Here is a 557644-nt window from a genome sequence, read left to right as displayed (position 1 = left end):
GGACGCGGGCGCGCGGGGAGTCTGCGCCTCCGCGTTTTGCGCGCAGCCCCGGGAGGGGAGGCGGCGGCCTGAGCCCGGCCCGCCCGATTTGGGGAGCGGAGGAGGACGCTGGGAGGGGCGGGCCGCTCTCCGCCGCCTTTTTCTTTTCCTCCTTTCCCTCCCTCTCCTCCCCGCCCTCCGCTCGCTCTCCTCCCTCTCGTCCTCCTCCTCTTTTTCTTCCGCTTCTCGGGCTCTGCCCGCTGCTCTCCCCGCTGCCTCCTCCCACTCCCCTGCTCATCCTCCCCCTCCGGGCGCCCGCCTCCCGGCCGCCCTCGCTCCGGAGAGCAGCCCCGCGCCGCCTCTCGGTCCGACCTGCTCCGAAGCTCGCCCTTCCCCACCTTCCAGGACCCGCCGGTGCTCCCGGCCGCGATGCTCAGGTTTTGTGTCCCTCCAGCTGGCCGTGCCCTGAACTGCCCGAACCCTCAGCCCGCGCCCAGCGCTGCTCACACAGGACAGGAGCAAGGGAGTGTTTGTAAATCATCGCTCACGGACCCTACCACCTGCCTCTGCGGGGCTGTCTTCACTTGCATCTTGTGTAGGACTCTAGTGTGCACGTGGGGTGGCTAAAGGACCTGTCCTCGTTATTTATCCCGTTACTCGCTGGCTACTAGAGTGACGACGTTGATTGTCAGCCTTTCTTGATTTTACAAGTCCAGAGCCTTAATTTAGAAATCATTTTGCATCCCAAACTAATTACCGCAATACTGGCAGGTGCAGAGTCCAGCCAGAACACTTGTACTACTGAGTAAAACTGCTTGTGAAAGGGTAGCTGTTACGCACCTGCAAAGACGCACGCGGGGATGTACCAGCTAATCATTTGCTGAATATTTATTAGTTCTGCCTCCAGGACGCTGAAATACGTAAGGGAAACAACCATCCCCCAGCATTTCACTATTGTTTTACCTCATTGCCGGATTCACTAAGTTCACAAAACAACTACAGTGAGCTGAAGAACGTCAAGAAAAAGAACACGTTGTTTAATCCTTCAAGAAGTTTAGGGGGGAGAAGAAAAGGAAAAAATCTTGGAGGTTACATGTCCTCTTAGAGCGTACCACAAAGATCGCATAGGCTACCATGTTTTAAGATTGCCTAATTGAATGCTTGATTCTAGAAATGTCCTTTATATTTTAGCTAGTGTAAGCTATACTTTGTTGGCCTACTTAGAGTCTCTTGAGCCAATGTTTTTAGTGTTTAAAGAGACTGCACCTGCTTGATACACTGGTCAGAAATTTCACCAGTGGTGACAGCCCCTCCAGGCCCAGGAGGCAAAAAAGGCAGAGGCAAGGGAAGAAATGAGAAGCAGGCATGTCGGGAAAATAGATCAAATTTTTCACAAAACACTGAAAGCATCCTTCCCAAGCCATGGTTGTTTATTATTCAATGATCATAAAGTCAATAGAGCACAGTAGAATGAAGCCTTCTTTCCTCATAACTGTCTTAATTTAAGAGTGGTCCTCACATATGCTATGAAGACAAGACTCTATTTCCCTGAAGCTTTGATGCAATGGTAGAAGAAAAACATGGCAGAATTGGAGGGTGGGGTTGCAGATACTGGAATCCCTGAGCAAAGTAATAGGGAAGATGAGTTAAGAACCAAATGGGCTATGGCAGCAGCCTGGTCATCTCCCAGGTGTGGCGTAGAGTGATCGCAGTGATGGGTAGACCACATGGAGACAATAGGTCTCTTTGCTTTCAGGTTGTGGCTTTGCTTTCTTACCTCAGTTATGACTGTTGTTCTTTGTGGGTATAGAGAGAACCAACTAGAAGTTCGTTGACTGATAACTGGGCTAAACTTCAGCACACAGTTGCCCTCAGCTTAGCACAATTGTGGGGGCAAGGGGATGGAGACATACCTGGAGTAGGGTTCCCAAGCAGTGGGAAGGACTGATGGCAATGTGGGCCACAGTTTGCCCCTACAGCTACCAGAGAAGTCTCCTCGGTAGCCCTGAAGGAGAGGGGCTTATGGAAAGGAGGAGAGGGAGTGGTCGATTAGTCCTGGCATTAATAATTAGAGTCAGCTGTTTCATGGAGAAAGTGCAGGAAAGAACAGGGAACGGTAGACTAGATATAGTTAGTCAGAACCCTCATCTGGGAACCCTGCCCTTGCAAAATAAGCTTCAGACTCTTTGGAGAGGTGTTGCTTAGACCAGCAGGACCCAGAGGCTGGGATCAAAGTCAGGCCACGGAAGTGGTGATTCCAAACCAGAGTGCTTTCCTTAAAACCAACAACCTTTATGATACAACCTAAAACTTGTTGCTCTATGCGGATCACTAGTCTGTTTTCAAACGGATCAGGCAATTTTCAAATTCAGCAATACAAATTGCTCACAGTATAAAAAGCTTGATTCTGAGATTTTAGTAGCCGAGATAATTTAAATTAAATAAATAAATTAAATAATTTAAATTAAATTTTGCTCTATACACTTAATCCAAGGTTTAGGAGAGCTGAGACAACTGGTGGAATATATAATTACTTAGGCAGTGTTTAGAGTTGGGGTGAACGGCCGGTCTCATGAAACGGGTAGAGGCAAGGTCTAGCTCGGGAGAGGCTGTTGCTGGTTAAGTTAGGGAGACAGAAAATATTTCCTAGGGGTTGGTGGGTCAGAAGCCCCAGTCAGAGGTTAATTCCAGGGCTGATGGGTATGGTTCTACAAGGGGAAGGATAGGGGCACCTCGGTAGCTCAGGGTGTTAAGCATCTGCCTTTGGCTCAGGTCATGGAGGACCCTCCCCCTGCTCGGGCTCACTGTCTCTCAATCTGCACTCTCTCTGTCAAATACATAAAGTCTTTTAAGAGGTGGGGTAGGATGGAGGAGGAGTTACCGTTCACTGTGTCCGCTCTTGTACTTCAGAAAATTTCTTCCTAGTTTAAGAAAAAAAGGTAACTTTGGAAAGGCCTGGAAACAAAACAACACAGATTTCTAATAAGATAAATTGTATTAAAAGAAGTCCATCGTTTGCTCATAAGTAGAAGAAGCAGGATATAAAACGGTATTCAAAGTAAGATTCCATTTTTTATTTTTTAAAGATTTTATTATTTATTTATTTATTTATTTGAGAGAAAGAGAAAGATTTGGGGGTGGGGGAGGGGAGCAGAGGGAGAAGGAGAGAATACTAAGCAGACCCTGCACCAAGCACAGAGCCTGAAGCAGGGCTCGACCTCACAACCCTGCTCTCATGACCTGAGCCGAAATCCAGAATCAGACACTCAACAGACTGAGCCACACAGGTGCCCCAAGATACCATTTTTTTTTAATGTCTGTACGCTTACATCTACATGAATATAAATATGCTTATGAGTTCATACACACACACACATATATATAAAGGCACATACAGCAAAATGTTCATCTAAGTGACTTTCTCTGGATGGTGGGAATATAGATACTTTTTTGCACTGGAAGAGAAGCCTTTGGCCTACGACTCACAGTTTGAAAGGACATTACGAGCCATAATTTGTTCATGTTTTCCTCTAATCACAAAAGAGGCATTTATTATTTTAAACACACGATGTTTGATTGCCAAAATTTTGTTGTTGTTGCATGGAGTAGAAACCATACCAATTTGAATGTCAAATATCTGAGAAAGTCTGTTTTATTAAACCATGGACCCTCGCCTCTTCCTTAGCCCTAATCCACAATGGGGGTCTATCCTGAGTGGGCTCCCTAAGGAAGCTTCTTGGTGTCCCGTGTTTGACCTCCCTGCCTTAAAGTGTTTTTCCTCCACTTTCTTCTGGTTTTCTATAGTAACTGTGGCACAAATGAGATGTGGGTTCAAATATTAGTTCCAGCACTTAACTGGTCTGTGCAACTTGAACAAATTAACTTCTCCAAGTCTCTATTTCCCCTTCTAAAACTGGAGATATTCTTAACCTAGGATTTTCTTGAGCATCTAATCAGGTAATGAGTATAAGTGTTTAATCAATCCTAAAGTTTCATACAAATGCAGGGTAGGATGGTCCTTCTTAGCTCTACCAAGTCTGCACATTAGAGAAAGAGAGCTGAGAGCTCCCCTCTCTGAAGCTAGTTCTTCCTCCAAAACTGACAAATGTGTTTCCTTCCACTCCCAGTGACTATGGGATGATTCATGGAAGGAAGTATAATGTGTATTAGAGTTAACATTGCAAACATACACTATCGCCCCCCACCCCCACCTTCAAATTGTTTTCCGGTGAAGGTCATAGTGCCTGGATTCTCTGAAAATGCTGGTTGAAAGACAACCCAAGGGGCGCCTGGGTGGCTCAGTGGGTTAAGCCTCTGCCTTCAGCTCAGGTCATGATCTTGGGGTCCTGGGATTGAGCCCTACTTCAGGCTCTCTGCTCAACAGGCAGGGAGTCTGCTTCCCCCCCACCCCCGCCTGCCTCTCTGCCTACTTGTGATCTCTCTCTCTGTCAAATGAATTAAAAAAAAAAAAAAAAAAAGACAACCCAAGCAACTCCCATGACTTCCCATTCACTACTAATCAGAATTGCAGTGGGTACTTAAGAGTTATCTCACTTTCCCACAGCTGGGGAAAAGTTTCTGCTCACCTAAGTGTGAAAGTGAACTCCATGTACCTATCACCCAGGTTTAACAATATCATCAGTTCATGACAAATTCTGTTTCACCTATCCCCTACCTCATCTCTTTATCTCTAGGGAATTAAAACCTTGAAACAAAATAAAATATGCCAAAACATCAACACCAGGAGGAAACTTTTCAGGTGATGGCTACGTTCATTATTTGTTGGTTCCCCATGATGTTCCTCTATCAAAACTCACCAAATTAAACACTTTAAATTTGTGTGCAGTTTATTGTATATCAATTATACCTCAACAAAACCCTTAAATTTTTTTAAAGCTAAATAGCTAAGAACACTAAAACAAATCGACAAACCAGAAGAAGACCAGTAGAAAAACCAGTTGGCCTTTCCTCATGGCATTCAGCTGCCCTTCCCTGGGGCACTAACACAAGGCCACTCTGTCTGGTAGGGGACAGTCCAGTTTTGTTTTTTTTTTCCCATTCTAGTACACATTGAGCTACAGTCCTATGGCAGGCAGTTTGCTACACCCAGAAATACAAAAAAAGAAGGTATGTTCCCTGACTTCAGGGAACTCAGAGTCCTTCAACTGTAGCCCAGAAGGAGAGAACTTCAGCCCTGGAGTGGAGTATCATTTAAAGACATACAGTCCAACTAGCAAAAAGAAATAAAGTTAAGGGGATCCTGGGTGGCTCAGTCTTTGGGCATCTGCCTTCGGCTCAGGTCATGATCCCAGGGTCCTGGGATGGAGCCCCGTGTCGGGCTCCCCGCTCTGCCTGAAGCCTACTTCTCCATCTCCCACTTCCCCTGCTTGTGTTCCCTCTCTCTCTCTCAAAATAAATAAATAAATAAATAAATAAATATTTAAAAAAAAAGAAAGTTAAAAGAATGTCATTTATTTTTCAAGTGCCTCAAAGGAAATCAAACAAAACCCGATTCATAACCAACCCCCAACCAGATTTTTCGACCCCCTTTTCCCCTCTTTCTTCCTTGCCACATTCATGGTGTCTTCCCACATTCTCAATAGCTTTTCATAAACCCCCTCAACCCCCAGAAATAGTCGTTTCCCTACCCACAGCTCTATAAGATTTTACTCTCTCTCCTCCCCTTTGTTATCTATCTCCACCTCTCCCTTCAGGGCAGGGCCCTCTTCTGTACCTTTTCTCTGATTTTGCATCACCAAAAGTCTAGGATGTGTTTTAAACAGGGTAGGTTTGGGGGGGGAGTGAATTTCAAGGAAGCTGAGCAGAGGGTGAGCTGGCAATGACCAGCTCTAGGGCCATTTGCATGACAATACAGTTTAGGTCCTGAAATATTAATATAGTGTCCTATACGTTTGCTATGGTTTGCTATATGTTGCTGCCCTGGTGAGGCCAACACATACACTCTCTGTCTCTCTGTAGCTTACATTCTCTTTGTGCTTTGAGTGGGAGAGGGAAGTCTGAGCACACTTCCACCTGGCAAAATTGAACTCACATATGCTCATTTCCATGTTTGATGACAGTCCTCCTTTAATGCACGTGCATAACTACCTTCAAAACTTTGATCTCATTTTAGTTTGGATGTTTCGTGTTGCATGCAGTAATGGAGGACAAACAGCACCACTTCCACCAACTGGCAGAGGCCAAGATTCAAACAGAACTTGGAGAAGCAGCTCAGAAGGTATGTCCAACAGAGTTTATACAGGTGGATCAGGAAGCAACGTAGAATGCCAGCCTCCTCTGGGGTGGCACTGTTTCGCAAGGTTCAGTGCAGCGGTGAAAGCTTGGTTCTCTTAAATGCACACTTACTACCCTTTTTTTTTTTTTTTTAATACAGACTCTGTGATCTGCAATTGGGTGTGTGTTTGGCATGGCCTTGGAACTAGAATGGTGAGCCCTTGGATTCCCAAAGCCTTGGAGTCCATTCAAATGTTGCTCCAATTTCTGTACAAAGTGTGGCTGGCTCTAACATATAGGAAGAGTAAGGGAAATATTTTAAAAAACACAATTTATTTCATAAATACTGATGGAACACAGATGGCCTGTGTGGGCACTGTTACAGATATTGGGGATGAAGAGTGGACAGAATTGACAGTTTCAGTGTGTAGGTGGGGGGCATCAAAGCTTGTTTGGAGGGGGTTTCAGAGAGAAGGGAAGAAGAGAAATTGAAGTGAGAAATTATAGAACGCTATTGCAATCCAGAGTAAAAGAAGTAGAGAAGAGCAGCTATGTCCCCAGTAGCCAAACTATGGAAAGAGCACAGATGTCCATCAACAGATGAATGGATAAAGAAGGTGTGGTATATATACACAATGGAATATTGCTCAGCCATCAAAAAAAATGAAATCTTGCCATTTGTAACGACATGGATGGAACTAGAGGGTGTTATGGTGAGTGATACAAGTCAGTCAGAGAAAGACAATTATTGTCTGATCTCACTCATGCATGGAATTTAAGAAACAAAACAGAGGAGCATAGGGGAAGGGAAGGAAAAATAAAACAAGACAAAATCAGAAAGGGAAAAAGACCATCAGAGACTTTTTTTTTAAGATTTTAAAAATTTATTTATTTGACAGAGAGAGAGAGATCACAAGTAGGCAGAGAGGCAGGTAGAGAGGGAGAAGCAGGCTCCCTGCTGAGCAGAGAGCCTGATGCAGGGCTCGATGTGGGGCTCGATCCCAGGACCCTGAGATCATGACCTGAGCCAAAGGCAGAGACTTAACCCACTGAGCCACCCAGGTGCCCCCAGAGACTCTTAACCATAGGAAACAAACTGAGGGTTGCTGGAGGGGATGGGGGGGATGGGATAACTGGGTGATAGACATTAAGGAGGGCACATGATGTAATGAGTGCTGGGTAATATATAAGACTAATGGATCACTGAACTCTATCTGTGAAACTAATAATATGTTAATTAATTGAATTTAAATTTTAAAAAAGCAGAGGAGGGTGGTCACTGAGCTCTAAATACATCTTTTATGGGCAAATAACATTACATTGGTGTGATGATGGGAGCCACCCTGGAGTGGAAACAGTAAATAGATATGTCAAGTAGGTATATTGACTAAGTACTGTTTATAGGTGTTGGGGAAGAAAAAAAAATTTCTCTGCCCACTTAGGTTCAGTGTTTGGAGCATGTGAATTAGACTGACAAAAGACAGATTAACAGGAGAAAAGACCAAGGTTTATTCACATACCTATGCAGAGGCACACAGAAAAATGTCAAAGGGGTGGTTAGAATTTGGGACCTATCTGACATCTTAACAGAGGTAGAGAGGAGAGAAAAAGGACACATACTCAAAAAACAAATGACTTTTAGGGAGGATAAATGGGCCTTTAGGAGAATAGATGGGAAATGTGGTATTTTGTGACAGTATCTGTTTAGGTGACTTCTTATCCCAGTGATTTCATCGCCAATGATAAAAGTTAGGAAACTCCCAAGGAGAGGGTCTATGACAGTTGAGTTCTTTTGGAAGGCTCTGTTTTTAGGCAGATAAGGAGAACGGAGTTTGCGGCAGAGCAACCCTGAAAAAGGTTCAAGTCCACAGCAGTCCCAAGAAAAGTCACTCTTGCGGTGGAAGTTGTAGATTTCATTCTCTTTTGGAATGTCTGGCAATTGCCTCGAGTAAGTGAGAAGGCAATCTCAAATGGCGGGTACAGTATCAATGTCTTCTATTCAGTGGATGAACATTCTTCATCCCAAGGGGATCTAGACCCACCCGTATGGATGATAAAATACATTAAGCCTGCAGCATTTGGGGGCTCCTGCATGGCTCAGTCAGTTAAGCTTCTGACTTTTGATTACAGCTCAGGCCATGATCTCAGGATGGTGAGATTGAGCCCCATCCCCTACCCTCTTTGGTCTCTGAGCTTGGCAGGGAGTCTGCTTGAAGATTCTCTCTCTCTCCCACTCCCTCTGCCCCTCATCCTGGGGCTCTCTCTCTCTCTCTCTCAAATAAATACAAAAATATTTTTAAAAAATAGCTGTGGTGTTTGTATGATTGCATTGATCTTAAAAATAAACTGTATACTTGTATTAGAGAGAACTGGACATAGGAGGGCTTTCAACAGATTTACTTTGTGTTTCTAATTTAAAATGTGCAACCGAGTAATGGATTTAGACGGTGATCTCAAGTTGAAGTCATACTACCTTTATAGGCAGAAGTAAGGCACTTCAGAGAATTTGAAGATTCATCAGTTTTACAAAGTTTAATCCCTTCAATTTATAAAACTTAAGGAGTAACTCTTAATGGGGGACCTGTGTTTGCCAGACGATTGGTACTTCACCATGGTTTGTTACGGTTTCCTTGAAGCATCTCTAAAGTGATTTGTAAATAAAAGAGTAAGATTTTGTAAATTGAACTTAGAAGGTTAAGGAAGAACTTTATTTTTAAAACTGAAACATTAGTAAATTTAAACATGAAGGTTAACAATATGCTCTGAGTGTTTTTCTGGGCAAAATAAAAGAAGGACAAAAGTGGGACATAAAAACTCATGTTGACAGTGTTAAATAACAACATTCAACCAAGTCAGTTTGAAGATGTAATTGGCTTTATTCAACAATTCATGAATTGGGCAGCCTCCCATCTGCCTAGTTGAGGTGTTCCCAAGCAGTGCAAAATGGAAGCTGTCATAGAAGAAGTGAGGGCAAGAAAGTTATCAGCAAAAGAAAAGAATTATTCCAGGTGAGGCTGCTTTCTAGCAGGAAAAGCAAGATGTCTTATCACACAGATTACCTCCTTTTTCTTCAGGGAGCCATGGAGAGGACCCAGGTGGCAGACACACTGAGATGGACTGAAAATTTTCCTGGTCGACCTGTTAAGAACGACTACATTTCTGGGGAAGGTTAGAACCACAATTGGATTGTATACAAAGCATCTGTCTGGGAACTTGGGTCTGAGTGACGCCATCTTTGGCCTGTGCTCTTCTTTTTAACAACAGCTTTGTGTGTGATTTTATCTTATCCCCAGGCTTACATGGAGATTTTTTTTTTTCCCTGCCCTTGTGCAAGGGTCTAGGAACCATGGGAAGTCCAAGTTCTAAAGCTGGGGTCCTGTGTGCCCATACATTTCTAAGAATGCATGAGTTGCTTTCCCAAAAGTACCAAACACATCTTGAGAGGGAAGTGGACTAAAAGTTGTCAAATCTAAATTCTTTACCTTTAAAACTTGGTGCTTCCCTGAGAGCCTAGGAGTCTGGAAGCAAAAAGTGGTTTGAGCTAAAGCTATAGGTACATAAAAATATGTACCTTTGTGCAGAAAAGAAGGTCTAACGTGAAAAAGAATCTAGGCTACAAATGGTTCCATAGCCTTAGAAAACAATGTGAGTGGAATTTCAAAGAAGTGAATTAATTGAACACAGAAAACATCCCCTTGATGTTAGTTGCTCTCACACAGAAATAATGACATCCAGGGTAGTCTGCCCAGGCACAAACAATGGTATTCTTTGCCCATTTGGACCAATGAAATATAAATGATAAATTTATAAACACCGTCTCTAAAAATACCTGTAATAGACACCAGATCATTCAGCCCTCTATAGCTAACCTAAACTGACTTGATAACTTACACAGTTTAACGGGAGAGAATGACAATAAAAAAGCACTTAACATTTCTCGGGGGCTTAATGATGTCCCAGGAGCTATTTTAGGCTTTTTAAAAAAGATCTTATTTATTTATTGGAGAGAGAGCAAGAACAAGCCGGGGGTAGGGGCAGAGGGAGAGGGAGAAGCAGACTCCCCTGCTGAGCAGGGCGCTGGGATCATGACCTGAGCCCAAGGCAGACATTTAACCCACTGAGCCACCCAGGTGCCCCTATTTTAAGCTTTTTACAGGTAAGTGTTAACTTATTCAACCTCACATCATAGGAGTTGGTGTTAATATTATCCCCCACATAACCTACAAGGAGCAAAGGGGTACGGAGACACGAAGAGGTAAAGTTACATAGGCACGATCACACAACTAGGAATTAGCAGAGCTGAGAGATTTGAACCCTGGCAGCCTGATCCTCAGCGCACGTCCTAAACCCGTCCACTCACCGGTCTGCCATGTGCAGTGATGGGCCTGGTGGCATCAGCAGGTGCCTGTCGACTCTACATCTTGACAAGAGGAATTCTCCTAAATTGGTTCTCTCTGCGGTAGCATGGGATTTTTTCTTTTTTCTTTTTCCAGTTTAGGAAATCTTTTGGTGAGGAACTAAAGCTGCAGCTGACAGAATGTAAATATTGAAAGAGTCGGAGAGAAGCCAGTCTTCCATCTAGTGGTGTGAGAATGATTTGTAGCGGTTGAGTGCAGAGCTTCCTTAATGGAGCTCAAAGTAGGAACAAACAGGCAAAACAAATATTTCAACACCTCTATCCAAGTCACTACCTCTTTTGTTAGGCTTTTCTCCTTCGACAGAGTGTATCATTCACCTAGGAGCTCCAGGACTCAGCAAAGAGCAAAGATGTTGCAAAGGAATACAAACTCCAATGCTTCATACATTGTTCTTCTGCAACTATGTCAGTCTTAACCTAAGCCGACAAGAATCATTAATGAATAATCATCTGTTTTTGTAAGCTAAGAACTAAAAAAAGGCACACACAGTGGTTGTGAGCTATCCTGTGTTTGTCACAGCCTGTCCTTCCCTTGTGTGCCTGGGAGGATTCTGCTTTTATTTGCAATCATTTAACACAAGGATAGAATACAGTAAAGAAAGATCATATTATGGAGACTATCAAAGTTGGATAGCAACAGACGGTGAATGGTTTATGGTTCTTACTGCTTTTCCAGTGCAGTTTCTTAACCACATACTAGCAAAGTCACTAAAACTACACTTGATTTTAGCCAAAGGCTGAGAAGCAATAAAGTCACTAAAACTGATAAAGATGTCTTAAACTCAGGGTACCTGGGTGGCTCAGTGGGTTAAGCCTCTGCTTTCAGCTCAGGTCATGATCTCTGTGTCCTGGGATCAAGCCCCGCATTGGGCTCTCTACTCAGCAGGGAGACTGCTTCCCCCTCTCTCTCGGCCTGCTTCTCTGCCTACTTGTGATCTCTGTCTGTCGGATAAACAAATAAAATCTTTAAAAAAAAAAAAAAGAAGATGTCTTAAACTCATCGGAATCTCCAGTATAGGGGCACCTGGGTGGCTCAGTGGGTTAAAAGCCTCTGTCTTCGGCTCATTTATGATCCTAGGGTCCTGGAATCTAGCCCCACATCGGGCTCTCTGCTCAGCAGGGAGCCTGCTCCCCACTCCACCCCCGCCTGCCTCTCTGCCTACTTGTGATTTCTGTCTGTCAAATAAATAAATTTTTTAAATTTTTGAAAAAAAAAATCTCCGGTATATAAATGACACTGTAGACAGACTCCAGACACATACACCCAGTTTTATACCATAGATGTGAGTAAAGTGTTGCAAATGAACTCTGCTACAGCTCCTTCTAAGGGGTTAGATATCTGACCATCAAGACAAAAATACCTCGGCAAAGAGTTTCTGCTGGACTTTGCATCAATAAAGAGAACCAGGCAACCCTTGGGCATGTCACTGGTGTGGTCAAGTTTGTCTCCATTTACCTCTTTCCCAACTCAGTAGTGTTAGAGCCTCCCTTTAACCTATCAAGTATTCCTGTCTTTCTGTGCCCTGTCTTTTTTCTCTTTCTCCCCCAGCAACCACCCCCCCAAGCTTATCCCTTGCAAACTCTGGGACAATTATCTTTTCCTATTTAGTCTCCCCAACAGCAAACTTTATAAAATCCTTTCTTTGTACCTTCCCACTTTCTGGCACAACATCTAGCACATTCCGGCTCCATGCATTCCACATCCAATAAATATTCCTAGAGTGCCCACTGTGTACAAGCAGTTACTAAAATAAATTCCTTCTTGTGGTGGAGCTTTCAAATCAGTGGGCTAGGCTGAACTGAACCATCAGAATCCCAAAGGGAATCTGGTCCCAGCCCTTCTCACATTGACCCAAGCCATCCATTGCTGGTTAACTCCCTCAGTTGATCTTATTTGCATTTTTAAATCTTTTCTGTCTATCTGCGGGTTGTCTTTCTGGCTTTTTAAATAAATCTTCATGATCGGGGAAATGGGAGAGACTTGAGAGGACAGGTAGCCTTCTTGACCTTCTCATTCCAGTTTTACTGAGGGCCATGGAACCACATCCCACTTTTGGTGCCTGTGAAATGGGAGATCATGAGAAGGGGAAGTTAATCAACCTCTTCCCTCTTCCTCCAATCCTTTATTCCCCGTCTCTGCCAGGAGGCTGATTCTCGGGGAGCACCTGATTTCTGGGGGATGTTGCCTAATCTCTCCCTTTTTGTGCCCAAGGATACAAACTCTAGAACCTGCAAAGTGGATTCCTGTTTATTGGAAAAGATTCCATGTGGGTTTCAGCGGCAGCTGCCCGAGGTGCTAGACCCCTTTGCATCCAGGCAGAACCAGGCAGGGAACCCAAATTAATGAATCTCGAAAGAAAGGAAGAAAGAAAGGAGGAAAGAAAGAAGGAAAGAACGGAAGGAAGGAAGGGAAAGAAAGAAAAGAAGAGAAAAGAAAAGAAAAAAGAAAGGAAGAGAGGAAACACCACTTACAAATGGGGATGCTGAAGCTGGAGGTTCTTGATCAAAACAAAGTGGGGAGCTATGTGAGTGTACCTGAAACATCCAGAGAATTAGAGCCAAAAAAAGTTTTCCCCCAAATGTTCAGGAAGAAGTCTCGTCTTTCCCCTTCCCCCTGCATTGGGTGTATGGGACAATGAGAACCAGCCAGAACAAATCAGAAGTTGGGATCAAAACCCAAAACCCTTCCATCCATATTTCTCCCTTTTAGTGATCTTAGCAACTGAGATACTTTGTAATTTACAACAGGCATGTCAGCTTGAAAGAAACAGCAATGATATGTTTCTAGTGAATCTTTCTGTAGAGTTTCTCAAAAACAACCTTTATTTGTGCCCCCTCTTTTGTGGGGGTGTTCTTTTTTCATCTGAACTAGTATTTGTTTAGCTTTTTTTTTTTTAAGGCTCAGATAGGCACGTGGTAAAAATACAAATATTAGAGAAATGTTTTTCTCCCCATTGCCTCCTCCCTTCCCAGCCCCCAGAGGTAATCTCTATATATACTTGCCTTTTAAAGAAAAATATTCATGTTGCACAACACAGTGTCTTGATCCAAGTTTTTTAAAAAGTGAAAGACAAAATGCTTCAGATAGCCTCCATCACTGCCATGCCCAACCTAAGTATCAGCAAATTGGTTCCACCAGACATTTGGAATTAAAACGTTAACAGGCCCCATAGGTTAGGATATCATTTTCTAACTACATCGAATAATTTCTTTGCATGTTTACTCAGCTTTAGAAGAAATCAGTAAATGTTTGTTGGCCAAATAGGTTGTTTTTGGTTCACTAAAGGGCCTTTTAATGAGAAAATTATAAACAAACACATGATCACCATGTTTTGCCTCTTTTACCACAAAAATATGTTCTAAGGCAGGTTTCCACAGATAAAAGAGCCTCAGTAAGTGATCAGAAATGTAACCTGGCCTGGAGAAGAGAGAGGGGAGGAAGGGAGGGGAGGAAGGGAGGGAGACACACACACACACACACACACAGTCTTGGAAAGGCCTCTAGTGGATTTGGTCCAGATATTTTATTACTGCTGCTCATCCAAGTGGGGGCCAAAACCCTCTTTGACTTTTTGTGAGAAGGACTGGAACAGTAACTGTAGAAAAAGTCTGTTTATTAAAAGCTCTGTCAATGTCAAGTTGTTATGAAAGTTGATACTCTTTTGTCCCTTGTCTGAGAGATCCTGTAAGCCAAGGCTTGCCGCCCCTGGTTCCCACTCACCATCGCTTTGCTCCCAGATCAAGTGCCCCTGAAGGGGGCTGGGGGAGCAGCTGGGGGCTTGCTGCCTGTCTAGGCTCACAGAAAACCCAGAAAGACAGCCACAGCTTGGAGTCCTCCAGATCAACCTTCTGGGGATTTCCAATAGCAGACCAGTGGTTCTTGATAGCAAGACAGATCAGAACTTTCTAAAAAGCAAACAAACAAAGAAACAGGGATTCCATGTCTGTTTTGTGAATTTATACTCAAATAAGTAATTACATTTCTGCAACTACCTGATAGTACTTCATGGATCATCCCGAAAGTGATGGAGAGAATGAGGGTTTTGGAGACAAATAGATCTAGGTGTACTTCCCAGGGGCAATCTATTTAGTTGTGTGACCTTGATAGATTATTTGACCTCTGTGAATCTTAATTTCCTGTTCTGTAAAATGGGGATAATACTGGACACCCCCCCACCACCACCAGATGCTACTGGGAAAACTTCTTGGGATAATGGACATGAGGCTCCAAGCTCAGTATCTGGCACATAGTAGGTGCTCAGTAAATGTAAGTTCCCTATCTAAGATATGTAGTAGGGGTGGAAGAAAGAAAGGATCTTTAAGGAAGAACAAAAAGCAGAAAAGGAAGGGGACATCAAGGGCCAGCAGGAGTAAGACTAAGAAGGTAACAGAAAGCTTTTTGTGATGGAAAAAATCCTCCTTGCTGCGAACACTGGGCTGGTACCTCTTCCAAGATCTCCCTCCTCCCTCCTGCAGTTCAGCCTTTGGCCATTTCATTGCTCATTAGCACCTGCCCTGGGAAGAAGAAGAGAGAGTAGCTGAAGCCCAAATCAATTTCGCTGTTAGCAAGTCTTGTCCAGATTGAGTCGGGAGCAGAAAAGATGCAGGCAAAATAAAGGTGAGAGCTTGTGTATGTTTCTGTTCTCTCTCTCCTCTTTAGTCCATTCTCTCTGTAGAGATGTGTGGGTCCTACAAGTTTTCTTCCTCAGCCTTTGCTCATTGTCTAACCCTTGTCGTGTGTCTTCTACCACACCCTACTCCCAACCCAACACTACCCAGCCCACCCTTTCAAAGGTCTTTAGTGACTTCTTGGTTGCCAAATTGTATGGCCTTTTCTTAGCCTCCATGGTATTACCATGACTGACCTTAAAACTCACTATTTCTGTAGCCAGCCCTGCCCCTGGTGTCTGAGAATACTAGTTGTCTACCCAACACCTTTTGCCCCTTGTTTCTTGCTAGCCTATTCTGGAGGTATTGTGCTGCTAAAAATACCATGAGTTCCTTTGCAGCTAGAATGTCCAGACAGATGTAAGCAGGATTATGTGCAGGAAGGACAGCCTGAAAGGTCATCCCCCAAGTCTTCTAGTGGCTTGAACAGAAACTTGACTATAACCTGCTTTTTCACCCAGCCTTGGGAGACCAGATATCATTAAGGAAACATTTCCCTAGGACTTACAAGAATTCAACTCTTCCCTCCTGTGAGTGTGGAATAAGTATTGGTGGTGGGGGGGGGGGTGGCCTGTTACACCTTTGGGGCCCCTAACATGGAAAATGGAAAACCCATTTGGGAGAGAAGGGTTTCTTTCTTTCTCTTTCTTTCTTTCTTTCTTTCTTTCTTTCTTTCTTTCTTTCAGGACTTTATTTATTTGACAGACAGAGATCATAAGTAGACAGAGACAGAGAGGCAGGCGGAGGTGTGGGGGGAAGGAGACTCGGAGCCTGATGCGGGGCTCTATCCCAGGACCCTGAGATCATGACCCGAGCTGAAGGCAGAGACTTAACCCACTGAGACACCCAGGTGCCCCAAGAGGAGGGTTTCTATGTGAAGTGTTGGGGATGAGTCTTGGTTGTCCTTACTGGTGGTGGGGTGACATGTCCAGAGGTTGTAGAGTTGCAGTGAGTAAGAAAGAGAGAGCCTGAAATAGAGGGGCCCCACCCTCAGTACAAGGAAACATCAGTCTGGAAAAGAGGACCTTTTAGTTAAAGCAGAATGGAAATGCCCAGGTTCTTGCTTGTGCCCGGAGTCCGAAAAGGATGCGGAGGGCCCTGGAAGGTCAGTTGGCCTGAAATCTCGGCCAGGGATAGAACCCTGTCTCCACTGCAGGGCGGGGGGGGGGGGGGGGGGGAAAGGGGGGGGGGGGGGGAGCGGGGGGGGGGGGAGGAACCGGGCCCCGCCGGGGGGGGGGGGGGGGGGGGGGGGGGGTGCTGAAACAGGGTGGGGAGCAGGCAGCGTGGGAATAATGGTGCACTGGGCAGAAGAGCCAATCAGGAAAGGATCAGTAAGGTGTGGAAAGGTCACAGGAGGGTGCGCATAATCGGAGTGGGGGCCCCTGAGTCCCAGTGAGTCACCACGGCACAATACGTACTCCCTGCTGGTCTTGTTTTCTTAGTGACATATCTTCCTGATACACTGCGGTCACTCTACTGGCTGATCTGGAAGTTTGTGCCAGCCTACTTAGTCATCGCCTGGAAAGTCTGTCTTAGGCATTTAATATCTCTAAAGGATAACCCGCAACGTAGGAGGGAAGTACCTAGGAGTCAGATGAATCCCTATGACTTTGGACAAATCCTTTTTCTCTCTCTTTTTTGTTTTAATTTTATTTATTTTTTTGAGAGAGAGAAAGAGATCACAAGTAGGCAGGGAGGCAGGCAGAGAGAGAGGGGGAAGCAGGCTCCCTGTTGAGCAGAGAGCCTGATGCAGGGCTCGATCCCAGGACCCTGAGATCATGACCTGGGCCAAAGGCAGAGGCTTAACCCACTGAGCCACCCAGGCGCCCCCCTTTTTCTCTCTTGAGACTTAGTTTTCTTGACTGTAAGTTGGGAATAATAATAAAACATACCTATTGATGTTGTTGTCAGGAGTAACTGAGGTCACATATTGAAAGCCCTGGGTCTCCCACTTCAGCCACCTGGAGAATGTTAATCATGTCGAATTTCTATTAATTTAAAACATTTTTAATTCATTAATGAAATCTTTTCAATCTCATTAAAATGGGCCCTACCTCCAGAGTTTCTGAATTAATAGGTCCAGGTGAGGCCTCAGAATTTGCATTTTAAGTAAATTCCTGAATGATGCTTCTACTGCTGATCCCAGTCCCACACTTTGAGAACCGCTGTTTTTAAAGTATTTGGGCTCAGGGTGCCTGGGTGGCTCGGTCAGTTGAGCATTTGACTCTTGATTTGGGCTCAGGGTCGTGAGATCGAGCCCCAGGTTGATCTCTGTGCACAAGACAAGAGTCTGCTGGACATTCTTTCCCTCCTCTCTCTTTCCCTCTCTCTCAAATAAATAAATTAATCTTTGAAAACAGTAAAGTATTTGGGCTCTTTCTGAAACTTAGACATGGATTTAACAGGTTCCTTTTCTTCCTCCTGTCCATGCCATGGGTATCTCTAAAACAAGACTTAAGCTTTTGAATCACTTCTTTGTACAGATACTATTAATTAATGTTATTAATGTTACTAATGCTATTAATGTTATTAAAATAACAATATATAGTATGGTTCTTCTGAAGAGAACAGTAGCAAAGCTAACATTTGTATAGACCCTTCACAAATATAATTTAATCTGATCGTTACCAAAGCCTCATTTTATAGATGAGGACATGGAGGTTGAGAGAGGTGATGGGACTAGGTCAAACTCACACAACTGGAAAGTTCAGAGCCTGGCCTCATTCTCAGCTCTTCTGATCCCTAAGCTGCCATTCTTTCCATCAAATGCTGCTGACATCATTTTTGCTGTTGCCGTCGTTCTAACCTAGTAAGAAGGTGGGCTTTTCCCCCTTTGCTGACCCTGATGAGGCACATGATCACTGTAGAGTTTGTAGGTTGAATGACTTTATCACCTACAGCCCCCAGCAGCAGCCACAAATGGTCTTAGGTGTGAGTTGTTTTCTAGCGTTTGCTCATGAGACATGCTCACTTTTAACCAAGGAAGAAACTAAAGCTGGTCGTTACAGGAGAAATGCTGCCATGTCTGGACTTGCCCTTTCAACAGGGATCCCCCCTGCCCCATAGCACCACCCTGGCTATGTGTTGTAGAGAACAAGAATTCTTGTCCCCTTCAAGATCCTTCTAGCCAAACTAAGAATCAAATGTCATGAGACAGATTAGCAGCAGAAAATAAAATTTGATGGTGTTCGTACAGGAAACCTACAGACACGGGAATTCCAAAGACAGTCAAAACGAAGTGTGATTGTCATTCTGAACTAAAGAGAGGGGCTAGGGGCCTGGGTCTTCAAAGGGAAGGAATGCAAACTTCCGGAAGAGAGAAAAGAGAGAATGTTTGGTAGACAAATGTTGGCTGGGCAACTTGGATGAAATGAGACCCAGAGGACTTTGATCCAAACAGCCTCACTAGGTTCCTCTCTGTCTGTCATACCTAGTTCAGATCATAATCATATCTATGGTGATAACTCTCTTCTGGAGCGTGTTTTCCATGTAAATTCTTTTGAGGCAGTCGAGCGCGACGTAAAGAGCTTCTCCTGAGTCTGTTGGGTTTGAATTGCTTTGTAGCTCAAAAGTGTCTTCATGCCGAAGGAGCCCCTTTGGGGGCTGCCGGCCCTTCCTTGGCCCCTCCGGTATTGAGGATGAAAAAATTCAGAACCGCATTCAACCCATACAATTGCTGAAAAGCAAATGGAAATTACACTCTATCCAGGGCAAAGGAGAGTCGAGCACCTCCCAGTGATGGGAAGTTCATAAGGCTGGTAAAGCAGCATCTGGCGTCATTTGCAGAGGGATAGGGCGCCGAAAAGTCACTCTGACTTCAATGCAATTAGGGAATTACAGTTTTGCTGTGAGGAGCGCTGTAGGATGGCTGATGATGGGAAAGAAGACAGCGGCTAGAACCAGATGAATCTGGCTGCCAGGCTGGGCCCTCCCCATCCGGGACAACCCTGAGGAAATTCCCAGCCTCTCTGACAACACCTACCTGCTGCTGTGGGAACTCAGTGGGTCCCTGTTAGTGTTGTGTGCACCAAATATGTGGGTTCTCTTCCTCTGGGACCACCTTATAGAGGACATCTGGGGGGGTTGTTTTTTGGTTTTTTGTTTTGGGGGTTTTTTTGCGGGGGGAATGATGGAGATATTTTATTTTTCTTACCTTACACCAGCACATGCTTCTTATTTGGGGATGAGTCTTGGGGCCACAGGCTCTGTCTCCCTTTATGGAAGGTGAAACAGCCTCATTCTCCTTTCCCCTGACCCTGGAAGACCAAGTGCGTCGATGGATTGTGCCAATGGTGAGCTTTCATATCTTAGCTGGAGTTGCCTAAAAGCAGAGCCAGAGACAAGGACTCAGGTTTGGGGAACTTATGTTGGAGATAATCCCGGGAGCAAGCCTGCAGGGGCAGAGAATGTGCAATGCAGGAAAAGGGAGCACAGTTAAGGGTTTATTACTGGGCTGCCTCCAGGGTGGGCCCTGGGGCTCCTCCATCCAGCAGGAGACCATCTGGGGAGCAATGTAGAGTGAATCTCACAGTTGTCTTTTAAAAGTGAAAGACTAGAGGGGCGCCTGGGTGGCTCGGACGGTTAAGCCTCTGACTCTTCTTTTGGCTCAGGTCGTGATCTCAGGGTCCTGGGATCGAGCCCTGCTTCAGGCTCTGCACTCAGTGTGAAGTCGGCCTGAGGATCCTCTCTCTCTCTCTCTCTCTCTCTGTCTCCCTCTGCCACTGCCCCTGCTTGTGTGCTCTCTCCCTCTCAAAAAATTTTTTTAAAAAAGAAAAGCTAGAGCAATTCCACTCCTACTCGTATACCAAAGAGAAATAAAAACATATGTTCCCACAAAAACTTGATCCCAGATGTTTATAACAGGACTGTTCAGAATAGGCAAGAGAGAGAAATAACCCAAATGTCCATCAGCTGATAAAGGAATAAACATAGTCTATCCACACACTGGAATATCGTTCAGCCACAAAAAGGAATGAAGTATGGACACAAGCTGCAACACGGATGAACCTTGAAAACAGGACGCTATGTGAAAGATATCAGACACAGGAGACCACACATGATGTGATTCCATTCACGTGAAGTGCCCAGAACAGGAAAATCTGTGGAGATGGGAACATAGGGTTGCCTAGGGTTGAGTGGGTTGGGGCAGAGGGTGATAGCTAGAGGTGTAGGAACAAAGGGGAGATTATTCATAACACAACCCAATAACTCACTTTTAGTTACATCCCCAACGAACTGAAAGCGGGGTCTGGAAGGGCTCTTTGTATACCGGGGTTCATAACCACATTATCCGCCATGGGAAGGAAACCAAGCCTCCATCAACAAAGGAATGGATATCAAATATGTAGGATATACACACAGTATCATTCAGCCTTAAAAAGCAAAAAAAATCCGGCTACCTGCTCCAATGTGGATAAACATTAAGGACATGATGGTAAATGAAATAAAGTCACAGAATGACAAAGACCATAGGATGCCACTTATATGAGGTAGCTAGAGTGGCCAAACTTATAGGGACCAGGAATAGAAAAGTAGCTTCTAGGGGCTTGGGGGAGGGGACCATGGGAAATCATTTCATGGGGACCGAGTTTCAGTTTGGGAAGATGAAACAGTTGTGCAGATGGATGGTGGTGACTGGGGCCATGGCGGTGAGAACGTGCGGCATGACACCCACCCATACACTTGCTGGGCATGTAAATGAGTGCAAAAAAAGAAAAAGAAATGAAATAGAAATACAATATGATCTAGTAATTACCACCCTGAGTATTTGCCCAAAGGAAACAAAAGTACTGGGATACCTGAGTGGCTCCGAGGGAGAAGCATCCAACTCTTGATCTCAGCTCGGGTCTTGATCAGAGGGTCGTGAGTTCAAGCCCCACAATGGGCTCCAAACTGGGTATGGAGCCTGCTTAAAAATAAAGTTAAAATTAATTAATTAATTAATTAATTAATATTAAGAAGTTGAGGTTTTTTAAATGTTTATGGCTTACTATACAAGTGGGTTTTTAAAAAGATTTTATTTATTTATTTATTTATTTATTAATCTACAAGGGGCAGAGCAAGAGGGAGAGAGAGAGAGAATCTCTAGCCAGCTCTGCACTGAGCACTGGGAGCCTGACTCGGGCTCCATCCCAGGACCCCGAGATCGTAAGCTGAGCTGAAATCAAGAGTCTGACGCTTAACTGTCGGAGCCAACCAGGGGCCCCTGTAGAGATATTTTTTAAAAGCACTGGAGGGGAGAGATTATTCACGGCAGTCATGTTTCAAGTCCTGTGGTCTCTGGTCCTGTCTGCCCAGAGCCACAGCTGGGTTTCCTGCCGCCTCTCCTCCCCCAGTCCTGCCTTTTCCAAGCCTCGTTCTCCAGCCTTCTGGCAGAACCCGCAGATGCCCTGATATGCTTCTAGTGCATTTCTTTTGTGCTTATGGTTGCTGGAGTTACTTGCTGTCACTCGAGGCTCAGAACCCTGACCCACAGACATCTGGGATAGAATGAGCAGAACAGAAGTTTCAGGACATTTTCTACTGCAGCCATTTATGAAGGTAAATCTTAGGGCCAGACTTAACATCAAGGATGTGACTGTTACTCAGCAAGATTTAGGCTTTCTTAGCAGCAACATTAAGCAGGTCCAGCTGGTGATTCAGGAGAAGTGGGTTTTGGGAAATGCCCATTCCTGGTGTGGGTGGGAGCAGGGTGGGGGCACTTTCCATCGGCCTTCTAGAAAATGTCATTGCTATGACCGTGGGGCTGCCGCAGCTATCCCTGGTTGACCAGTGTGTTTGTTCCTCAAAGGTGCTGAGGGCAATGACAAGAGCGGGGAGCCAGTCATGGACTCCATGGCAGTACCAGGGAGAATTACTGAGAAAAAAATAGGTCTTTAACTGGGGTTCTTCTCTCCATTCCCCACTGGTTCCTCTTCCTAAGAAGGAGGGGCCAGCATGGCACATCCAGTAGCACATTGTGGGTGGATCTGCAGAAACAAGCAAATGAGAGCAGCTAGAAGGCAACATGGGAGGCAGAAATGAGCAGAGGGGAGGTGGCCGGTCCCTCTGAGTGTGCGCAAGCCTGCCTTTTGCATGCAGTACCTTCAGGGCGCTGAAGGGGGCCTCAGAGCAGTTTGGAAGGGCACTATTTCTGAGACCACAGAGCAACAACGTCAGAGACTCTGAGACCATGACTTGGTGGGACCCAAGCTGATCTGTACATTTTGGAGGCCAAAGAACAGCTTGAAAGATGCTGGTGAGGAGGGACCAAGGCCTCGGCCCTAGCTTCTGCCCCACTTTGCTAATGCCACTGAAGCCAGAGAACTCCATGACCAAGCAACAGTGGTGGGACCCTCCAGACTCTCTTGGGGTTGACTTTTCTGCTAGTCATTGGCTAGGAACCCAAAGCAATTGGAAGCTGATTTTGATACATAAAGTAATGGGATTTTTGCTGGGTCCGAATTCACACTCAGCACATAACTTCCTCACTTTTCAATTTCCAGCCTCCCCTGTGGACGGGGCTCAGGACAGTCCCCCAAGAATGGGCCACTTTGGCATGTGGATTATGGAGAGCCAAAGGCTCTTGAGATCCTGCAGCCTCCAGAGGAAATTTTGTCCTCCTTTACCCACACAGAAGAATCTAAATTGGGGTCTTTCCCAGAACAAGGGTTATTAACAGAGATCTTTTTTTTTTTTTTTTTTGAGGGCCCCATCTATTTGGCAGGACAACTATCTCATTACCAAACATCTGCTCTCCTTAACTGTCCATGAAGTGCTTTTCTGTCCTCTGAAGCCCTCTGAAGACTTCGTCCTTCGCCTCAGTTCAGAATGATATACAGACCCCATTTTGCCCGTGTTTGGAATTTCCATGTCTACGAGGATTCCCCTTCCCTACACCTATTAAATCAGGTTTTCCCTGTTAATCCATATCATGTCCATTTTATTCTTCGTCCAGCTAGGAGGACCTTTGAGGGGACAAGAATTCTTGCCGTAGTATATGACTGTACAAGCAAGCCAGGTGCGTTCATTTTGTTATAGAAGCGATGTGTGTACACAAACTTCCCATCTTGGGTGAGGGCTCTCCTCCCTTTTTTGGCTCTCCAGGGGGGTCCTGGGACCTCAGGGTCTTATCCCAGCCCCTCTCCTCACCTAGCCACTTGAACTACTTGGACAACTACTTGGGGACAGCAGTCCCCAGCCCAGTGGCCCTCAAACTTGTCAGTGCATCGCAATCACTTGGAGGAACACAGAGAATCCATCCAAGTCCTGAACTGAGGTCTCATTGAATGAGAGGCTCCAGGAATGGGGCCAGGCATCCAGATATTCAACAGCCTTCCCTTGCGATTCTAAAGCACTGCCAGGTTTGAGAACCATTGTCTTGGCCAGAGCTCCTGGAACTGCCTACTTCCTAACCACGGAGGAGAATCAGCAGGGAGCCCCTGGGAGGAATCTGGGCCCATAGATCAACTGCCTATTAAAAGCCACAGTGCCTTGGAAGGCTGCTCTTTTGTCTTCGATTTCATTTGGGTCCAGATTTCTTAACGGGTCGCTCTGCCCTCTCTGACTGCTAGTCTTGATTTGCTCTCAGTGTTCGTATCACCAGCAATGACAAACCCAAACTTCCCATCACTCCTCACATAGAAACACTTGTACTCCCTAAGTTACAACGAAAATACGAATGCAGTCCTGGGGGCTTTATGTAATTAGCGCTATCCGACTCTTATAACAACATGCACGGAGGAGAATATCGTACTCATTTCACAGATGGAGGAAGCTGCAGTTCAGATACACGACATGAGCCAGTAAATGACAGAACCACAGCTTTTCTCATTGTTCGTTTTCCATTGTGGTAAACGGCACATGGCATAAAATTTACTTTTTTGTCCATTTTTAAGTGTAAAATTCAGTAACATTAAGTAGCTTTACAATGTTGTGTGACCATCATCACCATCCATTTCCGGAATAATTTCATCCCAGACAGAATTTCTACCTGTAAAACAGTAACTCCCCATTTTCCCACCCACGGTCCCTGCTAACCACCGTTCTGCTTTCTCTAGGAACTGGCCTATTCTAGGTGCCTCATATTTGTGGGATCATACGACATCTGTCCTTCTATACCTGCTTTATTTTATAGAGCATAATGTCATCAAAGGGCAAAATTCCTCCACGTTGGAGCAGGTGTCAGAACCCGCATTCAAACCCAGTTCTAACAGATTCCTAAATCCATGCTCTTTCCACTTCCCATTTTGCCTGCAAGGGGGTAGAAGAGGAATCAACCAGATGTTTCTGCTCATAGAGTATAGAAACAATATCATTGGTGGAAGTTTCGGAGAGGCCAATTCCAAAAGGTTGAAATCATTTTGTCATTAGAATGGACTCAAAATATGGGGCATTTGGGTGGCTCATTTGGTTAAGTGTCTACCTTTGGCTCTGGTCATGATCCCAGAGTCCTGGGATCGAGCCCTGTATTGGGCTCCCAGCTCAGTGGGGAGCCTGCTTCTCCTGCTCCCTCTGCCTCTCCCCCTGCTTGTGCTTGCCCTGTCAAATAAACAAATAACATCTTAAAAAAAAAAAAAAAAGAACAGACTCAAAACAAAATGCAGCCATCCCATTAGGTAGTGAGTTACCAGTCACTGGAGGTGACCAAACATAAACTGAACCACCAAGTACTAAAGCTGCCAGCTTCTCCTAGCCCATGGGATTTTGTTTGGGAGAGGGCAGGGATTGGTAAAGAAATAGCTGTTTTCAATTGCTACTCCGGAGATTATACCAGAATCACCTAGAAAGCTTTTTAAAACCAGGATCCCTACGTCTCCCTGAAGATTTTGACTCATTGAATCTAGAGTGGACACCGGGGTATGTTTTGGGAGAGCTTTTGGAGACCTGGATTACATAGATACCCCCATCCCAACAAGATCTTTGAGTCTAGGCTGGGCAGTCATTCTCAGCCAGAGAATTTAAGTTCCAGCTCATTTATTAAAGGGACAAGGTCTGCGCTGAGACAGATTATAAAGACTGTTAACAGTCTCTAAGAGACAGAGGTCGGGGGTAGGCAGCTGTGTCTTGGCTATGACTCAGGCACCCAGGGAAGCATTAGAACGGCAGAGTGTTCAAGCCCATTAGCATCACGAAACATTGCCAAACTCAGGGAAATAGCAGTAAAAGTCGTTTTCGTGTCTTTGGAAGTAACGAGATTTACCTCAGCACCCGCTTTGGAACTTACTGCTTGTGGTATGCCAGCCTTGTCCTCTAGCTGACAGTCTGCCCCATCCCTCCCTCCAGCAGTGTTGGGTCCCCACCTGTCCCCCGGGTATGCAGGTGGACCGGGAGTAGATGGGGAGGGGAGGCACAGCAGTCCAGAGCAGGCTGGTCCCTAGATGGAATAAGCACATTCTTCCCCTGAGAATCTTGTTAAAATGCAAACTCTCATTCAGTTTGGGGCTTGGCAGGAGGGACCAGAAATCCTACTTAGCATTTTTACCAAGCTCCCGAGCGATACTGATATTCTCCGCTGTCATATCCCTGTTCTGGGAACCACACTTGACTAGCAAGGGTGATGGGTTCACGGGGCGGGTTCTGGAGTCAGATTGTCTGAGTCCGAATCCCAGCCCTACATCATAGCAGCTGCGTTAGCCTGGATGAGACACTTAAGCTTACCAAGAGCCCCAGTTTCTGCATCTGGGAAAGGAAGACATAATCGTACTCATGTCACAGAATCGTGAGGATTCTATCAGATAAAGGAAGAAGAGCCCTTCCACAGCGCCCAGCCTGCGGTTGGAACTGTGCTCCAGCATTAATAAACGGATGGAAGAAAAGGAGTTGCTCCTGGAGCCCAGGCTGGGAGGGGAGGCAGCGCGGACAAGGCGCTGAGCTGGGCTCTGGGTGTGGCCGTCTCTTCCGCTGGTTTTCCATCCCACCCCTCGCGTTAATGCTCCACCACGTGTGAGAGCTGCTGGAAATTGCTGCTGCTTTGTCATCTGCGTTTTTTATGACGCTTGTTCCGATGGTACGGGTTGAAGCCCACATCGCTGGTGGGAGCCGCTTAAGAAGTACCCTTCAATTTGGTGCTGTGCCTTGATGTGCTTTGGATCAGCCCTCCCTAAACTGCTATCCTGTTGCTTTAGTCCAACTATAGAGAAGCCAGTCATGAGTCCAGCCTGATGAGCGATTCAGGTAGGAACTTTTTTTTCTTTCCCCAGTGAGACTTCATTGACTACCCGGGCAAGACCCAGCTGGAGGCTCTGAATTACCATCATCTTGTTAGCAGCAATGGCTTCCCATTGGCCGGGTCCTGGCACAGTGTGGCAGAGCATGCTGGGGTGGGGGGGGCGGGACGGGGGTGGGCAAACCCTCAAGCAGGCCCACTGACCTGTTCTTTTTTGTCAATTTCCTGGATTCTCGGTACACCTCTTTGTCCTATTTTTGCTGGACATTTAAGACTCTGATATGTGGTCTGTGAGCTCATCTTTTATTTGCAACTATCAAAGCCTGGTGTTACTCAGTGGGCAAAAGAAAAAAAAAATCTTGCTTAGGAACATTGGGAAAAAGAAAAAAAATCTCTGGGTCAGTGACCGTAGTATGAAGAAGCTATTCGAAGTCCCTTCTAGAGCAGTCTCATGGGGCCTTAATTAATTAATAAATTAATAGCATCCCTGGGTGGGCTTGAACTCATGATTTCTCTCTGTTTATTCAGAAGGATGAAGGAACAGGTCAGCTCCTCCGGGCTTCTTGTCTGTTATTTCAGGAGCATTTATATGTTAAATTCAAACTCCTGGCCTTCCCCATGGACTGTGTCCAGTCTCTCCAGGCTGAGGGCCAGAGTGGGGTGCAACATGGAGCCCTTTAACAGTAAAAGTGAGATGGAAGGAAAGGCAGGGTCAGGAGTCTGAGGCCAGCTTGATCAGAGGCAGAGGTGGCCTTGAGGAATGGCCAGTTCTGTGTGGAAGAATTGCTCAGGTGAATTACACCTTGAACCTCAAGAGCCAGAGCATTTCTCACTTTAACCATTTCTTACACAGATCTTTCTAAAATGCACTTCACACGTCACTCTGTGGAAAACTCAACCCGTTTTCAGTGGCTCGCCCACCACCGGGATATCCATTATTTCCGCGACAGGTTCAAGAAGCCTGGAGGTGTCGCTGACCCTTGCACAATATGGTGCCGGGTCTCCAACTTTTTATAACTAACCTTTATTGGTTTTCCTGATTATAGAGAGTCTTAACATTAAAAAAAAAATTATTCCTTTTGTAATAGCTTTCAGACTATTAGCGACCTACTTGTTCCCTTTGGCTCCCTTTAGTACATTCTAGCATTATCCCTCTCTTTGGTTAGGTTTGATCTAGATTTAGGCTGGGAAGACTCACAATCAAGCCAGCTATGATTGTGTGTGAAGAGTGCCCTCAGCATAGACAAACAGCCAGTTAATATCTCTATTAGGACAGAACTTTCTAGTGCATTAGGAAGGAAAGTTTATGGAATCAGATACGTCCAAGTATGAATTGCTTTTCTTTTTCTTTTCTTTTCTTTTTTTTTTCTAGTGGCTTAAAGCAAATATTTTATTATATCTCACTGGTTTGTTGATCATAAATTTAAGATTCTGGCGATTTGTCTTGTGAATTGCTTTTCTAACTCTTACTGACATTGGGAGCATCTGCAAATGAACTTAGCACCCTCAGCTTCTGTTTCCTCAATGTTAAATCAAAATAATGACACCTAACTTACATGGTTATCATAAGGATTAAAAGATGGGACACAACCATCGTAGCGTTTGGCTCTCTGTGAGCACTTGTTCTCTCTCCCTCTGCCTCCCTCCCATGTATCACGATGTCGTAGAAGCAGAATGCCTCTAGGACAGTGATTCTCAAACTAGAACTTGTGTCAAAATCTCCTGAAGGGCTTATTAAAATACAGGTTGGGGGCCCCGAGGTAGCTCAGTTGGTTGAGTGTCTGACTCTTGATCTTGGCTCAGGTCTTGATCTCAGGGTTGTGAAACTGAGCCTCATCGGGCTCCACACTGGGTGTGGAGTCTGCTTAAGATTTTCTCTCTCTCTTTCCCTCTGTCCCTCCACCTCCCATTCTCCTCTCTAAAAAAATAAAATGAAATAAAATAAAATAAAATAAAATAAAAACCAACTGCTGGGCCCTACCTCGAGGGTTTCTGACTCAGAAGGAATAGGTTGGGGCCTGAGAATTTGCATTTTGAAGAAATGTCCAGGTATGCTGGTGAGGCTGATGTTACTGGCCCAGGGAGCCACACACTGAGAACCTAGAACTGGTCTAGGAGATAGGTTTTGGTCTAAATACTGATGGCTACTCAGTAATTGTATTAATTAATGCATATCATTTAACTTCTTTGAGCCATGGTTTCCTCATCTAAAATGTTAAGTATAACTTCTGCCTCATGAAGTTATAATAGACATTAAATGAGATGGCAGTTGGAAAAGATCTAGCAATTAATAGGTCTTCATAAATCTTAATTTTTCCCTCTTTGAGGCAGGGTTCCTTCCTGTTCGGCTTAAGGATTTTTTAGTGTTCCAAGGAACTGTAACAACCCGATGATTTTTCCCCCTAAAATTACATACTTCTTGTCCTCAGATACATCACAAATGAGTCATCTGTCACACACCCAGGAAAAGCAATGACAGACTCTGTAATATGTAGCGAATATTGATCCCATACAGGTAGCTCAGCAGAACAATTTCTTTAACTTCCTACCTGTTTACCTTGTTAGAACAGTGATGGATTGATTTAAAATAATCCCCCCTGCAGACTAGGAAGTGTTTCACAGGTGGGTACACACAAGTCAACAAAAGCTATCTCCAGTTGTAGAGATGGATGGGTGAATGCGGGCGGTGGGTTTAAATAGCTGTGTGGGTTGGGCACCTGGGTGGCTCAGTGGGTTAAGCTGTTGCCTTTGGCTCGGGTCATGATCTCAGGGTCCTGGGATCGAGTCCCGCATCGGGCTCTTTGCTCAGCAGGGAGCCTGCTTCTCTCTCTCTCTCTCTCTCTCTCTCTCTCTATGCCTGCCTCTCCATCTACTTGTGATTTCTCTCTGTCAAATAAATAAAATATTTAAAAAATAAATAAATAAATAGCTGTGTGGCACAGCTATTTAAACTCAGATCGAAAAGTATACTCCAGGGGCGCCTGGGTGGCTCAGTGGGTTAAAGTCTCTGCCTTCGGTTCAGATCATGATCTCAAGGTCCTGGAATTGAGCCCCACATCAGGCTCTCTGCTCAGCAGGGAGCTTGCTTTCCTCTCTCTCTCTGCCTGCCTCTTTGCCTACTTATGATCTCTGTCTGTCAAATAAATAAATAAATAAAATCTTTAAAAAAAAGTATACTCCTAAGTTGCAAAGCAGGTGCAACTCTAATCATATTTATTCTGTTCCAATGACACACTCTCCAGGAAAAAAAAAAAAAAGAATGTTTTTCTGCTGTGAAATTGGTTTGCTGGGGTACTGCCAAAAGGAAGCCTTATCATAGTAAATACATCAACTTTAATTATTCATTTCTATTTGCTCAAAGAAATATTCTTATGTGACATACATATGTTCATACATTTTCTTGTTGCAGCAACATGAATTAAATAAGTTACTTTCACACATAAAATGCAACTCCAAGACTTATTATCGCTAACTTGTGTTCTCTGTACTATTCACACATTTTCCATTCAGCTGTAGCAAAGGTAATGTTTGGATGATGGGGGAGAATCATGGAGCAAAAGATGAAGATCTTTTTAGTGTTCTTTCAAGTAAAGGGGGAAAAAAACACAGGCTACCATCTGCTATTGCTGATGAATGGAAACATCTCGATCTATAGGGATTTGTTAATGTACAACTGGTTTGCCAAATTCGTCTACTCGAGCTACAGAACCAAAATGAGGCGTGCACGTTGGGGGGGGGGGGTCTGTTTCGCCACCTGGTGTCCATTGAAGGAAACGTCCGCTGAGACCTGAATTAAACAACCAGTATTTCTTGTACATTACTGGCTGTTGTGAAATTGTTGCAATCTCCGTGAAAGACAATTCCAGAACGTCTGCCAAATTCCAATAGAAGACAGCGGTTTGCTTAGAAACATTAGTTTGGAAGCAATTAAGACATACTGTTCAATTGCAGTTGGGATTTTTTTTTTTTTTGTAAGATTTTATTTATTTCTCAGAGACAGAGGAAAGAGCCCAAGCAGAGGGAGAAGCAGGCTCCCCGCTGAGCAAGGAGCCCAATGCAGGACTTGATCTCAGGACCCTGAGATCATGACCCGAGCTGAAGACAGACGCTTAACCAACTGAGCCCCCAGGTGCCCCTGGGATCTTTTAACTCATGCTCAGCACACAGCTTCCATGGATGTTACAGAAGATAAAATTGGCCCTGGTCCCTCGATGTTCTGTGTCTTTCTCATTTCTAACCTCCTCTCTCTGCTGGGCCAGTCACACGCCGATTGCTTTGTTCTATCTGTCACCAGGACTACCTACCTCTTTCAAGACTCTCTTTCCGTTTCAACCAAATGCTTCTTTCTTGAATGCTACCATATCTGATATCTGTGCATTTATCATATATTTATAATATATATTTGTTATATTTATAATCCTATCAAATCGATTTTTGTTATGATATGGATGAGACTTCTTTTCCAAGAAGCACTTGTACTTTCCAAAGAAGTTTCTTAGTAGAAGTGAATCGGAAGTTGGTGAGTGGTGCTGGAGAAGTGGCTTTGAACAACCCTGTCGCCTGATTCCTTTCTTCTCCTGTCAGTCAGCTGACAGCTGTCTATGTTGCATTGACTTGTGTGTTGGGCCCTATTCTAGGTGCTGAGGATGCAATGTGTGAAGATGCATGAGTCCTCGAGGGGTCTGCACTCCAGGTGGAAAAGTAGATGGTAAATACACACGCAAATCAATAAAGGTAATTCCCAGTGCTGGTACATGTGATGAGGAGGTAAAGCTGGGCGGTGTGGGTCTGAGTGAATGGGGGGTCAGGGTGATGTTTTAACCATGTTGGTAGAAGGCAGGAGCCCCCAGTGATGAGAGGGAGGGCAACCCAACTATCTGGGAGGAGGGTTTTGCAAGCAGAAGAGAAACAGTACGAAGACCTTGGCCTGTTTCAGGGAAAGAAAATGAGACTGCAGATTTAAATACCATCAATAAACTCCCAGATTCATCTCTCCAGCCTAGATTTCTCTCTTCAAGTCCAGATTCTTATACCCAGCTTGACTTTAGTAGGTGTCCCAAATCTATTGGGTTGCATGAACCAACCTCAAAGTCAACCCCTTCCTGGTCTCCTTATCTCCATACATGGCATCTCTATTTCTCCAATCGCTGTAACTTATAACTTTGGTCATTCCTGACCGTCTCTTCTTCTGGAATCTCATATCCCATCCATCAGCCAAATCACAACGACTGCTTCTTCCAAATAAGTCCGATCACTGTTCATGACTTGGTGCAAACGTAAACAATGGTTATTGCCTCCACAGGAGTTAGGGTGTTGGGTAACATGCTGGACCAGAAATATCACCCTAGCTAAGATGTGGAATTAAAATACAGTGGTTCAAATAAGGTAGCTGCTTATTTTTCTCTGGCCACGATGTAGAGAGCTCTTTGCTGTCAGGTCATTCAGGTCATCTATCTGTCTCCAGGATTCCTTAAGTTATTGTTCCTCCCTTCATGGTTGGAACAGGCTCAACACCACATCTTCTTTTCCAGCCCACAGCCAAAGGAGAGAAAGAGCGTAAGGATGTGTGAGTGTGTGTGTTGGAGAGAGGGGGCTGGCTTCCCTTTTAAGGATGCAACCTTGTAGCTGAACATATCACTTCCTCTCACATCCCATTGGTCAGGAAGTGGTCCCATAGCCACGCTTAGCTGCAAGGGAATTTTAGGAAATGCGGTATCCGGTGGGACAGCCCTTGGCCCTGATAAAACTTGGGGATGTTCTTAGATAGAAATGCATAAAAGAGAAACTCCTACAGTTTCTGCATCTACCTTTGTGGTAGTCACACAGAGGTATGACCAGAATCTTCCATCAGGGAAGATAGCTGCCCACCTACAGGAAGTGTGGCCAGCACAGAGCCCCCCACTGTCCTCTCCTTTGATGAAGACCATCCTTCCCCGATGTCATGCCTGTCCTGGGCAATGTGCATCCTGTACCTGGTTCAGAAGGGGACATAAAAGCCCAGCTGATTTAGGACACTGACAGGCAATACTTGCCCCAGAGCTCCCTAGTGGTTTGCCCAAGGCTTTCTGGCTTTACATTTCAGTTCCACTTCTTTCTCTGCCAATCTAGCTGCTTCTCCTTTCTTCATTAAGTGTTGGTTCCTGTTTCTAATAAACCTCCATCCCCCCAAACTGTCTCAGCGACTATTAGAGAGCCCAAATTCTAGGTCTCCCTGCTCCTACCTGTGTTCACCTCGAGCATACTCCCCACATAGCCACGAGAGGGATCCTTTCCCCATGAGCTCTGCTACCCTCCCTTCCCTGTTTCGTCCCTTCTCCATCTCAGACATTATGCACTCCTTGCTCACGCCCCTTCAGCCTCGCTGACCTCTTCCTGAGATATGCCCGTCACCTTCCTGACCTGCAGCTGTGTCCCTGATGCATCCTCAGGGATCCCTGGGGCTCAGGTGTCCGGTCTTCCTTTCCTTCAGGTCTCTGCTCTAAGTCACCTCCTCAGAGAAACCTGCCCTGATTGCCCTATTTCAAATAGGACTTCCTTCTTTCATTTGCTATTCCTTTTCACATATTTATTTTCCTCATAGCACTTACCACTTGACACTTCATTTATTTGTTTATTATTATTATCTTCTTGTCTTTCTCCTTCCACTAGAATCTTAGCAACTTCAGGACAGAGATTTTTGCTGGCTTTGTTCACAGCTGTCTTGGCACATAGTCATCCTCAAAGAATAGTCACAAAATAAATGAATAAGTAGACAAAGAGCAGAAAAGGAGAGAGGGAGCTGAAAATACAGGTCAGCAGGGGCCAGACTACGGAATGTTCTACAGACCACAGTGAGGAATCTGCATTTTGTTCTGATTTCAATGGAGAGCCATGGAGCGTCTAAGGTTGATTCCAATGGAGAGCCATGGAGTGTCTAAGGTTGATTTTAGTGGAGAGCCATGGAGTGTCTAAGCAGGAGAGTGGGCTGATCTGTTCTTGGGATGATCACTCCTTGAACTCGAAGGACCCAGAACCTTGATGTTACCAGGGACAGGACACTCACCATTTCTTGAAGAAATCAATGTTATTGCTGAAAATCTTCCATTATTAAACATTTGTTTCATATATTGAATCCTTCTTCCCTACCAATGCTGCTCGTTCATCCAAATTCTGCCCTCGGGAATAATTCAAAGTGGATCTTGAAAGATTTGGAGACAGCTTTCTAAGTCTTCGCCCTCTCTAGGGTAAACATCCATGATCCTTTGAATTATTATCCCTTTACATGACTTGGAGACTATTCATTGTCTCTCAGAGAGTTCTGACTTCTCAATATGCTTCTTAAGAACTGCCAAACTTTGGTCTGACCAGCACAAGACAAAGAAGCAATTGTGTCCGAGATTGGATTTGCCTATGTCTTTGAACACAGCCTACATCGATTATATTTCAGCCCCAACCTAGGAGTCAAGCTAAACTTGTGGTCAGCAGAAGGATCTGGAAATTCTTCAAGTGAGAACTGCTCCATCCCCTACTCAATCAACCTACATGCTGTGATTTACATTGCTCTTGTGAAATTTACCCTGTGGTTTTTGGCTGATGTTGCCTTTTTGGTGATCAATTCTGCATTCTCTTGGCTTGGGCAACATCTGAAAACCCATGGGAGTGTTTTTTAGACTTTATCTTATTGTTGAAAATATTAAACAGAATAGGGCCTGGGACAGAATTCTCTAGTTTTCTTCTTGCAAGTTTTTCTACATTATCACCTTTTTGTATAATAGACTGAGTAAGGAGAGGAGTGTAACCTTATGCACACAGTGCAAAGATCCTTAGCTCTAGGCTATGGATAGATCAAAGGAAATATTAGGAGCAGGGTGAGGACATGAAAGTGGGTATGCTGTGTTGAAGAAGCTGACATGAGAACACACAGAAACAAAGGGGAAGTCATGAATGCCCTTGACAGGTTAAATAGTCAGTTGGATTTGTTTTCACCCAGGAGATAAGCGAAGTCATCTGTAAAGGTCCTTGACGGGTTTGTGCAAGTTCATATAATTAGATGCTTTAGGAATGTTTCTTAAAATCCATGATCTTTGGGGCACCTGGGTGGCTCAGTGGGTTAAAGCCTCTGTCTTCGGCTTGGGTCATGATCCCAGGGTCCTGGGATCAAGCCCCAAATCAGACTCTCTGCTCAGCAGGGAGCCTGCTTCCTCCTCTCTCTCCGCCTGCCTCTCTGCCTACTTGTGATCTGTCAAATAAATAAATAAAACCTTTAAAAAAAAATCCATGATCTTCTTGAGCAGTTCACATAAATCAACATTGTTGGGTGTCTACACCCACTTAAATGTAAAGATTAAATTTTTTAGTATATGTGCTGCTGAAATGAGAACATTTTTTAAAAAGCCATAGATCATATTCGTGGGAGAGATTTATGCCTCCAGCTATCTTAAAATAGTGAACCATTCTCAAGACCTGCCTTGCTTTCACATAGTCCAAGGCTATTGGAGCTACTAACCTCCAGTAGGATTTGCTTGTTTTGTTGGAGCTACGGTACAGACCTTTTCGCATACAGCTCATACAAGTACTTGCTAAGTCAACTAGTAATATGCTGGTCTGATCCACACTTCAATTTTTTTTAAGTTTTATTTATTTAATTTAGAGAGAGAGTGTGCGCAAGCAGGGAGAGGGGCAGAGGTGAGAGAGAATTCTGAGGCAGACTCCCTACTGAGTATGGAGCCTAAGGTGGGGCTCGATCCCAGGACCTCAAGATCATGACCTGAGCTGAAATCAAGAGTCAGCTCTTCATTGTCTGAACCATCCAGGCACCCCTTTTCTTAAGTTTTAAAATTTATTTAAGGAATCTCTACACCCAGCATGGGGCTCGAACTTCCAGTCCAATCCACTCTTCAGCAGCCGCTCCCAGGGATTCTATCAGAAAGGAAGTCATCAAAGACTTTGCTAAAATGGAGACTCACACTATAGCTGGAGTATTTTCCTGCGTCTATTAACTTAATAATGGTGTCAAAATCAGACTCATTCTAAACCTCTTAGAAGAGAACCCACATGGGTTTATGGTGATCATCGCACCTTCATCCAAGTGCACATAATAACTCATACCACTGGGCTGTGTCAAACAGTATGTCAAACGTACTGATCTCCGTTTTCACAATCTATGCCTTTTCCTCCTCTATCTTCAGGAATCTCTCTTCTTTATCATTTTTAAAAATTCATTTTTTCTCCCACCACATAGTCTTAAAACTCATTACATAAACTTTGGAAATGGAGAAAACAAGAAAAGAAAATCTCTCCTCCTACCTGAAATACTCTGAACATTTTGGTGCCTTAACTTCTAGCATTTTTTTTTCTATGTATATTCTTTACAACATCACGATGTTGTACATGTATGTTTTTAAGTAAAATATTCAAATTATCAGATGGTCTTCCTTACTATCCTATATTTTAAAGATTAATGGCAGTGATGTTGAGGTCATAACTACAAGTTCTTGCAACCTGGGATACTTTTCTGGGTTAATAGCCCTGAAATACATTTTTTTAAATAAAAAGATTTTATTTTTAAATAGGATCCCAATGTGGGACTTGAAGTTACAACCCCAGGATCAAGAGTCTGATTTATATCTGATGAGCTCAGATACAGAAAGAAAAGACATGCAAGAAAGAAAAAAAGAAAGGAAAGAAAGAAGGAAGAAAGGAAGGGAGGGAGGGAAGGAGGAAGGAAGAAAGGAGTGTTCCACTGACTGAGCCAGCCAGGTGCCCCCCTCTGAAATGCATTTTGGACAACTAGTTGCTCATAGTATTTTCTGGCTGGTTTTTGATTCATCTTCACGACGTCTACTTTAACTTATTTTGTGTGACTATAATCATCTTTGCTAAATAAGCCAGAAGAAGACTAAAAATTAGATAACTGAGCTCTCTCTTTGCCCTATGTTTAAATCCTTCAAGCACTGGAGGGTGGGAATGTAAATTAGGCTAATCTTTCTGGAAGACAACCATGTAACATGTATCAAGATATCCTTTAAAAATGTTTTGCTCTTTATTCAAGTCCTTCCGCTTCTAGAAATAAGATCCTAAGGAAATAATGCATTCAAAGATTTTGTAAAAGGATCTTAACTATGACATTAGTCACAGTGGTAAAAGATACCATCGAAATGTCCAAAAGTCAGGAGATGATTAAACTATACTTGATGAAAGATAATACAGTCAGTTTTAAAAAGCCTGCCGTTAAAGCATAAGTAATGATCTGGGCCAGTGCTTATGAGATGAAAGTAAAACACAAATTATACACCGTGTATGATCCTGATTTCGATTTTGTTATATAAACATGCTACAAGGACATAACTCTACATGGCGAGATTATAGGATTTTCATTTGTTTCAAACGTTTGTTTTCCAGATTGATTAGACAGATATAACACGCCTTTATAATGAGTAGAATAAACATATAATTCTCCGCTGTATGAACCCTCTTCTTTGTGAAGCAGAACACCCACCCCTGTTCTTCCTGTTCTGACTCCCACCTTTGTTGTCCTTGTAGCTTATGTGATCTTTATCTCAACTTGGACTTGTTTTAGTCAGTTGAGCTCCTGACATTTTACAGGCTTGATTTATGCTGCATTCATTCCATGTACTGTTTACCTCCTTCCATCCATCCTTCCTTCCTTCCTTCTTTCCTTCCTTCCTTCTTTCTTTCCTTCCTTTTGTTCTTTCTTTCTAGCATGTCTTTTCTTTCTATGTCTGAGCTCACCAGAGAACTTCTTGAAAAGTCATGTTAGTTTCTCTGGCTGCCTCCTCATTTTCTTCTACATCAGATCATCAGTGAACATGTTTTCAACATTTTATTCTCAGGTCCTCATCTGTTAAGCCTCATCTGTTCCCTTCCAGAATCTCCAGTAATGAGATCATATGGATCTTTCCTTTCGATTGTCTACAATATTTGTTTCTAAATAGTGTATGACATCGATGGGAAAGATCCCAGTGTTCTCGTCTTTGTGTTCCAAAGCGTCAAGGCATTTTTGTCCCAAATGGGCCCTAACTCTGAATTTCATGTGAAGCAGGAAAAGGGAGGGAGTTGGGACCAGGCACCAGATCCATACATGCCGGGAGCAGGGGGGCTGAGGAGCCTAACTCTGGAGGAACTGGCTGGGGTTTCTGGTGATCACTAGACATTACCTGGGTGACATGATCACTCTGCTTAATCTTGGGGGGAAACATCTGTAGTGTTTTCTATATAAAATGAGTTCCTGGAGCAGAGAAGTCCTATGCTTGTGCTGCCCTGGGGGACAAAGGTCGGGTAAGCAGTGTCCAGGAATGCTCTTTTAAGATGGGAGAATAACATACCTTCTTTTGTGTTTGTAGATTTCCGTGCAGAAAATCTTCTTCTTCTTCTTGATTTACTTATTTGAGAGAGAGAGAGAGAGAGAGAGAGAGAGAGCACGAGCAGGGAGAAGAGCAGAGGGAGAGGGAGAAGCAGGGTCCTGACACTGAGCAGGGAGCCCAACTTGGGACTCGATCCCAGGACCCTGGGACCATGACCTCGGCCCAAGGCAGGTGCTTAACCGACTGAGCTACCCAGACACCCCTCCGTGCAGGAAATCTTGTATTTCCCCTCAAAGTGGAAATAGAATTTCTCTCTTATCTACTGATCGGTTTTGAAAAATCAGTAAAAGCAAAATAAAACAAAAGCCTGACGTAGTAACATGAAGGAAGAAAGTAAAATACTCCTCTTCCACCACCTACAGATAACTGACATTTGCAGTAGGGGATGGAATGTGGCTCTTTTTTTTTTTTTCCTTTTGTTCTTTTGTGTTTTCTAATAATGAACAGCAATTCACTGAGCCTTATTGAAACCTATTACGGTTTTGCGTGGGGATTTCCAGGTCTTGGGTGTAAGACACCTGAGTCACTGATATTAATGATAAGAAGATTGTTAAGGAGAACAAAATTTTCTCAAGTACTCGGTATAAACCAGGCACATTGAAAGCACTCTGCAGGCATCCCAATTTAATCCCGACAATCAGCATTTGCCGTAGGTTTTCTTTTCATGCCCATTTTAGAGATGAAAACTTGATGATAGAGTATCGCTTGCTGAGGATGCCACAGCTAATACGACACAGAGTCAGGACTCAAACTCAACGTACTGTGATTAAAGGCTGTTTTTGCTGGGACACTGCCTTCCCTCCATTGTGGTGGCCATGACACCCTTCCCCCAAGGAGTCAGCCTCCAAAGAACCACACACTGCACTCCGTTTCTCTATTTGGCTCATATTCCCCTCCATAGACTCTATACCACAGTTACATCTGGGCACAATTCTCCAAAGCCAGTTTAAAACTGGAACATCTGGGTTAGTGACTCTGCCCATAGAAATTCCCTCTAGTTCTGACTGCTGTCCTCAGCCCTCTGCTAGGAGTCCATTCTTTGGGAATAAAGTCCTTTATTCCCTCGATCCTCCCTTTCACTACCTTCAAACTCCTAATCATGGAATATAAGAGGCTCTGTTACCTAGATCTTACCATCCCTCCAGACTCGTCTCCGGCTATTCCATACCTGAAGCATTCTGCTCCGGCCACATTCAACCATTTGCAGCTCTTGGAAATACAGCTTTGCTTGCGCAGCTCCTTGGACTGTCTGATCTTTGCCTTGCCGTTCCTACACCCCCTCGTCCCCTCTGAACCCCTAAGGTTCTGTCAAACGTAATCCAGATGAAGCACCCTCTGTGATGTTTCTGCAGTCCCTTTTAAGGAGAATAAGTATCTTTGACTTTCTTCTTCTTCTTCTTCTTTTTTTTTAAAGATTTATATATTTATTTGACAGACAGAGATCACAAGTAGGCAGAGAGGCAGGTGGGGGAGGGGTGGGAAGCAGGCTCCCCGCTGAGCAGAGAGCCTGATGTGGGGCTCCATCCCAGGACCCCGGGATCATGACCTGAGCCGAAGACAGAGGCTTTAACCCACTGAGCCACCCAGGTGCCCCTCTTTGACTTTGTTCTATTATTTTATTTAAAACACTGTATTTCAATCCTTGTCAACTGTGAATGCCTTATAGGCAACAATCAAGTCTTATGTATTTTTCTGAAATTCCAGTATCAGCTACAAAGCACAGCTTAGTAAGGCTTAGTAAATGTTTGTAAGATACCGAGTGAATTTGGGGTGCCTGGGTGGTGCAGTTGGTGAAGCATCTGATTCTTGGTTTCAGCTCAGGTTGTGATCTCAGGGTTGAGCGATTGAGCCCTGCATCAGGCTCTGCACTCAGTGCAGAGTCTGCTTGAGATTCTCTCTCTCCCTCTCCCTGCCCCTCCTGCTTGTGCTCTCTCCCTTTTTGTCTAAAATAAATAAATCTTTTTTTAAAAAAATGAATGAATTCATGGAACCCAGAGGTAATTCACAAGAGCTCAAGGAGTCACATAATACATACAGAAAGTATGGAGAGTAGTGTCACTTTGGCAAGAGAGAGTATGTATGTGGAGGAATCCATGCGTTGAACTTAGGTAAATATTAACAGGATGAATCAGAGGGTCTTAACCCTCACTGCAATCATAATTATCTCAGCACTTTAAAAAAAATTAATCAATGCCTAGACCTCTACTACCCCTCAGAAATTCTATTCAATTTTTAAAAATTTAATTTAATTTCATTTTCTAAAAAGATTTTTTTTATTTGTTTATTTGTTAGAGAGAGGGGGGAGCAGCAGGCAGAGGGAGAAGAAGGCTCCCCGCAGAACAGGGAGCCCAATGAGGGCCTCGATCCCAGGACCCTGGGATCATGACCTGAACTGAAGGCAGACACTTAACTGACTGAGCCACCCGGGTGTCCCTTACTATTTTTTTTTTTTTAAATAGTCTGGGAGATTATAATGTGCCGTCAAGGTTAAGAATAACAGCTCTAGGTGAAGACTGAAATTGTAGTATATAAAAGACATTAGTTTTTTCAAGGGAAATGCTATTTACATGTAGGGAATCTCAAAATTCACACAAAGATGTTTCAGTGCTGACTTTGGCTGACCGTGTGTGTATTTCTAGATGCATATAATCATGCCCATTAAGCCTGTGACAATGGTCCTTTGTCCTCTCAGCAAAATGGGCGTAGTTCCTGACGTATTCTGCTATCATAGGAGCAAAGGCACTTGGATCTTTCCACCGGGACCTTGTTGGTGGATGTTGGCTAGAATTCCATCCCAGAAAGAGACAATATTGAAAAGTTTTGTTTGTTTGTTTTTTTAATTTAAACTGTTGCTAAATGTTTAATGTTATGGTCAAAGTCTCTGCTTGTAAAGTAAATAAGAACTTGTAAAGTAAATAAGTTTTGAACATGTGATGCAATGTCATGTTAGGAATACAGAACCTTGGACTCAGAGTCTAGGTCTCTATAGTTCAATCTACAAAGGAGAGTAGGGAAGGATATGTAAGGTCTTTAAGAGTTTCAAGTACAAAGTCCTGTGTTTCTTGTAAAACAAATGTTTTCATGTACTCTTCAGCCCAAGTGTCTGTGTGTCTGTGTGTTCCCGTCCATAGTTAACAAAGCAATATACCAAGTCCAACATTGAATCCAAGGGTTGGTTAATCTTTAGTGGTGAGTAAAAACCCCAACAATACAAAACAACCACTTGCTTTGTCAAAATCCTAGGTTTTTTTTTTTTTCTTAATGGTTTCTCCCTTTGCTCTGCCAAATTAAACTTCAATGGTAAGTTTAAATGTGTCTTCAAAGTGCCACGTAACCTTGATGATCAGCCAGCTTCTCGGTTATTATCATAAGGTAGTTAGTGTGAGTTGAACTATAGGGAGAAGATAGATCGGACTCCAGGCCAACCACGTGGTGCTGAAGTTACGCAGAGAAATGACTCACCCATGCAGGGTGAATGATTACATCTCATCTTAAGGCTCATCGTGAAGGCTTTCATCAGACCCATGTGTGTTTTTGGAAGAGTTCTGAGAACATCTAGCAATTCTCAGACATGTTCAAGTGCAGTAAGTACAGTCAGGACTAATAATAATTATAATTTATTAATTGTGCAAAATACCATCCATTATCTTTGTATTTAATTATATGAACAAGGAAAAATTTTACCAACTAAAAAAAAGGGCAATAAAGAACTCCCCCTCCCCCTACCGAAACCATAAACACATGTGACTCTTCTCAAAAGCTGTCAGACTAAGTTTGATTTCGTTGTTTCCTCATTGGCTTGTTACTGTATTTTTGGCACTATTTTCCATAGCTTAGTAGGCGACAAATAGGAGCGGGATGTCAATGGCTCAAAATTAATGTGTATACATAATATATATAACTACTTAAAGCTCTTTTGCTTTATACACATGCACATACACACATATATGAAATTAAAGTTGAAAAAATTCTGTCCATTACACTGATTTTTATGGGGTGATGCCAAAAAAGTTAAGGTTTGGCTTAAGAACAATATTTTATTGGGCGCCTGGGTGGCTCAGTGGGTTACAGCCTCTGCCTTCGGTGCAGGTCATGATCCCAGGGTTCTGGGATCGAGCCCCATGTCAGGCTCCCTGCTCAGCGTGGAGTCTCATCTCCCTCCCTGCACTGCATATGCTCCTCTCTCTCTCTCTCTCTCTCTCAAATAAATTAAATCATAAAAAAAGAACAATATCTTATGAAGGCCACTCTCAAGGAAACCCCAAGAAAGGAACATATTCCTTTTCATTGTTGTTATATTTTTAAGCAATTTCACATTTCAAATACACAGGAAATTTCCAAGAATAGAACAAAAACCTCCATATACTCTTTACCCAGAGACTCCATTCAACCTTCACCAAAATCCCCTCAGGCTCTCTCAGCAATGGCGTGGGACATGCACTTGACCATTCTCCCTAGGTTCCCCCAGTCTTTCTTTGCCTTTCATGGCCTTTGCCATTTTGAACTTTACAAGTTGGTCATTTTGCATATCATCCTTGAACTTGAGTATGTGCCATATTTTCTCAAGACACAACCCAGGTCTTTATGTTTAGGGCAGGAGTAATGCAGAAGAGATGCTGTGTCCTTCCCATCGCATCCTATTTACAGGGCACGCTATGTCAATATGTCCCATTAATGGTGGGAGAACTTTGATAATTTGATTCCGATGGTGTCTGCCAAGTTTCTCCACTATAAATTCCTTTTTTCTCTCTCTTTGTAATAAACACGTTTTTAAGTGGAGACATTTTTAAGGCAATATGAGTGTCTCATCTCTAATCCCACTAAGACCTCCTCGTTTTAACATCCATTGATAGTTCTTGCCAGAATTAAATATTTCTCTGATGATTTCCAAACTGCAATTTTCCAATTCCAGTACTCTTATTATATTAATTAATTGGCATTCTACCACAAGGAAGAACGTTCTGATCTTTCCATATACTTGTTAATATGCTTATTGCTATCAGTCAACATGGACTCCTTGATTTCCATGTTAGTCAGTGGGCTGTGACTTATTATATCATCACTTAATTTAACACTCAAATGGTCTCATCTCTTCAAATGCCTTCCGGGTCCTTCTAACATGTCCCTATCATTCTCTGAGCATTTTCTGCACTACTCTTCACAACACGGTGTTCCAGAATTGTCTTATAGTTTCTACTCCTAGAATCAACCAATTTTTTAAGAAGCCGTGGTGCCTTTCCATGGATAGTTGTTTTAGAAACCAAGATCTGGGCACGAGGTGTGCTTATTGCTATGAGTATATTGTCATTCCCAGGCCATCTTGGTGGAGAGAGCTAGGAGTAATATGTATGTCCAGACATACATACATACACACATGTACACAACTTTGTATCTATAATTTCTGTGTCTGTCTAGGTATATGCAAAATTTATACCAATACCGCTCCTTCCAATCCAACACTACAGGGTTTATTAGAACTTTCCTTCTTCCCCTTTTGCTCCTTCTCCTCACCAGTAGAAATCCCGACTCTCATTATCCCTAATATATTTGCTTGTTTGCTCAAGCCCTTTTTGTAGCCAATCCTGTGACAACGCTGGGTTGTCATCATCACAAGGGTCAATATGACTGCCCCACTGGGTCTGCCCCATGACTTTTGGACAGAATTAGGAAGGAAGGACAAAGGAATGGAGGGAGGTAGGGAGAAAGAGAGGCAAAAAGAAAGGAGTGCATTGCTTTTAATTTGAGGTATAATTAGCATATAATAAAATACACAGATTTTAAATGTTTACTTGGATAATTTTTAATATTTAATAAATTATTCTTTTTAAAATTGAAGTATAGCAGACACACAATGTTACACTAATTTCAGGTGTACAGCATAGTGACTTGACAAGTCTATCCATGATGCTGTACTCACAGGTGTGGCCACCCTCTGACACCATAAAATGCTATTACAGGTCCATTGACTTTATTCCCTATGCTGTGCCTTTCCTCTCCATGACTTACTCATTCGGTGACTAGAAGACTGTACCTCCCACTCCCCTTCACCCATCTTCCCCATTCCTCCTCCTCCTCCCCTCCTCCTCTCTAACTAACAAACCATTAGTTTGTTCTCTGTTATTTACGGGTCTGTTTCTGCTTTTTGTTTATTTCTTTGTTCATTTGTTTTCCTTAAATGAGTTTTGATCATTGCAAGTACCCTAGTAACAAACATGTAAAGTATAGAATGTTCCTGCCTCTCCAGAAAGGCCTCTCAGGTAAGGGCGCACATCCATTAGCAAATACTGTTAAAACCCCTCTTCTGTCACTGCTCCTCTCAACGGCTATCACTCCATTCACATCTGTTGCCAAAAACGTCTCTTCTTAGTTTCACACTTCTCAAATATTTTCCTGATGCCCAGCCTGTTTGGTTTCTCTCTTTCTCCCATCTACCTCAGATCTTTATTATGTAGAACAACTCGGCCTTATCTTCTTTAGTTTCTCTCTTCTCCACACATTGAGGGAATTCTCCACAATAAAACAGAGCCTGTGAATGATCTAGAAAAGCCTTAGAAGGGGAAGGGTGAGTGAGTGAGTGTGTGTGTGCGTGTGTGTGTGTGTGTGTAAAGACTTTGATTTAATCATAGAGGGGGAAGGGCCACAATATTTTCTATTAGTGGGAGTATACTTTTCTTCTTGTCACAGAACACAATGTTCATCAGAAGCAAAGTTCAAGAATCACTGCCTGACAAGAATACTTCTTAAACTAATGTGTGTCAAGCAACTTTAGACCTCAAAGGCCATCCAAATGAGAACCAGCAAAGGCAACTGACTCAGAGCTTGCCATAACAAGGGAGTCAGCCATCGTTATTTGTGTTTGGCAGAGACTCAAAGCAGAGGAGTGGTCAAACTTGATTGTGGACACAAAGGGCAAATTCAAGTATGTCCCGATGGAAGATTGTTGGTATGATAGGGGTAATGGAGGTGGACTAACTAGAAGCTGGGCATCCTATGTGATTAATTGAAGAACATATTTGGCTTTTTCTAGCTTGTCCTAAGTTGGGTTGATTGCTACGGAGGTTGGAATTTGGCTTGCTGGATTGGTTGCTACAGAAACTAGAGGTCAGAGTTCTATCTTCATATATTTTCTGGCCATTGTTCACTTGTAGATTCAGTCTGAGCGTGGAGGATGCATAAGAGGACTAGGGAGTCATGGCTGGTCCTCTCTGAACCCTCCAAGCAGCGTCATCATCATTGGCCATTGTCGCCTCCTACTCAACTTCTGTTCTTCTCAGAGTCCCAGCTTGTAACTTCATGTCAACTTTCCAGTCCCTAAAACAGATCTAGAAATCTGCCTAGACAGATCTAAGAAGTATTAAGAGGGACGAGAAGGACTTCATGTTGACTCGGCATGAGAAGACCGAGGATTTGAGGATAGCTTTGAGGTGGCACCTGGAGGTGCCAGAATGATCTGTTACTAATTGCCAGTAAAACAGAAATCTGGAAGAAATCATCATTTTTCTGAGGGAAGATGATGAACTCAGGTTTTTAGGCATTGTAGTTTTAGATGCCTCCTTGTGGATGTTCTTCAGAATCATACATCTGGAAATGAGTATCATTTTAGAGATGTGGAGACTGAAAGCCGGAGATGGTCCAAAATTTCTACATCAAGACTGTGGGGGAAACAGGTGCTCCAGGCTTCTGATGTTTCACCCACTATGTACACAAAACTAAGGATGGAGGATGAGAGGTCTGGAGTAGAGTCCTGATAATCTGGGAATCACCAGAATTCCATTCGAGGTGATAATGGACCATGTTGTGCCATTAAAATAAATGTTATGAAGATGGAAACCATTTGCCAAGGATTTCACAACAGACCCACAGAAGTGAAAGTAAATGATTAAAAAATGTAGGTCTCAGAGTTCCTTTCAAATTGTGATATTTTACCTTCTATTTACAGAGGTAAAAGAACACAGGAGGAAAGGTTAATGTTTAAGCACTTTTATATTTGCATCCCTCTTTTTAGCAGAGGAAACCATTTTGGTAGCGCCTGTGTGAGTCATCCACAATGATTTCTCTGGGGCTCTTCTTGTTCTCAAGTTTTCTCTGCCATGTTGCTACTGCAGGACGGAGTAAGTACTCTTTGCTTTTGCAAATATAATTAATACCTTCAACCCCCTAGTATATGACAGGGATCAGTAATGATGATTAAAATTCTTTCTAGTGTGGATGCTGGGGAGTCTGGATTGATACTGATTCTTCCCTGTTGCCCCACTTAAAGCTCCTCCCTAAGATATTCAGCCAGATGAAGCCTTGATGTATCGACCTATAAAAGGGGGACACCTATAGTATCCTTCAAAGTTGAGGAGATTAGATGAGATATTGCATACGTGAAATATTTGGTACAGAATTTGGCATAGTTACTATTGGTAGCATTAGTTTTTTCATTTTTGTGCTAGCCGAGCTTAAAAATGAAAATATAGATTTCTTTTTAAAATTTTGTTTAAGATCAATTAACATATAGTGTATTCTTAGTTTCAGAGGTAGAGTTTGGTGATTCATCAGTTGCATGTCACACCCAGTGCTCATTCCATCAACTGCTTCCTTAATGCCCATCAACCGGTTACCTCATCCCCCCACCACTTCCCTTCCAGCAACCATCAATTATTTCCTACAGTTAACAGTCTCTCATGATTTGTCTTCCTCTCTGATTTTGTCTTATTTTAGAAAAATGTAGATTTCTTGACTAACCACTTCGTCTCTATTTCAGCCTGTCCCAAACCAGAAGAGCTACCATTTGCCACCGTTACTCCATTAAAAAGAACCTATGACCCAGGGGAGCAGATCGTGTACACCTGCCGTCCGGGCTATATATCCCATGGTGGGATGAGGCGGTTCATCTGCCCTCTCACAGGACTTTGGCCCGTCAACACCCTGAGGTGTACCCGTAAGTCAGTGCCTTCTCTCACATGCTGTCCCCTCATTGGGATTCAGGACACTTGGTGGATAACCCCCTTTGTCATGCTGGGGGCACAGAGGGCCAGGCGAGCCACAGAGTGGAAGGCTGTGAAGAAACAAGAGGACCGGGGTGGTGTTCATGGGAGGGGACAGTAGAGGTAATAGGTGCTATTTAGAGAGGAGGAGGTGAGCATAGCCCAGAACTAGAAGAGATGTAAAAAAGAGACCTGCTACAATAAAAGAGAGAGAGAGAGACTGCAAATGTGAAAAAAAGATGTACAGCTACTCTGAAATTTAAACAGATGCCAAAGAGACTTTTGAAAAAGTAAAACACAAGGAATCATCATATATTTGGACCTGGCCTCAAAACGAAAGCATCTTTAATGGAATTATCATATTATAATAATATGTTATAATATTATATAACATTATATTATAATAAATATAATAATATGAATTATATATGATTATATAATCATAATTTATAATAAGTTATAATATTACATATAAGTATAATATAAAAACTTAAATATAAATTTATTGTTCTCTCCTTATGGTAGATGGTTGCTTTTCTTTATTCCTCAGTACATGGTTCTGTGCTATCATACCAGCATTACTTTTTACAGTCAAATATGGAGCAGTTAGCCCGAAAGAATTTCTGGACATTTTATGTAGAAGTTAAAGAGTAAAAATCACTTTATGGGTCTCTCTGAGCTCTGGTTGTTTTGGTCATAGGAACGTGACCTTTGTGAAACTCATATATTTCATACAAGTGATTTTGGTCTGCTTTTTGATTCAAAAAGGACTAAACACGATTTTTCATGAAAAACAGCTATAATATCATGAGGGAAAAGTTTTCTTTAAATCGGTCATAACTGGAATACTAACAATTTCATTTTTTCAAGTTACTTTCCATGTGTATATTTTTGCATCATTGCAGAAAGTAGGTATCATTTTATATTTTTCTATATTCATTGGCATAAATATTGACAGTGTGTCCATTGTCTTCATAATTCATGTTTTGTTGGCTGCCTAAGAGTTCAACTGTTGATTTACCATAATTAATCAAGACAACCACCTGTTAGTAAACATTTAGGCTGTCTGATTTTTGTTATTAGACAGTGCAATGAGCCTCTTTGTGCATATATCATTTGACTAGTTTTGAGTTGTTTTCTTAGAATAGTTAACAGTAGAGTTATTGGATCAAAGAACAGAAATGAGTTTTTATATAGATAGATAGATAGATAGATAGATATAGATATATAGATATATTTATTTGACAGACAGAGATCACAAGTAGGCAGAGAGGCAGGCAGAGAGAGAGGAAGGGAAGCAGATTCCCTGCTAAGCAGACAGCCCAATGCAGGGCTCGATCCCAGGACCCCGGGATCACGACCTGCACCGAAGGCAGAGGCTTTAATCCACTGAGCCACCCAGGAGCCCGAGTTTACATGTTTTTACTCTAATAAAAAACTCTATAAATTGAAATTTACCTCTCGATCTTTAAATTACAGCCAGAATATGTCCTTTTGCTGGAATCTTAGAAAATGGAGCTGTACGTTACACAACTTTTGAATATCCCAACACGATCAGTTTTGCTTGTAATCCCGGGTAAGGACTTCTAGCTAACAGAGGCAGAACGTCTCTGTGCCCTTACATTAAATATCAAGACATATTTCATTTTTGGTCTTCAGGCTGGAGCGGCTGAATACAAATCATTTGTAGTCCTGCTTTTAATCTGTACCACAGTAGCATTGGGATGGGGGAGGGGTGGAGACTTTAACAGCTAGAGTGACACATGAAGTTGCTACTTGTATCCAACTCCCCCTCTGGTTAGTTACTTAACTGAGGAGGTGCATTGGAACCCTTAAAACTGGATGGTAATTCTTTATCATCTCTGGGACTTGGCATGAAGGTTAAAATACTTTAGGAATTGGACTTGGGCTTTAGATATGAACCTAATTTGATTGACTGACCTGGGAATCTCCAGTTGGGTATTCTCTGGTGAAATAGGGAGTGTGTTGGTCTAGAAGATAGTTCCGTTGATCAGCATCCCTAGCAAGAAAGCACGTCCGGTCGGTCACGTAGCTCAGCTGCCTTATGAGCGAAGTCACCACCAGCGACGTTGTCGGTATAGGTCAGCTGGCTGTACCTTAGGGCAAAATTTTACTGAGGATTCTTATTTGGGATTGGAAATGAAGAAATACTATGTGTGAAAGAGAAATGAACTCTTTTCATCCGAAACACCAATTAACTAGTGGGTCTGATGAAAAAGGACCTTGAAGCAATTGGTTGGAGGAGACAATGTTACATTTTTGTTGGAAATAGACGCATTGTTTCTACCCATTTATCTCAGTAGAGTAAATAGTTTTAGGAAATGAAGAGTAGCCATGACTCAGTTTGACTCAGTTTTGTGACCCTGAAGAAGAGATGCTTCTTCGCTCTGCGTATGAAGCAGTTATTTTTGGTCTGCTGATTGGAAAAGAGGGATCTGGGGGTTTGGCTTCTATGCCTCCAGCTGTGGAAATTTCTCATTCTTCCGTGAGTCCCCTGCAGCCCTGGGCTGGGAGATTCGATGAGCCTTAGGGGTGCTGAGCTCCTCAAGAAAGCAGCCTTACAAAATAGGGGAAAAGTCAGTAGCATGACTCTGAGGTGATGCTCAGTGACGAGGACATTTGAGATGACTTTGATGGGTGATTTTACTGCTTGATGGGTCATATTGTCCTTTTGCAGGTTTTATCTGAATGGAAGTAGTTCTGCTCAATGCACCGAGGAAGGGAAATGGAATGTTGACCTTCCTGTCTGTATTCGTGAGTCTGTGGGTCCCCAGTTCTGGGGAGAGAGATTAGTTGTTTTGTCTGGGACTTTGCTGGTCTCAACACTGTACATTCCCTGGCCTGGAAACCCCTCAGTCCTCACTCCTTGGGATGGTTACTCATCCTTACGGAGAGTATTCTTCCCGATATCATCTTACCTTGGAGGATGCAACAACCCTTTTGGAAGGACAGAAGGGAAGCATTCGACTCTGATCACATTTGTATCCTCCACCTGGTGAAAACAGTGATATTTGGACTTATTCTTTCCCTCATTCTCACACTTTTTGGCAGGGGCTTGTTTACATGTGATATTGGTCAACCTGGGATGGCCATCATTTGACTAGAAGAACTGGAAACAATCTTCCTGCCACTCTGGGACCTCATTCATTTATACATTCACCCATTTATGTATCTCATAAATCGGTATTGGGGATCTAATGTGTGTCATGTCCTGTTCTCAGCACTGAGGCTGTATGGCTGAAGGAGACTTTGGTCTGCCCTTCGGCGAGTGTGTCTAGTGATGAGGAACATAGGAAAGTAACCTTCGCAGTGACCTTAGACTGCATTAAAGGGCCTCGCCTCATAGGAGTGGAGTGGGTTTGCTTCAAAACATACCTCTGGTTTATTCCGGGACCCTCAGCCACGCAGTCAGGGGCGGCTCTGGACATTGCTGATGGAGGCAAGGGTGTTCTGATTGTGAGTCACAGGAGTCCAATCTTTGACCAGGAGTCCCACACGTCACAATCATGGTTATGGTTCCCCAACATTTCAGTGAGATCTGTCCTAACAAGAGCCAGTGAAAAAGTCAAGCAATTTCAAATCAATGATTGTTTGAGAAAAGTTGAACTACCCAAACAAAAGGTTTTTAAGGCTAAATTAGAGTTCTTTACTTAGCAGTAAAAATCACCACTAGTTTCCCTTGGAAGCAGGTTTACATCAACTATGTAAAGTCACTTTTGCTTCTTGGTTACAAACAGAAAATCTGCTTTAGCTTCCGTCTAATCTAAACCAACGCTCCTTGTACTTTAATGGACATGTGAATCATCCAGGCATCTCGTTAAGAGGCAGATTCTGATCCACAAGTCTGGATGGTGTCTGAGCTGCTGCATTAATAGCAGGCTTCCCACTTGGAGTAGCAAGGATTTAAATAATTCAGATTAAATCACATTCTGCTCTGCACTATCTTCCTTTACGTTAGTATAACTCTCCCTGGGTTTATTGAAACCCCGTATTAGTTAGGTCAGATGACAACCCCGACCACATCTCCACGTAAAGCTACTTGTGCAAGCTCCAAGCATTCGGAGTGCAGAAGCAGGAGATGTTCAGTGGGAACAACCCATGTAAGACAGCAGTGGAATGAAGACGTCCCTGAGGACGTTATACCAAGCGCTCTCATGAGCATTCATTACAGGATGGTCCTCCATCCTCTACTAACTCTGACTTCCAGAAACATCTAGCATTTGGATCAAAGCCTTATGGAGACCTATGCACTGTGTCATTGTAAGAAGCAAATTCGTGGGGACAAGACTTAGACTTACTTCATTTTTCAGTCTTTTCACTGGTTCGGTCATCTGATTTTTCAGGTCATATGTTCTTCCATGACTTTTGTAAGTCTTTGTTTTTACCCTGGCGTTTGATCCCACTTTGCATTTTCTCAAGTTAATCTTTGTTTGTTTGTTTTTGTTTTCTTTTCTGGAAAGAGTAGCTTTAAAAGACTCAACTATTTCATAAAAGTGATTGTTCTTTCTTTTTCCAGCTGTAACCTGCCCTCCTCCATCCATTCCTAAGTTCGCAACCCTTAGTGATTTTAAGTCATTGACTAAAAACCACTCCCTCTATGGAACAAAAGCTGTCTTCGAATGTTTGCCACACTATGCCATGTTTGGAAATGATACAGTTACCTGCACAGCACATGGAAATTGGACTGCATTACCAGAATGCAGAGGTAGGTACAAGGACAAGACAAAACTATAATGATAGTGTAGAATCCCATTTTTGGGAATGGAAAATTCCACTCTCATCGAGTGTTTCCAATGGCCTTGTTCAATTCATGTTTATTGGCATCTACCATGTTCTGGGCAGTGTACTGGGTGTTGGGGATACCAGATGAAGGACACCTGGCTTCTGACGTCAGGAGAATTCTACATAATGCCATGAACTGTTTGGAACTGCCTGGGAGGGCTTCCCAGAAGACAAGAAGTGGAGAATGAGGGGAAGTCATGGGAAGTCAGGGAGCCGTGAGAGAACAGGGTGTATGCATGGACAGTCAAATATGGTAGTGAGATTGGTGGGGAGAAGGCAGGATTAAATTGGGGAGTTCTAGGAGATGATGGTGAAAAACTGGACTGTAGTCGGATTGTCCCAAGCTTTTATAGTCCACCTAAATTTAAGAATCATAAGAACATTTGATTTAGGGGCGCCTGGGTGGCTCAGTGGGTTAAGCCTCTGCCTTCAGCTCACGTCGTGATCCCAGGGTCCGGGGATCGAGTCCCGCATCAGGCTCTCTGCTTGGCAGGGAGGCTGCTTCCTCCACTCTCTCTGCCTGACTCTCTGCCTACTTGTGATCTCTTTCTGTCTTATAAATAAATAAAATCTTAAAAAATTTTTGATTTAAAAAATTATGAAAATTCTTCCTCTTCTACTTATTTTTATTTTTGACAGAGAGAGAGAGAGAGAGAGAGAGAATGCATGTGCTCGTAGGGTGGGGAGGGAGAGAATCTTAAGCAGGCTCCATGCCCAGTACAAAGCCTGACATGAGGCTCAATCCCATGACCCTGAGATCATGACTTAAGCTGAAATCAAGAGTGGGATGCTTGACCAACTGAGCCACCCAGGCGCCCCCTTCCTCTTTTAATTTGATCACTGTTATCTTTGAATTTGTCAACTGCAAAACAAGTAGACAAATTATAGACTTTATCATGCACACAAGGAGTTATACTAAGGACTGCTACTTTCTCCTCTAGTAGATATTGCTGATTTCTTCTGAATGATTCAAAGCATAAATGCTTTTTAGCAGGGGAAACTACTAGCAATAATACCTAGCTCCTTCTGTGGGATTCAAACTCTGGGTCAGGTACTGGTCTCCTGCTGTATATGTGTCATCTCATCTCATTTAATTCTCTCAAGTCCTAAGCAGTAGGTTCTTTTTTTTTCCCCCAACCTTTCACCTACATGTATCAACCATCAACATGTTGTGACTTGTTTTGTCTCTCTCCCTCTTTTTCCATAGACAGATGCTTTTTCTTCCTGTACCATCTGAAAATAAGTTGTACACATCATGACACTTAATCACAAATACTTCAGCAGGAATGTTCTAAGGACAAGAACATTGTTCTTGTAGGCAAGACATTTAATGTGTTTTGAATTATTAACAATAATGATTTAAACTATTATAATAATATAAACAATTAACAACATTTATTTCATGTGGAAATTTCCCCCCAGTTGACCCCAAGTTGTTCTTAGACATATGTTTTGTTTTACACGGGATCTCATCAAGAATTACACATTTGGTTTAGCTGTCAAGTCTCCTTAGTCTCCTTTGGTTATAGAATGATCCCCTGTGGGGCACCTGGGTGGCTTAGTCGGTGAAGCATCTTCCTTCTGCTTGGGTCATGATCTCAGGGTCCTGGAATTGAGCTCTGTGTTGGGCTCCCTGCTCAGCTGGGAGTCTGCTTCTCCCTCTCCATCTCCCACTGCCCCTCCCCTTCCCCCTACTCATGCTCATTCTGTCTCTGTCTCTCTCTCAAATAAATAAATATAATCTTTTTTTTAAAAAAAAGAATGATCCCGTCTTTTTAGTAGTCTTTACTTGACATTTTTATTTTTATTTATTTATATTTTATTTTTTATGGAGAGAGAGGGAACATTTGCTAGGGGTGGGGGGCAGAAGGAGAAGGAGAAGAGAATGCCAAGCAGACTCCATGTCCAGCATGGAGCTGGACCTGGGGCTCAATCTCTCAACCATGAGATCACGACCTGAGCCAAAATCAAGAGTCAGATGCTTAGGGATGCCTGGGTGCCTGGGTGGCTCAGTCAGTTAAGCATCTATCTTTGGCTCAGGCCATGATCCCAGGGTCTTGGGGTCGAGCCTCACATCGGGTTCCTTGCTCAGTAGGGAGCCTGCTTCTCCCTCTGCCTGCTGCTTCCCCTGCTTGTGCTCTCTTCCTCTCCCTGTCACATAAATAAATAAAATCTTACCAAAAAAAAAAAAAAAAGAGTCAAATGCTGCTTAACTGACTGAACCACTCAGGTGCCCCTCCTTGACGTTTTTAAGAATACAGGCTAGCCGTCTTGTAGAATGTTCCATACCCTGAATCTAGGTGATGATTTACTTGTGATTAGATTCAAGCTAAATAATTTCATGAAGAATTCATTCCAGCACATCAGGAGGAATCACTGGTATTGGTTTGTTTCATCCCTCAGTCAGGTAGGTTGTGTCTTGGTAAAGGCATCTCTTGGTAAAGGCATCTTTTCCTCTTCGGAAGCAAATGGTGGGTGATACTTTGAGACTGTGTGAATATCTACCCTCTCGCTGACATTTTGGCATCCTCTGATGATGCCCGACTTAGTCAATTACAACACTGGTGGTTGCAAACTGGTGACTTTCTATCTTTTCTCCTATATTTATTAGTTTGCATTCTTCTATAGAAAAATGCTTTACTTTTCTTCCATGGACTATTTTAAAAATATTATTATAGACTCATAGATTCAGGTGCCAGGAAAAACATCATGTTTCTCCTTCATATTTCATTCTGGCTTCTCGTATAGACTAAAGACATTCATAAGAATTATATTTAACATCTAGGGGTGCCTGGGGGGCTCAGTGGGTTAAGCCTCTGCCTTCGGTTCAGGTCATGATCTCAGGGACCTGGGATCGAGCCCTGCACTGGGCTCTCTGCTCAGCCAGGGAGCCTGCTTCCCTCTCTCTCTCTCTCTGCCTGCCTCTCTGCCTACTGGTGATCTCTCTGTCAAATAAATAAATAAAATCTTAAAAAAAAAAAAAGAATTAGATTTACCATCTAAAATCCAATAATGGTGAGCTAGTGTGCGTGGAGGGAGGCTTTGTGTTCTAATTTCATGGTTTGTTGATTAAAAGAGGCAGAATCATTTTTTCTTTTTTAAAACCCACCATTTTAGACTGCATGCAGATGAAATTTGGAATAAATAACACCTTGCTATTGTATGAGAGCCCAAAGCACTTGGTAACTCGTTGATTTACTTTCAAAGTATTGTTTTTTCCTTTATAATATCTAGGGTCCTGTGGGCTTAAGAAAAGGGGGACAGGATTAAGCACCTAGGTCCCTAGAAATTGAATTCCAGTTACAGGAACACCCGGTGACTCAATGGGGTAATGGAGATTGGAATGTAAATATTTTGTAACTGTGGAAGAGCACTACATATATACTAATATGTCTTACTGAATATACTTTTTAGAAGTAAAATGCCCATTCCCATCAAGACCAGACAATGGGTTTGTGAACTATCCTGCAAAACAAGCACTTTATTACAAGGATAAAGCCACATACGGTTGCCATGATACGTACGTCTTGGATGGCCCAGAAGAAGTAGAATGTAACAAATTTGGAAACTGGTCTGCACAACCAAGTTGTAAAGGTATGAAATAGGGGTGCGGTCTTACTACGTCCCCGAACTTACCCAGTGGATTACTTTTACTTGCCGTTTTCTTGTTCCAATCATTTTCTGCTTGTTGCTCAGACTTGCTTCACAGTTATTTGTATGTGAAAGACTTTAGGACTCACATGTGCCTTGGGGAGCTTCATGCTTAGCAAGTGTGTTTGAGATGAAACTGTAGGAGATACACAGATCCTTTGTAAGCATTGATGATATGGTGGACAATGGTGTGGGTTTCCTATGCTCGTTTCCCTGCAAGCATCCTTTTCTGCTTTGTCCTAGACTAGACTCTTCTTGTTGCTATAAAAAACCAACCACACATTCAAGCTAGTTCAAGGAAATAGGGGTTTATCATAAAAAGGCAACAGGTGATCATATGGACGTTGATGACGAATGACGAAGACATGAAATGCCACTGGTCCTCTTGAGGATTTGAACTGAAGCCAGGCCCTATTGCTGCTCTTTCCATATCTCAGTGACCTCATGTTCTCTCTCATCTTCATGTTTCCCTGCTCACTCTCCTCAAACCTGGCTTGACTCTCCCAGGACCTCTCAAGCAAAGGGCTCAACACTAACTGGCATTTTTTCCTGGAAACACTGGTTCCTTTTGAGTTAGGTGTCTATCCTTGATCCAGGGTCATGCTTATGCAGAGAACAGTTACCTAGCACTGTATTTCTGCGCTGGTTGTTACAGGGCTGAGCAGTTTAAGCAGAAAAGGAAACTAGGCACAGCAGGCAAAACGATGTATTATTAGTGTCTTAGGTTGGGGTCCCCTAGAAACAGAGCCTGAGACAGGGATTCAAGTACAGGTGATTTACTCAGTGAGTGTCTCAGGAGAAAGTGAGGCAGGTAGGCTCGAGTAGGGCACTGGTTCTCAAACTTCACTGTGTCCCAGAATCACCTGGAGGGCTTATTTAAACCCAGAGTTTTTGATTCAGTAGATCTGGGATAGGACCTGAGAATTTGCTCAAGTTACCAAGCAATACAGCTGCTGATGATCTTGGGACTAAATTTTGAACAAACAGGTGGTCTCAAATAGAGTCTAGTTTTAATTTCATCCCCTTGGGAGCTCTGGACCATGAATTCTACCCCAGTTGATCCCACAAAAGGCATGGGGACCTGCTTTTTGTATCCCCTTACTGGTCCATCATTGGCTATGGGCTGCTCTCTTCCCTGACCCTGGTGTGGAGGCTGATTTGCTCCTGGAAGAGGTGGCTCCCTTATGGCTGAAGGCAACTTTTCAGAGAAAGGAGCATTTGTGAACTATCATCAGCCAACTCTCACAGTAGCTGTGGGATGGCTGCATTAGCTCAATAAATGAGATTTCAGTGTGGCAGTGGAGGTTTATATAAAATGGCAGTATCTCGTAGAAGTTCTTTTTCTCGGAAGCCTAAAATCTGATGCTTCTGCTCTGACCTTATTATGTGGGTACTCTAGGGGGAGAAAAGGGTGTCTTGGAAGCCATGATTAATGGTTCCATGGATAAAGAACTTCTGTTGGCCATGACACTGACGTTACTCACTATGAACATTCTTGGAATCTTCCTGTCTTGAGCAATGTGTTTCAAGCATACTCATCTACTGATTCAAATGCTACATTGTCCTTAAGGAAGACTCACTGAACTCCCAAGTCTTGACCATGAATATTGTGTCTTTCAGCTTCTTGTAAATTATCTGTTAAAAAAGCAACAGTGCTGTACCAAGGACAGAAAGTAAAGCTTCAAGACAAATTCAAGAATGGAATGTCGCATGGTGAAAAAGTTTCGTTCTTCTGCAAGAATAAGGAAAAGAAGTGTAGCTATACAGAGGATGCTCAGTGCATTGATGGCACCATTGAAATCCCCAAGTGCTTCAAGGGTGAGTCCGACCCTGGTAATTTTAGCTGGGATTCCCACTTGCCTCTCACCATAGGAAGTACTTTAATTACATAATGATTACAAGAAGCCATGTGAGTTTGGCCTCTGGATTTTCTTTCCTTTTTTTAAAAAAAATATTTTATTTATTTATTTTACAGAGAGAGAGAGATCGCAAGTAGGCAGAAAGGCAGGCAGAGAGAGAGGGGGAAGTAGGCTGTCCACTGAGCAGGGAGCTAGAGGAGGAACTCTATCCCAGGACCCAGGAATCATAACCTGAGCTGAAAGCAGACACTTCATTGACTGAGCTACACAGTTGCCCCTGGCCACCAGATTTTTAAAAAGAGCAGGGGAGCAGGAGAAAACAGTGAGATGAAGCAATAAACTGATTCATTTTCTCCACTTGCATTAACATTTTCCTTTCCAATTCTTTTCCTTAAAGCTCAGGGTTGCAGTTTTATTCAGTGAATATTGAGATGAATTATGCCATCTTGCATAATTCTAGATTAAGCTCAAAAATAATATTGCATGGAATATTGAATAATAATAATATTTACTTGGGGTGCCTGGGTGACTCAGTGGGTTAAAGCCTCTGCCTTCGGCTCAGGTCATGATCCCAGGATCCTGGGATCGAGCCTCGCATCGGGCTCTCTGCTCAGCGGGGAGCCTGCTTCCCCCCTCTCTGTCTGCCTCTCTGCCTACTTGTGATCTCTGTCAAATAAATAAATTTTAAAAAAACTTAAAAAAAAGTTGGGGATTAAAAAAAAATATTTACTACCCCTCAGTCCCAAATTACAGAGAACTCACCCCAATTACAAAGTAGCTCATGGTAATGGTGATTAGTTTATAGATCTTCTAACATTTTTTCCTCTTTCTTCAGCATTCCTGGACTTTGAAAAGTCTTCATTAGGGCAAAGTATTCATTAGAGCAAAATACTTTAAGGAGGAGGAGGTTATGTTTGTGTGAGATCAAGAAGTATACAATGATCAGCATTTAGAACTGCCAAATTTTTAAATTTTCCGGTTTAGGGCTTAAATAGCTTTATACTATGAAGGAAGAATGAACCAGAGGCTGAAGGTACTATTGCCTCTTAGTTTAGAATGGGATCCAAGAGGGATGCCTGGGTGGCTTAGTTTCTGCCTTTGGCTCAGATCATTATTCCAGGGTCCTGGGATCTAGCCCCACATCAGGCTCCCTGCTCAGCGAGGAGAATACCTCTCCCTCTGCCTGCTGCTCCCGCTGCTTGTGCTATCTCTCTCTGACAAATAAATAAATAACATCTTAAAAAAAAAAAAGTTCCAAGAACACTGACAGCCGTATACTGGGCAGGCAGGTTAGAGAAGATGAGGGGTTTGAGAAATGACCAGCTAGAGACGGAAAAGGGAATGAAAATCACACCTACTTCATAGGTTTGTTTACCAGAAATATGATCCATGCCACAGAGGAAGAGCTCAAACAATGATAGTTATTATAATCACTAATGGTTAGAAATGCACTGGATAAATTGTTATTGTTTCAAATATAGCAGACCCCCGGGCAGATATTAAATACTGAAATTGACAGAGGACCTGTAGCCTCATTCAAATCAGTACACAACATATTAGAAAACATAATTTTTAAAAAACCAAGCTGAGTTTTGTTGATGTATTTCTTCGGGCCATTGTTCCTTACAGTCTTCAGACAGATACGGCACTGTTAGTGCATCGAGAATAAATGAAAGGCTGATACAGTTGGTTTCTTTTTTTTTTTTCTTTTAATCTTGACTGTCAGAATTAGACAGAACCTTTTATTTTCTCTCTTGGAAATGAGTGCCTTATCATTTCCCTGATGTTTTCTCCTATCACTGAAACCTCACAGTCAATGGTTTTATTCATATAATTCAATTTTCCCACCCGTTGGTAAATTCTATTTGATTTGGCTTAGGCACTTAGCAAATTTAAGAAATGATCATTTCTCTTAGAATCTTTCTCTTTCTCTTTCCGAACAGAACACAGCTCTCTGGCTTTCTGGAAAACCGATGCATCAGATGTGAAACCATGCTAAACTGGTTTTCAGATTCAAAGTTAAATGGCGCACTGAATCGGTGTTTGTCCAAGGAACATGACAAAAGTGGAAAAATAAAGTGACTGAATTTATTCCATTTCTCACTGCAGCGTGGTAGCTTCCTTTTAGTTATGTTAGCTGGTTAAGAAACCCAGACACTTGGAACTTGGCCATTTCGTGATGTGGAACGGAAAGGGTACATAATTACCCAGGTAACCTAGTTTGGTCTCCCTGGTTCTACTCAAATAATTTCACCTTAACCAACTGCAGTATTTTTCATAGAATGGTCCCGAGAACCATCACACGAGCCCTCAGCTCTGCCTGGAAGTCTTACCGTATTTCTCTAATTTGTGTACTCCCCTCCTCTCCAAGGTGGTTACTTCTCTTCTCAACCCTCCTCAAGCCACCATCTCTCCCCTCACCCTCATCTGATAATCTTCCTTTTCTTGCACCAAGAAAATAGAAAAGACCCTTTAAAAGACCTTTCCATGGGGCGCCTGGGTGGCTCAGTGGGTTAAGCAACTCTTGATTCAGGCACAGGTTATGTAATCTCAGGGTTGGGAAATTGAGCCCCAGCAGGGAGTCTGCTGGAGAGTCTCTCTCTCCCTCTCCTTCTGCTCCCCCCAACCCTCACTGGTGCATGCTGTCTCTAAACAAATTTTTAAAAAAATAAATAAAATAAAAAATCTTCCCATGACCAGATCTGTCTACTTACTAGTACCTATACCAGATTCTCTGCCTTCTGTCTTGTTGCAGTGGATAAACTCAGTTCCCATCTAGGGGCAATCCATATGCACCAGATCCCATCTTCTCTCTCCCACTTAAGGATTTTGCTCCTGCCATGAGTGATCTTCCATTTTTATTTTTTTTCTTCCTATTGGACCATTTCTATCAGTGTAGAAGTATACAGTAATATTACCCTTTACAAAAACCCTTCCTATTGTCTGACATCTTTTTCCAGCTACTGCCCCGTCTTTTTCCCCCCTCTTTTTGTTTTTATTTTGTTTTAATTTTTAATTATTTTTTATTTTTTTATATTCCTCATTTTTATAAAAGTACTAGAAAAAGGCATTTCTCTTTGCCAGCTCTACAAATAGGACCTGTCACTACTCTTGAAATCTGTCTCCTCAAAATTCCCTCACTGATGCTTTTTCATTAGGGTTTGACCGGCTTGCTGCGGGTGGGGGCCAGATCTCTCTTCCAAGATATTTCTCTGCTCCTCCTTTGCTTCCCCCCACCCCCAAGGTGGTCATTCAAAAGCTCCACATTCCCATTACTTAACCTTAAAAAAGTTTTACTTTTTCTTCCTCAATCCTTCCTTTCTGTATGGTCTCTCCCTCTCCGGGTCTTTGGGTTTGGGTTTGAGACCATTTGATATCTCCTCTTTGTAAACCAAAAAGCCCTATTTGGGGATTTTGCTGAGCAAAATAGCCTTCTGCTCTGGACTTCCTCTCTTAGCACAAAGCTTTACACCCACTGTTTCCTTTAACTTCTTACGTACTATTTTTTAAATGGACCTTCCAGGGCACCTGGGTGGCTCATTCCGTTGAGTGTCTGACTCTTCATTTTGGCTCAGGTCATGATCTCAGGGGTCGTGAGATAGAGACCTGCTCCACACTCAGCACAAGTCTCTTTCTCTCTCTTCCTCTGTTCCTCCCCTCCTCCCAATCTCTCTCTCTGAAAATAAATAAATAAATAAAATCCTTAAAATAAAAAATAAAAAAATAAAAGAGATCCTTCCCCCTCATCCCGTGCAACAGGACTGAGAATGAAAAGACTGCGGTAAAAATTTTAGAGCATGTCCTCCTGCTCCAGACATGATTGCAAGGTTTGCTCCAGAAAAGGAGAGAGCATGTTTTTCTATTGTCCTCCTTTTTGTTACAAATGTTTTCCTGATTAATTTTATTATTTCAAAATTTAAAAAATACATAGGAAAAAATTTTAAATTGCTCACTGTCCCTCAGCTTACTTAAACGGGACTATGGAGCCGTGAATGTCAGTGATTTTCTTGGGTATTTGGTGAGTGGTTATTGGGGACTTTCTAATGCCAACCTGAGCTCCAAGGCCTTTTGCTCTATCTCTGAGGGCCTCTTAATAAAGATTCACAATTAAGCTTTCCTGTTCTTTCACGAGGCCATTACCTACTTGGATCAACTGAGACATAATCCAGAATTTTTGAAGTTCTATAGTCCAGCTTATACCCAATGAATGAACATACCCAATGAGGGATTATTTACTTAAGTATTACCATGACCCATCTCAAGGGTATAACCAGTAGGATATGGACCAATCAGAATGGATGGCTGTCTTGGACTGGGGGATGGGGTGGGGTGTTGAGGCTGAAAGCCTCCCGATGTATGAGGTGTTACCCTGCAGTTAGACTGGTGAAAGCAGGGCACAAGGTCTTATGGGAAGAGCTGTTGGCCTTGTGGTTGGTACTCAGAGATTTGGGGCAACAGCTATCTATCAACTGGTGTAAAAGGTTTTCAATATTTTCACACCATGTATGTCCTACCACGCCTCCTTTCAAGAAAGATTTGGGACATCTTGACATCGAAAGGACATAAACAACATAAAAAGAAAAAAAAAAGCCACAGGCAACAGAGAAAACAGAACAAGAACATATATCGTATATTTGAAATTGTTATACCATTTATTTTTTAATGCTTTATTATTTCTTTAGAGTAGTTGTAGGTTTACAACAAAACAGAGAGGAAACATTTCGCATACACCGCCTGTCCTCACACGCGTGGAGCCTAGCCGTTATCAGCATCACTTACTGAAGCGGTACATTTTTAGCCAAAGTGAAACCTACACTGACATATCACCCCAAGTTTACCCTGGTCTATTTCTGGGCTCCATGTTCTGTTCCATTGATCTATTTGTCTATTATTTTGCCAATACCACATTCTCTTGATAACTGTACTTTCATGTCCACTGTTTGGTAAGATCAGGTGTTCATACCACCAAAGTTTCCTGAGCCCAGATTTCCTATATTCAACCTACAGTATCTCTCTACCTCCTATCCCCTTAACTTGCTCTACAAAGAAGCTCCTAGAAGACGGTAGGTTTGTAGAGGATGGCGTTTTGCGTTTTGCACTACCCCCCCCACCCCCACTGGAAGGCATTTCAGGCTGCTGGATAGGCTTGGGTCCCTGAAAAATTAATCAGAGTAGACTTTAAAGCTTAAGCCATAGTCCGAGTCTTCTAATTTAATGATATTTTTATAGAAAGAAAAATCTGCTACTTTGGCAATTTGGATTAGAGGGCCCAGTCAGTAGAAACTGCCCAGTTCAGCCCTCCATTTCATGATTATGTGATCCATTTCACTACATAGGTAGATTCTCTTTCCCAAATGTTTTTCTTCTTAAAAGCTTAGGTCATCAGGTCACCCAGCATTAAAATTCAGCTATCCTCTCCCTAGTAGTACTGAGATGATGACCTCCCCTGCCAGCTGACAGAACAGGAAGGACCTCCCTCCTCCTCCCACAGGGTCAGATGGAGAAAGAGTGAAACTAAGGTTAAGGAGTCGGTTATCATCCTATATTTTAGCATCACTGAATTCATCTTCCCTTGTTATGTGATACAAATTAACTAGCAACAGCAAACCCAACCAACACTATAAGCTACATATGACCAAGGAGGGGTTCTTTCAAGACTAGGAGGTCCCCAACTGTGCCTCCTAATGCCCAGCTTTCTTCTCTTGGATGATGGCTGGTTAGGTTTCTCCATGCAAAGGTGTCCATGTTTTAGCTTTTCTCTCACACTGTCCTATGTATTTGTCAGGGGTTTAGAGTATCAAAAATGACTTCTCTCATTTCTAAGGCATTGACCAGTCTTTCAATATATAGGGTCTCATTTCTGAGGCCCCAAACTCAATAACAAATATTCATCAGTGAAATTTCTCATGTACTCTGAGGATCATTCCCCACCTTAATCCCTAAGTGAAAGATGGAAAAGATACAAGAAACAGAAAAAGAAAAGAAAATCACCTGGGATGTGTGCAAGTGTGTGTGTGAGTGTGCGACATATGGGTCGACATGAATGTGTGTGTGTGTGTGACTATGCAATGTATGCTTGTACACAAATGTGTGGGTGTGTGAGAGAAATAGTTCTTTGTGGGCAAATGCTGCCTCCTAGTGGCATCTCTTACTTTTAAAAGTGTTTGCGAAAACAGTTGGCAATGAATTCAGAAGATAACCAAGTCTCCTAGTGTCAAGCAACAGGCAACTTTCCATGTACCTCACCTTTGTTATTTTTATTTTTCCAGTTATACCATAGGGAAGGTAAAGAAACTCAAGCTCGGGGAGTTTATGTCACTTAGTTTTATCAGAGTCACAAAGCTAGTGACAGTTACCCAAACTTCAGAACTATGTCTTTTCTACCACTCTCACGCTGCTAATTTAGCGATGAATTTTCCTGGTAGTTTGTCAAAATGATGGCAATCTAAAGTTAGAATTTCACAGCCTCGGGAGGAGTGCTGAAACATTCGTGGAGAGATTTCCTGGCAGGTGGTTGCCAGCGTGTAAGCACGCTGGCTGGGGCATATGTGTATTTCCGAAGGGGAGAGGAGCCGGTGTCTCTCTGTTGATAGCTTCCTTATGGCTCGTCCAAGAGGGCAGGATAGAGCAAGGCGCAGGGACAGGGATAGAATGCCAGGAGCAGCTTACTTCCGGCCTAAGGATGGAATCCAGCATCACTGTGATAAAGGTGGTAACTCTTTTTCTTCTTTTTTTCTTAGTAGTGAAGAAAAGAAAATAATGCCTCACAATTCTGTTCCTGCTCTCTTTACAATGCATTTATTTTTTGTCCTACGATTTCTATTTTATGACCTGAAAATAGGAAGTTCTGAATCATTTCCTATCCAGTTTAAGGAATTTGCTGGCTGTAGGATTATTGTGATATCTACCTCTAATGTGTTTACATAATAGTAATCATTCTTGGTATTTGTAAATTGCTTTCCATTTAGATAGCTGAGATTCATTCATTTATTTCACTCTAATGATACAGAGTATCTTGATAATGCAAAATGGTGAATCAACTGAAACTTAAGTAGTTAGATTATCAGCCCATGCTAAGTACTGTGTGCAGAGGCATTATTGGTTTTGAAACAATAAATCAAAATATGGAAGTTACGGACCTCATGTCAAATTCTAGAAAAATGGACAAAGGGCTAAAGGGATCCTTTGCAAATGAATAAAAAGAAAAAAAACTAATAGAGATTTTAAAAATATTTCAATGTTTCTAAGAGTGGAAAAGGCAAATTAAAGATGACTGTTTTTAATATACAGTTAGCACAGATTAGAAAAATTGTTAATGTGAGGTAGCCACTCTCAGGGACCATTGGGTGGGACTGCAAATTTGCAAAACACTCCTACAAAGAAATTTGACAGTACTGATCAAAAGCCTTAATTTTTTATGCTCATTGGAATATCTTTTATGGAGATAGCTGAAACTTCAACCAAGGTGCGTATATTTAAAGATATTTATTGTAACATTATTTATAAGAGTAAAAAATTGCTAATAACTTACATGTCCAATCATGGAAGAAAAATTAAGCAAATTTTGTTGGATCCAAATGATGGAGCAATAAGTAGACAGTAGAATAATTACACATGCACACATACACACACATAAAATTTGAGGAAATATATGCAATTATTAATAGTGGTTATTCTTTAATGGTAGAATTACACATAATTTTTATTTTCTTCTTGAAACCTTTCAGTGTCTTCCAATTTCCCTATAATAGCACTAAAATTTTATAATCTGATTTAAAAAACAATTCAAAAGTCTCCATCTAGGAAAAAAACATTTCATTTCTCTTTACAGGTAACTTTTGATTTATTATTATCATTTTTTAAAGATTTTATTTATTTATTTGAGAGACAGAGAGAGAGAGAGAATGAGCAGGGGGAGAGGCAGAGGCAGAAGGAGAAGCGTTCTCCCAGCTGAGCAATGAGCCAGATGCAGGACTCAATCCCAGGACCCTGGGATCCTGACCTGAGCCAAAGGCAGATGCTTAACTGACTGAGCCACCCTGGGGCCCCTATTATTCTTACTAGTAAGTGGGAATAACTGCCTGATAGTCCACTGAAGTGATCCAAAGTCACTAACATTTGTTCTTAGGTATTGTACTTTCTCTTTTATATTTTTATTATTCACAGTCCATCAAATTAGTGGACAAATTCACATTGAAGTTCTTGAAGCCTTGACTCAAAAAAAATTTAGAGGAAAAAAAATAGAGTAAATTTCAAAATTTTGTGTCTGAGTCCATTTTTCCAAAATAGTGCTATTTTTGGAGAGATTTGAGACTATTTAGAAAGTAAAACAGATCTTAAAATATGTTTAATAGCTTCACCTAGAGAATCACTGGCCACATTTCATTTGTATTCTTACATGTTTTCCTTTCTTTGTGTGTCTGGCAGGTATGTAAAATGGAATCATCATATTTTGTAACTCACTTTTAAGTATTTATTAGTACAGACTTCTACTTTTGGTATGACTCTTTAAGGCAATTAAGGTATCACAAGAATGCCTTTAGGAAATATGTAAGTTTTATATGCATATAACTTAAATTTAAGAGATGTAAGTTACTATAATCAGGTTTACATTTGACTTTATAAAACAGGAAATTAAAATGACAGTGGCTTAAACAAAACGGAGGTATCTTCCAGGTCTGTGCTATAGTTAATACAATATTATAGAGCAGGAGTTTAAAATACAGAGTTCATCAGATTTAATACAACAAAATTCAGGTCTAGTTCAAACTACGTATGAGTAATTATTATCTTTCTAATTAGCAAAAGGTCACCTTTCCCCATGTCTTATGTAGGGGATAATTGAATTCACATGGTTCAGTATTATCTAGACTAATCTCTCAATTTTAAGTTTATATTTTGAAAAGAAACAGATAGCTTTCAATGTGAAAAGTATAGCATAATCAACTTCCCACACAGGAAAGAAAATTTATATTTTAGGGTCTTTTTTTTTTTTAAGGATTTTATTTATTTGACAGACAGAGATCACAAATAGGCGGAGAGAGAGAGAGAGTGGAGGAAGCAGGCTCCCCGCTGAGCAGAGAGCCAGATGCAGGGCTAGATCCCAGGGTCCTGGGATCATGACCTGAGCCGGAGGCAGAGGCTTTAACCCATTGAGCCACCCAGGCACCCCTTATGGTCATGTTTTTACTATCATGTTCATACTGTATTATTGACTCTGTTACCCTTGGTTTTTTAAAAATTGATGTTAAATATTACTTGTTTTTGAAACAAACTTCTTTCATTTAAGTCACTTGTAGCTGATAGAAAATAATAGGTATTTTTTGAAACAATATTTTCAATGGGAATAATGTTTCAATTTCAATCCGGTTTCTAATGCTGAGGCTAAAACAAAGTTGGGTATATATTATCTTATCCTGACTTTATACTTACTATATAGTGTTTGCTTTATCTCCCCTCTATTCCCATAACATACTTTTTATATACCTTTCAAGTCAGGTGATATAATCTGATTCCAAATATGGTTATTTGGTGTTTGTCTTATTACCTCCTACTCTACGTTAAACTTTTGGAGGGTGGAAACTCATTTTTGTTTTCACAACTCCTGAAGCTTTGTTGAAGCTGGAACCATTTGTGAAGTCCCCTTCTCTGAGAAAGGAATCCTGATCCCTGTCCTTCAGCACAAAGGTGAGCTACTAAAAAGTCATGTTAATACAGCGGGATGCCCCATTTCCTGACCACACCTGATCTGATTAAGTATTCTCACTTGATTCAAGTTAGACCAATCAAGTGCACTCTCCCAGAAAGAAGTTTGGATTCAGAACAGTTAGTCTTCCGGGCCTCCTGAATGAAAGCTTCGGAAACTAGGAAGTTAAGGGTGGCCATGTTCCACCACAGGTGCGGAGAAAGGCACAAAAGACCTGTCTGCCTTCATTCTTTGACTGATAAACATTTATAGATTGTCTGTAAGTGGCAGGTACTCTGCAAGGTGCTGGGTCTCCAATGATAAACACAGCATATATGGTTCCTCTCCTTGTGGATCCTACAAACATTTGAAAAAGATTGCTAGTTTAGTGAATAATTGATTACAGATTTTGATAAATGCAATGGAGAGAAGGAACAGGGGCTTTGAAAGAGAATAATGGGTGCATTAAGAATCAATGAAGGCCTGAGTAAGTGACATTTAAGCCGAGGTGAAGAGCAAGGTGTTAGAACATTCCTGGTAGAGGAAACATTCCCTGTAGATACATACTAGATGTTCAATGACACCTAGTAGCATTCAATAAATATATTTTCAGCTGAAGAATTATCATGCATTATAAGAAAACCAGACACAGAAGTCCTATTAGTTGGTTGCCCTAGGTGTTTGGCCATAAAAGGTTTATGTGAAGCTGTATTTTTCAGGCCACATAAGCTTGGGGCTATACTGCAGTAGTCACAAAAGAGTATTTATCTGACTTTACCCTTGAGGTCCCTGAGTGGACTCTGATTCCAGCCATTTCTTCCCAAATATTAATGAAGGTCTCTAGAGTGGGTCTCATGCATGCTGTGTATGTTACTAAACTATCATAGGCTTGCATCATTTATTTTTCTCTAAGTGCCTGTAGTTGTGAGGATGCTGTTATTCTCACTTCTTGTCTCTGATGCTTGATGAAGGTGTTCCTGCTGTTAATTTTTACTGATGCTGCCTTGAGGTTGCTGGCGCCCACACTAGGGGCAATGTTGTCTGTGCTGAGTGTGCTACCTTCAGAAATTACATTCACAAATGCCGGTTATGGCTTCTGTTCTCAGTGGTTAAATGGGTAATCAATCCACACCCAGGAGTTCTTAACCTAGGCTCTATGGACGGGCTTCAGAAATTCTGGAAACCCTTTGATTTGTATCCATATTGCGGGGCATGGGGGCATTTGATGGTGAAGGAGGAAGGGAGGAAGGTTATACATTTTTAAGATTCTCGAAGGATGTTCCTTACCTCTAAAGATTAGGAATTACTCTGTTACAACAAGAGGAGGAGAACTGGAAGCCGTTCCAAGGCCAGCTCTGTGCTTTATGGAGAATAGCCTTTCCCTTCAATGTTTGTATCGTCATGGAACCAGACCTGCTCACCATCTCTTAGGATGAGTTACTTCCTAGCAGTTCCTTGATTCTCATGTAAGGAGATTCTTTACATTTTCCACCAGACCGCTCTATAAGATGTATATAGGCTTAAATCCCAAGATAAACGCAGCTTAGTCTCAAACTGGTATCCCAGCTTCATATTTATAACATAAATGACACTAATAACCTCCTTGCATATCATAACAATATTTTTGTCTGCATAAATATATATGTATGTACAGTTGACACTTGAACAACATGAGGATTATCCATGTTGAAAATCCATGTATAATTTTTGAATCTCCCAAAACTTAACTACTAATAGTCAATTGTTGACCAGAAGTCTTACTGATAACACGAATAATTGATTAATACATATTTTGTGTGTTACATGTATCATTTACTGTATCCTCACAATAAAGTAAGGTAGAGATAAGAAAATCATAAGGAAGAGAAAAAACATTTACAAGACTATACTATTGTTATTTATGGGAAAAAATTGGTGTATAAGTGGACCCAGGCAGTTCCAACCCATGTTGTTCAAGGGTCAATATACTTTTTTTTTTTTTTAAGATTTTATTGATATGACAGACAGAGATCACAAGTAGGCAGAGAGAGAGGAAGAAGCAGGCTCCCTGCGGAGCAGAGAGCCTGATGCGGGGCTCAATCCCAGGACCCTGGGATCATGACCCGAGCTGAAGGCAGAGGCTTTAACTCACTGAGCCACCCAGGCGCCCCCAACATACTTTTTAAATGAAAAAATTGGCAGTCTCCTAGTTCTTAAAAGTGGAAAGGGAGATTTTCTTATCTTCTTATCTTCTTTCACTTATTTGGGGAAAATACTTAAGAAGTCTACTTTCTTAATTTTTTTTTAGTAATTACTTTTTACTTTCAATCATATTTTTCTCTGCAATTATTTCCACTCAGATGAACTTGACTTTATTTTTACCCTTGATCTCTTTTTTCACCTTCCTTTTTTTTTTTTTTTTCTCATTTCATTTAGACATCAATTGTCAAAAACTCATTTCACGTTCTCCCTTCAATGTGGTTATATATTTCGAACTTCACTGAGTGGTCAAATTCCTGCAATTAATTGCTTGCATGGGTTTTGCATCCCTGAATCTCAGTGCAAATGATCTGGATGACTGATCATTCTTTAGCTATAAACCTGCTTTGGAAATATGCTTTGGAAAACTAATTTCTAAAGCATTTCAGTTTCCTTCCTTTAGCCTTCATAATTTGTCATGGAAACAGTGAAGAACTGTTGGTGCTTATTTCTGGTAGGATGAGTTTGAAAAAGCACCTTGGAGAGAATATGACTTCCCTCTGGAAGCTTGAAAGTAATAAGTTACAAATGAATGAATCTTCTATTTTCTTTATGGAAAAACTGAAAAGTTTCTTCAAGCTGTGCTTATGTTAGATTTGGCATCACACTGAGTGTATCGCGGATACTGCAGAAGAAATCCTGTTGTGAAATTAGATGAGAAACAGTGGTAAACTGAATTTCACTTAAGTGAGTGTTTTTACAATTTAAATTTTGTTTCTGCCTGGTATTTGGATAAATATACTTCAGAGCTCTTCCAGAAATGTAATAGAAGACCAAAAAATATCACAACATAGCAACGCAGACATGGAGACTGCTGTTGAGGTGCTTGAGACTTCCTGGGAGTAAAACAAATTACATTTTTCCACTTGATCTTGCTATTCTACACAGAACTGGTAAACACAAAACCCTTTATTTTATTTCAGCATCCTCAGAATTTGGGGTCCAGTTTCTTTAGACCTCGGAGAGTTCTGAATGCAAAAAAAAAAAAAAAAAACCAAAAAAAACAAAAAACAAAAAAACCCCAAAAACCAAAAAAACAAGCTAATGCTCTCTTTCTCCCTTTAATCCGACCTCATTCACCTCTGGTTACCACTTCTGAGATACCAGGCAGTACATTCTCACTTCGGTAGACGCCATGACGTCTGTCCACATGGGCACACCCTTCTGTGAACACCCCTCCAGCTATTCTATTTCTCTTTACCCTTTACCTGCTTCTTCTCTACAACACCTAAAATGTTCACAAGAGACTCTCCTCGCTGGATGGCCCAGGGGAGCAACGTGCCGACAGCGATCGTGTTACCCTGGGAACCTCCGCCTACGCACCATCAGGCCGCTCAGCCAGCCTGGAGGCTGCGCGACACCCGGGAACGTCGCCATGGCAACAGCGCGGCGCGCTCACCGGGTTCTGGAGGAACGAGTACGGAAGTCCCGCCTCCGAATTGCCAGGAGCGTCGCCATGGCAACGGCGCCGCGCGCCGGTCGCGAGCGGCGGCGTGGGAAGGGGGCGGGGAATGAGGGCGCGGAAGTCCCCGCCCCTGGGCTGCTAGGGCGGCGGCGACCGCGACGGCCCGCAAGGATTTGAAACCGTTTTTTCTGTGGCGGAGGTGGCGGCAGCGGCGCGGCCGACCGGAAAGCTTGCATGTAGGGGCGCCAGGTTCTCGACTTCCCGAATTTCCCCGTCCCGCCCCTACACCCGGGTTCTCGAGTGGAATTTTGCGCGGGAGGGCGGTCGCCCCTTCCGTGCGGGCCCGTTCGGGGAGGGGCGTTGCCCTGCAGGCCCCGGGCCCGTTCGCAAGGCCTGTGGGGCGCGCGCCCGGCTGGGGGGTGAGGGTGAGGGAGGCATTGAGGGTGGGGGTGGGGCGTCTGGGCGCGGACTGCTGCGATTCCACTTGGGGGTGAAACCCATTCCCGGAAAGTTCTGGGTAAAGTTTGCGAGATGGATGGAGCTGGTCCGCAGGACGCGGTCCCGAGGTCGGACCGCAAGGTTGGTGCTGGGGAGGAGAAATCTGTGTCCTGCACAGGGCAGGGGAGCGGCCGCGGCCTCGCGGGCTCGCAGCCCCCCGCCCCGCGTCCGCTGGCCGCTCAGACACGGGAAGTTCCTCCCAGGACAGGATGGGCGACCCCGGAGTTAGGGCCGGACCTGAGTGCTGGCTCCCGAGTGGGCGACAGTCCCGACGCCCGAGCCCTCGGAATGGCCTGGCCCAGCGCCGTGCTGGCGTGCGTGCGTGCGGCGTGCGTGCGGGGGACACCGAGTGTCCCCGAGGTCCGGGGTTCAGGAGAACAGCACGGGTGCAGACGAACAGCTTTTGTTCTGATCCTTGTGTGGCTGTTTTAGCATTTATCCTTTATATTCAAAGATGAGTAAAAATAAGGTACAGAAGGCGAACGGAATGACAGGGGCCTCTGCGTAGTGGCCAGGCTGCAGTCTGGCGCGCACGACGGCGGGCACACAGTGTCCAGGCCCAGCTGCCACTTTCCGTGGGACTGACCTAGGGCAGTTACTTCACGCCGCTGAGCCTCGACTTCCTCCCTTGGGAAATGGCCATGAAAGAGTGCGGGTCTCCCAGGGCGATGACTGGGAGCCGTTTGTAAAGCGCACAGTATGCTCCTGGCACCACCGCCAGGGAAGTCCCAGTCCGTGCTCTGGTAACTGTCCAAGCATCACGTGCACCTGTAAAACTTCTGATTTACCGAGGGACGTGTCTCAAGTTTTCTGGAATGACTCACCATGCATTTAAAATATGGTTTGAGCAAAAGTGATTTTTGCAACTACCAGGAGTTTATTTATTGTGTTTGGCCGAGGGCACGGTATACGGGAGGGGTATTCTTTGGCCGCGTGGCTGCTTTTCTCGCAAGGTCTTTTAACATTGGTGGCTTGCATCTGCTTTGCTGATGCCTGTGGAGGCTAAGCACCTTGAGAAGGTCTTAGCCCATTTAATAGGTGTCCACATATAAATAGGTTTAAAAAAAGTCAATGCCAGTGAGTTAAATAAAAGACGTGGTCAAATATAGATTATAACCATAAGCAAGAGTGACCCAACTGAGTTCTTTTTTTGCTTTTAAAGTAATTTATGTGATTGGTAGGCACATGAGACATACTGAAATACAGTTTTAAGTAGTAACAAAGCTTTTTGCCTAGCTGGAACTAAGTAGATAATAGTTTGTTTACAAGATGTAATTTGGGTAGCAAGAATTCCTTGAAGGTTGGAAATGATAACTTAATTTTTTCCTTTTTGCATTTCTTAATTTTGTTGGCAAATAAATAAGGGATAAGGAGATGCAGATTTTTAGCTTTTTCCCAATATCACATTGACCCTTGATTGAGTTTTTTAAAAAAGTGTACTCCACTATTGTGTCATTATAGTGATTGCCTTTCTGCTTTTCAAAATATGTCTTTATTAGTTGGAGATGTTGCTGATGTTTATGTAAATGCCCAAGAGGTCAGGTATAATGGATCTGAGAGCTAGGGATTTCAGAATTTTAATCTGAGCTTTGTGCTCAATTTCATGACTTCGAGGAAGTCTTTCAGCTGTTGAGTTTTAGTTTTCCCTAATATTAAACACTAACATCTCCTGTGTGTGTCAAAGGATTTATTGTGAATTAGTGATTATTAGAAATCTTTTTGTTTTAGCTTTTTCTATGGGCGTTCTCAGGCAAATGTTTGAGCACCTGGGCAGGCTGCACTGTTTCAGTCTGGGAGTACTCCTAGGCTAGAGTGATGCTTAAAATTGTGAGTTTGGGAGTTTCTATTTGTGTTTTCATCCATTTTAATAGTTACTTTTTAGCTTTATGATCTAATATCCTGCAGTAGTAACATAGCCCTCTGCTACCAAGTACCTTAACAGGTGTAATTATATAGGAATACAGTTAGTTAGTGTAGGAATGCCAGATGACCAACCAAACACCCCCAAGCCATTTAACCAATCAGAACATGCATTTAAATAAAATTTTACTTAACCAAGTCTTATATTTGAAAATATGTTTCTTCTACTGTGATGCACAAGGTAGGATGACCAGTTATGGTAAATAGAATTAAGGCCATGTACTATTTCTATTCTAGAAGATCTATTTGGTACTTGGAACAGAATCTTCTAAAAAAATTATTAGTCTCACTTTAAAGTGGGACATTATTCTGTTTTGTTAGCATTTATGTACCAGTCAGTTCTTGAGCTTCTAATAAGGTGCCACATAATGTGCCAGGTACCTACTAAGATGTGTGAGTCATGGGCCCTGCCTTCCAGGAACATCTCACAGATGGTGGAAGACATGTAAATAATGCACAGAGGTGTACGAAAAATAATGGCACGGTGAGTGCCGCGCCACACATGTGAGCAGTGCACACGGAGAATGGAACACAGGAGTCTGGGCCGAGCGGGGCAGGATTTTCTCCGAAGCACCATTTGGGCTGCATTTTCCTGACTGCGGGCAGAGGGAACCCCCTGTGAAGAGGATGTGGAATCATGTCAGGGCTTGGAGTGTTGCAAGAATGGCGCAGAGGTCACCGGCAGGGATGTGGCCCTTGGCGGGCAGACGAATTAGGCAGAGAGGTGAGAGGTGGGCTCAAATGCAAAGGCACTCGTAGGCGTAGCTTTGGGTTTAGGTATATGTTGATGCAGTAGGTCAAGAGAGATTCTTAAATAGAGAGTGATATGCTTAGTTTTGCACTTAGGGAACTTACTCTGGTACCAGTGACTGACGTAGGGAAACCAGATGGTGGGGAGGTCGGCTGGAGGAGGGCAGGGGAGTGGTGGGAAGGGCTTTCTCTGAGATGGTGACAGTGAGAAGCGAGACACCAGCAGGTTTTGAGACATTTCTGAGTATTTGTTGATATATTGGCTTGAGGGGGGTTTAGAGAATGGGAACAGTGGAGAGGATGGAGGCCATGGGGGTGGAAAGTTTGAACCCACGAGGAGGTAACTGATAGGTGATGGAAATACTGGCATTAGAGACGACAGTTAATGCTTCAGATACAGAAGCAAAGGAGGTAAGGAGGTATTCTGTTCTCTTAGAGGTAAGCTGAGAGGTGGAGGGAAGAGGATGTGGGGTGTCACCACCTGATTATTTTTCCCATGAAGGAGGAGGTAAGATTTTTTTAAAATTGAGAGTGAGGGGAGACAAGAGCCGTTTGAGGGGCTTTGAGCAGCTTTTAAGCTGCTTTGTGGAGGAGGAAATAGGGAAAGACACGTGAGGGCTCAGGTAAGGTGGGAAGCTGTCTGACTGCAGGTAGCGCCATCTTTCTCCATCAGACCCTTCGTGAGGGAATGAAGGAGGGCGTCGCAGGAGCGCAGTCTTGCTGAGAAAAGTGTGCATATTTCTAACTTAAGGAATTTCATCAAAACCTCTTGACTTTTGGGATTCACCTTCTTATAGGTAGTGTTTTTCTTGCTAATTTGGAAGAAATGCGAGGACTAATGTTAAGGTTTTTTGAGGGGAATTAAAAATTTTGAATGTGCAGTTAAAAATCACTTTTTTGATATACAGTTCACTGAACTTCTACACATGCATCGAGTAGGGTCTTATAACCTCCTGTGCAGACAGTAAACAACAGTTTCCAACACCCCCGCTCCTTCCCTTGTGCCACTTCTTTGTATTCAGACTGTCCCCCAACTGCTAACCCCTGTGAACCGCTGATCTCTTCTCTCTACTCATACTGTTGGCCTTTTCTAGAATGTCCTACGGATGGATAGCTTGAGTCTGTAGCCCTCTGAGGATGGTTTCTGTCGCGCAGCGTAATACATTGCAGGGTTATCCATGCCCTGTACGTTAGTAGTTCGTAGCTTTCTGTTGCGGAGCCCTCCCTTCGTTGTGCGGATACGCCGTAGTTTGTTTATTTCCCAGGTGAGGGACATCTGCATTGTTTCCTGTGTTTGGTGATGACCCAAGAACAAAGCTGCTACAAGCCTTATATTCAGGTTTTTGTGTGATTATAGACGTCGTTTCACTTGAGTAAATACCTAAGAGTGGGATTTCTGGGTCATACATGGTAAGGGTGTGTTGGACTGTGTAAGGAACTGCTAAATTGTTTTCCAGCGTGGCTGTGCCATTTTGCATTCCTCCCAGAAGTTCGTGAGAGTTCTGTTCCGTGTTCTTACCAGCATTTGGTATCGTTTGTTTGGTATTTTTTATTTTAGCTGTCCTGATAGGTAGAGTGAGATCTCATTGTGATTTTAATTTGCATTTCCCTAATGATTAATGACACGGAGCATCTTTTCATGTGTTTAGTTGTCATTTGCACATTTTCTTTGGCAAAGGGACTCTTTTTTTTTTTCTTACTTATTTTTATTGTTTTTTTTTCCCCTTATGACTGAGTTTTGAGAGTTCTTTGTATTTTTTTTTTTTAAGGTTTTATTTATTTATTTGACAGAGGGAGATCACAAGCAGGCAGAGAGGCAGGCAGAGAGAGAGGAGGAAGCAGGCTCCCTGCTGAGCAGAGAGCCCTACGCGGGGCTCGATCCCAGGACCCTGAGACCATGACCTGAGCCTAAGGCAGCGGCTTAACCCACTGAGCCACCCAGGCGCCCCCTTTGTATGTTTTTCATATAAATCCCTTATGAGATATATGATTTACAAATATTTTCTCCCAGTCTGTGGCTTACCTTTTCAATCCCTTAATGGAGTACTTTGCAGAGCAGTTTTTTATTTTGGTGAAGGTCAATATGATAATTTTTCTTTTACGGGGAGTGCTTTTGGTTGTCATATCTGAGATATTCTTGTCTAATCCAAGGTCATGAAGATTTTCTCCTATGTTTTCTTCTAAGAGTATTATAGTTTTACATTTTACACTTTAGGTCTTTGATTTCTTTTAATGTTTGTACACAGCGAAAGGTCTAGGCCGAGATTTGTTTATTTACTTTGTATATTGTATATGTTTATTTACTATGTACATTGTATATGGATGTCCAATTGTTACAGTGTATAAAACCTCTATTATAAAACCTGTAATTTCTCCAAGAATTGTACTTTTGTCAAATACTAGCTGTCCATACTTGCATTGGTCAATTTCTGAACTCTAGTTGGCCCCGTGAGCCTGTGTGTCTTATGCTCTCACCACTACTACGTTGTCTTGATTCCTTAGCTTGATAGCACATCTTAAGATCAGATAATTGAGTTCTCCAACTGTGGGGTTTTTTTTTTTTTCAGAATTGTTTTTGATATTCTAGTTCCTTTATATTTTTACATAAATTTTAGAACCAGCTTGCGCACATTTACAAAGAAAACTGCTGAAATTTTGATTAGGACTGCAACATATCTATAGGTCAATTGGGGATATTTAACACTATTTATGATCTCCCATCCAAGTACTAACCACTATTTAACACTAATGAGTTTTCTTGATCTCTTTCATTAGAGTTGTGTAGTTCTCAGCAGACAGATCTTAATATTTTAATTTTAAATATTTTCTAGACTGAATTATGGAAATTGGAAGTGAAGAAGAAAAATGGGAGAAGCTGGATGCAGAATTTGATCACTTTGTGGTAGATATGAAGCCCTTTGTTCTAAAATTGCCCCATAGGTCAGGTAAGATTATGATTGCAAACCAGATTTTAAGATTAATTTTTCTTTATATTATCTTTTCAAACCAGTGAATTATCACAATGAAGAGAACGCTTAATTTCTTTTTTCTTTCTTTTTTTTTGGTGAAAGATTTATTTATTAGAGAGTGTGTGTGTGCATGTGAGCAAGGGGAAGGGGAGAGGGAGAGAGAGAATCTGAAGCAGACTCCTTGCCGAACGCAGAGCCCAACCTGGAGCTTGATCTCACTATCCTGAGACCACGGTCTGAGTTGAAACCAAGAGCTGGATGCTCAAGCGACTGAGCCACCTAGGTGCCCCCAAAAGCTAAATTTCTTTAATCACAGTTTCATGTTAAGCTGATGTAGAATACCCTTGAGCTATTCAAGGGTATATAGAAATTTAGTGATAATATCCTAGTAAACTGTGGGAAGATCTAGTAAACTAGATCTGTAAACTGTGGAAAGAGTGTGCTATCACTCTCAGACATCGTGAGCTTAAAGCCCGTGGATCTCTAACGTTAGCTACAGCTGATTCTTCCTGCATCTTTTTCCTCCCTGAAGTGCTTCCTCTTTCAGGAGCCTACTACTATATCCATCTGTTCTCTGACAGTTTTATTTATCAAAGCAGAAAAAAAAAAGTCTATTGATCTTGTATGCTTATTGGTTGACTGAATGAAATCAATCGTGAATGAGTTTTTGTTACTATCTTGTCTGTACTTCCTGGCCTGTTTAATAATGGGATGAGAGTCTTTGTATCAAGTCAAAGACTTTCAGATGACTTAGGCATCAGAGAACAACTGGAGAGAGTTTGGGGGGCCAGGATGATTCTCTAAGCCATTGTAGGCTGTAAAGGTTAATGGCATTTGTTAGTGGGGAATAGTGCCAAGATACTCTGGCTTTTACCCATGTTTTGTCCAAGCTCCCTGTTTCCCTGAGGTGTGTAAGTCAAGTCCATGTTCAGAATGAGGAAGCAGCTTCAAATTAGATATTTGTTCCAGGGGTCTGCACTGGGAGAAGGGAGTGTAGTATATGAGTTGTACATTCTATGGTCACCTTCTCTTCTGGGGCTGTGGCCTTTCTTGGCATGGTCTTCCTTCTAAGCTTCTTTCTCTACTCTCTTTTGCCTCATCAGACTGTAACCTCTTCTTTCTCCCTCTGCTAGTCTTTAAGATGCATATTTCATGTTCTGTGGCTCAGTTATGATAATTTGTATTGTTTGTATATTATTTGATTAATTGTATTTCTATTTCATGATATCTATACTGTGTTCTTTTCTGATATTTCCTACCTTTGTTTTGGTCATTTCTATTCTATCCTTTTGTATTTCTGTTTCTATTCTTTTCTATTTCATGATATCTATACTGTGTACTGTGTTCTTTTCTGATACTTACTACCTTTTTTTGGTCTTAGATTTGATTTGGACAAATTTGTATTAAAGTCTCTCATATTTCATTTTTTTTTTTAATTTTTAAAAAATATTTTATTTATTTATTTGACAGAGAGAGAGATCACAAGTAGGCAGAGAGGCAGGCAGAGAGAGAGAAGGGGGAAGCAGACTCTTCCTGCTTAACCCACTGAGTGGGCTTAACCCACTGAGCCACCCAGGCGCCCCTTCATTTTCTTTTAAAAATGGATGTTAGGTCGGGGCACCTGGGTGGCTCAGGGGGTTAAAGCCTCTGCCTTTGGCTCAGGTCATGATCCCAGGGTCCTGGGATGGAGCCCCACATCGGGCTCTCTGCTGAGCAGGGAGCCTGCTTCCTCCTCTCTCTCTGCCTGCCTCTCTGTCTACTTGTGATCTGTCAAATAAATAAATAAAATCTTAAAAAAAAATGGATGTTAGGTCATATGATTGGATTAATTGTAATCTTTGGTTCATGACTCATTGTCAGTATTGGTATATCCTGCCCTTTAATTAATTAATTAATTCATAATGAATGTTCCAGAACTCACATCCCAATCAAGACCTGGAATAATGATGATAACTTATATCTTCTTATAGCTAAATGCTACTTAACAATAATGGCTTTCCGCAGTACTTTAAGTAGAGTAAAGAATTCTTTTCATGGACTAAATTGTACTAAATTCTGGCCATTAGGTTTTTATATAGATTTCAGTTTGCAACAAGGCATATAGAAAATACATAATTTGAAAAAAGTGTTTTCTTAAGTTTATCAGTTTCACTCCTCCCCCCCCCCAAAATACACCAAGTATTTCATGAAGTTTGCTTTGTGATTATATAATTTTCAAAGCTAAAAATACAAAAGTTCTTTAAAGGTTAGCCCTCATACCTGTAAGTGATAAATCTGGTATAAGCAAAGTGGTAAATCCGGCCTGAGTGATTTTTGTAGGTAAAACAGTAAATAAATATGACCTTTAGAAATAAGAGATTAAAGCAGAGTTATGATTTATGTTAGATGTATAATCCTTAAATTGAGTTAAAGTGATAAAAGATTAATCTCAAAATAGTTTTCATGAGACAGGAAAATAATTCTGTGTAGTGGTCAGATAAGGTAGTCAATGGGTCATTATATGTGGATTATATGTGTATTTTTAAAGTAGTTTTTAAAGGGATAATTATTTTGCTAACTTACATGTTGATAGCCTTCAATTATTTTTAGAGAGGTTAAAAGAAAACCCTAAATTAATCAACTACAAATCTGAAATTTATCAGCTTAGTAAATAAAACATTTGAGAACAAATTTTAGGGTAAGTTTAAAATGCTTAAGTAAGATTGCATTTCAGCTCTCCTTTGGTTTGTATAATTAGAATTACAGAAAGATTTTTCAGCCTAGCTAAAATTATCTTAGAGATGTTTTTATAGCATAATTTTATCTCAGAAATTATTCAATAGCGATCAGAGATTTTATTTTTGAGAACATATTTCTTTGCATTTTTCTTGCCTGATCACTATTTAACTGAAAAAGTTAAGCTTTTCAGGGGTTGGCAAACCATAGCCTCCCAGGGCCAAATCCAGCTTGCTGTCTTTTCTCTAAAGTTTTATTAGAAAATACTGCTGCCCATTTGATTACATGGGGCATAGGGCGGCTTTCACGTTATGGTGGCAGAGTCAAGTAGTCATGTCACAGACCGGCTGGCCAGCACAGCCTAAAATGACGGCCTGGCATTTTACAGATGATGTTTACCGCCCCTGCTCTAGACCAAAAAAGATGTTTTATAGGCCTTTACTGTTTTATTTTCTGAAAAATCAAGTTTCTATTGGTTGTTATGTATTTCTAGAACGACAGAGGTGTGCACTTTGGATCAAAAAACTGTGTGAGCCTTCAGGAACAGGTGCAGGAGTAATGGGCAGGAAGAATCGGAACCTGTATGCCAAACTGTTACTGCACATGCTGAGGCGAGGAGTGCTCGAAGGCCCCTTTACGCACCGACCTGAACCAGGGACACTGAAAACCTTACCTTCGTACATGGTAGGTGTCATTTACGAAGCGGTGTCTCAGCTTCATTTCTTTAAAAATGTCAACTCATCATCCCAGTTGGGAATGGTTATATTATTGTGCTACAAGTCCTGGATAATATATGAGTTAAAACTGGTTTTTTTCCTTCCTGATTCACTTTTTCCTCCTTTGAAGAGAAACCAGATATTGGCCTTATGGGGATTATGCATATTGATCTAGCCATCCCACAATATTCTCCCAAATTTCTGAAAAACAGAAAGTAAACTTTTTAATATTGAGCCTTAGTTTCCCCACTAGTTTTCACTGGACAACATTAACCATTATTTATGTATATCAGTGAATTTTAGTTTATTAAGCTCACATACATCATTTAAAAATCACGAGAGGTTGGATTGAGTGACTTTCTACTCTAATAAAATGACGATAGTAAGTTGGAGTTTATACTTCATTTAATTTCACTATCAAAATCAGCTGTTACAAAAGTAGTTATAATTATGTTTGATTGGTGAGTTGCCGCTGTCTTGATCTTTGTAACCATGAAATACACCTTGGTTTGTGTGGTGTTTGAAGACTTGAGAAACCTGACTTGAGTACTTGGTATTGATAGCTGTTATTAGGATATTTATCTATTTAAAAAAAATGACTTTGGTTAACTTAAACCAAAATGCAGTGAAGAGGCCTACTGCGCACTAGATGATAATTCTGTTGATCAAGGAGAGATGCCAAAAGTTGTAATGCTGGTTCCAACTGTATGGTAAAGTAGAGCCGTGTATTTTCCTTCAGGTCAGTGGGCTTGGGGGAAGTAGTGAAGTTTCTGGTTAATGCAGTTTCCTTCAGAAGTGTGTCAGGAAGCTCTGCTCACTTGAAAAGCAATTAGTGGGCACTGCCATTCTTCTTAAAGACTGAAGGTAGAACCTTGTCTGAAGCACATTCAGATGTTGAGATATGGGTATGGTGCATCATGTTTTTCCATTCACATTCATTTTACAGACTCATTGGAAGGCTTGATTTCACAAATAGTAACAATGAGAAAGCCCAGGGACCCATCTTGGATCTTCTAGTTAGTTTATGGCTAGAACTAAACTCCAGGTCTTCACCTCTGTTGCTCCTCCTTTACCTTATCGAGGGATTCTTAATTTCTGTTTCTGATTTTTATGGATTGTGGTTTCTGTGCCCACTGATTTTGTGTGTGTGTGCAGAGTAATTAGTGATCACAGAAAGAAATAGAGCACACGGTTTAAAAAGAATTTTCCATTTATCTTTTTTTTTTTAAACTGGGATTTCTAGTATTCCATTTCATTTTCACTATCAGTTTATTAGCCATATCTCTCCTTTTTAGTAGTTGCCTTAGGGCTTACAAATTGCATTTTTAAGTTATGGTAGTTTACCTTCAAAAATATTATACCAGTTTATGAATTATGGAAGAAGCTTCTGAGATTTCCTCCTCCCATTCTTTGTGCTATAAGTTTTCATCCATTTCACTCCTACATGTATTTTATTTTTAATTTTAATTCCAGTATAGTTAACACATAGCATTATATTAGTTTCAGATGTACAATATAGTGATTCAACATTCTATACATCATTCAGTGCTCATTGTGATAAGTGCATTCTTTTTTTTTTCAGCTTTTCTTATTCCCAATTTTATTTTCTCTTTTAATTTTATTTTGTTTTTCGGTGTTCCAAGATTCATTGTTTCTTTACCACACCCAGTGCTCCATGCAATACGTGCCCTCCTTAATACCAGCCACCAGGTTCACATATTCCTCCCCCACCACTCCAAAACCCTCAGTTTGTTTCTCAGAGTCCACAGTCTCTTGTGCTTCATCTCCCCCTCCAATTTCCCCAATTCACTTTTCCTTTCCTTCTCCTAATGTCCTCCATGTTATTCCTTGTGTCCCACAACTAAGTGAAACTATATGATAATTGACTCTGTCTGCTTGACTTATTTCATTCAGCATAATCTCCTCCAGTCCCGTCCATGTTGATGCAAAAGTTGGGTATTCATCCTTTCTGATGGAAGTGTAATATATCATTGTATATATGGACCATATCTTCTTTAACCATTTGTCTGTTGAAGGGCATCTTGGCTCTTTCCACAGTTTGGTGATTGTGGCCATTGCTGCTATGAACATTGGGGTACAGATGGCCCTTCTTTTCACTACATCTGTATCTTTGAGGTAAATACCCAGTAGTGCAATTGCAGGGTCATAGGGTAACTCTATTTTTAATTTCTAAAGGAATCTCCACACTGTTCTCTAAAGTGGCTGTACCAACTTTCATTCCCACCAACAGTGTAAGAGGGTTCCCCTTTCTCCACATCCTTTCCAACACTTGTTGTTTACTGTCCTGTTAATTTTGGCCATTCTAACTGGTACAAGGTGGTATCTCAGTGTGGTTTGATTTGAATCTCCCTGATGGCTAATGATGAACATTTTTTTGTGTCTGTTAGCCATATGTATGTTTTCTTTGGAGAAGTGTCTGTTCATGTCTTCTGCCCATTTTTTTGATGTGAATATCTGTTTTTTGAGTGTTGAGTTTGAGGAGTTCTTTATAGATCTTGGATATCAGCCCTTTGTCTGTAGTGTCATTTGCGAATATCTTCTCCCATTCTGTGGGTTGCCTCTTTGTTTTGTTGACTGTTTCCTTTGCTGTGCAGAAGCTTTTTATCTTGATGAAGTCCCAAAAGTTCATTTTTGCTTTTGTTTCCTTTGCCTTTGGAGACATGTCTTGAAAGAAGTTGCTGTGGCGGATGTCTAAGAGGTTACTGCCCATGTTCTCCTCTAGGATTTTGATACGATTTCTGCCTCACGTTGAGGTCTTTTATCCATTTTGAGTTTATCTTTGTGTATGGGGTAAGAGAATAGTTGAGTTTCATTCTTCTATACATAGCTGTCCGATTTTCCCAGCACCATTTATTAAAGAGACTGTCCTTTTTCCACTGGAAATTTTTTCCTGCTTTGTCAAAGACTATTTGACCATAGAGTTGCGGGTCCATATCTGGACTCTCTGCTCTGTCCCACTGGTCTGTGTGTCTGTTTTTGTGCCAGTACCATACTGTCTTGGTGATCACAGCTTTGTAGTAAAGCTTGAAATCAGGCAACATGATGCCCCCAGTTTTGTTTTTCTTTTTCAACATTTCCGTAGCAATTCCGGTTTTTTCTGGTTCCATACAAATTTTAGGATTGTTTGTTCCAGCACTTTGAAAAGTGCTGGTGGAATTTTGATCAGGATGGCATTGAAAGTATAGATTGCTCTGGGCAGTATAGACATTTTAACAATGTTTATACTTCTGATCCATGAGCATGGTATGCTTTTCCATCTTTTTGTGTCTTCTTCAATTTCTTTCATGAGTGTTCTGTAGTTCCTTGAGTACAGACCCTTTACCTCTTTGGTTAGGTTTATTCCAAGATATTTTATGGTTCTTGGTGCTATAGTAAATGGAATCAATTCTCTAATTTCCCTTTCTGTATTTTCATTGTTAGTGTATAAGAAAGCAATTGATTTCTGTACATTGATTTTGTATCCTGCCACATTACTGAGTTGCTCTAAGAGTTCTAGTAGTTTGGGGGTGTGATAAGTGTATTCTTAATTCCCTTCACCTATTTCCCCCTTCCCCCTCACCCACCTCCCCTTTGATAACCACCAGTTTGTTCTCTATTAGGGGTCTGGTTGGTGGGTTTTTTTTTTTTGTTTGTTTGTTTCCTTTTTTTGTTGTTGTTCATTGGTTTCTTAAATTCCACATATGAGTGAAATCATGTGGTCATTTATCTTTCTATAAAGCTGTAATTTTTTATAATATAAATAATTATCAGATTTATCTGTTATGTAATTTTTATCATTTATCAGATTTCTTATACAGCAAAGCATAACTAAAACGTAAAATGGTATCCACTTTATGTTTTTAATATTTCATAATTCATTATGCATTTTTAATGTAATTGAATTTAAGTTGAGTATTTGGAAGGCTGTTACCAGACTTGAAACTTGGTGGAAATCTTAACTATTTCACTATAGTACATTTTGAAAGAATAATTTTTCTAATTTTTAAAAATCAGTCCATCTATTTTGATGAACCAAATCCAGCACGAGCAAAAGGTTCAAGCCCGGAAGCATTACCAGACTGGGTAATGGGTGAGCTGGGGACCAGTGAACACAAATTAAATGAATCGTGGAAGCTTTCTTCTGGAGAAGATTACTCTTTGGTGCAGTCGCCAACTGATGTACACAGGTATGCTATGAAAATGGGATTTAAACGTGATTCATTATTTAAACTGTCTTCAGATCTGGTTCATATGTTGCTTTTCCTTGGGTTTTTTTTTTTTTAATGGTAAATTGGCTTAGTTTATAATTTCATTATATTCGAGGGCTGTGAAGTGATGTCAGGTAGGAAAAATAACAGTTTTGCTTAAACACTTAGGATACATGCAAGATTCTGTTATAGTTTTAGCCACTTTTTGGGTGTTCGTTAAATATATATAGATATATATATCCCATACTCAGAAGCTAGTGCCTGAGAACCTTTAAATAACTTCTTTGTTTTCCTTTATGACAAGCATGAATTAAGAACATTGTTAATGACTTCGCCAAGATGTAACATCCTGCATATTCATCTTGAAACTTATGCTTGAATTTCTCTTCTTTTCCCCTCATTGCACAATATTTGTTTTGACTTAATAAAATAATGAATATAAAGGTAAACCCCAGTCAACTGTGTTTTCTCACCAAAGCATGAAACTTAAGTAGGATTTTTAGTGCAAATAAGAATAAACTTCTAAGGTTTTCAAATACACAAAAAGTTTATTATTGTTGTAGTATAACTTTTGGCCTTTAGGAGGGATAGATTTCCATTGGACTTTTATCAAATTTTGAATTTAACTTGGGCATTGTTTTCTGAAAAGTTAAAATTTTGGACAGTGGCAAATTGACATGGAACACTCTTTATGCTCTACGTCTCACCTTTCTCTTGCTAGTTTTAATATTTTGGAACTTGATGTAGTTAACAGTATAATCTCTCTTTTTACTGTCATTTTTTTTTTTTTTGGTTTATTCCTTAATCAGATAGAGAAATGTTAATAGTAATTTGAAATGTCTTCATGGTTGATGTAGTCTGGTTACAGGTTTTTCAGACTGTACATATTATGATGGGAAAGAGCAGACAGATGAACACAAGGCAAGAAATCCAGTCTATGTGAAATTTGTTTTATTAGAAAGGGGAAACAAAATGGAGAGGCAATAAGGAAAAATGGTAGAGTTAAGGAGACATTCAGAAGATTAAAGAGAAATGAATAGATGAGTTAATAGGAGGTGGTGTTAGATACTTATTTTTTGCAGTCACAGGAGATTTAAAAATAGAAGAGGGGTTATTGTGGCATTTTTGTCAGCCTTGTAGTTGGTAAATGAAGGTATAAAGAGATAAGAAAAACAATTCTTGGTTTGGCTGCAAAATCCATAAGGTGTTTGCCAAAACATTTCTTGAGTGTCCCACTAAAAGCTACATTCCTTTCTAGGTAAACTAAAATAGGTTCCCATGTCTTGGAGCTGAGCAGAGGTTGGATACTGATGATCTTCTTGGACTGAATGAATCATGGGGTGGATAGATTTGTTTTGTTGGACTTGTAGAGTGTCTTTAAAGATTTTTGAATGAGTCATTCAGAATTAATAATTGGGGAATTTCATATAAATACCTAGTTTTTTTGACTATTAAAAAAACTGGAGACCCAGCTGTCTTTCGAGAAGACAGCCATAGGTTGGAGGTAAGTAATTCTTGGTTATTCCCCTGATGCATCATGCCTTCATTGTTTGCTGCTCGTTTCTGACACTGAGTTTGACTATGAGCTCTTTTTCCCTTTTAAGAAGGGTTGAGAGGTGAAAGAAGTACTTCTTTTCACATTTTTACATTCTGTCGCAAGTGGGAAGAAGAAAGGTAGATGAAGAGGGCTCATATGACTCAAAAAGAGGAGAGAGACTGCATCTTTGTAGAAGTGAAGGCTGTCCCTACATTTGGCAGTGTAATCACTCATTTGTTACCTGGATCCTACAGACATTGGATTGTTAAGGGTCGTTTTAGGTAAATAGGGAAGAGAGAGTTAGGTGCGTGGAGAATTTCCATATGGTGATTATGTGTGCTTGTGGGGATTTTTGTGAAGATTGAGGTGTGTGTAAAAGTAAGGTTGAGGGTAGGAAAATTTTTTTTAAAGATTTATTTATTTATTTGATGAGAGAGAGAGACATCACTAGTAAGCAGAGAGGGAGGGGGAAGCAGGCTCCCCGCTGAGCAGAGATTCCCGATGCGGGGCTCGATCCCAGGACCCTGAGATTATGACCCAAGCTGAAGGCAGAGGCTTAACCCACTGAGCCACCCAGGTGCCCTGAGGCTAGGAAATTTGAGAAATCAGGGAGTCTAGGTGAAATGGCTTTTCTTCTTGGAACAGAGGGTAAAGTTTAAGAAAATATAGTGAGAATATTCTTCAAATATTATTCAGTGACTTTTCTGGAAAATGATACCATAGTAAAACCTCCACAATTTTAACATATAACTTCTTTTTCCTTGTTGCTCACCTGTAATAAAATGGCAGGTAATGCAAGTTATTCAAATAATACAGCAGGCAGTCATTTGGTTCTCTTCAGTCCTTCAGACCTTACAGTTCACAAAAGTCCTATTTGACACCCCAGGTCTATTTGAGGAACTCTGTGTTTCCCTGGTGCGCTCATGACATTCAAGGGTTCCATATCTGTCCTCTGTGCTAGAGTGTAAATGTCAGGAGGCAGAGACTGCTTTTCCTATTTGCACTGTGTTTCCAGCATCTAGTACTGGGCAGGAACCTCTAAGGAACTCTGTAAGTATTTGTATTTGTTGAGTGCTTACGTGCATGAATGAATGAATGGTGTTGGGCACCGCCACATACTTACTTAATCTGTGTAAAAACCTTTTGAGACGGGTAGATTGTGACAGAGAGGATGGCCCACGAGGATTAAAATAAAACTTTCAGGACAAGTTGAGGAAAGGATAAATTTTAGAAGAAGTTAAGAGAAGTGGTATAGGCTGTAGGGATGCCCTTCACACACTGTGAGGAATAAAGACAGTGAGCCGGAAAAGGCATACCGAAATATCTTTCTGGTCAAGTATCAGAATACCACGAAGGCTAGTGTCCAATGAGTGCCACAAAAGAAAACTCAGAATATCTTTTCTTATTTTTTTCTCTTAATTTGATCTATTTTCAAATTTTAATTTGATTTAAAATTTTAATCCACATGTACATGAATTAACAGATATTTGTAATTTCATATACATGAAGGCATTTAAAAAATAAAACTGACTTTTACTTTAGCTAAGGGCAATAAAACTGATTTAAAAGCCAGATACATAATGTGTCAGATGAGATCAGAAGTGGTGGTAGGAGTCTACTGATGGTCTGTCTCCATTTTTCTAAAGTTGCTCCTTTACTAAGTAGTCATACTGTGCTAATGAAAAAGTTAGTATCTGCTAGTGTCGGCCTAATACAGCTAATCAGTTCTGTAAGAAATTGTTTTAAAAAGTTTAAGAGGCTTATAATATTTGACACATGTATGTTTTTATAGTGAATAATTTATTGTTACTTAGAACTGAAGTTTAATGCTGCCTCATAAATTTTACAACCACTTCAACTTGTCCTTTGAAAAACCCCTTTAATCTTAAAAGATTTTCCCCCTTAGTGCTTCTTTTTTGATCACTTTATAAAATCCTGCTTTACTTAGACCTTTTTGTCTGTGAAGTATTTCTAATGGCATTTGAGATTATGCTGTTTGTGTCCTAGCCTTTTCAGATTATTAAAGATGCAGAGCCCTTCTGAAGCCTCTTTGTTAGGCCTCTCTATTCAGCGGAGGTGACACCTTTCCTTTACCTTTATTCTTCCTGTGGGATGTGGCTGTAGCTTCATTCTAACATGTTAGAAGTAGTAGGAGGTTATATTCTACGATGCTTATTCTCGTGCCCCCCCCCCCCCATCACACCACGAGTAAACTTAGCATTTCACATCAGACAGCTTTGACACGTAGCTAGTTCCATCCTGGTTTTGTTCTTTGCTTTCCTTTTTCATTATTCTTAGTTTAGGGTTAGGTTATTATCTATGTTTTCTTCTACAAAAACCGCTTTTCACATCATTTTGCTATTTTATTAGAGATCTGTTGCTGCATTTAAATGGCAGACATCTGCTTATTTTCTTGGCGGTGAAATATTTTACTTACATTTGGGTTTGGATCATGATTTTATACAATGTTACTGATGAGACCATAGACTTAGATCTCATCCCTGCACAGTCTGGCTGATTTCATTTAGTTCTGCCACCATGAGCTGTATCTATCCATATGTATTGTTTACTGGTCGTCCTTCAGATACTTACCACTGTGATCTTGTAAAGACCTTAATTACCTTTGTGGTAGACAGACTTTCAGGTGGCTCCATGGTCCTCCTCTGGGTTTTCACAGTCTTGTGTAATCCCTACTCCTTGGGTATGGGTAGGACTGCGACTTGCTTCTAACTAATAGAATATGGTGTTGGGACGTCACTTCCATGATTACGCTATGATATGTAAGACTCTGCCCTGCCAGCAGACTGGGTCTGGAGTCTTGCTGCCTTTTCCTTGCTGGCTTTGAAGAAGCAGGCTTCTGTGAGTTCTCTAGCTGTTGGACTCTGAATGCTGCTGACAACCCTACGAGCAGGGAAGTGGATCCTTCCCCAGGAGAGCCTCCAGATGAGAACCCAGCTCTGGGCAAACCATGATGGTGGCCTCATAGGGTCCTAAGCAGAGGGCCCTGCTCAGCTGTACCAACACTTTGGACCCACAGAAACTATGAGAACATATGTAAAACCATATGTGTGTTGTTTAAAGCTCTTCAGTTTGTGGTACTTTGTTATGCAGCACTAGAAGCCTAATACAGTTTTTGTCCTCCTTTTAGGAAGTTATACAAACTGTATACAATATACCTGCTTCTTGTAAAAACCTGAGTGTAGAAACACGTGGAGTAAACAATCAAAGCCCTTCTCTCCAGATCCTCCTATTCCACTTGCCTCACGGGATGTAATAGTCATCAGCAGTTTGGTGTGTATCATTCTCTGGTAGACACATAGCCACACAAAGGTAATTACAAAGTTAGGAGCTAGCGTACACTCTCTGCACTGGTCTGAGACTTGCTCTTTTGCCACTTGCCCTTGTCTGATCCTGTCGTGTAGTCCGTGTGTCTTTTTAATTGCAGATCATAATCCATAGTGTGGATAGACTGTAATTTAACCTAATTTAACCTGTCTCTGTTGCTTTTAATTCTCTATTGTTATAGAGAATGCTTTGGTTAACATTTTGGTACATATATGGCTCTGCAGCTGCCTGCATTTTGGACTGTTACTGATGCCCAGAAAGGAAATCACTGGTTCAGTAGCTAGGTGCATTAACAAGTGTAATGGATAAACTATTGGTGGGATAATTAGTAGGTGCAACATTTTGTGAGTTGGTAACAAAAATCTGTATGGGCTAGTATGGGGTAATCTCTAAGATATATAAAGTTTAAAGGAAGTATATGAAAGTATAGCGAGCTTCCATTTTTGTGTGTGTGTGTATTTTAAAGAGAATATGTGGATACATAGGTGTACACGTGTAAGGGATATTTCTGGGTGCCACGTTTGAAACAGTTTTACTTTTAGAGTATAGGACTAGTCAGGTGTGGAAAGTTGAAAACTTTTATTTTTTACATGTGTCTGTGTTATTTTTAATAGTCTACACACTTATTTTTTTGATAGATTCTGTTTAGTTGCTCTCCAGAATATCATCTTATTAAGATGTTTGGGCATGGACATCATTAACATTAACGATGTACACTTAACTATAAGAAACAAATATACAAGTTTAAACATAAAAATGAAATTTTCCCCCAAAATGAATACTTGTAGATTTCACTTGTATTTCTAGTTTGTGAAAACAGAAATCAAGTGGGACAAGTTGTACCATTTATGGAGTATCTACTGCATGCTAATACTATTCCAGAAATCTTTTATGAGTTATCTGATTTCATCCTCCTCCAGTTCTTTGAGGTTGCCGTGATGGCCCTTTGTATTTATAAATGAGGTAACAGCTTCAGTAAGGTCATGACACTTCTAGTCACGGATCCAGTTTCAGAGTCTAGGTCTTGATGATTCCAAACCTCACGTTCTTTCTAGTCGACCATGTAGACACGAGTACTTTCCGCAGCAAATAAGGAAATTCCACTTTCATCTATCTTTTCCCCACTTGAGCTGCATCAGCAGTCCTGGGCGACTGTGCCTTTGTTCTTGGTTATTTCTAGGCTGAGCTGAAAGGAGGCAGTTTGCCTTTGTTCAAATCTCACTTCTGACACTTGGCAACCATGTGTCCTCAGGCAAGTTACTTAATTTCCCTAAACCCTGGTTTCATCATTTGTAAAATGGAGATCTAGAGCCTCTGACACGAGACCTGGGAAGGTGTTAGCTGTTCTGGCCACCATCATTGCCAACATGGTGATTGTTATTTTAAAAGTTCCTGCAGGGCCTTGCTTCTTAGTTTATTTGACCATTCTTTGCTTTCTCTAATTATCCGATCTTCCTAAAGGATATTCTCTTAAAATCAATTGGTCAGTTATTTTGAGTTACTAAAAATCACTGGGTTCTTGAGAAAAATAAATTAATGGGTATGCAGAAAGCTTCTCATTGTAAATATGAACCTGCACACTTTCAGAATAAGGAGTGGTAGGAGTAGTTTAAAAGAGGCTTCGAAGGAATCTTTATTTAGGTAAGTCAGCAAATCCCTCTCCCCTTCAGACGGAAGGAATACAGTGTCTCTGGCCCCACGCCCTACTTTTTTTTTTTTTTTTTTTTTTGCTTTTGGCCATACCCTAAATTAGAGGCTGCCTAAGTAATAGTTAGACATAAGTTCATGTTGTCTCTGTATATTCTTTTTGTGCATTATCCCAAACACAGAATACAAAGATAATAGGTTGTATTCTTGTCTTATGATTCTGTGGAAAATGTTTTGAAGCTTCTTTTTAATGGCTTGTAATTATTTTTATGACTTTTCAGTGAAGTATGATGTGGTTTGGTAGCTTATCACTGAAGTGAAGTTAGGGTCTAGGATAGAAAAGATGAAAAAGAATGCTTTAATGCCATTTATTATTTTTACTTGAAAGTTTGCTTCAAAGTTACAGGTTAAGAGAGGGTGAAGGGGCGTTAAGAAGAATCAGCCTGCTTCCCCGTGGAAGAAACACATGGATTCTGCTTATTTTAGAGGACTTTGTTCATGAAAAATAAAGCATTGGTTTAGATTTCTTTAGATGCCATCTTATCGAGAGCTACCGTCTAGATTACATAAAAATTCTAGGAATGTGCAAACAGAATTATTATTTATTGTATATTACTTTTACCATATTAGATTTAGGTTATCTTTATATGAATTAAAGTTTTATCTCTTAATTTATGTTGTATCCTCTAAATTATAAATTTGTTCGTATCTATAGAAAGGACTTTGAGAATAATTATCCTATTTTAAGTGATTATAGAGGACTATAATTTTTTTGCATCTAGCTTTAATGAGATCCTTCCATGCGTTATTCGATGCCAGATTTTAGTTTGGAGTGAAGAATCTAATTATAGCCCTGCCTTTATGGAAAATATGATTTGCTTTACAATGATCCTCTTTATGATGTGGTTTTCCAGGAATGCATTGCAGCAAAATGCTGGGACTGTGTATGTCCTTTAAAAATGTCTCCCAGTAGAGCAACGATGTCATTTGCTTGTGTAGTTTACCAACATGGCCAGCAGATGGCGATCAAGTATAACAAAAATGTAGTTGTGATTGCGCATGTTGATCTATGTGAAAAAAACATTTTTCACTTTAAAAAATAATGATGTAATTTTTTAGTCTGGATACTTAAAAAACTGTAAAAAAATATTTTTACTTTGTTAAGCTCTATTTTTATATGTAAACGACCTTAACACTATAAATAGCCCCTACTCCTAGATCGTTGGATGAATATATGGGGGAGCCGATCAAAACCTTTCCTTCCTAGGGATTCTTTATATCCACTGGCATAAATAAATACGGTTGGGATTACACGTAGTAAAACATCCTTAAATGTTCACTAAGTACATTCATTATATTTACAAATAGCCACGCTGTTTGGGCAAAGATACATTCTGCAGCAGCACCTTCCAGTAGAACTTACTGCGTAGAAATGGCCTATGGCTATGCTGTCCAACACAGGAGCCACTATTCACATATGACTGCTAAGCACTTGAAATGTGACTAGTGTGACTGAGGAGATGAATTTTACATGGTAATTAATTTAAATAGCCATTTGTGATTTAGTGGTTGCTCAATTGGGCTTGGAATGGTAGACCCGGGTCTTCCTCAGGGCCGTTGTGTTGTAAAACCTGAGCTACCAGTGGAGAGCTGCCATCGCGGTGGGGGCTGTGGGATGCAGACAGGGACTAAGAGTTGGGTCTTGGTGCATATAAACCGCCTCTGCCTCAGAGGAGACCTTTTTTCTGTGCTTCCTTGTAATTTCACAGGTATCTCTTCTTTGATGATCATCACTCATGATCAACATCTAGTTGCATTTCTTTCAGTCAGTCTTGGGTTTCAGAGGGGCTCTTGCGAATAAATATTTTTGAAAGAAAGAAAAATTAATCATTTTTCTTAAATTAATTTTTTTCACCATTTTGTTTGGTTAGAACACTTAGGATGGATTATATCTGATTAATTTGATATTTTTGATATAGTGGCCACTTAACCTTGAGCTCTAGAAATAAGTCTGCTACATAAATGGGAATGAAAACTGTTTCTTAGGGTACTCCATAAAACCTAACGTAATATTTCACTCTCATAAAACCATTTAACTACTCATTAATTTTTGACATTCATGTACTAATTAAATATCATTCTTCAGTGTTCACCAAGGCAAGGAAGTGGCAACAGCTTTGTAACTGAGATGGAATTGCTTTCAAAATAATGGCCTTGCTTTTCTCTTAGGCATTTTTTTTTTTAAAGTGAGTCAGATTTTTTACAAACGTAGTCGCTTTCTAAAAAAAATTTTAAGGAGTGGGGCTTTGTAACAGTATCTTTTTATTTCACAGGCAAGTTTCTTTTTGTGAGATTATAATATTGAACAGTTTTGATTGTCCTTTTAATAAACAAAAAAGGATGACAGTAAGCTTATATTACTGTAAAACTTAATTTTAAGGGAATGAAAATACTCTCTAAGTGTTGTGCTATTAAACCAGAGCTCTATTATTAAATGTTTACTTAATTGTATGATTTTTAAAGACAGTTTTTATTTTTAATTTTTAAAATTACATGTGTTATTTTAAGGTAAGAAATGGGGAAAACATGAAGTCTTTAGTCTATGACTCTGGTCATTTTTTAGTTTTGTTAAGCATCTATTTTTTTTTTTTTATTTAGTTTTTCTTTTTATTCCTAATAGAGTTCCCTTTGAAAAATTAAAATAAGTATGTTTTGGGTCATTGAAAGTTATTTGTATTTTATTATTTTCAATGTTAATTGATAGTTTATTGCATTATTAATTGTTGTTATTTATTTTTATGTTTTGTTCGTATTTAGCAATACCCTTAGAAGACAATTCTTCAGATGGTTGTGTAACATTATGACCCACTGCTCAGATTAATGCAAAGACATGAAATCTAGTTAGTTCTTGCTTTAATTTTCTGATCATTTATAATGCAGTAGTTGTGCAGAAGTTGTACCACTCTGCGATATTTTACAACTTTGAAACAGCATATGTGTAAAAAGTGTACAAGAATATACAGGTACTCTTTAAAGAACAATTACAAAATAAGCATCTCTATCCTTTTGGCGCACCCAAGAAACATCATGTTATAGTACTCAAGGAAACCTTCGGGTGTCCTTCACTGTTGGCTCCTCTTGTCTCCTGAGAGGAGCATTGTCCTGTCTTTTATGTTAATCATTTCTTTGCATTTTAATTTTTTGAACGTTATGTAAGTGGGACCATACTTTTTATATTATTCTGAAGCTTCTTTTTCTCACCATATTTCTCAGATTCATCCATGTTAATAAATGTATCTGTAGTTCAGTCTTTGTGGCAAACTTCTGAAATCAACATGTAACATAAAACAAGACACAAAATCTCATGTCCAAAGCTTGGTGAAGTTTTACAAAATGAGTACCTTTCTATAACCACCTTTTAAATCAAGATAGAGAACATCATCGTCTCTCCAGAAACCTCTGTCATCCTCCTTTCCAGTCATTTATCATCCCCACTCTGCCAAGTGACCACTATTCTGCATTATATCACTATAGATTGGTTTTAACTGTTCCTGATTCATAAAGTATGTTCACTTTTTTCTAGCTTCGTTGGCTCAACATTATTTTGGGAGATTGATTCATGTTGTTGCATTTAGCAACGGATTTTTTTTTTTTTAATTTTACTACTGTGTGAATATATCACATTTATATATCCATTCTACTGTTACTGGGCATTTGGGTTTTTCCAGGTTTTGGCTATTAGAAATAATTCTGCTGTGAACATTCTTTTACATGTCTTTTAGTGCACATATGTACGCTGTGTTGACTTGGAAGTGTAATTACAGCAGATACTGCCAAAGAGTTTTCCCAAATGGTTATAGCAATTTATATTTCCATAGTAGGACTTCGGAGTCTGTGGCTCTCCATCTTTCCCAGCACTTGGTTGGTCAGTTTCTTTCAGTTTTAGCAATTCTAGTATGGCGTTTTAACTTGCATTTTCTCTCATGACTAATGACATTGAGCACTTTTCCCCATGCTTTTTGGCCATTTGGAAGTCCTCTTTTGTGAAGTTCCTATTTATTTTTAATAAAAAATGGTTTGTCAGTCTTTTCTGTATTGGTTTGTCATAATTCTTTATATATTCTGCATACAAATTGTTTATTGATACATGTATAGCAAATATCTTCTTCTCCTTTCACTGTGTGTTCAGTTGAATGTTATTAAATTATAATGTAGTTTTATTTGTTATTTGTCTCTGATATCATTTGTGTTTGTTTTTGTGTGTCCTGTTTAAGATTACTTGCCTTATCTATCCCAGGATTATGGAGAGACTTGTCTGTGTTAGCTTCTTGAAGCTTTCTACTTTTATGTTTCTCATTTAGGCATGTGCCACATCTGTAATTGATTTTTACATATGAAGTGAGGTAGGGCTCCCACCACACCCCTGCCCACCACTGGCCCAGGATAGCAGATAGCCATTTGATCTAGTGCCTTAAAAAACAAAAAACAAAACCCCCAAACCCCTATTCTTTTCCCTCTGCTGTCATTGGCATCATTATTGTAAACTAGGAAATCTGATTCGTGTGGGTTTGTTTCTGGAATCTTATCTCATACATTTGTCTGTTTGTCTATCTATGTGCTAGTCTACGCTGCCTTAATTACTGTAGCTTTGAAATAAATCTTGATTTTTAGTAGCGTAGTATATGCTTACCTTGGTTTTTTACATTTTCATTTAAATTTTATAAATAGCTTGCCAGTTTATACATACACACACACACCCCTCTGTTGAGATTGTGATTGCATATGTATTGAGTTTGTAAATCAATTTGGGAAGAATTAATATCTTTATAATATGGAATTATGCTCCAAGACTCAGGCAAACAGTGATCTGCTTTTTGTCTCTATAGCTTTGTCTTTTCTAGAAATTTCATGAGTGGAATCATAAAGTATGTAGTCTTATGCATCTGGTTCTTTTACTTCGTGCATTATTATTGAAATTCATTTGCATGTATCCATAGTTTATTATGAATAATGCAGCTATGGGCGTTCATATTGCGAATTTTTCTTTGAACAGGTGTTTTTCATTTCTTTTGGGTGGATATCTAGCAGTGGGTTGTATGATAAGTGTATAGTTAACTTTTTAAGGGAAATATCAAACCATGTTCCAAAGTGGCAGTACCATTTTACATCCCCATTAACAATGTATGAATGTTTCAGTTTTTCCCATCCTCAACTCTTGGTATTATAAGTGTTTTTGAGTCTGATCATTTTAATGGGCATGGGTAGTATTGCATTGTGGTTTTAATTTGCATTCCCCTAATAACTGTGCTGAGCATTTTTTCATGAGCTTAATGGTCATTGGTATATTTTTGGAGAAATGTCTGTTCTAATAGTTACTTACTCCCCACACACCCAACTAACAATAATCATTATAGACATTTCTAAAAAGGAGAATAATGGGAGGCACAAAGTAGTCATTGGTCCATAGCAATTTTGAAATCTAGTTAGGCAAATATTAAAAATTCCTTAGTTAAGGCTCCAGACCTTGGAATAATATTCCATGTCTCTTGGCTCTTCTCACTGGGTTCTTGATTCCATCTTGTGAGTTCTTCCTTTTTCATGGAAGAGAGCACATATTTGCAGCTGAGTAGTTTTCTCAACCTGCTTCCTTCCAGAAGAATTTTGGGAGTCCACTGACCCCTTCTTATTTTGTATTCTATCTTTTCAGTCCAGGGGAGAAATGATTTTGCTGATATGATTATCTCAGAAACTTTGTAGACCTCCTATACATCTCATCCATGTTCATTCCATTAGACAAAATCTACCTATATTAATCTCATTGAGAGTCCCTTTCTATGTTGGGTTGCTTGGGAGAAGATTGAGTGGCAATGACCTTAACCTTTCTGGAGACTTCATTGTTTGATTGAGAGAATCTGTATGGAATAGGCTTAATCTTTTTAAAGGTCTCTATGTGTCTGTATAGTACTCTGATGTACCACCTTTATTTTTTTTGATCTTATAAAAAGGTTTTTCATTTCTACTGTATTTCAAGGCAGTGCCCAAACTTCACTTGGATGCCATTTCTTACTTTAGCATCTTTTGCCAGCTGGAGACTGAAAATTTTTAAAACCCTGAAGCCCTCGTTCTTTTTTCTTTTAATTTGTTACTCTCCTCTTGCATTTTACTGTAGGCAACAAGAAATACTTTTTTTGGAAATCTCCTTCACTGTATCACTTATCTAATTTATTAACAACATTTTCTATTTTACATGTTACTGAAGGTGATAGTGGGCTTTCTGCTGCTGTATAAAAAGGATCCCTCTCCCTCTAGTTTTTAATAACGTCTCTCTCATTTCATCTTGAGCTCTCACTGGCAGTGTCCTCAAATTCCAGATTTCTACCTACAGCTTCTTCAAGTCAATTTTGTCCTTCTCTAGCATACTATTCAAAGTCCTTCCAGACTCCCACCACTATCTGGTTCACTTGACATTTCCAAGTTTTTAGGCACTATCTCACTTCCAAGTACCAAAATCCATATTAGTTGTTGTCTATTGCTGCATAACAAATTACTCCAAGTCTTAGCAGCTTAAAAACAATAAACATTTATTATCTTGTGGACATGACTTAGCTGAGATTTGTAGCTCAGGTTCTCTTATAAAGCTGCAGTCCAAGTATTTGTGGGGTATTTGTCTGAGGGTCTCAGTCTTATGGCTTTCATTCAGAGGCTTCCCTGAGTTTCTTCTTGTTTAGACTTCTCCAATGGACAGCATGCAGCATGGTAGCTGGCTTGCATTAGAGAGGATAAGCAAGGTGGAAACCAGAGTCTTTTTGTAAACTAATCTTGGAAGTGATATCCTACCACTTGTGTTAGATTCAGGTTATTAGAAGTAAATTACTAGATTCATTGTACAGTCTAGGAAAAGGGCTTATACAAGGGCACGAATACCAGAAGATGGGGATCATAGGGAGCCATATTAGATGTTGCATAACATATACATAGAACAAGTATTAAAAATAAAATAGACCTATAACCAGGAAGAAATATAACTAGAGGGATTAAAATGGAATACAGTAAAGTAGTCAACACAAAAGAAGGTAGGGAAGGAAGAACAGGGGAACAAAGAGCAGATGGGACAAATAGAAAACAAATAGCAAAATGGCAGACTAAATAGAACCATACCAATAATTAAATTAAATGTAAATAGATTCAATAGTCCAATCCAAAGGCAGTGATTGTTATATTGGATTAAAAAAGCAAGAATAAACTGTATATTATCTATAAGAGACATACTTTAAAATACAAAGACAAGTAAATTGAAAGCGATGTAGAATGTAAAGAGATGTAAAATGAAAACAAGCATAAGGAAGTTGGAATGGCTATATTAAATGTCAGTTAACTAGACAGTAAGCTAAGGAGAACTATTAGAGACAAACATAATTTTCTAATGACAGAAGGGTCAGTTCATAAGCATGACATAACAATTATAAATGTGTGTGTAGCAAATAGTAAAGCTTCGAAAACATGAAGCAAAACATAACCGCTAAATGGAGAAATAAATCCACAAATGTTGAAGATTTTAACATCTTTTCTTAGGAACTGATGTAGCAGAAAAACCAATAATGATAGAGGACTTGAAAAATGCACTGACCCACCTCCATGTTCTTGACATCTATAAAATACCCCACCCAATAAGTGCGGATTACACATCTGTTAAGTGCACACGGAATATTCATCCAGATAGGTCATCTCTGGGTCATAAGGAAAATCTCAATTGCTCTCAGAAGATGAAGGACATGCAGTATATATTCTGTCCTTATTTGAATTAATGAGAAATGAGTAATAAAAGTATTGCACATCCAGAAAAGCCCTCAAACATTTATAAATTTAAAAAACCTACTTTTTAAAAAAGATTTAATTTTAAATGATTTCCATACCCAGTGTGGGGCTCGAACTCATAACCCTGAGATCAAGAGTTGCATGCCGCACTGACTGAGTCAGCCAGGTGTCCTCAAAAAAATCACCTCTATGCAATCCATTGTTTAAGAAAGATATCACAAGAGGGGCACCTGTGTTGCTCAGTGGGTTAAAGCCTCTGCCTTTGGCTCAGGTCATGATCCCAGGGTCCTGGGATAGAGCACCGCATCAGGCTCTGCTCAGCGGGGAGCCTGCTTCCTCCTCTCTCTACCTGCCTCTCCGCCTGCCTCTCCGCCTACTTGTAATCTCTGTCTGTCAAATAAATAAATAAAATCTTAAAAAAAAAAATCACAAGAGAATTTAGAAAATATTTTCAAACAAAAAGTAAGGAAAATGGAAAATTTATGAGGTATAACTGAGGCAATGCTTAGAGGGAAATTTAGAGTTTTTAATGCTTGTAACAGTAAAGAGATATCAGGGTTCCTGGGTGGCTCAGTCGTTAATTGTCCGACTCTTGATTTCAGCTCAGGTCCTGATTTCAGGGTCCTGGGATTGAGCCCAGTGTCAAGCTCGATGCTCAGCATGGAGTTTGCTAAAGATTCTTTCTCTCCCTCTGCCGCACCTCCCAGTTTGTGCACACACTCTCGCTTTCTCTTTCTAAAATTAAAAAAATATATATATATTTAAAAAGAAAAGATGAGATACGTAAAATCAGTGATCACAGCTACCCCCTTTGGAAGCTGGAAAAATAAGAGGTGAGTGGACCCAATGTAAGCACAGTGAAGGCAAAAAATAGATGAGTGGAAATCAATGCAACAGAAAGCAGTAGAGAAACATTAATGAACCAAGCATTGATTTTTTTTTTTTTTAAGATTTTATTTGTCAGAGAGAGAGAGTGTGTGCACAAGCAGGGGCAGCATCAGGCAGGAGGAGAAGCAGGCTCCCTGCTGAGCAAGGAGTCTAAGGCGGGTCTTGATCCCAGGACTCTGGGATCATGACCTGAGCTGAAGGCATACACTTAACCGACTGAGCCACCCAGGCGTCCTGCATTGATTTTTTTTTTTTTTTAAAAGCTAAATAAAATTGATAAATTCTGGTCAGACTGATCAAATAAGAAGGAATACAGGGATAAATATAAAATCCTGTAGAATTTTAATTTTGGCTTATAATTCCATTTTTTGTTTTTAATAGGAGTATAAAGAAATATGCATAAAATAATTATAAATATGTGTTAATGAGTACATGGTATAAGTAACAAAAAGCTGTGGGGAGAGACCTGGAGCTGTAAAGGAGTAGAGGTTTTGTATCCAATTGAAGTTTAAAATATATTGTTGTAACTGTAGGATTTGTGTGTGTGTGTATGTGTTTGATCTTCCTGGTAACCACAGAGAAAATACACACAAAAAGCTATGAGAAGGGAATCAAAACATGTCACTACAAAAAGTCAACTAAATAGAAAGGGCAGGCAGTAAAGAAGGAAATGAGAGGCAAAGAAGCTATAAGAATACAGAATATAACAGAATGGCAATAGTCTTTGTCCATCACTAATTGTACTTTATGTGTAAATGTATTAAACTCCATAATGAAAAGTCATGGTGTAGAAGAATCCTACTATATGCTGTTTATAGGAGACTCACTTTAGATCTAAGGACACACACATTGAAATTGAAAGAATGAAAAAAGATATTCCATGTAAATAGTAACCAAAGGAGAGCAGAGGTGGCTATATATCATATAAAATGGACTTTAAATAAACTGTTATGAGACAAAGAAGAACATTATATTATGATAAAAGGTTCAATTCAGCGGGAAGATTTAACAATTATAAACATAGACGCACCAAACCTCAGAAGTCCTAAATATATGAGGCAAACATTGACAGAACTGAAGAGAGAAATAGCTCTTACAATAATAGTAAGAAACATCAGTACCCCACATTCCCATATTCAATAATGGGTAGAACAATCAGAAGAGTAATTAAGAAATAGGAGACTTGAAAAACTATGGACAAATGGGACCAAGCAGATATACACAGAGCAAATCACCTAACAACTGCAGAATACACATTTTTCTCGAGGGCACATAGAATATTCTCTAGGGTAAATCATACGGTAGTCTACAAAAATTCTTAATAAATTTTGAAAAATTGAAATCACACAGTATATTTTTCTGATCAAAATATGGGGAAACTAGAAGTCAGTAGCAGAAGTAAAACTGGAAAATTCATAAAGGTATGGAAATTAAATAACTCACTTTGAGCAAGCAAGGAGTAAGGAAGAAATCAAAAGGGACATAAGAAAATATCTTGAGATAAATGCAAATGAAAACACAATGAACCAAAACTTGTGAGATTCTGTGAAAGCAGTGGTAAGAGGAAAATTTATAGCTATAAAAGCTAACTTTAAAAAAGAAGGAAGATCTCACATTGACAACCTAAATTTACATCTTAAGGAACTGGAAAAAGAGAAACAAACTCCAGACTTAGCAGAAAAAAGGAAATAATAAAAATTAAAGCAGTGACAAAAAATGGGGGATGAAGAACATTAGGGAAAAAATAAAACCGAGAGTTGTTTTCTTAAAAAAAAAAAAATCAACATATTTGACAAACATTTGCTGAATTGACTAGAAAAGAAAGAAAACTCAAATAACTGAAATTAGAAATGGAAGAGGGGATATTACAACTGATTTTATGGAACTGCAAAGGATTATAGGTGAGCATGATGAGCAAATACATGCCAACGAATGGGATAAACCAGATGAAATGGACAAATTATTGGAAACACAATCTACAAAGAGTGAATCATGAAGAGATAGAAAATCTGTAAAGACCTGTAACTGATAAGGTGATTGAAGGAATATTTAACAGTCTCACGACAAAGAAAATTCTAGGACCAGATGGCTTCATGGGTGAATTCTCTCGAGCATCTAAAGAATATTTAACACCAATCCTTATACTCTTCCAAAAAAATTGAAGAGGAGGAAACACTTTCAATTCATGACATGAGGTAAGCATTACCCTGATACCAAAGCCAAAGACACTACTGAAAAACCGCAGACCAATTTCCCTGATGAATATTGATGTAAAATTCTTAAAAGAAAGAAAGAAAGAAGGAAAGAAGAAAAGAAAGAAACACAACTAGCAAATAAAATTTGGCAGCACATTAAAAGGATTATATACTCTGACCAAGTGGGATATTCCTGGAATGCAAGTTTCAACATATGAAACTCAATCAATATAATACTTGCATTAATAGAATGACAGGAAAAAAACCACATGATCATCTCATTTGATGCAGAAAAGGTATCTGACAAAATTTAATACCCTTTCATGATAAAAAAAAATGCTTAACAAACTAGGAATAGAAGGAAATTATCTCAAAATATTAGTCCACATATGAAAAGCAGATAGCCAACATTATACTTAATGTTGACATAGAGACTTTCCTCTAAGGTCAGGAACCGGACAGTGATTCCCACTCTTGTCACTTCTATTCAACACAATATTAGAAGTTCTAGCCAGAGCAAGTACGCAAGAAAAAGAAATAAAAGGGAACCAAATTGAAAAGAAAGAAGTCATCTCTATTCACAGGTGACATGATTTTATACATAGAAAACCGTACATATCCCATAAAAACTATTAGAACTAATAAATTCAACAAAGCAGTGGGATAAAAAACCAACACACAAAAAAAAGTTGTATTTTTTTATACAGTAATAGTAAGCAATCTGAAATAGAATTAAGAAAACAATTCCATTTACAATAGCCTCAAAAAAGAATAAAATACTTAGGAATAAGCTTAATTAAGGAGGTGAAAAGCTATGAAATGTTGCAGAAAGAAATTAAAGAAGACACTAGAAATGGAAATACATCCTGTGCTCATGAAGACTTAATATGTGAAGATGCCAATACTCCTCAAAGTGATATATGAATCCAATGCAATACTATCAAGATTCCAGTGACATGTTTTTTTCCCCTCCAGAAATACAAAAATCCATCCGAAAATTCATATGGAATCTCAAGTGACAATGAATAGCCAAAACAATCCTGGAAAAGAAGAGTTCTCACTCTTCCTGATTTCAAAATTTATTGCAAAGCCACGGTAATCAAAACAGTGGTATTAGCCTAAAGACAGATATATATATATAGAATAACATACTGGAATAGGTACCCCAGAAATAAACCCTTGCATATATGACCAAATTGTTTTTGTCAAGGGTGCCAAGAGCACTCATTAGGAAAAGGACAGCTTTTTCAACAAACTGTGTGGGGAAAACTGGATGCAAAACACATTCAAAAGAATCAAGGTGGCCTTTTACCTTACACTGTATACAAAAATTAACTCAAAATGGATCAAAGACCTAAACATAAGAGCTACAACTATAAGACTTTTAGTTGAAAATATAGGGCAGAAGCTTCACAAAAGTCGATTTGGCAATGTTTTATTGGATATGACACCAAAAGCAAAGAAAAATAGATGAATTGAATTACATCAAAATTAAAAGCATTTGCATATTGAAGGATGTAATCAACAGAATGAAAAGACATCCCATGCAATGGGAGAAAATATTTGCAAATTGAAAAACGGTTAATTTTCATAATAAATTAAAAAATTCTACAACTTGGGATGCCTGGGTAGCTCAGTCAGTTAGGCAGCCAGCTTTTGATTTTGGCTCAGGTCATGATCTTGGTGTGATGGTACTGAGCCCTGAGTTGGGCCCCGAGCTCATCTTGGAGTCTGCTTAAGATTCTCTCCTTCTCCCTCTGCCCTTCCGCCCCCTGGCTCACACACGTGTGCCCTCACTCTTAAAAGAACAAAACAAACAAAAAACTTCTACAACTCCACGACAACAACAAAAAACTACCTTGTCAAAAAATGGGCGAAATAACTTGAATAGACATTTCTCCAAAGAAGATAGGCAAATGGCCAATAAAACACATGAAAAGATGCTTAACATCAGTAATCATTCTGGAAATGCAGATCAAAAACATACCAAGATATCACCTCACACCTATTAGGATGACTACTATTTAAAAAAAGAGCCCCAGAAATTGTTAGCAAGGATGTGGAGATATTGAGACCCTTGTGTGCTATTGGTGGAAATGTAAAATGGTATAGGCTACTGTGAAAAATAATATGGCAATTCCTCTAATAAATTAAAAATAATTACCATATGATTGAACAAATCGAAAAGAATTGAAAATAAGAACTTGAACAGTGATTTGTACACCCACGTTCATGATATTATTTGCACAGCCAAAATGTGGAAGAATTCCAGGTGTTCAATAGTTGATGAATGGGAAGAAAATGTGGTATATACATACAATGGAAAATAAGTGAGCCTTAAAAAGGAAGGAAATTTGGACACGTTACAGCATGGATGAAACTTGAAGATGTTATGCTAGGGAGAATAGGCCAATCACAAAAAGATAAATAATGTATGTTTCCACTTCTATGAGTTACCTAAAGTAGTTAGATTCGTGAAGGCAAAGAGTAGAATGGTGTTTGCCAAAGGCTGTAGGCAGAGAGGAATGGGGAGTTATTTAATGGGTAAGAGTTTCAGTATAGGAAGATGAAAACATTCTAGAGATGGATGGTAATGATGGGTGCACAGCAATATGCATGTACTTTTTTTTTTTTTTTAAGATTTTATTTGTTAGAGGGTGTGAAAGCATAAGCTGGGGGAGGAGCAGAAGGAGAGGGACAAGCAGACTCCATGCTCAGCACGGAGCTGGGTGCAGGGCTTGACTCCAGGACCCTAAGATCATGCCCTGAGCCAAAACCAAGAGTCCAATGACTAGCCCACTGAGTCACCCAGGTACCCCTATGAATGTACTTAATGCCACTGAACTGTATACTTAAAAATTGTTAAGACAGTAAATTTTATGTTATGTGTATTTTGCCACGATTGAAAATAAAAAAAAAACACACAAATTAACCGTATCAAGAATGAAAAGGAGACACCATATGGATCCTGCACACATTAAGAATATAATAAGAGAATAATATAAATAATTTTGTATCACTGAAAACTTTGAGTAAGTAGACACGTTCCCTGAAAGACAAAGAACCAATAATGACTCAAGAAGAAATGGGAAATTTGAATGGCCCTGTTATCTACCAAGGAAACTTACTTCGTAATTAACCACCTTTCCACTAAGAAATATCCAAACCCAGGTGGCTTCCTTGGTGAATTTTATCAAGCTTTTATGGAAGAGATATCCTACATGAAATTTTTCCAGGAAATAGAGGAAGAAGGAATGCTTCCCAACTGATTTTGTTAATTCAGTGTTATGTTGTTTCCAAAAGAAGACAAAGACATTATAAGAACATAAAACTGCAAACTGGTATACAGTATGTTTAAATCAAGAACACTTAAACATTCTTAATTAGCAAATTGTATGCAGAAGGAGGATAAAAAGGATAATATATCATGAATGTATGGGGTTTTTCTCAGGAATATGAAGGTTTTTGGCACTTGAAAATCTATATATTTCATCACATAAACAAGAAAGAAAAATCATGTCACCATCTCAGTGGATGCAGAAAAAGTGTTTAACAAAATGCAACAACCATCCATGATAAAAACTCTCAGCAAATTAGGAATAGAGGGAAGGTCCCCCTGCTTGATTTAAGTTATCCATTAAAAACAAAAGCAATTAAGAATGAAAAGAAATTAAGGAAAGAAAAGAAAGAGGACTTAACATTCCTGATTTTTAGAATTAAAGCTACAGTAATAGAGATATCAGTGTTGGTGAGAAGATAGATAAAGCCATAGATTAGAACAGAAATTCTAGAAATACATCTGCACATATATGTTCGGTTGATTTCCCACAAAGACGGAATGGAATAAAAGGAATTAAATCAAATTATGGGGGAACAACTGGATATCCATATGGGAAAAAATGAAATGGGTCATAGACTTAAATGAAAATGCTTAACACCAGAGAACTTTTTTTTTTTTTCCAAGATTTATTTATTTATTTGAGAGAGGGAGAGGAAGAGAGAGAACAAGCCAGGGGAAGCGGCAGAGGGAGAAGCAGACTCCCCACTGAGGAGGGAGCCTGATGTGGGGCTTGATCCCAGGACCCTGGGATCATGACCTGAACTGAAGGAAGACAATTGGCCGACTGAGCCACCCAGGTGCCCCAGAACTGGAGAACATTTAAGAGAAAACAGAAAGATCTTGATGACCTATGAGTAGGCAAAGATTTCTAAAATAGGATATTAAAAAAAAAACCCACAATGAAGAAATAAGTTATAAACTGGACTATCAAAATGGAAACTTTTTTCTTTGAAAGACATCATTTGGAAAATAACCTGACAAAGCACAGAATGGGAGAAAAGATTCTAAATACAAGTATCTGACAAAGGGCTTGTGTCTAGAAGAAGTGAGGAACTCTTTACAATTCAAGAATAGTAGATAACCCAATATGCAAAAGATTTTACGGGTACCTCACAAAATATATCAATAACTAATAGACATGTGTGAAAAGATGGTGAGCATCATACTTGATCAGAGGAATGACCATGACCAAGTACAATGTGACACCACCAAACACACATTCAAATGGCTGAAATGATAAAGATTGTGAAAGCCACATATGGTGATGATGTGATCAAATGGGAAGGCTCATACAGTGTTAGTGGGAATGTAAAATGGCACAATCACTTTGGAAAACAGTTTGTCACTTTCTTAAAAAGTTCAGGATAACTTACCATATGACCCCATAATTCTGTTATTTAGTCAAGAGAAATGAAAACGTATGCCCAAGTAAATAGTTGAATGTTCATAGCAGCTTTTTTCATAGTATCCGAAATGTGGAGACAATCTACATTGTCCATCAGCACATGAATAAATATGCAAATTATGGTTCATTCATAAAAGGGAATACTGATCAATAAAGATAAGTGAACTTTAAAAAAATTTATTTATTTGAGAGAGAGAGAGAGACAGCATGTGAGCAAGTGGAAGGAGGGGCAGAGGGAGAGTATCTTTCAGGAAGACTCCCCCTGCGGGCTCCATCTCACAACCCATGAGGTCATGACCTGAGCTGAAACCAAGAGTTGGAGTCTTAACCAACTGAGCCACCCAGTTGGCCCAGGAAATGAATTTTTGATACATGTAACAATATGGCGGAATCTCAAAAACATTTTCCTCAATGAGAGAAGCCAGATATACCAATGTATATGCTGTTTGATTCCATATACATGAGATTCTACTAAATGGAGGTTGTCTGGGTACAGAAGATTGATAAAAAAGGAGCTCAAGGGAACTTTTAGGTGCAATGGAAAGAATCTGTATCTTTATTGTGGTGGTTATACGGGTATTTGCCAAAACTCATCAAATTCTACCTTTTAAAAGAATACAGTTTATTTGTACATAAATTATACCTCAATAAACTTAATAAAAATCAGGGATGCCTGGGTGGCTCCATTGGTTAAGCATCTGCCTTGGGCTCAGGTCATGATTCCAGGGTCCTGGATTGAGTCCCACATTGGGCTCCTTGCTCAGTGGGGAGCCTGCTTCTCCCTCTGCCTGCCGCTCCCCTTCTTTTGCTCTCTCTCTGAAAAATAAATAAATAAAATCTTTCAAAAAACTTAATAAAAATCATATCCAGGTGCAGTTGAGGCTTCCTTGGAGTGCCTTCCTATCTAAACATCTGTGAACTAAAGGATCAAATTATTCCCCCCACCCCCAGCCATCCAGCCAGCACATGGTAGAAGGCTGGAGAACTCCCATTCAAAAACCAGGGAGGGGGCGCCTGGGTAGCTCAGTGGGTTAAAGCCTCTGCCTTCGGCTCGGGTCATGATCCCAGGGTCCTGGGATCGAGCCCTGCATCGGGCTCTCTGCTTGGCGGGGAGTCTGCTTCCTCCTCTCTCTCTCTGCCTGCCTCTCTGCCTACTTGTAATCTCTGCCTGTCAAATAAATAAATAAAAACTTTAAAAAAAAAAAAACCAGGAAGAACAAGAAATACATAGTGATGACAATTCTATAGGAGTTCTGAAATCTAGCCAGGCATTTGTTGCCTGTTTCTTGATTAGGGTTTAGTGCTCCTTCCCAGCTCTTTGCTTTTCTGTCCTTGGATTCTTGGCTTTTCCCTCTGAACTGTGTGTGTGTGTGTGTGTGTGTGTGTGTGTGTCTGTATTTTTTAAGTTATAAGGAATGATTTGCTTTAAGCTGAGTAGTTTTCCAGCTTGCCTCCTGTTTGTAGGAATTTGGAGAATCAAGTATCTCTTTTCATTTTGAATTCTGTCCCTTTCACATGAAGCTAGTCTGATTCCTTGGTTTTGATGCTGTCTGTGACCTTTGCCTTTCCTAGGCATATGGTTTCTTATAAGCCCTAGCTGTCAGAAGTGATCACCCGCATTGATTTTTAGCTTCCTCTCAAGAGCAAGGAAATCCATCCCTGCCTCTGGATTTTTGGAGTTTGACTTTGTTCCTCTACTTTGGGGAACTTTGGTTCCCTACTAATTCTCCAGAGTCATACTTCCTGCTGTCTCTAGTTGTTTCTGGAACCAGAACCTGGCAGACCTTTAGTTTCCATCGTTTTCATGGCATTGCATTTTTGTTCTAGCTAAAAGTGGCATGCAATCTTGACTGGTACTGTCATTACTATTTCTTTAATTATTATTTCCCCAGTTTCTGTTTTATTTATTCCTTCTGGAATTCATATTTTTTTGATGTTAGAGATTGTGAATCTTTCTACCTTATCTGTTGTGTGTTTTCATTTATTATAATTATCCATTTATTTTTACCTTTGTGTTATCTGAATATTTCTTGAACCAGTTTAATTCACTGATTTGATTTTATACTATATTTAATCTGCTATTCTCTTCTTCCATTATGATTTTAAAATTACCAAATTTTACCAAAATTTAAAATTACCAAATCATGTTTTTCATTTGTAAACACGTTTTTATGATCATGGATTATTCATTTTCTTTTTACATCTGAAATATCCACTTGAATGACACTGGAAACACAAAGATACATTTAGAAGCTTCCCTTTATATATATAAATATATATGGTAAGTTTCTTTGTAGGAGGACATTTGATTGATCTTCCTTTAGGCTTTTAAATCTTACATGTCCTGTGTCTTATCTCTCTATTTTATGGGGACAAGTTTTTGTTTCTCTAGTATTTGGAATCAGGAATAATGCTGAGAGAATGGTTCTGGATTCCTGTTGAAATATTTTAGCATTAGGAAAAAGTGAAAAAGAAAAATTTATATTTCCTACAGTTTTATTCCTTCTGAGGAGGAGAGAGGCATTTACATGTCAGGAAACTTACTAACATGCTTGCTGTGTTCGTTTCAGTGCCCTGAAATTGATCAAGCCGCAGTCCCTCTCTTCTCATTGACGCAAGTACCATAACCATGAACTCATGTAAATATGTCCCTGTACCAGGTACTCTATGAGCACCACGCCTTGCTATTCTGTGTGGTAGACAGTACCTGTTATTCCTGAAGAGGCTTACAGGGTTGAGACTTTTCTCCTATCTTCTCTCTCACTGTTTCCCTAACCTCCAGCCCCATCACTGTGAGTCTGAACTATCTACTTTGAGTTCCAGTTAATGGTGTTTCCAGCTGGAGACAGTCCCAGTGGCAAGAAACTAAACTTCTGTGCCTAATGTCCTGTCATCCAGATTTTAGCAGTGGTAAGCCCTCCTTCATTAGTTGTCTCAACTGCTTGCACAAGAAACTGGCTTCCGCAATGCCTCTGCTTTATTTGGCCTGATTGGAGCATGTTTTAGGGATGATAAAATGTATTTAGTTTTGGACACATTGAATTGAAAGTCAGTAGCGCTTTTCAGTTTGTATTTGTAATGGGGTTGGAGGCTGAGAGAGAGCAATTAGGGTTGGAAATGTAGATCTGGTAACCAGAGCTCCTTGTTATTTGAAAAACAGATAGTCGTTTTATTAGCACTTTGGATTGTCCAGAGGGAATGCGTGTAAAAGGGAATAAACAAGGTTAGACCCAGAACCTCAAGATTATAACATGGTTGGGGTGTGCAGGGAAGGAAAAGCTGCTGAAGGTTATTGTGAAGGAGATTTCTGAAGGATTGAATGAGAACCGGGGAAGAATGTTTCTACGGAGCCAGTGAATGTGGCATTTTTAAAACACTGTACCTAATGTTTTAGTGAGATCCACTAGGGCAAGGACAGATAGCAGCTCATTTGCTTGAGCAGCTAGGAGATCATTGATGACTTATAGCACTTTCAGGATGAGTAGAAGTCAGATTGCAGTTGATTGAAAAGTGTATGGCAGGTTAGGACATGGATCTAGTAACTTATTTTGAAAATTTATTGTGAAGGGAAAGAAGTAGATTGGTACAGAGGACAGCTACAAGTGAATTAAAGGATATGTTGTTTTATGTATGCACCCTGTGTAATAAATAGATAAATGTTTCAGTCCTCTTTTTTTATTAATATTTTCTATGAGAATTTCTTTTAATATTTAAGCATTTTTCAATTTTTAAGTTAGCTCTTTTTATGATTGTTTAATCTATTCTTAAAGAAGGACAGGCCACTGCTTAGTATGGTGTATCAGGTTGCCTCTTCCCACATCCTTAGTTTTAACTGTTTATATCAGCTCAAGCACATGGGCTAATGAAGTTATTCTCAAAATATTACTTTATCTATTTTTCTGATTTGTTTTTAAGTATTTGGATAACCCGGGGTATTGGTATAACAAATTAATAGCTCTCTTTTAAAACAGCTTTTTCAGACATGTTACATTACTTAGTAACTAGTCTAAGGAATGCTATTCTTTTGGTGTTACTAACAAAAACACATTCATTGTCATCTTGTCTTTTTCAACTACTATTCTGTCTTTGGGACTACTTCGTATGGACCAGTATTTGTGAAGGGAATCCCGATAGGGCTTGTGGTTAAAAGTTAGTGACTTTACCTCATTCTTTAATGGTTAATTTCCATTTTATGTATCTTGAAGGAACTGTTCAGAGCATAGATAATCATAATAATGAAACATTCATTGAAGTAGCTTGAGTAAAAATATATGAGAGACTCCAGGCTAAAGCAGAATATTGAGAATGATATTTTTAAATTACATTTTATATTGGAGAAAAGCCTTTTTGTTCAAATTCATTTGGAAACTTAAATCATTTTCCTATTTAACTGCACTTATAACATTTTACCTGAATTAATGTGGTGTATTTTAAATTTAAGACTGATTTAGCTGTACTTTCTGACATGGTTTCAAATTAATCCAAATTTTCAGTACATGAGGATTTTTAAATTTTATGTATCTAACGGCTTCATCTTGAAGTACAACAGGAATCAATAAAACTTACTAACCTTTAAAAACAATTATCCTCTCCAAGAATATATGTTTCATTTTTCTCTTGTTCTCTACTTAGGAGAAGAGGGAGGAAGAAGAAAAGATTTAAATACATGTAGTTTATAACAGTTCCACTTAAAAATAGCATTTGTTTATAAGCAAGTCTGTGGCATTTAGGTGACATTTTATTTATACTTAAATGAAATTAAATGTGAGAATTACAAATGGTCGTTGTATGCCTTTTTTCTTTGCTATGGAAGCATCATTGTTAAATATAAAAAATCATGTCATTTCCAAAAGAAAAACATTAGTAGTCCTAGATTTGAATGCCCTGTGTCTTCTGAATTTCCCCCATTCTGACTGTTACTGTTTTGGTCTCTTAGTAGGGAACCATACCCTGCAAAGCTCCAAGTGCGATCCCATCCTACGAGTCCAACCTCCAGAGAAGATGGACAGAGTATTACCCCAAAGAGTTGTGTAAGATCAGATTCTACTTTCTTTTGTTTGTTATTTTAAAATAACTCCACAAATTTTTAGTTTCAGGTTTGTCAAAGTTCCAACAATTACTTAAAAACATTGCGTACAATGTAAGGGTTTTGGTGAACACTCCAATATCAAAGAACGTGGTGCGTTTGGTATACTCCATAATGTTCCTTCTGCTTTTGTAATGGTTCTGAGGCATCCATGAAGCAGTGTATTGTTTCTTTTGTGCATCGAAGAATAACTTTGGAAAGCTTCATTTTTTAGCTGTTTTTTTTTTTTCCCTTTTACTTTATATGTGTGTGTGTGTATATATAGCTACACACACACACACACACACACACACATATGATCTAACACCCAGTGGTCATACATTTAAGAAACTGAGATTAACTTGTAGCAAAGTAGGGGATACTGCATTTTTGCTGAAGTTGAGCTGTTTATGTCCTAAAATGTGAATGCCTCTTTTGCAACTCATTGCTTATCACAGTTTTGGTTTGAACAAGGTGCTAGTGAGCATTCCAGTTAGCTTTCTAAAGAGAAGAATTTTGCCTGCTTACTCTGGCCTTCCTTGCGTAACTCAGGCTGGTCTTGGGTTACATGACTTGTAGTTACAAGGAGATCATGTGTGATGCGTGACTGTTCAGCACATATTGCTCTAAACATAATCACTGCGTTTTCTCCAGTGATAGTTTGGAACTTTGGAAAATATTTTAAGGGCAGCATATTTTAAATATTTGTGGGCTTATTATCAACCATTACATTTACTCAAAATAAACAAGGCAGGTGCCTTTTCTTAAGACATTCTTCTTTACAAAGAAAAACATGCAAGAAGCAGGGGACCTACAGTAGAAACAATAATGAATTTTAATAGAGTATATGTAATAAATTCAACATTTTGTTCAATAGAAATTTGGAGATAATAAGATATGGAGAACATTTTAGTATATTTTTTCATCATTTCAAGGTAAGTGATCATAGGTAAATAGATTTATTAGTAGTGAGGTTTTCTAAAAGTGTGGAAATGGTGTGCCAACAAATTTAATTTCAAAATACATTTTTTGGCTGTACTGTAATATATACATTATTATTTTACACAGATATACCTTTCTAAGTTTTTAGAGCTTTTACATCATTGTCCATTTCTGGGCACAGATTTTAGGCTGTGCTCAGTTACAGTTTTAATCTGCTTTGATAAATGTGTAATATAATAAGTTATATGGGAGGGAAAAAGCGTGCAATTTTAGTTTTTTAAAAAAGTAAAATTTCACCATAATTGTATTCTCATGAGGTGAATCCAAAGCTTATTTCTCTTTATATTCAGTGTATGAATGAGAATTAATTTAAGAACAAAGAGCTTCTTGGACTTCAACACAAACTTCCCTGTTAACTAATTTTAAGGATTATAAATAATTCATCTTTTCAAGTGTTTCCCCACCCCCCTTTAAAGCTACTGTGGTATACCACAATTAAAACTTTTTGTAAAAGAACTTAAAGAGAAGAATCTGGATTAATTTTTAAAATATTCTTTTGATGTGTGGGTTTTTTTTTTTTTTTTTTTGAAATCTAGTTACTGTGTGAATATATTGTGAAGGCACCTCATAGCCCTAAGCAGCTATAATAAACAGTCATTACTTAGGATTGAGAACTCTAGCTCAGCTCTAAACCTTTCCTTTGAGGGCAATGCAGCACTACCAGAAAAGCACACAAAACTCTCATTACTCTGAATGACATATATTTTGTCCTGTTTTCTTTTTTTTCCTTCTTTCCTCTCACTATCCCTCTCTTCTTCCTTCCTTTTCTCTGCTATTTCTTCCTTCCCTCTTTCCTTCCCCCGCTTCTTCTCTTTTGTCTTTCAGGAAGCTCGTTCTAAAAAATCTGCTGTTTCTTTGGATGACAGCGACATCGAAGCTCGCCTTAATAGTTGGAATCTTGGGGTAAAAAAAAGTACTTTATGTATGTATATCAATGTAGAAGAATTGTATTATATTTGGAAAACATCTGAACTGATTCTGTTTAGTGACTATTATTGGATGTCAGCCTCAGTACTGCAGTAGTACTGTGGGAGAAGGACTTTGAGTACGGGAAAGAGAAAGAATGTTCCAAAGAAGCATAAAGCAGTCCTTGCCCTCAACAAGCTGATTTTCTTATTGGTTAAATATACACATACCTATTAAATGATAATTGAAGGTAGTGTATGGTAAAATATCAAAATGGGTTAGAAAGTAGAATACTAAAGTGGAGGGAAGGGGAGGAGGACTTGGAGAAGCAAGGTCATTACGGTTAAAAAAAATTGGGAGATATCCTGGATGAGCTGCCATCGTGGGCAGCTGTTTTCGGTGCAAAGACCGAGAGGGGCCTGGATGTTTCTAGACAGGTGTGGAGGTGCAGAGCTAGGAAGAGGGAGGCCTGAAGAAATGTGGGTGGTGTAAGTCAGCTGTCATGACTGGATCTTTGGGACTTATGTAGTGGGTGAGGGGCAACGTTAATCAGGTGGATTGTATTGGAGCTTTGAATGCTAAAGTGAGTGGTTTAGCTTTTACATTTTAGGCAACAGTGAGCCCTGGAGGTTTATTTTTTCCTTCCATGGTCCACTTTGCCTGATGCCATTTAAAAGCTTTGAGGAAATGAAAAGGGGGTTAGAACAATTTTTATAGCATTTTTTTTTCAAAGATTTTATTTATTTATTTGACAGAGAGATCACAAGTAGGCAGAGAAGCAGGCAGAGAGAGAGGGGGAAGCAGGCTCCCGCTGAGCAGAGAGCCCGAGGCGGGGCTCGATCCAGGACCCTGAGATCATGACCTGAGCTGAAGGCAGAGGCTTAACCCACTGAGCCACCTGGTCGCCCCACATTTTGTTATTAATAAAATAAGTTGTATTTGAAAATTTGAAAAATATAGAAAATCAGAGAAATAGAGTATGTTTGAAAATCTTAACACTGAGAGATGGTTTAGCCTTTTGCTATATATTTTCTCCCCTCCTTTTTTTCATGTGTATATTTATAAAATTAAAATTAAAACAAAATTGGGGTCATATTACAAATATCATTTTGCACTGTTTAAATTTGCTCTAAGTTTATAATAGTTCTATAAATATGAATATTAACCATAGCACTAATTTTTCTTTTGGATGGGTACTCCATAACTTATTTAAGCATTCTGCTATTTTTGGACATTTCGGTTGCTCCCAGTTTATGGCTAATGTAAGTAACAGTCATTAAGAATCTTTGTGTACAGGGGCGCCTGGGTGGCTCAGTGGGTTAAAGCCTCTGCCTTAGGCTCAGGTCATGATCCCAGGGTCCTGGGATGGAGCCCCACATCGGGCTCTCTGCTCAGCAGGGAGCCTGCTTCCTCCTCTCTCTCTGCCTGCCTCTCAGCCTACTTGTGATCTCTGTCTGTCAAATAAATAAATAAAAGCTTTAAAAAAAAAAAAAAGAATCTTTGTGTACATATTTGGTTGCTTTCTCAGGTTATATCCCTTCCTGGTACATTAACCCCAGAAGGCATATACCAATTTATTCTCCAACCAACAGTATGTGGGATTATCTTTTTTTCTTTTCTTTTTTTTTTTTTTAACCTCTTCACTGACAGTGGTGATTGTTATTTTAAAAAACCTAAAACACTTCCTTCTAATAATGGTCTTTAATGAAAGCAGTGCTTTGGGAAAATTGACTTGGTGGCATTTTGAAGGTTATGGTGGATGCGAGTAGGAATTGGAGAAAGGGAGCCAGTCGTCTTTTCAGTGTTTGTGGTAAGCTGCACGTTAGTGTGATTTCTGTGAAGATGGAAAGTGTTGAAAGAAAAAAGACATTTCAAAGAGAGTAAAGGATGCTAGTGACAGATTGGTGAGCTGACCGGAAGGGCACCTAAAGGTTTGCTTCTAGGAAATGGGAACGTTGGCTCAGTTAACTGTCAGGTGGGGGAAATGATTTGAAGAGTTACAAGTTTCCTTTTAGACGGGTGGAGTTTGAAGACATGGTTGGACACATTGGGGAGGTCAAGGTTTGGAGGTTCATGGGACTCGAGGGCTGGAATCCTGCTTCGTAGTCGCACTGCTCGAGGTGGTGGCTGCACCCGGAGGCTGGACAGCTGGTCTTCAGGGGGCAGAGTAGAGACAGCTGACTCCGATAGGGGGCATGATTAGAAGGTAGGGAATGGATCAGAATTTAAAGCAATATGAATGTCCTAGCCATTTTGGGAGCATGTTAGTGAAAGAGAAGAGAGAGAATTAATAACAAGAGGGGAATAGTAAGTGAAAAGAAACACACTGTTATGTTTGAAGGTGGAGGGGAAGCAGCCACTGGAGGGAAGGCCCAAGTTACCATTGTGGGAGAAGAGCACAGGAAAACCCCCAGAAAGACAATTGTTTTGGTATTTGCCAGAAAGCAGTATCAAAGTGGAAAGTTAAATTCTGGTCTATCCTTTTAAACTTGCCTTTGGTCTTAGCTATTCGAAACTTCTGATGCACGTTTCTTAGCACACACAGTACTTTGTCCAATTATTTAACTGTTCAGAGGATTAAATTTTTCATTTATATAATAAAATTAAAACAAAAGATGTAAAATATTTTGAGGTAATACCTTAAAACTAGGTCTACCTGGGTTTTGTTTCACACTTTTATTGTTCAGAGAGTTCACTCACAGTGTAAAATATGAAAGTCTTGCGTTTTTACATATTTATAACATCTATACATTAATCAGGCTGAACTATATCTTTTGATCACAGTAGAATAATTTAAGAATCCAGTGTATTAAAAAGGTTAGATTTTGCTTTGATTTTAGTTTTGTGTGAGAATGTGTGATAGACTTTTTTTCTTCCTGTGAATGATTGGTTAATAGTAGTTAATTTTAGTGCTCCGCATTAAGGGTGCATTTTTTATATTGCTGGCATGACTTTCATACACCTTCGTTCTGTTGCATTTGATGTTCCAGAATAATTTTCTAGATTTTGTTAAACATACATTTTTTTCCGTCAAATATATTCTTTCTTTCTCCAGGAGTGTGTCAGTATTTCTTTTTTTGTTTTTATGAATACATAATTCTAAGTAGAGATTTACTTATTAAACCTAGCAATTAAATTTTCTTCCTTTTTTTTTTTTCCTTCCTCTCTGAGCATTTTAACCTTTAGTTTTGGGGAGGCTTTCTTACTCTGCCAATATAATTTATGTGTATTTCATGCTTTACTATCTTTACGTACATTTTTTTCCTTTTTCTTTTTTCTTTTTCGGAAGCCCTGGCCGGGGGCTGGGAGGAGGACTTTCCAGGGCCTTCCATCCTGGTTACTAGTCACCTGCCCACTCCCACTGTGGGTCCACATGCTGATCGCAAAGTCTCACTCCTACCAGAAGCAAAGAAAGAGTGAGGACTCTGCGTCTTAGCCCCAGAGCAGGATCTGGGAGGAGTGTGGGATTAGTGCAGGGCTAGTTCTCAAGATAGGCAGTGGGAGCTGGGCAAGGTCAGCAGGAGTGAGTGTCCCCAGATCCCACAGGTAGATCCAGAGGGTGGACAGCACCCTCGAGGCAGGCAGACCCACCTGGAGGCTAGGGGCCATCTGGGAGGAGTGAACCTGCCCATCAAGGGCTAGGGGTGCCTGTAAACAGTTAGCAGGTAGGAATATGCCTTTACTCTCCCGTCGGAAGCCTGGCTGGTCTGCTCACTGGAGCCTTCCTCCCTGGGGCCTGTTGGGAACTGTCCTAACTAGGCACCTGGGCAGCTGTCACGCTGGTCTAGTAAACAAAAGAGGAAGAGGAAGACAAAAGAGTAAGTTGAGATGAGTGGTTCCAACAGATGAGTTGCCCAGCTTGCTGACCCACAGAACTGTGAGCTCAATACAATGGGTGTAGTTTGAAGCTGTGAAGTTTTGGGGTAATTTGTTGTGTAGCAGAGAGCTGTTTGTTTGGTACAGAATACTGCCTGTTTTCTGAGGTGACTGCCCAATCCTTGGGATTGTCAGTGAACTTTTTTTTTTTTTAACTTAAAAAAATTTAGCCATTCTTAAGAGTGGTTGGTGACATTGCTTTGTGTGGTTTTTGTATGTATTTTCCTGGTGACTAATACAGTTAGGTGACCTTTCAGAGGTTGTTGACAGTTTAGATGGCCTCTCGCAGGGCGAAGTGCCTCCTTGTGCCTTGGCCAGGTTTCCGGTTGGGTTGTTTGCTTTTTTCATACTGATATGTCACAGTTTTGTAGCTATTTTGGGTAAGAGTCCTTTTGGAGTGTTATAAATATTTTCTCTTTGTTGCTTTCCTTCAATCTCTTATTGGCATCTTTGATGAACAGAAAATGGACATTTTAATGCAGTTCATTTTTTTATCTTTTCACTATGTGATTAGTATTGTTTTGTGTTCTATTTAAGATCTTTGACCATCTTAAGGTCCTGAAGATACTCTTCTATGTTGTCGGCTAGCAGCCCTGTTGTTTTACTTTATCGTGTTGTGTTTATTTTTTAAAGTTTTTATTTATTTGACAGAGATAAGAGATAGAGAGAGAACGAGCAGGGAGGAGAGGGAACAAGCAGGCTCCCTTTCTGCAGGGAGCCCAACGTGGGGCTTAGCCCAGGTCCCTGAGATCATGACCTGAACTGAAGGTAGACGCTTAACCGACTGAGCCATGCAGGTCCCTCACTTTTTCTGCTTAGATTACATACCATCTGGAGGTGATTTCGGTATATAAGCTAGAGTGTTAATGAAACAAGATGGGATTGAGAGGGAGACAAACCATAAGTGACTCTTAATCTCACAAAACAAACTGAGGGTTGCTGGGGGGAGGGGGTTTGGGAGGGGAGGTGGGGTTATGGACATTGGGGAGGGTATGTGCTATGGTGAGTGCTGTGATGTGCGTAAACCTGGCGATTCACAGACCTGTACCCCTGGGGATAAAAATATATTATATGTTTATAAAATAAAATTAAAAATTAAAATTTAAAAAAAAAGAGTGTTAAGATTTATTTGTGTCACATATATATATAATCTATCTCCAGGTGACACTCACATTTATTGAGAAGACTATTCCTGTTGTACCACAGTTTTATTTGTCTCATAAATCACGTGATAGTACGTGTCTGTTTCCATTCTGTTCCTTTGGCTTATTTGCTTTTCCTTGTGCCAAGGGACTGTGCCGTTACATATCTGTATTTAATTTATGCTCAATATGTTTGTTGAAATGTGAGTAAACCAATGACTGAACTTCCATTTGTAGTATTATCTCTGAGGAAAAGCGTTTTTCAAGTTCTAAAATGTTGACTTAAGAAACATTATTTTGGGGGCACCTGGGTGGCTCAGTGGGTTAAGCCTCTGCCTTTGGCTCAGGTCATGATCTCAGGGTCCTGGGATCGAGCCCTGCATCGGGCTCTCTGCTCAGCGGGAGACCTGCTTCCCCCACCCCCTCCGCCCCCCGCCTGCCTCTCTGCCTACTTGTGATCTCTGTCTGTCAAATGAATAAATAAAATTAAAAAAAAAAAGAAATATTATTTTGGAGCATAATTGGTTTGACATTGAGAACTGAATTTATTTTACGCTATCGGGAGAATTTTGGCAGTTCTGACTGATGCTGTGACTTAAAAACATTTATTTTAGTTGTGGTGCTAGTAATATATTGCTTGACAATGCCCTTTCCTATAAGGCAGCTAAAATATTAGATAAAATGTCTTTCTGTTTTTGTGGAATCATAGACCCTCTCTAATTGGTCAACATTAGTCTATAAGGGATATTTGATCAGTTTGACCCAAATCCTGAATAATCCAAAGAAATAATCTGACAGAACCCTTTGTAACCAGTTTGGCTAAAACACTAACCAAAATAAAATGTCAAAAGCCAGTTTTCATTAGAAAGCATTCAGGTATCTGTATTTGTGTCTAGTTTAAACTATTATGTATTTTATTACTGTGATTCTGTTTGCTCTTTAAACAAGAAGTGTTTGGTCATGTGAGTCATTCTTGCTATTGGAACTTAATTTTTTTGGCTTTGTTTTCTGTATAATATTTTGTTAGACTTTAATGTTTTACATAAATCCTTTTTATCTTCCATTTTGAACATTCTTTATTGTGGTCTTCTTTCTTGAGGTATTATGAGAGAACAAGAAATTTTCCAAAAGAGCATGAAAAAAGTAAATGTTAAGACTGTTTATAGATTGCTTCAAGTCCATTTGCTGGTGGATTACAAAGTGGGAACATTTAACTTCAAAGCACATCTGGCTGCTGTTATAAAAATCAGAAAATAGATTGCTTATTTCCCCCAAGAAGACAGAAGAACATGCTTTACTATGGATAATTCTCATTACATATTGAAAGTGGTTATGAGACAAACTCAGTGTACTGTAAATGAACAACAACAGAAAGAAGATTTATACTTGTTTACAGTGTTCATTGTTGCTCTTAAATATTATAATAGACTTTTTCATTTTCTTTTTTTTTTTTTGGTCAACTTGAGAAAGAAAATTTATGATAACAGAATGAGTCTTTAACTTCTGTATTTAATGGCTTTTAAAGATGCAGAGGATGAAACAGGAGTCACTTCTGCATAGTTGAAAGGCTACATTGTAATTAGCTAAACCAATATTTTGTACTCTGCTTGTAAATGTGGAGCTGTGTCAAAATAAGTCACAGATGGTTTTCTTGGCTTTTGGTTTTAAATTTTAAGCTTAATTAGAGCTTGAGCATCTTTGAGAATTCCGTTTCCCCCTTCCTTTATTTTTCCCCTTCTGTTTAATTCTGCTTCATGAATTAGGGTTTTATGTATTTGCAGGTTTGGGTGTGTTTTTGAAGAACTTACTTTCTTGGATGGTTTTCTCCATTCCAAAAATAGATAATGGTTACTTACTTTTCATTTATATACCTTCAGACAATAAATATTTATTGAGTGTACTTGCTGCCTGCTGGAAATTTGCTGCCTCTATTTTTCAAAAAGCTGTGTATATATAGTACAGTGTTATTTACTAAAGAATGTGCCTCTTTCTCTGGTACGGTATTTAAGTGGGTTTTATTATTATCTCTACTTAATAAATGCTCCCAAAATGAATGTATTAATTCATATACCCACCAGTGGTGCACCATCTGGAACACTTTTATTGTCAAATTTTTAATGTGTACCAATCTGGGGGCTATAAAATGCCATCTCGCTCTGGAATTACTTTACATTTACATATTTCTGAAAAGATTGCACATATATTTCTACGTGTATTAGTCATTCAGATTTCTTTGTCAGTAAAATGTGTCTCATGTTTTTCACATTTAAAAAAACTGTATTGTTATTTCTTTTATTACATTTTAAAGACCACCTTTACACATTTTGGAGACTGATCATTTGTTCAAACATCTCCCAGTTTATGGCTTATCTTTTCATTTTATTCATGATATCTTTTTTGGAGAGAAGTTCTTAGTCAAATATTTTAATTTCCTTTTTGTTTATGCATTTTGTTTTGTTTTGTTTTGGTTCTTGCTTAAGAAATCTTTTCTACTTTGAGGCTATAAATTCAGGGAGAGGGAGAGAGAATCTTAAGCAGGCTTCGTGTCCAGCATGGAACTGCACAAGGGGCTTGATCTCATAAGCCTGAGACCATGATCTCAGTTGAAATCAGGAGTTGGACTCTTAACCGAATGAGCCACTCAGGCACCTCAAGTCATTCTTTGAAGTTGTCTTCTGAAAGGTTTTATGGTTCTGCTTTTAATTATAAGTATTTTTTTTTAAGATTTTATTTGTTTGTCAGAGAGAGAGAGCACAAGCAGAGGAAACAGCAGGCAGAGGGAGAGAGAGACAGGCTCCCCACTGAGCAAGGAGCCTGATGTGGGACTCGATCCCAGGACCCTGGGATCATGTCCTGAGCTGAAGGCAGACACTTAGCTGACCAAGTCACCCAGGCGTCCCTAATTATAAGTATTTAATCCATTGGAAATTTATCAGATGTGGTACAAGAAGGCATCAGATCTCACTCTTTTCCACTTATTGAACACAGCTTTATTTTCTCAATAATTCACAAAGCTGGATTTTTCATGAGTCATGTTCTCATATTTATTTGAATTTCCAGTACTCTCTAGTTGATTCTATTGACTAATCTTCATTACTGTAGTTTTATTATATCTTAGTAAATCACTCCACCTTGATTGTTTTCTTCAGGCATGTCTTGGCTATTCTTGTCTATTTATTTATATACATTTTATAATGAGCTTATTAAGTTTTACCAAAGCCCTATTGAGATTTTGGTTTGGATAAATTTAGTCACTAGATCAAGCTAAGGATAATGTCATTTTTATAATATTGAGACTGTCCAAAAACATGGTTTCACTATTTATTTCATTATTAATATTTTTCAAAAAATCTGAATTATTTTCTTTTTTTTTTTTTTTTTTTGAATTATTTTCTGCACAAAGGGCTTCTGTGTATTTTCTTAAATTTGCTTTTAGGAATTATATGTTGTTTTGTGATTACAAATGATATCTCTATAAAATTATTTTCTTTTCCTAAGTGACTTTTGCTAATTTACAGAAATACAGCTGACTTTTATGTATCAGTTTGGCATCTCACAACTTCGCCAAGCTCTTACTTGGTCAGCTCCTGTTTAATGTCTTTCTGTTTTCTGTCTTTATTTGTAGTGTTCTTTACAAACTTCCTGAGATTATTTAGAAGTTATACTTGAATACATACTGTCTTGGTGGTGGAACAGAAACATCGTCAAACATTGACCTGCAGGAAAGTGGTCTATGTCAAGTGGGTTGCATAAAAAACCCTAATGAATCAAAATCCTGACACAGGGGAGGCCAAAGGGGGCCCATATTACTGTTTTCTTCTATTTCATGGCTTTGAAAAAAAGTAATTCCTACTACTGACAGGTTTTGATTTTGATTTTCTGTTTTTTATAGGAAGTTTTTATGGATGTTGGATTCTTTTTGTTGTTGTTCACGATTACTGATGTTAGGTGTTTTTGAACAAGAGGTAGCCAATGGCTGTATGGGATGGATGGCTTGGGTAACTTACTTTATTTCTTGGTTTAGGAAGGCCTTCTTCTCCGGCTCCACTGAAGTTCACTTTCTTTAATAAGTTCTGCCTCTTGTGGTTGTCATTTTGACCCATCATCCTCTGCTTCTTTGCTTCCGTCTTTTTTCTCCAGGGTTCTTTTTCTTCAGTTCCTTTCTTCTTTCCCTCCATCATGGACAAACTTCCTTCCAAGGGGCCTCTCTCTATTGCATAAGTGGTTCCTTCCTAAGAACCTTCTCTGGTTCTTTACACTTTCTCACAGCCTTCTTTTGATTCTTCTGGCTCCAGCACTCTGATCCATCAGGTTTTTTGGTGCAACCCACGAAAGGTTGACCACTCTCCTTTTACAGGTCAATGTTTGATGACATTTATACTCCAACACCACTAGGACCCTGAGGCACTTCCCTTTTTATTCCATGCTGTCACTCTGGCTTGGCTCAGGATCTAATTCTGCTGATCTGTGATCTTTCTTTGGTCACTTACATGTAAATTGAGGGTTTTAGTAATCTCTTCTTGTTATGTTGTAGACATCGGTGATGGGTTTTTTAATGTGCTTTCTTTGTTGATCTGTATGGGTTTCTGGAAGATGGGGAGAGAAATTTAAATTCAGACAGTTGCCATTACTTTATAGGAATCAGTCTTCCGGCAAAAGAAAATTGTTTTGTAAATTAATCCTTATCTAGTTGCTAAAATACAGTTACTCTTCAGATCTTATCTGATGCTATAGAGGTTTTTTTTGTTTTTTAAACATGAATAATCATTTCTATTTTTAATTTCATTGCTGCTGTATTCTTCGATTAATTGGTCCATGCAGCCTTATCTTTATTATGAACTTGGGTGTGGGTTGTTTATTTCTATGATTATAAACCTATAATAAGTCATTTGAGGAGGTTTTTGAAAACATAGATTTTGGAGGAGTAGATTCTGATAATATATGTTTGACAAAATTTGTCATTTGATGCCAGTGGTGTACTTCAGGGTAAAAACCATTCTAGCTTGAAGTCATGGTTAGTGTTGTATTTATGTTCTTGTACATTTTGAGATTATCTGTGTTGTAAATTGTAACTTTAAGATGTCAAGAGATTAGAATTCCGTGATAATGATTTTTTTTTAAAGATCTTATTTATTTATTTGTCAGAGAGAGAGAGAGAGAGAGAAAGCACAAGCAGGGGAGGCAGCCAGCAGAGGGAGAAGCAGGCTCCCCGCTGAGCAGGGAGCCTGATGTGGGACTCCATCCTAGGACCCTGGGATCATGACCTGAGCTGAATACAGATGCTTAACTGACTGAGCCACCCAGGCATCCCTTTGATAATGATTTTTAATTATAACTTCACTTGTGAATGAAATAGTTGGGGTAATAATCAGTGTTTTTAGTTTATCATACAGTATATTCATTCAATAAATACTTCCTTGAAAGGCTACTACAGATTAGGTATTGTGCTAGTTACCAGGAATACAAAACTGAGACATCATTATCCTTGCACTTGTTGTGCATAAAGACAGACATGGAGACATACTGAGAAACACTTAGAATGTGCTGTGAGAGACACATAGGATACTTTAGGAGCTTGGTTAAGGGTGGGATCAGGTACATTGTGCTCCTTCCTCCCTTCCTCCCTTTTATCCTCCTTCCATTCTTTCTTCTTAATGAATATTTATTGGGCACCCATCACCTGCCAGGCCCTTTGGTGGATGCTAGGGATAGATGGGTTGTGACAGTCATAGTCTGTTTTCTGAGTTTATACTCTTTTGCAGAAGACAGATGTTCGATTAAAGAAGGGTACTATCTGAGTAGGAGGAACTTAATTAAATTTCTTGGGGAAGAGTCTTGAGTAAGTGAACCACAGATGAAGTTGGGAGAATGAGTTCATAGGTTGCAAAGACTCAGATTTGGGAGAGAAGGTAGTGCTTTTCAAGGTAAGGCAAGTCATTTAGTGTCCGTGGAACACAGGGTGTACTGAGGGGGTACATGAGCCTGAAAGGCAGATACAGGAGGAGTCCCAAAGGAATTCTCTACTCTGGTAATTATTCTGGAGGTGAATGTCAGGATTCATGCTCTGAACCTGCCTGGCTGTATAGTAATGAGTAATGAGTAATGAAATTGAGACCTGAAAGCTGATTAGGTAGGGGTTAGAGGGGCACAGAGTGGTGCCTAGAGGTAGAGAGGCACAGGAAGACCACCATATTTCAGTAATGTAAGTCAGCCAGGGTCCTGGGGGTATAAAACGTGTCGGGAGGAGTAGTGGAAACGAAGCTGGGCAGTTAGGCTATAAGAGGGTCATGAAGGTGCATTTCTGTCTGTAAAGGAGTTTATGTTTTATTTTTATTTGTTAGTGGGCTACTAAAAGCATATCGTACAATACCCATCCTAAAACACAAACTAAATATTAAGATACATAGAAAACATTTTTGTATAGCAGCTTAATTCTATATGTTATCAAATAATAATTAAAATGCAAAAATTAAAACTGAAAAATATAATTAATAATTAACACAATTATTAATTTCTATCTCAAATTTTCAGATAGAAAATCCTCGATACCTGAGACAGAAGCCAATCCCAGTTTCTCTGGTAGGTGGGAATATCACTGGACTTTTTCTATGGACAGATTTTTTTTTTAAGACTTTATTTATTCATTGAAGGAGAGTGAGTGAGAAAGAGAGTACAAGCACAAGTGGGGGGAGGGGCAGAGGGAGAGCGAATCCCGAGCAGACTCCACAATGAGCATGGAGCCCCAGGACCCTGAGATCATGAACCTGGGCTGGAATCAAGTCAGGTGCTCAACCCACTGAGCCACCTAGGCGTCCCCTTATGGACAGGTACTTTTAAATAAAGTAATTGTTAGGTCATTTACGGGAAAGAACAAAAGTCTACATTATGAAGCATGATAGTCTTATGAATCTTATCACTTGCGAGTTAATAAATCACTTTTTTCTCCTATGTCAGTATTATTTTGGTGTGAACTTCAGGCAATTTAGAGTTTCCTTTTTGGTTAATGATAAGGCAGGCCAAAAAAGTATTGAATAACTCTTACTCATTCAACAGATGACTCCCAAATTCAGTCTGAGAAAATCCAGCAGTTTCCACGATGATCATCTCTTCTCTCGAATGCATGAGAAGGAGGTAGGATTGAAATATTTCTGAATATCGAATAATGAACACAGTTTTTGTATTTTATATCATATGAGTTTTCAGGTCTGAATAATTATGCATGGGAGGGAGAGGTTGTCTTGGGTACAAATGTAAAATAATGATGCAGGGTAGGCAAGTCTTGTTTTTCTGTTTTTTGTGTGTGTGTGTGTGTGTGTGTGTGTACATCTCCCACTTTCAGCAAGTGCTGAGGGGACTGTCTTCTGACTATCCATTCCTGTGTGTCAGGGCCTGGGGAGAGGGCAGGTTTTAGAAGCGGTGTCTTTGACCTCAACGAATCCCTCCAGCCTGCCTTTATCTCAACCTGATTTTAATGTAACTTTCTAGTTTTGCATTCTTACTGTTTCTACTATTTAAATTGATCTGCAGAATTAAGCTATGCTATGGTTGATATATAACATAATATACTGTCTTTTTTGGTCATTGGAAAATAGAATTATCCAAGAGGCAGTATTGTTTATTGGTTAAAAGTATAAACTATGGAGTCAAGAATACCTGAATTTAAGTCCTCCTTATTTGCTGTGTGAAAACGGGCAGATACTTGCCCCCTCTGAGTCCCAGTTTCCTTGTCTAATTTGGGAGACACCTGCTTTACAGGATTAGTATGAAGATTTTATGGTCTGTGAATACCTGTACGCTTCACATATAGTAGACATGAAATGAAGGTTAATTTGCTTTATGATTTTCTTTTTAAAATTTCTGTTCTAGGAAATCTGAAAATCATCATTATTATTTTTATTTTTGCTTATGACACCAGTGAAACACTTTGGTCATCTGTGTGGTGTGATAGAAGACTGTCAGATTAGGAATCTGAAAAACTATGTCCTTAATTTGCCTTACCGTTCTGTAGTCATATTAGCTAGGGAAGTCAAGAGTATTAGTTTAGTTTTTGCTTAAATAGAGGGTAATTATTGATGTTACAGGGTCATTACCAAAATTAATGAGAATAAGGAGTATGTATGGAACTTGTAAATTGTAGTTTAAATATGCAAATGTGAAAGATGTTATTGGACTTAATGTTTCTAATAAATTTAATTAAATAATTTTATTTTTCATTATTTTTTCTTTCATTTTAATGAGGATGCTTCTAAGAATTTCTAAACTTTAATTTCAGTTTGGTGATTTTCAACATGAAAGGGTTTTCTCATCACCCTATTTATAAAATATCACAAAGGACATTGATTTTATTTTATTTTATTATTTATTTATTTATTTATTTATTTATTTATTTTTGCTTAGATATTCCAAACAATAGCGTGAGCATATAATTTGGTTTTTGTTGATAATGGAAGAGGAAAGGAAGTTTTTTCTTTTAACTTTAAATCTGGTGGAATTATTGCTGCTATCTCAGTACTATTTGTCATGAATTTCGTGGTTCCATTTTAAGGCATGTGGGGTTTTCTTTCTTGGTGCAATCTTAGTGTTTAAAAAAACCGTTGAAATAAAAAACAACTACATTTTAAAAAACCTTTGAGGAAAATACTTCTCTATATAGACACATCTTTTGAGCTCTTTTTTTGAATCTCTTTCTTTTCCAAATTGTCACTAATTGTTTTTACGAGTCATTCCAAGTTATTCCCAACCACTTTTCTTTTTACTTTTGTTTTGTATTAATTCTTAGTGTTGAGGCTGCTTACCATAGAATAATTAAAATAATTGAAAGGAAGTACTGGCTTTTTGAATCTTTTCGGGGTCTTTGGTGAATTAATATCTTTATTCTTTATTCTTTATGATGACACCTTGGGTCAGGCATGAACATACCAGTACGACCCACATATGTGTTGAGTGAGAGAAAAAAGCATTTAAAGCTATCATGTATTACATAAGAAATTCATTTTTAAATGTGTGTGGCTTTATTTTTTTCCATGCCCTTATGTTTTTGTTTTTCTTTTTGGCATACTACAGGAATATTTTTGGCATCATTGAGAGGTTTGCATGTAAACATCAACTTACTTCATATCTTAAAATATATCCAGTGCATATATTTTGGCTAAAATAGTCCTTTGTGCAATTACATAGTTGTTTTGGACTTTCTTATGAAATTTTTGTTTATCATATTTTTCTCCATACTAAAATATTTAAAAGTATATGCCGAGCTGCCCCAGTATGAGAATTATCTTAGTTTCATCTTTCTTTTAAAGTGCCATTTATAATTATAAAATAATTTGTGGATTTTTATTGAAGAAATTTTGGAAAATATAGTCATATGTAAAGAAGGAAGTAAAAATTGCCCATAAAACCAACTCCTAGAAATAAAAACACTGGCAAAATATTGTCTTGCCTTTTAGTTTTTTTCTTTATGTATCCCATAAATCTAAATTCTTCCTTATAAAATTGAGATGATACAGTATTTTTTTGTATAATTTGAGTAATTTTCATTCTGTTAAATTTTGTTCCTAAGCATCTATTTTTAATGGCTGAAACATATTTCAAATTATGGAAGTATCTGCAGTTAATTTAACTTATCCCTGTTGTTGGGAATAGAGATTTTTATGTACTTTCACTAATATGAATAATCCTGGGAAGAATAACCTTAATCTCTCTATCTTTAGGTGCATCTCTAATTATTTCCTTGGGGTATTGAATTATATCTTAAAACATGATAAAATTGAAATGATGGATTTCTGTAAGTTTAGCATCATTAGCAATTTTACTTCTAGAATAAAAATTAATACTTACAAGCCCATTGAAAATTGTATGTTACTATAAGATACAAGTAAGAAATATATTATGTGCAAAAATGAGAATGAAAATAAAAAGACAAAGATAGGGGCGCCTGTCGGTTAAGCATCTGCCTTCGGCTCAGATCATGATCTCTGGGTCCTAGAATTGAGGCCCACATTGGACTTTCTGGTCGTTAGGGAGTCTGCTTCTCCCTTTCACTCTCCCTCTGTGCTCTCTCTCTCTCAAATAATAAATAAAATCTTAAAAAAAAAAGACAAAGATAAACAGGAGCCATTTGAAGGCGGAGGAAGTAGCAATTTATATTACCTTTGTAAATACATAAATACTAATTATATTTTGTAATACAAATATGTATTTGCAGGATAGAATTTCTTAATATTCTCATATTTGAAATAGAAAATACCAGTCATATTGTCTTATTATTTTTGTCTGTTTTCCAGAGATATTTTTCTAACTTGAATTTTTCCCTAAGTTTAAATACATAGTTATATTGCGATATGCATAGTTATCCTTTAGGATAATCTTATGTCTACTTGCTTAAGTCACTTATATTAAATATTTACTTGTGGATATGATGATATATGCTTTTCTGTTTTGAAGTTCAGTAGAACCTTGCATGTCTGTGTAAGAAAACCCTGGTGTGTCTTTTGCATGTTCTCATCTAAAAATGCTTTTGTTGGGGCGCCTGGGTGGCTCAGTGGGTTGAGCCTCTGCCTTGGGCTCAGGTCATGATCCCAGAGTCCTGGGATTGAGCCCCGCATCGGGCCCTCTGCTCAGCAGGGAGCCTGCTTCCCTGTCTCTCTCTGCCTGCCTCTCTGTCTACTTGTGATCTCTGTTGGTCAGGTAAATAAATAAAATCTTAAAAAAAAAAAATGCTTTTGTTGGGGCACCTGGGTGGCTCAGTGGGTTAAGCCTCTGCTTTCGGCTTGGGTCATGATCTCAGGGTCCTGGGATCAAGTCCCACATTGGGCTCTCTGCTAGGTGGGGAGCCTGCTTCCCCCCCTCCCCCGCCTGCCTCTCTTCCTACTTGTGATCTCTCTCTGTGTGTCAAATAAATAAATAAAATCTTAAAAAAAAAATCTTTAAAAATGCTTTTGTTGTTGCTGGGTGGTGTTTTAAAAATAATGAAGAGCATTATTTAAAATGAGTTTACTTTATTTTAAAATGAAATATGAAATTAAAGATGTAATCTTCATTTTCTCAACACCTAACGCTCATCCTTCAGAGGTAATCATAGCTAAAAATTTAGTGTGTATTCTCTTTAAAATTTTCTAGGAATAGCTTATTTTTCAATACAAATAATATCATAAGCATTGCTTCAGTTTGTTTTTTTAACTTAAATATATAATCTGATAATATTTCTATGTAGAAATTGTCTTTATTTCTTTTAAACAGTTACACTGTATTTTACTTTACTGCTATACCAGTATTACAGTAATATAGTTTCCGATTGAGCTATATAAGTTATGTATTTTGCTGTAATAATGTTTGAGAAACATCCCTGTGTATATCTTTGTGTATCATTTGCTTCTTTCTTTTTGGGGTGGTGGAACGGACAGAGGGAGGGAGAGAATCCTCAAGCAGATTTCACAGCAAGCACGGGGCCCCACTCAGGGCTTGATCCCACCACCCTGAGATCATGAGCTGAGCTGAAATAAAATGTTGGAGGTTTAACTACCCAGGTGCCCCTCGCATACTTATTCTTATATGATCCATTCTGTGAAATGGAATTGCTTGTTCAGAGGGTTGCACACTTAAATTTCTTCTTGTCATCATCAGATTGCCCTTCAAATAAGATTCTGTGTGTATGGCTGCTGGTGTAGAAAGAATGGGAGAGTGATGGCTAAGGGATATGACAATTCTTTTGTGGAGTGCTAAAAATGTGCTGAAATTAGGTTGTGAGTGAGGATGGTTGCCTAATTCTCTGATACAGTAAAAGCTGTTGAATTGTTACTTTAAATAGGTGAATATTATGGTGTGGGAATTATGTGTATTTCAACAAAGCTATTATTTTTTTTAAAGATTTTATTTATTTATTTGACAGAGAGAGAGTCAGTGAGAGAGGGAACACAAGCAAGGGGAGAGGGAGAGGGAGAAATAGGCTTCCCACCGAGCAGGAAGCCCTATGCGGGCCTCTATCCCAGGACCCTGGGATCATGACCTGAGCCGAAGGCGGATGCTTAACCTATTGAGCCACCCAGGTGCCCTTCAATAAAGCTATTAAAAAAGATTATGTCTGCTTATATTTGCACCAATAGTGTATGAGGAATGTCTGTTTTTCTCATTTCATCAACATTCAATTCTAAACATTTTTCATTATCGTTGACATGAAAAATAGTATCTTGTTTTGATATTTACATTTATCAAAATGAGAATGAACATATTTTTTGCCTGTTTTAATTTTACTTTTAGGAGCTGTCCTTTCTTATAGTTCCCCATGTTTTCGTTGAATTGTTTGTCTTCATTGTGATTCCTGAGCAATTTCTTTTCTTTTCTTTTTTTTTTTTTTAAGGGAGTCTCAGATCTCTTCTGATTACACCTCTTGGTATTTCCTTTTCTCTCTCTCTCTCTTTTTTTAAAGATTTTATTTACTTATTTGAGATAGAGCATGATGAACATGAGCACGAGTTGGGGAAGGAGCAGAGGGAGAAGCAGTCTCAGTCCCAGGACTGAGCCACCCTTCCTGAGCAATTTCTATGTTAAAGAATTTCAGTCCTGGGGCGCCTGGGTGGCTGAGTCAGTTAAATGTCTGCCTTTGGTTCAGGTCATGATCTCAGGGTCCTGGGATTGAGTCCTGCATTGGGCTCCCTGCTCAATGTGGAGCCTACTTTTCCCTCTGCCCCGCCGCCCTGCTCATGCTGTCTCTCTCTCTCTCTCTCTCTCAAATAAATAAATAAAATCTTAAAAAGAAAAAAAAAAAGAATTCCAGTCTGTGTCATATATCTTGCAAGCATTTTTCTCTATGTCTTTGGTTTATTTGTTTTGTTTTGTTTAAAGATTTTATTTATTTATTTGACAGAGAGTGAGAGATCACAAGTAGGCAGAGAGACAGGCATAGAGAGAGGGGGACAGCTCTCTGCTGAGCAGAGAGACCGATGCAGGGCTTGATGGGGGGCTCGATGCGGGGCTTAAACCCAGGACCCTGGGATCATAACCTGAGCTGAAGGCAGAGGCTTTAACCCACTGAGCCATCCAGGCGCTCCTGTTTTTTGTTTTTGTTTTTGTTTTTAATGCAAGTTTTCTCTTAAAAGCTGGATCTATCAGTCTTCTCTCTATGGCTTCTGGTTTTTGTATCATACCTAGAAAAACACTTTTCGTTCTAAGATTATGAAAAAAATTCACTCATGTTTTTGCCTCTCCTTAAATCTTATTTTTGTATTTAAATTTCAGATCTATTTCAGAGGCTTTTGTCGTGAGTAGTGATGGTAATCTAGGGCTGTCAATTTTAAGGTCTACAATAAAAAATAAGGAGGTTGTAATGTTTAAGTTAAAGAAGGCAGATAGTATAGAGAAGATTGATATGAAATTTTATACATATTACAGAGTTCATCTGTGTCATGAAGCATTCAGTGAAGGACTTGATTCTGTTTAAGCTTTAGAGAGTCCTGAAATAGTTAATTAGTCTTAAGAAATCAAACTTTAAAAAATACAACTTTCATTTTAAATTTATAATTGTGTGGTAAATACCATGGATGTTGCATGAGTAATATTTGCAGTATTATTTTATTACAGTTAAAAACTTACAGTAGGTTTTTTTTGTGCTTAAAAATATGTATACCCATAAGCTATTTAAAAATGTTCTTTTACAAAAATGTTCTTTTAAATTTCCAATTAATTTTGGGCGTCACAGGAAAACATATTCAGAGACAGTGATCCTTATTTTAACTTTAGCCTATCATTCACAAACTCACTTGAACTTGTTTGCCTTTTTAATTGCTAACACATTTCCTGTGATATCTACATCACAGAGTTCTGTGACAGTGAGCATCATTAAGCAGTGGGTTTTTTCTTTAGTATTCTTAAAAAAGATTTCTGACATTGATTAAGTCATTTGGAAAACCGTTGTCACTGAAAATGAAATAAGAAACAACACAACCAGGGGGAGATCAATTTTCAGAGCAACCATCAGTTTTCAGAGAGCAGATGGTAGAAATTGTTCTTTTTGTGAAATAAAATAGAAAATTTCCTTTGAACATCACCTTCACTTACATTGAACATTGTTACCTATTGTGTAAAAAGGGATGTTGCTTCCTTCTCGCATGTGATGCCAATTAGGCATTTTTACCTTTGTGAATCTGCTAATTAAATATAGAATTTAAATAAATACAAGATAGCAAAATTTACACTCTTGACCTAATTAAATGAAAAAATTGATATTTTCAAACATTTCATATGAATATAAATTCAGATACACACAGTCTCACAAGATATAATAATCATACAAAGGAATACCATTGTAAAAAACACCCAGGTAAGGAATTAGATCGTTGCTAATATTCCAGAAACCTGCTGTCTGACCCTTCCTAAACATATTGTTTCCATCTTCTTTTGAGGGTAACTACTGGGGCACCTGGGTGGCTCATGTGGTTAAGTGGCCAACTCTTGATTTCAGCTCAGGACATGCTCTTGGGGTCCTAGGATCAAGTCCTGCATCCAGCTTGGTGCTCATTGAGGAGTCTGCTTAAGGATTCTCTCTCTCCTTCTCCCTATGGCCTTTCCCCTACTCACGTGTGGGCTCTTTCTCTCCAATAAATAAAGAAATCTTTAAAAAGAGCAACTACTATCCTGATTTTGACTTTTCTGATGATAATTTACCTCCTTTGTTTTTAAAGTTGATCTTATTACCAATGCCAGCCTCCTTAAAAGTGAAAATATTTTTATTTTAGTAGGTTTTAAATTTCATATAAATAGTACTAGACTTTATATATTTTTTTTTTTTAAAGATTTTACTTATTTATTTGACAGAGATCACAAGTAGGCAGAGAGGCAGGCGGAGGCGGGGGACAGGATCCCCACCGAGCAGAGAGCCTGACGAGGGGTTCTATCCTAGGATGCCGGGACCATGACCCGAGCAGAAGGCAGAGGCTTCAACCCACTGAGCCACCCAGGCGCCCCTACAGCAGGAGTTTTAAGAGGGATTTCCATGAGATATTGTTCAGAGAGAAAAGCGAGATGCAGAAAAAATATATTTGTGTAAAACATTCATAATAAAACAATATGTATTGCTGAAGGTATAGTGGTTTAAAGAAGGGAATTTGGTTTAACTAACACTTAACAGCCCAGGGTATGTAAGGAGTGCTCTGCTCTGTGACATCATCGGGGACCCAGGCTCCTGGGGAAGCTCTGCCATCTTCAGTTTGTGACTGCAGTCTCTGGGTCTGAGGTGGTGGTTGCTTGCTGGTACCTTCTCTTTTAAGAGTCATCCTTCAGAAAGAAAGAGAGCATGAAAAGCAAGCCGCCTTATTTTAGATATCCAGTCAAAGTTGCCTGCAGCATTTCTGTCCCAGTACCCTCCTTAACCATGGCTAGTCATGTGGTCACTCGCAGCCTCTGGTGGTACGGCCCAGCCCAAATTTGGTGGTGGTGGGGGACTCAAAGAAAGGAAAGGAAGACAGATATCTGAGGACACTGGCAGTCTGTGCTACAAAACCCCTTCCTGGAGTATGCCTGTGTATGTTTGTATGTGAGCCGTGAACATGGCGGGAGATATGCAGATGTACTAGGTTGTTATTAAGGGATACGTCATGCGGGTATTAACACTTCAGAAGGACATGGGGAGGAGAGGGAGAGAGTCAAATAAAAAGTGAACACCAAAGAGTGCAGAGAAGCTAAACAAAATAAACAAAAACTCAGTATAGAATAGGACTGGGATTATTTTTGCATTACATGTAAATTATGTTTGTATATGATATATAGCAAAATATAAAAATTAGAAGAAAAATACCAGTATGCACTGTGTATGTTTAAATATCACTTCTTCTCTGATTATAAAGAGTTCTGAGGAGACTCGAAATGACTTCGGAGAATGCCATCCATCTCTAAGCCCCATGGATAAGGTAGCAAGAGAGATAGATGCATTGTTCTTTGTGCTGTGTTTAGAAATAAGCACAGTGAGTAACAGTTGGCATTATGAAATACTACAAGTGAACATTTTGAGAGTAGGGTACACTGGAGATGTTAATCAGGAAAAATCTTAATTATCAACACATGATAATATCTATCCCCTGACTAGTAACTAACAGAATTCTCTAAAAAATGGTTGTAACGCTTAGGCATCTGAGTAAGTACAGTTATGATTATTTTAGAAACATCTGCTATTTGCTGTGGTGATTGTCGAGATGTAGAAAGTGGGAGGAAGCAAATACATCATGCGGTTGTGTGGCTTTGGAAATTGCTGGGCCGTGCACATAGTTGACATCAGCAGTGTTTTTGAGCTTTTCTGCCTTACGCTTGACTTACTCTGTAGTTGCAGTAAATAAAGGCAGCCAGTATTTCAAAGTATGACATTTTCTGCTTCATGGAAAACTCGTAGTTTGTCGAGTTTTTCTCTGCATCAGAATAAATCTTGCTCTTTTTTGCATATTTTATTCCTTTTGATATGATTGTGGTAGTTGATCAACATTAAAGCTTTGAAATGACATTAAAAGGAGTTCGTTGGTATTTTAAAATATGTAGCTGATGCCTGTTTAAATGACTTCAATACATTTTTTCCTTACAAATTCATTAATAGTTATTATGCCATTTTATTTTGGTATTGTATGGATTTCAATATCAAATGTTAAAGTTTGCACCTGCAAAACTGCTAATCGTAAAAATACCATTCTGATAAGAAATTTGCTCTTCTGTAAGAGACAGCGTTGAATGCCCGAGTGAATAGACTGGTAAGTATTCCTTGTTTTCTTTAAAAAAAAAACCAAAACAACATTGGGGACTAGGAAGAGAGTAAGTGAAACAAGATGGGATCGGGAGGGAGACAAACCATAAGAGACTCTTCATCTCACAAAACAAACTGAGGGTTGCTGGGGGGAGAGGGTAGGAAGAGGGTAGGAGGAAGGCAGTGGGGTTATGGACACTGGGGAAGGTATGTGCTATGGGGAGTGCTGTGAGGTGTGTAAATCTGGCGATTCACAGACCTGTACTCCTGGGGCTAATAATACATTATATGTTAATAAAAAAAATAAAAAAATAAAAAAATAAAAAAAAAACAACAAACAAACCCTTAATTCAAAGCTTGTGAGTATTTAGTTAAATAAAATGACAATGGTAATTGTCCTAAAACTTAACTAGTTATACTGTAAGTGGGATATTTTTAAACCCAAGGAAATTCTCTCATCCCAAGTGAGCACCTTTATCAGTTTTATTCACTTGGAAAGAATGTCCAACGTCAGAGCTATTCTTTGAAGCACATACTGCAGAGAAAATTAAGCCAAATGGACTTTCTAAATAAAATTTCCTAAGGTCTAAGTACAAATTTTAGAAATTCTCTTAAAAATAGCCTGGAGGCATGTCCTGCAGAGAGGGAGGCGATCCATTTTCAGATCCTTTGCTTTGGCAGTAGGTTGTCCGTGGAATGTTTTGTCACACATGCCTCATGTTCCCGTGGCATCGTCTCATTCTCTTCCTGGCTGTATGCTTCTTTTTCTAGAAGCGGGTGGTTTAGCCCTGAGGCGGTGGTTCAGGTAATTGATTGGAACTTCTGGTCCTTTTGCGCAGGGACTTGGTCAGAGGAGGTAAAGCTCTTCTCTCTCCACTTACCCCAACTGATTCTTTTGAGATATTTTTGGAGGGGCAAATGGCTTAGACAGGTATGTTGGTTTCAAACCTAACTCCTTTTACATCAGAGAATCGATAGATGAAAACACGTTGAACAATGGCTGATCTTAGAAATAGCGTAAAAGTCCTCGAGTTTCTTATGCATTGCTTTCAGCAGGGCTTCTCTGCCAGCTCTCCTTAATGGCTCTGTCTTCTTACTTGACATCAAAAGTTCTATAATTTAGGCTCAGTTTTTCATTTGTCTAAATTTTAAAACTTAATTTTAACATATACATACTTGTGTACTTACATGTCTGCATAAGTATCGTGCACAAAGAATACAAATGGGACTACAAAGTTTAGTTATTTTATTCAGCAAAGGTGACGAGAAAAGCCCCTAAAACTTATATTTCAGGTCCAGGAAAGAAGGAAAGAAAGTACAGTGCAAACCAACTGTGGGCCATGTTGAATACAAAGTGTTACAAGGTATACTGAGGAAGGAGAAGTTGCTGTTTTCTGGGAAGCCTGACGGAGATTTCATGGAGGGAATGACATTTGAGCCATGAGATGTGAAAAGGCAAAGAAGACATGACACAGGAAGCCAGAGTGTGTGTTTAGCTGCAGCTTGTAGACCCCTGGCTGATGGTACAGGGAAAGAAAAGAAGGGGGTGTGGTAAAGAGACACATGTATGTTGTTGCCAAGTCAAGGCCCAGGGAGCTACTGAAGTTTCCACCTGTCCTTGAATATCATGACTTGGGGATGTTGAGGGTCAGGGACAAGGAGGAGTAAAGATAAGGGAGTTATTTATATGTAGTGACTATTATTTTGTATCAAATGTTGAATTGTACTAGAACAACCAACAGGAGTTAGCTAGGAGGTGGTGGAAAATAGGAAAGACCTGAGTCCTGGAGATGGACGGTTGTGACTCACCTGCATGGGAGATTAGAGCTCAATCCCGATAAAATCCCCAAAGGCAGAACGTGTACAGGAATATACTTGTCAGGATATAAAATCAATGCACAGAAATCAGTTGCATTTCTATATACCAACAACAAGACAGAAGAAAGAGAAATTAAGGAGTCAATCCCATTTATAATGGCACCCCAAACCGTGAGATACCTAGGAATAAACCTAACCAAAGAGACAAAGAATCTATACTCAGAAAACATAAAGTGCTCATGAAAGAAATTGAGGAAGACACAAAGAAATGGAAAAATGTTCCATGCTCATGGATTGGAAGAAAAAATATTGTGAAAATTTCTGTGCTACCTGAAGCAATGTATATGTTTAATGCAACCCCTATCAAAATACAATCAATTTTTTTTTCAAAGAAATGGAACAAATAATCCTAAGATTTATATGGAACCAGAAAAGACCTCGAATAGCCAGAGGAATGTTGAAAAAAAAAAGCCAAAGTTGGTGGCATCACAATTCCACACTTCAAGCTCTACTACAAAGCTGTCATCATCAAGACAGTATGGTACTGGGGCACCTGGGTGGCTCAGTGGGTTAAGCCTCTGCCTTTGGCTCAGGTCATGACCTCATGGGATTGAGCCCCACATCAGGCTCTCCCCAATGGAGAGCCTGCATCCCCCCTACCCCCCGTGCCTCTCTGCCTATTCGTGATCTCTGTCCAAAAAAAAAGACAGTATGGTACTGGCACGAAAACAGACACATAGATCAATGGAACAGAATAGAGAGCCCAGAAATAGACCCTCAACTGTATGGTCAACTAATCTTTGACAAAGCAGGAAAGAATGTCCAATGGAAAAAAGACAGTCTCTTCAACAAATGGTATTGGGAAAATTGGACAGCCACATGCAGAAAAATGAAACTGGACCATTTCCTTATACCACACACAAAAATAGACTCAAAATGCATGAAAGACCTCCATCTGAGAAAGTAATCCATCAAAATCCTTGAGGAGAACACAGGCAGCAACCTCTTTGACTTCAGCCACAGCAAGTTCTTCCTAGAAACATCACCAAAGGCAAGGAAGCAAGGGCAAAAATGAACTATTGGGACTTCATCAAGATCAAAAGCTTTTACACAGCAAAGGAAACAGTCAACAAAACCAAAAGACAACTGACAGAATGGGAGAAGATATTTGCAAGCAACATATCAGATAAAGGGCTAGTATTCAAAATCTATAAAGAACTTATCAAACTCAACACCCAAAGAACAAATACTCTAATCAAGAAATGGGCAGAGGACACGAACAGACATTTCTGCAAAGAAGACATCCAGTTGGCCAACAGACACATGAAAAAGTGCTCCACATCACTCGGCATCAGGGAAATACAAATCCAACCACAATGAAATACCACTTCACACCAGTCAGAAAGGCTAAAATTAACAAAGTCAGGAAACGACAGATGCTGGGGAGGATGTGGAGAAAGGGGAACCCTCCTACACTGTTGGTGGGAAAGCAAGCTGGTGCAGCCACTCTGGAAAACAACATGGAGGTTCCTCAGAAAGTTGAAAATAGAGATACCCTTCGACCCAGCCATCACAATACTGGGTACTTACCCTAAAGATACAAATGTAGTGATCTGAAGGGGCACGTGCACCCGAATGTTGATAACAGCAGTGTCCACAATAGCCAAACTATGGAAGGAACCTAAGTAAGTGTCCATCGACAGATGAATGGATGAAGAAGATGTGGTATATATCTACAATGGAATAGTATGCAGCCATCAAAAGAAATGAAATCTTTCCATTTGCGATGACGTGGATGGAACTAGAGGGTATTATGCTGAACAAAGTAAGTCAACCAGAGAAAGACAATAATCATATGATCTCCCTGATTTGAGGAAGTTGAGAAGCAAAGTGGGGGGTTTTGGGGTTAGGGAAGGAAAAAATGAAACAAGATGGGATCAGGAGGGAGACAAACCATAAGAGACTCTTAATCTCACAAAACAAACTGAGGGTTGTGGGGGGAGGGAGGTAGGGAGAGGGTGGTTGGGTTGTGGTCATTGGGGAGGGTATGTGCTATGGTGAGTCCTGTGAAGTGTCTAAACCTGGTGATTCGCAGTCCTGTACCCCTCGGGCTAATAATACATTATATGTTAATAAAAATTAAAAATTAAAAAAAATCACCAAAGGCAAGTGTTTCCCTATAGTGAAGGTAGCCACGGGGCTGACTAGAAGAATGGCAGAGACAGAGAAACCCTGAGGAGTGAGATGAGAACAACAGCAGAGTCACAGAAGCTGAGGAAAAACGATGATCCTCCTGCAAATCACTGAAGACAAAAGCATGGACTTTTCCCTTAGAATTGGTGATCAAAGGGCTTTTGGAGTAAGAATGACAATTATGTCACATTGTGACCTTTGAGATTGCAATTTTAATGAAGGGTGGAAGACATTTTTAAAGGAAGGGAAGAAGTGGAAGTACAGAATGTGGAATATATGCACGATGAAAAGGTCGTTAGTTAAAAAGGGGGAAAAAAGAAAAAAACGAAGTTTGTGGGGGAAAGCTCAGATATTGAAAGAGCAATTTCTGCTAGTATTCTTCAAATGGGATTTTAAAAAATTAAATATTAATTTAATCTATTCAATATCGTGAGGAAGATGTGTGTAAAGTACTAAATGATCTAAAAAAGGTAGGAGCTCTTAATCTTAAAACATTAAAAGAAGTTTTTAGGGAACAGAAAATCATAGCATGTTTTAGAGTATCAATGACTTACGGGTTATGTGCCTGTCCCTCCTCTCTTTCCTAGTTATGCCAGTTTTTTCTGTCCCAAGCAAACATTTCTCATTAAAACCATAAGACTATTTATTTAGAAAGCATCTTGGTTTTTTTGTTAGTAGAGGGAGAGAATCTCAAGCAGGCTCCACTCTCAGGGCAGTTAGTAGAGGGAGAGAATCTCAAGCAGGCTCCACTCTCAGGGCAGAGCCAGATCAAGGCTTGATCTCAGGACCTTGAGAACATGAGCTGAGACAAAATCAAGTGTTGGGTGCTTAACTAACTGAGCCACCCAGGCTCCCCTAACTCTCATAGTTAACCCTCAGCTTTATTTAGCTTGCGTTCATTAGCTGGACCCAGACTGCTGAGTATGAATCAGGATTTATACTTCAATGGCTGGGTGACCTTGAGCAGCTACCTCTTTGTGCTTTAGTTTTGCTATTTGTAAAAAGGAGATGGTAAAAGTACCCACTCGCAGATGCCATTGTGAGGATGACATGAAATAATGAAGCAATCCATATAAATTTTTAGGATCAAAGCCTTGCAAGTTGTTTTACTTTTTTATTTTTAATTTTTATTTTATGAACATAGAATGGATTATTTGCTTCAGGGATACAGGTCTGTGAATCATCATCTTACACAATTCATAGCCCTCTCCATAGCACATACCCTTCCAGTGTCCATCACCCAACTACCCCATCCCTCCCGCATACCCTTCTCAGTGTCCATCACCCAGCCACCCCATCCCTCCCACCCACACCCCCCAGCAACCCTCAGTTTGTTTCCTGAGATTAAGAGGCACTTATAGTTTGTTTCCCTCCCCCAGACATTTCTGCAGAGCTTTGTAAGTTTTATGTAATCAGTCACGTATTTGTTGTTTTTCTGCTTCTGTAATTTTTTCTTTTCACTCCTTTCTGCTGCTGCTACTGAACTTGATAACTACAGACAGTCCTTGACTTAAGTCAAGGTTTGACTCCATGGTTTGACTTATGCTTTTTTGACTTTATGGTGGTGCTAAAGCGATACACATTCAGTAGAAACCATACTTCAGATTTTGAATTTAGCTCTTTTCTTGGGCTAGTGGTATGTGGTGCGATCATCTCTTATGACGCTGGGCAGTAGTGTTCTGTTGCATGAATATGCCATAATTTGTTTATCCATTGATCTATTAATCACCCTTTGGTTTGTTTTCAGTTTTGGCTGTTATGAATAAGGCTACCATGAAAATTAATGTACAGGTTTTTGGTTGACTTAAGTTTTTAGTTCTCTTGGATAAAACTGCTAAACTGCTTTCCAAGTAGTTGTACAATTTTGTACTCCTATCAGCAATGCCTGAGAATTCAAGTTGTTCCATATCCTCACCAACACTTGATACTGTCAGTTAAAAAGTTATTTTAATTTGAATAGAGCTATAAACAGCAAAGAAATTGAATCAGTAATCAAAAGTCTCCCAACAAACAAAATTCCAGGGCAGATGGTTTCCCAGGGGAATTCTACCAAACATTTAAGAAAAAAAAATTTTTTTAAATTTATTTGAGAGCAAGTGAGCATGGGAGCACAAGTGGGGAGGGGGAGTAGAGGGAGAGGAAGAAGCAGACTTCCCGCTGAGCAGGGAGCCCAAAACAAGGCTCAGTCCAAGGACCCTGAGATCATGACCTGAGCAGAAGGAAGACGCTTAACTGGCTGAGCCACCCAGGCGCCACTTTACCAAACATTTAAAGAAGAGTTAGGCTTATAACAAATCCAAGGAGGTAGAAGATCTGTACTCTGAAAACTATAGAGCGCTTATGAAAGAGATTGAAGATGATACAAAGAAATGGAAAAACATCCCATGCTCATGGATTGGAAGAAGAAATATTTTTTTTTTAAATTTTTTTGTTTTTAATTTTTTATAAACATATATTTATTTTTTCCCCAGGGGTACAGGTCTGTGAATCGCCAGGTTTACACACTTCACAGCACTCATCATAGCACATACCCTCCCCAATGTCCATAACCCCACCCCCCCTCTCCCAACCCCCCTCCCCCCAGCAACCCTCAGTTTGTTTTGTGAGATTAAGTGTCACTTATGGTTTGTCTCCCTCCCAATCCCAACTTGTTTCATTTATTCTTGGAAGAAGAAATATTTTTAAAATGTCTGTGCTACTCAAAGAAGTCTTCACATTTAATGCAACCTCTGTCAAAACACCAGCAGCATTTTTCACAGAGCTAGAACAATGCTAAAATTTGTATGGAACCACAAAAGACCCCGACTAGCCTGACTAGCCAAAGCAACCTTGAAGACGAAGAGCAAAGCTGGAGGCATCACAATTTCAGACTTCAGACTGTAGTAGTATTGCAAAGCTATAGTTATCAAGACAGTATGGTGGCAGAAAAACAGACATATGGATCAATGGAACAGAATAGAAAACCCAGAAATGGACCCACAACTATGGGGCCAACTAATCTTTTGGCAAAGCAGGAGAGAATACCAAATGGGAAAAAAATCTCTTCAACAAATGGTGTTGGGAAAACTGGACTGATTTCCTAACACCAGACACAAAATAAATTCAAAATGGGTGAAAGACCTAATGTGAGATAGGAAACCATCAAAATCCTAGAGGAGAACATAGGCATCAACTTTTTTTTTTTTTTTTTAAGTAGGTTCTACACCTAGCGTGGAGCCTACCATGGGACTTGAACTCACAACCCTGAGATCAAAGCATGAGCTGAGATCAAGAGTTTGACACTTAACTGACTCAGCCACTCAGGCACCCCAGACTGCAACCTCTTTGACCTTGGCCATAGCAACTTCTTACTAGACATTGTCTCTGGAGGTAAGGGAAACAAAAATGAACTATTGGGATTTTATTAAGATAAAAACCTTGTACACAGTGAAGGAAACAATCAATAAAACTAAGAGGCAGCCTAAGAATGGGAGAAGGTATTTGCCAATGATGTTTCTGATAAAGGCTTAGTGTCCAAAATGTAAACAATTTATCAAACCTAAATACCCCCCCAAAGTCCCCCAAAATGACAAATAATCAAAAAACAAATAATCCAGTTAAGGATTGGGCAGAAGATAGGAATAGGCATTTTCCCCAAAGACACACAGATGGCTAACAGACATATGAAAAGATGCTCACATTACTCATCATCAGGGGAATGCAAATCAAAACCATGAGATACCGCTTCACACTGCTCAGAATGGCTAAAATTAACAATGTGGGAAAAACAGATGTTGGTGAGAATTTGAAGAAAAGGGAAACCTTTTACACTATTGGTGGGAATGCAAACTGGTACAGCCAATCCAGAAAACAGTATGGAGGTTCCTCAAAATGATAAAAATAGAACTATCCTCCAACCCAGCGATTGTACTACTAGATATTTACCCAAAGGATACAAAAGTACTGATTCGAAGGGACACATGTACCCTGAGGTTTATAGCAGCATTATCAACAATATTCAAATTACGGAAAGAGCCCAAAAGTCCATCCACTGATGAATGTGTCATACACACACACACGAATATTACTCAGCCATCAAAAAGAGTGAAATTTTGCCATTTTCACCAACATGGATAGAGCTAGAATGTATTATGATAAGGGAAATAAGTCAGTCAAAGAAAGACAAATACCCTATGATTTCACTCATACGTAGAATTCAAGAAACAAAACAGATGAATGTAGGGGAAGTTGTAAAAAAAAGAGAGGGAGGAAAACCTTAGGAGACTCTTAATGACAGAGAACAAACAGGATTGCTAAAGGGGAGGTTGATGGGCTATGGGCTGGATGGGTGGTAGGGATTAGGAGAGCACTTGTTATGATGAGCACTGAGTGTTGTATGTAAGTGATGAATCACTAAATTTTACTCCTGAAACCAATATTACACTGTATGTTAACTAGAATTTAAATAAAAACTAAAAAAAAAAAAAATCTATTGATACACAATGCCAAGTTAATTAAACTTTCTAAATAAAATTTCCACTACCCTTTTACAGGTTAAGAGTCCTGTAGGAAAGAACTAACAATAAATAATCTAATAACATACAGATACAGATTTGTTTTATAAGCTTGGGTAAATATGAAAATGTCATACTTTTAAAGATGTCTGTGTATGGTATGTGGAAGCAACAAAAACTAGATTAACTAAAATTCCAGAATGAGAACTATCTTGAAATAAACTGATAGTTGCCATTAAGAAAAATTATTTTAGCCCATTGAAGTTGTATCTCATTGTAGTTTTAAAAAATAATATTAGACTTTATTTTTTTAGAACAGTTTCAGGTTTAGAAAAATTAAGTCCCTATTATTACCATATTGTATCAGTATGGTACAGTAGTTAGAACTGATGAAGCAGTTTTGATAGGTTAGCATTAACTAAAGTCCATGAATCACTTGGATATCTCTTCTTTGGGTTATATATATATATATATATATTTATATATATATATATATTTATATACATATATATTTATATATATTTATATATATATTTATATATAATTTATATATAAATTTATATATATATAAAATATATATATTGAAAAAATAAAAATGGAACAAAAGATTTGAATAGGCATTTCACCAACAGGATATATGAATGTCTAAAAAGAACATTGAAAGCATGCCTGATATCAATGGTCATGAGAGAAATGCAAATAAAAATAAAAAAAAACTTTATTTTTTGAGTGGTATGTGGTGCCACTGTGCCTATGTTCTCCTCTAGGATTTTGATGGTTTCCTATCTCACATTAGGTCTTTCACCCATTTCTTTCTCTGTCTTTGCTCTTTGTCTTCAAGAGCAAATATATATAAAATTGAATATATATATATATATTTATATATATATATATATTTATATATATATATACACATATATATTTATATATATTTATATATATATATATATATATATTTATATATAAATATATATGTATATAAATATATATATATATATATATAGTTCTCTAGGTTTTGACAAATGTATAAGGTCACATATCCACCATTATAGTATTGTATAGAATAGTATACCCTAAAAATCTTCCTTTCTCCATTTCTTCTTCTCTCCCTTCCTCCCCTGGTACCATTGATCTTTTTACTATCTCTTTAATTTTGCCTTTCCCAGAATGTCAGGAAGTTGGCCTTTCACTTGAGATTGGGCACGTTCAGGGTGGTATGGCCATAGACCAGACAGGTGGCCTTTCAGAAGGACTTCTAATTAGCAATGTGCATTAACGTTTCCTCCATGTCTTTTTCTGGCTTGATGTCATGGTTGTTCTAATTTGTGTTTTCTGATGGCTAATGATAATATCTTTTCATATGCTTCTGGCCCATTTATATATCTTTTTATGTGAAGTATTTATTTAATGCTATCACATTTTTTAAGGATTTATTTTAGAGAGAGAGAGAAAACCCAGGGGGAGGGGCAGAGGGAGAGAGAGTCCCAAGCAGACTCTGCATTGCCGACAGAACTTGGCAATGGGCTTCATCTCACAACCCTGAGATCACGACCTGAGCCGAAACCGAGTTGGGTGCCCAACTGACTAAGCCACCCAGCCGCTCCTCATGCTATTACATTTTAAAATAAATTTAATTTAAAGTAAAATAAAATTATTTTATTCAAAATAAATTTAAAATAAAAGGTTATTTGCCATTTTATGATTTTTATATTCTGGACATAATTATATTTTATATTCTAGATACTTTTTATATTCTGGATGCAAATTATATTTTTCTATTCTGCATACAAATGGGAATTTTGTTATTTGATAGATACATAAGTAGGAAGTCTTAATATTGCTAGGATGAATTCCTGTATCACTATAAAATATCCCTCCTATCTTTTCTTGTAGTTTCTTGGTTTGTGTGGCATATCTTTTCATGCTCTTTAATTTTTGTTTCTTTATGTTTAAAACAGATCGATTGTAGACAAGCATATGATGGGGTCATTCTTTTTTTTTTTTTATTTTTATTTGCATTTCTCTCATGACCATTGATATCAGGCATGCTTTCAATGTTCTTTTTAGACATTCATATATCCTGTTGGTGAAATGCCTATTCAAATCTTTTGTTCCATTTTTATTTTTTTATTATTTTTTAATCATTTTTAAAATTTATTTTCAGCATAACAGTATTCCTTGTTTTTGTACCACACCCAGTGCTCCATGCAATCTGTGCCCTCTCTAATACCCACCACCTGGTCCCCCCAACCTCCCACCCCCCCACCTCTTCAAACCCTTCAGATTGTTTTTCAGAGTCCATAGTCTCTCATTGTTCACCTCCCCTTCCATTTCCCCCAACTGCTTTCTCCTAACTCCCCATGTCCTCCATGCTATTTGTTATGCTCCACAAATAAGTGAAACCATATGATAATTGACTCTCTCTGCTTGACTTATTTCACTCAGCATAATCTCTTCCAGTCCCATCCATGTTGCTACAAAAGTTGGGTATTCATCCTTTCTGATGGAGGCGTAATACTCCATAGTGTATATGGACCACATCTTCCTTATCCATTCGTCCGTTGGAGGGCATCTTGGTTCTTTCCACAGTTTGGCAACCGTGGCCATTGCTGCTATAAACATTGGGGTACAGATGGCCCTTCTTTTCACTACATCTCTATCTTTGGGGTAAATACCCAGTAGTGCAATTGCAGGGTCATAGGGAAGTTCTATTTTTAATTTCTTGAGGAATCTCCACACTGTTCTCCAAAGAGGCTGCACCAACTTGCATTCCCACCAACAGTGTGAGAGGGTTCCCCTTTCTCCACATCCCCTCCAACACATGTTGTTTCCTGTCTTGCTAATTTTGGCCATTCTAACTGGTGTAAGGTGGTATCTCAATGTGGTTTTAATTTGAATCTCCCTGATGGCTAGTGTTGATGAATATTTTTTCATGTGTCTGATAGCCATTTGTATGTATTCATTGGAGAAGTGTCTGTTCATATCTTCTGCCCATTTTTTGATATGATTATCTGTTTTGTGTGTGTTGAGTTTGAGGAGTTCTTTATAGATCCTGGATATCAATCTTCTGTCTGTACTGTCATTTGCAAATATCTTCTCCCATTCCGTGGGTTGCCTCTTTGTTTTCTTGACTGTTTCCTTTGCTGTGCAGAAGCTTTTGATTTTGATTAAGTCCCAAAGGTTCATTTTCGCTTTTGTTTCCTTTGCCTTTGGAGACATATCTTGAAAGAAGTTGCTGTGGCTGATATCGAAGAGATTACTGCCTATGTTCTCCTCTAGGATTCTGATGGATTCCTGTCTCACGTTGAGGTCTTTTATCCATTTTGAGTTTATCTTTGTGTACGATGTAAGAGAATGGTCGAGTTTCATTCTTCTACATATAGCTGCCCAGTTTTCCCAGCATCATTTATTGAAGAGACTGTCTTTTTTCCACTGTATATTTAACAATGTAGTCTGTCTCTGTCATTTATTAGAGTGGTAAGTTCATTTAAATTTAATGTAATTATTGATATAGCTGGTTGGTTTTCAATGTACTTTCTTGGTATTTGTTTCCACTGGTACCTTATTTTTTCCACTCCTTTGTTGTCCTATTTTCATTTATTCATTTAAAAACTATTGGGGTGGAGAGGGATGGGGTGGCTGGTTTAGGAACACTGGGGAGGTTATGTGCTATGGGGAACACTGTGAATTGGGTAAGACTGATGGATCGCAGACCTGTGCCCCTGAAGCAAATAATACATTCTGTGTTAATAAAAAAAGTTATTTCATTTGAAATTTTCTATTGAATTCTTCGTTATATATGCTTTTGATATTTTTCTTTATTGGTTGTTCTAGGGCTAAAAACGTGCTTCCTGCCCCTGTCAGAGTCTGTGTATGGTCAATACAGAACCACCTCCTGCTGGACCGTCTCATTCTCTTCTTCCTATGTCGCAAATCTAATAATTCAGAAACAGTATAATGCAGTTTAAGCCTGATTCTCTGTGCTGTTGTTGACATAGTTCTACATACATTAAACTCCACCTTCCAGTGTTGTCAATTTTGCACTAAACAGTTGTCTTTTGAGGAAATTAGGAGAAGAGAAAACCCGCTTTTCTGTATGTATCCACTTATCTACTCCTTCAGGTCCTCCTCTTTCTTTCAAATCTGGATTTGTATCTGGTATAATTTCCTTTCATCCTTAGGAACATCTTTTATGATTTCTTGTAGTGCAGTTCTACTGGTGACAACTCCTGTCAGGTTTCCTTTTATCTGGAATGATTTTTTTTCTTTCCCTTTCAGCACGTCTGAGATATTATTCCTTTGTCCTCTGGCCTTTATTGTTTCTCATGAGGAGCGAGCAGTCATTCTTATTCTTGTTCCCCTGTAGATCATGTCTCTTTTCTTCTGGCTGTTGTAAAAGTTTTCTCTTTATCTTTGGTTTTCAGCAGTGTGACTGTAATATGCCTAAATGTTTTCTCAGAGTTCACAGAGCATCTTGGATCTCTAAGTTAGTATTTATTTTTTCTCAAACTTGGGAAGTTCTTGGCCATTATTTCTTTAACTCACTTCCCTCTTCAGATATATTAGACTCTGATTTTGTTCCACAGTTGCCTGAAGTTTTGTTCATTTTTCATTAATTCTTTAATTTTTTTTTCCTCAGTCATTAGGTTAGATCATTTCTATTGGTGTGTCATCAAATTTATAGACATTTTCTTCTGCCATCCCAAAGGTATTGCTAAGCTTATCTAGGGATTTATTTTCCCCTCTCAGTTGTTATAATTTTCTGGAATTTCTACTTGTTTCTTTCTTTTTTTTTTTTTTAAATTTATTTATTTAACAGACAGTGATTATAACTAGGCTGAGAGGCAGGCAGAGAGAGAGGGGGAAAGTAGGCTCCCTGCTGAGCAGAGAGCCCGATGCGGGGCTTGATCCTAGGACTCTGGGATCATGACCTGAGCTGAAGGCAGAGGCTTTAACCCACTAAGCCACCCAGGTGCCCCGTTGTTTCTTTTTATAATTCCATTACGCCACTGAGATTCCTTATCTGTTCTCTCATTAAAATGAATACTTAATTTTTTGCATATATTTTCCTTTAGTTCTTTGCAGCATTTATATTAACTGCTTTAAAGTCTTATGTGCCCAGTAAGTTCCTCTTGGGCCTTATTAGCTCCTTTTACTTATTTGTTCTTGCCAATAGACAACATTTTTCTTTTTTTTCATGTTTATTAGTTTCTGTGTATAAGACATTGTCATTGGGGATGATACATTTTGGAGACCTCTAGATCCTGTGGTCTTCTGACATACGATGGTGATTTTCATTGTTGTTGTTCTTATGGGCTGTTCAAGTATTGGTCAGTTACCTCTAACTTGTGTAAACTTGACTTTACATTCTATTAAGGCAAAAATGTGGAAAGCCAAAGATGTTTCCCAAACTCCTCCAACATGGTAGGATCTAATCTACAAGCTCTGTCTCTTCTGAAGATCTCGTAAAGGCTTACTTTTAGACTTTACTTGGGCAGGTTTAGGATACGTCTGAAGTGTGGCTTTAGGTGGATGGAGAGGTCTTCCCAAGTTGTTAGGAAGCTGTCTTTAGTTTGCTTGGGCTGGGCCTTCAGTGTCTCATAGCACCGTGTCATCTGGCGTCTGTTGTATTTCCTACTTTAGAGCAGCCCAGCTGTGTTATTTACCCAGTGCGTGCACCCAGTGTGCCAGATGCACACACATTCCCTCCCCATGCTCAAGGGCTGGGAGGGCTCCTGCTGGCAGTTTCCACATTCCTGGTGCCCTCTACTTAAGATTCCAGCTTCTTCAGCTGTCCTGAACTCTGACCTTTGCCTTTCCAGTTCAGTAGAGCTTTGGGGCTCCACTTGGACGGTGCTTTTGCCCATGCAGAGAGCCAGAACGATAGTGGGGCTCAGCTTAGGAGGATGACAGTGTCACACTGCCTGTTTCCTGATACTGGGAATGGCCACCTCCTGTATTTCATCCCATTTTGTGCTTGTTAACACTGGGAGGTAAGTTTGGTACTAATCACTCCATTATAACCTGAAGTAGACCTCCATGGTTCTTCAGTTTGAAATTGATAGTGTATATACTGAGCCCAGTTAAAGAAGACTTAAATGTTGTTTGGAATAGACTTACGGGAGCAGGGGGTCAAACAAATTAGAAGTGCTCTATGCAGTCTTTTAATTTCAGTCTTTGTGTTAAATTAAGCAAGGCTGTTTACTCTCTTTCCATATGCATATGGTATATGTATATAGATGCACATAGATATATGCATATCTACATATCTGTATCTTGTGTGCTGTATCGTCTTTATATACTATACTAGTAAAATTGCTTCTGTATTCTCATCCTGATAATTTGTCATGAATCATGCCCCTGTATTCTCATCCTGATAATTTGTCATGAATCATGCCCCTGAGTACAGGCAGAAATATAGAACTATTTTTTTTTTGGTGTAAAGGTAAGAGTTTCCAGAAAGAGATACTCCTTTATTATTATTATTTTAGGATGGCAGTAGAAAAACTATCTATTTAATAGTAACCTGATGATAATTTGTTGTTCTCTCTCTAACCAAGTTATCAAATGCTACATTGGCTATATTGGGACAAACCATCCTCTTCCTAATAAGATGGAATGAAAAAGGACACAACATCACATTAGGTTAATCTTGCCAAAATCTAGTAAATCTAATGATCAGGAGACATCAGACAAATCCAAACTGAGAGTGATTCTATACTTCTATATATAGAAGAGTGATGCTGTACTCTTCTAAAATGTCAATGTCAAGAAACAAAAAGAAAGGCTGCCCTTGATTAAAGGAGATACAGTTGATATGTTACTTAAGGGCAATGTGTGATCCTGAATTGGATCTTGGAATGGGAAAAAAAAACCCACCTACAAATGGCATTATTGTGATAATTAATAAAGCTTGACTATAGATTGTGCATTAAGTAATATTATTGTGTTGTTACATTTTCTGATTTTGATAATGGCTATGCTTATGGAAAATAGCACCTTTGTTTTTTAAGGAACTATACACTGAAGTTTTTAGGGACAAAGGATCAGGATATCTCTAACTTTCTCACAAAGGGTTCAGAAAGTAGTTTTATGTATGTCTCTAAGTAGATAGAGATATTAAAAATGATAAAGCACATCAGGCAAAATATAAACCATTTGTGAATCTGGGTAAAGGGACATGGGAGCTTCTTGTACTATGTTGTAACTTTTCTTTAAGTTTAATATTATACCAAAGTAAAAATTATAGCCGAAAAGTCAAATTTAGATATATCTCTGTGGTTGCAAGAACAGAGATCCATCGAGTTTCCCTGAAATAAAAAGGAATACAAAAAACCTTTGAATTCAAGCACGCTTACTGTCATGGACGCTATTAGGGCCTGAGTTTGCTTACTTGACATTGAAGATACTGTATGGTTTCTAGTCTTTGCTATGTTGGTGTATGTGGTTTGCTCTCTTCTCTGTAATGGATTCCTTTACTTGCTCTCAGTTGCTGCCCCTCTAGAACTTGTTTGTTCCTCAAAGTCGCTAACTTGCTGGCCTAGGTCACATTCTTGAGAGAGAGCATCAGAACGATAATTCTCCAACTAATGGATTAGTTAAGCATGTGTCAGGTGTTTATTCCTAATCTGGTCAACCAAGATTGAAGTGGAACAGATGGGAGGAGGTGATTTGGATTATGGCAACATAGTTCCATGGCATTTAAGGCTGTCCCTCAGAAGCAAAGGGTATGACAAATTCTCTCAAAGGTGTTGGGGAGAGATATGGCAATGAACTGTGTCTCCCATATCTGCCCGGCTTGCTTATACTGCTTTTTGAGTTTAATTACTTTTTTAAAAGACTCCTACAATGCTTCTGTTAAGGATCTTCATACAGACTTGGATCACCCAGTCCCCTTTCTGCTAAAATGAATAAGTAACAAAGGGAGTTAGAGGCAAAAGAATGGAAACATTCACAGTCTCTTCCTTGTGTGTAGTAAATGAATGACTGCTTTCCTCTCAACCACTCATTGTTTAAAAAATCATGAGACTGTTAACTTTTGTTTGTGAAAGTTTTAAATTTCATTTTATGTGTTGACTTGATCATGCATGTTTCTCTTAAGTTCATATTCATTACTTTATACATATAAAGTGTATTTCAGAAATTTTCAAGAGAGTATTTCGACAGGACATTTGTAATATTTTAAAAGAAAATTTTCCTGAAGGTTGTAAACTAATTTTTTTGTCCTGAGTATAGTTACTTAAACAATATCATTGAAAATAAGCTTCACAGCTCATTGAGGTAAGGGTAATTAATCTTAACTAGCACAAGATGAAATAGAATCTCAAAATGGTGACTTGCCCAAAGTCACAACAGTTAATGTAATGGGATTAGAATTCGAAATAGAAATGAGGTCTGTCAGACACCAATGTATATACTCTTTCAAAGGGTAAGGAATCAGGTGGTCAAACACGTTTACATTTGAGATAATTTCATATTTTTTATCTTAAAACCTGTTACTATTATTCTTTTAATTCTGAGATGTGCCCATTATTAACAAGGATTTGTTACATTTAGGCTGGCTTCACTCAGAACACTGGTACAGTAGGTGTTGGTTTGATAAGGATAGGAGTTGTTAATGAATTCTCAAAAGGACATCAAGTTCCTTCCTTGAAGTAGTCAGGGTCTGTGACTCCAGGAGACAGAAAATCTGTTAAGAGAAATGTGTGATGATCAGTCATATGCCATGATTGTGGACATGCACTCTCAAATGGTCATATTTAGGGGCACCTGGGTGGCTCAGTGGGTAAAAGCCTCTGCCTTCGGCTCAGGTCATGATCCCAGGGTCCTGGGATCGAGCCCCACATCGGGCTCTCTGCTCAGCAGGAAGCCTGCTTCCCTTCCTCTCTCTCTGCCTGCCTCTCTGCCTGCTTGTGATCTCCCTGTCAAATAAATAAATAAAATCTTTTTAAAAAATGCTCATATTTAAGTATGTAGATAAATAAGAATAGTTTTAATGAGCATGTAAATGTGAGAAAAGAAAAAAGTAAAAAGGTTGAATAGAGGCTCAAAAATAGCAAACAAAGGCTAAACTACTAGTGAATTTAGCAAAATAGCAATTTAAGATGACTTCTTTTGAGGGTGGAGTGGGGTGGGGATAAGTGCTGAATCTGTATTTAGTAGTCTCCGTTTTGCCTGTGCAGTGAAATTCATTTGAAAAGGAGCTTGGAAGTAATCAAAGAATGTAACCAACGTGTTGGTAAGACGATGTGATTGCTAGACCAGTGGCCATAAGAAAAAAGTGGAAAATGATACTTTCACATCAGGAATTCTTTTAATTTAATTGTGAGCTTTTGCCAGAGGGAAAAGTATGTTAATAACACCTTCAAAATGTTTTTCTTGAAGTTGGACATAAAAACAAAAATGCTGGAAGCTAAATGTCATGAGGAGAAGCTTAAACTGCAGCAGAAACATGATGGCGACGTTCAGAAGGTAGGGTATCTGCCGGAATGTTCTAGGTCTTGTAACCATCAACCCTGCATCCACTTATTGACATACTTAGAACAGCCTGGGCTATAAATGGAATTTGCTAAATTAATAATTTGGCAAAAGTTGATCTTTAAACTTCATCTTCTGAACAAATATGTCCATGTAAGTATCCTGATAGTTTGTTTGCTTTGCCCTTTAGTTCTTCCTCTGTTTGAAGGCTGACCTTCTCATAGTCCATAATCCGCATGCTGTCATTACCTTTGTAAAAGCTGAAGTAAGACATCAGCTGTAGACACGAGTTTTTCTTTTAGTCTGATATTCTGTTGGGTTTCTGGAAATAAAATTTTCTTTTTCATTGGCAAAGGAACTTTGGGCTTAGTTCTGTTTGGTGTAGACCGCATGCATCATGACAGGGTAGCACCGAATATGGGCTTCTTGGTTCACTAGCTCATTGGATTTATGCCTTTTAATGTTGCAGTTTCTTTTTTTTTAAAGAAAACTTATTTTTCTTCTTAATGGGCACAGCACCAATAATAATTAATTTATAGTTATCATGCATTGAATTTGAATGATTAGTATATTTTAGTATTGATTTAAAAAGTTGAGTGATATTTTTATATATTTTAATACATGAAGGTTAATCCAAGTAGAAATTTGGCATTTCCCGTTTCACAGCAAAGCCTGATCCTGCTTCCCAAAACTGAGTGACAGAGGTGGTAGCAGGGACTTGAGGCCACGCATCACATACCCAAGCTCTCTTAAAAGCTGAAAATATATTCATATTTAGTCAGGTGTCTATTTGGCTCATTTTCTTTCAAAGCAACAAGAAGGAAACCACTGATTGAAAATTAAAAGGAGAAAAATATATTGAATCCTTTCCCTTCTTCTTTCTTCTTTCCCATTCACATTTTAAAGGCCTGTATTACCTTCTGCTCTTACTAAAATTTTACCTTAGCTTAAATTGGTTAGATAAAAACAGTTCTCTATCACAAATATGTTAGAGATTTAGTAATATAATTTTAATATAACATAATTATATATCCAAATGAAATAGGATATATTGATGTATAAGATAAATAAGTATAAAAATATATTTGGAAAATCATGGTAATAGAGTTTGAAATAGGCTTCTTGGTATGTCCGTTACAAAAATCTATTCTAAGAAAAACATTTAATAATAAAATTCTTTCCAGGAATTTCTCTTTTAAAATAAATTCTGCATGAAAAAAGAAAGCAATGCAACTAGTTTGGAATGCCAGGTAAAATATAAATAAAATCCTTGACCTTATGCCAGATTTGGAAAGTATATTCATCAGCTTGTTGCTTAGATGGCATTTTCTAAGTGTCAGGCATTGGGGAGGAACAAAATTAGAGTGTTTTATCTTTTTGCATACATTCTTTTCCTTTTGTGCTTCTTTATGAACATTAGGATCAAATTAGCTCCTTTTCTTATTTACCAATCATTCTTAGAGGTGGAACTAAAACCGTGAAAGCTAAAGTAAAATGCTGGTAATAAAAGCACTAAGAAAAAGTTGGTTTGACTTCCAAAAGTTGGAAAGACTGGTGAATAATGCCCCCTGCCACGTTTTTTTTTTTTTTAAAGCTGAATTTGGTTGTATAGGAAATATACTCCAACCATAAGAAAAGTGGATATTCCTACCTCCGCCTCAGTTTCAATTTGGTTTTCTTTTTCCCCTTTGTTAGCACATTTTTTTGTCCTACTTGGTAGCTATTACATTTATGGTTATTTCAGGTTTTTTCTTTTCTTTTTTTTTTTTTTTTTTGGTGCCTGTATGTATAGATGTATGTAGGAGTATAAAATCATATTTAAATCTTATAAAATGATTCATTTAAAATATTTAAAACTTGTGGCACAATACAATTAATGATGGTTTGTAAAAAGTTGGTTTGACTTCCAAAAGTTGGAAAGAAAAATGTTGGAAAAAAATGGTTTATAATTAACATTTTACATCATTCATTGTACAAAAAATGTAAAATGTTTTTACATTTACATCATTAAAATTTTTGACTTATTTTGAACTGATTTTTTTGGTTCATAATAGCTAGGTATAAAAGAAGCATAATACAGCTCAACTTCCCATGTTTCTGGGGATTCTTGTTATTGTGCATGAAAAAGAAGGGACATCAGAGAGAGGGAGGATCCAGGGACCACTCGTCTGAAGGTGTTCTGTCTCAGTGCCGGGGGGTGGGGAGGTGGGTTGTGCTGTGCCAACAGGCCGATTTTCTGATGGCTTCTCTCTGCTACTTTATGACCCTTTAATCTCTGAATTACATTTTAGAGAATCACCTAATTTATTATTTATATTCTCAAAAAATTGATCATGAAAATTGGAAGCTGGTAACATATTTCTTACAGTAATCAGTTATTCTAGTATATTTGATATTTTCTTAGTGCACTAAAATATAATTTTTACATTTTTTTGGGAAACCATTTATGGGATTAGCTGAGATAGATTTGCAAAAACTATTGTGCTTATTTTAAAAAGTTCTATGTTCTATGTATAAAAAATAGTTTACTAAAACATTTTAAATTCATTTGCAGATTTTAGAAAGAAAGAATAATGAAATAGAAGAATTGAAAACTTTATACAAAAAGAAACAAAATGAAATGGAGGAGACTATTCGAAAACTTGAAAAAAAAGGTGATGTTGTATGATTACATTAATTTTTTAAAAGCATTTCCATTTTATTTTGGTGGCTGTATAAAGTAAAATTTCATTTCTGACCTTTTAGCATAATATAGGGATGTTTATATGGGCTTTCATATGACTGAGAAAAAACTGTGTGTCTGTGTGTGTGTGTGTGTATGAGGTGTGTGGTGTGATATATATATATATATATATATGTATGTACGTACGGTGTGGGGATATGGGGTATGTAGTATGCATGTGGTGGGGTATGGGGTGTGTATATGTATGTGTGTGTATGGGGTCTGGGGTGTGTGTGCGTGTGGTATGTGGGGGGGTATGTGGTATATGTATATGTATGTGTACATATGGGGTGTTTGTGTATATATTTGGGTGTGTATGGTATGTGTGTGTATGGGGTACATGGGTTATGTGTGTGTGTGTGTATGGGGAATGTGGTGTGTATGGTGTGTGATGTATGTGTGTATGGTGTGTGTATGTATGTGTGCATATGACGTATGCGGGGTGTGTGTGGTTATGTCTGGGGTGGGGGGTTGTGGTGTGTATGTATGTGTGTGTGTGCAGGTTTGTGTGTATATGGGTGGTGGTGATGGCAGGGGTGGTTGGTTTGGTTAAGAAGTTGAAAGAGTCTGTCATTGTTCCTCCCTCTTCCTAACTCTCTCTCATTGGACTGGAGCTGCCCTGGGTAGTTTATAGATTAGAGCTTACTGGCCCTCACAGGGAAGTTTAGGGAAATTACTCCTCCTAGTCTAATAAAATTCATTGCATTAAGTACCTCCTTTAAGCTTTGTGGTATATGCTGGTGTCATGATTGACAGAATAAACATTTAAGAAGTATTCCCCATTTGTACTTCCATGACAAAGGAAAAGAAAGCATGTAATCAAGCGTAAAATTGACTGTGACTATAGGTAAAACATTGAAATGCAACAGGTAGGCAGAGAGAGTGAGTGTTGAAAGTATGTTTTGGAGAAAGGAACTTTAAAAGTTTTGTAAGATTTGATTAGTTCAAGAGAAGAGCTTCACGAACAGGGGCTGTGTTGTCCTGTGTGGGAAGGATGCTGCCAAGCTGTGGGGCTGGAGTGGATGTCCTGCGCATTAGAAGAAGTATTGCAAAGGACTAGACTTGGGATTGTTCCTGACTTAAGCATGACCTTGAATTTCAGACTTAGAAGTTTCAAGTTTGTCCTATAGATGGTGGGGAGTCAGAGATTTTTGAGAGGTGAGCTTTAGGACCTCATGTTTTAGAAGAAGTAGCCTGGTCATGGTGGCTGTGCCAAACAAGGTGAGGCTGGCTTCTAGTCTGTTATAATAGAGGCAGCATGAGGAGAGAGAGAGAGTGAGAGAGAGCGAGAACGAGGGAGAGCACATTCCACTTATTAGATACTTGGGCTCTAATCCCAGTCCTGCTGTTCAGGGTCTGCCATATGACATCAGGAAGTTTCTGGGCAATGGCGTACTCGTTACAAAATGGTGAGGTTGGAATAAGCAGTATGTAAAGTCCCTTCCGACTCAAGGATGTTCTGCTTCCGTGCTTCTCTAACTTTGCATGTGGGGTCATAAGGACCAGGAATACCTGAATGATGGCGGGGGTGAAAAGGCTAGTGAGAGTGAAAGGGAAGAAGACATTTTGGAGGGTTTGGTGAATGGTAAGATAGAAGCGGTGGGAGAGTTTTCTGTTTAGGGTTTCCATATGGAACTTTCTGGCTTTCTCCCAAACCACCAACCCTGAATGCATCTGAGAGAATGGTAATGCACTTGAAATTTAGAGTGGCAATCACATATATAAGTTGACTAATGAAATGGATATTTTTAGGTTTATTTCCAGCCTTAAATGTTGGTGAAAGTAATTAGAAATTTGTTCAGGTTCTTTTGCCAAATATCAGTGGCTACAAAAATATTTAAAATTTTTTTCTAGGTTTTCGTTTCTTACCCTGATTCAAACCAGGCAATTTAAACATGTCTAAGATTTAAAAATAATATTTCTTAAGGCTTTTTGAATTGCAAACAGATCTTAGTTTTAATTTTGGAATTGTGAAGTAAAATGTTGTAGATGCTAAAAACTAATATCAGGTTAACTTGGATTCTCCACCTTTTCCCCTCCTGTGTTGCATAGTTGGGATACGTGAGTGAAAGAAGTTTCTATGTAAATGTTTATGAAAATTTTGCAATCTTAAAGTAAGTGAAGGAGGACATATTCAGTAAGCTAGGAAAATAGTACTTTCACGTAAATGTACAACTAAATTTATTTTACCCTCCAGAATTTATCTTACATGAACATATTAAACAAATTTTCACTTAAATCAGCGACAAGTTCAAATCATTTAAAAAAAGAAGATAGAAATTTAAATGATTTATAAGGGAAATGTTTTATATAATTTAAAGCCTATTTTGTTTCAGTAACATAAACCTTGCAATGATTTTAACATATCTAGGAGCGACGATACATTGAAATGTTGAGTTCCTCTATCTATGTATTCAGGACACATCTTTTTGAGTACTTGCCTGTGTGGCAGTGTTTGTTAATGCCCTGTAGATAAAAAGTTGAAACATCTTTCTCCTCGGGAGATAGGCAAGCAAGCCATTATAAAATATAAAGTAATAAGTAATTTATTGGAGAAATATATGAGGTTTCCTGGAAATGAAGAGGATTTGCTTTCTGGCCCTGCAAGGGGAGAGATCTGGTTGGTGAATGATTCATAAAGAAGGTGATACTTGAATCAAGACCAAGGTTAAGTAGCGGCTTTTCAACAAGGGAGGGACAGTCATTCCACCTGATAAACAGTCAGTCTGGCGTAAAGAGATGAAACATTATGGCCTCGGGAAGCCGCAGACAGGTTGGTGTGTTTACAGTACAAGGTTAAAAAGATGGAAGTGGTGAGATATGGCCAGGAAGCAGACCATGAGGAGTTGTTTTCCTTATTAGAGATTTTTGGCTTTTACCTTTCAGGTGAGGGAAGCTGTAGAAAGATTTCAAGTCTGGGGGTAACAGGGCTGGATTTGCACTATAGAAAGGCCTCTTCACAGCAGTGGAGGACCCACTGGAAGGGAATGATGTGGAGGCCAGCGCACTGTTTCAACTGTCTAGAGAATGAGTAATAATGGATTCAACGAGGGCTGTGGTGGCAAAAATGGAGAAAGGAAAGAATAAGAGATACTTTAGACTATTGAGAAGACTTGCAGAAAAATGGAGCTGTTAACTGGTAAACCATATTTTTGTCATCAGACTCTTAGGAGGTAACTAGGATTGGCTTAACTGTGTTTTCATCATTTTTGACAGTTCAGACCCTTATACGTGACTGTCAAGTTATAAGAGAGACCAAAGAAAACCAGATTACAGAGCTAAAAAAGATATGTGAACAGAGTACAGAATCTCTGAATAATGACTGGGAAAAAAAGGTAAGTGTCATAAAATTGTGACGGAAAATACAAAGGTTTATGCTTCAGAGTAATGTATTTTATTATAAAAATAATGGATGCTCACAGAATATACAGAAAAGTATGAAAAAAGAAAATAAAATAACATAAAATTCAAGACCAACAGTTTAGAAATAACTACTGTTCATGTTTTGATGTATTTTCTTCTAGAAGCCTAATGGTTTATAAAGTAGTTTTCACTTAGAAAACTTACTTTTGACCAATTCTTGAATTTCATGTTCTGAATTTTTTGTCATAGCCTATAGCTTTTAAGAAAAATTAGTAGGGACAAAGCAATAGGATACTTTTTGGAGATTTTGCCTTTCTAGTTTTGGATTTAGGCCATTGGATCATTTCTTTTCTGAAGTTTTAGATAACACAATATTTATAGTATAAGCTTGTTTTTGTTGTAAACAAAATCAGTAGTGGATGGGTTATTCTTGGAGAAGCATTTAATTTAATTAAGAAACATATTTTCATGTAAATTAGCAGTGCCAAGAGAAGTGTCATAAAAATACTTCTTACGGGCAAATCTCACATACCTATAGTACTTTCACTCACCCTTAGCCATTAGCTCAAATTATAGTGTGTGTTTAAAATAAAGTATGTCACTTCTCTTGAGGTATTCTGTCCTAAGGACACTGTTAACTCATATTCTCTCAGTTATGGTCTGGGTTCAGGATGTTTTACTGAAAGTCATAAATGCCTTTCCAAGCAGACACTGTTTGTCTGAAATGCGTCTTGGTGATGGCAGCTTTAGGACAAGGGTGGGAAGTACACTGCAGATGTAGCAGAATGTGGAGAGTTAGCGCTTTTCTGGTTTTGTTTTGTCAATTTTTGTGATTTTTCCTCTTTGTCACATTTTGGTTTTACCTTTTCTGTAAATTTGGCATATTTTTGTGTTTGCTGCAGGTACACTTCATGCTTAGCAGGCCGCCTTCCTCAAGCCTCACCTTCTGTCACAACCCTGCACTTCTTACACTTCTGGACTGTCTTCACGGAACTTTCCCGGTTATCTGACTCTACCGTGCTGTTTCTAATCTGTGGGCCTTTAAAGATATTGAATATGATTCACACACTATAAAATTCATCCTCTTAAAGTATATATACAGTTCAGTGGTTTTCATTATATTTACAAAATTGCATGACCATCATCACTATCTAGTTTCTAGGCATTTCTGTCATCCCGGAGAGAAACCGATTGTCAGTCACTTCCTGTTTCCCTTTCGTCCAGCCTCCTACAGCCACTAATCCATTTTCTATCTCTAGAATTTTGCCGATAGAGTCACATACTGTATTGCATTTTGTGACCCACTTCTCTCACTTACCATGTTTTTAAGTTTCATCATGTTGTGGCATGAATCAAGAGTTCAGTCAGCATTAAGGCTAAATAATGTATTGAATGGACATACCACATTTTGTTTATCCATTCTTCAGTTGATGGGCATTCGAACTGATTCCATTTTTTAGATGTCATGAGTAATGCTGCTATGAAAATTTGTGTACGAGTTTTTGTGTGGACATGTTTTCGTTTCTCTTGGCTATCATATGGGGAAAACCACTGCCCGTGTGTTCCTTCACTCATACACTCATAATACTTCTGACTCCAGATATGTGAGTTTATTACACATCAAGCAATTTTCTTGGATGCCAATTGGATGTCCTGTCATTCAACTAAATTTGACACCATTTGCCTAGAGTTAGTAAGTGTCAGAGCCTACAACGTAAGGGCTAAATCCCACAAGACTGCCTCCACTTCAGATGTCAATCAAAAGTCCCAGGTTGTTACCTGTACTTCTTACCAAACAGCTATAAATAGAAGTACCATGAAACCCTTTCATGGGCTCTGTGATTTGCTGGAATAACTCACAGAAATTATGGAAACATTACTTATATTTACTGTTTTACAGGGCATATTATAGTAGGTGTTGGTAAATAGCCAGATCAAAAGATACACAGGGCTAGGTACGTGGATAGGGACACAGGGTTTCCGTGCCCTGTCCTGGAACACCACTCCCTGCGTTCCTCCACGTGTTTACCAACCTAGAATCTCTCCAAACCCAAACTTTTGGGATTTTTAGGGAGGCCTTATTACACAGGCACAAGCAATGGTAAACTTAATCTCAGCCACTTGCCCCTTCCCAGAGGATGGGGAGTGGGGCTGAAAGTTATAAGTTTGTAATCATGTGGCTTGACCATCTAGGTCACCAGCCTCCATCCCAAAGCTATCCAAGAGCCCATCCAACGTTGCCTCAATAGAACAACACATACTCCTCTCACCCAGGAAATTCTAAGGGATTTAGGAGCTCTATGCCAGGAACCAGGGTCAAAGTCCAAATATTGGAACAAAAGACGCTCCTTGTGCTCTTATCACTTAGGACATAACAGGGATTTTAGCTCTGTGCCAGGAATTGGGGGCAGAGGCCAATATGTATATTTTCTCTTATTTCACAGGTATAACCCTAGGAGTGGAATCTCTGGGTTATATGGTGATTCTGTGTTTAACATTTCAAGGAACTGCCCACTGTTTTCCAGAAAGGCTGCACCATTAACCTGTGGCTTTTTACAATACTTCTCCATCTATTTAGACAGATTGCTAGGTTCTCTGGGTCCTTTCTAGCATGAGGCAATTACATGGTCAAATGTCTGGGTGAACGACCCACATGTGGGTTGCTGGGAAGGCCTTTTGCATCCCCCGTACCCATTGCCAAACCCTGGCTAAAAAAATGGGTAGATCTCCTCCTTATCATATACCTGTTTGATCCTCAGGCATGTCACCCAAATTAGAGCATATGTGTTTCTGGCAGGATCATGTTTGCCCTTGCAGTCTTAACTCTAAGTTCCCTGGATGAGATAACTTGGGCTGACTTACAGGCACTCCTCCGGCGTCAACAGGCACAGTCCCCTTGTAACTCAGTTGTGGGATGCCCCCGAGAAACCATGCTATGCTAAGGGACTGGTAGATGACAGAGATTTGCAGCATTCAGTAGGCGTATGTCCTAAGACCTCTGGGAGACCACAAACATAAAGAAACCACTACAACATGCGTAAAACCACAGAACTCAAAGTGACCTTTCGATCGCTTTGTCAGAGTTACTACCTAGGTCAGTTGATGGCAGTGAAATTTAGGTGCTGTGGGCCTGGCCACATTCATGTGCCCGCTCAGACTGACTTCTGAGCGGCAGACGTAACACCAGTTTAAAACATAGACTTCGGCAAAAATTACAAACCCAGCATACCAGGGATTTGTGGGGCCGCTCAGAAATAGCCCAAACTGCATATGTGAAACTTGTGAAACTCGAGTGTGGTTATTAAATCTTTATTATTTATTATTAAATAAATATTATTAAATTTTATTATTTATTATTAAATCTGTTGTGTGGCTGTTACTGAGCCATCCCCCCTTTTCCTGGTCAGCCAGAAGTGAGAAAAGTTTTGGGGGCCCTTGCCAGTAATGAGCACAGCTCCTGCCTGCATTCCGCCTCCCCTTCCCACCATGTCTCAGGGGTTTCGCTCTCAGTTCAGTATCTTTCCTGTCAAGTCAGAATCTCTATGCATGTGTTATATCCTCGTCTCTCCTAGTCAGGAATGGGAAATCAAGTCTGTCTTGGAATTCCTTCTGGATGTCTTTCCTCCCTGCCTATGGAGTGAGCCTAGGGTTAGGTGTGGGGATAGGAGTTAGACTCAGAATTCACTCCCATTAAGATAAGTAAAGGAATATCCCCAGCCTGGGAGCAGATTTGTAACTCCTTTTGGAAGCTATCCACTGAACTGTATTCTCTTTACCTTAGTTAAATAGATGATTTTGGTGCCTCATCCATTTAAATGATGGATACATAATCTTTATAAAAACCTGTATTCAGGAGGACATGTGGTATACATTTCTACTTCGTGAACTCTTTCCCTATTTGATTTATAAATGCCATCTTTAAATCTGCTTTTGTATAGATTATGAAATGGGTAAAAATAGTTTCTTGTCAGGTGTTAGGGTGAAAGGGAAAGCATTTTTAACACTACTCTTGTGCAAAATTTGGTGCAAAGGAGGTGAAAATCCCGACAGTGAGATAATGTTCCTGGTCAATAACAACATTATAAATATTTCTGTTTCCTGATTTTAGGCAAATACTAGTGTTTTTCAGCGAAGGCATTGTGTTATCTGTACGATTTATTTACTATTTCTACCTGAGGTGGATAAGTCCCTTTAATATTTGTTTATTCATTAGGATTTTCAGCTCCGGGAAGTCAAGAAAAAATGGTTTCTTTTTCTTTTTTTAAAGATTTACTTGTTTATTTTAGAGAGGGAGCAGGGTTAGGAGCAGCGGGAGAGAAAGAGAGAGAATCCCAAGCAGACTTCCTGCTGGGCATGGAGCCCAATGCATGTCTCTGTCTCATGACCCTACGGTCATGCCCTGAGCAGAAATCAAGAGTTGAATGCTCCACCGACTGAGCCACCCAGGTGCCCCGAGAAAAAAGTGTTTCATAATTATGCTCCATATAGCCTCTTTATTTGGAACGTTTATTTACGAGCTCTATATCTTTTGTTGTTCAGGTCACCAAATAAATAAATAGAGAAATACAGGAAAACATTTTTTTCTGAATTGCAAAGTAGCCTCTTTTATAGTAAGAGTGAAAGGGTCACTTCTTGAATTCACTGTGTAGCTCCACAATGCCGTCGCAGAAATGGAGAAGGAAAAGTTTGATCTTCAAAAGCGGCACACAGAAAATATTCAAGAATTGCTCGAGGACACAAACGTGCGTCTGAGTAAAATGGAGGGTGATTACATGGCGCAGACGCAGTCCACAGTGAGTCTCTGTTTCCCTTTCTTGCTGCTCCTGCTAACCAGCCTGTTAATCTCCATGACTGCCTGCTTCCTTGATGTGTGCAGTGCATGAATAAATGTGTTACAGAATTTAAAAAAGCGTTTTACCTTCTGACTCGATACAGGATCATACGTGACAATGGACAGTCTCTTGAAGTCGGCTGTGGGATTTCACTCTGGATTGTTCACTGCCACTTTTTTTTTTCTTAACCCCCAGAAGCCTTTACAAATCTTGTTTCTTGCTTTGTTGTTGCCTTTGTTGTTAACTGACTTTCAGTCTAGAGGCCCTTCCTTCCCTCCTTCCTTCATTCCTCCCTCCCTCCTTCCCTCTCTCTCTCTTTCTCTCCCTTCCTCCTCTTTCTCTCTCCTTCTTCCTTCCTTCCTTCCTCCCTTCCTTTCCTTTCCCCTCCCTCCCTTTCTCCTCTTTCCTTCCCTCCTTCCTTCATTCCTCCCTCCTTCCCTCCCTCTCTCTTTCTCTCCTTTCCTCCTCTTTCTCTCTCCTTCTTCCTTCCTTCCTTCCTTTCTTCCTTTCTTCTTTCCTACCTTTCCCTTCCCCTCCCTTCCTTTCCCCTCTTTCCTTCCTTCCTTCCTTTTTTACTTCTTTCTTTGTTTCATTTCAACTGGATTGAGGGACCAGACCCAGATACCACATGGGTAAACCCCAAAAGTTTGCTTTCTGAGAGGATGCAGAAGGAAGTCCCCGGAGTATACAGGAGAGAGACCAGTCAGTTTCCCTGAGGAAAGATGAAGGAGTCTCCTCAAGGCCACCTCAGGGAGCACATGGTGGTGAGGCTAGGTCTGAGAGGGTGAGCATCTTCAGCCTTTGAGAAGGTTAGCTGACTTCCTGAAGTACATAAGCCTGAGGCGGGTAGGCTCATGGGTACGTGGACTGGGCTTCACAGATCTGAGGCACGTACGCCTCATCCGTCTTGTTCCGAATATATGATACGAGCTTACAGAACTGTAGAGCCTTGTGTCCAAGCAAGAACCCAGTTCTCATTTTCCACTGACAGTCTACCCAGGCCAGCCTGGCTGGGCCCCATACTTCCTTGAATTTAAAGCTCTGGAATTTGAACAAGAGTCAGTTACTCAGGCTTATCTTGGAGACCCCTAGACCAGTTCTACAGCTTGTCTCACAGAGTTAAAGAAATGGGAAGCAGGATCCGTGGTGACTTGGAACTTGGGCTTTAGGGTCTTGGGTTCAAATCCCAGCTTGAGTGCCGTGTGGGTTCTTCACATGTTAATTTTCCTCATCCATTAGATAGGCTAACTGTAGTACAGTGTAATAGATATTGTTGGAAATATTTTTTAAAGGATCTTATTTATTTATTTGAGAGAGAGAGAAAAATAGCAAGAGAGAGAGAGTGTATGTGTGTGTGTGTGTTCCAGGGGAAGAGGAAGAAGAAGAGGGAGAAACACTCCTCACTGAGCAGGGAGCCTGGCACAGAGCTCAATCCCAGCATCTCAGGATCATAACCTGAGCTGAAGGGAGACGGTTAACTGACTGAGGCACCCAGGCATCCCCGTTGGAAAATTTTAATAAATTAATATACATAAATTAAGTTACATAATAAGTGCTCAATAGATAATTTTTAAATACTATGTTTGAAAATGTAACATAAAAGAATGATAGTCAAGGGAGACATATAAATGAGAAAATGATCAAGAAGTTAATCAACATCTTGCTCAAAGATGGCAGGTTGAAGATTGTGTTGGCCTCCATCCCCTCCTACAAAAATGATAGGAAAGGGATAAAGAAAAAGGCATAAACCCAGATGGACAAAGAGCATTTGGCAGTAGTAAAATTTGTGGAGTTGGAAAGGCGATGGGTGAATTGAAACTGACCAGTTCAAGAAAGCAGAACCCTAAATCAGCAATGAAGAAATCCACAAGCAAGCTGGGTGACACCGGGGGTTCTCATACAGAGGCTCAGGACTTGTCAGCTCCGGTCACCTCTGGAAGAGGTGCAAATGGTGCTTTAACACATTGGATTCCTAGAAAGTTTGTTTAAAAAGCAGCTAGATGAATAAATAAAAAAAAAAGTTTTTTAAATCTTTAAAAGGGTGCCTGGGTGGCTCAGTGGGTTAAGCCTCTGCCTTTGGCTCAGGTCATGATCCTGGGGTCCTGGGATCAAGTCCCGCATCAGGCTCTCTGCTTAGCGGGTAGCTTGCTTCCCCCTCTCTCTCTGCCTGCCTCTCTGCTTACTTGTGATCTCTGTCTGTCAAATTAAAAAAAAAAAGCAGCTAGATATTGACTTTGGTGCTGGACACAAATGGCTTTATCATACTATTCATTCTACTTTTGTATATGTTTGAAATGTCCCATTAAAACTTAAAAAAAAAAAACAACCTTTTTTAATAATAAAATTAACGACCAAAACCAATCAGATCTTTCTATCCCGTCCTCTACCTCCTCTATGAAGCCTGGGATCCTAGCAGAAGACATGAGGGTATTTTCTGAAGAGATTTCTTACCACAGCAGTTCTCAAAGTATGGTGAGCACATCCTGGGGAGTCCTTGAGGCTCTTTAGAATCCTTTGAGTGGCCAGACTGAAACTCCGTGAAATCAAAATTCCACCCCCCTAATAAAGGAAAAACATCAAAAACTCAGGTCATCTATAAGGGGAAACTATTAAGCTTCCCTCAGATTTTCTGACCCCAATATTTGATACCAGAAGACAATAGAACAACACTGAAAGAAAAACATGAGAAGGGTGGCCTAAAACGGTCTTTACGTATAGAGGATATGAGCAGTTTTGAACATCAACAGATATCTTTGACTTATTTATAAAAGTATTTGTATAGCAGAGTTTCAGTCTTCCAGAGGTGACCGGTGCTGACAAGTCCTGGGGCATTTACATTTACAAAAGAACCCAAGGAAATATCAGAGGAATCCATGTGATAATCTGGGAACAGCATTTCAGGCAGAAGGAACAGCCTGTGCAAAGATCCTGATACTGGGATGCATTGGGCAAGTTCAGGGAACAGCAAGGGGGCAGTGTAGACCTAACACTGGGAGCAGAAGGAGGCATGGTAGGAAAAGCAGGGCACAAATCAGAGAAAGCTGTGTAGACCATTGTGGTTGATTTTTTTTTTTAAACAGATTTACTGAGGTATAATTTATATATTGCAAAATTATTTTAAAGTGTATAATTCAGTTAATTTTTAGTATATTTGTATTGAATCTTTAATGAGTTGAGCACATGGAAGTGATTCCATCTGACGAATATTTTAAACATGCTTCTCTGGCCCTGTGCAGAGAAGAAAGTGTGAGGGACAAGAATGGGAGCAGGGAGACTGATTAGGAAGCTATTATTGTAGTCTAGGTAAGAGAGGGAAGGGGTGGCTTGGACATAAGTATCAGTCAACAAAAGATGATGCTGTACAGTGCGGAGGCTAGAGGCAGATCAAGTTTATTGGGGTAAAAAGAAAATTCGAGAACTTATTTTCTGGATAATGCATATAACGATGTATCCAAAGTCATGAACGAACACCAAATTTATATCTGAAATACGTTTTTTATCATCTCAACATCCCAAATTTTAGCAAACATGAATTAAACACAATAATTTTAAAGTTGAAACTTGTGAAACATATTGATTGCCCAAAATGCTGACTACATAGTTATATTTTATTCAATAATATACAAGCAAGATCTTTCACACTGGGATTTTTAATTTTTCTACATTTGGGATGTAAAGAAAAGTGATGCTTTGGAGCCAAGTGATCATTATCAAAGAAATCTCATTCTATTTTTAATGAAAGTTGAAGTTAAAAATTAGCATTCAGACCTTGTCATTAGGTAACAGTAAATATAGAGAAAAATGGATGGAGTCTGTCAGCAGGATTGAATTTAAGAATCATCAGAACTGGACAGATCTTGCCGGGCAGCTCCTGATTTAATAATTAAATAAGGTAGAGTTCAAGGCATGGCTTAAGATGAAAGACGGGACTGTCACTGAGAATTAGTTTCTCAGTTTTGTTGTTCTTTCAGGCTTTTTCTTTCTTTCTTTTTTTGTTGAGTCTTGTTTTGTTTCATTGACATTTGTTGTAAGCAGATATTTCTATAGATTATACGTCTTTTGGTATTGGCAGGGATTTTCTAGTAGGAAATTCATAATTAAAATATGTAAACATCGAATTTTTAAAACAACATATTAGAACTTATAAATATGAAAATTATAGCTGAATTATTAGGTGCTTGGGGAGGTGACAGCTGTAAAATATAGGGCTCTATTCATATCAACGCTTAGACACACTGAAAGTCTGTGGATGACTTTGTTGCAATTTTAGGCCTGTTAGTGGAATTCTTTACCTTTTTTTGTATCCTGAATCCTGCTGGCTATCTTGTAAAGCCTATGTAGTCCTTCTCAGGAAAATATTTTTAGGTTTAATAGAATATTAAAATTACAAAGAGAAGAAATTTTATTGAGTTGTAGTTATCAAAATGTTAACAAATCAAAGTCATGATAAAGTAATATATGTTTCTAAACTAATGCAATAAATATCAAGATTTAGCAGGGGGCCTGATAGCTATTCTAATTTATGAATAAGGATGAAGATAAACAATACTTAGTGATTATCCCAAACTATGATGGACTATAAAAATATCTGTGATATATGGTAAGTACTTTGGTTTGTTGACCATATTCTTAGTTGAAGGGAAGTGCTGAAGGCCAGTTAGGATAGTGAAAATTAAGATAATATTTCCTTCTCTATTCTAATTTCCTGACACTCTGAATTATGCTCATGGACCTGTATCAAGTTTAAGAACCCCAACCTTAAAGAGTGTCAAAGGGCCTTAACACCTTGTTAGCCATTATTAACTGTTGTTAGTAGAGACATGTGATAATTCGTGGAGCAGCTCATCTCCCCTCTGAGATGGCTGGAATTTGTCATTTGTAGTCGCCACCAGCATTTCTTCTCCCAGCCTCAAAATTATAAAGAAACCCCAAATAGCAATAGTTCATCATTTTGAATTAAATGACCATTTAATAAAAAGAAAGTAGATTTTATCTTTTTTAAAAAACAGATTTAGCCTCCTTCCCCTCTCTCACTCTGCCTGCCTCTCTGCCTCTCTCTCTCTGTCAAATAAATAAATAAAAAAAAGCCTCTGCCTTCAGCTCGGGTCATGATCCCAGGGTCCTGGGATCGAGCCCCACATCGGGCTCTCTGCTCAGTGGCGAGCCTCCTTCCCCTCTCTCACTCTGCCTGCCTCTCTGCCTCTCTCTCTGTCAAATAAATAAATTGAAAAACAGATTTACAGAAAATCTGAGAAGATTGTACACCGTTTCCATATACCCCAACCCAATTTCCTATATTACCATCTTACATTATTTTGGCCCACTTGTTACAACTAATGAATCAGTAGTGATACATTATTCATAAAAAACTCCATAGTTTATTCAGTTTTCCTTAATTTTTATGTAATGTCCTGCTGACCAGGATCTCATGCAGGACATCACATTACATTTAGTTGTTATGTCTCTCTAGTTTACTATTGGTTGTGACAGTTTCTCAGGCTTTCCTTGTTTTTCATGATCTTGACAGTCTTGAGTAATGTGGGTCAGGCATGTTGTAGGATGGTCCTCTATTGGATTTTGTCTCATGTTTTCCTTATGATTAGTCTGGGGCTCTGGGTTGAGGCAGTAGGATCCCCCAGGTGCAGTGCTGTTCTCATCACATTATATCAGTGGTATGTGAAACTAATGACATCACTTAAAAAAAAAAAAGATTTTATTTATTTATTTGAGAGAGAGCGAAAGTGCATGCAAGTGAGGGGAGGGAGGGGGACAAGCAGACGCCTTGCTAAACTCAGAGCCTGACACTGGAATCCATCTCATGACACTGGGGTCACGACCTGAGTTGAAATCAAGAGTCGGATCTTAACCAGCTGAGCCACACAGGCACCCCAGTGACATCACTTTTGATACTAACCTTGATCACCGGGCTGATCAAGGGTAGGGTTTGCTAGGGTTTTCACCCTAAAAAGTTACTCCCCACATTTCCATCCTGTCCTCTTTGGAAGAAAATTACTCTGTGTAGCCCATGCTTAAGATGTAGGGACTTCCGCTCACCATACTTGATGATGGAGCATCTATATAAATTGTTTGAAGTTTTTCTGCATGGGAGATTCGTCTTTTCTTTCTCATATATTCATTTATTGAATCGTTTACTTGTATCAGTATGGACTTGGGATATTTATTTAATACTCTGGTTCAATCCAATATTTCTTCATTTTGTTGCTTAAATTGTTCCAGCTTTGGCCATTGGGAGATCTTTCAGTGGGTTCCTCTGCCCCTTTGACATCTCCCCATCAATGTGGATACCATGGAGAAGGTCTTAGAAAGCAAGATCTGTGTGTTAGGTGCTCTCATTACTGTTGGGGTGTCTTTTCTTTTATGCCCTTTTACCTGATGGAGCAAGCGAGTGTGTGTGCATCTACTAACCTGTGTATGTATGCATTTCTATAAATATTTCTATATGTAATCATCTCTGTCTATCTAAACACAATTTTTTACTTATATCGGTAACTCAAATAAATTACCACATGGATTGTTCTAGCCTCTTCCCATTGTGTGTCTGTAAATTCTTAATCCAACAGTAGAAACTTGACTTCCACCATCCTCCTTCATTGTTACTTAATTGTTCCATTCCCGTATACGTGTATACCGGTATCAGAGTTGTTAATCCATAACCCATGGGAACCAACTTTGAGTGCAGTGCTTGTGAGAGTTCTTTTTTGCTTTTGGTCTTACAGGCTCTACTCATTTTAAAATTGCTTAGGCTATCACTTCTACCCCATCCCTTCAATGAGTTTTTTCATGTAATATAACTAGATTCTCTTGTCAGTCTGCATTTCTTCCCAATTCTTAAGTGATTTTTAAAATTTGCATAGCATAGAGCTCATTTTTTGTGCTTTAAAATTCCATGTGTTTTGACAAATGGATCTTCTCATATATCCGTCATTATAGTGTCATACATATTTTCACTGTTCTAAAAAATCACCTGTGCTTTACTCTGTTCATCCCTTGCCCCTCTCCCTAGAATCCATGGGAACCACTGATCTTTTTTACTGTTTGCCTAGTTTTGTCTTTTTCAAAATGTCATGTGATTGGAATCATACATCATGTATCCCTTTCAGACTGGTTTCTTTCACTAAACAATTATACAGTTAAGGATTCTTCATGTGTTTTTGTGGCTTGAAAACTCATTTCTTTGTATTGCTGAATAACATTCAGTTATATGGATGTACCATACTTTTTACTCATTTATCTATTGAATGATATCTTGTTTATGTTGTTTTTTGGCAACGATGACTAGAGCTGTTATCAGTATTCACTTAACAGAGTTTTGCATGGGCATAGTTTTCAAATCAATCGTGACTCCAATCATTTGCATATTCACTGCAGGAAGTGTAACCAAAATAAATCATTGCATATATATGTACCATAAAATATTTATAGAAGTGTTAATAAGCAACATTATTTTTAATAGCCAGACACTGAAAACAACCGTCAATAAATGGATAAATTATTTTATGTACATTCACGCAAGGGAGAACTATATATAGCAATGAAAACGTTTTAATTACTGATATACCCCATGACATGAAAGAATCTCTCAGACATACAATATGCATGATGAAGCCTGACCCGAAACAGTACTCTATGATTCCATTTATAGGAAACTCAACAAAGCCAAAGTAAATGTTTTTGTGATGAAAGTCAGAATAGTGGTTGCCTGTGCAGAGAGGATGACCAATAAGGCTTCAGAATGACTGGTAATGTTTACATCTTATAGTGGCTCATGGGTGTTTTCAGTTTGTAGATAGATATTAAAGTGTGTACTTAAGATTTGTATGCCTTTTTGTCATATTTCAATAAATTTATGAAATAAGATAAAATATGTCACTCTTTTTGCCACTGTAAGTAATTGCTGTTACTAGCCCTTTCTAATCTTTATCTCCTATAGGATTTCAAATGTTTGTGTGTAAAATTCCAACATTTGTATCTCCACTCCTTATGTCTTATTCTAGCGTAACTGAAGGCCCATTGGTTATTTTATAATTTCCTAATAACTTGTTGAAAATCTTGTCTTATATTTCCTACCAAAATAATACTCTTTGCTGAGCTTTCTCTTAATTCCCAATGTGCTATAATTCTCTTGGCATATTAGATTTTGAGCCTGGAAGATTTAGAATTCTTGCCGTTTGTCATCTCCTTTACTTGGTATTTTACCTAATCATACTATTTACTACTCCAAAAATTTTCTTGGGTCTTCTCTCTTCCCTTCTGTTTCCACAGCTACCAGTTGAGTTCAGGCCATTGTTGCCTCATTCCAAGACCCTTCTAGTAACCCGCTAGTTGCTCTCCCTGTCTCCTCTTGTTCCATACCCCACAAATGCAGTTTGTCCCATTTACCCATGATCGAGAACTTTAGTTACTAATCTAATGTCTTTTACAACTTCTACTTATAAGCCATGCCCATTCAAGAACTCCAACCTCATCTTCCGAGTGCCACCTTTGAGTTCACGATGTGGGAAGGTATTCTTGGCACACAAGGTAATCTGTTTGTCATTAACTATACAGTTACTTATTCCTTCCTTCATCCTGTTCTTCTCTACCCAGAATTCTCCTCTACACTGTCTGTCACAGCCTGCAAGGCAGTGATTCGGCAGCATCTTTTTTCCTGAATAATTTTTTACCCCATTTTGAGGTTTCTGTTAATTTTTTATCCTCTCAGTTCTTTGTATACAGTTTGAAAACGGTTACTTTGCCTAAATATTGTTGTCCTTAAGGTATTTCAAAATAAGTGCTTTCCCTTAAATTTATTTTACTTACTTTGGGTCTATTTTATGTAAGACACCACAAGAGTTAGGAAAATGCCTTGAAAATACATCATAAAAATAAAACAATATTAAATTAAAAAATAATAAAATGAATAACTGACTTACTGTGCAGGGTGATAATAAAATGACCAACTCGCCACATGAGTGAGTTCTGTTGCATTTATTATTCTACATGTGCTGTAAGTCTTCTCATACTGTGTGTTTCTTTCGGTCAATTGAGCTCAGTCATAATTCGCTTCCTGTGAATGTGGCTTTGTGTGATTTTTCACCTAGCCCAGACTTTCCTGCTTATTCTTTGATGCCAGATTGCGTTCAGAGATGCTCTAGTCACAACTTGTGTATATGTTATTGTTGAACCAAGCAACAGATTATTTGCATCCCACTTAGTTTGGATAACTATGTTCTGATGACATTTTCTAAGATCTCCAGCCATGGGTCATGCTTTCTTGGAGTAGTCCTACATTTCTATTTGATCATCATTTCATTTTGCAGACCTTCCTCTGTATTTTGAGTCATGTAACATTCCTCATAGATTTTTAGATTTCAGTATCTGGGCCATTCTGCATGTCGATTTCTGTTTTATTTTTTTCCCTCTTGATTCTAATTTTTGATGGGCCTGGTATTTTCTAATTGAATGCTAGACATTGTGTATGAAAGATAGTAAATGCTCTGGATCATGTTATATTCCCCAGAGAGGTGCCACTGTGACCCATGAGAGGTGTCTGGTGTGGAGACAGCCCCCCTCGATCCATTCAGGGACCGAGGTGACTCAAGGCTGGATTGCAGTCCTTGGTCTACCTCTGATTCACTCCCACTCCTAGTGTGGCCTTCTACACAGTTTGAGGTCAAGTTTCTGATGTTAACAGGGGCCTTCCTCCTTGGATAATAATCTACAATTTTTTACTCCTGAGTACAGTGACATGCCAAAAACTCGAGTCTGCTTTTCACAGTATTTTCTCTTGGTTTCTTAGCCATCTGCCCTGTCAATGTTAAGAATTTGGGAAATTCCTTGAGGAGAAAACTGTTTGGGTGAAGCCCCCTCCTACGTGCAGCCATTCTCTCAGGGATTTTGGTTCCTCAAGTCTTGGCTGCCTAGGCCACCCCCTGCTCTAACTGCCTTGCCTCGTCCTCATTCTCCAAGATTGGGGAATGCGTCAAAGTTGAAAGCAGCTTATGGAGTGTTGACTCATCTCTCTGAGGTTTCTTTCTCTGGCCCCCTTAAGTCCTACCTGCCTTGAAAGTTCTCCAAGGCCTTTGAATTGATTTTTTCTTGGTGTCTTTTGGGTTTTTCACTTTTTCTCGGTGTAAGTGTGATCTGCTGTAAGCTATTCCTTCATAGGGAGAGATAGAAGTTCCTCTCCTAGGGTTTATTAAGACAGAGTTTCATTTCTGTTTCTAGTATATCTTGTCTCTTTTGTGTAATTTCCAAGAGAAGAGGGAATAGAAATAATTTTTTATTTCTGCCATTTAAAACTGGAAGGCCAAGTATGTATTCTTTTCTTTGTTTCTTCCAGTCAATCGATATTTAGGAAACAAGGAGAATTTAGAATATGTATTGGAAAATTGAACTATCTTCTAAAAGGAACTCCCAAAGCAGAGGGATCATTAATAATGAGGCAGAGTGAATAGGATCCATGGAGAAGAAATCTGAGCCTCTGATATGTGTCAGACTCTGAGCTAGGAATTGTATGTATTTTCTATATACCGTATCTATATACCATGTTTTTACATTATGTGTAATTATTGTCATTCCTGAAATTCAGAATCTGTTGCTTCCAAAATTTAAATTATATACTTAAATTTGTATTACAATGAAGAAAGGATGGAATGAATAAAGAATTTTGGGGTTGTAATATTATTAAATGCTTAAACTTTATTTTAAATGTTTATCTTAGAATGAGTATAAAAAGATACTAATTGGGGGCACCTGGGTGGCTCAATGGGTTGGGTCTCTGCCTTTGGCTCTGGTCATGGTCCCAGAGTCCTGGGATCGAGCCCCCTGTCAGGTTCTCTGCTCAGTGAGGAGCCTGCTTCCCTCCCTCTCTCTGCCTGCCTCTCTGCCTACTTGTGATCTCTGTCTGTCAAATAAATAAGTAAAATTTTTTTTAAAAAGGATCCTAATTGATTAGAACATCATCCTAACCTTTTCTAATTACTTATACTTACTGGAAGTGTAATTGTTAAAATGAAAATAAATTGTCCCTTCAGCTAATGCCTGCTTACCCTAATTTTAAAGTACGTAGTCATAAACATGTTAATCTAGTTTTATAAAGATGAAAAATTCAAAATAAGTTAAACATATAATAGGGAAATGATTTAATTATGTGATAATTTTTGAAGACTTTGGAAAATGCAGTGCTTGATAAAATGGTAAGTAAATAAAAATATGAAACAAATGAAATTTCATTCACTAATACTGCAACTATGAAATAAAATATTTTATACCCTAATGTGATAGGTATATTATTTTTTAAAATAAAAATTATTAATTAAAAATATTATTACATTATTTTTATGATTTTAAGAAGTTTCTAGAGCTTCAAGTGAAGAGTAAAAAACATTGCCAAACATATATTTATTAGCAGTTGCATAAAGAGAATGTAACTTTTGTGATGATAAGAACTTCGTCTCTCTTATTTACTGGTTTGTAATTTGTAATTACTTATTTGTCTCCAGATCCTGAAATCATACCAGATTCAGTAATTACTTGTTGAATGAATGAATGAATGAATGAATAGCTAAAAGCATATAATCATGATGGTCTTACTCTTATGGGAGAAAGCACTTTTTTTTAAGATCTTGTTGAGTTAGGGGTTGATTTAATTTTTACCAGTATGATTTATGATACATTTATTTTCTATATTCTTATCTATAATAGGGTATTTATTTTCTAAAGGCTACTTAATGATACAGAAGTGTTATACAGTCAGCCAGAGGCTTTCCTAACAATGACCTATTCTTTCAGAACCAGGTGGTCAAGGAACTGGAGTCCCGTGTCCAGCAGCTGACTGGAGAAGCAGAGAACAGTAACTTACAGAAACAGAAATTAATTCAAGAAAAATTAGAACTTGAAAGATGTTACCAGATAACATGTAATGAATTACAAGAAGTAAAGGCAAGGTATTGTCTGAAGTCCAAAATCTATCAGATGTGGCTGTAAAGTACTGATATTAACTAAAAATTATTTACCAAAATTAATCACACCTGTGCATTTAACCTTGGGAAGTTTCTGGTTTAAATATTGCCATTTGTTAATTTTAGAAGTCCTATTTAATAAAAGAAGCATAACATTTAAGTTAAACTGTTAATGTGTGGTTAAAATGTGGATACTTGGGGCACCTTGGTGGTTCAGTGGGTTAAAGCCTCTGCCTTAGGCTCAGGTCATAGTCCCAGGGTCCTGGGATCAAACCCTGCATTGGGCTCCCTGCTCTGTGGGGAGCCTGCTTCCGCCCCCCTCTCTCTGCCTGCCTCTTTGCCTACTTGTGATCTCTGTCTGTCAAATAAATAAATAAAATCTTAAAAAAATATAAAATAAAATGTGGATACTTGCTTGATCTATTGAAAGATAATGCATTTGAATTTTGTTCACTAAAAAATTTCATTTTTGGTATTGATTCTAAATGTGTTAGAAGTATATTTTATTATCTTATGCTTTTAGGCGCAACATACTGCATAAAGAGAAAGATCATCTTATAAACGATTATGAACAAAACATGAAACTATTACAAACCAAACATGATGCTGATATAAGCCTTCTGAAAAAGGAACATGCTCTTTCAGCTTCTAAGGTATTCTGTGCGGGTAGATAAAGCCATGCAGAGTAGTTACTTAATCTTACTTGGCAAAGAGCCATAGGTAGCCATGTGGAAGCGAACTATTTGGCATTTGAAATTCGTCTCTTTTTTGCTTAATTCTTGATAAAACTGAAAATTTAAGAATTTTTATTGGTATTTAAAATGCTGAAAATGCTGAATCTCTAATACAGAGCATAATATAAATATTTAATAAACTAAATTCTGCTATAAGTTAACCCTTTTAAGTACCAACTTTTTTTTAAAGGAGTAAACATAAAAATCCAAGTAGAAATGCTCAGTTGTGTCAATAATGCATCTTATAGAGTAACTATATACCCTGTTACGATTACTTTGAAATCTGGGTCATTCTTTAGCTTTCCTAGCATCATATACACATTCATAAAGGAGTCCGTAGACACACTTACTGGCACCCACACACTTTTGTGTCCGATACTGAAACTTTCCACAAAGAAAATCCTGTAGCTCGAATTCTAAGGTAGTCAGTTACTTGCTATTTCATGACTTAAGTCTTAGTAGATTTACTTAGTAGATTTCCAGTAGATTTACTTTGAAAATTAAAATTTAGAAGGTTTTCTATAAGCCCATTGTCTTCACATCAGCATCATATTTTTGTAACTTTAAGTACTATGTAGAATTTAGTTTATATTTTAACTTTAAAAGATTAATTTTTAAACTTTTAAAAAAATATTTTTCATTCAGATTTATAGATGATTTTAATTCTGATTAAACCCTCAGTCAAGGGGAAAAGTAAATATATTCATCCAGAAGTTCTAGGATGGTACTGTTTTTCATTATTCTTAAAATTCTTGTAGGCATCTGGTATGATTAAAGAACTAGAAGAGAACATCTGTCAATTAAAACAGCAGCTTCAGGAATCAGAACTTCAAAGAAAGCAGCAACTAAGGGTGAGTCCTGTATTTTTATAAAGAGTAGTGGCTAAAACTCACCTTTCCTTTTCTTGATTATATGTATAAATAAGAGTCAATTAAGTAAAATCCTCAGACATACAGGAAGCTATTTTTTTCTTTTGTTGCATTGTATCATTTTTCATCTTATTTATTTTAACAGAAGTAGATGCTAATGGGATATAGAGACTAAAGAATAATTTTATTGAATATTTTTTGATTCATTAAAAAAATCAACTTTATTTCAATACATTATTATTTTAGAATAATTTCCTCCCTTTAAATTACTCTCTACTAGTCTTCAAACTTTCTCTTTCTCCTTCACATTTTCTAGATCCTTCCTTTTGCCTCATGGTCAAGAATTGCCGAAGACTAACATACGATATAATTTCAAATGTATTATTTCTGTATTGAGTCAACTGATGACCTTTAAGTAATCTCCTAATCCTAAGGGCCAGAAAGGTTCTCTTCCATTGTAAAGAAGTCCCTTTTGAGATAGGAACATCTTCAGATAACTAAAGTTTTCTATTATGCCCTCACATCTAGCTACTCACATTTCTGTTTGTAGTTTAGAAGATTGGACAGGTAGGGCTCTTGTAATAATATGCAAAAGTTAAATAAAATTTGTCATCGAGTAGATTGATTTATTTCCTTAGACTGCAAATTGCGTTGACTCTAGTAGCAACTTTAAGTGTAATAAAAATATTTATTATTCACAGGATCAAGAAAACAAATTTCAAATGGAGAAAAGTCATTTAAAACACACCTATGAAAAAAAGGTAATATGTTTTGTGGGACACTGTAAGACATTTAAGATGGCCAATGAAGCTTAAGAATGAGGGCTAGTTTTTATGAAGCCATGCATTCTAGCCCTTAAATGATCATTGGTTTCTTAAGTTTATTTCAGCTAGCCAGTATCAAATTTTGCCTCATTTTTCATGTTTATATACATTTTCATGTTTATAAACAGCTTCTTTAGTTTATTAATTGTATCAATGTAAAAATACCCCTTGTATATTATATTTCATGCGTGCAGAGTATTATGGCATTAACCTCTTATAATAAGACTTTGAAATTATATATTTTTTCTACCAGTTTAGAAGTCTGGTACAATTGATGGGAGCTATTTGTATTCTGTTGTGTCATATGTATAGTAATGCTAAATATTTAACCAGAGAATATAAGACAGTTGAAGAATTGTCTACTACTTAGAAATGTATTTAATAGTTGTTTCTTGTCATTTACAACAGTGAATAATTCTGCCATGTGCTTATCCCTGTTATCAGTAATAACTGGGGGTTTATTGACAGAATTTAACACCTGGCGATAAAACCTAGAGTTCTAAGTTTTGTGACTTTTATCCTTCAATTTCGAATTTGTTTGCTGTATGACATGGAAAATAAAAGAATAGCTGAAATGGCAAAGATTTTATTGTTGTTTTCATAATTATTTACTGTTGTAATATTAACTAAATTAATACATTTGTAAAATACTCACATATTGAAAAGTGAGTAAAACATTAACCCTTCAATAATTAAATACATACAAATTAAAATAGGTTATATAGCACAATATATTTTTTTAAGATTTATTTATTTATTTATTTTAGAGAGAAAGAGGGAGGGGCAGAGGGAGAAGGGGAGAGAGTCCCAAGCCGACTCTGCTAAGTGTGGAGCCCAACTCGGGGCTAGCTCATGACCTGGTCTGAAACCAAGACTCAGTTGCTTAACCGGCTGAGCCACCCATGTGCCATGTAGCTTAGAACGCTTTGTATGTCTCATCTTACTTATCCATATGGTCACTCAGCAGATATTCATTAAATGCTTTCCTTGGGCCAGGGGTCATATGAGGTGTTAGATGGAGGGGAGGGTTAAGGATGAATTAGCATTCTGCCTTCCAGGAGTTTAATGTCTAGGAAGAATGTTTCTGTCATTTGGAAAAGTGAGTATTTCAACCGACATGTATTGACCTGAATACGTGCCCTTTCAAATTCTAATTTTCTAATTGCTTAAGTTTTTTTGTTTGTTTGTTTTATTTTGCTGATGTTTTATACAGTCTCAGTGCAAGGTCTTAAATGCATTTCATGTCTACAAGATGACATCTGAACAAGAGAGATAAATACTGCTTTCATTGGAATAAAGAACTTTTTTTTGTTGTTGTTTTTACTCTTGAGCCATGCAGCTTCATAAATATTTGACTTAGTAAAAGAAGACCATATGTTATCATAAGCCTTACCTCCGCTATATAAGGCGTCCTCTGGGTGTCCTTGTTAGTCCGTTGTTCATTCTTTGGGCAGATGTCTGGCTTCCTGTTCATTAAGGAATACCTTCTTGGCCCCCTGCTCCACTAAACTCTGTGGTCACCCCTCTTCCTCAGATGGTATGTGGGTACCTGTGAGATAGGGAGAGGGGTTGGTAGCAAAGAGAAAGGCATGCACTGACTAATTGTAAAAGAATGTGTTTCTCTCCCAAACTTCTGTCAGTGCTACTGAGGACTGTTTGATACAGAGACGGAGCTGGAGAGACCACTGTCTTAGGACACTAAGTTTTCTGGATCTGGATAGGCCTGACAGACACACCCAAGAAACAGAAGGTTAGAGCTCAGCTGGTCCCTATCCAGTAGCCTTCCACCCACTCCCATTCTGTTTCGCTTAGGGAGCAGACTGAAATTCTTTTTGTTAGGCATCCTAAGAACTGCTTTTCCCTTTCCACAAAGTGTCAGTTGGCCTCAGCTTTTTAATAATGTAACTAGTTAAAGCGTGTTACTTGTTTTCAATGTAAATAAGAAGTGTTTAAAATAATAGCCATCCTAAAAAGAAAAATAAGCCCAGTTGTTGCCGTTGCATATGTTCTAACATTGTTTATACTGGAAGAATGTTGCTCAGCAGGTCATTTTTTGTTTTACAATTAATTCCACAGTCTCCCCCTTTTACATTGACATCTGTTCTTCTTTCTTTATTAAACCCGCTGTGATCTCAGTCCTTGAAGATTGGATGTCTCGTACCCCCCTCAGGGAATATCCTTTCTGACTGCGCAAAGAGCCGACATAAATCTGACATGGTCCTGGACTGTGGAAGTCAGTAGCTAAATGGGTTGTATAGGTTTTTTGTTTGTTGGCCAGTGTTACAGGTGTGCACACTCAGTAACTCTTGGTAGACAACTTAGTTCTGAATATCTTTTCGGGAGGAGGAAATGCCATCTGAGTGACATTATTTCCTCACGCCCATAAGAAAGCAGCATGAGAGATCCTAACTTGTCTTTGAGGTAAGAGAAACAGCTAGCATCAAATGCTGTCCCTAATTTAAGCACACACACATTATCTAATGGTTTTTATTGATCTCTGGTGGCTATTGCCTGCTCTTAAGATCTTTGAACATCAAACAAATAATAGGTAGTAAAACTAAATGTCATTGTTTGATGAAGTGTCCTAATCTGTTAAATCAGGAAATGGTTAGGCTAAATGATTTTACTAGCAAGGAAACACCTGCCTCCTACAAATAACCTATTGGTTGTTTTCCAAACAGGCACCGAAGAGTGAAAGGTGGTGCTGTTTACCCAAAAGAAGTTCGGGAGACAGATGTTAAGCATGTATATTCTAAAATGTGCTAGAATTCGAATACCTGCTTAAAATTTTTCTGTTGTAACCATGTAACAGATGAGATAGAAAGTCTGCTGGAGTTCAAAACCATCAAAAATAGTATTCCAGTATTTTGCATTCACTTATCATTCTTTTAATTAGGTTAAAATAATTTAAAATGTTCACAGCTTTACACATAATATATTATATAGTATTTTCCAACTACCACAGGCATGATTTTCTTTAAGAGGGTAATGTGCCTTGAGTCAAGTTTTAAACAATGAAATTGCCCAGTGCAGCGACTTATACAAAGAAGTCATGCAGCCTGGGCCCACGTGCCTCCCGTGGGGAAGCTGAGTTGGAGCTGGGGTGGAGTTAGCCGGAGAGTGGATGTGTGGGTGCGCAGCAATTCACCGCTCCTTCCCACGCCAGCGCCGCTGGCACCCCGTGTCCGTGTCCTTGTGCAGAGCAGAATCTCGTTCTTGTTTATACAAGTACTCCTCTCTTGATTACTTCAGTTCTTGGGTTGCCAGGGAAAATATTCATAATATTTTACACATGTTTACATACATTTTACGTACATTTCCCTACATTTAGTAAATGTTCAATAATTGTGTTTATATCTAGTTCAATTATTTACAACAAACTCTCACGTTGGGGAATATATGCTGTGTCTTTGACGCTCCGGTTTGTTTTCATTATTTAAGTTATTAAGATTCATTTTTGGTATTAACCATACAGAGTAGGGAAAGGATTACAAGATTGGTTCGGATTCTTCTCTGCTGTCTTGCATACATTAAAAAGCAAGGCTTGACGGAGCATTATCTTTATCACCACAGCTATCTGGAATATAGGTAAAAACTAAAAATAAAATCCAAAAAGGCCCTTAACCACACAATACACATAGGTTCAATTAAGGACAAAAAAATTTTTTTGTGTGGGCCCGGTGTTGTGCTGGGTGCTGGGGTTGTAGAAATAAATGAGAAAGAAGCAGTTTCTCACTTTAAGGACCTCTTGGCTCAAAAGTCTGTGCATCGACACAGGTGTGTTTACCTCAGAGGGAAGCCTCTCCTTCTCCCCCTCAGAGAGTCCCATTCCTGCTTCAGAAATGGTTCCAGTGCTTTTAGAGGCAATAAATCAGATCAAGGTGCTTGTGTTAGCTCCATTGACCAGCATCAAGAAGTCACAGCTGCAAACCTGACAGAGGTTAAGATTGAAGAGAGCGATAAAAAGCACTTTTACAAGAGCGCCAATTCGTAGCGATGCAGGGGCCTCTTCGGAAAGGGCAGCCTGGGGGATGTACTGTATTGTGCCACCCATGGGACTTTGGTCTTCACAACGACCTTGAGTTTTCAAGAAAATGGTTAGGTCTAGAATATTCAATCTGAGAAGGTAATGATAATTTTTAACATTTGTGGGGGCATTTATTATGTTCCTAATATTGTTCTAAGAGCTCTACGTGGAGTAATTTATTAACTCATGACAATTACTTATTTCCCATGGAGGAGCTTACTAACCCGTCACAATTTTTAAGATCTAGTTACTGTTACCCCTGTTTTTTCAGGGGCCGCAGCTGAGGCACAGTGTTAAGTGGCAGAGAAGAAGGGTCGAAACCCATGCAGTTTGACTGCAGAGCTCACACTCATAATCACCATGTAATTTCAGATAGATTTTTCTCAAAGATGGGTAATTTTTTGAAGTTTTAATGGGAAGAGGTAAACCCCAGTTATGCTTTCATGCAGAGAGTTCTGAGTCCCAGAGAAAAAGAAACAGAGGGGAAATCCCTGGTTGTGCCGTGCGTGGGAGGTTCAGTGCCAGTATGGAAAATACTGGTGACGGATCTAACTCCGCCAGCAGCTCCTTGTGAGTTCTCCAAGCGGCCTGTGGCTTCGGAGTCCTGCAGAAGTGAGCTGTGAGGTGTGCAAAGAAACCCCTCCTCATGGAGATCCCCGGTCCACCATCCTGGGGGCTTCCTGGGACCCACACTGGCGCTGCAGCCCCGAGGAGGAGGCCACACTAGCTGACATGTAATGGAAGCACGGTTCTGCCCCCGGCATTTTTGCTCAAGCACCAAATCCAAATGGATAATATGCCATTTACAGATGAGTTGGAGAACAGAGCCATAATGGGGTCTGTGGCAAAACAGTGCAGAACGAAGGAAGGAAAGTATTCTACGGAAGACTCCGAGAAAGGAGCATCTTCTGAAAGGTATTACTCCAGACGACAGCATCAAAAGAACTCATCGGTAAAGTCCTGGAAGATATGATATCTAGGAAAGGGGAGCAGACATCATAAAGAAAGAAAAGGATGGAGTGAAGGTGGAGGTAATTGTCGTGGGAAGGATGTGAAGAACGTGAAAACACAGCAGCAGAGCGGACATCCCCGTGGGAGCTGGGGAAGGTGGAGATGGTGCTATGGAGCGCCCCGTCAGGGATCCGAAGGACAGATCTTTATCCCGCAGGCTGCAAAGGACGGGAAGAGAAGAGATAACGTAAGCAGAAAACAGAAAACCAGTAGACAATAATCAATATACCTGAAGGGGGTTCAGAATCAATTAACATGAAGGAAAGGTAGGAGAGAACTTTCTTGAAGGTCTGTTTATACAGATTGAGAAGAGTCACCCTTTATCAGGTAAAATCCACTGAAGAGATTCGATAACATTTGATCCTCCGGACAGAGAGTGGTGAGAAGAGGCAAAGGTCAGGTTAGTTGAGCCTCCTTGGTTGCAAATCTTAACGTCTTAAGACAGTAGAGTGACGTATGCTCCGTTGTTAGGCCAAAATGTTATGACTCAGTAACAACTTTTCCTTCGTGTGCGAAGGCAAAAGCTGGCCTTCTTAGATGTGTAAAGCCTCAGAGTTAGATCACCCAGATACTCTTTTTGAAAATAAGATTAGTAGGTGGTGTACTTTCATCCACCTAAGGATAAGCAAAGGATCAATCAAAACAAAACAAAACAAAATACTCAAGAATAAAAAAGAAGTAGTGTTGGATGCTACAATGAACTAAAATAGAGTTAAATTTAAATGTTATTGTGTACATGATATAAAGTAGTGCAGCTGTTGTAAAAATTTCTTAGAGAAGGGATGCATAGTTAAAAAATGTGAAAACGGCCATCTGGATCAAATCAATGAGATTATTGAAAAGAAACAAATGGATGGGAGAAGAGGTCAATGTGCTGAGCAGTTATTTAAGAAGATCAGACACAGGTTGCGTTTTTGCTCATTGACGGTTAGAGAGGTTTGGGTTAAAAATAATTGTGAGCTGGCGCCTGGGTGACTCGGCCGGTTGTGTGTCTGCCTTTGGTTCAAGTCATGCTCTCAGAGTCCCAGGGTCAAGTCCCTCATCAGGCTCCCTGCTCAGCAGGGAGTCCGCTTCTCCCTCGCCCCCTGCACCTCCCACCCCTCAAATAAATAAATAAAATTTTAAAAAGAAACCAAAATGAAAACAAACAAACATGTTTCCAAAATACCCACATTGGGTTATCTCTGAGTTTAATTTTGGGCTTTAATTTCTTTGATTCCGTACATGAAAGAGACCAGATCAATGTTGGGGTGGTGCTTCTGATGCTTTATTAATGTATCTACTCCAATTTAGCTTGTCTACTGTGTGCCAAGCCTATAATACATACCAGGGGTCCAATATAAGTAAGATAATAATTTCAATCTAGGACCTGGTAAAATTCTGGACAATCGACTTTTTTTTTTCCTCATGTGAAGTAAAATAAATATCGTGGTAGAAATTGGTAAGGCAGGTTAGCTGCTCTTTCTTTTTTTAATAAGGTGGGTATTTATGAGGTATTTTACTTTAACCATTTAAGATATGGGGAAAAGGGGTCCCCTATCTTTATTTTCCTGAGGTCCTACCCTTGCCACCACCCTGTATGTTCCTCTCTCCAGTTTTTTTCTTACCTCTTGGTCTCATAGCAGTCAGTAGAAGCTTTTTGATATTCTCATGGAATATCCATGAGTTTCCATGAACAAACTCATGGAAGAATGGAAGATTTCTTTCTCCTCTCTCTCCCCTTTCAGTCTACAAACAGTTGATTTTATTTATGTATTTGTTTTACTAAACCAGCAAAGGAGAAAAACACAAGAATATCATCAATGGAAAAAGTCATAAGATTTTTGAATTGGAGACGTCTCCATCCAGACTAATGTAAATAGCCAAGTACAGGCATTTTGGGCTAGCGCTGGGTCAGTGTTTGGAAAGGTTTGTGAATGCATGTGTGTGCGGGTGTGTGTGTGTGTGTGTGTATGCATTGTTGGTTGTATGCTTGTCATTCCTCTCCCATCCTCTTGACCCACCTGTGATGCTGTCACTCTCACCTGGGTTGCCAGCAGGTGGCCCTCTGGTGTCCTCACCCCACTAAGTGACTTGCATTTTCTCACCCACCAGCATAGCTCTGCCCCCTCCGTTGTTTTGTTTGTGGAAGCGCGGCTGCCCTTTCACTGCTCCCTTTCTGTCTCCTTTCCCTGCAGATCCATATGTTATCCAGGTTAGATATGCTTATCTGTATTTGCAGTGAAGAGCTTTCTGTGAGAAGGAAGCTTCATTTAGCCCTCATTATTCATGCTGCCATCCCACTGACTCAAAGGATGCTACATAAAGGAAAGAGATATTCATGGGGTGGGGACTGCCTCCCCAACTCAGTGAATGGTTTTCCAAATCATTGCCGGCAGGGGAAGAGAAGGCTGTTTCATCAAAACCTGTGTATGTTTGCAGAATACAGACACATGATTTACTGTATTCTCCTGAATCTTGTGAGATTCCTTTCCTTTGGCCACTATGTAAGTTCAAGAAAATTCACAAGTGACTGCTCCTTTTGAATTTCTTACACATCAGCTTATTTTACAGGAAATCCACGTACAGGTAGCCTCAAACAATTACTAACTTTGGCCCGACAACTGGTACTGGCAGTATAGTACTGACATCATTGTGTGGTAAATGGTTATGGTTAACCGAGTCTCTGTCTTGAAATATCTAAATCTAATTTTACATTAAAAATAGATTGAATGAGTGCTGTGAAGTGTGTAAACCTGGCGATTCACAGACCTGTACCCCTGGGGCTAATAATACATTATATGTTAATAAAAAAAAAAGTTCACAATGTTAAAAAAAAATAGATTGAAGATGACTGTTCGATTGTTTGTATTTCTCCTCTGAGTGCTTGTCTTCTGGTAACTTTTGCATGTTGTTGTCATGGCAGATTCATGACCTGCAGAGTGAACATGATAAAGAGAAAGAAGATGCTCAAAAGAAAATCCATAAATTTGAGGAGGCACTGAAGTGAGTAAAACTGTAGTGTATTTAATTACAAAATACTCTTATTCTAGACTGTGAGCCACATTAAGTAACTAGAACTTAAACATCATATTTTTCTAAGAGCCTTGCTGTGGTTTAGTTTGAATTGATTTTCCACCATGAATCTCCATTTTCTGAATTTTATTGCTAGCCAGCACATATTTTTTTTTTCAAAGGAAAAAATCAGTTCATCTGTTTTTAAATGATAGGAATGTAAGAAAATAGAACTTAGTGGTTTTAGATGGTTTCTTCCTCTTAAATGAAAGCAGATTAAAAAGAAAAAACCAAGATTTAGGACTTAGGACTTAGGACATTTAGAAATTCTTCTGTAGATTTTTTTTTTTTTGAGAAATTTTGGTAATGAAATGTTCCAGTTTTATTTGAAAAGGGACTATTACATAGGCATTGTTTGGAAAAGATTTTGTCTCATGATATAACACTTAAATATACACATTAAAGTGTCAGATTTTATTTATCTTCTCCATTCATTTACTAGGTTGATTAGGCCCTACTTATCAGTAGGTTTTATCATTCAGTTTTTAGCTGAAAAACATTGATTTAGTCAATAAATATTGAGTTTCCACCACGTGTCAGGCAGTGCGTAGTCTCTTCCCAGAGGACCTTAGAATCAGTTGGAAAGATTTTCAGAAACTTTGGCAATTATATTACAGAGTGATAAGAACAGGGTACCTGACCCAAAAAAGTGATTTAAGAAGGGAAGCTAACTTGAGTGTGTTATATCTAGCTACCCCCATCCCAGAGAGTTAGCTAATTCGATTTTTCTTTCTCCCTCAAACCTTCAAACAAGAATAACTTGCAGAAAGGCCAAAAGGAACACCCAGAATCAAGCAAATTTAGTATCAGATTCTGCCTGGCAGATGATGTAATCATTTCTTCTCCCTTGTTTTGCTTGTTAAGAAAATGTATTAGCTGAGTTATCGTATAGAACATCTTAACAATAATTTATGTACTAAGACATTATGGATATCAATTTTTTTTTTTTTAAGATTTTATTTATTTATTTATTTGACAGAGAGAGAGAGAGAGAGAGAGAGAGCGAGAGAGCACAAGTAGACAGAGAGGCAGGCAGAGAGGGGGGAAGCAGGCTCACTGCCGAGCAGAGAACCCGATGCGGGGCTCGATCCCAGGACCCTGAGATCATGACCTGAGCCGAAGGCAGAGGCTTAACCCACTGAGCCACCCAGGCGCCCCCATGGATATCAATTTTTATCTGCACAAGGACTTAGTGCTTATTTGTTCACATCACCATGTATGAATTAGATAAAGTCAGATGAGAACTATAATATTCATTAAAGATTAATAAGTCAAGTAAGTGTATTTTATACTCTAATTTGGTTAGTGACAAAATGAGGATTTCTTGCTTCCTTCATGAAGGGATGCCCTCCCTTTATTCTTCATTCATTTTTCCTCCTTAAAATGTTGATTAATAACTTTCTTCATCTATCCAATTTGTAGTACTTCTCATTTCTCTTTTGTTCTACTTTGTCTCTGTTCTTTTGTAATTTCTTTATACTTTTTCCATTGGTTTGTTGATTTGCATTTTATACCCCTAATGGAAGCAATAACCCCTTTAAATAACAGTACACCAACAAATAGTGTTTGGTACTTAAGGTGTCTATAGATTGTGGTATGATGCTAAAACAAGTAGAAGGTTTAGAACATACAGCTCAAGACAGAATCCTGTTCTTAATGATTTGGTATAGTCCATGTTAGGCATTTGTGATACCAAATACTCAAGTTGTTGACAGTAAGTGCAATTGGAATTCAGAAAGATTTTTTCAGTGGGATATTGGGCGTTTATGGGTAAAACAGTATAGTATCTTTTATTGTTCACTGATACATTTTGAAAGAACCCTAGGCCTCTGTGGTTTTCTATATACAACATGAGCATTCCCTGGGCCACATAACACTCATTAAAGCTTTAAGGGTCTTTACCAAAATACCAAATTTTACTTGAGATTAAAAGGCTATTTACTAAAATTCCCCCATAGGCCTGTTTCTCCCATTCCCTGTGTAGGTAATGTTTTCATTTCAACTAAATGTCTGTATGATCCTCACAGAATAGACCCTGGGGTAGCAGGAGCAGTGGGGCCTGAGAGGAGCAGAGGACGTTCTTGTGTGCCCTGAACTTTAGAGTGAACAGCGCAAGCTGGCTGCAGCCCCAGAGGAAAACAGTCTGGAGGGTGGAGGGGGACTGCTATTGCTTTTGAATCTAAGAATCGTGTTAGACCCAGTGGGTCCAAAGACAAGTCCATGTTTTTTAAGAAACAGCTATATGGTATAGAAATTTGCCTTGATTATTAGCAAAACCTTTTCTGTAATTAGTATGTACAAAATGGAAAGTCTCACTTTAGAATGTGGTGGCATTCATTCATGTAATCCTTCTTTCGTCCGCTTATTAAGGGTTTATTCCTTCTGTGCATGTTGAGTGTATGGTAGAGGACAGCAGAGAACAGGAATTCATACGTAGGAATTCATACATGTGTGAACACATGATAAATGTATTCAACTCAATCTTCAGTTAAGGGGTCAAGCTGATACCTGAGAGCCTCTCGTTTCTTAAGAGGAGCCCTGATTTGAGGTCGGCATTCACTGTAAATACTAACTCCTTAAAGTTCATTTGTCTATTGTTACTGTTTTTCAGAAATAAAACTAGTTTGATATCATTGTACTACTTATAGTTTTTATTCTACACATATCCCAAGTGTTTTTGCTTCCTACTTTATTTTTATCCTAGCAAATAATTTTAATAACCTCCAATAACTGAAAGCTGTCTGAAACTATCAATGGTATGAATTGTATGTGTTCATTTTTTGTTCTTCAAAGATAAGTAATTGAAATATGGGAAGCTTGGTAGACTAATGAATGGAAAATAACCACATATAATAAGGTAATTCAGTATAACTCTTTGAAAAACTAACACTGAAAACGTTTTTGTTTTTGTTTTTGTTTTTTGAGAAGTTAAAATCTATGGACAATAGGGGTAGACAGTATAGATTTGGTTTATTTCTTTTTCAATATTCATGTATTTAACAAATTTGATATCTAAGTTTTTGGTGCTATAAAAATAATGAAGTATTGTTCTGAGATTATTATATACATTGTCTTTTAAGATTTTATTTTTTATTTTAGAGGGCACGTGCATGTGCGCGCACACACACAAACACAAAAATATATGCATAGGTGGGGGATGGGCAGAAGGAGAGGGAGAGTGAGAATCTCAAGCAGAGTCTGCACTAAGCATGGAGCCTGACACAGGGATTGATCTCACGAGCCTGAGATCACGACCTGAGCCAAAGCCAAGAGCTGGGCATGTGACCAGCTGAACCAGGTGCCCCTGTACATTGTCAATTGTAAGTATTTAATGAAACATTCCAAAGTCATCTTTTTAATTGATACCTTTCAAATTCTTCTTTTGCAATAAAATATAAAACTGTCTTGAAACAGATTTATTCTGATCCATTTTAACTTATTTTTGCATTGTCAAATTGTAAATGTTACAACTATTTCTACCCTCATGCTATACACACACACACAAACACATGTATATATACATATGTATGTGTATATATGTACACATACATATGTATATATATATATACACACATACATGGGCTTTCTGGTTTTTACAATTATCTGTCTAGTTAAAAATATTAGACATTTTGTTAATACTACTGAACATGTAGAGTTCAACAAAGGAAGAATTGATACCTTTTAGTGTTAAGTCTTTTTGTGTAAGAAGATGAGAGGCCTTTATATTTTTTTTTGTTTGTTTGTTTGGTTTTTTTTTTTTTTTTTTTTTTGATTTGATTTTTTATAAACATATTTTTTTTCCCCAGGGGTACAGGTCTGTGAATCTCCAGGTTTACACACTTCCCCACACTCATCATAGCACATACCCTCCCCAATGTCCATAATAACCCCCTCCCCCCCAACCCCCCTCCCCCCAGCAACCCTCAGTTTGTTTTGTGAGATTAAGAGTCACTTATGGTTTATCTCCCTCCCAATCCCATCTTGCTTCATTTACTCTTCTCCTACCCCCTTAACCCCCCATGTTGCATCTCCTCTCCCTCATATCAGGGAGATCATATGATAGTTGTCTTTCTCCGATTGACTTATTTCGCTAAGCATGATACCCTCTAGTTCCATCCACGTCGTCACAAATGGCAAGATTTCATTTCTTTTGATGGCTGCATAGTATTCCATTGTGTATATATACCACATCTTCTTTATCCATTCGTCTGTTGATGGACATCTAGGTTCTTTCCATAGTTTGGCTATTGTAGACATTGCTGCTATAAACATTCGGGTGCATGTGCCCCTTCGGATCACTACGTTTGTATCTTTGGGGTAAATACCCAGCAGTGCAATTGCTGGGTCATAGGGTAGTTCTATTTTCAACATTTTGAGGAACCTCCATGCTGTTTTCCAGAGTGGTTGCACCAGCTTGCATTCCCACCAACAGTGTAGGAGGGTTCCCCTTTCTCCGCATGAGAGGCCTTTATATTTTTTAAGGTCTTTTTTTCTGCCATTCTACAGCTCTACCTTTTTTTGAGAGACATTAGCCATAATAAATTTGTGTTACTTAAATAGCACAAGTTGGTTCTTCTATATTAAGCATGTGTGCTTAGTATTTTGACTATTAAGGTATGTAATGTGAAAATTGAAATATGTAGGAAGTTGTATGTTCTAGGTTTGACGTTTCACACAGAATGAGGCATGGATTTTACATCTCTGCACTTTTGTACAAACCATGTAATTCTGTATGAAGAATGCGAAACTCTTTGGGGCATCACTTGCTTTATGTATGCTTCTCCTGTAGCCATTCAATGCCTTATATCTGATTTTAATCAAATTTATTTATGAATTCCTCCCAACACCTACTTTCTTCTAGGATCGTTGTTGGTATTGAGTACACAGTACGGGACAGAGCAAGCAAGGGCTCGGCTGTGGCCACTGTGCATAGCTGTGCAGGCTTTGTGTTGCATAATACACTCTTTGTTAGTACAGTAGTACGGCTCACTAGGTATTAGTGCCCTCAGTATGGAGGGCACTGTCCACACAGACCACTGTGTGGCGTTCTGGAAGTTAGATGTGTTTTTCCTGCTTTAGTTGATAACATCAGATATTGTTGATTTCATTTTACTAACTTAGTATAAAATAGTTCTTTTGCCTTCCATTAAACTATTGTTGGGATTGCTGCACTGTTTGTAAAAGTTAGAAATTTTGTATTGAAGGGAAAAATAAGTGTTTCAGGCATGATTTCAAGAGTTCAGGTTGGTAATTTATAGAAAGCCCAGCATCAGTCTGCTTAACCACCTCTGCCCATGGTATCTTTTGGAAGTACAGTTGCCTGAGCAACTCCTAAGTGTCTTTGCTGTTCAGTCGGCTTTGCTTGACTGGTTTCCGTCAACTCAGATGTTCAGACAGTGTCACGTTTATCCTTTGTGTGATGTTTTCCTCTGTGTGTATGCAGAATCTAAGTCAGTATTGTTTTCTTCTGGAGAAATAATAGTAACTTCTAGTAGAGTTTCTTTCAGCAAGTAAATAGTTCATATATTTATAATAATGGTATATAAGGGATTTATAGTACCTAGAGTGAACGAATTATAAGAAAAGTAAAAAATCTATTTTTAAAACAGACTGAAATGACTTTTATAATATAAACAAATATTAACATAAAATTAAAATATAACATAGTCATGTAGAGAGAGGGACATATTATTATACCAGAAATAAAACTATTTCTGTATTTAAATTCTAAATTTGCCCTGGCCTGAACTCTTTGATATAGTTTTGGGAGGCATTAGCATAGGTTAAGAGCATGGACTCTGGACCCAGGTGTCACAGATCCAAATTCCTGCTCAGCTTACTAGATGTGTGACCTTGAATGTGGTGCTTAACTTCTGCGCGATGCAGTCTTTACATCTGTAAAATGAGGACAGTAATAAGATCTTCCTCCTAAAATTGTTGAGAGGCTTGGACACATTAGTATAAGCATTTAGAACAGTGTCTGTTCCATACATATATGAGCTCTTAATATTTTGTTTCTCATTGCCTTATCAAAGGAGGCAAAAAAGTTCTTCAGAAGAAGTAATCTTTCCCTGGCATCATTTTTTTTTTTAATGTAAAGCTTTATTGAGGTATAATTATCACACCCTAATATTTACTCATTTTAAGCATATAGTTCAGTGCTTTTTAGTAAATTTACAGTATCACCATGGTTCAATTTTAGAACATTTCCATCACCCCAAAAGATCCCTTACAGCACCAGATTTTAGAAGGAAATTAACATACTGATTTTTTTCGGACCGAAAGGAATAAGTAATAAGGGACAAGATCTTTGACAATTATTTTGTGGTCAATGTTAACTGACCACTTCTTATTTTGACCTTGATAAAAGTTGAACTCCTCATACTGAGATTTATTTCAGCATTTTGTGGAGATCTAAGCTAATGTAGCCCTAATATGTTGCTTCTGGGTTATTTAACTCTCCGATGTTTCAGCTTTGTTGGAAGGATACATTTAGAAAGCAGACTCTGTGTGTGGTGTGTGCACATGCGTGTGCGCGGGGATGCTCCTGCAAATGCACTGAAAACGGCCTGGAAATAGATGTAAGCGACCGTGTTTGGTGCTAGAGTAGGAGTGATGTTCCCTTTTTCCTCTCTGTTCCTCTCTCTTCCAATACGAAGAGTGTATGTTATGTTTGTAGCTTAATAGTAAAAGACAAAAGAAACCAATACAGATTTTAGAAGGAAGAATTGTGCGGTATTAATAATGGTGGGCTCTGCTTGGCAAGAATAAGGGACTTAAAAAAAATTCATGTGTATTTTACGTGTCCTAAAATACATGTGTCCCGCAGTTCCTCAGAGTCTCAACACCCTTTCAACTTGACCTAAATCTCTTTGTCTGCATGGGCTAGAGCAGGCGGTAAATCCAGATAGCCTCTGGAAATTCGAAGTCTAATTATTTTGGATTTTGATTGGGGGGAAAAAAAAACCTTTCTTGTATTTCATATAATAAAAGGCTAGGTGATAAAGTTAATAATACTTTTTTTTATAGGTGAGAATTTTTGTCACCTAGAATGGAAGGGATTCTGTGCTACAAGATTTTAAGATAGGCCATTAGGAAGCCTATGGAATATAGAATAGAAAATACAGCTTTCTAATAAATGTACAATTAGGATATTCTTTTTTTTTTTAAGATTTTATTTATTTATTTGACAGAGAGAGAGATCACAAGTAGGCAGAGAGGCAGGCAGAGAGAGGGGGAGGCAGGCTCCCTGCTGAGCAGGGAACCTGATGCGGAACTTGATCCCAGAACCCTGAGATCATGACCTGAGCTGAAGGCAGAGGCTTTAACCCACTGAGCCACCCAGGTGCCCCCAATTAGGATATTCGTAATGAAAGTAAAAGGTATTCACCATGAGAGATTATTTTGACATTTTTGACATGCTTTAAGTTTTCTTATGGGAATTCACATTTAATACGTAGATTCATTTTCCACTTTTAATTTATGAATCTTATTTTATAAACTTGAATCTGATTGTAATACACATATTTTTATTCCTAATGTCAGAGCAAATTACATGCACTGGTTATTAATCCCAAGAGTATAAAGCACCATGCACTGGTTCCCAGTCCCTGGGGAGGGTTCCAACTACATGGAGTATAGTGGAGATCATCACAGTGCCAGCCACCAGGAACAGGAGTGCAAACATTTCTGCCTACTGTGTCTTGGTATTGGAGTCATCAGGAGCACAACACAATCAAGCATTGAATGGAACAACGCTTTACTTACATAGAGAAGAGACAGAGCAAGATTAGCTTCAGGAGTGGGCCCAGTCCACCATGGACCATGGCTCTCTCCTGATGGCTGTCCCAAGGCAATTTGCCTACCTCTCCTATGCTGCAGTAGAAAGACTCTGTCCTCTCCTGTAGAGGACGGATCTAACAGTGGGTTTGGCCAGGTGCCAGATGATGCACACACTTCAAGCAAAGACAAAAGCGCCTCCTTTAACCTGAAACAGAGGGAAATACTCCCCAACAAGGTGATAAGCCCAGCACAGGCTCTGGGGGGTCTTTCTCTGTTGAGAAGTGTTCCAAGCCCCAGGCCCGTTCTTATGTGGCTGAGTTGGGGGAGGGGGTTCAAAAGACTGCATGTATGAGGCTGCCTTTCCTAACACCTAAATATCCTAATATTTCAAGGTAGGTGAATCTCATGCCTGACCTGTACTTTAGGGAGATTATCCTGGCAGGAGTGAGAATATCAAATGTATGAGTAACAAGAAATTGGAAACAGGAACGTAAGGGAGACGAGGACCCAGTAACAGTCCATGTGAAAGGCAGCAGACAGAAGGCGGTGAGACTGTGGAAGGTATAAAGGCAGCTGCTCCGGAACTCTTCGGTTTCATCTCAGTGCCTTTTTAAAAATTCAGAGTCAGAATGAACTTTCACAGATAAATTCCGAGAGATAACGCTGATGGAAAAGCTCCCTTGCTTTATATTTTTATTCTGTGTAGGAGTAGCATAGATGGCTGAGGAAATGGAAACATGAAGTAAAAGGACTTCATTTGAAAATTTTGTCTCATGATCTCAGGGGATACACGTTTAAAGATGTTTACTTTTTATTATGAAAATTTGTTGCCAACTTTATTAAGGTATAATTGACATAGAACATTAAGCTTAAGGCATACAGTGTGTTGATTGGATATACTTTTATATTGTGAAATGATGATCACTGTAGCCTTAGCTAACACCTTTGTCAGCTTGCAAAATTACCATTTCTTTTTTGTGGTGAGAACAATTAAGGTCTACTTTCTTAGCCACTTTCAAGGGTATAATACAGTATTGTTAACTCTAATCACCATGCGCTGTGTATATTAGATCCCAAGAACTTAATCAGCTAGTAACTGGAAGTTTGTACTCTTTAACAAACATCTCCCCCTTGTCCCTTCCCTTCTAGTCCTGGTTTTCACCATTTTACTCTTTTTCTGTGAATTGGGCTTTTTAAAAGATTTGTTATATAAAGGATACCACGCAGTATTTGTCTTTCTCAGTCTGACTTATTTTACTTAGCATGATGCCCTCAAGGTCACTCCATGTTGTTGCACATGACAGGATTTCCTTCTTTTTATGGCTGAGTAATATTCACTGTGTGTGTATGTGTGTGTGTTAGGTAGATATCACAGCTTCTCTATCCATCCATCTCTCGATGGACACTTAGGTTGTTTCCATGCCCTGGCTGTTGTAAATAACGCTACTGTGAACATGGGGGTAGAGATACGTTTTTGAGTTGGTGTTTTCATTTCCTTTGTGTGTATTCCCACATGTAGTATTGCTAGAGCATATGGTGGTTCTGTTTTTAATTTTTTGAGGGTACTCTGTATTAAAAGGTTTTATTTATTTATTTGACACACAGAGAGAGAGAGAGAGAGAGAGAGAAAGAGGGAACACAAGCAGGGAACACAAGCAGGGGGAGTGGGAGAGGGAGAAGCAGGCTCCCCGCTGAGCAGAGAGCCTGATGCAGGGCTCTATCCCAGGACCCTGAGACCATGACCTGAGCTGAAGACAGCTGCGTAACGACTGAGCCACCCAGGTGCCCCTCAGCCATCATTTCTTTAAATAAACTTCCTACTTTCTTCTCCCTTTGTCTGAAACTCCAGTAATTCGCAAATTGGTTCTTTTGATAGTTCATGTAGGCTTTATTCATCCTTTTTCATTATTTTTTTTTCCTTCTCCAACTGGGTAATGTCAAAGTTCCCGTCTTCCGGTCTTCTGTCTCATAGATTTTTTCCAGCCTGATCCGTATTGCTCTGGATGCTGTGGGTTCTTTCTCATGGCCACTCTCTGCTGCATTTGTCGTCTCACTCGTTGTATTCTTCAACTCCAGAATTTCTATTTGGTTCTTTTTTTTATAATTTCTGTCTCTTTGTTAAACTTCTTATTTTGTTTGTATACTGTTTTCTTGATTGCACTGAATTGTCTCTTGGTGTTTCTAAGTTTCCTTTAAAAATGTATTTTGTATTTATCATGTACATTGCAGATCTCCATGTCTTTGGGGCCAGTTGCTAGATGATTGTGATCCCCTGGTGGTGTCATGTTTCCTTGATTTTTCACATTCCTTGAAGTTCCGTGTTGCCATCTTCACATTTGACGTAGCAGTCTCCTACCAAGGGTCTTTACTAATTGCCTTCAGGAGAGAAATACCTTCCTCCAGCCCTGCTAGTTATTCTGAGGCTTTCTCAGCCTTTCTAGAGTATACCTGCTGAATGCTTCTTCTTCCCTCTTGTGGTGGAATTCTTAAGCTTGTGTGCCTTTTTTTTGATCCTGCGAGATATCTGGCCAAGTGCCCACACACTCTGCTGTTTTTACAGAAATGGCGCTAATACCCACATTTGTGGTCTCATCCTGGCCCTCAGATTTAGACTGGCTTTTTATGCTTTCTCACTAGCCATTTGCTCAAGCTTGCTCTGGTTGCTGCCACCGGGCGCTCACGCAGGAGCTGGCCTGTGCATAGGGCCTTCCCAGTGGCTCATGGGAAGGCTTCTTGATGGAGTCCATGATGCAGTGAATAGGACCTGAGTCCTGTGAATGCCCCACGAGAGTCCCGTCTCCCATTCTCCCAGCATCTTCCTACCCTGTAGTCACACAGCTCATCCTCCAGTACTCTGGATGGAGTTGGACAGGAATGAGCGTCTCTTGCTCAAACTTTAGGTTTGTGAGACCGTATTGTTACATAGCACTGTAGTTTATTCTCATTTGTTGAATAATATTTCAAAGTGAACATACCACAATGTATTTATCCATTCTATTGTCAGTTCCTACCTTGGGGATATTATTAATAGTTCTGCAATGAACATTCCTGTTATGTTTCTTTTGGTAAGCGCATATACACATTTATTTAGATATATACCTTCATCCAAATTTTTATATTGTGCCAAGCTAGATGCATATATGGAGAAGACAGTCTTTTCGACTATTTAATGGCATTATCAAAGATCCAAGTGAAGTTAGCGGGGGATTCAGGTGAGTTGGGAACGAAAGGGAAGAAATTATTAGAGGCCTTCCCTCACTTTTACTTCACCCTCGTGCAGTTTTGAACCTCTTTTGCTGAGAACACAGTCATTATATGAGTCAGCTTTGGGAGGAACAAAGACACGAGTGATCTGATTCATGGGCTTGCAAGTTGGTGAATGGGTGATGATAAGCTAATTGAGCAAGTATTACAAGTAAGGGAAAAATATGACAGTTTCTTGAGGACTTATTTTATTATTGATTTTTAAAATGTTCCTGCCTCCATTAAAGATTTCTGCTATCAATAGCTGTTTTTTTTTTTAAATATATGATCATATTTTCAGGTACCACTGCTTTGTCAGGTACAATTTAATTTGCACATAAAATTATTAGAAAAAAGTTCTTGATATTTTCTATAGTAATTTAGAATGTTCTTGAATTATGTATATATAATGTTCTTAAGTTATATATATATGTTTTATATATATATATGGTTTTTTTTTGTTTTGTTTTTTTTTTTTTTTGCTTTGAAGCCAACTCTTAATGTTAGTAATAGTAAATGTTTACCATTTGGTTTATTGGATGTCTTTCTATAAAATTATTTATTTATATAAAAATGAGTAGTACCTCTTCTTTTGCCTGACTTCATAGTTTTGTTTAAAATGAGGAAATTTATGAAATACTTTTGGGGTGTTATTTTTCCAACACATTTTAGAAAACACAGTCTTTTCTTGTTGAATCTACACAGTATTTATAATGTCTCTTCAGTGGAAAACAGATTATTTACCCCTAAAGTTATATTTTTAAATAAGTTATATTTTTAAACGTGAGTGGAAAAGCTTTCCTATAAGGTTCTTGAAAATCTCCTTCATTTATCTTTCGGTTGTTTGTTGTTATAAATCAACATTTTAAAATATTAGTAGGAATGGGGATTAATCTTCAAATAGGAATGCCTTAGAGTGTAGATAATAAAACTGCAATGTTATAATGACAGTGTTTCTGTACTTTTATTTGCTGGAAACTAATCTTAAAAGAAGACAAATGGAATGCTAAATAATCTTGTGATTATTCCAAGAGGGAGTGAGCTACATTTTGATTAGGTTTGTCTTTTAATGGAACATTGCTTATTGTAAAAATTTGGATGAAGTTCCATTAAAAGCAGATAACCTTCCAGTTTACCCAGGAGCTTGAATTTTGAATTTTGGTAGAAAGGGAGAGCTAGGTTCAATCAGTCTTGTGCAGGAGGAATTTTTAAAGTGTAGCTGAATCGTATTATTCTAAATTCAGTTTTACATATTGCCAAAGTGAGGGATTGCAGCTTGGTTGTTTTGTTTGTAAGGTTGGTAAAAAATAACTTACGGTATTACTAGTGATATAGACTTTAAGATGGAAAAAAAAAGTGAATTAAGGAGTATGTAGAAAGAGGCTATAATTTCTGTGCATAGTAAGTGAATGAAAACATCTTTTCCTTGATAAGAAAAATTATTCTGTTTAGAAAACAAATTTGTGCCTTTAAAAAGTTTTTTTGGAAGATTAATTATAAAAACTGTTCCACTACAATCTAAAGTAACCTATAACTTATGATACTTAATAAGGAAGATGTGGTATTAGTTTTAACTAAGACTATTTAAGTTGAAAGATGAATTCAGTTTGCAAATTGTCAGATACAATTCATGATGTATTGTTCAATGAAAATATGTCAGATTTTTATATCTGCCTATAATGTTACCTCCAACAACCTAGATATTTTGTAGAGCGAGGAACAAGAAGATTGCTGCATATGATAGCATTGCAGATTCTACGTAACCGGAATTAGATTAATATGTCAGGGTAGGGTTAAATGTAACCAGAAACTGGTAAGTTATATTATAGTTGAATTATTTAAACAGTTTGTTATTTGTCACTACCCCTTTTGTTCTAGGCTAATCCAGGAGCGAATTGCTTTTTTTCTACCACTGGAATAGAGAGCTTATGTTAAAATGAACCTATGCAGGGTCCTTGGAAGGTGAACTCTGGATACTGACATTATCCAGTGAGAAAACTTTTCAAAGTACCTATTGTTTAGCTTCGTTTTTATTATAAAACTAGTATATACTTACTGTAGAAAATTGCAAAATGACAGAAGAGCACAAATAAAATCAAGATAGCTTATGATCACATTAAATAGAGCTATTTACTGTTACTCCATTTTAATTACTCTGAGAATACCAAATCTTGAGCTCTTATACAGTGATAACATCCCCTCCCATAATCTAATCTTTTTTTTCTTTTTCTCACGCTCTTTAAAATTGTCTTAGCCATTCTTATTTGCTCTTCTATTTCAATTTCAGAATCAGGTTTTACTAAAATTCTGTTGTTATTTTATCATATTTGCATTGTTTTTGTAGATTAAGTAGAATTAAAAATTTTACTAGATTGGTTTATTTCTTCCATAAATTGTATATTTCTCTAATAGTCTATTTTAATAGATTTTAAGCTTTATTTATTTGAGAGAGAGAGAGAGAGAGAGAGCACACATGAGCTGGGAAAGTGAGGAAAGGGGGAGTGAGATAGAGGGAGAGAATCCTCAAGGAGACGCCCCCTGAGCATGGAGCCCGATACAAGGCTCGATCGTAGGATCCTGAGATCATGAACTGAGCCAAAACCAAGAGTCAGAGGCCTGACTGAGCCACCCATGTACCCCTATTTTAATGGCTTTAAATGTTTACAATTTTCTCCACATATATTTTACATACTTTTGTTAATTTATTCTTACATATAGTTTATGATCCCATTTTGAATTTTTACCTTTTTTTTAAATTGTATTTTCTAATTGAAGGGTCCCCCAGACAGAAGTACTTTTTTATTTTTTATTTTTTAATGAGAGAGAACATGTGTGTGTGTGTGGAGGGGTGGGAATGAGGCAGAGAGAGAGGGAGAGAGAGAATGTCCAGCAGGCTCCACGCTCAGCATGTAGCCTGCCACAAGACACTGAGATCATGACCTGAGTCGAAGGCAGGTGCCCAATTGACCGAGCCACCCAGGTGCCCCTGGTTGAAGGTTTTTGAGGCCACTTTATAAGGTTAAGGAAATTCCTTGTTCATTTCTAAGAGTTATGTTTTAAAAAATCATGGGTGGGTATTATAATGTACCCCCAAATTTTGTTTTATTGCAATTATCATATGCCTTCTTTAAATGATTTTATTTATTTATTTATTTATTTATTTATTTATTTATTTTAAAGATTTATTTATTTGAGAGAGAAAGTGAGAGTGCACTTGTGAGCACAAGTCAGGGAGGGGCAGAGAGAGAGAGGGAGACAGAATCCCAAGTGGACTTCACGGTGAGCGCACAGCCTGCGGCAGGGTTTCATCTCAGGACCCTGAGATCCCGACCTGAGCTGAAACCGAGAGTCAGGCACTTAACTAATAGGCGTCTCTTGAAATGATTTTTAAAAATTTACATTCCACTTTAAGCAAGTTTCAGTTATACAATACAGTGTTACCAACTGTAGTTACCATATTATACTTTAGATCCTAACTCCATATTCATCTTACAGCTGAAAGTTTGTATCCCTTACCAACCTCTATTCTTCCCATGTCTAGCTCCCGGCAATCACTTTTCTACCTTCTGTTTCTGAATTACTTTTTTTTTTTTTTAAGATTCCATATGTAAGTGATATCATGCAGTATTTTGTCCTTTTCTGCCTGGCCTATTTCACATAGCATAATGTCCTCCAGGTTCATTCATGTTGTTATAAATGACAGAATTTCCTTCATTTTTAATAGAGAGTGATGTTACATTGTATATGTACACCACGTTTTCTTGATCCGTTCATCCACAGATAAACATTTCAGTTGTTTCTGTACTTTGGCTATTGTGAATAATGCTGCAAGGAACATGAAAATATAGATACCTCTTCAAGGTCATGGTTCTGTCTCTCTTGGTTGTAGTTTCAGAAGTGGTATTGCTGGATTCTATGGTATCCGTTTTTCTTTTTTAAAGATTTTATTTATTTATTTGACAGAGATCACAAGTAGGCAGAGAGGCAGGCAGAAAGAGAGAGAGAGGAAGGGAAGCAGGCTCCCTGCTGAGCAGAGAGCCCAATGTGGGGCTAGATCCCAGGGCCCTGGGATCATGACCCAAGCTGAAGGCAGAGGCTTTAACCCACTGAGCCACCCAGGCGCCCCCTATGGTATCTGTTTTTAACTTTTTGAGGAGCCTCAATACTGGTTTCCATAGTGGCTGCACCAGTTTACGTTCCCACCGACAGTGCAGGAGGATTCCCTTTTTCTGCACGCTCATCAGCACCTGCTATCTCTTGTCTTTTTGATAATATCCTTTGTAACAGGTTTGTGGTGATATTTCATTGTGGTTTTGATTCACATTTCCCTAATATTTAGTGATGTTGAATACATTTTCATGTAAATTTAGGGCTTTTGGGGGGAGATCTTTCTTTCTTTTATTTTAAATGTAGGTGTTATCACTATCAACTATCCTCTTAGACCTGCTGTGGCTGTATCCCATAATTTTGGTTGTTGTGTTTCCATATTCATTTGTCTCAAGATAGTTTTGTAATTTCTCTTTTGATTTCTCCTATGATCCATTGATTATTCAGTAGCATGTTATTTAATCTCCACATATGCATGAATTTTCCAGCTTTCTTCTTGTAATTGATTTCTAGTTTCATACTGTTATATGAAAGATGCTTTGTGTGATTTTAATCTTAAATTTATTAAGACTTGTTTTGTGGCTTAACATCTGTCCTGGAGAATGTTTCATGTGTACTTGAGAAGAATGTATACTCTGCTGCTATTGGATGAAATAGTCTGTAAATATCTGTGGGTCCATTTGTTGTAGAGTGTAGCTGAATTCCAGCGTTCCCTTATTGTTTTTCTCTGTGCATGATCTATCCATTGTTGAAAATGGGTTGTTGGTATCCTTACTATTATTGTACCACTTCTTTTTTCCCCTTCCAATTTGTTACTATTTGCTTCATATATTTCTTTCTTCCTTTTATTGGGTGCATAAATATTTACTAATGTTATATCCTCTTGATGAATTGACCCTTTTATCATTATATAATGACCTTCTTTGTCTCTTGTTACAGTCTTTGGTTTGCAGTCTGTTTTGCATGATAGATGTATACATCTACCCCTGCTCAATAACTTTTTCCATCCCTTCACTTTTAGTCTATATGTGTCCTAAAGCTGAAGTGAATATTTTGTAGGCATCAGGTAGTTGGGTCTTGTTTTACCCACTTAGCCATTCCATGTCTTTACATTGGAGTATTTAATCCATTTATGTTTAAAATAATCATTGATAGTTTGTGGATTTACTGTTGCCATTTTGTTAATTGTTTCATAATTCTTTTGTTCCTTTCTTGCTCTCTTTTTTTTTGTGATTTGATGATTTCCTATAGCAGTATGCCTTTTTTCCTTTTTCCTTATTTTTTGTGTATTGATAGGGTCCCAACTCTGCTCTTCAGGGATAAGCTGAGAGTTGGGAGCTTCTTCCCTATTACACAGCACTGTGCTGGGGGTGCTTATGGCGGGTGTGTGTGCGCATTTCAGCCTTTCTTACCCAATGTGATGCATCTCTATTGTATATTCATGAGTTATTCCTGCAGACATTAAGAACTACTTCTTTGTTTGCATAACCCTGTGGGACTTATAAATGCAGGCCCCATTCTCTATCAGAGCCAGGCAGACATAGGAGTTACTCAGCTAGTTTCTGGATTTCTTTCAGAGTTAATTACTCCACTTGCAGCTGTACATTCTGTGTCTGTGGGAGGAGGGGCATCCTGTTACTTCATCTGGGTTGACCCCCTCTAATTTGGACTTGTTTTTCTTCTTCTTTCTGAAGAAAGAAAAATATATATAACACACATATTGTAATAGACATGTATGTAATCACAGGCAATGTACATGTATGTATATACACGCACCTACATGTATGCAATGTATATAATATGTAATATGCATGCATGCTTATACATATGTAATATACATAATATCTAATAAATATAAATATATATTTAGCATAAAAAAGCATATATAAATATGTATTTAGTATCCTCCTTATATATAATATACATTATATATGCTAAATGTTTATATATTTGCATACAACATATGCTAAATATGTATTTTATGCTAAATATATTAGTGTAAATATATTAGCATATATTTAGCATATATGAAACATATGTAAATATATACGTAGTATCCTCCTTCTATGTCCATTTCTATGTCTTTTATTCTTTCATATTTCAAATTTTCTTATGTTTTTAATCTGTGTTTTTGTCCTCTGAATGTATGTTTTTTTTTTTTTTAGATTTTATTTATTTATTTGACAGACAGAGATCACAAGTAGGCAGAGAGGCAGGCAGAGAGAGAGGAGGAAGCAGGCCCCCCGCCGAGCAGAGAGCCTGATGCGGGGCTCGATCCCAGGACCCCGGGATCATGACCTGAGCTGAAAGCAGAGACTTTAACCCACTGAGCCACCCAGGCGCCCCCTTCTGAATGTATGTTTAAGATGGTTTCTAAATCACTGATTTGACATTCTGCACTTGCATTTCTCCTCTTTTCTACTTCCATGAAGAGTTTTTCTTCTGCTCTAAGTTTTTCTTTTTTTATCTCTTCTTTATTCTAATCACTTCCCAGCTTTAAATCTTAATTGTATTCTTTTTATCTTAGATCATTCTTAAGACGTAACCCCCTATTTCATAGAGACCATCTTCTGTCATTCAGACTCCTCACAGTGTTCCTGTTACTTTCTTCTGGATATTAAAGGGGACCATTTTGACAAGTGACTCTTCTGTGTATTTGAAGTGTTTCTATTCCCAGGTTGCGCAGTAGCTTTCAGACTCTAGTTGGTGTTTTCATACCTTATTACTTAATCTTGAACAAGGTAAATTTTGTGCAGTCTTGTTTTTTTTTATTTCACAAACACTGAACTTCTACTGTGTGTGCATTATTGCAGATACCATCTGGCATTAGTATACCATGTAATCTGGGGATGGATTGTCCTGTCTCTGCTCCATGTCTACTTGCATAATGTTTCTGCTCTGTTGGAGAGCTGCAGCTAGCTAGAAACAGTCTTTGTCAGCCGCCAGTGAAGTTCGAAGTTCTATATAGAAATTCTGCTTTACTGATGGGATGCTTTTTTATAGGCTGTGTGAGAGTCTCTGTTCTTCTGAATGAATGCAAGTTCTATAGTTCTGAGTGCATATCGAGCTTCAGTTTCTTCCTATTTTTGTTTCCATCTATATTACTTTAGTTGTGGAAATTACAGCTCCTGGCATACGATATACCATCATTCATTCTTTACGCTCAATCCAGATGTTTTCTAGGACTTCCTGGCTCTGAATGGATGTATATAAAACATCTGTGGACATTCCTCTGATGTTTTCTGTTATGTGGAAGAATCCCAGCTACCTTTTTTTGTTGTTGTTGTTTAGACACAGAATCTTTTACCTGAGGGAGGAAGAGGGTGTCCTTCTATCTCATTTTTCTCTGATTCTATTTCCTAAGACCCATTTAGATGTGCTGTCAGATGGACCTGTTTAGGTATTTTTTATCAATCCATTTCCATTTGCTTTGTATTTATGGGCAGTTCCTCTTAGCTTCTTTCATTGGGTTGTTTGTTTATGTCAGTTCTTATTGTTAGTGGGATCCCCTGCCCCCCCACCCCTCTTCCCCGTCTTCTCTTCCTAGGTATTTTAGTTAGTGCTTGCAGGATTCAGGAGATGTTAGTTAGCCAGATGCCATTTTTGTATATGGAGACTAGAACTATTCTTGACTTATTTTTTATTAGAATTCTTTTTGAAATGTAATATATACTCTCCCATCCTTTTTGTCATTGCATAATGAAAACATTTTATGGTAAGTCAGAATCGTCATCTTTAGAATCAATTATTGTGATTTACTATAGATTCAATTACAGATTAGTTTGTGTGACTAAAATCTAAATACACAGTGACCTTCCCATGACCTTGAATCTTGATTTTCAAAAAAATTCCTTGATCTCCAGCTTGCTTTGTGGTCTTTTGCCTCTTTTTCAGGAGGACAGTGAGCCATGTGGAGCTATATGACCTCCTGAGCAGTGGAATGCTGTTAGCTTTCTGCAAAATTAATAAGCAAATCAAAGGCTGACTCAGATCTCCCAAATGGTTTTTTTTCTAACTCCAGAAAACCATCATATTCTGTGTTGCCATGAGTATTCTTTAATTTTTCACCCCATCGATATATGCTTTATGAATACAATAGACCACGGTCATGTCCTTTTGAGCTTTTATCTATATTGGGTTTTTTTTTTTTAATTATTATTATTCCTGATACTGTTTGTTCATGGAGCATATAGGGAAGCCTTTGTCATCACTTTGTCATCTCCTCCTCCTCACCTTCCACCTGTCACTAATTACATGTAAAATGGGTGCTATTTCTATCCTTGCACCTCCAAACTCAGCTAGTTTCTACTTAATGTCCTCGCTTTAGACCCTTACTTTCCTGTGTTCTGTGAACTGACAAGGTCATCCCTCACACCTAGCTTCCCATGCATTCTCTGGTTCCTTTCCCAATTATTGCCCGTTTCTCCATTGTGTGGACTAATTTAAGACCCTTTTATTATTTCTCAACTACGTTGGTCCTTTTAACATGTAGAGAAGAGTAGGTATCCACCTTAAAACACCCTTTCTCACCCTTTCTCACCCTTAGCACCCCATCTGCGATCTTTTCCCCTTTCTGCTTTCATAGACAGGTTTCTGCAGTTATTTTGCGAATTTAGTCTGTGTTCTCATATTCCACGTCCTTTCTTCAGCCCAGTCCCATCTGTCTTCTTTCATCATGTTACCAAAACTTCTCCTAAGGTCACAGTGACCTTTGATCTGGATTTTGTTCAGTTTCCCTTCCCTACAACGTTCTCTTCTTTAGTTTTTGGGACACATCCTCCTGATTTTCTTCCTTCCACCCAGTCTTAATTACATGGTCATTCCATGTTCTGTTGTCTCTGGATCCTCTCCATAGACAATCCAATCCAAGACCATAGCTTTAGAAACCATTCTTCGATACCGATCTTACGGCAGTGACTTACCCATGTGTGTCTTAGTCTCAGACCATTTATCTCCTTAATTTTCTTTATAGCACTTATTACTATATATTTGGATATTTGTGTTTATTTTCCACTTTTTAAACTCCACTTTTAAATTGACTTCCTACAGAAATTCAGAATGTCACAAAAGCCTTCATTGTCTCTCCTTCATGGTCCTCTAATCTTTGCCATCTCTCTGCTTGCTTCTTGTCTGTTTTGATGTTCTCCTCCCAAGTTCCTGTTTTCTTGGGCTGCTGATTGAGTCATTCTGCACATGTGTTCAGTTTGGAAAATTTGAATGAGTTGCCAACATTATAAAATTAGGAGATTTCACATGAATTTGAATTTCTTGTTTCTCTGGAAACATGCAAGATCTGGCAGCATTAAGTCATCTTCTCTCATGGTGACAGGTGGCTGGAGCTGATTGTGTAATTCTTGGATTAAGTCATAATGGAAGTCACAACAGTTTTCAAAGAATCATTGTCATTTTCTTCTGTTTATGGGGCGATTAAGTTAGTAATCAATAATAAGCAGCCAGTTTTCTTTTTAAACCCTCAGGTTTATCAACTTAAAATTGTACTTTTAAATAACCTTAAGGTTAAAAAGGAAATCATAATAAAAATTTCCAAATGTTTAATAAGAGTATTCCTCATCAAATATTAAGAAGTTTCTCTAATCCAGTGTCCAGACTGAAATGACCTAAAGAAGCTAGATGAAGACAACATGGTCATATGAAGATGATAAAAGAAATAAAGCTAAGAACAGAAATCCGTGAAATTGGAAACACGATGCAGAATGTCACCCAAACCACTTTGAAAAGAAGTTAGTAAATGAGACTTGTCTCCATTGTACAGATTAAAAAAGAAGAGAGAAAACTAAAGGAAAAAATTAACAGCATTAACCAAAAAACCCCAAAGTGGCAACAGAACTCTATGCAGAGAATGAGGTTTTGGGGTCATTGTTCTCATTTCTGTTACCTGGTCCTTGTACACATTTTCATCTGGGCTCCTCTCCACCATTTTAGTTGTTTTGTTTTTTGTTCAGTTGTTTTGTTTAAATTTGAGGTGAAATTTACATAATATAAAATTAACCATTTTAAAGTGAACAATTGAGTGACTTTTAGTACATTTACAATATTGTGCAACCAACATCCATATCTAGTTACAGAACATTTGCATCACCCCGCAGTAAAGCTCTGTACGCATTTAACAGCTTAATCCCCAATCTCTACCTGTTCCCAGATCCTCGCAACCACCAATCTGCTTACCCTTTCTGGGTCTCACCTATTCTGAATATTTCATATGAATAGAATCCTGCAACGTGTGACCTTTGTGTCTGGCTTCTTTCACTTACATAATATTTTCCAGGTTGTTCCATGTTGTAGCATGTATCATTCCTTCCTTCATTTTCATGGCTGGGTAATATTTTATTGTGTGTATACACCACCCTGTTTTTTTTTAATCCATTCAGTGTTGATGGACATTTGGATTTCTGTCTTTAGGCTATTGTGAACAGTGCTACTATAAGCATTCATTCCACAGGTATTCCGTTCTTTTGGTGTATACTAGGAGTGGAGTTGCTGGGAAAGCTATTTGTTTTCGTACTTGGCTTTTGTTACTGGGTCTTCAAAATGATACTCAGGCAGGTGGCACACATATTTCCTTGTCAGCCTAGTTTCAGCTGCTGCTATAGCCCACAAAAAGAGAATTCCTACTGAGAATTATGTAAAGGGCTTCTAGGCATTTGCTAAGAATATTTTCCTTTTTCTTTTTTTTTTTTTAAAGATTTTTAAAAAAATTTATTTATTTGACAGACAGAGGTCACAAGTAGACAGAGAGGCAGGCAGAGAGAAAGGGGGAAGCAGGCTCCCTGCTGAGCAGAGAGCCCGATGTGGGGCTCGATCCCAGGACCCTGAGCCGAAGGCAGAGGCTTTAACCCACTGAGCCACTCAATCTGTACCCAAGAATATTCTTTTCTAGTGGACTAGCCTATTCCAGAAGCCAAACCACTGATTAAATTATTGTCTGATAGAATTATAACAAGGAGAGCTTGGTGTTCTTAATTCATATTTGTATCGAATTAGGGTGAGCAGTTAAGTTGGGTGGGTTGCCTTCCCTACTTTGGGATATTTTCACCAGTATCTCCTTTGTTAGGCTTTGCAAACAAAGTTTTCCTCTGCTAATTGGTGCTAAAAGTACTCTGACAGACTTTTACCCTCCATATCCACCCATGTATAATCACTGTCATAAAAAAATTGTAAATTAAGATGATCACCACGTTTATGCCAAGAGAGTCACAGTAGAACTGTTAGGTTTTTACACTTTTTGGCCACTGGGCAGTATGAGAATGTTGTCTCCCTTTGCTATAGCAGCTCATTTATATGGTCATTTTAATATTTTATTGTATTTTTGCAATCAGAAAAATAGTGCCAACGCTAGTGATAAGAAATCAACTCTTACAAACAAAGCATAATTGACACGAGTAGAGATCATCACCCATGTTGAAAGCAATGTTTCTTTAAGCTCAATTAATTTCACATTGGACTTAAGCCTGTTTGCTAAAATTATAAAGGAAGAAAGCAAAATTGAAAACACATCTGAAATATTGAAAAACATCACTAATGATGATTATTTCTCACAGTTACTTCTTCATGGAGACTCAAAGTCTTATCAGTAAAAAATTCATATAAGCTAACTCTTGATCTGGTGTTAATTTTAATAATAGATCTCTTTCTGATGGTATCCCCAACGTATACTCTGAACACAGTGGCTTATGTACCTGCTACATTTATTCTTATAGATGGTAAAAGTCATCCAAGAAGTTGGAAGAGTATGAACCTAATATGGAGGGATGGAGAGTGCAAGAGGGCATGTGAGGGAACTGGAGAAAAGGAGCCCACTTGGATCAGAAATACACGAGCCTGAGCAGGACCCCAGATCCCCCCAAAGGTGGGGACGGAAGGATGTACTTTCTTCCACAGGGGACGGCAGATGGTTAGAGAATTGGTAGTAGTGTGGTATGTGATGAAACTGACATTGGAGGAAGACTTAACTTTCCTGAATATCTCTCTGCAATAAAACTAGGTTTTGAAGAACAGAAAACGAGCTGGTGGAGAAGAGGGAATTTCCCTGCCAGAAGAAATAAAATGTTTCAAGACATGTATGTAGTAATGTGTTAACGTCCAAGCATGAAGTTAGGAGTAAAGCAAACAGACCTGATTTTCTGGAAGAAACACTTTTGTCAGACAATAATAAACAATAAATAAGCAAACGTCAAACATTTCCATCCTTAAGAAAAACACGCTTTCATTTCCTTAACTGTTTCCTTTATTCCTTCCTAACTTACAGTCCCTGAAGTTCGAGGTCATGAAATTTAACAAGGAATTTAAAAATTGGGGACTTTGTTAAAATTTGGATCTTCTAGTTTTTTATTACTTGATAGAACATTTATTCATTTTAGGTGTGGAATACACAAATGTCAAGGAACTTTGAAGAAACTTTTGTTAATTTGAACCATATATCTCTATTCTTAGTGAACAATGAAAACACCCCGAAGGAGGTTTGATGTGGAGTAAAGTAGGTCTGGAAATGGTCTATATTGAAAGACCTAATGGTCTTTTGATGTCTGATTCTTTGATTTTGCTTTTGCTTTTTAAGGGGGTGCTATGTGATTATAATGAGAAACATTTCAAGTTCTTTACTGGGGAAGTTAATTGTTCCTTAGCTTGCTCTGTTACGACTAATCGGTGGTTTTGAACAGTAGCAGTGTTTGAAATCATTACTGAGGAGAGTCACCCTGTTTGGTAGAGAAAGTTCCGATTCATCATGAAAGTTTATCACACCCATAAATTGTCATCATCCCTTCTCTAGTTTTTGGCTACAATGGGAACACACATTTATAATATATAATTAAAGTTTCAGTGTAATAATTTTCTAAGTAATTAATAGGAGTAGAAGAGTTTGTTTTTCTTGCAACGGGTACTATGAAATTTGAAGTTGAAAATTATGGATAAATCACTAGAAGGCACCATCAAAAATTCATACTCATTTTTGTTAGGAAAATAAAATATAAATATACTTGAAATAATATAATAATATGTAATAATATACTTGAAAAGTATTCAGTTTTGCACTGATGCAGACATTTGTGTCATCTTGAGAAAAGTTATCCCTGCACTTTGGAAAGTGCCCACAAACTCTGAACATAATTTTCTTCTTGAAAAATAGCACTGTTGAATACTGATGGTGGTAGGTGGGGGGGGACCCATCTGTTCTCTTTGCTGCACTCTGCTTGAGCATCTGAAACCATTTTAGATGGAGAGCAAAGTTTCCCGTTTCTTGTGAGCATTCCTTAGCCCCAGTGAGCATGCTGACGTAACCCTGCCTCGAAGAAGCACGGTGGAAGGCTTGAAGAGAGGACAGAAATATATGGTGACCTTGCTTCAGATCGAAAAGGAAGTTTCTGTTCTGTTAAGTACTTCTTTGTAGATGCGTCTTCACAGAATCCTGCACTGCTTAGAGGACACCCTGCTTTACATCAGTGTCACTGTGACATAATGGTCAAGAGGCCTCTTAGTGGCAGACATTTGTGACACTTTCACACAGTACGTGTGGCTTTTAGGTTTATTAGATTCTTTCTTCAGGAATTAAATTTGCTGAACTCACTGTTTTAAGCAGTTTATATATTTAGCTTCTTGAATTTTACTATAATCAAAATTCACTTTAGCAATGAAATGTGGTGAAATAGATTTAAGCCTGGTGGAGAGTTGATAAACGAATACAACATAGCAATACTTTATTTAATGCATTATAGTCAAAATGATTTCAGTATATATCCTCTTTTTTTTTTTTTTAATTTTTTGACAGAGAGAGACACAGTGAGAGAGGGAACACAAGCAGGGGGAATGGGAGAGGGAGAAACAGGCTTCCCACAGAGCAGGAAGCCCGATGTGGGGCTCTATCCCAGGACCCTGAGATCATGAAGGCAGAGGCTTAACCCACTGAGCAACCCAGGTGCCCCACAGTATATATCCTCTTAGTTCATCCCCAAAAGAATCTTTTGTGGTTGTTTGTGATTATCTGCATTTTAAAGGGAGAAACTGAGGTTCAAAGAGATTAAGCGATTTAACCAGTGTGGTGCGGTTCGTATGTGACTGAGCTGGGACTTAATTCTAGGCCTTCTGACTCCTAATTCAGTGCTCTTTTTCTGATAGAATGCAGTCTTTCACTTTATGTGTCACTCAGTAGATCTCCTTTTGTGCCTTTTAAACGACTTGATCCCGGTGACTCATAGATGGCAGCAAATACCATGTATATGTCATTGCTTATTCCCCAAAGTCTCAAAGGGCAGAATGTGCCCAGCGCACAGCTTCTGGTCGCGGCCCACCATGTTCTCTGCATAGGACCTGTCTCCTCCTCTGCCGTGTACATTGGGTCTAGAGTTGACACCTGATCTGAAGATAGCAAACTCATTTTACTCAGAGATAGCAAAGAGCTTAACGTGACACAGTTAGTGGAGGTGCCAGGTTTCGAAATTGTATGTGTTTGACTCTAGAACCCCTAGTCCCAACCGTTGTGCTATAGGCACCGCTCCTCCTTCCTGATCTTGGGAATTTGGAACTGGGAAACCTAGAGGCTGAATCAGCGCAGAAGCTGGAAACACGGAAGATGAAGCTTGGCTGGGCAGCCACAATGGGCCGTAATGCAAACTCAAGTTCTGAGTAGGAATGTGGAGGCCAAGGAAAAAATGGAACAGATGCTCGGAGAGAGGCCGAGAAGCTATAGGAAGTGCAGCCTGTGTGTACAAAAGCTTTGTCTCCTCCAGCTCCATCTCAAGAGGGACTCTTCAACATCTCCCATCTTTACAGTGATAGCCATTTTATTTAGGTAATGTGAATTAGAGGATATATTTAAAATGTATTTAAATAGTTATATTTATTTTTAAAAATAGATTCAATGTGGCCTATATAATGTTATTATACACTATATTTATTTATTTATTTTAAAGATTTTATTTATTTATTTGACAGACAGAGATCACAAATAGGCAGAGAGGCAGACAGAGAGAGAAAGGGAAGCAGGCTCCCTGCTGAGCAGAGAGCCCGATGTGGGACTCGATTCCAGGACCCTGGGATCATGAGGGAGAGGCTTTAACCCACTGAGCCGTCCAGGTGCTCCAAAACTATATTTATTTTTAAAAAGACATTTATTTAGCTAACTGGATAAAAACATTTATTAATTTCAATAAGGTTTAATTGAAATTTTTCTTAATTTGTCACTTTATTTTGTAGAAGTCTCACAAAGATTTGAGGGTTTTGTTTTTTTTTTAGGCTTTATTTCTGGTGTATTTTTCACATATGAATATAGTTTTCCTTGCTACATTAAAAAATTAACTTTGGGGGGGCACCTGAGTGGCACAGTTGGTTAAGCATCCGAGTTTTGGTTTCGGCTCCGGTCATGATCTCAGGGTCAGGGTTGTGAGATGGAGCCCTGCTTTGGGCTCCAAGCCAAGCACGGAGTTCACTTTTAATTCTCCTCCCTCTGCCCTCCTGCTCATGCTCTCTCTTTCTCTCTCTCTCTCACTGAAATAAATAAATCTTTTTTTTTTAATGCTTAAATTCTGGAGTAATTAAAAAGAGATGACTTATTGTAGAACAAATAAAAGTGAACTTAAATGTCCCCACTGTCAGAGCTACCACAAATTCTTACTAACAAAGCCTGAATTAGGAATGCCATGCTTCTATAGATTTCCTTAGGAATTTTAAGGAAGATTATTTATGAGACTAAAATTGTGATTCTGTTTTATTAGGAACAGCTAGGGTCTATTCAGTAGAAATAAATTCTTAATGGAAACTTGTAAAAAACCTGGAAAATTTGTAACATTTTTTATTTGGAAGAGATTGGAAGCCCATAAGTAACACACCTCCTTTCCCTCTCAAATTTAGAATTAATTTGAAAAAATAGAAGAATCAGGTAGCTGGGGCTGTGGTTTAGGTGAGTGGCGGCCAACGTGCGGCTTGGGAATCCTCCCTTGTAGAATTAATGTACTCTGGTCTGGTCACAGCCCGAGCAGCCAACAAGAGTCTGTGTACCGCAGGGGATATTCCCGGAGAGAGGAAGGGGCTGGACGGTGCCTTCATGATTGTTTCTCTCAAAAGGCCTCTGCTCGTTAGTGGGTGTAGGAGAGAGCCAGACCAAAATGGACAGAAGTTCTCTTCTTGTTGAAGGAGCTCATGTCTTTTGAGATTTTTTTTCTGTTGGTATTTCATTTTAGAATCGTACCCCCCCATCCTCATTGGTTTTATTCTTTATTTTTGGAGTAAAGGAATATTAACATGATTTCAAAAATGAGACCTGCACTAAAAGGAGTATTCAGAGAAATGGGGTCCCACCTCTGCTGCTTCTGTCCTTTCTCTTCCAGCCCCAGCCCCGGTCGGTGGGTGATCTCATTTGTCAGTCTTTGACAGATCTTTTCTGTGTTTGTTTTTGCACAGATGAGCAGTTTATATATATTTTCTTATACTTTGCTTTTTCCATTTGTTATAAATTAGAGGGCATTCATACATCAGCATAGTATGCTATCGTGTGGATAAACCACAATTTATGCAACAGCTGTCCTACCTACGGGCATTCAGGGTGGTTCGGTATTTGTAATTACAGTTGATGCTATAACGAATAACCTACTAGGATGTGTATTTTTGTATTATCTGGTCAAAAGATTAACATATATGTAGTTGTGTTTTATATTGCCAAATTTATATATTTATTTATATTATATATAATATTATATATTTATATTTTATATATATATATATATATATAATTTCTACTGGCTACATATTAGAATGATTTTTAACCTCCCAAACAGAATATATTTTTTATTTTTTTTGTCTGATAGAGGATAGGTGATAAATAGTATCTCAATATAGTTTTAACTTGCAGTTCTCTTATAATAAGTGAAGATAAATATATTTTAATATATTTCAGGGCTATTTTAATAGCTTTATTGAATTATAGTTGAAATATAATACATCTCACACAAAGTATAGTTTCACATTCTGACATACCCTATACACTTGTGAAACAACCAACACAAAAAATGTCTCTGTGAGCGTTAGTCATTCCCTAAAGATTCCTTACGCTGCTCTGAAATCTCTCCGGCCCACTTTTCTCTGACTTCTCCTTACGCAGGCAGGCACTAATCTCATTTCTGTCACTATGCTTTAATCTCTAGAATTTTAAACAAATGGAAGCATACGCAATATGTACTTTTTGTTCTTTCTTCTTTCCCTTGGCATAATGATTTTGAGGTGCATCCATGTTTTACTGAATATCAGTAGTTCAGTCCTTTTTATTTTTGAGTATTATTCCATTCTATGGATATACCATATTTTGTTGACCCATATATCTGTTGATGGACATTTGGGCTGTTTTCAGTTTGGGGCTATTATAGATAAAGCTTCTATAAACATTAGTTTTTGTGTGGACATTTTCTTTTTGTTCTTTTGAATAAAAACCTGAAAGTCAAATGTCTGGATCAAGTGGGAGGTATATGTTTAACTCTTTAAGAAGCTGCCAAACTATTGTCCAGAGTGGTTTGTACTATTTTACATTCCCTCCAGCAGTATGTAAAAGTTCTTCTTCCTCCCCATCCTTGCCAACACTTGATATGGTCAGTGTTGCTATTTTCACAATTCCAACAGGCTTGTCCAAGCACTTCATTGTGGTTTTAATTTGCATTTCCCTAGTGACCAATGTTGAAAAACTCACCGTGTCCTTTTTTTGCCATAAGTATATCTATTTTGGCAACTGTCTGTTCAAATCTTTAGCCTCTTTTTTTTTTTTTTTTTTAACTGGGTTGGTTGGTTTCTTAGTATTGAGTCTTGAAAATTCTTTGTCTATATTGGATACAAGTCCTTTCATAGATACATGATTTGCCAATGTTTTTCTCCCAGTGTGTGGCTTTCCTTGTCATTCTTTTAATGGTTTATTTCAAGGAAGTGGTGTTTTTAATTTTGATGAAGTCCAGGATATTTATTTGTTCTTTCACAGATGGTCCTTCTGGGATCACATCTAAGAAGTCTTTTCCTAATCCCAGATCGCAAAGGTTTTCTTCTGGAAGCTTATAGTTCCAGGTTTTACATTTGGGATTGTGATCCATTTTTTAAAGTTAATTTTGTATGTGCTGGGAAGTATGGATTAAACTTCTCTTTTCTCTTTCTTTCATAATATGCCTTCTTGTCCTTTTAATATGTGTAGACTCTCAGTGCAGAACCTCTCTCATTTGTAATGTTGATTTGTATTGTCTTTCTTTCCTAATCAGTCTGGCTGGAGGATTATCAATTTTATTGGTCATTTGGGGATTAGGTAATCTAATCACCATTGTTTTTTTTTAAGATTTTATTTACTTATTTGACAGAGAGATAGCACAAGTAGGCAGAGTGGCAGGCAGAGGGAGAGGGAGAAGCAGGCTCCCTGCTGAGCAGGGACCCAGGACCCTGGGATCATGACCTGAACCAAAGGCAGCCTCTTAACTGACTGAGACACCCAGGTGCCCCAGGTAATCTAATCATTATTAGATCATCTAATACTGAATTGTTCTTGCCTTCATGAAGATGTCACCTCATTGTCTTCTTGCTTGCCTTGTTTCTGCCAGGAATCTGCTGCTCTCCTTACTTTTGTTCCTCTGGAACATGTCTTTTTTTCCAGCTGTTTTCAAGATTCTTTTTTTTTGGTCATTGATTTTGGGGTAAATCGATTATGTTGTGCCTTCATGTAGTTTTATTTGTCTTATGCTTGGAGATCTTGGAGTTCTTGGAGTTCTTGGATCTGTAGATTTATAATTTTAATTAAATTTGGAAAGCTTTTGGCCATCATTTCTTCTAATATTTTTCTGTCCCCCATCTCTCTTTTCCTTTAAGGGTAACTCTAAATATATAAATATTAGGTTGCTGGCAGTTGTCACCAATGCTTTGTTTTTTATTATTCTGTTTTTTGTTCTGTGCTTTGTTTTGGTTAGTTTTCACTGCTAAGTCTTAAGTTCATGAACCTTTTCTTCAGCAGTGCCTGTAATCCTATCCATTACACTTTTCATTTCATACAATGTAGTTTTTCTACAAAGCTATGAAAGTTCTCTCTCTAGAATTTCAGTATGACAGGGTACTTCTCAGCCTTATCACAGGTCCTTTTCTCTCTGTTCCCTGCATTGCCATCTTGGCCCCTGTTCTCTTCCCTGATTTAGCCGTTTTGCAGCTTCTCTGTTATCCTTTGTGCTGGAATACCCTACCCTGCAGGGTACGGTAAGAGGATCCAGTCCTCTTCACCCTTCAGTTAAGTTTCATTTTTCCATTAAAAAATTATTTTCTATTGAAGTATAATCAGCATACAAATTCAGTTAACTTTAACATCACTTTCTTTCATCCTAATTCCTGGTTAAGGTTTTTCACCCTCTTGTATAAACCTTAATACTCCGTATTTCTTTTTTGGTCATTGAATGGAATTTTCATTGTTCTCATTTGTATTAATTCAGTGTCTTTTTCTCTTTGCTAGACTGAAAGCTCCCTTAGCATAGGAACTGGGTGTGGTTGGTTCACTGGTGTTATTTTAACATCTAGCAAGTTGCCTGGCACATAATGGGAGCTTATGACATTAATGGTAAATGAATTAATAAATACTACATGGTAGCAGATTAACAGTGACTGAACTTATTGCTAATCACATATAAGATAACCACTGGAGCCTTTGGAAAAGTGTAGTATGAGGTAGGGAGAAATGGTGAGTAAAACATGGGTGATTTTTGTTTATAAATAAAGATTGATTTCTTAAAACTAACATAAATCCAGCTAATACACTTTTATACACTTATTGATAAGAGTGTGTGTTTTTATAATCAGCAAAAATGGTTGCATATTTTATTATATCTGAAACAAAACTTCATATTTAGAAATCTCTTACCTCTACCATGTTCATCTTTCCCTTGAAATAAATAAGAATCTTCTGACGGAGATTTGCTCTTCTCATGGAAAGTATGATGGCAAGGAGGAAAATAAAAGGTATTTTACAAATATCAAATAAAAATATGTATTTTACAAATACATATACATTTTAATACACAGTTAAAAAACATATATATGTATATGTTACACCTCTTCAACATTCTTTGTGACGATCTTACCAAATGACCTGCCCTTTATGAAGCTTTTCTGTTTTACCCTAGGCATAATGAATTCCTCCAGTTCTTATTTGTTCGTATTATGTTCATATTATTGTGTAGCTTTTATCATACCGAGAGTGGTATAGAGTTTGTCTTCTTTTCTATATTGGATGCAGGAACAGTGTGTTGATCATTTTTGTATTTTCAACACCAAGCACAGATTCTGGCATACAATAGGTGTTAAGTAAATACTTGATAAATATTTTAGCTTTCAAATGTTCTGAAAGTGGTTTGATATTGCAAATATGTTATGTGAGGATAATAAGTAAGCACCTACTTGTAAGTTCAACCAATTAACATCAGTGATTTAGTTATGTATATTATATATACGCATGTGTGTGTGTATATATACACACACACATGTTTAAAGAAATAGCATGATGTAAACACACAAACAGGTTTAAAGAAATAGCATGATGTAGTAGAATGACTTTGGACTTTGGGCTGCTTTAATTTCTCATTCTGCCATTGATTCTGTAAATACTTGGGCAAATCACTTAACTCTTCTAAACTTCCTTATTTTCACTGGTGGAAAAAGGTAAGTGATAACTTTCATATCGGTTTAAAAATGAAATGAAATAGTTCATGAACTACCCCAAACCAATGAGCATAGTGAGCATTCAACAAATGTTCCCTCTGTTTCATCATTTGTGAAGACATTAAAAATTATGCTTACACCATGAATGTTATCGTTTGTAGCAGCTTCATCCATTGGAAGTACTGAAAAGTGTCTATTATGACTTTATAATTATTTCATATAATTTAGAAATCATTTCTGATAAGCAAAAAAACTCCCAATGATAAATATTACATTTATGTTTGGTAAATAAAGAGAAAATTTGCCTATTTAAAATTTGATCTACTTGTGCATAGTGATGAATGTAAGTGAGAATATTTTCCACCTACTTTGAAATGTTGAACTGCCCAGGGACAAGGCATAGATGATGTTTTGAAGGAAATAAATATTTCAGCTTCATGTTTCAGCCTTTCTTCTATATTCCTTTGATCTGGCTTTGGTTTACTTATTATTCTGCTTGAATGACTTCACATTGCCTTTTTTCCTCTCCTGAGTAACAGGAAGTGGTCCTGTACTTCTTTCAATGTATTTAGGCTTTGTCGTTTTATAGGATGAACGTGTCTCTCATTATTTACTGATAAACGACTGCCTGTAAAGTAAGCTGTATTGGTGGATATGTATGTAGCTTTGCATGTATGATGAATAATTTATATATGGAACTTTTAATCAGTACTTTCTTAAGTATAAGAAACATAAAAGAAAACATTAGGGATTTTTTTGAAGTCTGAGATTTTAAAGGAATTTTTCTTCACTATCCACTGTAGCTACTTATGTTTAAGAATCATTTTCTCAAGGTTTTCTTATTTTACCATGAAGATTTCAATTGCTCTTCTGTTTGCTGGGATAGAGATCTTTTCATTTTTTTTATAGGCCTATATTATAGAGAAAAATTAGTTTAGCACAAAATTAATACAGAAAACTTTAAACTGTATAAACATGTCATCACATTTACCTACATTATTTTATACTTCACACACAAATCTTCTGATCTTCTGGGCTGGTTTCTTATACAGATTCTCGCTGACTCTTTCCATTTGTCATGGTCCCACGGCACTTAGAGTATATATTATATATAATATTACAGTACTACTTGATTTTTTTTCTTGTGTTTTCCCCCATAAACAGACTATAGTTTCTCCAAGATTGGATCCATTTTTATACTTCTTCTAGGTCTTCTGCAGGTATCTGACTGAGTAGGTCTCAAAATTTGCTGCTAGGACCCTTGCCTCCGCTCCTAGAACACAGCCACCTTGCTGAAAATGTAGCATAGGAGGCTGATGCCAGGATTAGTTCTTTTGAGTCATGATCATTGACTTCAAGGAATTTATGTATCTTCTAGCTGAAATCCTTATGTTTTCAGGAGATTTTTGGATAGCTGAAGGAGATTCCTCATTCTTCTTCATAGGTAACATGCATTAAAACCAATAATGGTTCTTCAAGACTGGAGTCTGGCTCTGGGGGCACAGCCTGCTGGGAAAGCCTAAGTCATTGACAATACAAGGTCCTTGTCAGAAGAGAGTTCATTGCACTTCTTCATATTGTACCATGCCCTTTTGGAGTGTTTCCCTTGGTATCAAGAGAAGAATCTTTAGCTGGGTTAGCCCTGGAACATTATAGTTTCATTGAGTCTTATTGTGTGTTTGCCCATGATTCTATCAGTGCTGCCCTGTTTGAGCCAGGATGATGGTGAGAACTGCTGGCTTGCTTTCTTCTCCCTTTACTGTTGCTGTACGTAAGTCCATTTGCCCCTGACGGCCTTCTAAGAAGGTTGTTCTGATTCACTATAATAGGATGGAGATTCCTATAGTACAGATCTCTTTCCTATAGATCCATCTTCCTCATTGACTGGATGGAATGAAATCTCCCTGAACCCTCTCCTTCTGTTTTTCAAGACCCTGTGTTTAAACCTCTGTTACAATATTTGGAACTTAGGTATTTTTTTCCTTTACCTGGTGGCATCTTCTTAAAGAGACAGGTCTGTCATATAGCTTGTTCCTTAGTGTAAGTTAGTGATGAACACGTCATAGGTCTTAACCAATTTTTGATGAATGAGTTAATAAAAGGTTGGATGACTCTGGTGTAAACTCAAAATATTGTGTTCTTTTAGGAGGAAGAAGAATGTAAAACAATCTTCTCAGCTTTGCTATGGACATTTTAAACATCAATTCGTTATCCTTAGAAATATATTTATATTTGGTTTTAGGCTTCAGTGATTATATGATTATCTTCTACACAGCCTACTCTGTGATTCAGGAAAGCACTTTGTCCTTGTGTATTTTGTGTGTCATCCTTATGCAGGGTCATGCTAATCTTCTCTGTATTGTTCCAGTTCTAGTATATCTGCTGTCAAAGTGAGCACTATCCTTGTGTTTTTTGGCTAATATATTTTTTTAAAATTTTATTTTATTTTTTTTGTGATCTCTACACCCAACATGGGGCTCAAACTCACAACCCTGAAATCAAGAGTCACATCCTCTATCTACTGACTAAGCCAGCAAGGTGCCCCTGTCCTTGTGTGTTTTGAATTGGACGCCCACACTAGGTTTCAAAATTGTGATACGGTCTTTAATCCAAGGAGTACAGAAATGCTTGGCAGCATCATTTCCTTGTAGGCCCTTAAAACTTCTCCATACAAACTCACCTTAGCTGTGCATTGGCATTCTTCTTCGGTCTTTCATAATCCCTGGGGTGCCCTGGAGTTTTCAACAGCACCTCGTTCTTCATTATCCATTGCACACTTCTTTTCTATGCCAGCTTCTAGTCTTAGGAACTTACTTTTGAAAAACAAAACTTTCCTTGGTCACTTCTTCCTTTTGCAAGCCTTAGCAGTCATTCACTGATCTCCAGAAATTTTAGTTCCTAACCATACTGATTCCCTGCACTTAACCACACTGAGAGTTTGCATGTTTGGGCAGATGCATCTTGGTTAAGGGGAAAATCAAAACAAACTGGACAGTCTTTGGACAGTTTTACTCGGGGTCCTATCTCATCCAGGTGTGCCACTATTCAATGTAAACATGCTCTTTGCGAAGAAATAATTTGACTTTTTAGAGGTTTTTTTGTTTTTGTTTTTTTTAAACCTGGTGACATTACCCAGAAGGAGTTAAATAACAGAGCAAAGATGAAAACTTTAAAAACTCAAAGACTATAGCAAATTTAACCTATGGATTTTTTTTTTTTGCCTGATTTAACTTTTAAATTTGTTGAATTCCCTACTTATTTTTTTGTTCACGGCATTTATATATATATATATAAAGTACCTCAGAGATCCCTTGATGTGTTCTAAGGTTTGAATATATACTAGTTTTATTAGGTGTTACTGTTTTTTTTTTCACTGCTGTACCACAAACATAGTATCTTAAGACAATTCAATGTATTATTTTACAGTTTGGAAGATTAGAAGTCCAGAATAAAACTTAGGGCCCGAGATCAAGGTTTGTTAGGACTGGTTTTTGCTGGGAGATTTTAAGAATCTGTTGCTTGCCTTTTCCGTCTACCGGAGGCTGTCTTCATTCCTTGGTTTGGGAGCCTGAATCACATTGTCTTTTCTCCGCTGCTGCTTCTCTCATACTGCCTTGTCTCTCCCTTGACCTTGGTCTTATAAGGACCTTGTGATTACATTTGGGGTCTATTGTCTCCTCTTTTTAATCTCTTAAGGAACCTCCATACTCTTCCATGGTGGCTGTACCAATTTACATTCCTATGCACAGGTCACAAGGGTTCTCTTTTCACTACATCTTCGCCAATACTTGTTATCTCTTGTCTTTTTTATTATGGCCATTCTAAGAGGTTTGAAACGATATCTCATTGTGGTTTTCATTTTCATTTCCCTGAGGGGGTGACGTTCAGCACTTTTTCATTTATCTGTTGGCTATTTGAATATCTTCTTTGGAAAATTGTCTATTCTGTTCTTCTGCCCATTTTTGATAGGATTATTTGGGCTTTTTTTTTTTTTCTCTTGAGTTATATTGAGTTCTTTATATGTATATTTTGGACATTTACCCATAACAGACATGAGTTTTTAAATATTTTCTCCTATTCTGTAGGCTGCCTTTTCATTTTCTTGATTTTTTTTCCTGTACAGAAGATGTAGTCTCATTTGTTTATTTTTGTTTTTGTTGCTTATACTTTTGGTGTCATATTCATGAAGTCATTGCTAAAACCAATGTCAAGGAACTTTTTTTTTTTTTTAAAGATTTTATTTATTTATTTGGCAGACAGAGATCACAAGTAGGCAGAGAGGCAGGTAGAGAGAGGAGGGAAGCAGGCTCCTTGCTGAGCAGAGAGCCCGATGTGGGGCTCCATCCCAGAACCCTGGGACCATGACCTGAGCCGGAAGGCAGAGGCTTTAACCCACTGAGCCACCCAGACGCCCCAAGGAGCTTTTATCCTGTTTTCTTCTAGGAGTTTTATAGATTCAGGCCTAACAAGTAAGTCTTGAATCCTTTTGAGTTAATTTTTGTGAGTGTGAGATAGAGGCCCAGTTTTGTTCTTTTGCATATGAATATCCATTTTTCCCCACACCATGTATTGAAGAGACTTTCACTTCCCCATTGAATAGTCTTGGCTTTCTTGTCAAATATTAGCTGACTGTTTATGTGTGGATTTGTTTCTGGGCTTTCAATTTGTTCTATTGGTATTGTTTTTGTTTTTTTAAATAGCAATACCATACTGTTTTGTTTACTGTAGTGGAATTTCTGGGAAGCGTCCTGCAGTACTGGGGGAACTGGATGTCCACCTTAGACTTTCCTTTTTCTACTGGAGAAAGCAGGGTGGCTCTGTTGCTGCAGTGTAAGGCTGGCCTGGGTTGAGTGGATGGTGATGCAGAGTGCACCCACTCCTCTTACCTGTCTTATGTCACCCATCTCAGTCTCTGTGGCCCATCGGGGTGCTTCATTCATATCCTTGGGTCTGGGATTTTCATGATGGTGTCATGTCTGTGGATAGTTGCTAGTTGGTCTTTTGGTGACGGGCACTGAAGTTGGGACTGATTTATGTCACCATCTTGATGACGTTACTTCAAATGGGCTCTTTGATATAGTGCATTTGAAGTGAAGACTTCTGTGTTCCAGAGATAAGCAGAAGTTTGATCTAGAGCTAAATATCAGAGTCCCAAAACAGAAAGCAGACTAGACCTTCTCAACCCATGTGTCGCAGGCTGATCGGCAGCCCCCCCGCCGTAGATATGTTCATGTCCAAATCCTCAGAACTAGTGAATGTTTTTATTTAACAAAAGGATCTCTGCAGAAGTAACTGAGTTAAAGATCTTGAGATGAGGAGATCGTCCAGGTGGGTCCTAAAACCAACCATGAGCATCTTTATAAGACACTGGAGAAGGGACATAGAGGAGAAGGTGACGTGAAGATGGATCAGAGAGAAATATAGTGGTCGTGAGCCAAGGATGCCAACAATCTCCAGAAGTTGCAAGTGCCAGGAAATGGATTCCCCCCTAGAGCCTCCAGAGGAAGTACAGTGCTGCTGACTCCGTGATTATACACTTTTGGCCTCCAGAATGAAGAGGGAATAAATTCCTATTGTTTTAGACTATTTAGTGTGCAGTAATTTGTTATAGCCGAGGGAAACTGCTACACGGGGCTATTTTCATGTATTGTTCCATGGACTTCAATACTGAATTAGCTCTCTCTGTCCTACATTGTGTCCATAATGCTGATAATCTCAACAATCACTCTTTCATTCTGTGCAACAATAATTTTTTAGCTACCTCCATTCTCTTATTCATATATGATCTCTTCCTACACTTGATATTTTTGGATGTCATTCAGTTTGCCTTTCAGAGTTTGCCTTTTTAAGACTTAACTACTTCTCTTCCTTTCATATCTGAATTCACTCTCTTCTGTCACTTTCCAAAGGTCATTTGATAAACTAAAGGAACAAACCATGGCATTAGTCCAACTAGATAATTACAGAACATGCCTTCTTCGACACCGAATAATCTATATATGTTAAGTACAATTACCATGCGGAGTATACTCTCAATTAATTACAGTTTCCAGTTTTGTCCCTTACTAGTTTTTACTTCCTCTTTAAAATTTACCATCAGAGGGGTGCCTGGGTGGCTCAGTCAGTTGAACATCCACCTTTGGCTTAGGTCATGATCCCAGGGTCCTGGGATTGAGTCCTGCATCAGGCTCCTTGCTCAGTGGGGAGCCTGCTTCTCCCTCTGCCTGCTGCTCCCCCTGCTTGTGCTCTCTATCTTTCTCTCTCTCAGACAAACAAACAAGAAAATCTTTTAAAAATTAAAATGAAGTAAAATTTTCCATTAGAAATATATACTTAGGGGCACTTGGGTGGTTCAGTAGGTTAAGGGTCTGACTTTAGCTCAGGTCATGATCCCAGGTCCTGGGATTGAGGCCCATATCAGGCTCCACACTCAGTGGTGAGTCTGCTTATCTCTCTCCCTCTGCCCTTCCCCCAACTCTTTCTCTTTCAAATAAATAAATAAAATCTTAAAAAAAAGGAGAGAGAAATATATACCTAGTTGGGAAAATACATACAAAAGCTCATAACTGTAAAGAGGTATGCAAGCATGACATCATCATCATCATAATCATCATCAGCGTCGTCGTCGTCATTGTTGTCATCAATTTAGGATTCTCTGCGTCTTCCCTCTCCAGGTCAAAAACACCTACAGGGCACATGCTGTAGGAACAAACAATTCCTGGTGGTGGAGGCGTTATAATTTATAAGCATTTATGGCTTTGAATTCTCTTAAGAGGTTGGATGGTAATTGCTCTTTTAGGTTATTCCCCATTACCAGTATCCTAACCCTTGAAAATCAAATACCCAGAAACCAAATACCTAAGGCTTCTTTCACTCTGTGGAATTTGATAAAGAACCAAATTTTCTGGCCTAGTTGTTCTCAATCAGGCATGACTTTACCCTCTCCAGGGCATATTTAGCATGTCTGGAGACATTTGGGGATTGTCAGAGTTGGGGAAAGGACATTGTCACTGGGATCTAGTGAGCAGAGGCCAGGGATGCTGCTAACCATATTGCAATGCATAGAACAGGTCCCCATGATAAAGAATTAATCTGATCAGAAATGTCAATAGTGCTGAGGTTGAGAAATTTACGACATTCCATGGTTTAGCTCTGGGTCTATATAGATGATATAATATGAATTTATGAAACAAATATTGAATTACTCTATACATGTAGTATGTTCAACATATGGTTTATAAATATGAGGAAGACATGGTTGTGTCCCCACATCCTGCATTCCCCTAGCCTCAAAGAGATTTCATTATCTAGAACAGATAAATACATAAATTAACAACTGTAATGGTACATATAAAATGCTGTGACTGTAACCAGACTGGGTAGATGACAGCTGGATTTCTAGACTGGCCACAGGGCCCATTCACCTCCCAGGTGACACCGGAAAAGACTAGGTGGACGTGGAGTGGGAAATTGTTGGGGGCCTGGAGACCCTGTGCCTGAAGCTGCCTGCCATGGTGACTGCCACCTTGCAGCTCGACGAACCCCACTATGCTATATTGCCCAGTCTCATGAAAGCCAAGAAGATTGAGGGCATCAAACCAGGAGACCTGAGTGTGGACCTGACCTCCAAGCTCTCCATGGTTAGTGTGGAGGACCCACCCCTGCATACAGCTGGCATCAAGGTGGAGACTACAGAGGCCCTGGTGGTCAAGCTGAAGGAGATTGGGTGGACTTGAGCCCCTTGCCTGAAACTCAGCAATAAAACCATGACCCTCCCAGAAAAAAAATGCTATAGTAGCAGTATATAGAAAGTGTGGACAGGACAAAAGAAGTAACTAGCAATTCTATCCAAAGAGTTGGCATTTGAACCCCCCAAAAGAATGAATAGTAATCTGCCAGTCAAAACAGCAAAGAAGGGGGGAGGGTTCCAGTTTATACTATGGCCAAGTAAGCTCCTATCAGACTAATCCTCCCACAAATGGAAGCTCTGTATAAAATATAAAATACAGCTACATGATGGCCCAGGAGGATGAATAAACACAAAGACAGAGTGTTTGGGAATACATACTTGTAGGAAGGAAAAGTGAATTTCCCATTTTTATATTATTTATTCCTCCACATTTGGTGCCCTATAGTACAGTTAGAATTTAGGTAGATACCTGTGATCTTAGTGCTTAAAGAACCAGATGAACGAATGAGGCAACCACTGATAAACTAAGATGGTGAAATACCCAGGAAATAAGTGAACATGTGAGACAGGAAGCCCAAATTCTTTGTATAATTCGGTCCATGTTTCTGACTGATTCTGAAACATGCATAGTTGGAGAGGATTCTAAGCAGCCCGGGTAAGATTAAAAGAGCAGAATTTATATATGAACTTTTGTCACCTACAGAGGAGACAGAATTTATAGGTTTTTGTTTTTGTTTTTTTGTTAGGTAAGCTACATTTATTGGTTTATAAATATGTCCAAAATATATTTAAAAATATAGTTACAAAACTATAATGACGTCAAGAATTTATAGTTTGAGTTCAGCCAAGTTACCTGCCTGCTGAAAACAAACAATTGAAATTAATTATATTAATACTATTAATACTCTTAATATTATTTGGAGGAAAATAACAGAATCTACACTCTCTATAATGTTTCATTCATAAAGATACAAGCCAAAATTACTCGACATAAGAAATAGGTAACCTATTTATTCTTAAGAAAATAATCAGCAGAGAGCACCTCAGGATGCTAGGTTTAGCAGATGCTAGGTTTAGCAGATAAAAAATTTAAAGTAGCTATTATAGTTGGCTCAAAGATATTAAGAAAAATTGGTAATAACAAGTGAGAAACCAGGAAATTTCAACAGAAAAACTGAAAAAATACAACATTTGAGATTTAAAGTGTGGGCCGATTATAACAACAGGGTGGAGAACAAGAAGACTCAATGAACATGAAGAAAAAACAGAAATCAGCCAATTTGAGGACAAAGAGAAAAATATACTAAAAAAATGAGTGCAGGAACTCGTAGGACAATCACAATGTATAAATCATAGTTGAGTCACAGAAGCAGAGGGAAGAGAATAATAGAGGCAAAATATTTTAATAAATAATAGCCAGAATCTTCCAGTTTTGTGAAAGGGATAATTATTTGGATTCAAGAAGCTTAAAAAAAGCACACACAAGGTAAATGCAAAGAGAACAAAACAATACAAACACTTGTTCCTATCTGTCTTTTGATTACAGCCATATGAGAGGTTGTATAATCTCTCATTATAATATCTCATTGTGGTTTTGAATTGCAATTTTTGAATCACTATTGCTATTGAGTGATCTTTCACGTGCGTATGGCCAGCTGTATATCTTCTTGGGAGAAACATCTATTCAGATTCACCTTTTTTTAAATTGTGTTCTGTATTTTTTTTTTTTTACTATTGATTGGTAAGTGTTGTTTATGTATTCTTGATACAGGTCTCTTTTCACATATATGACTGGCAAGTATTTTCTCATCTTCTGTGGATCTTCTTTTTAATTTTTGATGATATCCCTAGGAGCACAAGAGTTTTAAATTTGCTGAAGCTGTTTATCTATATTTTATTTTTTTGTTTATACTTCCGGTGTTATATCTAAGAAGGCTTGGCTTAGCTCAGTGTCACCCAAATTTACTCCTGTTTTCTTCTAAGAGCTTTGCGTTTTTAGCTCTTAAATTTAGGTCTGTGGTTTATATTGAGTTACTTTGTGTGCATTGTGTAAAGGAGGAATCCAGCTTTATTGTTTTTGATAAATGGACATCCGGTTGTCCCAGCACCATTTGTTGTACAGACTGTTCTTTCTCCATCAGATTGTCTTGGATCCCTTGCTGAAAATTCACTGATCATCAATGTAAGGGTTTATTTCTGGAATCTTAATTCTATTCCATTGATTTATATGTCTTTTCTTATGCCCGTAGCATGCTGTTTTTATTAATCTAGCTTTGTAATAAGTTTTGAAATCAGGAAATGAGAGTTCTCCAACTTTGTTCTTCTGAGATTGTTTTGCCAATTCTGTGTACCTTGAATTTCCATATGAATTTCAGGACTCACTTGTCAATTTCTGCAAAATCCCACCTGGGATTTTGACTGGGATTGTGTTGAATCTATAGATCAATTGAGGAGTATTGTGATCTTTCCAATGGAGAGGAATACTACTTTCCATTTTACTCAACATTTCTTTCTGACCCTTGCAGTATCAAAAGTTTCATTGTTCACAGTGTTTACCATTACCATTTTTTAATAAGAATTTAGCAGTGACAATGAATTCTGGAACACTGAAAAGAAATTTAAAAAAATTAAATTAAAAAAAAAAAAGAATTTAGCAGAGACCCCTAGTCTTAGCAGTCATGTGAAGAAGAGGCCACAGAAGTTCCTTCATTTATCATGCATACTGACATAGTGCCTTTTAAGTCAATTTTATCTTCATGTTTTTGACTAACTCACTCTTATCACCTTGAGTACCAATCAGCAGCCATGAACGTAGATGATAGAGCTGCTCCCAAGTCTTGTTTTCCAGCCCAGCTGGAAAAGGAATGGAGACCTCTCTAGCTGTTTTTCAGACACGTTTGAAGTTTTTTTGTTTTGTTTTGTTTTTCTTGGAGTTTCCAGTGGAGATGCCACGCTGGCAGCAAATGAAGTATCTTGAAATATGAAGCCTTATAAATAGATGTTGGATCACTGCCATCATTATCAAAAGTGCTGGTACAGAAATGTGCAAAGGGAAGATTTTCAAATTAAGGTTGGCCTGTACATACAAATGTTAGCTTGTAAAGCTCAAGAAATACTAAATTGTAGTCTATTAGTCTCCTACATTTTATTGCCTTTTTGGAATAATCATGTACTTCAGAAAATCCTTTAATCTGAGCTGACTTGTGGTTGTATAAGAATGCAGCTTCTTTCTTCTTTATGTTTTATGTTCTCAAACAAGGAAAATTTACTGCATTTTATAAATAAATCAGAACTGAAAAGCAAATTTTCTTCCCACCTTTTTATCTTCATGGAGGCCCTGCTTTAAGGCATTTGAATGATGCAGTTATACTCGGCCCCACAACCAGTTCTACTGGAAGAAACAATCTTCAAAGTCTTTTTTTTTTTGCTTCTTAGAGGATGTACTCCGGAATCATGGTACAAGGAATACTGTTCTTAGTGAGAAGCAGACCTTTCTCTTTTTCAGATGCTGAACATTTTCACTTCTACTTCATTACTTTGATAGAAATTAAGATGGATCCCTCATTAAGATGCATATCATCCCTTTATTTAAATTAACACAGATATTTTATTTATATTAAGAGAGAAGCTTCCTAAATATCAGTGGAGCACAATGTGTTTGTCATGTTGAACTGGACTGAACAGTGATTAACATTGAGTGAGACCTTTTTTGATATTTAGCTTTACTACTAGCAGGTGTGGTGGGATTGGAACCCAGCTGGGAGATTTCCTCAATTCCCCATGCTTGCTATTTAATACACAACAATGTTTTCTATTTGTAAGTCATGATAGAACTTATCAACTAAATGCAATGTGCATTACTACACAAGGTTTTAACAATATCTTAAATATGGTCATATGATTGTAGGTAAAGTTTATGACTTTGATTTATGTGGGTATAAGTTAGTTAAAAAGTCAATGACTAAATTTGGTAGGTAGGAATGAAATGACACAGAGAAAATATTTTCCCTATTAAATTGAAAGTGTTTATATTAACTATATGGCTCATGTGAATATTAGGGCAAAAAAATATAAAACAACTGACTTTTAACATTCATAGAACAGAGTGGATATCTCAGCCACTGGGTCATATGCTTTATAAAATGTGTTGGCAAAATTTTCTTTTGCCTAAGCAATGGTACATAATTTTTAAATTATAACTACATTTTTAAAGTTTTCAGATAGTGTCGAATGTACTTTTCTTTTCTGTTTATGGACAGACTGACCAAGCAAAGTAAACCTTCGAAAAGTTGTATTCCTGATAGGAAATAGTCCTTTCAAGTGCTTTCAGGAGGCCTTCAAAAATGAAAGAGTAACAGAGGATGAAGTGGTCACTGTGGTCCCTGGGTAGCAGGGCAGGAGCCCTCATGACGCCTAACCCTAATCCCCTACAAGGGGACATTATTCACCAACCACAGTAGCCCTTTCCTCCAAGCCTGGTCTCAGAATCCTTTTCACAGAGAGTTCTCGGTGGCCCCATACAGTCATCTGGGTCTTTCGCACCAGAGAAAATGTCCATTAAACATTTGTAACAAAATGTTTACAGCAAATGTCCATCGAATTTGTCAACCTAGGTCTAGGACATGGTACCCAGTATACCATATATGGCTTTATGTTGTTCTCAATTGTTTTAGTATTCAAATATTTATTTCTAATAAATATTTGAATATTTAAACAAAACATTCAGTTTTTGTATCTGGGAAACCCTAGTCAAGACTTCCTCCTCCTTGGGCAGAGCAATAGAAGAATGAAAATGGACTGGGCCAAATTCTAATTCCCTGTTGCCATCAGAGCGCTCAGTCATTTGTGTGGTGGTGTCTCTTGAATCGGTCTTTAGTGTAACATCCAGTTACTAATCACTGTTGTCTACTAGCTAATATTAACATCATATGACAAAGAAACGAAACATTAAGGCCTTAGAATTCGGCAAACACTTAACATTAAACACATCTTATTTTAACAGTGTGGAATTAAAATGAGCAGCAAGGTATTCAGGTTCCTGTTGAATAGGCAACTGAAGTAAACCACTTAAAGAAAAGCTTTTTTTTTTTTTTTTTAAGATTTTAATTATTTATTTAACAGACAGAGATCACAAGTAGGCAGAGAGGCAGGCAGAGAGAGGAGGAGGAAACAGGCTCTCTGCTGAGCAGAGAGTCTGATGCAGGGCTCAATCCCAGGACCCTGGGATCACGACCTGAGCCACGCAGGCACCCCTTAAAGAAAAGCTTTTAAAAGAAGTTCCATCAGAATCCTAGAGGAGAACATAGGCAGTAACCTCTTCGATATCAGCCACAGCAACTTCTTTCCAGATATGTCTCCAAAGGCAAAGGAAACAAAAGCAAAAATGAACTTTTGGGACTTCATCAAAATCAAAAGCTTCTGCACAGCAAAGGAAACAGTCAAGAAAACAAAGAGGCAACCCACGGAATGGGAGAAGATATTTGCAAATGACAGCACAGACAAAAGGTTGATATCCAGGATCTTTAAAGAACTCCTCAAACTCAACACACACAAAACAGACAATCATATCAAAAAATGGGCAGAAGATATGAACAGACACTTCTCCAATGAAGACATACAAATGGCTATCAGACACATGAAAAAATGTTCATCATCACTAGCCATCAGGGAGATTCAAATTAAAACCACATTGAGATACCACCTTACACCAGTTAGAATGGCCAAAATTAGCAAGACAGGAAACAACATGTGTTGGAGGGGATGTGGAGAAAGGGGAACCCTCTTACACTGTTGTGGGAATGCAAGTTGGGGCAGCCACTTTGGAGAACAGTGTGGAGATTCCTCAAGAAATTAAAAATAGAACTTCCCTATGACCTTGCAATTGCACTACTGGGTATTTACCCCAAAGATAGAGATGTAGTGAAAAGAAGGGCCATCTGTACCCCAATGTTTATAGCAGCAATGGCCACGGTTGCCAAACTGTGGAAAGAACCAAGATGCCCTCCAACGGACGAATGGATAAGGAAGATGTGGTCCATATACACTGTGTGGAGTATTACGCCTCCATCAGAAAGGATGAATACCCAACTTTTGTAGCAACATGGACGGGACTGGAAGAGATTATGCTGAGTGAAATAAGTCAAGCAGAGAGAGTCAATTATCATATGGTTTCACTTATTTGTGGAGCATAACAAATAGCATGGAGGACAAGGGGAGATGGAGAGGAGAAGGGAGTTGAGGGAAATTGGAAGGGGAGGTGAACCATAAGAGACTATGGACGCTGAAAAACAATCTGAGGATTTTGAAGGGGTGGGGGGCGGGAGGTTGGGGGAACCAGGTGGTGGGTATTGGAGAGGGCACGGATTGCATGGAGCACTGGGTGTGGTGCAAAAACAATGAATACTGTTATGCTGAAAAGAAATTAAAAATTAAAAAAAAAAAAAAACAACTTCCAGAAGCCTGCACCACATTGCTGTAAAAGGCAGCAACAGGAGCTACATCTGGCGTTGCAGCACCACCTAGAATGGCTTCCATCTCCTGGAGGGCCCTCCCACCCCTGCCACCTTGGGGTGGAGTGTGAAACCCTTAGCTCATTAAAATAGTGGCTCCGCCCATGAAACAGACATGTAGAATGGGGTTTCCGCAGAAGAGCTGCTTTGTTTAGCGCAGGGATGTATTGATTGGGTCATCTTCAAGTGGAAGGATCTGTGGTGGGTATGAAGACGTTGACACAAATGGTATATCATGAAAAATAAAGGGAAGGTGGATTTCGAGTATGTTCATACTGTGGAGTACGCAAAGAGCTGCTTACTTCCAGACCCAACCCAAACGGGGGAACTCTAAATGCTCATTGCCCCATTTCTTTACCAAGAGCCAGGAGAAACGTGCTGAAGAGGAAACTAGGGGACAGTTTTTCTTATTTTTGCATTCAATCTTTGAGAAAGTTCTCAGTGTTTTTGGAGAAAGTTTGGTATTATGGTATTTTATATCACATATGTATTCTTATTAGAAAGCCTAGAAATTGTCAAGTGTCCTAGAGGGGTTTTTAAACTCAAATCTGAGTAATTCCAAAAAACTCCAATTACTTTTTGCCTACCTCTTTAAAGACAGTAGTATCATTATTGGGAAATATCACCCCCCCCCCGCCAACTCCCCATCATGATGTTTCTCTAAAATTTTATTTGTGTGGATTAAATCACCCCATCTCCCAACATTCTTTGGTATGGTAGTTCATCAGATAATGTTTTCTATGTGTGTAAACTTTTGCCTTTAGGAAAGGCAAGCCAAGTTACTCTTACCTATGATGTGTCAGTCTGTTCACAATGCTGTAAGAAAATACTACTAACTGGGTAGTTTATGAGCAACAGAACTTGATTTCTCATAGTTCTGGAGGGTGCGAAGTCCAGGATCAAGGCATCAGCATGGTTGTGTTCTGATGAAGACCTTCTTCTTGGTTCATAGCTGGTGACTTCTCACTGTGTCCTAACATGGTGGGTGGGGCATGGGAACTCTCTGGAACCTCTTTTTTTTTTTTAAATTTAAAAAAAATTTTTTTTTTAATTTGACAGACAGAGATCACAAGCAGGCAGAGAGAGAGAGGGAGAAGCAGGCTCCTTGCTGAGCAGAGAGCCTGATGCGGGGCTCGATCCCGGAATACTGGGATCATGACCTGAGCCAAAGGCAGAGGCTTTAACCCACTGAGCCACCCAGACGCCCCTGGAACCTCTTTTAGAAGAGTGCGAGTCTCACTTCAGGGGGTCACATTCAGACCATAGAGTATGGCGTCTGGAAAATCAGGAAAGCAGCAGAGCCTAGTAGCCAACAGCATGAGCTCTAGGATTAGACTTCTGGCACTAGGCCTGATGAAATCTACTACTAAATGTATTGCCTTGGAACCACTCTCTAAGCTCCAGTTTCCTGCTCTGTAAAACTAGGGCATAATAATACCCTTATATAAGTTTGCTGTGAGAGTAAAGGAGAGAAGATGCATAAAAATATTTTGCACACTGCCCAGCATGTAGGCAGAACTCAGTATTAGCCATGGTTAACTTTCATGCATTTATAACCTCAAGCCTGTATTTTTTCCTTCTATCAGTACATAAAGATTTCTCTTCTGTTGAACCCTTTTGACCATATAACTTGAGTTCAAGATGTAAAGAAATGAGACGGGTATCAGTAGGCAAGTTTACTAGAAGGCAGTGGAACAGTCTCAGGCTGTCAGTCTGCTCTGTTGCCTCTGTCACCCTGCAGGTCAACTGCTGCTAGACATGTCTGTTAGACATATTTCTAATGGTATGTTGTTTTGTTTTGTTTTAATTGAGATATAATTTGCATGCTATAAAATTTATCATTTTTTAAAAATACACATTTCAGCAGATTTTAGTATATTCACAAAGATGTGCAGCCATCCCCACTATGTAATTCCAAAACATTTTCATCACCGGAAAGGGCACTCTATACGCATTAGCAATCGCTTCCCATCCCCCCTGATGCCCCCCCACCCCAGCCCCTCGCTACCCCTGATCTACTTCCCATCTCTAAGCATTTATCTATTCTCGGCATTTCACATAAATGGAATCATACGGTATGTTGCCTCTTATATCTGGCTTCTTTTGCTTAGCGTGGTGTGTTTGAGGCTCCCCATGCTGGAACGTGTGTCACAACTTCAGTGTTTTTGAAGGCTGAATAATACTCCATTGTACAACTGTACTATATTGTCTTATTTATCCATTCATCAGCTGATGGAGATAAATGGGTTTAAGTGGTTTTATTTTCAGGGAAATCGTTGAAAGTCATTTGAAAGAAGTCTTTGAAAGTAGTCATCAGAACCCTCTGCCTCTTTTTCTGCAGGCCAAGTATTTTATGGTCAGCTTTTTAAAGGGAAGTTTTATGTAATTTGGATCAAAAAATTGAAATCTGAATGTTATTTTAGAGAGGGTTAAATCTTGCTCTTTCATTCAAGCCTCTTCCTTTTATTTTACATTTCAACTGTGAAGCTTCTCTGGACTTTTCCAGGGAAAAAGAGGAACAGCTGACACGGGTGACTGAAGTTCAGAGGCTGCAGGCCCAGCAGGCAGACGCCGCTCTGGAGGAGTTTAAGCGGCAGGTGGAACTGAACTCCGAGAAAGTCTACGCCGAAATGAAAGAGCAGGTGAGGAGGCCGCTAGGTCATCCCTTTGCAAAGTCACTCTCCGTGGGAAGGTACATTCTAATCTTTCTGTGACAGAAACATATTTACTCTTTACAAAAGTCGTATCAAAATTAGCCATACAATTGGGTCAGAGATTTGGAATGAAAAAGGGAGATTAGCCCGGGCAGAGGAGGCTGCCCATCTCCCCAGGAGCTTGCGGTGGGCCCTGGCAGCCAAGCGGGAGGGCCCTGGTGCGGAGGGCTCAGCCGGCACCCTGAGTGTCCTGCTCCCCACAGAGTGTGCCAAGGGAGGAGGCCACAGTCAGCAGCGCTGGCAGGCCTGCTCTGAGCTTCCCTGGGCCACCAAGTGGGCGCTGATCAGCAACTCTTTGGTGGTGGTGTGTGGAGGGAGGAGGGTAGACACCCAGGGAGAGCAGGGCAGTCAAGGAGATGGATCCTCCCTCCTCCTTCAGGATTCCTTGATTCACCTTCAAGCAATGCCAGCATCATCATTTTAAAGTCCTAGCTACAAATGTAGTAATGGCAAGAGTGGGTCTTGCTTTAGGAGTGTGGATCAGCCTTTCAGTAAATTTCCATGAGCCATTTCTGTAGAGCAAGGGCTCAGGTTACCCATGTCTATGCTTGTTTATGTTCCATAAATAGTGTTTTATTGATCAGCTACAGCAGCGTGTTTGCAACTGGCATTTCAGGAGGACAGAGACCGTCTCTGGTTCTTGTACAAGTCAAGGGGTATGCTTTTGAGTTTTGTGTTTTTTTTAAAGATTTTATTTATTTATTTGACAGAGATCACAAGTAAGCAGAGAGGCAGGCAGAGAGAGAGGGGAAAGCAGGCTCCCTGCTGAGCACAGAGCCTGATACAGGGCTCGATCCCAGGACCCTGAGATCACGACCTGAGCCGAAGGCAAAGGATTTAACCCACTGAGCTACCCAGGCACCCCTGCTTTTGAGTTTTGAGAGAAAAATAAAAAATTTGGAGAGAGGAAACAAATACCTAGGTGTGCCCATCATGAAGACTAAACAATTGTCAACACTCTGTTTATTTAAATTAAAACATTACAGATGAAATTTAGTTTGCTTTGTTACTCATATCTAATCACATTACTCTCTCTCCACTTGGGAGAAAACCACTGTCATTAATTTAGTGTGTATTATTTCAGTCTCTTTTATAGGTTTGTATGTATATATAATTTCATGTATCTTACATGCATATGCTCTCTCCATATATAGATATTACATGCATATATAATTTTTGTGCATCTATTTTTTAAAAGTTAGGTGAGAACTGCAGATTTATGTATGCCTTATTTGCTCTTTTATATTTAATTTTTTTTCAACTGACTGCTTGGAGTTTATTTTCCACTTGGTTCAGGGCTGCTGCTCTTTAATTTTATATATCCATGCCCTATCCATGTTGATTTAGTGCAGTCCTTTTCACACTGAACATATTTTATCGTATGAATATACCACATTTCATTTATCAGCTTCTCTATTCAAGGGTATTCGGTTTATTTTCGAGTTTTCTTGATTCTAAAAAATGTTGCAGTCTTATCTGCGATCTCATTTTCAGCCAAAGTTATCTTCCTCAGGAACCCAAGCATGCACCGGGTGGTAGTAACATCCGTGTGGAAGGTTTTATGGTGGGGCCCTGTACAGTTTCTAGTTTGGAACTATGCTTTCTTGTCATTTTCTTGATTCAGATTTCCATTCCTATTGAGTTGTTTAAATCTGGATTTTGAGAGGGGGGTTCTGAGATCCCATTCCTCAGTTTTCCCACCCACTGCCTAGGGCAAAAGCTGGATTCCTGTGGGGTGTTTGTGCCAAGAGGTGGAGACCAGCCCCTGGGGCATGGCTGTGCATCTTTCAGCATCCTGCTAGCATCTGGGCCCAGGCCCTAGAATGTATATGTGGTCCAAATATGCAGCGGAGCTGCATAGGAGACTCTGATCCCCTTAACAGTTAAGGAATACAGAAGATATGGAAGGAAGGGGCTTCTGGCAAAAAGTTTTAAAGATAGATTCAAGAGGGCTAAAAATGAGGCATTTGAAAATGCTAAGACAGTACAACTTCTGTGAGAAGCTGAGACCATGACAGCTACCTTCGGCTCAATGAATGCACCACTTGGGGCTAATGACGTAGTATTAGCAGGTCACAGCATTCATGGGTAAGGAGGGAGAATAAAACAAACAAACAACAGGGAACCTGCGAGAACATTCTGTAGGACAAGAAAAAGACATTTATTTGTATTCAGCAATCACAGAATAAAAGCATACTTCTGAAGATAATCTAGGGTAGAATTTAGGGGGGGAAAAGCGGAAAAGTAGTATCTTCATAAGAAGACATGACCTACCTGAAAGAGGCCATACATCTTAAGTAAAATTAATGCAATGAAACCTGGATACATTCTGGAAAAAAAATTGAATCTCAAAAATAAAAATGAAAATCCCACAAGTTTCTAGGCGGGATGAAACTGGCAAAGAAATTAGAAAAATAATGGAGTAATATTTCAGAGTTTTGAAGGAGGAAGGTTGTGACCCAAACAGTCAAAACCAAACAGTTTTTTTATACAAAACCAAACAGTTTTTCACTTGCAAACTCAACAGAAAAACATATTCTTAGTAAGAGCTCATATGATGTATACTGCTTGTTTCTTTTCTGGAGAAAAATTGTATGAACTCATAAACCAATCCAGAAATGAAGCAAAAGATTTCCCACACATCCTTAAACCATCATATTTAAGGATGAATAGGTAACAATGGAATCCAACAGCATAGAAACAAATTAAACAAATTTGTTTAAATAAATTGTTATAAATTATTAAACAAATTGTTATAAATCCAATTATACAAATTGGATTTAATTAAACAAATTGTTATAAATCCAATTATAAGAAAGAATGTTAATGTTTATTGATTTTTAGAAAAGAAAGTATTTAAAGTAGAAAGTATTAATTTAGTAACAATTTAAATCTAAATCTCTTGAGTACATTAACAAAGATCAGGATGGAGAAGTGGTTAGGGAGTGGGTGAGAGGAGCAGTATACTAAACTCTTAGCCATGGAATGTAGAAACATAGGCATTAATAAAATTAAAAGGGGTTACATTCTCATAAAAATCTTGAGAAGATAAAGCAAAACTTGAGATACTGCCAAAGGAATGGAAGAAGAAACAGAACAAAATATCCAAAATAAGATGGAGCATATAAGTATAATAATAAATATTAATAGGCTAATTCTTTTAGTAAAAAAGATACTGATGAGTTGACTAAAATCCATGCATATGCTATTTATAAAAGACATGACTAGTTTACACAAAAATTATATTAGAAAATGATGAAAATATATCACTTGTATTCAGAAAAAAAAAGAATGTAATACTGTCATATAAATCACCATCAGTACAAGTTAATAAACTGGACAAATGGGTTAATTTTTCATGCAAAAGGAAAGAATACTTACATATGAAAAAACTATTAGGAATACTTGGAGAAATTTACCTAAATAGTCACGGAGTGCTTTAATAAAGTTTTCTTCATCTTTGACAGATCAGAGGGCAAAAAACCAAACACATAGGAGGTCTAAATAATGGTTTGTAAAACATTTATATTTCTACTTTCTGCCCTTCAGATACGACACATTAAATTCTTACTCCATTGGAACAGTTGTAAAACTCAGTAGACCATAAAGAAATACTCAATATGTTTCTAAACCTTGACATGACAGTGAGTACATATTTTTCACCACAATGCAGTGAAACCAGGTATTAAATTTCAATTAAAATCGCTATATTCCACTTCACCAAAATTAAAAACTTTTGCTCTTTGAAAGACACCATTAATAAAGCAATGAAAGGAAGTAAGGCAAACCGGAGAATGGGAGAAGAGATTCATAGATATTTCCAAGAACTTGTATCTAAAATATAAAAGAAATCTTACAACTCAGTAATAAGACAAGCAACTTACTTAAAAATAGGCCAAATTTTGGACATCTTACAGAGAAAAGATTTTAAATGACTAATAAGCACATGAAAGATGTTCAGTTTCAATCATCAGGGAAATTAAAATCAAAGAAATGCCACTATATATGCTTGCTAGGATGGTTAAAATTATAAAGACTGGTTGATAACACTGAGTGTTGCTGAAGATGAGATCAAATGGAGCCATTTCTTAACAAGTGAAACATTCAGTGACCATCTGTCAGTCATTCCATCCTATGTGCTTAAGCAAGTGACATGAAGATAAATCCAGACAAAGACTTGTACACAAATGTTGACAGCAGTTTTATTCACAATAATGCCAAACTTGAACAACCCAAATGTTCCTCAAAAGTTGAAAGAACAATCTAAGTGTCTGACTCTTGATTTCAGCTCAGGACATGGTCTCAGTGCTGTGGAATTGAGCCCCAAGTTGTGCTCCGTGCTGAATGGGAGCCTGCTTAAAATTCTCTCTTCCTCTGCCCCTTCCCCTGCTCATGTGCGCACGCGCTCTCTCTCTCTAAAGTAAATAAATTAAATAAATAAATAAATAAATAAGTAAATAAAACCTTTTTTAAAAAGTTGAAAGAACAATCAAAATGCAGTGTATACACTGGATACTTCTCAGCAGTATAGAGGAATGAACTACTAATGCCCAGAACAACTTGGATGAGTCTCAAAATCCTGATGAATTTTGTATTAATTACTCTCTGAGTAAAGTTAGAATTGCCTAGATGATCTTGAGTTTTTTGTGTTAGCAGATTATCAACCCAGTTTATTTCAGAGTGAAACTCCTGTTTCATCTTCTGTGGGTGGGTTCCAGTTTCAATTAAGTTCCAAAGTCTTTGCTATGCTGCGTTGGGTCTGTTTGGATTGTGCCATTCTGGAGTTGAGTCTGAGATGTGGGTGGTATTTAAATTACTCCACTCGGTAATCCCTCCATAGAGGCACTTGTGGGACATTCCTCAGGAGAGACCATATGCTTGGATGCAAAAACAATTCTCAATAATTTTTAGAAGGATTGAAGTCATGCAAAATGTGTTCTTTGACCCCAATGAAAATAAATTAGAAATAAACAATAAGAAATCTGGGAAGTCCCCACGTATTTAGAAATTAGATAACATGCTTATAAATAACTCATGGGTCAAAAAAGATATTACAAGGAAAATTAGGAAATATTTTGAACTGAATTAAAACAACATGACATATCAAAATTTATGGAATACGGCTAAAGCAGTACTTAGGGAAAAGTTTATAGCTTTAAACATCTATATCCCAAAAGAAAGTTCTCAAATCAGTAATGTAAACTTCATCTTAACAAATCAGAAAAAGAAGAGCAAGCTTCAGCCCAAACAAGGAAAAAGGAAATACTAAATATTTTTGTATTTTTGCGGAAAGTCAAAAAGTAGAAAGTAAAAAAATAGAGAAAATTCATGGAGCCAAACCTGGTTCTTTGAAAAAATCAACAAAATTGACAAATCTTTAGCAGGACTGATAGGGGGAAAAAGTGAGAAGAAAGAAATTAACAAGGTTGGGAATAAAAGAGAAGGGGACCCCATTACTGATCTATAGAAAATAAAAGAATAATAAGGTATTTTATAAACTTATGCTAACAGACTACAAAACTCAGGTGAAATGGACAAATTCATATAAAGATGCAAATTACTAAAACTGTCTCAAGAAGAGATAGAAATCTGAACTGTCATATAATAAAGATATTTAATTGACAATAAAAAAAACTTTTCACAAATAAATGCCCAGGGCCAGATGGCTTCACTGGTGGTTTCTATCAAATAGTAAAGAAAATATAGTTTTAATTTTTTGAAAACTCTTCCAGAAAATTGAGGAGGAAGGAACACTTTCTAGTTCATTCTATAAGGCCAGTAGTACTCTATTATCAAAGCCATAGACACTGCAAGGTGGGTATAGCTCAGGGGTAGAGCATTTGACTGCAAAGACACTGCAAGAAAACTGTCATGAATGTAGACACAAAAATCCTTAGTGATATTTTAGGAATTGGAGTCTAGAAACATATAAAAATGATTATACATCACAACCAAGTGGGAATTATTCCAGGAATCCCAGGTGGTTTAAACATTTGAAAATCAATTAATGTCATGTAACATTTTTAAAAATTTTTTTATTTTTTATTAGCATATAATGTATTATTAGCCCCAGGGATACAGGTCTGTGAATCGCCAGGTTTACACACTCACAGCACTCCACATAGCACATACCTTCCCCAGTGTCCATAACCCAACCACCCTCTCCCTACCCGCCCCCCCCACCGCCCCCTGCAACCCTCAGTTTGTTTTGTGAGATTAAGAGTCTCTTTTGGTCAGTCTCCCTCCTGATCCCACCTTATATTTTTTCCGTCCCTGCCCCCCAAAACCCCCCACTTTGCCTCTCAACTTTTTCATATCAGGGAGATCACATGATAACTGTCTTTCACTGATTGACTTATTTTGCTCAGCATAATATCCTCTAGTTCTATCCACATCATCACAAATGGCAAGATTTCATTTCTTTTGATGGCTGCATAGTATTCCATTGTAGATACATACCACATCTTCTTTATCCCTTCATCTGTCAATGGACATCTAGGTTCTTTCCATAGTTTGGCTATTGTGGACATTGCTGCTATAAACATTTGGGTACACGTGCCCCTTTGGATCACTACATTTGTATCTTTAGGATAAATATCCAGTAGTGTGATTGCTGGGTCAAAGGGTAGCTCTATTTTCAACTTTTTGAGAAACCTCCATGCTGTTTTCCAGAGTGGTTGCACCAGCTTGCATTCCCATGAACAGTATAGGAGGGTTCCCCTTTCTCCACATCCTCGCCAGCATCTGTCGTTTCCTGACTTGTTAATTTTAGGCATTCTGACTGATGTGAGGTGGTATCTCATCATGGTTTTGATTTGTATTTCCCTGATTCCGAGTGATGTGCAGCATTTTTTCATGTGTCTGTTGGCCATCTGGATGTTTTCTTTGCAGAAATGTCTGTTCATGTCCTCTGCCCATTTCTTGATTGGATTATTTGTTCTTTGGGTGTTGAGTTTGATAAGTTCTTTATAGATTTTGGATACTAGCCCTTTATCTGATATATCATTTGCAAATATCTTCTCTCATTCTGTCAGTTGTCTTTTGGTTTTGTTGCCTGTTTCCTTTGCTGTGCAAAAGCTTTTGATCTTGATGAAGTCCCAGTAGTTCATTTTTGCCCTTGCTTCCCTTGCCTTTGGCGATGTTTCTAGAAAGAAGTTGCTGTGGCTGAGGTTGAAGAGGTTGCGGCCTGTGTTCTCCTCAAGGATTTTGATGGATTCCTTTCTCACATGGAGGCCGTTCACCCATTTTGAGTCTGTTTTTGTGTGTGGTGTAAGGAAATGGTCCAGTTTCATTTTTCTGCATGTGGCTGTTCAATTTTCCCAACACCATTTGTTGAAGAGACTGTCTTTTTTCCATTGGACATTCTTTCCTGCCGTATCAAAGATTAGTCGATCATAGAGTTGAGGGTCTATTTCTGGGCTCTCTATTCTGTTCCATTGATCTATGTGTCTGTTTTTGTGCCAGTACCATACTGTCTTGATGATGACAGCTTTGTAATAGAGCTTGAAGTCTGGAATTGTGATGCCACCAACTTTGGCTTTCTTTTTCAATATTCCTTTGGCTATTCAAGGTCTTTTCTGGTTCCATATAAATTTTAAGATTATTTGTTTCATTTCTTTGAAAAAAATGGTTGCTATTTTGATAGATATTGCATTAAATGTGTATATTATTTTAGGTAGCAGAGACATTTTCACAATATTTCTTCTTCCAATCCATGAACATGGAACATTTTTCCATTTCTTTGTGTCTTCCTCCATTTCTTTCATGAGTCCTTTTAGTTTTCTGAGTACAGATTCTTTGCCTATTTAGTTAGGTTTATTCCTAGGTATCTTATGGTTTTGGGTGCAATTATAAATGGGATTGACTCCTTAATTTCTCTTTCTTCTGTCCTGTTGTTGGTGTGTAGAAATGCAACTGATTTCTGTGCATTGATTTTATATCCTGCCACTTTACTGAATTCCTGTATAAGTTCTAGCAGATTTGGAGTGGAATCTTTTGGGTTTTCCATATAAAGTTTCATATCATCTGCAAAGAGTTATAGTTTGACTTCTTCTTTGCCAATTTGGATGGCTTTAATTTCTTTTTGTTGTCTGATTGCTGAGGCTAGGACTTCTAGTACTATGTTGAATAGCAGTGGTGATAATGGACATCCCTGCCGTGTTCCTGACCTTAGCGTAAAAGCTCTCAGTTTTTCTCCATTGAGGATGATATTCGCTGTGGGTTTTTCTTATATGACTTTGATAATGTTGAGATATGTACCCTCTATCCCTATACTTTGAAGAGTTTTGATCAAGAAAGGTCGGTGTACTTTGTCAAATGCTTTTTCAGCATCTATTGAGAGTATCCTATGGTTCTTGTTCTTTCTTTTATTAATGTATTTATCACATTGATTGATTTGAGGATATTGAACCAACCTTGCAGCCCTGGAATAAATCCCACTTGGTCGTGTTGAATATTCTTTTTAATGTACTGTTAGATCCTGTTGGCTAGTATTTTGGTGAGAATTTTTGCATCTGTGTTCATTAAGGATATTGGTCTATAATTCTCTTTTTTGATGGGATCTTTGTCTGGTTTTGGGATCAAGGTAATGCTGGCCTCATAAAATGAGTTTGGAAGGCTTCCTTCCATTTCTATTTTTTGGAACAGTTTCAGAAGAATAGGAATTAATTCTTTAAATGTTTGGTAGAATTCCCCTGGGAAGCCCTCTGGCCCTGGGCTCTTGTTCTTTGGGAGATTTTTGATGATTGCTTCAATCTCCTTACTGGTTATGGGCCTGTTCAGGTTTTCTATTTCTTCCTGGTTCAGTTGTGGTAATTTATATGTCTCTAGGAATGCATCCATTTCTTCCAGATTGTCAAATTTGCTTGCGTAGAGTTGCTCATAATATGTTCTTATAATTGTTTGTATTTCTTTGGTGTTGGTTGTGATCTCTCCTCTTTCATTCACGATTTTATTAATTTGGGTCCTTTCTCTTTTCTTTTTGATAAGTCTGGCCAGGGGTTTATCAATCTTATTAATTCCTTCAAAGAACCAGCTCCTAGTTTCGTTGATTTGTTCTACTGTTCTTTTCGTTTCTATTTCATTGATTTCTGCTCTGATCTTGATTATTTCTCTTGTCCTGCTGGGTTTAGGCTTTCTTTGCTGTTCTTTCTCCAACTCCTTTAGGTGTAGGGTTAGGTTGTGTATTTGAGACCTTTCTTGTTTCTTGAGAAAGGCTTGTATCGCTATATATTTTCCTCTCAGGACTGCCTTTGCTGTGTCCCACAGATTTTGAACCATTGTGTTTTCATTATCATTTGTTTCCATGAATTTTTTCGATTCTTCTTTAATTTCCTGGTTGACCCATTCATTCTTTAGTAGGAGGCTCTTTAGCCTCCATGTATTTGGGTTCTTCCCAGATTTCTTCTTCTGATTAAGTTCTAGCTTCAGAGCATTGTGGTCTGAAAATATGCAGGGAATGATCCCAATCTTTTGGTATCAGTTGAGACCTGATTTGTGACCCAGGATGTGATCTATTCTGGAGAATGTTACATTTGCAGTAGAGAAGAATGTGTATTCTGTTGTTTTGGGATGGAATGTTTGGAATATATCTGTGATGTCCATCCAGTCTAGTGTGTCATTTAAGGCCTTTATTTCCTTGTTGATCTTTTGCTTGGATAATCTGTCCATTTCAGTGAGGGGAGTGTTAAAGTTCCCTACTATTATGGTATTATTGTCGATGTGCTTCTTTGATTTTGTTATTAATTGGTTTGTATAGTTGGCTGCTCCCATGTTAGTGTCATAGGTATTTAAAATTGTTAGATCTTCTTGTTGGACAGACACTTTGAGTATGATACAGTGTACTTCCTCATCTCTTATTATAGTCTTTGGCTTAAAATGTAATTAATCTGATATAAGGATTACCACCCTAGCTTTCTTTTGATGTCCATTAGCAGGGTAAATTTTTTTTCCACCCCCTCACTTTAAGGTGTCTTTGGGTCTAAAATGAGTTTCTTGTAGACAGCATATTGATGGGTTTGTTTTTTTTAACCATTCTGATACCCTGTGTCTTTTGATTGGGGCATTTATCCCATTTGCATTCAGGGTAACTATTGAGAGATATGAATTTAGTGCCATTGTATTGCCTGTAAGGTGACTGTTACTGTATATTGTTTCTGTTCCTTTCTGGTTTATGACTTTTAGGCTCTCTTTGCTTAGAGGACCCCTTTCAATATTTCCTGTAGCGCTGGTTTGGTGTTTGCAAATTCTTTCAGTTTTTGTTTGTCCTGGAAGCTTTTAATCTCTCCTTCTATTTTCAATGATAGCCTAGCTGGATATAGTATTCTTGGCTGCATGTTTTTCTCGTTTAGTGCTCTGAATATATCATGCCAGTTCTTTCTGGCCTGCCAGGTCTCTGTGGATAAGTCTGCTACCAATCTAATATTTTTACCATTGTATGTTACAGACTTCTTGTCCCGGGCTGCTTTCAGGATTTTCTCTTTGTCACTAAGACTTGTAAGTTTTACTATTAGATGATGGGGTGTGGACCTGTTCTTATTGATTTTAAGAGGGTTTCTCTGCCCTCCTGGATTTTGATGCTTATTCCCTTTGCCATATTAGGGAAATTTTCTACAATAATTGGCTCCAATATACCTTTTGCCCCCCCTCTCTCTTTGTTCTTCTTCTGGAATCCCAATTATTGTAATATTGTTTCATCTTATGTATCCCTTATCTCTTGAATTCTCCCCTCATGGTCCAGTAGTTGTTTGCCTCTCTTTTGCTCAGCTTCTTTATTCTCCATCATTTGGTCTTCTATATCACTAATTCTTTCTTGTGCCTCATTTATCCTAGCAGTAAGAGCCTCGCTTTTTTTTTTTTTTAAAGATTTTTATTTATTTATTTGACAGAGATTGCAAGTAGGCAGAGAGGCAGACGGGGGGGTGGGGGAGAACAGGCTCCCTGCTGAGCAGAGAGCCCAATGTGGGGCTTGATTCCAGGACCCTGGGATCATGACTTGAGCTGAAGGCAGAGGCTTTCAACCCATTGAGCCACCCAGGTGCCCAGGAGCCTCCATTTTTTATTGCACCTTATTAATAGCTTTTTAAATTTCAGGCTGGTTACATTTTAGTTCTTCTATTTCTCCAGAAAGGGCTTTATTTCTCCAGACAGTGTTTCTCTAATATTTTCCATGCCTTTTTCGAGCCCAGCTAGCACCTTGAGAATCGTCATTCTGAACTCTAGATCTGACATATTACCAATGTCTGTATTGATTAGGTCCCTAGCCTTTGATACTGCCTCTTGTTCTTTTTTTTTTTTTTTTTTTTTTGTGGTGAGTTTTTCTGCCTTGTCATTTTATCCAGATAAGAATATATGAATGAGAGAATAAAATGCTAAAAGGGTGGCAAAGACCCCAGAAAAGTGTATGTTAATTAAATCAGAAGAGACCCCAAATCATGGGGAGAAGAAAGGGGGTAAAAAGAAGTTAAAAAATTAAGAAAAAAAGAAAATATATATCTTAGACTGGTGAATAGAACAGAGCCACACATTTTATTTGGGGAGTATTTTGGTCTCTTAGAAGAAACTACCTCCTGGGGCACCTGGGTGGCTCAGTGGTTTAAGCCTCTGCCTTCAGCTCAGGTCATGGTCTCAGGGTCCTGGGATCGAGCCCTGCATCGGGCTCTCCGCTCAGCGGGGAGCCTGCTTCCCCCTCTCTCTCTGCCTGCCTCTCTGCCTACTCTGCCTCTCTGCCTATTTGTCAAATAGTGGCTCTCTCTGTCAAATAATCTTTAAAAAAAAAAAAGAAGAAGAAGAAGAAGAAACTACCTCCCAAAATTTTAAAGAAAGAAAAAAATACACACACACACACACAAATAAGGGTAAACACAGTGAAGGGATGGAATATGACTGTAAAGATGAACATTTTAAAAAAGTTCTAAAAAAGGAGTTGATAAGATAAGTTGGTGGGAAAAGAAAGAAAAAGAAAGTGGAGAGAATTTTCTCAGGTTGGAGACTAGAACAAACCCTGTGCTAGATTTAGGGTATATTTTGATCTATTAGAAGAAGTTGTATCCCAAAATTTTTTTAGAAGAAAAAACCCTATGTGTATACAAAAAATAAAGTTAGATACAATGAAGGATAAAATATGACTATAATTATGAAGGTTCAAAAAGATTTTTTTTTTTTTAAGAAAGGTGTTGTTAAGATAAACTTTCAGAAAGTGGCCGATTTTCTGTTTCTAGAATTGCTGCTCTTCCCTTCAATCTCCTGTTGGATTTGTAGGTGTTTGGAATGGTTTGATAACTATCTAGCTGATCTCCTGCTACCTGATGACAGCTCAGCCTGCTACTCCTCTGCCATCTTGACTCCTCCCCCTAATGCCATGTAACATATTAATAAAGGAGAAAACAGCATGATCATCTGAGTAGAGGCATAAAAAACATTTAAAAAGTTCAACACCATTCATGATAAAAATAAATTCTTGGCAAATTAAGACTGGAAGCAAACTTACATAACCTAATAACAGACATATATGAAAACTCTATGGCTAGTGTACTTAACATTGAAAGGCTTAATGCTTTTCCTCCTAAGAACGAGGAAACCATGTCTGCTTTTGCCACCTCTGTTCAACATTGCATTCGACATTCTAGCCAGTGCACTAAGGCAAAATAAGGAAAAAATGGAAAGAGAGAGAGAGAGAGAAAGAAAGAAAAGAAAGGAAGGAAGGAAGGAAGGAAAGGAGGGAGGGAGTGAGGAAAAGAAAGGAAGAGCAAACATATTAATTGGAAAGGAAAAAGTACACATATCTTCAGATGACACTATGATCTTTTATGATCAAAATTTATACAAGAAATATGAGAATTAATAAATGATTTTCTGAAATAGAGAAAGTATCTTTGATGTGAGTCTAACAATAAGAACATCATTTATGATGGAACCCTTATAGCTGGGCTAATTCACAAATCAAATTATTCTTACCTGGCAAATTTTAACAAATGTTAAGTAAAATATATATGTCAGAACATGGTCAATTAGAAGTCCTCTACTACAGATTATCAATCAATTAAAAAGTATGCATCTGATATAGCTCAGATGCTTAAAAAATCAGATTCATTATTTGGGGGAATCATAATGTTTTCAAATTTTTTCCATACTCTATATTTTTAACAGTCTTCCTTTTCTGTTGTTGTCTTGAAGTGCTCATTTCTCTTCTTACTAAAATCTTTGTGTAAAAGCCAGTAGAGCTTAGGGCATCTTTTTCCATTTGGAAACTGCTGCAGATAGCAGACAATGGGAATTTGAATTAAAAAAAAAATAAAAGCTTTGAGTTTGTTTTTGAAAGTGAATTGCTATTTCAAAAATGAGGCCCAGGAGAGAAAAATGGAACAGAGAAAGTTTTAAAAAAATGGAACAGAGAAAGTTTTTAAAAAAGAATTGCTTCACACTGTTTCTTTCACTTTGAAGAACTTTTTATCTCATTTAAGATTGCTTCAATAACCTAATTTTTACTCCAGTGGTGAACTCTATTATAAATATTAGCTATCAGCAATTAGTTATATAAAATATACATATTTTAATTGTGAAAACATACTACTGTGGTAGAATTTTCCACTTATACATACATAATCACACTTTTAAATGAAATAGTGTTCTATATTTACCTATTCTCTGTGAAACAAATAGATGACTGAAAAAGACAGCTATGTTTTTGAAGTACTGGCAGGAATTCTAAAGTGAAACTTTTTAGTCTTTTAAACTGACTGCATGAATGTCAGCTAACTAGTTCCTCCTGGGGCTTCCACTAGCCACTTGACTTCTAGTTAATTTTTCTACCCTTGAAAGTACATCCTCATTAAATGGTATTTGCTGCTAAGCTGTTAAATATGTGACTTTAAATTCAATTCCTTTTTTTTTTTTTTTTTCCTTTTCTTTTAACTGTCATCAGCTACCTGCTGTTAGCTTTGGACTTGGAGAACCCACTGGCTTGCCATGCAAACAAAATTCTGAAACATGGCTGTTGACTAGTGAGGTTTGCTTCTGGCTCCTCTTACACTTGTAACTGGTTAGCAGTTTCTTGCATTGTTAGAGATTGTAAATTTAATTCATCACCCTATTATTGCTGTTGAATACCTGAAAAAAAATTCTCAAGTTACAAGGAAGAAAGAATTCCCTCTGGATATATTTGTGTCATTAAGTGTAAATGGATAACAGACAAAGAAAGAGTCATCATATGAACCATTCATTGTGACTTACACCTTTGTCCTCTTGTCCTTTAAGGGTCCTGCTGGCTCATGTAATTTTAAATAAGTTTTTTTTTTTTTAGACCAGTTTTAAGATAATAAAAGATCCAATATAAATAGAAGCATTTTATCTCAGTTACTTTTTGATGATAATGGAGACATCTCTCTACTCTTTTAACATTTGGAATTTTGTCTTTAGATGAGATTAAGTAGCAGAAGTAAAATTCTAAAATTATATTTAAACGTTTCAATAGAGGCTATTAGGATAATTCATCAATTCCAAATGACAACATCAAGAGAATATGTGTAAGTATTTGGCTTTGAAAAACATAATTAAATGACAACAACAGCAACAACAAAATGAATAATTAGAAGAAATTTCAACTTTTATCCTTAAATGCTTAATGTAAGAGAAATAAGTGAACCTTTTTTTTGTAATACTCGTCAATGACTAATCTCTTTTGCAGACAAAAATAAGCCAAAAAAAAATCTACGGAGGACATTGGACCAGAAAATATGTCAATTTTTTTTTCTGCTTTTGACTGATTGGGTTTTTGATTATGAAATAGTAACATTATTATTTTTTAATACTTCAGTTATTTTACTGACTTACTGGCCAAGGATACAACAGATTTGACTTCTTTCATTCATTTATTAAAAATTTATGAATACTTGCTCCATACCAGCCATTGTTGTTATTTCTGGGAATTCAGAGATTATTTAGACATGTTTATGGCTTGTGTGATAGGCCAGCACATTAAAGTGTGTGATTTAATAAGTGGTGTGACTGGTGGAATAAACATCAATCAGAGAACACAGGGGAGGGACATCTAATCTAGCCTCGTGAGTTTGGCATTTATCTGCAATTGTGGAGTCTTTGTTGTAACTACAAATTTCTTAAATGTTTGCTTATTGAAAGGTTGACAGTAATGAATTTAGTAAAGTCATTGAGTATAAGAGCACTTAGACAATGCAGTTTTATTTCTATATCAGCAGCCAACAAAGAGAAAATAAACTTTGAAAAAGATGTCATAGCGTGAGAAAGCTTCACGTTGGTACCAAAGAATAAATCCAGCAAAAACGTGCAAGACTTCTGTTTTAAAAACTGGAAAACATTATCAAGAAAAGAAGACCTGAATAAATTGGCAGATTCAAAGGCTCAATGTCATAAACATGTCATTTCTCCCCACATTCATGTATAAAATCAACACAGTTCTGAAAATCAAAATGTTAGTAGTGGGTTTTTTGGGTTTTAGAGGTTTTTTTTTGGTATGTGGTTTTTGCTTGTTTGGTTTTTGTTTTTTTGTTTTGTTTTGTTTTTGGTGGAATGAAGGGAAGTGAGACAAACTGACAGCTGATTCTAAAACGTATATGAAAATACAAAAGGCTAAGAATTGCTCTGGCAATCCAGAAGAGCCCAACGTATATGACCAGCTACTGAGACTAATATTCAGCTTCACTAATTAATACAGCATAGTTTGGGCACAAGGATGACCAAATGTTACAGAAGATAGAGACTCAAAATTAGACTCGCACATACATGATCAGTCTGACTCATGTTGAAGGGAGTGCTGCAGTACAGTAGGGAAAGAATTATCATTGTAGGAAATGCCACCATGTCAATTGGATAGCCACGTGGGGAAAAGAAAAGAATCTTGCCTCTTATTTTACCCATGCACAAAATTAATTCCAGGATTATAGATGTACAAGTGATAGTTTCAGTGATTGTTACATAAAACTTTCAGAAGAAAATGTAGAAACATATTTGATAGTTGAAACTAGTAAAGATTTTCTAAATAGAAAATTAAAAACCCCAAAACGTTGACTATAACCTTATTAAAATAATAAAAAAAAACATGCTCATTAAAAGAGACCAGTAGAGGGTGGAAAGGCAACTTCAGAGTGCGAGATTCAGGTGTGGAGTACAATATTCATATCCAGAGCAGATCAAGAACTCCCACAAACTGATTGGGACAGGTACCATAGATATCATCTGTATTCTATGAGTTTATGGTTTTTTCTCACAAAAGAACTGTAGATATAATCAATTAATGTGTTCATTGGTATTCCCTCTTAAGGATATTGTTTCTACAGAGTCTTTAGCCAACCACAGAATTAATGATCTGCCTTTCTGCCATTTGTATCTATCTGCCTGCCTGCCTGTTTCTGTCCATCGATTGATCGCTCGATCGATTGATCCAAACATACTTGAAGGACAGTTTTTTATAGTTTACCTAAATATGTATTAAATACAAAAATATATTTTGAATTGTATATTCCCATACAACTGTCTGCTTATTATAACGTGAATTGTATGTTGAATTACTCCAAATATAGTTACACAAGAGTACTTTACTAGAGAAAGAGCGTAATTTACGACCCTATTTGACAGTGACTGCCAGATGTCCACGCCTGCTTTCTTATTCATAGAGCCCTGATTTTATTTAGGGCAACATTAGACACAGTTTTAAAACTGCAGTTTCTCACCTTGCAGGTAGAGCTTACTTTTTAATGTAGTTGCAGTGAATGAGACGCAACAGCATAATTAATTTGCTATTGACAGGAACTTGCAGGAAAGCTCCTTAAAAGGTTATTCAACTCAGCTATAGGACCCTTTGCCCTTCCCTTCGCATATGTTCAGAGCTGTAGAAGCCATTTTGCAACTATTATGGGAAGGCTGAATCGCAGAGACCTTAACCCTGACATCTTTGAACTGCCAGGATAGCGGCCTGTTTCTGAACTTGTGGCACAAGGAAAACATAAAGGCCTGTGTCGTTTAAGCTCTGCATGGTCACTTGGGTTTTCTCTTCTGTGTAGCCAAGTACCTAATGCCTGAGGCACCAGAGGAGGAAAATACCCCCCAACCCGCGCCTTCTGTCTTTAAACACTAAACGTTCGCAGAAATACACCCAACCCCTTTTTGCTCTGAAGTTGACCACCGAGTTTTACTCATAGGTTTTATTGAAGCCAGAGTTACACAATAAAGGAGTGCTGTTGTTGTTATTTTCCTAACACTTGAAGTTGGACGGAATGTGGAATGATGTATGAGGAAGCAGAATCTTTTGTATCTATGGCAACTAAGAACACTGTGTTTTTATACAAACTAAGTATTTTACAAGACTTTTTAAATTGTTTTGTTAAATTATTGAAGGAAAATGGAATGGGGCCTTGCATTTTCGGTCAGTATTATCTAAAATGACATGCATTTTCATTTTCTTGTATCAGTTATTTACTTTGAATTTGTTTTAATGTTTAGGTATAAAAGGTCTTCGTGTGTTTTAAATTCGTACCTGTTTTGGTTATAGAAGAGGATTTTGTTTTTTCTTGAAGATACTCTATTTTTTACAAGCTTTGAGTACATAAAACATTTAGTTTTTATTTTAAATTCTAAATATTTTAAATATTTAAGTATTTATTATTTACTTTTAATAGTCAATTTGTGCCGAGATAAAATACGAACTTGAAATCAACTTCATGTGAAGATCTGTCTTAAAAGTCCTAAATAAACCAGATCTTCCCTCCTTGATGTACCTTCTCTTTTTTCCATCCCCTTTTGCTTTTGTGAATCATTTTATTCATCCTTGAGGATTTAATGCATATTTATTCTGCATACCATACTAATTAATAATTAAGATATAAAAGAATTATAAATCATAGTTCCTTTTATTTGGTAGCTCATGATCTAGATGAATAAACAAAGCTCACACATTTGAAACACTTCCATATTATACAGAGAAACACAGCTTGCTATGAAAATAGATGTTGAGTCCTTGAATGTAGAGAGAAGGAAGGCACTTAAGTCAGTTGGTGGGATTAAAGAACACCTCACAGAGAGGAGAGGAAACTTGAGTCAGCCTTGAAGACTATCAGTTTGGGTGAGGGAAAACACAAAAGGGTTTTCCAGAGAGTGCAAAGAGCAAAAGGCTAGGATCAAGAACAGACATGGCTCGTTTGGGAAAAGCCAAGGATCTTGGAGTATAGGGAGCGCAGACTGCTGAGGACAAGCTAAGGAGCCTTCTGCTTGAGGTCTGATGTGAAAACCACTGAAGGAAAGAGAGCCTTGAAACCCACATCTTGAGTTAGAAACAAAAGAAAACAAAGTGCACTTGAGTAATTTCTTAGTAAATTTATTCATGACCACAATACCCACTACCTGTAGATCAATAATCTTTTAACTCTGATCATTGAATTTGGAAGCCGATGACTTAGTATTAGGGTTGCACCCTTTGGATTTTTACAAAGAAGTAGGCTAAATTTCATGCTGTAGTTTGTAGATACTTCAGATCTGGATGTGAGAAGCAGAATCTGGAATGGGCTGTTGGATAGCACAGCAGTGAGTGGCCATATTTTGTTCTCATCCAGTGTGACCGGGTGCTCTTCGCTGAACAGCTTTGTTCCTAGAGCCTTAAAGTTTAATCATGTTTGAGTAAATGCATTTGAAATTTTTTTTTAATTTAAGATGAAAAACTGTGAAGGAAGGACTTTTAGGGTTCATTTCCCCTAATATTCATGTTTTGTCCAATCCTAGCAGTTACCAAAAGGTAACCCGCAAGTGAGCATTGGATACAAGCTGGGAAAAAAAAAAAAAAGAAAGAAAAAGAAATATCTCAACTTATCAGTGCAGCAGCAGAATAATAAATAATATAAAGTAGCCAGTGGTAAGATGATTGTCACATTAACTGACAGTTGTCTCAAGAAAAACATCTTCTGAGACAAAATCAAATCAGGGCAAGAAAGACAAATGAAAAACTGTACTAGGAATATAAGGTGTGATTTTCATATTATACGAAGCAATTTTTCATTCCTATCTGTAAGAATATTTCTTTCTTGGCACATATAAACAAGAATCTGGCAAGAGCAGAGAAAATCATACATTATCTCTAATTTTGTATGTGACAGAAATGTCAGATTCAACATGATCTTGTATGTTATCGAAACTCTTGCACTATTAAATGTTGAAAATTACTTATTCATCAGATCTCAAACTTAGTTTCATACATTTGGTTTGCCTTTTTTCTTTTTCTTCTTCATTTGACTACTGAGGCCCTCTAGGTGCCAGGCTGGGGGCTAAATCGTTGGGATACATGGGGTGAATGTGGAGTTTCTTTACCATGGGTGAGGCAGACATTAAAATGAGCCCTAAGGAGTAAGTAAGTTGTATAGTATACTTGAAGGTGATATGTCCTGTGATAAAAAGGAACAGTAGATCAGGGCAAAGGAGACTGTGACGACTGGGAGGTGGGCTGCAATTTAAATAGGCTGGTCAGGGAGGCTTCAGTACAAAGATGACATCTAAGCAGAAACTTGACTTTGAGAAAGAAGCCGTGTGACCATCTGAGGGGAAGCTGCTGGACACCAAGGCAAGAGCATCTCTGGCATGTCTCCAGCCCAGCAAGGAGGCAGGTGAGCTGGAGTAGTGGTGGTTATATAGAGTAGCAAAGATGAATGGAGAGAGGTACCTAGGATTAGATCATGTGAGACCTCATGGAATATGGCATAGTGTTTGACTTTTATTTTTTTCTATAATAACACCTTTATTAAGATATAATTCACATATGGAATGCCCAGGTGGCTTAATTAGTTAAGTGTCCCAACTCTTGTTCTCAGCTTAGGTCTTGATCTCAGGTGGTGAAATTAAGCCTCATGTTACCCAGCATGGAGCCTACTTAAAAAATTTTAAAAGGGATATAATTCACATACAGCAATTAATTCATTATAAGTGTACAATTGAATCATTTTTAATATATTCACAAATTGTGTAGCCATCAGCACAATCAATTTCTTAAAAGATTTATTCATTTGTTTTAGAGAGAGCATGAGCAGGAGGGGCAGAGTGAGATGAAAGGACAGAGGGAGAGGGAGTAGCAAGGGAGAGGGAGAGAATCCCAAGCAGACTTCCACACAGACCATGGAGCCTATCTTGGGGCTCCATCTCATGACCCCAAGATCACAATCCAAGCTGAAACCAAGAGTCATTTGCTTAACTCACTGTGCTACCAAGGCACCTCAGCACAATCAATTTTAAATTACCATTGCCCCCAAAAGAAATCTGATACACTTTAGCAGTCAGTGCCCACCCCCCAATTCCCTCTCACCCTAGGCAACCACTAGTCTGCTTTCTGTTTCTATGGATTTACCTTCTGGATATTTAATACAAATGGAATCATATAACACATAGTCTTTTGCAACCATCTCCTTTCACTTAGCATAGCACTTACAAGGTTCATCCATGTTATAATGTTATAACATGTATTAGTATTTCATTCCTTGTGGTTGGATGATACTCCTGTGTATGGATAGACCTCTTTCTGTTTATCTGTTATCCATTGATGAACATCTGGGTTATTTCCTCTTTTTGGCTAATGAATAATGCTGCTACGAACATTTATACACAAGTTTTTGTGTGGATGTGTGTTTTAATTTCTCACCAAGGAGTGGAATTCCTGGCTCATATGGTAACCGTGTTTATCCTTTTGAGGAACTGCCAAACCATCTTCCATTTCACATTCCCACCAGCAGGGTATGAGGGTTCTGATTTCTCCACATCTTCACCAACACTTGATATAATCGGTCTGGATTAAAACATCCTTTGATAGTGGGTATGAAGTGGTATGTCCTTATTGTTCCAATTTGAAATTGCCTAATGGCAGTGGTGTTGGCATCTTCTCAGATACTTATTGGCCATTTGTATATCTTCTTTGGAGAAGATACCTTTTCTGTTCCTTTGCCCATTTTAAAATCAAGTATAATTGCCCATTTATTACTGGGCTGTAAGCATTCTTTATATACTCTTGATACAAGTCCCTTATCACGTATATGACTTGCAAATATTTTCTCCCCTTCAGCACATGCCAAGGCCTTAAAAATTCTTGTTGAATATTTGAATGCTCAGAAGTATATTTCCATTACAATGTTATTATAACATTAGAGTTTAATAAAGTATGTACAGTATTAATTTCCCTGGCTTAAACTATTAAATATATGTAAATAAATTGATATAGCTTTCATTTTCTTATCATTTTTAAGTTCACCATTATGATTGATAAAGGGTATTTAAAATCTGCCATTTTAATGAATAGACAAATTACAAAAGCATGAAAAATAAAAAAATTAAAAAATTAATTTCTTGTTTAAAAATATATTTGATTTTTAAATCTTATAGATGGAAAAAGTGGAAGCAGATCTAACTAGATCCAAGTCTCTTCGTGAGAAACAATCAAAGGAGTTTTTATGGCAGCTGGAGGATGTCAAGCAACGTTATGAACAGCAGGTTGGTCTTTCATTTTGATGATGCCATTGAATTTTTAAATGCATTTATAATCTCTCTTTTAAAAATCTCGTGACACCTATCTGGCTTAGTTGGTGGAGCATGTGACTCTTGATCTTGGGGTTGTAAGTTTGAGACCCACATTGGGTATAGAGATTACTTAAAAATAAAACCTTAAATATCTCATGATAACATCAAATCCTTGCACAATGATGATATTACTAAGAATGTTACTACTAATACATGTGAATCATTTAAAGCAAAATGTTTCAGTAAAATCCAGAAATAGGAATTAGCTCTTCACTGAAATCTATTCCAATGATTTGTTAATCTACATGTTTAATTGAAGCATTTATTGTGATTCTTGTGTCCTTCTGTTCCTGTCAGAGCAGAAGTCTGACTTGTTCATTTATTTAAGAATTAGTTTTGGGTACCTACCATGTCCTGATTCTGGGCAGAGCAGTAAGTTAGACTGACAATGGTCCTTTTCTCACAGTGCATATACTACATTATTTTATAATAATTTTTTAAAATTTTTTATTTAAATTTAATTAACATATAGTATATTACTAGTTTCAAGGGTAGAATTGAGTGATTCATCAGTCACATACACACCCAGTGCTCTTATATCACATGCCCTTCTTAATGCCCATCACCCAGTTATCCTATCCCCGCTACCCACTTCCCCTCCAGGAACCCTCAGTTTGTTTTTTATAGTGGTAAGAGTGTCTTATGGTTTGCCTCCCTATCTGTTCTTATGTCATTTTATTTTTCATTCCCTTCCCCGTTGTTCACCTGTTTTGTTTCTTAAATTCCACATATGAGTGAAATCATATACTTATCTTTCTCTGATTGACTTATTTCACGTAGCATAATACTCTCTAGTTCCATCCATGTCATTGCAAACAGCAGGATTTTATTTGTTTTGATGGCTGAGTAGTATTCCATTATATACATATGGCACTTCTTCTTTGTCCATTCATCTGTCGTGGACATCTGGGCTCTTTCCTTATTTTGGCTGTTGTGGACATTGCTTTATAAACATTGAGGTGCATGTGTCCTTTGAATCACTATGTTTCTATCCTTTGGATAAATACCTAGTAGTGCAATTTCTGGGTCATCGGGTTTCTATAAAGAACTTATCAAACTCAGTACCTAAAGAACAAAAAACAACCCAGTCAAGAAATGGGCAGAAGACATGAACAGACATTTCTCTGGAGCAGATATCCAAATGGCTAACAGAGCATTTACTGAATTTGGGCAGGCAGCCAGGCTATTAATAAAAAACAAGACAAAACAAAACACGAAATAATTTCGAAGTGATTTCTGAAGGAGAAAGAAGGTGTGTACAGAAGCCTTGTTGGGTGGAGGTGGGAAGGGGATTACCAGCATTGATGGATGGTCAGGGAATCCCTCCTAGCTGGGGAGCTTTGTGCTAAGAATCTTGAAAACTCTGGGTGAGCTAGCCATGAAGTCTCATGAAGTATTCTAGGCTGGGGCAACAGAGAGTGCACGGATCTGAGATGACAGCAAGTTGGAAGTGTTCGAGGAATGAAAATGGCAGAAAAGGCCGGTTCAGCACAAGTGTGGAGGTGAAGGTTCCAGGTGTAGGAGAGGGGGTGAGAACTCCGCTTGGGCTAGGACCAGGATGTCTGGGGCAGCGTAAGAGGTTTGGATTTTGCTCTCAGTGCTCTGTGTCTTATTTATTCTATAAAAAATTTTTATTTTCATCTTCTCTAAAAATGTATTCCTGCTAATTCTTAGAATATTCAAGGTGGTTATTAATTTTTACTTGTTTGTTTAATTTGCTTGCCTTGTTTCCTTAACATCTGGAAAAATGTTAATTAGCTTAATCACTAAGTTAAGAAAATTTTTTTTCTAAAGACAATATTTGAACCTTTTTATTCTGAAAACTTGAGTAATTTTTTTATTATTATATTTGCAATTCCTTATAAGTGGCTAATACATCAAAAACTAATTGATCCCTTGTGATTACTAAATTGAATCCTACTCCTAAGTGTAGCAATTAGGGCCTCAGTTGAGTTCCATGAAAAGGAAATCTGATCTGACATGTGACCCTATGGCTGTGTGTTGTTGTTGTTCACTTATCATAAAATGTTGGTAAAAATACCCGAGTTACTTTCATAATGTTGGTGTGAAGTTTGCAAATTGGTCCTTCTTTGTTATTTGTATTATCTGCCTTATCTTGCTCCATTCTGTCTGTGTAAATCATGCCTGGGTTTCAAGACTTGCTTCCTGCTCCAACACTTACCTAAAATGTCTTGTGACCTTCCTGGCCTGCACCCATTTCTTCCTTCTCTGAAATTATGGCATTAATCATCTCATTATTCTGTACACTTAAATCAGTTCTTGTATTGTAAGATATCATATAGAGTTCTTTTTTCCCAGAATGGAGTGTAGTCTACAAGGGAACGGAAACTTTCTCTTCTATTTCTTCCAACCTCTATTACATTATGTTTCTGTGACTGAGTTGATATTATTAGAAATACATTCATTGCATTGTTTAATAATTAATTGGATTGGGAAGTGGGGATAAGAAGGAAACCAAGATGACCAAATATAAATAAGAATGTTTTTAAAGATTTTATTTATTTATTTGACAGAGAGACACAGTAAGAGAGGGAACACAAGTACCAGGGGTGGGAGAGGGAGAGGCTTCCCACCAAGCAGGGACCCAACGTGGTGCTCAATCCCAGGACCCCGGGATCACGACCTGAGCCGAAGGCAGATACTTAATGACTGAGCCACCCAGGTGGCCCTATAAATAAGAATATTAAGGAAGGGCAAAAAGCGTTACATATTATTGTGCTTTAGTTATGAGGTATAATTGAGATCATTTGGGGATTAAAAGCAATATTAAAAGCAAAGATAGAAGCAAGAAAAATGTCAGTTCCTCTGAGTAAGCTGGTGGAGGAACAGGGAAGAGAGGAAACCCAGCAAGTTAAAAACTGTTTCTATGACACAGATATGACTGAGCAGCTATTGTGTTTCAGGGTGAGTATAAGGGAGAGAAGCAATCTCTTTAAGACTTTTAAAAATTACATTTTCAGGTGTGTCTGGTAGGCTCAGTCTGTTGAGCGTCTGACTCTTGGTTTCAGCTCTGGTCATGTCATGATCTCAGGGTTGTGAGATCAAGCCCCGAGTTGGCCTTTGCGCTCAGTGAAGAGTCTGCTGGACATTGTGTCCCTCTCCTTCTGCCCCTCCTCCCCTTCCTCTGCCTCTCACCCCCCATTCACTCACTCTGTCTCTCAAAAAAAATAAATTTCTAAAATTATATTTTCATTTTGATGATAACCTTGTAGATGACAAATTTCTTTTTTTTTAAGATTTTATTTATTTATTTGACAGATCACAAGTGGACAGAGGGGCAGACAGAGAGAGAGAGGGGGAAGCAGGCTCCCTGCTGAGCAGAGAGCCCAATACAGGGCTCAGTTCCAGGACCCTGAGATCATGACCTGAGCCAAAGGCAGAGGCTTAACCCACTGAGCCCCCCAGGCACCCTATAGATGACAAATTTCTAATCAAAAAGCCAAGTGACTTCAGTGCCTGATTTTCTTTTATTTTGTGATTGATTTGGCACAACTTGGGCTTTTTAAAGTTGGGCACATAAGAAAAACCCACCATGGGAAATTAGTATTTGACTAAATAAAAATTATTTTAAGTTAAAACAAATACTATTTGCAATGAATGTGATAGACAAAGAATGACTCTCTTATGAAATTGGTAAATTTATAACAAATAAAAATAATTAGCATATAAAATAATTAGCACAAATCATAAGAAAATCATTACTGTCCCAACAAATGTCCTGGCAAAGGACAGAAACAGATAAGAAACAAATTGAATAAATGACCATGTAAAACATCTCCGGCCTTATATTAATAAAAATGCAAATTAGAATTAAAAATGATATACCTCTAAAGTTGACAAAAGTTTAGTGAAATTTGTACTTCATATATTGCTGATGGCATTTAAATTAATGGAGCCTTTTTCGAGAGAATTTTGGCAGGATCTACCAAGAGTCATAAGAAGTATTTACACCACTAACCCAATTATTTTTAATCTCAGAAATATTCAAACAATAATGTTAATTATTTTTTAGGTGATGGAATGATGGTTGATGCTTTTTCTATACTCCCTACTTTCCACATTGTGATTGTTTGTTGTTTTTTTTAAAGATTTTTAAAAAATTTATTTGACAGAGATCACAAGTAGGCAGAGAGGCAGGCAGAGAGAGGAGGAAGCAGGCTCCCTGCTGAGCAGAGAGCCCAATGTGGGACTTGATCCCAGGACCCTGGAATCATGACCTGAGCCGAAGGCAGAGGCTTTAACTCACTGAGCCACCCAGGCACTCCATGATTGTTTTTTTTTTAATGTGACAATCATGTTTTTAATTTAAAAATATACTTACACAGTGATGAATCACTAAATTCTACACCTGAAACCAATTTTACCATATATGTTAACTAACTTGAATTGAAATGAAAACTTGAAATACACTTACATAAACTTGTTTGAAAGAATGTAAGTTTCAAAGGCTTTTCTCAGAATGATAGTTTTAAAAATCTACCAAAGTTTTGTCTTTGTATAGTCTTGCTTAAAAATACTTAATAAGGAAAATTATTTTTTTTAAAGAATTGATACTATTAATAGAAACAACATGCTGTTGGGATGCCTGGGTGGCTCAGTCAGTTGGGCATCTGACTCTTCATTTCGGCTCAAGTTATGATCTCAGGGTTGAGGGATTGAGTCCCATGTCCAGCTCCGTGCTGGGTGTGGAGCCTGTTTAAGATTCTCTGTCTTCCTCTCCCTTTGCCCTGCTCATGCTCTCTCAAAAAAAAAAAAAAAAGAAAGAAAGAAAAGAAAAGAAAAAAAGCAAAGAAAGAAAGAAAGAAAAAGGTGGGGGGCACCTGGGTGGCTCAGTCAGTTAAGTGTCATGATCCCAGGGTCTTGGGATTGAGTCCCACATGGTGCTCCCTGCTCAGCAGGGAGCCTGATCCTCCCTCCGCCTCTGCCTCTGCCCCCCACCCTCTGTCTCTCATGAATAAATAAATGAAATCTTAAAAAAAAAAGAAAAGAAACGAAACTGCCTGCTGTTGCTTTAATTTTTCTGTACTTCATTTTCATGAAAAAGGGATAAATGGTACAAGTGTCATGCAAATGTGTGACACGAATTTTTTAAAAACTCACACAAGAATCTCTCAGATCTTAGTGATTTCACCCATTTTATTCTTCTTATATCTATAGGCATGTTCATTAGACTCGGTGTTGAGATTGAAGATTCCAGGCAGTAACTCACTAGGGAAAGACAAAGGCAAGAGGAATATGAGCCAGTAAATTTTAGGAGAATATTTATTGATGTGATAATATACCAACTTTTTAAAAACCTTTCTGGCAGAAAATTTTATTAACGGGAACAGTATTCCCCCAGATCACTCCAAGTTGTTAAGATTTTTACTGTGAAAGTTTATCATGAGAAATGATAGGTGTATAGCTGTGGTCCCTACAAGCTAGCACAAGTTCACTAAAAATGAAGCCGATTAAACTAAGCTCATTTCCTTCTTTGAATTGGGGGGGGGGAGGTTCAGGCTGGTAGATAAGGCAAGTAGTGCTGGGCATCACTGAGCCATCTGGTAAGGTCCTTCATGAAGGCGATGTGGGAAAACACTGTTTAGGTATTGGTGCATTTTATGTGGCTACGTGATGGTTCAAAGGGCCATCTCTGAATGACCAATTATCGACTTCAAGTGAGATTTCTCAGTGTTTCCATCACTGGATGATGAGACAGACCTAAATTTCCCTGCTTCCCTAGAGCTCAGAGGAGCGGTTAACAAGTAAAGCATGAAAACCAGTACTCTGAAGCTTTAAACAGCTGAAATGAAGATGATTAAATTTATTAGGATTGAACATAAAATCCTATGCTTAGATTTAAAAAATTATTGGGAAAAAACACAAGGCAGGGTGGGGTGGGTGAGGAGTATAAATGATGGAAACAGCGAGGCAGACAGAAAAACACACTTGGGATGATGGCTTAATGGGCCCAGTGCACTGTTTCCATATCAGGTCGCATAAGGAATATGTCCATTCTGGTCACTACATTTTAAGTAGGACACTGGCAAAGCTGTGTTCAAATGAAAGTCTCCAGAATATAGAAAGACTTGGAACTCGGTCAGAGAAATTATTTAAAGGAATTTGACCAAGAGAAAATAAGACTACGGAGAATAGCATATCTATTGGTTCTTAAATTCAAGGTCTGCCATCTAGGAAATAGTAGGATCAGTCTATGTGGGAATGTCCCAGTAGGCAGAGTTAGAAGGACCGGCTCGGGGCCACATACCGCTTTCTGGGTATGTGTAGGATTTCAGCCACCTCCCTCCGCACAGTGGTCTTGTGAGGCAGAGACCACTATGTCTTTTTTTTTTAATAAGATTTTATTTATTTATTCGACAGAGAGAGATCACAAGTAGGCAGAGAGGCCAGCCGAGAGAGGGGGAAGCAGGCTCCCCGCTGAGCAGAGAGCCCGATGTGGGGCTCGATCCCAGGACCCTGAGATCATGACCTGAGCTGAAGGCAGAGGCTTAACCCGCTGAGCCACCCAGGCGCCCCGAGACCATTATGTCTTATCCCCATCTTCTAGATGTAGGAACTGAAGCGCCTCTTAAGGGACCTGACCAAGCTCCCACACCCTTAACAGGTGACAGAATCAGACCCTGGTCCCCAGCCATGCTCCTATCCTCCACTCTAAACAGACTCCCCTTGCCCTTCCCAGAGGCAAAAATGGAACCCCTGTGTAGATAATACTGGGAGGCATATTTTGAGTCATTTCAAAGTCATTCTTTCCTAAATAACTATTCAAATGTGCAGCGGTTTATCTTGGGAGAAAGTAAGTTTGAAGTAGACCTTGGGAGTGTTGTAGGGGGACGCTGTGCATTGGGGGGGCTGGCCTACCGCTGAGGTCCCATTTGAAACCAGTGTTCTGTGATTGTCTGTTCTTTTGCCTGATGAGACACTCAGCCCGTGTGTGTATCTTGCAACAGATGGAGAGATCTCTGGCCCCACCACTGACCCGTTTACTTACCTACCTGTCTAGCTGGATGTCCTTCAGGGCTTCTGCCTCCCTTATCAGCTGCCATTTTGTGCAAGTGTGATGACATCTCTCTTACTCTGTCTGACTTTTCTATAAAATGTGAAATACACGGGAAGAGGACGTAGACTCCCGTCACCCAGGCCCCTGTCTCCACTCAGCCCGGGGTGGGTGATCCTGGGGTGGTCAGCCAGGGCCAGGGGGTGTGTGAGGCCACATACAGGCTTCCTGGAAGCTTGGAGTCACTTGGTTATTTTGTGGGAAAGTGAAGCAGTTTTACTACTGAGGTAACAATCATATTAAAACAAACAGAGACTTTCCTGTTTTGAAAAATGCACAGTTCTCATGAATTTTTGAGATGAAATAGGACATTTCAAAGAAACCTCCAGCTTGCAGAGTCTGCTTCGGGCTATGCCCTCAGATCGCCCAGAGGGGTGCTATTTGTTTTCACTGCTGCTGGAGGTACTTTGGTGGAAAAGTTTAGAAGCACTTCTCTGGCCTCATCCTCCCATTTGATAATGAGGGAATTGCCGTCCAGAGGAAATGAATGACTTGTGCTTTTGGGGTCTCAGTTTCCTTATTCGGTTTTCATTTCTGAGCCCCCTCCCGTATAGAAAGCATCATGCCAGGAACTGAAACGAAGTGAAAAAAGCAAAGTGGTATTTTAAAATATTTTTGCCAGAATGCAGGCATAAAGTGAGCAGATGTGGAGAGAAAAACATCAAACGCATGGGCTAAACACTCACACAAATATCCTGTAAAGCCCAAGCTTTCATCAAGATTTCCTGTTTCTTTCCTGTATAACCCATTGGAACAAAAAGACAATTCTAATTGTCTGCACAAACCTCATTCAAGCTGGAAACAAACAACAAACCAGGCATGCTAGGATTTCCTGAACTATGGAGATTTTTTTGGCAATCCCATCGTATCATTCTTTAGTCTTCTATTTTATATCTTCTCTTTTCACTACAAAGCCTTTAAAGGGAAATGTAGTTCAACAGATAAACAAGTCATCAAATTCTCAGGAAAGAATAAATACTTATTGTTAATGATCATAAAAAACACTGAAGGGACTGGCTGCTTACATGTTACTCTTATTTGAAACTTCAAAGTATTTTGGTAGCAAAGACAGGGTAAAGATGAGACAAATTATGCAAGATAAATAGTTGAGAAGTTTTAGGATCAATTGAGATATTTAATTAGCAGATAGCATGCAATTCCCAATTTTCCCTTGTAAATATTTCAGTTACCTTGATTTTTTAGGTAACATAGTCTAAAAATATGGGTATACTTAAAGCAGGCCTCCTTTTCCTAGTTGTTTGTTTGTAACTTTTCTCATCTAGGTTAAAACAAATGGCACTTTTATATGGCGTGGGAATTAAGTGGGCAAAGATGAACAGAGTTCTTTTCAAAAACTGTGGTATGAAGTATGTATGTTGTGTTTTAGGGATACTTCTTTAAAGGTGCTTCTTATGGGGCACCTGGGTGGCTCAGTCACTTAAGCATCTGTCTCAGGATTTCAGCTCAGGTCAGGATCTCAGGGTTATGAGATCAAGCCTCATGTTGGGCTCTGTGCTGGGTGTGGAGCCTGCTTAAGATTATTTCTCTCCCTCCCCTTCGGGACCTGCCTCCACCTCCCCCAGCCCTGCTCATGTGCTCTCTCTCTTAAAAAAAGAAAAGAAAGTAAAGTAAAAGCTACCAAAAAAAAAAAAAAAAAAGATTTCCTAGGTAGTGATATGGCTGATTGATGATTCCAATTCCCTAGATACCTCAGAAGTCTGCAATAGAAGCAGTGTCTTTCCAATCATTCGTTAGTTGACACATGTTTATTGAGCACCTACTTTGTGCTAACCATTGTCCCAGTGTTTAGGATGTGGCGTGAACAAAATAGCATCTCTGTTCTTATGGTAGAGGAGACAACAGCAATACCTCTCTCTCTCTCTCTCTCCCCCAAAAGTAAGGTAAGGTAATGATAATTGCTATGAAAGGATAAGGTGTTCAGAGTGAAGGGCAATTTTATATAGGGTTGTTGTTTCACGTAAGGTGTTATTTTAGATGTGGCCTGTGAAAGGCTCTGAAGAAGTAATACTCAAATTAAAACCTTCATGAAGGGAAGGAGGAAACTGTATAAAACTTGGAGTAAGGAAAGAATATTTTGTGCAGAGAGAATGGATTGGTATGTGACTAGAATGGAGTGAGCTAGGGAGAGAGTGTTAGGAGTCAAGGTTAAGCTGTGGGCAGCTTATATCAAGTTCTATGGACTGTGGTGGAAAGTTTAGGTTTTCTTCTGAGTGTGACAGAAAGCCATTGGAGCATTTGAGCAAAAAGTGGTCTGAGTTTCAAAAAGATGTCTCCTGGTTGCCTAGGTGGCTCGGTGGGTTAAAGCCTCTGCCTTCGGCTCAGATCATGATCCCAGGGTCCTGGGATCGAGCCCTGAATCGGGCTCTCTGCTCAGCAGGGAGCCCGCTTCTCCCTCTCTCTCTGCCTACCTTTCTGCCTGATTGTGATCTCTGTCTGTCAAATAAATAAATAAAAATCTTAAAAAAACAAATAAAGATTTCTCTAGCTGGTGTGTGGAGCGTTGTCAGGGATGTGGGGTCAGAGGGCTAGTTAGGAGAGATAGCAGGCATCTGTTGAGAGATTACCATGGCTTGGACCTGAGGGTTGTGTTGGGGGTCATGGCACGTGGTCAGATTGGGATGTGGATGTATTTGGCAGGAAGGACTTGTTAATGGATATGAAATGGAGTGTGAGGGGGAAGAGGGAACTCAAGCGGGACTCATCAGTTTTCCGGCCGAACAACCAGGTGAATGATGGTGACAGACATGGACCCATGAGTAGAGAGAGAAGAGAAAGGAAGTCCCAGCCCTCAGCCCAGGGTCACTGTGGTGCTTAGAGATGGGGAAGAGACGGAGGAAAAACAAGAGACTGGGAAGGAGTAGCCAGTGAGGGAGCAGGGAAACTGAGAAGGTCTGGTTTCACATAACTCATGTGCAGCAAGTGTTTTCCGAAGGAGGAAGTGAGCAGCCGGTTGTTTCAGGGGCTGCCAACAGGGGAAGTTAGATGGCGACTGAGAACTGACCATTGGATTTGGTAAGAAGGCCTCTCGCCACCTTGTCAAGGCCAGTTTCAGTGGAATGTGGGAACAAAAGCCTGTGTAGACAGAATGGGATACGAACATCCTGTTTGAGGAGTTTTGAAAGAAAGGGGAACAGAAAAATGAGGTGGAAGCTTGAGGGATATGTAGGGCCAATGGAAAGTTCTTAGAAAATGAGGTAAGTATAAATGTTTGTTTGCCGATGAGCATGATCTATTGGAGAAGAAAACGGCGATGAGGTAGGCAGCGGTGGGATGATTGTGGGAGCAAGGGCTTGATTTGGCAAGAGAGGATGGCATGGCGCAGGGGACAGGGCTGAGGTGACAACGAGGACAGCCACCCACTCGAGTCACAGGAAAGGCAGAGACCAGGCAGGTAGACACGTCAGTTGATGACAAGGAAGACGAAGTAGTTCCCCTCTGACTGCTTCCGTTCGACTGTTCCTGAGTGCCACCTGTTCCATTCAAAACGATAAGTGATCGTGGAGCCTTGGAGTAGGTGATGTGTGGAAAGTAAAAAGGAAGTAAAAGGATAGGCCATATTTGGAGGAGTTTATAGCTTGGTTGATTTGCTTGTCTTTCTAAACTCCATACTAGCCGAGAAACTGGTGATTTTTGTATTTCCTATTGTTCAGCAGCCGTGATGTGCCAGGTCAAGAAAACTGAATGTGTTTTCGAGGAACAGATAGAAGGTGAAATAAATTAAAACTAAAATGTACAGTAAAGACATGTTTTTCCCCAAAATGTTGAACTCTATCTAAGAGGGTGAATTCTTAGTTAGTGAATTTTCTCAAGTTGAACAGCTTGAATTGACCGTTATTAAATGACGAAGAAAAAGCGGGAAGGATTTGACTCCCTGAACAAATCCTGGGTTTTCATTGAGATCTGGCAGATAAACACACAGAAAATAGTAGCTAGTTTTTCAAAAAGTAGTAAAGCTTAGGGTCATTATTGCCGCTCACGCCCTGTGCGTGGCAGGTGACTGTTTTAAAGTGTTGAAGGAGACTGCAGAGAAGTGTACTAGCTTCCCACCCCCACGGCCTTCCCGGCATTGGCATTCCTCCGTGACCGCTGCTGCACTTCCGGCCTTCTCCCCTTGTGCTTCCTTGAGCTTCCGGAACCTCAGCAGCCACGTGTCGAAGGCTGTCGAAGGCTCACTGGAGAGGAAAGGGAGAACCGGCTCTACGTGCTGGCCAGTCCTTGTTCTGGCTGGGATCATAGTTAGCTCCACCATATTGTGTTCTAAAAAAGAGAACTTGTGTAACTAAACTGAACTGTTGACAAAGAGATTTCATAGATGGGTTTTCTTGTTGTAGTGGATATCATCTAGGCCTGGAGCCACATGGCCACCCACTAATGACAAATTCTTCTCCTGCTCTTGACACTCTGATCACTTTTTGCTATTTGGGGGGGATGGGGCCATGCCTACTCAGACTGTACTGTGCATTTTCTGTGCTGACTTGTGCTTAATTTTTACTCTGACTCCAAAAGCTCAGAGCAGATTTACATATGTCCTTAGGTTTATCTTTTCTTTTTTTTTTTTTTTAAGTTTTTATTTGGATTCCGGATGAGTTGACATGTAGCCTGTTAGTTTCAGGTGTGCAATGTCGTGATCCAGCTGTTCTACACATTACTCAGTGCTCATAGTGATACGTATACTTGACTCCCCGAAAACTCCTTTTTTTTTTAATGTTTCACTCTTTATTTAAAAAAAAAAATTTTAATAACAAAAAATATTTTACAGAAATTTCCAGAAAGCCATACAAAATGGTCACAAGCTTTTTCTTGAAGGAAGGATTCTACATTTGACAGCAAAGTCACAATGTTATTAGTGAGGGCTGTGATGTTTGTTTAATGTTCCCATTTTGGTTCAAACAATCAAGCCTGACCAACTACAGCATCTAAATAAAGTTAGACATGGCTAGAGAGCATATTCGAAAGAACTGGTTAGCTCCTTTTAATCAGTGCAATTAGATCACCATAAAAAGGGGGAATGGAGCCCATAAATTTAAAGTAAAACTTCTCCCCCTCAAAAAAAAGTAATAAAGAAAAACACGCACACCCCTATAGCTAACCCTGAGCACTATCTTCATTCACAGGGCTTTACACTTAAATCAGGATGGGGAAAATGAATAAAAGCAGAGAAGAGCCACTGCTTTTAAAGGTTTCACAACAATCCAGATGGTACTTCTAGCCTCTGCTCATGCTTTACAACAGGGAATCAGGACAAGACATAGATTCGCTAAAGTGCATTTAATCACCAAAGGACTGAAGATGTCTGGGCTTATATTCTGTAATATTTCTAAGACTATGTCCATTAAATGCAAACCAAAAAGAAAGAAGTCTTGGCAGAACAGGACAAATGATGCACACTTGATGATCAGATCGATTTTAAATATTATTTATGGCATATAGCCTAGTCCATGCTCTAGCTGTTTCTATGCTTGGGCCTTGTTCTCCCACTGCTCTGCTGCATCATTTGCTAGTGGACCATCTAGATTGGAGCACTTAACAAAGCCCAGATCCATAGCAGACCTGTGCCGTGCTGGGGACCACTTACCTTTCAAAATATCTGAACGTACTCTTCCCAACTTATCTACATTAGGATGATAAATTTTGGTCGTGAAATGTACGTTAGGGGCTGCCTTTGGGTATTCTTCTGGTAGGAATAGTTCAAGCTTAAAAGTCCCTCCCTCAAAGGGGGAACCCTGGGGCCCAGTATTGACCACACAAAAATAATGGGTGTTAATCTCATCTGGTTCTGCTTTAATGCCAAGAACTGGTTCTGCCAGCAAGCACTGGGTTTCCTTGATAATCCTGCGGGACAGCCTGGCCATCTTGTCAGATCCCGAGGCAGCCTCTGGTCAGTGGCTCCCTCTTTAAAGGAAAGTACCCTTTGAACTATTACCCGCTACATATAAATGCTCAGGGTATTTGAACTGACCTTCATCTCACTTTTTAAAAAAGATGGCACATTTACAGTAGCTGATGCTTTTACTAGGCAGGGGTCTTCCTTACTACTCCACTCAAATTGAACCAGGAAGGACATGCCAGAACTGCCATCACATAGTCTTAAGGAAGAGATTAAAAAAAAAAAAAAAAATCTCAGGAAAATAAGAATATTAGAATGATTTTATTACTTTAGGCCACATAACTTACCCTGTGGGAGGGACCAGAAGACACGGCCAACACTGAGGTGTTGATGAATGCACTGATGGTGGGAGCCCTGATACTGCTGAGCAGCTCCGTGGTGGCCTCCTCCGTACGCTGGCACCAAGAGTAGGAGATGCTGCTGCGGAACTGGGCTGCCCACTTCCGGTAGTATGGTAGGGTTCCAAAATGGCAGACACCAGGTGTGGCACTCAAATGTTGTGGAAGGTAGAAGTGACTACTGTAATGGGCCCCAAGGCTAGGGAGTTAATCAAGGTGTTTTGCCTGCAGGGATCTTTGAGGAGAGTGAATAGAGCATGTTGTTGCGGGATAGGAGAGACGGAGACCAATGAGAGCACTCCTGGTACAACGTTGAGAAGGAGTCAAGACTGGGCAAGGGAACTTGAGACAATTCTCCACTTGCGTGGAAAATCACGGTCCTTCATTAAGTTTCTAGATCTAAGTTCAAAGTTCACAGACCCAGAGCCCATGTGTTTGAAGGGAGACCGTGTTCCTTGATAAGGGCTCTTAAAATACCAAGTAAAGGCCGTCCAATGTGGTACTGCACACAATGGAGAGAGCAGAAATTCTACCAAATTCTTATCTTCTGGCAGTGACTACTGTGAACCGGATAATTCAGTATAAATCAGTATAATTCCTGATATTTCTGAGACATAGATAAGTAGAAGGGAACGTAGATATAGAAACAAAAACGTTTTTTAAGAAATGAGACTATGCTGTGTTTCTTACTTTTATTAAAATGATTTTATGTGAAATTAGATGAAGTAAAGAAAAAGGAAAACAAGGAATTTCTGAAGTTTAGAAAAACGTTCCTTTGCCTGATGAGAGGTGGTTTCAGAGAACAATAAGAGATAAAGATTAAAAATACACTGAGGTTTGGGGCACGTAGGTGGCTTAGTTGGTTAAGTGACCGACTCTTGATTTCAGCTCAGGTTGTGATCGGAGGGTGGTGAGATCAAGTCTTACATTGGGTTCACACAGAGAGTGGAGCCTGCTTGGGATTCTCTCTCTCCCTTCCCCAACCCTCCACACCTCCACTTGTGTGTGTGTGTGTACTCTCTTTAAAAAAATGCATTGATGTTAGAATCATTTTGAATTTTATGGCTCAATTTTGAGAGCATTAGTTTACTCACTATAATAAAAAAATAAAATTAACGTGCTTAAACCTCTTCCACCCACTCCTTCCATTCTATTTTGTCAATTGTAGTGTTATTTTATACATTGTGGAGTGTTGTATCATTTGTATTCTCTTCTCTAACCATGATTATCATAATTACATGGAGTTAGTTTTTTATTTAAATCATTTATATGCTTACCACCAGGACTTTTAGTACAACTTCCCCATAGTGGATACCTTTATTTTGATTCATCTGTTGAATGCTGAGATTTCATCATTAAATCGTTTTTTCCAAGAAGAACATCATTGTTGTATTCACTGAATTTTTGCATGCTTGAGAATTGCTGTGTGTTTCCCTATTTTGGGCTGGGTGTAACACACTCTGGTGACCCACATTTCCCTAAAACTTTGTACGTGGTGTTCCACTGTGTTTTGGCACAAAACATTGCCCATAACACAGCTCCTCTAGTCTTCTCTTGGTTGCCTGAATTTCATCCTCAAGTTTTTGCTGTTGTTTTTTTTTTTTTAAGAATGGTTTGGGTTCAATAGTTTTGAATTTTGTTACAGTATTCTTGAGCTGTTATTTTCCTCAAGAACAGCTTTTGTTGGTATACAGTGGGCTATTTTGATATACACACTTAGCTCTTCATTATAGGGAAAATTTCTGATACATCTGTGTGTATATGGGTTTTCTTTTGCTGTTTCCTCACTACATCATCTTCTCTGTCTGTTTCATTATCTTGGATCCCTTGTCCCTGCCAGTGATTTTATTTTCAGCCATGTTTATTCAGTTGATTGCTGTTTCTAATTTAGAATTAACTTTGTGATCAGGTTATTTTTGGTTATTGGTTAATTCTGTTGTTTTATCTTCTCATCTTTGGGTTCTTCTTCCATTGCCCTCATGGTATTACTAAGGGTCCCTGTCAACTCCACTTGTTCCTGATTTTCAAGGTATATTTTCTCCCCTCAAGATGGTGGGCCTTCCTTCCTTTCTTCCTGCTTCCCCCACACCCTACCTCTTTAAAAAAAAAAAAGGTTTGTTTTTTTACTTGATGTAATATTTTTATAGCTGTCCAGACATTTTTCCTTTCATCTTACTTGAGCATTAAGTGAGCAGCACTGTCCAAATCGACTATTCATTTTGGTATAATATGTAAGAGTTCTCTCTGACTCCTTTTCTGCCCTTATTTTCAGCCTGTCTCTCTTCCTCTGAGTTGCAGTTTGAGCACTTTCTACAGCTTGAGATTAGGATAAGGACAAGGAGAAGAACCTGGTTGGGCCTGTGAGCAACTCTTGTTAGAGAAACCTGTATCTGCTAGGCCTTTTAACATTTTACTCATGTTCTCCCCAGGATTTGCTGTCTGTATTGGAGGGATTTTTTTTCTTTTTGAATGGGCGCTTTGAAGCCTATGCTTCATCAGAACCAGCCATAATTTTTCACTTTCTCAGTTTTATTCATCTCTTCCCAGCAGCCATTCGTCCTCCATGCAATTACCCTCCTCACCCTCTTCTTAGAAGATCTTCCTCAGCATTACTGCTGAGGGACAGAGTAGTGTGTCTCACCAGGTCAGAAACTTGCTTTCTTTCCTTGACTACCACCATTTGACATGGATGGCCAACGTGCTAGCCTTCTTTCCTTGGGTTGCTGCCAGTGAATGTTCTGTTTTTAACATTTGTTTTGTTCTTCTGACAACTTTTCAGCTGTCTTCACTTAGAAGTTCCAGTGTCAGGTGTGTTCACCATGAGGCATAAGTTGCCTTGGAAGCCATTTGTTCGCTTATTGCTAAAAGCATTCCAGCAGCAGCTGAGTGACTGTCAGGGTGTTGTGGGGAAGCTTCATGAATTAAGATTGACACCGTATTGCCTAGGTAGCCTTTACAACTCTCCGGACTCTTCAGTTTTCATACTACTGTTCACTTGGAATTAGAGCAGCTACCATTCAGTTGTAAGACACATCTATCCCCAGGCCTCTTTTTCTAATTCCTGTAGTTTTAATCCATTCTTCTAGCAAGGCTTGTAGAATGTAGATTTGTAATTTCATTATAGGTGAGGTTATTTTAGTTAGTATTTTTGTATCTAAAAATGTGTTGGACCCATTCTATCACTTGCATAATTTATGTTTCTGGTTTGGAATTTCTGACTTTGAGGTGTGTTATTGAGATGTATTGGTCTTCTGTGGGATATATACTGAGAATTAATGACTTATTCCATCTCCTTTGTCTTTTTCTTTATGAGATTATTAAAAGGTGCTCGGGCCACATTTGCTAGCACTGATTTCACTCTAAAACTGTTACCAAGGCTTAAAATATATATATTCCAGGACCCCCAGAGACTTGGCTATCTAGTGGTTCCATCTTGGTCTTTCTCAGAGCCTGACATGTACTTCTGCTTTTGGATACTTACATCAAGTCTCAGTTAGAACGAGGGCATCATCATCCGTTTGCAAAATGATTTAGTCTGTGATGGAAGGCTGCACTTTCAGGGATTTCAGAACTTCATAATATCACTCTTGAACTTCGTGTGTAGTGTGGGGGTAGCATAGTGGATAAAGTACTATCTCCTGTTTTGACCTACAAAAATAACAGTTTCAAACTAATAGTTTCTAGGCAATAAAACCATTTTCTCACCCAAACCCCAACCATCAAGCCATCAAGCTCAGCATTTCAGGGGACTACCAGATTGTACCAGATGCTCACCCTTGAGGGCTACTCACTTCACTCCCCCAGAAGACATGCCAGTCTGCTTTAATACATGCTGAAGGGATATACATAGCTAGTGTAGTTACCCCGCACAGAGCCCATTGCTTTTGGATCAGGGAACTTAGAGTTTTCCCTCCTGTATTACAGGGAGCTCTTTAGCTGGCCTTACTTAAGCAGGTTCCTTGGTGATGGTGCATCCTATTCTCACCGGTAGGAGATATCGCCTTAACACAGAGATCTCATTGACCACTGAGCATTCATCCTTGAGGATGCTGTATATTTCTACATTCTCCACATTTTCCATGATTTACAACCTCCTGATCACCACTGATTCCATTAGACATTATTGTTGGCCAACCAAAAGTATCTAGTAGTCCAGGATAAAGAACATACCCCACTTCATTGTTACCATTGAGATATGCCTATAAGTAAAGGACTGAACTGAGGGGCGCCTGGGGGGCTCAGTGGGTTAAGCATCTGCCTTCAGCTCGGGTCATGATCCCAGGGTCCTGGGATCAAGCCATCATTGGGCTTCCTGCTCAGCAGGCAGTCTGCTTCTCCTTTTCCACTGCCGCTGCTCATGCTCCCTCTCTCTCTCTCTCTCTCTCTCAAATAAATAAATAAAATTTTTTAAAAAATAAAAATAAATAAGTGACTGAACTGGAAAAGTAAAAAAAAAAAAAACTCTTTTAATGTTTACTTACATGGAAGGGGCTAGCGACTAGTACAATCTTGAATTTAAAAACAGATCCACTTTGCTGATGGCCTTTGTGGTTATGAATCTCATCATTAAGATGTTTCTAGACCATTAGGGTTTTTCTTCTAGACTTTACCATGTATTAGGACGAAACATGTCTGCCAGATGATGCTAAGAGTGAAGAATCTTAGGCAAAGACCAGAAAGGGCTTATAACATCTAGAATTTGACCAAGTAGTATGGATTCAAGCAGACAAACCTGAGCTATTTCACTTTAAAAGGCTCCAGCAACCCTGAGATTTATTCATTCATTACCTAGCATCACTGAGCAATGGGCCCTGACAAAATGACAAACTACTAATAATTTATGAACATCTATCTTTAGGCTCAAAATTCCCCTATCTCTATTTCATTTGTTCCTAATTTTTCAAAATGAATTAACTGAAATCTGAGCATGGAAAGGGTCATTGATCAGTCTACCAGAGCTCTTCAAATAACTCAGAGGAAGTTACTTTGGAAGTACATTATTTAGAGCCTAGAATGAGGCTGCACCATTACAAATGATCTCATAGCGACTTCCGGTCATGTGTTTTTTCTTGGGGGAAGAATTCTGTAATCCTTCTGCCTTGATTATGGGTCAACTGGTTATTTTTCCCTAGAGTATGTAAAGTATTTTGTTTTCTGTCAATTTTAAAATCACACCCATTCTCTCAATTTTTCTGAGGCTTTTAAGAATCAGATCTCAGTAGTGTTCTCTACCTCCATCTGTTTCTTTACAGTGTGTTACATACGTAAATGATTTTAACTAAAACTTATAAATTTATTATACTAATGCTTGGTAGTGTAACACTGAGTAGAAATAATAATGTGTCCAAGAACTAAAAATATTCTAACTCAATAATTCATAAACTCAGATGCCTGAAATGATGCAGTAATATCAATACAATTTTCAATTCTCTCTTTTGTTGGGATTAACATTGTACTTGTGTGAATCAGAGTAAAGCATGCACATTAATTTTAAATAAAGAAAACTTAAGTGCTTGGTATGTGAGGAGAAGATGTGTATATTATTTTTTTCTATATATTGCCAGCAGTAGAATAATTAGGAAGAAAGATCCCTAGATTTGAAATAGACACAAATTCACTAGGCTGTCTTTGTTCTCAGATGCAAAATAAATGTTTCTCTATTACTTCATACATTATTTTGTTCTGGTAAGTGTATGGAATGAAAAGTGGGTATCCTTTCCTTTCTTCTCCATAGTATAATACATTTATAAGTGGTCAGACATTTCCTGTTCATTTTCCGCTCTAAGAAAAATCACAATAAGGAAAAATGTCAAAACCCGTGTTTATAAGCACATTCAATTTGTGTTTTTGCAGTTAGAGGGTGAGGATATCAAATCTCAAAATAATTTCTGAAACTTAGTGTAGCATGCTCGCGTGGAGAAATGAATGCTATCGCTTTAAGATAAGGTAGTCTGATGATTCATTGCACGAAACAAGAAACAAGATCGATTTGGAGCAGGCTCCTACTGTTAGCTTTTTTGAAGATGGATTCTCACGCCGAAAATAACACAACATATTCTAGATAACGGCAGTTTTTTCCCCTGAAATCCACCAAAACTGAAGAAAAATCCAAGTGACTGTTCTTAGCAGCTGTGTGGCCTGGAGTTCACTGGGGAAGCTGGCTTCCTGCAGTCCCTATTCATCACCTGCTTCAAAGAGAGCCTGGCTGGCTATAGTTTGCAGGCCAGGTAGGGTGCCATTGTGCACAGTCTGGGAGGATTAGTATCAAAGCTGCGGCAACCAGGCCCTTGGTCTCGGGCTGCCATTCAGTCTAGCAGGGAGAGGCTAAGACTGGCCAAGGTCACAGTCTCCAGTGTGGAGTGGACTGGGAAAGGATCCTGAGAATAGAATGCTCTTTATGAAATCATGGCGCAAGCTTGCAGCACAGCAGGTGCCCTTCTGGAACACATAACATCTGTTTATGTTGGTCTACCGTAGCTGACAACGAGATAATAGAGCTTTGAAATTTATCATTTTATTTTTTTAAAAAGACAACTGTATATACAATAATCCAGATGCGTATTTAGCTTCGAGCTTTTATTTGAAAATCATAAAGAAAACGGACTGATTTAATTGCTGCTTTTACATGTATATATTGAAGCAAACAGCAAAGCGTACTGCCTATTAACCATTTATAACCATTGCTGATCAGTAATACCCGAACTCTTGGGTAGGAAATACCTAGCATTCAACATAATTTTTTTCAATGTTCAGGCATTTATGCCAACAGATTGCAGAACGATTTCCTGAATATGCCCAACTGTCTTGAATATTAGGTTTGGATAAAATCCCCCCCCCCCCCCCCCCCCCCCCCCCCCCCCCCCGATGAGAGTATTTCAAGGGTGAGGTAATAATGACGCAAAAATAAAATTTTCAACTTGGACAAATTAGAGAAAAATTAAGCTGTCCATGAGTTGTCATGACGACAAGGATGTTCTGTTGATGAACTGTCCTCCTCATTGTCCAATCAGATAGTGGAGCTGAAGCTGGAGCATGAACAGGAGAAGACGCACCTATCACAGCAGCATAGCGCAGAGAAGGATAGCCTAGTCCGAGACCATGAACGGGAAATTGAAAACCTGGAAAAACAGCTTCGCGCTGCCAATATGGAGCACGAAAATCAAATTCAAGAGTTCAAGAAACGAGATTCACAGGTAATTATCAATAATATTTGATAAAACGGGTATCTATTTTTAAAAAGTCATCAGCGTTTAGTGTTTTCTTCTTATTCTTGTTGGTGCACGCTGTTTGATCATTTGCAAAACTGACATATAAATGTGATTTTTTTTTTTGTTTTCTTCTCCCCACCCCCACCCCCGTTTTGAGGATGAATAAGGCTTTAACTACAGAAACCACAGGTAGCCAGATTAAAAATCCCATGGCGCGCTATAACTTGGCCCCTTTTTTATAATCTTGTCTCAGTTCCTTTCATGATGGATTTTTTTAAGGTATCTGCCCCTTACCCCTCCCCTCAGCCTCAGCAAATCCCTATGAAATATATCAGCCTCACTCCTTGCTTTTTGTTTTAATCTCTGTAGGTAATCAAGCAGCTGTTTTAATATTTGCTTTTCCTTCCTGGTGTTGCTTTTTTTTTTTTTTTTTCCATTAGACTCTATATTTGATTAGATCACTCAGATGGTAATTGATAAAAATGACTCCAGAGAAGGGCTATTTCCCATCAGGTCTGTGGCTTATTCCTACGTGCGCATGCACATGCCTCCTAGCCTCCATCTCTGTAGTCCCTGTTGGAAGCCATTTGGCAGAATAACCCCCAGCTGTGGTAGCATTTGACTCTTCAAACTTATGGATGAAATCTGCACTGTCAGCATGGAAAATTATCTTTATAAATTTCAGATGAAAAAAAAATCTTATTGGGTGTGTGCACCTTTGTGCTACAAATACGTTCTTTGGGGTATATGTAATCAAAGGCCTTTAGTGTATCCTCTTGAGATTGCTGTGAAATTTTATTAAAGAAAAATTGGGGAGCAATCGATAACCAAAAAAGATAATTTTATTTTCTAATAAAACCATATCATATACGAGGTCTAAATCCCTCTTTTCCCATTGAAATCTTAACCATATTATTCATACCACACATAAGCTTCTTCCTAGTTATCCTGTCTCCCAAATAATATAATTTTTAAACAGTGAAATAAGCCTTCTATTTGTGATGACATGTGTTTAAACGATTTTATGATCATCTAAACAATAATAATGCTACTGATTAAATAAGGTGTTTCTTTCTTGGGTGGAGGGCGGGAGGCGGTAAGGCAAAGGATAGGAGTAATTGGTTATTTTTCATTTGACCTTGAGTTGTCTTTCACCTTCGGAGAATGACTGGGGCACTATGAGTATACTCGGCACAGGTTTTTTTTGGTCAATAATATACATTTATAGGAAAACTATTTTCACTGTGTTTTTTGTGGGGGTTGCTAACTGAAAAGGTAGTCATTGTAGTAGCCATGGTACCAGCAGACTCAGGTGCTTCCTGCTAAATCAACGTGTATTGTATTTTTGCCACCAACCTCATTAGAGCCTTTATGAAACTACATGCTGATCTTCTGATAGTTAGCCTTATCATTTACTAAGAATATTTTCAAACTTCTATTCTCCTTCAAAGATGATGCTTAGCCTTACCATTGTCTTCTGTGATAGAATATTTGGGTTCTGAGTCTGTGTAGGTTCTGTTTGCATAGTAAAATCGAATACTTGATACAATAAAAGACATTAATTTATATAACTTCCTACTATTTTGATGCTGTTGTGGAAAGCCGACAGTAGCGGAGGCCAAATTTAGAGGAAATCTTTGTGATTTTTATATGCGTCGTATCTGCCATATATAGGGTGCGGTTCATCCAATAACAAAAGGGAAATTTTAGAATTATTACATATAATTAAGCCACAGGGAGAGTACAATAAGGTCCTTAATTGAATTTCTTCTAATTGAAGTAATCAGCATGAGGACCATATGACCTCTTGAAATGCTGTAGCGTAGGATTGTCTTTCTCCTATTTTGTGTCTTTCTTGGAACAATTGGAATTGCTGTCCTGTGAGTGCTAGTAAAGCAATGTAAACTAAAGCTAAATGCATTTTTGATCTGAATGAAAATGATTTTCTGTGTAAGCTAGACTTGGTTGTTTTTAGAGAATGTATTTTTTTAAAAATTTGCCAATAAGTTATATTTTAAAAAACCTTATCATGTATACCAAAATGCTAATTATTTGTATTTATTTTGGTTATTCATTGAGGATATTAATTCAAAGTTTCCTTCAGGTACGATCTCAATTTTCCAAATATATCTTTTCATGGTTACGATTTAGGTAATGTAATGTAGAATATCTTTGAAGTCCTGAATTCCATTCATGAATTTCAAGAAAACCAAGTGGACATATATTTTTTTTAAATAGAAGAATTTTTATTCAAATCATTGTTCTGTGGAGTGGTACATGTGTGATGGATCTTAAATACTGGATTGTATAATTTTTCAGTTTAGATCCAGAGAGATTTGATTTTTAGTTCACGTTCTGCTGCTCCCATTTAGCAATGGAGGCCATTTTGTAAAAAGGACTGTTGGAAATACTTAACCAAGAGAGGACCAGTGAAGTACCTATTTTGGATACTGTGGCTTTGCTTGCCACTCTTTCTTCCATCAAATTGTTGAATGCAGACAATATACTAAAAATCTACTTTTGGCTTCCTCCAAATATATAAGGTATTGTATACTGATAAGAAAACTATTATTATAAAGTATAGTTCCCTACCATAAGGTGAATCATATATCAAACAGGAACTCCCTTTTGGTGAATATGCTGTGTAATTATTACAGATTAGTTGTTATCCAGGTAATTTCTGTTTTATAGAGAAATTCTAAGATAGAGTAATGCAACTAAAGACAATTATTTCTCCCATTTTATTTGGTGCATTTAGCTAATTATTCTATGCATATATCTTTGTCATAACTTGATTTTCAATCAGGTAGGCTCTTTTATGTTGTGATCCTTATATTTGCTAAAATGCACATTAAATTTTACCAGCCTCATACAATATGGTCAGCCTTGTGTCTACTTAGGGTCATAATGTTTAAGAAGAAACACCCAAATCAGTAGATAATAAGACATATTAGAAAGTTACAACCTCATTGTCAGATATTTCTCATTTGCCAGATACCTCTTGTTGAAATTAATTTGGAGGATGATTTGATTGACTTACTCACGTTTTATAATACAAAGAAAATTTATCATTCTGTTATGACCGCCTTAGGAGAATTTCTTCTAACATGGTGGTTATGCATGTCATTTGGCTTTTGAATTGCAATGTAGTGAAAAACTTTTCTACAGTTTATTCCCTTGAATTACAGGAAAAACAGAACTTAGATTCTTCGACCTCTTAGTTGTCCTTTAAGGACCCTGAATCACTTGGAGATCGCTTGCTCTTTCATGTTTGTCGCCAGAGTGAATGGTGTATATGCACACAGTAGAGAACTTTTGTGGTCTGCCCCAGAGGTGGGATCACCATCATAGGACAGTTGTCTATGTCACCTCTTGAGGTACAGATACATGGAAGACTCAGGGTGGCCCCAGCAGCCTCTGTGATCCACCATCAGTATAATAAGGCAGATTAAAACAGCAGGCTTGGAGAAGGTTATCACAAAATCCAAAGCTACATCAAACTTAAAATTTGTATGTAGGAAATTGGGTCTTGCCTAACATTGGCATCTCGATGTCTTTCTTGATGTCCTAAACTGAGAATCATGATGTTCATATGGATGAATTTTGCATAATAAATGGACAGATCATCTTGATTTTGCCATATGGATTCACAGTGAGAAGCTCCCCTGCCGCTAATTCTAAAATGTAGCATTTTCAGAAATCCTCCTCTTTCTCTCTTCTAGTTAAAAAAATTTTCCAGAAAAGATATTTGTGGTAAGGCAGTTTTAATTTTTAAAATTATATCTCAGTCACATTACCTTATGTATTACTTTCTTTCTTTATTACTGAATTTGGTAATCCGGGCCCAAAATAAAAATGTCCATTTATAAACTGGTGTGCATCTGTGTGCAGCGGATTGAGTACTGGCTATCGTTCTTCAAAGATTATTTATGGAGGAATTTAGCAATATGTATGTTCTGAACATTTCTGCTAAACCTGTGCATGGTCTTTGGGCTTTTTTAGGGGAGCATTTTTCCACTGAAGACATTGAGTTTAATTTCTTTATGCGCCAACCACTTTCAAAAAGGATCTTAGGCAGCATTTTGTAATAAACACACACTTAAACAGGTTAAATATAACTGAAAATAATCATGAAGCAATAAATGATATTAACCCCACCAGAAAACCTATACTTTCAAAAAAAATGCCTTAGTTAAGTACAAGTTTTAGCTCTCAGCTCACCTAGAAGCCGCAGCAAAGAGGGAAACAGGATGGACCGTGTAATTCTAATTATCTATGAAAGAAATCGGATTACTTTATTTTTTTTCTAGTACTCAGTTCTGAGAGAAATAGATGATATAGGACTTAGTCTAGAGGACACTGACCAGCATAATTGACGAGGATCTCTGTATGTTAAGACACTGGAAATAAAATCTGGTGGGGCCATTTTGATTCTTTAAGTACTTTCACAAAATGTAATTAGCAGGTTTTATTTTAATGTGCCCAGATTTCATTTTAATTAATGGAGAATACAATCATTTCCATTATCAAAAAACACACCTGCTTCAGGAGATCCAATATTGTACATATTATGAATCAAATGAAAGCATATTTTAAGTCATGAGCCTAGCAAATTCTACTACTTCATTATATGGTTGATCCTGAAACCCTAACAAAATGTCTCGAAGAAGTACAAATTAGAAACATGGCTGAAATTAGAGCTGGTATAAGAGTTAACACCCTACTGTTAATTTCCAAGATTGCTACTCTCTCTTCTGATTCGCTTGTCCTCTGAATGTATATTATAGAAAACTATAAGAAATAAAAACAAGTGGTCATTTGGTCCAGGAGTATAGGATATTTGTATCCATAATAAAACAGTTTGGTTTCTACCTACATAACCAAACTGGTATTTCATCATCAATATTTATTCACTAATATCATTTACTTGGTTTTGAGGTAGTAAATATTTTTATTTCTTTGGGTTGAACTGGACTGATCACTTGGAAAAACCAAACTATGTAAATATTTTTCCCCCAACATCATGAGGCTGTTGCTCTTAATGTAACCCTGCTTTTTGGTCCCCTCTTGTCCCTGGTGACACACACAGTCACATCAGTGGTTGCCTGGTGTTCCAGCTGTGTACACACCACACTTGGATACTTACCCCCCCACACTGACTTATTTGTATTAGATGGAAAGAGGAATGGAATTAAGTGTGTTTTAAGTATTAAGTGGGTTTTTGCTGCAATGTACATAATGTTTAATGTCAGATATCAGAGTTGGTGGGAAGATGTTTTTAACAATTTACTTCATTACTCTGCAAAAAGAAAATAAGACTTTTTCAGTGGACTTTGTGGTAAAACCATGCATCACAATTTTCATTGTATTTTCCTTAGATGAAGTTTTATAGTATCTAAATGCTGCATTTAAGATAGGTCAAAAACTTAAGTGCATTCATTTAGAATATAAACAGAGGTTTTCTTAACTAAGCCATTTTTAAAAGCCTATGGGGAAATATAGCTTCTCTGACACCAAAAGCATAGGTTATACAGAATTTTCCAAATAGAGCCAAAGTTCTTCTCATCTTTTGACACAGATGTATCAATGCGAAAAGATCTCATTTGCTAGTATCCAATGGTGGTTTGTCTAATGGTATTACATATGAATTTAATAATTTGTTTTATTTATATATTATATGTACATTTCTGTGTATAAGAATATTGTTTCTTTGGGTGCTTAGTTAGGAGAAAAGATAGGAAGATGACCTTTCAAGTAACGTTTATATTTTTTGTAGATCACTAGCTTTCTTTTTCCATTATAGTTTAAAAATTCTGTAGTTATTTTCATCTTATAAGCACAAAAATAGCATATATGCCTATAATTAAACTATTATAAACAATTCAGCTTGGTCCTCGTTGTGGAGAAATTATATGAAGTTGAAAAAACAAAAACAGGCTGAGACAAGGAAATCGATTTCTCTAAGAATGATCCATTTGTAGAAGTGTTATACAGTGTATCTTTAGTCCTGTGCATATTTTTTAAGTGTGGCAGTTACCATGGAAACCACATTCCATGGCATGTGGGTCCACTTCTAGATAAGAATATTCCTTTTAAAGACAAACCTTCCAAATCATACCATGAAGTATTCCCTTTGAATTAACACCTCCATGCCAATTGAATGCTTACTTTAAAAATCTGTCTTTTGTTCTCATTACACATAATAGATTTCTTAGAAATACTCAAGTTGTCCTTCAAGAGGTAATAATTAAATGCTGGAGATATTTAAAATAGGGGTACAATGTGATGACTCTGCAGTGGTGAAAACCGGGGAGCTGGCCAGGGAGCACAAGTCTGTGGGTCCAGGATGTCGTGCTGGGCACGCACCTTGTGGTCATGTCGGGTGTCTAAGCATCATGCTGTAATGTGCCAGATTGAGTAAAGAGATGACCACATCCAATTATTTTCAGTTCACAGATAAAGAACTTCTGGTTCAAGGACATTATCTTGCCCAAGGTCACAGAACGAGCAAACCAGGGCTTCTTAATCTTAATTCAGTGCTCGTTTTCTATCTCACAGCCTCTTTCAAGAGAGATTTTAGATTTTTGGAGAGACTTGGGCTTAGCAAAAAAGGCACAGGGTTATATGAGAATCTTTGCTTAGCAGGAGAGAGAGGGAGACACTGATACTCTTTGTTCCCCATGCTGAGATTCTCGTCGCAATTTGCATTTCTTTCAGTGATTCGCCATACTTGACGTTGCTGCAAAGTCATAATTGAACCATGCTGCGTGAGTTCCAGTTGTAGTAAGCAGTGCATCCTAGAACGACGCTGAATTTTTATGCTTGTTTGTGTTTAACAGCAGCAGCAGTGACAAATATTTATTGCACGCTTCCCGTGTGCCAGGCTCTCTGCTAGGTCTCTCACACTGCTTCCTCTTGTTCCACCCTTCCAACCCTTGCTAAGGATTAAAGTTCCCATAGGGAAAGTCTGTTTTGACCTTCTTACCTGTGTGGTGAAACAAATGTATCTTATTCCGTTTTATCGATGAGAAAAGTTTCAGAAAGCATTGGTAAAATGCCCAAGGCTACATAACTAGTAGTCAGTGTAGTTAGGACTCATGGTAATGTCTTCTGCCCTCATGTACCTGCTTACGTATGAGCTTGTTGTCTCTGAGTTTATTTATTTATTTGGCAATAAATTCCATTGTATTTTCGATTTTGGATTGTTAATACATTGCTAGGTTTAAAATATTGATACCCATAACTCAGACTATGTAAATCCAAATCAAGATTTAACCAGTAGTTTCAAACTTTCTCCAAAGCCACAAGCCATGGCTGTATCTATTCTGAGACCAATTAAACTCTGAAGAGATGCAATTCTTAATATTTTATTTGGAAAAGAATTCCTTCCCACAAATTTCAGAATTTGTAGAATGGAAAAATGAATATGATTTTGAGATGGGTTTACTTTTGACTTTTACATTATTGCTGAAATAAAAAGGTATGTCTAGAATAAGAATCCGGGAAGCTCTTAAGTCAATGGACCTACCCAGTCTCTATAAAAATCATTTGAGATTTGCATTTAGTACTGGTGAGATATGGTTTGTTGTGAATGGTTTATTATAGGTGAATGAATATCTGTTCCATTCACACAGTAATTTGGAATATTACATATGATCCTTTCATTTTATGGAATGAATTTTAAATCTCAAAGACTTCAATGTTAGCATTTTTTCCCCTAAAGGAACCCATATAATGATCATTATTGGATGACAGCACCTAGCCAAAACCTTCCAGAGATGAGGTCAAGGCAGTTTGGTAAGCTCAAACTGGAGACTTTCTCGATAGAAATACAAGGAATAACTAGAAAATGTGTTTCCTTTAGAATCCTCAAAAACAACTTACACTGATGCAGTTTTTGTTTCAATCTAGACTTATTGTGGTCAAAATGAGAAGTTTTCAGATGAATTTTTTTTTTCTTTACTTAAAATACCCCAGAGATGAATTGTTATCCCACATACTGAATGTCATTCCCACTGACATAAGGAAAAATGCCTTCAGTTATTTTTAGCATAGTGCTCTTGTCCTTTTCACCTCTGCCTCAATGAAATTACTAAGACTCTTGGCAGAAATTATCTTTGAGGAAATAGTGGATGAATAACTCTTCTTTCTTGATGTCTTGGAAAAGTCATTTTTGGATTTCTGACTCCGTTCTCTCAGAGACATCCTTGATGTCTTTATTTAGATATTTGAGGTAATTTTTTGTGACAGGGAGGTTGGAGCCAAAGTGCATGAAATGATCGGCAAAATGATGATATCATCAGATGTTCAAAGAGCTGGCAAATTGAAGCTTATTAAACTGTCATTTTGTCTTCCATTCAGGACTAATTGGAATCATGCCTAGTTGCATGATAGGAAAGATATTTAACACCTGAGAATTTCTCAGGAGAAAAATGATAGGAATTGATGTCAGGGAGACCTTAAACTCATGTTTGAGGAGGAAAGCAAAGGAACTACCTGAAAATAATAGTCTATTTTCAAACTACTTTAATATTTGTTTGGAGAAAATGTTTAGATAATAAAAATTGGCCTAATGGAGACCAAAAACATTGAAATTGGTGGGTTAATGTGAGACTTGAGGTAATGTTTTTCAGTTGAAACGAATATTAAAGTTCGGTGAAACCCATTTTTCTTCGCTTGTTTTACATCGTTACCTGACAATTATTTTAAATTGTTACCTGACCTATCAAATATTTGGGGGCATTTGTGTACTGGGAGGTTGGAGAATGATCACAAGGAATCAGGAAGAAACAGTACATAATTAGACTTGGAGGGTTTGAAAAAGTGTGTTATTTCCCCGGTTCGTTTTGATTTGTTTTCCTTAGGTACGAGGTCAAGGCCTAAAAGCATTAGCAATATTTGAAAATGAGTTAATGGCATCCTCAGAGAATGAAGTTTGCTGAAGTATGTGGCCTGGATCTGGAGTCTCTTCCTTTGTTAGTTGGCGGAGGGGGTGGGGGCAGTCACAAGGCAGCATTAGTCTTGCAGTGTGTGTGTCTCTGTGTGTGTACACATGCACACACGTGAGTATGCGTGTGTGCATGTCTCTCACTGATATCATCACTCTGTGGTACAGAGGAGCTTTCAGTGAACATGAAACCAACAGTCCAGCCAGGCCTAGCATCTTAAAACAAGGGAATTTTCCAGTGGAAGGACTTGAAAGTTACAGGCCTTTAAAAAGGTTAAAATTAAACTGGTGATTCATTCATCTTAAGTTTGCTCCTTAAGTCAGTATTTATTAATGAAACAAACCCCAGATCCCTGGGGTCAAGTGGGACCTTATTTATTTTGTTATTTGCAAAGATGTCATTTAATGTACAGAATGCATGTGTTCACCAAATGTTTCCTGAAAAGCTAATTTTTTGTAATGTAAATGTTATCCTCACTTGTTGGGCTAGTTTCAGAGTAGCTCCAGATAAAGTGGTGTTGGCATGTGCAGCAAAAGCGGAGTGTGAGGTTTGAAAACGTTTGTTCTTCAGTTACTCAAAAATGATGCCAAAGCTGTCGTTAGACAAAAGCCTTGAGTTCAAGAGGTACAGTGTGTTGCCAGCCCCCATTAAAGTCAATCCTGACTGTGCGTACGCTGGTTCAGACTTGGGGAAACATGGACATGCACTCTTGTGCTTTACCTCTCTGGTCATTTCTAGTGACTTACAGTAAACATCATGATCTGTTACTATAACGCTGGTGTTTCTCAGAATAAGTCATTCAACTCAGAAACAAGAATAGTGGATTAAGTCTTCTCTGAAAATCATAATTATTGTTAACTCTTAGGATTGCTTTTTGAAGTCTTATTGTTCCATATAGATGTTGACAAAATGGAACTCTGTCACTTCAACACTTTTATAATTGTGACTCTTTGGATAATCTATAAATCAAATTTATTTCCATATACATTTTCCTATCTGTAAAAATAGGGCAGAATTCTGTATATGGAATTTCCTTATGACAGAGACTTTATTGCCTATGATTCATTAATGCAGTAAAGATTCCTTGTGTGCTATTCTGTACCAGGTCCTGAGGCTCGGTGTTTTAGAAGGCGATTTTCCCATCAGGGTACACGTGAATGTTGTCCCAGGCTTGCACAGGGCATGGACTGTCTGACCCCACAAGAGTTCCTGCTCTGGGAACAGCAAAGAACAAGAGACACCAGTCCTCTGCTCTAAAGGAACTCACACTTGAGTAAAGGAACACGCACAAAAAGCCCTGAAGTAACAAGGGAGAAGATCACATAGCAATAACTAGCAGATGGAAAATTAACATGGAGAAGTTAAGTCACAGGCAAGTGACTGAGTGACCGTGTGAGCCATCAGAGAAGACCTCTCCAGGGAAGAGCTGTGTAAGCTAAGAAAGATCTGAGGGATGAGAAGCCATCAGGCTGTGGGAACAGCCTGTACAGAGACCCGGGAGGAGAATGAACTGGTACATTCAGGAAATAAAAAAGGAGGTCTTATGGCATGAGCTTAGGAGGTTCAGGGAAGGACAGGAGAAGAACTGAGAGTCCATTGGAGATATGACTAGAAGACAATTAGAGGATTGTTAGCAGTCAGGTGACACGATCTGCTTCATGTGGCCATCGTGTACAGCTGGGAAGTGTGTGACATATGTATTTGAGCTAATAGAACTTTCTGATGGGCTAGGTATGGGGAGTGAGGGAAAGAGGAAGCTTGACGGTTTTGGTCTGAGCAGCTCGATAGATGGTGGTGTCAAATATGAGCATGGTTTTGGGGAAAAAAAGCAAAAGCAAGAGTCTCTTGTCACCAAGCTGAGTCTGAGCCACATGTTTTGCTTCCAAATGGAGATGGGTCAGATGGGAATTTGGATATGCAGGTCAATATTCCAGATAAGGGAATGTGGACATCATTGACCAATAGATAATTAAAGCATGGGCCTGGAAGCAATTTACCAATTTCTTATCAAATATGAAGACAAAAATGCTGGTTCCTGGACAGTCTCTACCACTTACTGGCCCTTTAAACCTGAGTGACCCACTTCATATCTCTGATCATTATTTTCACATCTGGAATATACATTCACTCATTTAGCATCATCTGTTGAGATTTTCCTGTGTGCCAGGCACTATACTAGACCTTGGGATGTTAAAAAAGGAACGATCCCTGCGCTCTAGCTTATAGTCTCTGGGGAAACAGGCATTGCATATCTGTCGTAAAAGGAGGGTAATAATAATGGTTCATACCAATGGATAGGAGCAAAGAATGTCTTCTTTTAACATAGAGAAAAGATGCATCTTATCACACATCAAAGTCTGCATGGAATAGGAGACAGAGTAATACCCCTGGTCAGACGGACGTGCTGCTCTGGCCCACGAGTCCCCTTGAAGGCATCTCTTTGCCGATGACCCCACCTGATATTTTCTTCACCATTCAGTGGAGTACAGAGAAATTAATATTCTCCCAGCCCCTTTCATACTGTTTGGAAACTGTCTTCATGCCTGCCTTGTCCACCATGTGTAAAGAACTGGTAATAACGTTGGCATGGAAATGGACAGTTTTATTCTGTGTCCTCTTCTAGCAGGCCCACCTTTATATATTATATCATATATATAATATATATACATATATATATATACACATATATATATATGTATATATATTATATATATATATAGCGAGGTAGAAGAAAGTGATAATGGTTCCCTGATCCCAAGTGAAGACGATGTGTCTGTCATGTGGTCTGGGGGCATAGGGTCTGAGGAGGTGATCAGAAAAGGTTGCATTAGAGGAGGTATCATACGCATTGCATTTCAAAAATGAGTAGAAATTCGCTGTGCAAATGAGCCTAGGAAAAGCATTTTAAACAGGAGTAGCGTGATCAATCCCTGGAAAAGGCTTTATACCATGCTGAGAAGTCTCAGCAGGATGCTCTTGAGCACTGTCTCTAGTTTGGGGTTTCTACTCTCTGTCTCTGCTGTCATTCCTGTGTCTTCCATTTGTTTGTCTCCTTGTTCTACTTGTAACACTTATTACTCCTTCTGATAATCATTTAGAACCGCGTTCTCCCAAATAGGGTTTATTAGGATGCAGGAAGAAAAAAGACAGAATTTCTATTTACATATACTTATATTTCATCTTTTTAAAAATACCCATTTTGTGTGAATTTTTGTAATGTACATAATGTATTAGTACAGTGGTGTCACAGATTTATATATGTATACACACTGGGTTGCATGGCCCAGTTTTTTATGATAGAGATGTCCAATAAAAAAGTTTAGAGATCATAACCATCAACAATCAGAAGTCACTGAAGAGTTAGAAGCAGAGGATTAGGAAGTGGAAGGCAGTGAGACTGGAGGCTGGTTAGGATTTATCTCCAAGAGAGATGATGAGGGACTTAGCTAGGGAACAGTTGATGTGGCAGTGAGGGAGAGAGGGGAGACCCAGGGATGGGGCTTGCTGTGCCATGGGACAGTTAGGTGTAGATGTCATGTGGGCAAGTGGCAATACAGGACCAGAGTTTAAAATAGAGGTCTCCTGTGGGCATAGAGTTGGGGGTCACCAGGATGGATGGTAGTGGGTACCATCAGGGAAGATGAGATCTCCTAAGGAGGCAGAGTAGAATGAGAATGGATGACACCCATTGCCTAAGGAAGATGGAGGAAATGGAGCAGGACAAGAAGACGGAGAAAGTGGGTTAAAAACGATAGGAAGGGGGGCACCTGGGTGGCTCAGTGGGTTAAATCCTCTGCCTTCGGCTCAGGTCATGATCCCAGGGTCCTGGGATCGAGCCCCACATCGGGCTCTCTGCTCATTGGGGAGTCTGCTTCCCCCTCTCTCTCTGCCTGTCTCTCTGCCTACTTGTGATCTCTGTCTGTCAAATAAATAAATAAAATCTTAAAAAAAAAATGATAGGAAGGGACACAAGAGACCAGTGGTATTTCAGGAGCCAGGAAAAATCATAATACCTAACTCCTGGATTATTTGTGAGAATTCAAAATGGGCAAATATTCTTGAATAAGAGTTTATTTATTATAAATAAATATCAGCTTATTTCCATTTGTGAACTGCGGCCACATGAGAGAAATAGAAACTAATGCACCAAATGGACAGCAGTCTCTGAGGTCAGACTCTGCAGTCCTGTTGGCTTGGAGGGAAGCCGTAGGGAACCCATTTCAGAGATGGGAAACATGAGACCTAGGAGAATGAAGCACCTCAGTGGGGGGATAGTGGCAGAGTCAGGCATGGTTTACAGGCAACCCTAAACCAGGCTTCCTCAGCAATGGGGTGGGGTGGGGGTTTGGGGCACAGCTCTGCTCCCAGCTCTGGGCCTGTGTGCCCTCTGCTGCTCCTGGGAGCGGTGAGCTTTCGGGTCCATAGAGAGCCTTTGCAGCTTGGGTACAGAGAGAGTTTCCACAGCTCTCCTGCGGAAGCAGGGATCACCCAAGGAGACACAAATGATCAAATTTTGCCTGGGCCTACGGAAAAACCAAGAGTTAGAGGATCTGAGATGGGAGGGAGAACATATCTAGCATCAGCTGACAGGAGATAAGGAGATCACAGGCTTCTCTGAAGCTCTCCTAAAATGCCCAGATTGTCAGATCGAGTCACTCGGGTGTGAAAAACCTCCTGCCCGAAATAGTCTACCACTGTGCCTGGGGTCTCTCAGTTCCATTGCTTGAAACTCTCTTGGTATTGTCTGGGTTGGCGAACATTCCCTCTCTTGCTTGCCCTTTTCTTTACTGAATGCATTTGCCTTGACTAGGTAGCCCATGTGTGCATTTAAAATTTCAAAACAGATAAATCCATACAGTAAAATGAATTTTCAAATAGGTAATTCAGGAACACTTTAAAATTTATGTGAATAAAGGTATATGGTAAAAAGAACGAATGATCTCTTTTAAGATGGAAATACATATATGATTTCTTCATTTGTCTCTGTTCATTCTTCTTTCATTGAATGTCTTTGTGTACCAGTCACTATGCTTGGAGAAGGTAACACAAAAACAAGACAAAGCTCCTCCTTCCTTGGAGGAGTTCAGTCTGGCCAGGAAGTTTGGCAAGTACACATCGCATTGCAAATGAGATAATTGCTGTTATCTGGTTATCTGCCCTGCATCCCAGGTCGGGGAAGTCTTGACAGAAGGAAAGTTCGGAATGACATTGAGGTGGAGAGGACAAGAACTGTCAAAGCCACCATATTGTGAAATTGTTTCTCATTAAATTGCTCTCGTCAAGCTGAAATCCATTACAGCGAAGAAATGGGAGTTTTGATGGATGAAAGAGTGTGGAAGGAGGAAGAAGATGCATAGGGTGCTTGGAGTCAGAAGACTGGGACATCTGGAGATGGGGGAGGGGAGAAAATGACTCAGGAAGTGCAAGCCAGGAGGTAGGAAGATGCTGAGTCGAGCTTCACCGGCTTTGAAGTTGTGCGTGGGGTTAGCAGTGCCCAAACTAAGGCCACCTTGAGACAAAAAAGAGGAAACAGCCCTTTCTTTAGGGAAATAAGCCCCCGGGATGCTCCTGTCCTCATAGAAAGCCTGGGGGCAAATGAGGCTACAGATGAGCTCCTCTAGAACAAGGCTGTAGGCCTCCTGCCTAGGAGAGATCTGCTCTTTCTGGGTTGGGGAGTTCCTCCTCCTCCTGTCTACTTCCCAGGTCTGTGGCTTGATCCTGTTTGAGCACTTTATTCCCTCTCCCTGCTACCCCATCAGCTGAGCTGCCTCCTGCGATGTGCTTGCAGGACCCGGCTAACGCTTAGCTGTCACAAGCGAACAGGTGTATGCGCAAGGGTTTGACCAGTCGTGGCCCGGTCAGATTCCAGCATAAGGAAGAGGCAGTACCCACGAGCTACTGGAGCATTGGGGAGTTTCAACATCCACTTTCAAAAGAATGGCCATTTTCATTAAAATGGGATTCTGTTGTATAAACATTTTTTTAACAAGAAATGGCCTAGTGTTCATTGTTCTTTGTATCGTTTGTTTTGAGAGGGGAATCAAGCATCATGTTATTATGCACTAGACACTTTCACGAGCTTTCTGGAAGGATGTAGGTATTACCTCAGGTTTTCCGGAAGGGAAGGCAGACCCAGGCTGTGCAGCTCTGAAGAGCCGGGGCTCGGACTTGAACCCAAATCTGCCTGACTTCAAAGCCTGGGAACTTCCTCTCCCCTGCACCTCCATCAGGATGGAAATTAAAGGCATACCCATCGGTGGGAAAGCCTTTTCTTGCTGCTGCTCACTAGCGACTTGTGGTTAACATTCATGAATACGGTGAGGGCAGTTTTACAGAACAAATCAAATCGGCGTGTCAGGACTCTTTAGAAGAGCAAATAGTTCAGGGAGACTCCGAGTCCCTCCCCTGAATCTCCGCAGAACGTCCCCCAGCATTTTACACGCAGTGTTGAGGCTCCTTCTGTTTGCGTAGTCCTTAGTGCCACACTGGCGTGCTGGCTGCAAATCTTCCCCGCCCGTTCCCCGCCCGGTTCCCCCCAACCCCAGCAGCTCCTTCCCTTCTGAAACCTTGTGGCAGCCCATGGTTGTTGCGATCGAGCTCAGCCATGTTTCTAAACGTTAATTTGGTTTGACATGACTTGGTGCACAAATTAATTATTCAGGCACCTCCTGCTCCCCGTGCACGAAAAGAATGAAATTGTAGTGAATCACATTGTACCGACCACATGTGAATTGTAATGTTACCAGCGATCAGACTATTAGAGAACAAAAACTGGCAACATATAGTAGCTCTGAATTCGGCCAGTCCCACAACATTAGCATAAACATGCGAGGCAATCAGAGCAGTTTTGAACTTCCTAGGAAAGTGTCCCCATTCTTATCTACTTCTAAAAGAATGTGGAATAAACTATTCATTTAACCAAGTCTAAAAATATGTCTGCTATGCAGTTATAATCATGTGTCATTAATCAGAAAATACTGCAGAAACTCTGACAAATTAAAAACACAAGGATGTGTCTGCAGGGTTTGCAGCCATTAAAAAGCTGCTTCACCTCTCAGGCGAGCTCTTTTATGGCAACTTCTTGCTCAGTGTACTGACATCTTCAAAGGCTCTGACATCTGTCGGCCTTTGAACTACCATTAAAAAATATTATCCCATTTCCATTCTTTTATGCCCATTTTTTTAATTATAGCCCTTCTTTCAAGTTGGGAACATGGTTGGTTTAAACGATGCTGTCCTTTCGTTTTCAGCCACCCAGCTGCGGTTTGAATAAATTGATGTAGAATCAAAGGCGGGACTTTAAAGGAAAAAGGTTTGATGGACTTGGACTCCGAACCAGATGAGGTTTTATGATGAAAAGGGGTTTAATCCCAGCACAGGCAATGCTTCTATCAGTCGAGCAGTACAAAGCAATTCATATATATAGGTTCACGCGAAATGATCTATTTTTTTTTAACAGCACAGATCTCTTCAGGACTTGCAAATGTGGCATTAGCTAATATTCAGAGAGCTGATTTCCTTTCATCCACCAGAAGCTTATGATTATAGTACAGTTCTCGAATTGGGAATGAGAGCTGCAACACAGATTTAAAGCTGCTGTCTGATTTGTATTCAATATACATGTCACTGCGGGACAGGCTAGTCTGGGCCAAGCTGGTTCAATACAAGGAAAAACAGTTTCATCATCGGAGATTCTTCAGTCAAAAATATCACCAGCTAATTAAAACAGCAGTCTCATGACTATTAGTGAGGTGTTTGGTTGATTGGTATCTCTTTAAATTTGACAGGAAGGATTAGGAGACGCATCCTCTCTTTTATTGCAAATTCTTCTTGCAGTGTTAATGTGTTCAAGTGCATCACAGGGTAATGAAGTGTAATCAGTTAACTCAAACCACTTAAAAAAAAAAAAAGAAAACAACATGATTTGAAAACAATTGCTGCTTTTGCATTGAAACATTTCCCCTCATTTGATTTTTGATCTGGAAAAAAAAAATCATTAATGAAAGCAGACTTCAACATTGTCATTGCTCAGTATACTGTTGAATGGTAAAAACTATCTTGAGCCAAATAATGAAGTAAGTAGGTAAGCAGTTTAGGATAATTACAAACCTGGAACATAGATCTAAGTCCATGTTAAAGTAAAAAGTGATTATTTTTAAATTTTCTCATAGTAATTTAGGATAAATAGCCCTTTCCATCCATTAGAAAATTTTCTTAAGATAATCTGCACCTGCTTCACATTAGAAATTTGCTGTTTACTTCTCACAATAAAAATGCTTATTCCATTTACTTGGCCAGCTTGGTACTATTTAATTGTACAGATTTGCTCATTCTGCACCACTTATTCTCATCCTCTTCAAATAGAATTTCTATTTAAACTACAAATTCATATCCAAACTATAGTTTGAAGAAATTCTGAATATGTTTAGTTTCAAATTACCAGAACAGATGTCAGTAAGAGGAGCAATACTTTATTTCTTCTTTTACTCCAGTCCATGGTCTACCTCATTCTAGAATGTTTCTCTCTCTCTCCTCCTTGAAAGGAAACCTTTTTTTAAAAATAGGATTTCCCAGGAAATACATTTTGCTAGTTCTTACATATTTTTTTTTTGTACATTCACAAGAGTTTATTGAGTTACAGACAGAACTTGGATTTCTCTCAGTTATAATCGTCATGGTTTTTCGCTCTCTGGTACCTCGTTAAGCTCCCCCCCGTAAATGATACTGTGACTGGCCAGTCTTTCACTGCCTTTAACCATGTAGTTGGCTTTTAATCACCGAATACACTCCTTTTCCTCTATCCTATTGGATTCTATCTTCCACTGAGTCCTTGTTTTCCTCCTGCTTCTCCCACATCTCCATCTTAGTTCAGCTTCTTTTTTCTCTACCAGCTCCCCTACCTCTCCACTAAATCTTGGAGTCTGGCTCCTTCTCTTTTTTCCTCTTCATTCTTCTGTTAAGTGATCATCTACATCTCAGGGGCCTTAAATAACTCTGTGCTAATAACCTCAAAGTTCTTATCTCTCATCCGAGAGCAGGCCTCAAACATCCAGCTCCCTCTTGGCATCTTCTCCCAGCTAGTTCACAAACACCTCAAATTTCGCACATCTAGAACTGAAGCTTCCACACCCATCTTCTCTGTATCTATGAATGGTATTATGTTACCGTCCGTGCTCAAGCCAGAACCTAGACGCCCTTCTTGTGTGGCTTCCCTTTCTCTTGATTTGTCAGTAAATACTGTAGATTCAGCCCCCAAATAGATTTCACATCCATTCGCTTCCTTCTCTTGCACCTGCTGTCCCAGTGCAGCTCACCAGCATCTTTCACCCAGACCTCGACAGCAGGCTTCTGATAGTCCGGCTTTCTCTCTTGTTCTTTTCAACAGCCATAGTGATCAAAATGTATATTGGATTAGAAAACTCCCCTGCTTAAAATCCCTCAGCAGCTGGTACTTGGAATAAAATCCAAACTTCTCAGCATGGCCTGCAAGAACCTGCGTGACCAGGTCCTCCTAGTGTTTCCTCCCCAACAGCTTCTCCAGCTGTTGTCCCCTTGCCGCCCATACTTGAGCTACAGTGGCCTCCATTTAGTTGCTAAAACACACAACACTCTCTGTTGCCTTCCAGCTTTGGCTCATGATGTTCACTGGAACTGGAAGCCCTTTGTATGAGAAGCTCCTTCTCATTCTGTAAGTCTTGGCCTGATCATCATCTCTTCCAAGAGGACTTCTCCAACAACTCTGAGAAGGACATGCCCTGCTTTTATCTATCAGAGCACCTTGCTTGTGAATTTCACAGAACTTTCCAATTCTTGATCTGGAAAAAAAATCATTAACAAAATAATTCTATTTATCTTACATATTTATTAATTTTTGTCCATTCCATCAAATAGACTGAAAAAGGGACTCTGGCCCTTTTCCTCACTTCTATATACCTGTGCCTAAAAGATTCCTGGTATAGACTGTGGCCTCAGTGAACATTTGTGAAACATCTGTATTAACAAGGGCAGATTCACGGATCAGCAGGAGCCACAGGACAGCCAAGTGAGGCTCTCCTCTGAGGAGCGAGTAGTGGCTTCAGGGTTGGGTTAGGTCACAGGGGAAGAGGCTGATGGTTGCCATGCTCTCACAGAAGCCACCAATTCATGTTAGTTGCTCTTTGTTTGTTTTTGTTTCTAGTTCTGTTAGTTTTTTTTGTATGTTTGTTCTTTTTGTGTGTTTGTTTGGATGGCGTTGTCAGTGTACTTACTGTTCCAACCTCTTGAGTTCCCACAGAACTTCTAAAATGCTATGACAAAAAATATATATATAGAATTCACCCATAATTACTGTTATGTCCTTATTAATTACATGTTTGTGTCTTCCAGAGGAAGGACTATAGTTTCTCTGTCTTTGCATCTCTCAGAACCAGAGGGCCTGGCCCAAGTGCTGATGCTTCGTCAGTGAATGAAATGAACACAAAAAGTTTAACCATTTTGCAGGGATTGGTCTAGGTCTGGGCTTTGCTTGTACCCATATCCTATCTTTTAACTTTCTAATTTCTGAAATATGTGGAGGATGCTTGTGAAACCTTCAGATAATCATCACTTCAGAGAACTGGTTATTATTTTGATGATATGATTAAAATTATACCAAATTCATCTGGCATATGCTGAAGTCCTCCTTAATGTCAGGCACATTGTTAGCTGCTGAAGATGCAAAAATGAGTAAGACACACTTACTCATAAGGAGTAGAAGACAGAGAAACATAGATATGAACTAATGGGCTAAGCACAGAACCAGAGATGTAACGAAGACTTATGAGCCATGAAGGAGACCTGAGCCCCTCTGGGAGGTGGCTCTGTCTCTGCTCCTTGGACCCCACTCTTGGGGAACTTTCTTTCAATTGAAAAGAGTGTCCTTTTCCTCCTTTATTATCTCTTTAACATTTTTTCAATAAATGCATAATGATTTTATCTCCATGTTGCTTCTGGCGGCCAAGGCTGCCAGGTCCATAAGAAGCAGGAACATAATCAACAAAAGTCCTTTTTTAGTTCTTCACTGAAAGCCACCATGATCCCTCAAGGAGTAAATTACACTACTGAGTCTGTGGTATTAGAATAATATTCCTACACAATTTAGTGGTCCTCTCTAATTTACATGAAAATCTTCAAAAGGGCCTTCAGTATAGAGAACGTCTTTAATTTTGTTGTCCTCTGTTAATGATCATTGAGATTGATACGGTTTTACCTTAGAGATTTTCTAGGTGCTTCTCTGGTACAGAAAATGAATTCAGTGTGTAGAGATCCTCCTTTCATACCATTGAAGTGTTGCCACTCCAAGGACAAATGTGGTGACTATGTCATGGTGTACTGTGGTACCATGGGGCCATCATTCATTCTTTTTATCCACGTCCAGTGGGTATGATGCTATAATTAAGGATAGTTAGTTGGCAAAGGGAACGTAGTCTGAGATCATCTTCAGGAACTTCTTTAGCTCTTTTCCAGGCAGTAAATTAACTTTTGAGGGCTAAAATAATAAGACAGTTGTTTGAAGCTATGTCTGATGGCCAAGGGGGAAAAACACACACATGCATGTGTGTGTGCATGTGCACACGCACGCGTGTGCGCGCGCACACATACACACACACACACACACACAGCCTGTTTTCAGCTTTGCCTCTGAAGTTAATGTATGAAGTTGGCCGTGTCTGTTCTTACAAGAATGACACAAAGGGGGAAATCCATTAGTTATAATAAAGTAACATTGCTCTGCTCTACAGAGGGCCTTCGACTTGCTACTTGCTACTCCTAGTTTTTGTCTTCACCATAATTATAAACTTTCTCATCTCAGATTAAGAGTGAAGAATCAGTAAACACTGTTCCTTTATTAGACAAAGACTTTGAGGTGGAACAATCTGGAGATTTTATCACTTGAATAAGAAAAGTTAAGACAAATGGTGTCTAGCACTGGCCACATGCCTCATACCATGGTCAAAGGTATGAGATGGTCCCGTTCCTGGCCATTTTTCACTCCTCAAAACCACAAGGTGGTTGATTGCCTCTATCAGGCCTGCTCTAACTATAAATCAAAGGCCTCGGAAAGCCTTTGTGACTGTTATTTCCTCAGATTTTTCTTCATTTTGTCTTTTACTCAATGTTTTTTGCAGATTTCCTTCCTTTTATACTCAAGAATCATGCTTTTAAACCCTAAGAGATCTTTTTGTACTTTTGCTATTTATTTTTCAGAGCATCTTGTTTTCATTTGATAGATGTAATAAATTTTCCTCTCTTCACGTTTATGAATTAGAATGTTTTTTAGTTCCAGTCCCTGAATTATCTCTTTCCTCCAGGGTTTTTTCTATTTATCTTTCTATTTGTCGTTCATATTTATTTCTCTCAGTTTTCTTATATGCTTGATGATTCTTACTTTCTGTTGAGATTTACAAAAGATAAATGTGTCGTAGTTTCCTACTGCTGCTGTAACCAGTAACCAGAAACTTTGTGGATTAAAAACAACAGAAATTTATTATCTTACAGTTCTGAAGATGAGAAATCTGAAGTCAGTCTTATAAAACTAAGCTCAGGTTGTTGACAGGGATGGATTTTTTTGGAGTTTCCAGGGAAGAATAGGCTTCCTTGTCTTCCCTGGCTTCTAGAGGCCACCTACATTCCCGGTTCATGGCCCATGTGGCCTCTCCTCTTGCTGCTTCCATTGTCTCACATCAGGCCATGCGCATACTCCAGGATGATCTTCTGTCCCAGCATCCTTAATCTCATCTGCAGAATGTCTTTGCCATGTCAGGTGTGTCACGGACAGCTTCTGAGGGTTAGAATGTGGACATCTTTGGGTAAAGGAGAGGGGACTTGTGTAAATGGAAATATACCCATGCCCTAGTATGTCTCTCCGTAGTAGGAAATCAGAGTGAGTCCTGGGAAAGGATGTGACTTGTGGACTGAAAGATGTGTCAAAATCCAGGCTCCTTAAATGCTGGAATGAAGAGAGCCGCACTGTGGGGTTGCAGGACCCACACTTGAAGCCTTGGCTTTCCCTGGATAGCTCCTTCTCTTTTGTAGGGAAGGGCTTCTGGTTTTCCCTCGATTGCCCACAGTCTGCAGATCGGAGACCTACTTCTCCTGTACACAGGCCTTCAGGAGCTTGTTTTTAGTTTGAGCTCTCACCAGAGTCTTTACTGTCTTTGTAGTCTGTGAGGCTGAGCCTGTTGAGAGAGTTGTGCTGGATGGGCTCCCTGCTCCTCTGCCGACTCCCTCTTGGTTCAGCTTTCCCAGGCTGCTTCATCTCTCAGCATCTGCATGTAGCAGTATCTACTTCCTGTCCTCCAGAAATTTATTGAAAACTCTTCTCACTTGGTGACTGTCCCCCGAAAGTGCCTATTCTTGTTCTCTTTGTTTCTATGGCTGGCTTTGTTTTGTGCATTTACAATACTATTTTATGCAAATTTACTTCTTAGGGGTTCACTGAATTGGTTAAAGCTCACCAAAAGCCGAATTCCTAATACACCATAATATTCCCTTAAAGATGTAAAAATATTTGTGCATAAAATGACTATAATACTGCTGCATTCAAGGAATGAAAATCAGCTAAAAGTCTTTGCTGGTTTATGTCTCCTATCACATCAAAAATAGGATGTACATTAATTTTTAACTTTTGTTTATTTTTTTTACAGATTTTATTTGACAGACAGATCACAAGTAGGCAGAGAGGCAGGCAGAGAGAGAGAGGAGGAGGAGGCAGGGTCCTTGCTGAGCAGAGAACCCCATGTGAGGCTTGATCCCAGGACCCTGAGATCATGACCTGAGCCGAAGGCAGAGGCTTTAACCACTGAGCCACCCAGGCGCCCCAGATGTACATTAATTTTTAAACTAATGGCTATTGAAATCGACTGGAAGGAAGGATAACTAGACATATTAATAGAAATCCAGCCTGCCACTTCCTCTGCAATTTTACCTTATAAAGTAATGTCATTACAAAGCCCATTATTAGAAGCTTAATTGTGCGTGATGTTGTGGAGGTTTGGGTTATTCTGAAAACAGAGCCTGATACAAAAATTAGCATGCAGGTAGTTTCTGGGGTGGGGGGATTCCAGGAATATGAAGTGAGGGAATGGGGAGAATGAGCAAGGAAGCAAAAAGCCAGTAACGGGTTCCTCATGGACTGAGTGACTGTTGGGAGCAGGGGTGACTCCTTCCACTGAAGACCCTGGAGAATCTTTTAAAACACACCGTGGAATTATCCCACCCAAGAATGAGAATATGGAGCGTTTATCCATGAAATTCCATCCAGCTCCTTCCAATCAAGGTACTCCGAAGAGGCATCGCCCCCTGCGTTTCCTGGCCACGCCTACCCCGTGCCGGCTCCTGCATGTCCTTGGCTGAGCGCCCTTCTCGGTCTTTGGAGAAAACTCAAGGTGGCAAAACTGAGTCACACCATCACCTGTTCGAGGTGAATTGAATATGTGTTCCTGCCTCAGCTGGGCTGTGGTAGAACTAGTCAAAGAGATGTGGCCCAGGATACAAGAAGCATCTAGAATTAAATGGAAAGAGTGAAAGTGGAGTAGAAACAGGTGCATCTTTCTTTAAACAAGAGAGTCTTCCGTACATAACTGCACTAAAACTGCTTTCGGAGATTTGAATCCAGTATATTTACCCATAGAAGCCTCAGGTCGTCAGACCATATGGGTTTATTCCCTGACATTTACAAGGCCCTGTAAAATGATAATGATGTAATACCAAAGACCTAAAACTACCACGGCAAAGAAAACCTGAGAGAGGACACCAGCAGACGAGAGACTTAGACACATTTCTGGAAGTGGCTGAGATCGCTGGCATCTAGCTACATATGAGAGTTCAGCCTAGGGAAGAGCCTGTCTTCCTCATAAAACCCAGGAGAGGCCCGGGACTCAGCAATGCCAGGAAGGAAGGATAGCAGGAGACAGATGTGAGGTTGAAAATAGGATTCATTTAAAGTCAGCATGTAGTGTAGGCGATTTCTCTCTACCACAAGCCCAGAATGGCCAGCTGGAGGCATTTATTCCCAGGCTGAGAGAAATGGATGATCTGTCTGGGAGGAGAACAGGGAAGCTGGTGTGGGAAATGACGCCTTGGAGCCAAACCCTCTGGTTTCCAGCATTTAGAAGGATCTCCATGCTCATGGCTGCCTCTGCTCTCACTCACCTTCACCCACAGTGACCCCTTTAACATATAAGCTCCTGCCCCTCACACGTACAGAGTTTCCAGTCTGCATTTTACCTCTTTGATCTTGACTGTGAGCAGAAAACCCAGATCATCTGACATCTGAGGCATACATAGCTCAGAGGCCCAAGAGAGAAAAACTCAACAGATGACTCCAGAGAGAAGGCACTTCAGGGAACAAAAAGTAAATTTAAGGAAAGCAAACCTGAAATACCAAGCCTGGTATTATACTCACAAAAGAAGAACAGACTGCTATGAAAATGTAACAATTATAGGAATAAGAAAGGGCTTTGAAAATTAAAAATTGGTTTCATTGTTTGCCAAAACTCATGTCAGGAACATCTCCCATGAGAGAGAACAAAAAGCAGAGACAAAAACATGAGTATAAAAATACATTTTTAAAAGGTGAGCCATAGATGATTAAGCCACAGTGCTCAATATTTAGCTGATGTTCAAGACACAGAAAATAGAATAAAGGGATTTTTATCAATGTAATGAGAGTAGTGAAGTTCCCAAGGTGAAAGGATATGCGTCCTCAGACTGAAAAGACAAGTAGGTCTGCATCTACACCTCAATAAAAGAGATCCTACAACCCTTCCAGAGAAAAACGAGTCCCCCTACACAGGAACAAGGTAGACGGGCATCCTGTGTCCAATAATGGTAAGATATAAAAATGCCTTCATCAGAACAATGAAAGAGAAATTTTTTTCAAACCAGGTTACCATACACAAGTCAAAGTTCGGATTAGAGAAAGACATTGCACACATGCAAAGACCTGGGAAGTTTATCTCCTGCCTTTCTTTGGAAGTTGCTTGTAGCTGTTCTTCCCTGAGCTAAAGGAGTAAATATAAAAGAACTATAAATTCAAGGATTCAAGCTACAGTGGATCCAAACAGGAGAGGAGGAAAGAGAAGTCCCAGAGACTGGCTGCTCAGTGAGTCTAGAAAACATCTAGTCCAGATCAGAACAGACGTGGGGTGAAGGGAGGAAGAATCTAGAATCTAGATACTATCCACGAGAATTCTTGATAATGTAAGGAGGCAATAAAAGCAGAAAATTCAAGGGTGATAAAGGAAAGCTAATGTGTAAAAGCAGAAAATTCAAGGGTGATAAAGGAAAGCTAATGAGAAACCTCAGGTGGGAATGGGTGGGAGGGAACTACCAGAAGCAAAATGTAGTCATATAATATATTGTCTCATTGTGCTTTGAATAATAACTAGAGTCTATGTTCCTTCCAATTTCCCCTTTGGAGATCAATTTACATATAAAGCACAGGAAATTTACTCATGGTTATAGACATTACAAGAATGTTACCAACCTTAACAGAAGTAGAAACTCAGATAAAAAAGGTTTTGAGAATGATTAGGTCAGGTGAAGTTTAGGCAATTCTAATATACTCATTGAATTAAGAGAAGAATGAAAACAGCCCATCTGTAATTGCTGGAAAAATTGAATTATTTTATTGAAAGTTGTATTTTCAATTTTGGGGGGAACCTCCTTACTGTTTTCCATAGTGGCCATACCAGTCTGCATGCCCACCAACAGTGCACAAGGGTTTTCTTTTCTCCACCTCAAAAAATTAAAAATAGAACTGTTATATGATCTAGCAGTTCCACTTCTGGGTATTTGAAGGAAATGAGATCACTATTCTGAGATGTCTGCACCCCCATATTCATGGCATCATTATTTTCATTAGCCAAGACATTGAAACAACCTAAGTATCCATCAGTGATTGAATGGGTAAACAAAATGTGGTATATATGTACACAGTGGAATACTCTTAAGCCACAAAAAAGAAAATCCTGCCACTTATGACAACATGGATGGACTTTAAGGGCCTTATGCTAAGTGAAATAAGTCAGACAGAGGTAGACAAATACCATATGACCTTGCTTATGTGTGAAATCTTAAAAAACCCAAACTCATAGAAGCAGAGAAGAGATGGTGGTTGCCACAGGCAGGGCATGGGGGTGGAGAAATTGGGTGAAGATGGTCAAAATGTACAAATTTCCAGTTAAAAGATAATTAAGTTCTGAGGATGTAGTGTACAGCGTGGTCACTATAGTACCACAATATTAATAATATTGTACTATATATGTATATTTGAAAGTTACTAAGAGAATAAATCTTAAAAGTTCTCATCACAAGAAAAAATATTGTACTTACGTGAGGTCAATGGATGTTAACTAAACTTACGGTGTTGATTGTTTCACAATATATATGCGTGTCAGATCATTGTCATGGATGCCTCAACTTATACAAGGTTATATGTCAATTATATCAATAAAACTGGAAACAATTTAGAAAGGTAACCAATAAAGAAACTAAAAATGGTAAAGCAACATATAGTTGTTCAAAGAAGGAGAAGGAGGGAGGGTGATGGTGTAAGGAAGCTGAATCTTTATCTTTCACAGCAGGAAATAGCAGTAAAGACGTTAGTAATTAACAAAATATGTAAAGGTATGAAAGTCATTATCTGAAGAGGCAAAAACACAACCGAAAGAATTAAATATGTCTACCTCTGGAGGGTAGCTTGGAGATACGAAGTCAAAATCAGTAAAGTGCTGTTTCCATGAAAAGGCCTTCCAGCCCATTTGGTTTGTTTGTTCGTCAGTATTTTAAGATATTAAAGAAACACTTGAGTGAAAAAAATTCATAAAGAAGCCTTTTGTCAACACAAATCCAGATTTGTCTTTTTCTGCTTTCATCTATTCTACTCTCAGTTTACTGAAATGTTACACAGACAAAGGTTCCTGAACAGTTTGGGCACATTTCTTACTAGTTCATTCCTAATGCACTTCGTCAGAGAAATTAGGAGATGTTCAGAAGACTTCTCCAACTTGTGTCTGATACTTTGGAATGCAGTTATCTGGCGTCCTGCAAAACATGTTATGGTACCCTCAATTACTGTGTGCCCTAAAAATAGTCAAGAAGGTATTCCGGTCATTGGTGCAACAGTATTTACATTTGAGGGTTAGGAAAGAGAGGATAAGTATCAGTTGGAGCAATTATTGGCATGAATAACTCAAGACAGTACCGAGGAAACCTTGTTTATACTCCAGGTGGTGGTCGTAGATGCATTAAGTAAGAGGGACATGTTTTTCTGATGTCATGGTGAAGAGCAGACCACAGGTGTAGTTTCATCAGTGTGGAGAGTATATCAGATGGCCCCCATGGTATGGTAGTCAGTGTCGTAGTAAATAGAAAATCAAAAACCTGAGTAGAAGAAGGACCCAGAATAAAGCTCTGAGAAATAGAGACTGCATGAAATATTAATGGGAATAAGTAGAAGACTGACTGAGGCAAGACTTTCTTAATAAATCTTGAACATCTTGTTGAAATGTAATTTCATGATGCCATAAAATTCGAGGTGAGAAGCAAAATATCAGACTTTAATAAAATGACACTATTTCAGTTAGGTAATTCACCAGTACATGGGCAATCACTCCACGTGGAAGAATCCAACATGTGTTTTTTTTCCACTAACGTTATTTTAGATTTCTTTAGCATTGACATGTTAGTTAAATCTTTTTTATTTATCCAGCTGGCAACTGTTTTTTTAAAAAAAATTAATAGTCATTAAAGGTTTTAATTAAAAAATTTGAAAAGTGCCCCAGTCACTGGAGTCTAAACTTCTGTGCAAATTTCTCTGAGTTCTAGGGCAAGGAGCTTTGATTAACTAAAGCACAATGCTGTCCAGTAAGATTCAGAGGCTCTGGGAGCCAGTCCTGATGGCTACTTGCAAGATGTTTGCACTAAAACAGATGCCTTAATACAGTCTTTCAGAGCACCCATTTTATTATTTTTCATGGAAATTATAATACCTACATATTTACTATAAGGATTTCAAGTATGTCTGTGAAGCTGCTTGTAAAATTTTGAAACAATCAGAATACACACACACACACACACACACACACATTTTCTAAAATGTAGAATTGAAGTGGAGAGGGTTATTTAAGTGATGTGGTTTGTATTATGCACAACATTTTAATTAACATTTTAATTAACAGCATCCGCTTTATTATATACATTCAATTATAGTCCTACAGAACTGGGAAAATTTATTTCTTTATGATGTTTGAAATTGATGTATGATATATACCCACATTCAAGACATCTCTTACAATAAAAACAAACAACCCTTTATATAATTTTCTGTTAATAAAAGTAATATGTACTTTCTGATTTCTTTGATTACGTTCTTCGTTCTGAGTTCCTGCCTCTTTATTGGCTACTTTGCTGTGGAACTGCATAGAATAAAATTATGGTCACAAACAGTTCTGTATCCATAGCAACATGCGTTTCTGTTACAATACTTTGCAGGTATTAATTTTCATTCTTATGCTTTCTTAGGGTTTGCTGGTTGCTTTGGGGGCATAGATGGCTCAATAAATGGCCTGAGGAAAAAAATACAGTAATCTCAGTGCACTAGGGCATGGCAAAGGGAGGAGACCAGGTGGCTGGCATTAATATGGGCCATTAAGGTACTGGGAGGTCAGAAATTTAAGGAGGTCAGATCAAGAGGTCATGAAAAATCCCAGAGAATCCAGGTAGTTAAAACAAGAGACAAAAAAAAGATGTAGTTACATAATGTCAGGAATCGAAGCACAACAATAGATTTGGGAAACCGGTAGTAATCCTAATTTTGAAACGTGTAACATCGGGAATCCAAATCCCAGATTATGAAGCAAACAAGTATCAGTGATTGAGGAAAACAAAAAGGTTTCAGTCAAGCAGGTGCCCAAAGTTCATGGTGGTGAGCCTATCTTGGAGGCAAGGTCTCTTTTGGCTAAAGCCCTCTTGGGTGTGCCCTTCCTTAGCAGGGAATGATTTGGTGAGTGGATGGGCAAGTGCGAGCTTGTGCTGGAGGTTAAATGGGGGAGAGGGGGAGGGAAGAGAGTTTCTGAAACTTTTGGGTTGATTAAAAGGAAAACTATCTCATAAGTCATGTGTCTTCTATACATCAGGTGACTGTTCAGTACACTAAGTACAACAGACAACTAGAAGGCTACCAGTAGTTTAACAGGCATTAGAAATCTGGTGAATACTAACTAGTAGACATTATAGGTAGTTACATAGCAAGAGCTTTTAATCACAGAATGGTTTTAGAAGAGCTCTGTGTTAAATTATTTAAAAGATTTTTGTTAACAAAACTGTTGATCATAAAATACATTTGATGTCCGTTAGTACTTGGTGAAAAAAATAATGTATCTATCAAAAATGTTAGGCTAATTGACACATTCAGTTTTTTTTGTTCATCTCTGAGTTTACTTACAAACATTTTTCTATAGGCTTTGAAAATCTTTCGGTATCATGATCTTGATCGAGATAGCTTTTGTTTTTTTAGTTTGTCTTCAAAGTTTAGACCAGTATTCCTATAGTTAACTGTGTGAATATCTAAGATGCATAACTTTACTTAGACTTAATAACTGTCCAGTTTTACCAGATGGAAGAATATGATGTTGAAAAGAGTTTAACATGACATCTAGTAAGACAAATTCTTAAGAATTAGGGTGCCTGGGTGGCTCAGTGGGTTAAGCCTCTGCCTTCGGCTTAGGTCATGATCTCAGGGTCTTGGGATCAAGTCCCACATCAGACTCTCTGCTCAGCAGGGAGCCTGCTTCCCCCTCTCTCTCTGCCTGCCTCTCTGCCTGCTTGTGATCTCTCTCTCTCTGTCAAACAAGTAAATAAGATATTAGAAAAAAAAAAAAAAGAATGATAGTCTAGGGATTCCTGAGTGGCTCCGTTGGTTGAGCATCTGACTTTCGATTTCAGCTTAGGTCATGATCTCATCATAGGTCATGAGATCAAGCTCCATATTGGTGGGGAGGGGTGTCTGCTCTCAGCAGGGAGTCTGCTTGAAGATTCTCTCCCTCTCTCTACCCCCACACATGCTCTTTCTCTTTCTTTCTAAAATGAATAAAATAAGTCTTAAAAAAAATAAAAACAGGGACACCCGGGTCACTCAGTCAGTTAAGCAACTGCCTCCAGCTCAGGTCGTGATCCTGGAGTCCCAGGATTGAGCCCCACATTTGAGCCCCACATTTGGTTCCCTGTTCCACAGGGAGCCTGCTTCTCCCTCTGCCTCTGCCCCTCCCCGCTGCTCATGTGCTCGCTCTCTGGCTCACTCTCTCTCATAAATAAATAAAATCTTAAATAAATAATTAAACAAACAAAAAACATTTTAAAAAGATGGTAGTCTAAATTCTTCTATAAATTAACTTAAAACCTTTATTTTTAATTATATCATTGTTACAAATCAACTTTCTAATGTCTGCATGCCAGTTATTATGGAACTATTTATAACTCTTCAGGGGGCTTAGGTGGCTCAGTCAGTAAGTGTCTGCCTTCAGCTCAGGTCATGATCCTGGGGACTTGGGATCAAGCCCCCACATCAGGCTCCCTGCTCAATGGAGCTTCTTCTTCTCCCTCTGACCCTCTCCCTGCTCATTCCCTTGTTCTCTCTCACAAATGAATAAATAAAAAATCTTTAAAAAAAAAAACTATTTATACTTTTTGAACATACATTTCAATATATTTAGGAACAACCTTTTTTATCCTCTTATAGAGCCTCAACACAAAAATGTTAATAAAAGTTATTTTAAAGTGAAATGACTAATTTATTAAAAATTAACAATTATATTGGGGCACCTGGTTGGCTCAGTGGATTAAGCCACTGCCTTTGGCTCAGGTCATGGTCTCAGGGTCCTGGGATCGAGCCCCGCATCGGGCTCTCTGCTCAGCAGGGAGCCTGCTTCCCTCTCTCTCTCTGCCTGACTCTGCCTACTTGTGATCTCTCTCTCTCTGTGTCAAATAAATAAATAAATAAAATCTTTAAAAAATAAAATTATCAATGATACTTTTTATATTCACAAGCAGAGGCAAATACTATCACCATGGATTTGGTTAGTGCATTTTTTCTAGTTATTTGCTTTGGCCTTGCCCACGAAATATCTTTTTACATTAGGTAAATTCATTCTATGAATAGAGAAGTAAAGCAGCAAATAACAGGTCGTGAACAACAATACAAGTTATTATAGTACATTAAGTTAAAGTTTCTATATCTCTTGGGGTCACTCTGTTGATGTCAGAATCATCCAGGATGCTTTTTCAAGTAGGGTGGATCAAGAGCGAAGTAACCTTCCTCTCTTTTGCTGAACATGATACCAGTATTCTGACACCGAGGATATCTTGGGGAGGCCCACCTGGGCAGTAAAGCTGTTCTTTATGGTCAAGTTGACAGGGGAGGTTCCTGTGCTACCCCACTGGAGAGATTTACCACCAGAACCTTCATGGCTGGAGAACAGATTTCCTAGATACTTATCTTGAGCTTCTTTCAAAAGCCCCAGAACTAGATCTATCAAGAATTTTATGCAGTAAGTGAAAAGAATACTAAACTGGATATCCTGATTTGTAATCTGATGCATGGGAGGAAAAAAAGACTGAAATAATACTATCATTTTTCAGATTATTGACTTATTTATATGTTTTTTGTACATGTCAGTTACAAATGTGGTTTACATAGTACTGACTTAAAATGTATCATGTGACCCTTCTGTGTTAGTTTCTGCATATATTTAAGGAATTGGTTGCCACGAGTACACACAGTGCACGAAAAAGCACGCATCATGGTGAGACAGGAGGCCCTATGTCCGTCTGAGACAGGCCGTCGTGGAGCCAGCTGCGCCTTTCCCAGCGGGTAGGACTCGTCTCTCTTTCAACAGCTCATTGTTAATCAAGTGAACCGTTCGTGCTTCTGAATGTTCTAGATTTTCTTGTGTTTAATTAAGCAGGCAAACTTGTGGATACTTTGCTTTAGAAAAGTCATATGGTTGTTAGCGTAGTAATCGGTGTTTTCCGAATGGCACTAGGATAATGTGTGGGCTCTTGTGACCTAAGTGTGTGTAGGATGTTTGGATAGAATGGCTAATGCAGAACTGGCAGAAAACCTAGGTCAAACTTTGTTTTCCCAGAACAGGGAAGTAAGTGTAGACAGTATTGAAATCTGCTTTCCAATTACTTAAATATCATTCTTTTTTTTTTTTAAGATTTTATTTGTTTATTTGACAGAGATCACAAGTAGGCAGAGAGGCAGGCAGAGAGAGAGGAGGAAGCAGGCTCCCTGCTGAGCAGAGAGCCCGATGAGGGGCTCGATCCCAGGACTCTGGGATCATGACCTGAGCTGAAGGCAGAGGCCTTAACCCACTGACCCACCCAGGCGCCCCAAATATCATTCTTTATAGAAGAAGGGTTCTAGTCAAGAAGAATTCAGCCTGAATTTTATTTTTCTTCCAAGGCCAAATAGGTTACCTGTCACTCATGGAAACACTCTGTCAAGAAAGTCGCTTTAAGTGTTTCTAGATGCTGCAAATAACATCTTCTCGACACTTTCATCAGTTGTATGGAACACCCAGTGCTCATTCCATCCAGTGCCCTCCTTAATGCCCATCATTCAGTTACCCCATCCCCCCACCTCCCTCCCCTCCAGCAACCCTCAGTTTGTTTCTTACAGTTAAGAGGGTCTTATGGTTTTTCTCCCTCTCTGTTTTCATCTTACTCTATTTTTCCTTCTCTTCTTCTTGATGCAGTTTCTTTTTAGGGCCTTCATTGTTAAGTGGAATATTTCCATTCTTATAATTCCATTTGAGTCTAGAAAATACATAAAAATTTATATTTTGTGCTTCTGTTAATTATTTGTATAATTTATAAAATAAATTCTCATATGAGAATCATTTTATCTCTAGTAGACTTTTCATTTGCAAATTTCCAAACAGGCCAAGGCATTAGGAACTCTCTTATTTTCCTTTCAATTTTAACCTAAACTAGGTCTTTTATTCACTTTCCTCAAGACCTATTTTCAAAAAGATGGTTTGGGTGGTACTTTTAGAATAACACTAGAAATTTCAACATCAGTTAGGAGTTTTTAGCAATATCGTCATTACTCACAGAAAAACAAATGCAGCAATGTTTGCCAGTTCGCATGACTCATTACATGTTCTACTTCTTTTGAAGCTTTTTTTCTGCAGATAAGCATGTAAATTACTGAGGGCTTTTCTTTCGTATTTTTACTCTTCTCTTTCTTTCTTTTTATTCTCCACATAGAACACTGCCTTCTTTTGTAAGTAAAAATATATTTCCTTTCTTAAGTCCTTTGTAATATATTCCCAAACTGGATATTTGTTGTTCTGAAATTTTAACCCCAAATAAAGTTTTCTTGCCTTTTCTATATGCCAAGCTCTATCATCTCTTTCATCACGTAACTTAGTAGTATCCTTGCAAATAACAGTACTGCATTTTATTTTAATTTTGTGTATAGAATTCCTTCCAGAGCTAGGTTAGTCTCTTGGAGTTTGGAGGAATTCTAGCCCATCTATCTCTACAAGTTGCAGAGGAGATATTTTCACTGAACCACAAGGTGGGCTAATGATTTATTTTTTAGTTAGTAGATCTAATAATTGGAGAACAGGAGTCAACACAAATGTCCTTTAAATATACCAAACATGCATATTAGATGTCCAAGAAATTTTTGAATTATTTAAAGATACATCTGCTGGCTTTTAGTTTTAAATGTCTCTCCATCATTTAAGGGATTTAAAACATATTTTCCATTTGATAGAACCCCAGGATCATGGTTCAAGAAAGTTCTATTTGCAGCTTAGATGCAGAAGGTTAAAAATAGAAAATGTGCTGTTCTAGGAATCTGAAGACCCGGTTTCTTACCCAGACTTTTATGTGACTACCCACATCCCTTAATACTCTTTTTTCTATTTTTATCAACTACCTATCTTTCCTATGGCACATGAGAGCACATTTTAAAAACCTTAGCCCTGTAAAAATGCTATAAAATATAAACTTTTATTTCAAAAAATTGCCTTACACAAAAAATAATTTTCTAGCACATGGCTTGACTTGAAATGATTAATTTTGCAAAAATGTTAAAAAGTATATTATATGTCATATGATATAATTATATGGTAAAATTAACTTTCTGTTTTCACTATATGAATTTCAGTTTTTAATGACAATAAATATAAGATCTCATGTAAGATACAGTTTTATGCACAATGTGAATTTACTCTCTAAAATAGGTACATTAAACCTTTACAAAATATTTCTTACTAATCCAACAGTATTTTCCTAAATATTCTACTGTTGACTTTTTAATACATATGCTGTCCCTCCTTGAATTGAATATCCACTATATATATTATTTCCAATTCTATGTATTTAATAAAATCTCAAATTCATATTCCATTCAATGTATTCCTTTCATTAGAAAATGAAATGAGACATTTTATTTTGGAGGAGTGTAAATTCTAGAAGAATAAGAGTCTGAAGATTTCCTTCAGAAATAATGGAGCCATAGGAGTGATCAACAATCAAATATAACAAAGGAAGCTTTATCTATATTTTAATTTTTTAAATGTAATAGTTGATATTACAAATATATGATGATATAAACTATAGCAAATGTATTATATGCTAGATTATATATCATAACTAACAGTAATCTGTATTTTCATACCTAGTCATCAGGGTTTTTTCTTCTCAAAATTATTTTAAGAAAACAGCCATGGGTTTTTTCCTTACAAGCCAGCGGCTTCAATACTGAAAGTTAATCTCCCAATATTTTCCTTTGACAAAAATCTCAATGAAGTTTGAGGAACATATAATCAAGGATGAATTTTGGATGTTTACATAAAGCACATTTAAATTAGGAAATATAGAAAAAATAAAGCTAAGTTATTCCCTAATAAATTCCTTATCAAAGCAAAAGGAAGAAGTAAGGATAATTTAAATGTATATGCTTCATAAAAGTAAATAGCAGATAGCAAGGATTTTTTTTTCCCAAAATTACTTTGACTTTGAGGATATTCATCTGGTCACCATAGATTAACCTCAATCCCTTTATGCATTTATGTTACTTTACAATGCTAATTGGTATTTATTATAATGACCTGGAATTATTTTATGGTCCTGGAATATTTTCAAAATCTTCAAAGAAAGATTAAAGTATTATTCTAAGTATATATGTAGCAACTTGCCCTCCTTAGTAAGGTGCATTCAGTTCTTTCAATATGTGATATTTGCAATGCATTGTCTGAAGTCTATCAGCCCCTGCAGACCAACTGCCCTGGTGCTTCCTGGATGAGAGAAAATGAAAGGACCGAGCGAAAAAGAGAGGGAAACCATCACCTATCAAGGCTGCTTACCTGCAGGGTGCTGGAGTGCTCTGACCTTTTTCTTCCTGATGTAGCCAGCCAAGAAATTAGATGGTCATTTCTTCACATCTTTACCTTTCTGTGAGGTTTTCATTCCTGTGGCATTTATATGCAACTTCCTTGAAATGACGAAGTTGCAGTGTTTTACTGTCCTGCCCTACATCCTCTGGAGATGAGCAGGCCCATCTCAGCCCTTCTACTCTGTCCTCATAATTCCTGTAAGAAATACAGGCCTGGTTGAATTCTGTGTCCCCTTGCTTTTGAAGCCTATATAAGCACCTACAATAGCTAACTGAACATGATCCACGCCTGTACTATTCTACTTCCTAATTCTAACCTCTGTCATCAGCCAAAGAATGTCTGAGGAAGGTGGCAGAATGGTGTCAGGGCCCCTATTCTTAGGGTCTTAACCTTTTCATTGTGGGAGGATATTTCCAGTGAGGAGGATGTTCGGAATTTGGACTATTTCTCTTGAAATGGAATCCCAAACCATTTCCTCTGAGGATTCTACCTCCTTGAAAACCCTTGTTACAAATGAGAACCCAACTCTTCAGAAATGGACACTGAAGGCTCATCGGTAAATATGGCCTTCCAGCTCCTAAAATATAATTTGGTGAGGGTAATGGATGTTTAGATGGCCAAACCAATGGCTGACACAGCGGGCCAGAGAGCTATGAACCACTTACTAAGGGTCAAAGGTCTTGAAAGACTTGAGATCCATGTCTCAGTAAGAGTTCACTTGGAGGTACTCACCCTTCTGTGAACACCTCTGCCTCAGACCATTCTGAATTCGAACCTCCCACCTTTTTATCACTTAATCTCTTTTTAATCCTAACTCTCCCTATTGTCTGACCCTACTACTGCCTGAGCCATGGTGTTCATTACACACCAGAACAGCGCTGAGTTGTGCTTAACTGTTGTATTTAACTCGTTAGGCACACTAATCATCTGTCATTATTTCTGGTACTTTTTCTTTGAGAGACAAAAGCAGTGTTTTCTTACAGGGTTAAATTCTCTTTTATGCTAAAGTTTCTATGGAAGCTGTTTACAATAGAAAGTTCTATTGCATTTGATATTTATAAAATAGTGTTAGAAAATTAAAAGACCATAATTTGAAATAGGATGTTTTCTTTGAATCTGTAAGCTTAAATCCAAATATTTATCATTTCCAGCATAATGAAAAAACAGAAATTATTTTGATGTTTTATATGACTTAATAAGTTTGATGGCCTTAGTATTAAACATAAGTAGCTAAAATGTGTTCTAGAACTCATAATATGTTGTTCTGAAGAAACCATATTAGTTTAAACTTTTTTACGTAATAAAGGTAAAAAATAAATAATGTGATATTCAAAGACATACATGAAATCAAGGGTCCCCTGTGAAAATCCAAACTAAAAGGAAAAATTGTTATAGGATTATGCATTTGCATAATACAGACTCTATTAAAAATAATGTACTAAATTTTAAGAAATTATTCCACATTAGAAGCATTCTCCTTGCCACTTAGGTATAAAACATCTGCATTATTTTTTTAAAGTTTTGTTTTATTGTGTCTTATACATAAAAAGGATATATGTCATAAATAATACTTAAGTACTAATGCATACAAACAAAGTGAACGTCATGAACTGACCACCCACATTAAGAATCAGAACGCTGCTAAACCATTGTCTCTAACCAGATGCTCCTTCCTCTCCCAAGCTCCAGGTATCTGCCCCAGAAGCAACCTGTGGCCTTAATTGTGTATTGATGGTTACTGAATGTTTTTTTCAGGATAGCTTTATCACAAATATGTTCCCTAAACAATATCTTGTTTGCTTTTGCTTATTTTTGAACTTCACAAAAATGGTTGCAAAATGTAGGTAATCTATAATTTTGAATTTTTCAGTAGTTTATTTTGAAGATTCATTCATTCTCTTGTGTGCAGCTATAGTTTGTTCATTTCTCTGGATATAATAATATCCCATTATGGCAAGTCAATTAATTGTGATACACAGTTGAGTCACCTTTAGTCATATAGTTTTAAAAACTCCACTGTGCGCATTCTTGGACATGTCCTTGATAGGCATGTAGATGAGTTTCTCTACAAAATGTTGGGACATAGCTTATGAAAATTTTCACCTTTTCTATATAGTGCTAAATTAACTTAAGATAGTGTTTTGTCACCTCACGTTCTCATCATGTGAAGAGTGCCATTGATAGACATCCTTGCCAACACTTGGTAGTATCAGACTTCTTAATTTTTGCAAATACAGTGATTTTAAAATCATACTGCATTTTCTGATGACTCCTGAGGTTGGGCACCTTTTCATGTGTTTACTATTAAAATGTTTCCTTTTATAAAGTTCCTAGAAAAATGCCTTTTTCTCATTTCTATAACAGAGAATTATTTCTATTTCTCTATTTATTGGTATGCTTCACAAGTTCTGGATTCTGTTCTCTCATTAATTAGATATGTTAGAAATCTCCTTTTTAGGTTTTTATTTATATTTTCATTATCTTTATGGTGTCTTTTGATAAATAGAGGTTCTTAATTATATTATAGTCTAACTTACCAATCTTTTCAACTTCCTGCCTTTTGAGTTATGTTTAAAAAATCCTTCCTTATCTTGAAGTAAAAAAGCCCTCCCTGATATTTTTAAAATTATGATCTTTCACATTTGGTCTCTGATCCACTCTGCCTTGATTTTTAGAATATTAGCCTTACTGGTATATAACTTACATACAATTCATACAATTCACCTATTTAAACTGTACAATTGAGTGGGTTCCAGTATGGTTCACCGAGTTGTGCAACTATCACCCAAATGATTTTGGAATATTTTATCACCTCCTTCCAAAAAACCGCAATAGTCAGCCACTCTCCATTTTCCCCACAACACTCCAGCCCTGGGCAACTACTAATCTAAATTCTGTCCCCCCAGATTTGCTTGTTCTTGCTGTTTCTTATGAGTAGAATCATAAAATGTGTTGTCTTTTGTGACTGGCTTCTTTCATTCAAGGTTTTAAAGGTTTCATTTGTGTCATAGCCCATATTAGTTATCCATTCCTTTTTTTTTTTTTTTTTACTGAATAATATTCCATTGTTTGTCTATACTATATTTTATTTGTTCATTCATCAGTTGATGGGCAATTTGACTGTTTCTACTTTTTGCTGTTATGAATAATGCTGCTATGAACATTCACATACAAGCATTTCTGCAGAGATATATTTTACTTCTCTTGGGTATATATCTAGGAGTAGAGAGAATTGATTTTTGTCTGTTGTGTAAGATAGGGATCAGATTTCATTCTTTCCCATGTGAATAGCTTCTTGACTTAGGACCATTTTAAACTGATTCATCATTGCCCCACTAAGGGGCAGTACCAGCTCCGTCCAATGTGACCTTGTCTCTAGGTTCACTGTTATGTTCCATGAGTCAGGATGTTTCTATTCTTTATGATTATACCGCACTGTATTCATTTCAGTGACATTATTTTAGGCCTGACATGTTATACAGAATGTCACACCAGTTGTTCTTTAGGCATATCATGGTACTGGGCTCATCCTGTGCATTTCAGGTTCAGCTTGTCAAGTTTCTTGGAAGCTTTTGTTGAAATTTTAATCCGACTTGCCTTGATGCTATAGATCAATCTAGAGAGAACTGATGGAGAGACTTTCCATCACCCTGATCTCTCTCTCACTTATTTAGATCTTCTTTAATGCCTTTCAAAAAGGCTTATAATTTTTCCTTGAAAGTTTTGCACATCTTTTGGTAGACTTGTTTCTGAGAACCTTTTATTTGTTATACATGGTGTTTATAATTTTTTTGCTGGTGTATAAACACTGCAAACAATTTTTAAACATGGATCTTTAGTTCAAACACCTTTCTAAACTCTCTTACTATTTCTAATAATTTTTACATTCATTTTGCATTTTCTCTGTAGACAATCATGACTGAAGACAGTTTGTTTTCATTTTATTTTTTCTTGTTAAATACTTACAAATACAAGTAGTGGTAGGCATATTTTTTTCTTCTTTCTGATTTTAAAAGGCAGTAGTTTCACAATAAATAATGAATAAAATTTGCTGAACTTTTGGGAAATACCTTTCATCTCATTAACAATGGTCTCCTGGATTCCTATATGGCCAGGAGTTTCTGTCATGGACTTTTCTTGAATGTTTTTCTGTTTATTGTGATAACCATAAGGACTTTTTTCCTTTAACACATTAATGGAATAAATCATATCATAAGCTTTTTTTTTTTTTTTTACCATCACACCAATATTATGTCCCATACATTTTTAAATGATGTATTATTCCTGGCTTCAATTTGCTAATGATTATTGAGAGCAACCTGAAATTTTCTTTTTTAGACATGTTTTTTAATTGATATTATGCTAGCCTCACAAATTGAGTTGCTAAGTAATATTTTTTCTATTCCCTGAAAGAATTAATGTAAGAGTGGATTATTTGTTTCTTAATAATTTGGTGGGTCTGGCCAGTAAAGCCATCTGGGATTGATATTTCATTTCTGGGAAGATTTTTGACTACTATTTTAATTTTTCTAATGGTTACAGGACGATTCACATTTTCAATTTTTAAAGCCAGTTTTGGTAAATTTTTATAGTTTTTGAGTTTTTCCTTTCCATTTAAATTTGATATTTATTGGCATTTATAGATTCTGAGAAATGTTAAACTTCCCTTGCGTTCTCTACAACACAGCAGTTACATATTTTATTTGTATACATTAGCAGTCTTGGTTTGCTAATAATTTATTTAGGATTTTATGTCTGTGTTCATGAATGAGTTGGCATATAATTTTTATTTCTCTTCCTATTCTTGTCATCCTTTGGTATCAATATTATGACTTCTGAAATAGTTTGAGAATACGTTTCTCTGTCCTCTGCAAGAGATTATAAAAGACTAGAATGATCTATCTCTGGGAAATTTTTTTAGAACTCACCTGGAAATTATCTAAGCTTGGTGTTTTCTTTGTAGGAAGATTTTTCACTATTCTTTCAATTTACTAATTAGATTGTTTTATTTTCTTTCTTATTTTTGGCAGTCTATATTTTCCTAGGAATCTGTTTCACCTTGGTTCTCTAATTGTTCACATAATATTTTATGGTGTGATCTTATCTTTCTAATCTGTGATATATCTGTAGTATTTTTTAAAATTTTAGTATTAATCATTATCTCCTTTTTATAAGTAATAATGCCACAGCTCTATTTTCAGCCTGGATATTATTTATTTATGCCTTCTTTCTTATTTCCTTCATCAGTCCTACCAGAAATTGTTCTATCTTGCTAATTTTTTTAATTGGCCTTTTTTCTTAACAATTAGACTTTTAAAAATAAATAGCATGTTGTGGCTACATATTTCCTTCAATTTCATTTCAAATATTTTCATAATCAATCATTTCTGAGAATTTTTATTTAAATGTTAAGAATTTATTTTTATTAAGAAATATGTTAGCATCAATCAATTTAAAAGTCACAAAAATAGATATAGTAAAATATCTCCCATGCTTCCCTGATTGTTATACTAACTCCCTCATAACCATCTAAAACAGTAAAAATGTAAAAAAAAAAAAAAAAAAAAAAAAAGTCTTGTATCTTCTTCCAGAGATCAATTCTAAGTTTTTAAAGTTAATTTCATTTTGAACCATAGGTTGGTTGGTTGGTTATTTAAGAGAGAAAGTGTGGGGAAGAGGGACAAAGGGAGAGGGAGAGAGAGAATCTTAAGCAAGCTCCATGTCCAGCACAGAGAGAGCCCATTGTAGGACTTGATCTCATGGCTCCGAGATCATGATCTGAGTCAAAATCAAGAGTTGAATACTTAACCAACTGAGCCACACAGGCACCCTGAACCATGAATTATTTAAAGTATATGTTTAAAATTTTGAAGCATATGGGGAATTATTTTAGTTTTGTTGTTACTATTTTTGTCATGGTTCCTAATTTAATTGAATTCTTGTTGAATAATTTTTTTTTCTTTTTTATACCATCACTGTTTTTGCAATATGTTGACATTTAGGTTTCATGGTTTCCTGTGAGAGAGAGAGAGAGAGAGAGATATGAAATCCCTTCTAGAATGGCAAATTTTTCCATTTTCCCCTGTAGTTCCATTAAATTTGTTGTATATATAATTTGAGCCTGTTTGATCACATGTATGTAGTTTAGATGTATCTGATGAATGAAATTTTTAAAAATAATTATTTAATGATACTCTATTTTGAGAGTGTCTTTGGTTAATATTTTACTGGCCTAATTTTTTCTTTTCCTTAGTTTCAGTTTCTTTATGTCTTCAGTATGTCTCATTTAAAAAAGGGTGAATTTTGATTTGTTTTAAAAATCTGAACTATCACACTCTTTTAAGTAGTTATTTTGGTACATTTACACTTGTTGTAATTATTAAAAGACCTTATTTTTTTCATCTTTCCCACTTTTTTCTATGTATCTTTCTTACCCTTATTTTTAAAATAGGCTGTATTTTAAAAACAGTTTTAGATTTATAGAGAAATTGAGAGGATACTACAAAGAGCTCTCATATCCCTTGCACCCAGTTTACGCTGTTATTAATATCTTATATTAGTATGATACATTATTTACAATTATGCACCAATATTGATATATCATCATTAAGTTATTTTTACCTAATGTCATTTTCTTGTTCCAGGATCCCATCTAGGTTATCACATTACATTTACTTGTCATCTCTTCTTGGTCTCCTCTGCTATGATAGTTTGTCCGATTTTCCTTACTTTTGAAGACCTTGACAGTTTTGAAGAGTACCCATTTGGAATTTGTAAAATGCCTTTCATTGTAATTTGGAATTCTTCTGCAAGGAAGATTTGTTTATTCTCCCTCATTTTATTAATTTATTACATCATTTATTTATATGAGTATGTACTAATGAATATATATTTTATTCTTTGGACTATATTCCAGTCCTTTTTTTCTCAAATTGTTCCAGCTTTGGCCATTGGGAGGACTTTCAGTTGGTTCCTATATCAGTTGGCTCCTATATTTGATATACTCTCAGCAATGAACACTTCCTTAGTGAATGAACACTTGCTAGTACAGAAGATGTTCTGATTCACCTTATGTGTTTCCTTACTTATGTATTTCCATTCTTAGAATCAGCCATTTGTCCAAGGGCCACTGGTTCCTTTTATTGGGGAATGGTACTAGAACCCAAAATCTGGGTGCTCAGTGTACTTGTTGCTACTGGGATGTCATTTACTGAATGTATTCTTTGCCTGCTTTTTAAGTTTTTCTCTTTGTCTTTTGTGTTCTGCCATTTCATTATCTAGTATTCAGATGTGGAGCTCTTTCCTTCTTTTCCTTCTTTTCTTCATTTTCTGTGTTTATTCTGCTTAATGTTTCTGTGGATTCTTGCTTTTCCCCAGTTCTGGAAAATTCCCAGTCATTTTTGCATATCCTCCCTATTGTCTCTGTCCCCTCGTTCTGGAACTCTAAAGATATATTAGGTATTTTTATTTTAACTTTCATAGCTTTCAACATCTCACTTATAGTCATTATCTTCTAATATTAACATGCTGCATTGAGTAACTTATTAGGATCTCTCTTCTCTTTCATAACTTTTTGCTTCTGCTATGTTTAAACTGCCTTAACACATCTATTCTTTTATTCAAAAACCTTATTTTTGGAAATTATATTTGTTTTTTTCTCAAATCTGATAATTTTTGCTTAATGTCTTCTGATGTACTCATTTTGTGATTTCATCTTTTGTTGTTTAAAATATTTAATGCATGTTATTTTATCTTATTTTTCTGATAGTTCTCATATTTGAAGTACTTGCCAGTGGGAGTCTGTTTTTGCTAACTCATACCAATGGTGTTTTTTTTCTGGGTTTAGTAATTTTTTTATTATGAGCTCATTTTCCATTTATCCTAATTTATGGAAAACTTAGAGACATTAAACTGAAGAAGTTTTTCTCCAGAGGGAATTTGTTTTAGTTTCAGGCAAGAGTAAATAACACTATGGACCTGGAACCACTTTAGTCCTATTCCAGGCTCTTTGACCTAATTCTGTGGAATCATGTTCAACTCCCATATTCCTTGCCCCTGAAGCTGCAATGCTAATAAAGACATTTGTCCTCAAAGATACCTTGCCTTTTGGGCATGCTTACTGCTCATTATCCTATTTTTGGCAAATGCAGTTTACATATGTGATTTTTAAATTTTCTTTTGGATTTTCTCTTTGGATTTTTCTCTTACTTCCTGTGAGCAAAGAAAGAAAACATTGTATTTTTTTAAACATTATATTTTATACAGAACTAGTTGTTTCTTCTCATAAGGGCCTCTCCAATATCTAATCTGCCAAACTGCCTGAAGTAACTATCCTAAATCACCAATATTCCTGTCTCTTCCTTGCCTTCAACAAGGACAACTACAACATGTAGTTGTTTAGCCCTCTTCATTCTACTTCTCAGATCGTATTCCCATCTGCTGGCCTTCCCATCTCTGGTGTCTCTAACCCATTATATATATACTACCTCCACATTAGTCTTTCTTAATAGAAATTCAGTGGTATTTCTTTGCATACTATCCCCACATACAACTCTCCAGTATCCAATTGAGGTATCTTATTTGTTCTCCAGTGCCTTGATTTCCAGCCCTTGTAGTTTAATATCTTCAATGTCTGCAGCAAATCTCTGTTTTCTGAATTTCCCCTATTCCTTTTTGATGCTCTGTTTTTCTTCCATGCAACTCATTCTTTCTGCTTGAAATATCCTATATTCATCCCTTTCCCCAAATGATACTATCTCTTAAGGTACCTCTCAGATGCATTCTGTTTTATTCAGTTTTCCAGAATTCTTCCTAGCTCAAAGTAATTGTTCCGTCTTTTGAACTTTTATGGCACTTTGTCTTCCTTTGTGGCTTTATGGCTTGTGTGTGTGTGTACAAGTGTGTGTAGCTTATATATTTTATATAATACAATCTGAACTCTTTAGGGAATTTTTTTTCTTCTTGAAGACACCTATGCTAGCTTCCACATCATAGATCCTAACAAATAATGAATTATATATAATTATAAAATAAAGAGTAGCATATTGGAAATATTTCATACTTTGGTAGTAATTACTCATAAACTTTCTGTGAATGTACAAAGGTAACCTAATACATCAATAACTTATTAATGTGTCTTTATTCCAAGAGTACCTAAAGAATAATTTTTCCATTTTCAAAATAGTCCAAATGATTCTTTCTTAGCCATGAACATGCTATCAACTTTTAGGTACATTTTGCTTTCATAAAGTGTATTTTTGAATTTTGTTTGGGACTACTTTGATGATAATCCTGGCAATCCACAATCATTTATAAGGTGTTTCAACCTCTCACTTCTTTTGCCAGAATTGTCAGATTCAGAGTGGTTTCAAGAGTCATTAGCTTTCTAAGGAAATTGGTGTGTATGTTTGGTGTTCTTGTGTTTTTTTGTAAATTGTTTTTTTATTGTAGTAAAATACACATATCATAAAATTTACCATTTTAGCCATTTTTAAGTACACAGCTACTGTGGTATTAAATACATTCACATTGTTGTGCACCCATCAGCACATTCATCCCCAGAACTCTATTTTGTAAAACTGAAACTCTGTGCCCATGAAGTAGTAATCCCCCATCTTCCCTCCAGCCCCTGGCAACTGCCATTCCATTTTCCGTCTTAATGATTTTGACTACCCAAAGTATCTCATGTAAGTAAAATCAACAGCATTTGTGTTTTGGTGAGTGGCTTATTTCACTTAGCATAATGTCCTCAAGGCTTATCCATGTTGTAACATAAGGCAGATTTTCCCTTTTTTTGGCTGAATAATATTGCTTTGTACATAGAGACTCTATTTTGCTTATCCATTTATCTGTCAATGGATGTCTGGGTTGCTTCCATGTTTTCTGGTCTGCAGTTCTTAACTTGTAATTGAAATCAGCTTGGTTAGAAGTTGTCCTTATAGTGTGTCTCCTGTAGATACAACCTTTATTAATTTGTGAAATTTCTTTGTAACTCTGCTCTTTTCTATCAGTCAAATAGATGAAGCTTTCTAGGTCACTATTTATAATATTAAAGAAAAATGAACACATCTATTCCAGATTGATCTTGGCAGTTCCATCACTGTAGTTATCAGCACATGCTAAGGACTGAAATATTAAATACCCTATGGAAATCTTTGGCATTAAGTTCTTTCATTTAATGTTTATTTCTTCCAGAATTAGTTGATTCATTTTTCAGTATAATTTTTCTATTTGAAAACCATCTTTGGACTACAGCTAATGTATATCAATGTGCCAGCAATTTAAAATGCCTTCCTTAAGTTATCATCACATTCCTAGTCAACTAATAAAAATATACAAAATTAATGAAGTAAAGCAGTGGCAAGGGTGTGGAGAGACAGGTTCACATACCCACTGTTGTTCACATTGGAAATGGATCCAGTGTTTCTGTAGAGCAATTTGGAAAGAAAGAAAGTTTTTCTTATCTTTTAACCAAAAAATTTTGATAATATAACCTAAAAGCAAAATACCAGTGTAATTTATTCATAGATGTTTCATATGTAATAATGACTAACTGAAAATAAGACAAATATCCAAGAATAATGATCAAGTAAATTACAATGTATTGCAATGATGAAGTATCAAAGAGCCACTAAAGTGACAAATACACTTTAAAAAATGGGAATGAAGATGTAAAGTTAGGTATAGGAAAAGGTAGAACAGTATCAAAACAGTGATTATACCATTAAAAATATTTGTATGTACATTGTCAAAGACTGAAATTCAATTTGGGGTGGAGTCCGTGGTTTTGGAAAGCTAACTTTTTTTGGTTAATTTTTTATTTTTTTTATAAAGACATGACCGTGCAACTTTGAGATGTAACTTTATTTTAATCATAGTGAAAATTAGAGGTTAAGTATACAATAAGAGTAAATTAATAAAATACAATAAATGTCATTCCTTATAAAAAATTCTTACTGCTTTGATATAGTATAGTATGTGATAAAAACAAAGGCTTTCTTATCAGACTGAATTTAGATAAAATCTTTGCATGTCTCTTTTTCTTGGAGCATGTGTCTTAGTCTGTTCAGGATTCTATAACAAGATACCACAGGCCAGGTGGCTTCATTTGTCCCAGTTCTGACGCTGGGAAGTCTGAGATCAAGGCATCAGCACGGTTGTGATCTGATGAGGACTGTCTTCCTGGCTCAGAACTAGCACCTTCTCACTGCATCCTCACATGGTGGAAGGAGCAAGGGATCTCTTGAGTTTCTTTTGAAAAGGCACTAATCCCATTTTATAAAGGCATTTATTACATCCTAAAGGCCCAAGATGGCCTGTGTCCTTGAAAGAAGAGGAAAATTTGGACCCAGAGGCACGGACACACAAAGAAACCATTTGAAGATGGAGCAGAGATTGGAGTTATGTGTCTAGAAATCAGGGAACACCGTGGATTGCCAGCCGCCATCAGAAGCTAGAAGGGAGCCATGGGCCAGAGTCCCTCTCTGAGCCTCCAGAAGGAATCAATCCTGCCAGGACCTTGATCTCAGACTACTCATCTCTAGAACCATGAGAGAGTAGATATCTGTTGCATTAAGCCACCCAGTTCATGGTACTTGTTATGGCATCCTCAGGAAACTAATATGCCCCATATGTTTGGGAATTAAGAAACCTGCTTCTAAATTGTTTATAAGTCAAAACAGAAAATAATAAAGGAAGTTAAAAAATGTTTTGACCTAAAGGATCATGAAAATACCATGTATCTACACTTGAGAGATTAAACGTATGTAAAAGTTAGAGGAGTATATATTCTTAAGTTCATAAATCAGAAAAGAAGAAAGTATAAAAACAAATGAGCTGAATACTAAAAAGAAGAAATCAGGAGGAGGAATAAAAAATAAACCCAAGAATGTAGAATGCATGACATCATGAATTAAGAGCCAGTATCAATGACATAAAACCAAAGATACCATAGCAAGCACTAGATGAATCTTAGGAACATAACATTGAATATTTGAAAAAGCAAGTTGCAGAAGAATACATGTGACCTTCCACTTACATAGATATTTGAAACAAGTGAAACTAAACATGTCGTCTATGGGAAAAAGGTGTTAGGTAGAATTTACATCTAAGCCAGGAGGGAATGGCATGGGATGGGAGAATAAGTGGATGAGGGAAGGAAGGGGGGGAGGGAGGAAGGAAGGAAGGAGTGAACTTGTGTGTTTGTTAACCTTTTGCAATTCTTCTTTTACAATTTTCCTATTCATATCCTCTGCCCATTTTCCCATTTTTAAAAACAAGGTTATTGCTGACATGGAGGCCCAAGTGCACAAGCTGAGAGAAGAGCTGATTCACGTGAATTCTCAGCGGAAGCAGCAGCTGATAGAGCTCGGTCTTCTTCGCGAAGAGGAGAAGCAAAGGGCTGCAAGGGACCACGAGACCGCTGTCTACAAACTGAAGGCTGAGTCAGAAAAGATGAAGATGGAGCTGAAAAAAACTCATGCCGCGGAGACCGAGGTGACACTGGAAAAGGTAAGCTCTCCAGCTGGATTTGTGCAGACCACTGAAACCCATGATCGGGCCCCACTACTGCCACCCTTGCATTTAATCTCTAAAAGGTGGTGAGCATAGAGCTACTCCTGAAACCTAACTCTTCAACTGAGCCATTTAAGTGTCTTGCTCTATATTTAAGCACCACAAAAATCATCCAGAGAGTTAGGTTTCCTATTTTCCCTTGACATCCATGGAAAGGATAGTATGGAATAACCCATTCCATAGTGATTAAATGCACATTGTGATACAGCAATGTAGAATACTGTCCAATATTGCACTGAATAGGGATACTTGAGCTGCAGCCCCAAGTTTTCCTAGGTTAAGACTAGGTTTCAGATCTTTTTTGGTTTTCTAATAGTCATTTCTAGATTTTACAGTCTTTTGTAACAGTGTAACATAAATACTGACATAATTCCAGATTACTATTTCAGATTAAGGAAAGTTTCTTTAAAATTATATATTTTTGAAATATATGTCAATATAATGTTTACACATTTTGGATCAAATGATTTTCCAGGCATAATCTCAAATATTTGTTCTTTCAATGTTCTGGAAAGGTGGGAACATTTTAATTGTGTAATAAATGTGTATTAACGATAACAACTGTAAATTGCCTCTTGAGTTCCTTAAGACCAGTCCAATCTTGAGATCAAGAAACTTGGAAAGGGAAATCGAAGAGTCTTCCAATTCTGCTTACCTTTTTTTCAACCTTTTCTTCTTCATCTTTAACTGTTACACCTTCATGGAGCGCACACCACCATTCTAGGCACTGCTCCCTTGGTTTTACATGGATTGTGATTCTAAGGTGCTTCTTTTATAGCATCTTTAGTTATTTGAGACTCAGACTTCAGCAGATGTTGCCCTTGGCAGCATAGCTCTGAACCCAGAAATAAATAGGAACCAGACTCTAAAGAGGCAGAAGTGAGCCTGGCTTGTCGGAGGAACAGCATGGAGGCTGGTGTGGCCAGAAATAGTGACCAAGGAGGAGGAAGAGGAGGAGAAGGATGTGATGAGGTCAGGGAAGAAACCTTGGTGGGTGGACCTATGTCCTGTGGGTCTGTGAGGACCCTTAAGAGGGTTTTGCTCTCTGGGAGTAAGACTTCACAGTTTTTAAGCAGAGGACTGGCATGTGTTGATTCACATTTGAGTAGGATCTCTCCGTGCATGCTGAGGACAGACTGAACTGAAGGCAAAGAAGGAAGTAGGAAGACTGGTTAAAAGGCCATTGTGGGCGTTTGGACAAGATGACAGAGGCTCAGGCCTGGGCAGCAGCAGCAAAGGGTAGAAACTGATGAAATTCAGTTTAGGCTCTGAAGGTGGAGCTGACAGTGTCCGCTGTTGGTTCAGATGTGGGGTGGAAGAGAGAAAGAGGGGCACGCTGTTGAACAGTCAAGGGTGAATCCGAGGTGACTTGCTGGAGCCGGTGGGCCAATGGACTCCGCCTACTGGTGGCCTAAGGAAGCGGGTCAGAACAGTAGGTGGGGCCCATGGGACCATGTTCCAGTTGAGATGCCTTTTATACATCTATATGAGGCTGTTGGGGGTAATTCCACCAAAGCAATACAAAATAAGAATGTTTTGATGCTAAAATATGCAGAGTTTCAGGAATTAGAGAAATTCCAGAAGTTTAGAGAAGTTTTACCCCTCTGACAATAGCACATCAGTGAGACAGATAGGGAGTGAAGGGGGTGTTTTTGTATCCTCTCTAGAGATTCTTTTTTTTTTTTTTTTAAAGATTTATTTATTTGAGAGAGAGTTCATGAGCGGGGGAGGGGCAGAGGCAGAGGAGGCAGAGAGAGACAAGCAGACTCTCCACTGAGCGAGGAACCTGATGTGGGGCTCCTTCCCATTACCCAGAGATCGTGGCCTGAGGTGAAATCAAGTGTTGGATGCTTAACGGACTGAGCCACTCAGGCTTCCCTCTCTCTGGTGACTCTTACACACACCTTGCCTTGGCTCCATTTGTCTCTGCCAACAGTTCGAGGTATTTCAGAATAAATGTTCTTAAACGACACACATACCAGTGCACACTGATTTAAGAAAATTGGGCATACCAAAGCCAGACTTATAAAACATACAAGCTTGGCCTTAATTGTCTTGCATTATATATTCACATTCCAAATATTTCTTTTTGGTAGAAGATGAACCTTTTCAAGTATAGGTTTATATATGTTATAACTAATTACCAGGTTACAGGTAATAAAAAATATTAGAAACCATTAGTAATTTATTTGGCAAACATTTCTGGGAGATCTTCTATAACCCTGAAAGGCATTACCCCAGACACTGTGAGGATATACAAGAAAAAGGGAAAAAAGGCACAGTCCTCAAGGAGATCATAAAATTACAGTGACATTAAGACATACACACATACAAAAATAACTGTAATGCAAGGTGGAGTGTGAATTAGGGGAAATTATTCCTGTTAATGAAATCAGGAAAAATTAACTGGACGAGATGTCACTTTTACTAGGATTTTGACCAGTAGACATGCAAGATAACATTCTAAGCCCAAGAAATAACACCAGCAAGAGCAAACGAAGGCATTTACAAACACGGCATAGAGGTTAATCAAGGGGAGCAGTTAGTAGTTAAGCTAAAAGGTAGCTTGGGATCACAGAGAGTCTCCAAAGCTGTTGTAGTATTTTAGCTTCATTGGGTAAACAGTGAGGAGCTGCTGAAAGTTTTTAAGCACTGAATGTCACGATTCAAGTGATTCTTAGGAAAATCTTTCTGTCCATGTTGTTCAGATGCCCTTGCCGTAGGAGTAGTTGGTGGGGACCAGATTAACAAAGGCAGGGGGTCCCTGAGGGCATGTTCAAGGTGTGGGAACATGGTGAGAACATAGCAGTGACAGAGGGCTAGAGGGGACATGTTTGAGAATCATCTCAGAAATGACATTGATTAGACTTGTGAAGTATCACCCAACCCTTAATAAATCGGGAAGGTGGAAGATGTCTGGTTTGGGGAGGAAGAAGGTAGGTACCATTATGAACTTTTTAACTTTGAAGTGCCTCCACTTCACCCAGCTGGGCTGTTCACTTGCTGTGGAAGGAATGTTTGTGGGTAATCATTAAGAGAAGGCAGGACTCGAGTAGAGAGCTGTGGGGGTCACCCACAGAGACGGCCTGTTCAAGAGAGGGACACAGGAAGAAAACAGGCAACTGTGAAGGAAGAACTACGTTGAAGAGGTTGGAGAGGAAATAGTCGAAGAAGGGTCTTCAAGGTAAGAGGAATCTGAGAAAAATGCATTTTCATGGAAACAAAGGAAGAGAATATTTGGAAATGTGGATTTTCAAGAATGTGACAGAAAATCAGGAAGGATGAGGGAGGAGGAAAAGTTCTGGGATTTGAAAGTGAGAAGTCACTGATAATCTTGGATAGAGCCCTGAAAGGGAGAGTGTAAACAGAAACACGATTGCAATGGATAAATGAGTCCATGGAGCTTCGTGAATACGCTCTTGTTTCAGAAAATCTGATATTAAAAGGAAAGTGTCATTCCAAAGGAGTATATTTTTAGGCTGACAATGTCTTGCAATACACAAGAAGGGACCAATGAAGAGGAAGAACTTAGTGATGCAGAGACCCACGGACACCTGAGAGCTTGCTATCTGAGACAGGAGGGTCTGGATGAAAGACCAACACAGGCACACCCTTACCCCTTGGCCACAGGAGACCTTGGCCTATTCCTGGAGTAGGCCTCACGCTCTCCTTCCTCCAGGACTTTACACCCACCACCCCTTTGTCTGGGATGTTCTTCCCCTAGATTTTCTGTGGCCATCCTTCTCCTCATCACTCCACACTATTCAGTGTTCCTCCCTGACCTCTCTCTGTAGAGTCATGCCCAGCTCTACCACCTTCACTGGTCCCGTTGTCTTTGTAGCTCATCTCACCATCTGGAATCATCTTTTCATTTTTCTGATTGTTTATTTTCTATTCATACCCACCCACTATCCCCCCATTAGAATATCTGCTCCATTACGAGGACCTTGTCTGCCTTGTTCACTTCTGGACTGCTAGTGTTGAGAAAACCGGGCACATGGTAGGTGCCCTCCTAGTACTTACTGAGTAAGTGAATGATAGGAGCCATGACTTTCAAGGAGGGAGGAAGGAAGGAGAGGACTGGCAAATATACAAGGTGGTTCTGTGACGAGACTCGCGGAGACCTTCTATCTGATATCATCTGTGTTTCCAGTAGAATAGCACTAGTCTTCGGAGTAAGCAGTTCCAGGACCAGCAACATAGCCAGGCTTCATGCTGGGCTGATGGCTAGAATGTGGCTGGAAGGAAGCAGGAGCAAGTGCATTTGCCGAGGTAGAACTGGAATTCTGCAGGTTGAGGAGGGAGGATGGCATGAGTCTGGAAGAATGAAATGCTTTTGAATTGAACTGAGAACAGAAGTAGCATAAGAAGATAGAAATGGGGTTTTATCATAGTATAGAACTTTAGCTGCCATGGTTAACGGTGCTGGCAGAGTTCATGAGACCATAGGGGCTTGTTGGCAAAAGGAGAGTCTAGGGAAAAGGACGAGAGCATTGACTAAGCTAATGTTTAGTGCCACAAGTTTAGTTTTTGGTGAGTTGGTGGAATTAACCAATCCCAAGGTCCATATGATAAAATACAAGTGGTGGGCTCCTGATATGAAGAGGGATTTGTGTTTCCAGTTGGTAAGTGTTTTTACTCAACTGGTAAAAGGAGTTGAGCATTTCTAACTGCGGGAAGACCAGGAGTCCCTTGAAAGCAGTCCTTGTGAAATGCTCATTTCTAAAGTGCAGAATCCCATGTGGCACCTCCCACAAAGTAGACATTCATAAATGTTGAGAAAATGAAAGAATGATGATGAACTGAGAAATTCAGTCTAGCCATGTACATGGTAATATGAATAAATAAGACATTGGTTTTGATTCATCCACGATTGACTTCAACCCATTCTAAATTCTTTAGATGGGGCAAAATACCTCTCTATAGTCCGATCTCCATTTTTTTTAGTGTTGTAATTTCCTCCTGTTACTTAGCAAGTTAAATGTATAGCATCAAAGGTTTTTTCAGACAGAGTTTTATATTTTCGTGCACAAATCAGTAGAGTTCTTAACATGAAAATCTGATTTAACACTAGTGAACTGGTAGATAATCCCGTTGCTGCCTGGTGTGTCATTGTGCGTGCTGCTTGAATTCTTCCACCGTATTTTAGAAAAGGTTTAATGTTTTATCATGTTTAAATCGAAGACTAAAATATTTGCCAGCAGCTCAAAATCCTGTCAGAATTGAGGGGTTTATGAATTAATTTTCTTTCGTTAAGTATAAAATCGATGTTCAAAGAGGAGAGGAAAATAACACCAGAATAATAAATAATCCGAACGAAACATTCCCTGTGGGTCTGGGTTTTGTCAGTGGCACTTACAACCTTGAGGTTGTGAAGGAATCCCCGAGTCCAGACCCTACCTGGGTCTCTGTCAGCAGCAGCTCCGGTCTTGCCACCATCTTCAGTGGCTTTAAGAGAAGCATGATACCCTCCACCAGGTGAGAAGACTTGAACTAGAGAATCTGAGAGAGTCTGTGATTGACATTTGCAAAATGAAAGCTTCTTTTCTAGCCTTTTAAAATCTTTTCAAACCAAATTGAAACAAAGTCCACAAAAAACATGAGCCTTTGACAAGTTACAGAGCATTACTAAGTGACGGTAGTGGGTCATTTTCAGAAGTTTGGTTAAAACTTTGGTATTTACAATTTACCATTGTTTCAGAAACCTATTGGGTTATTTTTAAAATAATCCTTCCTGAAATAAGAGGCTATTTGAGAAAATATAGGAAATAGAGAAATGTAAAATTTCCTATTTTTACCCCCCAGCTAGCAATGACCTAGTGATAATTTAGTGTGCATATAAAATAGCACATTATGTGACTTTAGAGGACCAAGATCACACTTAATAAACAGTGTAGTCTTTCACTTTTTTAAAAGTCATGCTAAGTATATTCAATGTCATTGGAGATTCTTTGAAAATAGAGTTTTCATTGTTTCATGATACTCCATTTTATAGATGCAGCATAATATAGTGTAGTTTTCTCTTATTTTTAAACATTTATCTTTAAAAAAAATTGCCTACATCGATGCAGAGATGAACATCTTTATATATAAATTTTTGTCAACACTTCCATTGTTTTTGTCTTAGGTTAAGATCCCAGTAGAATTACAGCATCAGATTGGTTGTGATAATTTATATTGTTGTGTAACGGATTATGTTTTATCTAGCCAGTCCTTACCATTAATACTTTCCTTTAATTTTTAGTAAAAAAAAAATTATTTTTAATTTGCATTTTAAGGAGTCAGCTCGAGCACTTATAATAGATTCGTGTGTGTATTTCATTTTCTGAGAATTGCCTGTTCCCACTCTTTGACAGGTTGTCGTCTCTTAGTGTCCTGATGTTTTTCTCATCACCTTGCAGGATGAAAAAATTCTTAGCTTTGTGGCAAATATTTTTGGTGCTTGCCGTTTCATTTTATCATTTAACTTTACGATACACAAAAGATCTTATTTGTACTTAGCGTGATCTGTCCATCATTCCCTTTGTGAATTCTCTATTATGTTTTAAGCTTCACTGTTTGAAAATATACTAAAAATTAAATATTTAAAAATATAGGAACACATCAAACATTTTTCGCGCCATGCTCACTATACTAAGTAAAAAGCACTTATGAAATTGACATAGCATTTACCAGCTTGGCTTCCTGGTCTGTAATTTTAATAGTGTCTGAAGGATTATACTGGAATTCTGCCAGCCTGAAGTCATTAAAAGGCTTTGAGCAACAATTCAGCATCTTTTTCAAATTTAAGAAAAGCTCCATATGGCATAATTATTCAAAGCTAAGGTCATAGAAACTACTTAAACCTTTGAAATTTATAATTAAAGGATTAATATTAACTTATGAAGACATTGTCATTTTGGCTTAAAATGGAATTCTAATCTCAACTCTGGTCCCTTTGCTTTGATCTTTTCCCTGACTTTTTTCCTTTGCTAAAAATATGAAGTTTTATATCCTTAAATTTTTAAATTAAATATTATCCTCAAACAGTTCAGACTTATAAAAATTGATTGACAAACAACATCCACTCTAATTTTTACAGTATTTCACAAATGTTGGTCTTCAAGTTGGCATTTTCCTCTGGCTGCAGCTTAATATAATGGATCACAATGATACTTCTAAACATAACAGTAAATTAATTTACAAAAACACCATGCAAAAATGGCAACTTAGAAAACCATGGGTGTGTAAATAATTTGAACGTGATGAATTGGTGTTCGTTTATATGAGGGTTTAGAATTTTCAAATAGCCTTCAAAGTACCTGCATCATAAACCTTCTTGAAGTGGTGAAAGGGGCTGTATCTTGTTTCACACCAGAGCTAGACTTTTTTGTCATTTGGACAATATCTACAAAGCAGTACAAACCAAATATTTTAGTTAAAGCAGTTTACGTATCTCCTGTGACAAGAGGAAGTGTGTGTTCCTTAGAGACCCAGTTTTGCATCGATCCTCAGGTCTCCCCTACTTTTTCTGGTTTGGGTATGAGGCACCTGTTTCACAGTGATTCCACGAAGTAAGTACTGGAATAACGTCTGCGGTGTCTCTTTATTAAACAAAAAGAGCCGATGTTGGATATTTACACGGGCTTTTACCACCCCAACCAGAGGGCGGGGCTGCCACACTCAATGCAGTGCTAAGTCAGGGATACAGATGGCAGCAGGCCGCCCCCCACTGAATGCGTCTCTCCTGTTTCCCAGAGAATCTTTTGCCAATTCTCCCTCAGCCTCTTCGCTGTATGTTCAAGAGCACTTCTATTTTCTGGCAATCTGGAAGAGCAAATCAGTAGCTTAACTTCAAAGTCTAGTTTTCCTGGGCTAGGGAGCTATGTTTTACTTGGAGAAAATTAAGAGTATATTCCATGTTAAGGCTATTTCAAAATAAAATCTAGAATTACAAATGAATCATTGTTTATATTTAAAGTAAATATTTACAATTTATAAGATTAACCCTCCCTTGTCTTTGCCCTAATTTCCTAATATTCTAATCGTACCATTGTAAATGAAGTTCTGCCATTCACCAGAACTTGTTGGTTTTATCCTTTGGGATTTTCTTAAGGGAAGAAATTTCTACCTGGAATAAAAGGAAAATCTCTAGGTCAGGATAGCAAAAGATAGTATTTTGATTTGAGAAGTTGTTGAAAATAGAACAATTTATTTAGCATCTTCGGAGATTGATGTCCCAACTGAGAGAATTCAGAATAAAACAAGTAGGTATTTGTGCCCAAAGGAATTTATATGTGTGTTCCTTTTGGTTTTTGTGAGGTTTTTTTTGTTATGTATTGTGTGTGTATGTGTGTGCGTGTATGTGTGTTTGAGTTGAGATTAGCACTGATAATTGTACAATCCTTTCAGTCCTTTCAGCTTCATGGCCAAACCTGCAGGAGTCTTATTGGCAGTGAATCTTTTTTTTATAACATGGAAGAAAAATAACATGAGGGGCACCTGGGTGGCTCAGTGGGTTAAAGCCTCTGCCTTCAGCTCAGGTCATGATTCCAGGGTCCTGGGATCGAGCCCCACATCGGGCTCTCTGCTCCGCTGGGAGCCTGCTTCCCTTCCTCTCTCTCTGCCTGCTTCTCTGCCTACTTGTGATCTCTGTCTGTCAAATAAATAAATAAAATCTTTAAAAAGATAAATAAAATGCAAACAATATGTATTTCATTAGTATCTTCAACAATGATGAAGTGATTACAGATAAGAACAGAAAGAGTAATTTGCAGCACTGTCTTGATGGTTTACCATAAATGGGGGGGCGTGTACATCCCAACTTGCCTAGGAAGGTCCCAGTTTGCACCTGTTGTCCCAGGATCCTGAATGATTAAATATTTCCCCACCTCTTTCAATCTTAAACATGTCCCAGCTGGAGTGTTAAGCTCTGTGATTACCCTAACTAGGAGGGTGCTTTTTCTGTAAAGGAGGCATCTTTTCTCTTTATATATCCTGTGATTTAATTACTGAACATTATAATGCTGACTACATATATTTTAATGAGTACCTTTTTGAAAATAATACTGAACTTATAGATAACTAGACTCTAATTATTTTAACATCCTGACTAGCCTTCTGACGTTTTTTCTATTACACACCAACATTTCAGTAACATTTGATGCACTTCGATTGAAAGTATTTTCTGTTTGTTAGGAGGCTCAAGGAGATTGGAATGAAGAGGCAGAGCCTCCCTATCCGTAATCCTGCCTGCTTTATTTGGAGACTTTCTAGAAGGGGAGGGCAGAGGATGAGCTGATGGGCATTTGGTGTTAGGCACTGAGGGCCTGATGTCACAGAAAGGTCAAAGGACATAGCACATTGAAAGAGCACTGGGCTGGGAGTCAAGTTTCATTCTAATCATGGTTCATAGTAGAAGGGAGACAATTATTCACTGTGGAATGGGGTTTCCTAATTCAGTATTGTGAGAATTAAATTAATAGTTGAATGGGGCGCCTGGGTGGCTCAGTTGGTTAAGGCGTCTGCCTTCCACTCATGTCATGATCTCAGGAAGGCCCTGAGTCGGGCGTTCTGCTCAGCCGGGGGTTTGCTTTTCCCTCTCTCTCTCTCTGCCTCCCCTTGCTGCTCATGTGCATTCTCTCTTTCAAATAAATAAGTAAAATCTTAAAAAAAATTAATTAGTAATCAAAAATGGTCATTTAACTAAATTGAATATATTATGGGACACAGTAAAAATAACAGAAAAAGTACAGTTGGTGTAAATATACCTCTTCATCCTCACAAGTAATTAAGGAAATGCTAAGACAAGATATTACTTTTCAAGTATTGAATAAACAAATAATTTTAAGTGATACTGAGTATCACTTTTAATTAATAATACCAAATACCAAAGATGATATGAATAAATACTCCAAAATGCTATTAGTGAGCATATAAATTGGTACAACTTTCCTGAAAGCCTTTAGTTATCTATATTGTGGGCTTTTAAAATATTCATCTCTTTTGATGTAGTGATCTATTTTTTGGTCAGCATAACATCGATACCAAAACCCAAAAAAGATAGCCCTCTAAGAACAGATTAACCTCAGAAATCTGTTACATTTCTATACACTAATAATGAAGTAGCAGGAAGAGGTATTAAGAAAACAATCCCACTTAAAATTGCACAAAAAATGAGATACCTAGGAATAAACGTAACTGAAGAAGTGAAAGACCTCTACTCAAAAAACTATAAAACACTGATGAAAGAAATTGGAGATGACTCAAAGAAATAGAAAGACATCCCATGCTCATGGACTGGAAGAGCAAATATTGTTAAAATATCTATACTACCCAAAGCAATCTGCAGATTTAATGCAATCCTTATCAAAATAACAGCATTTTTCATAGAACTACAACAAAAAACCCTAAAATTTGTATGGAACCACAAAAGACCTGGATAGCCAAAGTAGATTTGAAAAAGAAAAGCAAAGCTGGAGGTATCACAATTCTAGACTTCAAGTTATATTACAAAACTGTATTAATCAAAACAGTATGGTATTAGCACAAAAAATGGGAACATAGATCAAAAGAAAAGATTAGAAAACCCAGAAATAAACTCATAATCATATGGTCAGTTAATTTCTGACAAAGCAGGAAAGAATATCAAATGGGAAAAAGTCTCATCAACAAATGATGTTGGGGAAACTGGTCAGCTATAGACAAAAGAATGAAGCTGGACCATTTTTTACAATACACAAAAATAAACTCAAGATGAATTGACCTGAGGGGTGCCTGAGTGGCTCAGTCAGTTAAGCATCGATTCGTGATTTTAGCTTGGGCCGTGATCATAGGGTTGTGAGATTGAGCCCTGTGTTGGATTCCTTGCTCGATGTCAAGTCTACTTGAGATTCTGCTTGAGATTCCCTCTGCTCCTCCCCCAACTCAAGTATGCACACACTCTCTCTTTATAAAATAAATGAATAAAATATTTTTTAAAAGTGGATTTACCTGAAAGGATAAAAATCCTAGAAGAAAGCAGAGGCAGTAATGTCTCTGACATTGGCCATAGCAACATTTTTCTAGGTATGTTTCCTGAGGCAAGGGAAACAAAAGCAAACATAAATTATTGGGACTACATTATTAAAATAGAAAGCCTTCTGCACAGAAAAGGAAACAATCAACAAAACTAAAAAACAACTTACTGAATATGAGAAGATATTTGCAAATGATACATCCAATAGAGGTTTAGTATCCAAAATGTGCAAAGAACTTTTATAAATCAACACCCAAAACCAAATAACCCGATTTTGAAATGGACAGAAGACACGAACAGACATTTCTTTGAAGACATCCAGATGGCCAACAGACACATGAAAAGATGCTCAATATCACTCATCAGGAAAAGGCAAATTAAAAAAAAACACACACACAATAAAATATCACCTCACACCTGTCAGAATGGCTAAAATCTAAAACACAAGAAACAAGAGGTGTTGGCAAGGATGTTGGAGAAAGCAAAACCCTTTTGTGCTGTTGATGGAAATGTAAGCTAGTGTAGCCACGGTGGAAAACAGTATGAAGTTTCCTCAAAAATTTAAAAATAGATCTACCCTATGGTCTAGTAATTGTACTACTCGGTATTTCCCCCCAAAATACAAAAACATGAATTCAAAGGAATACATGCACCCCTATGTTTATAGGAGCTTATTTACAATAGACAAGATATGGAAGCTACCCAACTGCCCATCAATAGATGAATGGAGAAAGAAGATGTGGTATATATCCAATGGAATATTATTCAGCCATAAAAAAGAATGAAGGGACACCTGGGTGGCTCAGTTGGTTAAGCCACTGCCTTCGGCTCAGGTCATAATCCCAGGGTCCTAGGATCAAGTCCCACATCGGGTTCCTTGCTCAGTGGGGAGCCTGTTTCTCTCTCTGCCTCTGCCTGCCACTCTGCCTGCTTGTGCTCTCTCTCTCTCTGACAAATAAATAAATAAAATCTTAAAAGAAAAAAGGACAAAATCTTGCCATTTGCAATGACATAGATAAAGCTAGAGAGTATACTGCTAAGTGAAATAAGTCAGTGAGAGAAACACAAATACCATATTATTTCACTCATATGTGGATTTTAAGAAACAAAACAAAGAAGCAAAGTTAAAAAGAGACGGAAAGAGAAGAGCCAAGAAACAGACTCTTAACTATAGAGAACAAACTGATGGTTATGAAGGGGATGACTGAAACATGGAGACTGAGGAAATCACTCATCATGATGAGCACTGGGGGATGTATGGAAATGCTGGATCATTCCACCATACACCCAAAACTAATACAACACCATATGCTAATTATAGTGGAATTAAAATAAAATTTATGAATTAATTAAAGAAATAAAAGAAGAATGGATGCTGAGGGACAGCTAGCAGGCAATGGCACACTCTTAATGCCTTTAGCATTTGATGCCTATTTTGTGTATAGGAGTCCTGGATTACTTGATAGAGTGATGATCAAAACGGACAGATATTCCCATCTTCTCAGAGCTCACATTCTAGCTGGAGACAGATAATAACTAAGCAGTAAACATGCCACTTATTTAAGAAGTGTCTAAGTGCTACTGAATAAGAAATGAAAGAAAGGATTAAGGGAGACTCTGGAGTACCAGAGTTGGGGCCTATTTAAATAGTGTGATCAGGGTTGGCCTCATTGAGAAGGTCAACAAGGAGTTGAATTAGCCATGTGAGTATCTGGAGGAAGAAGTTTCTGATGGAGTGAACAGCCAGCGCAAAGACCGAGCAAGAGCATGGCTGGCGGGGTTAAGGACCAGCGGGGAAACCAGTGTGGGGAGAGCAGAGGAGACAAGGAGAGAGTAGAAAATGAGATTTGAGGAATCCCAAGGGTCCTGATCACATAGGACCTTTGAGGCTGTTGTAAGGACTAACTCTGAGTAATGGAAGAACATTAGGGCATTGTGCCAAGGAGTGATATGATCCAACTTAGACTTGAAAAGATCATTCTGGCAGTGTGAGGACAAAGGTGGGAAACCCATTAGAAGAGCACTGCTGGACTCTGAGGGAGCGATTAGGGGGACTTGGACCAGAGTGGCGCCAGTGGAGGTGGTCAGATTCTGGGTAGATTTAAAGGTGGAGCCAACACAGCTTCTTGACAGATTTGATTTGGGATGTGAGACAAAGAAAAAGGAAGTCTTAGATAAGTTTACACAGGGGAAAAGAGCAAATATACTAGTTCATTTCTCTGGGGTATGGGATTAGAAATGATTTTTAAATGGTATCATTCAGTTTTTCTAAATATTCTCTGTTATAACCACACTGTAGTCCTAATGGTGATGTACAAGTCACCACTGGTTATATTGTCCCCCTGCCCCAAGCCCTAGGACATCTTCAGCCTGCTTCCTCTTTCTACCCTGAGACACCAGAGCCACAGAGACAAGGCTGGGCTGGCCCTTCAGTCCTGGGGTTACATTAGCTGACACCAGAAACCGGGCAGTGTGATTGTGACATTAGCAGCCCCTCCTCAGCCCTGCCTGTGAGGTTGGGATGTTCTCCAATGCCCCTTACCCTGGCCCAGGTTATCTTTCTCTCAGGGCAGGGAGGCTGTTCTTCAGAGAAAAGCGGAAATATTGCCTGCCTGACTTCGGCCTGCTCACAGGGCTCTCATTTTTGCTTCTGCAACATTAATGAGCTCAGAAGGAAATGTGGGCCTCTCTGACTTCAGACTATCCCTCTCCCAAGAGAATCCAGCCCAGGGTCTGATAGGGAGGAAAGGAGAAGGTGGTCATGGTCCTGAGACAGAGCAGGCTGGTAGTATGAGGCCCCTGAGGGACACAGGACCATCCGGCCTCAAAGAGAAGAAGGTAAGACTGAGATACTCTCTCTGTTCCTGAGACAAGGATCTTTCTAAAAAACATATCTCAGGGGCTGGCCAAGCTGGCTCAGTCCATAAAGCATGCAAATCTTGATCTTGGCTTCATGAGTTCAAGCCCCATGTTGGACAGTACAGCTTACTTTTAGGAAAGGAGAGAAAAAAACAAATCTCCTTGCTGGACTGGATTAGGCACTGGTAATTCAAAACAGCCTCTCCGTGCAAAGAGATATCCTTTAATGGGGCAGGGATAATGGAACAAATGACACTATGATTACACTGAATGGAAATAAGAGCCATTGCCTAGATCTATTGGCCAGCATGCTTAAGAAACTCCCAGCAGGTCTGTAGGGGAAGGGTAGAATCAGGCAGAACCTTCAGGACAAGGTAAACCAGGAGTTAATGGCATTTCCCTCTCTTGCTTAAAAATTTACAAAGTGCCATTGCCCACAACAAAGTGAAGTTGCCCCAGCTCCTTGGCTTTCTGGCCAAGGATTTGCATAATCCCACTGCTCCTCTCCTACCTTTCCTCTTTTCTCATTTATTTTAATTAATTTAATTTTTCAGTCCACGGTTCAGTGGCATTGAGTACATTTAAATTGTTGTGCAACCATCACCGCCATCTCCAGAACTACTTCCATCTTGTGAAACCTGAACTGTCCCCATTAAACACGAATTCCCTATTTCTCTGTCCCCCAGTCCCTGGCAACCAACATTCTACCTTCTGTCTCTATGTATTTGATGACTCTAGGTACCTCATGTGAGTGGAATTAAACAGTATTTATCTTTTTGTGATTGATATATTTCACTTAGCTTTATGTCTTCCAGGTTTATCCATGTGGTAGCCTGTGTCAGGGTTTCTTTTTTTCAAAAAAAGGGTAATATTCCATTGTCTGTTTATACCACAGTCTGTTTATCCATTCGTCCCATCAGTGGACACTTGGGTTGCTTCCACTTTTTGGCTATTGTGACTAATTCTATTATGAATATGGGTGTGCAAATATCAGTCTGAGCTTCTGCTTTTAATTATTTTGGGTATAATACCCAGTGTGGAATTGCTGGACCGTATGGTAATTCTATTTTTACTTTTTTGAGGAACTCTCCATGCGATTTTCAGCTGGTGCACCATTAACATTCCCACCAGCAGTGCACAAGGCTTCCAATTTCTCCACATCCTCACCAACACTTGATTTTGGTTTGTTTTGTCTTTATAATTGACATCATAATGAGTATGAAGTGGTGTCATCTTCTACCTTTTTTAACTGTCTCCTCAACCACAGACACACTGTGTGCTGTGCTCACCCCAGAAGACTGCCTTTTCCACAAGTAGGCTGGAAGCATTCTTCCTTCATGGCTTCACATGAATTTTTTCTCCGCCTGGAAGACCTGGTGAACTTAACATCCTCATTCAAAGATGTTACCTGTTCTTGTCTTGCTCCTTCTTAACACCAACTCCAGAAGAAATCAGGCTCTTCATTGTATCAGGCCTCTTCTTTTTTAAAACATTTTTTATCAAGATTTAATTTACATACAGATGATGTTTAGTTATGCAACTTTGACAAGTCATGAGCACAATCAAGATAAACAACTATTCCATCACCTCAGATATTTCTTCAGACCCTTTGTTGTCAATCCCACTTCTTTCCTCTTGCTGGGACCTCCTGGCAACCACCCATCTATCTTCTGTGACTATTAAATTTGCCTCTCCTGGAATATCGTATAAATGAGTCATTCAGCATGTAGCCTTTTGGGTCTGGTTTCTTTCCCTTTAGCGTAATGTGAGAGTCATTCATGTTCTTGTGTGTAGCGATAGTCCTAATCTTTTTTTATTACCAATAATATTCCATTGCATGAATGTACCAAAGTTTGTCTGTTCTCCAGGGGAGAAATATTTGGGTGGTTAAACATTCATATAAGGGTTCTGTGTGCACATAAATTTTTCATTCCATTTAGGTAAATAACAAGGATTGGGATGGCTGAGTGGTATATTTACTGTACCTTTAAACTTTAGGAGCTGCCAAACTGTTTTCCAAACTGGCAGTATCATTTTGAATTTCCATAAAAAATACATATGGGTTCTAGTTGCTCTGCGTCCTCACCAGCATTTGATACTGTTGAATTTGTGACATCATTTTAACCATCCTAATAGGTGTATCTCATTGCATATGGATTTCCGTAATAACTAATAACGTTGAACATCTTTTCATGTATGTATTTGTCATTTGAATATCTTTCTTGTTAAAGTGTTTAAATATTTTTCCAATTTTTTATTTAGTTTATTTTCTTTTGATTGAATTTTGATTGTTCTTTATATATTCTGGACACAAGTCATTTATAAGATAAATGATTTGTAAACACTTTTCACAGTCAGTGGCTGAACTTCTCATCTTTTAGCAGCATCTTTCAAAGAACAGGGATAATAGATCATGCTTTTGGTGTCATGTCTAAGAAATCTGTGCCTAACCTAAAGTCACAAAGATTTTCTCCTGTTTTCTTCTAGAAGTTTTAAGTTTTTTATTTAGATCTGTAGTCCATTTTGAGCCAGTTTTTGTGAATGGTGCAAGGTACAGATTAAGATTCAGTTGTTTCAGGACTATTTGTTGAAAAGACTGTCCTTTCTCTGTTAAATTCCCTTTGCAGCTTGTTGAAAATCAATTAACCATAAATGTGTAGTGTACCACTGAACTTTCTAATTTTGTACAATTGATAAACATACTCTTCTTTTCTAATAATGCCAGTGTCCTTTTTTTTTTTTTAAGATTTTATTTATTTATTTTAGAGAGAGGGAGCACATGAGTAGGGGGAGGGAGAGGAAGGGAGAACAAATCTCAAGCAGACTCTACACTGAGCACAGAGCCTGACCTGGGGCTCAATTTCACAATCCTGAAATGATAACCAGAGCTGAAACCAAGAATTGAACATTTAACTGACTGAGCCACCCAGGCACCCCACACAGTGTCTTGATTACTGTAGTTTTATAGTCAGTCTAGGAGACAGGTAGTATGACTTGTCTTTGTTCTTTTTCAAAATTGTTTTACCTATGGTTCCTTTGCTTTTCTTAGAATCAGCATAGTAAATTCTACACAAAATCCTGCTGGGAGTTTTCAAACACCTTGTTAAATCTATTTCACAGTTAGGAAAGAAATGAAATCTTACTGTTACTGAGTTTTCCAGTCCATGAACATAGTATATCTTGCTGTTTATTTAGGTTTTCTTTACTTTCTTTCATCAGTGTTTATTGTTCTCAGCATATAGATGTGGCATTTATTTTGTTTGACTTATACCTAATCATTTCATGTTTTTAACTTTAAAACCCAATTATTTGCTGCTAATATATAGAAATACAAAAGATTTCTTTATATTGATCTTTTATCTTGTGACCTTGCTAAACTCATTAGTTCTAGTCACTCTTTTTCTAGATTCTTTGGGATTTCAACATAATCGATAAGTACCTATTATTTAATAGTTTTCCTTGTGAGAATTTTTTTTAATGAAGCTGTATATATCAAGATATTTTATTTTTCAGTACTCTAACACAATTATTTTACTAGACTGGTGAATTTTAGAAAACGACTTCTCAAAACAAACCTAACACAAGAAGAATCAAATGAGATCACACCAGTCAGTAAAAATGTATATAGATGTAGAAGCAGGCACATTCGTAATTTCCCAGTTTATTTTGTTATGTCCTGTGATATATATATATGATTTTTAAAAATAGTAATACACACAAACATATAGGCAAAGTCACAAGTATTTTTAAATACTGCTTTTTAAGATACAAATTATTCTTGGTCGTGGCTTTCCATATTAATCATTCTTTTTAAAAATCAAAATGATTTTTTAAAAGTTCTAAAATAATTTATTTTATGAATATATTTTAAATATCGCATTAAAGTAAGAGCCTCTGCTATTTAAAATCATAAAATTTTTGCAAGTATTACAATATTGAAATCAGGCTCAAAACACATTTCTTCTACACACATATTGAAAAATTGGTAAAAACAAAAACCAAAACCATTGTTTGTGATATATTGTCCTTCTCAGTGAATGAAATACCTTTTTAAAAAACAATATTACTTTGATAGTTAAGTCTTTTTTAAGTATTAAACTCACCAAATTGTGTAGAAAATCTCTTTAACTTCCTTGTTTGAAATTACATTCCCTTTAAAAACATTTTTTTTCTTTTTCTTTTTTCCCTTAAGAATATTTTTAACTGGTTCATTACATCATTGGAGTGTGTTTTGGACTTTATGTTCTGATTCATGACTAACTCTTAAGTAACTTTTTGGGGCATATGTTATATATATATATATATATATATATATATATATATATATATACATATACACAAACACATATATACATGTATCTATATACACATATGTATATGTATATATATACATATAATATAAATAGATATCGAGAGGAGTGAGAAAGCCTTCCCTTCATAGATTTACCTGAGATATATGTCCAAAAAAGTTACTAATGTGTACATACATATACATATGTATGTCCACAATTTGGAATACACTAATCAATTCCAATAATAATATAGGCTGTATTATTGCACTTATGACTAAAATACTAGTTAGCCTGCCAGGTGTAGAGTATTGTATAATATTTTTGTATTTTCCAGAATGTATTACAAATTGTTATTGAAAAAAGAAAAGCTACATTTTTAAGTGTGCACAGATGTGAATTTTGGCTAACAGAACTATTTTTAATATTCATGTATGGTATTTACTTGGCAAAGAACATGGACATTTGTTCCCACTGCATGAATTTAACTGATCAGTAGACATCCTAGGGATACTCTAAGGAAGTAACCTTGGGTCATGGAAAATATCTCATAAAACATCTATATCTTTGAATCTTATTTTAACAGTTGCTTATGTTACTATACATTTTATGTTATTATTGAATGAGGGATTTTAACAAATCTTTAGATGAACTTTTAAAGAGTTATAAGTCAGGCCTATAATTCTATTAATTATTACAATTCTAACATGGATAATGGTGTTTATTCAACCCAGACTATTTTGTTAAGTTGAAGGAAGTATCAACCATTTTAGAGACGTCCTGAGATCAAGAAATTATTGGAATTACCATACTTAGATCATAACGGATGGTCCATTTAGTCCTATATTTGGTGTCAAGTAGCACAAAGAGGGAATAAATGGGTGATGTGAATTTCCAAATCTCTAGTTTCCTTAATAATTTGTGGGTGAAGGAGTCAACACACATTTAGCAAGCATTTACTATATACTTAGTGCTGATCCCAAAAAGGAAGGTAACTTTGTCCCGGCTCTCTGGAAACTTTTATTATTGTAGTGAAAATGAGAAATACAAGCACAAAAGAGCTTTTAAAACTATATAACTCTGTATAGTAAAATTCTAGATTAAGGTACGATGCTGGGAAATCTGAGAAGGTCTGTAGTATTTAGGGGATGTGTTATGGAGGAGGTGGTCCTTGAAGTACAGTGTTTGGGTTGGCACTAGATATAAAGAATTTCCTGAAGCAGTCCAAGGGGATAAGATGGGAAGCCATGAGCTTAGGATGAATTGTGAGAATGTGAAACACCAATCAGGAAAATCTTACTTGTATAAAAAACATGGACAGTGACTTCTTGAAACTTTTCCATTTTAAAACTTTTTATTTACACTTCCTGAAAAGTTATAAAACTGGTACAGAGAATTCCCAGGCACCCTTCACCCAGCTTCCCCTGTGTTTACATCTTACTTATCTGTGGTGCAATCAATAAAACAAGGACATTCACATTAAGACTTTTTAACATTGACAAAATGCATTTACATCAGTAAATAACTGTAGGCCTTATTTGAATTTCACCAGTTTTTCCACTAATGTTCCTTTTTTGTTTTTCTAGGATCTCCCACCACATTTACTTGCCATATATTTTTAGTCTCCTCTAGTCTGCGACAATTCTTCAGTTTTCCCTTATCCTTCTTCACCTTGATGCTTTTGAAGAGTACCAGTTAGCTTGTAGACTGTTTTTTTCTCGCTTTGGGTTTGTCTAATGTTTTTGATGATTACACCGAGGTTATTCTTTGGCAGGAGTGCTACTGAAAGGATGTGCCTTTCTCACGTGCATTATATCAAGGGGTTCAAAATATCTTATTACAGGTGACTTTGACATTGATCACTTGGTTAAGGTAGTATCTGCCAGGTTTCTCTGCTATAGTTATTTTTTTCCCTTTGTAATATGTAAAAATATCTTGAGATAGTTAGAGGCTACGTAAATATTCTGTTTCTCCTCAGACTCACATCCACTAATTTTGTCATCCATTGGTGAATCTTGCCTGCAATACTATTATTATCTTTTTATACTCAGTTCCTTTGAAGTTTTGGCATTTTCTGGCTTTAACTTATGCTGAGGTTTTTTTTGTTGTTGTTGTTTTAATTTTTAGTTTTTTGTATCTTGAGGAGAGAAAATATGAGGAGTCAAGATGACTTTTTTTTTCTTTTTTTTTCAAAGATTTTATTTATTTATTTGACAGAGATCACAAGTAGGCAGAGAGGCAGGCAGAGAGAGAGAGGAGGAAGCAGGCTCCCTGCTAAGCAGAGAGCCCGACCCGGGGCTTGATCCCAGGACCCTGAGATCATGACCTGAGCTGAAGGCAGAGGCTTAACCCACTGAACCACCCAGGTGCCCCAAGTCAAGATGACTTTTTAAATGCAATTTTTTTTTTAGTGTAAGCAGTCAACTCTAAAGGGAAAAAAATAAGATGAAAGCAGAGGTAGGGCTTGGTAAAAAGCAATGCATGATACAAGGGTTTGTATACCTAGAAAATAACCTCAATTTGACTGCATTTTCCAGGAACAAATGGTCAGAGAGCATCATAATTAGAACAAGATTCAGTGCAACCAGATTTTAAAAATTAATTAGTTCAAGTTCCTGGAGTTGAAATCTTCAGAGAAAAATTTACTAGAGGTTCTCACAAAGAAGTTAGTATATGATGTGGTTAACATCCTCAACAATAATCTCATGGAATATAACATTTTTATTGGGTATTTTCTTAAAATGGAGTAGTAATAGCTATTATTTTGACTTCAACTTTTCTAAAAATAAAGGAACTGTTACCGTGAGATAAAACATACTAGAAGTCAATCTGAGCTCTGGAAGTCCTCAGAAGGTTCATGAAGTTATTTTAGGACCAGACAAATTACTGACCAGATAGTATTTACGTGAAGAAAAATTGAAACCCTGCTAGTCAAATGCTGCTGTGTTAAATAGCCAAAACCTTATTGTAATAGTATTTTCTTTGGAGTAGGAATCTTTCAGTCTCAAACCATGTAAAGGAGTTAAATAGGGATGTCTCAGAATAACCTTGTTATGAGATAGTGCCACAGTATTAACCTTGAGAAGACAGTTAAGGAAACTGAGATTTGCCAAGCTTTGCTTTATTTGTTGTACTTCTTGAGAGATGTTTCAAGTTTTTCTTCTGATGACAATTTTATCCCCTGGAGCTGAACACTGAGAAAGGGTGTTAGAGAAGTAGAAAGGAAGAGGAAGTGTAAGCACGTGCTGCATAGCTTTTCTCTTGTTCATTTTCTATTTCTAAAGAGCTGAAGCTATTTAAGATTTTGACATTATCTTCAAATACTGACTTTTGATCTGCAATGAAGTCTTGGCTAATTTTTTTTAAGATTTTATTTATTTATCTGACAGAGAGAGACACAGTGAGAGAGGGAACACAAGCAGGGGGAAGTGGGAGTGGAAGAAGCAGGCTTCCCGCTCAGCAGGGAGCCTGATGCAAGGATTGATCCCAGGACCCTGGGATCATGCCCTGAGCTGAAAGCAGACGCTTAACGACTGAGCCACCCAGGCACCCCAAGTCTATTTTTTTTTTAAATTTTCAGCATAACAGTATTCCTTATTTTTGCACCACACCCAGTGCTCCATGCAATCCGTGCCCTCTCTAATACCCACCACCTGGTTCCCCCAAGTCTATTTTTAACAAAAAGCTTAAACAACCTTTTCACATGATTTAAATGAATAACTGCCTATCTGATGTATGCGAAGTAAATATATGTGTACATTTAGAACAACTTTTAGCAAAGGAAAACTAAATGGGTAATTCTTCCATTGTACATCACATAAGCATCTGGATCTCTGGATTATTTTGCAAATTGCCATATCACCAGTTTAATTCAGTTGAATTTCATTTTCAGGTTAGTGTGAGCTAGGGAATGGATTAAGTATGGAGAATACAAAGAAAACATAACATTATTGATTAGGACCTAAAGAATCACAATGTATTTTAACATAGATTACATATTAGTTTATTTCCTATACAATATGACTGAGAATAAAATAACCCCAACATATATCAGTTCACATTAGATAAAGAGCTCACCCAGGGTCAGTGGACCTATATTTGGCAGGGTCTGTAGGAGTTCCATGTTATCTGCATTTATTAGGTTATAAACTGAAAATAAAATACTATAAAAGTTTCCAGTCAGAGTGTTTTGGCAAGATTTTTAACTGCCCTGTACCATCTTTTAAAAATGTGCCTTATATGGCCAAAGAATTAGACAGCAATTTAATAAAAAATCCAGATGTGAAGATTGATTTTTTTTTAAATACTCTGTGAGACCTTGGGAATAGAACCAAGTCAAAATTGGCCAATGCTAGAGACCCAATCTTTACTACCCAGAAGCTAGAAATAGCACAGTTTTTGATAGATGATTCTTGGGGAAATCTTAGATTTTTAAAAATCACAGGAGCAGACATTTACATGAACATGAAAAGAGTCTGATGTTGGCTTTGATCAGCTCTTTCAAGAAGGAAAGAAGAAAGTTACTTAGGGGAAAACATTTTGTAATCTTTTTCAGTTAAATAACTATTGGTTGTTTCAGCTTTCCACATCTTCACATCAAGTATTTCAGCCACTGTTTTGTAATGAGAACAAAACCAAAATATTATCTTAATTAGATAATATTTTGGTTTTGTTCTCATAACTTATGTAGTTTCCCTAATCACCTAATTAAATGAAGCACATTGGTCAGTGTGCTGCATATTGATATTTCACTGCTAATTAATATGTACCAATCCCCTTTATAAGGTGCATGTTCATAAAATAGCCTTTAATATTATCTTATATCCAAATTAATTATATATTATATATACATATATAAGTTACCACCTATATTTTCTGATCACACAAAAAATATTTTTGAGTAAGTTAAAAAAAACATAAACCAGGTAACATTTCACTTTTTGCTTTCATGAATACACATTTGGCAGTCTCTTGCCAGTTTTTCTGGAAGAAAGAATCATAAACAACTGCTTGGGGTGCCTGGGTGGCTCATTCAGCTAAGTGTCTGCCTTCAGCTCAGGTCATGATCTCAGGATCCTGGGACTGAACCCCACATTGGGCTCCCTGCTCAGCAGGGAGCCTGCTTCTTCACTCCCCCTGCTTGTGCTCTCTCTCTCTCTCTCTCTCTCCCTCTCTCTCTCTCTGTCAAATAAGTAAATAAAATATTTCTTAAAAACAAAACAAAACAAAAAACCAAAAATAACTACTTGTACAATCTTTTTTATGGAATTAGTCCAGAAATAACAAATGAATAAACAAGTACATTTTAGACAGATGACTACACTGATGAATTCTGTCACAACATTTAAGAAAGAAATAATACCATTCAGCATGACCAGACTGGACAGTATATGGGAAGAAAACTACAGACTACAGACATAACTTCCTTATCAAAATATTAACCAATCAAATCTAGCAATATATAAAAAGGATAACACATCCTGGCCAAGTGGGACTTATCCTAGGAATGTAAAGTTGGGTTCAACATTAAAAAAATCAATCAATGTAGGTGCACCTAGGTGGCTCAGTCAGTTAAGCGTCTGACCCTTGATTTTGGCTCAGGTCATGATTTCTAGGTCATGAGATCAAGCCTTGTTTCAGACTCCATGCTCAGTGTAGAACCTGCTTAAGATTCTCTCTCCCTCACCCTTTCCCCCTGCTCATGAACACTCTTTCTCAAAAAAAAATAAAAAATAAAAAATAAAAAAATAAATCAATGTAATTGACCATGTTAAAAAACTAAAAAATAAAACCATGATATAATCTCACTAGATAGAGAAAAAGCATTAATCCCATCTGTGATAACTCAGAGAATTGGGATAAAAAGCAAATAATAGAAAAAGAGAATCTATAGCTATACTTAATGGTGACAGACTATATGATTTTTCCCTAAGATTAGGAAAAAGACAGGAATGTCCATTCTCACTTATAAGTCGACCTTATACTGAAGGTCCTGGTCGGTGAAAAAAGAAAAAAGAAAGAAAATAAAAAGCATAAAATTAAGGAAGAAAGAAGTAAAACTGTCTTTATTTGTAGAGAACATGTCATCTGCCCGAAGTAACCAAAAAGAATCTGCAAGCAATCACCCGTACTAGAACTAATAGTTAAATTGAGCAAGGTCACGGGGTACCAGGTCGTCAATTGTATTTCTGTATACTACTAGTGTATTATGTAATAATGGTTTGAAATTTCAAAAATCAATACCATTTAAAGTGACAACACAAGTACTTCAAATTTTAACAAAACATATGGAAGATCTGTACACTGACAATTATAAAACTTTGGTGATATAAATTTCAAGAGACCTAAATAAGGGAAGATAAATATCAAACTCATGGATGAGAAGATGCAACATTGTTAGAATGTCAGTTCTCCCAAATTGATTCTTAGATTAAGCATAATCCAAATAAAAAAGTCTCAGCGGTTTTTTGAGTTGAAATTGACAGGCTGGCTCTGAATCTGTTTTGACGATGCAAAGCACTGCCAGATCGATTTTGAAAAAGAGTAAAGTTGGAGGATGCACACTGCCCGATTTCATGACTAACTGTAAACCTACACCAATCAAGAGAAGGTGGTATTGGTGTAAGGATAAATCTGTCGATCAATGAATCAATATAAGGCTTTGGAAATAGACCTACACATTTATAACCAACTGGTTTTTTTAGAAAAATGTGCTAAGATAATGAGTGGGGAAAGGATTGTCTTTTGACAAATAGTTCTGGAACAGTAGACTATCCATGTGGGGGAAAAAAGAGACTTGACTTTTTCCTCACACTTAAACAAGAGTAGTGTGAAGTGGATTGTGGACCTACATATAAATAATGAAAGTATAAAACCCTAGGAGAAAATCTTTGTGATGTTGCCTTCAGCAAAATTCTCTTTGATTGGACTCAAAAAGTATGAACTATGGAAGAAAAAATAATTGGTAAGTTGGACTTAAAATTCTTACTCTTCAAGAGATACCTTTTTTTTTTTAGGGGTGCCTGGGTGGCTCAGTGGGTTAAAGCCTCTGCCTTCGGCCCAGGTCATGGTCTCAGGGTCCTGGGATTGAGCCCTGCATCGGGCTCTCTGCACAGCGGGAAGCCGCTTCCCTCTCTCTCTCTCTCTCTGCCTGCCTCTCTGCCTACTTGTGATCTCTCTCTGTCAAGTAAATAAATAAAATCTTTAAAAAAAAAAAAAAGAAAGATAAATACTTTTTTTTTTTTTAAGATTTTGGTTTTAAGTAATCTCTACACCCAATGAGGGGCTCAAACTCACGACCCCCAGATCAAGAGTCACATGCTCCATCAACTGAGCCAGCCAGGCACCCCGAGGGATACTCTTAAGAAAATGAGGCTGCACACTAGGAGAAAATAGCTGCAAAATATGTATCTTCTGAAGGATATTTTTTTGAAGGATTTTTTTTTAAAGATTTTATTTATTTATTTGTCAGAGAGAGAGAGAGCGCACAGGCAGACAGAGTGGCAGAGGGAGAAGCAGGCTCCCTGCGGAGAAAGGAGCCCGATGTGGGACTCGATCCCAGGACGCTGGGATCATGACCTGAGCCGAAGGCAGCCGTTTAACCAACTGAGCCACCCAGGCGTCCCTTTTTTGAAGGATTTTTAATAGAAGATTTTTATCAAACATATAAAAATTCTTATAACTTAATAAGAAGACAATATGCTTTTTAAATATCAGAAAAATCATTTAACATTCTTTGCCAAAGAAGAAGTACTGTGCTAACTGAAATTTTAACTCTGTTGTTGGGGCACTGGGCTTACTAACTAAACTTGAAAATCTATGCAAATTGGAACTATGCACAGTAGGAACTGCCTATATTTAACAAACAGAATCACAACTACCTTCAAAGTATGCGAATCTTCTGGGTTTTCAGTTCCACTAAGTATCCAATAAGGGATAGACACCCTGTGTCGTTTTGGCGAGCACCACACCCTGTGTGTGCCAGACATCTGGTAATAAACACTCCTTGCCCAAATTAATTACTCTTACTGACTGGTAATAAAAATGGCCCATGATTCTTGCACCAAGTGTCAAGCATTGTAAAGGCTTATCTCATTGTTCCCTCTCATTGAAGTAAGAGCTGCCATTCCCTTTGCAGAAGCTTAGATAGATTCAGTAATTTGGAGAGATGAGATTCAAGCTCAGTTTGACTCCAGAACCCATGCCCTAAATTCTCTTATCGTACACGTGGTGACAATATGTTTGATGACTGTGCCGAGAAGGGAAATATAGGGAGATATGAGAATCACCAGAGCTGACAACTTGGTCTTCGGTTGCAGAAAGACTTGCCTGAAGAAATAATGCTGATACTGCTCCTCTGGTAAGAGTGAATGCTAGACACACATGCAGAGAGAGATGTGAGCTCTAACCAGGCCCCTGTCAATGTCTAGTTGAGCAGCCCTTGGACCAGTTACCTCTTTGAACATGAGTCTGTCTTTCATTCACAAGGTTGTCTTTTCAAGCTTCAGTTAATTTTTTTTTTTTACTTTCAGCTTTTTTCCCAGTTTGATTTTTTATTATTTATTTTTATCTTTTATTCAAGCATAATTAACATACATCTTAAATTAGTTTCAGGTGTACAATATAATAAGCTTCAATTCTTATGCTTGAAATGGGCACCTTTGATGGACAAAGATTATTACGTGAGGTTAACAATGTTTGCAAATGCTTACTTTGTTTACTGCCCTCTGTCCTGTCTCATTCCCATCCCAACAATTTGGTCAGGCTAAAATGTAAGATTTTTTTATAGAATTGTTCTTGTTAAAAGTTGACATTTTCATTTTCATAAAACAAATTAATGATCTTCTGTATTTTTTTCAGGCTAGCAAACACAGGTCCTCTGCTTTGCACTTAACTGTGCTCAGAAAGGTTCTTGAAAATAATTGATGGAAGTTAAAACAATTGAGAAGCAAGTTCAGTTTGTATTGATCTAATAGAAGAAGATATCTGTTGTATGCCTACCATGTATCAGGCACTTGAACATATGTTCTCTACCTTAATTCCCACATTAATCTGCTTTAATTCCTTTGAAGTCAGATTCCCTCAGTATAGTTGGAGATACTGAGGCCCAGGGGAATTAAGTAGCTTGCTCCGTGATACAGGGCCACAAAATGCAGAACCAAGATTCTAATTCCAGTTTCTTTCTCTGAACATATGCAAGGAATTGTTTGTTTTCCATGTCATGACCCAGCAAATCCAACCATGCGCTGGCTCAGATGGGTCACCATGAGCGAAAGATAGAAGCAGCTCTTCTGCACAAGATAATTGACTTTCTGAGTCAATTCATGCCCATTGCCACCTTCCTCCTTCCCAACTCCTCATTACCCACACCTTTCCCTCACAAGCCTCCTTACCTATATTTCTGATTTCTACCTTGATTGGTCTCCTGGAATATTTGGTAGCTGACTCATCTTTCAGCTCTTATTTGATTGCTTTGGACTTGACCTCAGATTCGTTGGACTTAATGGAATTCTCTTAATGTACCTTTTCTAGTAGAACGATGGGACCATTTCCCTAGACAAACATCAAACCTTCCCCTGGTGCTTCTCGTAGAATGACCAGAAGTGTAACGCTCCCGTAACGTCCAGCTAGTCCTCCGAGTGCTTTGGTATCAGAGGAAATGTTAACGTGCAGTATCTGATGTGTTTCCAAATTCATCTTCTGATTTTTGCTTTGTGCTTTAATTTGCACTTTATTAGATTGTTACGTTTATAAGAATATTTTTTTGTTCAAATACTTCCAGAAAGCGGTTGCTTGCTTTTGCTTTCAATCTTAAAAATTTTGAAAACAAGGGGCACCTGGGTGGCTCAGTGGGTTAAAGCCTCTGCTTTCAGCTCAGGTCATGGTCCCAGGGTCCTGAGATTGAGCCCCATATCAGGCTCTCTGCTCAGCAGGGAGCCTGCTTCCCTCTCTCTATGCCTGCCTCTCTGCCTACTTGTGATCTCTGTCTGTCAAATAAATAAAATTTTTTTAAAAATTTGAAAACAAGCTTCTATCCTGTATAAACTCTAAAGTTGTATACATTTATTTTTCAATGTGTTAGTCCCTTTTTAAAAATTTCATATTGACATCTGTAGAAAACTCTGTTCGTGTAAATAACAGTGCTTAAAAGTCACTTTGACTTTCAAAAGCTGCCAGATTCCCTTATCGTTGTCTTTAGAGATTAGGATGTTTGTTTGGAGGGTTGTCTTTTTTTCTAAATAAAACTGAAGTTTTGTTGTTCCATTGTAATATTTCATTTTAATCTGATTGGTTTCTTACAGAGATAATATATAAAAGAACCCAAAATAGTTCAATAAAAAACCTTCGATTATAAATAGGCTGGCTGTTGTTGGATGGCTTTTGGTGTCCTTGTCAGCATCATTGAGACTGCTGCTTTTGATAGATGTGGAAGAATTTTCTCTGGGTTCTTAGGGTCTGTGTTGGAGTATAAACCAATTCTGTCCTCTTAACTATGAATCATCTGCAAGGGGGGAAGCCGTTGTTCCTGTAAATATCGTGGAAAGCAAGAAAATAAAATCAAGGAACAGTAGGACATTTTTCAATAAGAAAAATAGTTTCAATACATACGATGATAATTGGAAAACAGCAATGAAAAAAATTGTGTATTTGTGGGGAAAAAAAAAACCCAAGAATGGTTTTACACATATTTTAATAGTAAAGTGCCACTTCAGTTTAGAGTGGTAGACCAAAAATGAGGCATTTTTTTTGTTGCAGAGATGCATGGCTCTTCATTTAGCTTTCAGTTTCAAATAGATTGATAAATGGAAGGAGAGCATAATTTTTTAAACTTTGAATTAGGCAACATTATCTCATAGAGCTTGACGTTCACAGCTATAACTTGTATGTAATTAAGCTGGTATAGATGGAGCAAAGCACATCCTAATCCAACGTCCAAACCATTACCCCACCAATTTCCACTTTCCATCAACTTCCTAATGTCTTCACTTCCCAGCTGGTTTCAGAGTCTATCAATGTAATCCTTCCCTTGAACTACCCTCAACTTCCTTATCTCTCTTGTCCTCTACCTTCCTCACTGGCCAATCCTCAACCCTGGTCAAACCAAATACTTATGTACCCTACTCTTGTATATAATCATGTTCAAGAGCAGAGGCACTTAGGCTAACTGGTCTCCCTTCAACTTAAGGCTAGAAAGCTTAAGCGGGCCCTCCTCATGGCAATGGTTAATTCCTTTCCCGATGACTAAGAAATGTTCCTTCCTCTTTCTTCCTCTCAAACCTCACTCTCTCACTTTATTTCACTAGAAAAGTAGCAGCAACAGAAGAGAACCACCTCATCAGTGGTTCTCCATGTCCGCCTTCCAGCCATATCTGTATCCATGTGTTTCACCTTCCCTCCTTTAGAGTGCTTGCTACCTTACTTAAAGATGTGTGCCTCTTTCAAAGGCCTTTGCTAGGGCCCTGTACTCCATATCTCTGCCAAAGGACTTCTTCCTTTAATTATCTGTTAATTTTCTTATATCAACTTGCTCTCTACTGTATTCCAAAATCATAAAAAAAAAAATGCTGTAATCTTTTATTTTATTTTTTAAGATTTTATTTATTTATTTGAGAGAGAGAGTGAGTGAGCGGGAGGGAGATGGAAAAAGAATCCAAAGCAGACTCTGTGCTGAAGTGCAGAGCCCAATGCAGGGGTCGATCCCACGACCCTGAGATCACAACCTGAGCCAAAAACCAAGCCAGCGCTTAACAGACTGTGACACCCCAGTGCCCATGCTGTAATATCTTAAAGAATTCTTGGACCATCTATGCCAAATTATATGTTACATTGTGTTAACAAACTGATTCCCAAATCTCAGTGGTTTAACAAAGATATATTGTTAAGTTAAACCATAAGAAAGTGCTGCTTTTGTAGGTTGAAACTGGTTCATTATCAATGACTCATGTGATTAAGTAAAACTGTTCCAGACTGTGTGTCCAATATCGTTCGACAGGGAGAGTCCACTATCTTGAATATCACCAGTCACCTGTGGTCAGAGAAAAGAGGGCATGAAGAACTACCTGATTCTTTGTGCTTTGGCCCACAAGTGACACTTAGTCTACTCCCAGCCCTTCAGCCAGCACTAAACAGAGGGCCCCGCCCACCTGCAGGGGGCTGGGAAATGGAAGTGGGGGATACCGGGGAGGGGAATGGGATATTCAGCAAGTAGTGAAGGCTCTGCTTCTATCCAAATCCCGCCTCAACTACTGTGCCATTTCTCTACCTTTCTTTGTAACCGAACTCTCCAAAAAGTGTTGTCTGCTTCCTTACTGCATTGCTCATATTTTCTCCCGGCGCCCATGTCCATGGGGCTCTCAGCCACTTCGGTACCCTGAAAACTTTGTCCGGCCAGCAGTGCCCTCAGCACTAAATGCTTCGCTCATTCCTCAGTCTTCATCCTCAGTGATGCCTCAGCAGCCCTGCCATCACCTGTCTGTCACTTCCTCTTCTGTAAACTTTCATCAGGTGATCAGTTAGGAGGAACGTGGCTCTTTCCGGGGCTCTCTCCTGACGGGCTAGCTGCTCCTACTCCACGTATTTTACTGGCTACGCCTCATCTTCAGACCTCTTAATGTTTCTCTACCCAGTCCCTGACTGATCTCATCCAGTCCCACAGCTTCCTGTGCCGTCTACATGCTGAAGACTTCTGCTTTGTATCTCTTATCTTAGTCTCTCCCCTGAGCTCCAGACTTGGCTCTCCAACCTCTTCCTAGACACCTGCCCTGCAGTTCTAATAGAAATCCCACACTTAACAATTTCTGAAACAGAAATCTTGATTCTCCACCAGTCTTCTCCAAACTAGCAACTAGGACTCAGAGTTACTCTTGACTCATTTCATCCTTCCACACCCTCATTTTTCTTATCAGAAAGTCCCGCTGATTTTATCTTCAAAATGTATCCCACAACTACTTCTCCCGCATCAGACCACTTCTCACATTTCTGCCACCACCACCCTGGTCCACAAGCACCTGGTTTCCTTGTTTTCACACTTGCTTTCTCTAATAGTATGTTCTCCACACAACAGTAAGATCTTTCTAGAAATAAATCAGAGAGTGTATTCCCCTGCTCAAAACCCTCCAGGGGCTTCTCATCATTATTAGAGCAAAATGGACACTCCTTAGCTTTGTCCTCAAGGTGCTGTGTGATCTAGCCCCTCCCTGCCTCTCCACCTTACCTCCTGATCCTCTCCCCCACAATCAGGCAGATCCAGCATGCAGCTTTCCTTTTATAAACGTCCCAAGCTTGTTTCTGTATACGGCCTTTACATTTACTTTTCCATCTCTCCTTCAGTTTTCATATCTCCTAATGACCAACTGGTCCCTTCCTAGGTGTTAAGTTCCCCTACCACTTTCCATGATTGTACCCACACTACTCACTTATGATTTACTATTGTTTTTTTACTTGTTTATTATTCTGTGTTTCTCCTGAGCCTAGAACAATGCTTGGCACATAGTAGACATCCAATACAAATGTACTGAATGATGGCTGGATGGATGGGTAATTATTGTTTTTTCAATTATGGCACCCCAATTAGACTGAAAAGATTTCATAAAGAATAATTTTTGGGCTTTGATTTCACCAACTAATAAAATTGACACAGACACTCTAGCTCTCTAGAAACAGATCAAAACATTTTTGCTACTATTATATCAAATATGACTTGAATGTATCCATTATAAAGCTTTAAATTATGAAAATAATACAGAACTGGTAAACATTTGAAAGATGATAACTAAGTGATAAAGGGAATGAAGCAGCTTCCATAGGAAGAATTTTTGTAGTTTTCATTTTAGGCAGAAGACTAAGAGATTTTTTTGGATCAGATTCTCTGATCTTCTAGTACCATGATTGGGTTAATTCAGATTATTTTTTCAACAAAGCACTGTTTAGAAAAATTGGAAAGAGTACTTTCAAGACAAATAAAAAGAAGTATAGGAATGCCTCATTCATCAGATACTTTCAGAAATAAAACATTCCAGGTGTCAGTTTCCAAATAACTAAAATGTAATTCCTACCTATGTGCCCAAAACTGACATTTTGAACACCATTTCTCTAAGATACCCCCTGACTCTTTTAAACAAAAATGCTGATGACATTGGACATCAACAACCCTCCCAACAACTCCATTGTTCCCGTGGACACTGTAGTGCCACATGGAAAATGGCTTACCACCAGCATGCCCCATCCTCATTCTGGCTGTCTCTTTTTACTGTTCTAAGTCCACTTCTCCAGATGTCACTTTATTCTGATGACAGCTGCTTTCTATCTATTGGCTGATTTTCTACACCCAATGGTATGGGCAAGAGCCTCAGGGCAGTTCCTAAATAACATAGACAATTGATGCTGGAATTCTGATCTCTGGACAAGCGAGGTATTATGGTGGTAGTAGGAATGGTAAAGTGATCTAAAATACATACCATGATGGTGCTGAGGAAGACCTTCATGACTCTTCCTGGTTCTTTAAAGATTACTTACACAGAATCTCTTCTGACTAAATGGGCTGTGAACTTGACCTAGCAAAGTGATATTTAATGTTATCCCATTAACAACATATTGAAGATATCATTTATATTTAGGATGACCATATGTTCTAGTTTCAATGCCTTTTTTTCTCAATGTAATTCTTTTTTTTTTTAAGATTTTATTTATTTACTTGACAGACAGAGATCACAAGTAGGCAGAGAGGCAGGCAGAGAGAGGGGAGTGGGAAGCAGGCTCCCTGCTGAGCAGAGAGCCCATTGCAGGGCTCTATCCCAGGACTCTGGGATCATGACCTGAGCCAAAGGCAGAAGCTTTTACCCACTGAGCCACCCAGGCGCCCCTCAATGTAATTCTTAACATTCCATTCACTCTGAAAAGTCATCCAATTTTGACAATAAATTATATTCCCCCTTTTACATAATACATTTTAAATAATTCACAAAGTACTATTAGATTTTTTCCATTCGGCCCAGAATGTAGTTACCTGAAATTGGGAAATAAAACTCAGATATGGGATTTCTTATGTGATGGCGTCAGAAACATACTTAGTGAAGGTCACCTGGGGTGGCAGAGTCAGTTAAATGTCCAACTCATGGTTTCTGCTCAGGATCTTGAGATGGAGCCCCATGTTGGGGTCTGTGCTCAGTGCAGAGTCTGCTTGAGTTTCCCTCTCCCCTTCCCTTTACTTGTTACCACCTCACCCCCCACCCCTGCTGTGCTTGTGCCATCTCTCTCTCAAATAAATAAATCTTTTAAAAATAGAAAAAATATACTTAGTGAAAAATTATGCTTAATTTACTAGGCAAAAAGAAATGTGAATTGAGGAAGTTTTTCCTGGTGACTGTAAAATATAGATCTCTTTTCGGAGAAATTTTGACAGTTTATACGTATCTGTTGAGTGAATAATTAGATTTACTTACATTTTAAGAGTAAAACTATCTAAAATTTGTTTTCTAAAAAAAGCTTTATAGACTTAGAATACAGAAAAATTTCATGAGCATAGATTGCATATCTAACTTTAATAATATAGAGAAAATATATTTTAAATTTGTGAATCAAAATACAAAGCTTTTCTTATGTTTACTTAAACTAACACTGAGTTTGCTTATGTAAATCAGGCAAAAACCACATTTTTAAAAAGCTATAGGTAATTAATCACAACTCTTTTAAGACATGCTGAGAGGTTATTGAAAGGAGGCAGATTCTTTTGGATGAGGCCTTGTTTATTGTTTAACTTTTTTATCTGTGTTAGGAAAGCATCTGTTCCGAAGAACTATAATCTCAAACTATGAACAGCTATTAGCTTCAGGTTAAACATGTATTAAAAAAGAATCATTTCTGTCATTGTGGATTTGTCTACATCTAGGATATATTACATAATTGATGAATATAAACTACTTTTAAATTTATTATCACTAAATGTGTGAAAATTCAGAATTAACAGAAGTGTTCAATGATTCATAAAAGGACTCTTTTGATTAGAAAACTACTAAAACACATTAAGACATTTAAGACATTTAATTTAGCAAAAATTTGCCTAAGAAAAGTCAGTGCATAAAACATGATACATTTAGATATTATAATGCTATCAACTTGTAATATGAATGATCACAAAGTTATCTTTATAATCCAGAGATTATCTCCATGAAATTATTTATTTGGAGGGAGTGGAGAATAGAGTTTTCAGGATACCATATGGGGCTGGGTTAAATTATGCAATCAAATTTTTAAGAAAATAATGCAACCCCTAGGTATTTGGGGAAAAGTCTTCCTTGCTAGATACAAGTTAATTTTGCATCTTCATAAATTACATTCTGAAAACTTTTGACACAAGTAGGAGATACTTGTCTTTAATCATATATTTATCACTCTTTTCCACTTATAAATGATGCATGGCAGAGAAAGAAAAGAGGGATCTCATGCCTACACCAAGATACCTCTATCATCTTCATTCCTTCAATTTATTATTTTTATCTGTCATCTAATGTTATAGAACAAACCACAGCAAAATGCAATGGCATCAAACTATAACATTTATCGTCGCTTAACTTTCTGCGAGTCAGGAATTTGTGAGCTGTATAACTGAGTGGTTCTGACTTGGGATTTCTCATGTGGTTGCAGTCAGACAGTAACTGGGCTGAGGCCATTTGAAGGCTTCTTCACTCACATTTCTGGTTTTTGCACAAGAAATATTCAAACAGCTGGGGCTCCTCTGACATCTCTCAATCTGTAGGTGGTTTCTCAACATGGCAGTTTCAGGGTGGCTGGACTTCTCACGTGATGACTTAGGATCCTAGAGGCTCATGTCCTAAGACAGAGAGCCAGGGGGAATCTATATCACCATTTTGACCTATTCTCAGAGATCAAGTTGTGTCATTTCTACCATATTCATTTGGTCAAGGCAGCTACAAAATTTGCCCAATTCCAAAAAGAGAGATCTTTGACTTCATCTCTTAATACAGGAATATGAACACTGTATTTTGGGCAGAACATGTGGGAGAGGGTATATTGGTGCGGGCCTCTTTGGAAAACACAATCTGCTGCACTGAGAAAATGTATGACTAACTATAATGTGCTAGGCAATATGATGAGTTCGGGGGATAAGAGGATGAATAGTATATAATTCCTGCTTGTATGATGCTGTAGTTTAGTAAGGGGAACATCCATGTATATAACTTTTATATAAGGGGATAGGTATAGTAAGGTAAGAGCTTTGTGGAAAGTAAGATGTTGGCAGATTTGATGGAGGAGGTATTTAATGAAGACTTGAAGATAAAAGTAAGTAATCTAGAATGTCTCCAAGTTTTCTGGTTTGGGTAATCAAGTGGATGAAAGTTTTAAGACACGTTGGGCTGGAGACACCTATGAGATATCCACATAGAAATGGCCATTGGTCATCAATAAGGCTTTCAGAGAAAATGTTTGTGTTGATAGATTTGAGAGATACTGACTTTTGGGTAGACTCTGAAGACCTACATATGGATGATATTTCCCAAGGAAATTTTGTGGAATAAAAAGAGAATACAGGAAGTGATGTAACACATCAGGAAGTGATGTGGAAAACAACACTCAATGAATGTGCTGGGGTGGGTGTCAGGATAAATGTCAGAGTAAGGACCTCGAAAAATTCTTTCCTCCATGAAACCTTTGAGAAAACAGGCAAAAATGACCATAATCAACCTTTTCAGAACTGTGGAAATTAACCAGAGGCTTACAGCAATCTAGGGAACACTCATTAAAAACAAAAACAAAACCTAGCTAAACCCAGTAAGAAGAGCAAGTTTTGTGATTTTTTTTAAAACTTATGCTCTTCCTATCCTACCTTTCTTTCCAGCTCTGAAGTAGCATTGAAAACTAACAGCCAGAAATCATGGAGAAAATTAGTAGCCTGGAAACCACCAGGGAGGGCAAAACAGGTAGCTCCTTCAAATCTTAATTCCTGAGAACTATTGTTAATTGACCTGTCTTATTGATCCCAGGGAGAACTATTGTTATTTGACCTGTCTTATCGATCCCACGGAGATCACACTCAGAAGGCTATCTTTATGTGTCCTGACTTGAGGACTTGAGGACCAAGCTCATACTGAGCTCACCCAGTATGAAAACCCTTTTCTCTAAGAATAGTTTTCAAAAACAATTAGAGATCATTGTTTAAGATCATAGCTGCCTGAGGTGGTATATGACACTGGGGCGAACAATAGACTAACCCAAAGGCTTAAGATGTAAAACTGGAAAACAAGCTGTCCAGAGGGGCTTTGGTAATCTCCAATACATTACTTGGAATCTAGAATGCCATGTACATTTGTATGGCCACATGCTCACCCAGGGCCATGTACATGCTCAGGAAAGATCTGAGAAGATTCTAAGCTCTCACCTCTGGCCTGCACAGATAGGAAGAGAAGACTCTTGAGACTCTGAACAAATAGGAAGAGAAGGCTAAGACAGAGTAGTAATCTGCCATCTTATTGCTGAATGTGCTCATAAACATGTACATAGAAGCCCTTGGCAAAAACCAAAAGACATTTAAGGAAGCCTCTGCCCAATCATTAGTACATCACTATCAAGCAGAGACTTTAGTGACCATTTATGACAGAATACATACTTCTCAGCATTAGTTTGGAAGTCACTAAAAATAACAACAACAATAATAAATCCCAGCGACAACAGAAAACTCTGGGGAAGGGAGAGAATCTGATTTCACAATTGCCATATTGTAAGATCCAGAATATATAGTTTTCAGCAAAAAAATTATGAGACATCCAAAGGAGCAAAGTATGGCCTATCAATAGAGACTGTCCCTGAGGAAGCCCAGATGTTTGACTTAGTAGGTAAAGACTTTAAATCAATTATTTGATATATGTTCAAAGAAATAAGGAAACTATGTATAAAAAACTAACAGAAAGATCAACAGCTGATTTCTCATCAGAAACCACGAAGGTCAGAAGGCAGTGGAATGAAATATTCAAAGTCCTGAAGAAAGCAGACTTTAACAAAGAATTCTACATCAGGTAAAATCATTTTTCCGAAAGAAAGGATAAATAAAAAGGTTCACAGGTAAACAAAAACTGAGAGAATTTGTTGATAGCCACCCTGCTAGACCAAATGTAAGAGCTAAAGTTATGAAACTCCTCTAAGAGAAAACATACCATCCATCTTTGTGACCTTTGGTTGGGCAGTGGTTTCATAGCTATGACAACAAACACAGAAGCAACAAAAGAGAAAATAAATAAATTGGACTTCATCAAAAGTAAAAACTTTTGTGCTTCCAGGAGCATAACCACCAGAGATCAAAAAGATAATCCACAGAATGGAATAAAATATTTGCAAATCATCTATGATAATGGTCTACAAACCTATATGAAGAACTTTTATAACCCAACAATGAAAAGACAGATAATCCAATTTTGAAATGAGCAAATGGTTTGAATAGATTTTCTCCAAAGAAGGTATATAAGGGACCAATAAGCACATTGAAAAAATGCGCAACATTATTTGTCATGTCAGAAATGCAAATCAAACACACAATGAGATACTACTTCACTACTTCATTACTCCACTAAGATGGCTATAATCAAAAAGACCGATGATTAGAAGTGTCAAAAATGTGGATGAATTAAAACTGTCATATTTTGCTGGTGGGAATGTGAAATGGCAGCCACTTTAGAGAACCATTTGGCAGTTCCTCAAAAAGTTAAATATAACATTACCATAAGATCCAGCAATTCCACTTTTAGATATCTCCCAAAAGAATTGAAAACATATGTCCATAGGCAAAAACATGTACATAAATGCTCATAGCAACATTATTCATAATTGTCAAAAAGTGGAAACAACCCAAATGCCCACTAATGGTGAATAAATAAAATATGGTATATCCATACAGTGGAATATTAGTTGGCCACAAAAAGAAATGAACTACTGATTCATGCTACATGGATAAACCTTGAAAATATTATGCAAGTGCAAGAAGCCAAACACAAAAACCTACACATTGTATGATTCCACTTTTATGAAGTGTTCATAGATAAATCCATAGAGACAGAAAGTAGACTAGAGGTTTCCAGGGGTTGAGGGGAGGAGTAAATGGAGAATGACAACTAATAATACAGGGTTTCCTTTTGGCTGATAAAGTATTCTGGAATTAGATAGATGATTGCACAACTTTGTGAATATCTAAAAACTGCTGAACTGTATACTTTAGAAGGATGAGTAAGATAGTAAATGAATTATATATCAACTTTAAAAAGAGCATGGATTATGAAAAAAAGGCAATAATATTGAGAAAGGAATGTATCAAGAGGTGGGAGAATTCATGAGAGATTGATTCCACACCCACGCAAGGATAAATTTCTCATCCCTGGGTTCTGAGGAATTATTTATGACGCACCCATAGTTAGACCGTTTGATTCATATTTCATTTGTTTCAGTTGCACTCTGAAAAATGTGCCAAAATTAAGCATCTTTAAACAAGGAATTACTATAGGAAAATGCATTTGTGAATTTGTCAGTGTTTGGGTGAAAGATAGATGGTAGAAACGTGCAAAGAGTTGAAAATGCTATTATTTCCTTTTGTTTGATATTGTGTTTCCCTAATGCAGCTTTCTCCTTCAGAAAGAGGCACGAGGCTAGGAGAGCCATGGTTCATTTCCTTTGTCTCCTCAGTTACTGTCGTCTCATTAGGGCTTTCAACAAAAGCCCTCACCCATTGACAGCAGCTCTCTTTGACTATTGCCACAGTTATCTGCTCTGCTTTTCTGCTCCATTCTCCATGGTCCCAGGCGAGCCATCTTCTCAACAATAGCTTTACTAATTTCACTCGCTGCTGACAAACCTTGAATGCATCCCACTGCCTCCAGAATAAAATCCAAATTCCTTGGCCTCAGATTCCTTGATTTGGCCCAAACCCTGAATTTTTGGCTCTGAAGTCAGAATTGAGTGGGAGACAAACAAGAGAATAGATATAACCAATAACGTGTATGTCTGGGTGAAGTGGGAGGGTTAGCATATTGGGAAATTATATCAAGGGTATTAGCAACTTTTTGTCTAAGCTGTCAAGGACATAGCATTTCTTACTGGTAGAAATTTCTAAAGATCTGTTGGCGGTCACACATTTTATTTCAAATGTAAGAAATGAAAGAAAACAAACCTTTTTAAGGAAATTGTGCATAGAAAACATTTCCTCTTTATTTCACCTCAAGATAAAACGGAAGTAACACAGGAGAATGAAATACTACACTCAAATTTAAACTTTGAAAAACAAGTGGAAGGGCACAGCTTTTGAGTCTATCTCATGTGAAAATGTTACTATTATACCTTTGATCAGTCAAGGAAATTTAAAAATTTAGTTTCCACCTGTTCAGCTAGTAAATTATTTAGTTCACATCTTCTGTTTTTGTTTGTTTTGTTTTAAAGATACTCTGAAGGCTTGTGGCTATTTTAAAAAATTAAGAGCCGACTAAAGCACTCCAGAACAAAGTCTGGCTCATGATATATTTGTACATAGGGTTTTATTTGGTCTTCATTTGTAGGTGAATTGAAAACCACAGTCTTGTAGTTCATTAGAAAAAGCACTTTAAGGGTTTTAGGAGCTTTAGATCCTGAATCAATTAACCATAACCTTTCCAAACAAGAGACAGTAAAAATGCCTGGACTTTTTCCAAGTTCTGCTGTGAGATTATAGTACTAGAGATGCGTGTTCATGACAACCGACCAGTGTCAAGCATGTCGAGAAGCTGGTTTAGGGTGTGAGCAAAGTTATGTGCAAATCTCAATGAAGTGTAATAATGGCTAGAACATAGGATAACATCAAATGCCCTTCAGAACCCGGGTCTGCTGTGGATTTAGTCTGTCTGAGTGTGGTAACCTATACAGGAGCAACACTGAGTTTTTAAATGTGCAAAGTGGGGAATCAGATTGTGATTCACAGTGGATTTCAACCAGTTAAATGCACCTTGTGGATGGTTTCACAAGAAATACTTTTGGAATACTCTTGGAAGTTAGCTGACCAGCCAGCCTTTCCAAGCAGTACCCTAATCTAGAGAAGAATGTTTCATCCAAATGTCTATAAGAAGACAGTAAGTTTCAAATTTGAATATATAATGTATAATTTACCTTTTATAGCCAAACGTCCTGAAGAGGTAATAAGGAGGTGAATCCCCATGGATTGGGTCATAGGCTGACAAATACCTAAATATCCACTAGGTAGGAGTCTTGGGGCATTTTGTTGAGAACCACAATGCTGGAAAGCCAGTGAGAGTCCAGAGAGAACTTGGAGTTCTGCCAACCCAGCCAGACCCCATTGCTGAGGCTCCGTATTCAAACAACATCCAGTTGTCTCCAAGGAGCTAGACAAGCAAGCTGTAAGCATCTCCCTCTTGTCCCACTTTGGCCAGGAGTATGAGAGACCCTCAGACCCATCACCACCCCACAGCGAGAACCACCAGGACCCTTTAAAAAGCGGTCTCAAAAATCCTGGAAATTTTGAGTTGAAAGAGACCTAAAGGCTGTCTGGTCTGACCTTTCCATCCCTGGATGCAGACTGATGTTCAGGGAGAGGGAATTTTAGAGAAACTTCAGCCTTTGCAATTTCAAAGACAATACATCATTTCAGTTATTATACATATGGTGCCTAATTAGCTAATCTATGCTTTTTCTATATCATAACCAACTATAGATTTTCTTTTTTTAGAGTCTATTTTCCCACATTTGTGTTTCTTCACTTATTTCAAATTCAGTGGAGAAACTTAGTCCTTTTCTTTGAGGAAGGAACATCAGTAGTGACTAGTCCTGCATTGTTTTAATGAGAACAAAAGCAAAATGTTCCAAAATTACTTGCTTGCAGCTACAAAGCACGTTGAGGGAATAAAAATTTCCTTCATTAAATACGTGAGGAAGAAAAAAGAATTGTTTTGAAGTTCTTATGATCAGCTTGTAACGGCTTCATTGTAAACTGATGGTAAAGGGTCCCCATTATGATCTGTAGATTTCGGTGCCAGAAGGTTTTTTTCTTATGCTGAATTACTAAGTTCTGTCAGCTGCTGGGCTGTCATATAGAGATATAGTAAATCACATTATATTTTGTCATGGATTACACAGAGCAATAAATTTGGGAATAAAGATCAAAGTAGTTCCACAATCACATCTGAGTGTAGGAGGGATGTTTAACTTGTAGGAAACTGATTTAGGTGAAGCTGTTGCGGTCCTTGTGTGAATTCGAAATGAATTTGGATATTTGGCTGAAAATGAGGATCAAATCCCAAAATGACTTTGAATTTTTGTATTTAGTCCATAGAGGTTAATGCTAACACCTAGCTGCATGGTTTGAATTAGACAGATGTGCGCTGAGAGTGGCAGGCTCTGTGAAAACGCTGTGTATGTATTTTAATTGCTTTCATGAACAAACAGTGTATTCCTCGCTGTTTTTATTTTGGGTGTTGGGGGACAGTGCAATTAGTTAAATGCTCTGGTAGTAATGCCATCTGACTCCTTGGAGCTGACTGTTTGCTTTTTGGGCATTTAAAGCCATTAAAAGTAAGCCAGCTTAAGATCACTGAGCAAGCTTGATTATTTAGATCTTGATGGTGATTATCTTTGTTCTGTGTTACCACAGCAACTCTTTGGGGGTTATCAAAGTTGATGATATTCATTTATTTAAAACAACCAGCCTCAACTTGTTGGGTTCTTTTCAAAGAAAAGTCACAATAGAAATGAGATAAAAGTAGCAGTAGTATAAGCAGAAATTATGTGCTTTATAACTTATTTTTTTTTAATTTAAGAAAGTGCTCTCAGTCATATCATCAATTAGCTGGAGCAGTGGTTCCCAAACCTGGCTGATTATTAGAAGCAATGGGAGAGTCTTTAATATAGATTCCTGGGCCTCAAGATCCTAGAGATTCTGAATCAATAGGTTTAGAATCTCAACATTTTTCTTCTCTCACTCTGGTGTCATTTCTCCTACTCTCTCCTTTGTCGTAATCCTGTCTTGGGAAATGTTTCTCAATGCTGTAGTCTATTCACAGATAATTAAGCTGTGCGAAATTATTTCCCAAGATTTCGGTTCCTTATTTTTTTTATTAGTCTATCACCTTCCTTTTGTTAATTCTAATTGATTTCATTAATTAAGTTTCATTTTCCTTTCATGAATGGAAATCCAAAAGGTTTATACTATAGCTATAGTGAACCAGTCTGACACCTGACATAAACAAATCATCCCCAAAAGGTCATATGAGGATTAAGATTTCTCCATTACAAATGGCATCAGAATAAAGTGTAACTGGGATATGGATAGGATGGCTTGTGTGCTGATTTTGGTCCAAAAGGAAATAAAAGGCCAGTTGGTGAGCACATGTATTACGTTATCTCCCCAAGAGAGCCTTCAATTAAGATGGAAGGTTTAGTCGTGATGCTACAAAGCCCTCATTGGAAGAAGCTGGACAGTCTGAAGAACTCAGCCTTAGTAAGGGGATAGGAGGCACCCTTCAACAGTAGATCATGGGGATTTGACTTACAGGCCTCAGGCTCTTCTAACACTCTTTCTCATGTCTTCTGATAATGCTGTGGTGCTCCCGAAGTCTAATGCTCCCAGATTGAAGCCACTATTTTAGAGCAGCTCCATGAGAAACCAAAGGCAAGTAGAGCTGTCAGAGAATGACCCGAGCCCATATGTTTGCTACTACTTCTGTGCAAGGGATCAAAGGAGCCGACCATACTACTTCATATCCACTAGGAGGGCTACAATCAAAAAGAGAGAAAATAGCAAATTTTAGCAAGGACGTGGAAAAATTAGAACCCCCATACTTTGCTGGTGGGAATGAAATATGGTGCAGCCACTTAACAAAATAGTTGGGCGGTTTCTTAAAAAGTGTAACGTAGAGTTACCGTATGACTAGCAATTCTACTCCCACTGAGGAGCTTGAGGCCTGCAAATAGAATCTCCATGATCTTCTCCTGAAGGATGAACATTGAAAATATATTTCCCCTCCCAAAAATGCTTATCAGAATGTTCGCAGCAACATTATTTATAATAGCCAAGAAGTGGAAACAACTCAAATGTTTTTCAACTGGTGGATGGATAAACAAAATGTGATGTATCCATACAATGGAATGTCAAAAGGAATGAAGTGCTGATCTATGCTGCAACAGAGATGAACCTTGAAGATGTGCTACTTGAAAGAAGCCAGTCACAAAGGGCCACATGCAGTGTGACTCCATTTATATGAAATGTTCAAGAATGGGAAAATCCATGGAGACAGAAGAGATTGGGGGAGAGGAAAATGGGAAATAACTGCTAAAATGTGCAGGGTTTCTTTCTTTTTTTTTTTTTTAAGATTTATTTATTTTAGAGAGAGAGAAAGATTCCCCCCCACCACCGCTCCTGGGGGAGGAGCAGAGGGAGAGGAAAACAAGTAGACTCTGTGCTAAGCAGAGATTCCCGACGCGGGGCTCCATCCCCAGACCCCACGATCCTGACCTGAGCCCAGATCAAGAGTTGGCTGCTCGACTGGCTGAGCCACCCAGGCGCCCCTGGTGTGGGGTTTCTTTCTGAGGTAATAAAAATGTTCTGGAAGTTGATAATGGTGATAGATATACAGCTCACTGAATATACTTAAAAACCACAGAACTGTACAGATTAAAAGTGTGAACTTTATGATACGTAAATTATGTCTTACTAAATCTGTTATTAAACATAGGAAGTCTGACAATGCTAAGTAGGGTTGAAAATGTGGAACAAAAAGAACTCTTAGACACTCTGGCGAGGCTATAAAATGTTGGTGGCATTATCCTTTAAAGTTAGCATTTGATTTATGGACCATCAGTTCAGCCCTTTAGCATATGCCTAGGAACTCGCAGATACACACCAGAAGACATGTCTGAGAATGCTCATAGCAGCGTGGTTCGTGGAAGAAAAAGCGAAAAGTGCAAATGCCTGTTAAGGAGAATGAATGATTTTGATATGTTCCCACACTTGAATATTCTCAAGCAGTGATCATGAAGGAAATCCGCTTCAAATGAAACGTCATGAATGCCTTTTTTTTTTTTAAATGTGTGAGAAACAGCAAGTTGCAGGAAATTACACAGGGCATGATTATGTTTGTATAAAGCTAAAACCAATATGTCAGAGACACTTCCATGTGTAGTACTTTAAGGCAAGGCAGTAAATAAAATTTAGGATAGTTGTTCATTCTCGGAAGGAGTTAGAGGATGCCGTGGGCTGGGAAGAACTGTAGGCATTTGCAAAGCTAGATGTTACATGGTACACTTGCCATTGGAAGGTTCCTTATCATCTCTCAGAAACGTGGAGAATATTCTTCTGCATGAGCCAATTATATAATTTAAGCAGTTTCAAATTAAAATGGTTAGTAATGTCAAAAGCAACAGAGTACCCCATTTTGGGGGACATGTCAGGAAACAAAAATTGCTACCCCAGTGAAGAATCTGAGATAGCAGTTATTTCCAAAGACCCAAAGTGAAAAAAGGAACAAGAAAAAAGTAACAAGAATTTAATGCAAAAGACTGATTTTGACAGCTGACTTTTAAATTAGCCCGATCCTACAGTTTTGTAAGCTCCGCTCTCCAGTAAAGTAATTTCTGTCTTGTTTCCACTTTATCTATCAAAAAATGCAGACGTGCCTTCAACCTCAACATTACTCAGCTTTTTCACCTGCACGATCTCAGCCCATCAGGTTCTCCTTTTGATCACTGTTGCCTTACCTTTTATTTTTCCCGTTCCCTCACGCATAAAGAACCTGGTCTTTATCCTCATTCCAGTGCTTAGTCACCACTCTCTGATCCCTTGCCATCTTGAACTTCCACCATTCCTACGTTGCTAAACCTCAGTCCTATTTAATCTTCATTGTCAACTTTATCCGCACATTATAAAATAATGCCCAGGAAAGTTCAATAATTTGCCCATGGTCACACCACCCAGGGTGGTTTAACTTCAAAGCTTGTGCTCTTAACCATCATGCTCTACTGCTTACCGTTTGGCAACAGTTGTTGGGATAGTCAATGAAAGTAACTTGAGTTGAAGAAAAAGATGGTTGAAGTAGTTTTAAGGGTCTGGGTGATGGAAAATTCACCTACACAGCAACAGAACCAGTTGAAGACCTTATGTGTGCAGACAAAGTGGGGGACAGGGCATAGTTTTGTTTTTGTTCTAAGATTTTATTTATTTGAGAGAGAGGGAGCCCAAGCAGGTAGAGGAGCAGAGGGAGAGAGAGAAGCAGACTCCACACTGAGCAAGGAACCCGACATAGCACTCGATCCCAGGACCCTGGGATCATGACCTGAGCCGAAGGCAGACACTTAACGACTGAGCCACCCAGGCGCCCCAGGACATGTTTAATATAGACATAAAACACATTGTTGTCAAACATTTTGAGTATTATTTTTAATAAATTGGTATGGTAAAAAAATAATAAAATAAAAATAAATTGGTATGGTAATTCTAGTTCAATATAGATGACCCTGGGAAGGTAGATAAGCTCTAAGTCATCTTTAATTAGGAAGATCCGATAACTGAATCTTAAGAATGTCCTCCCAGCACCAGGTATTTCAAACTTCCAAATTGTCCAGTAGAGAAAACAGAGATTTTGCTAAGTATTGAGATTTATATTGAACCGCCTACAAATCTAACAGAGCAACTTCCTGTAAATGCATTATTTCATAAGCTTTCCAGTTAATATTCATTACGTTCTGTTTTCTTATACAAATGAACCAAAAAGTAGAAAAATTTCCAAAACAATAAACAAAATAATAATGGGATTTATGAGTATGACAAATCAGGACTTCTCTAACTCCCAGATTCAAAGCTTATTTCAAATAATTTATTACTTGACCAACAATTCAATTAACATCATTTGGTCATTGGACAATATCATCATGTTTTTGATGTCTAAAGTCATATATTTGAGATAGATCTTCTATCTGCTTCCTTAAAGTACTGTACCAACAAATGTGCTGCTCTTGAGTAAATATATTCAGTAAATTTAAAATGTATATTAAATATATTAAAATTTGTTAAATACAGTAATCATTTTTCTTTAAGTTCTGTCAGATCATGCAACCTTAGGTTTTGGTGGAAAGCATAACAGAAACAAAGGCATAAAAATATTATAGAAGGTAGAGATTCTTAAAAAAAATTAATTGGCCCCATTTACATTTGGTCTTTGATGATAAATTCTTTTTTGCACATCAGAGAATAGTTGCTTCTTCCCTAGAGCAAAGTAAAGTTTTTTTTTCTCCTTCATTCTCTTAAAGTTTGTATTTCTGCCCAAGTAATAAATGAGTTTCAGTTTCTGTGGCCTCTGCTTCAGAGTGTTCCTCTGAGGGTGAGCTTTTGAAATATGATTAGATCTTAATTCTTTAACTATTTCCATAAGCTTGTTTCACAGTTTGCACTCTTATTCAGTGAGTGCGGTGGAAATTCATGTAAATCTTATGTGATCATTTATGGGTGTTAACCGCATAAATACCTATGTCGCAATGGCAAGAAAATTAGTCGTCCTGAATTGCAGTGACGGCAGAAAACCAACTGTCCCATGTTATTCTATAGGTTATCTGTCATTAAGTGTACATGATTTAATGTAGACGGAGAATGTATTCAATACTAATTGGGCATCATCAGAAATAGGGCCAAATTCAGGAATATGGGCACTTTTTCTGAGAACGGATCTGCCGATATTTACTGAGAACTCAAGAAATAGTGATTTTGATAATGATACCGCAGCCCTTTTCCAAAACTGTCTGGTTTCTTTCTTCCTTTATGGAGGATGTGGCTTCTCCCTGGAATTCTTACAAAATAGTTAGGCAGTGACAAAAGCAAAGTACTTGGAGTTCCTAATTACTCGATTCTGGTTCTGGGTAAAGCAACTGTATAAAATGACTTCATCAATTTTTTAGAAATGAATTATAACTAAAGAGTCACTCAGTACGGAGCACTGACATCTGCAGGTCAAATGTTAATTCCAGCTCGGAAGGAGGGAGTCTCGGCCTCACACTCCCATCGCACTCCCACATCCACGGTCCGGGGCACAGAACCAGCCTGTCATCCATCTCCCGATTGCTGCCATTCCTCTTGTGAACTTTTCCTTCCTGGAGGGGAGGCATGATGACAAGGGGGAGCTGAGCCAAATGCCACCAAAGTCTCACCCAGCACTTAATGGTGATCCACCTGAAATGGGTGCAAATCCCAGGTCCTAAATTCAGATGCGCTTATTTTGTTATAATCCCAATTTCTGTTTTGAGTCACCATTTGGCTGCTTGGCAAAAACTTGATATGTGTCCTCAGTCACCTTGGATCTCAGTCAGTCTCCCCTTCCCCAGGATAGTACCTGAGTGCAAGGGCTCCATCGTGCCATGGGCTGGTGGATGAGGCATGGAGCCCTCTGTTCCTGGGTCCGACCCGCCCATGCAGGCATCCACTGAGACATCTGTGGCCCCCATGGATCTTTGGTAGTCACTGGACCCGGGTCACCTCTCCATAACCCCTCCTTTCTCTTTGAAAGCCCATTGGGCCTTGCATTCTCTGTGCTACATCCATGCTGCTCTTGGACACCCAGGAGGTTTTATGATCTTGTGTTTTGTCAGGGAGAGGTGTGAATACACAGAAACTGGGTGCAGCAGTCTTGCTGGCCGGCTTAGACACACACACCACACAGCTCATTTCTGCTGTGGCCCCTGTATCCATGCCAGTGTGCCTAAGAACTCAAGGTTGCATGGCCCCTTGCCTCCGTCTGGCATGTGATCACAGGCCTCTCTGCGATTAGAGTAGCCGTCTCTATTTGTGGGGTTGGGGGGGGGGTCCATGCGTTCCCCATCCTTCAGGCTTGGCCCAGAGAATAGGACAAGAAACAAGGCCTTTTCTCAGGAACAGACTCATGGATAAACATTTTCCCCTTCACTTCAGCCGATGTCTCATTCCCCCAAGCTAGAGAATCATTTTTAGTCTGGACGGGGAAAGCAGTAGGGCAAGCAGATAGAGTAAGACGCACTGTAACTGATACACTTTTTGCCCTGTGTTGAGTCCCACTGGCCTAGATTATAGAATCACAAACCAAACACTACCCTTCTTTGTTTCCTCTGTACTTCTGCTGTATCTTCCTTTTGGTGAGGTAGTAAGGGCAACATCCAAGCTGGGATGGATTGGGGAATGGAAGAAAATGCCAGGTTTAGGACTTCAGAAATATCCTGGTACCCACAAGTGAGTTGTACATAAAAAAGATGTCAACACTGTTACTCTGGATGACGGATTACAAGAAATTTTATTTTATATGTATATTATTTAATGAAACAAAAAAATTTTATGTGTGTATTATATAAATTTACTTTTTATATAACTATTAAAATATATTACTAAATATTAAAATATTAATATGTACATTAAAATAGACTATTAAATGCATACTGTGTCCTATATTAATATATGTATTTTAAAATATACTAAAATATTAACATTTTATATATAATTTTTATACATTCATATTTTTGCACCTGTTACTCTTCCCATTTGGAGTTTTCTTCTTTTTTTTCCAATCAGTTGACTCCTATTCATTCCAACCTGATAACCTCACACAAGTCTTTTCACCTTTCTCTCTCTCAGTTTCACAGTCTATAAATGAGGATAATGATCGTGGCTACCCACAGTTTTGGGGAGGGTTAGATCTGTTAATATATGTAAAGCATTTCAACAATATGTGTCAGTAGAGTAAGAGCAAAATAAATACTGGTTGTTGTTTTGTTGTTGCTCTCATCATCATCATTATCTCCATCATCATTAGCCTTTAATGTTCACCTCCTTACAAAAGCCTTCTCCGGTGTGAGGTATCGCTTAGTCTTTCCCTAATAACACTCTGCACATAGCTCTTCCATGACACTTGTGCTATATTTTATTGACTCACTTATTTGTCGCCTCCTTAACCGCGTTAAATTGTTTACCTCTGTAAATGTAGAGTGTCCGATGTAGAGGAGGTACTCAAAGTAAATGTTCGTGAAACCATCGCAGGGATATAGCAGGATTTCAGGGCAGGCTGTGTGTGTGTTTGTGTGTGTGTGTGTGAGTGTGTGTGTGTGTGTGTTTGTGTGTGTGTGTGTGTGTGTTTAAAATTAGCCTGTTACAATCACCTGGAAATGAGTCAATGTAGAAGAAAATATTGGTGATGTGAAAGGAAAGGAGACAGGGGTATCAGACTCCTGATGGTGATAAGAGGTGGAATCCATGTCTTGGTGGAGAAACAATGCTCCCTTCAGTTACTGTGACATAATTTCTGCATGGTCTATTTTCTGGAAGGGTTTCTGTGGAGTTGGTATTATTTCTTCTATTGATATTCGGTAGAATTCACTAGTGAAGCTGCTTGGGCTTCAGTATAGTATGGGAGTGACTGTGTGTGTGTGCGCATGTGTGCATGTTTAATACTTACAAGGACGTATGACTCTTTGAGTTTTTCTCCTCTTGCCTTACTTTTGGTGATTTGTATCATTTAAGAGACTTTCGTATTTTGCCTAAATTATCAAGAAATTTTTGGCAATATGTTATTCATAATATTTCCTTATTGCCCTCTTATTCTCTGTGGGTTCTGATAGTCATGTCCCGTTTTTCTCACTCCTGATCTTGGTTAATTTGTATCTTCTCTCAGTTGTTTCTGATCAGTCTGCCTAGAGATTTATCGATTTTTTTTTTTTTTTAAATCTCAGGGAAACAGCTTTTGGTTTCGCTGATTTTCTCTATTGTTTTTGTTTCCTATTTCATTTATTTCTATTCTGGTATTTATTATTTTCTTTCTTTCCTTATTTTGTCTTTAATTTACTATTATTTTTCAAGCTTTTTTAGGGGAAGTTCATATCAATATCCCTTATTTTAGATTTTCCTTTTTTGCTAATAAAATAATTCAAAACTAAACATTTCCCCTAAGCACTGATTTAGCTGCATTCCATAAACATTATGATTACATTTTCATTAATTTTAAAATATTTTCTAATTGCCTTTGTAAATTCTTTTTTGGCCATAGAAATTAGGTGTATTTTTAATTTTCTGAATATTTTGAGAATATCAGATACATATCCATTATCATTTCCAATTTAATTTCATTGTGGTCAGAGAATGTACTGTGTGTGATTTTAACCCTTTAAAAATTTTTGAAAATTGTTGTATGACCCAGAATATGGTGTCTGATTAATAATGGTCAAGTTGGTTGACAGCATTTTTCAGATCATGTACATCCTCACTAATTTTCTATCTCCTGTTTTTATCAATTCCTGAGACAGTAGGGTTGAAATCTCATTTACAGGGGTGCATGGGTGTCTCAGTCAGTTAAGCATCTGCCTTCGGCTCAGGTCATGATCCTGGGATACTGGGATCAAGGCCCACATCAGGCTTCCTGCTCAGCAGGGAGCCTGCAGCTCCCCCTGTTTGTGCGCTTTCTCTCTCTCTCTCTGTCAAATAAATAAATAAAAATCTTCAAAAAAAAAAAAAAAATCTCATTTACAGTTTGTGGATTTGCCTGTTTCCCCTTTCAGTGCTGTCAGTCTTTGCCTCATGTATTTTGAAGCTCTTGAACTTAGGTGCTACATGTTAGGATTGTTCTATCATTTTTATGAATTAAGTTTTTATCATTATTGAAATATTCCCTTTTTTCTGCTAAGTTTCTTTGTTGTCAAATCTACTTTGGTATTAGCATAGCCTCCTCACTTATGATTACTTTTTTCATGGTTCATCCTTCTTCATCCTTTTACTTTTAACATGTTTAAATATATAGTGTTTATTTTGAAAATATCATGTAGTTATACCTTCTTTTAGATCCAGTCAGACAATCTTTGTCATTTAGATAAAATTAAGCTATTTATATTTAATGTAATTATTGATATTGTTGGGTGTTATTCTACTATTTTGCTACTTGTTTTCTATTTGTCTCATCTTTTTTTCTTTTTTCCTCTTTTCATAGCTTTTATTCAATTCACTGAGTACTGATTAATATTCCATTTTATTTCTACTATTGTCTTAGTAGATATACCTTTTTCTTTTTTCCTTTTTTTTTATGATATGGAGTTTTATTACAGTCTGCCTTCATGATCTCTTATACCAGTTTACCATAAAATATAAATGCCTTCATAACAGTGTAGCTCTATTTTTCTATGCCTATCCTGTTTCTAAAGATAATATAACCCCCCCAATATACTTTTATTATTTCTGATTTTTTTAAAGATTTATTTATTTATTTTAGAGAGAGAGCTCATGAGTGGGGGGAGGAGTAGAGGGAGAGGGAAAGAGAATGTCAAGCAGACTCCATGCCCAGCTTGGAGCACCACATAGGACTCAATCCCAGGACCCTGAGATCATGACCTGAGCCAAAATCAAGAGTCAGCCACTTAACCGACTGAGCCATCCAGGTGTCCCTATTATTTCTGCTTTTAAAAGTACATTTTCTTTCAAATAAATTTTAAAAGGGGGAAAAAGATAATTTCTCTTTACATTCTTATTTTCTCTGTCCAGTGCTCTTAATTCTTCAAGTTGGTCCAGGTTTGCATTTGGTATCATTTTCCATCTGCCTGAACAACTTCCTTTAACTTTACCTGTTGTTCATGTGTGCTGGTGACAGATTTTTGTTTGAAGAGGTCTATAGTTCATCTTCAGTTTTAAAGGATATTTTTACCAAATACACAATTCTAGATTGACAGATTTTTTTTTTCCTTCAGCACTTTAAAGACTCCATATGTTATCTTCTGACTAGCATAGTTTCAGATGAGAAATCCTCATTCTTATCTTGTAAATGCATCTACCTCTCTGGCTGCTTTTAAGATGTTATCTTTAGTTCTGTTCTTGCAATTTGATTATGATGTATCTTGATGTGGTTTTCTTTGTGTTTATCTTTTTTGTTCATTGGTCTTCTTCCACTGGTGGGTGTACAGTTTTCTTCATATTGCAAGATTTGTACCTATTATGTCTTCAGATATTTTCCCAAACTTTTCTCCTTCTGATACACAATTATGCATATGTTAAATGACTTGATATAGTCTCATATATTACTGAGATTGTTCATTAAATTCAGTCTTTTGTCTTTCTGGCAATCATTTGGGGATACTTAAAATGCTTTTTCTTCATATTCACTGATCTTTTCCTCTGTTGTGCCAAATCTGTTAGTAATCCCATCCAGTGAAATTTTCTTTTCAGAGAATATATTGCTATGCCCTGGGCTATTTAAGCTTTTTTTGTTTTGTTTTGTTTTTTTGCCTGTCTTCCATTTCTCTCCTCATTATGTTCATATTTTCGTTTAAATATTTAGGTGTGGTTTTAATAGGTATTTTTGAAACATAATGGTAGTCTTTGTCTACTGATGTCACCATCTCTGTCATTTCTTAGTCTTCTATTGACTAATTTTTCTTCTGCTATGACTTACATATTTCTGCTTCTTATGCCATCTTTTATTGAATGCTGAACATTGTAAAATATATGTTCTTGAATACTGGATTTTCCTGACTTCTTTTGAAAAATATTGAGATTATTTAGGAAGCAGTTACTTGCAATGACCAGTTTGATAAATTTGAGGCTTAAAAAAAAAAAAAAAAAAACAACTTTGTTAGAGCAGATTTAAAGTTGACTTTACTCTAAGGCTAGTTTAACCCTGTGACTAAGTGTGACCTTCCTGGATGTTATATGAGAACCATTCAGTCTGGCTGGTTAGAAGAGAAATATCCCTCAGCCTTGTGTAAGCTTAGGAAATTGTTTATTTTAAATCTCACTAGTCACTTTTTACTTGACCTTGTAGAACCTTATCCATACATGCACGTCTCAGTATCAGCAACAAACTCAGAGGGAACCCACGTAGGTGTTTAGAGCTCTTTCTGTGCATAGCTCCCTTCTGTCTATAGTGCTCTGTCCCCACAAACTCCAACTGCCTCAGCCTTCCCAAACTCCAGTCTTCGTCTCCTCAGCTCACAGTCCTGCTATGCTGTACTTTGATTCCCTTGCCTATGTTCAGGCTCAGATGTGCCTCCAGAAAGAAAGGTGTGATTGGAGGATTTAATCTCACTTGTTTCCCCTTCTTCACAGCGTCACAGTCCTAAATATCCTAAAACAGGTTTTTTTCCCCTATTTTCTAGCTGTTTCCCAGTTTTCTAGCTGTTGACTGTAACAGATTAAGTAATGGCCCAGTCACTCCCATCATAACCCAAGCAGAAATCATGAATTTTACTTATGCTTCACAAAGTTATAGCTTTATTTTGAGGTAAAATATAAGCAACTTCAAGTTTGGAAGTTCTGTAAATATTTTAAATTAAATTACATATAAATATGTTCTATGAATTTTCTGAATTTTTTTTTTGTTTTTAGGGGCATGTGCAGTTATATACTAACATCTGGCAACAACTGGCCATAACTATTATTCACAGTGTTTGGAGAAGCTTCAAATGGATGCCTACAAAGCTTTTGAGTAGAAAATACTGCATAATAAGCTGAGGTTTATGTTATGTTTCAAGTATCTGGGAAGCATCCTTTTTCCTAAAGGCAGATATTTAATTCAGAAACTAATGCTGTTATATTTTAAGGAAATTTATCTTTATAAGATCTGGACTTGCCTCAGATTTTAGAGGAGCCTCCTAATTCTCCTCTAAATTACCTTCCTGGAAATATGAGTGCCTGAACTTTCACCAATAATAAGAAATGGAAAATAAAGGAATGGAAGACTGTTTTGAATGAGGACTTAATGCAAAGTATCCTGCAAGGAAAAAGTAGCATATTATGATGACTAACAACCATCGACACATTGGTTTATTTTTTTCCATTAAAGTTTTAACCCAATATTTTGATAGGAACTGTGCAGAGAAAGTGGACCAATACATTGGTGGCTTTCTAACAAGGAAGAGTGAACTGAGAAAGAGACCCTAGAAAAGCAGAGGAGAGCTAAGTGCTTGGTGGAGGGTGGAGGGCATGACCAGCCATAATGGGAGCAGTTAGGAAGAGCCAGAGATTAAAACAACAGCAATGACAAAACAACTTTGCTCACTTCAGAATTACGATTTTCCTCTCATCTGTTATTCCACATTTGTTCAGGCCATGCTGCAGATGTTTGAAAATTGTCCTTCTATGTAGTAATGATAGCTATAAAAATAAGACTTGGATTAAAATAACCATAACTTAACTTTATGCATGGAAATGTATAGTCGGTACCATCCTGAGAATAAAATAATTCAAAACATGTTTTAGGGATGGTTTGCATGATAAATTTTCAGTGGATGTTCAACCATGCTAAACCAGAACTTTTTTTGTTTTTTTGTTTTTTGTTTTTGAGAGCGAGAAACAGGGAGAGGGTACTTGGGCAGGGGGAAGGGGAGAGGAGAGGCAGAGAGGGAGAGAGAATCTTAATCAGGCTCCACATCCAGCATGGAGCCCAGCTTGGGGCTCTATCTCACAAGCCTGAGATCCTGACCTGAGCCAAAATGAAGAGTTGGACGCTTAACTAACTTAGCCAGGTGCCCCTAAACCAGAGCATTTTAGACTTATTTGAGAAGTTCAGAAATTCAGGCAATTGTAACTTAGTTTCACATACATAATAGAAACCTTGATGGGTGATAAATTAATTATATTTCTTCAGTCACTCTTATTATTCTCCAAAATAGTGATTCTGTTCCATTAGCTATTAGCAAGTTCTGGAGGTATTCATATATTGCCAGCTGGCCTCACTTTGTTTGTTTGTTTGTTTGTTTTTAAAAGATTTATTTATTTTAGAGACAGAAGGAGAGAGAGTCCCCGGGACTACTCCCATCTCCTGCAGGTCCGTGCTCAGCGAGGCTTTCCCTGGGGGTGGACAGAGGGAGAGGGAGAGAATCTCGGGCAGACTCCCCACTGAGCATGGAGACCTACATGGGGCTCAGTGTCATGACCCATGATCATGACCTGAGCCCAAATCAAGAGTTGGGCACTCGACCAACTGGGCCACCTATGTGCCCCTGGTTGGCCTCGCTTTAAATTCAACATTAGTGATTTTAAGTGGGCCCTAATGCTTCTTGGAGACCTGAGACTCATACTGCATACCTTGGTCCTCTCCCTTTCCCACTTTCCTAGATGAGACCATCCATACCCTTCCCTCCTACCTCAAATCTTCCACCCCTCCCTTCTACAGTCCTTGTGTTTTCTGTGAATTTTTCCCCCCTACTTCCAAGGGAAGGGAGAAGCAAGCAGAACTTGCCCCAATGGGGCCAGGTGTGATTTACATGGACTCCTAGCCAAGGCCCTCCCCTCCCCTGTGCTCTAGATCCTGTCCCCTCTCCTTTACTCAAGAACATGTCTCTGGGGCACCTGGGTGGCTCAGTGGGTTGAGGCCTCTGCTTTCGGCTCGGATCGTGGTCCTGGGGTCCTGGGATTGAGCCCCGCATCGGGCTCTCTGCTCAGTGGGGAACCTGCTTCCCTCTCTCTCTGCCTGCCTCTCTGCCTACTTGTGATCTCTGTCAACTAAATAAAACCTTTAAAAAAAAAAGAACATGTCTCCTCTGAGTCTCCGGAAGCACTGAGTTTGCCTTCTCTCCTGCCAGATTTCTCCTACCAGCCTGCATACGTGCTGTTAGTTCTCTCATTGTACAGAAAACCAAACAAAACAAGTCAGCCCTTTCTTTGCCCACTTCCCCTGCAGCTTCCAGCCCATTCCTCCCCCTCCCCTCATGACAGAACTCTGGACAAATTGTATGTGCTCCACTTCCCCTCCTTCTCTGGAGCTTCTACATGACACCACAACTGCCTGTGTTCAAATCACTATTGCCCTCCGCAGGCTCAATCCATATCCTTATTTTCCAGTCTTCGTTGCCCATGACCTCTCCGTCCCTGCAGCAGCTGACACAGAGGAATAGTCCTGAAAACACTTTCTTTACTTGGCTTCAGGACTGCATCTTATCCTGATTTCTTCTGTCTCGGACCCTTCCTTCGGTTTGCTTTCCTCCTCCTCTCCAGCCTCCTGACATTTGCAGTACAGGGCTCTGTATATCCAGACTTCTCGGGTTCTTGTACACTCAATGCCTTGAGGTCTCATCCAGGAGCATCGTTCCATCTACCACTTATATTCTGGTGATGTCTGAGTTTATACTTCTAAACTAGACCTCTCCACCGGACTCCAGCCTCGACTACCCAAACAGTCACCTCAACACAGATGTCTAAGAGGCGTCGCCATGCTTAACATGTCCAAAACCAATCTCTCCATCTTCCCCCCCAAAACCTGTTCCACCCACAGTTTTCCTGATGAAAGATAATGACAACCCCACTTCTCCAGTCGCTTGGGAGAAAGATCTTGAAGTCATCTTGGTTTATCTCTTTTTATCCTACAGCATATGCAGTTGGCTCTACCTTCACATCTTTCAAGGAACCTGACCACGTCTCAGCACATCTTCAGTTATGTCGTGGATTATGTGTGACAGCCTCCCAGCTGGCTGCTCTGCTGCGTTCTTGCCCCACACAGGAGCTAGAATAATCCTGTGACGACTTAAGTTCAATCCTGTCACTCTTGAGCTGAAACCACTTCAGTGACTCTCCGTTCCACTCAGATTAAAAGCCACATTCCATACAGTTGCCCACGACACCAGGAAGGATCTGGCTCCCTGTTCTCCCTCAGACCTTATCCAAGGGAGACATTGCTCAGCGACCCAGCCAAACTGTACGCCTCACTGTGCCTTGAACGTGCCCCTGCCTCTGGGCTTTTGCATCCGCCCTCCCTCTGCCTGCTTTCCCTCAAGGTCCCCGGGACCACTCCATCTCCTGCAGGCCCGTGCTCAGCGAGGCTTTCCCTAACTCCCACATCCTAACGCTGGAAACGACCCCCACCTTCCATCACTTCTCATCTCTTTCCGGCTTCGGCCTCTCCATAGCACTCTCACCATCTAAAATATTGTCACTTCGGTCAGTTATTTCACTTACTCACTAGGATAGAATTTCCATAAAGGTCAGGAGCGATGTTTGTCTGCTTTATTCACTGCCCTCGTCCCAGTTGCCTGGAATGGATGAATGAATTAGGTGGTTGCAAAGGCACGATGTGAGCCTGTGGCATTCTGACACAGGTGGTCCTGCATCTGACACAGGTGGAACCAGCATCTCTGACTCCAAGTTTTTTAGAGAAAATAACTTAATCTTCATGGCACTGTCATTTTTATATTTTCTAGTAAATATTTTTAAGGTGCTTACAGCAGTGCCTCACCCATGGTGAGAGCTCTGTAGGTATTTATTAAATAAGCAAAAAATACCTTATCGTGCATTTTGTGATTTAAAAAATATTGGCGGAGGGTGAACCACGACAAACCTCAAGAGGCTCAGAGTGGCCTCCATTCTATAATGGAGAGTGGCTTCCTTCGTTATCGAGGTAGAATAGCGTCTGATGGCTTAAGAGAAAAAAATAGTAACAGTCACATGCCCTCTCTAATCTCAAAAAACAGAACTACCCAGTGTACTGAGTGGGACTATAGATGCAGAGAGATTTATGCCATAAAGTCTAAAGAATTGCTTTCGAGCTCAAGTCCGTAAAACACATGGCAATTGTCTTAGTCAGCTCAGGTTCTATAACAAAACACCATAAACAGGGAGGCTTATCAAGAACAGAAATTTATCTCTGATAGTTTTGGAGGCTGGAAGTCTGAGCTCAGGGTGCCAGTGTATCAAGTTCCGGGGAGAGCCTTCCTCTGGGCCGTAGACTCCATCTTCTTGTTATCTCCTCACAGGGCAGGAGAAAGTGAGCTCTGTGGCTTCTTATAAGGGTGCTCATCCCATCCATGAGGGGATTTCCCCCCCATTACCTAATTACCCCGCAAAGGCCTCACCACCAAATCCCATCCTATTGGGATTAGGGTTTCCATGTCTGCCTCTGCCTCCATCCCTGGTTTGCTCTCTGGGGAGATGGCATGAGAACGGGGATGCAGGCGTGGCTGGGGGCAAAATGAAATTGGGATTGTGCAAGAGCTGATATCCTGAACCTGCTGCAAACACTAGTAGCCAGATCTCTGCCGCCCGGAAGTAGGCTGGAGGAGGCAGCTTGGGGCAAGATGGCCCAAGACAAACGTCCAGTCAGAGACAGGCAGGGAGAGTCCAGGCCCTTCTAAGACACCCATGATGGGACGTCCATGCATCCAAAGCCTGCCTGTTTTAGAGGCCTCACTTTAAATACAAAAGTTCACCAGACAAGTGAGGAAAGTTTCCAAAGGGAAAAACAGAGACAAAAAGTGGTTGGCAAAGCAAATGCATAAAAGTAACTCAGAAAAAAACAGACGCTCTAGAGAGCAGAAAAATGTTTGTGTGTGTGTATGGACATTCAGAAGCGTATTAAGTGTATATGGATCTAATAACCTCAGCAGAGAGAGGCAGGCAGTGTGCTCAGCCTGACTGAGTACCCATGCTCCACTGAGTGGGGTTAAAGTGGCTTCTTTACTTCCCAGCTGTGTGGCACTGGGCAGGTTACTTAACCTCTCTGTGCCTCCGTTTCCTCATCTTAAAAAGGCGATAGACGATGCTACTCAAAGAACAACAACAACAAAAACCTCTTAGAAATTACGATTAGTATGGTAGGATTTTTTTTTTTAAATCCAACAGAAATTTTAAAATTAGAAGTCGAGAACTCTTTGTGAAAGATCAAGAAGACAAAGAAATGGAAGATAGAAATGATGAGAAAAAGAGATGATACACCTGAGCAGCCCAACAGCAAAAGCTGCAGAGACAGACGGACGGACAGACAGATGAAAGGGGGGTGGGGGAGAGACCTGGGAACAGAGAGAGGAAACTTTGAGAGTAATGACCAAAGCTCTTCCAGAAGCAGAGGACACAGTCGGGTCGGAAGGGCCTCTGTGGTGCTTTTGCACAATGAATGAGAAGAAAGGCCCCGTCCAGGCGTGTCACGGAGCCATTCCGAGCACTCAGGATGCAGCGAGCCTCCCAGAGGCTTCCAGAGAGCAGGAAAGCGGGTCCCATGCGGAGGATGGGAACTTGAGTGGCAGGAGAGAGAGTCGAGTTCTAAGTAATGCAGACTTATTCTGGGAAGGCCACCCTCCTTCCGGGACATGAAAATTGTTTGAGGTCGATATATTTGTCACTTTAGAAAAGTAGCCCTTGTGTGTTAGGCAGAGTGGGGACACATGTCTTTGCTAGGTGAGTCTCAGAATCGCCCATCTGCCTCTGTCCGGGAGCACCTCGTTCTTTCATCTTTCAACAATGGGAAGGAAGATTAACTTGACCTTTTCCCGTTTCTCCTCCTCTCTTTCCCTCCCCTTGTTTGCCTTCTCTTCTCCTTCGCTTCTTCTGCGGTTCCCTCCTTTACCTTCCGAGCCTCACACTCTTGCTAGGTCTATTTCTGTCTCCTCTTCTCGCTTTCTCTTTCTCTCCACGGAAGTCTGTGTTTGTCTCATAATTGGCAGGAGATTTTTTTTTTCTTTTGCTTTTTGCTTTTTAAGTGATGAATAGTTGGCGTGAGATCAAAGCCAAGCCCTGTGGTTTTCTGGCTGCCCCAGAAGGGCGGCGCAGCTGGCAGCCGTCCCAGCTGCCTGGTGATAGGCGTGTGGAAGAGATACCAAGCTCACAGGTCCCCGTGTGTGTGTGTGTGTGTGTGTGTGTGTGTGTGTGTTCATGTTCGTGTGTTTTTCAGGCCAACAGCAGGCTGAAGCAGATTGAGAAGGAATACACTCAGAAGCTTGCCAAATCTTCACAGGTAAGAATGTTGAAAGAAAGAAAAAAAAAAAGCAAAAAGCAAAACCAAAACAAACAAAAAAGAAACCTACACATAAAACCATTTGTCCTTTAGAGTTAAACTTAATTCTCTTCAGTGTCTTTATGGGTCAGTATCCCATTTTTTGATGATGGATAAATAATACATGCTTTTAGTATTTTAACCTTCTTAAAGATTTTTTTAACCAGGCATATTGAACCATTTGAACTAACACACACACACACACACACACACACACACACTCAGATGTTGTAAAACCAGCCAGTGCACTTGAACAAGCCCAGGCTGCAACATATTTCACAAGGGCGGGAAATGCACACCTACATTTGTGATGTAAGCAGTTTGATACCATCTGTGCTTTTTTGCAATATTCCATTTAGTTGTACCTGAAGACTGCTTAGCAGTAAAATTCAAAATGATAAATGTTCTATGTTAAATTAGCTGCTCAACTGTTGACTCCTTTTGGGGAAAAGGAGAATGATTAAGTCCCTACATTATATATATCTGGCTTCCTGGTCTTGCTCTAGCAGTTTTAGTAGAAGGCCAACAACTGAATGCCTGTCTCAACTCGACATATGATACTTAAAATACCTTTTCTGTGTAAGCTGTTATAATAATATCCTATAGTATCATCTAGGGAATCCCAAGCATTCCTTAGTTTTATGAGTAATTCTAGAATAAAAGATGGTAATTTTCATTGTATAGATGGATAGGTTAAGCCATTCACTTTCGTGGGCATCATATGTAATCATTTTAAAATCAGCTCTTCCTGGTAATTTCGCATATGCACAGTGATGTGTGGCCATGAACTGAAACTTCTGTGCCATTTTATAAGTTACCACACAGTGGTTGTAATAGCAACACAATGACAAAACAGTAATAAAATCAAGAATTTTATGGGGCACTAACCATGTTGACTCCGTGTTCATTCATGATAACTCTGGGGTTAGGAACTATTATTGGCCCCATTTTTCCACTGAGGAAACAGGCTCAGAGAGCTGAGGTCATGCGGGTTAGCAAGGACCCCTCCTGGATCAGACTAGAGAGCAGACCCTCACAACCTGACGCCACCAGCCTGGCTCAGTCCGCACCACCACCACCTCCCCCCCCAAACTCTGGGGACAACTCATAAAATTTCTTCGATTATACAATTATTTCTAAAATGTGCATATGCCATATAATTTACATCACACTCAGAAAGCAAAATGTCTCTGTCCCAGTGAAGACTTATATGCATTAAGAGATTATGGTATGTCTTCATTGCCATCATCCCAAACCTTCTTTGAAGAAGGAACACAGGGAAATATTCTTTTAAATTCTTTTGCAAGAGTCTTCATATAAGAAGAATCTTGTAATCAGAAGAAATATTATGACTCCTGAAGTTACATTTTAAATTAAGACATGAAAAATAAGTAGCTGGCGTACTTATGTCCTGCTTATTTTGCGTTATGTTAAATGGGGGAGGCAGACCGAAAGTGAGATATAAGATAGCTAATAAAAATGCTTAAATAATGAGAGTGTAAACAGGAGTATTTAAGTTTATCTAAAGGAATGTGTGAAGAAGCTTGATTAGTTCATATTAAAGCAAATTAAACGTCAGTTAGTGTGGAAGAAAGCCTACAGCTTTGGAGTCCAACCGACCGAATTTGAATACCAGCCCTACTACCTATATGACCTTGAGCGAGTTACCTGGACTCCCTGGAATTCAGTTTCCTCATTTGTAAAAGGAGGGGGTAGTGCTTACCTCACAGGCTAGTTTTAAGTATTTAGTAACGTAAGGTGAAAAATAGTGCTTAGTAGAGAGTGCTTACTACACAGTAAAGCATTTAATGGCTGTTAGCTCATATTGTAGCAGGATGAAAATGGAAATAGAGACAAGAAAAGAGGGAACAAAGAATAAAAAAGATACAGAAGGAACAAGAAGTTATTTTTAATTTATTTTTGGGTATTCAAGAATTGATCAAATCTCCCTCCAAAATGTGGAGAGGCACAGGGGGTTGCTGAATATTTTCCCAAGTAAAGACATGAAGAAGCAGGTGGAGGAAGAAAAGCCAACTAGTGACAGCTATCATGTCCTATAACCATGGTTTCATACATCAAAGGGCAACGCAACACCAAATAGGAAAAAAAAAGTCTTTGAAAGAGTATAATAACAATAAAAGACAGTCCATCCTCCTCATAAAAGGTAGGATGACAACCTTATATTGATAATATTTTGTTTGTCCAACTCTAAATACATGTAAATATTTATATGTATATAAGCATATGTGTATATTTGTATCTATGTACTAGCATTTGGGAAACATTGGTCTACAATCCGGTCAGCTTAAAGAAACAGATTATTTGAAAATGAACATTACAAACAGAACCATAGACTGACTTTTTCTGTTTTCTAGTGATGGTTTGCTGGGATCCCTAACTCCTATCTAAGTTGAGGACAATGCAGAAGCAAAGTTGCTTAACTCTTTATCAGGTTTAAAAAAAAAAAATCCCTCTCTGAAAAAAAATTTTTTTAAGTAATATGATGAATGCATTTATAATGAAATGGTATCCAGGAGATCATCAGGTTAAATTTGGAAAATATTTTAAATATTTTCCTCCCTTAAAGGAAGTCACTTAATCTTTGAGATTTTATCAGGCTTTTAGGATCTAATGGACCATGAACACCAAGCCCGTGGCATAGCCAGGACTGTGCCCCTTCTGAGAATTCTCCATGTTCATCATGATGGCAATGACTGCACCATCTCTGGGCACACTCCCAAGTGTGATTTCCATCAGAATCACAACTTTGCTCTTTTTGTCTTAATATGACATTTTCACCTTGCCTTTTCGGTGTTAGCACAGTTGTCCCCATTCAGCTGGCTCAACCTGGCGGCCATTTTTCAGAGAAAGATATTGCCATGTTGCAAGAAGACAGGTCGCTGTGGACAAGACTAGAGCTGGAATACCAGTAGAGCTTGCCCACTACCAAGAGCCTGGCTCCCCCCAGTGCCCTCACTTGCTCCCACGTACCTGAGGCAGATTATGTCTGGCTGTATTCCACATGCCCCTTGTGCCCCCAACCTTCATATCATTCTCCAGGATGGCAACCCAGAAGCCAAAATGTGCTGGGGAACCACTCTTCCCACTTGTTTGATGAGGATCTCGGTGTCCACCAAATCTTCCCAAGTAGGCCCTGCTATATTTTAAAGAGGAGTTTTGTAAAGATCTCGAGCTGTACTACAATCTGGAAGACATCAGAGTGAGTTAAAGAGGAAATCTCAGCCTCTATTCAGAATCCTATTTCTAAGACTTCATAAGACCTGCTAAACATTTTTTGCAAAGTGTTAAATGCTTAGCAATAATTAACTATTAGAGCTTTCATGAGTTAGGTTGCTTATGCCATCAGCTTGAAATAGCTCTCCTTTTGCTTCCCAAAATATTAATTTTTAATATCGCATGGAAATATTCGCATCCACATCTCTCTCTGAAGTGAATGCAGGATAATCATTCAGTTGAGTGGTGACATTTTAATTATGATTCAGTCAAAACTGGTGGGGTTTATGGTTGCATAGATTAGTTCTGATTTTTTTTCCAGAAACTTTTAATATCATTATTCTATGAAAAGGCTAGATCATCTCAATATAACTTGTCAGGTAATTATTATTTTTATTTACTATGATTATAGTTCTACTACTTAAATACTAAGTGCCAGTTACATGCACTGAGATAAGATGAATATAGTCTACAGTCTTTTACTCTTTGTCTACAACCAAGTGAGTTTTGTTCTTTACCCAAAGCATATTAATCAAGTTAGTATTAATTGAGATCTTAAATCTCAATTCTGGCTTTAAAAATTATCCACCTTTCAGCTACCTCTCTATATCCATCTCATCTGTCAGTCTTTCAACCACTTTATCTACTCACCTACCTACCGTGATTCACCTTAAATGTTTTGACACTCTCCCTGAATCATCTTTGTCAGTTTTTAGAATAACTTTCCAAAGATAATCTCATTACTTCGTCCCAAGAATCTCATCATTCCCCCCAAGAATGTAAGGTTTCATTTTCCACACAAAAGCCAGCATGCTCTCCTCAGAACATCGAGGACTTTGCTCATAGCTCCTTCCAAAACCTACATTTATTTCTTTTTCATGTACTCTTGTCATTAAGCTTCTGAAAATGAGAGATCCCTGTTTCTTGCCCTTATGGTCACTTAAAGAACCCACAAATACTTTTATCTTCAGTCTTGGCCAATTAAAAGCTAATCTAATCTTACTGTTCTTTAAAGCAACAAAATTACTTTGTACTTTAAAAACACATTACATGATTGTGGTAGTGGATATATGAATCTGGACATGTGATAATACTGCATATCACTAAACACACACGTGTACATACATGCACATATGCACATACACACTCACACGTACCGAACACACACAATGAACACATGACAGACTTAAGTTTACCCCTTTCCAAAGTTGTAGTTTACTTAACTTGAAACCCTCCAATAGTCATTGAAATAGTGAGTTATTTTTACTATTTGGCTTCATGCTCTTATAAAATATCAAACTTAAGTTTCATGTTGGGCCAAGGAAATTTGGCTCTTTCTTATCTCTGGCTCCTCTTGCTCTGTGACTGTGAGTGAGTTGATTATTCTGTGCCTCAGTTTTTGACATTCACTATAAGAATTTAACCTTCCCTGTTTCATAGAAGTGCTATGAGAATTCATTGAATTGATGTCAGAATGGGAACAACATTTAATCAAAATTCAGAAAACAGATGAAAAACATCTTTATTCTCAGTAAATGGATTCTTCCACTCATAGCAAAAGGTCCAAGTTCGTATTTAAAAATATTAATGTACTGCTAGTATGTATTTTGCCATTTATTTCACAATGGTCTTAACATGTGATTTACAAATCCTAACTGTTAAACTTTGGTACAGTGAGTTTGCTCACTTCTAAAAGCATAGAAACTCCATATTTTATTGTAAATATGCTGTCATTTATATCCATAGTAACAATTAATATTTCTATAGGACTTGGCTTCTGGCAGACTTCAGAGAGTCTATATTTATTGTCTTACAATACCGTACTCTAGTTTTGCCACCAAATACTAGGTGGAAAAATTGAACTTCAAGGAAGATAACTGAATTGTCCAATGTATCTCACCAACCAGCCCTGTTCCCATAGAACCAATGGAATTCTATTCCAACCAGGACTAAGGTTGGTTTTGTTTTGTTTTGTTTTGTTTAGTTAGAAGAAGAAACAACTACTTCCTGCTTTTAAGAAGTCATGACTATTGAATTTGAAAGGAAATGTAGCCATCCAAACCCAAGGAAGAGCCATATTCTCAGCTCATTAAAAGGTCCCTCATTACTTAGGAGAACTTAGAGGGGACCCATTCGTGGAGAGAACCGGTTCTCCAATGTAGAGAATAGTACAAGGGTCTCTGGGTAAACTTCCATGGATATCTATCTATCAGTTGATCATGATAAGCTTCTCTTCCACACCAAAACCTTGTCTAAAAGAAAAACAAAGGCTAGTGAGAGGAACCACTTGGTACGGTGATTGATCTGACTGTGTGGCTCAAGTTCTGCCTATCTTTTTAGTTCGATGTCATTTCCGACAGTGGGAAATGTATGACCTCTCTCTATGCCTCTGTTTCTCCATTTATAAAAGACAGGTGATAATAACATTTGTAAATGACATGGGAACTTAAGACACTGAACATGGTGCACAAACCCTAGTGAGTACTCAAAAATTGTTGCGTAGAATTAGGTAAGGAAAAAGAAGGAGCCCTGTTCATTATTTCCTTTGGTTCTTACAGTTCCAAGTATTAGAAAAGGCAAAATCGCTTTCTTCATTCTAATAAGTCTATTTCTCAGCGAAATAAAATCTGACGCTTTTCCTATTTTTGAGATCACAGATGTTCTTTCTTCTGGTGAGTAAATATTGTGGAATGTTATAGTGGAAATGTCTTCCAAATATATTTGGTTCAGCACTTGTTCACCATTCACAGTTTTATTATAGTCTTTTATTGTGTGGAATTTCATGCATTATAGTACACGATATGTTAATTGAAAATATTTAGTTTGTGGATTAGAGTTTTGCCAAATCCGCTCTTTTGTGAAGCATAAATACATATAAAATAGATGCCTCGCGCCGAAGAATTGGCAGTCACAGCACGCTGTTTTCATTTTAGATCATAGCAGAACTTCGGACAACCATTTCCTCTCTGAAAGAGGAGAGCAGCCGGCAACAGCTTGATGCAGAACGGCGGCTCCAGGATGTTATACAGAAGTTTGAAGATGAGAAGAAGCAGCTGATTAGAGATAATGACCGAGCAATCAAGGTAATCTGAAGACTTCAGTAACCAGTGGTACCAGCTGCTTTCATGTAATTAAAAGGAGGGCTGGAATCGCAGCAGTGGGCCGATGGTGCAGGTATCTGGCTTCCTCACGCGGCCTGCTGGAATTCCATTCACTGGGCTCTACCTTTGATGTATCCAGTGACTCAGGCTGACTTCCCTCGAAGAGATCACATGCCAGCATAAAAAGTCATTTTTGGCAAGCCCAGTCCATTCACACTGCACAAATATTTGAAAAATACCCTGTCCTTTTTCTTGAGAACCACTTTGGAACTGTCTCTTGAAATTAGGATGACTGTTTTAGCCCAGTACTGCTGGCTAATAAATTCAGAAGTCAGCTTCGAATTTACATTCTATTCTTTGCCCACATCCTTTCATTATGTATTCCCATAATGAGAAATAACCTGTTTGAGGTTTGGAATGCCAACCATTTGATGTGCTTTGACATAGTACAGGGTAGATGTGTTGCTGCTGAGAACCTAGGCTGTTTCCAAATGGCTTCAGAGAATCACGCCTTTAATAGCAACAGAAAGTTCCCTGGACCCTGATTCTTTAGGTGATAGGCAGTTAGATCTCAAAGTAGTTTTTTCTTGGCTTCATAGCAGCGAATATTATTATAAGTGTCTACATCATGCTGTGTTTAATCTGTGAGGATAAGCATCTGGAAACCTTTATAAATAAGATTTAAAAGAGAACAAAAATTTTTTTAAGAATTTCCAGCAAAAGATTATTTTTCAGTGATTTTACTTTGTTATAACAAGGCTTAAAGCGTGTTGAGCAATCGTACAAAGCAAGGAAAAATAAAAGAAACATTTGGGTTTTATCGCTGCCCTTTTCTGCCTAACCCCTCTGTCTTTCTTTTCTATAGCCTTTTGTAGGCAATCTGAGTAATTTACCAAGAAGCTAGTGCTAATGTAAGTTGCTTTTTAAAATATACTCTTTAAGCCTGGACAAGACTGAATGGAATTAAAAAAAAAAAACCTTCAGATATCGACCAACTCTTAGAGGCCATTTCATCCAGCCTCCTCACTTTAGAGGTGAGGACTTACTTTATCTTGTTCTTAATGAGATTTTCCCTATATATTGCCATAGGCCAGCTTCTTTTCCCCCTACGTGGGGTAAGAGACAAAAAAGAGATTTCTTTTTTATATTCTAGTAATTGAAAAAAATCTCTGAAGCTCTTCTCATTTATAAATGCGCAGGAGTTACTCATTGATCTGTGGAACTGTTTTGCTTGGCATGAGCTGAGCTGAATACTTTGTTTAAATTCCTTTAGTTATATAAAAATTTCATTTTAAGTGAGTTTCTTTTCCACTCGATATCCAAATACCACGCACTAGGCAATTTCCAAATTTCAAATAAATAATTGAATCCCAACATACGCAAAAGGGAAAACATAAATTTACTCCATAATGGCATAGTTTCTAGTATTGTCTCTTAAGATTAAAAAAAAATCTTGAAAGAAATATAATTAGTACATCTGCCTATTTTTAATTATTTTTGCAGTTTTAATCCACTTACCTTTTAAAACAGAAAACCATTGTGATCCTAATTTCCAGAAAAGTGTCAGATCTTAAAGACTGAATTCAAAAGATGTACATACATATTATATTAAAATATATGTTATATGATACTTACGACCTCCAGAACATAGGTACTTGAAAATAACTAAAATTATAATGTAGGTAAGATATAGTTCAGTTTTTTGTTTTGTTTTGTTTTAAGAGGGGAGAGAGAGAGTGGGGGGGGAGCAGAAGCAGAGGTGAGAGAACAGACTCCCTGCTGAGCTTGAAGCCTGACACAGGGCTCCATCCCAGGACCATGAGATCTCAGCCTGAGCCCAGATCAAGAGTCGGATGCTTAACCCACTGAGCCACCCAGGCGCTGCAGATATAGTATGGGTTTGATTGACTCAATTAGATTATGTGTAAAGTGAATGACCTTTGTGGGCTTCTTTTTACTAACCTGCCTAAGATAAGTAATTCATTAGCACTCCTCGCTTGCTTTTCTTTTCCAGACTATGTCACCAAAAATAAAAGGAATAATAGCTCATATTTATTTAACATGCCTTATGTACCAGGCTCTCTGCCAGACATTTTTATTCATCACCAGTCCCATTATGCATTTAGGCCTTCTTGTCATCTTTACAAGGAAGGTATATCTATCCTCCTCATCTTACAGGTGGGAGAACTGAGACTCTAAGGTTCAGTACCCAGTCCCAAGTTCATACTGCCCAACAACTGTCATAGCCATGTTCAAGCCACGGTCTTCGTAATGGGAAAGGCTTAGCTATGAACTATTGGACATACCCCAGTCTCTACATTTTGCCTGTGAAAGCCAGGCATTGGCCAGATGCACAAACGAACCCAGATAGCCTCACTCTCATTTTCTGTTTGCCTAAGTGATAACAGCATGTCTACAACAGCTGTTGGATTCGGGCACTCTAATTGTGTTTGAGTTTTTTGTACATACAGGTACATAGATCCAGATACTCAGAAAGAGGCACAGACACCATAAAGCTTGTATTTGGTTTTCTGAAACCAAATGCATTTGTCTGCATCTATGTTAAAACAAGCTCACATGTACCGAAGATTTTGTGATGTTAAATACTACTGTATTGAAATATGAGAATCAAAGAGTGCCGTATAAAGAGTGTGCATGTTGATTGTGAAATGCACTTTGCCCCACTTTCTGGGTTGGGGACAAGCTGAGCCCTCAAGCTGGCAGTCGGGGATGAGGGTGGAGAGTAAACCTGTTACTCACCCTGCCAGAGCTTATGATAATGTCTCCGTGGATCAGCAGACCTTTTATTAAAGTAATTCTTGAGAGAAAAGTAGCCTATCACAATCCACTTTTAAGGGCCACCAGTGTGGTATAGTGTAAACTGCTAAGGCATTTCTGGAGAATAATTTGGCAATACCTACCATTATTACATTGCCTGAGAGACATGCCCAACTTTTGACCCATTTCCAGAAGGTGCCCGAAGGTGGCAGTTAAAAGGTTGCACAAAGCTTTAGCTAGCCAAAAGAATTTCATTCTAGCATTCACTCATCTATGCAATACCTATTTATCAAGGTCCCATTGCAGACAAGGCACCCACCATACTCATATTTTCTATTTCCTGTCTATATTTTTTGCCATAGTACATAAACTAAAAATGATGCACTATTGAAAATGGTGTTGGGAAAGGATATTTAAGGATAGCGAAAATGTTCACAAGGTAGTTTTCAATGAAAATATAGTTTTACAGAAATTATATATGAGGTCGTGTTTGCAAATAAAAGTACATATAAAGAGAAAAAAGACGGGAATCATATATCAAAATTTTACTGGAGGACATCTCCGCAGGGCGGAATTCGTGGCAATTTTCTTTTATCTTAGCTCCATATTTTTAATTATAACATCACTTTTGCAATAAGAAACAATAAAACCTGGTGAAAGTGGAAGAGCCAGCAGTCCAAGGGAGCCCAGTGGGTGTTAATCATGGTAGTGGAGACCAACAGCGGGCGTGATTCTGGCTGTCTAAGAAACAATGGACCAAGCGAGGTCTTTCACAGAACAGGATTCCTGGAGTATAAAAGGAGTTACAGAAACAAATGCAATCCTATGGGTAAATCTTTTATACCATAGTATGCCCTCTTTTGAGAGCAAAAAGATCTTTGTCACTTATCTACTGCTTTAGCTCACTCCTTATCTTCAAAGTCAAGCTTCTAAAAAGAGCCAGCTCTTCTGCATAACAAACCACCCCAAAACTTGGTGTTCTAAAGCAACAACCATTTTATATGCCTAGAATTCTTTGGATCAGAAATTCAGGCAGGGATAAGCTGGGTGGTTCTTCTGCTCCATGTGTGGCATGGTGGAGTTACATTCAGCAGGAAGCTTGGCTGGGGCTGCAACATCCAGTATGGCTCCAGGTGCTCTCCATATGGCCTCATGCCCTGGGTGGTCAGACCTTTCACATGGAAGCTGGCATCCAAGAGGAGTATTCCAATAGGAGAAGGCAGATCTGCACTTCCCTTAAGGCTACTGTAGGAAGATTCACAATGGCACTTCTACCACATTCTCTTGGTTGAGATAAGTCCCAGGGTCAGCCTGAACCAAGGGGAGTGGAATTAGTCTCTACCTCTGGAAGGGAAGAGTGTCAGAGATGGTGAAGCCATCCTGAACCCATACAGTAGTCTATGCTAAACATCTGGTTTTCATCTCCCATTAATTCCTCACCCATATGAAATAGTACTAAGTAGAAAAATAACCATATTTATAGTCCTACCACCCAGAATCAACATTGTCAATTAACATCATGGCATAGTTGCATGCATAGTTTTAAAGATAATCTCATTTTTGTAAAAAATGGATAGTCGCATATGCTCACAAATGATTCAAAATGTAGGGGAAAGGTAATATTTAAAGTCACCCCAAATCCCATCAGAAATAGCCATTATTGCATTAAGGTGAACATCATTTCAGATACCCTACTACATGTAAGGAGAAAAGAGAAGGAAAACAAAATAGACTTGTAAAATGCGGTAATACTCCAGATTCTGTATTTCTGCTTGTTTTAGAAAGATCTCCAGAATTAACATTAGTTCAGTTCAACAGCTGGAAGAAAGTAGAGTCTAAAGAAGGACTTGTTGGACTTTTGAACAGAATTCGATTTGGGGTTGAAAATGAGTACATTAGTATGTTCATACTTCCTCCCATAACCCCTGCTTTCTGCCTCCTGCCTGGGGTGGTGCTATTATTATTACAGTGTCCAGGTTTGTGGTAGTCACAATTTGTCCATACTCTGTTCTTCAGTTTAATACTCATGCTGTCCTTAATGGACTGGTGCTTACCACTAGACCTTTTACCACGGCGACTCTGTTTCTGAAGTTAATACTTTGATTTTGGTTCTTAATTGGCTGGATTTCATGGTCAAATAGTTTTTCTAAGACTCATGGTTCTGTCTTCCCTGAGTTATTCATGTTTAAGAACATCTGCCCATTTACCTTTATGTTTGAACACCATGTCAGATGGGCACATCTTCCTGGTCACGTGTTTTCTCATGAGAACTGTAAACATTGCCCACCTAGCATTTAATATTGCTGTGGGGGAGGCTGGGCAAGACTAGGTTTTCCCCTGTGGAAATGATTTGCTTTTTTTGAGGGATTCCTAAAGAAGTCTTTCTCTATTGTGTTAAGGTGAGTAGAGTAACCAGGATAAATTCAGTAATTAACCAGTATACTTCTACATATAAAACATTCAATAGATGTTTCTGAAACATCGTGATTGTCTCCTCTGCAAGAAAAGTGATTTGTGATGTCTGTGCATTTTCTCTAACCTGAGAGGAGGGAAAGAAAGAGCTAGAGTAGAGGTGTGTGTGTATTCTGGTTGGGGCGAATGTTCTGTGTTTCTGCGTTCACACTACCTAAATGGGAGAGGGCATCTCATATCCCTTTGGGGTTTGAATTATCCCAGTTTGGCATGCATCCCTAAAGTCCTGTGACCTTCACTTTTCTCAGAGATAGACATTCCTGATATTTACCTGTTTTTCCACCACATCCATTTCCACTTCTCACTTTGGAAGAGGAAAAAGATGAGGTCCCTCATATAGCTTTTTTCTCTCCACATTTGATGATACTAATGAGATTTCTCAGGATTTTGTTGATGTCTAACAAAATAATGACTCGGGGGACATTGGCAGATATGGAGGTTTTTGTGCTCCAGTCATGTTTCTTTCCTTGACTACAGGCTTCTGAGAGTTTTTTACTATTATTTACCTTACTACCCGATTTCAGTGCTCCAGTGCATTTTGCTAGTTTTCACTCTTATTTAGTCACTTCATTTGGTGTTGCAAAACCTTCTATTTGATCTTAGAAGCCCGTTTGACTCCTTTATCACATTTAACAAAGAATGTGTGTTCATCAGCTGTTGCCACAATAATGCTGCATAACAAACAAGGCCCCCAATTTAATGACTTATAATAACAAGCATTTATTTAATTGTTTGCAGCATATCTATGGATTATTGCTGTGGTTTGGATTCAGGCTGTTGATTGGTTTCATTGGACTCCAGGTTTTAGAATGAGCTCAGGACAACTCTACGTGCCTGCTCAATCTCCCTAGACTAGTGGCTTCCTGGGGTAGCCTCCTCATGGTAGATTATGATGAGCAGAGAAAAACATCCCTGCAGCCCCAGCCTCATTTCATCCACATCAATGGGGCCAGGAAGTTACAGAGCCATTCTAGTAAGAGTCCGTGAATGTCTGTGAACAAGGACTTAATCGGCCCCATAAACAGCCTCTTAAATCTCCCTTAGCTCCATGGCAACACATACTCAGTTCATCCACCAGTCCGAAACCCTCTCATCCATCCCCATTCCCTGTCCCTTGTTCCCATGTTTAGCACTTAAATTGTGGGATTAGGCAAGACCTCTTCTACTTTCTTTGTATGCCTCCTGGACATTCTCACCCCTTCATGTATGTAGTTTCTATACAAATGAATTTTAAATAATCTTCTCCACATAGTCTTTGTTTCTGAGCCCTCAGTCCAGATTTCTAACTACCATCCCACATTTTCACTTGAAGACGCACCGGGCTGCTCAAACTAGACATCCTGTAAACTGAACTTATGTTTCTCTCATTCTTACCTTGCCCCCAACCTGTTTTTTCTTCTTATACTGATCTGAATTAAATACCACTGCCCGGTCCCTCAGGTCAGATTCTGGAAGTCCCATTGAATGAATCTTTTGCTCCCTTACCTCTCTGAGGTCTATTTCTAGGAATAATTCCTAAATGTCTGCAAGCTCATACCCCATCCTGCAGTCACCAGTTCCCGCCTTCTTAGTCAGCCCTTCATCATCTTGTCCTTGCCTGTTACAATCCTTCCTATATAGAATCATGCCAATAACTCAACAGTCCCAAGTCTGTCCCTCTCCCCGTTGATAAGCAGCCTCTTGAAAACACAAATATGAGCATGTGGTTTGCTTCTTAAAATCCATCAGTGGCTTTCCCTTGCCCACATGGCATATGAAACACTTGATATAATCCAAACCAGCAGTTCTCACAGTGTCCTCAGACCTGTGTGGGTCCCTACTCTATTTCCAGGAGCTCCACAAGGTCAAAACTATCTTCATAATAATGCTAAGCCATCATGTGCATTTTTCACTGTGTTCACATTTGCACTGATGGTATAGAAGCCACACTGGATAAAATTGTGGTCTTAGCACAAAACACAACATTGTCACCCACCCCAGTAGTGATTGGCTCCTTCACCACCATCTACTTGTGCTTTAAAAACAAACAAACAACAACAACAAAAACCCTGAAGCAATAAAGTATTAATTCTATTAAATCTCAACCCTTGAGAACACATCTTTTTAATATTAATAGGAACTACACACAAAGTGCTTCTACTGCAGACTGAAGTAGGGTGTTGTCTTTAAGAAAAGCAGTTCTGCGTGTGTTTGAGTGCAAGCTGAACTCTTGGCAATTGGAAGGAACGATTGACAGGCAAACCAGGCTTATTCAGATATGACTCTCTGGCAGAGGTGTTCTTGAGAAGGAAGGAAGTGAACCTGACACTTCAAGGCCCACAGCTGACTATATTGTTGCTAATGATAAAATCGGAGCTTTCAAGCAGAAATCACAAATTTGGAAAACCTTGTACCATCACTGTAAGCTTGACAGCTTCCCAGTACTTAAAGACTTTTCTGATGAGATCAGTGGTGTTACTAATGATGTGACTGGGACGAAGGAGGGAGGACTATAATGACGTGTATCAACATTTGGAAGATTTATATAACTCACTGAACCAGTGTTTTCCAAATGACCAATACCCGGTGTTACAAAATCATGTGTGGGTAAAAGATCCTTACAAAGTATAAAACGAGAACAGTGGGTTTCAATGGAGCAGTTGGCAAAGTTCACGGCTAAGAGCGTCAAATCGGGTATAGTAGCTGACCTTTAAGAAACTACCACTTGTCAAGTTTTGGGTGATTCGGTTTTGTTTTATTTTTTTTTTTTTAAGATTTTATTTATTTGTGTGAGATAGACAGAGAGCACACATGAGCAGGGAAAGGAGCCGAGAGAGGGAGGGAGAAGCAGGCTCCCCACTGAGCAGGGAGGGACTGGATGAGGGACTCAGTCCCAGGACCCTGGGATCATGACCTGAGCCGAAGGCAGATGCTTAACCGAGTGAGCCACCCGGCACCACCACCACTTGTCAAGTTTTTATTTGTCCCAATGAGTATCCACAATCATCTGAAAAGACCACTAAAATAATCCTTCCTTTTCTAATTACTTATTTGTGGGAGACTAGATTTTTTTCCTGTACTCAACCCAGAACAACACATTGCAAGAGATGGAGGACAGAAGCAGACAGGAGAATCCAGCTCCCTGCTATTAAGCCAGACCCACTCTTCTAATTTTTTTTTTTGCTTTAGAAAATAGTTATTTTTTATTTAAAAAAATATGATATTTGTGTTCATACACAATGGATTGATGGCTTATTTTAAAATTAATAAATATCTTAATATTTCTTAATTTTAATTTCTAATACAATAAATATCATTAACTATAACACACATTAAAAAAGCCTCTGTGGGATTCTTTTAAGAGCATAAAGGGATCTAAAGACGAAAAACTTTGAGAACTGCTTGTGTAGATGCTGCCCTTTTGTCTGCCTCATCAAAGAGCCAGTCCTCAGCATTCATGCCATGCTCCCTGTGCTCCCGTGAACTGTGTGTGAGGTCCTTCCCTTTTAAGATTTAAATGCCATCTTTTCTGTGACGTGTCAGAGTAGGAAGCTTATGCCAGCTTTGGCCATGCCTCTGGTGAAGTTTTCGCTGCTCTGTCACATTCATCTGAGAGCCCCGATCAAGACCTTGGAGTCGGATAGATTTCACCAATCAGGCTCTGCTGACTCTAGGAAGGTGGTACGGTCCTTGTCCTTCATCGTCGGTGGGGTCGGGTCGGCACACTGTGCCCAGACGCACAAATGCACGGTGAAACTGCCCGTATTACACACAGGACAAAAAAGGGCTAGGAACCCTGGCAAACATCAGTGCTGTTTTGTTGCTTCGCAAGTGAACCACAACCTTTCAAAAATAATTTGTGATTTGCAGAGGATTTTGAATTTCAGGATTGCAGATAGGAGATTGTGAACCTGTCTTTTGATTGACTTTCTTTCTTACTGACTGGACTCTGAGCTTCTTGGGAGCAGGCACTTGCCACAACATTTGGTCCAGCAGAAAGTGCCAGAAATATGCTGAATGAGAGAATGATACTACCTCATAAATCCAGGCTCTGAGGACCAATTTATTCTCTATTTATTCTCATGTTATCTTGTGGATGGCAGGAAGCTTGTAAATATTTGGGGTGGTACAGCAGATAGGTGTAAATAACCTCGATCTTATAGTGTTTTGTCTGATTAGGCAGATTCGAATAAAATACCCTTACCTCGTATATATTATACCTTGCATAGTTTGTCTACCCCCGGGAAGGCTCCCAAAAGGCTGTCCACCAAAGCGAAGTTATCTAAATGTTAGTTAGCTCTAGCCACTGAACTCACAGAAGTTCACTGGGGGAAATTGTTAGAAATAGTTCTATAGAAAGACTGTGGAACATTCTTCTGGCATCACTGCCCCACCAGGGCTAAGCCCTTTCTTTGAAGCTAGTGTATTGAAAGTTCCTCACTGTGAAGCCAGATGTCCAAGCAGAGATTTCATATCAAGGAGAAATGTTGTAAAATTTTTGCTTGCAGGCATAGAAAAGAGATTTTAAAGCACTGATGCTTCTCTCCCTTGGCCACTGACTGGAGTTCACGAGAAAAGGTCGGCTGCCAGTAGGACATCTAGAAATCTGGTCTGTATTACCAGAAGGGCTTGAGGGGGAAAAAGAGAATATTTCATAAGATTGGGCAATTCTCACTGTGCTAAAAGCTTACAGGAATCCATTTCCCAAAGAATAAAATTATAAACCTCATTGTGGGGTTTTAGTCATTGAGAAACAGAAAGAAATCTCAGTGCCTAGCATCAGATGGCTTTGTTTGGGACCTGTTCATTATTTAATTCCTGTCTCCCCTGTATGCACGTCCTAAGGGCGGGGGTGGAGGGTGGGTAGTGGCATTTTCTTTGTGCCCTCCTGAATTAGAATTAATAATGCTAAGAATAGAAATGTATTTTCCATCCACCCAAGAAGGCTTGCCCGCATACTCAGAAAGGAAGACAGAGCCATTCATTCATTCATACTGGCAAAAGCCCTAAGTACAATTTTCTAGGAAGAATACTCTGGAAGATAAGATTGGGTACAGCATAGTAGTGAATCATGACCTTGCTTCCTAGAGCAAAAACAAGCAATAACAATAAATGATGAGCAGAGAAGAAAAGAACAGTTCTCCGCCCCAGAGCCTTGTACCCCCCTACCTTTCCTTCAGTTCTGTTCTCTGGCAAAATTTTATTTTATTAAAAACTAGTTGAAGATCATTTGTTCAGTGGACAAAATCCTTCAGGCATTATGAGAAGTATTTTTAGCCTCTGGGACGCTGCCTTATATATACTAAGACCAGTTAGGTTCAATGAGTGAATGTGGGAGTGACCGAGTGTGATTCAAAGAATACAGGTGAAAACAGATTCTCTTTCACCAGTAGCTGTGTAAACGCTACTCTTTGGAAACCACTCTGTGAATTTTGTTACTGCATGGTCCAAAATATGAATGGCTTTGGTGAATCAAATATTGGAATATATAAACATCAGTTTCTTTAATATTTGAAAAAAAATTAAGAAGAGCCATTTAGAAATATTTTGATCTTTAATGATTCTGAACTATCTCAGAAACTATTTCAAAGCCAGTTAAATGAGCATAATGAGCACTGAAATACATAGTTGTAAGCCTCCATAACCAAGATTACTGGCTGATTACTATGTATATACATGTGTTTATACACATAATTATATACATATATATATTCATATCCATGTGTATATTCAGAAGCACTGCATTATAAAGAATTTTAATTATTAGAAGACTTGATAATGACTTAATATATTTGTTATATTAAGTAGTTTTGTGATATCTTGATTTAATTGGCTATTGGCCCATTCTCTCCAGCAGAAGCTGGGCTTCTGGTCAGTTTCAGGTGACTCTTGATAAACCTTTCTTTTCCTATTTATCAACAGTGAAATGTATGCCTCTTCCTTTTATGGAGCATAATACTATCTTTTGCTTCCTCAGATTTTATTCCCAAAGAATTCAGCATGTTGCTGCTGTCCTCCTATACTCTATCCCCCACCTTGGGCATGGGTGGCAGCAACACCCAGTTGGGGTGCTGGCCCAGGCTTGCGCTAGCTTGAGTGAGCTGATTGTTACATTGTCAGGAATTCCGCCTGGTGGAATGTGTGCACCATGGAAATTGGTACACACTGCTACAAAGACTTTTTTTTTTTTTTTGAGAGACAGTTACTAAACATTTACTAGGGTACTGCTGCTACAAGAGTTCCTTTTCTCCTACTTTCTTTGTTTCTTTCTTAAAGATCATTTTTTAAAAAGATTTTATTTATTTTATTTGACACAGAGAAAGAGAGAGATCACAAGTAGGTAGAGAGGCAGGCGGGGTGGAGGGGAGCAGGCTCCCTGTTGAGCAGAGAGCCAGATGCAGGACTCAGTCCCAGGACGCTGAGATCGTGACCTGAGCCGAAGGCAGACACTTAACCCACTGAGCCACCCAGGCACCCCTCTCCTACTTTCTTGATGAAACCAACTTCCATCTATAGTCACCATGCTCATAGTGCTGCTCAGCCTTCTCAGAACAAGGGGTGTATGGATGGACAGGTGGATAAACAACCTTTTCTTATCCCTCTTGCTGCTCTTTCTAGCTACTGGCCAACCACCTGCTCGCATTTTTTGGATAGGCACTATATGACTTAACTCTTCCATATGTTCTCTTAAAGTCCATTTTCTAAGCTCAATATATGGGCAGTTTACAAAGTAACTAACCTATTACCTCTTCTCTAAATTCAGGGCTGCTTTCCCCACTTCTAATCATCCTCTAACTCCATGCAGCCTTTGACTGTACTGACCAACAATTTTCCTTCTAGAACAGAGGTTGGCAAACTTCTGTAAAGGACAGACAGTGACCATTTTAGGCTTTGTGGGCCATATGATCTCTGTGACAGCTACTCAGCTCCTGCCTCTGTGGTGTGAAGGTAGCTTTAGACAATAAGTCAGCAAGTGGGCATGGCTGTGTTCCAATAAAACTTTATTTACAAAAACTGGCTGGGTGCCAGATTTGGTCTGTTGGCCATCACTTGCTAACCCCTGCTCTAGATTTATATGATACTACTTTTACTTGTTTCCTCTATTGATCTCTCTTCCTCTCTGTGGGTGTTTTTCTCAAGTCTGTGTCCTGTGTCCTTCACTTCCCCTTTTCCCTTCCACCATGAGCTCGTCTCCTGCATGACTTCAGCTGTCACTTCCTTCGGGATGCTTCCCAGAAGCCTCAGCCTGATTCCCGGTTGGGTCCTGTATCTCTTACTGCCTGGAAACCATCTTCTTTTGGAGACTACACTGCTATTTCAAACTCAGTAACTACAACATTGAATTACCATCCTCCTTTCCAAATTGGCTCTTCCTTAGCCTATCAGGGTTACCCCCAGGCTTTCTGTTTCCTGTTAGAAACTTTGGGTTCATCTTTGTCCTTTCTTTCCTTCATCCCAATTTACCTCAAGCCTATCACCAGAATCCGAGAATATCTCTTATTCCTCTGCTCTGACCCTATTCAGAGCCCTTCTCAACTTGCATTTGATTTAAAACAGCCTCCTCTCAGCTGGTGTCCCTGCCAAAAGTGTCTCAGCTGAGTCCAGGATGAAGAACTCTGCCAGAGATGTCTTAAATCACTAACTTCCCTGCCTTACAAAGGGTGCTTGAAAATCAATAGGAAAAGACTAACAAGCCGGTGGACGAGAAAAGCAAAGGGTATGAACACAGAATTCACAGACAAAAAGCAATATCCAGCAAACCTGTGAAAAATATGCGAATTCTCATTCATAATTAAAGAAATGTAAATCAACACTACAAAGTTGTGAAGGGCCTGGCTGCCATTGGATAGGCATAAATTTTGAATTTGCAAAAATACCTGACAATGCACAGTTGTTGGGAGCGTAAATGGGGCAGCCTCCTTGGAGGATGTCACGGGCGTCTACCACCACCTGAAATGCACAGAGCCTTTGGCTCAGCAGCTCCAGGGGTAGGAATTTATCCCATGGACATACTTGCAGGAATATGCAATATTATTTGAGCAAAAAGCTAGGGAAAGCGATGAATTATGGCACACACATCCATACAATGGAATACCATGAGGCCATTTTAAAAGACTGAAGTGGATCTCTGTGGGAAGGGAGACAAGATGGCCACCGTGTTGTAAGTGAAAAGAAGGCAGAAGGGCACATACATTTAAATTTGCCTGAATGAGCCTCAAAATGGGGCAACTGGCCATTTGGGGGGGGTAGGACATTTCATTTCTCCTTTTCTATATTTTGATGATGTTTTAATTTCTTACAAGGCCATCTCAAGGTCCTACCTGTCTCCTCTAGGAAACCTTTCTGACTGCCCCTTCCCTGAGGACTTTTACTTTCATGAATCTCTCTTTAAGGCTTAATGATTCTTTCATTATTTCTGGCTTCTGCGTAGTAGCAGAATCACCCAAGAATACAGACTTAATATAATAAGAATTATAATATAATCTCTCATTATTAAATGCTCAATCTTAGGTCTATTATTGTATTTTTTAAGGCAGCTCAAAGTGTATCATCCCCAACCTTGTAGTTAAAAGAAGTAGGGATACACATACAGACACACACACATACAGACACACACACACACACACACATCTGCAGTTAACTATCCAAGCCTTTGGGTTATCAAACTCTTCTTTTAAGATGCAGACATCCTTGATGTGTTAACATATTAAAACCACTTGAAGTCGTTCACTCTCTAATGTGAAATTGTTTAATCAGAGACTTTCTTCCTAACAATTAGATGAGATCATCTCATTTGAAGGACTAGGAAGTGGTATCTAGAGCAGGAAGCAGGGAATGCAGATCTACGGGGTATCGAGGGGCCTGAGGCACAGAGCCGGGATGGGGCAGGAGGGGAGGCCACAGGGAACAGAGAGGAGGCTAGACAGGGATGGGAGGAAGAGCCCCTGGATTCCCATGGCCTGGTGGGACTTTGTTTACCATCATCTTTGTTGCTACAGAAGTTAACACCTGACTTCATAAGTTGACTCTGTTTTACATGATTCTATGTTGACGGGTATCGGTTTTTACAAAAGGAAATGGAATGTGTGTGTGTGTTGGTATGTTGGTGTGCACATGCTTTTCCAAAAAAGATAGGCTGTGTGTCCCTATGCATATATATGGCATGTACATTTTCCAGCAGTTATTACATATTCTTGGTGAGACAAAAGTGAAGCTGCGAAAAAGCAGCTGTAATATCATAGCTCGTTCTGCATAAGTGTGCCTTATAAGCCATGAAACAATATTTAAGACTAGCTCATTCTGCTTTACGTGTGTGTGTGTGTGTGTGTGTGTGTGTGTGTGTGTGTAGTTAGGACATTTGTTCCAGGAGATCATATAGAATATAGAGAGTTAATTGACAGCTTGAAGAGAATTTCTAAGGAACTAAATCAAAATCAGTGCATCAAAATAAATCTAATATTTGTATGTGTATTGTGTTTGCCAAATGCATGTAATTGACAAAAAAATCAGAAAAAACTGACGCGATGCCATCAAGCCATCAGGGCAGACCAAAATGTCCTTTTCCAGCTTGTCGAGAGGAGGCTGTTGCTACCAGGGCACAGGGGGAGCAGCTGAAACCAAAGATTTGGAGCGAAAGAGATCTGGGGTGGTTGGTGGGTTACAGGAATGCTTTAATGTTGGAAGCACAGAGGAAAAAGTGGAATTAAAAACAAAGCAACAGCCCCCATTTTCTTCAAGAGGCAGAACCCTTTTGCTTTTATGTCTCTGTCACTTGCTCCAGGATTCTTCATAAAGCCACTAACCACCTAAATAAATATTCATATGGCTGCTCACCATCTCATTAATAAAACAAGATTTGGTGGTACAGTATTTCAGAGTAACATGCGATTTGCATCTCACCCTTGTTTAACTTTAAATCTCAAGCAATTAATAAATTAGACTCGAGAGCTTTTTAAGAAGTAACATCCTCTATGCACCACAAATTGCATTATTTTTATGTGTAAATAATGATGAAAGGAGAGATTGTTCCTTTGATGTCTATAAACTACTCTGTAAAATATGCAGAAAACATTCTTGAGTTCAGTTGCAGCCAAAACAAATAGACTAGTTCATAAAACAAAGCAGCAGCATTCTTAGAAACAAGCATTATTTTTCTTTTCATCCCAATGGCTCTTTTTCCATCTTATATGCTCGCCATTCCTAGTGGCAGATTCGTTCCAAATGCCAAAGCAACGCTGGGCTGCATTTTCTCATCCAGACGAACGGGTCCCTCTTGGGTTCCTCCCCAGGAAAGTTGTCTTCCTCTACAGCTCTGACCCGGCCTCAACGGGTGGCCAGGCTTTGCTCAGGGAATCATTTTTGTCAGTAGCATTTCATTATTGCTTTCAAAACGATTTCAGATATTAGCATGTGTCTGTGTCCCTCGAAGAGAGATCTATTTACGTTCCTCTCGATTTTCCAATCTGGCTTATCTGGGTTTGGTTTCTTCTTGAGTAGGATCTGCAAAGTTTACAAAGTCTGAGTTTGGCCTATTTTTTTTTTTTCCTTTGGGTAGAGTTAATAAATAGCACCTCGTCATGGGTGTTTACCTACCCTGGGAAGGGCACAGACATAGTGTGGGTTCCTGTTCCAGCAGGGCATCGCAAGATGGTGTGTGGTCTAGATTGGACGCCGCGTGGGTTCTTCTCTGAACACACTGTGTGCAGCCCAAGATTATCTACTAGGACATGCTTATTTGGAGAGGCCAAAGATGGGTGCTTAACCGCAAGTCCCTCCCAGACTGAACAATGGATATTCTTCCCCGGGATCAACTCTGCTGTGGTCGCTGTTTCCGCCTTGCCACCCTGTCTCCTGTTTCACTTCTTGGCCTAATGCGCTTTCATTAAAACGGATCCTGAGCTCTGATCAATTCAGATACCGGTCATGTCTATCAGGTCTTGTGTCACATTTCCTCTGGCGGAGCGTTTCTTCTGATTTCTCTTTTCTCCTTGATGACAGATTTCTACTTGAGCTCACCATCTCTTCTGTCCTCAAACATCATGTTCTCATCCATCCTTCCTGTCATCCTTGCTGTATTCTTAACAAAGTTTAATGAGCAGATTCTTAAAAATAGTGGGTATTCATGTGAAACTCTCTTACACCAACTGAAATCATGGTCCCATATTATTTCACTGATTACTAACATCTTCAAGCAGAAAAGAATCTTAAAGAGTTGTCCCATGGACCTCGCTGACCTCCCATTCTCCCCATCCTTGTCCCTCATTTCGCAATTAAAAATCTTGAGCCCCCCGAGGGGTGCAATACCTGGTCACGCCGCTATTGGCAACACTGAGGCTTGAACCCCAAGCCTTCTGAGACTTTGGTGTTTTCCTCCTACTCCGTGGAGTCCAACACACATGAAAATGGAATGTACATATGATTTTTTTTAAAGATTTTATTTATTTATTTGACAGAGATCACAAGTAGGCAGAGAGGCAGGCAGGTGGGGAGGGGGAGCAGGCTCCCCGCTGAGCAGAGAGCCCAATGTGGGGCTCCATCCCAGGACTCTGGGATCATGACCTGAGCCGAAGGCAGAGGCTTTAACCCACTGAGCCACCCAGGTGCCCTGTGTGCATACGATTTTTACTGTAAAATGGATGGGGCGTCTTCTTCACAGTCTTCTATGGCTCCTCATGACCTAAGCAGCACTTGCCCTTGGCTTTAGACTGGAGCTCAGCATAAGCCATTTCTCATTTGGACTGTTTAAGAAATGTTTCCTTCAGTAGTTGGCCTTCGTGCTTGCCGTGATTTTTTAAAAATTATCTTTAGCTGTCCTTGGAAACAGAATGTTCAAGGCCAATTTAGAAAAGAGGTCATGATTTGAAAAGTAACTTTCTAAACACTTTACCTAATTTAAAGAGAGTTCCAAAGGAAGGAAATGTTGACAAATAATGATCTCTTCAGCCTTCTAGATGCAGAGGGTTCAGCAAAGACACTTGGGCCAAGATTGATTTGCAAGAAGGCTGAGGAATTTGTTTTCCGAGAGGGAACCAATTATTTGAGAATCCATTTAGTTCACATGCTTTTATGTCTATGATGTCAAACGATCAATGAATAAATAAAAGGGGTCAATACAGCAGCACTCTTGATTTAGGGAAGGCCACTGGCGCAGTGGAAGGAAGATGGCAGGCTCAGCATCGCTTTGAGTGATTTTTCAGCCTTTGCCAAACTGTGAAGTGTTACATGAAAGCCGATCTTTTGAATGTTACCCCTGTGTCATTTTTCTAAGGCTCCCACTATCCTCTTGTGTTATCCTGCATGTTTTGTGTTAAAGAGAGGTGTAGAGCTTCATAGCCTGCATTCTGGAGCAGCCGGCCAGGGCTTAAATCTTGGCTCTACCATTTAGAAACTATGTGGCCTCAGACAAGTTCTCTGTGCCTCCATTTCCCCATTTCAAAAAAAAAAAATGGAAATGATAAAACTTACAGGAATTTTTATGAGAATTAAATGAGGTAATGCTTGAAAAACATTTAGAATCGTGTCTTCTACTAAAAAGTCCTATTACATGATCACTAAATGATTTTTTAAAAGGCTCTAGCCAAGGGGGACCTGGGCGGCTCAGTTGGTTAAGTGTCTGCCTTCAGCTCAGGTCATGATCCTGGAGTCCTGGTATCAAGCCCCATGTTGGGCTCCCTGCTCATTGGGAAGTCTGCTTCTCTCTTTGACCCTCCCCCTTGTCGGGCTCCCTCTCTCTGACTCTCTCTCTCTCTCAAATAAGTAAATAAAATCTTAAAAAAAAATAAAGACTCTAGCCAATAAGAGTTGAGGTATGCTCAAGTCTAACCCAGAGAACAAACCTCTCTCAATCCCATGCCCCTTCCAGCTGCTGTGTCTACTTCATCCCCACTCATTTTTTGTTACTTGACAGTCTGACTTCTGTCACTCTGCAGAAACTGATGTTTGGGTTGCCAGTGTCTTCCGTGTTGCTAAATCCACCAGACACTCTGTCTTTGTCTGCTTGACTCCCCTACAGCACCTGACACGGTGGAAGGCAGCCCCCCCTTACTCACATTTAGGGCCCCTCTTGCCCTCAAAGCCCATTGTTCTTCAGAGGGATTGTTCTGGGCTGTTTTGCTTTTCTGATGAAGCTCAGTGATCTCTTGTAGATGATCTTGTCCACTACCACCTGTATTTTGAAAACTGGCAACTTCTTATCTCTCCCCCAGATCTCTTAGATCTTATTGCATTCCAGCTCTTTCTGGAAGCTTCTTGGTTATCTCCACAGATCTTGACGTGTCCTACAGAAACCTGAGAACTCACCATATTCGAAACTGAAGTGATGACCTGAGCCCCTCGTACCTGATTCTGCTCCTGTGTTCTCAAGTGCAAGTAATGACCTGGTCCTTCCTTCCCACAGGCAGCCAGTCCCCTGGGTCTAATCTTCACTTTGGCTCACCCTCTTCCCTTCCCCCACAAGGCCCTTCCCCTTGTGCAGGGACCCACCAGCTCTCTCCTGATTCTCAAGCCTCCAGTCCCTCCTCCACCCCGCACCCTGAGTGATTTTTGCTTCCCTGGGTCCCCACGGGCCCGAGGATGCAGCCCAGATGCTCTAACAAGGCTCACCAGACTCTATGGCTGCCCAGCCTGACTCTGCCGCCTCTCGCCTCCCCTCCCTACACCCCACATCCCCACCATCACTCACCCTCAAACCCTTCAGCTCTCCTGAGCTTCTTTCATCCTGTTTTTGTCCCCTCCCCCGCCCAACTCCTGTGCATCCCAAGGGCCTCATCTTAGATGGCTGTGTCCCTGGGAAGCCTTCCCTGGCCATTCCAGCCTCCCAGGATGGGCTTGCGTTCCATCCCTTTTGTTCCTCTTGTGCCCACTGTTCACAGAGACACACAGAGACCGCTCTACTCCTCTGCACCACCCCCGCCCTCTCCCCTGGCCTCCAAGCCCCACGCAAACAGGGCCACTCACTGTCCGCCCTGGGGCCAGGCACCGGGCCTGAGACGTGCGACCACTCAGGCAGAGTTCATTTGTCAACTAACCCGCTGTTCATGGCCCCATAAACCCAGGCCCCGTGTCCACCCCTGCGTGGACTGTAGGAAGCAATAAAAGTATGGTTTCCTTTAGGAAGCACCACATGGTATGGCAGCACATATGCAGAGAAAACAGGCAATTTAACTTCTTCAGTACCTAAAACCTCTTAAACTCTTCATGACGTGTTTTGGGGTAAAGCCTCTGGTTTACTTCCCCACTCCCCTCTCTTCCCCTTTCGCTCTACACCTCGCTGAGGCAAATCATCAGTAGCATTTCTTTGAATTTTTCATGTGGAAACACTCAACAGATTTCAGAGCTAAAAGAACAGTCCTACATACAGGCGTCACCCCAAGATGAGAACATTTTCTGGTCTGTCCTCTCTCAGTCGTAAGCCCTAAACTATCCCGAAGCTCTGCGAAGTTGGATTTCCCTTTCCTTTCTCTTATGATGTTTATCCAACGTTTTGTTTCGTCTTGTCAAGGCTAGATTAGTTCATGACATAAAAATTCCTTTCATTTTATCAGTAAACATAAACAACTATGTCAAAAAAAAAAAAAGAAAAAGAAGAAAAAAAAGTTAAACTACATCCTTCTAAAATAAAATCAATAGAATTGAATCCATGTTCATGTTGAACTACTAAGATTGAGGGGCCCATGGGAGGAGGCTCTCTCCCTCCTGGGATGCATTGAAGGAGGCCCTTGGCAAACATTTAATCATTGATTAGCTTCTAGGGAAATATAGTAAATATTTTATTGAAATTAAATTAGTAAATGCAACTTCCAGTTAAAATGTGACATGATGCCGCGTTCACATTCCAGCACCTTCGCTTAGTCAAATTTGGAGAGCTAAAGAGATGAGTCAAGTTTGTTTTTTTTTTTTTTAATTTTATTTATTTGACAGACAGAGATCACAAGTAGGCAGAGAGGCAGGTAGGTGGGGAGGGGGAGCAGGCTCCCTGCTGAGCAGAGAGTCTGATGTGGGGCTCGATCCCAGAACGCTGGGATCATGACCTGAGCCGAAGGCAGAGGCTTTAACCCACTGAGCCACCCAGGCACCCTGAGTCAAGTTTTATATTAATAGAGAAACATCGTCAGAAAAAAATTTGTTGGGGCTCCCTTTGTTTTATAGGGGAAGGTTCTCAGCAGCCAAGACAGCACTCGGCTCCCCGTCTTCTATTCCTGTCATTTCTTCCTGGTCAAGAAGTCAGGAGCCCTTTGAAACATTTTCACCTTCAGCCGCCCGTACCTTCACCTGGGCACAAATTCTCTAGCTGCTAGTTTTCTAAGAAATCATGTTCAGAAAAATTAAAACTTGAAAGCCAGGAGAATCTGGGGGGGAAAAAAGGATTTGGGAAAAAGATATTTTTCAAAGCAGTGCTTTGTATTATCTAGTATCTATAAAGTTGACCTACGAGGCTGGCGACACAGAATGCGAGTATGGACTTTCAAACACCGGCCTTTATAGGTTAAACCCCGAGCCAGGGCCAGTATGCAAAAGGCAGAGAGGAAAAATTGCTAATCAAAAGAACAGATAAAAATGAAGTAGAGTGGTCAGAATATGGCATTTCATTCCACTTGATGAAAATCATCAAGTTTGAAACCTTATTTTTGTTCTATTTCTGGTTTCTTTTTGGACTTCTTCTCTCTCTTCTGGGACTAACCTGTTTTCATATCTGTGAGATCATTATAGTTTAAAGAGAATATGTGTGAGCTGTGCACTACTCGTCCAGTCGCTTGCCTGAGGCACATGACATCCTTTCAAAGGCTGTTTCCAGGGACAAGGCAAGTTTGTAAATTCAGAGTAAAAACTTTTAAGTGTGATATAGTTAGAAGTCCTAAAATATACATGAGTATTTAGCTGAGCAAATTGTATTTCCCAATGAGAGCCCAGCCATAGAGAGTAGCATTTTTCTATTTTTTAAAGATGTATTTATTTTAGAGAGACAGACAGACACAGATACAGAGGGTGGGGGTGGCAGAGAGAGAGGGAGAGAGAATCTTAAGCAGACTCTTCCCTGAGCATAGAGCCTGATGTCGGGCTTGATCTCACAACCCTGCGATCACAACCCGAGTCAAAACCAAGAATCAGACCCACAACCGACTGTTCCACCCAGGTGCCCTGAGGTTAGCACTTTTTCTAGGAATTAAGTAAAATGGATCTCGTAAATATAAATTTTATCGCAACTGAGAATGTCTTCACGCTTAAATTCTCTGCACCATTGTTCAGTGACTCCTGGCTTTTATATGGACAAAATGCAATTTTTTTTAAGATTTTATTTATTTATTTGACAGACAGAGATCACAAGTAGGCAGAGAGATAGGTGGAGAGAGAGGGGGGAAGCAGGCTCCTCACTGAGCAGAGAGCCCAATGCGGGGCTCGATCCCAGGGGGGAAGCAGGCTCCTCACTGAGCAGAGAACCCAATGCGGGGCTCGATCCCAGGACCCTAGGATCACGACCTGAGCTGAAGGCAGAGGCTTTAACCCACTGAGCCACCCAACTGCCCCCAAAATGCAATTTTTTACCTAAAGTGTATAACAGCAATAATTTCTCAAGTCCACACCTGTGATCATACTATGATTCGTAGTCTCCCGGTTCCTGTTCTTTCCTGTCCCATCATGTTGCCAGCAAGGCCCTCAGTATTACGTTGTCCCTTGTTATGCTCCTTTATGGCATCATGTTCTCTGTTTTTCACCTCCTGGTCTTAGAATCCTGTCTCTCATTTCTACCATGAACCCCCGCATTTGAACTGACTACAGTACCAAGACTACTGTAGGGAAAGATGTGTTCCTTGTATCCCAGATGGAAACTCTGAGCACATTTTTCAAGGGAAACACTGTTACAAATGGTGAAAGGTTCCCACAGTACACTTAGTATAATCTAGTATGTCAAACACTAAAGGTTAAGTAATCTTGTCCAGTTCTTCCCCCAAAGAACCAAACTTTGACTTGACTCTGACTCATAGCCCCACCTAGACCACTTTCCCCTCTCCGCCTGTTGCAGCTCCAGGTTCTTACAAGACTTAGCTCATCTCTACTTTCTCGCCGTGCATTCTTTCTTGTTCTTTGCTTTATACCCTAGTGCCCAGTTCAGTATCTGGCAAAGAGTAAGGCCCAGTACATTTTTGTTGAATGAAGAAATGAATTTGGGATTTACGTCTACCAACTAGTAAAAACACATTCTTAGAAATGACAGGTTTCCTCCCACTTCCCAGCCAACTGTCAGCAATGGTTGTCGTGGTGATCATACCCATGATGATGGTGGGGGTGAGATCAGTCGTGCATCTCCCCAGCTGCTCTGAACAGCCTTCAATTCTGATAACCACCTCCTTGAAATTCTCTTCTTCCTTGGCTCCCTGGATTTCCTGCTATACTTAAAATGTCTTCTATGGCTATATTCATTGGCTCTTTGTTTCTCTTCAGGAGCCCTCAATATAAATTCTGCACCACCACTGTATGGTTTTTTTTCCCTTATTCTCTTTCCCTCAGCAAACAAAGTCCAATTCCAACTCTGATTACTCTGCAGTAGAATCACAACTTTGAACTCCTGACCCTGGTTTTCCCTCAAGTTCGAGACTGAGTAGACATGTCTTTATGGATGATCTTGGCATCTAGAACTCAACACACTTCCTCCTCACTCTTACTGCTCATAACTTAACTTATACTGGGATCCTCAGCTGATTCTTCCCTTCCTGGCCTCCTACACAGAACCAGTTGTTTCTGTGCCTTAAATTCAACCTTTCTTCTCTATAAGCATTCCCTCAATTCGATGTACACTTGTGACTTCTCTCCTGGACTCTTCCTCTGTCTCCCTGTTCCCTCCCATCCAACTCCTTCATGTATCACCAGAGCAGATAAATCAACTGTAGATCTAAACAGACCTAATCGTATTACTCCCCCACCCAGACCTTTGAACTATTCCTCATGGCCCAGTGAGACATAAACAGCTCAACCAGCCCATCTACCCCTCGTCTTCTATTTCCACATGTACTCAAAGCATCAACCAGAGTAGACCTTTTTATGGCCTGACTACACCCACTGTTTCCCTGTATATAAATCTTGGGTGATGTTCCTTTTATTAGATCAGCATATGGGATTGCTTAATTTGTTAGAGATGCACCAATTCTAAATAAGAAGAGGGTATATGTATGATACAGCAGTAGAATGGATTGCCAAAATGGGGGTGAAGTTAAGGTTTTCAGAGGAGAGAAAAAGATGGAACTAGGAAGGTGACTAGGGACACTGATGGCTGATTAATGAGGACCCTGAGGTCCTATGATTGTAGCTGAGAAGGAGGAAGGCCAGGACTGGGTCACATTCTGTATCCACAGGTAACAGGACAAGAGTGAACTGACGGATGCCTGTACTGTTGGGCGGTTTCATCTTTATGTAAATGGCCAATAAATACCAAGTCAGTGGTAAAAACTTCCGGCGATATATAGAGGAGGGAGAAAAGGGACTTTGTAAAATATCTGGCTGGTTGACTTTCGTACATTTTGATCAGTTGGGTTATCGCAACTCAAAGTAAATTAAATGTAACAAACAGAATCACCTTAAAAATGTTACACATTTACATGTATAATATGTAATATCTGTACCATGGGCAGAGAGAGAGGGAAGGAGGGACAGAGGGAGGGAGAGAACAGGGAAAGATGGGGAGGGGGGAGAGAGGTTATGTTTGGAGCTCAAAGGGACATAGTCTCTCGGGAAACATCGAATTCTTTCTGAAGAGGAGAAGGTAGCAGATGCTTGCATAATTTAGATGAGGAGCATATTCCAGGTTTAAGGAGCTGGCATTCAAAGCCTCCTTTAGAAGGGTGGCTGAGAAGCTGGTCTGCACGGATGAAGAGAGAGGAGGCAGATCAGGTCTTCTTCAGCTCCTCGGAGAGGAACTAAGGGAAGAAGGAAAGTAAACTGACCTGACATGGAAGGAAATAATAGCGATTAAAGAATTTGAGGGATGGGAATAGACTATATTTGTGAAAAATTTGAATTTTGCCTCACCTGTGTGTGTTTTGTGGGAACCAGTGGGGGCAGCACGATAATATGGTATAACTCTTAAAATAACTTCAAAATTGTTCTTTAGGTAGTATAGGTTTTCCTTAAATGGCTGTATTTAGATTTTCTTATGTTTTTGTTTCTAAAGTTAATATAATTTGTATCCTTTGCAGAGTTGGGCTTGTAATTCCCCAAAATAAGAACAGCAATTCCAGAAGGCTATGTTATAGTGTTAATTATATCAGCAGGTTCTAATTGGCTGCATACCTGGTAATCCCCGGTACCACGACTTTGTGCTCGAAAGCCACGCTCCCCTCACATCTTATATTCTCTATTTCTGTAAAGCTACCAGAATACTCACTTGCCATGTACCAGAATACTACCTGCCTTCCGCCAAAACACAGGAATCCCAAAAAGCACACAGGAAAAGTGAGCATGGGTGCCGTGCGGAGATTATAGTGTGGTCTGGGCTGTCCGTGTACTCCCCTTTGAAGACTTCTGTGGTGTTTTCCCATTTCTTTTGTGCCTCCAGCCCACCTTCCCTGGGTTTTATGCCCACTTTTTCCTTCCCTCCTGGCCCAGCGTTAGCCTCCTCAGCAGGACGCTGGTGATTTTTGGCACCAACATGGGCTCTGTGCTGCGAGCCCCATCCAGCCCCTGCTTCCGGGTGTCACCCCCGGCACCCACCTGCACAGAGCGGAGACTTGCTCACATGCTCTCATCAAAAGTGAAAATGAGCACCAAACCAGACAGCTCTGACCCTGCTTCCTTTCTGGTACTATTTTGGTCACTATTTACATTTGCTGGTGAGAAAGCCGAGGCTTTTTTTGTGCCTCAAAACCCTTTTGAAGCGCCATGGCACAGCAGAAATTATATGTTTGTCTGGGCCCTGCCACTCAGAGGGAAGAGGGAAGAGGGCTGTTGGTACACAATGAGGGGGCGGTGCGGATAACCCTGGCCTGTTTCATGTTACTTTCTCAAGCATTCGTAATATGCCGTATTTCAAAACTCTTTGGAAGTCTTCCTGCCTAGGATATAAGCAGTATTAGACATCATTTTCTCCGGGCTCCTTTCCACCTGACACATAAATACTGAATACTTTAGTCTCCTCAGAGATCTAAAAGAGGCGGATGAAGAAGTGTTTATTTTTTGTTCTATTATTCCTCTTCTGTCGGTCTTCTCCATGAGTTATGGGGAGAAGTATACCTCCTCTGTGATGGCAAGCACCTTTAATTTCATGCCCTGATTTCCCTCACGTACAGCATCTCAGAAATTGTTCCGTTGGACATAGTGGGCCTTGGATACATAATCTTTAAATGGACCTGGGGCAATAGAGTCCCACTCAGTGTGCCTTCTCTGTGCAGAAGAGAGAGAGACGAGTGAGGAGGGCCACTCCATCCTCACACAGGCCAAAATCAACGTACAAAGAGAACTGCAGCCAAGAGCAGAAGCCCAGGAGGCAGGGTGAAGACAAATGTTAGGAGGTTGGTCCCAGGGGAGAGTAAATTATAACAAGTCTCCAGTCCGATCCCAGCCATCACCAGGGATGTTGGGGCCCAGGGTTCCCCCAGGACCACCCACTTGCTTCAGGACCTTGGGTCAAAGAGAAACAGAAAGCAAAAGTATGTTCATGAGCCATAGAATGGCACTCAGGAGTCCTTTAAATCTGTCTTGCCTTAGATGAAATTGCCTTTAGAAACAATTTAAATTTGTCAAGAACAATCCAAATGGACTAACAGTATGTGTCCAATTTAAAGTCACTGTCGGACTAAGGTGAACTGAAAATCAGGGTCCTTTCTGAGTTTTCACCAAGGAACGGGAGAGAAGCTACCTCTGCTAAGCAGGATTTCAGGAACAGTGGGAGACAGAGGATGGGGGCTCCCATGATCACATTCAGTGAGTCCTACAAGTTCAACATGCTGTTTCACATGCATGGGGAAAAGCCACATTGTGAGTGCTAGTTATGTCTGAGTGCAAGGAGTATGGAACTTTATTTTCCTCTTTATGCTTGTTGATTTTCCTTCATTAGCACATACTACTTGACAATCAGAAGTCAGACATAAAAACTGGGTGGTGGGGGTGGTGAGTAAAACAAATGTTTAAAATTGATATCAGGTCCTAGATCAAAGTTTCATCTACTAGTGAGAGGTTGAGAGGTCTTAGCTACTCAGAAGTTGGACTAAGAAGCCATGTTAGCAGTAAATCAATGAGGAAACAGAATTTTTAAAAATTAAAATGTTGGATTTCCTAGACCACATCTTTTTTAAGGATACGAATCAGGTAATGCACTGAAACGAGTTTTGTCCATTTTGGAGAGAAACAACACTCATCTGAAGCCGTAGGTGTTTGGTTTGTGGTGGTTCATTTCAAAGGGGCCGTGCTGGCCTTCTAGTTTCAGTTCCAGGCATAATTCATTAGTAAAGGAAAGTCTTTGATGAAAAGTTAAGGTTGAGAAGTATGTTTTGGCTAAGCTCTGCCAAGAACCAGCCTTGGTTTTTTGGTTTTGTTTTGTTTTGTTGCTTAAAAATATTTTTTTTAACTATTTGCATCCCTACTTTAAGTGTGCTGGGTCCAAGCTAGTTCATGAAATTATGGTTCACCTTGCACATCATTGTCTCTGATTAAAGCTGATTTGAAAGCTGTGGAAGCATTATTATGACCTTGTCTTTGTATTTATCATGTACTGCTGTACAATGATTGAGGGAAAACACATTCCTGACAATAGCCATTGTTAATCCAGTAATTCAAAAAAATCTTTAATCTTTTTTGTTTTCTTAACTCACATGGGAAGCCTCAGTATTATGAAAAAAATCCATTTGGAAACTTCTGAAACTTTCATCTTCTTTTTGTGTGTGAGCTCTACACCCAGTGTGGGGCTCAAACTCATGACCCCAAGAGCAAGAGTCGCATGCTCCACCGACTGAGCCAGCCAGGCGCCCCTCTGAAATTTTTATCTTAAAAAAAGCAGCATAAATCATCCAATTAAAGGCCTCATAGTTTCATCATGAATGTAATTTTTGCTGCGTATTTAGGAGCATCGAAGTTCATGTTTGTTATTGTACTTTCAGATTGGAATTTGGAAATAATTCACATTTCTCTGCCCCCACTGTCAGCAAGTTTCATTTCCCAGGAGAATGAACTTTTTAACGCAGTGGTCTTTAAAATCCTTCAATGCCAAGACCAGCCCCTGCCCTCATGGGAAATTTGGCTCGAAGAAGAGACAGATGCCAGTCAAAACAATCACAGATGTAAATTAAGAGTTATGATCCTGATGGGGCTACCAAAGAGAGGCCATGGTGCTCCGGGAGTTCTAGCAGGCCCGACTGGAGAGGTTGCTCCACAAGAGTGATGTCTAAGCTGAGATTGAAAGGATGTGTGGAGAGAGATCATTATATCATCCCAGATAAAAAGGAATATGTAAAGCAAGATGGCAGCAAAATGGCAAGCATGCCAGACTCAGAGAGCCGGTGTGGCTGCAGCAAGAGGGGTGGCCAAGGGTAGTGCATGGTGGAGACAGACTGGGAGGCAGGAGTCCTAGAGGCAATGCCTAAAGACTATGCATGAACCTTTGGAATATTTTTGAGAGAGGAGGACATGACCAGATACTCTACAGCAAGTATGTATTGAGCCCCTTATAATATGCCAAGCTCTATTCTCAGTCCCTGAAATTCAGTGGTAAACAGGATCCATTCCTGGCCTTCATAGGGTCTTCTAAAGAATAGAGAAACAGAAAATAAAGAAGAAAAGTATCAAGTGGTACTAAGTGTTCTGTGAAGACCTGAGGTGGGATGTCATAAGGGATGACCAGGTGGCCAGTCTTGGCTGCATGGTCAGGAAAAGCATGCCCAAGGAAGGGCTTTGAGGGATTTGAGACTAGCTACAAGAAGCTGACCATGTGAAGGTCATGGAGACAATGTTCCTGAAAGAAGGGAAGAGCTAGTTGCAAGTCTCAATGGTGTTAATAAATTTGGTGATGTTCAAAGAACAAAAGGAAGCCAGCGTGTGGCTAGAGCAGGAGGGCCAGAGAGAAGCTGATAGAGGAGGCCTGAGGGACATGTGGCAGTAGTGAGGGCATGACCCGTCTCAGGGAAAGTGGGGTATTATTCCAAGTGTAATGCTAAGCCATAGGGAGTTTTGAGCAGGTGAGAGCCATTCACACTTGAAATGGGTGCAGCTGACTACTGCGTGCAGAAGGTGTAGGCGGGAAAGGAAGGGAGACCGGAGGCTACTGCGGGAGTCTTCAGGTAAAAGGCAGCCATGGCTCAGATGGGGCTGGTGGAAGCAGAGGTGGAGAAGGGGGTGGGTTGTGTGTGTGGTAAGGTAGAGTCAACAGAACTTACTAATGAATCGCGTGTGGCAGGGGAGGTGAGGGGGAGAAGGGATTCGACGATAACTTCTAGATAACTCCTAGATAATTGGCTGCTCTGTAGAGAACTGGCTGAGAGGAGCCACCAGGAATGAGTAGAGACGAGAGAGGAAGCTCTGACAATACAGTCAGAGAATGTCAACTGAGATGGCGCCACGTGGACCCAACCAAAGGTATTGAAGAGAATCAATCCACAAGGTTTAGTGAGGAAAACCAGGACTCTGGGGGAGGGGACTGAGTGGAATGAAAGCAAGTTGGTGAGGCTACCTCCTGAGCCTTCTCCTTCAAGATAACTGTCTGGGTTGTGTGGGTGTTGCTGGTGCTGTTCATAGACGTGGGGAGAAGTCGATCGGGACATTACTGTGGCAGCGGAGAGTTGGAGAGACCTGTGCCTGCGTTCATAGCTCAGGGGAGAATCAGCACGGGCAGTAACAGTGGACAGGAGAAGAGAAGCAGTTGGAAGGCAGGCAGATGGTCTAGCAGGAGGTTTAAGGGTAAGGAAAATTCAGGCGTATCCTCGAGCTTCCTGATTCGGATGACTGGGGGAATGTGGGGTCCGTTAATCTAGCTCTGCCTACATAGGGACATAAATACATTTAGGCAGAGGGGTGAGGTGGGTAAGGGGAGAGGGGAAGAAAGTAGGAAACCTGATAATCCATCCAGTTTGGGATGTGCTAAGCCTGGGACGTGCGTCATTGGTATCTAGGAAGTAATTATGTGTACTTTTCTTAAGTGTAAGCACAGCACAAAAGGGCATCTCCTCTTCACCAAATTGTGTAAACTCAGCCTGGCCTTCAAGGCCTCTCTGGTCTGAACTTGACTCCGTTTTCAGGAGCACCTCGCCTTCCCAGGGCTGCTTCGTTGGACTCCAGGTTCTTGGCTAAGTGCACCCCCATTTTCCTCTTATTTACTTTGCAAATGCTGTTCCTTTGGCGGATAGTTCCTCCTCTTCCCCTATCTGCCCGTCCAAACTGCAGCTGTCACTCAAGGTTTCCCCCCAAGAGCCACTTTCCCCCTGAAGACTTTCCTCATAATGTCATGCTCCCACCTCACCCCACCCCATGTTGTTTTATTGTATACAAATATTTTTAAATTTTAATACGAAAATTTGCACACCTACCCAAAATAGAGAGCATAGACCCTCTATACCCAGCTTCAGTGACTGCCCATCACGCAGCTTCAACGTTAACAAGATCTGGCCGTGGCTACTTTATCTTTTCTCCCCATTATCTTCGCTAACATTCTCTAGAACAAATTCAAGACGTCATGTCATTTTCCCCTGGCTATTTCAGAATGCGTCTCCGAAAATGTGGACGTTGTCCCACGCAGTCACGGTGGCACTGTCATACCAAAGAAAATTGGCAGTTGTCTTTTAGTGTCATCAAATGCCTGCTACATAACTAGATATCCCCCCTTGAGTTTAAAATGCCACTTTGCTGTTGATTTGTCCGAATCAGGATTCAAGCAAGATCCGAACCTTACTTGTGGTGCTATTTGCCTTGTGTCTTTTTCAGTTGAAAGCAGACCCTTTCTTACTTTTTACTCCATGCTGTCGACTTCTTACAAAAACCAAGCCACTGGTCCTATAGGATATCCCCCATTCTGTATTTATCTGCCCTGCTTCTTTGTGGTGTCCTTGAACTCCTTCCTCTGTCCTCCCTCTTCTCTTTTGTTTTCTCAGTTGGATGCTTACCACGCTTCTTGTGCTCCCTGCTTTTTATCCTTATTGCATACCTTCTGTGATAGTATAAGCTCCTTAAAAAGTAATACCATGTCTCACCCAACTTTTTGCTTTCCAGATGAGGACTAAATGTATTGTATACATTTTAAAAACATTATTCGGTGGAATTATTTAGAAAGACTTTTGTTTCCTCTTGGGAAAATGTGAACTGGAGTTATTCTTAATGTGAAAAAATTTATACTAGGACGAAGTTGCCAGAGAAATCTCAATGATGTAGGTCACTGTTTCCTAATTGGCACCGAAAGAATTGTAGGCAAACTTAAAGTGTCCCATTCTTGTATCTGAAGAGTCTTACAATTTAAAGCATTAATTTCACTTAAGTGAAATTTCCCAGTCCCCTCCTCTGTCTCTGGGTCCGCATAGAAGTGATTTTGGAGATCACTTGTGCTGTGCATTCCACATGAAAACTATGTCACTAATCATTTTTCTGATCAGGAGAATTCAATTTTGCTTAGTAGTTCAGAAATCAGACTAGAAGATGGACTCTAAAAACACTATCACATGTGTGCTTTGTTGTTGATAACCAACTGCAATCCAAGCTTTAATAATGAAAAGGGAGTGGAAGAAACTTCAAAAGGTTGCATGATAAATGTTTTTGACAATGTGTCAGCTGAACATTAAGCAGGATCTTTGTAAATCCTCTCATTCTAAGTGGTTTAAACAGAAAGTTTGAAACTTCTTTCTTTGTAAGTATTGGCTCCAGATATCATAGTATCTTAGGGAAAAGAAAGAAGGAAGGAAGGAAGGGGGGGTAGGAAAAGGAAAGGAAAAGTAAAGAAAGGAAAAGAAAAAAGAAAAGGGAGGAAGGAAAGAAAAAGAAAAGGAAGGAAGGAAAGAAGGAAGAAAGGAAAGGAGGGAGGGAGGAAGGGAGGGAGGAAGGAAGAAAAAGAAAGAAAGAAAAAGAAAGGAGAGAAAGGGAATACTTTATGTGGCATATATAATTTCCATCCCTCTGGGAATGTGGGAAGGCCGGAAACAGGCTTACCTAAGAACTAAGGTAAGTCTTAGTCCACTAAGACATGGACCAAGACTCCACGTCTTGGGCCGCTTGGCTTTCATGGTGTAGGAACGCTCCAGTGTTTTGCTGGAACAATTGTCTTTATAACCTGATAGAAGCATGGACACAAACTAATAGACATGCCAAGTGGATACATTGGAGATGTATTGGAGAAAATCTCCCAAGTTTCCAGATTGTCACATAATGACAATGCTGTTGGTCCTCACGTGGGCAAAATGAAGTCTAGAACTAGGTAGTACAAAAGGAATGTGCGTGCATGTGTGTGTGTTTGCTCGTGGGGGTGTGTGTATGGGTGTGCACACGTGATACAGTGTTTCAGAGAGAAAATGTGTAAGACACAGGAAGTTCCTTGGTACATGAGTTCCCTAGGACTGCCATCACCAAGTATCAAAAATTAAATGGCTTAGGGGCGCCTGGGTGGCTCAGTGGGTTAAGCCGCTGCCTTCGGCTCAGGTCATGATCTCCGAGTCCTGGGATCGAGCCCCACATCAGGCTCTCTGCTCAGCAGGGAGCCTGCTTCCTCCTCTCTCTCTGCCTGCCTCTCTGCCTGCTTGTGATCTCTCTGTCAAATAAATAAATAAAATCTTAGAGGAAAAAAAAAATTAAATGGCTTAAACAACAGAAAGTTACCATCTCACAGTTCTAGAGACAAAATGGCTAAAATCAAGGTGTCAGCAGGGCCATGCCTCCCTCGTTCTTTACCTCCTGGTGTTTCCCAGCAATCTCCAAGGTCCTTTGCTCACAGATGGCTCTCTGTCCAATCTCTCCCTCCAGTGTCACATGGCCAACCTCTTCCCATGTTTCTCTTTGTATAAAAACACCAGCCCTGTGCTATGGTGAGTGCTGTGAAGTTTGTAAACGTGGAGATTCACAGACCTGTACCCCTGGGGGGAAAAAAAAATATATATATATATATATGTTTATAAAAAATAAAATTATAAAAAAAAAAAAAAAACAAAAAAAAACCTATATAAAATCTGGGAGATGCAAAGCAAATTATTGAAGGTGATTACTTTTGTGTGATGGAATTATAGATGGCTTTTTCTCTATTTGTGTGTGTTTTCCAATTTCCTAAAATAAATATTAACAACCTAAAAAAAAAAAAAACACCAGCCCTACTGGATTAAGGGCCTACTCTTGTCCAGTATGACTTCTTCTTAACTAATTCCATCTTCAAGGACCCCATTTCCAAATAAGGTCATGTTTTGAGGTTCTGAGGGTTAGGACTTCAACATGTCTTTTTGAGGGTGTGCAAGCCAACCCAGAATATGACATAATGCCCTTCTCCTGTGACACCATACTCTGATAGGCAAACCACTGGCATCATTACTACTATTGAATCTGTGACAGAAACTTTTTTCTTCCTGCCTTTTATTTATTTTTTTAAGACTTTATTTATTTGACAGACAGATTACAAGTAGGCAAGAGAGGCAGGCAGGGAGAGAGAGAGGAGGAAGCAGGCTTTTCGCGGAGCAGAGAGACCGATGTGGGGCTCGATCCCAGGACCCTGGGATCATGAACTGAGCTGAAAGCAGAGGCTTTAACCCACTGAGTCACCCAGGCGCCCCTCTTCCTGCCTTTTATACATTTTGATTCATTAAGTTGAAGACTAAGTATCTTAAGACCAAACCCAGATCATTTGGAGTCATTGAAAGCTTTTGGAAGGAAAGCATTAGCAGAGACAGTCAGAGGCATTCTAGATAAGATGAAGAAAGGAACAGAGAACAGAGGCCCACAGGACAGTGTGGGGGTGGGGTGGGGGGGGCATCTTGGTAGCAGCAAGTGGAGGCAGAGAGGCAGAAGAGCCCAGTGCTCAGGCAGCACCATTCCCTCCTTCTAGGTCTGGCTGACCTGGGGCCAGTTAATCTCTTTATGACTTTCTAGCTGGAAGCTTGGGCAATCTGTAGCAGCCTCAGCTCCCTCCCTCCCCGTGAGGCTTCTCTGAGAGTTATTGTGAAAAGAAGGGGAGTATTTAAGGCTCCTAACACAGGGCCTGACGTAGGAGCTAACATGTTAGCACAGCGTCTGACGTGTGGGAGCTGACATGGGAGCTTTGAGTTATTATGCTGCGCACAGTAAGCAAAACCGTGGAGGGATTCAGAACGAGGTAGATTGATGTTAACCTTGACAGGGTTAAGTGATGGTCAGGCATTTATGTTTCTGGAGATGGAGAATGACATAAAAAGATAGTCTTTGAAAAAAATTTGTCTCCCAAGGGTTACAGGGGGTCACAACCGGGAAAAATGCGGAATCCCAGTATGCAAAAATGAAGGCAGAAGTAAGAGTGCCTTCAAATAGAGTTTGAAGGATCTCGGGCAACTAACCAGGCCTGAGAATTGGAAGAGGGACGGCCCACAGGGGGCTGTGAGTTTAAACCCAGGTGGTGGCAGAAAGACGGTTGTATGGCTGATGGCAAGGACAGCAGGGAGGGAAGCTGGGGGTGGGAGGGGAAACACCCTGAGTCTGGTCTTAGACTTGATACATCTGAGATGACTGTGAGGCACCCATGCGTACACAGAGACAGTGGGAGACCCACACTAGGGGACATGGGAGATGTGTGTGGAGATGAACTAGGGCTCTCAGCAGGAAGGCCCTTGCTGGAGCTGGGGGCCACTGCCCGTGGGACAGGGGATGCTGGTGTCATGGTGCGTGCTCCAGCTCTAACACTCAACTCAAGATCTCGCTCCCCCAGACTGCTTCCTTCATGAGCTCGCTCTCTCTCTCTCTCTCTCTCTCTCGGCAGTGTGCGAGTGTGTGTGGTCATCACTCGTACTACCATTGAATCTGTGTCACACAGAGACTTATTTTCTCTCTTCCTTTCCATATGTTTTAATTCTGCCCTGTCCACCGTCCCCCTTGGTTAAGGACAGCACCCAGCCACCCCCCGGGAGCCCCGTAGCCATTCCTTCAACTGTCTTGTCTCCTAGCCCACATGTCCCTTCTTCAGTTTCAAAGGAGGAAGAAGTCAGGGTTTGTTGGAATGAATGCTGCAGGCCCAAGGGATCACGTGTGTGAAGGACTTGCCATTGTAAGAAAGTAAAAATGGAAATGAATGACTTATGGGTGCTCCCTCTTCCCTGAGCTTGTGCAGAAGAGGGGTGGTCTGCCAAATGTCAACACTTTTCACTCTTCTGCCCTCCTCCATGATCCTGAACCATTCTAGCTGTGGTTCTTGAACTTGATCCTCATCTCTACTACCCAAGATAAGAACCTGTGCTTTGGATTTCCTGAGTAGAAAGATACTGGCTTCTTGAAGAGGAGACATGGGTCAGGTCAGGTGGGTCTTTGTGTGACTCGGGAAACACCGATGAGGTGCGTCAGGAGAAGCCAGCTTCCCTAGGTCGTAGTCTTGGAATAGCATGATTTCTGTTCCTAAAACCCAGGTTAAGACCAGGAAACAGCAACATTTTTAAAAGTGCATTTTTAGGACTTTTGAAGGAAGTTCTTCAGGAATTTTAAAAGCCTGAAAATAGGCATGTACATGAGAGAGAATAAGTAAAAGCTTTCTTATTCTTGAGTGAAAACACTTCTTTTGTTTTTCATGCTGGCCACAATACTTTTGCCTTTCACATTGAATCAGTAGCATACTACGTACTATAGCAATGGCTCAATTCCAAGTGCAATTTCTCCTACATGTGGTTTGTTGCTACAAGGACTAGAAACTTTGCACCTGAAAGGAATCTTGCTTGATGTGAAGAGCAACATATGTATGGAGTTAACACCCCCCCCCCAAAGATCTCCCTTTTTCTTCATACCAGTACCACTAGACTGAATTATGAAGGTTAAAAAAAGAAAAAAAAAATGCTTGCTTGGAATGTGAAAAAAAAAATCAAAAACCTGACTGTAAGCCATTTTAAATATATATATATATATATATATATACACACACACACACACACACACACACACACACACACACATATACACACATACACTGTTGTGTTTTGAATACATTAGGGGCCTCTGCAGTGTCTGTGGTTCTGGTTTTCTTTAGATCTATAGTATGAGCCCGTTCTCTCATCACTGTAGAATCACTAATAAAACTTTCTTACGGTTTGTTATTCATCCTGGGTAGGTCTCAATGAAGAAATCACTTTGAAAGAAATCTTGACTGGCATTTCAGTTGAAGACTTGTTACTTTTGTTAGTAGATTTAGCCTATTAAAAAAATAATAATAAAATCCGACAGGAGCTATAGTGGCCTCTGTACATAGCCGGGGAGACCACCCAGGAAAAATGCGACTCTGCCATTGTGTCATCTTCCCTCCCACCCAGGGTCAGAGCTCCTCATCTGGGGGACAGGGCTTGGTGTTCCTGCTGTACCCTAGTTGCTCAAGATGTGCTTTTAAAAAAAAAGTCTATAAATCTGGCATAAAAATGGTGAGATTTTGTTACTTTTCTTTCATTTTTCCTTAGCTTTTAGTTAGCAATAGTAGAAAGAAAATCACCTGCTGTTTCTCTGTCCATTGACATGCCAAAGAAAACCGACTCGTCAGAAATACTGTCAGCACCGTTTGTAAACTGAATCAAAGTGGTGCTCCTTACACAGATGTGGGTGTTATTGAAAAGGCAGTTAAGATTTAAATGAGTGTCATGCCTCTTTCCCCTTCATAATTAGTGTCTCTTCTCTGTAGTCACAGATCAGGTGTCATTTCTGGTTGATAGATAAACCAATCAGGGGATGATGGTTTATATCAAGATTTTATAATCTTACTAGGTATTTTATGACACAAACTTTTAAGTCATCTTACATGTTTTGAATAGAAAATAGACCACTTCCATTAAAAAATAAACCTGGAATTTTACCGTCCGTAAATTATATCTTAATAAAAATATAAATAAGCCTTCCCTTTCTAGTTATCTTCTCCTTAGGCCAAAATATGAACATCACTCCTTGCATTCTTAACTTATATTTAAAATACACATGGAGAACTCCTTCTCTATCTTTCCTGCCCCTTGAATGATGAATGAATCATGTCTTCTCTGAAGTGAGATAGTAAATTCAAACCTCATGAAAGATATGGTGACTTCATGTTTTTTAAGTAAGAGAAGCTTAAAATATTTTTAGCCTTTTATTATGGAAACTTTCAAACATACACAAAAGTAGGGGGAGCAGTATGCCAGGCGGACTTCTTTTGGGCAGCTTCTTTGGTACAAATATTCTGATTTTTTGCTTATTAAACTCCCTGGCCGTGTAGCGCTTGCTGCTAACGAGGCCCTTTCTGCATTTCACCCACCAGAGGCTCATCTGCTTCCTCATTTCATGACCACAGAGCTAACCCAAAGTCTTCAAGATCAATGACTGTGAGGACCCCAATGTTGTATCTATACAGGGCAAAACTTAATCCATGATTTGATGGTCTACATATGCTTTAACCCAGTTTCTTCAAATAAAAGAACTCTACGCTATTCAAGATTCCCACTTCCCAGAGAACATGTAGAACATGGTCTAGGGGAGAGAACCAAGGAAAGGGTCCTTTTATCCTTTGCCCCTCAGTGTATGGCAGACTCAGAAAAATATGCCCATAGGCCTCATGATGCTTTCTGAAAATGTCAGACATAGGCATTTTCCCAAACCTTGGCAACACAGGATGAGGCAGAATATAAGTGTAAAATGCATGAAATGTCAAGTCAGTGAGAACTGGTCTGAAAACTCTTAAAAAGAAGGAAGGCATGCTCTTACAGTCTGCATAACAAAATGGTAAGTGCTCACTCTGCTGACAGTATTTCCAGAAGTGACTCAAGGGAGGGTAGCTTTTTCCTGTTGATTCTGTTCTGATTAGAAGGTGGTTTTCCAAATTTCTTGCAACAGAGGTTTCGGTAAAGATGGGGGGAGGCAGAGAGTTTGAGATGGCAGTCTCCGGTGAGAACCTGGAGGCCAGAAATTCTGGGTGACAAGCTGAAGACAAATTTGCTTGCCCAGACAGTCTACTGAGAAAGGATTGTAAGGTCATAGCTCTCGTGGGCCAGAGTGGATGCCCACACCCACCTCCATCTATGGAGCTGGCCAAGAGGTTGGCTAAGGACAAGGTGAGATCTCTAGAAAGACTTCTGGTCACACTAAAAGACTAAGTGTGAAAACCTCTGTCATATGCCTTGTATACTGGGAACATTCCGACATCTGTATAGCTAGCTAGCTCTCCATGCATGCACCCATCCATCCATCCATCCATCCAACCATCCATCTAAGCAATCTCTCCACCCACTGTGGGGCTCAAACTCATGACCCCAAGATCAAGAATCATACGCTCCTCTGACTGAGCCAGCCAGATGCCCCATTTCTTTTTTTATCATGATAGCACAATGTTTCTCCCTTCCAATGACTTTTTCCTTCATTAAATAACTTTTCAACCACTTTATAATTGAAATGAACTCTTTTGTTTCATTTCTTCATTATTAAGAGGCATATATGTGCCATCATTTCATGTTCGTTTAATTGATTCAGAACGGCCAGAGAAACTTTGGTTTTTAATAAGACTACAAATAGCGCCTGGGTGGCTCAGTGGGTTAAAGCCTCTGCCTTCGGCTCAGGTCATGATCCCTGGGTCCTAGGATCGAGCCCCAGGTCATGATCCCGGGGTCCTGGGATCGAGCCCTGCGTCAGGCTCTCTGCTCCGCGGAGAACCTGCTTCCTCCTCTCTCTCTGCCTGCCTCTCTGCCTACTTGTGATCTCTGTCTGTCAAATAAGTAAATAAAAAATCTTTAAAGAAAAAAATAAGACTACAAATAATTCCTTATTGCATGATTTTACAAATTGAGTGGTTTGCTTTGAATCTTGTTTATAAGTTTTATGAAAATAATATTGACTCTAGTTCCCTTTCTTTCCCCCAGACCAACAGCAAAGCTCTGGTACTGACACAGGTGCCATTTACTGGGCAATTAGCCACCAGCCCTTCTCCTCACCCCAGAAGTCCATTGACATGTATAATCCTTCAGACTTTAATTTGCCCTCATTATTTTCATATTTTAAACAAACAAATCAAATTATCTTATAACGTGCTCCCTTTTAAAGAGTGTGGCATACCCTCATTGTCCTGGCAAAGCTTATTATGTCATTTACATTTTTCTTCTGGAAAGTGTCATTCTTTCTTCCCAACCACCACAAAGCACTCTGAGAGTCAGCACAGTGTAGCTTCCTTCCTATAGCAAGCTGACTTATGTGGCACTTAAAGGCAGGCTTAATTAGAGAAAAGAACTGCCTTTTCAGTAATGATGCAAGTTAACACAGCAGAGCTGAGAGACGAGGAATGATTTTGCAGAATAAACAGTTTAACAGGGCAAGTTGGATTCCGTTTTCCATTTGTGACCCAGTGCTGGACATTCTGTCCTTCCAGTATCATGGGCTTTTCTCAGGAATAAACCAAAAGTTGTGATTTTGTGTGTGTGTGTGTGTATATCAAATGTCAGATCTGAAGGCTTTTGAATCAAGAAGCCACAACTTGAAAGAATGTTCTGATTGTGCTGATTGAGTAATTGTGGTCACTTTCACATTGTCCTTATGTCAGATTCTGAGGTTGGAACTCTAATGGCCTAATAATTCTTTAGAATCTGAGACCAGGAGCAGCTGCCAATATAAACTGTCATTTTCCTTTCATCTCAGTACATCTTAACTTTTTTGAGAGTGGTATATCATTTGGTTACTTTTCAATTATTTAAACTGATTTTTTTAACAGATAATAAAGTTATTTCTAGACATACTGCTTTCTCCGATTAACCTTAAAAAGATTATGTCTTACATCTACATCTTTAAACTACGAGCAAATTTGAAAAGTGGTACCTTTCTCAAAAGCAAATGCGATTTTGCTTCTGGTTTGATAAGACTGATAAAATATGGTTGACTTAGTCTTTTCCCTCTGTGGAGTGTGGAGAAAGGAGCAGATGTAATTCTGTGACCTGTCCTGTTAGAAACGCTTTCTGCTAGAGTCCTATAAGGCTAAATTCTCAGCCGCTCCCTGACCCCCAAGTTCTCACCGGCCCCCTTGGCCTCCTCTCCCTTTGCCTGGTCTTCCGTGGGGCAGGAAGTCAGGGTCTCGAACCACCTCTTTTCTTTTGACTTACATCTCCAAGAAAGTGCATCTTTCTTGGGGATCAAAGTGCAGACTTACATCTGCACCTAGTCTGAGACCCCTCTCTGCTGCTCAGAGCCTCCTCCTGGTGTGACTGGTCCCCTATGACGTCCCACCAGCACCTTAAACTCAACTTGTCAAAAACCAGCCTGCCCCCACTGCTCTGGCTCCTTGTCCCTTCAGTAGTTCATGGTGTCATATTCTGTGGTCATTCAGTGTCACAGCCTTGTGGTTATCTCTTAGTCCCTCTTTCCCTTGATGCCCCATTCTTGATTCCGCCCCACCCCACACCCCAGGTGCAAGCCCCTCCCATCACATCTGGCCTGCACTTTGGTGGCAGCCTACCTACTTCGGCCCTGGCTTCACTCCGTAGAATTAGTTCCTCACAGTTCAAGGGCAAAAAACACTGAGGCATGAACAGGGCCAAATACCGCCAGGGGATGAGCAGAAAATTGACTTCTGGCTTTGGTGTTTGGGAGGTAACAAGTGACTGTGATGAAAATGGACTCAGGAGCGTGGTGGGGACAGCTGGCAGGTGCGACGGGCTGCCAAGAGGGTAGAGAGGAGGACAGGCACGCTGCGTGTGGCTGCTCCCAGGGTCTACAACTGGAGGAGGAAGGAGACGAGGCAGGAGGCCAGGAACTATGTTTTGTTTAAGACAAGAAAGGTACACCTCTCCTTTATTTTCTTCTTTGAAATAAAAATTACAACTAGGAGTGCCTGGGTGGCTCAGTCAGTTGAGCATCAGACTCTTGGTTTCGGCTCAGGTCATGATCTCAGATTCCTGGGATCGAGCCCTGTGTCGGGCTCCACCCTCAGCAGGAAGTCCGCTTGAGGATTCTCTCTCCCTCTCCCTCTACCCCTCCCACCCGCATGCGTGCCCACGAGCATGTGTGCGCATGCGCTTTCTCTCTCTCAAATAAATCTTAAAAAAAAATAAAATAAAGATTAAAAAATAAAACTAAAAAAAAATAAAGGAAGTGTTGTATTTTTTTATTAAGGCAGAAACCAGACAATATATCACCACAAGTAACAATAATGTCATACACATACATATATGTGCCTAGATACAGATATTCGGAAGGTATAGTTGTACATTTTGTGTTTCAAGAAACATAATAACCTTTAGTTTCATGTGCTACATTAAGGACGTTTAGAAACCCTGGTGACCGAAGTACATCTCCTCAGGAGTTCGTTCAGATATTTATTAGCTCCTTCCATGAACACGAATTCAGGGTCAAGTGTGTGCCAGGTGTCAAGCTGGCCTGGCACTAGGTTTGCAGACCTGAAGGGGAGAGAGCCCCAAGCTCCTGTGGCCATCCGTCCTGAGTGGACCCGGACGCTGACTCTCTGAAGCCCCAGATGGATAGCAGCCCAGAGGAGTCCACCTCAGCTCTCAGGACTGACGTCCTCAAGCCGAGCAGGTGCAGCAGCTTCCAGGCAAAGAAAAGGGAAAACAGGTTCAGAGGGAGAAAGAGGCAGCGCGAGTAGCAAAACGTACAGAACATGAAGTTGGTGTTTTAAAATTCCAGTCTGGTGCCTGAGTACCAGCCACGGGGACCTGAGCAGGCTGCGGAACCTCAATGACCCTCAGTTCTGTGCTCTCTAATGCAGAGGAAGCAACACCTACCGTCCAGGGCTGCAGTGAGGGTTAAAAATAAACCCCACTCCGTCCCTGATTGCTGCCGGGGTTACCCGATGCTGGCCAGAGCAACAGCGGGGCGCTGCGGCTTCAAGGGGCTCAGCCTGGCCAGAGCCAGAAGACAGAGGTCCCTGCGAGCCAGGCCCAAGAGCTTAAGCTGTATCTCAGGGATGCTGGAGTCCTGTTTGAGTATTTCTGTGGGGTATGGACGTAATTAGATTTTGGTTTAAGAAGATCCCGCTGACAGCAGGATGAGGGCGGATGGGAGAGCAGGAAAGACCGGGAACAAAACATGCAAACATTCTTCCCACTCCAGTAATCCTTCCTCTCCCCAATGATGCCATCAGAGAAGCGGATGCGATCCTATCTGTTGGTAGCTACCAAAAAAAGAAACGGCGACTTGATCAGCAAACACAGGAACAGTTGCATTCGCAGACCGCAATAACAGAAGTGTAAACAAGGACACCTTCCAGCTCGTGGGCAGACTTGGTTGAACTGGAGGTTTTTAATCAGATATAATATCAAGGAGTCCGTAAAGCTTTTAACCTCATCCTCAAACCCTTTTACTTTTTAAATGAGAGGCTCTTGGCCTGGGGTTCATCTCTGGATGGGCATAGTTTTTCCATGTTGAAAGTGACCATAAAACATTGATGAGATGCTGCCTGGATCTAGAACTCCAGAAGAGGTGAGGAACCACTGTGGATGTCTGTGTGCAGAAAAGACTGGCGTCGCTTTGAAAAAATCCTGAATGGACACTGACTGGGACATTTCGGTCTGAACTTCAGACTCTTGTGCCTAGCTGCAACCTCACGTCTTTGCTTGGATGCGTCATGGGCATTCCAGACTTACCGTAACGCATCCTAGGCTGGACAGATGTTCTCCCCCTACCCTTCCCTTACGTTCTCCGACTGCCTCCTCCTACCTGCTCGAGCCAAAATCCTGCAGATCTTTTTAATTTCCATGCTCTGCATCCACCCTTTGGGGATGTCACTCTATCTTCAAACCCCCAACTGCTACCACCCACCACCCTGGTCCAGTTCCCCATCGTCCTTCCCCAATGTTTCAGTGACCTCCACCCTGCCTACCTGCTTCTGCCCTTACCCCTTTTCCATCTGTTCCTCACAGCAACCGAAGCTACACTTGCCCACACCTTCCAACAACTTTTCCTTCTACCTCTGAATAAAATCTGAGGTTCTTATTTGCCCTCCAAAGCTTTGCATGACCTGATGTGACTTGGCACCTATGATGTCCCTGACGGTGTGAGTCCCCCGGTGTCCCTCTCCACGCTGACCTGAACACCCCCACCTCAGGGCCTTTGCACATACAGTGTCCCCTGCTTGGAAGGCTCTGCCTGCAGATATCTGTGACTTGCTCTCTCTCCTCCTTCCAATATTTGCTCAAGTCTTCCTGGGCCATCCATTTTTAAGATTGCAGTACCTTCCCTGGCCCCATTCAAGAATATCCTCCTGCCCTGATTTATTTCTCTTCTCCACTTATCACTAATATATTACACGTATTTGCTTATTGCCTACCCCCCCCCAATGTAATATAAGCTCCATGAGAACAGGGAATTTTTTGTTGTCTGGTTTCTTTTGCTCTTCTATCTAGAGTGCCTATCACAGTTCTTGACACCCAGCCAGAAGTCCTTTGTCTTGATTGAATTTTGTTTTGAGAATTTATTTGGCACCTTTGCAGTTACCATGCTATGTGTCCTTCTCACTTATAACTTTCTGTATATCATATCAATATTATGTCAGATTATTTGAATGCATTCTGTTTCTTTTCGAATTCACCTCTTAAAATAGTAATGGAGGCAATGATGCTTATCGATCTCACGGTTCCTAAATTCCCCATGTTAACCTGAATTCTGTTTCCAGCAGCCACTTGGCCACTGAAAGAGCTCCCCTCCATACACTTCTTATAGGCTCCTCAAACTCCACACCATCCTTCATGACTTAATAAAGAGATTCCTTTAAGGTTACTATTTTATGATTGGGAAACCCATCCTGTTGGTCCGCCATTACAATTCCTCAGCTGTCACAACACTTTTCAGAGTGCCCTGTACCCTGCAGGTGGACTGAGAGCTACTTTCATTAGCGATGGCTTTATGCTTTGCTGTGTGCTTGTGGCTCTGTGCTGGGAATAGCAGAGACATTTTTCTAAACAGAACTGACACCTGCTAACATGTCTGTCTTCTGTTTGGAAACTGTTACGCTAGTAATTCCTAAAGCAGAAAACACCTGGGTGTGACCTTAAGAGGCTGGTTTTGTTTGCCTGAGCTCTGGGCACTAGCAGTAAGGACTCAAGCCGAGGTTTTCATGGCAGTTCAAGGGGTAAAACTTGATTAAGTTAAAAAATGCAATTTTTTAACGTGTATGTGTTTATCTTCCACTATTTCAGGCTTTACAAGATGAGCTAGAAAACCGCGCCAGCCAGGTGCGATGTGCAGAGAAGAAACTGCAGCACAAGGAACTAGAATCCCAGGAACAGGTAGGTGCCCTCCGCACTGCCGCTGGCTGGTTGGCTGCTTCCTGTCTCCAGGCCGAGCAGCTTCTGTAGCTCTGGTTGCCCCTGGGATGCGTTGGCCGCAAGGAACAGAATAGCCCAGCCCTGGTTGGCATAAACAGCTTAGGGACCCATGACTTCACATGACCGGAAGTCTGCAGGGAGGGCAGGCGCCGGGCCCAGTGCTTCGGGGCCTGGCTCTGCTTCTCTGCCATTCCCACGACTCTGCCCCCTGGGATGGCTTCCTCCTAAAGCAATCCAAGAGGTCTACAGCAGCTCTGGGCTTCCGTGCAGACCTAGCAGTGTCCAGAGCGCCCTTCCGAAGAGTAAAAAGACCTTTCCCAGAGCCACCACGTGCCTTCCACGCAGCCCTTCACATCTCATTGGGTAGAACCGGTCACGTGCTCAGCTTGGCCTGTCCAATCCCTGGCAAGAGGATTCAGGGGACCTCCCACCACCCCAGCCCCAGATTAGCCTAGACCGGTCAGGATACACCCGCTGGGGAGGGACTAGGAAAGGAAGGGTAGTCTGGACCGAGAAGAGAGTAATGGATGTCCTCTGTGCAGAGGGCAGTGCCTGCCACGTCATCACCCTCGTATGTATGGACATTCTCGTACTCCCGCAAACCAGATTTTCCTTCGAACTTTAATTTTCCCTCTCTTCTCATGTTGGAGAAAGAAGTCTAATAGAACCCGAATAATCTGGCTATGACAGTAGCTAATGACCTATTTTATTTTCAAATGACAGGATTATTTTCATCCAGTTCTTCTGGGTATAGTGAATTATTATTTGTGGTAATTTTGACAGCTTAAATGAAAAGGTCAACGTTATCAATAGAGATCGTGAGTCTTAATGAAACCTTTGATAAACACAGTGTCCCTAGCCATGGGGTAGAGCACTGCTAACGTTCTCCTAAGTGCCACCAGCCTTCCTGCACGAAAAGCGCCATAGGTATTGATGGATTTCCACCCTTTAGCTGTCTTATAGAAACGCGAGGTTAGATGATTATGACCTCGTGGGAAGAGTAAACACTGATGGGCGGCTGAGAGGGAAACTTTTTTCATCTTTGCAGGTGCTTACAAACAGGATCCGAGGTAGGGGTTTGCACAAAATGGCAAATGTGAGCATCTAGTAGACGCTGAGTGTTCGTGCTCAGTGACTTGACTTGACCTCGTAGAACTCCTTCCTACTCTCTCATCTATGTCCCTTGTAACGTACCTGCCATGCATCTATGTGTAGGTCATGTCTTACATCATAGGCATAAGCATGCGTGCATGTGCACATACGTGGACCTGCGTGAATTGTCTAGAGTCTAACGTACAGTTGGTAGCAGGATCACAGTGTAAGACGGTACCAGGATGGACCGTTTAATGATGACTACACTTGATCAAAGGCCCGAAGGTGGCAGACACTGTCTGAGACACGTTATACATGGTAGTTCCTTTGTCATGAGAATAACCACATAGGGCCAGGACTGCCATCCCCATTTCATGGAGGGCACACAAAAACCCAGAGAGGCTGAGTAACTGGTCCAAGCTCACACAGCTAGTGAATAGTAGAGGTTAATTTGAACCCCTTCCTCCTGCCGGTGGCCTACGGTTGCAGATCCCCGTGGCTCAGTAGCAAATGCCACTCACTGGCCAGGGACTGAGCACAGCAGAGGGCAAAGGCACCCAAAGCCGAGCCTATCTGGCAACAGGCCACGATGGTTCCTTAGACCTCGGACACCACAGCGTCATGTTCAGGTGCGGCCCACACAGGCCTGCGCACTGCACAAGGGCCGCTGAGCTCACCCTCCGTCTCAGATACTCGAAACTGGGAGAAGACCAGCTGCTTAAAAGCTGGGAACGGTGCTCCCTCCTGGGGCTCCTCCGATTCATGATAAAATATGACTTAAGGTAAAACTTTGTTGACGTCACTCCAATTCATGGCAAAACTTCACACAGAAAATTCCGTAATATATTGAGAGTAGGGAAATTAAGAAATCCCAAATGAACAATAGGGAAGGATTCAGGGGCCATTTTTTGTCTTTTTTTTTTTTTTTTTTTTTTTTTTGCTTCTTTTTGATCATCAAAGTTGCTTTCATCTCTGTAGCGACAATGGCTTTTTAGACTATTTCTTGCGCTAATTCCTGATATCTTCTGTTAGGGCTACAGTTTACCAAAGAAATGTCAGGAAATACCCATGGGTAAAACTGAGTATTTCGTAACCGTCGCAACCATAAAACGTTGAATTCTTTCCACAAGATCCTAGGGTGTGGCTAGGATTCGATGCCAATTGTTTCAACAAAACTGAAGAGCAAATAATGAGCACGTAATAAATCGTATTCCTCTATCATTCACTTAATTTAACTTCGGTTTTATCTAAATTTGACCTATGGCCCCCTTTCAACTTGTGACACTCATGGAAATAGTCAAAAATAATTACAAGTATCACCATGGACATTTTGTAGGGTCTACTTATAGATGAGCTTACTTAGGATACTTCAGATGTTGAAATTGTGTCGGGTTTTCTTTTTTTGCATCTGTCAAAGCAACTGCAGGACCAGTAGCCGGCCTGACATCAACCTATCAAATAATCAAAACAGCTTCTTGGAACTTTCTTCTCTTTCTTTTCGACCAAATATTATTATCCTGATACTCATTGCACAAAGAATCAAAATTGAGACTGGCAGAATTACAAAGGACAATTTCCTGGCCTTCCTTTTTTAACTTGCTTGCTTAAAAAAACAACAACAACAACAAAAAACTGTTTCTGTTTTTCATTTAAGAAAAATTCCTGTGTTTTGAGTCTATAAAAACAAAAAATGAATGAGGCATTTTAAAAGTTATGTTTTTAATTAAAAACAAAAAGCTGCTTCTCATCAGGTCTTGATGGGCGGTATTCTTGCCGTCCGCCCCTTGCCTGCATGCCGGCATCTCTCCCCTCACCACGGGGGCCTCAGTCAACGGAGTCACCAAAGAGGCATTGTTCACCCATAGTTCCAAAGGGTTAATGTGCTCTAATGCACTTTCATGATAACACAAATAAAATGAGAAAAATACTCATTTTCTAAGTCAGCCCTATAGAAGCATGTGTCCTATAATCCACAAATAACGAAGTAATTTTAAAATCACCCTTATTTTTTTCCATACCAGGGGTTAATAATTTCAAATTCTAGATTAGATCGAGCAAGAATCCCATAGGTGCAGCAAGGGGAGCGGGGGGGCTTTCAGAGCTCTGAGCAAACTTCCTCATTGTGCAAGGAAAATGAAGTCATCTGAGGGGCGCTCAGTGGGTTAAAGCCTCTGCCTTCAGCACAGGTCATGATCCTGGGGTCCTGGGAGCGAGCCCCACATTGGGCTCTCTGCTCGTCAGGGAGCCTGCTTCCTTCTCTCTCTGCCTGTCTCTCTGCCTACTTGTGATCTCTATCTGTCAAATAAATTAAAAAAAAAAAAGAAAAGAAAATGAAGTCATCCGAAAAGGAAGTGAATCCCTACCATGGTAGTGGTGGGCCTGGGGTAGGACTTCTACCCATGTGCTAGGCGGGCAGCTCACTCCCAGCAACTGTTTTCCATTATACTGAGCCCTCTGTAAAATGAATAAATGTCGTGTATCTCTTGGGTTCAGATATGTGTAAAACCAAATCTCGTTCATGGGAGCAAACAAGATTTCATTGTTTGCAATGAGACTAAGTAATTTGCTAGCCCTGGCCAAGATAATTTGGTCTAATAAGTCACAGAAAAGAGAGGGAAGAAAAATAACAGTCTAACATTTTACTTGATATTTTTAACACTATATAAAGGCACCAAACAATATCAGATAATCACACACATGGGACAAAACCCCTCCTTTGAACTGAGTATCTTAAGTTTTGAAAGTATGAATAGCTTTGATTACATTGGTCATGCAGTTTCTCAGAAGATGATTTTAGATAAGTTACTGAGAAAAAAATAATACCTTCAAGATCCAGTAAATAAAGTATAATGCTGTGCATTTCACTCGCAGGGTCATACCTTTTCTTTGCACATTTCATTCTTTTGATAGGCATACTGTGCTGAGCAGTGATAGGTGCTGAGAAGACACAGATGAGTAAGTCATAGTCCTTATCCTCGAGGAGATTACAGTCGAGTAGAGCAGAGAACATATGTGTAAAAGGGACTCCAGGCATGGAATTTAAAGGAGGTTCTTTTTCTTTGGACTGGCATAGAGGCCCGGGCTCACAGGATGCAGAGAGAACACACACATTGGTACTGCTGTCCATCTTCCCCAAGGGGAAGGGACAGAAAGCTCTTTAGCTGGTAAAAGGGTAGTGTCCACCTCCCCAGGCAGAGCTCGGAGCTTGCAGGCAAGCGGTGGTTTCAGAATCCTTCGGCCTTCAAGGGAACCAGGTCCTTGCTGAGCGGCGGTGGGGGCAGGGGGAGAGCAATGCTGCCGCCAGCTTCTCGTGGAACGCCTGGGTGCCTACCTCATCGTGTTGCCTGGGACTCCCCCTGGAGATCCTGTCTGGTTTTATGGCTAACGTTTTGGGGCAGCCAGCTGGTTTAGCTCCTTGTCATATCTGGTGTGCCTGGGCACGAAGGGTCTGGACTATGCTGACAGAAGTAACTCGTAAATTGTCTTAAAATATCGAGTGAAGGCAGTCTACTAAATGGGAAAGGCAATTTGCAAGTGATATATCATATAATGGCTGACATCCAAAATATATAAAGAACTTATACGACTCAGCACCAAAATAACCCAAGCCACCCGATTAAAAATTGGGCAGAGGACCTGAATAGACGTATCTCCGAAGAAGACATCCAGATGGCCGTCAGACACATGAAAAGATGCTCAACAGCACTCATTATCAGGGACATGCAAATCAAACCACAGTGAGACATCACCTCACACCTGTCAGGATGGCTAGAAGCAAAAGGACAAGAAATAACAAGTGTGCAAGGATGTGGAGAGAGAGGAACCTTCGTGCACCATTGGTGGGAATGCAAACTGGTGCGGCCACTCCAGAGAACAGTGTGGAGGTTCCTCAAAAAATAAAAAAATAGAATTACCCTAGGATGCAGTAACTCTGCTCCTGGGTATTTACCTAAAGAAAACCAAAATATCAATTTGGAAAGATAAATGCCCCCTATGTTTATTCCAGCATTATTTACAACAGCCAAGATATGGGAGCAACCTAAGTGTCCATCAATAGAAGAACAGATAAGGAAAATGTGGCATATATATATATATATATGTGTGTGTGTGTGTGTGTGTGTGTGTGTGTGTGTGTGAGAGAGAGGGTGTGTGAGAAAGGGAGAGAGATATTGGAAGATAGGTGAAATTTATATAAATGGGGTATATACAATGGAATAAATACTCTATATGTATGATTACACACAGTAGAATATTACACAGCCATAAAAAGTGATGGGATCGCGCCATTTGCAACAACACAGATGAACACAGGGGGTATTATGCTGAGTGAAGGAAGACTGAGGAAGACAAATACCATATGATTTCACTCATGTGGGTTCTAAAAAAAAACCAAATGAATAAACAAAAAGCAGAATCAGAGCTATGACAGAGAACAAACTGATGGTTGCCAGAGGGGAGAGGCATGAGATGGATGGGCGAAATGGGTGCGGGCAGGGGGAGGAGAGGGAGATACCAGCTTCCAGTTATGGAATGAATAAGTCCTGGGCATGAAAGGCACAGCCTGAGGCGTATAGTAAATGATACTATGATAGCGTTGTATTGGTAACTGACGGTAGCTGCACTTGTGGGGAATGGAGCATAATGTATAAATTTGTCAAGTCACTATCTTGTACACCTGAAACCATGGAACATTGTGTGTCAGCTATACTAAAAAAATTGGAAAATTACTAAAATGTGCAAACACTAAATCAATAATGTAATTTATATTACATATAATATACATGCACATATTTGCTGGATATAAAATCCAGTCACACTTAACATCTCAATCTCAGCTTTGTAGCAGCTCACTTTCTATTTAATTGATCTAGCCACACCAATTAATTTAGGAGAGAATCTAGTGAACACAGGTGATTGTGTCTGTTTGAGGAGGGAACAAAGGTTGTCCCAGGGACCCCTACCAAGAAGGAGGAGAGGCTTCAAGGACTCATCTGATCCATCAGAGAAGCACTACTGCTCCCAAGTCGATCTTGTCGCTACTGGTCGTGTGCTCTTGGGCAAGTCACGTAACCTTTTTGGATACCAAGTTTGTAAAATGTCGGTAATAATACTTTCCCACAGGATTGATGTGAACATCAAAACAAGATAATGTGTGAGAAATACTTCAAAAAGCATAAAACATAATGCAGATGAAATGTGCGTCATTACAGTTGCTCATAAATTATAAGGGGACATGTGAGCGAGGCATTAGCAGGACAAAAAGACATTTGGAACAGAATGAGGGAAGCCGTGAAGCAGAACGGGCTCAGAAGGCTCGGGGAATAGTGACTAATATCGTGGTCAGAGGGTAGCGTCAATGAAGAGGAGAATAAGACCAGAGATCTAGCTGGGTTCATTTCATCCATTCACACACAAAAAAGAACAAACTTGTGTTATTACCTATTCTTTACCAAGCAGAGCACTGTGTGTTAGGAGCATTGGTGGCCAATCTGGCATGGAGTGTTGAGGAAATCACTCACTGGTCAGAAAGCAGTTGTCCGCCATTGAGGATTTTTGCCCTTTAACTGGGTAGTGTTCTAGGATTGCTTTTATACTTTAGAGAGATTAATCTGGCAGCAGAAGATGAGATGAACCAGGGGTGAAAAGAGATGAATTCAGAGGGTCTAGCACTAAAATTCACATCATGAGTCACAAGAGACCAGGAGGGCTCGAACTCGATCTTGTCAAAGGGAGTAGAAAGAAAGGAAGAGATGAGGAGACTCACTTGAAATTCACAGAACATAAAGATGCAGAGGGCAAGAGAAAAGCATAATACCACGTCTTTGAGTTGATAGGCTGATGAATAGTGTATTGTCCAAGAGATGTTGAGTCCGAGAGGCTAGCTGCACGACGTTTGTTTGGAGACATGTAATAGAAAACCTGAGCTAGAACTCAAGAAGGAATGGAGGCATGTCTGGATCCTCTTGAGGGGGGAACCTAGCAAAGCCCAAAGGATGTGGGTGATACGGAGAGGCAAGAGACGAGAGGCCCGCGGGCAGATGCGTGGACAAGAAAAGGTAGCGGAGGATCCAAAGAGGGTTTTAAAGGATGATTGGTCAAGGAGAGAAGAACAGAGCCAGAGGAATTTAATGTCATAAAAGCCAAAAAGATTTCCCCGCTAGACTTTCAGCTCCTTGAGGGTGATGGCCCTATGTAACAACTTCAAGGCACCGCCCGGTGCTTGTTGTCACACTGAATTGCTCAGTAAAGTCCTTGCTGTCCTGAATCTAATCTCATCCTCAAAACTCTCCTGCCCACTCCAGTGTCCCTCTTTCATCTGTGCTCTTTTAACACTTTCTGTGAAACTCTGTTAAAGGTTTTCCCATCACGCTCTCTTAGTAGATGTTTTCTCTTTGAGGACGGGCCCCTGAGTTGAGACTCTATCATATTCATTCTTATAACTCAGCATTCGGCCCTGTGCTGGGCCCATGTGGCACCCGATGAATTCTTGGAAGGAAGACAGGAAGGAAGGAGGGGGGCGTAACAGCAACATCTCCTACAAGGAGTCTGAGAATGAAGAATTCCAGAAGCCACCGAACTTTGAACTACAGATCATTTACGTTGCACCCCCTAACTATATGCTAAGTAGAATTTTTCTGAACATATTCTTGTCTAGGCTTAGAGTAAATATTATATTCCTGTATAATTGTCCTCTGCGGCGAGTGGGATCATTGAGCGTTCTCATCATGTCTTATGTCATGGCTTATCTGGGGCTCTCAGAACGGTTCGTAGGTTGGGGAAAACCAAGAGAAAGCAGAATGCCAACACCCTACCCACACAACCCACCTTTCCTCTTGTTTTCTTAGTCATTTTTTTCCACCTTTATTGAGGTATAATTGACAAATAAAACCGTATATATTTAAAACAAACATAAGACAATGTGATGATATGATATACGTTGTGAAATGATTGCCACAATTAAGTTAATTAACACCTCCATCACCTCACCTACGTACTGCAGTGTGTGTGTGTGGCAAGAATGCTTAAGATCTACTCTTGGCAAATTTCAAGGAGACAACGCAGTCTTATTAACGACCATCACCTCGCAGTACGCTAGATCCCAGAAGTAGCTTAACAACTGCAAGTCTTCACCCTTTACCCAACATCTCCACATTCCCCCCCACTCCCCGGCCCCCAGCATCACAACATTCCACTCTGTGTCCGTGAGTTCGCCTTTTTTCTGTCTTCTTAAAATTCCACAGAGGGGTGAGAGCCTCTGAGCTTTCTGCATTATTTCTCTCAGCCTGCTGTCCTCTGGGCTCACCCATGGTGTCACGAATGCCATGCAGCCCACCATTCTGCTCCTCTCTAAGCCAGGACCACAAGATGCCCTCAGAAGGACAAAGCAGGAGGGATAAACACGAGCCAAGCCCTTTATTTTCTCTGCAGATAAACTTAGCATTCGGCAGCTTCCTTCCCAGGTTCCTGGGTTTAAGAGTAAAATTGGATCCCTTTAGTATCGGTGGCTTTGGGGTCCCGTTACCCATCTCTGGCAGAGTCTTAGCTGCTTCTCCCTGGTCCACACTTACGATGCTCATGATTTGTATTCCCAAAGACTTCATTTGCCTCCCACAAAGCCCAGTGATCTATGGGGGAGTAGCATGGATTTTGGGGGGAAGCAACATCAATATCTTTAAAGTTTCCATTGGGTAGCACTCTTTGCCTTTAAACCACCTCAGTTATCCAGAGTAACTAACAAATCCGTAGAGACGCAGGCAGCCCGACAGAGGAAGACGCTGTATAGACAGAAAATCAATGAGGCAATAATCGTGACAATTGTTAAGAGAAGAATTGGTCTTTTGCAGATTTCCAAGCCTTTAATTTCTGTTTTCCATAATGGATTTTAAAACTTCACAGCCGTAGCTGCTTTTGGCTAACTCATCTGCAGTGGAATCTATTTAAAAGTACTAACAGCTCAAAACTATGTTTTATCCCAAAGCACATTATGAAAACAGGAATAATAATTGCAACAGAAATAAAATTCAAAGACTTTTATTGACTTTTCATGTTTAATGGTTATTATTCTGGCTTGTTTCGAGTAATTTTAATAACCACAGTTTATTTACAAAATTCAGACTAATTCTTTTGTTCCCATGCCAACAAAATACATTTGTTCCCAGACAGCTGGTATGATGCATCATTCTAAAATTTGTGTTGTTATGAGGGACAGAACCACATTTAATTTTGGCCACATCTTATTCTCAATGAGCGTTTATTTGAATACTTGTCTCTATTTTCTGAAAAACACTTGAAGCACAGTGTCAGGGACATGAGTATTTTCGTTAACATATACATCTCCTCAAAATTTTCCTTATAAATCAGTTCTCGTAGAATTCTAGCAGATTTTCAGGGCAAAGCAAGTCAACACTTATAGACAAAACCTCTACTACAGACTGTGCCCGATGATCACCATGCTGTTGTTAGAGGAGAACTTAAGGCAGCTCTTCTGGGATGAGTGTGCTCTGCATTTCATCTTGGCTTTCTTGAGATTCCCTTTGTTTTTAACTTCACTGGGCTGGTTGTGGGAGCGGGGGAGAGGAGGTGTGTTTTTAATCCTGTGTAAATCCAAGTGTCAGCAAAGAACCCACTGCATCATTGCAAGTGTTTTTCCATAAAGCACTTTCTATATTGTTGGGGTGGCTCTTTGTCCGTGCAGTGAACTCTGGGGGACGGTGGGGACAGGGGTGAGAGTCACAAACGGACTTCACGGACGGGGCTCTGATCTCGGGCTGCTGGCTTCAAAGCCTGGCTGTGTCTCCCTGGGCATGGGTCTCATCTTGCACTCCTGTAATGAAGTAATGTGATCATACATTCTTACTTCTTGTGGTTTGATTTTTTTTTTTTTTAAGGTAGTTTTGTCTGGAATTTTAGTGTTTTTTTTTTTTTAACTGGTTTTTTTAATTCCAAAAATGATTTGCTCCAAATCAGTCGATTGCGGAGGCATTTAAAACCCAAGAATAAAAGCTCAAAACCAACTTTTCTTCCATGCCACCTTTTTAAATTGGGGGACAAGGAGAATGATGACAGGTATTAACCTGGGTAATGGAATACAGTCTCCCAGGAAGAGAGAAAGGAGGCTATATCCCTGAGCAGTGTCCTCTCAAGGCTGAGTTTTCTGGTAGCTGCTAAGCCCTAATTTCATGGAACTGAATGAACAGCTGGAAAGAGGAAGTCAAAGAAGAGAGAAACACAGAGATGGTAAAAGAGGGTGAGAGTGAGTCAGCACGGTGACAGGGAGAAACATTTGATGACTACTTACTGTGCCTGTCACGCTCAGAAAATTTACCACATATTCTGAGCTAACATTTACTTAGAATTCCTGTTCTGCTCTCGTCCAGCCAGAGAAGATCTCCTTCCTGTTGAAAGGGGTTATTTTGAGGTAGAAGCGATTGAAATTGTTTATTGTCAAATAAATGACAGAGCCCAGGTATTTTAGAGGCCTCAGATGTGTATCAGTTTAAACGAGAAATAAGGAAAGAAAGGTGATATTTTTACACAAAGGAAAAATCAGAAATTTAAAAGGCCCTTTGAACATACTTTACATGAAGGTAACCTTTTGGATTTCTATACAGAATTCGAGGACAGTTCCAACTGAAAAAAATATTGTCATAAAATGTTCAAGTGCAAAGAATGACTTCTTGAATCACATGGAGAAATTAGAACTAGTGAAGAATAGAGTGTCATTGGCGTGATTAAAATTGTATGAAACATGACACCTGTTTTGAAGCAGACAGCCTAATAAGCGTATAGAGTGGATGTGGAAATCTTGTCCGCTAGGAGCTTCTGTTATCATAATAAAGGAAATCATCATTTAAAGATCCATTTTTGGTTTTGTATGTGAGATTTACACTCAGGTTTACTGAGAAGTGGCAAGAAGTAGGAGCAGAAAGCCCTCTGATAGGAAATTTTTCCAATTTTAATTAAGGAGTAGGGGAGGGTTTGGCCTGTGTTAGCCATGACAGGCTTAGGTGGGGGGTTCTTCCCGGCTCAGATGGGTAGCAAGGCATGGTAGAGAAGTAAGGGCCCAGACGTCATGCTTACATCACACTTGGTTCTTTCAGCAGCAGCAGAAAGGATCTGACAGGCAGTGCCTCAGGCCTGGCCCCCCACTATAGAACCAGAACAACAATTTATCTTGTTTTTCTGCCCTTCTGCTTTAAGATGTTTTTTGAATGAATGCCCATGCAGAAAGAATGGGGAAAAATTGGAAACCTAGACCAAATGATTCCACATGCTTCATTTGGCTCAGAAGATTTTGAGGTTTTGCCTGAGTTGTTAAACAGAGGAAGGTAAATGAGAAGGTAAATCAGAACGTGCCATGGTAACTAAATGACAACTCAGGGTGAACTCTCTAAACTCCTAAGTGGTACATTCAACATTTCAATTCAGTACAACAAAGACTTCCTCAGTACTTACTCTATATCAGGTCCTTTACTGGCCTTGATAGACATCAACAAGCAAAGAAAAATCCTTGCTCTTGTGAGGCTTACATTTTAGTGATAGATTCTTCATAGCCTTTTGCATTTCTATATAAATTTTAGACTCAACTTGACAATTTCTGATGTCTCCCAGTCCATGAACATAGTATATTCCTCTGCTTTATTTAAGCATTCTGTAACTTTTTTATTGTTTCATGTAAAGACATCTTACACGTCTTATGTTAAATTTATTCCTATTTATTTTACATATTATGATGCTGTTTGAAATGGTATTACTTTTAAAGTTTTATTTTCTCACCATTGGTTCCTGGCATATAGAAATAAAGCTGACTTTTCTGTAGTTTCCCTTTATCATTTTAAGAAAGTTTCCACTCGTACAAAGATTTTTTTTTTTCACTTTAAAATTTAAATGGGTATTTCTTAAATGACCTTTTCTCCATTCTTTGAGGTAGTCATATGAATTTTGCCCTTCATTCTGCTTATGCAGTGAACTTCATAGATTAGTTTTCTAACATTGAATCATCAGTGTTGAGTTTCTAGAAAAAGCCCTTTTTGATCATGATGACTTATCCCTTTTTATCTTTTGCTGGATTTTGTTTGCCAATATTTTGTTTAGGATTTTCACATCTGTGTTTATGAATGAGATTAGCCTTTACTTTTCTTTTATTATAATGTTCTTACTAGATTTTGGTATCAAAGTTTGCTGTCCTCATAAAACAAATTAGAGTGTCCTTTCTTTATCTGTTTCCTGGAAGAGTTTGTCTAAAACTGAAATTATTTCGTCTTTAAAATGGAAGATGAAGCTCATTGGGACTTAGAGTTTTCTTTGTTGGAAGATTTTCAGTTAATCGTATATATACTTTCTTTAGTGGTTATAGTATCAGATTTTCTTTTTTTTTTTTAAGTTTTATTTATTTATTTATTAGAGAGAGTAAGAGAGTATGTGAGAGGGGAGAAGGTCAGAGGGAGAAGCAAACTCCCCACAGAGCTGGGAGCCCGATGTGGGACTCGATCCCATGATTCTGGGATCATGACCTGAGCCAAAGGCAGTGTCTAACCAACTGAGCCACCCAGGTGCCCAGATTTTCTATTTTCTATTTTAATGTCTGCCTGACTCTCTCTCCTCTTTTTGAGACTATAATTTTATGTATGTTAGACCTTCTAACTTTGTTCCCTATTTCTGTATTTATTCTGAGTATTTTTTTAATCCAACTTCTAGTTTCTTTCCTTAACTGTATTTAATCTGCTGTTAAACCCATTCTTAATTTTGAGAATCCATTCTTAATTTTGGTTATTGTATTTTCCAGAGCCAGAATTTCTACTTAGTTTCTTTTTAGTTTTCTGTCCTGTGCTGAAGTTTCACAACTGTTTTTCTTATTTTGTTGAACATATTTATCTCAGTTCTTTTAAAGTCAAAGTCTGATCATCGTTATGTGGAATTCACATGGAATTTATTTTATTGCCCTTATTTCTCTTGGCTTTTGGTCATATTGTCTTTCTTTCTTGTGAGCCTGGCTATTTTTCATTGAATGCCAGATATTTTATAGAGAACTTCATAGAAATAATTTGAGGCCTACCGAGAATGATGAGAATTTCCTCCAGAGAGAATTTACATTTGCTTCTTGGTAGGCAGGTGGCGGCGCTTGCTGTCCTGAATAACCTTAATCCATTTTCAGGGATTGAGATGATTCGAAGCTAGTTTTAGAGAGGGCTGGTCTATTTCCAATTCACTCCTTCTCATAGGGTGTGAAATCCACCCAAAGCATGAGATTTTACCAGGCACTCCTGTTTAGTGAGATCTGGGCTGCAGCTTGTGTCTCTGGGTTTTTTTGTGTGTGTGTGAGGCTGTTAAAAGATCTGTTCAGCTTCTCAGCCTCTTACCAACCACTCTAGAGTTGGCAAAGGCACTACATAAAAATGTCCCAAATGCCATATGTACAAGTTCTCTTAATACCTATTATTTCCAGGATCTTGGTCCTGCAATTCTTCCCTTCCTTGTTAGTTCCCTAATACTCTGAACCAGACTTGGAAGAGAATTATGTAAGTGTCCATTACTAGAAGTGGAAATCCAGGATTTGCATTTCTGTGAGTTGCTTCATCATGCTCATTGCTAATTTGTTCTATCAATTTGTTTTATTAATTGGACCTGAAGAAATTAATTTTCTTACATATTCTGTATCTTAGTGGTGTGATAAGTTTGCAGATCCTTTCAGTTGCTTCTCCTTTAATTTTATACTCAATATTTTAATTATTTGAGAACATTTTTCATTTCTTCTTTGTGGTTTCTAAGTTTGCCTAGGAAGGTCTTCCCTACCCTAAGATTATAAAATATATCCTCTTTGTAAATGTAGATAAAGTTACTAATCACTGACTTCAAAATAAGGGGGTAGGCCTAATCTAAACCCATGGCCACTTAAGGGCAGAAAACTTTTCTCCGGCTGGAAGCAGAAGAGATGTGACAGAAGGGAAAGTCAGAGAGATTTGTAGTGTGAGAACGATCCAGTGCACCGGTGCTGATTGAAATCGGAGGAGGCGATATAAGGTGGCCTTTGGGGGCTGGGAGAGGCTCTCAGCTGACCACCAGCAAGGCAATGGAACATCAGCCCTTACAGCTGCAAGGACCTGAATTATGCCCCAAACCTGAATGAGCTCAGAAACAAATGCTCCCCCAGAGCTTCCAGATGAGAGTCTAGGCTAGCCAACACCATGATTTTGGCCTTGCGATACCAGAGCAGAAGAACCAGATGGGCCTCTTCAGACTTATGACCTTATAGAACTGGGAGATAAGGAATTTGCATTGTTTCAAGCGCTAAATTTATGGTAAATTGTTAGAACAACAGTAGAAAGCTAATGCCGGGATCTTACCTTATGTTTTTATATTTTATTTCCAAATAGATAGCCAGTTATTGATAGCTTTTACTGATGGAGTTATCCCTCCCCCACTTACTTGAAATGCTACCTTTGTCAAGAATCAGATTTTCCATATATGCACAAATCTGCCTGGGCCTTTGTATTCTTTCCTAGTCATCCATCCACTCATCATTTTTATGGTGTTTAAGAACATGAAGTCTGGAGCCACAGTGCCTGGATTCAAATTACAACCCTGCCACTTCGACTTACTTGCCCTGGGACTTCAAGCAACTTACCTTGCTTTTTTTTTTGTCTTGAAAATGGGTTAATAATAATAATAAAATCGATGTGAGAATCATCAATTATTATTGGTTATTACAAGTAACATCTTTAGAAAAGTACCAGTAGGTAGTACCTTTGAGCTCTAGGGAAAGGTTCCCCTCGCAATCTCTTTTTGGAATTGCCTGAGTCATTCTTAAGCATTTACACTTTCATGCAAATCTTAGAATAATCTTGCCAACCTCTGTTTTGTAAAATCTCAGATTGGTTGGTTAGAACCGCACTGAGGTTATGAGTTACTCTGGGAAGAATGAACGTCTTTGTGATATTGAGTTCACCTCTTCAGAAATGTCGCATCTCTTCACATTCCATTCTGTCTTTTGTGTCTTTCAGTACACTTGGAATGTACCTTTTTACAGATGTTCATTTCTTATTAAATTTATTCCCAGGTATATTATGGCATTTCCCCCCCTTGGTGGATTTTCCCCATATAGTCTCTAAAAAGTCATGACTTATGTTGAGGAAAGTGCTTCATATGTTTGGTTTGTCTCTATCCAGCCAGCCAGAACTATTCTCAACCTTAATTCTATTGAATCTTCCATTGATTTCTTTAAGAAAACTTAAGTACGTTTTCAGATAATTTCTTAAATTTATCTAAGGAGACAATTACATTGTTCCTTAACAGATAATGTTGTGTCTTCCTTTCCGTCTTTCATCTGTATTTGATTTTGTTATTGCCTCAGGGGAGGCCTCAAGTTCAGTGTGGAGGAGCAGCCCTGTCAGAATGCATCCCTGTCTTTTACTTGTTTTTAACAAGAATGCTTCTTGCATTCTGCAAGTGTTTTGGTTTTCTGAGGGTTTCTGTGATACTCTGTGGGGTTGAGACATGTCACCTTCGTTATGATTAGTTATGTCCATGTTTTGTCTTCCCACCAGGCTCCTTTAAGAGCCAAGTATATATTACAGTATATATTAGTATATATTAGAGTATTGGTATATATTAGAGTAGGAATACACACACACACACACACACACACACACACACACACACGTGTGTGTATATATACATCTACCTAGATCGTGTTTGTCTGTGCACATGTGTGTAACAGAGACATCTGCCTCGTAGTCGGCTTCAGCACAGAGAAGACAGAGTTTCTCTCCAGTTGGTACAGGGAACTCGCAGCAATTAGACCGATTAGACAGAGAGCCCCAGAGTCCTCCTGCTGACCTGTGCCGTCATCCGCCACCAGTGACTTCTCAGCCCACTCTTATTACACCGATGGGGTCTCTGACACAGCACGCAAGACCCTCATCTCCAAGGTGTAGAATCCCCCTAGGGGTCAGAGGGTACGTCTCCCCTTCCTGCATATACACGCTCCCTCCCAACTCCCCCTTCTGGATCCCTTCACCACTTTTGCTGTCAGGGGCAGATTTCTGTGAAACCATCCTGTAGTCTGACCTTCAGATTCCCGGCCCGTTGACTACTGTTTTCCTATTCGCCACCTGCTTACAGTATTTCCCTTTTCAACCAGCTGCACACTATTTGTTTTCCTCCTCCCCACACAGCCAAACAACCTCAAAGGACATCTGAGAAACGCGTTTCCCTTTAGAAACAGTAGTAGAGATGTCTTTCTAGATGTTAATATATCTTATCTAATATTTTCTTTATTTCTTCAGAATAGTAAGTTATTCTTTCAAGGACAGTAACGTGAGTTAACTCCCCAGTCACTTACTCCGGGCTTAATCTGGGTACCTGCCCCTCAAGCACAGCATCCCCCCAGCGCTTAGCACAGAGTTGGTACGCAGCCGCTTGATCTGTGAATATGAATAACACATTCCATACGTTTTTGGACTGAGCTGGCTGACGCTCTGATTTATGATTCTGAAGTAGTGTCAACCCAGTTTTCATTAATCCTTAAAACTGCTGAATTCTGGCTTACACCTAGGTTGACCTTTTTAATGAAGTTTGCATATGTAAAAATTATGTTAGTTCGCTGCCGCCCGTTCCACTTGGGAGCTGTGACATTTAGGAGCAGCTAAGTCTGGGCAAAAGCAAGATGAGGGGGAAGCCTGAAGTTTGCGTCATGTGTTGTAAAGTTGGCACTTTTTGGTATTTGGTTTTTAAACAGGTGACAGATAATGATGAAAGGGTCCGCATTTGTGTGTACAAAGATGTTGCCAGGAAATAGAAAGTTTCCTGAGAATTTAAATTATGAGTTTTTAAAATTCCAGCTGAGCTGTAACAGTACACAGCATCAGGACCCAAGTAGTGAGTTGACTTGCTTATTAGGCGAACCTAGATGTGGGATCTGTGGTGCTATATCAGGGTATAGTTAGAGCATATTTTAAAAATGATAGAACACAAGAGTTTCAGACCCTCTTCTAAGCATCAATAAACCTCAAAGAAGAGATGCCTCACTGATGGAAGAAACAGGCTGTTTTAAACAGGAGATGGCTCCTATTCATTCACCAAATATTTATTGAGCACCTACTATGGGCCAGGCACCATCAGCCTGGAATGTATGATGAGTGAGAGGAGCTTTCCTGGAAGAAGCTCTTGGAAGAGATCTCTTCTCATGGAAGAGATTCTTGAAGTTAACCTGTATTGTCCTGTTGACCCAGCATATTCTTGATTTTTCTGCCCCTTTTTAGACCTCCCTCACAATCTTTTCTACTGACTTCTGGTCTTTGATGGTTGCCCTTTTTGTAGGTAACCTCTGCTTTCTGGTTTTTCTTTCTGACTTCTCAGCGCTATACATTCTGTCTTCCTTGGTGAGATCATCTATCCCCAGGGGCTCCAGCACTCATTTATTACAGTGATTTCCAAATTTCTAGTTGTAGGTGTACCTCTTTGTCAAACTCAAGTCCTGCATATCTATCCGTGTGGGGACACAGGCACCTTAGTCTGGCATATCAGACCCTCGGGTCTAAAGCCAGTGTCTTTAGAATAAAAACTCCTCGCTGCTAAGTCTCGGTTTTATAGTCGATCTAACAGTTGGGGCTCAGTCATCTTCAGGAGGGACGAAAACTGAGTCATTAGTCATAGGCAGTATGAATAGAGTTTGTCTTAATACAGAGCAGTCAAGCTGGTGGTATGATTTCAGTGAAGACGGGGAAGGGTCAGCTGCCCCTTTCCCAAAAAATGTTTCCTCTCCTGACTTGTTGAAAACTGAAATTATGGGGCCACAATTTCAAGTAGCAGAGACCAGACTTTATTTTTCAATTAGAGACATACTAGGGCAAGATATCCCTCAAAACAGTCACCCATCACCACTTTTACCAAAAGACATTTGGCAAAGAGAAAGTGGTAAGAAAATGTGAAAATATTGGGCACCAGAACAGGAAGGGGGAGGAGGACTAGATTTTGTGTGATGACAGAGGGCTAGTTTTGCATGGTGTTGGCCCAGGAGTCAGGCAGAGCCTGTCTGGTGCTGGGGTAGTGAGGAGCGCCCTTGCTGGGCTGAGCGCCGGCTGTTGTGCGCATGTGTTGAATCACTGTATTGTACTCCTGGTGCTAATACTACCCTGTATGTTAAATAACTGGAATTGAAATAAAAACTTAACAAAAAAAAAAAGAAGAAGAAGAAGAAAAGAAAAGAAAAAGAGCCTTTGCAAAGCTGTTTTGGCCTAAAGGATGGTATGAACTCTTTCTGTGAATCAGTAGTGCTGAAATGAGAGAAGACAAACTACTCAAATTTTAGCAAAATGAGAGGAAAGAGCGCCTGGGGGGCTCCGTTGGTTATGTGCCTGCCTTCAGCTCAGGTCATGATCCCAGCATCCTGGGATCAAGCCCTACATGGGGCTCTCTGCTCAGCAGGGAGTTTGCTTCTCTCTCTGCCCCTGCTCTCTCTCTCTCTCTCTCTCTAATAAATTAATAAAATATTTAAAAAGCGAGAGAGGGAGAGAGAAAAGGAAACCCTTCTTCCACCCAGGACAGGGGGGAAACGGGTTTAACTCTGCGTTGTTGTGAGCGAGCACTGTGATTCCTGTCCGGCTTCTGTAATCCCAGGAACGTTGCTCCCCGAAAGCCACATGCAGTCAGCTGGTTTTAGAACTTTCTCTGTCCTCATGGTTACGAGTGATGTAGACCTTTAGGGCTTAACCACACGGGATTTTCCAGGTTGGGGGTCAGAGTTAGGAAAAATAAACTACTAAAACTCAAGTCACTGGGGTAATAAGGTCTCTTTTTGTTGAAATGGGGTGACTGCCCTAAGAATGGGGTGCTGGGCTTCGGGCCCCACCCTGAAGGGCGGGGTGGCTGCTGTGCCAAGACTTCCAGGTGGTGGCAGATGCTGGACTTACCAACCACCAGGCCGGACGGATTCTTCGATGTCTGCATTGTTGTGTGTTTCGTTGTTTGTGGTTGTCGCAGAAGTTGTTTACTCTCGGTGTACTAATAAGACGAGCCGGCCTTAGTGCTTTCCACTCTTGTCTGCCCGAATGTATGAAATACAAAATACACTTGTTCCTGGAATTAATTCTCACCCTAATTCCCATTGCTAAGTGAGAGCCTCTCTTGGAGTCCTTTCAATGGGCCTTGTGTTTTTGCAAAAAAGTCGGAATGTTTTTAAAATGCGTATCTGTGATATAATAAATTATAGAGGTATAAGAGAAAAGAATATAGGATTCTAGAGTTTGGGGGGTTTGTTTGGGATTTTTTGTTGGTTTTATCTGGTTGGCTTTTTTTTTCTTTCTAGTACATCAGAGTGGGACCACAGTTTAAGTCAATCCTATAACAGATGCCAACTCAGAAAATACCCTTTTATTCCCTTACCCCATTGCCCTGAAGTTGTGATTACTCTCCGTAATTCCTTGGGCTTCTACATTTGGTTCCCTGGACATTTTCCCAAGCTTGTTCAACCATTAGCCTTCTGGACTTCTGGGTTTAAGTACTGTCAGATCAGATTTAAATCATGTGTTGAGGCTTGGTGGGTCCATCATTGTCCTCAATTTAAGAAGCATTATAGAGGTCACGACATTGCTACAAAGAAGGTGGCACTAATCCCTCACTTTATAAAAGGGAACGCTGTGGTATGCATTACACCAAACGCACCGGCCCCACCAGCACCAGGACCCGAGAGCCGGCAATGCACTCATTTCCTCTGCTTTCGCTGTGTACTTCCAGGGATGGGTAGTACAAAACCAGATGTCAGGTCTTTTTCAAATACTCCTCTCTGACTTAGCATTAAATTTCTCTGAGACCAGATGCCAGTGTTTAAATAATATCCTGGAAGATCCAAAGAGAAGGAATTACTCATCGTGTCTCATTCATATAAAATCTGAAATAAAGGGGGAGAAGAGTACAAAGAAACCAGAGTACCTTGACTATGTCTTGCCAGACTCTCGTAATTTGGAAAGAATATTGCCTTGCTTCGGAAAGCTCAGAAGTGAAGTGTCCTTTCTCTTTAATTATCAATCGAGCCTCCCATTACTGGTTATTAGTGCTTCTTAATGAAAACAAAAGCAATTTCTCTCAGAGGCGATTTGGTTCTGTTTTCAGGAGATTGGGCAGCACTGGCTTTAAAGCAACTTTGTCCTTAATCATGTCTACTTACTTATTTTATCGATTTCGACCTTGTTCTCTGAAATTATTGCTTTGAGGGTCTGCATCAATCGAGATCCACAGCAAATAACCGAACCCCTTGTCTCTGAATAGTTATTCTCCATGCCGCTCCCCAGGTGGGACCCATGCCTCACGGAGCACAGGTGCCCTCAGGGCTTGAATTACAGCAAGGCCAGTCGTGGGCAGATCGTCAGCAGTATTGGCTGCTGGGTGTGTGGGTCTCTCGTGAGCTAGAAGCTGTATGGACAAGGCCCGCCACCCAGTGTAAAACAGAGGCCAGCCAAAGGTTTGCCACCAGTGGAGAAGGTCCGCTGAGGTTAAATAGCATGAATGTGTAGTTGACCCTATCAAAATAGTGTGTGTGTGTGTGTGTGTGTGTGTGTGTGTGTGTGTATGTGTTATTGTTGCTGACTTTCTGCAGCAGCAAAAGAGAGCTTCTGTCTGGGGAAAGCAGGTGGTGGGCATTTCCCAGAGCTGGGCTTTGGCCCGGAGAACCCAGTAACATCAGATGTTAGTGTGGAAAGTCTAACTTAAGTCAGCCAGAGAGCCCACACAGGAACTAACTCACTGATTCGGAAAGTAGGGAGGCTTTGGGTAAGCAGAGTTGGAACACAGGTAACGGGGGTGGGGGGGCGGGAGCAAGGTAGTTGGAGGTGCAGAAGGTGGTATGGGGCTTGGAGCCAGAGGTCCAGTGCCCAAGGATCCAGGCTGGTCAGTGTGGTGACTTTTAAATAGTGGCCCTCCTCACATCATCGTTGCTGCTGATGGGTTGGGACAGCTCGTTGGGTGCCAAGTCAAGAGTCTTGTCAGAGAATCTCAGCCCCTGTCAAGTAATCCACTAGAAATAGCTGGCCGAAACTCACACAGGTTGAAACAGTAAGAATGCTTTGTTTCCTATAACTGAGAAGTGGTATTGGCTTCAAAGAAGGCTTAATCCAATTACTCGAATTATGTGACCAAAAGCCAATTCTCTCTCCATTTTTAGCTCTGTGTCCGCATTGCTGGCTCCATTGTCTGCAGGCTGTCCCACTCGTGGTTGCAAGGTAGCTGCTAGCACTTCCTGGGCCTTTGTTTCCAGGTTCAAATCCGCAGGAGAGAGAAAGTTCCCTTTCCACCGAAGCAGTCTTGGGCCTGGTTTCATTGGCCTCAAGCTCTAATTCTAGCAGCGGCCTGGGGCAGAAGGCAGAGGGGAAAGGCTGTTCATGCAAACCAATGGGGTTAATGAAGCAAACTATCATTGCCTGGAGCCTGGGGCCACTGGATCCTGAGTCCACCAAAGAGAGAGAACTCCACTGTCTCCGGCTGCTGCTAACGCGCCTCCTGTCCTGACCTGCATCGTCTCAGCAGCTCCTAAGGCTGGGCTTGCAAATGAAAAGGCCCAGTGACTCAAGCAGAATGAGGATGAAAACTATCTAGAATGTGGAAATGGTCGTCATTAAAAGTGAGGTGTAGTCCCGGGGTGCCTGAGGGGCTCGGTCGGTGAGGCATCTGACTCTTGATTTCAGCTCAGATCATGATCTCAGGGTGGTGAGATCGAGCCCTGCACTGGGCTCCAAGATGAGTGTGGAGTCTGCTTAGGATTCTTTCTCTCCTTCTGCCCCTCCCACCCCCACTTGCACTCTCTCTCTCTCAAAAAAAAAAAAAAAAAAAAAGTGAAGGGGTATTATGGGCTGGATGTTTGTTTCTCCCCAAAATTCGTAGGTTGAAACTCGAAACCCCAGTGTGATGGTATTTGGAGATGAGGCCTGTGCAGGGGGTTGTGAGGTTGGGGATGGGATTCCTGCCCTCACAGGAAGAGACACGAGAGGACTGGCTCGCTCTCCGCCATGGAAGGACACCCCGAGAAGGGGGCTGGCGCTCACTCAGGAGAGGGCTCCCCCACCAGATCCTGACACTGTTGGCTCCCTGGCCTTGGACCTCTCTCAGCCTCCAGAAGCAGGAGAGGTAGATGCCTCTGTGTGGGCCACCCAAGTTGTGGAGTTGTGTTACAGCGGCCCGAGCTGACCTAAGACCAGCGAGAACCAGGAGGCCAAAGGTGTGGAGATAGCCCTTCCGGGAGGACATCGAGCCCTAGCCGTGTCGGCAGGATTGAGAGGAAGCCTATGCCTGCTGTTGCCTTGGCCTCTGCCTCCTCCATCAGTCACGCCGATAGCATCTCCTCACCAAGTCATGTGATTTCTCCCTCCTCTTCAGTTCTGTTCGTCCCATCCACCCTCCTGGCTGTCATCTCTGAATCCTTGTCTCCCCGAGTTTGTAGGACATGGCCTCTTCCTAGCTGGTGTCCCTGCTTCTCATCTCTAACTACTCTTCCTTAAATACCACTGCTGTGGTGTTTTCTCCTGCTTGAAGAGATTCCTCTGCCCGATTCCAAGGGCTCCTGTGGTCGGATGACTTCTCCAGGCTCGTGTCCCGGCCCCCGGCCCCGCAGGCAGGCCTCTGCTCAGCAGGCCCTCGGCCTCCACAGCAGTCATGCTCACGGGGCGTTTTTCTTCACCTGGAATTTCCTTTTGCCAAATGTCTGCTCACCCAGCTGCTGTTCGCCTTTGGGAGTACAGCTGAACACTCACCTGCTCCCCTCTGACCTGCCCAGGCTACCCCAGGCCACAGAGATCTCTTTTTCCAAATTTCTGCGATGCTCAGTTTCCCCATAGGTGGATCTGTAATGTTTGTGGGCTACTCTGGTTTCCCAACAAAACTGGAAACTCCTTGGAGATAGAGTTTGATTCTTCCTCTGTGTTCCTCACTGAGCATGGGCTGGCACTGAGAAGGATGAGGAGTTCGGCATTAATAAGGAAAGCCGAAGAGGTGAGCACAGGCCCAGGATGTCTGGGGGCAGTTCTGAGCACGCTTCAGTTCAGAGCCAGGCTTCCCGGAGGCAGTGGCTCTGGTCCTAGTGGATCCCCATCGGACCACCCAAAAGGCCCTGCATCCCATCGGCATGGAATCATTTAAATGAAGGCGTAAAGGTTTTCCCAGAAATTCTGAGACAGTAGTTTAAAGGCCCCTGTGCCCAAGCCTAGCCACCCTTTAATTCTCCTAATCCTTATATTGCCACACTGGCTGCCCGCCTTTCTCCCCGGCTGCTTCTGGTCACGGCATGTGGCCCAGCAACAGAGTTGAGCTACCCACACTTCCAAAAGTGCTCCTTCCATCAAACGTGTGCTCTGCCTTACGGGACATTTAAAGTATATAGTAACCTAATTTTGCAGTCAACAACTCTTATTTTTCCAAGATCATTGAACATGACAGTTGTTCACTTTTCCAGGGACTTGGGCCCACCTATTTAAAATCTCCTTTAAAAAAAGAAAAAGAGGGATGCGTGAGTGGCTCAGTCAGTTAAGCAGCTGCCTTCGGCTCAGGTCATGATCCCAGTGTCCTGGGATCGAGTCCCGCATCAGGCTTCTTGCTCTGCAAGGAGCCTGCTTCTCTCTCTGCCTGTGCCGCCACTCTGTCTGCCTGTGCACATGCTCGCTCTCTCTCTCTGACAAATAAATAAATAAAACCTTAAAAAAAAAAAAAGAAAAGAAAAAGAAAATGAAATAAAATCCTCTTAAGGCACCATGCGGTGCCTGGGTGGCTTAATTGGTTAAGGTCTCTGCCTTCAGCTCAGGTCATGATCCCAGGGTCCTGGGATGGAACCCCACATCGGGCTTTCTGCTCAGCGGGAAGCCTGCTTCCTCCTCTCTCTTTCTCTCTGCCTGCCTCTCTACCTACTTGAGATCTCTGTAAAATAAATAAATAAAATCTTTTTTTTAAAAAATCTTCTTAAGGCCAGGAGGAAGCAAGATTAATTTTCTCAAAGAAAATCTATCACAAAAAGATTTTCTCAAGGCTGTAAAAAAAAAAAAAAAGTTAGCGTGATGCAAGATAAGTGGTATCCTTGTCCCCCAAGTCTCAGACTTTCTGCTGTCACCATTGGTTTTAAATATATGTACAAGATAAAGAGGGGAGTAAAATGATTACGGAGTTCTGAGCAACCCACTTGGGCACTCGAGCCACACAGAAAGATCTGACAGCAGCCTCCAATAGCTTGGAAATAAATAGCAAAAACAAAACCTCTAGAATTCAATCTGAATTAGAAAAGCCACTCTTCCTGTTTGTTTTCACATATAAATGAGGTGGTTGAAATGTTCGCTATAATATATTTTACCTTGAGGGCCAGTAAGCATGAAGAATAACATTAGTCATAATATCAGCACCTAATGTTTAGGAATTTTTTTTCTATTTTTAAATAGTGATTTTTGTCTGTCCTTGAAGTAAAGAAGAAAGCTGTCCCAATGAGGATCTCTCAGCCAGCAGTGCTTGTCAAGAGCTTTTTCCTTTGTGTCTTGACTTCTCCACCGTGAATTCTTTTCAGACATCATCAGAATATGCTTCTAGATTTCAGTACATTTTTAATATTAAAGAAATGTCTTCAACTGAAAGAACAAAATCTTCCTGCTCTTTACTTGACCTTTGTTGGTTTGATGTGTTTTAGAAAAGATCTGGGCAACAGTTTTATAAAGAATGCACCGAGACATTCCTGGAAAAGCACACTAGTGCAAATAATAATGAAAAAAAGATTAGAAGAGGAAGCCTCTTGCTCAGTCTGACGGACTGCTAATCTCCCCAGTTTCTTGGGGTTATGTTGGTTTTATTGAAGACAGGAACAATGTACCCAAGTTTTTTAAAAGATACTTTAAGGTAACTGTTTCCAACAGAAATTTTACTGTCGCATATGTCTCAGTAGACCAGGCCAACTTAATATTCCTACCAGTGTATCTGATTTGTGAAAACAGAAACCCCGTCTGTCTCGCACTAAATGTGAGCTGCTCTCAGGCCATTTCTCCATCGGACCTAGAGCAGGTGTAGAGCCCAGAAGTATGCGGTCAAGTGTGTTCTGCTTCGTGCAAAGTCCAGCCTGCATAAGAGGCTGGTAGAAATGCCTGTATGTTGGCAAAAACAATCCTTATGTAATGTTTTCAAGCTTCAGCTCAATAATGAGGTAATCTTATTTTCTTTTTCAATAGCATTGATCTCCAGTAAAACATAGAACCTATGCTCAGGGGACCCACAGTCTAAGAGGAGAAAGCAGTGAATGAATAATTACCCTGTGACAATGAAGTGAAACAGAGACTCTGGGTACGGAAGACCTAGATACAGGTCCTAACGCACCTGCTAACTAGCTGAGTGGCTGTGACGAAGATAGGGGCCTGTCTCGGCCTGTTTCTTGGTATGTAAATTGTCCTGCAGGTACCCCCTGGAATTAGAAGGGAGAGTTGATAAACTAAAATATACGCGGAGGGATGCCACGTGGCGCATAACACAGAGAAAACAGTAATTGTCAGCTGCCGCTGGTGATGAGCGCCAGCTTTAGATGTGTCAGGCTTGCAGGTGGTGTAGGAGGGAGTGGCCGGCCTGCCTGGACAACTAAGGAAAGGTGTCCCAGCGAGAGGGTCTGTGTGAGAACAGTGAGTAGCGCTCCAGCTGGTCAGGGGGAGAAGAGAGAACAGAACTATATGTGCAAAGGCACGAGGCGCGAAAGGGCGTGGGATTTGGGGGTGGGGTGGAGGGCACGGTCCCCCCTGGAGCACAGAGTGTCTTAGGAAACAAGATCAGCCGAGAAGGCTCTTAGGTGATCCGTGCCAACAAGGTTGGCCTCAGCCTATAGGTTAAAAGAAAAAGCCACTGAAGAGCTCTCCTGATGGGGGGTGGGCAACGTGGTCAGATCTGCATTTTCAAGAAATGGGCAACAGTGCAGATAAGCAGTTGAAGGAAAGAAACAACAACGAGGAGCAGTCTCTACCTGCCTCCTTCGTCCCCTGCCCACTGCACGACCCCCATCCACACCTGACCACTTGGCAGACCCGAAGCACCGCCACACCTGCGTGCCTCCCACTTTCCCTGTCCTCCGTCCAGAAAGTTCCTCCTCATTCCACGAAGTCCCAGTCAGATCTCATCCCCTCTCTAAAGACTCCCATTAGCCCACTGAGAAGCGATCAGTCTCTCCGATTCCCTTCCTTGGCCCATCATGCTTCAATTATGTTTTTATGTAGCTCCTTTTGACGAGTCTAATGTCAAACGTGTAAGCTTCCCGAGGACAAAACCCACTCGCCCCACAGTGCTGCGCCGAGTAGTCACCCGGAAACGCTGGCCAGAGCCAGATCCCGACCGTCGTCATTGAGAACGCCTGAATGGGGTCTTTGGATAACTGCACGTTCCCTAACTTTTAATTGAATGAAAATTCTTTTATCTCTGCTGTGTAAAGGTGAACAACGCATGAATGTAGTCAGTGACTGTTTACAATGGTGTTTTGAAATTGTCTGCTCTGAGGTTGTGGGGTCTCTGTTCCCATTCGTTGGGAGGTAAGGGGATTCATGCACAAAATCCTCATTAGTGTTAATTGGAACTGCCTAAGGAAATCCCGGGGCACCAGTGGGACAATGACCGCCTTTGTATTTCTATTTCGTGTTTTGTATAGAATGCCATATCTGGCAAGACATGCCTTCTCGGACATAAGGAGATAATTGGTACTTTGAGGGAGAGATTTAACTTATTTATAATTGTCAAGAGTTTAAATATGCAGAAAAGAAAGAGCAGTCATAGCTTGCCTCTTTTGAACAATGCCCGGTCAGAAGTTGCAAACGAGGTCAAGTATTCGGAGTGACATTTAAGGGAAGGGCAGATGCGGATACTCCTACTGTCATCTTCGCTTTCAAACAGGAAGCAACGTGTTTATCAACAAACTACTTCCATCCTAACCCTTACTGTAGCGTCGCTGTTCACCCGCGTCTCTCAGGCCTGACAGGCCGTCTAGATGGCTGGCCAGCTGGGGGGCAAATGATGCCCGTAGTCCTTGGCCTCCCTGCGGCTGCCCCGGCCTGTGAAACCCAAAGCCGTGCTCCCCACCCTGCTGCCTCTCAGCCCACCTCTCCCACCATTCCTGACGTGTCTCTGGTTCCGCTTCTCCTGCGCAGTGCAAGGGGAAGCCCCTTGTGGGTGACCCTCTGCTGCTGGGGAATTCTTAGCCTCTCCTTCCCCCATCAGAGCGCCCTTCCTTTCCCGAGGCTTCACGTGCTCTTCCAGCCCAGTCTCTCAGGCCTCCAATCTCGGCCTTTCTCGTAAGCTCCACGGTGGCCTCCCCTCACCAGCATCTCCCAGCACCCTACACTAAGTAAATGCAAACCGAAACCATGTCTCCTCCCCCACCCACACGCAGACAGGCTCCCTCCACCCATTACACTGTCTCTCCAGGGACATCGCTCTTCTGGGTACGTGGCGGAGGCCTGGATTCTCATTCAACTCACCTCTCCCTCTGGTTTCTTACGAGCCAGCTCACAGTCAGCGTCTGTAATAGGACCTTCCCACAGCCTTGCCTTTGAACCGGCGCGCGCGCACTCTCCTAGATCACTCCAGCCGCTCCCGCTGTCCCCGAGGCCCAGGCTGTTCCTCTCCTGACATCTCTCTGCAACATTTCCAGATGAATCCTCCTCACCCCCCACCACCTCCCAGGGCCCCCACCGTGAGTGGGCACAGTGCGGGTTTAGATGTCCGGTGTCAGCCCCAACTCTAGCAGTAAGTCACGTGGTCCTATTTCTTCGTCTGTGAAATGGGTGATGTTATCTGTCTCCCAGGTTTTCTGGAAGGACTGAATGGCGTCTTGACCACAGGTGGAAGGTGTTGCACCCGTTCCTCCATACGGTGCCCGCCATAGCAGGTGTCAGTGTTGATTTCTCTTTATTTTCTGTTACATTCAACCAAAACTCAGTGGGATGGCTTCTCCTGCCCTCCATAATTTCGGGGTCTCAACTACCTATTCAACCATAGCTCTGTTCATCATTAACTCAGAAGAACAATGTTCGCTGAGCGTTTACCATATGCCAAGTGTTTCAGCCTTACTTCAGTGCACGAAGAGTAAATATCAAATGGACTCGGAAACCCTGACCAGCCATACCGAGTATCAGTGTCGCTCCGTACGTCTTCGCGGGTCTTCTATTTAAGAAAGTCAGTTAGAAGTCTCGGGAGCCTTTCCCCTCCCGCCTTGGGTGTGGTTTTGGTCCTCCGTGGATGGACTCTACCTTTGCACGAAGTCTGGCCCCACGCAGAAAGGGCTGACCCACTCTCTCCGAGAGGAGAACAGTGAAAACCACCCTGTCCCTCCCCAAGGTGTTCTCTTCAAACCCTTTCAGAGATGGAGCTTCCGAAGTAAAGTGGACACGTTGCTTCCCTTTAACTCCCCTAAACTCGACCCTCCTGATGTCCATGTTTTCCAACACATACCAGGCTCCCCATGCCACCTTTCTCAGTCTCTGCTTCCAGCGGTGGTATTGCTCAGAAGACAAACATTTAGAAACCAAAATAATATATTGCAGTGAGAAAGGAGCCAACATTTAATTTCAGGAGAAACGCACACACACACACACACACACACACACACACACACACACCAGGAAGCAGGGGTCATCTAATGCGGCGACCCATAGGAAGTCTGGTGGTTGGGGAAGGGGGGGAGAAAGCTGGAGGAGGGGGCAGAACAGGAATGAAGCCAGCTCCCTTCTCTCAGGGCAAATCTCAGCAGCCGTGCGGGCCCCAGGGTTTGCCTCAGATGTTCTCAGCTCTGAAGCCGGCCTGCTTATCCGCGGCCTCGGCGCTGATTACAAACCACAGGACCGTCATGGTCTTCACAGACAGAATCTGCTCTTTGTATTGCGGGAAAGGTTTTGTGATTTGTTTAATCTAGACATTCTGAAGGTCCTGTCGTCTGAAGACGAGACGGACCTAGCACAGGGCGCTGTGAGGTTTGAGTCATTCATTCACTCAGCAAATGTTTGTTGAGTTGCTACCATATGCCTCACCCCGAGATAAATGCTGGCGCGGCCGCAGTCGGCCGGACAGCAGGACAAGCGTGCGGCCCACTTGGTGGTTCTCAGTCTAGTGCAGGGTGTCTGCCGACCTTCTGGGGGCTTAAGCTTAACCTGTGGAGTCTCTGTCAGAACCCTCAGCTCTGCCATTGTCATGCAAAAGCAGCCACCGATAATAGGTAAGCAAATGAGCATTTCTGTGTTCAATAAAGCTTTATTTACAAAAATAGCTGGTGGGCCAGCCCTGGCCTGTAGGCCAGAGTTTGCTGACCCTTTGTCAAACAGACACAACACGTAGATGCAAGTTAATATTTTCCCTGTTCTCCCTTGTTTCAGTCACAACTATTTGAGTTGCAAGTGACAGAAAATGCAACCCAAACTGAGAAATCTAAGGACAGGGCAAACGTCAGGGTCAGCTGGACAAAGGACCCGGTTTCTCTCTTCAGTTCTCAGGTCTTTTTCCTCGGGATTGTCTCCCCCTCAGTCCAGCTTTCACTCTTGGTAGCAAGATGGCTGGCAAAGCCCAGAATGACATCCCCTGGGTGAAGTGTAGTGGGTGAGAGGGTTTGTCCCCTGTCTCTCTCTTGGTGACTCCAGTTACCTCAACTTGGCTCATGGGCCCAGGCCCCAGATGATCCCAGCACAAGGGGAATGTGATATGATGATTGGCTAGGCCTTATCACATACTATGCACATGCGACTGTGTGAGGGGAGGGATGTATTCCAGTAACCAGAAGCCTCTCGAATGAGTGCTTAGAGGGTGAAACAAATATCCACCACACATTATCTTGTGAAATTCGAAATGAGTACCTCTAAAGGCCACATTTGTTTCTAGGAGCTCTAAAATAGGGTTTCGGATTTTTCTTCGACATCAGGAGGGAAGGGGTACCGCTTATGCGCAACATGTCCTCCAAAATTTTAATATTCACACTTGTTTATTTCCTACCACGACCTCAGTCTTCTTATGTATTTAGGTCTTTGCTTCATGGACAGAGTTGGGCAGTTTATTGGTCATTTTCTGGCCTCTGATTATCATACCTGATTCCCGTCTTTTCTATATGTGTTGATTCTTATGAATAGACTTAGGAGACCTGGCTTTCTTTTTGCTGTCAGGAATCTTTTCGACTCCCCGCAGCTGAATTTAGAGCATCCAAAGCTAACTGAAGTGCGTGGTTCAGACCACTGTCTTCACCCTCAGGCCACCGCTTTCTCCAAAGTACCAGAAAACTGTTCCTTCCTCCTAAAACCACAACCCTTTCCAGAAACTAGTTCATGCTCTCTCCTCCCACTAGAGGGGCTGATGGCGGCTTCCTTAATCAGCCACCCCCTTTCCCAGGAGGCTTGGGGTCCCGATGTACAGGGAACGAGGGAGTCCTATGAGCCACTGCCTCGGTCTGAGGGGACCCCCGTTGGAATAAAGAACCATAAGATAAAACCATATAGAAGAAAGAGGGGAAAATGAAATATTTTGAAGATTGTTGAGAAAATTATGGTTCCTTCTACACCTTCACTTTGTATTTGAGAATCAAAGTGCACCAGCTCCGCCACAGAGCACCTTCCTTAGAATGGATCTCTTTTGGCAGTTGCTGTGGCAACGCATAATACCTTAACCCCAATAAAAATGAGATTTCTTAGAAGGCAGAGCATTTTTTCTCAGTTGCACTGGAACATTTTATTGGCATCATCTTTTACTACAATTTCTTTCATTCTTATTCTTTAAACCACATTGGAATTCAGTATCAAACCAATGAGTTTCCTATACTCACGCCCCTAAAAGCCCATGCAAAAACTTTATGGTTCACAAAGGCCCTCTGCAGAGAAACATCCCCCACGTTTCTGTTCACCTTCTATCAGATCCCCCCAGTAACCTTCCTCTCTGTGTCCCCCACCTCTTTTTTTTTTTAAGATTTTATTTATTTATTTGACAGACAGAGATCACAAGTAGGCAGAGAAGCAGGCAGAGAGAGAGGAGGAAGCAGGCTCCCTGCTGAGCAGAGAGCCCGATGTGGGGCTCGATCCCAGGACCCTGGGATCATGACCTGAGCCGAAGACAGAGGCTTTAACCCACTGAGCCACCCAGGCGCCCCAATGTGTCCCCCACCTCTTACCTGCCTGTCACCACCCTTCAGAAGCCCAGTGTCCTTTTGATGTCCTCCACTTACTCCAAACCCCCCACTGTAGTGCCTATCCATGTTCACCCTCTCTCGGAATATATGCTTCAAATTTACCTCTTGTTCTTTCCCTCATCTCTGACCCCCTGCAATTTACTCAACAATCAAACTCAGTTTGCTTTATGACATTCAGCTAAGCCAGGTGTCAGGACACAGCTCTGAATACACGAATTCACAACGAGAAGAAGCATCTGATAATTTACCCCAACCCTCCTGTATATAACTAAATGATAGAAATCCAGGCTGGGTGGAGAGGGAGTTCTAAGCTGAGATCCTTTCCTTCAATCATTCAGTATGGAGCAATGATTCCCCACCTGTGAACCAGAGCTATTGACAAGGCTCTGAGAAAACTCTCATATACACCAATCACGGTCAGTACCCAGGATAAATAACACAAGTCAGAAACAGATACTACTGCTTTCCAAAGATATGTAGATGATTTTAATTATAAAATCCAAATTCAATTAAAATCAATCGTGAACGCATAGAAGCTTTTTGTCATGATGTACTTTCTCAACCCGTAGATACTAATGTGAAAAGAGGCTTAAATGGAACCCTTAAGTTAATTGCGAATATATGCAAATAATTTGCTATGAGGATTTCTAGTATTGTAAATAATCAGAAATCAAAAAGTATAGTAGTAGAGGCTTGGTTAAATAAAATATATATATACATATATATATATGTAATTCATAATATATGTAGACATAATGTAATGAAATATATATGGATAGTCTCCACTATATGATGTAATGATAACTAACATTTATTGAACATTTATTTACTAAGTGCCACTCTTGTAAACTTCTATATATATTAAATCACTTAAATCTCACGGCAGCCTCAAGAATTTATAACTCCCATTTTCCTGATAAAGAAACTGAGGCACCGAGAAGTTAACCTTCCCAAGGCATGCAGTTAGGGACCCAACTCAGATTCAGCTCCAACATTCCCGCTCCAGAGTCTGGGTTCTTATTGTATTAGGGAGTTATTAAGACTTTATTTAAAAAAAGAAAGAGAAAAGTAAAATGGGGGCACCTGGGTGGCTCAGTCGGTTGAGTGTCTGCCCTCTGCTCAGATCATGATCCCGGGGTCCTGGGATCGAGCCCCACTTAGAGCTCCCTGCTCTGCCCCTCCCCCTTGCTCATGCGCTTGCTCACTCTCCCTGTCTCTCTCCAATGAATAAATTTTAAAATCTTGAAAAAAAAATAGAGAAAAGTAAAATGTATTCAGAGTCAAAAGCAGGATGGACATCCACATGTGACTTGGAAACAGAACAGAACCCCAGAGTTCTGCCCGAGCCCATCAGCAGGCAGAGGCAGCTGGGAGAGAAGTCCCGGGAGTAACAGGAGACAAGACTGCTGAGAGGGCTCCTTGCCAGCTAAATGACAAGAGAGTGGGTCACAGCTTGAAAGAGAGGGCTGGTGTGGCCCCCATTCTCCGAAGGAAACTGAGGAAGACTATTGCATGGGACAGGAAAGTAGGCAGAGGAAAGGAAAAAGGGCCTATTGTGAAGAAAATCACCCAGGCACCTGGTGAACTGACAGAAGGAAGCCAACGAACCTGGTGTCTGGAAGTGACAGGACCGTCCCGTGATGGGGGATGGGAGGTGGATAGAGGCCAGATTGTGCGGGACCTTGTTGGTCTCACTAAAGGATTTTACTTTGATTGTAAATTTTTTTAAAGATTTTTATTTATTCATTTGAATGAGGAGGGCAGAGGGAGAGGGAGAAGCAGGCTCCCTGCTGAGCCAGGAGCCTGATGTGGGGCTCGATCCCAGGACCCGGAGATCATGACTTGAGCCAAAGGCAGACGCTCTACCATCTGAGCCACCCAGGCATCCCTGATTTCAAATGTTAAGAAAATTTGAATCAAAAATCAAAACCAACATACCCGATATTGCCGTGGGTCGGGTGCGAGATGAAGCCATCCCAGACTGGGATGGTCCTGGGGCAACACAGAAAAGTGGGGCAATCATTCAGAGATGCCATCAGTAGAAGTCTGACTTAGTTCCCTCTTTCCTCTGCCGAGCTGAGCCCCAAAATTCTCAGTTGGATTTTGTAAAGTCGTATCAGGCACTGTCATTTTCCCAAAATGCTTCACTCTTAACTCAGAAAACAATTCACAAATGACTGTGCAGGGACATGTGACATGGGAACCCCAGGGGGCACCAGTGGCCTCCCCTTTCCTCACCTCTTCAGAAGTGAACACTGTCTTGGCTCGTCGAAGCTTAGAATAAAATACCCCGTGGCTGAGACACCGTCCCTAAGTTGTGTATAAAAAGCTGCAGGCTTCCATCTTACTTGTTGTTTTGTTATACCACAGGAGGGGGACATGTTTCACATGGTTTTGACATGTCAACATAACTAGTTGATAATGTTTTTCAATAAAGACACCACAAAATGTGCTTTCGTTCTCCTCCTGTATTTTCAGTGCAATTGTAAGGTTTTCCAGGTTCGCTTTTTTCAACCATCACTTTGAGTTTTTATCTCCAGAGATCCCATTGGCTCGAGTCAACTGCTGATTCTGTACGGTCTGTAGACTCTGGTTTATCCAAATGAGTATTTGGCGGATCACCCGGGCTGTAAGTTTTACTTGAGTATAACACTGAGCTCCAGTTAGGGATGTTCTCTGTCTTCATGGTCCTTTTGAAAAATTAAGGGAAATACTGTCAGTGCTGTGCTTTTGAGGGAAAGGCGGACAATCTGTTGCCATGGCGCGGGGCATAGCTGTCTTTGGTCACGTGGGTCCTGTGTTATACCTATACTATTCCCCCTCAGCGCCCAGGGGTCATACTACATTACAGGAATGTCATGTCATCGTCATGACATCCTACGATTCCTAATTTTCCTTTGCTAAAGGAAAGAAGGTTGAAGGAAAGGGAGATGGGGAGGCTGATGTCTATTTGGCATGAGGTGGTTGAGGAATGTGGAAGAGAAGATAATTACACACAGCGATTTTAGAGGACAGGGGAGTGCTGAGGCAGGGTGGAAATGAGCCAAAACTTTAGTCCTGAAAATGCCCTTCCAGAATTACTCAAGTGAGAATGGTCTTTGAATGCTTCTGCATTTAATAAACTAATACTGCCCTCACTAGTATAATTGGACAGTGTATGCTAATTAAAATGTGAATATTCAAACCTAATAATAAGATAGATTTATATATAAGAACTTTCATTTCCCTTAGTTAAAGGAATTGTACGTCCATCCAACCCTTTGCTCCGATCAGTTTGGCTTCCTCAGGTTCCTTGATCTGTTGTAAGGCCAGATTCAGACCACAAGGGAAATGTGGGAAGGCAGGAAGATGAAGGGAGATTGCCGTGTGTGGCAGTTCATAGACTGTGATTAGTCTATAGATAAGTGTTATCACCCCCTCAATATTCCCCCTCAAACACATCCTGGGTCAAAGGTGGGGATAGAAAAATAGTAGCAGGAGTCCAAAGTGATATGAAGGAATATAAGCTAATCCTTTCCTTCCTCTTTCTCGTTTTGCCATGTGACGAACTTAGATACAGACTTCACTGGCTGGACCTTAAAACTGTGCTTCTGTGGGGGATTTATGGAACCTCTAGTTTAGGGCAATATGTGCATTGCATTTGTAGAGATTATTTTAAATGAGTCTTCAATTAAAATTTTAAACCAATGGGAGAGTATGAGGAATGAATTATTATTGTCATTGTTGTTATTGTAGTCATAAAAAAAAAAAAAGCAAAGAACAGATGGAGGTCTGGAAGGACGGTCGTGCACCCGCCCCCTTCCTCAGCCTCTCTTCTACTGGGGAGAGCGCCAGTGTGTAATGGATGAAAGTTCTTTAACCGGTTGTGTCTGTGGTGTCCTTTTCCTTTGGGGCTGGAAGAAGCATCTCAATATTTGAAAAGGTTATTTGAGAAACAGCAGGGCATGTGGCTAAGAATGTGTGCTTGACAGTTGTTAGACTCCTTGAGTCCCCATCATGACTCTCCCGCCTCTCTGTGTTTACCTTGCTGGGGCGTCAGAAGGATTCACCACTTATTAAAGCACTTAGGATTGGATCCAGCACATCAGAAGTACTCCATAAATGTTTGCTGGTAGTAACATTATTGACCTTATAAATAGAGCAAAACAGATTAAAGTTTTCCATGACTTTATTAAGGTAACAGGATTCTGCTTGGTATAATGATTTTCAAATTCAAGATTTGGGTTTAAGGATTCAGGGTAGTAATATTTTCCTGGTCGATAGTCTCATTCATAAGTGAGGTCACTTCAGATTTTCCAAGAGCTCATTTTAAGTTTACTCAGATTCATTGAAATCATAAAAAGGAAGGAGTAGTAGACAGGAAGTGGAAATGCCCAGATCCTCAAAAAAGGTTGGAAAATAGAGCCTACTGAATTTAAAAGTGATGTGATTGGGTGATGAAAGGACAGTTTTGCTCACACACCGCTCTCTGCTGTCTGTGGCCCAGCCCCCAGTAGGAGGAAGCCATCAGATATGAAAAGTGAAGGGGGGGGACAAGGGAGTCAAGAGAAACTATGAGAATTAACAGAAGAACCTAAGTGCTTGGCGTTCACCGCCAAAGTACTTAAAACTGAGGAAAGACGGCCCCAAGAAAAGATGGAAATGGCACACACAATGTCCCAAGAAAAGCGGTCATCATTAGTACCAAAACATATACCAGTGGAGTTCCTAAATTGAGGAAAAAGAAAATCACATGGGCATCCAAGCAGAGAAAGAAAGACACCTTCAATACAGCAAACAACCCAGCCAGCTTCAGACTTCATAGGAACACATGATGCCAGAGGACATTGAAAAGAAAGTCACCAAAGTCCTCAGGGAAAGGAAGTGGAGCTGGGCATTATTATACCCAGCTAAGTGGTCTTACAAATGTACAGACAATGGGCAAGCACTCCAACCAAACAAGGATACAAGTCAGCACACACGAGTCCCTTTTGAAAGAGTAGTAGCTCAAAATTTCAGAGCCAGAGTTGAACAATAGAAAAATCTAGTCAACATAGTAGCTTGAGGACCCTCAGCAAATGTTGCCCTTAAGATCTGGTTTATAAAGCATATGTTTTGCTTTGCATGTGCCTTTCATTTTGATCTAGGTATTGAACTTGAGTCCAAGAAGAGAAGGTGGGAAAAATAAAATATTACATCATGGGGAGAGATCCTGTTTCATTATTTCTCTTTTTCCTTTTAGGTATAAATCACAAGATTATAACATATGTCAAGAAACACTTTGCCAAAAATTGAAAAATCATATTCTAGAACATTTGCAGTGGGATTTTAGTGGATAATGAAATGAACTGTTAGAACACATTTCTTAATTCAGTTTAGTCTAAGAAAAGTTGGGAATTAAAGGCTGATCATTTTAAATTATCCTCAGTAAATCAATGCACAGACTTGTCTAACTGAGCTCAGTTGCACATATTTTCATAGTATGTTACCTTATTTCCAGATGCGTCCGATGAATCATTTATGGAATACTGTGCAATTCTGCTTTAATATTCGGTTAAGTTACATGCAATAGCTTTTTTTTAATTCTGTTGCATCTCAGATTAGGAGGAACAGAAATCAACAGGAGAAAGACATCAAGACACACATACACACACACACACACACACACACACACACTCACACTCATGTACCTCTCCCTCCTGCACAGGCATAGCCCTCCAAAGATTTTTCTTCTGCCTTCCTTGCTTCTGCCTTCCTCGCTTTTAGGGAGATGAACGCATGAGCCACCAAACTTTGCTTTACCAGCCCAGGAATCCATCAGTTAGCCTAGCCCAGACTTGATTGTGTTCTGGAGGGAGAGGGAAGGCCAGGAGCCGGAGACGCTCACGGTGGCAAGACCATTGGGTCCACCTGCGTTGAGGACTCTTGGAGGCACAGCTTCTTTATTCCTGTCCTCATTGTCCTGTCTGTTCTCTCAGGCACCCACGTACCTAGCCAGTTGGAGGGAGTGTCTTAATCAAAACAACAACATAGCATGAGTTGTCCTCAGATCACAGCACATCATGACCGTAAGCCACATCCTGATCAGGAAAAGGTCAGCATAGTGTGATATCACGAGTAGTGAGGAGACGACAGGTGTTTTACTTATGACATGCTGAAAATTGTATTAAGAGGGATTTTCAAGGAATACAGGTGTTTCAGGCTCTGTCTGTCCCAGACTGGCAAGGGCAGACCTGGTGCCTTTCCAGTTTGTAACTCTGTCTCCTGTTGTTTCGTCTTTATTGGCCACATGCAGCAAACTTACCTTTGTGATAAATAGATACTATTATTTACTATTTTAAATGTAAAACCATCATTTTTGTGGAAAAATTGGTAAGCTGTCATTTTTTTTTCACTTTAGATAACCTATATACGACAAGAATATGAAACCAAATTCAAAGGGTTGATGCCAGCGTCTCTAAGACAAGAACTGGAAGACACCATTTCCTCCCTGAAGTCTCAGGTAATTCCTAGAATCAAGGTGTTTCCTCAGGGTTCAGGTGGTGTGTATATCCTGAAAGCAGACTCACAAATAAGTTTAATTCTGAATTGATGCCAGAAATTAATGTAGTAACATACATAACATAATGTACAACTCAGGATGAATTGGTTTTTGTTTGGATTTTTTTTAAGATTTTATTTATTGGAGAGAGTGAGCGAGCACGAGCTGGGGGAGGGGTAGAGGGAGAAGCAGGACCCCACCCCCCGACCCCTGTATTGAGTAGGGACCCCGATGGGATGTGGGGCTCGATCCCAGGACCCTGGGATCATGACCAGAGCTGAAGGCAGACACTTAACCGACTGAGTCACCCAGGTGTCCCTGTTTGGATTTCTTTTTTAAAGTTTTTCTTACTAGTTTTGGAACTCATTGTCTCAATAAGACTTTCTTATAAGCTCCCGTGAAATTGAAGTGTTCAGTTATGGTTACTTTCCCTCATTTACAGTGCATATTCCCATACAGCCTCCCCCTTGCTCCTCTTGGTACCAGGCCTCAAATGCCATCACTTGGCACATTGGGGATTCCTGACTGTGCGAAAGGGCAGAGAAACAGAAACTGTGCTTAAATTAGTATTTTTATTCTGGTGTGTTCCATATGGTTGTTAGACACAACAAAATGCATTTTAAATCCCAAGAAGGATAATGACAAGGTATTCAAACAATTCAGTTAAATATTTCTTGCCAAAATGTGTAGTTCTTGGTATAGGTTATGAAATACAGTGTGAGAGAGGCGATGGGTATAAATTTAGATGCTTAAAATTATTTCACAACTTCCAGCATCAGTTCTCCAGGTACTTCTAGAATCTGGTCTATTGCTAGTCTGATCCATTGGTCTGACATCTGATCTATTTATTGCTAGTGCCTAATCTGGGAAAGAATCTAGACATTCCCACTTCGAATGCACTTAGGAACCTAAAACACACTTTTCCCCTAAAACAATTATGTTCACTTTGTATGTCTAAGAATCCTCATATGACTGAGACTGATGAAAAATAATAGCTAGGACCCAGAGTAGCCAAAACCATCTTGAAAAAATAAGAATGAATTTGGAGGGCTCATGCTTCCCAATTTCAAAAGTCACTACAAGGCTGTCGTAATCAAGACAGTGTGATATTGACAAAAGGATAGACACAGAGATCAATGAAACAGAACTGAGGTTCAGGGGGGAACCTTTCATAGATAGATATAGAGATAGAGATATATAGATATAATAGATATATTAAAAATACATATTTTAGATTTTTTTTTTTTTTTGGTCAGTTGGTTTCCAAATGTTCCAAGACTAAGGGAAAATGGAAAAAAAAACACTGGGACGATCAGATAATTCAACAAGTTAGCTCAAAACAGGTCACAGACCTAAATGCAAGAGCTAAAAAACTACAAAACTCTTTGAAGAAAACTCTAAGAAGAAATCTTCTTAGATGAAGGAGTGACTCTGCGCCTTGCGTTAGGTGGGAGTTATTTTTTTAGCTGTGACACCAAGAACACAAGCAGCAGAAGAAAAAAACAGATGAACTGAACGTTGCTAAAAGTTAAAACTTTATACTTCAAAAGACAACATTCGGAAATTGAAGAGACAAACCATGGCATAGGGGAAAATATTTGCAAATCATGTCTCTGTTAAGAAACTTAAAAAAAAAAATAAAGGAAATCATACTTTTTTCTAGGAAAGCCGTCTTGGTTCTCTGTGCCAAGAACAGTGCCTGCCACATAGTAGGTGCTCAATAAATTGATTTACGAACCGGTAGGATTTGATGATAGTCACATGCGCTCTTTAGAATGTGCAGGACAAAGCACGGGCAGCCAATGTCGGCCGCCCCGTGTGTATTCCCCTCCGTCCAAAGCCTCTTCTCTGAAGATGAAATGTTCATTCCATCATTTATCATTCCGTGGACTACGGTTGCCTCTGCTCCTGCCTCCGCTGCTGCCTATAACCCTTACTGCAGGGAAGTATTAGCGCAGAAAGGGTTAAATCTCCCCCTTGCAGCGTGGTTTACCCATTAACTTTGTGGGAGAGCTTCCGTGGGGTCAGCGGTGGAGGACCTGGCACCTTCAGAGGACTGGGTTTTTTTAAGAAGAAAAGAACCAAGGAAAGAAACGTGATAGCCACCTGCGGGGCTTCTGTTATCATTCACATCATTTCGCTGTAATAAAAGCCACTTCAGCCTCGGAAAACCGGATGTTGACCCAGAAAGAGAGGGCTGCCAGCTGCGTGAGGGCCTCAGCACTGGCAGCTGCGCAAGGGAGTCGCCGGCCGCGGAGTGTGCAAATTTAGTTTGAAAGCACAGGTGCCTGTATTTTCTGAAAATTGCTGGGATTCCGATTGCAAAGCAGGTTGGGGGAAGGGAGGCCGAATCGGCGTAATCCTTGCATCTGTCAACATTATCAATCGTCCTGTGGGTCATTTGAGCAATGGGCTGGAATGAAAACCGGGGTGATATTACAAGTAAGCGAAACCGAGGGGGACCCCTTGGATATGGACGCACATCCTCTCCCGCGAGCACGTTTGCTGTTCTGCCGGCTGTGTTCTCTTGCCTAACTAGGCTTCGGAATCAACCGTTGCCATGGTTTCCGTTCAGACCAAAGCGGCAAGGGTAAACAATTCTAAAATGATCGAACGCCGCTAACTGGATTACATGGAGCCATAGAAGAAGTTACCCCCAAACCGCTTCTATTTGCTTGTGTAAAGTGCTTTTGAAGTCATACCTGATACAGGGATCTTTATGCTTCCCAAAATGTATGCTTCCCAAAAAACCACACTGTGAAGATCGGATTTACGAGAATGTGCTATGCGGCTTCTGCTGGGCTTATTATATTGTCCTTCTAACCTTGGGAAGCAGCTGCCATTGGTCCCATTTCCCAGATGAGGCATCAAGAGCTTAAATAACTTCCCTAGAGCCTTCGATGCCAAGCCAGGACTTGAATCCAAGCTGGCCCAACTCTGGCTGGGGCTCTTTCCACTACCAGCATTGCCGCTCCAACCTCAGGGAATCCCCAGGATGGACTGAGGTTTCCAGAAGACAGTACTTTTCTTTCTCCTCCCTCATTCATTCATCACATGCTAGTGAACACCAGCGTCCCACCCAGCCCCATGAAAGAAGGGGACATAGAGATGAAGAAACATCCTCCTTGTTCCAGAAGAGCTCTCCAGTTATTTGAAAACAAATAACCCCAAGGCAGTTCAAGAAGTACTAATAATGGAGCACAGGAGTAGGAGGCCAGAGGAGGGGCCCTGACTTTGCCTAGGAGGCGGGGAGTGGTTGGGGAGGTGTCCAGGAAGTCAGTAGGAGAGGTGATAGTGGAGGATAAATGGAAGATAGTTAGCCAAGCATTCCAAAGAGAGAAAATGGCGCATGCCAAAGGGCAAAGGAGTCGGGAGGACATGGTGTGCAAAGTGGTGATGGTGGGGAGGATGGGAGGAGAGATGGGGCCCCAAGGATGGGCTGGGGCCAGACCAAGATGGCTCCGCAGTAAGGAGATCGGATGGATTCTCTAGGCTCAGATGGATTTTCAAGAAGGATGCTGTGTGAGCAAAGGTGAGAAGTACACACTGACATTCAACGAATCCTCTGCCTTTTATCTAGGGAGCCACGTTATTTACACCCCAATGCCCTTTCAGCCACGTTCGCCTCTGCTCATACACAGTGTCTTTTTCTAGGTTAACTTTCTGCAGAAGAGAGCATCCGTCCTTCAAGAAGAGCTGACTACATACCAAGGCAGAAGGTACAGCCCACTCTCCTAAGGCCTTCTGATTAGTTTCTGTTGTTGGCACCTGTGAGTCTCCTGGGTTGACAGTAGGGTCTTTATTAAAATGCTTACACATAGTATCAATTTTGGGGAAAAAATACTGATTTTGTAAATTAAATAGCCCATCTTGGAAGAGCCACCCACCTCTCATAATCCCTGTGCTTAGCGCCATCAGAGCAGAATGAGAGGACACTTAGGTGCCTGACAAGTCTGGGCCTCCCCTGCACAGTCCCGACAAGACATTGTCTTGAAGCCCAGTTGCAGGGTTAAGGAGACCGTCTTTTAAGATAGCGAGGTGATGCAATCCTTAGCGTGGTAGCCCACATCTTCAAAGGCCCGTATCCCCTGGAGGTTTGGCGCTGCTTACAGATGTTCTCCAGCCCAAAATAGATAAACGGCTCGGTGGTGTGGTAACACTGTGACTTTAGTGCCCTCAGCGTGTGCTTCGCAAGGCTGCCTTTTTAGTCCAGGGTTCCCAGAGAGAGACATCACGGACATAGATTATGTTAACCTGCTCTAAGTCAGTCAGACAACCTCCCTTTTCGTGCAGTGAAAGGCCAAAGCACTTATTTGGCGTTGGATTTAAAGTTAAGACCTTGTGAATCATTCACCTTTCCAAAAGATTCTGTTGCCTGGTGCAGATGGGCTCGGATCCTTTCTGGGCATAAATGATGAAATTTTGATATCAAATACCTTTTTAACTGCTACCAAGCCCCTCCCAAGTTAGGACCTACTTTATCGTTGACATGCCCATTAGACCTGGAGAAAATCATTAACTGAGTCTTTTGATTTTCAGGTAACTGCAGGAAGGCTTACCTGCGTAGCTCAGGGCAAGGGCAGTGGACGTCACTGTCCAGGCCACACTGTGGATTTCTTCCAGCAGGTTTGAAGACTTGGATACTGTAAACTGTGAGATCAATGGCGTTTTTTAATACTTAAATGTAATTAAGATCATAAACACATGCATCACTCATATGCTTTGGGGTAGTTTTATTTGTGTCTGCCTAAGTTATTATTTTTTTAACATTCCTTTGTTTTGCATTTCCATATTCCCATGCGTTTGAGCGTGTGCTGAGAATTGCGTATATTGGGGAAAGAAATGATTTCTCATAATATGCCTTGTTGATGCTTTTGTATAGAATTTTACCGGTTGCGTATGATCAAAATCACGTTTGTAGTATCATATCACAGTTTTTAACATGCTTAGTCGTTCTCATGTTCATGTTCATATATTATTAAAACATTATATTTTGTATTTATCAATTTTATTTCTATTTTTTATTGCACCTCATTTGCCAAAATAAATATGACCTGTACCTGGTATTTTTCCCTAAAAAGTCCTGACAATCTCAAACTGTACTTTGGGGGAAAATACCTTATGTCCCATCGGAGATCGCATCCATTCATTTATTTAGAATAAAAATCGCTGGGTCATCGGATAGCAGTTTAAGGAGTTGTCGCGTTGGTGTCGTCTGACCCTGGGACGTTAGAGTGGTATAAGAATTTTATGTAGTAGCCATGGTTTTATTTCTGCTTTCTCTTTTTATGGTGGTTGTTTTTGTTTTCCTATTAATTGATACTCTTTAAGAAAGCCTAAAAGCATAGGGGTGTGTTCCAAGGACACGCAAGCCAGTGGCCGGTAGTGGCAGATGAGCTGTGATTGGTCCCGTTTTCCTCTTCGGATATGGTGGTGTTCCCCTAATTGGATGTTTGTCTCCACCCAACTGGCCAATCAGCACATTGATTCTAATTGGTCATTGCTGATTGGTCTGTGTCCTATGCTGATTGGTCAGCCCCGTTTGCCGAGGCAATTTTGCACTGCAGTGGGTGGACGCTCGGTCTTGTTCGGCGGTTGTGGTGCGCGCCGTGGGCCCTCGGAGAAGCTCGGAAAAGCTGAACCGCGGGCAGGGCCGTGCTCATCGCGTTCTCTGTAACAGGACAGGGTAGAGCGTTTCCGTGTGCTTTTTCAAAACTCTTGTATGTCTCCCACGCCCATCTCTGCTATTTGCCGTCCAAGGATTAGTCACCCTTTCCTGCAGTGTAACTGGGACCCAGACTTGACAAGGAAGTACCAGTTTTACCCCACTTCCAAAGCCGGGCCAGGGGCGGCATAGACGCGGCCATCAGGGCAAACCCTTGCCTTCCCACTGCAGCGACCTCTGCCTGGTGACGTTTGCCCCGACACCTCCTGCGGAATCGAGGCGCCTGTCCTTCGAAAGCTCGGGCCTTCCTTGCCTTTATGACAAATTTTAGCCCTGGCTTGAAGAATGTTCAGGAAAAAGCAAAATTGAAGCAGATGCTTTTAAAACCACCTGCCAAATGAGGACAGTGGGTACTCAGGCTATGATGTAGCGCTCAAAAGGGAAAGATTGAGGCTACACGATAAATTTTTAAGTGCGTCTCTACAGACCGTGAAAACCAGGTTGAAGCTCCACAGATGTCATTAGTAAGGTTATTAGCTGCCCGAAGTGAAAATACTTGGTGAATTGTATTGTCTGCTGGAATTGGAACTCCCACTCAAGAATATTTGTTTTCCATGAGTAAATACCAGTAGGTGTTTTGGAAAGTTGCCTGCTATTCTTTCTTTTCCTTATTTCAGGGGTTATGAAATCACAAACACGGGTGAACCTTTGACATTACCCAGATCCTGTTTCCCTTCTCATGCGCGGCGCATGCGTCTGGGAGTAAGCGCGCTGAAACTTTGGTCCGTTTGGTTGCGTGTGATAGGACTGGGGGGCCGACACTCGTGTTTCTGGGAATGTCCTCCGATAAAAGCAGAGAAAGAAAAATTGCCTTTGGCACGTTTAAAAGCCCTTCCTGAATTGAGCCCCGGGCATATCAATGGCTCCTGGGAGGACACGCAAGTGCTCAGGAAATGAATTATAAACATTGTGCCTTATTATAAAATCATCTAAGATTTCATCCCTGCTTTTATCTGGTGGAAGATCGATTGTTCATCCCAAGTACCTCATTCAGTTCCATGTCAAGTCGTCATTCTTGGCTCCTGCACCTAAGTCACCCACCTGTGCGTGCGACCGTCCGTGGCGGGGGTGGGTGATAAGGCGTTGGGAGCGACCCATAGGAAGGAAAGCCGTGGGTGCGCATGTTTACGCAGCCATGGGGTCGAGCGCAGGAGAAGGTTAACACGCAGGCCAGGCGTCCCTCATCTGCCCATGTCACGGTTTTGTTTGAGTCCTACCACTTCTGCGTCACCAAGCCGCGAGCCCTTTTAGGGGTCTGACCCCTGATTTTGCAACCTCCCCACTCAACAATCAACTCCTCAGAGGGCAGCCATCCGGCAGCACCATGGGGCAAAAAGGCCGGGGGGAGGGGGTGGGGACAGAGAATGGGTCGACTGGCTTCGCAGTTTGTACAAAAGAATCGGGTGTGACTCAAGGGAAATTGCTGGATTCAGGCGTTATCCTGTAATGTCACCTAGTAACCGTGGATTCCTCAGAAGCGGGCATATGCCTGTCGTCATGAGCAACCTCATTAAAGGCGTCTGCAGAGAAAGTGCAGACAGGAGAAACTATGAGTTTGAATTAACAATTAACAGCCCTCTTACTGAAGTGCATCCCTGACCACAGAAGGCAGTGGTGTTTTAGCTTTCGTTCTGAGAGTAAAAAGGAAAGGTAAAACATCAAACATGGCTGGAGAAAAGTTTCAGAACACAAGGTCATTTGAATTCATAGTTTCCTTAAAAGAGCAGTCTCTTTGGAGCTTTCATATTTTGTTCAGAAAGGTCGTCTCTTTTAAGCCTTGTCATTAAAGACAGTTTGCTCTTTAAAGTGAATTATCAAAGTGTGTAGAAATTGCAAGTTACTGAAACTAAAATGCATGATCAATTTTAAGTCTGCTAACTAAAGCTTACTTAAAATTGGATGTGCTTTTGTCCTGGCGGCCCCTTTGATAAGACCAAAAAAAAAAAAAAAAAAAAAGATACATAGTTGGTCATTTCAAAGTAGGAGAAGAAGATAATTAGGTAAAACCTTTTTTCACCTGTTGAAGTGGTTCTCGGATTTGGAGGCTTGATTGGGAAGCTGCGGCATAGGCTGGAATGGTAAAAATCAAATATCCCAGATTTTGACCTGAATTAACATTCTTCCCTATACTGTTTTAAGAACTGAGTCAAACTTCAGACCCTCTTATTTACCTCACATGGAGAAAGAGAGCTGGAATTTGTAACATAAGACTAAAGGAATTTCAAAATCTGGATCCTTCACCAACATCTAGGTCAGTCGAAAATTCATTCTTCCGGAGATTTCAGTTTTAAGCAAGGATTTCCATCAGGCGTATGTTTTAAGCCCAAGATGTTGCCGTAGATTCTGCTGTATTTAGAAGCGAGCTTAGTCTAGACGTCAGGCTAATCTACAGCCTCTTTGGGAGTCTCCCGTTTGAGAGAGGTCTCCTGGAAAGCAGCTAGCTGCACGCAAAGACTTGATCATCGAGCAGAAAGACAGGGAGGGCTACCTAAGGAGAAGTCGGATAGGTTTAATTAGCTGAAACGTGCTTGCCTAAGTGAAACCTTGTCGGCCATACCCCTTTACTTCCTCTAGAAAAGAAACGTTATTCATAGGTGGAGTCTACCAGTTAGCTTGGTTTCCCCAGGTAATTCCTTTCACCTCTCTGGGCCTCCCTTTGGTCATCTGTAACACGGTCCGTATTTCCCAAACTCCACCATTTCAAGCTCTGATTCAGCCTTCCTCCCACTAGCATTCTCTCAAGCCCTGTTCTGTATGACTTGTCTTGACATCTTCAGGTGGCATATTTAGGAACTGTGGCATGCTAGCTCCCCCATTTAAGGGCTCCCATTCGCGTCACTCCCTCCCTCACCCAGGCAGCCGTGTAACACATGCTGAGCGCCTCCTGTGTGCTGGACAGCACAGTAACCGCCTCCAAAGTTAGTAGCTTCACCATGACTTCTCATCTCCCCCCGTGCGGAGGGCTGACCAGGCTCAGCTTGGCTCTTCTCGCTTGGGCCTCAAGCAGGTGCAGTGACCGTGATCACTCACTCCCAGGGCGGCTGTCAGGAGCCCTCAAGGGCAAGCCCAATGAGAGTCACCAGAAAGAGGTCACCAGAAACCTAACATAGTAAGCCCAGGGAGGGCACAGCATCCCTTCTACTGAACTTCGTCCAAGACAGAGCCCACCCAGAGTCAAGGGTAGAGGACACAGAGCCCAGCAGTGTCCAAGCTCCTGTGGCCGTCTCCATCTGCCACACCTGTCTTTCACCTGAACTCTCCTTAAACCAGGTGATCCACATAGCAGACATATTTATTTGCCTGGCGTTCTGAGAAGCGCTGACTAGGGCCCGAATCCAGGTGATGGCTAACAAGGCTCTTCCCATGCAACGTTCTGCTTGGTCGTCTCTGCTGTATTTCTATGATCGCAGGTTAAATGGGATTTGGAAACACCGCTTGGGAATCCCCGAGTTAAAAGTATTCACCAAGAATGTGTCTTCCTCTCTGATTCTTTCGAAAGATGGTAGCAACCACAGGCCAGTGTTTCCCTCAACTCTTCTCTGTTTGGGGCTTGGTGTGCATTGTTTACCGTAATTATCTCAGCAAGCGTATTATTGTAAAGGTCCACCAAAACACATACCCGTGCTTAGCGTGGTTTTACCTTCTTTCGTGGAAATACCAGGCGCATGGAAGGGTGTGGTCTTGATGAGCCTGTGAGGGAAAATTCCCTGAACCACAGAGCACTCAGAAACTACTCAGCTAATCATGCAGATAAACAAGTGAATCAGCCTCCTAATTGCCCGTTAGCTTCCTCGCCACTGCTGAGTTATCTCTGTTCATGCCCCTGAGCCCAGCTCCCGGATCTCACCAGCCTGAGCCTGAACCTGGGTGGGGGAGGTGAACCGGGAACTGAAGCCCCGAGACCACTCCCAGTCCTCCTGAGTGCTGCCGCTGAGGGATTGATCGGGCCTGGTGATCAGCGTGTGTTTTGAAAACATCAGAAGCCTTGGTCGCCCCGAGTTCAGCTCTGTTCCACCAGCAGAGCCTGACAGTTTAAGCGGGAGAGGAAACGAGAAAAGACATCGTCTCCCCAGGAAAGAGGAAATATTTTCCTAACAGGGTGGTAGAAAGTCCTGAGAATCTTGTGCTTTTTGTGGAGATACCTTGACATCGGCTGAGGTTTCTCCAAAGCCAGTTCGCGTTCCCCACGCTGGCTCCACGCAGGCTTGACAGATGCTGTCATTTACCTGACATCGACTGTGATGTTGCTTTTCAAGTTCTCCGCAAACTCTGACTTGCTCTCCGGCTCCCCCATGGACGTTTTGTGTTTCCCAGCTACCGCGGTGTCACAATCCTGTGTGAATTCCTTTTCAGAACTGATCATTTGGCCCCTTACTTATCACTGTGTTTGTAATAAAAATATTTATTCAAGCAGGGCGCAGCAGTTACGGCGTGAAGCCTAGGCGGGATGGCCTCTTCGTGTCTCCACCTGCTCCCTCCCAGAGTTAAGGATCTGGTAGCCGTTTTCTGCCTAGAGTGATATTTCTTACAAGTGTTAGGGAACCTTTCTCTGACTGAGTTCCCACTTGTGTTATCTGATTTTCTCCTTCGGTATTTTTATTTATGCACTTGGGCATGTGAGCTTGGAATCTGCTAGAATACAAATTGGGTGGATTAAAGGAATTTTTTTTTCTTTCAAAATCATTTCTGCAATCTCATTTGGAGTGTGTGTGTGTGTGTGTGTGTGTGTGTTGAATTTTTCCTATTAGGCTAATTTTTTCCTATTAGACAGCAAACCCAAGTAGAGCACCTGCCCTTGGCCCCTATCAGGTACTTTCCTTAAGACCGTCTAATGGTCACTGTCTCTGCCTTTTTATCAGTAAAGGAGAAAGATTAATTGGCTTCCTCTCTGTCTCACATCTAATTATTGTTCTCTCTGTGGTATCACCTCTATCATATGAGGAACATTTTTACCTCATGCAAGCGGTAAACTGAGCTCAGCTCTTCAAAACTTGAATACATTTGCTCCCAGATTAAATACCCGACAGACCTTTGCTGAGTGCCTGGTGTGTCCCAGGGACGAGCCTGGCAGATGAGACGGCACAGATGAGACCTGCTCCTTGCCTGCAAAGAGCTTGTAATCCGTATGCAAAGATAAGACATATATAGGAAAGAAAGAAAAAAAAAAAAAAGATAAGACAGAGCAGATCTTCCTATAAGAGAAATGCCAAATATTCTGGGAATTTGAAGGAACTGGTAACATTTTGAAATCGTCTCATAGGAGGAGGTGACATTTAGTCTGGACGTTGGAGTAAGAGTGAGATTTCAATCAGTAGAAATGTGGGATGGGCTCTCCAGCTGGAATGCTGAGCCAGGAGAGTCCTTCATGTCCTCGGCATCACCCACGCCAGGAGGAAGGGAGTGCGAGAGAAGGCTTAAAAGGTGTGTTGGAGTCAGGTCGTGGAAACCAAAGGGAACTTACCAACCACCTTCAGTGCTGAGCGGGCCTCTCAGCACATGTGGCCCAGGGCTTTGGGGTCACGAGGATCTGGAGCTGGGCAGGTTGCTCAGTCTCTGACCCTCGGATCCCTTATCTCAGAAGGTGGAGGAAATAGTAGAATGCGGTTGCGAAGATTGAATGAGATCGTGCATTTTCAAAGTCTAACATGCAGTGAACACGCAGTAAGTGAAGGCCCTTTTTATTTTCTGACCGTCTTCAATGATTTCACGAGCTCAGTGCGATCCATGCTTAGCTCCGGATGCCAGAGCAAAGAGAGGCTTGGAGGTTTGCCCAAGGCCCAGCTTCGAATACGTGGTGGAAGCAGAGGTGGGAGCTCATGTCCCTGTAACTCGTCCCTGGCTCCTCCTGCTGTATTGCGTCGCCTCCACGGGGGAGGAGAGGTTTGGACTCTATGTTAAAGAAAACGAGGGAGCAATTAAACTGCTTTGAGCAGGGCAGTGACACCATGAGAAACTGCCGCATGAGCATTTGTCCTACAGCAGCACAAGGGGGGATTGTTGGAGGCTGGAGGCAGAGAAAGAGGTAGGAAATAGACAGGAAATGTATGCAGGAGTCCCATAAGTGCTAACAAATGCCCAGGGAGAGGAGCACCTCTCCCTCTCTCTGTCTCTCTCTCTCTCAACAGAATGTAGGTCAAAGTTTTGGTGGTGACGGTGACACCTGAATGAATGAGATGCTTGTGAAGGAGAAAGAAACTTAGGGTCAAGTCCTGCAGCTTAAAAAGATGCAGGGTGCAGATCTGGGAGTGGGGGTGATGAGTTTGGTTTAGACACACTGCGCTTCGTCAGGTAACTGGAAGCCTGGGTCAGGGCCCCGAGATTCATCAATCAGGACCCTGTGGGTGAGAGCTGGGGTGGAGAAGCTGATGGTTTCACCGAGAAGGGGAGCAGTTTGGGGGGACCAGGAGAGGAGAGGGATCGGGGACAGGAGGGGACCAAGAGGGAGCGCACGGTTCCATTGGCCATTGAAGAAATGAGTTGGAAAGAAGTAGGGATAAGGAGAGGGTCGGAGGCAGGATGAGGAGTGTGCCTTGGAGGACTGAGCAAACCTGAGGTTTGCCATGGAGAAGATAGCAGGCAGGACGGTGAGTTAGAGGGGCCTCGTACATTCCTCGAGGGTCCAAGCTGAAGGGCGCAGTGCCTCCCAGACATGGACAACCCTGAGGTACATGGTGGAGGGCCAGGTACAGAGTTCTGTGGGCTCCTTGGAGATTGGAGGCAGGGTTTCCCTCCTCTGATACCAGATAACAGCTTACAGTTGGCAAAGGTTCCACTGGACAGCAACCCCACAAACACCCCAGAGCGGGCGCCTGCCACCCCTGTGAGTGGCTATCCTGGCTGATCTGGGAAAGTTAGAGAAGTGTTTGCAAAAGTTGAGTTCTTCTCTCATCCTAAGGTCTTCATCCATTTGTCCATTTTGTCAAGTCACTACATGAAGTTAGCTGGATTATCCTCGAGGGATGTTGCTCTACATTCAAATATTTTTATTTCTGAGCCTTACTCATACGAACTTACTGTTGGTTTTCAGGCATTTTTATTTTTACAGCAACAACACGAAGTCACTTTGAACTTGATATTTAGGTAGAATTTAATCTAGAGTTAGTATATTGATCACAAAATTACCCTTTTTAAGGTCCCACCTTCCCCAATCCCAAACAATAGTTAAGAAAATGAAGTGAATACATTTTGAGGGTAAAGAAGGCTGCTTTAAAAATTGAGCAATGTAAGGGACAGTACAGGGGCTTTAATATGGCAGACCAGGAGATGAAACCACTTTTTTAAAAGGAAAATTAAACTTGTTAATTTTCTGGAAATACAAGTGACACTTTCTTGCTACCTAAAAGCATTTTGATGTCCTAAATTTCTTTAATGCATTTTGTAAATATTTACCCCATAATGTCTAGAAACCATAAATGTCTTCCTTTACTTTTTTTTTTTTTTTAATAATAGTTTGGCACCAAAATTTCCTTTGTGCCAACAGCAAAAATTCTTAGCGGGGACTTAGAAAGAAAATAAGACAAGACATTATAATTCTACCAAAATAATATAGAGTATTCTCTTACTTTAGAGGGAGGGAGAAAAGTTTTTGTTTGTTTGTTTGTTTGTTTGTTTTTTCTACTAAGGAAAGTTGCGAACTAGATACTTGGTCACTTTGTATCTCCAGCAGAGGATGGGGGCGGGATCCCTACTTTAGATTTGCTGACTGTCCTCCAAAAAGGTGACAGAGGGAACCCAATTTAGCCTAGTGCCTGTGAGCGGCTGAGAGAAGGTGGTCGGCTCAAGCTGGCCAGACCATGGCTTCCCTGGGGCGCTGGGGGTGGGTCCCCACTGGGAGTGTCTAAAGGGGACTGTGATGCCTACATGTGTGCCACCACGAATTTAGCTCTAGATTTCTTTCTCAGTAACAGAACACGATCCCCGCAACCCCCGTGCCCCACCAAGCTGTGAGAAAGAGAAGTCCGGACCCAGTGTCGACTGCAGAGCACGGTGCTGTTGGGCGTGTCTGTCGCAGAGATCAGCAGTGTAGATAGTGAGAGGGAGGTTCATAGACACTGACTCAGGGTTTTTCTGCCGCTGCTATCCCAGAAGTGATGCCGCCTCTCTGCCAGATGGCATCAGCCAAAGGCAAACCTGGAAAGGCCGCGGGTGATTAGGTGCTTGATTTTCAAATACCTACGCTCTGCGGCTTGATGGGATGGCCTGTTCACCCAGGTGCTTCGGGAACACATGGAGAGGTTCCCAACAATATCGAGGAGAAATCTTGAGAAGTATGTGTGAAACTAGGAGTAGCATTCTCCTTTCTCTGAAAGGAGTCTTTGAGCCAAAAACACGTAAAGCCTCATTTCAGGTTAGCTTGACTGTAATGCCATCTAAATAATTCCATTTCATATATACTTAGGTTTTAGACTCTAATTCCTACTTGGTCGTAATGGTTTTATCTGTGATTATGCCCCCCAGGGTAGTGGAATTTTATATTATGTCTTCTGACCACAGGAAAGGGAAAGTATAATTCTACTGTGTCTTCAGGCGAGTCATTAAATATTTCATACAGCAGGTATAGTTTGCCATACTTGCTTTAAGGCAAGAGCTTGTATGGATAGACAAATTTACTTTCTAACCCTGGCGAAATTGGCCTGTAGGCTACCTGCTTAAACTCTTTGTGCCTTATGTAAATTATGATAATTATCATTATCATTAGATAAATAGACAAGGAATAATGACCATCAGATTATCAAATTAGGGACATGTTTAAGATCTAGAAGCCCCACTAGAGATCACATAGGCCATCTTGAAAGGGAAATGCCATCTACAGCTGGTGTGGACAGCACCTCACGTCCCACAGCATGCCTTGGCCCCCATCTTCTCTTAACCTAAATGAAACCACTATTTACTACCAAAACATCTATCGACAGTGGCCTAAATAAGTCGGATGTATAGTCTACCTGTTCAAGGTCAAGGTTGGAAGTGATTTTTCTGACTCCATCTGCAGCTTGGGAAAAAAAAAGCACAACCTTTTTGGCAATAGTTCCCTTTAAAGAAAACCTAAGTATTAAAGTGTTTTCATGCTTCACTATATCTAAGCAAAGCAAATGTGATGTGTGGATTCCTGCATCAACAAAACAATAAACAAAGGCCAGAGTTTTGGAAATAAAGCAATTTAACAAAAAAGGCATCTTACCTGATTGTGTGCTCCATTTCAAAGGACACAAATCACTTTTCTCCCAAACATGTAAGAACTGGAAGGACTTTTCAGCACTACCAAAGCAGGGTTTCATCACTTCTGGAAAAGAATTTGTTAGTTTGATGTCAATGTACAGGAAGGAGAAAGCTTTCAGAGCCTATTCAGAAGCCTCGAAGAGTTCTACAGAAAAGTTAATGCAAGAAGCCCTGGAATCTTCTCTCCTCCTGCCATTACCACTCGATGGGTTTCTACAGCATCTGCTCACATGGGAGCCACGGTACCTGTTATCTGGAGATGACCCTCATTTTGAACACAGTTCCAAGACCCTCCAAGCAATGGAACATGCTGGTACAAAGATTCCATTTTCCACCCAATGTCAATGGACTCATATTTTTAAAAAAAACACATCCAACCCAGCCCATGAACAAAAGCCTGTAGAAAGGAATATGCTGATCTAGTGTTTAATTTGATTGAATGATTTTCCTGAGACCAAAAGTAAAGTGATTTTCCTGAGGTTCAAGATCAGCTACCAAGAAGCCAAATTCAGTCTAGAACCCAAGTTTTTTGTTTCATAACCCATATTTCCCTCCCCCAATTGCTTGTTCTTTCCCCCATAATGTATTAGACACATTAACTAAACTCCAAGGTGATAAGAGTCTTTTTTTTTTTTAACAACAGCCACACTTGGGCCAATGTCCATTTACTAGGTGCTTCCATATTTTATGTGCCTCGCGATCTAGAGAGGCTAAAAGGTCTGGCTAGAACTTCATGGCCCTGGCAACAGTGTCTGTTTGGAAATGGGCTATAAGGCATCAAAGTCTAATTTCATAAACCATCTGATAAGATATTTTATAGAAGAACAGCACTTGCCAGAGAAGTGGCATGGCCAAGAGTCTGCTCTTGGGCAAGAGTCTGCAAAACAGAGAGGGGATTGCAAGACAGGAGTCCTGGCATCGCTTCCAAATGCTCCCTGGCCTCCAGCAATGCCCGCTCCATGCCTGTGCTCTGGGCATCCTGTCTCTTCCCCAGAGAGCTCCACTCCGGGCAGTGGGAAAAGGGTCCACAAGAAAGCCCCACCTTCCGGTGTCAGCCGGGGCTGGAAGTGGATAAGGAAGTTCTTCCCCTTTGCATTTACGTTTCTTCCTCTTTATTTGCAAGGTTGGAGGAGCCATCTGAGAGAGGCCTTTCCTTGGCCTGGAAGCAAGAGCCTGGGAGCCGTGGTGTCAGGGAAGAAGGAGGAAAAAAGAGCGCATTGTGCAAGCCCTTAATCTGTATCTCGTGGGTCCTCTGTAACTATAAGATCTTATGACAAAATCCTAGGATGCAGATTAGTAGCTATACTTGGACAATGGGAGCAAAAAGTGTGAAGCAACCAGACAGATCCTTGATATCTAGCCACATGGCCTCACACGGGAACATTATTTTTGAAAAGGCTCTTAACCGCGGAAGGCTTGGGCTGTCCCACGGCTGCCAGGTCTGATCTCCATCTGAAGATGGTGGAAACACAAGCTAGCAATGTGAACGAAATGTTGCTGGTTTCTGGGACAGCCCGCGATGTCACTTGAGAAGGAAAGAAGCAGAGCCTCCTGTTTTCCCAGTCTGGGTCTCCCTGTCACTGAAGACAGGTTTAAAAAAATCTCATTTTTTCACTTGAAACAAAATGCTCTAAGATAGCATGATATGTAAGCCATCTCCCTCAGAAGTCATCTGGGCACAGCATCACTTCAGAACAAGCCTGGAGTCCCCGTGTCTTATCTGGTTCGCACACAGGTTGCAAAAAAGGGTGCAAACAGTTCCTGGAGCGAGCCCGACCTCGGCTGCTGGCTGTGTTTATTCTAGAACAACATAGAGCCTACCAGCTTTGAACTAAAAACATTCATATGTGGATCAGGTGGGAATAATCTATTTTCTGATGGCAAGCTGCTTCTGCAGGCGTTTCTTCTGAACCCTCACAATGACTCTCTGAGACAAATACGTCAGCCCATCTTTACAGATGAAGAAAGGAGGCTGAGAAACTGGGTCCCACAGAGGAACAATCTGGGTGGTACATCAGGGACTTGAACCCAGGTCTGTGTCATGAAGACCTTTCCACTAACCCAGCAAAAATGGACAGTGGTCCTCACCTGAATCATCTGAGAAGCTTTTAGGACACACCTGGGCCCATCACTTACCCAAGACCAATTAAATAAAAAGTTCAAGGCTGGGGCCTGCTAATGTTTTAGAAGCTCCTGGATTATCCTAAAACGAAGTCGAGGTGAGAACGCTGCTCAAGGACCTTCTAGTCCCGGACTTGATAGAGATTTATAAGAATCCCCTATAAAGAACAGAAAAGGATAGAGTCCACCCTACATGTGTCAAAATTGGCCACTAGATAAAGGTGAGGTTGGTGCTTGGAAGCATCTCCTGTTGCACAGAAGTGGCCCCCTGCCCCGTGCATGAGGTTTCCTAAGAACTGAGCAAGAGACGTGTGTCTGGCTCAGCCGTCCATACTGGAGAAATGAACCTGCGAAGACAGGAGGACCCCTGTGCACAGCTGGGCCATTTGGGCTGCCCAGGGGTGAGGAATGAGTTGGTTGGGGGCAGGGCGCTGAACTGCTTCAAAAGCCAGGGGCCAAGCACTGTGAACTTGAACAGGGGGTGTCATCCATCCTGCAGACACTTAATTCTCTCACCAATTGTTTTCAGATCCCAGGAAGCATCTCTAAAACCATTCATTCAGCTGAAGGAGCCCATTATACTGTGCCATTGTGTCTTCACAATGACCGAAGAAATATGGGGTTGGAATGAAATTTTCTTAAGATTTTATTTAATTAACTTATTTATTTGAGAGAGAGAAACGAGCAAGCACAAGATGGGGGGCGGGGGCCAGAGGGGAAGGGAGAGGGAGAGAGAGAATTGCTCAAGGAGACCCTGTGCTGGGCTTGATCTCATGACCCTGAGATCACGACCTGAGCCAAAACCAACAGCTAGATGCCTAACGGACTGTACTACCCAGCTGCCCCAAAATGCAATTTTTCTGATGGAAAATCAATAGACTTTTCAAACTTCATTTCAGAGTTCTGTTTTGAAAAAGCAGCCAATGTTACATTAAATTTACACCATAGGCAGCCAATTCAGATGCCTCCCCTCGAGTGGCAACATCTCTCACGGGTGACCTAAGATTGTGGCAGCTCCTCAGGAGTAAGATCCTTGTCCTTATGCAGTAGACCAGGGCTGGCGGGAGGGAGGGGAGGCTAAGAGTCAGCCAAGCCTCAGCCTACTCACTATGAGAATGAATCCCCACCATTCTGTTCTTCGGGAAATGAAGAGACACTGGCCCCAAGTACCAGGGAGACAGAGGTTGGGGAATTTCATCCTCAGGGACCACAAGAGGACAAGCTTCCCAAGCTCTTGTGTTTCTGTAGGAGGTAAAGGAGGGAGATTTGCAGAGAGAAGAAAAGCAAAGCTGGAGGCACCTTGGGCTATCCTTAGGCCTAAGCCAGTTCGGATGGATGGGTTAGGGCAGCTGCGTTGAACTTCATGACGGAGGAATTTGCCCAAGTTCACCAACACTGGAAGATTTCAGAGCCTAGGCCTGGTCTGACCTTAAGCCCTGGTCTTGGGGATTCATTGAGTCCATGGACTTCAGGGACAACTAAAATGCCTTGTCCCTTCATGTGTTAAAAACAAAAGGAACTTAATACACTGCTGTTCCTCGGAGGAGCTGACGTGGGCGCTGGGCGGGAAGAACAGGCACAGGGCCTGGAGGGCGACCCAGATGGGGTAGGATTTCTTCAGGGAGCTGAAGTGGACTGTGAGGGAGAAAATGCGGGATGACTCCAAAACGTCTGGCCGGAGCAACCCCAAAGCAAGCCGTCTCCTGTAAAGGAGATGACGGACTGCGTGTGTGCAGGTGGGAGGCAACGGGGGACTGGAGCTCGGTGTTAGTCATTAGAATTCTGGGGGGGTCTGTTCGGCTCTTACGAAAAGCCATCACGCGTGTTAAGCACAGCCCAGGAGGAACTCAAGAAGCCTTGCTGCCGTCTTCGTCATCTTCTCACCACTCTGCTGCCTCTCCAGCTTGAATCCTGTAGGACTTGGGTCTTCAGGGAAAGCCAGAATCCACTGACTCTCTTATCTGAGCCAAAGCCATGGGCTATCTCTCCCCATGAGGAAGGCGGTGGGGCTTCCTCCCCAGGCCATTTCAAGCCCAGGGAGAGCAGCAGCTGACCACCTGGAAGTCCCCTTGCATTCAGGACCTTGTGCAAGAGGGAAGCTGACTCAGGCCAACGTCATGCTGCAGCTTTGAACTTCAACCCAGGGCCCCAAGCGGAAGTGTCAGCAAGGACCCCTCTGTTCTCTGTGAATCAAAACACATTCATCTTCTTCCCAGAGCAGGGCTTATGACTACAGAAAGGAATCTGGGTCATACGGCGGGGCCCTTGTCCATTCAAAGAGGAGGAAACGGGGACCAAATTATGGGAACGCACTGACACAATATCACATGGCCAGTTAGTGGTGGACCTAAGATGAGGTAAGGTTCTTGATGTCCCATCCTCCCTACTACATAGCTGTTTCCCAATGGCACCGGGGGCACCAGGCTGGCTCAGATGGAAAAGCATGTGACTCTTGATGTCAGGGTCGTGAGTGGAGGCCCCATGTTGGGCATCGAGCTTGCTTTAAAAAAAAAAAAATGGGGTGGAATCATTTGCCATAGATTTCTGTTTCTTGGTAAAATGTTTTTTATCACTGTTGTAAGATCATGTTATAAGCTCTTTGAGAGCAGGAATTCAGTTCAGGTCAACATTCTGGTTTTCTGCAAGGTGCTTTCTAGACCCTGGTGCTCAGAAGCATAGCCCATGTGGGTGGCTCAGTGGATTGGGCCTCCACCTTCGGCTCAGGTCATGATCTTGGGGTCCTGGGATCAGGCCCTGCATCGGGCTCTCTGCTCAGTGGGGAGCCTGCTTCCCCTCTCTTGCTCTCTGCCAGCCTCTCTGCCTACTTGTGATCTCTCTCTCTGTGTCAAATAAATAAACAAAATCTTTGAAAAAAAAAAAAAAAAAGAAAATTTCCAAAGAGAAGAATACCCAGCTATCTCAGATGCCCTTCTCCTTGCTACCAATACCTCCCTATAAAGAGAAACGTACTCCTTCCCTAGATGTTCTAAGGCATAACCTTCATACCACAATGTTCTTAATCTTTTGGACAGAAGAGGAAGTTCATTGTACAAAAGATTGGGGGTGGGGGGTGAAGATGATAAAGACAGTGTAGGCTTCCAGTAAAGGCACAACAGCTTCTGTTGAACCAACTTCCTGAAAGATAAGAGTGGTAAACTCCTGACAAAATCGTGTTTTCAAAAAAACCTATTTGGAGTCACCGGAGAGTGGCCCAAAGCAGACACAGCCTGGAAGGCACTCAGCTTCTGAAAGAAGTCAAGCTGTGTATGCTGAGAGCCACATATACGTCAGTTATCCCCCTGAGGACGATCCACAGTCTTCATGACACGGAGAGACCATAACTCAAGTGGAAGCCACCATTACTGTGTTGAGGTAGCAGAAGGCCTAACTGGGGCTGCCAGAGTGGCTAGAATTTAAAGAGGAAATCCAGGAAAAGAGGGAGCGACAGTTGGGGGCCTCAAAAACTATAGAGGAACCTCAGATTCTTGGCTGATTCCAGAATTATCGATGTGTGGGGAGACCCCAAGGTGCCACAGAAAATAGTAGCTGGGAGGCTAAAAGAGCAGAGCAAATATGTCTGTGCTGTGCCACAGAAGAAACCGAGTTTATTTTACTTTTTTAAAGATTTTACTTATTTGTCAGAGAGTGTACACACAGGGGGAGCAGCAGGCCAAGGGAGTGGCAGACTCCCTGTTGAGCAAGGAGCCCAATGCCAGACTCAATCCCAGGACCCCAGGATCATGACCTGAGCCAAAGGCAGATGCTTAACTGACTGAGCCACCCAGGGGCCCCAGAAATTTAGTGTAGAGTTTGAGACCTATTATGCTAAATGTCTGCTTGAAAAAAAAAAAATCACTATAATATTCAGAGGAGAATAAAATTCAGTCTCTATAACATTTATAATACAATGTTAGTATATAATTCAACACTGCTGGGCATGAAAGGGAACAGAAAGTATCTCAGTCAAAAGAAAAATCAATCAAAAGAAACTGACTCCAATATGCATAGATGTTGGAATCGGCAGACAAGGACTTCAAGGTAACTTTTATAAACATGTTCAAAGATTTAAAGGAAAAGATGATCACAATGAATTTGAAAATGGAGACTTTAAGATGAGAAATGGAATTTTTTTCAAGAACTGAAGAATCGGATTCTAGAACTGGAAAGTATATCCAGCTGAAATAAAAATTTTCCTAAATGTGCTTGACAGCAGACTGGAGGTAGTGCAGAAAGGGCAATAAATTTAAAAAGAAAAAGCATCTGATTTGAAGGAAAGGATGTTGCCAAAAAGAACAAAGCCTCTGCGATTTCTGGAGCAACACAGAAGGTCTATCATACATGCAATTAGAATCTCGGAAGCACCAGAGAGAGAGAATGACAAAGAAAAGAAAAAATACTTGAAGAAATAATGGCTGAAAATTCAGTAAAATTCATGGAAACCATCAATTTAGAAATCAAAGGTGTTCAGCAAATCCTAGGCAGAATAAAGAAAATTGCACTTAGGTACATCATGCGCTGTTTAAATATAAAGAGAAAACCTTGAAAGCCACCAGAGAGAAAAAGACATTTTAACCAGGGAACAATATCAAGAATGGATGCTTGCCTGTCATCAGAAACACTGGGGGCCAGAAGACAGTGGGTCATCTATAAACTAGAAAGATGTCAGCATCCTTTCAGACTACTTCAGAAGCCATCCTTTAACCCCTACTCTCCTCTCTCCCTGTTTCTGCTGCTTGACTTGGAGAGCACCGGAAATGCGTATGGGTGCCTCTGCATGTTTAGTTCTATACAGTTTTATCACACACGTGGCTATTTTATTTCACTGTTTTTTTCTGATAGATATTTATTAGCATAAGACATCATTTGGGGCACCTGGGTGGCTCAGTCAGTTGAGCGTCCAACTCTTGGTTTCAGCCCAGGTCACGATCTCATGGGTTGTGAGATGGAGCCCCGCATCAGGCTCCACGCTCAGTGCAGAGTCTGCTTGAGATTCTCTCCCTCTGCCCCTCCCTCCACTAACACACCCATAAACATGTGCGTGCACTCATGCCCTCTTTCTCTCTCAAATAAAGAAATCTTTAAAAAAATAAAAACATAGTTTTATGCTAAAGAATTTATAGTCTGATTAGGAAGACCAAAGAAACATGTAAGAAAAGTGAAAAATACACATTTAAGAAATGGTTTTGTTTTGTTTTGTTTAGCTTTTCTATTGAATGTAATTTATATGCAGGAAAGAACACAAATTTTAAGTATACAGCTTGATGTTTATATATGTATACACTTAGATTAAGATGGAAAAACTTTCATCACCCCAAAAGGCTCTCTTGCACCCCTTCTCAGTCAGTGCCCACAACCAGAGGCAACCGCTAGTCCAACTTCTATCACCAATGTTAAATTTTGCCTGTTGTTATACTTAATGTACATGGACTCATGGGTTTCTTGTGCCTGATTTCTTTTGTTAACAAAACATCTGTGAGTTTCAGCTATGTTCTTGTTGGTATTCGTACTCAATTCCATTTCACTGTTGTGTCGTATTCCATTGCATAAATATCCCATGATTTATTTGTCCATTTACCTATTGATGGACATTTGAGTTGTTTCTAGTTTGGGGCTATTAAGAATTAAAATGGTATGGATATTATTTTTTTAAGATTGATTTTTTTATTTTAGGGAGATTGAGAGAGAGAGTGGAGGCGGGGGAGGGAGGACAGAGGGAGAGGGAGAAAATCTTAAGCAGGCTCTGTGCCCAGAGCCTGACGTGGGGCTCGATCTCATGACCCTGAGATCATGACTTGAGCCAAAATCAAGAGTCAGTCACTTAACTGACTGAGCCACCCAGGCACCCAACTATAAATGTTATTATATATGTCTTTCGCTGGGCATGTGCAACATTTCCTCTGGATAGGTACCAGAAACAGCATTAATGGGACATAGGGGCAACATATATTCAGCCCTAGTAGACACTGCTAAACAATTTTCCAAAATGGATGAACCATTTACCCTCCTCTCAATGATAGTGGAGGGTTCCCATTGCCTCACATGCTTGCCAACACATGGTACTGGTGGTCTTTTAATTTAAGTCAATCTGGTGGATGCGTAGTGTTACCTGGTTGTGGTTTTAATTAGCGTTTCCCTAATGGGTAATGATGTGCGTTGTCACGTGATCCCAGCATCTAGCGCAGACTGCGACAGAGAGTAGGGACTATGTGTGTGTTGGGTTAAGCTGACTCAGCTCACTTCCGGTACCGCGTTGATCACCCTGTAATTCTGCAGAGAGACCATGGCACAGACTTTCTCAGGAGTGAGCATCGGAGGTTGGGGGGAAATAGAACTATCCCCCGCCTTAACGCTCTGCCTTGGAAATAGGGACAGTATGTCTTCATCATTCCTCCAAGGGAACGAGTCCTGGGTATTGTCCTAGCATTTCACCACTTCCTGGGCGGTGAAATCCCAGGGGACAAGCCCTATTAATTGGCCACAAGAAGGAAAGTGGCTCCAAGTTGATTATAGCAAGACGGTAGCACAACTCAGGTGGGAAGTCAGGTCACCTGGCTGGAGCGAATCCCATAGCTGATCTCCTAGGATACGGAGTCAGAGGCGAGCTCCACCTGTGGCCTCCAAAGACCACCCTCCCTGGGGCTGTCGTGTTTAGGACAGTAGCCTGTTGCCAGGTGGCAGATAAGTGGAAAGCAGCTGCCTTTGCCTTGGGCCCTGGATTGGAACGACTGCTTTTCATCCCCACCTAGATATTAATCACTTTGCAAACTGCCAGCCTATTGCCAGCTGCATTCCTTGACGGCCCATGTTTTAATAAGGCCTGAGCACTGCTGGCAGGCCCGCAGACAATGTGTGGATTCCCCAGACAGGATTACAGATGGGGCTTTTCTTTGCTGCACTAGGCCTGGGAGTTGGTGTGCATTTCTGCTCCAACGCAGCATCTCCAAGGAGGCTTTCACTTTCTAAGAAGGATGCTACCCACTGCGCTATTCAGCGTGGGTAAATGAGAAAATGGGTTAATAAAATACATGCTAGAGAAAAAGAAAATAAGATTAGGGGGCTGCCGTTTGGGCTGAGAGTGCTTTTTTGGGCTCCAGGAAAAATAGAACAAGATGATTATTTTTTTTTTTCTGGCCCAAAGGACGTCATGCCCAGAACACAACCACTAATCCAATTTCCCTGCTCTAATAAGCATTTGATCAACACTTCTTTAAAAGTTCAATTCTCATACTGACTAGCCGACCAGTTCCCCTAGTTATTGATATGTGAGTATAGATCTATTTTCAGTTTCTTTGGCAGAACCACACGATGCTGATCTGCCTGGACATGAGAATGGGGGGGCGGGGGAGGGAAGGTATGTTTCATCGCATTCATATTCCGTAACTACAGTTTGAGGTGGGGAGGGTCTCACTTTTAATGACCCAAGAGCCTGGGAGGTAATTAAGAGTCATTCAGGCAGTGTGGACATGGAAAGTCAGCAACCAGCACTGAGTACCCGGCTCTCCCCAGCTTGATTAGAGTTAACTTTGTGTGGTGAACAGGCAGGGATAATTTTTCTCCTTAACCAGGGAAGGGGCAGGGGGGAGAGAAGGTACCAGGAAGCTAAGAACTGAAGGTTTCATCAGTTAAGACTCTTTCCCAAACTTTCAAGCTGAAAAGGTTTTTGAAGAGTTTCAAGCATGTTTTTGCAAGACATTAAAAAAGAAGAAAGGTTAAATATAAAAACTGGAGTTTGGCAGGCAGTATTCCCTGAACTCAATGCATTGCTTGTGGTATTTTGAAAAAAGAAAAGAATTTTGCTTTGAAAATGTCATACTCCAAAGAAGTTTTTGTAAGTTATTTCTAGGGGAGTTGACTCCTATTTACTTGAATGGATGACTTGACTGTTCCTTTAAAGATATTTCAAACTGTTCCAAACAGTTTCTCTCTCTCTTTTTTTTTTTTTTTTTTTTTTTTTTGGACAACAGAAGGCCTACCCTACACAATGTTCCAGTAAAACAGGGTAGGAGGGAAGATATTTCCATTTCAATGGAGAAATAATAATTACAAAAATGTTAAGATGCTCGGGCTCACGCCCGATAATCTTCTCAAAAGATATAGAAACATATGCCGTTCAGCCGGCCCGGGAAACCACCCCCGCCCCCCAGATGTGAGGCCAGCAATCGGGAAACTTCAGGGAAGAGGGGCCACTGGGCCATCAACACAACTGTTCTAGAAAAAGAACTCGGCCTGTGTATATTCTTCTACCTCCAATGGCCCCATTTCCTCCTCGCCTCTGGGAGGTGCTCAGGGAAGAGGGGATGAGCTGTCAGGTGTCCAACTGGTCTCCCTTTGAGGCAGGGGACAGGACGGCATTAAGGCCTTCGTGCTCCGGCAGGTCTAATGAGGAGGCCAGCAGAAGTGGGTGGCACCGGCAGGGGCGAGGCACCTGGAGGGGAGGGAGAAAACATCTGCGTGGGAAGGGGGAGGAGGCAGCAGGACGTGATTGTGACGGACAGCGAGAGGGGCTATTACCACACTAGCAACACCAGGATTATACTGAGCGATGTCAACTACCTGTTCTTTTCCACATGGATCAACGATGCTCAGAGGATATTTTTGCTGAAAGATACTTTGGAGACGGTCTTGTCCAAACCCCTCACTTCACAGAAGACGAAACCAGCAGACGTAGAATTTAAATGGCTTGGCGGAGGCCAGGGGGCCAGCCGGTGATATGCGTGACTGAGCTGGTCATCTGGCCTGGGACACGGGGGAGCATTGTGATAGACAGGGCGCCTGGAGTGCCCGGCTCACCCTCCTCTAGTGGGGCTTTGCTCTTAGTACAGTGCCTAACACACAGTAGGGGCTCAGTGGATGTTAGTGGAAATAAACAGTGGACAGCCTCATCAGGTGAGCCACACATCCACTCCCGCCAAGAGCGAAGGCCAAGGCAAGTGCACAAAACTCACTGCTTCCAGCGAAGATCATGGTAAAGTCAATCCGTTGGCTTCTATCAGGAGACCGGAGTTACTGGCGTCCAGGTGGGACAGGACAACCTCTGCAATTCGCTCAGTGTATTAGGACATGCATCGGCGGCGCGGCTCAGGTCCCCTCTCGGCTCATGCCGTGTTCTTTGTGCCAGCATTCAAGTTATGCCCTAGTCTTGTGTTTGCAATGAGCCGTGGAGACCAGGCAAGCTCGAGAGGGTGCACGGAAGTAGATTCCTCACAGCTACTAAGCAGACAGAGCCTTTCTTTCGGTAAGGATCAGATTCCGCTGGGAAGGAAGGTCTGTGGCGGTTTGGGGGTGCTTAGTCCCCCTGGGTGTGGCATGTCGCCAGCAGTTTGAGAACTTGGTGGCATTTTGGTTCTTCTAAGTTAAGAATATCTCCTTCACTTTCGTTACCTCTTCTGTAGCTTCTAGGGCCAAGGATTCCCCAATTCTGAACTTCCTTCTCTTCCCCTCCCTAGGGGCTCATTACTGGCAATGCCTGATAGAATCCGGTTGCATTTCCCGGCTTTACCAGTAGGTGCCCCCATCCAGCACCTGGGGGACCTCAACTTGCACCTGAGGTTGGACACTTCCATTCAATAAAATGACTCCGTGTCCGATTCTGATAATCCTCCAAGATTAGGCTCTTGTAAAGCAAAGGCGACTGTAGTTCTCCTCACTCCCCCACCTTCTGACCAACAGCAAGTCTGCAATGGTCCGTGGCCGTGACCACGACCCAAGTCCTGGTGCCCGTCGTGTTCTTGGCAGAGGGCTTGGATCTGAGGATGCGAAGGGAGATGTGGTCACCACTCTCAAGAAGCTCGCAGTCTTCAGGGCTACGTGAAATCCGCTCAGTCTCCTCCATTTTGGGGCACACAGAACAATTAGTGGGAAAATAACAATGGGTGTAGTAAGCCCTCGCTACAAGATGCCAAAGACACTCCCAACTGCCCCTGATACCGCAGCAGTTCTACGAGACAGGGATTTCCACCCCCCCCCCCCCATTCTCCATCCCCTGCTGCCATCCTACAGGAGTGGAAATGGAGACACAGAGAGGTCGGGTAACTCGTTCCAAGAAATGTCCTCAGCCAACATGCGTGAGAGCTAGGTGTAGATGCTCCAAAAAGCCAGCTTCCTGGGGCCGCGGGTGTGACTCAGTCTGGGTCTCTGGACCTGAAGTTTATTCTTTCTTTCCACAGAAGTGAAAAGCATTCTGGAGTGTTCCTCCCGCAACCCCTCACCTGTGTGCATGCGAACACACACACACACGTACCCCCATGTCCTTTGAGAGCTGATCTGGGGCTTGTTTCTCCTTTGAGGACCAAGGCTTATTAAGAAGAATGCCCCTGGCCTTGGGCCCTCTCCTGCCTCCAGCAAAGCCACCTCTAACAGAGCTTGTTCCTGACACCTGCTCTGATCACATGGGAAGCCTTCCTCTCTGAAAGCAACATGAAAAGACAGCCTTTCACTTGGTTCCTGAAGTAAGACTCTGTGGCCTTCAAGCCTTTTTTGGAGAACCTTCTTGGTAAATACAGGTTTAGCTTCTCTTGATAATGAACATCCAGTTTCCTCGTGCTACAGAAATGTTTGTCACGGTGAGGAAGGAAGGAAGGAAGGAAGGAAGGAAAGAAAGAAGAAAGAAAGAAAGAAAGAAAGAAAGAAAGAAAGAAAGAAAGAAAGAAAGAAAGAAAGAAAGAAAGAAAGGGGAAGGAAGGAAGGAAGGAAGGAAGGAGGAAGGAAGGAGGAAGGAAGGGAAGGAAGAAAAGGCAAGGTGTGGAGGGGAAATATTGGTACACCCCGAAGGGAGATCTGGACAGGGAAGGAAGAATCAAGCCAAGCCCTGACCCCAGGCCCCCAGAGCATTCAGGGTTGCCCTTCCAGACTCCCAGGGTCTCTGCCTCAGCCCGGAGCCCTCTCCCCGCACCTGACTGCCCAGCCCCATCCAGCTGAATTACATATCAGGAGCCCCAACTAGACTTGCCCAAAACCAACCATTAAAAATAGACCTCCTATCCTGTCTTCCTTTTGCGAGGAAAGAACACTGAGAGAAACGTTTCAAAAGTATTTTAGAATAACCCAGGGCATTTTAAAGCTCTTTCAAAACAAAACAAAACAAACCCAGGCCCTCCAGAAGTTCTCCCCGCCCCAACTCCCATTATAAACATCCCCAAGCATCTTTGCTTTCCAATGTGCAAAGATCAGAAAACCACTATAAAATGGAAAATCCTGAAGTAAGGACGCGAGATTACGGTTATTCCTAATGTGGGCCAATTTAGGCTCACAGTGCCTTTTAAATCTTTTATTTCTTCACAGTAGAAATGTTTAAGCCGTTGTATTTCTGGCAAAAATGCAAATGAAACCCTCCAATTCAAGTAGAAGTCCCTCCAGGGTCTGCACAAATCATATTATAAAGCAGCTTTTATGTATCTAGAATAATTACACTTGATTTGAAGAAGTTTGTTTTTTGTTAAGCTAACTTTAGCTCAATTCTAATTGGGAGCAGACGCAATGCAGCATCCCAGGCTAGAGAACCTTTGCTCACATAGAAACGTGCATGTCTGCATGGCCGCGGCACGTCAGAGATAAGCCCAGAAATGGGGACACCCACCACCCCACCTCGCGGTGGCTCGAGTGCCCCCACATTTCGGCGACTTCTTATTCGCAGGGCTGGTGTCACCTGCCCCTGTCAAGGGGGGAGTCACTGCCTCGGACTCCTGTTCACACCCTCAGCCCCAGCCCCGAGTGACCGGCCCATATCCGTGACCCTTCTGGTTCCTTTAAACCCAAGAACCAGAAGAGTGACCTGGAAGAAATGAGGGCTGGGGCAGTTGAAAAACTCTCTCCCAGAAAAAGCTCAGTCCCTGGGAGAGGAGGGCCCCTAGGCCTTTGGAGAAAGTATGAGAAACATTTTGATCTTTGCACATAAACCACTTTACTTTTCAAAACCCCTGCCGCTGCTTTTCTCCCTTTCCCAGAGCGCCAGCTGAAGTGTGTGTATAAATAAGATAGAAGTAAAAACCCAAGGCCGAGGTATTTTGAAACCAAACCCAAGACAGGCTCCTTTCAAACCCTCATCCGAAGGGTGTACGCACTGGGGTCTCGAGGCTCTTAGTCCTTCCTCCCGGCTGGAGGGCCCAACCGAGTCATTCCCAGGAACATGAGAATGTGCAGCCCTTGCTTCCTGTCTGAACAGACTTGGGGAGTCACCAACTGTCTCCCTTAAACCAGGAGCACCATGAAACCCAGGCCCCTGAACCCAGGCCACGGGGTCCAGCGCTGGCCCTGAGTTCAGAGAGCCCGGCAGTTCCCAGGCAAAGGGCAGGCCTGTCTGACCCACCACCTCCTCCCTGCCACGCCTTCCTCGGTCTGGGCTTCCCACCCTGCACTCCACACCACCACCTCCTCCCGCCCCCAACACACACACACACACACACACACACACACAGCCCTGTGGCCGAAAACACTGTCAGGGCCTAGCAGATGGAGAAGGGAGCTTTCCAGATGTGGTGCACAATAAAGTGGGGTTTTATTTTATTGTTTCTTTTTTTAATTAGGAGAGGGAGGAGCTGTAACCAGGGCGAAATGTGAGCTTTCAAACCGTCGTCTGGCGGTGTGTGTGCGTCTGTGTGTGTCGGGCAGAAAAAGAGGTGTGGGCTGCACGGTGGAGGGGCAGACGCCATGAATGTCACATTTAAAACCGGACGAGGGCTGCTTCTCGCTCCCCGAGAGCACTCCTTGCTCCAGCGGGGACCTGGAAGTCAGAAGCCCTCCCTTCCCCTGTGTCTGCATGTCCCCGGTGCAGATGAGCCTTCCAGACGGGACTCAGTGAAATGGACAAATAAAACATGCATTTCCAGTGTTAGTTAGCAGCCCTCTCCCCACATTTTCTTTTTCTTTCTTCCTCTCTCTCTCTCTCTCTCTCTAAACAGACAGCGTAATGATCCTGAAAGAGCTGCTGCTTCAGGGAGTCCAGAAAGACTTTTGAAGAAAAAAAAAAAAGAAAGAAAGAAAAAAATATATATATGGTGTTTTCCCTCCCGATGCTGGGGATCTGTGTGGGGCTGACTTTCGTCCTCGGTGGGAGAACCCGGGATGAAAGTTCCCCTCTCCGATGGCCTCTTTGGGGGACAGATCTTTTTAACAAGCCATTTCCTGGCACATGAATAGTTTGGTCCCCTTCCCCCTTGAACAGTGTTGTGCACCATGTCAGACATCAAAGCCCTAATTAAACCCATTCTTTAATTGTGTCTTTTTGCTTCATTACTTTCTCTCCTCCTTTGATGAGGGCTGCACCTCTCTGATCGCCCCCAAAATCATCCCTTTCTCTTCATTTTCTAGAGGATCCGGGAACTGATCGCCCTGCTGCTGTTTTGGGGTTCCCCCCATTTTTTTTTCTTCCGCAAGTCGGGGCAGCTGTCCTGTCCCTGCCCCACCTCCCCCCCCCCCCCCCCCCCCCCCCCCCCCCAGGCAGGCCAGTGGTTAAAGGGATATTCACACCTTTTCCCTCCTGGCTCCTCTATTCTTATGAAGTTTCCATTGATTATTGTCCTGCGATTCCTTGGTCCAGTCATAGATAAAAGGATAATGACTTCAAAGAGAAGAGTTAAGAGTTTAACCCCAAGCTAAGAGAGTGGACAACTAGATAATTGAGGGTAATAACCCATCACAGACTCGCTTTCAAAGGATCGGCGGGCGAGCTCTCAGGTGGCTTTAATTTTATTAACATTTGTAGCCCCTGACTTGAGAAGACGGTCTGGAGTCCTTACGGAGCTTCAAAGCTGCAGGTAACACTCTGCCCCGCCGGGAACCTGACATCAATTTGGGCCCGAGCGCTCCCCTCCCAGGATGGCAATGATGGCTGCTCACCCCAAACCACAGACCCCAGACACTCGGGGCCAGGGGTTGGGGGGGTCCGCGAAAAGATCAAAGGTCCCACTCAGCCCCCACCTCTTCACGATGGCAACTGAGAATTCAAATCAAATGAAGACACGTAAAAAGCGCAAGGGTTTTGGGGGTGGGGTGGGGATGGAAACTGGGGCGGGCTTTACGGAGGCTGGGGGTCCTGGTGTCCTCGGAGCCCAAATCCTTCAGTGCTGGTGGGGGAGGGGGGTCGGGGGTCGGACAGCGGGAGAGAGAAGGGCTCGAACCCTCCCGGGGGGGGGGGCGTTTGGGGGATGGAATGGGACCCCCGGTGGGTACCCCTCCTCAGCTGAGGCTTCTCTCAACGTCTCATGTCTCCTCTGAGAAGCCTCTGGCATTCCCAGAGAGAATCAGGCCGGGCCACCAGGCCAGCACCTGTTTTCTGGTGAGGAAGGTGGGGTGACTTGCCCTGAAGGCAGCAGCCAACCAGGAGTAGCAGAACCAAGAGCTCTGACCCCCGTAGCTACCGAGGGATGAGCAGACAAGACCTGGGGGAAATGAACGAGCAGGTCGCCCAAGGGAGACTTGCCTCGACATCTAGTATAGACATTCGCCCCATCCCCCGATGGCATTTGTGCAGAAGCTCTGGGTCGCCTCCGGGCTCTGCGCACCTGGCCCGGCATTGAATGGCGGTGGCGGAGGGGGTCACGCCGGCCGCTCGGACCCAACCCCGGAATCATGGCATGGATCGCCTGGCTCGTCTCCCCACCCCATCCCCCGGGTTGGAGGGGAGCTTGATAGCCTTCCAGGTCACTGCGGTTGGAGGACTGCCCTGTGCGTGGCTGCGGGCTGTCCTTTTGGCCGTTACAAGTTTAACAATAGGCCTTTGAAATGGATCGACACTTGAACAGCTGCCAGCTTGGGGCAGGGCTCTCCGATTGCGCTCTTGGGCCTGTCCCCGTGGGGAGGCTGGGCCCCGGGGAGGTTCATGGAATCCCTTCACCCCTGCCAGCACCCCTCAGCCACGCCGGCCCCTCTCCCCCTCCCAGGCTTCTATAGAGAGCCACCTGTGTCCCCCAAAGGACCAGAAAATGCAGCCTGGGCCACCAGGGCTGACACAGCACTTGCCACCCAGTGCCCTGTAAAGATCCCCCCCCCGTGTGTACGGAGGGCTCAGCCCTAGTTCTGGGGCAGGGGGTCTTCGCCGGCCTGAGACCACCTGACTGCAACCCCCCCCCATCCGTCTTCACTGCCGTTCTTGCAAAAACCTTCCCTTGAGAGGCAGAAATGCCCCCCCCCGGGAGGGTTGGCAGCTTCTTAAGCTGTACCCCAAATTCCTAAAGGGGAAGCACTTGCTTGGGCCTCCGGTGGAAGGGTCCAGGCGAGCAGGAGACGGCGGGGTGGGGGTTCCCCTGGGCACCTCTGGTCAAACCTCCTGGGCAGCAGCCTCCCCTTTGCAGAAAGACCCCCTAGGAGGAGATGGGGCAGCACACAGAACCGGGGACCGGAGATCCAGCTGTGCCCCAAAGTTTTGACACACATACTCCAGCCAGTCGGCCCCCCAGAGACTCCCTGTGACCACAGAGGGGTGGTGCGCCCCCCGAGTTACGCCAGGGAGAAGCCAGCAGCCAGCTCTCTGCCTGTGGTTTGTTCTTAGAAAATTAGGATGCATTTTCAGCATAGCCTGATAGGCGGAAATGACGTATGTGATTTGTTCCAATCCCAAGTTTTCAATCATCTGCTGATTTCGATATTGTATACGTAGCTGCGCGCGGCTATACAAAAGAGCCCTTAGGGGAAACTGGAAACACGCTTAGTGTGGCCTGTCCCTCCTGCCCCGGGGGGCTGCGGGGACTCTGTCTGCATTCTCTTACGCAAAAAATGTGCCTCAGGTCAGGGTCCCGAGTCCTTGGCTCTGCGACAGAACGCGTCCTTGTGGGACACTGGGTGCTGGGACTGTGAGTATCGCCAACCTTTGATTTTCATGATGCTGTAATCCAGATGTCTTCGGTTAGACACATGTAAGGTGTATTGGAATCAGCCCAGACTTTGAAGTCAGACAGGCATGTGTTCAAGTTCAGACTGTGCCACTTACCGACCAGCTTGGCTTGGACAAGCCCCTCAGCCTCTCAGATCCGTGATTCCTTGGGTGGTGTGTGAGGAAACATAGCCACCTGTTAGCCGGGTGTCAAGGCCACCAACCCGGACCGGGTACCTGCCCGAGTGAAGTTCTGGGGGTGGAAGAGTGAAGACATTTCATCCTTGCCCCTGTAGAGCTTAGGGTCCAGAGCTGTGGGTCCAGACTCCTTTCTGCCCAGTACAATGGGGACTTAGATGCGGACATGGGCATCCACAGAGAACCTGACTCACCAGGGTTCTCCCGGTGAGATGAGGCACAAATCCTAATGGAGAAGCTCTCCATGGCTGTCCAGGTGTTCCCTGACCATTCGGGTGTTCCAGTCACAGTTTTCACTTCTTTTTTCCCCTGCAGCCTTGAGGGTCCAAGACAAGTAGGCTCTGGACGTGGGCCTGGGGCACGGATTTTAATGTTTTAGAGGGAGCCGTTCTGCTTGTGGGTCTCCCAGGAAGAGGATGCAGAAGGGTCCTCCAGAGAAGGGGGGAGCAGGGTGGGGGGTTCCCAAGCCGTATCACGCACAGGGCTGATTTTCTCCGAGAAAAGCAACGGCTTCTCTGCGCCATTCTACAGGAGGTGAGGTTAACTTTTAATTAACTGACTCTGGAGCCCCGTGGAAGTCTGGCCTGGCCCCGGAGGCTGGCCGAGTGTGTCTGGCTGGCCAGGGAGGCAGAGCAGGGAGCGGGCTCTGGACCTGGTTAAACTTATTAAAGCCTCACTCGCTGGCCTGCTTTGATCTCTATCCTCAAGTCTGAAGAGGTAACTCAGATGCTCCGTGATGAATTGCATTTAGTGGAGATCACGTGACTTCGTGGCGTCTGTGGCTTGTAGGGACGGACCCAGGTCTCTGTCAGCATCCCTCCTGAGGGTCAAAGTTCTGCCCGGTGCACATTTTCATTTGCGTGAAGCCGGTGAGGGCCTCCGTCAGCCTGCCCGTGATGTGCGGCGAATGTCGCTTTCCTCCCTTCCTGCCCACGTCTGACATTCCTCACCATTTCGGAAGTGGCGTGTGCTTGAACATTCTTGGAGAACTTTCCCAGGGTAGATTCCTATTTTTATCCCTATGACAGTCTTAGAAATGGGCAGGGCAGGTAAAGCCATCCCGGTTATGGGAATAAAGGGCACTGAGTCAGCGACGGATAGGGACGCGCCCTTGCTCCGCGTTCAGATAACTAGTCCGTGGCGGCCCGTGGATGGGAACCCAGCCCCAACTCTTGCTGGGCAGCCCTGGTGTAGCCAACAAGGAGGTTCATGGTTAGTTCTTGGCTTAATCTGGGGCCACCATTCCTTTCCCTGCCGTGTCTCTTGCCCCTTTCACAGCCGAGAGGAATCTTCTAGAGCCATGGGGGTCCCCATAATCCTGGTGACAGAGCTGATGCTGGGAGTCCTAGTTTGGACTTTTCTTCACCTTCTGGATCTGAACCATCTAAGGTCTGCTGAAGCACAAGTTGCTGGCTAATTCCGAGGCTCACGGGACATACTGGGGGTCCCGGGAGGTCTCATCACCCACTAAAGCAGATAACTAAAACTCAGCATTCTGGCCTCCGCCAACCCCTACCTCCCTCAGGCACCTGCTTTGCCTACAAGCTCCGAGAGTACAAGGTGCCCGCATCCCTTCTCCTATCCCCGAGGCCTTCACCAGTGACGAACAAAGGCCAGGGCTGAAATACCCCAGCTCCTTCGTCTCCAAACCGGTGAACCAAATTACTGCCCTGGGGACACTGATGGACATCATGTCCTCCGCAGGCCACCGCCACCTCCCCTCCAGACTTCCCCTGAGACTATTTCCTAGTCATTCACCTGAACTGCCATCTCAGGGTCAGCTTCTGGCAAACCCAACCTAAGAAAGTTGCTGGAACAAAATGTAAACCTCTCACGAAACACGCCACCTTAGATTACCGTGGCCTCCCACTGAGGTCCCGGCTTCCTGCCTCCCACCCCCTCATTACACCCAGCGGCCCCCCCGCCCAGCACTCCCACAAGGAGGTGCGTCCTGATAGCTCGATGATGTAGCTCCCCCGCTAGCTGGTTTCTCTGTAAAGTCAAGGCCATACTCTATACCAGAACATTTTGTTTCCCCTTGCTTTGGCCGCGCCCACTCCACTCTGGACAGCCGCTTGCCTGGCACATTGTGGGCTCGTGAGATGCAGTCCTGCAGGCAGCTAGATCAGAACCCTTTGCTCAGGCTCTTTTGCTTTCCAGGGCTGTGCTGCTTACCTTCCTCTGTCTGGTTCTGCCCCTTCATCGTCTCATCTAGGACGGGCCTGGAACCCCACGCCCCAGCCCGCAGCACCCAGTGGACATCCTGGCTTTGGCTCTTTCCCCGTTCTTCCTATGTCATCTGCTTCTCTGTTTCCCTCTCAAACTCTTAAAGCACAAAACCAGTGTCTGGCCATCGCGGACACTGCCCCTGAGCCTAAGACAGTGCACGACACAGGGCAGACCCCTCCCGATGTGGGTCCGACTGACCTGCCCATGGTCTTGAACCTGATGGGGTACAATGAGCTGTGCCCCGCCCCATTTACGTGCGGAACCCCTAAACCCCCGGAAGATGGCATTTGGAGCCTTTAGATGAGGTCGTGAACGTGGGACCCCTGCGATGGGATCCGTGCCCTTATTAGAAGAGGAAGAGAACAGAACTCTCTCTTTCTCTCTCTCTCTCTCTCTGTCTGTCTCTCTCTTTGCCATGTGAGGATATAGTGAGATGGTGCTTGTCCATGGCCAGGAAGAGAGTTCTTCCCAGGAACTGAATGGGCTGGAACCTTGATCTTGGATTTCCAGCCCCCAGGACTGTGAGAAGTGAATTTCTGTCGCTTAAACGACGCAGTCTATGGAATTTTGTTATGACAGCCTGAGCAGACCGAGATACACGGGCACAGTAAATCCAAACATAGACATTTCTGAGGAATACCAGAGCAGGTCTCCTGGAATCCAGCATGAAGACTTGTTAGAAACTTAATTGTTTAGGGATGAAAGAAAGAATTGAAGCATTAATTTTATCGGCGTATAACAATGCCAAAGCCATCATCCATTTGCTTTAGATTATCTTGGCCCAGCCCTGTCTGAAAATCAGTGGACTAGCTCCCCAACGCCTAAACCTGGCCTCCTGAGTCTCCCAAGGGGAAGAGCTCTGGACCTCTCCAAGGGGCGGCCTGCTGGTCTCTTAGACACCGCTGGGCCCGTGAGCTAAGGCCAGGTCTAAAACTGGACTCACAGAGGCTCGCACTCTGTGATCCTGCTTTATTTCTTTTACCTATTCAATTCCACTTCTTCTGTTTCATTTTTAAATTGTATGTATTATCGGCACATGGTGTGCAGGGGCAAGAGCAAGGCGGGTACCCCCGAGGCGGCATAGCGTCAATCCATCCAAGATGCAAGCAGGGAGAGGGCCCTGGAGAAGCCATTCTCTCTCCTCTCGAGGCACATGTGGACATCGGCTTCACCTTCCAGGGCCCAGAGTCAGTTTTTCTTGGGGCTTTGAGGTGGGGTGGCAAAGGGGTGGGTGTACACTTTCTTGCTTCTGTCTCGAGCGGAGGGATCAGGTGAGAAGAGCCTGCCCCGTCCGCATGCCCCAGGCCACAGAGCCGCCCTGACAGCCTCCTGGGGCCCGAGGGTCTCCCCCAGGGGTGGGAGGGCTGCCACCCATCCTTTCAGTGTCAGCACCTTGACCTTGGCCTGGACACCTCTGCCAGCAGCCAGCACTGCCCTTGCCAAGAACTCTTCCCTGTGGTCCCCCGCGCCAAGGGTTTACGGCTCCCCATGGACGGAGGCTGTGTGGTTCCTCTTCAGTGCTCGGAGCCCCCTTCCTAGGCCTGGGGGGCTCCCTTCCCTCCAAGGCCATCAGGTGCTCCTGCTCCTTGCAGCGGGTTCTTCCAGGGCCCAGGGAGGCAGAGCCCCAGGGGTGCCTTCGGCGCAGAAAGCCCTGGGGACTGGAGCAGAAGAGTTAAGTTCTGGGCTGAGGCTCCAGGTTCAATTCTATTACTTCCTGCCGAAGACACTGCCGCCTTCCCACAGCCATTGACACATGTTGCTTTCATCTGCTTCATTTCAAGACATGCGTACACTCTCTGGAAACTATGCTTAATAGCTAAACTCAAAACATTTGGATTTCCTTTCCTTCTTGACTCTTTGCTGGTATGCTGTGTACTCTCGTGGGTTGGTTTTTTGGGTGGTGGTGGCTTTTTTTTTTTTTTTCTAGCCACCATTTTTAACCCAGCAAAGAGAAGCCAGTGGCTTCCTGGCCAATTGGCTCAGGCCCATCTGCTCCGTGTGGGCTCTCTCATTTCCTGGGGGGGCCGTTGGCTCAGGCAGCCCCCTTGTTGTGGTGGTTAGACAGCGTCTCCCAGCCTCTTTCTCTTCCCAGCTCTTCGCCAGGTCAGGGAGAGAACTGGCCTGTGTCACTAGAGAATGGGCAGCGGGTTCTCCGGAAGGTTCCTGCTTCCTTGAGCTCTGTGACTCACGGCTTGGGCCTTCTGACCGGAGCCTCGAGAGTGGAGAGGTGAGCTTCTCCGTCTGGACCCGAGGACTCTGGGGGAACAAGCAGGCCCGGCTGCTGGGGGATGGGATCCGGACAAGCCTGCCGCTGGCCAGGACTGGGGTGGAAAGTGGCCGTTGGAAGCAGGCCAGCCTCATCTGGTTGGAATTGGGTTCGACATGTGTTTCTAAAACCTGGTCGCAGCCACTCAGCCCTCCCCGAGCCGGGACGGCATTGCGTGTTGACATATGAGCAATCAGACTTCTCCTGGAAGAGCCTCAGAAGTGCCAGGCCTGGGGTGACTGCCCGCTGCTCAGCATGCCCAGCCTCCAGCCGTCTCTCCCTCCAGAGGCTCTGGGACATTTTCCCGTGGGGGCACCCGGGGAGGGAGGGGGAGGGAACGGCAGGCTGCCTGGTTCCCTCAGCGGAAGGGCAGCAAGCATTAGAGTGGACCTTGTGTCCTTTTCCTCATCCTGCCCTCCCTGTTAATATTCCCATTTCATGGTCGAGAAAATCGAGGCCCAGGAAAGGCAAAGTGGTGACATTGGGGCAGGAGCCCAGGACCGAGGCGTCCCCAGCAGCTTCCATCTGCCTGTGCCATTCTTGCCTTCTCCCCAGGAGCCCGAGGTGCTTGGAGACCCCACACACCCCCCCACTTTTCTCCATGTCGCCCACTCTGGGCCTTTCCTGCCCAGCAATCTGCGTTGCAAGTAGGTAGGAAGAAGGTCCTCGGAAGCTGGCAGACGGGTGAACGTGGTCTCGTGCATTGCATCCAGGAAGAGAGAACGTTTGGGGCCCCTCTGCTGCCCTCTCCAGTGAGCAGACCTGGCCAGCAGGCTGAGGCAGCAGGATGTACGGAGAACAAAACCTTTCAGGGGAGAAGCGCGTGAGAGGAATGGAAATGCTCAGGGATTACAGGCTCAGAGATGTATCACTCTGATCTGTTCAGGTTCACGGACACAAGTTCCCCCGCGGAGGAAATGGACTTCACATCTGTAAAACGGATGCCATGTTCTCCTCCGTCTCCTTGTCTGCTCCTTCCAGGTTGTTGGTCTTCTGGTGTGCGTGTGCGTGTGCGTGTGCGAGCGTGAGGGGCTGCGTGAGGCAGTGCCAATGCCCGTGCACTCTCTTGTCTAAAAACGAGGTCGGCACGAAACGAGCGAGGCCACGCTGCCTTTCAGAGCTGACGTTTCTGAGAGGGATGAGGCTCTGTTGGCCTGTCGGGGTGTGCCCCGCGGGCCCTGGCTGGGGGTGTCTGATGCCAGCGCCACCAGATGGAGATCTGGGCTGCAAAGCATCCAAATGGCCCTGAACTCCAGCTCCTCCGTAACCCTGGTGAACTGATGCGACGCCAAGCTCATTTAAAATATTTGACCTTCCTGAAGGCTCTCTAAAATGGCAGGGTTGCCAAGGATCCAATGGATCCCCTCTTTGGCAGTGAATTATTTCATTAAAAGTCATACACTGTCATCCAAGCTCCGAAAACACAAAGTAATATTATTCCATTTTAAGGACCAGAGACCCACTTGATTGACCCCAAGGGAAAATAGGGGTGTGTTTACAAGAACACAAGGGGCTTGGGGGGCCCTCAGGGCACGGCCCCTCCCTCTGGCCCCTCACCATTTCAAAAGCTCCCCGGCCATGGCAACCATCCCCTCAGCCTCGCTCTGGCCCCTTTCTATAGCTTTGGCTCCCACGGAGCACAATTTTTTCTTTGTTTCTCAGTTCAAATTTCCGAGCTCAAGAGAAAAACCGAACAACCCAGCTCCTCTTTCCAGGCCTGACTCGTCCAGTCGAGTGGCGCCGGCGAGCCCGTGATGGGCCGCCTGTGAGTGACAAGGCGGCGTGGGGTTCAATCAGCTGTGCCCAAGAAGGGGTAGGATCACATGGCACCGAATGTCACCCTCCAGGCCTGGCAACGCAAGCCCGCTAACACGGTATAAAAAGCCAGAGAAAAATGATCTATGATCCCACCGTCTACAGCTCAAGTCTTTTTTCTATACATTTGCCTGTTTGAATACGTGTTCGATACCACTTTTGCCTCTAGCTTCTTGGAGTGGACTTCATATGGACTTCCAATATCATTGCAACCCCATTACCTTGTATTTATGGTTTTTAAAGAAGGAGAGTGAGGGAGGGGCAGAGGGAGAGAGAGAGAATCTTAAGCAGATTCCACGCCCAGTGAGGAGCCCAACTTGGGCTCGATCTCTCGACCCTGAGATCGTGACCTCAGCCAAATTCAAGAGTTGGGTCTTAACCGACTGAGCCACCCAGGAGTCCCACTCCATTGCCTTTTAAATGACGACATAATGTTCCTGTGTACTGCCCGCGGCGTGTATATGATTTACTTAATCGGTCCCCTCGCAGACGTGGATGTTATTTTCAAATCCCTCCTATTATACATAACCCTGAATGTTTGGGGTAGTGTCAGGAACGCACAAGACAGCATCCCAGACTCCTCGTTAAGTCTACGAGCATTTGGGAAACCTGGCCCTTCCTCCCAAAGCAGAATATGATGGCTCTTTGGAAGAGGCCACAGGGACCAGAGGAAGAAGTGGGTCCCGACCTCTTGGCATCTGCTTGTCTTCATGTTATCCTTCTCGAATGCTGGACCCGTGGCCAAGACCAAAGTCACAGCCCAGCCCCTCTCCACTCCCTCCGGGGAGGCCCACCAGGCTCCACACGGGAGGAGCGAGTGGGTGACAGCCTGTGGCCTTCTGCAGCCTGGTCGCTCCTCGCTGGTGGGTCTAGCCATGGCCAGGGTGAGATTGTGCCGTCTCCTGTGGATATGACGTGCAGCGAGGAGGGAGAATGGAGTAACGGGAGCTGGTGTGTGCGAGTCAGAGATGCCGGTCTCCAAGCCCTTTGCTGTGCAGGTGGGCACCTGGCACCCCCCAGAGTGTCCCAGGCCAGCGGGCAAGCTGGAGGCAGAGCCAGGACTGGGACGCAAGCCTGGGCACCAGCCACGAGCCCTCCCTGGGGCTGCGTGCCATCGGTGAGAACACACAGACACCTGGAAAATTAATAAACGCTTCATCAGTGTGACGGCTCTTGTTCTGAAAATCAGCCTTCCGACTGGGCGCCTTTGGAGCATTAGGCCTCTGAGCACGGACACCTGTCATTCAGAGACCGGGAAGCTGACACTGACCAGAATTTGTACGAGAAAACTCCATGAGCTCAAGACCAGGCCTGCACCCTGGACTCCAAGACACATGAGTTCCTGGTGGCAGAGCCCACAGCTCTGTCCTCAACGGATGCTTACGTGGCGGCTCCGTCCAGCCCGGTGCCTCCAGTGCCCCAGAAGCGAGTCTCAGCTAGCGAAGATTGCCATCTTCCAGGACAATGGCCCTCCTTGAAACCCTTGCCTTCTCAGAAGAATCCACCTATCAGAGAGCAGGGTGGCCCCGAGCTGTTGACTTACCCTTTCTGAGCCTTTGCTGGCAGCTGGTGGCAGCACTGTCCATGGGGTAGAGGGAGGGCTAGGAGGAGTCCAAGAACCAACCCTTGAGCCTTGTCCTTTCCCACCGCCCGGCGTCCCCACCCGGTGTCACCACCACTTCCTGCCACGTGGTCTTCGCCAAGCATCTGGGGCCCTCTAGACAGGCTGGCTCCATGGACAGGTGATCAGTGCAAGTCACACAGCCACCAACTCCAAGGGGCCTGTGCGGTCGCCATCTTGAAATTCCCAAAGTGAGAGAGGAGGCCTGTGTTCACGTCCTACACTGTGTTGTGCAAGCGGGGAAGCAGGTCCTGCCCCCAGGCCTGTGTTTCCTGTGACATAGGTTGGTCACAGTAGCGTCTGCCACGGGGAGTGGCTGGGCGGGGGAGTAAATGAGGTGATCCCTTCCTTCACAGAGAGCCTGGCCCCCAACAAGTGTCTCCCCACCTCAGCCGCTTTGCTGCTGTTATAACCCGAAGCCCTCGGCAGCCTGCCCCTCACCCTCCCGGCCTTTTCCGTCCTCTGGGAGGACTTCTCCCCAGCCTCCTCTCTCTCCGTGGCCTCTGACCCAAGAATTCAAATATCTAGGGCACAAGGACCAGACTTGGAAATCAGTGTCTCCTCGGAGCGCTTGAAGCCCTTATCAGAGAGGAAACTACTAACGACTCTCTCTGGTTTATGGCAGCTTGCTCCGTTTATGGCCCTTTTACTGCCCTGGGCCCTGGGGGTTCAGACAGAGCCGCTCTTTGTGAGGGAAGATGGCGCCAAGGAGGGACTCATCGCTGTTGGTGACTCCTGGGACCCACCTTCCCTCTGGGCAGAGGCCTTGGATTCCCTGTGCTTGGGGCGGGGTCAGCCTGGAAACGTCTACAGAAATGTCGGACTGGGCCCAGAAGCCTGAGTGTGGTCATCCTGCCCCTGTCTCTGGGCTCAGCTTCCTGGACCGGACACAGGTTAATCTTCACGGCGACTAGCGGCCCTTCTGCTTCCTCCCGGCCAGGGACGATGGCTGGCGCTCCACATCTACTGTCGTGATGCCCACAGAATCATGGGCCTGTTAGCCGGGGCCTGGTAAGTGGGAGGCATTAAAAAAAAAAAAAAAGGATAGCTTGAAAATTATTTCAACATTTTAAAAGAAGGATGGCTTGAAAGTTATTTCAGTCACAAGCAACCCTTAAAAGTGGATGTTTAGCCTTAGCTCTGTTTTGCAGATGGGGAAATTAAGGTTTAAAAGGATACACAACTTACTAAAAAGGATATACGATTGGGGCGTCTGGGTGGCTCAGTGGGTTAAGCCTCTGCCTTTGGCTCAGGTCATGATCGCAGGGTCCTGGGATCGAGCCCCACATCAGGCTCTCTGCTCAGCAGGGAGCCTGCTTCCCCCTTGGCCTGCTGCTCTGCCTACTTGTGATCTCTCTCTCTGTCAAATAGATAAATAAAATCTTAAAAAAAAAAAAAAGGGTATACGACTTATTTCAGGTCATGGTGGGGTCAGGATTTGAGACTTGATGTATGTCTGACTCCATCTTTCCAGCATGGCTTCTCATGCATGAATTCTTCTGCTCCTTCCTTCATTACACTGTGCCAGGTACGAAAGAGGTGATAGGCTTGGTCCCAGCAACTGATGGTTCTGTGCAGGTCAGGCTGGCCATTATACGTGCATGTTATATATGCAAGACAAGCAGCCTGGCCCAGGTCACATGCAGAAGGGTGGGAACAAGGATTGTCCTGGGATGGGCATGACTGTGACTTCCTGTGACTGTGTCTCTCTCTTCTGTCCCCTTCTCCTCCCAGCTTGGGGTACCCCTGAATAAGGGCCACCTCCAAGAGTACATTCATAGAGGAAACTTCTAAATTGAGTATTGAGGTTCTGGGGAAGGGGGCTAATAGCTAGCACCGCCATTCCCTGCCTGAGTATAGAGCCAATGGAGAGCAGACACAAGGTTCGGGCAGGTGGTGATGATACGTCAGATTTGCTGTTGATGAAGGAAGTGTCTGGCAGGAATCAGCAATCTGGCTTCCTAGAGCTGGGACCAAATTAGACGTCCTCACCTGATGATGGTTTGGAGGAACGACCTCAGATCTCCCCAGTGGGGTCTGACCTATGAAACTTAGGGCTTCGAGAAGCTGATAAAGATGGAGACACTGTGCAGGCCAACTTCAAAGAGGGATGGGCCGATTACACACATCCCTGGTTGGTCTCCTCTTCTTCCGGGGTCAGGGTCCCCCCCCCCCCCGCCACACGGAGCTGAAGTTGTGGAGGGAAGCGTGCGCCCAAGCCATGGCCAGCAGCCCAAGCCTCCGGCAGACCAGCAGAGGATGGAGCAGCCTTGAATCCAGGAAGGGTGGTTGGAGGACATGGTCAATGAAGAGATGTGTCCTGTGGCTCCATTCCTAAAGCGCACGGGGCCTCTGTTCACGCTACTGAAAGCGGGCAAGGCCCAGCAGGGAAGACCCAGCTGGAAAGCCCCAGATGTTGCCACCGCCCCTTCCTGCCCCTGCCCACTCATCCAGCCTCAGGGCTCAGGGGCTCTGTGTTGGGCGCTCTGCACCTAGGAAGGTCATCCAGCCTCCCTCCCCGGTCCTCAGCCCCCACCAGGGAGGAAAACAAAATCTGAAAAGTGCTGGCCGTCGGTCCTGGCAACACGGCGGAGCCAGCGTCCAGTACTTCCGGGATGACCAAACTCCCTTGTCCCTCTCTGCCACGAATGCCTGCTGCTCTGCGGGCTCCCACGTGGGCTTCAGAGCTGGTGGGAGTAATGGGTGGGCTTGCGTGCGCCTTCAGTGTCCCGCGATGCAGCGGTGCCAGGAGGGTTCTGGGGCCCCAGGGTAAGTAGCCTCCAAGACCCGGTCGCCCCGCGCCAGGCACACACAGCACGAGATGGGGCAAAGGGCACGGCACAGCGTGCACAGGGAGCACTGCGTCAGCGTGCGGGGCGCCAGAGGGTTGGAGAGGAGCCGGCAGAGGCTCAGTCTTGGACCCTTGTCATCCTCTGAGCCTCCCATTCCCGCCCACACCGAGGTGTTACAGCTCGCCGTATCTCAAAGACACACAGAAGCCTTGTGGGTGAGGAAGACCAGTCCCATCCCACACCCGGGCAGGAGCCCCCCTGGCTAGCAACAGAAAATGCACCCCGGCAGGAAGCCTTGACGTGCCTGCACCCATCCTAACGCACTCCCCGAGGACCGGCTTTGAACAAGGGCTTTCTTTGACGCAGAATAAGATTAAGGGATGGGATCTGTACTGAGAAGAGTCATTGGAACTCAGCATCTTGCAGGATTTACAAAGAGAGGAGCAAATGTGCGGGGGGGGGGGGGGTTATCAGAAACTTAGTAGTCACACCTGGATGGTTAAAAACTTGTGGAAACAGAAAGAGAAGCAGCACGCCGTGCCGTGTGTCTGGTGCCAAGGCCGTGAAGCTCCCTCGGAAGGCTCTAGGGGAGAGGGAGCGGCTGGGGGCCTTGAGGATAAGGAGGGCCGGGTACCGGCACCCCCTTCTCCCAACACCGCCCCATGAAGCCCATCTTACAGCTCTGGGGAGGAGCAGCAGGATCCTAAAACATGCCAAGGCTGCTGATATCCGAGCTTGGGGACAGGCCTGGAGGGCGGGAGGTGGTGGTGTCAAGAGGCACCGCAGTGGCGAGGGGTGCAGATGCTGGGCAAGAGTTCCCTTACTGTCAGATGAAGTTAGCCGGCGGCAGTCCTCCCCCCTAGCCGACGTTATCCCCTAGCCGACGGGATAACGTGCGTGCCGACACCCCAACCGGCCTCGGCAGACCGTTTGGTGCCAGAAACTAAATTTACTGGCTAGAACGTTTCCACTCCAACTCCATCTGAAACATGCTGTTATTTTATTCCCATTTTATGGAGAAGGGAAGGGAGTCTCCAAGAGCCCAAAACACTTTGCAGGGTGTTCTGCAGAGGAGCCTGGCCCCAGCCCGGATTGCTCTATTTGATTTTTGCCCAAGGTGATTAATCCTTCCCAGGTGCCCACCGGTCACCGGGTGGGGTCCCAGCCACTTGATGGCATCACTTCATTTAATCCTCACACCAGCTCCCAAGCCAGGTGCCGCCATTCCTCCCAATCTATACTTGAGGAAACTGAGGCACAGAGCAAGGTCAGACTCTCTCCTCTCTCTGTGGGGAGCCGGGCATCCCTTTTCAGAGCCTCCATGTTTAACCCCTATGCCACACTCCCCTGGGCTCATAATTACATTTCAGGATAAAGAAAAACGTTTCCTTCCCTTGGCCCGCAATGCTCCGCCAAGCCCGCCTAGGCCAGTCTGCTTCACCTTGCCTTTCTCCCTGGCTCTCAGCGTTCGTGGGTTTCTGGAGAAGGCACAGCTTTCTCCTGTCTGGGACCTGTGGGGTCCAGCTCCCAGCTGCCCACGGCCCCCGCGCCCCCGCCCCCTACCCCTGGGCTGCGGTTCACCAATTCCAGCAGGGAAGAAGGATCCCAGGCTCTACCATTCACCAGGCTTTCCCGCCCCAGGTGATCAGAGCCCCCACCATGAGCCCTCCTAGTCGAATAGCCACCTTCCCCCAGACAGCAGGCTGCAGAGCTCAGGCACTCTGGCCTTTGGATCCACTCTGGGGTCCTGGTGCCCGCTGCATGGGACGCCCGTCTTCCTCTTCTCTCCTGGCTTCCCGGGAAAAGTCCCTTCTTTGGGGGGAGGGGGTAGTAAGCACATCCCAAGGGCACACTAGGCCCTCCATTGTCTTGTAGAGTGTAAGGTTGACACCTTTTCACAGGGAAATTCAGAGCGGGGACCCCCCGGGGAGGCTGGCCAGGAGGAAGGAAGGGGGCCTTTGTCAGGGTAGAAGAGGTTAAAGGTTGGGGTAGGGGTTGGGAGGGTCCTGTCTGTTACTGCAAAGCCAAGTTCGGGTGAAGTGGCTAGACCTACAGGAAGTGGGTGGTCACCTGAGAAAGCCGACTTGAGGTGGGGGGAAGGTCTCATGGCCATGCCCACCCCCACCCACCCCCCGCGCACCCTAACTGAGTGGCAGAGTTTTTCCAGGCAGGCTTTTTGGTCTTGACCTCTGAAAGCTGTCCTGTGGCTGGGGCTTCTCCAGGACTCCCCCCAGCAGCCATTGGGAAGACAGCCCCGTCTCTACGGGGCAGGTGGCTGTCTCACACCTGCCCTTCACACCTGGCTCCCTGTGCTCCCATCTTCTCTGACCTTGGCTTTGAGAAAGGGAGGAGGAGCAAGCCCCTTACTCAACTTGTTGCGACCCCGAGGCAGGTGGCCAGATCCCAATCATCTTCTGAAGTGTGAATTAATGGATTCAGGTGCCAAGTGGTACACAGGTAGACAGATTTAACGCACTGAACAAGCTGACCTTGAGAAAAAATTTTAATTCTGCAAAAAAGAAATAGTTCAGGGAGAGGGGAAATGGTGTTTTCAACTAAAACACTGTCTTCTCATCGTGGCCTCTGTTGGTGGTACCATGCCCCAGTCTTCCATGTCTGGAGAGCTGGGTTAGCTCATGGCGGATTTTTTTCGCTTAATTTTTTCCCTAACATCCCCGAAGAGTTGGGGTGATGTGTCAAGATTATCAAGACATATTTTGTAGCTTCTCTAACTACTGTATCTTTTTCCACACTCAAAAAGTATTATTGGGGAATATTTATTAACGGGACATTAGTAACAGGAGGAGACGCTCAACCCACACATTCTAAATTTGGTGATACTCATATTTTTGCTAAGAAAATCATTAAGTACTGTGTCCTGTGCAGCCAATGGTCACATGGTCACATCAACAATACAAAAACAAAAAAAGACTTCCCCAGAGTTGTTCTGGGCCACCCCATTCAGGAATTCTCTCCCCCAAATCCAAATGCAGTGATAGGAATTCAGAAGATTGCTTTACAAATATCATTAAAGGGGCACCTGGGTGGCTCAGTCATGAAGCGTCTGCCTTCAGCTCAGGTCATGGTCCTGGGGTCCTGGGATGGAGGCCCACATCAGGCTCCCTCCGGCTCCCTGATCCACGGGAAGCCTGCTTCTCCCTCTCCCACTCCTCCTGCTTGTGCTCCCTCTCTCGCTGTGCCTCTCTCTGTCAAATAAATAAATAAAATCTTTAAAAATATATATCATTCAAAGAAGAGCCCCAGCCCCTCCTACTGCTGGCGTCCCATCTGAATCCCAAAGATCCCCTCATTAGCAACTCCTTGTCCAGGTTCCCTTATCACTCCAAGCGGAAGGCTGGCTTCCCACTTCTAAATCTGAAGCAATAAATAATATTCATAATTACCTTCTAGACGGATAAGTCCAGTCTCTCCATTTCCGCGGGGGGCGGGGGGGACCCCAATAACTTGGGCAAAGGTGGCAGCAGGGTAGATGTTGTTTTTGAGTGTGATCAAATGTCACTAGCCTGGAACTCAGGAAAATCTCAAAACGATTTTGGTTTTGCATTTCATAACCTATTTGGAGAAATCTGATATGTTTTCACAGAAACATCCAGTAACCTTGGAAGAACCTCAGACGTGTTATAATGATTGCAGGCTTACTCTTGTCGCCATTCCCCCCTCAATGCGCTGTTGTGTGTAAGTGTGGAAAAGGCTCCTGGAACTGGAGGGACCGCCACTTGGTCCCCAGCATGAGCCCTCTTAGCCGACAGAGCACACTTCTCAGGGACCTGTCTGGTTTGGCCACGCCCTTTCGGAAAGGAAGCCTTTTAATCCGTGGGTCCAGAATCTGGGCGTGGCTTAGCCGGCCTCTGGCTCCACGTGGTCCACGACGCGACAGGGGGGTTAAGGAAGGTTAATGCTGGGCCTACCCCAGCCTGAAGGTTGCCTCACATCCTAAAAAAGCACCGAAGAGAAAAGTCACAATCTTTTTATAATCCAGTCTCAGAAGGAACATCCCTGCCCTGTCTGCCGTATTCTGTTGGTTGGAGGCAAGTCAGCTAGCCTCAGCACACTCAAAGGGAGAGAATGACACCGGGCAGAGTGCCGGACATGGGGCTTATTGAGGTCTGCTTCGAGGATACCAACCACGATGCCCCATGACAGGGCAGCTAAAGGCTTCACTCTGCCATGAGGATGTCAGGACCCAGCCCTGGGACCCAGGCCAGCATCCATGCCAGTGGGCCTGTGTCAATGTTATATCCGTTGTGCAACATTTCATGTATCACCCACATCCACAACGGGGTTCAGCCGTGGACCGGGCTAAAGGAGGCAAAAAATGTCAAAAACATGGCGCCTTCTTCGGAGCCCATGGTTGAGCAGGTAGGACAGGTGTTTTGCTAGAGGTGAGGCCCAGGTGCCACAGAACCACAGAGAGAAGTGTCCCCAGTTCGGGGGCGATAAGGCAGGGGAGGAATGAAGAAGCTGAAGAGGGTGGCCTGCTGGCCAAGGGCATCTCAAGCACAAAGGCACAGAGCAGTAGAAGACAGGAGCCACCATGAGGGACCGCCCTTGGCAGGGGCCTGGGAAGCCAGCAGGAGGCAGAGCTGGAGACCGGGCAGGACCAGCCACCTTGGGCACCGTACGATGGGCTTTGGGCCTTGTCCTGGAGGATATATGTGGCCAAGAAAGGATTGGAAACCAGGGATGATACAGTCAGTTCTGGAGTACAGAATGGTCTCTATGGTGGCAACATGTCAGGGGGCCCCGGGGGCAGGGGGCTCTACTGCTGGCCAGGAGAACAAAATGTTCTGCTGTTCCTGGCAAGAGATGAGAAAAGCGTGAGCCCTGGTCAGTGGTTGTGGATAGGGGGAGAAGGTGGTGACTGTAGGAGATTTTTAGGAGGCGGAGTCAACAGAGCTAGATGACTGAGTGGGGACGGATGAGGGAGTCGAGCCATCTAGAAATGGTCCAGGTTTCTAACTGAGGCAGTGGGGCGATGTGATGTCACTGCCTACCAGGAGGACAGCTGGTTTCAACAGGGACAAAGTAGGTTTTCTTTTAAGGTGCCAGCCGTGCGCCCCTACCCAAAGTCTTGATGATGAGGGAGGTCGTGAGAGAGGGCAGGGCATAGGTCTGGGAGGCCCTGTCTTTAGAGGGTGGGTCTTGGACCGGCAGGTGGGGCAGGAGACCGTCCAGAAGACATTTCAGGGGAAAGGAACCCAGAGGAAGAGCAGCCTGGAGGGTCTCGGGGTGGGGGTGGGAGGCATGCGGAGCAGCAGGAGGTAGAGATGCTCCTGGTAAGGAAAGTCCTGTCAGATAAGGGGGAGCTCAAATTGCGGGGAGCAGAAGGAGCAAGGCCGCAGCCACGTGAAGCCAGAGCCGGAGCAAATCATCCCACGAATTTACCCATTAGGATGGGTTTCACCTGCCTGGAAATGCTCTTTGAAGGGGGCAAGACTATCGGGGATTGAGGAGACAATGGGAGGGGAGGAAGTGTAGACAGCAAGTGTAGACTCCTCTCCAAAGACATTTGGCAACACATTATCTGAGCGCTCCGAAGCCCACTGAAGCTGGCGGAGTGGGGGCCGCTTATGTAATAAAGCAGCACGTTCGGCCGCCTGGGTGGCTCAGTCAGTTAAGCATCGTCCCTCCGCTGGAGTCCTGATCTGGGTTCCTGGAATCGAGTCGCGCCTCGGGCTCCCTGCTCGGCTGGGAGTCTGCTTCTCCCTCTGCCGCTCCCCCTGCAAACTTTTGCACAAGCTCAAGCGTGGGCTCTCTCTCTCTCTCTCTCTGACAAATAAATAAAATCTTAAAAAAAATTTTAAGTAGCACGCGGAGGACTTGACAGAGAGGCGTTTCTTGCACCGAAAGGCAATACCCAGAGCCTCTCCAGGTGTTCTGGAGCAGCCCGGACTCTGTCTAGCCTCCCGGCCACCCCTCACCCCGGGGGTAACCCCCCCACACCCCGCAGACCAGAGAGCACTCAATCAGCTTGTGGGGATGCTCGGAGCAAATGGAGAAACTGACGTGAAAGAGTAAAGGAACCCATTCCAAGCTTGGCAAACCTTCACTTTCCAGAAGCTGTGTCTGAGGAGCGGGAGGAAACATCGGGAGCAGAAACCGAAGTCCACGGAGAGAGCTTGGCAACGCAGACCTATTTACCAGCAAGGTTTCACGGGGAGCCACTGCGCATGCTCCTCCAGCGCCTCCTCTCCCCTTTCTCCACTCCTCTCCCCCAAACAGCCTCTCCCGTGGGCACGTCTGCTTGACACCCTGGAGAAGAAAATGTCAAAACTCGGAACCTCTTTCTGGGTTTGTTTGGGTATTGGTGGTCTCTCCTGGTTAGGAGCTCAGGCCAGCTCTTAAGAAGCCAGACTCTGAGATGATGAATGGCAGTGTGCCAAAGGCCTGGCCATTTGTAGCTCCATTTATAATAAATAGGAAAAGCACTTGAAAGGAAATCAGATTAGGAAGTTTTACACTATTAGCTCTGTTTTAAATTTAACATTTAAATAATGTGTTATCATTCGTTTTATTAACAAATAGTAGTTTCCCCAACACTTCTCTCTGGATAGGATTTCTGAGAGAAGCCTCCCCTTTTCTTCCGTGGCTTCAAAATTTCCACCTTGACATCCCAGTCCCTGCTCTGCTAGAGGAGAGCAAGTAGGAAGGGGGGCGCTGGGGGTAAGTGGAGTCTGCCTTTTCCTCTTCCCTTCCTCCTCTCAGGTTCTGTGAAAGTCAGTCCTCCCTCAGGTGAACCCACCCCACTGAGATGCCCATGGAAACACCTGCCACCCGTACCAGACTTGCTGCATAGCCCAGTTCCAAGGGTCAACGTGATCCCTAAGCAGGGCCAGAAGGAAATGTGTTTCAGTGGAATTTCAGGCTGAAGCCCTGGGGTGATTCTTTTAGGAAGACAGCCCCGATCCTGTGATCCTGTTTATTCATTCCGCAGTGGAAGTCAGGGGCTTGAGAAGCTCAGGCCCCCCTCTTAGTCAGCTCTATCCTGGGGCTCCTCACCAGGAGGACGGTAAGAGGATGGATCAGGAGTCAGAACCTTCCATAGGTTTCAGCCCAGCTCCAGCATGGGCGGAGTGATCTTGGGAAACAAACATCTCTTCACCTCACGCTGGCTTAATCCTAAAAGGCAGGCTGGATCAGATAACACTTTAAGAGTCCCCGGGCTGGAAAATTTGGCTGTTTCATTTTGGGTACAGGAGGGGACTGTTTTTGAGAGAGGACAGAAAAGCAAAGCCCCCTTTCCCCTCCCAGCCTGCTCCTCCTTGCAGGGAAGGTGGCAGGGCTGGCTCACCTCTGTGGGACCTCCCTGGCAGCCTCCAGGTCCCCTGCTCCCAGGAGTGGGCCTCCCAAATGGAGGGCATCTTTGCTTTGGGGGCGCTGCGTTTCTTCCCAGAATGGGAAAACAGACTATTGAGGGAACAGTTTGGAGGGCCTCCTGCATCTCAAGCATCTTGCTGGACATTTATTTGCCTTATTGCTTATCCTCACAACAGGCTTCTGAGGGCTGTTTCCTCCACTCTGCAGGTGAACATACGAGACCTGCAGTCTTAGGAAAGGTTACCTGTGTCCTTCTCTGCGTCCCTCCTCAAACAAAGGTACATTGTCTAAGGTGGCACTTTTCCAAAGAAACAAAAGACAAAGTCACTGAATCTTAGAAAACCATGTCCTGGGTCTGAGCTCTCTGAATTCACAGCTTGTATGACTTCCACACCAGAGGGGTTTTGGGGGGTGGGGGGTGGGGCTGACCAAAGTTTGGAGATCTGGCCAGATGCTTCCCAGTCCTCGTTTTCTGGGATTCTAGGATTTCAATCTGATACGTAATTCCAGAAGGGACTTACACTCTCTGCTTTATTAAACTTGTCTGCACTTAGGCAAAGTAGACTGTTTATCCTCTATAGGGTTTTGCTTTAAAGGACACGGGAGAGTGAGCATGTGCAGAAATACATCACCTTGCTTTCCAGTTTCCAGGCAACTGTGCAGGATTACAACAAGTCACATGATATCACTGCCGCCAGGGAGAAGGGGAAAAATGGAAAACTGTGCTATCTTGAGAAAGGGGCTAGGTATAAGCAAAGGGCTTTGGATTCTCTTCCAGAAATATTAGCAACAAGTAGTCAAAGACCTGGAGCCTTGAGAGGGCTCCTGGCTTCTCCACACTTGGCCCAGCCTCCTGCTGGATGGGAAATGTGCCACTAGATCTGAAATCAAGAGGGAAGGGGAAAGGGCAGGGGTGAGATGGAGGGGGAGCCGTTGGGTCAAGGTGACCAAGCACCTGTTCTGGAAATCAGTCTCTTAGAGGGGTCATTAATGAGAAGATGCAAACCAAACCAGGCCTTGTGTCTGCGTCCCCATCTCCCTTTCCTCCTTCCCGCTGCTGCAGCCCTGGGATAATGAGGGAACAGGAGGGTCTTTGGTTCAAGCCGAGCCTGTGATGATTAGGGCTGGCTGGGGGGCAATGAAGGGTCAGTGGGGACAGCTGGGAGGGGAGGAAAACCACCCATGAAGACTAAGTTTCCACTTCCTTTTTTAAAGCCTCCTCTTTCTGATCATTGTTTATTTGATTTTGGATGTTTTGATTTTTCTATCTCCCCTCCCCCACATTGTGTGTGTGTGTGTGTGTATGTGTGTGTGTGTGTGTACACACACACAGACATGGACGCTGCTGCTGTTTATATCATAGACACTTCTGTGGCAATTTATTCCCCCTCAGTATACACTTCTGTTCCTGTAATAACACCCTCTGTGGCCTTTAAAGGAGCGGGGAGAGTGAGCATGTGCAGAAATACATCACAGGGACAGCTTGGCTCCTGGCTCTCGTGGGGTCGCAGAAGGGGGTGGGTGTGTCCTTGGCCATGGGTCCCACATACCAGCATTCCGGAAGGCCAGGCTCTTAGATGGAGCCGACCTGAAGTGGACTGGCTTCCAGTTTCCTCACACCCAGCAGTTGTCCCAAGGCAAAGATGAGTCACCCTGCCACACTCTCGCACCGGCCCTCCCAATTTGCCCCGAGGTGGCCATATTTCATAGCCTGGACTGTGGGCTTGCAGCCAGCCTGGCTGCCTGGGGAGGTGAGCCCAGAGGGGCAGAACGTGGACATAGACAGGCAGGTATTGGGAAGTGAGATGCCACCCACCTCGACATTCAGGAGCTCCAAAGTCTGAGCTGCGAAGGACTCATGCCCCTTGTCCCACCCCCATAGACAAGGGGAGGTGGAGCACAGTCCCTGCTGCCTGCCCTTTTCCAGCAGATCATGGGTGTTGCATGTGCTTTCTCTTTTCGTACGGAATTTTAAATAGACGCATTTCTTGCGTGTTTCCAAGTTCTGAAGGCCTCATGACAGGTTAGGGGCAACTCTGCATTGGAAAGTGTTGTCATCCATTAGGTTCAACAAGCAAGTAAAAAAAGAAAAAGTGAGTAGAGCTGGACACCCCAAGCCTCACTCATCACCTTCAGTGCTGGGTTCCCCTTTTCTTTTACGGAAACCATCTGATTGACACCTTTACGTTTCTCAGGAAGAGGAAAATTTAATAGCTTATCATATGAGGGATCAACCCTATATATAGCGAGAGATAGTCTAGGTTTGTGGCATATTTTCTTGTTACCTTATGTGAGAAGAGAAGGTTGTGCCTCATAAACATTACTGGCAGTATGTGGGGAGGTGACATTCAAAGGAGACAGTGGGTGAAGAGTTTTCAATCCATTAAAACTGCAGATAAGGAGAAAAGACATTCCGTGTCTGTTTAATATGGAACATATGGGAGGCTGGGGGATGCCTGCCATGGCGTGTTGGGAATGCAGTTGTTACAGAAAGATGTTCTATACGTGCACAAAAAGGGTTCTGGAAGCCAGGTTGGGAATTTGTAGTTAAATCTTCAGGGAGCTGAGGCATGCTTCTTAACGAGGCGTCAGAGCCCATCTGCAGCCCTCAGGCCTGTCCTGGCAGATTCACACCCCCAACTTCACACATCCACAAAAGTGCGCGGTGGTTCTAACCCACACTTAGATACACGCGCACAGGGGCACACGCATGCCTTCTGCGTGCAGGCCCGCGTTGGCCCTATGACACTTGGCCAGTGGATCCCAGGGCTGGAACTCCCTTCGCAAGATCCTCGCAGCCCAGATTCCCAGGGAAAACTTGAATAGAGGTGGAAGAGTGTTTGATGATAGAAAAAAAAAAAAAAAATCTGCTTGCTTGCAATTCTCGCCATGGCCAGAATGCTACAATAAACTGTTGCTTTCCAGAGCCAGGGAGGGCGAGGGCAGGCAGGGGGAGGAAGCCGGAGCAAAGAGGCCGCAGAACTTGAAAGACAGAGTTGGAACTCCGGCCGAGAGCGCCAGCGCCCCCCGGGGTGGCGGGGGCCGGGCAGGGGCGGAGGAGCACCCGGAAAGGGTTAACGCGGGAGCCGAGCGTGCGGCGGAGGCGGTCCGGATCGGGCCGGGCCCGGCCCGGCGGGCGCCGGGCGCTGTCCCTTTAAGGCGGGCGGCGCGGGCCGGCCGAGCGCGGCTGTGATTGGCGCGGCGGGATCACTGGCTCCCCGAGCCCGGCCCGGGGGAGTCGGCTGGAGCCGGCTGCGCTTTGATAAGGTCCTGGCAACTCAGTAACAACCCGAGAGCAGGGAAATAAAAATAACCCCGCGCTGCAATGGACTTCGGGGCTGCCCGGCGTCCGAGGCGCCCGTCTCCCCCGCCGAAAGCCCTGCTGTAAAAGGTGGGGGTGGAGGCGCGGCCCCAGCGGAGCCGCTTCAAAGAAAGCCCCCCTAGGACAGGAGGCGAGGTCGCGCCGAGCCGCGTCGCGGGCGCCGGGGGCGGGAGGGGGTCCGGCCCAGCCGAGCCCGGGCCCGAGGGGCGGTGTGAGCCGGCCGGCCCCGGGGAGGGGCGGCGGGGGCACCGGGGGGCGGCCGGGGGCGCGGCCGGCGCGTACCTCCCTTTCAGGACCGTGCGCTCGGCTCGCGCCTTTGAAGTGCACAGTTAAATCCACAGCGCAGTTTTTGTTGGAAGCGCCCGGAGGACATTTGGTGCGCGGAGTGACTGCTGGAAACAGGACCTGTGTTGAAAGCCGGGCCGGGCGGGGGCCGGAGGGGCCGGGGGCGGCCGCGGCGGGGGCGGAGGCCCACTCGGGTCTTTTGCATAAAAGGGGCGGCGGAGCGCGCCGCTTCACCCTCCCTCCCGGTGGAGCTCGCTCTAATCCCGGGATTGTTGTTTCCCCGCACCCGCCTCCCCTGCCGCGCGACTCCCGATGTTCCCCGACGCCGGGACCGGCCCGGGGGGGCCCGGGGCTGCCGCTGCGAGCCGATCCGGGGGCCGGGGCCGGGGCCCTGCCCGGGGCGCCTGCGAGGTCTCGCCGCGGAGCGCGCCCGCGGATCAATGGTGAGTGCCGAGGCCGCGGCGGCCCGGCGGCCCGCGCGCTTTGATGTGCCGGCGGCCCTTTGAAGTTGGCAGGCCGGCTATTTCGGGGCGCTCTCCGGGCTGGCGCGGAGGGGAGCGGCGGGCCCGGCGCCCGGCGCTCCGGGAGGCTTGGCCGGGCCGCCCCGCGCGCCTTGCGCCCGGGGCCCCCTCCCCAGCGGGGTGGCGGGGCCCCCGGCGGAGAGACCTCTGCAAGTGGCGGCTGCGGCGGGGTTGGGGAGGGGGCAGATTCCCCCCCCCCCCCACACGCCCGGGGGTCGCATCGCTGTCGTTGTTATGGATGTGAGTCGGGGTGTGAGTGTGCGCGGGAGTGCCTTTGGAAGGTGGGATGAAAGGGTGGCGGCGCCCCCCGCTTGCCCTCCCCCCGCCCCCCCCCCCCCCCCCCCCCCGCCTCTCCCTCCGCCCCCTCCTCGCCTCCCGCCTCTCTGCCCCCCTCCCCTCCTCCCCTCCCGGCCGCCGGTCCGCGCTTAGGGGCCCCGAGCACTGGCCCTGGCTCAGTCTGCGCGCAGGAGCGGCCAGGGCCCGGGGCTCCCGCGTCCCCCGCTTCCCCCAGCGTGCCTCCTCCCAGCCCGGGCCCCGCGCCCCCGGCCACCCCGGCCCCTTGTGCGGAGAGGCAGAGGCTCCGCGCGTCGCCATTTCTGGACTAAGCTGCTGCTTTCCGTGCCTCTTCGCGAGCGGCGGCGCTGGGGACCGACCCGCGCCCGGGCTCCGGGTGCCGCGAGCGCCTCCCGGGGCTCTGGCCCCGCGCTCGGCGGCCCGCTCGCCGGGGCTCTGGACGCGTTCGGTTGGATTTGGGCCGGGGGGGGGGCGGGCCGGTGGGGCTCGGCGGAGATGAGAGCCCGGCCTTGGGCCGCCTTCTTCTTCCAGGTAACGGGGCCGCCCCACCTTCCCTCCGCCCGGGCAGCGCGGCGCTCCCGGCGGCCCCGCCACTCCGCCGGCTGAGCTGCCCAGCCCGGCCCCCCGCGAGGCCCCTCGTTCGGGGTCGCGCCCCCACCCCCCCCCGCCGGCCCGCCCCTGCCCTCCTTAGTTTGATCCTTCCCGTGCTGGGGAAAGCGGCGTGTTTATTGGTTAGATGAGACTTTTTTCTTTTGGAAAAGACAGGATTGGGGTCAGTAGAGTTTGGGATTCTTGGCACAGGCAGTGGTAGAGAGACGGTTTCTGATCCGGTTTTGTAGGGTTTGTGGCTCCGGGAGGTGAGCTGGGGGCGAAGGGGGCGGTGGGTCCTGAGGCTTCTCTGCCTCTCTCGCAAAGTTTGAAGATCAAAGTCTTGTCTGAGTGAGTTGATTTCTGGTTTGGGGGAACGGGGAACACAGAGGTGTAGACTGAGCCGGATTCTTGGCGGGAGGCGGGGGCGCCGCGAACATTTACATCTGGGTGGAGGGGGGCGTTTTCCAGCTGGGAGCCCATTCCGCCCCTCGCTGGGCGGGCTCCTTTCTCGGTCGCGGATCTTCTGAATTTTTAAGGAGTGGGAAGGGGGAGCGCCGAGGGAAGGGGTGGGTGGGGGGAATGGGAACCAGATGCCGGGGAAGGGCACGTTTGGAGCTCGAGTTATCTGTGCTGAGAGCGGAGTGGGGAAATTTACCGAAATTGGTTTCACCTGCACACAGCCCGGCGGCTCGGTGCGCGTCTTTGGAGTTGATGCTATCGGGGGAGGGGGTCGGGGGGAGCAGAGGGGAGGGGAAGAAAGCGCAGCGGAGCCCGTGCGGAGCTGAGGCTGCCCTGCGTGCACCCCGGCCCAGGGGCTTTTTGGAAGATTCAGTCTTACACCTTCCAGGCCCCTCCGCCCCCCCCCCCCCCCCCCCCCCCCCCCCCGCAATTGTGCAGGGAGCTCAGATTTCGCCTTTGAAAAAGCAGCGTCTGATACTTTAGATGAGCACCTCGCAGATAGCTGGGTTGCTTGATTTGAATTTGAGGAGTTGAAAAGCCTGTTTACTTTCTTGCTTTGATGTTGGGTAGATCTGGTTTTGATTAGATCAATACCCCTTTCTCTCTCCCTACCTCCCCCCTTCCTTTTCTTTCCAGAAAGGAGGCTCAGATGAGCCCCTGCTGACTTGAGAGAGAAAGAGAGACCACGCTGATTGCTGAGAAGAGCTGGGGGAAGAGGACAAACTCCGGAGGAAGAACTCCCTCACCATGAGCAGTGCTGTGCTGGTGACTCGCCTCCCAGACCCCAGCAGCAGCTTCCACGAGGATGCCCCCCGGCCCCCGGTCCCCGGGGAAGAAGGGGAGACCCCGCCTTGCCAGCCCGGGGTAGGAAAGGGCCAGGTCACCAAACCCATGCCTGTCTCCTCCAATGCCAGGAGGAACGAGGATGGGTTGGGGGAGCCCGAGGGACGGGCATCCCCGGATTCCCCTCTGACCAGGTGGACCAAGTCCTTGCACTCCTTGCTGGGCGATCAAGATGGTGCTTATCTCTTCCGCACTTTCCTGGAGAGGGACAAATGCGTGGATACCTTAGACTTCTGGTTTGCCTGCAATGGCTTCAGGCAGATGAACCTGAAGGATACCAAAACTTTACGAGTAGCCAAAGCGATCTACAAGAGGTACATTGAGAACAACAGCATCGTCTCCAAGCAGCTGAAACCGGCCACCAAAACCTACATAAGAGATGGCATCAAGAAGCAGCAGATTGATTCCATCATGTTTGACCAGGCGCAGACCGAGATCCAGTCGGTGATGGAGGAAAATGCCTACCAGATGTTTTTGACTTCTGATATATACCTCGAATATGTGAGGAGTGGGGGAGAAAACACGGCTTACATGAGTAACGGGGGACTGGGGAGCCTCAAGGTCGTGTGTGGCTATCTCCCCACCTTGAACGAGGAAGAGGAGTGGGCCTGTGCTGACTTCAAGTGCAAACTGTCACCCACTGTGGTTGGCTTGTCCAGCAAAACCCTGAGGGCCACAGCGAACGTGCGGTCTGCCGAGGTTGCTGAGAATGGATACAGGTAGGACCTTGTCTGTCCGGGGAGGGTGGGTGTCTCTCCAGGGAGGGGTCTGGGGGCTGGCGGCAGGGGGGGGGAGTGGCAGGGGCTGGTGTGGGCTTTGCAGATGTTTTGAGTTAAGTGGGATGGATGGTGGGATGGATAGGCCTCTGAGGCTGAAGAAGGTCTGTTGAGAGCTAGGACCGCTGGCCACAAACCCTTTGATCTTGGCTTGTCGTTGTTAAAAGTGGGGAGAAGTACCGCACACAGCTGAATCGCAGCCTGCAGTCTTCCAGGACTGACTTCAAACAGTGGCAAGCAGTATTCATTAATGCGGGTTACTTATTATCCTGGACCAGTCTTAGAAGGCTGGGGGTTGGGGGGGTGGAGAGAGAGAGAGAGAAGACAACAGCTTTTGATGCCTCTGAGTCACTGAGTACACTAAGCGCCGGTTTTGGAAGGGGTCACTCACCACTCATCAGTAGTGAGAGGAATGGATGTGGCCAGGGAGGCAGCTGGGTTGTGGAGGCCCAGGGAGCAGCGTGCGCACCCACTGGACGTGGGGGTAAGTGGGGTCTTTCGAACTCTCCGTGCAGACGATAGTCAGCAGTTGGCTTCACAACTGAGGCTGTGGTTCTCTTTGTACATTGGGTATCCACCCGGCAAGAAACCCTTCTAACTAGGGAAGGTCCTGTGACTTTCCCGAGTAAAGGACCCTTGGCTTTAGAGTCCGCTGGTAGATTAATCTAGATTTTAAATGCTGGCGGCCTGAGGCTCAGACCTCCGTGGACGGTTGTGTTGCTTAGTGTTGGCGGACAAGAGTCTTGGATGGAGAGGACAGGGCCCTGGAGTACTTTGCCTTTTTGAGGCTTCAAAGATCAGCAGTCCTTTACAGAATGGCCAAGTCTTAAGATTCTTGACCTTTGACAGCAAGTTCAGACCTCCTGTTAGAAATGAGTTTTTCCGTGTGTCTCCCTCCCTCCCCCTCCAGATACCCCAAATGAGCCTCTCGCTTCTAGATCCGCTGCTTGAGGCATGGCAGCGGAGGGGGTGGTGGGCATTTGATCCCTCTCTGCCTCCGGTATTTCTTCGTGTGTTTGGGACCGGGGATGCAGTCTGGTGGCTGCCTCTGCGGAGACTGCCCTCTTGGCGGGTCCCGCCTCCGGGGTCCCACAGGAACACCAGGGCCTAGAAGCAGTGATTTAGGGGTGGCCCAGAGAGCTTCCCCCCCCCCCCCCACCGGGAGTGAAGACAGCTCATTCTCCAGCCACCAGAGGGCGCTCCTGCAGCCTTGTGCTCCGGTTCACCCACATTCAGACATCTGGTCTACACCCAGGTGGAACTCCATTGGCTTTTGAAAGGAAGTGGAGGATCACGTGAAAAGGAGTTGTTTCAGCATCTTTAAGCTTCGGGTGTCAGGTGGTTTTGCGGAAGATACTGGGTCCGGCCTCTGTGGCCAGGCAGTCACCAGGCACCTGCAGCTACGCCATTAAGGGAACGTTCTGGTAAATGGGTGCTGGTCTCATTGCTGCTCTAGGGACTTTCCAACAGTGGAGCTTCTGTGTTTCCCACTGTCAGGACCCAGAGTGGCTCGTTTGGGAACAGTGGCCCCTTTGTCAGCAGCACCGTGCGTGGTTTGCGTGTGGTTTGGGATGTCACCGAAGAGAGAGTGCTGCCAGGCAGGACCCTGCTGCGACCCCTCCCCTTTGTGGGTGGGCAGTAGAGAGCCAGCCTGGGTGGGCCCCTCCCCCTCCCAGAGGCCTCCACTGGGATCAGACCAGGATTAAACTTTCCCGAGATGACTCTGGTGAACTTTTTGAGATTCTGGGGGCAGGCGCCAGAGGTCCTTGGTGGTTCCAAGGTGTGGACTGTGGGCTTTGTTGATCCGTAGATGACACCTTCTCACCCACCCCTGTGGTCGTCACACTCTATTTGTGGGTGCCTTTGCACCCTGTTGGATTAAAATAAAGTGTTTTATCTGTACCACACGGAGCCCACCACGTCTTGACTGGGCATCCTCTCAGAGAACCTAGGACCTATTCGGTTTCACTGGAACGTTCAGGATCTTCAGGTGGACACAGGGTATATTGGGAGGTGTCCCACATTTTTCCAGGGCCTGGCTTCCAGCCCTGTCCACTCATCACTACATGGTGGAAGTCTTTCTAGCCTCCCATGTCCTCTGTGATGACTGGGCAGCCTCCCTCCTGCTTGTGTCAAGCTCGCTCTTCGGATCAAAACACTGGACAGGACAGCCCTGGTTATAAAGGGAAAGGTTCTGAACTCTCGCGAAGTCGTATAACTGTGATAAGGAGTGGGTCCAGGAACGGGGCGGCCCGCGCTCCCTGGAAGCCCACCTCCCAGGCCTCCGCTTCTCTGCGAGCTCAACTTCAGCCTGGGTCTCCTCAGCCAGCTCCTGGGATGCGGGGCTCCTGGCCGACCCTTTCATCTCCGATAGAGGCCGACCCCCCGAGTCCTGCCAAGGGGTCTGCTGTCCGCAGCCGCAGAGGAGCCGGCCCGGTTTCCAGGCCCCGTGTTTACCTTGGGCGCTCGGGGGAAGGCCTCCTTTTTAATGACTTGTTTGTGGCCTCCCTGATTTGGTGTCAGGTTGGATATAAATAGTTGGAACCGAAGAGCGAGAATTATCCTTGGAGGGGAGGACTCTGGTTTGGGAGCGCTGGAGTGGGATGCCTGGGCTTTTGACGGGCTCTGTAAATAACTCGGAGCCGGAGGGACCCGGCGGTAGGAGCACGTGCCAGAGCCCAGCACACAGACGCGGGGTGTCCCAGGGTGTGTGCGGAGGGGCGGTGGCATGAGGAGCTCGGCCTGGCATGTATTTTGGGAAGGAGACCGTGCTGGGCTCACAGAGTGCTCCCTTGTGTCCTCCCCTGTCTGCCCCAGCCCTGGTGCCCTCCTGTGCCAGGCGGGTCTCCTGGGCCTGCCGTTGGACCTCTCCTCTGTCCTCCCTTCAGATGAGTCGGGCCTAGCCCATGGCCCTCTGCTGGCTCCAAGTGCTTCCTGTTCTCTGAGAGAGCTTGCTCAGGAGGCGGATTTTTGTGCGAAGCCACTGGAATCAGGCTCGGCCTCAGTTATCAAAGAAGATGATGCCACAGGAAAGATAGGCTGGGAGCAGTGGCCCCCAGTTAGAGGCTGGGCTCTCTGAAGGAGGCAGTTTGCCAAAACCCACTTGTGAGAGCTGGCCTGTTTCTAGTGGCTCAGCCGCCCAAGGCCACCTGAGTGTCAGGCCCCTTACTGAATGCACCCCCCACCCCCGCCACCATCTTGCCTTAGAAGATGCTTCTTGAAGAGGTGGTTGCCTTTGGGGCAGTGTACTTTGGTGGTTGCCTTTGGGGCAGTGACTTTGGAGTACATTGTCAGAGGGCTTTTGGCAAGCCCTAAACGTGGAAATACTTGTTAAGTTGTACTGTTTGGAGAGAGGAGGCCCCAAACGTCAGGTCTCTGGTGTTCTCTGGGTGGCTGGGCCCTGGCGTGTGGGGGAGGGCGCAGGGGCCACAGCCCAGGCATCAAGATAAGAGATCAGAACGAGCTGGGGAAGAAAAAAAGGAAGAGCCAGGAAACAATTTCCCTTCCCTGAAGGTCCCAGGAGTCCCTGCTGCCTGACAGCCCAAAGCCCTTTGCCCATGGGCGTTGCAAACCGACAGGTCCGCCCCCTGCAGAATCGGTACTATAGGCCTCTGCTCTTTGTAGGAATTTAAAATCCTTGCAGCAGGGGTGCCTGGGTGGCTCAGTGGGTTAAGCCTCTGCCTTCAGCTCGGGTCCTGGTCTCAGGGTCCTGGGATCGAGCCCACATCGGGCTCCCTGCTCAACAGGGAGCCTGTTTCCTCCTCTCTCTCTGCCTGCCTCTCAGCCTATTTGTGATTTCTCTGTGTCAGATAAATAAATAAAATATTTTTTAAAAAATCCTTGCAGCAACCATGGGAGCATAACAGTCCTGAAGAAATAAAGCATCTGGGTACAATTACTGTAGCATGGTCAAGTTTCTTTCCCATTTCTTTTTTTTTTTTTTTTTAGGATACATGAAAAAGGGCTCTAATCCATTTTCTCAAAATCGTGTGGCGATTCTGACAATGTTCTGGGTTCTTAAAAATTGAGTTTCTATCTCCACGACCCTGCCTCCTTCCTCTGCTCCGTCCTCCCTCCTCTGTTACAATTGTAGGAAAACCCAAATACTTTCTTGCAGTCAAGCGAGCTAATAAGGGCAATATATTTTGTTTTTAAGGATGGTCACGAAAGCAGCCCTCTATTTGGGAAGCGGAAGAGGATGAGTTTATTTTGGGACCTGTGTGTTTTGTGATCCATTCCAATGAGTGCAAAGCTATGAGCACACACGGATTTGAGTTCTGTGTCTTTCTGGTTGGGGAGGGAGAAGGGATTTGTCTGGAGTCATTTGCTTCCCCAAAAGGTTGACCTCAGGACGTTGTCTGAGGGAATGCCGCAGAGACAGCAACCAGTGTCTGAAAGCTCTTGAAGGCCCCCTGGGCTCTTTTGATCTCGCACTAATGCCTCTTAGACTGAAACACTTTACAGCCACCCAGCAGATGGCCCCGTGTCTGTTAAGGAACTTGAGCAAAGTCTAGAGCTCCTGCCTCGCCCCACCACCTGGGGAGCCGCTGGCACCAGGGACCAACCTGGGCCTTGCCCTCATGGAGCTTCCGGTCTGGTTTCTGGCCTGTCAGGCATCTGAGGCCTAGACACCAACGCCGCGTGACCATAAGTCCTGATAAATACCACGGAAGAAGGAAGAGCCAAACCCCCGACAGCTCTGTTTTCCTCAGCATTTGGTTTTTTGAAGGATTACCAACATCTCCCCAAATTGCAGTGCCCTCGAGTCTTCGGAGATTGTAGGAGTTTCCTGCCGACGGGCATGTTGGAGCCAGGTGTTTTTTAGGTGGAGAGCCCATGTCCATGGAGCTGGTGACTTGACCGTGGCCACCTGCTGTCCCGGAGCTAAGCCAGCACCAGCGCTCCTTGGTTTGGTCCCTGTCAGGAAGGGCTTAGAGCACTTTCCTACCCCTGGGCTTCTGAAAGCTAGGAGGGGACCCAGGAGAAGTTTCCTTGTCAGAGCACCCCAGAGAGCAGGGAGCTTTGGGCTTTTTTAAAAGACCTGGGTGACTCCATAATCCTATCCCCTCCATGGTCCGCTCAGACTGGTAGGAAGTGCTTTCTTCTTTCTGACTTAAAGCCCATTTCCTCTCTCCTCTTGTCTGGCCTTTATTTTATTTATTTATTTATTTATTTATTTAAGGTTTTGGGTTTTTTTTAAGATTTTATTTATTTATTTATTTGACAGAGATCACAAGTAGGCAGAGAGGCAGGCAGAGAGTGGGGGAGGGGGAGAAGCAGGCTCCATCCCAGGACCCTGGGATCTCGACCTGAGCTGAAAGCAGAGGCTTTAACCCACTGAGCCACCCAGGCGCCCCTCTTGTCCTGCCTTTAGAGGCAGCTCCAGACATGGCCGTCCTCTCCTTCCTTCTGACTTCCCTTACCAACTAAGAGGCATTTGTACTCCGTCATCTCTCCTCCCGTTTCCTCTTTTTAAAAAAGTCTGCTGCCCTTCCTCTGCTCCCACCACTCCTCTCTCTCCTGCTTTGCTGTCTGGAGATCCCGTATCAAGGGCTTGGGACCAGGGCCAAGGCACGGAGGGCCTTACTGTCCTCGTGTAATCATCACAACATATTCTGGGAGGTGGGGAGACTTCTTGCTCTCTACACTGAGGACAGGGCCAGTGTCTCAAGGACACTTTAAGGTCACTCGGTCCAAGGTATTCAACAGGTTCAAGTGGGACCTACCTCATTTGCACTTGCTGGTAAGTTCTGTACCAGCATCTGGCTGTGTCTTCCAGTCTGGCTCAGGAGAACAGAATCATTGTCCCTGCTGATGTCGAGCTCCTAGGGGAGCCTAGATGTGGGTTTCCCGTGGCCACGTCTCCAGCCAGGTGGCCTCTGGCAAGGCCTTTGGCCTCCACCTGGGGCTCTGCGCCTCCTGCCACGGTTGTGAAGCTGCAGGGTGACTGGGCAGTAGAGCACCTGCTGTGTGCGGGGGTGCACCCGCACCCAGAACGGAGATCCTGCCTCTCCCGAGTGCCCCGTCTGTGGTGATGCTTGACTGTTACTCACTGCTCTGTACCAAGGAGATTGGCTTCATTCTGGCTCTAAACGTTCCTGCTCTGGATGTAACATTTCTCTTTTGTGTGCTCACTCTGGCTAGAGTGCAAGCTTTCCTGTCTCAGCTGCCCCCACGGAGGCCCTCACCCTGCACTGTGGCTGCGACCCCTGCCCACAGCCGACCCTCCTTCCGTCTGGTCTGGTGGCACGGCCCAGGTCCCACGTGCTGCTGGAACTTCTTGGACCCCTGAGGCTGGTCTCTGTATCAGGAGGCAGAAGGAGTTTGGGTGAGGGCCAAAGAAATCCGCGTCTTGCCAGCGACTCTGGCCTCTGCCCTGGGTGGCTGCTGTCCTGTATGGGCCTAGGACACCTTCTCTCCTAGGTGGCTGCAAGCACGGGGGGCTGTGATGTGTGTGAAGGCGTGCCCCTCTCCGTGAGCCCGCACCTCCCCAAGGGTGCCCCTTTGATATGGAGGCCAGCCCACTGGTGCCTAGAGAACAGAGACCCAGGCTGGGTCAGGCTAGAGCCCAACACCGTGCTGCACACACAGGAGGTGATAGGAGCTGGACGATGGCACGTAGAGGCTGCTTTGACCTTTCGTGAGTCCCTTTCATCTGCCGCCCCTAAGGCCATCTTTAGAGACCTGTGCAATGGCCTGATGGAATGGGTTCTCTCTTCTGGGCCTTCCCCTTCTCCCCCAGTTGATTTCTTTGCTGTTGGCTTAGACTTGGTGGGCCCAATGGAGTATGCCAGGGTCTTTGTCAGTGGGGCCATTTGTGACTTCGGGCTTGATGGGCCCCTTGCTGGAGCCTGCTGACACAGGAGGAATGCAACCCAGCAGGGGACAGGCACACTGGTGGTCCTGGGAGGCGATCAGGAGGGCAGAGTGGACAGGCAGAGGCCACTGAAACAAAGGGCGGGAGACACCGGAGGAGGGGCCTGGACCTTCTTTGAAACAGCTGTGCTGCTCATTCGAATCCTGCCTGTCTTAATCGTAGCCAAGGTACCTGGAAAAGGCAGGCCTGGTGGCGGGGGAGTGGGGCAGGGCCCAGCGGAGGCCCAGCTCCAGGTGGGGTACAAGTTCTGAACCTTGTCTGGAGCTTTTCTGTCCCATCTGTCCAGTGTCCCGGACCCGGGGTGGAAGTGAGAAGGTGATGCCAGGCCTTGGGTTGTGTGAATCTTGGAACTATGCTAACAGACCCCGGATGGGGAGTTTGGGTGCCTAAGACCCCTGGGGACCCCAAAACCGTGTTCTAGGGCAGGCTTGGCCATGGTGGTGGGGAGACCCTTCACCTCGACGCACTTGCTCTCCTCTTTGGTTTGACAGCCTCCCCTCCTAGAGCAGAGTGCTGTGCCTTCCTCTGTCTGAGTGTGCGTTTAGCCCTTTGTAGGATCCCCTGGGCTGCTTATGGCCTCCTCTGTCCCCTGGTAGCAGGGGAACCCAGCCTGCTTTCTTCCCGGGGTGAACCGGTGGCTTAGCTGCCCTCCCTTAAGTAGCCCCAGCTGTCTGCCCAGGTGAGCAGCTGGGCCTGGGCTGCAGGTTGGCCCTGGCGCATGGCAGGATCGTGCCCTCGCTTGTCCCCGAGTTGCCTGGTCGCCTGGGTGTCTGGTGCGAAGCCATGATGTGCCACTCTTGTGCTTCTCCCGCAGGTCATTCAAGAGGAGCGATCCCGTTAATCCATACCATGTAGGCTCTGGCTTTGTCTTTGCGCCGGCTACCAGCGCCAACGATAGTGAGATATCGAGCGACGCACTGACGGATGACTCCATGTCCATGACGGACAGCAGCGTGTAAGTATCCCAGTAGCCCTGTCATGTCCACGGCGGGCAGGGTGACCTGCCAGGCCAGCTGGCTGCAGTCTCCAGCCCCTCGCGGCTTGGCCTTGCAAAGCCCATCTGGGCGTGTGCGGACATTTGCTTGGTGGTGGGGGTGGGGGAGTGTGCTGGGGCTGGCGCACGGGTGGGGCGTGGGGGGCGATGGGGTCATCCAGGCGGTGGCAAGCTTAGAGCCGTGGAAGGAAAGTTGGCTGATGGAAACCTAAAGTAAGGTAGAAGGTTGAGATGACGATCCAATGGAAGACGTTGCCTTTCTTTCGTGGTGGACGTGCACGGCTGGTCTTGAAGCCCAAGGTGTCCAGTCTGCAGCACCAGGAGGTGGGAGACGGGGTGGCGTAGGGAGGATTTCTGTGTATGTGTGTTGGTTGTTTCCGAAGGACAAGGCGTTGATGGTGAGGGTCGGAAAGCCAGAGCTCTGCGAAGGCCCCCGCTGCGTGAGGTTCCCTTGTGGACGTGTTCTGGTGGACATCAGCTCACTACGTGCTGGCGGAGTGCCTGCTCTGTGTCAGCTTCCACCACCGAGTAGGGCTTCTCTCCAAAGTTGTCTGATCTGGGATCTTTGGAAGTCGAACGCATCTGGCATACTAAGGGTTTGCTCCTTTCTTTAAAAAAAAAAAAAAAAAAAAAAAAAAAAATTTATTGTTGAAGTATGGTTGACACCACGTTGTACTAGTTCCAGGTACACAACATTGTGATCCCGTCATTCTGTACATGGCTCAGTATTCACCATGACGAGTGTAGTCCCCACCTGCCACCAGCCCGCGTTGCTCCAGTGCTATTGACGAAGGTCCCCATGCCGTACTCTTCCTCTCCGTGACTGACTTACCGTGTAACTGGGGGTCTGTACCTCTTGGCGCTCTTTGCCTATTTCTCCCATCCCCCCACACCCCTAGAGTTTGTTCCTTTGCTTTCCAAAAACAATCCAAGTCATCAGCCTGCAAAGTCTGAGGAGGTCAGCAGGTGGGGTCTGTCAGGTGGGGTCACAGTTTGCATTGAAAGTCATCTGAAGTCATGCAGTGGTGATCTCTGTGTGGAGAACAGCCATTCTTTCTGTCTCATCACAGTGTGTGTATGTGTGTGTGTGTGTGGAATGGGGTACCCCATCTCTTGTCATCCTTTGGAATTCTGATTCAGGAGAGCCAAGGGAAGTGAAGCCTGGGGTTGGGCAAAAGTCCCCCAAGAGTCCACACAGCGTCCAGTTGAGAACTGCCATTCCAGAAAGGGTCTTTGAAGACGTTCCACAGGTTTGTTTGCAGTGGGAATCTCTTTTGCCAAGGGGACAGTTTGGAAAGGCAAACCCACTGAGCCATGTATCATGGCGTATGTAGAGTTTGTTCCTTTTAGCAGCCTCACTGGACCATCTCTTCTTCCAGTTTGTTGGAAATGATCTGGTTTCCATTGGCCAGGGTACTGTGTTTTGGCCTGTGGCATGGGGCCGCTTGGAAGGGAAGTCAATATGGTTGGTTTGGGATTCCACGGTTGGTCTCCCAGTGGCTTTCCTTGTGTTATCTCAGATCCCCCTGTCAGTCAAGGGAGGGAGAGCCACAAGGTGACAGGTTCCATTTTACTGCAAGAAGAGCATTTTGGCGTTAATAAGAAGCGAATAAGGGTACACCTCTTTCATCCAACATGGAGAAATGAGGGGTTCTGTGGAAGTTAGTTTCCTGTCCAAACTTGAGAAAAGTTACCCTTTGATGGTCACAGTCCTTAAAACAATACCATTTTTCCTATGTTAATTGAATAGGATGAGGCATAATTTATTGCTTGATCTCAATCATTAATATCCGATCTGTTTTCATGCTGTATTGTAGTGTTTCCTCCCAGTGCACAAGGCCACGTAAGGCCGTCTGCCCCTGCGTAGGCATACTGGCAGCACCCCCACTTTTGGAAAAATGGTTTTCCGTTTTTCTCTAGTCATTCTGCCTACTGCCATATTTTGCCATAGTCTGTCTGTGTGCTTGCTTCTAGCAACACTACTCCTTTAGCTTTTATTTGTGGATTGTGTGTGGGGGGGCAGTCTTAGCGTCTTGAGTGAAAGAGTTCGTTAGGTTGGAATGAGGGTGCTAAGACTATAAGGCTTCTGTTTGGTTTTCTTAGAGGCTGTTCTTGGCTGGCTTTCTGGCCCTTGCCTGCATGTCAGCCCCCACCATGGAGGCACTGTTCTGGATTCCTGATGAGCTAACTTGGGTGTAGTCCCCATGCCTGTCTGAGCCCCACAAGAGGTCAGGAGACAGGTGGTCACTTGTGACTCTCACAGCTGGGACAGTCGGGCCTTTTGCTAGTGCAGCAGGATGGAGCTCTCCTCCAAGGCCTATGTCTTTTGCCTGTCACTTCCCTCCCCGCAAACACGACGTGTTGGGAGGACCCATTGGGAATGAGACCTTTAAGCTGCTTTGAGGTCCTTTTATCTATTAGGGATCCACACTGCTTTCTTTTTTGAATGGTTTCGGGGAGGGATAGGAGGGAACAAGTTCTAACTTCTCTTTGGCACTGGCCCCACCCCTCCCCCCACCCCTCTTCATCAGCCCCTTCCCAGAAGGACTTTCTCAGTTTGTCTTTTTAGAGATGACTTGAAAGTTCTCGCCCTTTACATGTCAGCGGAGACACTTGTGGACATGGGAGGTTACCTTGGAGGTAACCTGGGAGGTTACCTTGGCTGGTCGGCTGTTCTAGGTCACTGGGATAGGGCGCGGGCTAGTAAACTGCATGTGGCTATAGGGCCAGGAAAGGGTGAGCCCCTCGATGCATCACTTTCTCTTTGGGGCATGCTAGTACCCCTGGGTCCCGAGTGGCAGGACATCAGGGCCAAAGGCAAGTGCCTGGAAGGCTTGGGGCCCCAGGGCCTTAGTATTGGGTCTGACCTTTTTGACGTCAGTGTTACCTGCCTCGAAGCCTTCTCCCAGCCAGACGGGAAGGTCATCCCTGAGCCACCGGCACAGCTCTACCCGTTGGGCAGGGTCATGCCAACTTGGGGCAAATATCTCATCAGTGTGGGGTCGTCCTCTCTCTCTGGAGTTGTTTGTCCAGGGCCATTTGTCTCATGCAGACCACAGTGGGGGCAAAGAGTTCTCTGGAATAAGAACCCATCCTCTGGGTGGTGGGTGGGGGTGGGGTTCCTCTGGGTCTCGGGCTGCCAGGCGCTGGGCGTCCCTGGGCCATCCTGCTCCTGAAGGCTTGGCGTGCACGGAGAGCCTGGGCTGTGCGGGCCACTTTCCGGCCGGCTGGCCCAGGGTGGGTGTGATCTGCCTGGCGTTGGGCGGGTCACCGGGATTCCCAGGGCTGGGATTAGACCCCTCTTCAGAGCGCGGCCAATTGTGGGCCTCGCACAGATGAGAGCAGGGAGCAGGCGAGAAATAAAGTGTGTGGGGGATGAAAAGTGGTACTGAACCGCTTTCAGCCCATTGTTCTTCTGGGGAGGCTTAGCGGGGATAAGAGGGTAGCAGGCCCCTTTGAAATTTCCTTGAACAAGTGAATAGGAACGCCCCATAAAGCATGAAGAGAGCCCTGGCTCTTTCTCCCTGTCACAGTGGGCGGCTTGGGCTGCCAGGGGCTGGGGAGTGGGGCTGGCCGCCCTGCTGGGGGGTGGGGAGGGGACCTGGCTGGGGAGGGGAGAGGGGGTCACAGGCGGCCTTCAATAGACTCCAGAAGGTCGGAGTTCATTAGACACAAGCCGGGGAAGCAATCGTCTCATTTTCGACAGGACCAATGAAGTCCCGGGGGCCTTTGCCAGAGGGCCCGAGTGGAAGCTGGGCAGGGCTGGCCTGCCCTGGGTTGTTCCGGGGAGCCCTTGGGGGGCCTGGAGGTACAGAGCTGCCGGGGGCTCCAGAAAAATCCCTGCCTCCCGCAAAGCCCACTGCTGACTTCTGTTTTCCTGCTAAGGAAAAAGCCTGTTAAAGATGGCTGGGGGTTTGGGCCTTCATGGTAGGCCTCGGAGAAGGCGGTGTTATGAGCCTGTTACTCTGAAACCACCATTCTCAGAAGAAATCGCTTTCTATTTTTTTCGGTGTGTGTGCGGGGGCAGTTAGCTGCCAGTCTCCCCAAAGTCCTAAACTCCGGTCCCTCAGAGTGCCAGGCGCAGAGGCTCGTGGGGCCATCCTGGAGCATCGGGCCTGGGAGGATGCCACGGGGGGCGGGCGCCGCCCAAGTGTGGCCCCTGTATGCAGGGCACAGCCAGGAAGCGTGGAAGCGACGCATGCGACACAGGGGGCATCTCTTGGGTGTCTTTGTCTTTGTGCAGAGCTGCTCTTGGAGTTAGGATCGGCCCGGTGTGGAGGCCGCTTCCGCTCCGGGTGTCACAGAAGCAGCGCGGGAGCCTGCCATGGCGGTTCCTGCCGAAGGGTGGAACGGGTTCTTTTCTTTATTGACTTGTATTTCCTTATATCTTATTCATGGGTTTACTCTGGGCACCAGCAAAGGCCCCCGAGTGAAGTTCAGATGTGATCTGATCTTACAAAACCAGGCTTTTGATGTCGGCTGCGATCAGAGGCTGCCTTCTGAGTGGTTGCCAGATGGGAGCGGGAGTGGACACGTGTGTGACCGCGACGCTTACCGCGAAGCCTCGGGAGGACGGTGCTCAGGCTGGGCTGGGCGCAGCGGAGTCCGCAGGCCGAGCTAATGGGCTTGGCTCACGTGGCAGCAGAGTGGAGTCCACGCTTCAAGACCAGCGCTCCCCAGAAGTGGCTGGGCCCAGCAGTGGGCTCGTTAGCTAAAATGCTTATAATTAGCAGAGGACGGTGTAGGGAACAGAACTCGGGCACTTGGTAGCTCACTGTGCTGAGCATCTGGGAGACGATGGATTGTGAAGGTCTAGAGCCTGAGTCCGAGGCGGAGTGGCCCTCTTCCGGAGTGCGGGGCTGTTGGGAAGAAGATTCTTGGCTGGTGCGGGGGTAAAGCCCTGTTTTCGTGAAGGTGCCTATTCATACGCCTCATCGAGCCTCTCTAAGTTGCGCTCTCTCTTCTCAGCCTCGGTCACAGGTTTCCTGTCCTGAGTTTGGCTCCTTCAGCTGCCCTAGGGGCAGTGCTGAAATCATTTGTTCTTCTGCCTTCAGTTGGCCAGGAACCTGCTCCTCCCCGCCTCCCCCTTTCTATATGTACTTACCCCAGTTCTCTTCTTTCTTCTGCTTTGTATGGAAAAAGCAAGAGGTATAAAAAACCTTACCTCGGATTTCCATCTGGGTGGAAAAGGGAAGAGCAGAGGCTCTAGAGGACACTTGAGGAGACAGAGTCTTGGGGGATGGGTGGGGACCTCCTCTCGGGCTCTTGAAGTCTTCCCCATGTCACAGGGAAGTCTGTGGAGTGCTTGACTCCTACTCCCCCCCCCCCCCAAAACTGTCAGGAAGAGGACTGGAGCAGAGGCCAGCCACCCTTTGGAAGTCTGCAGAGGTGTTGCTGGTCAGGAGAAAGTCATGGGCGTTATTTGTGGGGCAGCCCTGGCTTAATAGAAGTTGTTTAGATCCGTGTGAGACCCAACCTGGAGGACCTCCACGGTCACCCTCACCCCTCAAGGAACATTAGGCAAGAGACAAGGGGATCCTCACGGTGCCTTGGAAACTACCTGGCATGCCCCATAGCCAGTGAGTACCAAGTGGTGGGGTACTGTGTTCCGGAATGTTCCCCAAGTCTTCCATTTGCCCCTTTAGAGTGTCATGTGACTTCAAGGGGCTTAGGAAATGAACCAACAGGAAGCTTGGCTCCTCCAGGTAGGGTGGGAGGGTAGGTGGCTGAGTTAAGGACACCTGTTCAGGAGTCTGGCTATGGCTCAGATTTGGGATCCTGGGTCTAATTGCTACTGACTGACCCCACGAGAGCTACAGAGGGTCTCTGACTATCTGTAAAACTGGGTGAATTCGGGATGAAGTTGGAGTATACGTACCTTGGGGCAGGCCACCTCACATAGGACTCAGCCCCTTGGGTGGAATCTGGTTCCTGGTCAAGCCAGGCATGCTCGTGAGCGCCCAGTTTTCTCCCATCTTGTAGGTGATCCCAACGTGAAAACATTGAGGTTTGGTAAATATATACCAGGTGGTTCAGTAAGTTTCTGAACTTAGACCCTTTTATCCCACCTGGCCTTCGAGGGCCTGGTCAAGTGCGTGGGGGGCTGTCTTGGACATGGAGTCTGCGCTAGTCGCCTGGTGTGCTGTCTCTGGCCCTCTTGCCCTTTCTCTGGGATGGGACTCACCCTTGTGTGCATAATCCTGCTTTAGATATATTTTTTAAAAGATTTGTAGAGAGAGACAGAGAGCACACACAGTGGGGGGGAGGACCAAGGGAGAGAATCTGAAGCCGACTCCTGCTGAGCAAGCTGTCCCATGCGGAGCTGGGTCCCAAAACCCCTGAGCTCAGGACCTGAGCCGAAATCAAAACTCAGGCGCTCAACCGACTGAGCCCCCCAGGTGTCCCCCTGCTTTAGATACTGACACCTTTTCTCCCCCTGTACCTTCTATAAAACGATCCTTTCTGTGCTAATTCCTAGCCAGGCTTCGGCTAACTGACCTCAGGGATGTATGGACCGGCCATGATCTGTGTCATCCCCTGTGATCTGGCCTAGGTCAACAGATTTCTGGAAAAGGCAGCTGCTTGGAATTCTAGGGCATTACAGATAAGGAGCTGGAGGTCAACTGGTTCCCCCCGGCTGCTCCTGGGTATTTTTAGGCATTGCTGATTTTCACCCATGGCTGGTGAACCAGAGATGTTTTTCTTCCTTCCACCCAGTGATGAACAAAATGCCAGGAAAAGGGAAATAACCAAATACCTAATTTCAGTATTTACAGCCTCCAAGCATGATTCACTATGAGAATGCGGGAATGAGGCTTTGTCGATAGTGGCCTCTGGAAGGGCCAGCAGTGGGGGAAAAGAGTCACACCTTGACCATGGACTGCTTTCAAGCACGAAGTTTAAAAAAAAAAAAAAATCATAGTCTCTCCAGGTCATGTCTTAGTGAAGAGGCTTTTCTTTACTTTTCTTACCTCCTCCACTTGCTTTTTTTTTTTTTCTTTTTGGGGAGAGACATAGAGGCTCATCCTGCCTGCAGGTCTTTACTCAAAGGTCGCCTTCGTAGTGAGGACTTGGTTGGCACCCCCTCCCCAGCCCTCCGCATAAAACTGGAACTCCCTCACCGCCCCCCATCCTTCCTTCCTGTCTCTCCCTGTATTTTGGCCCAGTGCTTAACACTCTCTAACATGCTGTAGGTTTTGCTTTGATATTTTCCACTTCCTGCGTACCACCTGTTAGAATGTACGCTTTGTGAGAGCAGTCGTCAGCATCTTCATCCCCTTCTGTCCCTGCTGTGTCGCCCGGCGCCTGGAGTAAGGTCTCACGTAGTAGGTGCTCACATACTTGAAATTGCTCAGAGTGCCACATAATAGGTGCTTTTTCTTTATGCCCACATTGGTCCCGTGTCCGTGGGAATTCCTTCATTTGGAGGGGGGCGGTTAGCAGTACGGTTTGGAGCCGGGGGATGGAGGATCCCAGAGATGCTCTTGTGGGTGATTTATAAAAGGAAGACATTTGGAAACAGGCGGGGGCTTGACTGTTGGAGAAGGATGCACCACTTCACTAGGCTCAGCTTTCTGCGGGCCTGGTCCCTCTTCCTGCAGTGTTTTGCCCTGGTGTGCTCCAAAGGGGCCTGAGTTTTCTCCCACGTGTACCGCCTGTGAGATAAAACGGGGAGCCATCACTCTGGGCTGGCTGGAGTGTAACCACTTCCCAGGCAGAGCTTGCAGGAGGACCTCACCGAGCTCTTTCCAAGTTGTTGGTCCCGAATCTGAGAGGGAGCCAAGTTGCCAGAGGTGGCTGATGGGCAGGGGGCTTGGCAGCTGGATCTGGGATTGGTCTTTCCCCTTGGGGGTAGTAGCCGTGGGGCCCAGGACGGGGGCACAAGTGCATGGAGGCATGCAAAGGCCCTCTCCACCCCTGGGTCTCGGAAGGGCTTGGGACTTAGCCCACATGCTGAAAGCATCCTCCTGAGCCTGTGGGTTCTGTCTTTTCCCTTCCCTTAGAGATGGAATCCCTCCTTACCGTGTGGGGAGTAAGAAACAGCTCCAGAGAGAAATGCATCGCAGTGTGAAGGCCAATGGCCAAGTGTCTCTACCTCATTTCCCGGTGAGTATTGTCTGGAAGGGGAAGGCAGGTGGTTTTGGCCATGTTGAGTCTTGCAGAAGAGGGATGGGAGGTGGAGGGGGGCAGGTCTAGGGTCAGAGGAGCAGCAGTGCCTGGGGTATGCTAGGGGAAAGGGAAGGAAAGGGGGAACCAGGCAAGAGGTGTTGTTACCTGGTTCCTCGGGCTGTGATGCTGAGCAGAGGGAAGCTTGAGACGACCTCCTTGAACTTCTACATTTTCTCAATTCAACAAAGAAGATTCTTTCCAAAGAAGAAACCACAGCAGTTCTCTAACAGAAACCAAGCAATGGTGGGATTAAGCCATGCTTCCTTCTGTGGGTTCCCACTAGAATGGAGATCCCCCGAGGGCAGGGAGTTTTGTCTGTTCCACGAAATGCCCTGTACACAGTGACTATGGCTGGTGCATAACAGGTGCTTACTAAAACGTGCTGATTGACTGCATGTATGAGGAGGCTGCAGGCATCTCTGCCTCCCTCAGAAGGAAAAGTGCATCCCTGGGTCGTGTCTCCTGTTGACTTCCAAAGACCCGGAAGGCAGCTGTCCTGTCTTGTCTGTTCCCAACCCCACAACTTGGCTTAGTACCTCCTGTTGGATCTGCACTTCATAAATGCTGAATGAATGAAGCCTTGGGAAGTTAGGATCTCATGAGCAGCTTCTCCCTGTGATTGACAGGAGAGGCCAGCATGGCATGAAGATCCTTTCCTTGTATCTCCTCCTCTGTTTCCAAGGCCCGGAGGGCGGCCAGCATGTGGTCCCCCCTAAACCCAGCAGATGCCCCTCGTCTGTGTTTTAGGAGCTGTGCTTCTTGCAACACGCTGAGATCCAAGGCTGCAAGAGTACTGTCCTTAGGGAGGGGAGGGGAGTGACGAGCTCTGAGTGGCACCTCCGTTCGCAAATCCTTCCTGCCAGCTTCCGAGAATGCCATTGGCTCATCAGTGATGTTTCATTCAGGAAATTAACACATCCAGTTGCTGATCTGACATTGTGGGGAGTGCGTGGGTTACTGTCGCTTAGAGCAGCTCCTCTCTGAAAGCCCCTGACCGTCCAGAGGGGACTTGGTCCGAAAATTTAGCATATTAACAATGCTTTCCTGGGGCCCTTCAGCAACCCCCCCCCCCAAACACAGCGGTATTGGGGACACAGGTTCTTTTCTGGGCAGGCTTTGGGGGTGCAGAGGAGTATGCGTGTGAATAAAAATTCTACCGCCCACACTTGTACGTTAGGTGATTTTGTCCTGGGGTGTGCAAATCGACTTTCTCCATAAGGCAGAGCTTTGATCTGGGCCGAATGGAGCCAGCCTGCCTGAGAACGGCCTGTTCCTGGGGGGCCTTTCTCCCCGCCCCACCCCCATACATGGTTCCCTGGCTCTGTGGGTGCCCATCAAGGAGGCGAGCCCTGCTCAGCTGCAGGGGGAACACAGACCTTTCCAGGTCAGCTTTCTGCCTCCCCCACTCATCCTGAAGGAAAGGGCAGAGCAAGAGGGCCATTGAGGAAGGACGAGGCCGTCCGCCAGAGGGGCGGCGGTGGCGGGAGGACCAGAGGATGTAGAACCCGGCAGTGGGAGTCCTCTGTTTGCTGCTTTTGGCAGGCACCCTAGGTGCCTTTTTATATTCTGTACTTGATTTGGAGATGTTCCCTTTTCCCTTGATAGATCAGCTTCAGGCAGCCCAGCGCAGTGGTGCTCTGCTAGCCCGCAGCATCTTTCTTCATTTTCTGTACAAAGAGCTGGGGAGGAGGGGCGCGGAGAGCCGGGGAGATCTAGGACAGTGTTGAGACAACACCACCTCAGAGGTGCGCAGTGTGCGGCCACGAAATAAATTACCACTTCTTCTGATCCAGCTGTGTGACTCCCTTTTTTTTCCTGCCCCCCCCATGGCCCCCACCTCCCTTCCAGTCTTTTTTTTAATTTCCAGTTCCCTTTCTGTTTAGACTCTACTTTTTATTCCTTGAGTTGGTCCCTCTCTCCTCCCTCCCTACTGCAGAGGGCTGCTTTTTTTTTTTTTTTTGATGTTTGACAACAGTCTTTGAAGATTTCCTACTTCAGAGTAGCTACTGATGGGCTGGTTGTACTACAGAGAGAACAAGCCGGGCCTCTCGGAGTGCGACCAACTGCTCCTGCCCAAGGCAAACGCTGGTGGGGACCATGGCTCTCCATGAGGCCGCGGCGCTGGCGCATAAAGCTCCCGAGCAGCCCGGGCGCCTCGCCCGCCGCTCTCTGCCCGCCTGCCTGTCCACCCTTGCAGCTCTGGCCGTGGCTGTGGTTGTGGTTGTGGTTGTGGCCGTGGCCGTTGCCGCCAGGCCCAGGAAGCTCCGGTGCGCACCGCGTGCTGGCCCCGCTGAACATGCCTCGCGTCTTCCCTCCCCGCGCCCCGTAGAGAACCCACCGCCTGCCCAAGGAGATGACCCCCGTGGAGCCCGCCACCTTCGCGGCCGAGCTCATCTCCAGGCTGGAGAAGCTGAAGCTGGAGCTGGAGAGCCGCCACAGCCTGGAGGAGCGTCTGCAGCAGATCCGAGAGGTAGTGCGGGCCCCCGTCCACTCCCCGGGGAGGCCCGCGCCCCGCCGTCCGCACCCCTCCACTGTCCCCGCGAGACGTGGCGCCGCCCCTGCCCGTGACCCACTGACGACCCAGGCTGGCCCCTCCCGCTTACCGGTTCGCTTCCCCCTTCTGCCGCCTGCCCCTCAGGATGAAGAGGAGGCCTCCGAGCTTGCGCTGAGCTCCAGGGACGGGGGCCCCGCCCCGCACCCTCTCTCCCTCCTGCCCTCCGGCAGCTACGAGGAAGACCCGCAGACCATTCTGGACGACCATCTGTCCAGGGTCCTCAAGACCCCCGGCTGCCAGTCCCCGGGCGTGGGCCGCTATAGCCCTCGCTCCCGCTCCCCCGACCGCCACCACCACCATCAGCCGTACCACCCCCTGCTCCCGCCCGGGGGCAAGTTGCCCCCCGTGGCCGCCTCGCAGGCCACTTGCCCCCTCCTCGCAGCCAAGAGCTTCGTGACCAAGCAGACCACCAAGCATGTCCACCACCACTACATCCACCACCACGCCCTCCCCAAGACCAAGGAGGAGATCGAGGCGGAGGCCGCCCAGAGGGTGCGCTGCTTCTGCCCCGGGGGCACGGAGTATTACTGCTACTCCAAGTGCAGGAGTCACCCCAAGGCAGTGGAGCCCGCGCAGGCGGAGCAGTTTGGGTAAGTGCCAGGCAGACCAGGGTATCCCGTTGGGGCTTTCTCTCTCACCCAGGGACCCGGGCAGGTGCGAGGTTGGGGGGGTATATCGGAGTTCATAGGCAATTAGCTTCCAGGAGGGAAGCGCGGGGTGGGGGGTGGTAGGGGGAGCAGGTGCATGGGTCTTTCGTGTCTCCCCGCGCTGCTCTCCGACCTGCCCGGATTCGAGGAGCCCCAGAGATGTGACGTGGCCTTGGGGCTGGGTGTGGTTCTTGGTTCCCCGCAGCAGCAGCAGAGGCAGTACCCTGCCCAAGCGCAGTGGGAGAAGCGTGGAGCCGGGCCTGGCCCCGCCCGCCAGGGAAGGAGGGGCGCCCGGCGGAGCGGGGGCCCTGCAGCTTCCAGGGGAGGAAGGAGACAGGTCGCAGGATGTCTGGCAGTGGATGCTGGAGAGTGAGCGGCAGAGCAAACCCAAGGCCCCTAGGTAAAGAGCACCGCCGCCGCGGCCGGGGTCACGGGCGTCCCTGCGGAGGTATTGTGGGGTGGCCGTTTCTGCAGTTGGCTGAAAACATGGGACCGTGTGCTCCGGCCGTCTTCATAATTAAACGCCGGACTGAGCAGATCGCAAAAATGCCCTGTTTTGGCACCGCCCCCTGTCTGTGTGAGGATAGGATCTTTTTTTTTTTTTTTTTCTTTTTGAAGGCAGGATAGAGAAGTTTCTACTGAAGTCATCGTCTCCAGATTTTTAACCCCTTTTCTTTCCTTCTGCTCTCTCTCTCTCCTCTTGCCCAGTGCCCAAAGCACAAAGAAGGCTTACCCGCTGGAGTCCGCCCGTGCGCCACTAGCCGAGCGAGCCGGCCGGCACCACCTGCTGGGGGGCAGCAACGGGCACCCCCGCGCCACCCCCCGAGCCCACCCGTTCACCCAGGACCCGGCGATGCCTCCCCTGACCCCGCCCAACACGCTGGCGCAGCTGGAGGAGGCCTGCCGCCGGCTGGCTGAGGTGTCCAAGCCCCCCAAACAGCGGTGAGTAGTGGCGACGCAGAGGTGGGGGCGGTGGCTGGGGCTGCGGGGAAGGGCCTTCTCTCTGCCTGCGTCTGGAGCGGCGCTCAGCAAGGAGGGGTGGCCTCTGGCTACAGACCCGTCTCTCTCCCACCCTCAAGAAACTGTTCTTTTAGTTCTGTTTGTTCTGAAGAGCTAGCCGGGCTCTGTGTGTTAGGCGAGGCGGCCGGGAGGACAGTGAATGTCTGTCCCTCCTTGCAAATGCCCCCATCCCGCAAGACTGGGAAGATGAGCGTGTGAGACACCTGATAGTTGGAGGATCCAGAGCTTCGGCCCTTTGCCTGGGCGCGCATCGCCCAGTCCCTGGGCTCCCAGGGGGCTTACGGTGGCTGCTCCCCACGGATGGAAGTTGGGTCTACAGAGAGAGCCCAGAGCGTCAGGATTTTCTGCCTGCTCCCCGCGTGCCTCTCACTCCTCCACTCCCACTGTGTCCTCAGGTGCTGTGCGGCCGGTCAGCAGAGGGACAGGAATCACTCCGCCGGGGGTCAGGCGGGAGCCCCGCCCTTCTCCAGCCCCAGCCTGGCTTCCGAAGAGTGAGTGTCTTTACCTGACCTTGCTGAGAAGCCCGCGCGTGGTTTATATTTCGGGGCATTGACTTCCCGGCCTTGGGGTTCCTGGAAACTTTCTCTAGTTTATAAAAGTCCCCTTTTGAACAGTAGCCACAGAGAAGGGTCAGCGCCCTACGGCTGGAAGGCGGGTCTTGGAAACCCCGCCAACACGGGGAGATGCCTTGGGACGCGTACAAAGGTGTTCCTTCCCGAGGTCTCGGATGGCTCAGGGCTCCTGGGCACATGCTCATCAAAAGCTGCGACGGGCAGCCCTTAGCAGGTGGATAAGAGAGGGTCCCCGACCTGGGATGGAAACATTGCCCTCATTCAGCTTGCAAACTAGCAAGCTGGAAACGTCTGGTCACATGGAGCAGAAAGGTGCTTCTCCACCATTGCAGAGCGCAAGGACTGTCTTTGTCCTTTTGCTTGGGGAGAACACTGTGTCTTCCCCCGCGGTGCCATGGTTCTTCCCATCAGGTTACCCTCTTGCCCAGTGGGCGGAGAAGCCTGGCTCCGTTGAATTCCGGGATGGTGCATTTAGAAAGAAATCGGCTACAGGGGTCTAAAATGGTCTCAGTAATTCAAGTTTTCTTCCTTAGCTGGTTCATCTTGAGCAGTGAGCCATGCCTGGTGGCCTGCACAGGCTGCCACGCTTGCCCTGTCATTTCTCATCGGTTGGCCTTAAGTGCACCAGCCGTCCAGGCCTGCAGCTTTTTTGTTTTTTTTAAAGCCACTCTGCGAACTCCGAATAAATGAGGGAGGTCGAAATGATTGAACTTCCCCTCCCAGTGGGCTCTGGTGTCCGTGTCGTCCCCAGAGATGCTCTGGGCTTGTCTCTACAGCATTCCCACGCCGGGTTGAGTGGATCCGAGGCTCTATGGCAGCCTCTCACCTCGTCTTCCTTGGCAAGACCGAAAGAGACCCCATTTGGTGGTAGTGAGGGGAACAATAGCAGTGTGTACAAGCCAGAGGAGATCGTCCCTTCCTGGGTGCCCCAAGCAGTTGACCTGGACTGTGCCCCCAGAGTGGCTGCCTGCGTGACCTGGGGGGAGGGGAGGCACACCCAGGCTCCCTTGGAGCTCACGGGTGCAGCCTCGATTTCTCTTCGGAGATCATGTTGGAGAGCCTGTGTGTGTGTCTGTGTGTGTGTGTGTGTGTGTGTGTGTGTGTTGTATGTGCATTTGCCGCCTTCGAATGCTGAACTTGTTGCATTCCATCTTCTTTTCTCAGTCACAAAGAGCCAAAGAAGCTGGCGGGGGTTCACGCGCTCCAGGCCAGCGAGTTGGTCGTTACATACTTTTTCTGTGGAGAAGAAATTCCATACAGGAGGATGCTGAAGGCTCAGAGCCTGACCCTGGGCCACTTTAAAGAGCAGCTCAGCAAAAAGGGAAATTATAGGTAAGAGCCCTGTGGCTTCTGCTGCCCTGCACTCTGTGTGCTCAGGACCGAGAGCCAGAGTCGCTTCCCTGGCCTGGCCAGACCCGGGAGGGGGCTCAGGAGGTGCTCAGGGAGGCCCCCCGGGCTGCCTGGCACTTCTATTCCTTCTCATTTCCTCTTTCCCCTCACCACCAACAGAAATCACACAGCGGAGCCACAGGGAGGCCGCTGGGAGGGCTCTGTGGGGACCTGCACGGGCTTTTCCTATCAGGTGAATGAGACTCTGAAGGAGAAAGGGGGCTTGGCCAGGAGAGCTGAGCTCTGGCCGTCTAGTGGAGGCCCTTCCCAAAAGGCAGCAAGGGGTGTGTGTTGGGGAGAGACAGACGGACAGACTGATGAGCAGGCTTGGGTCTAGGAGAGACTGACTGTCCACACTGAAGGCCTGGGGAAGGGCAGAGGCCATTGCCTGGAAATAGAGACAGCATTCTCCTTCCTCAGCCTTTCTCCCTGAAGAGTGGCCTTGCGGTGTGGGTCCCGAGAAGCAGAAATGCTCTTGTGTCCATAACTGAGAGGGGACGGCCCCGTGGATGGGGACTGGGTGGACAGGGCTGGCCAGTCTTCCTGGGAAGGGCACTCGCCCTCCCTCCAGCCCTCTTCTCCCTGTCTGTGCAGTGGAGCCACCTGCCTGGCCTTCTAGGGCCCCAGAGAGGATTCTGGAGCAGGGACCACTTCTTGGTGTCCTCCCCGGGAATGCAGGGTGGATGATGACTCCACCTGTATTCCTCAAGTCCTAGCTGCTCCTCCTTGATGGCCTTCATCCCAGAGACATGCGTGGGCTCTGCTCTAGCTCCATCTCGGGTTGTGGTGCACGAGACGGGTGTGTGTGTGTGTGTGTGCGCGCGCGCGTGTGCGCCTGCACACACACAAGGTGTTGAGCACGCTCACTTTAAGGAGGGGCCCAGTAGGTGCTCCGAAGGTGCCAACCCACCCCCACCTGGAGCCTGAGGCAGGCGTGGAGAACTGTCCCAGGATTGCACGACCCGCCGGGTGGGCCCGGCTGCAGGGCCCCGAGACTGGGTCCCTTCCAGAGCCGGCCCTGCGCCCAGACCTGGGTGCCCGGTGGGCGGGGGGCCTGGAGTGATTCCTCCTGCAGGGAAAGGCTGGGGCTCAGGGGCAAGGACCCTGTGAGTGATGAAGGCGCAGGGTGTGGAGCTGGGCAGTAGAGCTCTCCGCGCGAAACCAGGCCAGAGACGATTCTGAAAATGTGTCAGCGCGGTTGGGGAACAGGCCTGGCTGCTCTGCTGCTGCTTTTTCTTCTTCCTCCTCCTCCTCTTCTTCTTCTTTTTCTTCTTCTTTTTTTTTTATCTTGAACAGACACAAGGTGAAACTAATTACACAAGTGTGCCCCTCCAGGGATTCATTTTGATCTCAGCTTTGACTCGGCTGGACTTTGAGTGGACCTGCAGGTGACCTTCGGGAGAGAAGGACGCTGGTGCGCCAAGCGGCGGCTGCAGGGGAAGCTCCGCGCTCAGCCGCTGCGGCCACATCTGGCTCTGATTGTTTTTTCTAAGGCGCACTTAATAAGCCCGGCTTTGAAGCCCCGGCCTCCCCTTTAATGCACAAAGACTTGCACAAACGGTTGACTCTCAGAATTCTTTCCTGATTGGATCAGGCTGTGGCCAGACCCTTCCCAGCCGCCTTATCTCTCTCTTCTTGCTCTCCGGCCCGAGCTGGCTCATGGAGGCACCGGGTGCCAGGCCTGGCCCCCCCAGTGGGGGTGATGCCCCGTCCTCCCGCACGCACTCCCCCTCACCGCCCCCAATAAAAAGCCTGGCCGGGATGGGGCCGCGGAGTTGGTGGGGGGGGGAACCCGGGGGGCACTGAGTAATCGCAACATGGCAGGGGTTCAAAAGGAGAACAGTCTCTCCAGACGTGCCAGACGCTGTTGGTGCCAGACGTCAGAAGAAAGCACCGTTTGCCGCATAAAGCGTGTTGCATTGCAAAAGCCCGTGTCTTGGAGTAGATGAGGGCAGTGCAGTGCATTTGAAGTCTGTGGGCCGCGGCCAGGGAATGTGGCCTCTGTCCTCTCTGGAAGAGGTTACAGTTCTGGAAAAGGTCGCCGCGTGTTTGTTCTGAGGGGCCGTGCGTGGAAACCCAACTTGGTAGAGCGGAGGGGTCAGAGCTGGAGGACTGGGGCACGACCAAGGGCGACCTCGTGTCTGGAAGGGCCCCCTCCCCAAGGCTGTCTGGGGTCCCCTGTGTACCATGTCCCTCCCCGTCCCCGCTCGGGCTCCCCAAGCACCCTGACCCCATCCGCTGGGTAGGAAGCGGTCACCCCAGCGCTGTGGCCTCGCTGGGAACCACTAACGGGACGTTGACTAAACCCAGCTGGTTCACTTCATTGAACCTTATCTCCGACAGCATTTGGCTTTTTTTCATTAAAGAGGGAAGAAGTTGAGCTCTAACCAAGGGGAATTTTTTTTTTCTTTTAAATGAAAAGACAGAAACAAAAAAACGACTGTAACCCTGGGACACAATTAAATTTTTTAGAGTGCTGTCCCCCTCCCCCCAGAGGACCAGGACCCTCCCTCCACAAGCGGCCTTTATTGGCTGAAGGTGACAGCTTGCAGGGACAGGCTTAATCCTGAGGGGTCTCCCTGGAAGGGGCCGGGGACTGGGCCCGTCAGGGGTGGGGGACAGCAGTTGCTTCTGAATGTGGCTTTCCTGAGAGAGGCTGGTCATTTGCGTCCACACAGTTAAACAGCCTTAGAAGAAAGAAGTCTGGGGTGGGATAAAAGGAACCTTTAATCAAGGGGCATAATAGAAGGGTCTTTAGTGTTTGACCCTGGAGGGGTGGGGTGGGGTGGGGTGGAAGGGCGGGGGAGGGAAATGGGAAGAACAGGGGAAAGAGGCCGAGGCCAAGGGCTGTCAGCAACCCTGGGAAGCAAGATGGCGCTGGCCAGCCTCCTGCAGCGGCCTGTCCCATGGCTGTGCCAGGGTCAGGCCAGAGGAGTGGGCCTGTGGGCACTGCAGGGTGGGAAGGACCGGAGGTGTCAGCCTTCTACAGACTTCTGCAGGTTCAGGGTGGCTGGGTCTGGGGCCTTTTGGAGGGGACACCCCCTCCCCACAACCTTGGTGGCTGCTGCTGCAAATGGACCTTGCATGCCTTGCCCTTCCCGCCCCCCTCCCTGCACCCCTCCCCAAAAGGGGAGAAAGCCTCAGGCCGCTCTCTGCAGAGTGCACTCTGCCCAGCGCGGCGCTGCGGGTTGCGGGTTGGCCTAAGCATTCTGGGCGGAAAAGGCAGGCAGGAGGCCGCGTGGCCCCGTGCTCCCGGGCCGTGTCCTGGGTGACCCCATTGCGCCCCCCCCCCCAGGGTCCCCGTGCACACCTGCCGCAGCAGCACCCTCAGGACCCCTCCTCCGGGTTGACATCTTGCCTTTCTCCTAAGCAAAGTAGAAAACGCACTTTTCACCAAGACGTTCTCTGGGTTTTCCTTTTAAGGTATTACTTCAAAAAAGCAAGTGACGAGTTTGCCTGCGGAGCCGTGTTTGAGGAGATCTGGGACGATGAGGCGGTGCTCCCCATGTACGAAGGCAGGATCCTGGGGAAGGTGGAGAGGATCGACTGAGCCTCGGTGGGGGTCAGGCCCTGGTGGGACTACGGGGCTGCCCGCCCGCGCCACCGGCCTTGGCCATGACGGACCGCGATGAGATGTTTTGAAGGAAAACTAAACCAATGAAGAAGACAAAAATCCCAGGAAGAATTGGCCACTGGCCACTCGGGGAGGGTGGGGAGGGTAGGGAGGTTGGTTTTCATTATTCACGAGCTGGGTACTGAGATAAGAAAAGCCTGAACTATTTATTAAAAACATGACCACTCTTGGCTATTGAAGATGCGGGCTGTATTGGAGAGACTGCCATGCGCAGGTAATATATGACCGCCTGGGGATCTGAAACCCACAAACTGAGGACTGTGTATAGCTTCCCTGAACAGGAGCCCTTCCTGCTATTTATTGAACAATTGATTCCCCGCCTCCCCCACCCCCCAGTTAATGGATATGCTGCTTTAAACACGGATGGGGGAGAGGGGACATTTTCATCGTCGTGTCCAAACTTGAGAGTTGAGCTAGGGGTGCATTCACGATTTCTTCATTAAAGGGGGAATTACTGTGCTTTGCCCTGCATTTCTCCAAGTGAAGATAGACTTTTTTAAATGGTGCCCTACCATTGACACACACGCAGAAAATTTGGTGCATTTTCTTTCTGTGCTGCTCTGTTTTGTCGTAAAGGTCTTGAGGACTGACTTATGTTGCAACGTCACCACCATTTGGGGGTCATCGTGTGGGATGGGATCCACTGTGGGGCGGGAGGTGGGGTGGGAGCTTCATTTTGGGGACCCCAGATTTCCTCAGTAACTCCTAACTCCCCACCAAGGCTCGGCACCCAATGGCCAAGGCCCGCTGGAACCTTGGAGTTCAACTCACGCTTGCGTTGAAACAATTCCTTGGAGTT

At 41.5% G+C, this 557644-nt stretch overlaps 4 protein-coding genes and 1 non-coding gene across 7 annotated transcripts; 3 read left to right on the top strand and 2 right to left on the bottom strand.

Annotated features, from left to right (window-relative positions):
* Positions 1-45802: 45802 nt before the first annotated feature.
* APOH (apolipoprotein H) lies at positions 45803-59201 on the top strand. The gene is made up of 8 exons (XM_032870793.1): positions 45803-45918; positions 46557-46733; positions 48259-48355; positions 49478-49554; positions 51317-51505; positions 54997-55176; positions 56854-57051; positions 59036-59201. Exons 1-8 carry the CDS (start codon positions 45855-45857, stop codon positions 59089-59091), a joined length of 1038 nt encoding a protein of 345 aa, XP_032726684.1. The 5' UTR covers positions 45803-45854; the 3' UTR covers positions 59092-59201.
* An 11341-nt stretch (positions 59202-70542) lies between these two features.
* Positions 70543-477486, top strand: CEP112 (centrosomal protein 112). 2 transcript variants are annotated; one of them, XM_032870788.1, is made up of 27 exons: positions 70543-70669; positions 76420-76533; positions 79766-79956; positions 84003-84175; positions 111305-111398; positions 113261-113338; positions 124891-124938; positions 125413-125490; positions 152965-153051; positions 155612-155711; positions 158996-159114; positions 163792-163935; positions 175768-175922; positions 176461-176590; positions 177430-177522; positions 178242-178301; positions 186308-186387; positions 234962-235097; positions 256548-256655; positions 277074-277256; positions 324934-325164; positions 384984-385046; positions 391253-391402; positions 434896-434985; positions 472632-472733; positions 476427-476491; positions 477312-477486. In XM_032870788.1, the coding sequence occupies exons 2-27, from the start codon at positions 76428-76430 to the stop codon at positions 477313-477315; spliced, it is 2868 nt and encodes a 955-aa protein (XP_032726679.1). In that variant the 5' UTR covers positions 70543-70669; positions 76420-76427; the 3' UTR covers positions 477316-477486. The 2 variants fall into 2 exon arrangements, with proteins under 2 accessions (XP_032726679.1, XP_032726680.1); XM_032870789.1 differs by lacking the exons at positions 70543-70669; positions 76420-76533 and having other exon boundaries at positions 79880-79956; positions 84031-84175.
* LOC116875534 lies at positions 220549-220654 on the bottom strand. The gene has a single exon (XR_004384215.1). It is a non-coding gene; the product is annotated as a U6 spliceosomal RNA (small nuclear RNA).
* LOC116875372 (ubiquitin-conjugating enzyme E2 N-like) lies at positions 269292-269690 on the bottom strand. Its single transcript, XM_032870792.1, has one exon. The coding sequence runs from the start codon at positions 269688-269690 to the stop codon at positions 269292-269294; it is 399 nt and encodes a 132-aa protein (XP_032726683.1).
* A 52600-nt stretch (positions 477487-530086) lies between the features above and the next one.
* AXIN2 (axin 2) lies at positions 530087-556807 on the top strand. Of its 2 annotated transcripts, XM_032870790.1 has the most exons (10): positions 530087-530932; positions 538681-538821; positions 546864-546966; positions 549359-549499; positions 549668-550173; positions 550436-550630; positions 550939-551172; positions 551646-551741; positions 552987-553154; positions 556635-556807. In XM_032870790.1, the coding sequence occupies exons 1-10, from the start codon at positions 530118-530120 to the stop codon at positions 556759-556761; spliced, it is 2526 nt and encodes an 841-aa protein (XP_032726681.1). In that variant the 5' UTR covers positions 530087-530117; the 3' UTR covers positions 556762-556807. The 2 variants fall into 2 exon arrangements, with proteins under 2 accessions (XP_032726681.1, XP_032726682.1); XM_032870791.1 differs by lacking the exon at positions 550436-550630.
* The last annotated feature ends 837 nt before the right edge of the window (positions 556808-557644 follow it).

Source organism: Lontra canadensis, unplaced genomic scaffold (assembly GCF_010015895.1).
Source record: "Lontra canadensis isolate GAN:19392208 unplaced genomic scaffold, GSC_riverotter_1.0 scaffold41, whole genome shotgun sequence".
Classification (NCBI taxonomy): Eukaryota; Metazoa; Chordata; class Mammalia; order Carnivora; family Mustelidae; genus Lontra; species Lontra canadensis.
Note: the sequence above shows the minus strand (reverse complement) of the source record. Positions and strands in the feature narration are given on the sequence as shown.

Excerpts from the sequence above, each read along its gene's own strand:
- AXIN2 (XM_032870790.1), top strand. The coding sequence starts at position 530,118 with ATGAGCAGTGCTGTGCTGGTGACTCGCCTCCCAGACCCCAGCAGCAGC. Across the intron at positions 549,500-549,667 it reads GTCTGCAGCAGATCCGAGAG|GATGAAGAGGAGGCCTCCGA; the intron begins GTAGTGCGGGCC and ends CCTGCCCCTCAG. Across the intron at positions 551,173-551,645 it reads TCCAAGCCCCCCAAACAGCG|GTGCTGTGCGGCCGGTCAGC; the intron begins GTGAGTAGTGGC and ends CTGTGTCCTCAG.
- LOC116875372 (XM_032870792.1), bottom strand. The coding sequence starts at position 269,690 with ATGGCCAGGCTGTCCCGCAGGATTATCAAGGAAACCCAGTGCTTGCTG.
- CEP112 (XM_032870788.1), top strand. The coding sequence starts at position 76,428 with ATGGAAATTGGAAGTGAAGAAGAAAAATGGGAGAAGCTGGATGCAGAA. Across the intron at positions 79,957-84,002 it reads AAACCTTACCTTCGTACATG|TCCATCTATTTTGATGAACC; the intron begins GTAGGTGTCATT and ends TTTAAAAATCAG. Across the intron at positions 235,098-256,547 it reads ACGCCGAAATGAAAGAGCAG|ATGGAAAAAGTGGAAGCAGA; the intron begins GTGAGGAGGCCG and ends TAAATCTTATAG.
- APOH (XM_032870793.1), top strand. The coding sequence starts at position 45,855 with ATGATTTCTCTGGGGCTCTTCTTGTTCTCAAGTTTTCTCTGCCATGTT. Across the intron at positions 49,555-51,316 it reads TGACCTTCCTGTCTGTATTC|CTGTAACCTGCCCTCCTCCA; the intron begins GTGAGTCTGTGG and ends TTCTTTTTCCAG. Across the intron at positions 51,506-54,996 it reads TGCATTACCAGAATGCAGAG|AAGTAAAATGCCCATTCCCA; the intron begins GTAGGTACAAGG and ends TATACTTTTTAG.